The sequence below is a fragment of the Cuculus canorus genome, chromosome 21 (genome assembly GCF_017976375.1).
Source record: "Cuculus canorus isolate bCucCan1 chromosome 21, bCucCan1.pri, whole genome shotgun sequence".
NCBI classification, from domain to species: domain Eukaryota; kingdom Metazoa; phylum Chordata; class Aves; order Cuculiformes; family Cuculidae; genus Cuculus; species Cuculus canorus.
The window spans coordinates 4,616,410-5,119,266 of NC_071421.1; the positions used below are offsets into that span (position 1 = coordinate 4,616,410).

Below are 502,857 nucleotides of genomic sequence, written 5' to 3' on the forward strand. Positions count from 1 at the left end.
GAATGCGCCTTTCCGAGCTGTGATTGCTGTGTCAGGCTGTGATTGGCACGGCTCCGAGCCATTCGATTGGCTGAGCCGAGGCTGGGGGGGGAGCTCGCGGGCTCCGAGCAACGCGATTGGCTGAGCCGAGGCGGAGGGCGGGCGCTCTCGGGCTCCTAGCCACGTGATTGGTCGAACTCAGATGAAGTGGGAGATGATTGGCTGAACCGAGGCGGTGGGCGGAGTGGCGCGCTGCGATTGGCTGAGCCGGGTCTGGGGGGCGGGCCCTCGCTTGCTCCGCAGGACCCGTCACTGCGGGCTCTCACCGGCTGCGCTCCACGCGATTGGCTAAGCTGAGGTGGGGGCGGGGCTCGGTGCGACTGCGCGCTACGCGATTGGCTGACCTGAGGCGAGGGGGCGTGTCTGCGCACTCCGATTGGCCGCGGCGGGGCGGGTTGGGGCGCGGCGGCGCGCGGCCCCGGCAGTGCGGGAGCGGCGCCCTGCGGAGCGCGTCGCGGCGCTCGCTCCTCCCGGCGCGGCCTTTCTCTCTTCATTCCTCCCCCTTTTTTTTCTCTCCTCTCTCTGCCGGCGCGGGAGAGGGGCCTCCTCCTCATCCTCGGCGCCTCGGGATGGCGGCGGCCGCGCTCTTCGCTCGCCTTTTCACCGCCGGTCGCTGAGGGGCCCAGGTGAGGGGGGGGGCTCGGTGGGTGCCGTGATGTGAGGCGGGGGGGGAGGAGGATTTGGGATGGAGAAGGGCGCGTTGGCAGCACGGGAGCTGTCAGGGGAAGGGTTTAGTGTCTGATTTGGCTTCTCGCAGCGTCTCCTTCCCCTTTTCCCCCTCCACGATGCTGCGGCTGCTTCTCCTCCTTGTCGGGATCCCCGTGGGTCGCGGGTATCGAAGCGTTTGGTCGTGATTTTCTCCCCATTTCTGGCTCCGCTGATCGTTGCTGGGTTGGGAGAGGGATGTGGCCCTTCGGTCGGCGAGAAAGGCGAAAGGATTGTGGTTTTTGTGGGTGGTTTTTGTGGATCCGTGCCTGGATTGGGCACAGTTCCTCAGGCAGCCATGTTGGGAGGATGATCTGACAATCTGAGCTCGGGCAGGGGCTGAGGCGACACCGGCGGAATGGACCGAGAACTCGCCAGAAACAGCCGGTGAATTCTTGTCTTTCCTCTGGAGTGTGAAATACCGAATTTTGAAGTATATTTCTCTACGCTTCCAGCTCCTCCTTAGCTCAGTTTTTTTTTTGTTATTGAACCATCCAGTACCTGGGTGGGCTGATAAATAGCTGTACCTTTGTATGATCAGCTTTTTCATTGCATTGCCAAGATTTCCACCACTGTTTTGTCTGGCATCTCTACATAGTGCAGAGATCAGGCTGAGGTCACGGGCAGAACTGGGTGTTGAGCTGCAACTGGAGACGTAGAAGTCACCAGAAGCAGGTGGTGAATTCCTGTCCTGCCTCTGGAGTGTGAAATACCAAATCTTGAAGTATATTTCTCTCCACTTCCAGCTCCTCTTTAGCCCTGTTCCTTTTGTTATTGCACCATCTAGTACCTGGGTGTGTTTGTAAAAAGACATACCTTTAAATGACTGGATTTCCATTGCATTGTCAAGATGCCATGAAAGATGCCACCACTGTTCTGTTTGGCGTCTTTACCTAGTGTAGAGATCAGGCAGGGTGACAGGCTGGGGTCATGGGCAGAATGGGGTGCTGAGTTGCAGTTGGGGAGACCTAGAAGTCACCAGAAGCAGGTGGTGAATTTATGTCTTTTCTCTGGAGTGTGAAATACCAAATCTTGAAGTATATTTCTCTTGGCTTCCAGCTCCTCCTTAGCTCACTTCTTTTTGTTATTGCACCATCCAGTACCTGGGTGTGTTGGTAGAATGCTATGGGTGTGTTGGTAAATACGACTTAATTTTTCATTGCATTGCCAAGATGTGCACCACTGTTTTGTCTAGGATCTTCACTTAGCACAGAGATCAGGCAGGGTGACAGCCTGGGGTCATGGGCAGATGGGGTGATAAGTTGCACTTGGAGATCTGGAATTCCTATCTTTCCTCTGGAGTGTGAAATACCAGATTTTGCCGTATATTTGTCTTGGCTTCCAGCTCCTCCTTACCCCAGTTCTTTTTGTTATTGCACCATCCAGTACCTGGGTGTGTTGATAAATAGCCATGGGTGTGTTGGTAAATAGCCGTACCTTTATATGACTGGATTTTCACTGCATTGCCAAGTTGTGCACCACTTTTGTCTGGCATCTTCACTTAGTGCAGAGATAGCAATTAGAAGTGCGTGAGTTCAGCTGATGCATCACACTCATCACTACCTGATCCTTGGTGAAGGACCTAAAATTGGATTTGCTGTGGTCTTCTTTTTTACAGACCCCCTGCTGCTTTAAACAGCTGTTTTGTGAACTTTCCAGATACTGATCTCTGTCCTTGCTGATTTTATTTCTTTAGAGCTGTTGTGTATGGTTAAATTACAGGCAATTTTTTTGTTGAAAATCATATTCTCTGTTAGGGATAACAATGCAAATACATAGCTGGCTGTGTTAAATAAAAGTGATGCTTCTTTAGTTGTGGTGTGTGGTGGTGTTTTTCTTTTAATTGAATGTAGAAATACAGATTCTGAACGTTGTAACCATTTTGAGCTTATTGTGAGCTTACCTGAATATATAAGTAATAATTCGACTCTAAATCCCTACTCCCCTTATAACTTTATTTCAAAAAATGGCAATGTGTTTTGTATTTTGACATTGCATAAAAACTGGCTTGTCAGAACTTTCAAATACATCCAAAGACCTGAGTCTTAATGACAAGATTGTTTCCTTAAACATTTGTGTGAAAGTCCAGATCTGCTTCCAAGTGCTTTTAGACCACGAAGAGTGATTGACCAACATCACTGGGTTTGTCAGCTTGAATAACAGAAAAAAGACAAGGTATTTAGATGATTCATTTAATGACATGCGTTAATATTAAGCTTCAGTGTGTGATTTACAGGATGGATGATGGATATCTTTTAATCATAAGTTAAAATAAGTGTAGAAGCAATGTGTAGGATTTGCTTTTGTGTTGGTGGAGCTCACTAAACAACTCAAGTGTTATCTGCCACCTGTTTCAGGCCAGTGGTCCATCATGTGAGAGGCTCAGGCATGCAGTTCCCTTCTTTACTTGGTTCCTGATTGGATTCAGACAGACTGAACATTAACGGATACGCAGTTAGGCTTTTTCCAAGATGTTAGAATGATTCATTCTAGCATGGACTGCAGCTTTCTGAGTATATAACGAAGATAAAAAAAAAAAAAAGGAGCTTCCTTTTATGAAGGTTGTTCTTCTAAATCTGTACCACAGACTGGATTGCACATTTTGTTTTGCTCTGTTGCAAGTTAATCTCCTGTTGATACTCTGTAGACAGTTTTGTAGTAGTAAGTGATACTACTGGGAAATGTGGACGCTTTAAAAACAGTTGCAATCTTTTATCTGTGATAGTGCGCAGTTAGTTTCATTTAGCCTTATTTTATCATTCGCATGATGAGGGCAATACTGCCTTTATAAAAAGTTGTAGGCAGATAAAGTTGCTGGTAAGTGGAACAAAAAAAACCTCAAAACCACAACAGTTTAAATATATGGAAAGTTTTGAAAGATATATTAGTTTTGTTTAATTTTCTTATTAATTAAAAATCTCCATTACTGACATGGTGCTCAAAACCTCTGAAATCCACGTGCAACTACAAGTAGACATTTTACTTCTGCTATGAAAAATAGTAGAGATGAGACTGAATGGGACTTATAATCACACCACGTTTACTTTTCTATGAACACAAAATTAGGGCTGAGAAAACTTGGTAATTCCAGAAGTCAAGCATTTAAATTTTTATGCTGCTGTAGGTGATTTTGTGACCTGTTTTGTAAGAATTTCTTCACAGCTATGTTTCAAACAAGGATATAATTTAGCTAAGGCAGATGGAGTCTCAGATGTGCTTTTCATGCTTTGTTGTTGCAAATATAGTATCCAGAAGTACTGATTTATTTTTTTAAGTAGATGATTCCTTTACTCCGTCTTCTGTTTGCTGGTTTCCTAGATATATTAGTTAGCTGTTGAAATTCATGTAATACATTGAAAGGTATGAAAACATCAAAAATCAGTATGCTATGAAAACACCAGTCTTTGCATATGGGACTCTTCAATAAGAAGGGGAAACAAAGTTCCTATGTTTCATAAATATTATGATAACAACACATTGGTTGAATTTCTCTCTTCTTAAAGAAGTAATCCCCTTCATTAATGTCCTGGCCTTTATTCATTGATCCTTTGGGGAAGCTGACAAAATTATAGTTTTCACATTAACGTGGATAGGTGGAGGAAAAGAAAGATGAGAACTGTGTCAGGTGGAGTTTCTGTGATGTGCTACACCCTATGAAAATTCCACCTACTCATGTCTTCCTGCAGCCTGACAGAGTAAGTCGTGTTACTATGAACTTGATTATAAGAGACTTTGCATTTGATAGATTCTTAATTTGTGCTTCAGAAACAAAGGCTTAGTGGCCATATACGGTCACATTCCTGTTTTCTAGCACCCGTATTCAGGATAAGTTAAATAATACTACTGGGATGTATCAGGATTAGTCTTATCACTTAGCTTTCATCTGAGGACACAGGTACTTTGGCAAGGGTTATATTAAGAAGGAAGAGCAAAAATTCCGCATGGCAGATACTTAGGGAGAAGGTTATAATGAAGCTACATGTTTTGTTATACAAAAAAAATGGACACATCTGAACAAGAGTGAATAAAGCTGTAAAACAACCCAGAAATCCACTAAACTTTGAAGATCATACGAATTCATTGCCATTACTTCTTTGCTCTGTTCTATATTTAAGTTTTTAGTGAAACGTCTTTAAATTCTGTACTAACCTGGAGCTGACGGTGTGGCTGTCTCATGAATCATTTTTCCACTGCTTCGCTGTACCACTGACATTGAAATTTAGTTGGCTTGTTCCTAAAGACATTCCCATTCTTCTAGTCTGGTGAGGTACCTCAAATACCTACTAAAATAAGGAATACTTTAAATTACTTCTTTGACTTGGTGGAATAATTTAATTTCTGCCTTTGCCACATGATGACATTAATGAAGTAATGCAGTTTTAGTGAAAACAACTTCTACTGTGGGAAGATGTGTTATAACTCAAATTAAGCATGAATAAGTATTTTTACCAGCTGTAGAACTTACCTTAAAGCGGAAATGCTCCTGCTTTAGATTTGCTAGGAGGTTTTGTACTTTTGTGGCCCTGTGACTACAACCCTGAAATGAGCGTTTCATTCAATATGTGGTGTATGGATAACCATAAAAGAAGACGTCAAGGTTTGTGGGCCCTGCGTGGTGACTTGTGCAGGGTAGAGTTTTGACCATGTGAACTCAGATTGAAGATAGAAATGACTGCATCCGGTCAGATCAAAGATTCACCTAACCCTGCATCCTGGCCATGGCGGGGATTTAGAATATAAGGATAAATAAACCGTGTAATCATGTTTTCTCAGTATAGGCTTCCAGTTCTGAGAGCCTGTGCCACGAACACTTTCCTAGCCAAGGGTAGCACCTTTTTGCTAGACTTTATTGGCTTTATTGGTGGCTTTATTTCAGTCTGTCTTGGTGCTGTCTGTTTAACTTCTGACTGTATCCTGTGTTAATAAATTAAACTGCTTAATTGTAGACCAACTGGAAAACTTTTTCCCAATGTAAAAGGTTGGTCAAGGGCAATACAGTTGAATCAATCTTGATTAAATTTGCTTTTCCATACTGTCTCAATTGTGCCTTGAAGTTTGGGTTGTGGTTATCGTGGATAATTTCCTGCCAACTACGTGCTCCATCATTTGGATGCAGTATGATTTGAACAAATATTTTGATAATGGAGATGAATTTACTTGTGAACATTTGCTGAAGATAGTAATATTTACCTTGCAGGCAATAAATTTTGATTCCTCTTCTTTCTGAGAGGAGTGTGGCCTTTAATCACTAAACACACAAGTAGTTAATGAGTTTCTATTCCCTTTGAGAAGTAGACTTTCCCAGGACTGCAAAGGGTTCTTTAAGGTTGTCGGGCACACCCTTTTCTCTGGAATGATGTGTGTTGAAAGTCGTTGTGCCCATCAGGCTTATGTTAGCTTTAATATTCCTGCTAATGCATTGTGGCAGCTAAGGTTGATGCTATAGAACCTAGATCTGTAGTATGTGGCAGTCAGCTCATGCTGAAATCGAAGCAGCTATAGCTTCGCTGCTAAAATTATCTGTCTTAGGTTAAGCCTAACACATGTTGCAACCAGATCTTTGTTTTGGTATTGGTGTTCATACTTTCTGGGAAGCAAACCAAGTAGTGAAAACAAATCTGTTTGTACGCTTCAAAAGAACTGCTTCAGCGTACAGAAACTTTTCACTATGGGGACAGTGTACAGGTGCTCGGAAATGTATTTCCAGTTCTGTTTTGGAAGTGACAGCTTTTGGGGATGGAGAGTGATTGCAGAGCAGAAATTGAAGTTATCAAGCAACTTTAAGCCTCTCTAATTTTATCGACATCTTCAATAAGATAGCTGTAAATAACTGAATTGTATTTTTCTCTTTAGAAAACGCCAACAAGAAGGATAACTTGAAACAGTTGACCCCCTCACTTTCAATTTCTTGACTGTACTACAAGCAACCAGAATGTCGGGGGCTTCAGTAAAGGTGGCTGTTCGGGTCCGGCCCTTTAATTCCCGAGAAACCAGCAAAGAATCCAAATGTATCATCCAGATGCAAGGCAATTCAACCAGTAAGTTTATTTTAATCTCCTAAGGGAGTCTGTCTTTCTTCTCTTCCTTTCTGCTTAATCCTCTTCTTTTTGTCAGACTGATCTGAGTAATATGTACGTTATATCATGCAGAATTACCCTTCTTCTTTTGTGAGACTGGCATTACAAGCTAGATTGTTTCTAAATTTGACTAGGAAGTCTAAATAATGAGTGTCTTGAATTTGATGCAGTTGCTTATGGTGTTTGCTTGTGGTGAGTTGAGAATTCTACAGAAAAATTAGAATACCGAAGTGAAAACTTTTTGTTAACGTCAGCGTGTGGGAGTATCATATGGACTGACAGACACAGGGATGCATTGCAGATGTCACGTGATAATTGTTGTGCTGTAACTCTTGCCTGGGTCTGTGCTTTAGTTCTCGGTGTGCTAGTTCTGCAGTCTGTGTGCTTTTGTTTAGGAGCATAATTTGAGTGAGAAAGCTGAGAGGAAAAGAATGTCAAGTTTTTTGCATTCCAGATTACATGTCTAAATGATGACAAAATAACGAACTACATAAAAATCATCTTATTTTCTAAGCAAATAGAAGTGTTAGGATTCTTAAATAATTATTGTTGACCTAATTTGGAGAAGACTCTTCTAGGAGGAAGTGAGTATGGGCACAGTGTTTATTGATTTTTTTGTTTTTTTTCATGCTTCTGAAGGTCAAGGCAGTATTGATCCCATTTGCTGCAGTGATGTTGGTCCTGTAGAGACTAATGGCTGTACCTATAAACTGCTCTTCTTCTGGTGGTTTTTCATTGTTAGGTAATGAAGTACAGTCGTCTTGTCTGCAGCTGTAGGAAGGAACATTCCAAGAGGACTGAGTTACTTTGCTGTCTGATGACTTGAGTGTTTACTCATGCTTGTTAATACAAAGGAGGTTGCATACAGGCTCCTCCCTTTTTTTTAGCTGAGCAGTGGAATTTAAGTCCTGGTTCTGGTCCTTTAAATTCTAGAGTATGGTTTCCTTGAAAGAAAGGCATCATACAGAAGAGAGTTTGCTTTTCAGTGCAGTAAACTCTTACCTTCAGACCTTAAGTGGAATGTAGCTTTCATACCAAACCGATGTAAACTGAAAGAGTTCATCAGAAGGCATTTATTACAGAAATACCACCAAGCTCTGAGCTATGGCAGCACCACTGGGTGCCACTGTGATAGATTTTCTTGCTGCTGTTGTGACGTGACAGCAATCATTTTAGGCCCCTAAAATTTTTTGACTCTGGGAGCCTGTGAAAGCAGCTTGTTTGTGGCACAATGACAAGGATGACCTGTGAATCTCTGGCAATCTGTCCAAGTTTGATATGTACTGGAGATAGAATACACTGATACTGTTTCTCAATGCTAGAGCTGCGCTACAGAGATGTTTTCGAGAAACTGCATCAGCTTTCAAAAGGAGCAAAATACTTCCTGATAGATCTAATTGGAAGTTATAGCTTTTGCTATGTTTTGTGCTCTGGAAATGTTCTAATTTGTAGCCTTCTATTTGAGTGCTGTGGCTGTGATACAAGATGGGTGATATGACAGATGGTGAGGTTTAAGTCATCAGGGGCCATTACAGACTGTGGGAAAGGAATTGTCAGGCACAATAGTTACACCTTCTTACAGTCCACAGGGCTATTTTTCCCCCCGTGTTTCTCTCTTAGAGGAGAAATACAGAAGAAAACAATAGACGGGAGCAATTTTACTCATTGAAGTGAAGAGGATCATATAATAAAAGATACAAATAAGGCGTTGTTTGTTGGGGAAAAAAATGAGCAGAAATCTTTTCTCCAAAGAATCTTCCTAATGTTGTCTGGCGTGTATAACTTTAAGCTGAAATTCTTCTGGTCTGCATTCAGGCTACATGTTAGATTTGGGGGCATAAGTGCTGTTGCTGTTTCTGCTAGGGATTCTTCCTTTTTCATGATCCCTCAGCCTCAGAAGCCCCACAAATATATTATTGAACATCTTATTAGTAAGATTTAAACTTCTTGCCTAAACGCTGACTGCAAAGAGACATTAATATATCTGACTCCAATATCTGATGCGTTCACTAGTAGTTTTTGCCTATGGAGTTCCTGTTTCAGACCTTCAAATGTGCTGGTGAAATAATCAAAGTTTACGTATCTTGCCTCTGAGAAAGTAATGTTTTCATTTGTGCACTAATCGAGTTGACTAGAGGTAAATCTGAGTGGCTGGTGATATGTTGGGTAGCAACTATTTTAAGCCTCCAAGACATTAAAGTTCCCTTAACTTAACAGGATTAATGAGGCAGTGTGAAGTCTGATAGCTAAGAAGGGATTTTGAATGTTACTTGAACTTTAATTTGTTATGTATTGATTGGCCAAGCGTTTCTATGAATCCTTCATTGGTGCTGATTTAAAATGTCAGAGTTTTGTAAATCTATTGGCTGGGATAGACAGAGACTACGTTACAGTGAAACTGGGGCAAAGGGCTTAGGGTTATCTTAAGGAAAACAATATAGAGATATAAATAGTATAGTATATCAGAGGGTTACTCCATTTCTGATTCTGTAAGGAATATATGAAAAAGGAGTGTTTTGTGGTATCCATAATGAAATATATTCTTGAAGTCGGAATGCCACCAAGGTTGTTGCCTGATGTGCTGCTTTTGTTTGTCATTTTTTGTGTGAGTTTTTCTGTTTACAGTTTTTGGGAGCGCCCATCATTCATGGTGGGCTCGCTGGCAAAAGATAACGTATTCGTGGGTTAGAAAGCTTATTCTCAATTTTGTTGCTCAATTTAACTTTGTGTTAGAAGCAAACCAAGTGTGATCTCATTGTGGAGTTGAGGTCTTGTACAGATTTAACTTATCCTTTTATGTCATTTCCTCACAAGAGATCAAGGCGTTGAAATGGAATCCATAGTAGATTTCCATCTTTACAATTTCTCAGTGTTTAAAAAATTATAATGTAGCTGAATACAGTTCTATATATGTCTTAATCTTAGAAAAAGAGTTCTTACAAAGATTATAGAGCGCTTACTGTGAGTAATTGGGACTGTTTGTTTGATGGAAAGATGCAAAATACAGGAATTTTGAAACATTATCTTTTTTTTTTTCTTTTCCTGTTATACTAAGATAACAAGAGTAATTCCCCTCCTCCCACCTCCATGCTTGCAGAAGAATTGATGTGCAGTAAGAGTATCTTGCATTTATAACTTGGTCAGTCTTCATGTTTTTAAAATATGTTGCAAAAATGAAATCCTGCAGTCCAGCTAAAGTCACATGTGCTGACTGCATTAAGGGGCTGGAATTTTGGCAGAAGGCCTGTGCTGCTCAGCTCGGATCTGATTGCAGATGGTATCCGTTTGAAGGATACTGCCAGAAGTGGAAATGGGAGAAGTGGGGGTAGGGGACTAGAAGATAATAGAGGTATTCTTAAAGAAAGGAGAAGTTAGAAGCTGCAAAATCATTCCAATGAAGTTAATTTGGGAATGTGAAATGCTTTCGAAAGCAGTCACCATCAAATTACTAATTGAAAAACCCCACCAGAACAGAGTGGGATTAACTTAAGAAAAGACTATTGTTGTTTTTTTATTATTACCACTTGAATGTACATGGAGCAAACAGATCTAAATGAATTGTTTTAATTTGCAGTTATAGTCTGAAGGGTATAATTATATTATCTCTTGTACAGATGTCACGGGGTGGTATGAACAGATCTCATGTGCACATACCGACTCAGGACTAGGCACAGCATATCTGTGTTTGTAGCATTGCCCACGGTACAGTCAGCCATGCCATGGATCTTGGTGAGAGCAGGGGAAAGGTCATGGTCTCTAAACCCCTTCCCTCAACCTGCTGGTCCCACTTAATTTGATGCTGCCTAGGATATGGTTGGCTTTCTGGGCTGTGAGCGTACCACCATGACTTCTCAAATGTGATGGATAGTAGCTTAGCAATTTCATCCACCAGTTCCCTCAGGCCCCACAGATGCATCTCATCAAGTCTCACGGACTTGTGTACCCTCAGGTTCCTTACATGGTCTTGCACCTGATCCTCGCCTATAATGGGTGGTTTTTCATTCTCCCAGTCCCTGCCTTTGCCTTTGGTGAGTTGAGTGCTGTGGCTTCAGCCCTTGTCAGTGAAGACTAAGGCAAAAAAGTAGTTGAGTACCTCAGCTTTCTCCATATCCCAGGTAACCAGGACTCCTGTTCCCTTCCAGAGAGGGTCCACTTTTTCCCTGGTCTTCCTTTTATCACCATTATACCTCTAGGAGCTTTTCTTGTTGCCCTTGATGTCCCTGACCAGATTTAATTTTATCAGGGCTTTAGCTTTCCTCACCTGATCCCTGTCTTGGGAAAATAAACCGCAGTGGAGGAAAGTCATTTAACCCCTACGCTGGTTTTCTGGTCTGTAATTCCTCTTAACTGTGGTTAAAACTAAATGAATGCTTGTGCAGTGTGTTAATACTACATCACATTCCTGGTAGATGTGTTATCAAAACAGGCTGTTTTATGGGAAGATAAATTGTGTGTCGTGTGGAGGATGCATGAATTATCTTGCAATTGAGGTTGAATTGGGAGCTGGTTTGAAAGACAAGTCCAAGAAGTCACAGTAGTAGAGATTAGCCTAGTTGTTCTAGTGCTTGTCCTGCTGCAATTGCTGCATTTGTTGCTAGTCCTGTACAGCCAAGGGAAGGCTCGAGTGCAAGTTTGTCTCAAAGAGGAAATGGAGCAATTGCTCTTTAAATAGTTGTTCCAAGACTGGAGTTAGATGAGGAGCAGTTCATGCTTCTTCATTTTTTTTCTGTTAGTACTGGCTCATTCTAGGAGTGAAAGTCATAAACCAGTGACAGAGGTAATGCTGGATGCGGGCAGGCAAACACACTACCTACGAACATTAGCGCTCCTTGTGTTTTGCAGGGTTAGGGCTTTCTGTTGCTTGTCCTTAAGTCTGTCTTAATCCCTGTCTCCAAATGCCCTATGTATGACAGGTGATACGTGTCGTTACACAAGTCTTGGATATTTTTTTTTTGGCTGAAGAAAAAATCTGGAATATTTTTAGGTGCTTGGCTTTCCTCCCAAAGCCGTTCTCATGATTGTGTAAAAATAACTTGAAGCATTACTTCTGCACACTGTTAAAAATGTGTTTTGGAAGATGATTTTGGGAGGTGGGAGAAGAACATTTAATGATTTTTTTTAAATGTTAGAGGTACTGATAACAGGCACGGAGCAAGACCGTGGGATGGCTAGGATGTCCCGGTTAATGTTAAATGCAGTTGAACTTCATTTAAATAACTGATATGGAGTTAGTAAAGAACTATAGTAGAGGGGGAGAAAATTACTAATGAACACAGAAGAGTTTTCTGTCAGTGGTGATTGAACTGTGTGAAAGCTGCCTCTTCGGAGTTAGTGCCCACTGACGTGGGACTAACACTTTAGAGACGATTCTTTTTATCAGTTGCTTAATAACGCGCCACCTCTCAGTGCAGAAGTAGAAGTAAAGAAACCACAAATTGTCACTGGGAACTACTTCAGGAATTTTTACTACATGAATCCTTTCAGATATTGAGGCTGGCAGAACTCCCAGGATTCCAGTGCTACCTGATGTCCTCTTAATGTAGTGCTGGCCTGTGTCTGAAGGTCAAAATGGCCTTTGGAGGAGGCCATGGGCTTGAAGATGCAGTCAAGTAAAAGCAGGGAGATACTGTTTTATCTGCCTTGAAGAAGAAAACATGTGAGGGAGGAATTCAAGTGAGCTCTTAAGTGCTTGGTGAACTACGTACATCAATCCAGTATGCATCTTCTGCAACAAGATGTTTTCAGGTAATCAGTTGGCAGTGGAAGTTTTGGAATGGTTTTGGTTCAGCTTTTCAGATAGGTGGAACGGTATGGTTTGACTAGCTGCTGCTTGGTGCAAAGCCTGCTGGCGTGCTGCTCTCCCAGAACACCAGCTGGAGAGATGGTATTTATAGGGCTTGGATCTGTAAGAGCAGCTGAGGATGAGAGCAGCTTTCTAGCAGCTTCTGTGAGCAAGCATTTGCCTTGCTCTGGTGCTGTTGAGCCTAACTCCCTCCCCCATCCAACCTTTCTCCCAGTACAGCGTTGAAATTCCACGGTGGGGAGAGAATCCGGTTGAATTCCAAATGAGCTGTTCTTAGCTTCTACTTGGTTTCCTGCCCTTTTAATGATTTGAAAAATGCAAACAATGCTTTGAAAAGCAAGCATTGCTTTACAAGCTGGAAGTGTCCATTTCCCTTCATTTATCTCTTATAATAACAACCCTGAAAGTCTGTCTTACAAAAACAGTATGGCCATATATCTGATTGCAACGTATGCCTAGGAAAGAAGCCTGTATTAGACGTGTCTTTGGGGTGTTATTCGCGTTCCAACAAACAAAGAATGCCTGCTCCACCCTGCTCTCAGTAACGAACATGTTCCCATTGTTGTCATTCCACTCTACAGATGGCGCAGATATATTTTCCAGACCCATGCGTTTTAAAACATTGTGTATTTAATGTTGATTTGATCTTATGGAGTCTCTTCTGAAAGCACCGAATTTTTTTGTATTGGTTAAAATGATTATTCAGACATTGTGATATGAAAGTACTGCTTATATTGATTCAAACAGAATTTGAAGAAGGCAAAGGAATGAATTATTTGGTGTTTGTTTCCCCAAATGTTCCCCCTTCCAAAGTTCTGTCTAGACAATCGTGTTGTTTTGAAAATTTCTGCCTATTCCTTTGCCAATGATTAATGAGAACAAAACTGAAGACAGGACAGTGCCTTTTTGTTGCTAGGTGTTATCTCTTAGTATGTTTTGGCATTTGGTAGGAATGTGTGCTCTGTGTAGGTTGCTGCTACCAGTAGGAGAATTATTGAGGCTGGTGTGAAGCATCTTTCGTGAGATGAAACCTAATTTTATTTCAAATGTGAAAATTAAAGAGGCTTTATGCCTTCAGCATTAACAGATGTTGAAGATGTAAATGACAAAAAGCAGGCTGTATTGCTCAAAAGATGGAAGTTTTGTTTCTCTAGTTCCATACCTGACTTTTGCCATTATTGTGGTTTATTTCCGATTGGCAATTGATTGTTTTGTTTTGGGTTTTTTTTTTTCATGTTAATCTATCAGTCTGTGTCCCCCCTGCCCCTCAGCACAGACTGTATATCAGCTAATCCCAGGATTTAGCCCAAGTTAATTCTGTCTGCTGGTGTTTATCTGAAGGGCAAACTGCAGCTAGCCAGTTCTGTGCTGGAGTACCCCGCAGTGACTAATATGCGGCATGTCTGATGGCAGCGTGCCCTGTAATAGGAGTCTGATCACTAACAGAGGTGGAGCTGGTGAATCTGGTGACTTAACTTTGAATGCAGTGAGGAAGAAGAGAAAAAAATTTCATTTCTTACCTCTTGTGCTTCGTGCTCTGCCTCTCGGTTCCAAGATCTTATGAGAAAGAATTGCATGTATCTGCAGACACTAAGCTGCAGATCGTTTCTAACCTCTAAAATTTGTGACATGCTGACGAGCGGTGCTGCTTAAGATGAAACCAATTAGGCTTGGACTGTGAATTCAGTGCCGTTACAATCTGACACGAGATTCAAATGGTTAAGAAGTAGTTTTTGTCGTTCTTTGTGCTTGCAAAAATATTTATATGGCTGAGTAGATGGGAATGGAATGAGGGGGCTGATCTTGGACAAGCTTGCTTGCTTTTTATTTTTTTCTTCTCATTAGGTTTACCACTGTCTATTAACTTGGTTAGTTTTAATGGAGAATGGAAGGGTAAGTCCAGAAATAAAAGCTTGAAGTGGGAGCATGTTCGTGTATGTATTTAGGAAGGGGCTGCTTCCGATGGAGAGCATCCCAGCAGACCCTTTAATGTTGCATCGGCTCTCTGTTGTGCTCCACAGTCTGGTTATAATTGTGAAATAAAATGCGTATTTGAGGTGTGCTTTTTGAATGGCGGCTTCAACAAATCAGGGTTGGATTGTAAGGCGAAAAAAAAGAAAGTTAAATGTCCAAAATGACAATAGGAATGCAGAATAATGCATATTACCAACCATATGGTACTGTTTTGTCTTTCAACATTTGCTAACAGTTTTAGCTAAAATTAAAAACTAGCAATGAGTTTGATCTCTTAGATCTGAAAGGTTGAAAGTGTGTTATTTTGGTGCTAGCTTTTAAAGCAGATGGTGGATGCTTTGAAAAATGTTAATTAAGGAAAAAGTAGGATGGACTGTGGAAGTAAGTACCTTATGCCAAGAAATGGAGTTGCCTGTTTAAGTAAGGGCATGTTAAAATCCTAATGTTTTGTGGAGGTGAGTTTCTTAATGTTGATACAGCACATGTGAAATGATAACTTCTTCGTTGATGTTGCTCCCACTTTCTCCTTATCTTTTATAGAGCTGGACTGCTCCCAATACATACATTTCCTATACAAGGTCTAATTAATTAAAGTATGTGGGTCTTAGGTTAAAATTTTAGATTATATGGTAAAGAAATTTATTGCGCAACTGTTGGTTTCCTTACCTTTTGGTCAGTGATGTATAGAACTCCTGTGATTCTAGTTACAGGCTTCGACAAACCACCAAAATTAGAGAGCTAAGTGGCTAAAAAGAATCGTTTAAATTATTTGAGCTTCAGATAATATGCGGATTACTCCTGCTTAGAGGCACCCCTGGTAAGGTAGAGCAGCTCTGTATGGCTTACTGTGTAAATGTAAGGAGAAATAAGCTTTTAAACTGCAAGCTGTTTCTTTAGATTGGGATGGCAGTGGGCGCTAAATAGACTGCTTCAAGTGAACCTGCATAGCTATTCACACGGTTTTATTTGAGCTTTATATCAATTTACAACATGTAATTACTTCTACTTAGTCCACCTGCTTACCAAAGCAGGTGGAAAAGTGATGTAAATGTGTCTTAAGGTAAAGCATATTATTCAAAATTTCTGGAAATTCATAATTCAAATAAAAAAAATTAATGTGGGCATTTTTCTCTGTCGACCAAATCAACGGTTTGTAGAGTTTATTTTTAAAACGTGAATATTCCTGTCTTGTTATTTTCACCGTTCCATTCCAAAGGTAAATGATGGACGTAAATCCAAACTGTGGTTGCTGCTTTAATCTCAGAAGAATTTTTTAGACACTGCAATAGGAAAATATTGTCTTTAACTTGTGTCATCCTTGGCTCGTTTCTGAGTTACGTGTGTAACCTGTATCAGTAGTGGTGGTTTAGGTGATGCTGATGCTGTATAGTACCCCTGTTCCTGCTTGATGCAGAAACCGTAGCGTGTGGAAAGCTGAAACATTCCGCATGACCTAAGAAGCTGGCTCTTGGCGAAGCAAGGGGCCTGGAAAGGGGACTGTGTTTCTCCGAAACCGACTGCTCAGGCTAACTCCCAACATGCAGAGTTGCTATGCTGATGGTAACTAATTATAGCTGCAGCACAAAGCCTTAGTGTCAGTTTGCAAACAGAAGAGTTAATTGCCACATTGGACCTTTGAAATAACAGATAAACAAATTTATTCTGTAAGATAAAAAGACCATTAATGTGTTCCTGCTGTGATCGTCTTCCTTATTGCCTTTCTCATTTCCTGAGGCTCTGTAATTAAACCATTAGCTTGTGTACCATGCCGTGAGTCTGCTGTGGTGAGAGGAGATAGATGGTGACCTATTTCATGATTTACTAACGCAGTTCATCTTGGCTTTGCTTGGTTTCGAAACCAAATGAAATAACTGGAAAGCTTTGTGTTCTTGTGGGTATTGGACACACAGTCTTGTTACTTTTTGAATTGTTTGTTTTCTTTATGAGCTGAAAATACAGCTTGCTGAATCATGTGGTACATAAAATCAATGTCGCCCACTCAATCTAATTTCTGCCTGATCATTCCTTTTTTCTTTTTTTTTCCAATTTGGCATACGAATTTTTAGGATAAAGCTTGCCTGTAGTATAAGAAGTCTTTTAACTTCTTCAGAAATATGTTAGTTTCTTTTACAAGTAGCTAGATTTGGTGGAATTGCTTGTCTCTCCAAAGGTGCTGGATGTAACAGACACCTTCAGGTTAGCTCAGTTACTTTAATGTGAATTCCCGGTGTTACAGTTTCTTTAGCTGCCTCATCATCTTCTTTTAAGTGTCTTATCTCATGTATTGCATGCCCAGTCACTTGGTTCAAACTGCATCACATGCTGTGCTCTGTGTTTCATATAAAGAGGGTTTTGGTCCAGTTGGAATTGTGTTTCATGTAAAGAGGGTTTTGGTCCAGTTGTAATCATGTTTCATATAAAGAGGGTTTCAGTCCAATTGGAATCTGAGGTTGTAATCTTATGTTCTCAATCATTCTGCTCTGCTGGATTAAGTTGTAGACGGTTTGAGAATTCTGTTAAACCAGTGATTCTGAAAATTCAGGATTTAGACTCGGTCTAAGAAGCAGGAATGGGGATAAATAGACTTCAAGCTTGAACGAGAAGCTGAGTGAGAATGCTGTGACTGGATCACAGTAGTGAGCATGCACGATTCCTGGCGGCCAGGAGGTTCTCTCTGACCCATTCCTGTTGCAGTGGGAGGTTTTGGTTGGGCAGCTGCATTCCCAACCTCTGACAGAGATGTGCATGTTAATCTCCTTTTCCTGATACACTTCTCAAGATATGCTTTGTGAAAACACGCATCCTAGAAAGTAGTTCTCAAAATAGTGAGGTGAACATGCAGATCGCTGGGAAGGAGCTGAGGAAAGCCTATCTGAGAAAATAATAATAATAGACTTCAAAAAAAGTGTGTCAGGGTGGAACCACTTGCATAAATCACGGAGCTCAACCTTCACTCTACAAATGTGATGGATCAAATTTAACCTTGAAGCATGTAGGATGAAGCTGTAATGGAAAGCTTGTAGTGCCTTTCCAGACGCTAAGCCTGTTGCATGGTGTTTCACGGGTGCTTAGTGTGCCTTTATACACAGAGCTGAGTGGAAAAACTAGCAATTTTTCTGATTATAGATTTGACTTCTTTGCTTCATTTTGGAATTGGAGGACTTTTCTCAGTGATTTTTAAGTTTTTGTTTTTTTTTTTTTTTAAATAAATTAATGGTCGGAGTGAATTTTCACATTGACTAATACTGAAATTTGTGCTGCTCATTCTGTTTTCTGTTTGACATAACAATCTTAGAAGGCAATTTAATTCTTTTTCTTCCTTGGAGAGACCAAGCGCAGCTTTGCCTTGGCCAAGAGACATATCCTTTTTGCTTACAAACAACACTATAAAACTGGAAAAGAAAAAACGATGAATACTTCTGGTGTTTCACTGCTGATTCTAAGAGGAGACCAATCATGCCATGAGGTAAATCGGTGAGATCAAAACTCTCTTTTTTGTGATTGTATTTGCATCTTAAAGTAAAACTGCTTTACTTGATGTTCAGGTATTCAGTGCATGTTTTTAGATTTGGTTAAAAGACATGTTTCTTGGTTAGGAGATATGTAGCTAGGGTTCAGCTTGTCTTGATTCCCTTCACAGTTTGCCAGGTTAGGAGTTTCCCATTTCCAGGGCACTGCTGCAAATGCAGCGTCCTAAGAGAGGGGTAGTTGCTCCTCTCTTTCTGTAGCCATCACTCCTTTCACAAGAAAAGTATCAAGAGCTTGAATTAAATTGATTTGCTGCTGAAGTTAAGCAATAGAATGTGTATTGTTAGGAAAGGTGATGGCAATACATTTTTGTCATGTATCTGCCTAGTGTTTTTATACAGTACGTATTGCTGTAAGTTCTACTACATAGGAAGGGGTTCTATTTATCGCTCTTTTTTACTCATTTCAACGGTTAGGTTACTTTCCCTTGAACTTACAGCACAAAACAATTGTAGAAAATAATGTTGTCTCCCCCAAAGTTTGTTAGATTGAACTAATATGGAGATGGGTTTTTATTGGTACTGGTTTTTTGGGTGGAAATTGCCAGGTACAAGGCGTTCCTTCTTCCTTACCTTGCAGAGCTTTACTATTAAATAATTGAATGGGAAATGAGAAGATGTTGGATTGTAGAGGTCTGGAATACACTGAAAGGAAAGAACTGGTTCATGTTCTCAGGGGAATTGTCTTCTGGGATATGTTATTTATTCACTTTAACTTTAGAACTGGTTTCATCGTGTGTGGTGTAGACGTACTGCTGTTTGGTTAAAACTAGTGAAGGGAGACTAAAGCCGTATATGATTGCTTAGGTTACTGGTTTGTTATGTGTTGATGCCCATGTTGCTATCCAAAGCCACAGGCATTTTTGCCACTCGATACTGTGCTGATGTGAGGCATATTATTCGTTGGCTTTGCACGTCTTTCAGCTTTTATAAGGCAAGAATGTCAGCACAAGGTGCATCCAAGTGGAATGGAGTTGGCCACAAGAAACAGAGTAGCAACTGTTGCTATTTGCAATCCAGACAGGGATCTTTTCTCCACACTGTAATTTTGGACAACAGCCCTGCTCAGGGGCACAGCGTCTGGTAGAGGAGTGATTTGATTTTAATGGGGATTCTGTAGTCATGTTTTTAGAGATTTCAGTGCAACATAATGTTAAGTTCGTGTTTGAAATGGCAAGAGACATGAGTGTTTATCATTTTTATTTATCAAAGAAAGAAAGAGAGAAACCTCTGTCTCAGAAAGCATAGCCTAACTGGCATGAATATGTGAGAAATAAGCATCCTTTGTTTAGAATGACTGCTATCAGGATGTAAATCATCCACAGGAAGACTGGCACCACCTTTCTGTGCCTTCTTTCTTTGTAAATTTTGTTTGCATATATAATAATTAGTGTATCACTCCCAAAGGCAGATTGCTATTTCAGGTGCAGATGGGTATGCATCAATCTAAGGTAGTTTATCTAATTTTGATACCCTCAGGAGTATTTTTTTTACAGTCTTTGCTTATATCGATGGTGTTGAAAACAGCTGCTAGAAATAATAGATTTAAGTATTTCCAGCACTGTATTACGGGAAAGAAGAAAGCAGTAGACACTCGCTTATGCAGCAAAGGCTCTACTTATAAATTGCCCTTCTTGGAATACAGAAACTACAGACATTCCCTATGCCATTAAAAATGACAGCTGAATCCATTGTGTGTTACTACCCCCCAAGCGAAGATTAATAGGAAGCTGTTTTGTTGCTGGAAAAGAAAAAAACTCCCAAACCCGACAATGTAAGAGGTATCTGGAAGAACTGTGTTAATTGTGGTGAATGCGTGTGTGTGGGTTAAACATGGGAAGAATTAGAGGATCCGAGGAAAGGCGAAGAGCGTGATGTTTACAGATGTACTGATAGAAAGAGAAAACAGGTGCTGCGCTTGGTTGGTTTGTTTTTTGCAAAGTGTTTTTATTCTTGGCTTGTAAAATATTCAGTGACTTAATGTACCTGAAGATTCTTGGATTCTTACAAATACTTTTGACAGAAAACTAAGTAAAGGATTGCAAGAGCTGAAAAAGGTTTTGGAGGCTGTTTTGAATGGGACGTAGAAAGGCTGTAACATGAACTATGCGCAAGCATTTTTTTCATCCTGGTTTTTTGTGTGTACGTGCATTTGTGTATGAACTCATCATTGGACCATCGTATATTATGGGGAAGTTCCAGAGAGAGAAAGTATTCAAATTGGTTGGGGTTCACTGTGGGATTCAGTGGCTGTATTACAGTAGGAACATTTACTGGTAATTTGGTTGGTTCAGTTAAGTGTAATTCCTATTAAAAATTGGTTGTAGGCTTTGTGCAGTAAAAGACCATTGAAATGAACTATGCAGATTGTTCGTGAAATGTCTGTGGATCCAACTTTTTTCGTATCTTATTCCATGCCCTAAAAATACTGAGCTTTTTAAAGAAAGTCCTTCTTCAGTAAGCTCTTGTACTGTGCACCATGTATTTCAAAACAGGCTTGAGTTGAAATCACTGGAGATTCTTGAACTCTTTGTGCCTTGGGTCTTCCTTCTTCCTAATATCCATCAGCTTCTAAAAGCCAAGTGAGAAAGCCGTTTCTGGCTTTCTGTCCAACAGCAGAATTTTGTTTAGCAGCCGTATTCTTTCTAGGAATTTCTTTTCTTTGATTCATCTTAAATAAGGTGTGCAGAAATATTGTATTAGGAAGCTATGACTCTGTTACTTCAATCGTATTGCTCCTGTGCAGCGTGGCAGCTCTGTCAATACTCAGGTTCACAGATTAAATTGAGGGTCAGCACACTCATTAATTATGCTCCTAAATGTCCAGTTAGCTAAGAGTTTTAATTTTATTTCCTGTAGGTATTATCAACCCAAAGAATCCTAAGGAAGCACCAAAGTCCTTCAGCTTTGACTACTCTTATTGGTCCCACACATCGGTAAGTTCTTTTGGAAGAAAACTGTGGTTTTGGTGTTGTTGTTGTTGACCACTTTGATTTAACTGCGTTCTCTTCTTATTAAGCCATCCCTGTCAAATGTTTCTGCCCCATCTCTCTCGCCCTCATTCAAGTTGAAAGCTTGTCATTGTGTTTTTTTCCTTTTTTTTGGGAGAGAGCAGAAAGCTGAGCTCCTGTGTTTGATAACAAGTTGTAAATGTTTGAGAGATTACTGAAAATATTCTCCGAAAATATTCTCCAAAAATATTGTCTTCTAAATATTTTAAGGATACGTATGAACCACAGTTGATTCAGTTTTGCTCTTAGACAAGTGAAAGTCGCTCGAGTTTCTACTGTTCAAGGAGAGATATGGCATATCTGAAAAGGCTGAGTAGCGATCCACATTTCCGATAGCTGCAAAAGCAATAAACTCTCAGCTAGCTCCGCTACCCCACCCTCCCGCAAACTGTTGCTAAGGTCCTACTGACTTCCAGTAATTGTTCTACAGCAGAACTGTGGTGTTCTGCTCTCTACCCCTCCCCTGCCTTGTTTTCTCAAAAGATATAGAAAGAAGGGATAATGCATTTCTGAGATTAATTTTAGTAACTTGGATGGTGCCTATAAAACTTAGTATTTCTGAGAAAGTCTGTGACCAACAAGATTGTTTTCATGATGAAAAACTTGGATCAGTGCAGCTCTTCTACTGAATCTTCCAGAGCAGCCATGCAAGTAAATCACAGGCTTAGTTAGAGGAACGTTGTGAACATAATTCCTGAAAACTAGCTGATAAGCGGCGTCAAGGAAGAGACGTGGTCTGAAAAACCCGTGATCCCAATGTTAGAATGTTAGCCCAGCTATTTCAGGAAGAGAGAGAAACAGGATTAAGAATAATAATATAGTCACAATGTGGTGACATCAAGTTTCAGTGGTTTGTTACCAGTGCACTCTTCTGATTTGTGCAACGTAAAACATCTGAGTAGATAACCATAGTATGATAACCTTTTCAAGTATATTTATCAAGGACTTCCCTAAATGATCAAGAGAGGACATGAGAAAAAAGAGCATCCATGCTGAATCCCACTTTCTGTCATTATTTTTGTCCTCTACCATGCTGGGAGCTGCATCTTGGATTTTTTCTTGGAGCCTTATCAATGCAGCGCCCAAGTGCCTCAAACTGCTTAAAAATGGAGAATTACTTTCTGCAATTAATGAAGTTTGGTTTTGAACAGGTTCTGTGTTAGCGTTCAGATTTGGAAAGTGTGGTCTTTTTAAGCCCTTCAGCTTTTTAGTTTTCCACTGAGTGTTGCAGCAGTGCCTCTATTCAAAATGTAACAAACTTCAGTCCAAAGTTTGAAGGTGGTAACTTGCTTTATCCTTAGTAGATTTTTACCACTGGGTGCACCTGCAAGTGGAGTTTCTGTTTGTTTTATTGCTGGGCTAAATTGCTTTACAGTAGCTTGTTTTCTAATTTTATATTTCAGTTTTATTGCTAACCTTGAGTTTAGCCATAGATCAATGTTCTGACAGATTGTCCTTGACCGGTTCAGGCACTTGCTAATTTGAAACATGTATTGACATACTTAAGGATTTTGTAGTCACCACTGAGTTTGTAAATAGAAACCTGAGTTGGATTAGACAGTGGAATCTGCTGCAAGAAAAATTTGGTCATTTTAGTGATTTATTTACACTCTTTTAATCTTAAACAAAAAAACCCATCAAAATAATCTGAAGCAACTTTTGATTCACTTTTCCTCCTGCTATCCCTCAGAGGCTTTGTCAAGACCATCTGCTGTGGGAGTTTTGTAGTTTCCAGCCCTTTATTCATTTATGTTGGCTCTCTGACCTCTACTTTTGATTTTTTTCCCCCCAAACACCCAGAATCTTCTTTGTCGGTGCACGAAACTTTTCCAGTAGCATCAACAATGTTCGGAAAGCAGAATGGGTTGATGTCTTTGTGCAGATTTTCCACAGCATTGGTAGAGTGGTCCTACAAGAGCTGTCATTGTCGTTCTCCAGCTGGTACTGCCTTGGGGAAAAAAAATGTGTGTAAACATGTGCTACATTTGCCTCTTCCTAAAGGATTGACCCACAAGATAGGGGAAAAATAAGTTCCTTTTTTAATTATTGCTTGAATGACAGGATCAGAGTGTACTTATGCTGTTTTCTTGTGTTTGCAGCCTGAAGATCCCTGCTTTGCGTCTCAGAGCCGTGTGTACAATGATATTGGGAAGGAGATGTTGCTGCATGCCTTTGAGGGCTACAATGTGTGCATTTTTGCCTATGGACAAACTGGAGCTGGGAAATCCTACACAATGATGGGCAAGCAGGAGGAGAGCCAAGCAGGCATAATTCCCCAGGTAGGACAGAACCTGGACAGGGGATTTGGTTTCTATAACATGTTCAGTCACACACTTACTGATACGCTTTTGTTATATTGCAATAACAGTCAACAGAGGACCACAGAAAGAAATTACTGGAGGAGAGGAGCATTATTAGTAATTTTCCCTCTGTTAGTTCTTTTAATTGTACGATAGACTCTGTGTATTTTTCCTACATCGAATTCCTCTGCTGTCCAAAAAAACTAGTATATCAAGATGTCTTTTTCACTGCTTCTTGTCTACCTCTCTGACTGGGAGAGCAGTTAAGCAGTTTGTATTCAGGAGGAGTTCAAAAGGTGGTATTGTTGATGAACATGGCAGAAACATTTTGTGGAAACAGATTTCTCAAAGCTAAAAACAGAGTAATATATCTAGGTAAGAAATGAAGTATATCAAAACATTGGGAAAAAAGATTTAAGGCAACTGAGCACAGCCTGGTGTTATTTCATTTCCCCTTGGATTTCTTTTGACATTTGCCATGAAATTTGAAGTTGAGATAACCCCAGAAATTTTGGCTGCAACAATTGTTGCTGTCATCATGGATTTGGCATTCCACAGCTCTTGGTTGCGTGACACTTGTGCTAAGTGCAGGCCTTCCTCAGTGTGTCAGTGCTGACACAGGACTAGGTTTGTTGGGAGATAGTGTGTCCCTATCTTCCCGAAATAGAAATCTGAGGTTGGGTTTCAAGCTGTTCAGCATATTTATTTATTAAAATGAAGTCCTCCTTCTGGTGTGGGTTTGCAGTAGATGTTGGCCCTGTGCAGCGTTGTTCTCTGTTAATATCGTGGGCGTCTGTACTGAAATAGGTAGCTTGTGTTCTGGCGATTAGCCTAGAAATGTTGAAAGAGTGAATGGGATGGAAAGGACTGTCATGTCTAAGCGTTTTGGTTTTATTACAGTAGCATAAAGTAACAGTATAACAGGTTGAATGAGCTGAAAATCTGTGACAAAGGCTTCGTGCTTAAATTTTTTGGTTTTAATCTTGATCTTCCTGTTTGTTTTTCTGAAACCTTAAACACATGCAAATTAAATACTGTCCTAAAAAATCCTCAACTTCGTAATGCTTCTGTAGATTTAATAATGCTTTTGTTATCTACTACAGTTACAAAACAAAATTTGCTTCCATTTTCATTAGAAGGCCTTCTTGTAAAGGTACAAAGTGTTCTTTGTTCAGGGAGGCCTTCTTGAATCACAGAAGGTGCAGCAAAATTGTGTTCTAAGTAATATAGGTTGTTGGTATCAAATTTGTGCGTGTTGGCAAAATCCTCTGTCTGCAGTCCCCAGTGTGAGACTTTGATACTTTAACCATGTGTTCCCTGAGTACTTCAGGATGTATATTTTCAAATTCGCTTGTATGCTTCATAATCTGTTTATTTTCCATACAGTGGCTTGTAGTTATCTGTTCCAGAAACCTTTTTCTACTCTTATTCCTCTCTGTACCTGTGCTATTTAATCTCCAATTACATATCCGTGGTTTGCTCACTGTTCATTTCTTCTTACTTTATTATCTTAATTTTAGATCTCTCGTTTCATTACTTATAGCACTCTTGAAGCAGTAGACTGCCGATAATTTAACTATCCTTTGTATGAAGATACTGTTAACAAATTCTGATATAACTTCTGCCTGTGGATTTAAATATGAATCCTGGAACTTCAGCTCGCTGAATAAGGAGAGTATTTTTTTTATTAGATTAGGAGAGGATTAAAGATTTTAGCCATTCCTTTCTGAAATTACTACTTCCATTTTCGGTTATTATAGGCTTTTTCTGATTTTATTGTAAGAATAGTAATACTGTTCACACCTAAAATAATTGTTAAGCTTGTATGTGAAATAGGATTGAATGATAGTCGTGTAGAATTGAGATGATGTTCCCAGTGTGGCTGTGTGTGGTTGATGCAATAGGTTCTTTTTCTCCCCCTGCCCTCACTCTAAAGCCAGTTTAATGGCATGTTACAGTAGTTACTTGTTATTACTCAGTGAAGACTAGTTTCTGACTTGGGTATAATCTCTTTCCAGCTGTGTGAGGAACTGTTTGAGAAAATCAATGACAACAGCAATGAAGAAATGTCATATTCTGTAGAGGTGAGTATAGCGAGAGATCAAATAAGATCTAGGTGCTGGACATCAAATTGAGCTTTTAGGTGCTGCATTGTTGATGCTGCATTAAATTGCCGGTAAAGGAAAAGCAGACGCTTTGCAGAAACAGTGTTTTCTTTCTTTTAATGTTTCTCACCCATCAATGAGTTTTAATGGCATGACATGCAAATATGTTGTAGTCTTTGAAAGAAAGAGACCGAAAAGGCAGTAGAAGCTAAATGTGATTATTACTGAGAAATGTGAACTTCAGTCATTAGTGCTGCTAAATTACAGAGCTGGAAAATGACTGGTTCTGTGGCTTTGAATCTGTCCCTATTAATGCTTCATTAAATTGTATTTTATTAATGTTTGATGTCTTAATGCTTGAATGCCATAGGAGCATCATGGTTTGGATTTGCGAATTAGAATTCTGATTTCCATATCTTTGCAAAGGTTTTTTTTTTTTCTGTTTGGCATTTTTTTATGGGTCTGATTATTTTTCCAACCGTAGATTTGTGCATGTAAGAGAAAGAAATGATCTGTCTTATAATGGAGAACCGAAAGAATGAACGCCTGACAAACAAGCAGAGAAGGGGCACAGCTAGACAAAAACTGGGGTGGAAGTGTGTAAATAGTGTGTTGTGATATGGAATGAATTTTTCTCAATTGCGCTTATTTGGAGATGGAAGATTTCTTTGTATTTCTAAACCTGCTGCTTACATCTGTAATCTTTCCACAGAATGGAGGGGAATAACTTGCTATGCCTTTTAAAGTTTAGTATTTCAACTACTGGAGCTGCTAAGTACCTGCTGGACTGGGCTAAGCCTAGTGCCATGAGAAACACAAAAATTAAAGAACGCATTTAAAAATAATCATAGCTTTTAATTTATTTCAGAGGATGCAGATTTAACATTATCATAGTTCGAATAATTGTACAGCAGGACATGGGTACAGCTTAGATTCAAAAGGCTACAGCTTAGAATCAATCTTGTGTACAAAGAAATTTCTTTTTTTCCCTTCTTAAATTTGCTTTGGAGGTTCCTGAGAGCCATTCCTTGGAGGCAGACTCCTCTTACCACGTCTTGTTTGCTTGTTTAGAAGAATAGTTTTGCTACTGTGCGGTATTAAAGCTGTTAAAATGATTATGAACTCAAGTGTATGATTTTTAATAAAGATCAGTATTTTCTAAACGGTTGAGAGATCTGTACATGGATGGAAGGCCTGAAGCTTATGTTGCCGCTCTGATGCATGAGGCGAGCGATTCTTCTTCCCTTCTGCCATTGTCTCAAGCTGTTAAGTGAACTTTCCAGCTTTCCTGTGCTGGACTTGGGGGAGTTTCTGCCAGTGGCCTCTGAAGTGCTGCACAGCTGCTTGCAGAGGAAGCATTTAGAAACACCAAATAGTCCATGCAAATTCCTCTTTTCAGGTGAGTTACATGGAGATTTACTGTGAGAGAGTCAGAGACTTGTTGAACCCGAAGAACAAAGGGAATTTGCGAGTGCGAGAACATCCTCTGCTTGGACCGTATGTGGAAGATCTATCTAAATTAGCAGTCACGTCTTACACCGATATTGCAGACCTCATGGATGCTGGGAACAAAGCCAGGTTAGTGATGGTAACAGCTTATACATTTATGTCCCTGTTATGGGGATTCATGACATATAGCAGCAAATCTAAAATACCTTTTGTAATGCATGTAAAAAAAACTTGTGGAATGTCGTTGAAACATGCACTGATCAAAGGCTGACGTTGATTTCTGTGGTGCAATAGTGCTGCAGATGGCTGTATAGATAATTAAAGCTTGTAATGGCTTGAGATGAAGGATATAAATAATTATATTGGCTTTTAGGTCTGCCGTCATTGTGTACTATATCACCTTATTGGTATGAATAAACACAAATGCAGTCTCCTCATTCGTTCAAGTGGTCAAGATTATAGTTGATGTTCTAGCTTTAGTTTCTTGTTCATTAGTAGTTGTTTTCGTTAGCTGTAGGCTCCATTTAACAGTGTGTGGGAAAGATTGACAAAGATACAGCTTGAATTTTCTTGGGTGTTTGAATGTAAGGTAGGTTATCGAGTACACTGATTGAGAAAGCTCTTTTTAAACTGTGATAAAAGTGGGAGTAATTCAGGAGTAAAAACTAAAGGGTTTGTTAATGCTATTTGTTGTGGTTTGGTCACGGTTATGGGGCAGAACAGCAGCTGTACCAAGATCAAGAGGCTTATTCCTGCGCAGCTCATCAGCTCTGCAGGTAGTTGTACTTGCAGGGGAGAGGCTACCTTTTTCTGAAGATGTCTCTATCTGTTCATATTTTAGGACTGTGGCAGCTACCAACATGAATGAAACCAGCAGCCGCTCTCATGCTGTGTTTACAATTGTCTTTACTCAGAAGAAACATGACACAGAAACTGATCTTTCCACAGAGAAGGTATATTGTGCGCAAAAAGTGATTTTCCAACTGTCTTTCACAAGTCTACCTGGCAGTGACTTATTCTTATTGGCAGTAGGATGAGAATATGAGAATTAATTCTTTTCTCTGGTGTTTTGTTTAAGGTTGAACTTGCTGTGTGCCTTGACAGGGTCCTTTTATTTCTTACAGGATTTTGTTTGATTGTAATTCTAAAACCAATGACATTGGTAATACATATAGGTGGAGAATATATATAAGATATGGTGAAAATATGGCTGTAAGGACTAGGGGTGGATGTATGAAATAAAAGAAAATCATCTTTCCCATTCTTCTTCCCATAACTTTTTGCGGTTTTGCTTGTCGGGGTGAAATATTTGCCTCGTTAGTTTTTTCCTTTGAGCACAGGAATTGAGATGAGTGACACTCGCACACTTTCTGGAATTTGCATGTTTAAAGGAGGTGTGCTGCTCAGAATGGACCCGTTTTCTGGCTTTTAGTACTCTGAAATAGTGGCTCTGTGTGCAAAAGTAGCTGAAATACAGGTAGTGGTCGTGTTTCTGAACAGACCTGTGGACAGAGCTGAAGAAATTTATGCGTTGAAAATACACCTGCCTCCACCCCAATGATAAGACCCTGTAAAATTGGATTAACTGACCTGCAGTCGGTAGCTTTGTTAGGCCAGGGCTTTATCCTTGTTGTCTAGTCTAATATTAAGTTTCTCTTCCTTAGAGATTCTTTTGTTGTCTGTAACAGCAATGCTTGATTTCTTTCAAATTCTGTTCTGCTCTGTTCATGCAAGACCTCATTCTCTCTTTTTAGATATAGTAATACTTAAAACAGAGCTTAATCCTGGATGCTTCTTATCCATAAGATAACAGCATCAAGCCATTTGCTTATGCAAACTTTGACTGTAATTTTAAGCACACTACAGTGAATTTTTAGACATATGATGTAGAATTCTTTCGAGTTTTGTTTTTACTTTAGTTCACCAAGAGCTAATTCTCGTTGTTAACGTGCTTTCTCTCTTCAGGTCAGCAAGATTAGCCTTGTGGATCTGGCTGGGAGTGAGCGAGCAGATTCAACTGGTGCCAAAGGAACACGGTTAAAGGTATTGGGTCATTGATATATGGGGAAAGAAAGGGAAGTGAATGCACAAGCATCATGTTGTGTCTTAGCTTGACAAAAAGAAAGGAGAAGAAAGAATTGCTATCAGAAGTGTGGAAAAAATAGTTGCAAAACTGAAAACTTTTTCTTTTTGTCCCTCTCTGATTGTGGCTGTGTCATTTGACTTGTTCAGTCTAGAGAGGTTCATGGTTGAACAATTTTGATTACTGTATAATATTGGATTCTGTTTTCTCAGGAAGGAGCAAATATCAACAAGTCTCTCACGACTCTGGGCAAAGTTATTTCTGCATTGGCTGAAGTGGTAAGTACAACACTTTTTACTTACATGCAATGGCCTTTCCATAGCTGATAAAACTGAGACAGTAAAAACCCAAGGAGTCCAGTGGAATCATTCACTGTCTCCTAGTGTTCTCAACCGAATCAACTGTGTGTCTATTGGTAGATGGATAGTGTTGATAGTACTCTGTGAATGTAGAGTGAAGCCTGTGTTTGTGTAGAAGACATGTTCGCATAGCAAGCTTTTAGTTGTACAGAGTAGTAATTTTGTTTTTATTTGAAAGCATAATTTTAGAATGTAAACTGCAGCTTTATTGCTAAAAATTTTAGAAATACAGGTGTAACAATTTGATTATTGCTGGCTTTTTATTTCATTGGCAAGGCGTAAGTGTTGAGTGAACGGATACTGATCCAAGCATAATGCTGTAGGCTTAGAAAGATACTTTGTCTTTTACTTTTAGACTCAACTAGTATTTAAACAAACCCAAGTAAATTTATTGCTGTTCCTTTAATGACTGAGTTCGCAGCAGCTTGTGCAGGTTGAATAAACTTCAATGCTTCTTAGATGTTGTTAATGAAAACTGCTCTCATTCACTGGGCTTCTCAAGAAAAGAAAATGCTATCCAAGCTAACGTGGAGGTTTCATACAAAGCTCTGTTTAGAAGTTCATCTTGTATCTTCTTCCTCTTTCTTTAATGCTTTCAACTTAGGATAACTGCACCAACAAGGTATGGTGGTCTCGGTAGTAGTGGATGTTATTTTTGCCCGAGTGAAAGATTTTATTCTCTTTACGTTGGAATTGAACAGCAAGGCTCTTTATGTCAGATCTTTGAGAAATTCCTGTGACTATGAATTATAGCCTTGAGGCCTGAGAGCTATTGGTACTGAAATTTAAAAAAGTTCGAAGGTTGGCGATAAATTACTGAAAAGTACACATTTAAGCATGTATTTAGGCTCTGTTCTCTTACGCGGAATCTCTACAGTTGTCACTACAGATTTCTGGACAAAGTACATAGAATCTTGGATGCCCATCTTGTGGCCTCGTGCTTTGGTTTGAGCACTCTATAAAGCTGTCTTTACTTAAATAAAATACAAATGCACAAAATCCTGCTAAAAGCACCTTCTCTTTACTCATATCTCTAATTTCAGAGCCCAAGTACTTTGTTCTTTTCTGTCCTCACGTTTCCTATTAACTGCTTGCAGAAACACGGGAAGATTGGTACTTGTACTTTCACGTGTGCACCTGTATCTCTGTAGCTGTGGAATCTCCTGTAGTCACCTTCTGACTGCTCTAAAAAGCAGTCACTCTTCTAGCAAAGGAAAATTGTATCTTCCCCTGAACGAGTAAGGTTTATGCTTAAATTCTCTTGGAACGCTGTAAGAACACAGAATTTAAATATCAGGAAGATATTCTTCATACACGGAAAAACCTTCCTCAAGGTCGTGCTTCAAGGGAATTCTCAGGACTGCTTATCTTCTGTTTAGATGTCTAAATACATTGTGTGTTATCTGATATCAAACTCAGTAATAAATTGTACAACTTGGATTGAGCCACCCTGCTGTTCAGATAGCATATGTGTCTGCTGTTGTGGTTCTTTTAGTACCTACATTATGATTTTTGTCTTAAAAATTAATTTTCCATTCAGTGTCTGTTTTTCAGCATTGTGTTCTTTCTTTGTAGACTAAAAAAAAGAAGAAGACAGACTTTATACCCTACAGGGATTCTGTACTAACGTGGCTTCTTCGAGAAAATCTAGGTACGGCCCATTTGCCTGTGCTACCATGGAAGGAAATTCTCACTAAATTTTATGGCTGCTTTTAACTCACTTAACTTAAGTTTGTATCAAGTGTAAGGCTAAACATTTTTAGGAGTCAAATCTGAGTTATTTAGTTTCACTCTTTGTTAAAGGAACAGTCTCTCTTGTGATTGCCTCTTATTGAATCTTGTAATTTATTGAAAATACAGGTATTTAGTAGGTGCTTAGTGCCTAGATTGTGCACTGTAGTTTTATCTAAAATCTTGCCTGTTCATTTTAGGTGGTAACTCCAGAACTGCCATGGTTGCTGCTTTGAGTCCAGCAGATATAAACTACGATGAAACTTTGAGCACTTTAAGGTACTTTCTTTTTATTTGAGATGGATATGGATAGCTGGTAGCTCTAATAGCCACATTCCATCCTTTAAAACTTTGGGTTATTATACTTTAAGAAAATCTGTGGGGAAAGAGACTCTACAAACTCAATTATCCTGAAAAAGGAAGCCATATCTACTGTAGGTGAATAGGGAGATATTTATTGCCTACGCTTAACTTGTAAAATCAAACCCATCTTCTCATATTTGTATGTTCTTTTCCAGCGTGGTCCCTAGAATTGAGCATATTAGTCTAAGCTGAATAAAGAAAAAGGAAAAAAAAACATGTTGTCTGTTGTACACATAATGTACCTTGTTAATCCATCTTGAATAGGACTTCTTTGCTGTAAAAGCCTGTATTAAGTAAGGGTTCAAAAGCAGGATTGATGATAGTCTAGGATTGTCTTCTTAGATACAGCTGCAAAGCTGAATGTCTCCTACGTTGCTGCATTCCTGTGCTGCAGATAAGCTTTTATGTTCATTATAGGATTTTATTTTTTTTGGTCTGGTTCCAGATATGCTGATCGTGCAAAACAGATTAAATGCAATGCTGTTATCAACGAAGATCCCAATGCCAAGTTGGTGCGTGAGCTGAAGGAGGAGGTGACAAGGCTGAAGGATCTCCTGCGTGCCCAAGGGCTGGGAGATATTATTGACAGTAAGTGGATTGAATAGACCTTATTACCTTGAGGTTGGTCTGTCTCACGGAGGAAAGAGTGCTGGGCCTGTGAGAGAAAGGGGTTTGAAGTTAGATGTAGGTGCTGATATTAAATTTTGAACATGTTTTTAGAAATGATAGCCTCTTCTGTCTGAAAATAACACATCCCAGGCTTGTTGTAGAGTGGACAGGCCGCCTTCCAACTCCCAAGGAGAAACATGGACATTGTAATAGGAAACTCATTTTGTGTGGTAGAACTTACACATTCTGGAGTTGCCCTGGTGAGTTATGGAGGGCTTTTTATCTGGCTGCCAATAAAAGGAGGATAGTTGAGATGCAGAAACTTAGTTTCATACTGGCAAAGAAAGCAACTTTTCTTCCTTCTTAAAGGGTTAAGTTTATTAATGGATACCTGGCTTCAACGCTGTCCTTGGTCAGAAATGAAAACAGTGGCTAATTCCTATCAGACAATATCCTGAGTGACAAACCACTTGTCATCTCAAAATAACTCACTATGAAAATGCTGCTTGTGAATAAATAATGAATTCTTTTGGGGTGAGATTTTGACTTGGGTTGGCAGAGCAGTGTTGTACTGATTTGTTTTGCCAGCAGCCTCTTAAAGCACCAGAGCACACTTGTGCTTGAAATATTTCCTCATCCTTATTCCAAACAAGGCAAATAAACTAAAATTTTAACTGCTGTGTTGTTCTATAATATGAACAGTGATTTAATTCCTGGTGAAGGAATTGCACGTGAAAATAGAGAATGTATTCCACTGATTTAAAAGATTCTCTGACTTCAAAAAAACAAGTGAACATTTCACCAGTTCTTGATTTGTCAGGAGTCCTGTCTTACTGCTTAAAGATGTGTAACATAAATTTACCTTGTTGTTAGCTTGTTTTCAAGAGAATGGAGCCAGAAGACAATGAAATGCAGGTGTTTTCATGCTTGGTACACTCCGTGTTTTTTGATTCTAAATCAAAACTGTGTTAATGACAATTGTGGTTTTGTTTCTTTAAACATCAAGTAGCATTCTCTTCCCTTCCTGTGTCACTGGTGAACCTTCAATTTTGATCCTTCTTGTATTTTCCCTCCTGCTTCCTTTCAGTTGATCCAATGGGAGATGAATACTCTGGAAGTGGAGGCAAATGTGTGTATTGTGTGGTTCTCTTTTTAACCTGCTTTCTCTGGGTCAGCTTTAACTGAGCTTTGCATGCCAGCATTTCTCACAGGGAAATCCCAGACAGAACACTCCTCTGGAATGCAATGCAAGTTTCGTGGAAAGCAGCTTAACCAGCATTTCTTAGATTGGGTCAACAGTCAAAAAGAAGCGCAAAGTTTAAAATGCAACATATGTTCATTGCTCTCTTTCTGGCAGAATATAGAAGGGAGAGTGGTAATTATTTGGGCTGTTTTCATGACAGCCAACAGTTTAGATTCAAACTAGAAAACCTTTTTCTCAGTTTTCTCTAGTTACTCAGGTGACACGGCTTCTGCTCACCTAGCTTCCTGGCTTTTTAACATCTCTTTTCCACCTAGAACTATTTGTTCCAAGTGTGTCAATTGATTAACTTGGATGAAATGTTATTTATTCCTCCTGGAGACTACGATTTATATATTTTTTTATAGTCTCTTTATATATAAAAAAAAAAAAGATCGCCATCTTATACTGTTTGAACTTAAATACTTGATTGCAGGTTATTAACTTAATAGATTTAAAACCAGCAAATAGCTTTTTATTTCTGTTCTACTGTTTGCTTCTATGCAAGGGAAATATATGTAGTCCATTGCAAGAGGAATTTATTATGTGTAAATTCTGGCTTAGTGGACCTTATAAACTCTTTCAGTCAGTCTTCGCCCTCACTCAAACAACACCTACTGAAAGATATCTGTCTGAAATTTCCTAAGATTAAAGCTACTGGTGGTGTAAAGACTCATCCTGGCCTTTTCTTACGTTCTGATGCTGCTTCCAGCGTGTGCATATGTCATCTGTGTGAAAGCTGCAGCCTCCAGGAGAAGCGTGCATGATATTGAGGGTTTTGGTTCTTTGTGGTCCCAGCAACTCTGAAAGCTACTGCAAGTGCCTCTTCCTTTGTCTTCAGGAGTGCATGCGACTATTGGCCTTTTGAGACTTCATCCTCCCTGCTCTGTTGTGCCTGCTTTCCTCATCCTGATGGCATTCCCTTTCCTTAACCTGCTTTTCTCCTGTTGAATTTCCACCCCTGCTTCCTGTACTTGCAGATGGTGGTTTGCAAACTGACTTGATCAGTTTTGTGAGGCTGAAGCAGCAGGTTGATGTAGAGTGAACTGGGGCGTAAGGCTGACAATAGCAGAATTGTTCAGGCTAGGAGCTGAGGAGGTGTAGGAGGACATGGAATTTTATGCAGTGTCTGGGTGAGCGTGTCATTTTTCTAAGCGTAAAGCCCTTGTTTATTACTTGCAAGGTCTGATTTGACCTGTTTCTTTCCTAAGGATACTTATTTTAAAGGATTTGTTTTTGAAACAGAAATTAAGCTATCAAAATTGTTAAAGCTGAGCTGTTTAATTGTCTGGTATTTCCTGTTAGAAGATTTATTTGTTTGGGGTGTGATTATTCTGAGGATATGGTTTACAGATATATCTGAGGAATATCTGTTTACAGCTGAGAAGCAAAGGTAGATTAAAATTAGATTAAAGTAATTTGTCTTTGGATATTTGTTTTTAACTCATTCATGTACTTTTTCCTTGTTTTCTGTCTTTCAGGGAGGTATTTTTCAGGCCTCTGAGTTTTCTTATTAAAGCTAAGGTTTTTAAGGCCTTCCTCATGTAAACTAAGACCAAAATACTTTGAAGTGCCTTCTGAAGTACAAGAGGCTTATCAGACATTTCACTGATCAGGTGTCTTAGATTTCTATTTTTCAGATAAGGAGGGTCAAGAGGAAACACAGTGATGTTATTATGGGCTTGTGTTCTCTTCTCCCTGTTGTGGACTGACAAGTGATTTACTTATTCACTCTCCTCTGAGATTTTAAGGAGGGGTAGTTCTTTGTCCTTGTTGTCTGGGTTCAGCAGCAGAACTACTGCTGTGACGAAGATTTACTTAATAAACATTTTAGATTAAAAGAGTCTGGAAGAGAATGTTCGGCTGAATTTGAGGGGTTGGTGTCTATTCAGGCTTCAGTCCAAAATGTTGCTAATCTCATCAGGAATTGATTTTGCTCCTGGTCTCAGCTCCACAGTGCTCAGTTTAGTGGTTCAGTTGGGAAGTAGGATAGCTTATATTTTGGCAAGTGTAATTTATCTTTTAAGCTTTTTTGTTCTGAGTGGTTTATGATGCACTCCTTACTAATAATCCTCAGAGTCTGAACTGAGTTATCTTTGTCGTGGATACTAATACTAGGAGGTTTTTTTAGAACTGCCATCTAAAAATTACAAACTTGTCTTGTTGCTGCTTAAATGCTTTCCTCTTACACTGGTATTTCCTTCCTTTCCTTCTTCCTGTTCCTTCCCTCTTCCTATTTTCCTTTTTCCCACCTTCCTGCCTTCCCTCTGTCTGTGTGTCTCTCTCCCAGATTTGAAAGATTTTCAGAACAATAAACATAGATACTTGCTAGCCTCCGAGAATCAACGTCCTGGCAATTTTTCCACAGCCTCCATGGGGTCCCTCACTGCATCTCCATCCTCCTGCTCTCTCAGTAGTCAGGTGGGCATAACATCTGTGTCCAGCATACAGGAAAGGATCATGTCAACACCTGGAGGAGAAGAGGCGATTGAACGTTTGAAGGTAGGTATTGCTGTGGATTAAGGAACTGGTTATTTTGTTCTTTTCCAAGGCTAAATAGCAGTGAACCCAGGAGAAGTTTCCTTCAGCAAATAGAATCATAGAATAGTTTGCGTTGGAAGGGATCTTAAAGACTGTCCAGTTCCAACCCCCCTGCCATGGGAAGGGACACCTCCCACTGGATCAGGCTGCCCAAGGCCCATCCAACCTGGCCTGGAACACCTTCAGGGATGGGGCAGCCACAGCTTCCCTGGGCAACCTGGGCCAGGGCCTCACCACTCTCACGGTGAAGAAATTCCTCCTTATGTCCAGTCTAAATCTGCCCCTCTCCAGTTTATACCCATTGCCCCCAGTCCTATCCCCACAAGCCTTTATGAACAGCCCCTCTCCAGCTTTCCTGTAGCCCCTTCAGGTACTTGAAGGTCGCTCTAAGGTGTCCTCAGAGCCATCTCTTCTCCAGTCTGAACAACCCCAACTCTCTCAGCCTGTCCTCGTACAGGAGCTGCTCCAGCCCTCGGATTATCCTTGTAGCCTCCTCTGGACCTGTTCCAACAGCTCCATCTCCTTATGTTGAGCATTCCAGAACTGGACACAGTGCCCCAGATGAGGTCTCACAAGAGAGGAATATATCCTCTATGCTCTTGTTCCTGTAGGAAGTGGTCTGAAATCCACATATGCTCTAAAAAGGGCACTTCTCTGTGGTGGACTAGAAATTGGGTTAATGTGCAGCCTTTCCTGTCAGGATTGCTTAGGTTTACTTGTAGCCTGGAGCTACCACTGAATTATAAATGAAAATCTTCATTCTCGTTTGCAAGTCCTCTGATACCACGATAATTATGGAAAATGTGATCCTAAGTGTAGACTTCAGGAGGCCTGGGTCAGTGCTAGTGTGAACAAAGTCTGAGTAGCAAATGCACTTGGCTTTCAGAAAACCAAATTACCCCAAAGTTGAAAAAAGGAGGAAGAATAATCCTGCCACTGTTGTATTTGCCCAGCCCCCACAGATTAAAATGTGAAGCACACAGAATAGCATGCTTTATCCAGACAATAGCAGCCTTGTCCCAATTCTGCATAGAATTGAACCGCATCAAAAGTGCATTACAGTGAAGTATTTCTTAATTTTTATGAAAGCCCCCCAATGTCCATGGGTGGGTGAGTGGGGAGAGCTGGCTGCGTTAAATCTGTGCTTCGTTCTCATGTCTTGTCCATGAGACACTGCCACAGGGATTGGAACAGGCTGAAACACACACTGCATATCCCTTTCCTATTAGAAATCCACCGTTGCCATGGTAATAACATTGTGGTCTCAGCAATTTCTTGGCATTCAATTACTGAATGATGTCTGTAAATCAGATTTAAAAAAAAAAAAAAAACAAAAAGAAAAAAAATTAGGTGGTTCAAATTAAAATCTGATTGTGGTCAGATACAAACTTGCCTTTTCTTCTCAGCTTTCCTTCAAGGCTATTTACCCTTTCAAAAATTAAGGAAGGCAACTTAGAAGAAGTACTGAGAGAATTTTTTATATCCAAAATAAATTAGAGGTCTAGAATTGAGCACAAACTTTAATTGCTTTGTGTATTACATAAAGAACTTTGAGAAGATTGTATAACAGCTTCTGGGATTTTCACACAGGAATCTGAGAAGATCATTGCAGAGCTGAATGAAACGTGGGAAGAGAAGCTGAGGAAAACTGAGGCCATCAGGATGGAAAGGTCAGGAACCAGAAGTGCTGTAGATGTCTGTGGGCTCTGGAAAGTGAAGTGTGGAAAATGGAGAACGTTGCTCTGTTCAAAAGCAGTGGAACAGCAGAATAGTGCTTCGTGATAGTTCTGCTGACCTTTGTGTTATGTATAACAGCAGGGGCAGTGCTGAGTGAAAGCCCTGTTCTTTCCTCTGTTCCCTACAGATAAAGTGTTCAGCTTTGTTAATTCAGGTAACGACCTCAGCTGCTATATTGGCTTCTGTTGTGAAGCAACACGGAGTCCTGGTCTCTTTCTTCCTCCTTCCACCATTCTCTCACATTCCAGAACTTCTGGCCATAAAGTTAAACAGAAAAGACTAAGTTTTTAGTACTGGAGTATCTAAAATTGCAAAACAGCTCCAGCTTTCCAGCTGGGATTGGAATTGTGTTTTAGAGCCACAAGACAGATGCTTAATGATTATCAGAGAGTGTACAATGACTGTTTCTTTTTAAAATGCTAAAAGCTTACAAAATAGTCAAAGGAAACACCTTTGCCTGGAAACAGTGTGACTGAGCAGTCCATAAGATGGTGATAAGTGCACAAAGAAAGTGGATCGAGTTTGATTATTCACTGACAGAGCTGAGGGCCTTTAATGCTAACAAATGATTTGAAACGGCTGGGCATTTCTCACAAGACATAGGTGAGCTGTGGAAGTCGTTACTGCATGATGGTGATGTTGCTAGGAGTTGAAGTAAAAAAAAAAAATGATACAACCTCAAAAACGAACAACAAAACCACTTTGAAGCTGTTTGAGAGAAGTGCCGCCATTAATTCCATTAATTCTGAAAATTATTCAGGAAGAAATTGGGAGACTGTGAGAATACTTTGGGGAAAATATCACAGTGTGTGCTATGTTTTCATTTTTCTATGTTGGCCTCCCGGTTGTGCTTTGTCAAAGCCAAGAATATTCTGTTACAGGAACAGTTTGACCCAATACAATCCTTTTTGTGTCTTAAGAACAAGAGAGTGCTTCCTGTCATATATCAGGATGAGCCAGTTAATTCTTTGTAAATTAATGAATAGTTGTAGCTCCTTTTACCTAAATTAAGTATTTAAATTTTAGAGCAGACTTTAACCTTCCATAAAAAGGAATAAATGTAATGTCCTAAAATGTACTTAGAATACTTTATTGCACTAAAACGCTGTTCAGTCTCTAGGCTTTTTACTGTTTGCTTTCTGCACCACTATAAACTGTAGGAATAAAGCTTAGAAACTTGTATTATTTTGTTATGAAGTGCTGACAGTCCTGGCTGTGTGGTCAGCTGGCAGGCTGGATGAAAGTCTAATGTATTTCAGGCTTTCATTAGACTTTGTTTCGTCTAAGAAGCCTAAAATATGATAAACATCTTGCTTTTCTCTCTCAGGGAGGCATTGCTGGCAGAAATGGGAGTTGCCATTCGGGAAGATGGAGGAACACTGGGAGTCTTCTCACCTAAAAAGGTAGGGAAAATTGATAACTATTGCATTGTGTCTCCAACAGGCTGAGGGTGGTGAGGGGGCTGCTGTGTGCACAAGGGCTTGTATTTGTGTGAGCTACAGCAGAACACGGGAGGTTTGGACCCTTAGTACGAAGTTACTTGTACGATGTCTTTTGGAAATAGCTTTAGCATTAGGATTTGTCAAAACACTCTACAGCTAAGGATTATGTTGCCCATAATAATGAACTTGTATGGTGTTACTCATGCAAGTGACGCAACGTAACTTTTAGTGCTTTTAGGGAGCTGCAGAAAGAATTGCCTTTTGTAGCATCGTTGAATCATAGAATAGTTTGGGTTGGAGGGACCTTAAAGCCCATCCAGTTCCAACCCCCTGCCATGGGCAGGGACACCTCCCACTGGCTCAGGCTGCCCAAGGCCCATCCAACCTGGCCTGGAACACCTCCAGGGATGGGGCAGCCACAGCTTCCCTGGACAACCTCTTCCAAGGCCTCACCACTCTCAGTGTGAAGAAATTCCTCCTTATGTCCAGTCTAACTCTGCGCCTCTCCAGTTTATACCCCATTGCCCCCAGTCCTATCCCCACAAGCCTTTGTCAACAGCCCCTCTCCAGCTTTCCTGAAGCCCCTTCAGGTACTGGAAGGTTGCTCTAAGGTGTCCTCAGATCCTTCTCTTCTCCAGGCTGAAGAAGCCCAACTCTCTTAGCCTGTCCTTGTACAGGAGGTGCTCCAGCCCTCCGATCATCTTTGTAGCCTTCTCTGGATCTGTTCCAACAGCTCCATCTCCTTCTTATGTTGAGAATTCCAGAGCTAACATCCACTGGGCATTAAAGTTGGGAAGCACGTGCTAGTCTAATACAGTGAGGAAAGAGAAGGAGCCTGAAAAGGGCATGGGGAAACCTCTGATATCAAAAAGTGATTGAACTTTTTTGTGCCTGCGTTTAGGAAAATCTGTGCTGCAAGGAGAAGTGTTTGCAGCTCCTTGCAAATCTTCTGATTTGGTAGCAGCTCAGAAACCGCTGCCTCTTAGGTTATTGTTTCCATTTTCTGCAGCAGCTGTGTGTGACCTCTGCCTGTTCTTTGAGATATCCAGAGAACTTCGAAGTCTTGCTTAGGTGCTCTTCCTTGAATTTGTTTGTTAATCCAGTTTCCCCTTGGAAAAAGAGATTGTAATGTAATATACAGCTGAACACAGGGATCCAGGGGAGTATTTCTTTCTGTACATCTCAATACTTCTACTTTCTGAAATTTGAAAGAAGCGTAACTCTGCAGAGAAAGGGCATAAATCAGTGCCATAAATGTAAAATGATCGAGTTAGCAAAGAGATCTATACACGCAAAGGGACATCATTGGACAAGCACAAGAGAAAGAACTTATTTCTTGTATTTCCTTTGAGTGAGGAGCACAGGGTAGTGTTTTAGCTTGATGCATATACAAATATGTAGCAAACCTGACCTAAGGCTTAAGGATAAGCTATCCAGAGGTACTGTACAGAAATAGAACACAGCAGAACTGGTTAAAGTGTTTAATCCTTCACTTAAAGTACTGTTGAACTTTTAAGTTTGAAGTAGGTACAGATCTGGGTTTCTATTGGTATCTAGTCCTGAAGCACCTAAGATTTGTAAAGGTGCTAATTCGTTCAGTGTCTTTACACTTCTTTCTCTTATGTTATGGATCCTCATCTCCTTTTAGATTTTCCCTCAGAGACCCTCAGCTCTTTTTGATGACTCTTTTGGTGCATTTTCAGCCGATCAGGTTTGTGTATGAATGCCGTCTGGTTTAAGTAGTTGCTTTGGTAATAGTGTTTATTTTTACCCATCTAGGATTGATTAGGAAAGTAAAACTCCTTACCTAGTTCATTCTGCTTCTGTTCCTTGCTGTCCTTGCCCTTCCATTTCATTAGTTCTCCTTGTAGTAACTGCGGCTGCTGTAGTGAAAATTTGGGAGATGTAGATAGCAAATTTGAAGTGGTTTTAGAAAGACTTTTCACTTCTGAGGTATAAATCTGATCAATTCCACTGTGTTTTTTACCAGCTGAGCTGTAAATTGAACCTTCTAAGGTAAATTTTGCCCACTTAAAAGGTATCACATTATACAATCATTGCTCTGTCTACCAGTTGTGCCTTCAAGGCAGGAAACTTCTTGAATGGATTGTGGAAATAACTGCTTGTGCTGTTGTTGAAGATGGGAGCAAGGAATATCCTTCGGCTCGTGCTTGAGGAATGCCGTCCACAAAAAAGTCGCAGACATAACTTTCTGTGGATGAATAATAGAGCTCGGAATGAGTAAATAGTCGGTTTTGCTAGCATCTTCTCTCACGTTGTTGAGCTTTGTCTTACATAGCCTTTGAAAGACTCATTCAGACTTGATGTAATGCTGTATATGGATGCTAAAATACTTGTGTAGGGTACAGCATTATTTTCACAGTGCCCAAGTGGTACAAGTTATAGTGGTGTCCCAGCAGTTGACTGTCTTTGGGATTTGGTTCTCTCCAGTTCTCTCTTGATATAAGAGCTTTATACAGCTCCAGCTGCTGATTTGATTGCACTGAATAGTGATGACAGCACATGACATCTTCAGCTGTGATTTTAGGTGTCCCCTATATTTTTAGGGGTGAAAAAGATGTCTTGTTTTTTCACTCCCTTTCTGTCTTTATAGTTACCTCTTCCACTGGGCAACTGAAAATTGGATTTATTCCTTCTAAGAAAAATTGTGAGCGTCCAGTAGGTTTTGAGTTTCTGTAAGCAGAGTGCTGTCAACATCTCTCTTAAGAAAACATTTTGCAGCTAGAGTAAGTTGATGCAAGTAGCGTTGCCAAGGAATCTTAGCCAGATCTATTTCCTTCTGCTAAATTTATTCTATTTGAGGGTAGTAGAGGGACATGTGGCTTATGAACAGTTTTATTTCTCTTTTATCGTATTTCTTCTTTAATTCTGTTTAACCATTTTTGCCTTTTCTTTTGTGCTTGTGCTTACTGCTATCTCACTGGCTAGATTTTCACACCAAGGCCTTGTGATTTGTTTGCCGATTCCAATGGGGTTTTTTCACCGAAGAAGGTTGGTTTAGTAACTGTAGTGGATTTAAATTTAGAAGGACTTTAGAAGAGTTTTAGAAGAGTTTTTTAGCTGTTTGTTTTAAAGAATGTTGGTAGTATTGAGATTTTCTTTTGATGTTAACAGACTTTGCAGAATGAACACTTGATCTGTGTTACCCAAGAAAAGCCAAAGTTGATTCCCCGTCCGTTCCAACATTTTACTGAAGCAACCTTTTCTGCTGCCTGACTTCCTTCATCAAAGTTTATAGAGACTTTACAAGGAGTCTTTTATTTTTTTTTTTCTTTCCCAGCTGAAGCCTTTCTGCCTTCTATTGATTGATATTTCAGATAACTAAACAATCTGAGCTGTATTTCTGCTGTTACTTTCTGATGCTCTTCAGTACTGCGAGAGGTTATATTTGCAAAAACGCATTATGGAAGAACCTCAATATACAAAGGAAAAGTGCTGGATTAATATACATCCTCCACATCTGTGGGAAGAAACCTGAGAGTAGGTCCTCAGTTCTTAATTAAATTTCTTTTTTTTTTTTTTTTCCTTTCAGACTCCTCATCTTGTAAATCTTAATGAAGATCCATTGATGTCTGAATGTCTGCTTTACTACATCAAAGATGGCATTACTAGGTGAGGCTTGGTTCTAATACACCCAGAAGTCTTGTTTCTTTGCTTAAACCCCCATGCTGGAGACGCTGTAAATAATAATTATCCTTGAGCTATTTGACTTGTGGTACAAATGAAGCCTGAGATTGCTGTAGGTGGAAAATAAGGACAGAAGTGCATTTTCTTTCAAGTTGATTTTGTACTTTAATAATGTGTGCAGTCACTCAGCTGTGTAAGAAGTTCATTACTACACCTGGGCAGTAAAAGAAAGCACGATGTCCCTTTACAGGAAGATATGTTCCTGAAACAAAAAAAGTGGTAACACTTACTGAAAATACCTTTGAGATTTTGATGGGCAGAGGATTGAGAACCATAGGGCTTGATGAAAATAACCAGAATATGAATGAGTGTTTACTTTATTTAAATAAACTGTTATCCATGGCTCTGCACAATCAATGTATTCTGCATTCACATATATGAGATTGAATTTAATTGCCAGATTTGGAATTTCAAACAGATTTTATTCGAAAACTTGTTGTGAACACATCTTGGGGAGGTCCATCTTTTTACCATTGGAGCACGAAACAGTGTTTGGTTGCTTAGTTTGTATATTCCTGGGGAACAAATGGAGGTGAGCACACAAACAGGTGCTGTTTTACGGTACCTAAAACCAGCAGACTCACAGGGAATTCAGCACAGAATGATGAGAATAGCAGTTTTGAGCCTACCTAGCTGACATCAGAAAGGTGTGGAGTAGTACGTAGAGTAAGAAGTTTGTAAACATTAGCATAGAAAATGAAGTTGTCCCTATCTAGAATTGCTCCAATATTTGAGTTTGGAATGCACATAAATCTTATGCTCCAGGGCTACAGCCAAGCTGTCACTGTTTGGAAACTGGATGAAACTGCTTGTGGCATGGAATTATTCAGCAAGAATCTCCTGAGCCATTTTGGCTTCTTTGTTAAAGTGCAGATGGTGGTTATTGGAAGGGATTATCACTATATTCCAGCTGAAGTACAGCCCTGGAAGTTCCTTCTGCATTCCTTTGCTAAAAGGAGAAGGGGAAAGGAAGCACATTAAAGGAAAGGAAACACATTAAATGCAGAGGCATTTAAGATTTCAATTCTCTCTTTAAAGTACATGTTTTAAGAGAGCAAAAACTTCTTTTGATTTGTTAAGCTGTTACTGTCCAGTTCATGATAAATTTGGTAAGTTCTCTGTACCAGAGCTGAGCACTAGTTCAAACCTTTAAAATTGGAGGATAGTCTTAATAGTTTAGACTTTTTTTCCTGGACATTTATGGGATCTATTGTCCCACACAGAGTTGTAGAAAATGTCTTATTTGCTCTTTGTTGGACTCAGGGTTGGCCAAGCTGATGCTGAGCGAAGGCAAGACATTGTATTGAGTGGGGCTCACATCAAAGAAGAACACTGTATCTTTCGAAGTGAGAGGAACAACAATGGTGAAGGTAAACTTCTAACAAAGTGCTGCTGAGTCTTTCACTCCTTGCTTGGTAGTTGGCCGAGGAATACTGGTATTGACAAGTTTCTCTTACTGCAAGAAAATCACTGCCTTTCACTCACTGTTTTCTTGAGTGTTAGCCGTAGAAAATAAAGTTTAAGTGATAATAACTTCAAATTGCAGGGTGCAGACAGTGTAAGAGTTAAGTTCTAATCTTGGTTAACTATAAACATGAAAGTTCAAGCAGAAAAAACAGCAATTTCCAACTGTAATATGGAGAAGTCAGTAGTATTGATTTTCTCATGATGCTTTATTTCTTTTTTTTAACAAGGAGGGTAGCAAGGAGTGATTCATTTGTATCTTTTGACTGTTAGTAGGAAGATAAGCAGAAAATGAGAGGCCTCTAGGGTTTGCATACTGCTGTTTCTATACACTGCTCTCTAAAATTTCATTCATCAATGTTTTCTTTATAGTTATTGTTACTCTGGAGCCTTGTGAGCGATCAGAAACTTATGTCAATGGCAAGAGGGTTGTACAGCCTGTGCAGCTGCGCTCAGGTAAGAACTATTAGAATGGATGTTTTTGTGGACTCTCCCATCTAAAAATTGTCCATACAAGACATTTGCATCATTTGCAGAGAGCGCTGGGTGCTTTTAAACAACAGCAGTGTTACCTTTCTGGGATGTAGCTTTTAAACAGAAGTTGGTACTATTCTTCTCTTGGCAGCAGTTTTTCTTTCATCGTTTGCTGCACTAAGTGCACTTATGTATTCACTGCCACGCAGTATCCTACTTGTCCTTCTGCTTACCCTGATATTATTCAAATACATTCTTGCCCAAGCCGATTGCCCTTGGCAGTCTCAGCGAGACAGAGCAGACAGACTGCCAGTTGCTGATGGAAAATTCCCAGTTTCCTGGCAAAGCTAGGATATAACCCTCTCAGGAGCAGGAGAGCTTCTCTTTGCTCTCATTAGATTTCCCACTCAGGCCTCTTCATTCCTTTAGAAAGGCATGTGGGGGCAGAATTAAAGAGAAGGGAGTAACTCCCCTAAATTATGGGGTTTGGCCAGTCTCTTTCAAGTTATGATGTTTTCTGTGTTCCTCCCCATTTTTCCACTGATAAAATGAAGAAGCAAACAAAAACCCAAAAAAACCCTCATCCCAACCCACCTCAGAATTATTTGCACCAAGTTATAAGTGAGTATTTTCACGGTGCACTGACTTCAGCATAAGTCTGGACAATGAAGCAAGAGAAGTTTTTGCTGTTCTGTGCCTGCATATGGGTTGTATTGAAAACTATGACTTTATTATCTAGGGATTACTTTCCTTTTAAAAAAAGTAGGTATTTTTTCTCCTGCATCAATATAATTGAGTTACTAGAAGATTATAGACATGGTCTCTGATGTTTATAAGAGCCTGTGTTTTAGTAATATATCGATAAAGACAATTTTGGTTGCTTTGGAGGTCTATTTAGTAGAAAGACTTAAAAATGTTAACTGCATTGATATGTTCTTCAGAAGAGCAGGAGCGTTTTACTGTCTTTCATCTAGTATGTCTCAGAGTTGGTGGGCATCTGATATATCTAGGATTTATCCAAAAGACTTAAAAGAGCTGAAAAAATCTAATACTGTTCTCATTAGTGTAGAAGAAGCTGTAAGATGTTTCCATAAACCCCGCTGCTTAGGACTCCAGTAAAATTAATGTATGTAAACCACATTTTAAAGATAAGTAAGCACTGTGCATGAACACTGCTTCTGTACAAACCAGATATTCTTTTTGTTTCCTTGCCACCTAGATAACTTGAATCTATACAGAAATCCTTATAGGGCACCCAACGGGATGAATGAGATGAAGCATTCAGTGATGTTTTTCAATGATGTTGGAAAACTAAAAGAGTTAACTAAAAGAGTTAACTTCTGTTTTATTTTTAGGAAATCGTATCATCATGGGTAAAAATCACGTCTTCAGGTTCAACCACCCTGAGCAAGCACGAGCAGAAAGAGAGAAAACACCATCGGCTGAGACTCCCTCTGAGCCAGTTGACTGGACCTTTGCTCAGAGGGAGCTTCTGGAGAAGCAGGGCATCGACATGAAGCAGGAGATGGAGAAAAGGTAACCAAATAACTCAATGTTTCTACCTGAAATGAGGAGGAGTCAACTATAGGTTATTTGGCTGGTGTCTGTGCAAAACCTGAACCTAGATTCTGCCACATAGCATCTCTGCTGCCTAATGTGAACATGCAGAGAGCTTCCTGCTTATTTCACTGAAGTGTTTCGGTGTCCCAGCTCCTTTTAAAAATCGCAGAGAAGCACCTGCCGTGAACCCTGTAGACCTTTTGGGGAGGGACTGAGCTGCAACCTGTAGGAAGTTTCAATTCTATCATACTGCAATAGACAAATCAATTGCAATAATTTTTGTCACTGTAATTCTGTGGGCTTTGCGTAAAGTAACACCAACCTGAAAATAATGACCTCTTTGGCTACTTCTGTACTTCTGTTCTTCTGTTCATCTTCAGGTTACAAGAAATGGAGATTTTGTACAAGAAGGAAAAGGAGGAAGCTGATCTCTTGTTGGAGCAGCAAAGGCTGGTATGTGTCATTACTTCCGATTAACTGTACCTTTGGCAAACAGTAATTCCTGTCCTTGCTTATCTGAAAGTTTAGGAAACCTGCTTGGGTTGTCTGCACAATGCAGTTCTCCCTTCGCTTTCAAATACTTTGTGCCTACAGTGAATCATTATCAGTATAGGTGAGCTCCTTCATGTTAATTCAGAGATTGTAATTGACAGTGAGCTGGCTTTAATCAGTTCTTGTTGGGACAAGTTAGATTTCTTGCAATTTAACCTGAAAAAGGAGCGTTTCTATGCTCTGTATTTTTTTAAGTTCCTTTTCAGTAGTCTAAAACAGCTACTTTTTGGGATTTCTGCCTTTATTTTTGTCTTGGATCACCAGAACATACTAATTTTGTGCTGCCAAAGCAATTCCCAGAACATTGATGCACTAGGTTTATTTTTTTTGAATGATGTCTGAAAATGTTGCTGCATTGTGCATGTTTTAACCCTTCTCCCTCCCCCTGCATGGAGTTCCTTATAAGGTTCTTAATGGCACACATGCCGATGGTGGGGTTATGACTAGGGAGCATCGTGCCAAGGGAATGTTAACTCGTTCAGAACAATGGAATCCCACCATCCTGCCTATTTCTTAAATAGGAATTCTGATAAATTAAGTCAGATATAGGAAGACTCCAGTCTTCTCACAAGTATCTTCTGACGTGCATTACAAACAGAAATCCATGCAGTCCTCGAGCACCTTGTGAATTTTAAGAACAAGGCCAGGCCCAGAAGTGAAATCTCTATTCCCTTAAGAAACCTGAGCCTTCTGATGCTTCTGGAACTACATTGGGTTTTCTTTTAGCCAGAATACAAATGTAGTTGTGCCTGTGTTCTAATAAGAATTTTGGAATCATGATTCATATGTTTGTAGTATTAGTTTGAGACCGCTGAAAGCTGTGGGTTAAATGCATGCTGGGTTTTAATCTGTAAAGCTCTTCCCCTTCTCCCAAAAGCAGAATGGAGCAAGGTCCTGTGGCTTCCACAGGTAGAAGCTACATCATTTTTCTAAGTTTTTATTATGCCCTTAAAGACTTCTACATCTTTAATAATTTCATTGCAAGGGACTGATTGCTTGGATGGAGGGGAGTGGTTGCAGACTTTGAACCAAAGCAAGACTTAGTTCAGAAAGGAAGTTAAGATGTGACTAATGTAATGTTTCATCTCTGCAATTTTATAGTTAAAATATGCGTAGCTGAAAGCAGCACGGCAAAAATCAGTTCGACATGAAAAGCGAAACAGTTTGACTATGGAGTAAATTTGGGCTATGTGTCAAAGGGGATGCAAGTACTGGAATTCCCTCCCTCCCATTGTAGCTGGCAGGCATAAGCTAAGCCATTGTACGAATTAAAAATATGGGAATTAGCTGTCTGGGGAGCTGCTTCAAATAAGGCTGCATTCATAAAAGTATTGTCAAAGGAATTTGTTTTCCCTTATACTTAAGATTAAGGAAAGGTTTTATAGATAGTGGGTTGTTTAATATGGTAATAAAGGGACTGATTTCTTTAAGCTTGTTTTGGTTTTGCCGATTTCAATTAAAGGACAAAGGTGGAATCCTCTATGTGCATTACCAATGTCCTGAAGGACACCTTTCTTAGTTGTAAGGGGTCTTGTCAAGTGAGATCATTGCTCTGTTAAGCAGTATCCTGCTTATCGCAGTGCTTAATTTAGAGTATTTCAGGTGACAGTGAATCTTCTTGACTCATGTCATCATTTCTGTGCCCTGGAATGGGCAGGATTTGATGCATTGGTACAAGAGTAGCTGAATAGTGATTGGGAAATCTGGGAATGCATTTCAGCTTGTGTATCTTAAAAGGATTGACATTGCTGTGATATCTGGCTGCAATATCAGGTTCTCTAACTTACTGCTGAGTAAGATTGATACTGAAATATAAACATTCTGGTTCTAAATCGGGGTATAATCTTGGATATAAGAAGCTGGCAAATCCTGTTTACCAGATTGTTTTGATTTTTGTGCTGAGATTCCGATGAATTTGGGGATTTGTTAGATGTGCTATATATAAGAAAAATAATAGCTCTGGTCCCTGGAAATTGACAGTTAATATATTTGCCTTGCTAGTGTGACTAGGAAACAGAAATAATTTTTTCTCTATTTTACAAATTAAGTGTGAAAATGTGTTTAATAGAGCTAAAATGATCTTCCGGGTTTTCTTGGTCATAATGCCTTTGCAATGACCACTTCTCGTTAGAATGTGGTGATCTGCCTGTATTAATTGGTCTGTTTAACCTCTGGGTGCGCACAGGGCAATGACCACATAGCATCTCAACCGGCTTTTTAGACACAAGGCAAACTTTATCCATAGGCAGTGATATGTTATTCTGTAACCCACGAGGGTAATCTTGTGGAATTTGTGACTTGCTATTTGAGTAGTTTGTGTTTTGCCTTTTTGGGTGTCATCCTGAGTGTGTAGATGGTACAGTGTCCTCCTCCTCCAGGGCATCGTTTGTCCTCACTGCGATGTGCAGTTTGTTAGATGCTATTTCCTTAGGGCACAAAGGGTTTTATGTTTTGTTTCTAAACCGGTGTTTTACTTATATTTTAGCCTAAACTAGAAGTCAATTCTCCAATGCTATTCTTAAATGTTTCAGAAAGGTCACAAAAAGCCCAAATAATGTGAATTTTAGGCTATGGAGCTTGTTGACCAGAGGGCAGAACAGCGTTTCTTTTACTTCCTTGCATCATTTCCAAAACAAATTATATTGTATTCCCCATTATTTGTGGTCTTCTACCTGAAGTCTTAAGCCTGGGAACCTGTGGCTCTGAGTTGATGACCCAGGTTTCCTTTGGGTTTAGAATAACTGGCTGTTATTGTTGCTGATTTCTCATGTATTATAGTTCTTTATGTGAAAAATAGGGATGTTAGCTAGAAGTGCTGTGTTTTATTGAAGATATTTGGATCGCAATAATACATAGGACTTTCTGTTTACGAGATGTCATATATTAAGTATCCTTTAAAGGATCCCTGACCTTAGTTCCTGGTTGCAGTAAGCAATGATGGATATCCTTAACTTCTGCTGGCAGTAAACCTGAACAGACATTCCTAGCATGTGGAAACCTGCACCTCTGCTCTTTAAAAGTCACTTAGCAAAAGGTGGAAAACTTGTAATGAAGAAACAAAACTCTTAGCAAGTGTGTGGAAGCTCCAGGCTCTAGGCTTTGAGAAGAGGACAAATCAAGGATATCAAATAGAGAATTGATATTAAAACAATTTAAAACAAAACAAAAAGGTCATTACTGCTACATTCTTCTGAAATTCGTTCTTCGGACAGACTGTTAATGGCTTTTATCTTTAAACTAAGCAACGAGGTGACAAATGGGAAAAAAAAACCCCAAACCCAAAGCGCAACCCACCTCTGAAACTCTGATTCTGGAGATCCTCCTAGCTTGTAGCAAGTCTTGGAGTATGAACCACTGTCTTCACCTGTCATAGTGGCACTTACGGTCCTCTTAACATTGAACCTCTCGGCTGCTTCTGTTTCATTTTTCTTATCGTCTAACACTTCTCTGGCTGCTGTTGTAGTGAAGTGGATTCTAAACTTGAGCATCCCTGCAACCACGTGCAACGTTACTAACCAGTGTTAACCTGACTTACTCTGGCTGCTCGTGACATCTTCTCTGACGGCTGTTGTGTTCACCTACCTGGGAGGATTTGCTGAAAGAAGCAACAGCAGTCACCAAGGCAAATGTGTGTGGCGGGGACTTGCATGTCTTTGTAGCATGTCTGAAGTGCAGTTTACACTTGTTTTTTAACTTTTTTAAATCAGGAACTTGGTTTTAGTTGACCTGTTTAAAGATTTTGGAAGGGATTGGGAGGGAAGAGTTTAGATTATCTGCTATTTTGAGATGACAAGGCTATAAAATATGATTTTAATCTTAATTTAGGGAAGAGCTCCAATTTTGACAGCCCATGACTCTTGAAGATACATTTTAATGTCCTAACACTCAGTCTTCAGGAACTTCCTTATCCCCTGTTCTATTTTGATTTTTTATTTAGTTTTCTTTGCCTGCTACTTCTTGTTTAGCTTTTCCATTTTCTTACAATTTTAATTTTGGTTATTTTGGGGCCACTTCTTGATTTTTGTTTTTCCAAAGGATGCAGACTCTGATAGTGGGGATGATTCGGACAAGAGATCGTGTGAGGAGAGTTGGAGACTGATCACTTCCCTGAGAGAGAAGCTGCCCCCAAGCAAGCTCCAAACCATTGTAAAAAAGTGTGGCCTCCCCAGCAGTGGGAAGAAACGAGAGCCTATTAAAATGTACCAGATACCCCAACGGCGACGCCTTAGCAAAGACTCCAAGTGGGTTACCATCTCAGACTTAAAGATTCAGGCTGTGAAAGAGATTTGCTATGAGGTAGCGCTCAATGACTTCAGGCACTCTAGGCAGGAGATCGAGGCTTTGGCCATTGTTAAAATGAAAGAGCTTTGTGCCATGTATGGGAAAAAAGATCCGAATGAGCGTGAATCGTGGCGAGCTGTTGCTCGTGATGTCTGGGATACGGTAGGCGTTGGAGATGAGAAAATCGAAGATGTTATGGCCAATGGTAAAGGAATAACCGATGTGGATGACCTTAAGGTGCACATAGACAAATTGGAAGATATTTTGCAAGAAGTGAAGAAGCAGAACAACATGAAGGATGAGGAGATAAAAGTTCTCAGAAATAAGATGCTAAAAATGGAGAAGGTTTTACCTCTGATAGGATCTCCAGAGAACGCTCAGTCAACTGTAGCTAATGCTAACTCTCCAAACTCCGCAGTGGATGTGGATAAGAAGCCCACAGATGACTTAAAAAGAAGAGAGAATGATGATCTTGCCAAAGAGGAGCGTGTTTCTCAGTTAATGGCAGGTGATCCAGCATTCAGACGCGGGCGATTACGTTGGATGAGGCAAGAACAGATTCGATTTAAAAATCTGCAGCAGCAGGAAATAGCAAAGCAGCTTCGTCGACAAAATATGCCTCACCGATTTATTCCGCCTGAAAATCGCAAGCCCCGCTTTCCTTTCAAAAGCAATCCCAAACATAGGAACTCATGGAGTCCGGGCACCCACATAATTATCACAGAGGATGAAGTTATAGAGGTTAGAATTCCAAAAGAAGATGAGAAGAACAAAGATGAAAACAAAGAAAAAGAAAGCAAAGCTGCATCTAAAGACCCTCAGCAGCTGTGGAATCTTTATGGCCCCCAGAGGAGTCAGGATAATATCCAAATTAACAGGCAGCAGTTAAACCCGCAGTCACAGCCTGGCAATCAGCAGCAACCGTCGCCTCAGTTGCGCTGGAGGAGCAATTCTCTCAATAATGGCTCTCAAAAAGGCTTGCGCCGTCAGGCATCGGGCTCGTCTGAATCGTTACACTCGTACAGCGGGCTGCAGAATCCAGACCTGCAGACTTTCCAGCAGAAACGTCACATCCACCAACACCGACAACCTTACAGCAATCCCAACAACGGAGGCGGTGTAGAAGGCAACACGGCTAACGGCAACCCCAAACAGACTGACCGGGTTAACCACTATAACCAGTTTGTGACGCCCCCACGGATGAGGCGCCAATTCTCAGCACCTAACCTCAAAACGGGGAGAGAAACCACAGTATGATTAGTTGGCCAAGAGTAGTCTGGGGAGGAGGGGAGCAGGGGCAATCCTGGCTTATCGTTAAGAACCAGCCAGGATTGGCTTTGCTTAATCCTTGGGTTTTGTTTGGCCAGGTAGAACTTGAGCGATTGGACACACAAGCACAAGGTACTGGCCCTGCAGCCCTTTCTGTTTTGCATGTGACTTTTGTTGCAGTTTTAACAACATTGATTGAAAGAACATTGTGAAAAATTGTAAGAACTGTTTTTCCTAGCCTAGAAACCTTGGAGGGGGGGGATGTGGAAGGGAGAGCTTCCCTGCTAGCTCACTTACTGGGGTTTTTTTTTTTGTGTGTGTGTCTTGGAGTATTTTTCTAATGCTGAAAATATTGTCTGGAACTGACAAAAGTGCTACCTTCCTCCTGTGTTTTATGTAGACAATCAAAAGAGGAATTTAGTTTGTAGCTCTGAATCTTCCTTGTGACCTTTTTTCATAGCAATAAGGACACTGACCATCTGTTTTTAAATTGATCTGGCTCTTCAGAACGATATTTTCTCCCCTCTTAACTCAAATTCTTAACAATAATAATAATCTATACACCAAAAGTTGTCGGCTGACAAGATATGTCCCTTTTTAAAGAGAAATTAAGAAGAGCTATTGGGTCACAACAGTCCTACTGCTTGAGCAGAGATGTATTTTCTCCTTCTGCTTAAGTTCATAATTATTGGTGTGAAATTGCTGTGATAGTTAAACCTGCCTGAATGGAATTTTATGTAAGAATATATCTATATTACTGAAGCAATACTTTGGAAATAAGCTTTTTCTAATTCCTGTTTTATCTCTCAATGTAATAGTTTTTAATTATAATACAGAGATTGTGCAAAGGAACTAGGATTTTTTTGACACTCCGGTGCAGGAAAAAGCCTCAAAAAGCTAATTGTTTTTATCTTATGTTTTCAGCTTTCACAGGCATGAGCCTGGGAGTTGTTCTTGAAATATTCATTCTTATGAAGATTTATTGATCACTACTTTGAATTGGCTGAATTCTCAAAGATAAGAGAATTCAACTGTTTCATCTTCATGTGATACCTCATGTTAGCGCCTCTGGTCTTGGACTAAACCCCCGTTTCAAGGCCTTTTTAATAAAGGAGAAGGTCATTTTGAGGAGAAAATAAGATTCCTTTTCCTTCTCTCCACACTCAAAATGCAAGGGTGATATTTTTATACCTATTTTTGATCTGAAGAGATCTATACTTGCAGGTGATTTGCCAGAAAACAAATGCTTGCGGTCCCTACTTCAGATTCCTTCAAACAAATTATGGCGAAGCTATTGATGAAGGTGGCTTTATGAGCTTGGGGTTTGATCCCAGTGGGAGAGTCTCAATTTTAATTATACACTTGGAGTGCAAAACAAAATTGCATTTCTAAAAATATATGTACTTAAGTATAAGCCAATCTGAAGTTTTGAGGACTGATTTTGCTTTTAAATTTAACCTGAACGCAATCTTTAGATGAAAATTGGCTACTATACCCCATTTGATAAGATCGGTCTGCTTTGCAGTCTGTCTGTACAGTTAAATGATTTGTGTTGTTTTGCACAAATATCCTTAATATACTTGAGGTTGCTTATTTTTTGGATAAAGTATAAGCCCTACCGGTAATTGTTACTTCTGCGTGTTTCAGCATAGGTGTAGATGAGTAGAAAGTGCCTTAAACTTGCTTTCCATCTTATTTTTGTTTCCTATTTTACTTTTTCTCCCCCGATCTGTGCATGGTGTAAGTGCTGGTTCAGCACAGGGTAAGTGGCAGCCGTGCACTATTTACGTATCGATTAATAGAGTGTTGACTCTCAAGTCTGCACGCGTGTTACTGATAGGATATTGTTGCTCTGATTTAGGAGATAGAAAGTCAGTCCTAAAAGAATCAGCTGGTCCCAACACTTCGGACTTTTTCTGGCAGGTTTAATTTTATGTCCAGATCTGGCTTTGGAATTTGCCTTTGTCTCCTACTTTACCTTACCTGAATGAAGGAAATAAAGCTTCATGTCCAAAAATCTTTTGCTTCTTAAAGAAAAGAAGCCTCGTAGATGAGCAGTACTTTCTTTGAGCTTGAGTCAGAATTGCAAAATGAGTTTTGGGCTGCAAATAATACTTTGCTATTGCCTTTATTTTAGGATCCTGTTTTAGTAGAGCATTGCACTTCGTTACTGTGCATGTCGAGAGTAATGAGCTATTTCATACCCTCAGAAAGGCTTGGACTTAAACCTCTCAATTCTGTAGGAATACGGGAGCCAAACCGAGTTAGCCTGCATGGAATGGGTCATGAGAGATGACCAGACCCATTGTATCTCGTGTCCTGTTTTTGTTGAGGATCGTGGCTGCCTGTGTGAAATCCCCACGGGATTGCACGTGGAGTGGTTTTTGAAGTCCGTGCAACTGCATGCACTGATAGGAGATGAAAAACTCCTGCTACTTGATATTTGAAGGCTAGACACTAAAATTGTTTTTGCCAATTTATTTCTTGTCAGATTTTTAAGCTGAAATATCTGTAAATGCCTGGGTGGGGGTGAGGATGAGGAGCCATCAGGCTGTCTTACCCCGCTCAGCATTAGGAAAACAACCCCTACTTATTCTGTTGTTGTTGTGTGGTTTGACAGAAAAGAAAGAGGATTGTCAGTGTCAAAACGGAGCCCAGTCTGCTCAGAGGAAGCAGGTTTTTTTTTCCCCTGGCTTTTAGGAGGATATTACAGAAGTGAAACTTAGGAAGAAGTCCTATAAAAATAATGGCCCACTTTAAGAACTGACCGTTAATTCCTGTGCAGTGCCTCCTCCGACTAGGGAAGCAGTGTGAGAACTTGTGGGTCTCCTTGCAGTATTCAGAAATACGCACACTTCTCACTCCAAAATCCATATTAATGGAGCTAAGGAACAGCAATACAGGCGCTTCTATAGAAGGCTGTGTGGAAAGGCTTTCAGGTTAATGGAAGTGTGTCATCCATGATGGGAGTGCTGTTTTAGTAAGCTTAATTGCCTTTTCTAAGTGCTGATGTGCTGTGTGCTTTGACAGCTGCCTTGTATCCACCTGTGCCTTAGTAATGATTTCTTAAATATCCTTTAGGATTCGCTAAGGACATGTGGATTTTGGGGGTGGGGATGGGGGCAAACGCATGCCACTAACGCTCCTCTGATTGACTTCAACATCCTTCCTGAATTTAACATCCAGTGTGAATTTAGGGATCTGTCAGATTAGAGGATGCTATTTGTATCAGTACATTCAGCATAGTTTCAATATCCCTCTCACTGTTTGTCCTTGATCCTTTACATGTTGAAATTTGTTTTTTTAATCCTTTGTATGTTGAAATTTGACTCGGATACTTCCTGTTGAACCACTTCAGGAGCTGCCACATGAGTAATCTATGCTGTGTACCCATTTGTACTGTAAAGAAAGCAGTGAGCTGCCTTTGAATTAAATGGAATTTTCAGATCTGTCCATTGTTTAAGTAAAAACAAGTTCTGGATTGTCTTAAGAGCAAGCATCTGCCTTGTGAAAAGCAGAACTGGTTTGTATTGTAACAAGTGCTCTTTCAATAAACTATGAAATACTCTTGTAAGTGTCAGATTTGTCTCAGTGAAATGGAAATGAAGCTTGATCGCAAGCTTGTCCTGGTTTTATTTTTTTTTGTCTTGGGGTTGGTATTGTTCTAGCAGAGTTAAAAAGGTTTCTTTAATTGCTCCTCAGTCTGATTCTCTTAAGTTTGTCCACTCTGGTTTTTCTGCTGTTACATGAAAAGCAGCCTATGCAGATTTGGGTCTACTGTCACAGAGGTTATTGGGAGAAAACCCACCCAGCTCTTCATAGCGCGAGGGGATAAAAGAAGCCGTGCTGCTCTTTGGTACTATCCCATTATAGCATTTTGTATGCTGTTTATCTGAATTCTGGAAGAAAAGACAGCTGGCTCTTCTCTGTTTATTTGCTCACTGAAGACAAAAGCAACTGGTTTTTTTGTATACCTCAAACACAGGAGGGAATCGCAGGGGCTGTGGGATCTTTGTAGGCACCACATAGAACCAAAGAATCTAAGTTTGTCGTGGTACAGTGTTCTGCTTAAAAACCTGGTCCAGTCTGGTCTGAAAAAGCTCGGCCTGTGCAGAGTGATGATTTTTTTCTGTTTTCAGAAAGTCTATGATTGTTGGGCCTTCAGATATTTCTATCCCTTGGGCAAGATGAACCCTTTCACCATATTCATGGAGTTAATGATATCAATCAGTTTGAAGCTGTACAACAGTGTGCTTTGGGCTCCAGGCAGTCCAGGGCGTGGACCTCCAGGGCACCTTCTCAATGCAGGTTTTCTTCCATTACACAATTTGAGGCACCTTTTCATCAATACTAAAGATTGTGTGTTTGTGTTATCACTGACCAGATGTGCAGATATTTGTCTGGAGAGCTGACCTGTCTCTCAGCAGAGCAAAGCAACCCCTTTTCCTGCACAGTCCAGGGCACCTTCTGTGTCAACCAACCAGAAATTCCTCCTTCATCTATTGCTCAGCTCCAGTTATTTTTAAATACTACCATAGTCTTGAGTGCCAGGAGACAATTTTAGTTCTGTTTTTCTGCTGAGGAAAATGGCACCTATTTCTTTTTGTCATTGTGGTTAAATAAACTTCCAATTCTTTTGCTTAGTTTTAAAAGTAATATTCATTACTGTCGAGTCAATAAAAACTGCTTTTATTAAACCTTTATTTGTCTAGGTATTTCAATGTATAGAAGATACATTTACTTGGCTCACAAGTCTGAAAATAGAGAAGACAAGAAGCAGGTCTTTGTCTTCAAACGTGCCTGGGTTTTTTTCATGCTTGAAGTAAAATTTTCACAGCAAAATGCTCCTGATTTTTACCGTTCCCTCTGCAGCTTTTCAGCCGCTTGAAAAGAATCTGATCAAAGATTCTCCTTAAACACTACTCGAAGAGCTTTTCATTTCTTTATTTCTCCAATCTGGCTGCTCAAAATGACACCCTCAGATTATCTGCTTCAGTCTACAGGAAAAGAAATCATTTTGCCCTTCCTTGCGAGTAAAAGCAGCTTGTGCCTGTCACTTCACAGCTGACCTGGTTTATCTTGGTTTCAAGTATACAATAGCGTTATCTATACCAATGGGGGGAGGTGGGGAAAGGATCGGAGAGAGTGCCTTTATGTTAACGAACCTTTAAGAGTATGATGGGTATTTCAGAACTAATGATAAGCCTGACACCACCTCCTCGAGTCAAGAATAGTCTTATGGTGTGAATCTTAAGTATTTCAGAAGGGATATGTTGGGTTTTGTCTGAGTTCTTTTGCTGCTGGGTTAAGTTTTACTTATGCTGTAAGTGTGTGGCCATGTTAGAGCGAAGGGAGCAGACACGAAGAAGGAGGGAACATTTTAGGTAAATAAAATTTCAAGAGGAAATTAGGAAATTTAGACACACCCCTTGTACAAAGGCCATATATCTTTAACAGCTGAGTTTTTCTCTCTCTGAAGGTGATGATTATTGGAAGTTCTGCACTTTCAGGGGGTTGTTCTACAAGCAGAGCTACTGTTTTTTAATGCTATCTCCAGGAAATCCTGCTTAAAGGAATGTATTTCAGGTTTATGTTCTTTCCAAATGCTGTCTAAAGGTCTTTGACTGAAGCAGTGTTAAATTTGATGCAGTCATGATGTGGCAGTGTTGAGTTCTGTACTTGCTGTATGAAAATGGAGTGATGCCACTGCTGAGGTGGGATGCTTCAATAGGATGGGAGGAAAGCGTAACGCTTTCCTGGTCTATAGCTGCTAGATTAAGAAATCGTTACTGCAAACAGTGCCTTGGAGAAGAATTTTAGGATGTGGAACAGCGGAAGAGAGAAGGTTGCGATACAAGATGAGTAGCTTCAAGAATTCTCCTTAAGAACTCTGTAACACCCTTTGTGCAACTCTTCTATAAAAATCTTGAGCAGCCAATTTAATTTGGATAATATATGCCAAAGGATTAGCTTCAAAAGATGAGATAGAGTAATGAGGTGGGCTCTAAGACCAGGAGCACGGTGACTGTTCCAAGTATCTTGAGTTGGTACTTGTTTTACCAGCAAATAAGAAAAGGGTTATTAGGTCTTAGTAGCATTTATTTCAAGGCAAGGTTATGCCAAACAGGAGGGAAGTGCTCTTACACCAGAAGGTATTGTTGAAGTGCTCCTTGTGGAGAAACGTCTGCACAGATTCTCTGCCCGCTTGCCAGGGCGGTGGTATTCTTTTTCAACTTCTGAAGCGTTAAACACTCATGTGAATGAGTGAGTGATATTTGCACCCCAAGAGGAAGATCTACTTGAAAACGAAATGTCTTTGCTTTTCTGAAATCTGAAATGCATCTTTTTGTATCAAAAGGCAAATCAGTGGTGCTGCTAATCCTTGTGTTTGAGAAAACGAAGGTGAATACTCCTCCCTTTTTAAGTTTATTTGTGTACTTTTCTCTATTTCTGCCTCTTTCCTACCTCCCTGAACACAGCAGGTTCCAAAAAAAGTCACTTTTCCAGTCTTTAGTAAAAAAAGACCCAAACCTTTCCCTCTTACAGGTGCTATGAGCATGTATATCTGATGGTTTTGAAAAACAACACTATTATCCTAATTGCATTGGCCTCTATCTTCTCGCTTTTCAAGGACAGATTGTACTAAAACAATAGATATTGGTATGTGACCTCTGAGCATTAATGGAAATGTATTTGTTCTCTGTCTGTCATTCCATCTGAGGTGTAAGTCCCTCTTAACTGTTCTCTGTGCCTTTGTCTGTCCTCCTACACGGTATCTCCTTTCTCCCCACAGGACTATGAGAGTAAGCTGCAGGCCTTACAGAAGCAGGTGGAGACGCGGTCCTTGGCAGCCGAAACAACGGAGGAGGAAGAGGAAGAAGAGGAAGAAGGTGAGTTTGAAACTAAAAGTGATTTGGATATTGCCAAAACTAGAGGAGCAGTTGCTACGACATCTCTTGCAATAGATAGAAAACTTGAAGTGCTTCATAACTTCTTGATCTGTAATCTTCACAGCATGAAGATGTAAAATACCTCTTCATAAAATATATTCGGTGATACACATCCCTAAATTCAATTGATGCATTAATAGATCAGTTTAACATTAAGCTTTGCTATGGTAGTCTCAAATTTGAAGGGATCTGTCTCTTCTTGGCAGTAAGAGAGTTCAGATGTCTTAAACCAAAATAATATCGTTGCCTTTATTTCCTTGTTTTGATTTTGAAGTCTCTTTTTTCTTCTTGGTAGGAATCCTTAGCATTCGTGCTGTGACATGTCTGTCTAACTCCATTTCTGGACAACAGATGGAGTTTATTATTCCCTTAATACTTGTTTTCATTCCACTGTTTTAGCATTTGGCTTTGATAACTGTTAACTGATTTAAAGTAATAGGACTAGCAATTATTTTGTGTTTTCTATTCCAGATCTTATTGATCATTGTGTCTTTATTGCTAGTGTTGAGGAAGCTTGAATCCAGGTTTTCCTTCCTGAATAATGAAAACACAGGTTTAAATTTTTCTGTTCTCCTCCTCGAGAAAAGGTGTTGAGAACTTGGTGACACGGTCAGCGGTGTTATTAGATAGTGTGTGTGATGGCTTGGAGAAGAGCCTACAGCGTTTTGTTTCTCTGTTTCTTTGCTCATCCCAGTGCCCTGGACACGACATGAGTACGAACTCGCGCAGTGGGCTTTCAGGAAGTGGAAATTTCACCAATTTACTTCACTGAGGGACCAGCTCTGGGGAAATGCAGTGTATCTGAAAGAAGCCAATGCCATCAGTGTGGAGTTGAAGAAAAAGGTAGGGACATGCAAAGCAGCTTTTCTGACTTGTCGGTTTTGACTGTATAATCCTTCTTCAGAATTACTTGTAGTCTTTAAAGTTGTCTCTTCCTCATTAGCTTGGGCTTCAAAGGGGTTCAGAGAACAATGAGTCTCCAATTCAGACTTCTGGCTGAATGAACGCGCCGGGCAAAATTGGTTGATATATTCTTCTCTTCTTCATTTCCCTTATGCTGTTCCTGTCAATATCATAAACATATTTAGATGTGCATCTCCCTAAGGCCCTGTCTTTCCCTTTTTGCTTTTAATTTCACATGGTCATTCTTTTCAGGAGAAGTGGGTGCTGCAGGATGTTCTAGGTCTATAGTTTTCTGGACCTCTGCTAGATGTGAGAATAAAGCCAAAGATATGTCTACTCCACTGAAAAATATGTTTTATGTTATTTTGAGACAGAAAAAAAAGTGACTTAAAAAAAACCCTGAATCTGTTCTCAGAGATGAAAGTCAGACTGACTTCATGCGATGCTGATATCTGACTTCTCAGAACTAAAGTAGCTTTCTTGATCCATTCAGGTGCAGTTTCAGTTTGTCCTGTTGACAGACACCCTCTACTCACCGCTGCCACCAGAGCTTTTGCCCACTGAGTTGGAGAAGACTCGGGACAATAGGCCTTTTCCCCGTACAGTGGTAGCTGTGGAAGTCCAGGATCTGAAGAATGGAGCAACACATTACTGGTCCTTAGAAAAACTCAAGTATGTAAATATTACTGGAAAATAAACTTCCTTATATCCGAGGAGCTTCACAGAAGAATTCCCCCCCTTGCTGTTCATTCTGTGTTGTACTTTGTGCAGGTGATGTCACTGTACCCTGCTTTGTGTTCTTTGCTTTTTTTATTCACTCTGTATTAATTTTTCAGTCCTGCTTTCTTCTGTGCAGGCAGAGATTGGACCTGATGCGCGAGATGTATGACAGAGCTGGGGAAATGGCATCTAACACCCAGGACGAGAGTGAAAGCGCAATGACAGGCAGTGACCCCTTTTATGATCGATTCCATTGGTTCAAGCTGGTTGGGAGGTAGGTGACGATAATCTCTGCCGCTGGTGACATGGGTAAATACTGTCAATTCTGGATAAACCTTAACATTGAATGTGGTTATGAACTGTGTGGCCACTAGTGTTAATTGTGTGTGTTGCCTTTCAGGGGTTTCTAATAGACTCAAAATATAGTGAAGAACAAAACCCTGCTCTTTAGGATGGTGCCAGTTCAGGTGTAACCTTGTAAAGTCTGATTTGACTGAACCCCTAGTAAGTTATAATTTTTTTAAATAAACTATAGCCACTTAAGATCCATCTAAAGGCACTGGAGCAGAGATGAAGAGCTCGAACTGAGGAGAAATGGGGCCCAGGGCTTGCTTACGTATGTTGTTCAAATAATTTGGTCATGCCCTATGGAAATACCTAATATCTGGTGGGATTCTTTGATGTTTCCTGATATTACAGAAATGCTGCATGTTGGAAACAGGAATCGTACCTCTGTTAAATGGATGTGCTCTCGGTATCTTTATGTTCAGCTGTGTTTATATTAATTTTTCACTTGCTTTCTGCTCCGTTCAAGGATGGTCTTTTTCCTGACTTTGTTAGCAATCCCTTCCCTTACGTTTCGTTTCAGTCCAGATGATTTGAAGCCTTTGCTTGTTGTTCAGGTGGTCTCTGTGCTGATGGCAACAGAGGGCTGTTGAATGAAGCATTCTTCCTTCCTCTCACTCTGTTAATCGGTGTTCCGTTAACTGATATCTAGCTCCCCCATATTCCATGGCTGCGTGAATGAGCGTCTCGCTGATCGCACGCCCTCCCCCACTTTCTCCACGGCTGACTCCGACATCACTGAACTGGCTGATGAACAGCAGGATGAGATGGAGGACTTTGATGATGAGGCCTTTGTGGATGATACTGGCTCCGACGTTGGAACTGAGGAGGGATCAGACCTCTTCAATGATGGGCGCGACCCGTTTTACGACCGATCCCCTTGGTTCATTTTAGTGGGAAGGTTGGTGAGGTTACTGTGAGAATGGCCAAAAGGGACCAGCTCTTGCTGTAGGCTGCAATGGTTTTGCCTTGTGCCGGATAGAATAGCTGTCAAGCCAGCCAAAATATCTATATACATGAATTGGAATTGCCAGAGAATGAGTTCGTTTAACATTAAGTTTTAAATTCCCTTATCAGAGGCCATGAAGACCTAAATAATAATTGAGAAAATAACCCTTAGATGCGACAATGTGAGTAAATCTACTTGGAGATAACTGTCACAACACAGAACGAATGTGGTTTTGCTTGTGTACCATATTTAAGCGCTATTTATAGGATGCTCTGTTTGGCCATTCCAAGATCAATAAGGTAATATTGGTGTACGTAATTTTCTCCCGTAGAAGATAATCTCAGAGTATGATGGAAAGGCTTTAAGTCCAATCCAAAAAATCCTTTTTTTGAAATCTCATCTGATCCTCTGTGTCTGAAGAGGTGACATAAGGAGAAAGAAGAGTGGTCCTTTGTGGATGAGGAAAAGAGTATTCTTTGAGATGATTTGGCTTTGCAGGTTATGCGTGTCTCTCAGTAGCAGGTATTGCTTAGTGAAAGGTTGTCTTCATGAAAATTCCCTGCCTGAAGGTGTGTTTCTCGCCACTTTCCACATGTGCTGTGCTTGGATTTATGAAAATATTATTTATTTTACTGATCTAGATATGATTAATGTGTTATCAGACATCAGTCTGTGGTGTAGACCCTTCAGGGCACCAAGATGCATTAAGAACAGGTGGTACTTTGCACTGTTCCTTCAGAGAGAGCCTTGCTCCGACACTTCACTTGTGACAAGGAACAGGAAGATTTTGTTTAGTGACTTTTTGCTTATTTAATCCCTCTCTGAACCAATCTCCTTATTAAAACAGTAAGGGAGGTGGTTACCACGGGCGTTGTACAAAAGGTGGGGTAAGACTCCGTAGCTGGTAGAAGGGAGAAGCGAGGGAGAAGGGAGCAGAGTTTGCCTCTATCCTTTTCCGTGGCTGTAAGCAGGGAAGGCTCCATGGTCAGGAAGGTGGGATCTATTTGTAGTTTCCTTACATGCAGGAAACATGTTTTCATTGTTGGTGAAGATGAGGGAGCTGAGTTTGTCAGTCTTGTCAAGCTTTTAGATCAGATCAGCTTTGTCAAGCCTTGTTCTTTGTCTTTACAAGCTGTGTTTACAAGCTGTGATTAAAACTTGGAATATCCCTATCTAGTCTTTGAAACATTACAGTTACTAAAAGTGCAAGAAATCGCATTGATCCTTTTTAATCTCTGTGGAATTTGGGCCCTTATGTGTAATTTCTGACAGTGTGTTGTATAAAGCTGAGTTCTTACAGGTTAATCTGATGCAGAAGTCGGTTTGGGAAAGGCATCCGAGCTGGCTTGGGAGTGGTTGTCAGTTAAAGCGTGTGTTTGCTGTGGCTGGGACAGCTTTCTTGTAGCAGAGCTGGCATCCGCCGCCGCTTCTGCTGTTGTGCCTGTTCTTTCAGTAACCTTCAGCGCTTGGGAAAAAGTTGAGCTATTCATCTTCATTTCACAGACTCTTCAGGAAGCGCAACACAAGCTGAGCAAATACAGTGTATAATGAAAAAACAGTCGCTCTTCCTGGCAATTACACAACTTGCTTCCCGTTTCCATGTAGTAAAAAGAACACTGAGCTCTCTCTCTCTCTCTCTAGACAGAGCTCTGAAGCGGCAGCAGTTGGGGAACTGGCCTGAGCCGTGTAAGCTGCACACGTTGGGAACTCGACTTGAGTTGTAAATTGTATTGAGGAGTGAAGCTTAGTTTGTATTATCTCGCAGTAGGCAGCTGAATGACTTTTTCCCCGGTTGGTTTCTATTCTGTTCTGTTTCTATTCCTGTTCTGTTCTTCTGTCGTGCTGATTCTGTCAGCAGAAAGCTGTTAGACTCTTCAGTGTTGCCGAGTGGAGGCTATTTTGGTCCCTCAGTATTTTCAGGCACAAGAATTCTACTTTTGTACTTGCAAGTAGCAGAGGGTGCGTCCATCTATGTAGAAAATGTCTTGAGCACAAGATAGTGGTTAATTTGTAACAACTCCAAAGTTCTTTAACGCTTCCTAACCATGTCCTGGTTGAAGTTGTGGAATGCATAGGGAAAAAAATAAAAGAATTTCAAGTATTAGGGGAGTCACCAGTAATAATGAGTCTTAGTCACAAGGGATGAGGAAGAGAAATAGATCATGGAGTTATCCAGCTCCTTGGGCACCACAGTCTTTTTCTTCTCTCTCTGTGCTGTGATTGTCTTTTCTTTGTACTGTAACTTCTAAAGATGAGGGGAAAAAAAGAGCTGGTCCCTTTAGCCATCTCTTGTGGCATGCTGTGCTGTCTTTACAGCTGATTCTGTTGAATGGTGTGACATACCAACATTCGTTGTGTTTTTGAGGGAGGTGGGAGAGGACTGTGGGATATTTTATTTAAATCTGGAATTCATATGTTTAAGAAATATCCATCATCATTCTGAGTTCTGTTGGGTTTTCTTGTTTTGATTTGTAAACCGATTCCCTTCTGGTTTTGTTGTGACTATGCCATCTTACCTCACCAATCTTTCTGCTAATCCAGCTCCCCCTTTTTCAGTCTGCTGGGCTAAGGTGCAGGGTACACTTCCCTATGGGATATTTGGGGAGCGGGAGTCCTCCCAGGTGTGGAAAAGGAGGAGGATGACCCTAAGATTTCATCCCCTTCTAACCTGGATGATGAAACCTAACCTGAGCTTGTGTGAAGCAGAGGGAATGGCACTGGAAGGCAGCATCGCTGCGTAAAACAGCTCTTTTCCCTGTACAGCAGATGCGCTCATGCTCTCCATTCTACGAAAAGGGCCCAGCATTTTCGTCACCACACAGGAAACTTAAAACTTTTTGCATTATTTGCTTTTCTTTCTCTAAGTTAAGCTGATTCCACTGAGCCAGCAGTCTGGATGGAAGTAAGGAAGATGGGAAATAATATTTTTCTTTGTGATTGTCATTTGAGGTGGCAAAATCGTAGTTGCTAATCTAGCCGGATGCTTTCGCTGTTGGATGCGGAATAGCAGCTTCAGAACTTTAGCCATGCAAATATCAATATATTTTTATTTTTTATGTAGTTAATGCTTTCCCTTTTGGCTTTCAAGTGGGAAGGCTTCTGTAATAACTGTTTCTATTAGGTAGGGACTCTCCCTCTTATTGTGTACATGTAAATGCAAAGCTATTTAGATTCCTTTATTTTGGGGTAAAATGTCCATTCTCCCTAACTTGAAGCATGGTTTTCAGACTGCGTATGTTTTTCCTGTTAAGCGTATAATTCCCTGTCTTCCTCAATTCCATTCTTGGTTCAGTCCAAGCGAATGATTCCCATTTGATGTGGAGGGCTGCTGTCTTGTGTGGTGCAATGCTGCCTTCTCAGATGAACACCACCTGAAATTTCAAAGTGAAAAATGAAAGTGTTTGCTTAGAGGAAAAAGAAATGCAATTAAACTTCCCATTTTGTTACTTTAAACTTAGTCTTTTCTCCTTTCCCCTGCTTTATCAGTGCTTCCCTGACTTTGGAGCAGACTGAAGAGGAATTAGATCCTAATCCTAGTCAAGTGTTACATTGCAATTGGATTTTTGTTGTATGGTTTTCTTCATTTTTGTTTTGCTATTTTTATTGCCTTATTAACCATTCTCTTCTCTATTGCGTTTTGTCACCACTTTGGTTTCGAGTAGCGTTATTTTTTGTCTCTTTGGTTCACAATTGTTTGACTACCTTGTCATTTCAAGATCATTCATTCATTCTGGGAATGGGCACGGGAACCCACGGAGAAACGCTGCCCTTTCCTAAGTTTATGTCACGAGGAATTGAGTTTGGATCAGTCTTGCTGTGTTCACGGAACAAATCCTACAGCTGCTATCTCCAGACTGAGGCAGTGAACATCATTTCTCTCTCAGTCCTCTTTTGTCAGGCAGGGCTTTCACTATGAATATTCAACTGTAACAGTTATAATTAAATCCTCAAATTTGTACTTAATAATAGAGACTAATTCAAAAGGACTGCAAGAAGGAAATGCAGTTAAACAAATGACTGGCATTTAGTATAATTTAATATGCATAAATTCATAATCAGTATGTATGTAATTGGTTAGTCACTTTAAATTTAATGACTGGTAAAACTATTAGTTAAACTTCCGTGCATCGTGGTACTCTTCTGAACTCTGAAACAGCTCCTTTAATAAGTAAAGCCTTCCATTTTTGCCCCTCGTTGAGGGATGTTTTTTACCTGATATATTAGGCTTCTCGACAGTTAAAGTTCAGCTCAGGCTCATCACCATGAAGTGCAGTGTTTTAAGAACCTTTGCAATTCTTTGCAGAAACTTAAAGTGAAATAACGTTAACCTAACTTCTCATTAAAAACCTGTACAATAGAATTTGTTAACTTATTGTTCCAAAAGAGACCCTGCTCATATAGAACCTTAAAAGTTAGTGTATGAGAGGATCATCCAATCCTAGGCTGAAATGCTGTTTTTGATTGTTGTAGATTATAATTTCTAAATTGATTGCTCTGTGCAATAGAGCACTGTGGGATTTCATTAGGGTTTGGGGTGTTTTTTTTAAAAGAAATAAGTATGACAGTCCTAAAGATATTTAGCTGTGAAGACTGTCAGTCTTCCACTATCCCCACACTCAAGGGAACCTTCTACACTCAGCGAATCTTCCAAGAAATCAAAGAGATGACTTATGGTTTATTGGAGATTTCTGATTGCTCAATATACAGTGTTATCAAATGGACATAGAAGACAGAAAACATTCAGTCAGTCCATTTGAAGAGTGTTTATAGATGTTCCGTAAAATGTTTGAGCCTTTGTGAACACAGTAGATCAATTCCCTTTGAATTAATCAGCGGGGTGGAAAACTAAAACAATTCTTTATCATCAGTAGTTCCGTAGTAGACTTCAACCATCTTGCTAACAGCTCCATTTAAAAGCGTAGTGCATCTCGAGTCACCTTCTGTACAGCCATCATCTTAAGTTGTCTCATTCGTATGTTCTGTAACGCACCCATACAAGCCCTGTGTCTCCTAATTTGGAGCATTGCGTGGCTTCCCTTAGCTCTGACGCTGCCGCAGAGCCTGGTGTGGGCAATATAAACACCTGCCACAGCGCAGGTCTGATAAATACAGTAAAGTAGACTGCCAGAAAATTTGAATGCCCCATTAGCCAGCCAAATGCTGCAGTCTGACTTTGCGATGATTGCCTAATGCTGTTTGTGTTTTGTTTCCTTTCTATTACCAGAGCATTTGTGTACCTGAGCAACCTGCTGTACCCGGTGCCTCTCATTCACAGAGTAGCTGTTGTTAGTGAGAAGGGAGAAGTACGAGGATTTCTGCGAGTGGCAGTGCAAGCTATAGCAGGTGGGATGCTCTGAGAGCTTTACATCACAACTTTCTGGTGCACTATGAGTAGCTGTAGCTTTAAAAGACAGGCAAACAAGTCGTAGAATCATAGTTTGGGTTGGAAGGGACCTAAAACGCACCCAGTTCCAACCCCCTGCCATGGGCAGGGACATCCCACTGGCTCAGGCTGCCCAAGGCCCATCCAACCTGGCCTTGAACACCTCCAGGGATGGGGCAGCCACAGCTTCCCTGGGCAACCTGGGCCGGGGCCTCACCACCCTCATGGTGAAGAAATTCTTCCTTATATCTAGCCTAAATCTGTCCCTTTCCAATTTATACCCATTGCCCCTCATCCTATCCCCACAAGCCTTTGTCAACAGCCCCTCTCCAGCTTTCCTGTAGCCCCTTCGGGTGCTGGAAGGTCGCTCTAATGTCTCTTTGGAGCCTTCTCCAGGCTGAACAACCCCAACTTTCTCAGCCTGTCCTCGTACGGGAGGTGCTCTAGCCATCGGATCATCCCTGTAGCTTTCTCTGGACCCTTTCGAGCAGCTCCATATCCTCATATGTTGAGGATTCCAGACCTGGACACGATACTCCAGATGAGGTCTCGCAAGAGAGGGGCAGAATGACAGTAGAATACACCATGACTGATAGAAATGAACTGGGAACATCTCTTAAAAAAAGCCATGGCATTATTTGGTCCCTGCGTGAAGCTTCAGAACACATTCTGGATCTTGGCATTTCTTTACTGTGGAAAAAATATCTGGCATTTAACCAGGCGTCCTTGTTACTGTGGGCAAAGAGGAGAAGGCTAAATGGGCAGATTGCATGGGCAGAACCGCCTTTCAATCTTACAGCGTGGACGTGTGAAGCTTTGCTAGTGTTACTGCTTAGTTTGTGGCTGCGGAGTTTTAGATGGTAGTTTAAGTCGCTATAAGTATACATTCCCATGTGGGTCATTGTATTGTGGTCTGTTAATTTAGCTCAGGTATAATAATCAGAAGTAAACAAATAATGAAAATGAGGACTAATGATGTTTTGCATTCAGAATTCTCTGAAGTTCAGTGTGTTCATAACCAAACTTCTTAGCTTGTCGTGTTGTTTTCCCACACTTGACTTCATGACGGATAGATTTCTGCTCTAAGATTTTCCAGTGCATGGTATAACCTGTTATTGGATGACTGGAACTGGGCCTCTTCTGCTTTACAGACTGGTTTCCATTGTAATCAGAATTTCCATTTAGGTAACTTGGAGGGGTTTTCCCTCTCCTCCCTATCATTTTTTTTCTTTCTGTTTTTTAGGTGATGAAGAAGCCCCAGATTATGGATCTGGTATTCGACAGTCTGGCACAGCTAAAATTTCATTTGACAATGAGTATTTTGATAAGGTAAGAAGTCCTGAAACTGAGTTAGGTTTTTTTGAGTGCAGTGGTTCGTTCTTCTAAATAAAGACTAATTATTGTGGGTAAATAAGGGGAGGACAAAACCAGAAACTGCAGGACTTTCTTACATGCAACTTCATTTTGCTTTTCAGAGTAATTTTTCTTCAGTTGCAATGACTCGCTCTGGGCTGTCACTGGAAGAATTAAGAATTGTGGAAGGGCAAGGACAGAATTCAGAGGTTACTACTCCTCCAGAGGAGATCAACAGAATGAATGAGCTAGGTAGGAAAGAAGTACATAGTAGTTTTGGAGAACTTAAGGAAAATCGCTTTCAGTCAGTGGTTAACAGGGGTTCTGAGCGTCCTTCAGGAATGATAGCTAGGGAGGGGTATGGTAGATGCTGGAGTTCTTCATTTGAAGGACTGTGCAGAAAAATTATTCCCAGGTACTTAGATATTTTGGTAATCAGCAAATAATTTGGGCTCAAAAAAAAGTGTGGTGGTTCTAAATTGTTGCCTGAAGGAATATTTTAAGAAAAGAAAGAAAAAAAGGAAAAAGTGATTTGATGTGGGATGTTTGTGTCTCCCTAAGACTTGAAGTCAGCCACTCTGGATGGAAAAATGACTATAGAAGGCTTCACTGAGGAAATTGGTGATCACTTGAAACTGGGCAGTGTGTTTACCTTCCGCGTCACAGTTCTGCAGGCCAGCGGAATCCTTCCTGAATACGCAGATATTTTCTGCCAGTTCAAGTAAGAATTTGTCCTTATTAAGCAATAAATGGTTTAATGGAGAGAGCAAATAACAGTGGGCAATGGAGGGTCTGATTGAGAGCTTCTCAGCTTTGTGACAGCGTGGTAGAGCAGAGGAGAACACCTTGTCTGTTTTAGGAATTCCTGTTAGGAGCAGTACTTGTTTTGTGTTAGCATGGCGTTAAGGAACAAAGTTTTGCACAAGGGAATTAAGAATCCAAGTGGACTCTTAAGTTATTAGTTATAGATAATCTTAAGATTTTGCTCTATAATGGCTTTTAATGTGAAAAATTTGATCTTAGATTGCACATATGCTCAATGGAATGAAAGCTGTGTGACCCTTGAGTAAACTAGTAGCTCTCAAGTGAAAGTGTTCTTTGGCTTAGTTTTTTAAGAGGACGAAAAATGGATGTAATAAAGACACAAAACAAGTACAGAAAGTGTGGCCTTAAGACTAGGGTATTCCTAGGCCATCACTCAGCTCTGCGTAGAGTTCTGAAGGCATAAATACGTGGGTTTCCTTTAAGTGTTGGGTTCGCAACAGAGCAATATTCGCTGAACTTTTCTGTGGTGTTTCATTTTTGGGCGTCTTTTTGTTTTTTCAGCTTTTTACATCGGCATGATGAAGCTTTCTCAACAGAACCTCTAAAAAACAATGGTCGAGGGACTCCCCTTGGGTTTTATCATGTTCAGAATGTAAGTAAAACTTTACATGAATAAGAAGTGCCTGATTTAGCTCTGGGAGTTGTGTGTATCTTTCTTGTTAAGCTCATGAGAGGTGTGTGGGAAAGAGGGGACAAGGGGAATTGTTAAGAAGAGAGCAGGAGGAGTGATCAGATGAATGATGTAATCCCCAATGGAGAACAAAACACAGAGTGATTCTATGTGGCAGACTTAACTCTTCTGATTCACCTCTGCTTCCTGCCTTTAAATCCTCTTTCCTTTCCAGGATGTTTGATGAAAGCGGTCTAGAATTCAGGAAATAAAATCTGTGTGAGCAGCAGTGCTTGTGATCTCACGTGAACTTAGTGTGTCTATTTTTACGATCTGTGGAATCCCTTAGCTACACATAATCTCTTCTTCCTCTACTTAAAAATGTCTGATATTGAGACTTTCATTTTCTCCTTTGTCAGAGAGTAGAATTAATGCCTAAACCAAAAAGGAATGTGATTGCTTTTACTGTGGGTGAAGTTACAGGCCAGGTTGGAGATGTTCAAGGCCAGGTTGGATGGGGCTTGGGCACCCTGATCCAGTGGGAGGTGTCCCTGCCCATGGCAGAGGGGTTGGAACCGGATGATCTTTAAGGTCCCTTCCAACCCTAACAATTGTGTTTTTATGATTCTAAACCTATGAAAAACACAGAATCCTAAAATTCACTTGCAAGATTTCCTTGTTGTATATCTCATTTTCTTGACTTACTTTGCCTATTAGATTGCTGTGGAAGTGACGGAATCATTTGTGGAGTACATCAAAACAAAGCCTATCGTGTTTGAAGTCTTTGGACATTATCAGCAGCATCCTCTCCATCTGCAAGGACAGGATCTCAACAGGTATTGTCCACTACTCTGGGCTAAAGGCTGTTTGTGATCCTGCTCAGGTCAGCTCTGCAGTTTGGGCAGTTCATTTTCATATTCCTGAAATTATAGAGCCACTCCCTCGGGAGCAGGATTCCTGCTGAGCTCAGAGTGTGGGCAGAGGCCTATTTACCCAGCGTGGTATGTTTTGTTAGGGGGTGATGGAATTGTTCTGCCATCTCAAACACGGAAAGCTGTTCTGCCAGTGCACCTGCATCCGCCCTACAAACATTGTGGTGGTAGAGTATTGGATGTAGAACATCAGGGGTGATGTTGGTGAGTTCTGGGTAAACCTAAGGTGTTCCAAGAAGCAGTGTTCCCTCAGGGCAAGAGGCCTGATCCATAAAGTAGGATGACAAAAGAAGAGAGAGGAGATTAGCAGAAGACAAAAGGCTCTCAGCTTTTTCACAAATTAGTGCCAAAGTTGCTGAGCATTTAATTTTTAGAATCGGGGAAAGGACCTAGTCCTGTTGCTTTCGTTGCTTAAAGGAAAAGGCTGTTGTCTGGCTTGCTTGGCCGGGTTAGCCCTCCTGCTGAAGGCAGCAGCTGCAAAGAGGAAGCACGTGCTGTTTTTAAGAGGAAATGCCACCTAAGCCTTGTTCCTTTTCCTCAAGTTAATTTGGGAAATGCCTGTTACCTGCTTAAATTTTCAGTGCCGAATGGGGGTAGTGCAGTTGGAAGTTGTAATTAATCTGATTGAAGTTAGAATAGAAAAAGGATGTAGGTTAGTCAGTGCGTGCTGAGTCCACTTATGGTGGACAGGTGATATTCACCTGTCTTTATGGGATATGATAATATTTTTAGAGACAAAAATGGGTGGAAGGACTGTCCTGGGGCTGTGTGTGTACATACCTGCATGTTGGTGTACTTGTATGTGTTTTTTATGTTTAGCTGCCTCTATACTGATAACTCTTTTCATTTCTGTATAGCCCTCCACAGCCTTCCCGAAGATTCTTTCCTCCTCCCATGCCACTCTCAAAGCCAGGTGAGAACAGTTCTCTCTAGTTCTGGACATTGCAGAAGGCAATAGTGAAGGCTGTAGTGTTTTCCTAAGCTATTCAGGACATCAAGAAATGTGATGGAGCGAATGGTGCAGAGGGCATTTTGTCTCTCTTTGCTGGCTGTCTTCCTTTTTATATGTTCTTTTCAGCCTCCTCTTGCAGGAAGTGCTTCTTCTTTTATTAAAGGGTAGGATTTCATTCCTGAGCTGTTGACTGCAAATCTGGCTATGGCTCTTCACGTGCTTACTGAGCACTTGACTGCAATTTGCTTCTTCATTAACCACTTCATCTTTTTGCTCTCTTAACATTCTTGTTTAGTGAGTCAATCTTGTTGAAATGACCCTTGGTTTTCTTTGCTTAATTGTAATAACGCGTGCTGAACTCTTTTTAGGGGTTTTTTTTTTTCCTTTTATTTCCTCATTCTTCACCTTTCTCTCACCTGCATATTTCTACCATCCTTTTTTTGTGTGTCTTCCATTCCCTTTGCAGACCATGAAAGGAAAATTGAGTTGATTAGGTATCTTATGTCTGGCTATGTAAACGTGCATGTGCTGAACACACTATCCGAGCATGCCAACGTGCTTGCATCCTCTGCTGTGGCTGCTTTCCAGGATGGAGCTGACCAGCTGCCACCTTTTCTCTTTCTGCCTATTCCCAGTTGTCAGAGTGAGCGGGCTCCTAAACGAGATGGTTAGTAGCCAAACTTGATCTGTGGTAGATGTAGAAGTAGTTCCAAAATGTGTTTTGCAATTCCTTTTCCCTTATTTATCGTGTAGTGTTCTTGAAACTAGAAACTGCCATGGCTGTGCTCATGGACGGATGCTGCTGCGCTTAGGTCTAGGACTACCTAGAGAGAACCACATGGAGAATCCGTGAACTCCAGTGTGCTCGGTATCACATTTTTCTGTGTCACTAGATCTATTCCCTGAAAATTCATGGAGCTCTGATTTTTTTGTGTGTTCTGTACATACAATTGTGAGATTGGGGTGAGAGATGCTGCATATAAGAAAGCAGCCTGCTGCAGAGGAAACTTTTCCGTGCTCTATATAGGTGGTTTTGCTCCTCTTCTTTGTTTACTACTAACAGTGCTGCTCCTCAGCTACATTTGTATTCTCTTTTATTTAAAAAAAAAAAAAAAAAGACAACATGCTGGGTATTAATTGTGCCAGAGCTGATTCATAAGAACTTCTAGAACCAACTTTCATGTTTATTTAAAGGGGTCTTACTGTTGTTTTTCTCTTCTGATGCTTTTAAGTTTCTCTGCTTAGCAAGAAACTTGAGTGACTTGTGTGTTTGATGTTCATCTTGCAGTCAACAGTGTTGAGTCCAGCTGTGATGAGTTCATGTGCAGCTGCGTGGTGTGGTGGGTATAAAAGAGTGACCACCCTGAGTAGTGAATGGCAGGAGGAAATGATGACGCTGAAGCTCACGATCTAGTGTGAAGTTGTAGTTCTGTAAATAACCGATTCCAGTAATATCTGTCCCTCTTAGGTAGCTGCTATTTAACCCAGAAAAGAAACAAAATTCTTATTTTTTTCTTTAAAAGAGACTATGCAGGCACACCAACGGAAGGTTGTTACACCCTTCCAGCGCGTGAGTAATTGTCATGGTGGAAGCTGAATGATCCACAGAGGTTTGAAGACAGGAGAACCTAAAGAATACTTTAGCAAGGGCAAAGTGGGGCTGGAGAGGCTAGAAGGGAGGGATAGTCATTAGGCTTAATAAAAGCAATGAGGTCGATATGTGGAAGGAGAAAAAGTGGACTGTCAGTGGCAGAGTTACAGAAATACCTGTCAGAAACTAAGCTTTTAAAATGTTCCCGTTTACAAAAATGAAATGGGTGAACAGAGAAGTCATATAATGATAGCTAAAAGTTGTGACCGAAGTACGTGTGGAGGAACATCAGTTATATATATGCCTGGGGAAGAGAAGGCTCTGAGGAGACCTTGTAGTGACCTCGCAGTACCTGGAGAGGCTACAGGAAAGCTGAGGAGGGACTGTTCACAAAGGCTTGTGGGGATAGGACTGGGAGCAATGGGTATAAACTGGAGAGGGACAGATTTAGACTGGACATAAGGAGGAATTTCTTCATGATGAGAGTGGGGAGGCCCTGGAACAGGTTGTCTGGGGAAGCTGTGACTGCCCCATCCCTGGAGGTGTTCAAGGCCAGGTTGGATGGGCCTTGGGCAGCCTGATCCAGTGGGATGTGTCCCTGCCCATGGCAGGGGGTTGGAACTGGGTGGGCTTTTAAGGTCCTTTCCAACCCGAGCTATCCTACGATTCCATGATTTCTAGAATTTTAGTTATCCCATTATTTTTTTAGCATGGTTTATTCCTACATGTTTATGAAAGGAATTAGAGAGGGTCTGGCCAGGAATTATCAACAACACCAAACCATAAGCAGCCGAGAAGCCTACTTTGGCAAGATTATGACTCTGGAGTAAGTCTTGTTCAGACTTCTTACATAGATGTTTTTTTATGTAAACTAGTGCAGTAGACTTGAAATCTGTACCACGAAGAAGTGAAGATTGAAGTTTTAACTTCTTGATTTATGTTTTTTCTCTTGGCTGGGGAAGGGGGAATGTCCTTCATAGGTGAGTGATGTTGTGGATGAACAGACCTATGCAATTCTAAATCATGAACTCCTAAGCCAGAAAGCAACTGATGTACATTTGAGGAACATTTTTTTTCTGTGCACCTGGAGAAACTGTGTGTTTTTACAGGTTTTTTGGATACAATTCTGTTTTGTTATTTAACTTTTTTTTAATTTAGTGACAGGTTTAAAAACAACACTTTGAGAAATAATGATTGCTGTAAGCAACATAATTTTCATGGGAGAAGATGCAGTCTGCATTTGTACATAGGATACGTAGGATCACTGAAATGACACGTTTCTGTGAGCCCTGGGGAAAGCTTTACCTGTTCAGCCTTTGTAAACCATTCTTTTCCTTTCTTTATTCTTTCTTTAAGTGCCAGCTACGAAGCTCAATACTATGAGCAAACCCAGCCTGGGCCAGAGCGTGAGCAAATATGACCTCCTTGTATGGTTTGAGATCAGCGAATTGGAGCCAACAGGGGAGTAAGTCCATTATTGATCTTCTGTGTTTTAAGAACAGTGGTTTCTGGGAGTTTGATCTTTTATCCTTTGTTCTGCTCAGACTAGACTGATGTTTAGCAATCATTAATGTGCGATGGTGGCCTGGCTGGTTGTAGTGGTGGGATGTAAACTCTGCCTGGCATTCGTTGTTCTAGTTGGAAAGGACTGAAGAGATAGAATGACATTATTTCACACGTGGAGTCATCTTCCCACTTTGAAAGCCCATGCGCAAAAGCTGAGCAGTGCTGGGAAAACCTGTCCTGTGTAGGCCATGAGTGTCGATTCCTTGGGTCACTCGATCTGCTCCAAAAGTCCTGTTGTCTGTTCATATGCAGTAAAGGGATTAGACAGAGAGGTAACTGTTGGCAGCAGAGTACAAAGTAAAGCTGCTGTGCTAGGATATTTTTCCTCCCTGTTGATTTCACTGTCTCACACAGGTATATTCCTGCCATTGTGGACCACACGGGAGGCCTGCCCTGCCAGGGGACATTCCTGCTTCACCAGGTACTAATGATGGCTGTAGAACAGCAAGTTTTGTCTCTGTGGGGGTGTTAGAATGCTGATGACTGGATTTTGCATCTTTCACGTCTCCTCTTTTCCCACACAGCTGTCTAATGATAGCTGCAGGGTCAGTCATCGCTCAGCCTGTACTTAGGCTGTCACCTCTGGGCTATGAGGAGAATGTGTTTGGCCCTGGTATAGCTGTTTCCTTCTCTGATCCCTCTGCACCCTACTAAGGAAGATGAAAGCCTCTAAAAACCTTTCGGACCGGATTTGTGCCTTCAGTGTTCTCCAACATCTATCCTGAGGACACAGAAGGGTCATGCAGGCTCGGCTTTCATTGGTTCTTTCTCACTCTGTGCCTATGAGACAGAGCTGTGAAATGACCGTGTCTCGTTGTGTTTTAAATGCCTGTAATAATGCTTAATAGTAATTTGTCTTTAGCTGGATTCTAAAGGTAATCCTAATAACATGTTTCTTATAGATTTAGGTTCTGTTTTTACCGCTCTCAAATTGTCAGTTCCTTTTCATAGAGTTTGCCTGTGGCTTGTGTTTCCTTTCTTTCTTAGAAGAAATAATTCTATCATTTGAATTTAGGAATAATGGTCATATTCCAATAATTTTCTTAAAAAAAAAAAAAAACCAGTTAAAATGTTGCTCATTTCAGGATTTACTGGTGTCCTCATCGGTTACTTCAGTTCAAACCAGAGTAGTTCCAGCCATTGTGATTCCATTGCCAAACCTACAATGTAGGCAAACATCTGCCTTTTGAAACAGTTACACACAGAGCTCTTTCTCCCTGGACAGTTGTCCGCTACCTTTGGAAGAGCGGAATATATTTAAGCACACATTACCCAAGTGTTTTCTTGCTTTTGTGGTCAACTCTTATATCCCAGGGACCATACATATGCTCTTTGAGAGTGGAGCAATGATTTCAGGCCTCTTTTAGGTTAAAACCCCTATGTCTTTGTGTGGGATGAGGAGGGGGAAATGTGGTTTCTGTTACATAGGAGGATATAATGTTCCTCTTACATGTTTCAGGGCCCTAAAACTAACCTAGGTGCTTGTTCACCGTTACAGACTAACATAAATGATCCTATTTGCTTCATCTTTTGCAGTCTGAGTGTAAACTAGATGATGTTAGTGTGTGGGGGGGAGAGAGTACTTCACCAGTGCTTTGTTTTTGAACTCTACCAGGGAATCCAGCGTAGAATCACAGTCACCATTATCCATGAGAAGGGCAGCGAGTTGCACTGGAAAGACGTGCGAGAGCTGGTTGTTGGTGAGTAATTGTTTTGCGTGTTGCTGTGTAAGAAAGGAAAAGTACTGATGGTGGTTTCTCTTCGTATCAAATTCTGTCGACTTTGTGAGCATTGAAAAAGATCCAGAGCAAAAACCCAAGTTTTGTTACTTCTACTTAGAGCATTTGTTAATCCCATCGTCTGAAATATTATTTGGAGCTGTTGGAACGGGTTCAGAGGAGGCTGCAAGGGTGATCCGAGGGCTGGAGCACCTCCCGTACGATGACAAGCTGGGAGAGTTGGGCTTCTTCAGCCTGGAGAAGAGAAGGCTTTGAGGATACCTTAGAGCGACCTTCCAGTGCCCGAAGGGGCTATAAGAAAGCTGGAGAGGGGCTGTTCATAAAGGCTTGTGGGGATAGGATGAGGGGCGATGGGTATAAACTGGAGAGGGACAGATTTAGAGTGGACATAAGGAGGAATTTCTCCACGATGAGAGTGAGGAGGCCCTGGAACAGGTTGTCTGGGGAAGCTGTGGCTGTGCCCCATCCCTGGAGGTGTTCCAGGCCAGGTTGGATGGGCCTTGGGCAGCCTGAGCCAGCGGTAGGTGCCCCTGCCCATGGCAGGAGGTTGGAACTGGATGATCTTTAAGATCCCTTCCAACCCAAACTATTCCAGATTTGGGAACACAGATTCCTTCTGTGTTTCAGGCTTAGTTTTAATTCATTCCTACTCCTACTCTTTTTCAGGGCGTATAAGAAATAAAGCAGAGGTAGATGAAGCTGCTGTGGATGCCATTCTGTCTTTGAATATTATCTCTGCAAAATACCTGAAGTCCTCTCACAGCTCCAATAGGTAAGTGATTAAAGTGGGCACTCTGGCAGGAATCTAAAATGTCTTTGACCTTTGAGGTATTGGCAGGATATTTGGGAAGCTGAGAATGTTGCTAATTAAGTGTAGAATTCTATGGGCGCATGGCATACCAAGAGAGAAGGAATGTTACTGTAAATTCTTGCTGAAGAAGAATTGACCCACACGGAGAATTCCTTAATAATGCATATGAATGACTCCCCATGTGTCAGACCATAAAGGGATGATGGAAAGGATCAGCTTAAGAGAGTCTTGGAATTTAACCTAGAACTTCTAAACTGACTTCAAGTTTTGCTGCTAGAATACAGGGGCAGTCTTGGGGGCTATATTTATGGATATGTACATACCTGTATTATTCCTGGAACAAGCACGTGACAATTTAAGCAAGAGCTGTGCTTTGTAAGTTGAACTTAATAATTTGTGGATTTATATAGATGTATCACAAATTGACTCCAGTTCCAGTAAGCAGGGGGGGGGTCTATTCCATGTAGCTGCAGTCATTTGGGCTACAGCAAAGCCCCTGTCTTGGACGTTTCTGGCTGCGTGCATCTCCTCATTAGGATATGGTGCTGTAAAGACCAGTCAGACTCCACATTGTTTTGCTCCAGTGTCTGCAACAAAGGGCAGTGAAGCAGAATGCGGCATTGCCGGCACAGCCTCTCCCTACTCTGACATCAGCCAAGTCACTTGACCACTCCCTGGCTGTGTTTAGCTGGTGCAAAGCAGGAATATCTCTGAAATCTAACTCTGAATGAGTGCTTCTGGAGGGGAGGGGGTTGTTTTGGAGCCCATCTCTGCTGCAGCTGCTGAATGCTGGAGGCGGTGTCCTTCTGGGCGCCGAAATGGCTTCTTCCTTCTCCATTAGACGCTTGGATGTAGACATACCACGGCGATATTAAAGGTGGATTCAGGACACTGCTCCTACCAACTGAATGTTTTCCTGCCACCTACTGTCCATAAACGCATACAGCATTGGGTGGTTTCGGTTTAGCAGTTCTTCCTTGCCTTCCACTGAGAAGTGGGGATTTTATTCCTAGTGAATTCGAACCTGATCCAGTGGGAGGCGTCCCTGCCCACCGCAGGGGGTTGAGACTGGGTGATCTTTAAGATCTCTTCCAACCCAAAATATTCTATGATTCTGTGAATTAATCAATAAGTGTAACTGGAAGAATAAGAGGACTGTTGCTAGTTTCCAGTCTGATACTATTGGATTTGCAGTTGGAAAGCTCTAGGGTCACTGGGATGAAGGGTGAATGTGAGTGAAGTGAAGCTGTTGGCCACCTCCTACCAAAATGCCAAGGTTTAAATTGTGGGATGAGCACATGGCAGGGTGATGGAGTGGGATTGTAAGCCCTGGTAAGGGCTGTGTTTTATGTTTGCTCACTGTCTGCAGACTTGTTTTGTTGGTGGTGTTTTTTGTGTGTGTGTGTTTGGTTTTTTTAATTCTCCTTGTTCTGTTCCTCTGAGCTGTTGCTTTTCTGTTCTGCTTTTGGCTGCACTAACTGAAAGTCTCTCTATGTTTTTACAGGCTCTTTCTTGATAAGGATATGCCTAGGTATTTTCTGTTTGCTTCCTTTGTACATAAAGCTTCTTGAGAATAGAATGCTTTATGTCCTGTTTGCATTGATGCCACTTCCTTTTAGCTTCACTGAATTCTGTTAGCGCTCCTCTTAGCTCTTCCAGAAGTAGTATCCCTCCTCTTCCTTTGTCTCAGGGGTTTATTCAGGTATAATTCATTGGCAAACTTGTGAAGGTAAACGTTCCTTCACATGTGAGAGAGCTTCCTTTGTTCAGTCTTTCTGATTCTTAAAATATGCCATCAGAATATAGTTCCTATTTGTAGTCCTTGCCATTTTCTTCCTTTGTTCTGTATCAAAGAACTAAATTTGGAGGTTCTTACTGTCTCTAACTCTGTAATGCTTGCCACGTTTGAAGTACCAGGTCAAGGACTGAATGATTAGGTTACTTGAAATTCTAACTAGAATTGCACTGAACAAAAAGCGGTGGCTGCCATGTGACTGGCATTCAGCCTTGGTTCTTAGGTTGGATTTGTAGCTGAAATTTAACCATGTAGTTGCTACTTCGTAGTTTACCAGCTGGCAGAGAAACCAGACATGCAGTAGCTGCTCAGACTGGATTCTTCTTTCACCCACCAGATTGGATCACAGCCAGGCTGCCCGGGCTGGGACAATTCGCACTCAGCTTTCTGTCTGCTGCCTCTTTGAAAAAGAGAAGACTTAAATCTTCAATGCTCTCAATTCACCACCTCTCCCTAATGCTAAAATCCACATAAAAATCAGTTCTAACTACACATCGGTGCCTTTAGCCTGTTTCTCCTGTTTTCCATGATTTGCTTGTTCTCTTCTCCATTTTCCTCCTTGCGCTGTTGGCCAAGCTGAAAGAAGTTTGCTCATGTCTGGTTTTTGTCTCTCTTTATTCTAGCAAGTTCCGCTTTGGACAGGCAAGACTGCATATTTAACTTCCTGGCTGGACAAAATCCAGTCAAGTAGCTGTCCCGAAGCTGTGTTTGGCTTCAACTTATTCATCCAAGAATCATCATTTTGTTAAAGAGAGGCATTTAGTTCTGCGCTGATGAACATTTACACCTGTTGTGATGATGATAATCATTTTTGGTGAATGGTGCAGAGCTGATTCCGGGGCTGGGTTCACCGCCAGTCCCATCTGTGGAGATCCAGGCTTTACCACCTTTTCTTCCACCCAGACAATAGATCTGGAGCTTGCTAAAAGTTCAAAGAACTGCTCTCGTAACGCAGAATGATGAAAGATTAAAGCATAGGGACTCAGCACAGATTTGTAAAGGATTGATGTGTGATTTGCCTGATTTAACTCAAATAAGGTTTATTACAGTACTTTTAAAGTTACTAATTATTTAGCCTTTACAATGTGTTTCTCTAGAGGATTTTTAATAGAAGGAAGACATTTAGAAGTAATATGAGCGTGGCTACTTCAGAAGCAAAAAGTATTTAGCACTGTCTCGAATTATATTACTTGTCTGCGCAGTTCATGGTGTTTTCATGTAGTAGCTCAGAATTTCTTCACTGTGTGAGAGTGGTGAGGCCCTGGCCCAGGTTGCCCAAGGAAGCTGTGGCTGCCCCATCCCTGGAGGGGTTCCAGGCCAGGTTGGATGGGCCTTGGGCAGCCTGAGCCAGTGGGAGGTGTCCCTGCCCATGGCAGGGGCGTGGAACTGGATGGGCTTTAAGGTCCCTTCCAACCCAAACTATTCTGAGGTTCTATGATTCTAAAATGGGATGGAAAGCCTCAACAGCAAGGGGGTTTGGAAAGAAAATGGAATAGAGGTGATGAAGAATTAGTACCTTGTTTGTCTGTTACCAGTATAGAAAACTGCAAAGCGTGCTCAGTTCCTTAATAAGGGTATAGGACTCCTTTGCAGAGGAACCTACATGAAATCAGGCTCTACCTGTGAGAAAGGAGAAAGCTGATTTTCCTAAGCCCCCATTAGAGAGGAGTGTCCTGGTGACTCTAGACCTGATGACTTAGTTGTTCTGTGCGTGATGCTGTCTCTCACTTGAACAGATGAACTTTCCTGACTGCTGTGGTGGTTTCAGCTCCTTTCTTTCCACGTACAAACTTCTCACAAAAGTTTGCGGTTTTCTTAACAGGCAGTGGTCTGTCATGCCGCACTATGTGAGGCAGAAGTGATCTTGGGAAAGAAGAGAAGATCTGGATCACTGGAACAGCTGCCCAGGGAGGGGGTCGAGTCACCTTCCCTGGAGGGGTTTAAGGAACGGGTGGATGAAGTGCTGAGGGACATGGTTTAAGGGAGTGTTAGGAATGGTTGGACTCGATGATCCAGTGGGTCCTTTCCAACCTGGTGATTCTATGATTCTATCTGTATGTCAAGTATTTGTTGTTTAAGCCATTGAGATCAAGAAAGTCATAGTGGATGATGTCAAGGAAGAGATGCCTTCCACTGATGAGAGGGAGGCAGAGAAACTCTTACTATTGAGCTTTTACTGTACTTTTTTGCAGGACTTTCTATCGGTTTGAAGCAGTTTGGGATAGCTCCTTGCATAACTCCCTTCTCCTCAATCGAGTGACACCGTATGGAGAGAAGATCTATATGACCCTCTCTGCTTACCTGGAGGTTAGAGACCTGTGCCTTCCTTTTTCCTTGGGGCTCAAATAAAACTGAGTGATTTTGAACCCCGAAGCCTTTATTTGTTTTCTGGAAACAGTGTGGAAAAATGTATTCACACTTAACATCTTGATGTCAATATAATACTGCCTCGCAACAACCATGAAGTGGCAGTGGTGATCTCATTACCTTTCTGTGCCTCATTTTATCCATCTTTGTAGCTGAAAATCTACTGAAATCAGTGATCATTGTTATGTAAGTACTGCTAAGGTTACAAGTACTGGCCTTGCCCTTGACTTTGCGTGCAAGACGCTGATGTTTTGTGTAGTACAATGATTTCACACACTAAATACATCAAGAAATTTGACAGTTGTCTTTCACAGAAACATATATGAAATCCCTTCACCAAAGACCCAAACAAGAAAAAGCTGTCCCACAGAAAGAGGGAAGCAGTATAACTTGGCATTGTTGTCTGCAGCCACTCATTCATTACTGTTTTTATTCTTAGCTTGACCACTGCATCCAGCCTGCCGTTGTAACAAAGGACGTTTGTATGGTCTTCTACTCACGAGATGCCAAGATCTCCCCACCCCGGTCACTACGCAATCTCTTTGGCAGTGGCTACTCCAAATCTCCAGATTCGTAAGTTCAGTTACTGATTTTGGTATCAATGTCTTATGTCAGCATACGTTTTTTTTTCTCTTAGAAGGCACGGGGAGAATGTAGCTTAGTTTTCTTTAATTCCTCCTTGAAAGTGCGCCTACTTGTAGTTCTCCAGACTGGTCTTGAACATTCTTTCTTGCATTTTTTTTCAGTGAAACTCTGACTTTTCTCTTTATTGACCCCCTTTCCAGCCTTCTGACTGAACAGTTGGGAAGAGAGATCTGTTTTTCAAGCTTGCACATAAATGACCCTGAGCCTGGCCTGGAATTTACCGCAGCAGCTGCTCTACGAGTCTATTGGGGGGTGGGGAGAACGTGGGGGAAATGCCATTTTTAGAGATCTTGCAATCTGTTCTGGCTATTTTATGATTAGAATTTAGATGTAGTTCTAACAAACAGCTACATTTGAACTTCTGATTTGAGGATCACTTAAATAAAGCTATTACACATTGTTTCTGAAGATAACTGTGTGGTTTTTCCTCTCTGGTTTCTTGTGAACAGCAATCGAGTAACCGGGATCTATGAACTAAGTTTATGCAAAATGGCAGACACGGGAAGTCCAGGTGAGCAGCAACTGGGTATTCAAGCGATAAAAACACTGTCAAATGAAATACTAAAGGAACTTTGATAGGCAGAAGGGAGTTAAACCCTTCTGTCCTCATGGGAAGCAGTTTCCGTGTTTCATCAGAGCAGTGGAACGGTGCTATTCCATGAAAAACTTACGCAGGCTTTTACTTTGTGCTTGGGTCTGTGTTTAAAATTGATGAACCGAGGATTTACTGGAAACTTTACGTTTTCTGCAATGAGTAGATCGAGAAACTGGGTGTGTACCCAGGTCACAGACCTGTGGGCATATTGCATGGCTCATAACTAACACAGCTGAGACTTGGTTTTGCAGCAAAAGAGTTTTCTCTTCATCTTTTGAAGGTATTGCTGATATCTGATGGAGGTTGATAACTTGGAAGGAATATAGTTCACATAGTATCACTGTATTTTTTTCCTTTAAGCAATTTCCTAGCAATTGAAATTCTTGTGTTGAACCAGACTGAACAGGAGTTGGTATTATATCGTAGTCGATAGAAATTATCTGAGTGAAGTGAGAAATCTGGACTAAATCAAATCTCTTCAGGATGTGTGGCCACTGTTAATGAAAACATCGCTTCTTGTATTTCCAGCCAAACAATAGAAGTATCAGTTCTTCCCAGATTGTTAATTGGTAAATATTTCTTAGTGGCATCCATCTGGTTACGTTTTTAACATGTCTTACGTTGTTTTTTACTGCTTAGGAATGCAGAGGAGGAGAAGGAAAGTGCTGGATACGTCTGTGGCGTATGTGCGAGGAGAAGAGAACCTGGCAGGTTGGAGGCCCAGGGGCGACAGCCTCATCCTAGAGCATCAGTGGGAACTGGAGAAGCTGGAGCTGCTGCATGAGGTGAGTAAAGAGACAGGAGGAGTGAAAGAAAAAGCACAACTGTACCTTTGAACTCGCCTTTAGTCCACCTGCTGTGAGACCTTCTGAGCTGAATGAGTTTCCAAATGGGAGTTTATTCTCAAAGTCAAGATTGAAATAAGTTCTTCTACAGAGAAGACAGAAAATTTGTGGCTGGCTGCTGCGTAGAACCTTCAGCTCAGAATCTCAGTGTAGTCAACAAAGGCAGATTGAACTTCCAGTGCCACTGTAAACTCTTCTCCCCAGGGAAAATGTTTACTGGTAATGCATAAGAATTCAGTGCCTTTAAAGTAGGCAACATCCTGGACCAGATGATACTGATTTCCTTTTTTACTAGGTGGAAAAAACCCGACATTTCCTTCTGCTTCGTGAAAAGCTTGGTGACAGCATCCCGAAGTCCCTGAGTGATTCGTTGTCTCCCAGTCTGAGCAGTGGAACTCTCAGTACCTCCACCAGCATCTCCTCACAAATTTCAACTACGACATTTGAGAGTGCTGTAACGCCCAGTGAGAGCAGCGGCTACGACTCGGCAGACATCGAGAGCCTGGTGGATCGGGAGAAAGAGCTGGCCACTAAGGTATTACATGAGAAAAGTATCACAGGTCTAAATTGGAGTGCCAAAAAAGATTAATAATGAGCTTCTCAGCTCACATGGGGAATTCCCAGTATTGTGGGAATTTCATTTCAATTTGCTCTGTAGTGAAATAATCCATTCTTACCAGCCAGTGCTGGTGCTGAGGTTTGTGCTACGGCAGTACCTCCTTCCCCTTTCTTTACTTGTAGTCTGTAAATTAAACTTTCTAATTTTATCAAGGGAAATGATTATTCCCCTCTCCATCTGGAATTTTTTACAGCGATTTAGAGTGTTTATTCTTCCATAAGCTGCCAAGTGTGCCTTGGCAAATTGCCTTTTGTGTTCAAATTTCTCTGAAAATCTAAATGTCAAGTTCTCTTCTTTGTGTCGTTTGTTTTCCCCCATCTCCCTTAGTGTCTGCAGCTTCTTACTCACACTTTTAATCGGGAATTTAACCAGGTGTACAACAGCATCAGTGACTGTAAGGTAAGTATTTAATGCAGTATGATACACTATATTAGTAGTAAAATAGTAATAAAGGAATAGACACAAGGAAGAATTACTTCACTGTGAGGGTAGTGAGGTTCTACCCAGGGAAGCTGTGGCTGCCCCATCCCTGGAGGGATTCAAGGCCAGGTTGGATGGGGCTTTGAACACCCTGATCCATGTGAGATGTCCCTGCCCATGGCAGAAGATTGGAACTGGATGGCCTTTAAGGTCCCTTGCAACCCAAACTATTCTATGATTCTATGATTTGTGGTTTGTGGGATCTGTTTACGCTAGGAAGAAATAAATCACTGTTTCAGGAATTAGAAATAGAGTGAGCTTGGACTCTAGTACAGCTTCTAGTTTATTAGCAGACTGGGAGTGCTCTTATTATCTTCCCCTACATACGCTTTCCCTCTGTAAAAGGATAAATCAGCTCTTTCAAAAATTCTGGCTGTGGGCACAGAGGACACCAACTGTATGGTCTGATACTCTCTTGAGGAAGTCAGAATGTGAATAATCAGAAGTGCAGGACATTAATAACAAGCTGTGTCTACAGAAGTGCCGTTTGCTTTTCACCCCTAGAATCGTTTATGATGATTGTGTGCAAAAATTTGGCTGTTGAGTAAGGAAATGGCTGACAGAAATACCTTTCTATTAACTCAGCCTTCCGCTGTGAATGGCCATGTTCTAGCCAGGACCGAACAGAAGCTACAAAAATGCCTCCTCTGTTAAATTTTGCCTCTCTGTCCTTGCAGTTGTCAGACATTTCTCCAATCGGGCGGGACCCATCGGTATCGAGTTTCAGCAGCGCTACCCTCACACCTTCATCTACCTGCCCTTCTCTGGTGGATTCAAGATGTAGTTCAATTGATCAGAAGTGAGTTTAGGGTATTAATATAAAAGCAGTTCTTCTCAGTGCTTCTCAAATCCCTTCGCTATGTTTTAGAATTTATCTTTTTTCCTCCTCTTTTCTTTCTTTTCCCTACTTTCAGATGCTTCTCTGTATCAGCCCCCTTGTCTTATCTTCTCTAATCCCTCAGCACAATTTTTTTTTGCCTGTTTTCTTCTTTTGAAGTGTTTGGTTAGGGGTTTTTTGTGCTGAAAGAACAGTCAGATGCTTGTCATTCCAGTGACAAGCGTGTCTTCGCTGTGTAGAGTCCACAAGTTTTTTTCCAAGGTCCATTGAAAAGACCTACTAACAACAACCCAGAATAAACCAGTTTGGCCAGTAATCTCTGTTTATCTTTCACGGTTCTATCTGTAGAAGAGATTTTTGATTGAATTGGGAGTAACTACTTAGTGAAAGGCATGTACCTCGTACCTTCTCAGTTTAACATCCCTGAGAGGAGGAACATGGACAATATGGTACATTTTACATCTAACCATAGTAAGCCATCTGTGTTGTGACTATGTTTGGCAAGAGAAACAAGGGAGGAGCAGGGAAACAACTTATTAGCAGTTACTGTAAGATTTATTCCACAGATTTCAAGGGAGATGCTATTTGATTTTGTGCAAAAGGATCCGTGTCATGCAAATAATCTGGTCTGGAGGATGACACCTGTAAGACAGGCTCTGCTGTAGGTGCATTTTATTACATTGTTCACACTCAGTTGATTTCTTATGATTTCATTTGTTTTCTTGGTTTATTTTTTTTTCTAAAGGACGCCAGAAGCAAATTCTCGTGCCTCCAGTCCCTGTCATGAGGTGGAACAGTTCCAGCTAATGCCTGCAGTAGAAACTTCATATCTTGCCAGAGCTGGAAAGAATGAATTCCTAAACCTCGTCCCTGATATTGAAGAAATTAGACCAGGGTAAGTTTTTTCTATTGTAATGTGAGCATGGCATTCTGAGGTGTCACAAAGGCTTTCTGAGATTTAGAGTTTCTTTGCCCCATTTGAGGAAGGCAAATTGAACAGGTGATAGCAGAACTGCGGGCTTCTGTGAGATGGAGGCAGGATCGATAAGTTGTGTTGCTATTTACCTCTGTAGCATTCATTCCCTGCATCTACTTAACCAACAGCGTTTCCAGTGACTTAAATATGTTATCTGTTATCATCAAAACCATGACTGAAGTTCACTGAAGTAGAGATCTCTGTAGGTCCTTGTTTCTGACAAACCTTTGTATGGTTCTTGAAGACAAAATTCAACTTGCAGACAAAAAACCACTGTGTGTCTTTCATGGTGTTTTTCAGTTAATAGAGATCCTACTCTGTAGGTGCCTTATTTAGGGGAAAATGTTCTCCTATTTATCTGTAGGTTTGTTTTGGTTTGTTTTTCCAGCTCTGTGGTCTCAAAGAAAGGATACCTCCACTTCAAGGAGCCGCTCTCCAGCTCCTGGGCCAAGCACTTTGTGGTGGTTCGCCGTCCCTATGTTTTTATTTACAACAGTGACAAAGATCCTGTAGAAAGAGGAATCATAAACTTATCCACAGCTCAGGTGGAATACAGTGAGGATCAACAGGCAATGGTGAAGGTCAGTCTGAGAGCTGTTGTTTATTTACCCATAGAACAGGAACGTTACAGGCAGTGGTGCATCCATACTGTCCCGTGTGCCATCTTTGATCCGAGGAAAATGCATCTGTGCCTTGGAGAAATGTCTGGCATCTGATCATTCTGCCCACAAAGTTTGTTCAGGGTTTCTTATGTTTTGATCAGTATAAGAGACTGAAACAGACTGCGTTGCTTTTACTTTTATGAGCATGTATTGGTACCTGTGTATGTGGGTTGTTTGTGTGGTGTTTTGGGGTTGTGTGTTTCATACAAGAAAAACAAACTCAACACACACAAATGTCCTGCAAGGTATCAGAGTAACTTTACTGGTTCATCTCAGCCTCTCTTGAAGCCCACACTCATGAATTAGTACTATATTTTGTCCCTATTTCACTTAATAGTGTCCTGGAAATGACCAGTGAAACTTAAATGAAAGACTGGAGTAGGTCTTGTGGGTTTTAGGAATGTGGCAAAGCAAACCCTTCCTCAGAGATGAAGGGTGCCTCAGCTTCTGTGCTTGTAGACTTCAATATTTTAAATTCTTTACTATTCCAGACACCCAACACATTTGGCGTGTGCACAAAGCATCGTGGAGTCCTGCTCCAGGCCATCAACGACAAAGACATGAATGACTGGTTATATGCCTTCAATCCACTTCTTGCTGGCACAATACGGTAAGAGGCAGTTCGTGGGCAGACAGTGCTGCAAAGAATAAAGATCGTGAGAATCAGAAGCGTGGAGGCAGCTAGTTTGATAATCAGATTTGGTAATCTTATTCTGAAGAATTTGACCAGATGGGTGCACTGAAGGAGGGAGGAGCATGGGCCACAAAAAAACTTAAACCAAACAAGCCCTGCGTTTCAGGAAATGCAGTGGCTTGTGACATTATTAACAGATGCATCCAGGTCAGACGTGTGTGGTGTGCTTCATGCAATACTACCTTTTGAGGCCACAAAATGGTTTTCTTGTATGGCTGCGTTACAGATTTATAAAGCTTCTTGCTGCTGGCTGGGTCTGGATGACCACATCATTCTGTCAGTCGTGAGCCAAAGCAGAAGTTCTCATTTCCTTCCCTTTTTTGAACTTCCCCAGAAGCCTCCCCTCTAACACAGGCCACAGACATCCCCTGCTTGCGGGAGAGATCTTACCATGCCGCAGTAGCTCTTCCTTCCAGTATAAAAATGATTGAACACTAAACTACTACTGTGCAGCATCAGATAATTTCTGAACAGTGCAGTCCTTTAAAGATCCTGTCTTCTTTTATAAGAAGCACAGCACAAGAGCGAGAAGTCTGTCTTACAGCTCTTGATGTGTTTTACATCCTATACATATGGAATAAACTACAGCTATAAAGGATTTAAGAGGTGGACAAACTGTGGGGAGGGAGAAAAATAAACTTCCAGAATTCAACAAATCCTTTTTTACTTCTCTCTTACACAGGTCAAAACTGGCTCGGAGACGCACGGGCCAGCTGAAGTATTGAGTCCATGTAACGTTCTCATCTGTTCTCCCTAACTCACCTTCCAATAGACAAAGTGTTACCTCTCATTTTCTCTTTGTGATTCTTGACGGTTTCTCTTGTATGTAATCCTGTGGCTAAACAACCCCTTCCCTCCCACCTCCCTCAGCACATTTTCTAGGTATTCTAACCCTACCTTGTTTCTTTTCACTTGTACTGAGAATTGTACTTGTAGCATGTGGCCAAACAAAAGGAGAAAGACAAAAAAAAAAATTAAAAAAACGGAGTGATTATGCACGACTCTAAAAAAAAGAAAAAAAAAAGAAAAAAAGAAAAAAGGCAAAAAAAAAAAGATAAAGAAGGTTATTTATTTTTTCTTATAACAGTTGTTTTCCCATTCCAACTGACCTTTTGGTGTCTGTCTCGGTCTCCATTGTTGTCCGTCTAGACTGCTGCAGGTTTTTCATTCAACTTGTGACTTGGCAGTGGTCATCGGTTCCCTCAGGGCAAAGTTCTAATGCCAGGGGAAGAGAAGTTCTTCTGTTTAGGCATTACCCAGCCAGGAACTGCAATAGCTCCTCAGGCTTTCTGGATCCATCTTCTAATTTAAACTCTGTTGAAAACTGATATTGGACAAATCTATCTGGGCAGATTGGATTTTGAACTGGGTGCAGGGGTTTGAGTTTCTGGGGTCCAACAGAGCCCCCAGAACTGGGAAAGGGTAGGGAACAAACCAAGAGGGGCTGGAATAATCTGCCTTTAACCTCTTGCTGTGGTATGCAGGTGAACAGTGCTTGGCTTCAGCTCTTTCCCAAAACGTTAACACTCCCTCCTCTGCCTCTGAACTGAGCGAGGAACTTGTGCTGATGTGAGGAAAAATGAACCACATCGCTGAAAGATTGGATATAATCCCTCAAGTTTTAGTTGCTCAGCTTTGTATTTGACAGATGGAGAGTGTTAAGTGGAAACGAAGCACGGTGGTTGTTCCTTAGAGTACTTTCAGGTCACCACAGGAGAGCAGAGCCTCCTCTTTTGTGTTTAGTCCTGACTCCTGAGTTCCTGCAGCAACAGTTCTCATCTCTCCTAGAAGAGATTTACAGCTGTATGTTAGGATAGTGCTGCAGCACCTCTTCTCTGTGATACTCAGATGGCATCTCATCCCTTTGTAGGAAACCATCCTCTGCCCACAGAATCCTTTGCAGTATTCTCCAGGGGACAGCAGGACACTTGTGGTTCCTGTTGGAATAACCGTTGGGCATCTCCTAATTCCCATGCTACAGTTTTCATCAGCTAGAAGCCCCTAGTTAGTTTTCATCTCTGAATTAATCCTTCCTGGAGGACGGATCAAGTGGACTGTGGTCCTTGTCGGTGGGGTCTAAGAACTGGCTTCTTGGAGATCAGCCTGGTGGTATTGGTTCTTGACCTACCATGTAAGTTCTCCTGTGGCCGAAGTTTTGATCCTTGCCCCAAGAAAGGAAAGTGGAATGAATTTCCTTTTGAGAAGCGAATTCATCTTCTTTTTAGTTAGCTTTTTAGGGAAGGTAGGGGAAACGTTTTTTGGTTTTTACTATGTTTCAGACTTTCTTGACTTGCCTTGGGCACTGACAGGGCGAGCTGTGATCCAGGGGAACGGACAGGAATTTCATCCTGGGGTTCCGACCTCTCGAGGGAAAGGTGAAAGGGGTTTGCTCCACTATTACAGTAGACGCACGTAGGCACACTGCAGCTCGAGAAGGTCATTTGGATTCATCTCACTCCTCAGCAGGTCATGCCATGCATTGGAAATTCTGTGGCCAAAAGCTGACTGGCATCAGTTGAGCAATTTTTTAGCTTTATGGGGTTTTCGTTCTTCAGTCAAGTGCAGTGCATGAGACGTCCTCAAAGCATGGTTGGCAAAGGAGCAGGGAGATGGAGCCTGACACGGGCTAGGATATATCTTTATCTATTTTTGAGATAGTATTCAAGCTAAGTCCTGTGCTCGTGCTATCTCCTATGGTCCTCAAATCAATTTCTGAACTGGAAGCCAGAGTGAGGGAGCATCCTGGGGACCCAGGAGCAGAATAGGGATGTTTCTTTCTTTTTTTCTTCTGATTTTGTCTTGTTTAATTGTGTGTGACTCTTAAAATAGTGATATTCCTTTCTTATGCAATGGATGATAATGCACTTCCAGCGTGTGGATCAGTAAGACTGCCAGAGGGCTCCCCAAGCTGGAGCTAAGCCGATCTCAAGAATTAGGTTAATTTTAAACACTAAGTTGTTGCTGCCATCACCACCGTTTATAATGAAATCGGAACCAGTTTGGAAGCAATTTAGGTGTTTTGTGACACACTGAGAGCATTTTAATTTTTCTTTTTTTTTTTTTTAACTAGAAGAAAACTAGTTTGTTAAGTCTTTGCTTTGGATAAGCCAGAAAATGAACTAAGGCGATACAGGCATTGGATAGAAACGTGATTAAGGGATCTTCCTTTAAAAGCAGGAAGAGACAGATGCTTATTTAACACAAAGCTGGTAATGTTACAGCTGTGTTGCATAAACTACTCTTCTAAAGACTATCTAAAGACTCCAAGGAGCTTCTGATGACTTGATTTTTCTGTGAGTAACAGATCATCAGAGGAGCAAAATTCTATTTTTAAGCATCGGTATCTCTTAAAGCTGCATATAATCTGTGGCAAAACAGGTTCTTGTGTGGAGTTTGAATGGACATTACTGTTTTCAGGTCTGACAAAGGCAAACGGTTACAGTTTTTCACCCATTATTGACGTTTGAGACATCAGTTTCCTGACTGGGCTAAAATAGATTGAGATTTTCTTTAAAAGCATAACAAAGCAAAAAAAAAAAAGGATTTCCATTCTTTTTTTTGATCTAGCCCAACACGTTAGAAATTTCTTTTTAGAAACAGAGAAAGAAGGGAAAAATCTGCCTTCTCTGGATGGGTAAAAGCCCCCTGCTGGTTTCCTGCTGCGTGTGTGAAGCCCTGGAGTCAGCCAACTCTTGGAGCTCACCACTGCGGACGAGGCATCGATGCCGAGGGCCTGCCAGCCCATCGAGCATGAGCGTCAGCAGTGAATTCCATAGGCAGTTCTTGGAGAGAATGAGCGTGAAACCGGGAGTTTAATGTTCCACACTGAAAGGAAGGAGAGGGTTATCTTTTATTTTGTCCATTAAGACCATGTCCTTGGTGTTGGAGCTTCCTGGGTATTTTAAAACAAAACTAAACCTCCTATACTGTATTTTAGAAATGCACTTTAAGTACCTTTTTATGGAAGATTCCTATATTCTGGGATGCAGAAGGGAAGGGAATATGATTTCCAGACCACTGAGAAAGGGTTTTTTTTGGTCAGTGTCTAACAGTCCTGATTACTGATCAGCGAAGTATTTCAAAGCAAAGACTTTCCTTTTTGCTGCTTGTTATCTAATTTACAGGGATTTAATTTTATGTAATGTATATTTATACATCTGTAATTAATTGCACATTAGATGAGAAAGAGGATTAGCTTTGGAATAACACCGGTTGGTACTATACAATCGACTAATACCACCTATGCATCTTTCTGGTACCCTTGCACAGCCTTAGCTTGTGTTAGTTCATACTGCAGCGAGTTTTCTTGTTGAGGATGCAGCTGCTCTCCTGCTGCTCGAGGGAAGGATGCGAACGCTGCTCCGGAACAGTTTGATGAATGTACTGTAAAATGGGTCTCTAACACGTGCGTTGCATCTCTCCGTTGTGGTTCATAACCCCAAACTGTGGTCTGAACTGTACTGTACGTAGCAGGAATGTATTGATTTTGTGCTTCCTCGTGTAAAACCATCAGCTGTTCAAGAACAGGATTGACTCTTTTTTTTTTTTTTGTTGTTTTTTTTTTTGTTCAGAAGGCCATTTATGCGTTCTAGGTGTTTGAAATCAAAACTAGTCCAACACTAACCAGATGGTTGTGTCCAATGTTATTTGGAACAGGTTTTAAATTAACAGGATCAACTGTGTATTCAGAAAACTGAGGGTATGGAGGTCCTAAGTCTTTAATTCTTAGTGTTGCCAAGTTCATGGCCTGATCCCGAGCAGTGCCGGCCTGCTTGCCTTGGAACCAGGGGCTGAAAACATGGATGATCAGCACTTCCCAGGATCAGTTCTTTATTTCCCACTCTGGTCATTCATCCTTCATGTGCGGTTGGTTAAGGTTCTTGAGTTCGGACATCGGATATGCTGTTGCACTGAATTATTCAGTTGTTTTTTTAATTGCGGTCCTCATTTCCCTGTTTAATCTCTGTACACAAGGTATACAAGGTATATGCTGTATAAGTGGCCTTCTTGAACAAATCTCTTTGCAAACTGATTTTCATCCCAGCGAAGGAGTGTATCAGCAACACTGTACATTAATTTCAGGTTTTCATTTTCTTGTTTTATTTTGTAAATATATCTGATATTTGGAGCTTGAGTATACAAAATGTAAATATAGTTCATGTATTTGTACTAACTCTGATCCATTTGCTGTATAGCCTTAGGTGTGCAATGCAGATATCTAACTGTGTATGGTAACCTTGCACCACTGAACTGTTAGTGAACGAGGTGAAACAATAAAGGTACAACCAGTGCATTAGCAGGTATAATGTCTGCGCCTTTTATTATGATTTAATTACTTGTATCTTATATTGATTACTTGTTCTCCAAACAAGCTTAAGCTTCTGTGAAAATAACTTTGTCTCAGCTGTTCTTGAGAAAGATGGTCCACTGCTCTTATCTGAGGGAAAAGAAGGAGGGAGGATATGTTGTGCAGCATTTCCAGGTAGGTTTTGGATGTTTTCAGGAGATTCTTTTGCTTGAGTTATAGAGAATGGTTTGGGTTGGAAGGGACCTTAAAGATCATCCAGTTCCAACCCCTCTGCCATGGGCAGGGACACCTCCCACTGGCTCAGGCTGCCCAAGGCCCATCCAACCTGGCCTGGAACACCTTCAGGGATGGGGCAGCCACAGCATCCCTGGGCAACCTGGGCCAGGGCCTCACCACTCCCATCCTAAAGAAATTCCTCCTTATGTCCAGTCTAAATCTGCCCCTCTCCACTTTATACCCATTGCCCCCAGTCCTATCCCCACAGCCTTTGTGAACAGCCCCTCTCCAGCTTTCCTGAAGCCCCTTCAGGTGCTGGAAGGTCTCTCTAAGGTCTCCTCAGAGCCTTCTCTTCTCCAGGCTGAACAACCCCAACTCTCTCAGCCTGTTCTCATGTGGGAGGTGCTCCAGCCTTGGATCATCCTTGTAGCCTCCTCTGAAGATAAAATAAGTTTCTTACAGTGAACTTTCTCATCTGGGGACAACTTGAGAAGGATGGGGAGCGCATGAAATGAAACCACTGAAACAACAGCCCAGTGCGTGGCACCAGCTCTGCCTCAGAGACTCCCTGTGAGTTGTCCTTGTCTGAAAGCAACAAGTTATTTGTGGCTGCCCCATCCCTGGAGGTGTTCCAGGCCAGGTTGGATGGGCCTTGGAGCCCCTGAGCCAGTGGGAGGTGTCCCTGCCCATGGCAGCGGGTTGGAACTGGATGGGCTTTGAGGTCCCTTCCAACCCAAACCATTCCATGATTCTATGGTTCAGATCCATTCGCTCTCGCTGCCCAAAGCCAACGCCTTCTGGCTGATAAAGGACTGGCCGAGAGCCCCGCCCTTCGCGAGATGCGCGGGCCCTTTAAGGGGGGGGGAAGGGGCACCATCGGCCCATGGGCGGGGGGCGGGGCCAGTGGGAGCGGCGCGAGCTCCTCCTTCTTCCCCCCCACGCGCGGCTGAGGTGGGGCGCGAGCCAGGTTGAGCAGCAGAGCCTCGAACCTCCAACTGCCCCAGTCCCGCCAGACCGAGAGCCCGGAGCCGCGCGCGCCAGGCCGAGCAGCGGAGCCCCGACCGCCGGATTCGCGCCCTCCGCTCCCCTCAGCGCCGCCGCCGCCATGGCCGAGTGAGTGCGGGCGCGGGCGGGGAACTCCGCAAAACCGGGCAGGGAGGAGGGGATTGGTGACAGAGCGAGAGGCCTTCAGGGCTGGGGTGGTGGTGGTGGTGGTGGACCCTCCCGGCGCGGGGAAGGGAATGGTGGGGTCTTTGGGTTGGGAAAAGGTCTTGGAGATCAGCTGTGACTGAGGCCGGGATGGGGGGGCGCTTCTCTTGGTGACGGGATGACGGGAAAGAGGCTGGAGAGGCGCCAGGGGCGGAGGCTGAGGGGGAATCGTAAGTATTTGGCAGAGATAGTGCTCAAAGACAGAACGGAATCCACAGCAGCTGTCTCTGCCTCTTGCTCTATTTCTTATACACCCCGAAAAGAGTACGATGCAGAATCTGTTAAAACTAAGCCTGAAATGCAGAAGGAATTTGTTTTTCCCGAATCATAGAATAGTTTGGGCTGGAAGGGACCTTAAAGCCCATCCAGTTCCAACCCCCTGCCATGGGCAGGGACACCTCCCACTGGCTCAGGCTGCCCAAGGCCCATCCAACCTGGCCCTGAACATCTCCAGGGATGGGGCAGCCACAGCTTCCCTGGGCAACCTGGGCCAGTGCCTCACCACTCTCATCGTGAAGAAATTCCTCCTTACGTCTAGTCGAAATCTGCCCCTCTCCAGTTTATACCCGTTGTCCCTCGTCCTGTCATTACAAGCCTTTTAAACAGCCCCTCCCCAGCTTTCTTGTAGCCCCTTTTGGGAGGAATTCCTCCACAGAAAGGTTCTCAGGCACTGGAAATACTGCCCAGGGAGGTGATAGAGTCCCCATCCCTGGAGTGTCGGAGATGGGACATGGTCCAGTGGGCTTAGCAGGGCTGGATCAGTAGTGGGACTCGATGATCTTAAGAGCCTTTTGCAGCTGAAACCGTTCTATGATTGAGTCTGACCCTACTTACCCACTGCTGAACCAGATCTCAGCGCCTAATCCACCCTTTTTCAAATATCTTCAGGAATGGGGACACCACCATCTGCCTGGGCAGCTGTTTCAGAGCCTGAGAACCCTTCCTGTCAAGAAATTATTCCTGCTAGCCTACCTAAACCTCCCCTGGTGCAACGTGAGGCTATTCCTTCTTGTCCTTTTGCTTGTTACTTGGGACAAGATTAGAAGTGAATGGGCTGAATGTTTCTGCCTGCACGGCCATTGCAAGCTGGGCTGGAATATCACGTTTCCCTCTTAGCCCAAATCTGAGACAGGTTTTATTGCACAAGCAATGATGTAGAGTTCAGATGCAATGATCTCGTGCAGCATCTGTTAAACACAGAGCTTCAATAGAGCTGGATCCAGCAGGCACACATCAGCTGCTCACGGTACTCCCTCCCCCCCGTGCAGTGTTTTGGATTCCTTGCTGTTCTCACGCACACAGTTGTGTCTTGGTAGTGAGAAGAAATCCTGGTGATTGGAAACACACTGAGTGTTGGTCCCGCTCCACCAGGCTGAGTGAGAGCCCTGAGGATCTCTTGCTGTGATAGCCTACAGAATTAGTTCAGAGCACGAGCTGCGGTGTGTTTTAGAAGGGGGTGGGCTGGCAAAACACCTGACAGGATCAGAAAGGCCTGACAGAGGGTAGGGCTGCTAGAGCTGGATCACTGCTGGTGGGACTTAGCAATTCTATTCTTCTACCTTCTAGAGCTGACATTGGTTTGATTGGACTTGCTGTGATGGGTCAGAACCTTATTTTGAACATGAACGACCATGGCTTTGTGGTAAGCAAGGGAAAACATTGTTCAGACAGGCCAACTTACTAGCACTGGGGATTGTAGCTGAGAATTTTGTGTGTGCCTTTTTTCTTTTTTTCCTGTGATGCTTTAATGAGTGTTATTTCCTCCTTTTAGCTGCCCTTTGTCCTGTTTCCAGGGAATAACGTCAATGCATGCCTGTACTCAGGTAGCTGCCTGACCTAGAATTGTAGAATCACAGAATGGTTGGGGTTGGAAGGGACTTCAAAGCCCATCCAGTTCCAGCCCCTGCCATGGGCAGGGACACCTCCCACTGGATCAGGGGCTCCAAGCCCCATCCAACCTGGCCTTGAACCTCTCCAGGGATGGGGCAGCCACACCTTCACTGGGCAACCTGTTCCAGGGCCACCCCACCCTCACAGGAAAAAAAAAATCTTCCTAATATCTAATCTGAATCTCCCCTTTTTCAACTTAAAACCATTCCCACTAGTATGACTTTTCCCTGATATTTGCTTTGGGCTTGGCCATAAACCATATGTTCTCAAGGCACCTGCTCTGTGCCTTTAGGGAAGGTAGAAGTGAGGAGAGTACTTGCTTATGCGATTTGTAGTCTGAACACAAGTAACTGCTCTTTTGGCAGCTTTTATTAACATGTTTTCTTGCTCTGTCAGGTTTGTGCTTTTAACAGGACGGTTTCCAAAGTGGATGACTTTTTGGCCAACGAGGCCAAGGGAACCAACGTGATCGGTGCTCACAGCCTGGAAGAGATGGTATCTAAGTTGAAGAAGCCCCGTCGTATTATGTTGCTGGTGAAGGCTGGAGAGGCAGTGGATGACTTCATCAATAAATTGGTGAGGCAAACAATCTTTCTACCTGTGAATTCCTGCTGTCTTTTGGAGAAGCTTCCTCTGGAAGATCTCAATTTTTCATCATTAATGAGATTTTGAATGCACAGAGAAAACCAAAATGCTGATTTACTTTTGGCAGGTGCCGTTATTGGAAGCTGGAGACATCATAATTGATGGTGGGAATTCTGAGTATAGAGATAGCACGGTAAGCCTGTTTTCCACTTAAAGTGGATAAATAAAATACACGTAATTCTTTCTCCTCTGATCATCAGAATGGTCAGTCAATAAGATGCCATCTGCCTTCTGCTCAGGGAAGGCCCAACTGAGTTATCTCTGCAGAACTAGATCATGCAGCCTATTACAAAGCAATTATTACAGTAGTTAAGGACTGTTCTATAAGTATATTTTTATAGAAGTTACCTAATTCATCAGAGAATATTTTTATTGACGTTTTTTAAAGAGTGAAGACATTTAGAAAATTCCTGTTACAATCTTAAAGAGATTTTGGGGAGATTTGAAAATCTAAGGGTATTTATAGATTATTTGTTATGTCTCAATACTACATGACCACGGGAAAATCCAGTAAGACAAAACTGCTGGTTTGACTGTCTCTGTAATGAAAACAGCAGTGTAATGATCTGTTGGGTTTATTTTTAAAAAGAAATCTGCTTGTGAGCTGCTGTAACCGCAGAAGTTATGTTAGCATATCTGGGATGCTTACCGGATGTTGTGTTCAGATTGGTACTTCTGAAGCTTAGAAGGATGCTGGTGTTTGTCTGTCTGCTTTGGCGTTCTGATCTTGGGAAAATGTGTTGGTCTTGCCAGAGTAAAAACAAGTACTAAATGAGAACTGATACATGGGGACCTTCCAGCTCCCCTTATGAATCTCAGCCTGTGCTTCTCTCCCACTCAGAGGGAATTAGTTTCCCTTAGTCCATACTTACTCCTGCATTCTGCAGTGAACTCGGCAACTCCACCCTGCACCTAGTCTGCCTCCCCCGCATCTTTGCACACAAACTGTGTCACCTGACACCTTTTCCGCCCTCAGTACTGTTCATTTTTGTCTGGTGCTTATAAGGGCTTTGTTTTCTCAGCTTATCTCTTTCGCAAGGATCTGCCTCAAAGCAACAGGAAGTTTCCTAACGTTCGCTTTACTGTACGTACAAGTTTTCTCCACATCTGTCTTGTAGCCTGTCCAAAACAGAATCAAAAACCTAATTTTAGGTCTGAATTGCAAACGTTTGTAAGACTCTGGCATTAAAAGAAATTAAATAATGCTCCTCTGCTATTTGTTCCAGAGGCGTTGTAACGAACTACGGGAAAAGGGCATCTTATTTGTTGGAAGCGGTGTTAGTGGTGGAGAGGAGGGTGCTAGGAATGGTCCTTCACTCATGCCAGGAGGAGCCAAAGAGGCTTGGTAAGCATGAGCTGGGCTATTTTTCTTCAGAATGGTCTCAACAATAGCTTTCTATTCAGTTTGAGAGCCAAGGAAGGGAAGGAGGAGGGGTGTGGGTGTGGAGAGAACAAGATACTTTGCCATCTCATTTCCTCAAGGCTCAAAATGTCTCAGCCTCACTGTGGTCATGGGCCAGTGCTGAGCTTTCATGACAGGCAAAACGAAGGCAGGTTTTTCTTCCAGGAATTCACAGGCAAAAGTGGTACCTGCAGAAACCTGAGGGGAAAAAAGTGTGCCAGGGGAGAAAGGAATTTTGGTTAGATCTTAAACAAGTACTATTTCTTGATTATGATTTTTTGTTTTGGGCCCTTGGCACTTGGAAAGCAGTTAGCCATGAAACAGGCAGCAGCCAACATCCCCGCAGTTACGCAGGTTATAAAAGGAGGCTTCAGTACATGTTAGTACTGACTATTGAAAACAGTTTATTTTACAAGCTTCTGTCATGCTGCCTGTGGTTTTGTACTTGGTAGGTTTTTTTCCCTCTTGTGGTGTTTGTGTCCTCTGCCTATATGCTGAAGTGTGTTATTTGTGCCTGCAGGCCTCACATCAGGAACATATTTCAAAGCATTGCTGCCAAAGTGGGATCTGGGGAACCTTGTTGTGACTGGGTAAGTATTTATTTGGCACTTATCTTAACTTGGGGTTAGATCCATGCATAGGTAGTTTGGTTGCTGAAGCTCACGCGTGTTTGTCCTTAATGAAACCGGCAACAGTGGTGGGTTGATTTTCTGTCTGACTGCATTGAATTGAAATTTACCACCTGGGAATAACTTACCCCAGACAATGGAAAGACAAAGTTTTGTGGCTGGGTCACGTGCTGCGGGAGCTAAGTACATCTGTGCCCACAGTGTTGTCGGTTAGCACTGGGCTGCCTGCCTTCCTTCAGGCAGAAGGAAGCTGTAGGCAGATATTAAACACTGGAAGTGGTGACAGCAGTGTTGTTAATGGCGTTTTGCAATGTCCACTGACAGGTGGGAGAGGAAGGTTCTGGACACTTTGTGAAGATGGTGCACAATGGGATTGAATATGGAGACATGCAGCTGATCTGCGAGGCCTTTCACCTGATGAGAGATATGCTGGACATGGAGTACAATGAGATGTCACAGGTGATCTCTAGTTTTTTGTGTCTTGCCTTCTTGAGCCATGGTGGCTGTGTGCCGCCAGTGGAGGCAGCGGGGCTTGGGTAAAGCTGCTGTGCGTACAGGAAGTTTATATTTCTGACACACCTTCTGCTGAGGGCAGTGCACAATATTCCTGAGCTTCACCTGAGGTAGGGAGCTGTGAGTACGTACACCTGAATGTTTATAACAGTTGTCTAAACTGTCCCATTCTATGGCTGATTTCTCCCCAAAAGGCACTTTCTTGTAGAGGTATTGTAGCCTGTAAAAGGCTAGTAAAGCATTGAGCATTATAATCAAGCAGGCAAATCTTGCAAAGAGGTCGTTGAAGCAAGTCAATAAGTATGGTGTGTCTTGAAAGAGCAGTTGTGTTTCCAGTTGTGCTGAAGATGAGAGGCAACGGGATGGGCTATGCCTCTGCCTTCCCTGTTGGAGATGAGGGCTCTGAGTCTGGGCTGTGGCCCTTGCATTGTGGGGCTGCTGCACAACAGCCTTTCAGCAGTCCTGGAGTCACTGGTCGGTGTGGCGGGATATGGTAACCAGTGACTGAGATGGCCTGGCCCCTTCTCTGTGTACAGAGACCAATAAATCAATTGATACATGCAGATAATTGGTGAATGTGTGTATATATATAAATACACGTATACACATACGCACTTTTTCTCCTCTTGCAGGTATTTCAGGAATGGAATAAGACAGAGTTGGACTCTTTTCTGATTGAAATCACAGCCAATATTCTCAAATTCAGAGACAACTATGGCAAATACCTCCTCCCAAAGATCAGGGACAGCGCAGGACAAAAAGGCACGGGAAAGTGGACAGCCATTTCCGCCCTGGAATATGGAGTCCCTGTCACACTCATAGGTAACTGATTCTTCGATCTGGCTTTCCTTTGTCATTCTTACCTGCATGTATCACATCACAGTAAGAAGCACAGTAGTGGGTAATCTCAGAAATGACCCCATGCTAGGGCTTGGCTTGCAGAAGGGACTTTTCTAGGTGTGGCTGTTGCAGTCTTTCAGATCTTAAAAGCCGTTACTGGTTTTGTTTCCCAGGCTTGTTTCTACTTTGTTTCTCAAATGTTAGTAGAACTATTATCATGCCTTTGTCCTTGGCATCTTTGCAGTGCTGGTGATGACAGGGGACAGGCAAACATAAGTGCCATGGTAGAAGTGTCATGCTAGATTCATGCAATGTTGCTCCCACTAATCTTCCACCTTATCTGCTACTCCAGGTCTCATCACAGCCTTAATATTAAAAAGAAGAAATGCTGGGGACAGGACAGCCTCAAAACCTGTTGCTTGACCACTGCTTGATAAGCACTCAGACTTCTAGAAAGGCATGAGAATTATTTTTCAGATACCTGCCTAAGTCTTCTCTTTCTGTGTTTCAGTTTAACTAACAAAGCATTGGAGTTGACTAAACAGGAGCACAAGGGCTGGACTGTGTTCTGGGCTGAGGAGCACAGACAGATTTTATTAAGAGTAGCAGCAGGCTGCTACCTTGGGATGGTGGCTGCTGGTTTTCCACACACCAGTTGATTGTGGTGTTTCCTTGTATGCTCTGGAGTGCTGCTTGGTTTTCGTTTGTGGCTAATAGGCTGATACAAAGCTAAACTAAGACAATGGAAATGTAATTGCTTTGAATTACATCCCTACCTGCTTGTATGCACACCTAAAAGCCTTGCTACCTTCCCTTTGTATAACCAGGCCTCTGAAGGGAATGGTGACACAGGAGTTGTCTACATCTGCAATGCATTTAGAGTGCTCTCTTGCCAAAAGTCTGATGTAGACTTTCCTCTTGAGTAAATGAGATCAATCAACAGGTTCATAAAATCATAGAATAGTTTGGGTTGGAAGAGACCTTAAAGATTGTCCAGTTCCACCCTCTTGCCATGGGCAGGGACACCTACTAGATCAGGCTGCCCAAGGTTCTTTGTTATCTGATTGGCTTTAATTGTTATGCTTTCTCTACCTCTTTTTCCTTTGCCTCAGCTGGTCAAGTCCTGTTGCATTAGAAGATAAGAAAGCTATATTCAGTAGGCTAAAAGAGAATAACTGCAGTGAAAGCTGTCGGAGAAACATGAGTGCATTCCAGCAGCGCATTTTTACAAAACAAGTTTTGTAAATGGTCATAATAGTCTACTTCAGCTGCAGTCTTTCAGTTCTAGCCTTGAAACAATGTTTCTCATTTGTGTTGTTAATATTCTCTTGTTTAGGGCTCTCACAAAGATCAAGGGTGGAGGAGGCACTCCCTCATTAAGTCCTCGGCAGTGCCAGAGGGGCGTTGTTGGGTAATGATGAGTTATTAGGGAAATATGTGTAATCATATTTCCCTTGTGTAAACATAGCCAGTCTTAGGGCAGTTGCTCTGTGTGCGGTTTTTCTGCCTCAGCATGACTCGCACACTTCTCGTAAAAGAAGAGTCATGCTCCCCCTGGTTTTCCTTGATTTTCCCACAACGCTTTTCCTCTCTGGTGTAGAAGGAAGTTTTTGCAGAAACGGAGAGGAGCCAGTTCCAATTTTGATCTGGTCTGTTAGTCCTGTTTCAGGGAGGATCTAGGATCTTGTGAAAAACATTACTCTTTTTTTTTTTTTCCGGCTTTGTTTGGATAGTTTGGCGTTTTGTGGTATTTTTGTTGCAATTCGTGACTCACTTAAAAAGTGGAAGTGTAAAGACTGTAACAAACGCTTTCTTTCTGTCACACCCTGGAGAGTAAGCTATTTTATTTTCCATGTAACAATACCATCTTCAATTGCAAATAAGTACAATTCACAGCAGCATGATGAGGGATTTTGACTGAGCCAGCTAAAGAGATTGACATTCAGGCTTTCTCTTTAGGAGCCAATGATTCTGCTTGGCTAACTCTAGCCCTGGCAAATGACATTTAATAACCTGCTTAGTGGTGTTATAAAACTTTCTTGCAGGCTTCAAAATACTACGGTTATGGGCCTACCAGATTTGTAACACTTATTTCCTCTTGTAAGTTAACCTGCTGATTTATTCTTGATTTTTAATTGCTTTTATTTTCCATGTGTGTATTTTAAGCCACATCTAGTTAATGTGAGTTGGAGAGAAATTGCATCAGCTTTTTATCTTCTACAGTAATTAATGAAGTCTTCAGCGTTGCCTGTCCCTAGGCTGCAGTGCAACACTGTCTGCTGTAGACAGGAAGAAATCTTTTAAGTTGTGGTGGTTTAACCCCAGCTGGGGCCTAAAAGCTCCCCCAGAGCCGCTCACTCACTCCCCCTAGTGCGGTGGGAGAGAGAATCAAAGTAAAAAAACTGGGTTAAGATAAAGACAGCTTAACAAGTAACGCAAAAGCCACATGTGCAGGTGAGGCAAAACAAGGAGTTCTTTCCTGACTCCCATCGGCAGGCAGGTGTTCAGCCATCCCAGGAAAGCAGGGCTCCATCACACGTAACCGTTACTTGGTGGGAGACAAATGCTGTGACTCCCAATGTCCCCCCTTCCTCCTCCTTCTCCCAGCTTTATATGGCTGAGCATGATGTCATACAGTGTGGAATATTCCTCGGATCAGTTTGGTCAGCTGTCCTGGCTGTGTCCCCTCCCTGCACTGGCTGGAGGGGTGGAGTGGGGAGCAGGAAAGGCCTTGGCTCTGTGTAAGAAGTGAGCACTGTTTAGCACCGAGTAAAACATCCCTGTGTTATCAACACTGTTTGCTGCACAAATCCAAACCGTAGCTCTATGCTAACTACTGTGGAGAAAATTAACTATCCTAGCCAAAACCAGCAAAAAAAAGTAAGTTCTTAGAACTAAGTTGGTGACGGTTCCTGAGGATAAATTTTCATGTGGATGACTTGTGGCTTTTTTTTCCTTTGTCGTTGTAAAGCTGTATCAGTCAACATTTACCTCATGGTTCTGCTGACTGGCAGTTTGGTTCCTCAGTAACGTTGCTGAAATAATTAACTTGTACACCTCTCTTCCCATGTGACTCAGTATCCAGTGGCACTTTCACTGTGTGCCTGAGGACAAATCTTTACAGGCGTAGCAGTGATTCTGACCTTTCTAATGAACTGCTCTTTCCTACCATCCTTCAAGGTGAAGCGGTGTTTGCCCGGTGCCTCTCTGCCCTCAAGGATGAGAGAGTACATGCCAGTACGGTGCTGAAGGGGCCTAAAGTGACTGAGTTTGCTGGGAACAGGAGCGACTTTCTGGAGGATGTACGCAAGGTGAGTGGCTTTGCTTGCTGGAGCGCTCTGTTAAAGCTGCTTATCAAAGCGGGATTTGGATGCTGTAAACCCTGGTGAGGAGCTCCTCTATTCATGACAACTGGTTCCTCCTTCCAATCGGTGGACTAAGCAGAGCACGTAAACTGTGAAGTTTCTTGTTCAGCTTTGTGGGAACTTCACTTTGAATGTGAATTTGTTTTTGTAGGCCCTGTACGCTTCCAAGATTGTCTCATATGCACAAGGCTTCATGTTGCTGAGACAAGCAGCCAAAGAATTTGGCTGGACGCTGAATTACGGTAGCATTGCACTGATGTGGAGGGGAGGCTGCATCATCAGGAGGTAAGTAAGATGAGGAGATAATTTAGTCACTGAGGAGAGAAGAGCAACCTACTCTGTTTATGTGGGGGTAGACTGACAAGCCTAAAGGTGTTCGTTGAAAATCGATGAAGTTAATCTGCTGCTAACGTACCGAGAGGCTGATCCTGTAGACATCTTTGTCAGTGTTTGGAATCCGAGTCTGGCTGAGTCCTATTTTGCAGTGGAAGTTTTTTATTCTGTGCCTTTGTTGGAAGCTGTGAAATGTTATTCCTGTCGTTTACATGTGTTCTGCCTAGTGTGTTCCTGGGAAAAATCAAAGATGCTTTTGATCGGAACCCTGAGCTTCAGAATTTGCTGTTGGATGATTTCTTTAGGACAGCTATTGAAGACTGTCAGGTGAGTTTCCAAGGAAGAAAGAGCATAAAACCAATAGTTTACAGTTTAGATTTCTTCAGCTTCTTTCCCAGGGGTTACCTTCCCAAGTGTATTTAGACTGAAAAAGTGAAAAGGGAGAGGGCATCCTTGAAACCTGTTTATACAGAATCCTCCATCCCAAATATCTTTAAACAGCCCTTAAGTTCTTAAGTGTGTGTGTGTCTGTATGCTCGTAAGGTAAGGGTATAGCAATTCATCATTGATGGCTTCTTTACCCTTCTGTGGTGGAGCATATCAGCCTTACAGGATCAGGCCAGGGAAAACTATACAGCTGGAGCTGTTTAAAATTGAAGAAGGAAGTTCCTGTGATGAGATAGGCTGCACTGAGCTCCAAACTAGAGTTTAATCAGACACCAGGGCTAGTGATTGGCTCTTGTAAATATGCCACCAAATGCCTCTTGCCTATGTTTCATCAGACAGTTGGAGAATGTTAGTTCTAAATGAAGAAAAAAAGGAAGCTGCATCACTGACGCACTACGCTATAAATCAGCATCCAGATACATCAAGCGGTGAAGTGAGGTCTCTGTAATGTTGCAAGATATATTTGTACTGTCAAACTAAAAATAATGCAGGAGCAAAAAAACATAGAGTCTTTGTTGTGTCATAGTTCTTCTCTCTGATAGTAACCAACCTACTATTGGAAACTTCAGGTTTCCGTTTTGCTATTACAGAAGAGCTTTAGGCCAAAATCTGTTCATTCAGAACGATGACATCAGGAAAAACTATGTAGCCTGTGTGAATGTTCTCATCACTGCCCTGCATCTTGTGCCTTCTGCACGCTTGGGCTTCAGTTGCACAGTGTATAGGGCGCTGTTCTCTTACCATCGTTTACAGTAGCACCAACATAACAGCATTCCAGACTCAGCCTTCATTAGACCTAGGTGTGTCCAAACAGTGTCCTGATTTGCATGGAGTTGACAGGCAGAACTAAAACCAGATTATCTAATTGACAGAGGAGTTGTATATTATCCTTAGCAATTCTTTTAACCAAAGCTGAGTATTCCATGCAGGTTCCTAAATCAGATGTACAGTAGAAATGAGGATTATCCATGTCTGAAGTATCATGCTGATCTCCTATGCCCTTGGGTTGGTTTTGTACTCTACTTGATTTAGACATCCTGAAAGCGCCTCGGTGTTTGCTCAGTGTGTTCATACTCTTGGGACGCGCTGATTAAGTGTACGTGAAAGAACAGCATCGATGGTTGAGGCTGTGGCTTGATTGCACGCAAAGTCTGTGTCTGCCCTCTTACTGCGCTGTTTGTTAACTCTATCTTAACTGCTGTTATTTTGGATCAACCTTGTTCACGTAAAATCAGGAATCGACAGCTGTGCTTGCTCAGACTCGATCGCTGGATTCTGTATAATGTGAAACAGCCCATGCTGTCGCGCTAGAATGGTTCATACGCCTGCACGTGCCTCTGAGCAAACACGGATTAGTTTGTTTCTTCCCCCTCCCTTTTCATGTCTCTCAGGACTCCTGGCGCCGTGTAATCAGTATTGGAGTACAGATGGGTATCCCCATGCCTTGCTTCACTACAGCACTTTCTTTTTATGATGGGTACCGGCATGAAATATTGCCAGCTAACCTGATTCAGGTGGGTGCCTGCAATGGTGTCACAGATCTTCTGGGTGTTGAAATACTATCATGTTGTTATTTTAACACTGAGCTAAAGGCCATGGTGGCAGCATGTCCTAATCGCTCTTACATTGTAAAGATAAAGGCATAGATTGCCCAGTAGAATTCAGTTAAACCTGAAATTCACCAAAATGAAATGCTGTGAGATGTCTGGATGAGAGAGATTAGTGCCCAGCATGTTTTAATATTTCACCTGTGAACCAAGAGTAATAGAATAGTTTGGGTTGGAAAGGACCTTAAAGCCCATCCAGTTCCAACCCCCTGCCATGGGCAGGGACACCTCCCACTGGATCAGGCTGCCCAAGGCCCATCCAACCTGGCCTGGAACACCTCCAGGGATGGGGCAGCCACAGCTTCCCTGGGCAACCTGGGCCAGGGCTTCACCACTCTCATCATGAAGAAATTCCTTCTTATGTCCAAACTAAATCTGCCCCTCTCCAGTAATGATATCTTTTACTCAAAGTGCTTTATAAAGAAGTATCTTTGAACTTTGGAGTAAATGCTAGCTTTTTAGATTAGTACCTAGCAGAAATAATTTGTCTTTCTACAGAACTGTTAATTACTGAGTAATTAAGTAAATATTTAATTACAGTGATTTTGCTAATAATGAGAAAATAAGTTTGGATGTTCTAGTATTGAAGTCAGATTATTTCTGGTATTCCTAAGTATCAGTAGGTTCAACTTCTAGTACTCATATGACTTGTGATATTCATGCGTCTCTTTTATATGTGTATTCTTTTATTCTAGGCTCAGCGTGATTATTTTGGGGCACATACGTATGACATGTTATCGAAGCCAGGTGTGTTTTACCATGCTAACTGGACAGGCCGTGGAGGAAATGTGTCCTCCACTAGGTACACTGTGTAATCACCATATCTCCTCTTGAAGCCAAGATACTGTAGATCTCAGATGTTCTTCCTAGAATACCACTTTTTACTGTACTATGGTAGAACTTGTGTTTGAACACCTTTGTAATAACTCGTGGGTATATTATATATACACATATATATCTCAAAAAATATATATCCTATAAGAAAGCTCAATAAATTTGCTTATAAATGCATTGAGGTGTTTTCTTCTCACTGCTGCTGCCCAAAACTGGCTCAAATGTCTTTGTGCAGTGTTTAGTAGGACACACTTTATAATGATAATGTTTTTATTGTATTATAGTGCATAAACTCGTAGGGATCAAGATAGAGATGACAGCATTTCAGTAGTTGCCCAAGTGGAGAGTAGCAGACAGTCAGCACAGTAACGCTCCACAAGCTTCCAGGGAGGTAAAAGCCGTGTTTTGGTTGCCATCGTTTGTTCCCAGCAGGCGTTAGCTTGGTTCTTAAAGATTAATTCCTGGGAGCTCACCTGCACGGTCTTGCACAGGGTGAGCTCTGTCTTTGGTGAAAGGTGGGCTGAGTTGTGGAGAAACTTGAATGCAGGCCGGGGGCGTTGAGGCTGATATCCCGTCACCGAGCTGTTCTCCCTCCAGCGGTTGTTCCTGGGGTTCAGCTCCAGCATAAACTGTTGGCTTAGCTTTTCTCCTAATCTCCCTGATATTGCTGCCTCTTCATACGGGGCAGTTAAATACACCTGTAAGCAGCACCAGCGGTGACCCGATTTGATCCCCTGTCCCTGCATTCCATCACAGAATAGAATCAAAGAATAGTTTGGGTTGGAAGGGACCTCAAAGCCCATCCAGTTCCACCGCCTGCCATGGGCAGGGACACCTCCCACTGGATCAGGGGCTCCGAGCCCCATCCAACCTGGCCTGGAAGCCCTGCAGGGATGGGGCAGCCCCCACTGCTCTGGGCAGCCCGGGGACTCCCCACCCTCGGGACAGTCCTGTCGGGCCGGAGGGGGCCGAGTCATTTTAGAGCTGGGCGGGGGGGGGGCGGGTCCATTCGGGACGGGTCCATTTAGGCCGGGGCGGGGGGAGTGGGGCTGTTCCGGTCGGGTCCATTCTGTCCGGGGGGGCGGTCCATTCCGGGCGATCCATTCCGGGCAGATCTATGCCAGGCGATCTATTCCGGGCGGTCTGTTCCGGACAGATCCATTCCGGGTTATCCATTCCGGGCGGTCCATCGAGCCCCGCCTCGCAGCGCGGGAAGCGCGGTGTCTGTGGCCATGGCGGCGGCGGAGAGCGAGGAGCGGGCGCTGCTCGCCCAGGTACCGCCGCCCTTCCTCGTCCCTCCTCGCGTCCCCCCGGGGCTCTGTGAGCGGCCGCAGAGCCCCGACCCCGCCTGTCCCCGCAGAGGCTGAGGGCCGCCGTGCACTACGCCGTGTGCGGGCTGTGCCAGGAGGTGGCGGAGGACAAGGCGGTGCAGTTCAGCAAGCAGAGCCTGGCGGCTATCGCGGAGCTCACCTTCCGGCAGTGCGGTACGGCTCGCTCTGGGTGAGACCGGCTCCCAACAGCCGCCGGAGAGACCCTGCGGTGACAGGAACAGCGGCGGAGCTCGGTGTCGTGGAGTCACGGAATGGTTTGGGTTGGAGGGACCTCAAAGCCCGCCCAGTTCCAACCCCCTGCCATGGGCAGGGACACCTCCCGCTGGCTCAGGGGCTCCAAGGCCCATCCAACCTGGCCTGGAACCCCTCCAGGGATGGGGCAGCCACAGCTTCCCTGGGCAACCTGGGCCAGGGCCTCCCCATCCTCACGGGAAAACATTTCTCCCTAAGACCTCATCTCAATCTCCCCTCTTTCAGCTTCAGACCATTTTCCTCGTCCTCTCCCTGCACTCCCTGATCCAGAGTTTCTCCCCAGCTTTCCTGGAGGGAATTCATCACTTTCCAAACCCAAAGCTGTGCCAGGGAAGGAGCTGTACTTACAGAGTGATTTGGGTTGGAAGGGACCTCAAAGCCCATCCAGTTCCACCCCTGCCATGGACAGGGACACCTTCCACTGGATCAGGGGCTCCAAGGCCCATCCAACCTGGCTTTGAATCCTCTCCAGGGATGGGGCAGCCACCTCTGCTCTGGGCAACCTGGGCCTCCCCACCCTCATTGTGAAGGATTTCTTCCTAATATCTAATCTAAATGCTGATGCATTGTTTCTTGTGTTACAGCTTTAAAAGTACAAGAAATAGTGGTTCTGTTTGTCACACTAGGAAAAAGTATTTAAACCGCTGTAGAAATAACGTGTGGGCCACCTGTTTGTACAACAGAGTACACATAATAACGAATTGTGTCAGTAATAACGTTTTGTAGTGGCTTCCCATAACTCGCCAGGATAGCCCACAGTTCCCCCTCTGTCACAGCTTAAAGCGTGTTTTGTATCTGCTTATCAGTCCTGTAACAGATGTGGCGTCTTTTGTTTTCTCCAGAAACTTTTGCAAGAGACCTCGAAATGTTTGCAAGGTGGGTACTAGAACACCTGATTGTTACAAAGGCGTTCTTTCTTATTCAGCTCCAATTATCTTTAAAATACGTCTTGTAACTCAAGTTTTGAAGGGTTCTATTGGCTGGTTAAACAGAATCATAGGATAGTTGGAGTTGGAAGGGACCTCAAAGCCCATCCACTTCCAACCCCTGCCATGGGAGGGACACCTCCCACTGGATCACGTTGCTAATAATTGCTAAATAATGGCTATGAAATTAGGAAATAGATATTCCGCTACAGGTTCTTCCTGATCTTGGAAGTTCATTTATATGCCCCAAGTGATTGTTTAAATTCATGACTGTATATAGTTATCAAATGCGTTGACACAAGCGGCATTGGATGGTTTGGGAGTGACAGATGCTCACTAGCCTGCCTGCATCTCATCTGCTATAAGGAGGTAAGAGAACGTTTTAAGGAGTCAAAGATTAACACGGTGTCCTCCTGACAAGTAAGAGGGAACAGAACAGCCGGGCCTGAAGTTCTGGGTGCTCAATTCTATGATTTTTTACACAGGAACTGTGGGAATTCTATGCTTTTTCTACAAATGCACACTTGTAAGAAGGTTTTTGTGTATTGTAGCTGCAGAAGACAGGCACATTTGATTTACCAGGTCCCTGTTGAGCCCTTTTAGTTACTGTTCTGAATTAGATACTCTGTAGCCTCTTACAACCAATCCTGGCAAACACATTAAGGAGTGTTTTTTAATTTTATGCAGGCATGCCAAACGAAGCACAATCACTACAGAAGATGTGAAGCTTTTGGCTAGAAGGAGCAATTCTTTGGTGAGATTCACTGTATTTTCTGTCTCACAGCATTCTTAAACCAGTTGGCTGGTTCCTAAGAGCATTTGAATGAGGTCTATAGAGGAGGAAGCAACTGATGATTAAGCGATTTCCCTGGCCCTTTGGTGGTGGATGGGCACAATACAGTGATTTTCTTAATTTCCATCTTACTTTGCTCCATGCACTCTGCCTCTGTGGGAACGTAGGTCTGATTGCAACTCACGCAGCAGAGTTCTGCTTGGAACAGGGCTGCTGAGGTTTCAGGTACAAAAGTGCAATAATGGACACATTCCAGCTTTGTCAATCTCAGAAGCAAATCACTTATTTTCTTCCTGATGTTGTGTTTCTTTGTTTTAGCCTAAGGTCTGGAATAGCTTGAGTCCACCTTGCGGTTGAGTCTCCTGGCATTATTACAGGGGTGATTCACATTATTCTCTGATGTGCTGATCTGTTGTGTTTAGTGGACTTAAACTCACTGACGTGTTAAGACATTCCTTGAAGTGCTTCCATGAAGAATAAATACTTCCAATAATACTTTTGATTTTATGTGAGGGGATTTTTTTCCTTCCATCTGTGATTTAAAATACGCAGCACGAACTTGCCTGAGAAGGCACAGTAAGTGCTGGAGCTGAATTTTGTGTTCTTAACTATCACGTGCAACTTATGTCAAGTGGGTGCAGAGGAATCCTGCAACGTTTCTGTGCTCAGATTGTATCTCGGCAAACTACAGCCTGAGAGCAACTGCTGATGTGGCCGTCTTGGTTCTGGAGCTGGATGAACACCCATTTAAAAATCCTATCCGTGTCAGGACATCCAGCTTAGACTGAGGGCTTCCTGGAAGGATTAACACTAGTGATGTTTGTCAGCCTTTTGGGAGTGTCTGTCTTTTTTATAATAAGAACTTGCCTTCTTAATTTCTCTTAAAACATTTCTCTCTAATTTCTAATGAATGAATGGAGTTCCTCAGTAGCTGACTGATCAATCATTGTTCTCAGCTAAAGTACATCACCCAGAAGAGTGAAGAGCTTGCATCGAGTAACATGGAGCAAAAGGAGAAGAAGAAGAAGTCCAGTGCCTCAAAGGGAGGGAGAATGCACAGGGAAGAAGAAGCAGCTGTGACTGAGAGTGAGGATTCCAACATGGCATGATTCGCCTGTCAAGTAATGCCATTTTCTCTTATTATCCTCAAGGAACCCAAGTTAGAGATTCCTCTTGCAGGTCAGGAACAGTAAAGGATCTTCAGGTCTATAGATGAACATTGTTAGTTGGATTTTATTGGTTCAAAACTGAAAGGTCTGTCAGGATTCAGTAAAGCTTGCAGCCAAAATGCCTTAATCGCTCACAAAAAGTTATCTTACTGTTATTAAAAAGGAAATCCTTTAAATAAAGAGTTTAAAGCAGAACATTCTCACTGAGCATGGCACTCAGTATGTGCAACTCCTTTCATGCTGCTACTTAGTTTCTCCAGTAATTGTTTGACTTCCTCCTTGCTTCTATTTTTGATACTTTTGCTCAGGTTTTTTGAGTAGTTCATTTTTGTTTAATAGCCATATCTCATTTGTTGTCTTGACAATTAAAACATGTTTTGTGTCATTTTTCACCTGTGCCGCTGCTGTTGTACACTCTTCACTCTCAGTACGCTGCGTTTTTAATTTCCCTGCAGTGCCATAGCTCCAGAGTGGTGGTCAGAAACCTGTCAGCATCACCCTCTGCTGGGCTGACAGAGACTGACTGAATGCCGTTGATTCAAAAGCAGCAGATTTGAAGACATAAGGTGTGAGATAGATATAACCAAGTGAAATAAGAAGCCTGCTGTGGTTTAACCCCAGCTGGCAGCTAAGCACCACACAGCTGGTCCCTCACCTCCCCCCTCGCCCAGTGGGATGGGGAGCAGGATGAAAACAAATAACGTGCAGTTGTGTTTGATTCGCTTCTATTGTTTATCCTATTCCTTTCTCAAGTAGAAAACTGATGACAAGCTGAGAGAATTGGGGTTGTTCAGCCTGGAGGAGAAAAGGCTCCGAGGATACCTTAGAGCGACCTTCCAGTACCTGAAGGGGCTACAAGAAAGCTGGAGAGGGGCTGTTTACAAAGGCTTGTGGGGATAGGACTGGGGGCAATGGGTATAAACTGGAGAGGGGCAGATTTAGACTGGACATAAGGAGGAATTTCGTCAGGATGAGAATGATGAGACACTGGCCCAGGTTGCCCAGGGAAGCTGTGGCTGCCCCATCCCTGGAGGTGTTCCCGGCCAGGTTGGATGGGCCTTGGGCAGCCTGAGCCAGTGGGAGGTGTCCCTGCCCATGGCAGGGGCGTGGAACTGGATGGGCTTTAAGGTCCCTTCCAACCCAAACTATTCCACGTTTCTATGTTTATGTCACAGGACTCCTAGGCCTTTAGAAGCATTGAGCATTTTGATATCACAGTAGCTCGCTTTCAAGAGGAAAGCCTAGCCAATGTTTATTGCACAGCTTACCTGATTTATTTTGAGGTCATTAAGCATGTCAGGAAAATAAATATCATGTCTCGAAGTGTGTTACCTCTGATGTTGTCTGTTGTCCTCAGCTAAAATCTCCTGTTAGTTCTCCCCACAAGCATGCATGTGCTGGTATGCAGAGGGTGCTGGCCGATGGCCAAAGATTGTTTACTGAAAAGCTTCTGATTATTTGCTGTGGAAACATTAGATCTGGCAGCAGCTCTTTGTGATCACCAACAGGAAATTCTAGCTAAGAATCAACTGTGAAAATACGATGTGAAGAGCTGTACTGAAATCTACACTAAAAAAAATCAGTTGATAATTGTAGTGTTAGGTTTAAAAATGTCATTGATGGAGATGTTTTAGCATTTTCATCTTTGACTGCACAACTGCAAAGAGATCCAAGAAGCAATACATCAGATTGACTACTAAAAAGAATTTTTAATAGAAATCACAGGATTATGTGCAGCATTGAACGTGCGTCCTACCTAAACATTTCAGACAGGTTAAATTCAGAGTACTTCTGTATTTAATTTCTTCTTCTGTCCTTAAGGTAATGCTTATCAGCATGATCTTTTAATAATAACTGGTAGGAATATCAAAACAAGTCCAGCAGTAAGGTAAAAAGGTTTTAATATTAGAAAAAAACACTCCAAAAATAAGCCAGGTAGTTAATACGAAGGCACTGTGATACTACAGTAATGATGAGGAGAGCAATACAGATGGCCAAGGACCAGTCTTCTGCCCCACAGCCTTATGAAGCAAGTATTTCCACCTTTGCTGTGTTTTACAAGTAAAAGCTTACACTGCACCCAAGAGGCAGGAGTTCCTTGCAGAAAAACCACAGAAGTTCAAGGACTTTGTATTTCCTTTAACTGATGAAATTAGCATGAGAATTCAAATTCCTGGATCCCAGGCTGGAGCTGAAAGCCAGACAGCAGCTGGAAAAACTGCACAATGACAGCTTAACTAGGCCAAATCCCAACAAAGCCTACGGAAGAATGAGCACTCTATGTTCAGTGAGCAATCCTCCAAGTGTTTCTTGTTCATTTCTTTCTAGTAACTGTGCCTCAAAGTGTCTTCCAGGAGGTCTTCCATCCTTTACTTTGAAAATGGTGCAGCACAAAGTAAGCAAACGGCCTGGGGCTTCAGAAACCACATCGCTTCATTATCAGACAGAAGCTTCTGGCTCCCAACCAGGTATTCAAAGCTGAACCCCTTACGTGCTGTGTTTAGCAAAAACATTGTTCTAGTATTCTGCAAAATGCCCAAATCTCTTTGGTTACACGTGATTGGAACCATCAGAAGAGTTTAAGCCTCAGCACAACATCCAGATTTTAGTTGTCTGTAGCCAGACCACAGCGTGGCCAGCAAACTATGGCTCCCGGCACAGATCTTGGCTTGTATTGATTCTAATGCAAAAAACTCCATCAATTGCAAGCAGCACTACAGCCTTTATTTTTTGCGTTTTGAACTAACCCAGTCTCCGCAGGGCAGCGATTTCTTGCCCTTTGACACGCTCCTTAGGGAATGCAAAATCTGCACTTGTTGTTGACGCTTGGATATCTCATGATCACAGGCGTGCTGCAGAGCTTTTACTTCCTGCACATCCCGTCTCAGAGCAGAGGCCAGGGCGTAGGGGTTCTCTTTCAGGACCAGCTGTAACAAGAGAGATTTCTCAGTCCTTTCTCCTGGTGCTGCTCTACCACTGCCCCCGCTGCCCACATTATGAACAGCAGTAAGGAGACACCTGTTTAGAACTGACAGTTTGGTATTGAAGGTGTTCCCAGCTTTCATCACCTATCCCATGGGAAAGTGTATTTTCAATATTCTACCAGCACTTAGGGCTTGAAGTCATGCAGGTGTTGGAAGGAACAGAAAGCAGTTACTTAATTTCTAGAACAGGGAAAAGCAAGAGGAGCAAGTTCACAGATTTAGAAAAACACATTTTCTAATAGTTAAAGTTTACCTGGGCTTTCCTTTCCAATCTATGGGTTTATTTACAGGGACTTCCAAAATAAGGACACTTTTAGTTTGGTTTGGGATGTATAAAAGATAAAGATCTAGATGTATGTGCCTACAAAAAATCCTTGCTGGTAAAACAGCTGAAGCACTGGCTGACTATGATTTGGTAGAGATCAAAACCAAAATAATTCTGTGGCTTTTCAGAGGATAGGCCAGAGTACCTGGAACAGTGTCAGCTGGCTGTTAGAGGAGCTCCAAGCAGGAGCATTACTGAGGAAAAGAAACACATTAAATCTCACCACTTTGAGACTGAGATATCAGGGTCAATACATTAGAGCCTCCAGCTTCCCCTATAACCGCTCTCTTCAGAATATGGTTATGTCACTCTCACTGACCTCTAGATCCCGACTGTCCAAGCAGAGCTCTGGAGCCGGTTTCTCTTTCAGAACACCGAGGATGTGGTCACTGAGCGCTGTTTCAGCTGAAGTGCCCAAACTGCTGGTACCGGTGTCAACCACATCCATCTCCTTTCTTGGTGCAGTCTCAGATTCTGAAAAGTGGCAGAACCATTACAGCCCATGACAAATGGGAGAGGAAAAGTGGCCTGGGCTGCTTTGATGACTTTGAGATTAATAAAATACACATTCTATCTAGATGCTGCCTCTAAATTAAGAAATCCAACTGTTTAGGATGACTACATGATTTGTCTCCCAGTGTTCTGCTTTCAGACCTTTTGAGGAATGTGACACAGCAGCAAGAGCACCCTCTGTCTCACCCAGGCAGAGGATTCTTACGCTATACCATCTACTACATCAATCACATTAACAGCTGCTAAACAAGTGACTCACTCCAGGCCTTCACTCTGCCTTATTTGTTCCATTCATCTATTTTAGGCATTTCAGAAAAGCCCCTTCTCCAGAATCCTAATGTTCCTTACCTGTTACTTTGCTTTTGAACGTGGTTTCATTTTGCAAGGCCTGTAGGTAGAGTCCCAAAACCTGTCTTGACTGGCGTTCTTCTTCCCGTCTGTCCAGAACATGCTGCAGGGTGTCTTGCAACACCTGGGTTCTGGTTTGACTGTGGCCAAGTTCTTCTGCCAGGTCTGAGCACGGTACATCAATAAGCACCTTAAAAAAAGAGTGCTTTTGTCACAGGGACTGACGGAATAACTCATTCCGTTAGACTGAAGATGGTACAAATAAGCCTCCCAAGTGCCAGAATTGTCAGCTTCACAAAACTCAGTTTCATAAAGTTTCTAATCATAGCGAGTCAACCTCATTATGAGAGGCTGTAGTGGCACTCCACCAGCCAGCGTTTTTTGCCAGAAACCAAAAGGCAGCCAGGAAGGTGTGGAACGCTGTGCATTTTTAATAGAAATCCTGACAATTTCTGGCAATCAAAGTACCTCTTCTTAAAGAGTGCATGGGACTACCCAAAGCAAAGCCAACAGCCCGGCACTTGGGAGGCTGCACATTGCAGGAGGACAAGAAGAGGCAGTTTCCACCATGCCTCACCACACACAAGGTGTTAAGCAGTCAGACACTCAAATCAGTCAGCCCTGCAAACTGAGAGCTGTGCTCCCAGCCCTGAGCAGACAGATTCAGCTCGCTGCCCAGCCTCCCCTTTAGGCATGACACGGGTGGCTGGTTTTAAAGGAAGGGGTCCACCTCGGTTGCATTTGACCAAATCTTGACGTTTTGACCTTCCACTGTAACTGGAGACTCGCTGTGAGGGACAAACAGTGACTAAGAGCACCCTCCTCAAACACTTTAAAGTGTTTCCTCTCAAGGAGAATTGTGACTGTTGCACCACAGCCAAACAATAGCAGGTGAATTAAGCTTGAGATCTTGTTTACTTATTCTGTTCTCTGCTATCTACTGAGAGAAGTGGATGGTGGGCAGAGCCAAGGACAGTAGTTAGAGACTTCCCCACTGTACCTGGAGGTCTTCTTCAGACATCAAGATGATATTAGACATGTCATCCTTCAGCTGCCTGGCCAGCTGCTTCCACCTCTCCACAGCACTGTCCACTTCATCCGCAGAGCCCGAGAGCCAGCCTGTTCCTCTGTCTGACATGAGAACCATCAGTTTCACAGGTCATTCCTCACCCATCTGACAGAGCCCGATCTCACCAACCACATTCCCAATGCCCCTTCTGCATACAGAGTACCTAAGATGCTGCCGAGCCATTTCTCATTATTGACCAACACCACAAACTTGGTATTAGGTGGCAAACACAAAAAGTAATCGTCATCGTTCACAATGGTGCCGTCCTCTTCCACGACTAAGGTGATGAACTCCTCCTCCACAGCCAGAACACGGCGGGCTGCCGAAGAGAAAAAACACTTGCTGGAATCATAAACCACTGCCGGTTTTTGACAGAAAGCACTAGAAACAATGTTTTGGGAGAGGGACCTAGTCCATCCCCACGAAGCTCTGCTCTCACAGTTGGGACTTTCCCTCCAAGAAATAAACATTTTTACAAGGGCATGGAGTGATAGGATGAGAGGGGAAGATTTAGATTAGACATCAGGAAGAAATTCTTCACGACGAAGGTGGTGAGGCCCTGGAAGAGGTTGCCCAGAGCAGTGGTGGCTGCCCCATCCCTGGAGGTGTTCAAGGCCAGGCTGGATGGGCCTCGGAGCCCCTGATCCAGTGGGAGGTGTCCCTGCCCATGGCAGGTGGTGGAACTGGATGGGCTTTGAGGTCCCTTCCGGCCCAAACTATTCCGATTCCCGATGCACGCCCTAAGGGCGCGTTTCGGTGTCCCTGCCCGCCTCTCCCCGCCGGTGCCTCACCCTTGTCCTGCAGCTCCCGCAGGCAGGAGGCGGCCAGCCCGTGCCGCGGCCCCCGGCCCCGCCGCACCACGCACGGCCGCGCCGCCATCGCAGCGACGCGCTCGGCGCTCGACTCGCTCCGCCTGCGGCAGCGGCGCGGGGGGCGTCCCATCGACCGCGCGGCCATGGATTAGGCGGGCCTGGCAAGATGGCCTCCTCGGAGCAAGCGGAGCAGCCCAGCCAGGTGAGCGGGGCCGGCGCTCTGGGCTCGGCCGGGGGGCGGCGGCGCGAGCCGAGGCGGGGGGCGAGGCGAGGGCAGCGGCCGCTGCAATCGCAGCGTCCCCCCGCACACGTTCACTCACACGCTCGCTCTCCCGCTGGCTGCGGGGGCGCGCGCGGCGGCGGCGGCGGCCGCTCCGCTCCCCGCTTCTTTTCCTCTATTCCCAGGCGCGAGGCCTCGGCGACAACCGAGGGGGCCGCCCGGACCCCCTCAGCTCCCCCGCGCCTCCTCAGCTCCCCCGCTTTGGCGCGCTCCCGCCCCCCATTAGCGCGCGCCGCCTCAACCCCATGTACCCCCTCAGCGCCCCCCAACCTCAGCGCGCGCCACTTTAGCCCCTCCAATTAGCTCGCGCCCCCCGAGGGCCCTCCCCCCTCTTAGCACGTGCTCCTTCAGCTCCAGCCTCAACCCCGTCAGCGCGCGCCCCCCTCCCCTGGCGCGCGCTCCCTCAGTATCCCCCCCCCCCCCCGCCCAACATCCCCACCTCAGCGCGTGCCCTCAGCCTCGCGCGCCCCCTCTGTCCACCCCATTAGCGCGCGCCGCCTCATCCCCGCGCGCCCCCTTAGCCCCCCCCCCTCAGCTCGCGCTGCCTCAGTCCCCCGCCTCAGCGCGCCCCCTCATCCCCAGCCTGATCCCTCTCAGCCCCACGCACCCCCTCAGCTCCCCCCTCAGCCTCCCCATCAGCACGCGCCACCTCAGACCCCCCCCTTAACGTGCACCCCCTCAGCTCCCCCCTCAGCCTCCCCCCCTTAACGTGCACCCGCTCAGTCCCCCCTCAGCCCCCCCCTTAACGTGCACCCCCTCAGTCCCCTCTCATCCCCTGCCTCAGCCCGCACCGCCTCAGCCCCTTCTTAACACACGCTGCCTAAGCCCTGCACAACCTCTAAGCCCTGCGTGCCCACTCATCCCTCTCATCATCCCTCTCAGCATCCCTCTCAGCATCCCTCTCAGCATTCGCCGTCTCGACCTCGTGCGCCCCTTGAGCCCCATCTCAGCCCCCCACCTCAGGGGAGCCCCTCTGGCCCGGTCCCACCTGGCTCTGGAAAAGGGCTTGGGGGTTCTTGGTGAGCTGAGGCTCATGAGTGAGCCCTGCGCTGCAGCAGCTGATGGGATGGGCAGCAGAGGTGAAGAAGGCGTCACCCCGCTTGTCGGGCCACACCTGGAGTCCTGTGTTCAGTTTTTGTCCCTGCTGCACAACAACGATGTGGCCAGGCTGGAGAGGGGCCAGAGAAGGGGCACTAGGATGATCAGAGGACTGGGAAAGCTTCCCTACGAAGTAAGGGTGAGAGAATGAATGAGGTTTGTTCAGCCTTGAGAGGAAAAGGCTCAGGGGAGACTTTATCACCACGTACTAGTACATGAGGACGTGGTTTAGTGGCAGATAGGAATGGTTGAACTCGATGATCCAAGAGGTCTTTTCCAACCCAGTGATTCTATGATTCTGTGGTAAAGGGTGTCTGCCAAGAGGATGGAGACTCCCTCTTTACAAGGAATCACACATGCGAAAGACAGGGGGTAGTGGGTGTAAGTTGCTCCTGGGCGGATTCCAGTTGGATTCCCAAAAGGAGTTTTTCTCCATGCAAACAGTTAAATACTCTCCCCAGGGAAGTGATGGTTTCCTCTATACTGGACACTTAAGGCTCAGCTAGACGGGCTGCTGGGCCATCTCATTTAAACTATAGATAGGCTAAAAAGCTTGAACCAGATGATCCTTGAGGTCTCTTCCAAACTGGCATTCTATGATTCTATGATGCAGGGGGCGGCAAGACGCTCTGCTCAGCAGCTCTGTACCTCTTGGCACTCCGTGGGCAAGCCAAGGAGTATTTGCTTTATAGCCCGGCACACAGCCGTGTGTGGTGGGAACATGGGCACGAGGCTTCACCACCGGACAGGTGCAGTTCCAGCTGGGAGATCTGTTCGGCCAGGTCCTGGGACAGCAAGCGTGTGTGGGAAACTTGGTAAAGCACCTGAATAGGAAAAATGAAAAGAAAAAAGGCACAAACAGGGATAAAGGACACCACTTGTGTATAGCTGGGCTTGGAAATGAGGTGGAGCACCAGTCAGACACAGTGGTGTTTCTGCCTTGCAGCTGCAAAGGAGAAGGGTCCTCGAACCAGTAGTGTAGAAGGGCAAAGTTGTGATAGATGTGTGCATTGTCAGAACTTGGATGGAGAGGGTAAGAGACACATGCCTAAGTTCACTGGCTTGAGTGCATGCTCAGAAAACATACTCAAAGCTTACAATGTTTTTATACTGGGGTCTGAAATGAACGAGGAGCTGGCAGGAGAAGTGGAAGTGTGCGGTGGTTGTGTATAGTGTGGGGCTCTGGTCACTTGCACTGGCTTGCTCATGATCCAAGGTAACTCGTATTTCATTGCAAACTCTTCCTGCCTCAGATTTTGTGACCTCCTGGCATCTCTCTCTCGTCTCGTCAGTACCATGCATAGGCTCCTGAGTGTGTGATTCCAATGGAATTCTGTAAAATCCTTTAGGTGGCCATGGAGGATCCTCCTGCAGCTGTGGGAGATGAGAGGTCTGGCTCTTTCAGCAAAGGGAAGAAAACAGAGCAAAATCTCCCACTAGCACACTTTTATGTGCAATCATTTAGATCTATCTGGATTTGACCAAATCGGTGTGAACCTCTCTGTGGATCCTTTTATTTTGGACTGAGAAGGCTGACTTTGTAGGGAACATTGTTGAACTAAACTGAAATAGAAATAAATTACATACAATTCATACCCGAACTAACAAGCACAAATCTCCTCCTAGGTTGCGCAAGGCCAAGTTACCAAACTCACAGGAGTCTCGTTGAGCAGCTTTGCATCAGCCACAGGCTTTTATCAGTAGTAGTTCAAGGTGCAGGCATTGCAATCCGTTCCTTGTGCTTCAGGTGGATCCTTTCAGAATGAGGAAACTTGAAACAACCCGTGGCTGATCCATGAGCTATTTGGGCATCCCACAAGGCTGTTGGCTATAGGCTTCTGAGAAAGAAATCTGGTTAATTGGCAAATGTGGTTGCCTGAGAAACACTGAAGTTCTCTTGAGTTTGGGTATAGTGTTCTCCCGTTGCACTCTTTTTTGTTAACATTTATCTAGTGTTGTTTTACCTCAAATGAAGGTTTGATGTTTGAAAAAGTCTTGCTTTTTAATGGGCATCATAAATGTAGCCAGAGCACGCCATGGGCTTTTAAATTAAGGACATTAAGAAAGTCACACTGTCACTGTTTCTATAGTGACAAATGGGAATGGTAACTCTTACCTCATGTGTAAGGTGGAGAGGTTTTCAGGCATTGTCTGTAAGGAATGTAGTGAAGTTAATGCTTGTGCTGCTGTCTAAATCACGAAGAATTTGAGGTAAGGCAGAATACCCAGGCTGCAAAGTTAACTTCTCTCCACAAGGACTATTTGTGTCCGTTCCTCTAAGGAGGCTGGCAGTCTGAAGCCACTGTGGGTGAAAATAGTCAATGGACTGCTCCTCTGCTGTATTCTCAGCATCACAGAATCATTCAAGTTGGAAAAGATGTCTAAGATCGAGTCCAACTGTAAACCTAACACTGCCAAGTTCCCCACTAAACCATGTCCCTAAGTTGCATTGTATGCAGGAGTGCTGGATTCTCATACCTGAAGGGGCTACAAGAAAGCTGGGGAGGAACTGTTTACAAAGGCTTGGAGTGATAGGACTGGGGGCAATGGGTATAAACTGGAGAGGGGCAGATTTAGACTGGACATTAGGAAGAATTTCTTCGCCGTGAGAGTGGGGAGGCCCTGGAACAGATTGCCCAGGAAAGTTGTGGCTGCTCCATCCCTGGAGGTGTTTCAGGCCAGGTTGGATGGGCCTTGGGCAGCCTGATCCAGTGGGAGGTGTCCCTGTCCATGGCAGGGGGTTGGAACTGGATGATCTTTAAGGTCCCTTCCAACCCAAACTATTCTACGATTCTGTGAACAGCAAAACAGTTGCACCCCTTCTGGCTTCTGGCTTGCCATGACTTCCTTAGTAGCAGTTTATTTGAAGGGCAGCTCTGGTGGTCTGCCTTGCTTCAGGTTCATCTGAAGGGCAGCTACACTGACATGTGCCCCTGCCACGCACACACCAAGAGCAGCTCTGCTTGTATGTTAGCTGCCCTCCTTCTCCACATAGTGTGAGACAGAAAGGCTGGTCTGTCTGTCCCAGGCTGTCAGTGCCTGCTGGTGACCGATATCTTCACCGTCATATATGTCTTATACTGGCTGCACAATCCTCATGTTGTGAAGTGTTGGCTTGGAAGGGGTTTTAGAGAATCTTGCAGCTTTGGCCAGACAGAAGGGGTGTAACTGAAGAATACACGCACAGTAGATGAATTCTTAAGGGGACAGTTTAGGAATAAAGCAAAATGATGAAAATATCTTTATTCTACCAGAATGTAAGTGCCACTTCTCTTACAGAACCCTTGCAGTTTTGACACTTATCAATGCCTGTAAAAAGTTGTCCCTCTTGCACACCAAACATTTAGAGAATTAAAAAAAAATATTTACTTCCTACCATGGCTGAATGTTGTTTATTATCAGGCATTCAACATATGGCTATGAGTAGTAGCACTGCCTTGCTTAACATGTTTATGTTGTGTTTTCTATTACAAATCTAGTTAGTTTAGATCCTGAAAAGGGAGTGTCACATATCTTTTGGATTATTATCTGTTTTTCTTAGTTTAATTTTCTCATTTTCCTGAATTAATATATTGCCTCAAGCATTGTGGGGAGGGGGAAGCGTTGCAGCTCAGATGAAATAATTTACATAGACAGAATTGTGTTCTAAAAAGCCAATGAACATTTCTACCAGAGATTTAGAAATACTTGGTTTTGTTTAGAAATCAGGTTCCTTGGACATTTAACAATGACTTTACTAAAAAATAAACAGAAGAAAAGATGCTGTCTCTCTGTTACTGTTCCTTGTTAGTAAAAGAAAGGCAAGAGTAAGATGATGGTATAATCTGTGAACAGAAAATCCAAGCAGACCAGTCCATGATTCTTATGTCTGGAAGTAGCTGAGTTGCAGTATATTTGAGTTACTGGCACCCTCTTGTGGTAAATTCACTTTTATCTATGTTTTATGTATTTTGTAGATGGGAAAAAAATCTTTAGGTACTTTGAAGGCACAGTATATTGAATAAAGTTGGAGGACAAAAAGCCTCTTAAGGACCCTGATGCTATCACTTGAACATTTTATCTTTCCTTATACTGAATGAATAGGATTCCTTTTCTCTAACTGAACCTCAAAACTTGTCCTCATTACTAATAAAACTGCCTTGTTCTTACCATTGAGGAAACCAGTATGTCACCCCTCCTAAGAGAAAAAAAAACATAATGTGGGCAATATGCTTTAGACCATCTTGACATCATCTGAAAGTAGGTGGTTGACCAAGATATATTCATTTTATAGTAAAACTTGAGAGAGCTGATTCATGCACATTACACGGAGATCAAACAGCCATTTGGGGGAGTGAAGAAAAGCCTAGAGAGTAATTCTGTAAAACATGGGACTGTCCTAAAATGTTTTATTCTCGAGAAGTGAGTGAATACAAGCAAAACTGCAGTGCAGTCTTTGGCTTGGCGTCCTGCCTTAATCAAATAGATTTGTTTCCTCCTGTGTGCCACTCTTTCCTGATGTGCAAGTTAGGGTGTTCAGCATCTGCGTTAAGAGTACATCTCTTAATGATGTGTGGGGAAACAGGGATGATACTGGTATTCCTGCCATTTTGTGAGGGTTAGTTAAATCATAGTTGTTTTGAAATCTTTAGATGAATAATGCAGATAAGAAAGGGTGTGTTACTGGGTCACAGAAATGAGTGAAGCTCAGTGCGTAATTCAAGTCCTTCTCAAGAGTAGAAAGCGAACCATGGAATCAGTGAGGTACCTCTGTATCCACTCCAATAGCAGTACTTCGGGCTTCTGCAGCATTTCTTCCATTTAGTATAGTGGAATTCTTTGTGGATGTCAAGTACTCCTCAGGTTATCCTCATTTCTTATGCCATGAAAATGTCTGTCTGCATCACGCAGTGCGACAAGTGTTGCGACCAACAGTTAAGCAGAAGGAGTCCTGGTTTTGTGCTGCAGATTCTGTGAATGCTGTTATTTTAAATGGGGACTTCTAGAACTATTTTTTTTCTGTCATTCTGAGCTTTTTGTGTCCAGTCCATCGAGGAACTTCTGCTGGTAGCAGAAATGAGTATGGCCACCTAAATCCCGCTCAAGGGAAAAGCGGTTTTAACAGACAAGTATTTCTAACGGTGTCCATCAGGTGGCAATATAACCTCATGGTTCTTTTTGCTTTACAGGCTGGCTCCAGCCCTGCGACTGAGAATGTGGCATCTAGGGAGCCACTGGTAAGTTCTCCAAGAAGCAGCATATAATTTCTTGTTGATAATATAATATAAATGAGTTGTCCTCTTTACTGCATCATTTTGCATCTGTTGGTTTGCTTTTCTAAGGACATGGTCCTTTGTGAAAAAGGTGTACGCTGCCTTATGTTGCCTGTCTGGTTTTGGCCTCCCAAGTTCTGACCTGTAGTTATAACCTCTGTCTTTCTGGAGTTCGACGTGGGTCACCGAGGCCACCAAGCTGTCTTAGAGCACGGGCTGCCTGTCCTAAGCATATGCAACGCATGCTTTTGATCAGTGCTTATTTAGTAAAGGGTCTGAAGAAAGATCCGTGCAGCAGAATTTAAACTGAGATTCTTAGTGCTATTGTCTAATTAAAAAACGCTCTGCTGCTCAGAGACCGCATTCAAGCTGTCTTGATATTCACATGCTCTCAGAGTGAGCTTAGAAGTGCCTGGCAGCTGGCAGTGCATGCCATCCAATGTTTTCACTCTAGAACTCTTTTGGAGAGCTCTGTTTTGGGTTGTTTTTTTTTTTTGTATACGGGGATAACTAAGAGAACCCTGTTTTGTTTTCTGTTTTTATGGTGACACAGAGTGGGAAGTAAGCCATCACTCTCTGGAGCTGTAGTGTATTTTTTTTTTTTCAGCTTTCTTTTTCTTTTTTTTCCTTCCTCTTGCCACCTATAACTCAGTCAAACCCTTGCCAAAATTCTTAGTCCGTGTTTTTGTCCTAAATATATAAATCTCTATTTCAGTTTATTCTCTGGCTTTCATTTTGTCATCATAGTGAATACAAGCTGTTAGCAGTGAGAAGACTCAAGTACTTTCCGTAATGGTATAGCACTGGCCACATCGAAGTATTTTTACCTTGTAACATTTATATAGAGAACCCAGGAGATGATTTTTAAAGCAGAGAGATGCGAGTAAGGACTGTGAACTGTGAAGGGTCAGTAAAACGCATCCAGTGAAAACACTGTTGGTGAATTCTGTTAGGCTCTGCAGTGAAAATCTCTTTAGCCTAGTAACACTGTGCTGTCCCTTAATTGCATAGACATCTGTACGTGAGATGACCTGAAACTGTTATTGACACTGTGTGCTTTGTGATGGATTTGGTGGTTTGTTTTTTGGGAGGTTGGGTTCCTCCCCCCTTAGGAAGGTCACAGCAGGCAGCAGAGCATCACAGCCTATGCTGGTCAACCATTTGTTCTCTTCCTCAAGGCAGATTCTAACATTACCTTTGATTTAACTAATTTCTTACTGTGTGTGCAACTGAAGAATTGCTGAGAGGAAGCACATAGCAGTTATGTTTCTTTCTGTACAGTTGTATATTGCTACCACATAAAAATATTCATGCATTTAAAGAACATAAAGTTTACTCCCACAATAGTGAGTCTTGCGTGTGAGCTAGCTGGAGCCCTTTGAAAGGTGGAGGTTTTCTCCTTGTTTTTTCATGAATTGTTTTTTTTATATTAAACTCTCACAGTCTTTGTCACGTTTGCTTAAGAGTCGTTATTGCTTCCAGCTGAGTATCTGCAGAAGCCTCATTAAATGAGCAGTTCAGTTCTGTGAGCCAGATGACCTAACTTCCACCACACTACTGTGGCTTCTCTGTAGCTGGGATCATGCGAGCTGCCGTGTAATGCATCCAGTAGATCTTGGTCCATAAAGCAGACTTGTAGGCCCATGGCACTGTGTCATAAAAATGTTTACTGAAACACCAGAGCAAACTGTGGCACGAATCCAAAAAACGGCTCTGTATGGGAAAGCCATGTGTGCAGGCACATCATTGCTGACTTCAGAGCTGGTGTTAGGCAGTTGGAGACAAGTTCCAGAATCCAGAGGATGGAGAAAAGAGTCCTGTGACCAAACTGCTCTGTACCCCCTAACTCTTTTTTACTTAATTGGTGCCTGAAAGTATTCGGTGCTTCACAGGACTGAGACCTGTGTGGAACGCCTTGGTGGTATTATGCACATGTATGAGGAAGCAATAGAATTAAAACATCTTTCGTATCAGCAGATGTCATTACAGACTCAAACTGGTTTTGTATTGTATTTGTGATTCTCATGGGCACTGTGTCCTGCAAGGTGCTAAGTACCTCCTGCTCTGTGCTCAGTGGCACTCTCTTTGGTGTATTCTGTACTCCTATAGCATCCTGCTTTCAACAGGATCTGGGAGAAGCAATGATTTCTAGTTATTTGCAAGGGGACTTGAGCATCCTGCAAGATCCTGTAACAGATGCAGTCTGACACATCATATTGTGTCCTGCATTTTGGATCTTTGGTGCACACCTTGCTAAGGTTTATGGCCTTACTGAAGCCTTCAAATGAAGCCCTACAAACTCCTTTCACGCTCCTAATTGCTCTTCCTTCAACTCACTTCTGATGTTTTGTACTACCACACTGGAGATAAGGGACTCCACCTCCATGCCATTAATCCCTTGAGTTATCCAGTGTCCTTACAATAAACTATCCAAACTGAAAAATACTCCCTAATAAGAGGTCATTGTGTTATAGTACTGACAGTGGAGAATGAGTTGGAGGGGGATGGGAAAGGCTATAATTTTTGCAGCAGAGAGCGGACACTCATTTCCCTAGCTGTCGGTCTTGGCCCATTAAAATTTGCCGTGTAGCTCCATAGTGGGAAGTGTAACCTTGTGTTAGCAGAGTGTCAGCATCTCGCTCTGCTGCTGTTTACAGCCACGTTTGTCATCGTCAGTGCAGGATCAGCTTCTCCTTGAGTCCAGCTTATCAGTGAACACTGCTGCATCCATTTCTGCTTGTATGTGCAGCCACCTCTGATAATCCTCTGAACACTTGTAGAATTGGAATAGGTTTGTCTTTTTGCAGCCACTCAAAGTAAAGTCCTGGCATGTGCAAATGATGCAGGTACATAGGACAAGACCCCTTTCTGTGAGGTTGGAGTGTTAGAAAATTCTCTTTTCTTCTCAAATCTTTGTTTCTTTTGTCTAATTTCTCTCTTCAGTGTCATATGTCATCTTATTCTGCCTCTTTTTGTCTCTCCCTAGCAGCATTTTGTAGCTTATGAACCATACTGTGCTGCTTTTTCCAAAGCTTGAATATGTTTGCTTTTGGCCTTTGCTTTCTTCTGAACCTGCTGTGGTCTAAATTGCAGCTATGAAGGTTATACATGGGAGAGCCCCTAACATGGGCCTGAGTTGCCAGAAAGTCCTAAGGAAGCAGAGCTTACAAGTGAGGCCTTGCCACATGGTGCTTGGTTTAGTTGTTTGGGTTTTTTTCCCTTGCCACAAAATGTACTCATTGCCTTGCTGGTGCTTGATATCTGGAGGAAGTACTAATTGTAAATATAAACGTACTGGTTGTAAATGTAAAGCACTCTCTTGGTTTCTCACTAAGTTACAAAATCTCCATATCATAGTATGAGGAGCAGGGTATTTCCTTTTGCAGGATTATTTAACTTCTTTTATTTTTAGCATGTGCTGTTTCTTTCTATTTCTTGCTGCAGATGATAGCAGTTAGCACTAAAATATGGACATTTTTTCCCTTTTTTACGGGCTGTTGAAAGGTGTAAGGTAACAAGAACTACTGATGCCTCTGTAGAAATTAGTGTAGAGTTTGTTAAACTAATCTTCAAATTTTTAAGGATCATAATAATGACCAGAATGCATTTAACACCCCTTTTTGTGCAAATATCATTGGGTACACTGCAGACTATCATGTTCAGGGACTATGGCTGTGTTATCTCCACTTTCTAGAAAAGCTCATTGAGGTATACAAGTTGACTGTTTAGTCAGATTCGTCCAGCAATTTGGTGGCATAGATGTGAGACCTAGTCTGCTGGTCTGGTAAATGAGGTTATTTCTCTTTCAGGAGCTCCATTCTGCCCCTTTTATGTCTTTGGGAAAGCCTCTAGCATTGCATGGATAATGCATTTTTTTTAAAGTGATTGTAGTATACTTATTTAGTTCATCCTTTTTCTGGTTTTGACTACTTCTCTGGTGATGGAGGAATAATGAAAAGATGGAGTGCAGAAGAGACTTGACATCTTCTGTCCGTCGCATACCCACAGGCACACCTGCCACGTTTGTAGCTCTAACTTCCTGAATCATTGCTTGAGATATCAAATCAAAGCCATGATGCTGGGGCTTGGTTATGGGTATACTTAGTTCGTCTATGTTTTTGTGTTCAATTGCCAGATTTACTGGGAAGTAAAATTTGTGATATGTGTTTATAATTGATAAAACTTTTGAAACTGAAACTGGACAGAATGATTTACCCTTTTCTCAGCTGTTTGGATTTGGTTGCATAGCTCTCAGTGACAGACAATAGAATTACTAAATCCTCCCAGTTTCATTGTCTCCTTTTAAACGTTACCTGTTCTGTTAGGCTTCCTCTTGAGTAGACTATGGCTAAAGAGAATTTCATTTAGGTTTCTGAGGAAGGAGCTTAGCAACTGAGATTTTGAATTTGACTACTTTTAGCTTAAACTGCTGTAATTAGAAGTTGATGGAGCCTAACACTAACAATACTGTTATCTTTAGCCATGTGAACAAAACCATGAGGGGGAATGAGGAAAGGTTACAGAAGTGTGTTATAGGATTTCAGAGACCTTGTCGAGGCTAATGTTACTTAAGAGTACTTGGAACTCAATTTTATGAACAAATCTTTGGGCATATTGCGAATCCACATCCCTCCTCTTCTTACAAAACAGTAGATGTACCTTCTGCCTTATCAGACCCTACAGAAAATGAGATACATAGGAACCTTTTGAAGATTCTCCTTTGCCTGGAATTGTTGTTTGGCAGGAAGACAAGAAAGGTGTTTTCACTGAAAAACTCATACTTTGTTTTCTGGAGCACATTCTTACACAAGGGCTCCTATGCAGTATCGTTATCCTTTATCCTTTTAAATTTCAAAGATCCGAGGCTAGATTTGTAGAAAAATGGGATTTTTTTTCAAAAGGACTTTTGTTCCCAGAAATGATGTGATGCACTGTACTATACTGGAGGAATACCCCCGATCACACTATTGCTTTCCGATTTTATGCCCTTTGTTATTTAAGATCAGATTTATACCTGTTTATTGTACAAATTTTCTGTTTGCCACAGTGGGTTTGTTCGGTGTGGTGGCTGACACTAAATGATTCTCTAGAAGTAAATCTCTCCAGAGGGAATTTCCAGACAGCCAGAGTCAGTAGGCAACTAACTTACAGCCCCCAGCGAAACATTAGTCGGGATAATTTACCACTGTCAGCAGAAGAGAGACTACCAGCTTTGTGACCTCCTGTACAGGCAGCAATCCTAGTGGTGTGATAATGCTGCAGTTTGTTTGGGGAGATCCTGAATGTGCTGCTGTGATTCCCAGTGCTGGGCAATAATCCCATCAGGCTGTAGTGGGCAACTACTGTGCAGATTTTGGGTTTATTTGGCCTGGAAAAGGAGCCAGAGATGTGTGACTGCCTTGCACAATATCCTTTGGTTTGCTGCAAAGAGAGTTCCGTGATTTACTAAGCTATTCTTTCTTGTGTTTGACCTACTGATAAATTTGTGATTATTGTTTTTTCGCCTGTTTCTCTCTCTTACTTTTGCGTGTTCATTGACTTCTTTTGTTCATGTAAAGTGTACTTGCTTAATCTGTCAATTCCTTTTATTCTTTTGCTTTAGAGAAGTATATTAATAAAACAAACACACAGGTGCACATTTATTTAGTGAGCATAGTTCAAGGAATGCTGTCATGACAAGCTAAATTACCTATCTGATGTCAAGGGGAAGTCTTCTTGGAATTCCTTTAAATCACAATTTTAAAAGAGGGTGGACTACAGTAGTTTGGGGTGTAACTTTTTTTGTAGCAGTTTATGTTAATGTATGAAAGTTAGAAACATGCAGTAGTTAGGAGCCAAAGCAGATTCAGACCTATCACACCCTGTGAGATACAACAGTGGCTTTGCCTGTCCCCTAGAGTTTACAGGTTAAACAACACTTTAGAGCTGATGGGTGAGGCACAGTAACAACTAGGAATGGTACGGTCACTTTCTATTACTAATAGTGTGGTGAGTTAGCAGTTTATAGTCTTTTCTATGCACTTGTCCAGAACAGAGCTCAGAAAGCATTTCCTACATGCTTTTCAGACAAACCAACATTACTGCTCAGAAGACTTTTTAAATGGTTTTAAAATAGTTGTAATACTCTTAAGTTGTTCTTTACGAAACATGCAAGGAAATGAAAGTACTGGGAGTTAGGCTAAAATAATTTTTAATGTTAGGTATGATTTGGTTCGAGAAGTCCCAGGTCTATCACTGAAGCTAAAATGGAAGCTACAGCGCTTTGTGACATTGGAAAAAAACACTGGTGCCCCGTTACTTAACATTACTGAAATTATTTTTTATCAAGGGGAAAATTATCTTTTTTTTTAATTTATGTTCACGTCATGTTTTGAAGGTCTAAACATGCTACACCTACAAACTCTTTCTTGCAGAGGACAGCCTGCTCCACTGTCAACCAGCTGTTCTGTTGGGTTGGCAACCCAGCTCTCTGCCTGCTCAGGAGGGCTGGGAGCGCTTTGCTGAGCGCATCCCAGCTGTTGGAAGGGTACCGATTCATTTCTGCCAGGTGACAGCACGCAGCAGAGAGGTGCCTGCGCAGTGTGCACTTTGGTAATGACAGGTTATGGGATCAAGGTGAGATAAAAGTATCATTTCAGCTACGTGTATGGAAAATATGCTATTTGCAGAGCAACTTGTAGAGGGCAGCAATTGCTCACAGTTCTTTCTGCTGAGGGAGAGGAGGGACCAGCTTAAGAACTTCACAGGAGTGTCTGCCTTTTTAGCTTCTGGAAATAACTTTACGCAGGAGTCTCGTTCTTTGGAGTGCCTCTTTACTCCACATTATTAAATTCCTAACCTGGAAAGTGTCGCTACAGACTCTTGATTCCTCTCTTCCCTCTTATACCACTGAGCAGTTGACTCCTTTTGCCTGTATCCAGATGCTGCCTGTGTCATTGTTACTACAATCAAAAAAAAGTCTAGTGACAGCTAGTGATTTTAACTGCCTACATGTGACAATCTTCTTCACTTATTGGCTTTCTTCTCCTTTTACTTTGGATATTGTGCTAGAAGAAAAATTTGCAATGTCTATGGCATCTTTTGTTTTGCCTCAGAGGAAAGGGTATATTGCGTCTTACTTAAAAAGTGAGGTAGCTGGGATGCAAAAGGCAGAATGGGTTATTCAAGAACTTTCCTCAGCTTTGACGCACAGCAATACATCCCTCAGATACTTCTGATGGCACCACCTTCACAATCAAGATTTGCCAAAGTAGGAAATTGAGTTGATATAATTCTCAAATTTGAAGTTCCTAAACAACTTACTGCAGAAGAGGCTTTCCCTGCTTTTCATGTTTCTTGTATTCCCCCGTATGTCACTCACAATGAAATCCTTCCAAACATCCCAATAGTTTGGTTGGTTGGTTGGTTTGGTTTTGTATGCATTTACACTGCTCTTCTCTTTGTGATAATCATGTCCTGTTGCCAGTGGTGATTCCATAACACACCACTACTGCTTTGACGATTGCCTTTCTGGAAGAGTAACAATGAAAATATTCATAGCTTTTTAGTAAAATTTAGGATTTTACAGCTGGAGAGAAGCAAGAGAGGTAGCTTCATATCATCAGCCACACTCACAATATGCCCCACTTTTTTACATTTTCTGTTCTATCCTTTGGTCAGAACAGGATTTTCCTTTGCTGTCAACTTCCTAGTGTTTTGTCAGGCAGGTGGGGTACAGTTCTGCAGCGCAGTACACCTTTCTGGAATGGAGTTTTCCTTTTACATAGTCAGAATTTTCTGTATCTTCCTTTCAGCTTGCTTCTTGTGTTTGTTTTGTGTGCCACCCTGATTTCTTTCCTCCTTAAGCATCTGTACCCTTCAGATGTTTGCAGACAGTTATCATATCATTTCTTCTTTACCCCACCCCCATCCTGATCTCTTAGCCAAGCTCTACATATTTAGCTCATTTAATCTTTCCTCATAAGTCAAGCCCATAATTGACAGCTCTGACACGAAGAGTCGCATTGGTTACACATGCTGCCAACAGGATATAAATACTTTCTGTGCAGTGATTGAGAATTACAGTCAAGACTGGGATGAGCCTGCCCCCCCCTCATATTTTTGACAACCCCTTTCTCAACATCAGGTTGCTACAATCCCATAAAGATGGACGTGGTTCTCACTCAATGGTCAGCTACCAAGCACCTAGTGTGCTTCAAACTGGTGCTTTCTGGCCACATGGGAAATTCAGTACTGAAGCCCCGTGGGTTTCCAGTCTGACCCTGAATCCTTACAGAGGAGGTGTTCTCCATACTTCTCCTGCCAGGCACGTGGGCGCCTCAGGCTACTCCTGGTCATTCCTTCTAGGAAGGCAGCACTGAATGTCATGTAGCCTGGTGTGTTCCCTGAAGTGAGTGGCTCTTGCTGTGCGCGTGCCAAATGGAAGAGGTGCTGCAGCCAGTACCCTGTGCGTGTGTTTGTGTGCTGCCGTCTGGAGGCTGGCAGCTCTGGTGCTGGCAGGGGTCGGTGATGCAGATACTCATGGCGCTGACATTTCTTCACCGTCTCTACCAAGAGGAAGCTCAGGATGTGATCAGTAGGATTGGCATAGTCGAGAACAAGTTCGAGGTTGTTGCTTACACATGTAGGATCTGGGAAGAGGCTTTTAGCCTTACCCAAAAGGGTATTGCTTTGGAGGGAGAGGTAGCTGTACGGCACGTCCGTGTGCTGGAACAAACATTCTGTTCCAGCTAAACATATTTGGAGGTTGCTTTAGCTTACTTGTCTCCTCATGTTTGTTGCAGTCTCTTGAAGAAGGTAGGCGAAGCTAACAAAAGTTGAGGAACTGGTAAATGAATTGTCTGGCTTCTAATGTTGCGTTCTGTGAAGCTTTCATATGATACAGCTTCCCCAGCGGGGCTAGTTCACAAACATTACATGTATTATTGCGAAGCATGCAACATAAAGAGAGCATTTATGAAAGGGAATATCAGAGGAAACATTATAGCAGAGACCTTTATAGCCTTTCCATTATTATGGTTTAAATCTTGACATGGTCTTTATTTGAGGTGACGCTGGGACCAGTAAAGAAATGTTTTTTCTCTTCCCTTCCCCTCCTCTTTGTCCCATCTCCTTTTCATTCTTTTCTTCCACATCCTGTTCTGAAGCTGTGGTGCAGAGATACAAATCGTTAAACATGCAAGTAGTCAGAGCGCCAGGTTTCAGTTTGTGTGGAATCAGCCCCTTTTGACTCAGAAGTTGGAAACCAGATGACTCACTATGATGCATGTTTGTTGTTTTTAATAACTGTCATTTTGCAAAATATGGTCAAAGCTTCAAACCATGACTTCTGGAGTCAGGGTGGTGTGTATTTATTTTTAATTTGGAAGGCTATAAGCTAAAATGTGTTTGTAGCTGCAGTCTTCCCTTCAAATCTGAGATAAAATAAATTAAAGCATTGATGATGTGAATGATTTTAGAGATAATTCTTTCCTATTACCTGAAAAAATATTTATTTTCTTGATCAATTACTTGAAAAGGCTCCAGGTGCCAAACATCTGGTGGGATTGTAGGCCACTGGTTTATGTTTATATTTTTTAACATATACCCAAAGGGACAAGTTTCTTAAAAAGAAAGCAGGCAGATGTTTTTCATTTGTGGAGTTTCAAAGAATAAATGCCATTCCTGCTTTATCATTCTGATTTCTAACAAAATTGTCATCCATCTCCTTTCTTTTATAAGAAACTAGTAAACGTAGTATTTAAGTGGCAGGATTCTGTATGAATAAAACCTCTTAGCGGTATGAAAAGTGTGAAAATATGTATATACATTTAATTTTCTAGAGATTTATTACTGCCTAGACAACAGTTTGTAAACTATAAGCTCAGTATTAAGTGCTTTATGAGTTTTTTGTGTTTTACTTTCTAATTTGCCTCAGGAAGCATTGTTTTAATTTGTCGAAGTTGTACAGGTTTGTTTTGCAGGTCAATTAATTTGCAGTGTAAATCTACAGACACTCCATCACAGAAGAATGGAGGTCTACCAGTATAAGTCTAGATATATAGGAACAGAATTTGACTCTAAATGTAGAAACCGTGTAGTGGCCTTATGACAGAATTCATTGTGGATTTTCCTCCAGTTCAGTTTTCAGTTTTCGATGCTTTGTAACAATTTCTATCATGATTTATATTACTGTCTTTTGCAATTGCTATTGCAAAATGAAGTGCTTTGGTGTTGTCCAAAGAGGCAGACTCTTAGCCTACCTCAGCCTGTTGCTTCTTGTTAGAGAGTAACAAAACAGCTACTGATTTAATACAGAGAGAGTTCAAGTTCGGGTTCTGCCTTTAGACTGAGATGGGGCATCTCTCAAATGGTAAAAGTGCTGGGAAAAGCATATTGCCATGACTGAGGAAATACGGATCTATGTGCTGGCTACTTCTGGACAGCTGTGGTCAACCCAATTCATTATTCTGATCAGGAAAGAAACAAGTTTTGGTCTTCATTTTTTTAATGTGAATGTAATTGCTTGTGAAAGGTAGTGAAGTGATGGCTTTGGAGGCTCAAATCATCTTCTCATGAAACTGAAAGTGCAGGCAGTGATAGTGGCATCGGAGCACCCCCGCCAGCATGGTATGGGGTTTGCCCCCAAGAGATGAGAGGAGAATTCAGTCTCCAGCCCATTTGATGCTTGACTTCCCTCTAAAGCTGCCAAGAAGGATGCCAATTTTTCCATTTAGCTCACTATTGTATAGACCTTAAAAGGGAAGGTTTTAATGCAGTTGGCTGCGATATAGACTGTTAAAGGGAAGTTATTTATTTTAACTGGTTGCTGTATGGATTATTACAAGGGCATTCTTTTAGCTGCAGCTGCTATATTGACTAGTGAATGTGCCGGGCTGTATTGCTGGTAGCTGTCATATTGACTGTTACAGAAAAGATCTGTATTTAAGCCATAACACTGCACTGGGATCTCCCAGGCAGGATATTAATGCTAATTCATCTGCTCACCCCCTGCTGTGAGTGTTATTTGTTTAAATCTGTAGAATCCCACAGCGCATTTATATCCTCGCTAGAGTGAGCTCCGCTCCCTGTAATTATTTAACATTATATGCTGATATAAATTGTAACAGTTAAAGAATGGTAATGAGTAGCAAAAAAACACAAACTTAACCTTAGAAATGGCAGAGTCAGCTCTTAAAACAACAGCCAGCAACTTTCACTGTTCTCTGTCTTTTCCCAAGTCCATATGCACAATATTGTGCATACATTATGTGTGTGCGTGTGTGTTCATGCTCGCACTGGCAACTGTGCCAGGCAAGGCTGTAATTATGCAGAACGTACTGTGAAACTTATGCACACACTCATAATTACATACAGTGCCTACGTACAGCAAGTTTTATCTCTCTGCAGTTTAGCTTCTTGATGAGTTGCTCTGATAGGTGATATGCGTTGGGGCTGCCATATCGACAGAGGGAACGGAGCCCCTGGATTCTTCTCGCAGGGAATGCCCGTCCGAAGGCTAAGCTGAAAGCCATCAGGTGTCACTGTTGCTCTGCGTAGGCTCAGCTCGCCATGGACTTGTCTGGCAGTAAAAACTGGACTTTGAAAGTAGTGTTTTTGGCTATAAACATCTAAGGCATTTACACGTAATTTATATATAAAGTGCATGTCCATACAACACCATTTATGTGTGGGTGGAGTGAGCGGAGGTATCTCTGTTGTGTGTTAGCTAGATTATTTTTTCAGTTTCTGTTGCCTGTTACAGCATTCTTGCCCCAAACTGGCATGCAAGGTGGCCAGCTACTGCTGACTGGCTGCTGCATTCCGCTCTAGAAGTGGTTGTGGTTCAGCAGTGGAGGTGACCTGATTCCTGTGTATAATTTGCCTATGAACAAAGCTATGGGCGAATTTTTGGTTTTACCGTGTGCACAACAGTGGTACAGAAACAACAAAATTATATTCAGTTTAGATTTTTGAAGAGCTTTGGAGCTACTGGGCTTAAAAGGTACTTCACAATGTTCTTTAACTGTAGTATGTGTGTCAGAGCTCACTGAAAAAACAGGTTTGCATTAAAACAGTTCATCAATAGCATGAGAAAATTTTCACTGACTTAGAATGGAGAGAGCAGAGAAAAGCCATGTAAATAGCAAAGAAAATTTATTTTAAAAAGACTTCTTTATAGTCTCTGTCCCTTCTGATTTCAGGTGGGGAGTAAAAGCTGGCGTAAGAGGAGCTGAGCTTGTACTTGATTTGCAGAGTAGCGTGATGGTCGGTTGGGCTGTGTTGGCAGCATGGACCTGTGCCAGCCTTCACCACAATTCATACTGTGTCAGTTTAATAAATGCACTACTTAAATTATGAAATTACAAAAGAAAAAAGAGAATGCACTTATTCAGACTCTTAATACATTAAAAATAAGGCATTAAAACACTGCCTTTTTTTTTTCCCTTCCAGAATCAATAATGAACAGGAAGGGTTGTAGACATTAACAGTCATGGACATTCAAACTCTTATACATAAATTATCTTAGAAAAATGCACATAAGACTTGAATAATGTAAATACATTAATGCATTTAATAATTTAAACATTAAAGCGCATTCAGGAATTCGTGGCAGAAGCTGTTCTGAGATAAGGAACGGTCCTGGAAGTTGTGTGTCCCAAGATCGATGGCTGGTTTCTCCTTGAGAAAACTCTCTGGGGAAGTCAAGCTGTGCAACTACAGTGACTGCCTGTCCTAAGAAATCCCAGGGCATTAGCCAGCTCTTTTGCTTTTCACCTCCCATTCTCTCTCCACCACGTGCATGAACACATACATGCAGGAGATCTCATGGTCCAGAAAATGTCAGTGTGTATTTTTCCATTTCTTTTTTGCGTATGTGTTGCAGTTTGTCTAGAAGTAAGGTGAAACAGCTTCAAAGAATTAAACTGTCTCAGCTAAAGGTAAAATGCCAATAAATGCTAAAGAAACTGCCTGCAAGTGGTTCTGTGGTACCATGCAGGGTATTAAGAAGAACTTTTCAGACTGTATCTGGACTCTGATCTACCAATTCTCCTGGGAGGCAGGACCATGGAGTATTAAGTACAAACACTGAAATGTGAATCCTGTTCTTGTAGGGCATTGTGTGGACCTGCAATCCAGACTCCATCCCTGCTTTTGTTAAGATGGTGTCAGTTGGAGAGAGCAAGGCTTGGGGAAATAGTGCTCTCCAGGAATGCTTGACCCTTTCTTGGAACCCTGACAATGATGAGGTTGACTCCAGTGTAAGGACAAGTGAGGGGTTTTATTCTGTTCTTGCCTCTCTGCTCTTTGGATTGAGGAACCTTCAGCACTGCAGCAGCACCTAAATGGTACACCGAGGCCCCCCTCATGCAAGGCATTTTCCTGAGGATTATGAGCCATGTCATTTTTGCTGACATAATTAAGTTTCAAAGGTGTTCTATCAACCCCTGATGCCACTTTCGCTTCGTTCATAGCCTTACTTTCTTTCGTTTTTCCGCCGGCGGGTGCTTTGGATGTCACTTGTGCCCTACAGCCCCACTCACAAAGTGGTATAAGGTATCCTGCTTAGGCATGGATCATTATGGAACTAATGGTGGAACTAATAAAAAAGAGCTTAGTCTGATCCTAAAGGGAGAAGAGTTGGGTTGGTTAATTAAAGAAGCCTGGCACAGGGCACCTAGTAATTATAGGTGCAAGAAGTCTGAATTTGAAGAGGACTGTGCAGCTGGAGAAGGATAGGGAGGCACCCAGAACTCTGCAGGCTGTGGGCAAGAATGCAGCAAAACCAGATCTGGAAATCAGACTCTGGCAGAATTCCTTGGTGAATTCTTATTTGTTCCATTTTTTAATGAGGACCTGAATCTCTCCTTATGCATTTAAGTTTTTGCATGCACATGCGTATGTACAATTCCAGTTACACCCTATGGCTGGGAAGGTGATTTTATTAAAGACCAGAAGATTGAAAGGCAGATGTTTTAAGGACTTGCCCTATAGTAGTTTGGAATAATTAATGCTGACTGCTGCAATGGTTGTATTATCGATGCTGCTGGGTCTTTATCTCAAGCATCATCTCAACGCCTGTGAGTCTGTATCACTGTAGGGCAGAGCTTTTGAAGGCAAAGGGGTTGAGGCCACCAGGACCTGCTGGGAAATTGCTCCTAAACTCATATGTAGGTGTGGGGTGGGGAACAATGCTATGTCATCACATTGTCACCACCAGTGCTATGTCTCTGTATAGTAAAGTTCCTTAAAGCAGGGTTTCTCAGACTTAGGTTATACTCCCTAAGGGAAGCAAAAGGCTTCAAAGGAAGTCAGAAAGTCACTAGCCAGTAAACAGCTTTCTACTTGTAATTGCTATGAGGAGTTCTGTTCCTCCTGGTTTGACAAGCTAGCATTTATTCCAGGAACACTCATTTTCCTTAAGGAACTTGCTGCCTTCTTAGCTGAGGAATATGGGTTGAGCCACCACAACAGATGAGTGCAGAAGGGAGTCAAGCTTGTATAAAATTTGAGAAGCAGTGCGTTAGCAAATTTTATTTTCCAGGGACAAGCTTTGGAAATGTTGCCTAAAATAGATCTATTAACCTTACTCGATGAAAGACAAAGACGGTGATTTTGTCTCCAGTGAGTTTCTCAGTGTGTTGCACTAGGAGAAGGTAGAACTGTCTGTGCAAAAGTGTATAATTCGTTTTAGTGTGCAGGACTAAATAATGCGGTGAGGAAACTGTAGCTCTTATTCTGCCCTTACAGCTGTGCTGTATACTGGTAGTTGCATCGCATTAGAAAACAAAATGTTATTTCTGAGGGATTCTCACTCAAAAGATGAATAGTACCAGTTTTGGCAAAGTATAGGAGAATATGGTCTACAGGAGAAAACAGCTTTGAGAATTTGACTTGTGTGCTGTCCGTATGTATGTCCTCCTTGACTGTCTTAAGTGTAAAATAAACAAATCTGAACTTGAGACACCTTTTTTTTTTTTTAAATGTTGTAATGGACTAGGGGAATGATCATACTAATTTTTTCCAGTTCAGGTGACTTTATAGCTTCTGATCACTTGTACAAAGCCAGAGCTGAATGCCCTCAATTTCTCATCTCAAGCAGGCAGTACCCCTGTGTACCTGGAATAGATTTTGAGCCTCCCACATATGAAAGGGAGAAGCATCGCTGGTGGTAGAAAAGGGGTGTGTCTGTTGCATGTGGGAAGCTCCTGCAGGGGATTTTTCATAATCCAGGGCCTGTTGAGGAGAGGACTTGAGTGATGGATGCTATGGACGTGGCCTGCAGGGAAAACGGAGGAGTGGGTGGGGATCTCCTTAGGCTCTCATGGCTTAACGGCCACTTTTAGTTGTATTTAAGAGGCATAAGCATTTATAGTAAATTCTACTGCTACGTCACAGCTTGCTTTCTGCTTTTCTAGCTTTGTCTCCAAGGGGGTATTCCTTGCTTTATCCCATTTCACAGCCTGAACGTTTTCCCCTACTTAGAGGAATATGTGGGGCAGAGGTGTAAGAAGAAAGGGTACCTTGCCACTACTCCACCTCTTTGTCTCCATAACTCCATATATACCTCTCTGTCTGCTTTCACCAGGGCCAAGTTTTCTGCCTTCCGAAACCCTCCTCTGAAATTGCTGATTCAAGCAGGTAGCAACTTTAGGACTCTCTCACAGAATAAATGCCTCCTGCGTGCTCTCCTGGTGCTGGGATTTCCTCTCTGATTTATCATGCTCAGGTCTGCTAATGTCCCTTGACTAAACTGGGCATGGTGTGGTAGTGTGAAGGTCATTCTATATGTGCAATATACATTTCCAGAGACATGGTGAGAGGGTAGGACATATGAAGCCGCATATCCTGCTGGGAAAAGAAGGAAGAAAAAGATAGCCTGGCTCTTCTTTTCACAGCCTGTTGTGGTGGGATGAAGGTTTTGACAGCCTAATTCAGCATTTAGAGAAAGAACCAAGCAGAAAGATTCCCCCTCACCCACTCCTTGCAGCCCAGCTGTGACAAACTGACAGATAATTAACAAATCAAGACCTCCTATTAGCCTTGTCCCTGATGCATTAAAGCAGCTCCTATGTTGCATGTGTCCTTTAGCAAATGCCTGTACTTTATGGCTGCAGAGTGAGGTAGGTGGATTGCTTTAGAAAGGCAAAAGGTTCTCTGATATGTCAATGCACAGAAATTTCCAGCGATGGAAGGAGTAGTCTTGAAAACAAATGGTAGACAATGGGTAGAGAGCTGTACAGTGCTCTAGTGGTACAACGTGTACATGAAGTATCCTCTGGGAATATAGGGCTGAAAAGGATGTGTAGAATTGAGTCCCTCTTTTTTTTTACAGGATATGATGTAGATTGAAACAGCAATTGATAGGGCAGGTTTTTTGACTGGGACCAACCAAGCCTGTAACAATTACGTGCCAGGAAATGTGTTTTGTGGTAGAAACAGATCTAATGTTAAGACTTTACTACCGCATTGTGTGTAGTGTATTGTTGTCTTTCCTTTCTGTCCTCAAGTTGTTGAAACAGCATGGATGAGCCCCAAATAATCTGCCTTCTCTTTGCTTTAGCTCAACTCATTTGAAGAATGAGGAAGAGCGTCAATATCCTTCCACCTCAAGATGTTGAATATACACAAGCCATTGGTTCAGCTTAACGCATGTTACAGGAGAGAGGGATATCTAATTGCATCAAAGCCACTCTTAAGTTCATGTATGTGGAGCCCATCAAGCTGAAAGCATCCAGACAGCATCTGCTGTTACCAAATCACTCTTGAGTCGAGCTAATTAAAATAGAGCTTCATTTTTCTGAACCATTGTTTGGCAGGAATTCGAAACAGGTCTAACCCAATTTCTGTGTGTTTATGAGCCTTTATTGTATCAAAAGTACTTTTCTGTAAATGTACAGGGCAGTGTTAAATGAATTGATCCGCACTGTATCACTGTAGACGCACTATGGACTCGCTAATGATTTCCCTTCTAGCTTTTTCCAGATATACCCCAGAAAGCTTGCTTTGTCCCTTATCGTGTCATCTTCTTTCTCTCTTTTCCTTTCTTTCTCACTCTCAAGAAAGTAAATGTCCTTGTATTTCTTTCTTTCATATCCTCCTCCTCCACTCTATTGGGATTTTTGTATTATTAAAACATTTACACATTTGCTGCCACATGCAAATGCAGAATAATAAACCAGGACTCTTTATACTCCAGGCAGGAGCAGGAGGTCTCTCACCACTGATTCTTACCCAGTACTCATCCCTGTTGATTACAGGGGATGGAGAGGAGGGGAATCTAAACATTGCTGTATTGAATCTGTTTGATATAGGGGTTTTGTCCTTAATTTCTTTTATTTTAAACATTTTACATTTCACTGTGCAAATTCTTGGTATCACATTCCTCTTTATAATTTGCTACATACCAAGCGAAAAAGTTAAAGAGATGTAGAAATTGCTTCTTGAAGACAGGTTGTACTGTTTGGCATCTAAAAGACAGTTCATGAGTATTCTCTGTAGAGAGAGATTACCACACTCAAGCCTGGTCAGTTCAGAATGTGTGAGTAGCAGCCCAGTGAAATTGTAAAGTCAGAAAATAATTATTTTTCTGGTACCCAGTACAATCTCAGCTGTTCATGTGGTGTCCTTAAGTCTTACATTTATTTCTGAGTGGTGGGTTGTTATTACAAAAAAACAAAGTCAAGGATTAGCGTTAGGTCCTAACAGTGATCTATCATGAAATCTTCTCCCTGGAAAGGAAGTAAAGACTTTTAGACTTTTAAAAATAGATGGACAAAATTCAAAATAGAAAATCTTTCTGAAATATAAAAGTACCTTCTGTATAGTTCAAGGAAGTTTGCTTCTTTTAACTCAGTTAATTCACCTTGGAATGGAATTTAAGTGCATTTTATTTTGCATTTAATGCAGTCTGTTCTGAATGCGTATATTCAACTCCTCTGTGTAAAGCTTAAGAGCAGCATGCATAAATTGATACTGGAAGCCAGTGTAACATTTTGCTATCAGCAGTCCAGTGGGTAAGGTTCCATTAGATGTTCCCAAACTTATGAAGTACTATTGTCTCCTCTTCTGTGGTTTTAGAAAGATGAAGAATTTTTTTACTCAGAAGTTTGGTCTTTTGTTTATTGACAGCGACTCTCTCCTGATTCCTCTTTTAATAAATTTAAGTGAATTTAATGCTGGCAAAAAGCAGCAGAGTCACAGTACTCAGAAGGACAGGGCTTGGACGTTGTACAGCGTGCTTTTTCTGTAAGTCTTGTAAGCAGACCTGATTGGAGGGCCCTACTGCTGGGGGCTTGACTAATCTCATTATTTATTAAGTTCCCGTCTTCTTTTCTGAGACTGTCAAGGTGGACAGTGGGTCTTTGTATTTCTGGCAGCGATCTCATCAATATCGTCACTTTCCTAGCCAAGGGATATGAGGCGATGGCCTTGAGAGAAGAATTTCTGGTAGATCACAACAATAGTGGTAAATCCAGATACTCTTACTCACAGAAGTAATTCAAACAACATTTCTGCCCATGTCATGGTGAGTACAGAATGAACGTGTCAGGTCTAAGCATATTTTCATAGGCTTCTCAACATTTCCTGCATATGCAATTCTTGCAGTAGTTGCTATTGCACGAAGAAGTTTGCCATTCTAGCAAGAAACACTCTTTCTTTTTTTTTTTTTTTTGTTTTACAACAACCACAAAGTCAAGCATTTGGTCTAAGGATCCAAAAGCCCAGGAAATGCATCTCTAGGGCTCCTCGTCAATTTGGGACCTAATGAAATATAGAAAATACTCAATAAAAGCACCTTTATTACTTTAAATGTTTAAATGTGGAGTTTTTAGCCATCAGGTTAATGTTTTTGTATCATTTTTTGATTTGATTGTGAGCACTTTTCCAGGTATCTCTGCCACTTGAGCACTAATTGGATTTCCACAGATAAATGGTGCTAGCTGCAGCCCTGACATCACCATGTTTTTACTTCATCATTATTTTATTTGTTTTTACTGTAAAGGTTAATAAATCTCAGTATGTTTGGAGTATGAAACAAGGCAGGCAGGCTAAAAACTACAGCACGAAGGGGTGAAGTTTTATATGCTGCTTTCTCAAGTCAGAGGGGTGGAAGGAGAAACAGTGTGCCCTTTGTGGTATTTCTAATGGGCTGCTGGGTATGTTAGTCAGCCAAATAGCAATCCATAATCCTTAAGATAAAAAGCGTTGATCTCTCCACTAGTTCTCAGACAGGGCTGTAAGGCATGTGAATTGGGTTACCATTGATTTAAGGTGGGGAGAAGACTGAGTAGCATGGGTCTGCTTAAAAAGGGAGATGTGGGATTTATTTAACTTTATTTAATTTTTTAAAGAAAATTGGAAGCCTTTCAGTGCGAGTGTACCAGAGTTCCCCCTAGATTCTCAAGGAGGTTAGCACAGAACTCTCCAATATCTAAGGGAAGAACTAATTGAGTGGCAGATTTTAGTCAAGATTTAGGCTGCAAATAAATTTCAGTAAGAATTTATCAAAGTCCCAGATGTTTGTTGTCTCACCTGTTTTCAGGAAAGTGTGTATTTTTTACCATTCTCCTGATTTCCTGGGAAGCTGAGCTTGACTTCCTACCACAACAGAGAGAACCCATAGTTTCCAGCCACCAGGGCAGCGTGGAAGCCGGTTTTGGCCTAGCAGGATTGAAACTCCTGCATTTCAAAACTTTACCTCCAGTTTTGGACTTTGCGGCTTAATAGAAATTGATTGAACAGCCTGTACTTAGGCCAAAGCATTAAAGCCTGAACCTACTTTCTTCTGTTACAAAGATAGAAAAATGCCTTGTAGCTCCTCTGGATCAGACACAGGGTCTTAAGAAAATGGCAACATTAGAGACTCAAGCTTTCAGTTGTGCCATTTTTCCGCAGCAGCAATGGCCATTCTTACACTGGTGTCAATTCCTTCTTGTGGTACCCAGATTTCAAAGAGTTTGGTGATGCTTTCTACAGCATTTGTCAAGGAAATGGCTGCTTTCTTTTTCTTCCCTTCTGTGAGTAATTGTTTATTAATTTTTCAGCACGTAAAGAGTATAGTTATAATAGTCCCTGACATGTGCTGGCTGTGCCAAGATTTAAGGAAAACAAAAAACAGTAGAAGTGCTGGATTGAACCTTCTCTGATTTTGTAGACCTTCCTGGTTTGGACCCAAATTTCTGCGTGGAAGCTAGGGAGGAACACCCTGGCTTTTGTGTAATTCTCTGTAGAACCAATTCTTCTGGACATCTTAACTCAGTTTAGGATGGTGAGACCTCACTCAGATGGTTCAAGAGACAGGATCTGGTGATCACTACATGAGTTTTTGGTATGTATACTGATATATTTGTTTAGCAGAATCCTGAGTTTGTCCTGACACCTATATGCTTTGTTCCTCTCAATAGTGAATGTAACATCCATGAAAAATGCCAAATTGACCTGAGGGGAGAATTAAGTGGTCCTGTTGTTTGCAGAATATTTATGGCATGGACAGCTACAGTGGAAATGTTCCTCACGTTTGTCCTTACATTGTGTTTCATTCCTGTTGTACAGGAAGCAGCCTTGGAGCTGACAGGGAAGCTCAGTTGCTTTAGAGACTGCTCATGCAAGTTTCTACATATAAAGCAGAAATTCTGTGATGTGAGCTTCTTTCTGTTGTGAACTGGACAAAGAAAAGGGACGCAGCTGCTTTCAAATCTATAAAATTATTTCACTTGCAGTCCCCACAGACCAGGCAGCTCCGGCCAATCGGATTTCTTGCCCCTTACTTAGTTTTTCCCTTAATGGGGCAATTAACAGCAGGAAGAAAGTGCATGGTCTGCTCAGTCTTTATTATTATTTGTGTTGTAATAAATGTCTAGGAGGGCAGTTGCAGACCAGCATCAGGCACTGGGCAAATACATAGTAAAAGGATGATTCTTGTCCCAAAGAGCTCTAAGTAAAATACTAAATTAACTTAAAGGTCTTCCAGTGTTTTAAGACCTTCTTCTTTTGCTATTACTTCCCAACTGCTGTGGTTTGCATGATTTATTGTGCAGCTGTCACCATTTCCAGATTCTTTAATATTTCCAACATGAAGCCTTTTGTTTGTAAGATACTAGTGATCCAAGTAGTTTCCTCCAGTATCTCCTTATTTATCCTGTCATTCAGATCTTCCACCCAATAATGCCATTGCAGCCCCCTGAGTTCACCCCTAATTGTTTGGGGTTTTATTGCTGCATGGAACTTAGTTTCTAATCTACTTTTCCCATGGATTAAGAGTTCTATTAAGTGGGGTTCTTGAAACAACAGGTTCAAGGAAAATAATAACTTGCTGATTTTTCCTGTCCATTTGAGTAATTTCAGTCTACATCTTTACAGCATCTTTCACAGATGGGTTCTGGTTTTGATCCTCTTGCACCAAATCTAAACTATTGTATTAATAGTATTTTCCAGTCCCTTGACCGTGGAATTAAAAGGAACTAAGCAAGTCTGAACAATGATCCTGTTCTGGTGCATCTCTTTGATTGATTTAGCCTTCTGGAGTCTATGATTTAATAACAATTTTAAGGACTCAAGCACAATTGTTAGATGTGACACGGACTTCCTTTCCTTACAATCATAGAATACTACGTTAGGAGGGACCTCAAGGCTCATTGGGTCCAGCCTTTCTTGGCAAAGGCATGGTCTAGATAAGATGTCCCAGCACTCTGTCCAGCCGAATCTTAAAAAGTGCCCAGTGTTGGGGAATCCACCCATTCCCTGGGAAGATCATTCCAATCGGTGATTGTTCTCATTGGGAAACATTTTTGTTTTCTGTAGTCGGAATCTCCCCAGGAGTAACTTATATACATTACCCGTCCTCTTTTCCATGTGACTGCTGTTAGAAAGGGAGTCTCCATCTTCTTTGTAGCCACTTTTTTAAGTACTGGAACGTGGTGATAAGGTCTCCTCTAAGCCTTCTTTTCTCAAGGCTGAACAAACCCCATTCTCAGTCTTTTCTCATGTTGCAGGCTTCCAAGTCACTTGATAGTCTTCGTGGCCCTTCTCTCCAGCCTGGTCACATCTTTTTTTTTTTATAGCAGGGACCAAAACTGCACACAGTATTCTAGGTGTGACCTGTCAAGCACTGGGTGGAGTGGGGTAATGACTTCTTTATCTCTGCTGGTGATGCCCTTGCTGATGCAGCCCAGCATCCGTTCGGCTTTCTTTGCTGCAGCAGTGCACTGTTTGCTGTTGTCATTGCTGGCCACCAAGACCCCCAGGGGCCTTTTCTCAGCTGCGTAGATCCCAGCCTAGCTGCACTATTGGATTATGTTTTCCCAGGTGTAAGACCTTACACTTGTCCTTGATGAACTTTATAATGTTCTTGTTAGCCCACTCTTCCAGCCTACCCAGGTCTTCCTGCAGAGTGGCTCTCCTTGCTGAAGTGTTCGCTTCCCTACTCAGTTTGGTATCATTGGTAAACTTCATTAGGGTACGCTTAAGCCCATCATTCAGATCACTTATGAAGACATTAAACAGCATCGGGCCCAATATCGATCCCTGGGGCACCCCACTTGTGACAGGCTGCCAGTTTGAGAAGGAGCTGTTGACCACCACCCTCGGGGGCCAGCTTGTCTGCCAGCTTCCCACCCACCACATGGAACACTTCTCTAGACTGCAAGGCATGCCTTGCTGCAGGAATAGGCTGTGGGAAAATGTATCAAAAGCCTTGGAGAAATCCAGGTAGACAGTGTCCACAGCTGCGCCACGTCAACCGAACAGGTTACTTCGTCATAGAAGGCGATCAGGTTTGTCAAGCACAACTTGCCTGGCTTTTCCCAATCACGTGCTTCATTTGACTTGTGATAGCCCCCAGGAGGATTTGTTCCATAACTTTCCCACGGACTGAAGTAGGACTGATGGGCCTATAATTTCCTGGATCGTCCTTTAAGCCCTTCTTGAAGATGGGCGTGACATGAGCCAGTCTTCTGGGATGTCCCCTATCTCCACAGATTCTCAAAGGTTATGGCGAGCAGCCTCACGATGACGTCAGCTTTCTTAACACACGCAGGTGGATATTGTCGGGACCCATCATTTGCAGGGGTCAGGCTCCTGTGACAGTTGACATACGGACACTTCCTTTGGTGATGGGTCTGTGTTTGCCTGGGTTTTTGTTCCCAAGGCCTGGTGCCCAGCAGGTAAAGACAGAGGTGAAGAAAGTGTTGAGAAGCTCTGCCCTTTCAGTGTTGTTGCTGACTAACTCACCTCTGCTGGCCAACAGCAGGCCAAAATTTTCCTTCCGTTTTTGCTTGTTTTGCTGAAGAACCCTTTCTTGTAGTTTGACATCTCCAGCCGATTTCAGTTCCAGCTGAGCTTTTGCTTAGCGTTGTCTTCTAGCTCCCTAGCATGAGAATGAACCTCCAGCAGTCCTTGCCTGCTCCGTAGTTAAAAGAATGAAAATGTAAAAATTGCAGCTTCATTGTTTTCTACATTTTGCACATGTGAAAATAATAGAGTAGAAGGGATTTCTTTCAAAAACTGTTATATTTGAACTCTTCAGTAATGGCAACACGTAGAGAGAAGTGAAGAAGGTAAGAGCTGGAGGTGCTGCCATCCACTCCCCTGGAAGCTATATCATGCATTTATTTTAGTTGTGGAGCTGTAGAATGATCTTAGTTCTGCTGTGGTGAGCATCTTGGACACTGAGTCATTACATTCCTTTGGAGTGATTCAGCTCAACAGCTTGATGCTTGCATTAATTTTACAGCACAGAGCCTCAGTGATCCCTCAGCTTCCTTCTGTAAGAAGGGAGAAGTGAGATGTACAAATGCGTACTGTCATGGAAAGTTATAAAAATTAGATTCTCTTTAGGTAGTTTTGACCTTTCCCCTCCTCTTTGGCATCTTTCTTGGGTCCTGTTGAATCATTTTGTGAACCTTATCATGGCATGCTGGCTTTCCCCACACTTGGAAGCCAGACACCTTACCTACTTGCATGAGATGCTGACCACATATTATCCACAATGATCCAGTACATTCAGCACCGAGGTTATTGCCGGTTTTATGTAAACAGAACTTCAAATAATTTGCAGCCAGTTGGATTGCAAGCATTATTCCCCTCCTTGTTCCTCTTGCTTCAATACCTTCTTTGGTGGTACTGGTGGTTATAGGAAGCTTGCAACTTAAGCTTAGGCAGAAGTACAAAAAGGGTTTTTTTAAAGTTTATTTTTCCTCTAAAAATGAGATTATATTTTTTCAATACAAAGTTAAAATGTTTTAATTGTGGAAAAAAAGGTTCACACTACTCATTGGTTAAAAATTATTATGGATTCATTGTCAGGTTAATGCATTTAATTTGCTCTTCTGCTCATATTACTTATATTTTTTCCAGCATTTATCACTTCCCTGTAACAGTTTGTATTGTGTTAAACCTGATGTTATGACGTCTTATTTCGAGACTTATTTCTTTCTGAGATAAAAAAATAGGTAGCACATTTTCTCTGTGCATAACAATAGTTATTGTGCATTTCTTTTAAAGCATGTGTAAAAGTTTCTTGTTAATGTTAGTTTTATGCATGTAAGCATTACTTGAATGTTATTCCTTTTAAAAAGGGGAATTTTGTCAAGATGTTAACTGTGTTTTAAATCGAATCAGAAAAAAACTGAAGATGACAGAGATATTTCACTTTGAAAGGTGACTACCGCACAGACGAAGTTGCTACTTTTCATAAGGGCTTTTACTCCATATATCAATGTGTTTTAAGAGAGACTTGGGTCAATAATACCATGCTTTAGAATTCCCTAAATACATATTTACACAATAGACCTTAAAATATATTAGTCTATCATGTCAGCTCCTGTACACTTCTATCAGGGATGTTTTATGTCCTTAACATATGATACAATAAAACTTTATTTTATATAGCATTTTTCATACAGATTGTATCCTGGGATGCATCGTGGGGTTAAATAAGACTTCCACAAGGTTAAAATTAAAAAAAAAAAAAAAGCCGAAGGGCGCAGGAAAATTAAAGGCTTCGCGTAGGAAATATTTATTTATCTGAACAATGGGAATGTGAGCATAGAGGGCCGCGGAGCTGCGAGAGCCTCTAAGTCCAATCCGAGCCGCAGCTCAGCATCCCTGGAAATGGAAAGGTTACACGAGGAAAGACGGGTTCTGTGTGAATAAGGAAGGTGGAAAGGTCACGCCTTTATGAGAGCTGGAGGAAGTGCGGAGCGGCTCCTGGAACAAAGAAGTAGAGAACAGGGAGCTGCGGAGCCACTTGTTTGTAGTGCGAGTGGTAGGAGAGACTCTAGGAAGGGATGCTGAGGGCTCGGGGAGCGCCGGGGCTCCTGCCTCCCTGCGGGCTGTCTCCTGCGCTCCGTAGGCACAACAAGATGACACGAAGACAGCTCTGCTCGGAATTTTCCTGGCTTTTATCAAATTTTTTTTTTTTTTTTTGGTCACCCTATTAATGTAAATTAAGTAAGGCTTTTTTGTACGTGATAATTATAGATAAATGTATTTAAAGTAGATCTGGATTTTGTAGTCCTCAGGAAAAAGAGGAAGAGCAATTTTTTTCCCCCGGTCTCTGTCATGTGTTCATTTTAATGAGCAATTTTAAAAAATTGAAAATAAAAGAGGAAAATGAATAGGTGTTGAACCAGCCTGTGATATGTAAATGCCAACTAGTAATTACCTAAAACCTCAATTTTCGTTCTGTTTCATCTTGCAAAACATTTCATTTCCAGGGAGTGAAAACACGTAATTTGGCTCCGCCGCCGGCGCAGCCGCTGCTCGGGGGTGCCCGTGGCCGCTGGGGGGCGCGCGAGCTCCGCGCTGCTTCCCTTCCCTTCCCTTCCCTTCCCTTCCCTTCCCTTCCCTTCCCTTCCCTTCCCTTCCCTTCCCTTCCCTTCCCTTCCCTTCCCTTCCCTTCCCTTCCCTTCCCTTCCCTTCCCTTCCCTTCCCTTCCCTTCCCTTCCCTTCCCTTCCCTTCCCTTCCCTTCCCTTCCCTTCCCTTCCCTTCCCTTCCCTTCCCTTCCCTTCCCTTCCCTTCCCTTCCCTTCCCTTCCCTTCCCTTCCCTTCCCTTCCCTTCCCTTCCCTTCCCTTCCCTTCCCTTCCCTTCCCTTCCCTTCCCTTCCCTTCCCTTCCCTTCCCTTCCCTTCCCTTCCCTTCCCTTCCCTTCCCTTCCCTTCCCTTCCCTTCCCTTCCCTTCCCTTCCCTTCCCTTCCCTTCCCTTCCCTTCCCTTCCCTTCCCTTCCCTTCCCTTCCCTTCCCTTCCCTTCCCTTCCCTTCCCTTCCCTTCCCTTCCCTTCCCTTCCCTTCCCTTCCCTTCCCTTCCCTTCCCTTCCCTTCCCTTCCCTTCCCTTCCCTTCCCTTCCCTTCCCTTCCCTTCCCTTCCCTTCCCTTCCCTTCCCTTCCCTTCCCTTCCCTTCCCTTCCCTTCCCTTCCCTTCCCTTCCCTTCCCTTCCCTTCCCTTCCCTTCCCTTCCCTTCCCTTCCCTTCCCTTCCCTTCCCTTCCCTTCCCTTCCCTTCCCTTCCCTTCCCTTCCCTTCCCTTCCCTTCCCTTCCCTTCCCTTCCCTTCCCTTCCCTTCCCTTCCCTTCCCTTCCCTTCCCTTCCCTTCCCTTCCCTTCCCTTCCCTTCCCTTCCCCTGAGCTCCACTCCATCCAAGCTCCAGCCATCTGGGATCACTCCTTTTTAGCTTTTATTGCCCTCCTTTGGTTACTCCTCTGAATTCTTTATTTCTGGATTCTTAATCTCAGGTGTGATCGGAAGCTTGTTTCTCCCTTGCCTTTGTTTCTTTTTGGTTCTGACTCCTGTGACTCTTACTTTAAATTGGATTTTTTTTTTTTTCCCTTTGCTCTGTTTTACACAAGGGTGTTTTATTTTTATTATTTAATTTTTAAACTTTTCTCAGTACAGCTTTGAGATTTCAAACCCTGTAGGCTTCTAGGTTCTCTTACAACAGAACAAATTCCTGGGATTCTGTATGGTTTCGTAAAAACTTCAATGAAATCATAGAAGCTTTAAAGTGTTTCCTCTCTCCTGACCGACCTGTGGATAGTTTCTGTGAAATGACAAGCAGTTTCAATGAAATATGAATTTCACAGGAATTCCAGGGCCCAGAACACTGAACTGGGAAAAGGTTCGTCCTGGGAGAAGGCAACTTGTGTTTGAGATCATTGTGTATGCGGTGTCCCAGGACCCTGACTCTGAGCGCTCTGCCTGGAATCTCCAGGAGCCGCGCCTCTTTAGTGAGATATATGGCTTCATAATTAGCCCCTTGCATTTTTTCATGAGTGCTAGCATCAGCGTTCTATGATGTGTTTCCCTGATTAACAGCTGCTTTGCAACTATTTCCGTGTGCCACCGATAACCATATTTGTCAAGTTAGTCCTGGCAGAGCGCTGATTTCTTACTAAAATGCAGCATTTCTTTTTGAAGGGGTTTTCTTGTTCATTGCAGCGCCAGGCTTTTAAGTCAGCCCTTGTTAAAACGTAAGTTGGCTTTAACCTGATGCTTGTTAACAGGATTCTGGGTATCTCCTTTGGAGTAGGAGTGCAGAAACCTTTCACAGACAATTTAATCTTCGGAGCCTTGCAAACACACAGCCGTACACTGAGGGGGTGTTGCTGTAGGCTCATATATTGATCAGTTCCATTTGCCCTATAGCCGTGGCCTTCTGCTCCGGCTGAAATAGGTTGAGTGTTTGTTGATACTGCCATATTATTATTTTTTAATACACTGGAAAAAAATTAATTCCAACTTCTTTTACATACGTCATGTATATTGCCGGTGTTGATTGCTTCCGCACATGTAATGTAAACTGTCTGTGCATAGTTCATGGCCTGTGCCGCCTCTGCTTAATGAAAAGAAGTGTTGCATTTAAACAGATACAGATCCACTCAGAAAGACAAAATGCCATCCCTTGCAACGTATAATTCAGACCCAACCTTTACATCACAGGTCATCTCAAAGTCTCAGTCTATCAACAAATGCTGTTTAGTAATAACCCACAGAGGGTTCCCAGTACTAGGAAATCTATTGGAGCTCTTATGGGTGGCTTTTGATTCTGTTTTCCACGTGGAACTGTTACCAAATCCTGTGGGACTTTTATTGATGAAGGTGCTTTTCTTGTACATTTTTGTTAGTTGGTTGATTGTTTGGGGGTTTCTTTTTGAGATGGTACAAACTGGGCATTTGCCACAGTATTTTAAATTGCCAGATTTATTTTTCTAATGCTAGTAACTGGTGAAGTAGCTTAGCTTGCTTCATTGGAAACCCCGCAGCTTTGAGTACAATACGGCTGGCTTTACCTTCCCCATTAACACAAGAGGGAGGGAAATTAGGAATGAGGGACCTTGGCTATAACGTCAAAGCGCTGTGCTTTGGCCCAGAATTTCACCAGCCCGCTGCACTCCCACAACATCTGCAATAAAGTTCCTGTCTCCATTTTATATCTTTGACATTGAAGCTGAATATTTGGCCTGAATTTATGTAATTTGGCCAGACACAAATATAATCCACGAATAGTTACATTCATCTTCTAATTAGAAAATCAAACTGTAGGACAAGCCCTGCTGCAGGATTCCACCCACCAGCACCCAGCCAGAAATATGTCTCTGTGTGTCGTATCACTGCAGGAGAAGTGGTGGGATAGCAAGTTTATGGAATCGACTTGCTTTTAAAAGCCAAGTACACTGTCTTTTATTAAGAGAAATCTGTACCTGATCCTCTAGGCAAAACTAGTTTGCTGCCCAGTGCTTGCTGGCAATCTAAGAATCACAATGGTGATACAATGCACATTTTTTGGCAGTGTCCTAATACTGTAAAAATTTGGAGAACTGTTACAAATGATACAGAAATAGTAGGGAACAATGTCACCAGCTGAGTCAGAGTGCTATTTGCTGCATGATTTTTTTTGGCTGTGCACAGGACTGCAAAGTCTCATCTTCCTCCTCCTTTTTCTGTTGTTTAAATTATGGACTGCAGTTGCCCTTGTTTGTGCAAAGAGAATGATCCATAGAAGGTAGGGGAGTTCTCGTGTATGTTTGTTGAAAATATTGGCATTTTGACATGGCCAAAATTGCTTCATAAGTCGCTCACGTATACAAGATGAATTATAAAAATGGAGAAGTTTCAGCTCAGCCTATAGGAGGAACATTGAGAGGGAAATGCAAACACAAATATGAGAAAAACAGGATTATCGGGAGGAGGAATACACGTCCAGAGTTCGTTTTTACGAAGTTTGTTGTTGCTTGTAATTTTATTTTGTTTTAAGATTAAAAACCTTGTGAATAACAGAGGAAGTGATGCAAGGGAGAGATAAAACAGAAGTTTATTTTGGAGTGAAATTTACTACTGAAATATTTACATTTTTACAAGGCAAAAATAAGCTTTAATAAAGAGATAGAATCGATAAAATGTTCACATGGTTGTGATTGAAATACCACGATGAAAAATACTGCTTCTTTCTTACGGGGTTTTTTTATGCTTGAAAACTGATCGTGGACTGTGAGAACGGGCAGAATTTCAGGTCTTCAGGCCCTTTGTGTCCGTGTCTCTGGCTCACTCCGTGTGGGAGGGAGGGTCGAGGAGTTTCTGGAGAAACAAACAAGTAATTATTGTTAGAAGGGAAGTGGTTTTGATATGTTCACATATCTGTTGGTCTGCTCATTTGGGCATCTTTCTTATTCAGCATATTATCTTAAGGTTATTAGTTTGGGTGCTTTAGATTTCTGCATCTGGCATAGCAGGATCAGCACAGTTTAAATCTGTGATTTGCCTGTCACCTGCATTTCAGCTGGAGACTGATCAAGTGCACATAAATGAAACCAAAGTGTACTTTATGTGGGGTGTTTTGCTGTAGTATTTTATGGTTCAAAATTACTGAATGTAAACTTAAGGAAAAAAATGAAGGAAAATAAGAAAAGGAAAAGAATTAGAAATACCCATTCATTTTATCCTCCCAACTTTGAAGTGTGCGGGGACTTCGTCAAATTCCCGTTAAAATAAATATGTCAATTCCATCTCTCTCCCAAATTCATTTATCATGCTTTTTTAAAAGGTGTTTTCTGCTTTACCTGATGTTTAAATTGGATTCGCTCGTTTATGCTGTTCTTTGCTGTATCCCCCATGTTTTTCTTAAATGAATTAGTAATGACAGCGTACTCCATCATACCCTCTCTACAGCCACTTTAAGGGAAGCCTGGTGATCTAAACCTTTTAACCTATTAAAGATGATTTTCCCCAATTGAATCAGACCCACCACAGGTGTAATAACTAATCATTTAAACTACACCTGCTATTATGTATTTTTAAGCCATTATGCGTGTTGGATAGATGATAATTCATGTTTATTGCATTGTCCAATGGATCCGTTTTGCCTACACTAGCCTGATTAATGTATTTAAAGAAATAAGAGATGCAATTTAAAAGAAAAAAAACATTGATGGAATGCACTGAGGAGTACATTGAAAGTGCCATTAAACCCATCAGAACTCTGCTCTCTGACCAGAAATGCGTAGTTGAAGGGTTTGATTCAAACATGAAGTGAAACTTAGTGATTTCAGTAGTGATGCTGGTTTTTTCCTTCTTTTTCTGCTGTGAAAAGTTCTGAAAACCTTTTTGAAACTGAATTCCAGAAACTGTATTTCAAGATAAACTCTTCAAAACCTACCTAACGTATACCACCATTTGAGGCGGTTTGTGCCACTCTTGGGGAGAAAAACCTCTTCCGTGCATGGTTATTTTTAGCTCTAGAGGAAGGAAGTCATCTTTTCCACTAGTTCGCATGGATGTGTCCACCTCCTAAGTGCTGTTAACAACAGGCAAATTATTCCCCTCGATGCCACAGTCAGAACAGACGCCTTTGTATAAAAGTGAAGTGAATCGTCTCTTTTTCACTGTGCAGCAACACGTACTGATGTGTGTAATAGGATAGGAGAGCATGTGAAAAGTTGACCTACCGTATGAAGAAAAAAATCAAATACCTTTCACTGGCACTAAATGGAAATGGAAAAAACTAATGCCACTGTCTTTGATGCCATTGAGTATTATCTCATACTTTAGCCTTTGTTTGAATAAGTGGTTTGTTTTAAGTGCTGTGTAACCTTAAAAAAGGATGTAGAAGTCAATCTTTAGACTGAAGTAATCCGTGATTTCTGCTGCTGTGGAACAGAAATTTAACCACTCCCCTTCACGTGTGTGTCATGAAAAGTGACTTTTTGTGGTATTTTTGTTACGGGATCCAAAACATGTGAAGTTGCTTCTTTTCCAGTCATGACAAGCTGAGGTTTATTTATTGCTTTCAATAAATTAGAATGATGGCAGAAAAGGGCCTTAATCTCTTAGAATTTGTAGGGAGCTTGAAGTCAGGTAGAAAGGAAGCATTCTTCCTAGTGAGCACACTGGTAGGGATCACACGCGTTGTCTCAAGGTTGCCCTCTATAGCAGCACGTAGGCAAGAAGATCACAATATTAAGGGCAGAAACCCCTCAGAGTCTTAATGGCAGGTTTTGTACAGGTTGAGCTGCTCCAACGGTACTTCAACAAGACGCTTCTAGGATGGAAAACTGGAATTGTGTTGTCTGAGTAGATTTGAGCCACAAACTGATGCTTGCTGAACCATTTCTGAAAGTTGGATCGATGTCAAATCCAGACAGTCTCCCTTTGTAGGACGTGACACCTTAATTTGCAGTACAGAATGCATACTGTAAATTAGGAATTTGACCATTCCTAACTTGTATCTTTTCTCTCTTTTCTTTCTCCAATCCTCCTACCCTCATCAGATTGTGACAGCAGTGAAGTTTTTACAGAATCCACGAGTTCGCCAAAGCCCTATTGCAACCAGAAGAGCATTTCTGAAGAAGAAAGGTATGGAGTCTTAAGTTTGTCCTCTCAGTGATACTGAGGGAGCTTGACTTAGCGTAAAGCCAAAATGTATTGCTAGGGGAAATTAGATGTTAAGGACAAAGCAAGTAAGTAGTCTGTCTCAAAAATAGATTTGAAGTTTGTAAGAAATATCAGTCTCTCTTCCTCCAAACTGACTAGAGCAATATTGTCACCAGATGTGGAATTGTAGAATAGAGAAGACACACTGGAAGTTCTTGGGTTAACTATTATCAGATCTTTTCTTCAATGAGGACAGTTTGGACTTGTGGACCAGTTGGTCAGTTCTACCCTTAGTGACCTTGGTTTTAGAGTGACCAGCTTCTAGGTGAAAAGGTCGAATGTTCCTGAAGAGAGCCAGAGAGAAGAATGAAGGGCGAAGGACTTGGTGGAAGTAAACAAGGTCACATTAAGGTCAAGCTTGGGATCAACCTGACTTTCAGGCTGAAATGGTAAACTACTGACTGAGTTTAGCCCTTTTCTATAGCAGGGATAGAACAGATCCTGACAAGTCCTATATTGTTTTAGACAGATGGAACATACTTTGGACATTGCCTACTGAGAATTTATTTTACTTTCTGACTCATAGCAGAACCATCTTTTGTTCTTTTTTTTTTTTTTCTTTCTGAAGTTTTTAGTCCACAACTTACAGTGCATTTCAGGTGAAGTTCACTCCATGTTATGCTACCCTCCCGGGACCATATTGCTTAGATCCTTACTGCAAGGTGTAAATAATAAGGACAATCTTACCTTGGAGTTAATTACATGCACAAGGAGCACTTTAAGCAGTTGGAATGATACTGAATTGGAATGATACTGAAAATACAAACTCCGAACTTCAGAGGGGATTGACCCACTTATACATTGAAGCCATGAGTACTTCAGGGTGCATCAAATTCTGTAGTTAAAGATCTTGAGTTTTGGAAAGTAGGGAAACCTATGAAATACATGTTGTGTTGTGTTGTGTTATGTTGTGTTACTCTGTTTGGGTTTATGAGCTGTATGTTGAGATGCCTGAGAACTGATGTCGTGAGATGGACAGTTGAAGTATGTGCACAACTGCTCATCTTGAATAACAAAGGACCTAGAAGGGAATGGCAGGCTTGTCTTTTAGCAATTATGTCATCACATGGGTACATGATGTGATGTTCATGGGTACGTCATTCTGAGTGTGGTCCTCACAATGCTTGTCATAGTGCTCGTTAGAGAACGTTCCAATCACATAGATACGTCGCTTGCCCTGCCTTGCCATCAGGATGGCATTAAAATTTGGAGCCTTTTGGCCGCTCTGCTCCATGAGTTTTTCCTTGAAATATGTGGACCTACAGGGAGTAATTAATCATAAAAGCTTGGGGATTTCAGCTCTATCATCGAAGCAATGAAGCAAGGGAAAGCTGAGCCTAAAAGCTGTGCTGATTACCCGGGGTAACCTGATACAAAATCTATTGTTGCCGAGAGATCCTTAGCCCCGAGTATATCGTGCAATATTATAACTGCCTGATCTTCTTCTGTGCTGACAATGACCAGTTATTCCTCATTTTCTCTCTCAACACAGCTGGGTTAGAATTTCATTTGCAGAAGGTATTTAGAGCAATTTAGAGACAAATGTCTCTAGTGTTTGCTCTGCACTTCCCCACCGCAGGCTTTGCTGAACAGTTTTTAGTATCAGGAGCTCCATCTAATCTGTTTAATTTTAATAAATCCCTGACTGGGAAAAGAGGAAGGGTGGGGAGATGGAGGCACATAGAAACTGTGGCCCGTCTAATACTTCTTGTGTATTACTTGGCTAATAATTACTAAAGACCAGAAATGGTTTGGTAGAGCTGTTTGTTTGTTCCTGTTTGTTAATTAGCCCTCCTTCCCTTTGTGCTAATTGTTTGTTTGAAAACTTAACAGTAGGAAATAGGAAAGAGCTGGGTCCAGTAGTGCCTGTACCCAGCAGTCACTGAAAATATGACCATATGGAACTGACCGCACAGCTTAGAACATGACCTCTGTTCAGTGCTCAAGAGCAGAAGGTCTGTACTGTCATGGTGCCTATGTATTCTAGCAGATGGAGGCAATTATTCTTGAAATGTATATGTCGTAGCTAGTTTAGTCCTGAGTAAATGAGAGAGTACTCAACTTGGTAGGCTAGTCCCCCTGTCCTCCAATATACAGTCATTGTCATCCCAATAATAATGTTGCTGCCCCATTTCACAGAGAGTTAGTCTGTCTGGTAGAGGAGTCCTCACTGGCAGTCAAATAAACATTTTCTGTAGAGAAACCATTTCTGTTACAAGAGTCTCTTTTAAAATTGTCTTTGTACAAAAGAATGCAGAAATATCCTTGTGTTTTTTCGCAGCTAGTCTGATCCAAGTTTCTTCAAGCTGAAAATGTAGTAGAAGGTCTTTTTATGGACCCCAGAGGTATTTCAGTGAAGTATACTCTTCCTGTCTATAGGTAGTTGTACACCATATGTGAACTTCTCTTTTGTTACATACATGGAATCATACAGGCAAGGTCTGTGACTCCTCACTGAGTCTGGTTAAAACCTCCTGCAGTGGAGAAGGTGGTGCTGGATCATCTTGCGTCTGTGAATGCAGGGGGAAAATACCATGTCCTCCTCCTGCAGGAGCCTTCCACTACCCTGTACAGCCTGTGTAAGCAGCAGGGATAGAACTGGAGTGTTAGCAGTGGGTGAGCCTTCATGTCCTGCAATCCCAACTTTGCCCAAGAAATTTCAGTTCTGAGACTTGCAGAGATGGTTCTGCCTGGAATTATGATTTTTTCTTCTTTTTTTTGTGTCTCCTTCCTGAAAAAAAAGGCCAATCAAATTTTGTTTCAATTTAATATTATTTAACATTTAATATAGGAACTGAGTTTTGTTTAATACATTTCAGTGCAGTGAGAAATTAAAGTTTCTTAAGGATCATCAGCTGGACTGGGTTTGGTTTCTTGTGAAACAGTAGTTGCAGAGGCTGAAAGTAGACTTTCCTGGTTACTCGCAGGTCAGGGCTTTGTTGAACTGCGCTATCTGGAACATGAGATGATAGCGTTGATGACAGTTGGGAGAGCGAGGGTGTCTTAGATTTGTGAAAGGCCTTTCAAAAGTTGGATGAGATTTCTCTGTTGTCTTAAGCACTTTTAAACTCCCAAATACAGAGGCATTAATGAGAAACACGAAGTTATTAGAATCATTTATCATTTTCTTTGAAGCTTACACTGGCATTTTGTGTAATTTATGACATTTCCTCCTTTTTATCATGAACTTCTTCAGATGAAGGGAAAAACAGCTGTTTCCCCTCAGAGTATCTGAAAGAAAAGAAAGGAAGAAAAGACGCTGTTTGTTTTTTGTCCAAGTCGCTGATTCTGCTGATGACATGCCACAGAATCAGCGGCGCCTTGGGAGTAATTAGACAGCATGTGGGGTTTAAACCCTTGTGGAAATGCGTCTGTCATCTAACTGTTGTGCCTCAGATGTCCTGTAGTGCTCAGTTACCCATCCGGTAACTCCTGTGTCTTGTTAATTTTGTGTACTCTGAATCTGTAACTTCTGGCAAGATAGAGAAAGGGGCTGGAAATGCACTCTCTGTGTGGAGCTCTGGTTTACCGGGTGCTAGTCTTTTGGGGCAGGTAAGGGAAGAACTGTTAAGTTACAGACTTATTGTGCAATCTTGGTTGAAGAACTTCTTCCTTAGTTACTTATTCTCTTCATCTATAAAATGAGTACAGTAATACCTTCCCAGAGTGGGATTCGGGGAATGGACAAAAGCATTTGAGGAGCTCAGAAATTATAGTGATGGGAGAACAGAAGTGCATTACGGCAAGTAAATGTGTAATTGTTGAGATATATTGGGAAAATGTCCACGCATAAGGTTGGGCAGTCTGCCGGGCATATGCTACGTGGATTGGTCTTTGGTGTGTATATGTAATAAAGTGGGCTACGTGCTTCCAAAAGCAGTCGCTCTCTTGGCTTGGTGAGATGCGTTGAAGATTGTTGGAAGCATTGCCCTGTTACGTGTTGTATCTACTAATCTGTTTCATTACTTTGACTGCTAGGAAGTGAGTTACTACACAAGGTTTTCCTGTAAGGCTTGCACAGTTTTTCACAGTGCATCAGAGTTTCAGAAAATTTTGCCAGTGTCAAGATGCCAGACCATGATGATTTCTGAAGAGATGAGTGAATTATTTAATTGCACATAGCCATTCCCAGCTCAAATACACTTGATTCACTGGAAACAAATGCTGTCAGCCCCAGAACCTCCAGTAAAAAAATGACTTAAATTTCTTCCTCTTTCTGTAGTCTGCATTCTTGCAAATTGAACCCCTGTCTTTCCTTCTTTGCCAAAGAAACCCACGTGGATCACCTTGAGAACCTGAGCGAAGGGGGCACAACCCACTGCTGGAGGGCTTTAAAGGAAGTAAATTCTTCAGCAGATTTCAATTTAACACTCTTTTATTACTTTTCTTTTTTATAATTTAAGTCCATTTCATGAGGCAGTTTGCATGTCCTTGAATGAAATCTCGTTACCATGAAAGCTTTTTTAGCATTGATTTCATAACAGTCTTAATTTAATAGTGCCATCATTACTCAGAAGCCCTGAGAGTGAGGCCCTAGCTTTCCAGGTCACTGACCTTTTAATTACAAACCTTGTTCTGATGGCCAGGTTATCGACTGGACGGCTACCAACTCCTGCCCCCAGCATGGAGATGAAAATAACTGCCTTTCCTCCCCCGCTTCCAGAAAAGGGAGGAAAAGAAAAGTAACCTCTTGTGTTTCCAAAATTAATTTTCTCCTTCGGCCTTTCTTTGTAATTAATTCCTTAACGTGTCTCAGTGAAGCTCAAACAGTTTTTACAAAGCTTTTCCTAGTGAAGAAAATGCAATGCAAGCCAATAGAGTCCAGAGACAACTCATACAAAAAAATACACTTAGTAACCTGTACTGTCCAAATACCCCTTTGGGACAAATTTCTGTGGCCCTCCAAACTGTATGCTTTTCTAGAAAGGACCACATTTGATACAAGAATGTGTGGTTAGGCCGTAAGTATAGACTGTTGAAGGAATGCTGGACAACTTGTCCTTCTCTCCAGAGCTGCTGGCAGGATGTGGATTTCAGAGATGATGAAGGGTGTGAGCGAATGCCTATCCTGTTTTGTACTTGCAGATCTGGTAACTTGTTTTCTAGCTGTCTGGTGTGTGTTCTACACCCAGTGTCTGCACAGACCTTTGCACTTGCAAAGCTCCAAGTGAGACCGGGAACTCAGATACCGATAACAAAAAATTACTGCAAGAATATTCTTAGGTGTTTGAAGCATCTGGAACAAATTACTGTAACACACAGTGAGAGAAAGTTCACTATCATAGATAGAACCTGGCAGGGTGAGCTTTCTGATTATTACGGAAGTCTGGAACAGGTGTTCAAGTAGCATAAAGTCAGTCCAGCAGCTTGTGAGACTTACAGAAATGACTGTACAGGTTAAACAGAAGTCAGTGCATTCTACGTTTTCATAGTGCATCATATCCAGTAACCACTGAAACTTTGCAGCTATTTGCATGGAGCATGTCTGACGGTGTGTATAGGGTTATCTAGATCTCACCGTGCTCTCCACCAAAAAGCATCCACCTCTCAGGTAGAGGACAGCAGCTGCTTAGCATCACTACATGGATTTTAGGAAAGGAAATGAAGAGTACTTTATCAAAGTGATCTTGCAGAGGAAGCTTTAGGGATAGAGAGTGTACTTACTGAGTAACAATTTACTCGGATTCTTGAAAAGCACTATGGGATACTAATTAAATAATTCCTAAAGATGCCTAGGTCCCTCTTTATGACTTTGAAAGACAGAGGTGCCTTATAATATTTTGCTTATTTTGCTGAAGAAAAATATGTTCTATGCTTGCTCATGCCACCAGTTTGTGCTTCCAGTGCTGCCCATCCAAGTTTTGGGTCAGTACAACTCTGCGTAAATAGGGAAATATGCTTGTTTCCCAGTGAACTTATTAGGAATCTGAAGAATGAAAAGTGAGACAATGAATGCTTTCGTTGCTAACTCACCACAGTTCCTATCTGAATCGGCAGTATCGTGGTCACATCCGTTCCTGGCACTCTGCTATGCTTGCCCAGTGCTGATAATGTTCGACGTACAGGGAAGATTTCCACTGCTGGAGTGTCGTAATCCAGAACAATAAATGCGCTCATGATCCAGAAATTAGTTCTACATTTCTGTATTTTGTATTAGCTGCCTTCTTTTTTCTTCCTGAAAATGATTGAGAAGCTCTATCCATCTGCTGTGAAGATGTCTCCCTGTCCTGCCAGTCTTCCATCTGCGTATCTGTCACTTGCTGTTCAGTACCAGCCTATTCATCACGCTGACTCTTCCTCTATCAATTTTACTACTGTTTGTGCTATCTGAACTTGTCGTGAGCTTTGCAGGTTTTTTGGGCTTCTTTGGCAAGAAGAGACCTGCAGCAGTAGTGCTAACAAATGCGATTAACTGATCAACCCTAGGACATCCTGGAGAGGCAGATAGGGCTACTCTTTGGAGCTGTCAGGGGGGTTGGAGGAAAGTCTTTATAGTTGACAGACAGCCTTTGCTGTTCTTCCCCGAGATTTCAAAGGAAGCTTGGGAAAAGTAGTCTATTTAGTTCCTATCCACATGGAGCAGCCGGCTCCTAGCTCATCTTTGGCTTTTGTCCCAGTCACTGGCGATTCAGGAGAGGGCAGAAAAGCACCTGACATTAGTTCAGGCATAACTAGCCACATGGTGCAGTGAACAGAGGCAGGCAGCCCTTTGGTTTTCCTACCTTTTGATGTTTCTAATAGCTAGATGATTAAGAAAAATGCGCACATGCCGCATTTGATAGAAGCTATGGTTACTTACAAGTGAGTTTATTATTTTAGAAGAATATGGTACTCAGTGTATGTTTCATTGTCTTATAAAAATTGGTTTTTATAGCTCAGTGGTCTCTAGAAACTAGGTTGAACAATACATTTCTGTCACAGTGGAAATTCTGTGATTTGGAAGTTTGTTTTCGTATTAAATAGGGATTAACATTTAAAATCACAGATTTTTCTTAAAAAATTAAGTATTATAGACCGGTCAGATCACTCTGCATTGATTAGATCGCAGTCTTTAATATTGTAACTGTTAATAAAAAGATTGTTACAATAACATAATATCTACCATAATCGTACAGTGAAAATATTTGAAAAAATTGATTTTGAATTGCTATGAAGTAATTACTTATCTCCAGGACATTTGGGGTTTTTTAAGAAACGCTTTCTGTATGAAAAAAATTGTGTCCTAGAAATTTGTTAATGAGCTCTACTTGGAACTAAAGAATTGTTCCGTAGAATTGCTTTTCACTAGCAGGAAAGCACATCATTGTTGTTACCAGGTAGTTCCAACAAGCTTGTCTTCTTGCGCTGTTTTATACTTGCATGTTTGGCTGGAATCCTCTAAACTGGTGGCTCTGACCTCAGGGTGTTGCTGACATGAGGGAAGAGTCCTACACCGGCCTTTTTAAAGGGAGTAGAAGATAAGAAGTCATGGAAAAGTTATGGCTTACTAATCTTCACAATGTATTGGTTAAGCAAGATTATTTTAAAGGGCTTTGATATGAGCTCTGGTGTTCAGTATTAAATACATGGACATCTCGGTGACTTTCTCTTTGGTTTCTGTGTGACGTGTTGAGAAGGTGCATCACCAGCAGGACCCCTTTAATGTTTAATCATGTTGTGGAGAAGACATTGAGGAAGCAACTCTCAAATATTACATCCTCTAAATACCTTTACGCGTGTATGTGTTCTGTAACAGAGGAGACAGGTCACATTAGTGACTCTCTCACTCTGGGCTCAACCTGCAGTGATCTTGAACTATTTAGATCCATACTCCACAGAAGTAGAGAGGTGATTCATTTTGAGTACACTGGATAAACAGTCTGCTACATCTCCTGTTTCTAGAGGCCACAGAATTCCTCACAATTTCAGAGAACAGTCCAGAATCACCTTTGCTGTGTTTTCATAGCTTGAAAATTTTATTAATAAATTGGAACAGGCTGGTTTGGTGCCCGGGAAGTTGTGCATGCTACAAAATATTCGTTGTAAGCTTAATTTTAACAAATAATTGGAATGTCATGGGTTTAATGATGTCTCTCCACTTGGCGATCTGACAGTAACTATGTAATGTAAAAGAGCCGTTAAAAATGGCTTTGCAAAATTAACTCCGTTGCTCACTGAGTGTGTTTTGAGTCATATCTGCCTTGTTTACTGCCAAAATAATATTTCCATTCCTGGTAGTATTGAAAAACCAATATGATTACAGCAGAGTGAGTTGAAGTCTATTCTAGAAGACAATACTAAAATAGTCAGTTATATTCTGAGTCCTGGAATTGTTAGCCTTTGTGATGCGCAGAAAAGACCCAGACCCTAAGACTGACTTGTAAATGCAATAATTTATTTATCATGTTTTTGAGTGAAAGTCGATGCAGAGTGCCAAAAGAAAGTCACTTCTGTAGTTACAATCTAAGAGCAGGCACTGGAGATCTGAGATATGACTACTTGCTTGGCTTTGGGCAAGTTACAGCAGGTTCTTAGCTTGCCCATCTATAAAATTGGGTTAATTACCACTTTTGCATTATTGACTTAGTAAGATTTATGTTAGCTATGTTTATAAACTGCTTTGATATGCTTGTGTTGGAGTTCTTGGTGCTGCAGCCTGTGGTTTTTGAAGTTGCTTGCTCCAGTAAAAACCACACTTGCAGGGAGGCCGAGAATTTCCTTCCATCAGCTGCATATGGGAGGGGAGAGCTGCAAGCTTTAGAATGTCAGGATGTCAAAGCTCAGGCAGATTGCGTGCAATCCTAATCCAGCCCTGCAGCTTTGACCTTTGAAGCAAACTTCACCCTGAGACAGTTGAAGAAATCTCTGTATTTGCATAAAAATATTATTGTGATAGAAGGAATTTGCTCTTTGTGGTCATCCAGCCCAGGGTTTCTCCACACTCTTCCTGGAGCAGGGAATTCAGTTCATCCGCACTGCGACTGAACCTGGTATTCTAAGCCTGAAGAGACAGCCTTCTCTCTTGGGGCTAAAACAAGGGGTGTCATTAGGAGTGTTGCTGTTCTGTTGAAATCTGTCTCAGACCTGATGATACTTTCCTGCTAGGAAAGATAAAATAAGTTCCTGTGTGAGGTAATTCTCTAGATTCTCTCAGACAACACATCTGCCCTGTTTAAAACCATGTCCAGGGTGCCCACGAACATGAAATCCAACTATTTGCTTTGCTGCTACACACAGTTCCCTCTTAATTTTAATCTGGAGTGTAATCATTCTTTCATTAGCTATAAGGAGAATTTAGCCTTTGGTTCATTCTTTCCTGTTCTTTCTGATGGAACCTGGTCCAGATGAGGCTGCGCTCCCCTAGGAGGAGAGCAGAGATTTCATTCTCAATGAAATCTGAGGCTCTCTGAAGGAAAGCTGTTGACTTTGTCATACAGTGCAAATGTGCATTGCTTTTAGCAAGACAATAAAGGGTAAATGGGGTGATCTCTGCTCCTGTGGAGAGGTCGGGTGGTTACATTACACAATCTTCTGGAGCATCTTGCAGCAAATACATGGGTTATATTAAAAGTTGCAATCATATCATTTTTTAAAAGTAAATTGCTGACCTTATGCAGTGGAATCAGCTTTATTGAATTTCGCCAAAAATGCGTTTATAATCCCCCCGCCCCCGCATACACATGATATTCATGTCCTTGCTGCCCATGTGGAAATGTCCCTTTTTATGGTGATAAAATTAAATTTGTCTTTGTCTCTGCCTAGCCTCACCTTTTAAGATTCCAGCCTTAAGAGACACCAGTGGATATCTGTACCAGAGAATGAAGATGGGCAATATCCCTGCATGGATGGCTGCCTGATTGTGAGCCAACTACCACGTAACAAATAAATAAGCTTTTCACATTTAGAGGACAAATAAAGCTGAGGAGAGGTGTAATATGGGTATTTTTCTGCAAGTGTTGTGCCTTAGCATAAGTAAGAATTTAGACTTGGAAGTATTTATGCTTTGCTTCTGTTATTTTTTTCTAATTGCAACTCAATATGAAATATACAATCCACAAATAATTATTGTGCTGCTCAGGTAATACAGTGTTGCATGTCCTCCTTCAGTAATAACTAACCATAAAGCCCTCTCATCTTTGGCCACCCTACAGCCTCCTTCCTGAATTCTTTTGAGACAAAAAGGTGTTTTGGAGCACACTCCAGAATTTAATGAACATATATCACACACTTCTGTAGCATTTTCCATATCCAAAGTACTCTACAAATATTAACTGATTAAGCTAGTGACACCTTTTGTGGAATGGCAAGATTATAAGATTAATTCACTGTGCTTCTAATTACATTTTATCTTCTTGGTTAAACTCCTACATTCCTCAAACAGTTTGTAAACTCCAAATTTCAGTGGGAAACTGAGAGAATACCATCCCCATTTTAGATGGGGAAACTGAGTCAGATGGATTAAGAACAGTTAGAAGATCAGTCAGACCTGCAGTCATATACATATATATACAAATATAACCTTACTGTGCCATACTGTCAGTGTAACATGCTGATGTTTACAGCATTTTCAGTAAAATTACTCAAAGTGGTTTTGTGTTTATTCTCTCCAGGCCCCAGCTGCCTGACGAGGGGGGAGGTTAAGCTAGCTTTATTCAGTAAAATCAATGCAAACCATCTGAGTAAACGGAGGGGCAGCTTGGCTTCTGCAGTTTTAGCATGAATCCCTTCTTACAGCATCTCCCCCAGCCTGTCTTCCTTTTCATGTAGCGTTTAAAAGGGTAGTTGCTCAGAGCTATAGAGAGGAATATCAGAGTATCATTTCTTCTGCTTTTCAAGTAACCAGGAGAATGCAGCTGTTAAACTCAGAAATATAAAATACATGTTTAAAAGATGACTCTGTATGTGTTTAAAAAAGAGAGCGAGAGAGGATTCAAGGGAACCAAAAAATAGCAGCTTCCATTACTGTAATTAAATGGCAGCATTTAACCTATCAGGCCGTTGCGTGTATGTGAGAGACGAGCAGGGAGCTGCATTTGAAATGATCACTGTCTTCCTTGGGGGATAGAGTAGTTAAATAATTTGTTTGTGAGGTGTGAGTTCAGTGTCGGGTAAAGCAAGTGCTTGCGTGTGTGTATCTCAAGCTCGGGATGGCTGTGTTTGCTGAGAACACCCTGGAGGTCGGTATTTACTGGCACGTGCCCTGTCACTAGGAACACAAGCTGCTCTTGCCCATTTGTCAGGTTATCTGCAGAGTCAGGGCCTAACCTGGCCCCAGAGATTGCCTCATAAAAGAAGAGCTTCTTTCACGCTAGGCCACCTGAGACAGCCAGGAGTAGCAGTGAAAGAAAACCAGGCAGGAAATGGGAGAAGAAAAGAATTGGAGTCTTTTGGTGAACTTCACCTGCTGCAGTGGGTTGTTCTATGTGGTCGTTGGACTTGGCGCTCTGGGGTGTGGGTGCTGCGTCATCCTTGGGGGAGCAAGGGCGAAGCTGCTGCTCAGAGGCTTGTCCCTTCAACAGCACTGCTGCCCCTGCAACAGCGTTCCCCCTCTGCGTGGTGTGATTCCTGTGCTTCCAGACTGAAGTGTGCAAAATGATGTAGGGAGAGAGCGGTCTGCAGAGTGCGTCCTTGGCCCTTTGTCACTGACCCCGACTCCGTGAAAAGCTCTTTAGCACTCCTGCGTAATGCTGCTGATTCACCTTTTGGTATCTCAGGAAGGAGACATGTTCTTCTGTTGTGCCCCAAAGGGAATATCTTCCCATTTTTATTCAGTCCCTTTTCATTTGTGAGGCGATTATTTTGTGTAGGGGATATTTCCTAGTCCTCAACTCCAAGAGCAATCCTCATACAGTATGAGTTGATACCAGTGGGAAGTTTTTCAGCTGCCTCACCTACTGAGATCTGACTTGTGTTATGTTGCAGCAACATGCCCATAAACGTCCTTTAATCTTCACTCTGTTTCTGTGTGAATTCTGTGTAACCACTCCCATTTTAACTCCTGGGCTGGAACTTCTGTGAGGCACTAGGAGACGCGAGTCAGTGTTAAAAAAAAAGAGATGTTTCAGTATTTCTGTTTTGCACATTCAACCGCAGCGGATGGATTTTGAGGGCGGCACCTGGCCAAAATGAGACCAGAGAAAGCAGTGTATTTTAGCACCCAGTCAAAGCAAAAGAGTGAATTTGAGTCGTCGTGTAGTTTGGTAATAGTTAGAAACCTGGACTTATTTCCAGTGATGATCTGTAAGCACAAAAAGGAAAAATATATATAACGTATATATAGATTCTCAAACCTGCCTGTTAGGCTTCATACCTGATAATTGGCACTGTCAGTCTCCGGCGTTTTATGAAGGATATTGTGAAATACTATTCCTGTTTTACAGATGTAGAAACTGAGGCAGATGGAGGTTAGATGACCTCCACAAGGTCAATAGCAAGGCTGGGAATAGAACCCAAATGTGTAGAGGCTTTTTATTATACTAATAAGGAAACTCTGGAGGTGTGTTTGGCATGGTAATCGGAACCCTAGAGAACCGGAGGCAGTTAGATGTTCTGTGCATGTCCCGAGGGACCAATGATGAAACTCCTTTTCTACCTTACCACTCCAGTTCTCCGTGTGTGGTCACACCATAGTTTTTCCACCACTTAACCTCGTTATTTTTAGTATCGTTAGCATTAGTCGTCCTTTGGACATTTAATCCAGACTTCAGAACTCTGCAGAGCTGTTGTAGGCCCATGGGAAGAAAAAACCTAACAATAAACAAAGCAAAAGATGGAAAATGATCTTTTGAAATTTCTGCTATTTTGTTGATTTGTACCCTAATGCTTTTTGTCTTCGCTCTTCTTTTATCACGAAGGGCCCTGCTTGAATGTGTAATCTTGGTTTCTTAAAAGTTCATTTGCTATTGTTTCTTTCTTCTCCACCCAAGATTAACATCCTGTGTGATGACATAGATGGTTGTTGTCTAAATGGATGCGTTGTAACCAACAAAACTCTGAAGGGTGGGTGGAGAAATATTTATACAGTTGTGTTAAAACTTACAAAGTAGGTTTGCCTTTTAAACAGAAGGTATTTCAACACGGTTATTGGCAGCATCAGCCTTTAATTTTACAGGTGGCTAGCTTTGTAGTAGCATTCTGCAAACAATATTTTAATGGCATGTAAAAAAAGTTCTCTAAAACAAAAGAAAGAAGAACGAAGGTAATTTATAATCTGTAATGAATACTTGCTGACATATCTGTTTATAATACTGTATTAGCATCTCCAGCTTTCTGGGGGAAGTGCAAACCAGATTTACCTGAAACATTTGTGCCATAATAATCAAATATGCAGTATTTAGATGTATTTTTCTTAATTGAGCTTATCTTATAACTGCAGTGATAGCTGACACCTAGGTGTCTAACATTGATTGCACTTCATAGAAACTGGGTTAGAGGAGCAAAAATGCTCTAAAATGCTGAGAGAAAATACCTGTAAAAAAGTAAATAAGGACTTAAACTTCTGTGTTCACAGCTCTTTACCCAGCATTTAGTGTCTTTAGATTTTTATGGTTTTTTCCATGCGTGCTTCCATGTATTTTTACATTTTCTTAGAAACACACAGCTGTAGCTGCTGTTCCCTGTGCTTCTGACAGAGAGAACGCACAGTGTGCGCTGTCGTACTGCGTGCTCAGTGCTCTGTTCTGTGTGCTTTTCAAACACTAGAAGTTCATTTCATGTACACATTATATGATTTTCATGTGATAAGTCTGGACTAATGGGTTTAGTTTGCTACTTTCTGAAGTTTTAAAGTTTTGACAGTAAAAAGCAAATACCATTGAGGGAAGTTGTTCTTTGTGTCACAGTTAATCTTAGTCTGCAGAGGCTGCTCTCTGATGGGTGTTGTCTAATGTAGAAACATCCAGATGCTCTTGGTAGTGTAAGTGGGGCAATCGGTAATTCTGGGGTAATACAAGGAGCTTCAGGAGAGACTTTCTTATTCTTCTGTATAACACCAAGTCATCCTTCAGATATGCTGACAAATCTGGTTAAAGAATTCATTATGATAGCTTGAAATTGCTGTTTTTTTACACAATTCCTTTCTTTTGAACTCACAGTTGGGGAAAAAAGAGAGTTTGGTTCTGGAGTTGCAGTCCAGTCCAGTTGGAGCAGATCAGCAGTGACTTCTTTGCTGGAGTTATTCCACCTGGGGGCAGATCTGCTAGGTCAAATCTAATACGACCATATTCAGGCCCACACCACTGAAAGGCTTGATTATCCTTTGCTGCAATCGAAAAGGAGGTGCTACAGGTGTCTCGTCACTGCAGATCCTCCAGACCAGCTTCTTCTACTTCAGTGCCAGAATTCTTGTGATGTGCTGGTTCAAGTTGGTGGAAATACAGTTTAAAATTGGAGTTCCAAAGGTTGATCAAAACCAAACCTCTTATATTGCCAGTGTTTTACCTTACCCGAAGACAACCTCTGCCTTTCTCCTTAGAAACTCCTGAAGATGTTATCACAGATCAAAGAGTAGCCAAAGGCCAATTCTTTTGTCACTATTGCTCAACAAGCTACTTAACAAAATATTCCTCTTTCACACAAAGTGGATGGATCACGAATGTTTTCTGACAGTGCTGTTTTAAAAATTTGAGGTAAGTTTTGATAATGAAGTTCACTTCTGACGTTTTTGAAGTGCCCTGTACTGAACTGTTCTACTTTTGGAAATGCACCTGTAGAAGATAATGTCCTCTCACCTTTATAGAATGTTTTTGTTGCATTTCCCGGTTTAATAGAAAGGAAATTTTGTAGGCCTGCTGTGTACTCTGGGTAAGTTCCTTCATTTATGAGTACAGTGTTTTCTTCCCAACCTGCCTTTCCTTCACATACAGTGTTGGAGGCTTTGGGTCTCACTGCTTTGACTCTGTTTCTGCACAGTATGTGGCATAATACCTGCACAGTGAATGCCTTTTGAGGTCACTGCGGAGTCTTATAATGCCAGTAATGTGGATTAGGAACCATCACCACGAGACTTTGTCTTTGCAGGAATAACAGCAAGCATTTACAGATCACAGGTTGGGTACACTTGGAAACTTACCCGCTTAGTGTATCTAACTTGTTTTCCAAGTTGTCAGTAGTGGTAATAAATGATGACAGCACCATGGTTACTAGAGTAGCGTCCCTTCCATTATCTGGATTTTCTGTCACATGTGGGTTTCTTTTAAACAAATGTCAGAACCTTGTTTGTGTTCTTTTCCTGATAAACTACCATGGAATTGGCATCTTGGTCTTCAAAGCCTTGAAACCCCAAGGTAGATATTAATTAGAAATCATTTCAAATACGCAGAGGTTTTGGTTCTCTGCGTAGTGTTCTCGCATCATGTACTGGCTGAATTTGATGTCCTGTGTTCCTGTGTTCCAGCATTGACTTCCAGCTATAGTCACATGCATTGCCTCTTCAGCAGTAGTGGTGCAGTAGACAGGTGGACTTCCCTACCCTTGTCCACTCAAAAGAGGCTTTCTATCTGGCATGGTAATAGAAAGGAAAAGCTGAAGGCAAGAGACCTAAAAAAAACCAAACCCATAGATGACAATGAAATGAAATCTCCCCCTATTTTTAGAAGGAGAGATTTTTATTTATGTTACAGAAATAGTTGTTTCTTCTGTCTTTTTGCTGCTCATGGTATTCTTAGAACAACTCTGTAGTAGGCAGATCTTTGGAAGAAGGTATCTGGAATTGGAGTGTTTCTGTGTTTGTTGTGTAGGAATTTAACAGGGCTTTGGAACAAAACTTCTGGTTCTGTAGTTCAGGTTACGGAGGACTTCTGGACATATCTTGCTTGATTCAGAGTCATGTCGCTGTCTGCCTTTTATGTAATTTGAACTTTCTGTAAAGCAAAAATTGTGCCTGTTGAATTACACTGCCTGCTACCTGAAGATTTGGTGTAGATCAGTTAAAAAATGAGGCATCCAAATCCTGCTAACTCTGTGACAGCGCTGCATCAAACAGGACTTTCAGAATCCTGAGTTGGAGCCCCATTATCCAGCCACTTGGTCCTGCATGTTGTTCCTTGTATTCTCCTCTTAGTGCTTTGGCCCCTGAAATACATAACTTAGTATTGGGAGCTTTTGCTTCAGATATCCTTTCCGTTTTTTTCTACGTGGAACAGAGATACCATACTTGATGTAAGCGAGGAGCTTACTTAACAATAGAAGAGGAAGACCTGACCTTTCTTACTACAAGTGAAACTGTATTTTCCCTGCCTTGAAACTAAAGTGAATACATTTTGCGCTGACTTATAATGCTGTGATTTATGCTGTGATATGCTTTGTGATATTACAATGTCCTTTTGCCTTTATGTTTGATTTTTTTTCCCCTCTAATAATTTTTAGGGGGTATGTCATCAGGGAACAGGGGTATTTACCCAAAATACCCATAGGAGAAGGAGGCATTCTCCCTGCTGTCTGCTGCCTTGGAGAAGGATTCCTACACACTTTCTTCCCTCCCATTAATCTTACTGCAATTTTTTTTCTATATCTTTCCTGCTTGGTTTGAAATAGTATTAACAAGGGAGATATTTTTAAATAGAAAGCAACTGGAAGGAAACATATTTCTCTTTCTCTCTCTCATGTGCATACCCATATGTGTTAAAACACAAACGTGAATGAGTGACCAGTAGCAACTTTTTCGTTTTACATTTTGAGCTCCTTATACATAGAAAACTGAGAAGAAAAGTTGTAGTACTTGTTCCTGCTTTTTTTCCATTCCAAGACATGCTAAGCAAATCGCTTGCCCTTTATTATTCAGAGTGAAAATACTTTGATCCAGTTTTCTGAAGACAATACTCATTTCATAAGAATATTTAATCAGTAGAAAATAGGGAGGATTTAGTTTGTTTGTTTAGTATTTAACCAAGTGAATAAGGCAGATTAGGGGAAGGGGGGGTACTGGACCCATAAACAAGGTGATATATAATATTTTTTTTCGTTCTCCTTTTAAATAAATACCGATCAGCTTTATGTTCAGAGACAATAGGAGCCGTTGGCTTAAATTTGCAGTTTACTGTATTTATGGCTGTAATATCAAGGTGCTGCCGTCGTAATTTCATGCCCCAATGAGAAGAGCAAGGTCGAAGCAAATGCTTCCATCGGCATCTGCTAACACACTAACTCATAAACAAGGCCCGGCTGGATCAGGTGGCACGGAATAATACAGGCTAATGAAATACAGCACAGCTTTCCATTACTGTTAGTTTTTACAGTGTCGTCATTACGTGTAATTTATGTTTAAAAAATTCAATTTTATACAAGGCTCTGGGAAATAGGGGTCTGCAGGTCACCCGACGACTTTTAACGGCTCTGAGAGTCCTTATTGCACTCTACTGTTCCAACAAAATGTTAATAATAAATAAAAAAAAAAATCCCTCTTTTACTTTTTCTCTGGTTTGCATATCTTGCTCTGTCTTTTTAATTACAAGTGGCTAAGGGGAGTTTGGGGCTGTAGATGATGTCAGGAGTTATCCCCTTTACTGGTGCTTCCAGAGCGGGGTTACTATCTGCTTGCTTTTCTTTTCTCTGTCTATCAATCACCTGGGGTCCTGTAAATGGAGTAAACACAGCTGAGGAGAGGGAGATACTTAACAACCTCTCTCCCAAACCCTCACCCTCTGACATTGCCCTCCTCTCCTCCATTACACTTCATTTTATTATAGACTCCAAAAAGCTTGGCCAGGAAGAGAAACTGCTGCCAGGCTTATTTATTTATTTAATTTTTTTATAAGGTGTTTTTTTGGTTTTTGTTTTTGTTTTTTTTTAATATTTATTTATTTATCTACTTATTTATTTATTTATCTATGTTATGCCAAAATACTTTTTGTTTTAACCTTTTCCTTACTGGTTGCCTCCCTGTAGTTCTGAGCATTGTACTGTCAGTCAGGTTTTCCTTCCTTATTTTAGTGCTGTGCAACGGAGGTTGGAGCACCTTTATCAGCTCTGATTGCTGCTCAGCCGCCCTGATGGGTTAGAGTATGTAATGTTTCTTAAAGATTGCAATTGCATAATTAACAGTCTTGCAGATGAATAAAGCTGTGAGAATTCAAAGCCCTTTCAGTAACTTTTCAAATTACTTTGATTCCTGCGTTTTTCAGGCTCAGAGTTGAGCCCAGTCCATTTCGCTTTGATCTCTGGGTTCCTTTACACAAAGTTGGAGCTGGAAGCGCAGCAGCAGGATGTTTACATTCAAATACCGTGTGTTAGTATAAGTGAAGGGTAAAAAAGTCAGAGTGATGTTTCTGAGACCTTAGATTTGATTAAAGATGTTGGGTTGGGCTCAGCCTTGTGAAAGCACCATGGACCAAGATGTGTGAAAGAAAATGAATCAGGGGACTGTGCCGTTTTGACCTCAGCTAAGCACAGAGGAGGATACAGCACAAATATTTGGTAGAAGCATCACCCAGCACTGCATGTAACTGACTGAACAGGTGGAATCATTAGTCTGGATCAGATCCCAGAAGGTTTTTATGATGATTCTTTTGAAATGTGGCTACGTTCTTTCTGAGAAGAGTTGACTTCATGGCTTCCAGGAACAGGAGTGTAATGTCATTTCAGGGTGTCTACCAGGAGATCTTCCTTCTGGACATTTGATGCTGTGCCCTTACTTTGGGTAGTCATGTGGTTGTAGCTAAACAATTTGTTCAGTTCTATCTTGTTCTCTGTGTGAGGAAAGCAACAACAGACCCCACCCCCAGCCAGCCCCCCTCTTCTGCCTTTTGTCCCTGCCAAAGGCGAGGGATGATGACTGCTCCTGGAGCTCCACCAGAGTGGTAATAAAGCTGGCTTTGGAAACCCGTGAAAGGAACTTGATTCTTTCCACCAAACTTCCCTATTATGGCAGAATTCTTAATTTCTTCCTAACCAGGAATTTTCTCCCTAAAACTAATGTCTTCAAGTTGTGAAAATGTTGTGTGAATTACTGAATTAGGCAACGCAAGGAGGAATGTGATGAAGAAAAAGATATGCTCAGAGGATGAAGCGGGAAAAGGGCTGTCAGTGAAATGTCAGAGCCTGTGTCAGAGAAGAAGAAAACTTTAGTGTCTCATCTAGTTAAGCTGGATGAATTTCTGGTAAAACAACAGACTGCGACTCACATCTGCTGAGTTTTATTCTCTGTCAGAGGTTCAGTTCTGACCTTGGAGCTCTTCTTGTATCTGTGTGTTTCCTTCCTGATCTGTTAGATGCAGAGTACTCCCTAAGTACTCCTCTACTTCAGAATGGTCTTAAGAGGAACAGGATATTGACGTTGAATTCCTTACATTAAATAGTAGCACATACTATAAAAGGGCCTAAACGTACAGTCAAGTCTTAAAGTTCTTGGGCAAAGGAGCTTTTTATTCAGTACTCAAGGTGCAGCCATCAAGAGATGTTTGTGACAACTCATTTTATTCTCTGACTTGTTCCGATTCTGCTTGCCTACAATTTACAGAGGCTGAGTGATCCCTGAAAACTGAGTGGCAGCAGTGACAATCACAAAAGAGGGTCAGCAAGGACCTCTGAGTGCGAAACAGTCATGGGTGCTGGATTATTCAAATCAACACCCTGAAGCCTGAAAAGGAAATTTTAAGGCTTTGTGAAAATTATGACTGATTCTTTGCAGTGGCTGTGGAGCTGTAGAGGAATGAAATGGATGGTTGGGGGAAGGGAATAGGTTTGCATTCAGTAGGGCTACGAAGACAGTTTCCGTGCATCCTTCTCCTCAGCTCAGTCCTTGCTCAGTACCCTCTGCGGTTAGATTATTCCTTGCAGATAGCAATCAACTGGAAGGAAGTGTGTGTCTAATTTGCATGAGATTATTTAAAACAAAAAAAAAGGTCTGCATTAGTCAGGGTGATGGTAAACAACGCAAAGAGATGCCTTTTATAATATAGCCGTGGCTCAGCTTTCAAAGCCAAATATAATTCACTTGCAATTGGCAGTTTCCTTTATTGTTCCATTTAACCTTTTGCATTCTGCATGGTCTTGATCTCTCTGGGACTCCAGAAGAACCAAAATGTGTGTTTTCCAGAGTGTTGAGAAGCTGGATTTAGAGCAATTCTTCTGTTAAGCTGAGGTGATTTTCTTGACATGCCTATTTGAGAGTTATATTAGACACAAAGCTCCGGTTTTCATGGCACTGCTTTTGCATCCAAGGGGAGCGGTATTATTTTTTGGTTACCAGCTTCCTGCTAGATTAGAACAACAAATGGACTGTGGGTACTTTTTCATATAATGGAGCAATAGGAGGACTGTTGTAAAATAGAGCAAGGTGAGCTATTGGAACAGATGACACTTTGATCTGGTTTAGAAATACCCACTTTCCTATGTAATTAATATGTCGAGGTTGAATAATTTGGGGCATGGAAAACTCGTACTGTGTGCATACATGTGTATGGGTGGTGAATCTGAAAAAAATTCAGTCCAAAGGGGATTTTGATGAGTTTGTTATAATTGCCTGAGGGCAGACCTAGAATATCTTGTACATTTTTGTTAGTGTGTGTGTGAAAAATGACAACCACGAAGACAGGTAGATTTCTGAATCCACGGATGACTGGTTGCAGTGCAGGCTTACTCCGTATATATGCTTGAGGAGTCAGCTGCGGGAGGGTATTCCCTTGATGCTTGGAGGCCAGGATGACAGGGCCTTAAAAACATCTTGATCAGATGAATAAAAAGGAGGCGTTGCAAGGTGAGGACACTCCCAGTCTTCTCTGATGAAAAGTGGCATCTTTTCCATAATGCCACTAGTATTGTGAGCCAGACCACAGCACAAGGCAGCAGAACAGGCTAAGGAAGGAATGAGGATTTTAATTTGCACTAATTTGCTCAGGATTCAAACCAGAATCTCAAACGCAAAATGTTTCCAAGCATTCTGTCATTCACACCAGCTTTTTCTTCACAAGGTTTTCATGGAAATAGTGATACTTGACTGTGTCGCTAGTTTGCAAGACCCGAATAAGCCTAGAAGTGCATTTTATCTGCAAAAGATTTTAGTTTGGTTTTTTTTCTCCAGTGGGTTGAGAATTGAAGGGGCAGTACAGTTAGCAAACAACAAGCATTGTTTCCTGCTCTTTTTGTAGAGTGAAGTATAGATCCTCCATAACTTTTGTGTGCTTCTAAGTGTTAAATATTATCAGATTTTCTCTTTGCGTGGAAATAGAACAAAATTCCTAGTTCTTTTGGGAGCCACGTTTGCAGCCTTCAGGTAATATTTTCTCCATCTTTATGAAATTCCATAGTTGCTAGTGATCTGCAGCATTGGCATCTGTTTGTGCTTTATCCTACATTGGCTAATTAGGAGCTGGCTGAAACAAGTTTCTTTCCGATTAGGACTTTGCTTTTTAACATGGATTAAACACCATAAATAATGCTTTTGTGACTAGAACAGTAGGCTGAGTTGTGTTCATGTGCCTTTTATTACTCTCAGTGCAAGTCTTGTTCCGTACCATTATGTGTGGTTTGGGTTCCTTACTATCTGAGGCGTTCATCAAACAGAAGTAAAGGTGCAATTTTTAGGGGGGCAGGACCAGAGATTGGGAGCCTTGGGTTTCTGGTACTGTATCTGACGCTGACAATATTCTGTTATAGTAGAAAAATCACCCATCTTCTCTGTAGAGTAGACGTAACAGTAACTCACAGGAGCTCATAGCATCTCAATCACGAACAGAGAAAAGATCTGTTCATGGTTATAAAACCTTCTGAATACCAGAAGTGCTGTCAGTGCTTTATGATATTAAATGACAGTTCTGAGTCAGACTTGTGTATTTAGTTCTGGCAATGTTGTTTGTGCTACAGATTATTTTGTCTAGACCCCCAGTGTGCAGTGAAGTTTAAGATCCTGAAAAGAATTCTCAAAAATTAGGTAATGTGCCCAGAAGCCTGACCATTTTCTGAATTGTGTCTCCATGTAATATTTAAGAGCTAAGTGTTCAAAAGGAATAAGTTCAGGAGTGTCATCTACGAGCAATACTTGTGAGGTGGCCCTGTGAGAACCTCATGAAGTTCAACAGGGCCAAGTGCAAGGTCCTGCACCTGGGTCGGAGCAATCCCAAGCACAAATGCAGACTGGGCAGAGAATGGATTGAGAGCAGCCCTGAGGAGAAGGACTTGGGGGTGCTGGTGGATTAGAAGCTCCACACGAGCTGGCAACGTGCGCTGGTAGCGCAGGAAGCCAACTGTGTCCTGGGCAGGATCTGAAGAAGTGTTCAATTCTGGAGTCCTCAGCACAGAAAGGACATGGATTTGTTGGAGCAAATGTAGAGGAAGCCACAAGGATGATCCAAGGGCTGGAGCACTTCCCATGTGAAGACAGGCTGAGAGAGTTGAGGTTGTTCGGCCTGGAGAAGGCTGTGGGGAGACCTCAGAGCAGCCTCCATTACTGAAGGCGGCTCCAGGAAAGCTGGAGAGGGCTCTTTATCAAGGAGTGGAGGGATAGGATGAGGGGGAATAGTTTGAAGCTGGAAGAGGGGAGATTGAGATGAGATCTTCTTAGGAAGAAATGTTTTCCTGTGGCGGTGGTGATGCACTGGCCCAGGTTGCCCAGAGAAGTCGGGGAAGCTGCATCTCTGGAGGTGTTCAAGGCCAGCTTGGAGGGGGCTTTGAGCCCCTGATCCAGTGGGGGGTGTCCCTGCCCATGGCAGGGGGTTGGAACTGGATGGGCTTTGAGGTCCTTTGTAACCCAAACCATTCTATGATTTTGAAAAGAGATGATGGAGAGAAAATATTCCCTCATTTCTCTGCCAGTGCTGTCATATTCCTCCTCACTGTGTTCAGTCCCTACAACTGTGTGAGAATAAAATGGTCTGCGTCTTCTCTTTTAAATCTCTTTCCTTAAATCTACATTCTCACTTCCAACCTTTCTGAATGTTTTTGCATACATGCTGCATGTATAGTAAGTAAAAGGTCCTGAGTCACTTCACGTGTTCCTCATAGCGGGGACGCTGGCTTTCCATCTGCTTCTGTGCAGAGGGATAACAACAAATAATACACAGCTGTCCAGGCCCCAGATCATGTTTGCCATCTGAGTTCTAAATTCTGCTTCTAGAGGATGTTTTCTGTGGTTGGAAAAAATAATCCAGCTGTGCTTCCTTCTTCACAGATGCTGGCCATCGTGAATCCTTTAGCTGCTTTTCTTTCCCCCACCCTGTGTTGGCCAAATCCTTTCCATATGTTGTGGCCAATTACAGATGGTCATCCTGGCATTTCCTGATGGCAGGAGCAATCGCACCAACGTGTGCCATGTGTGCAGTGTTACAACAGCTCTGTGTGAAATAAAACCCAGGCTGCCCTAAGGCAATCGAATCCTGCAGCGTTAGGCGATAGGGCAAAGCTAAGCTGAAAGTTTAGGCTTGGCCTTGTTTTGATCTGTTTTGTTATAGTTTTATTTTCTGCTTGCATTCTGTGTCCCATTCATACTAATCACAGTCAGTCCTGATTTTTTTCTTTTTATTTCTGCATTTGTCATAAAATAAAGCAAATTATTCCCGTCTTCGGAAACGATCTAGACTAATTAGTCGTCTAACCCAATAATTAGTTTTTTGTTTCCCTGTCTGTTTTCATGCATTATTGTTAGTTTTTTCCCCTCTTTTTTTTTTTTACACCATTACAGATTAAAATGAGCCACATTTGCAGTTGATGGTATCTTTTTTTCGGGGGAAGAATGGAGAATTGCAATAGAAAGCTACTTCAAAAGCAGCAATAAACTCAAGGATAAATTAAGGAAATTGAATGAGCCACATTTGGAAGCAGCATTGAGGCTAATATTCTGTCGCTTAAGGTTAAATTGCAACAGAGGAAGAGAGAGGGAGACATTCCAGTGAATCCAAAATTGGGGAGGCATTACTGCTCAAGTCGGTGCCAAAATTCTTTGCAGCTTGAAAGGGTTCTGCCTGGCTTGAGAATTTAATTATGCGTGCATCAAGTGGGTAAAGGTGCTAAACTGATTTCATTTCCTCTGCTCCCCCAGGCCTGACAGATGAAGAGATTGACCTGGCTTTCCAGCAGTCGGGCACAAGCACGGACGAGCCACAGTCCACAGGTCCTTCCACACAGCTGGTGCCAACTCAGCCCTCTCACCCTGTGGTGTATAGTAAGTAAGACTTTGAAAAATGTCTGGTCCTGGTGCTTTCCACAGTGAGTTCTGCAGCAATTTCATAGATTTCTGCACCACAGCCTAGATTTCAATCCAACTAATGCCACGCTGTTTGTCAGAATTGGACACCAAGTGTTACTTTGAATGCACTTAATAGTTGTTGATGCCTCAGACAAGATCATATTACACAAAGAAAATGAGATACAAATGATCACCATCTACAAACAAACATCATACACAGTAGCTTGTGACACCTCTTGACCTGAAGGTGCATAGTCAATACAGATTAGATTCTGATCCAGTATAAGGACTTGAAAGCGTTTAGTCAACATAGGACCTTTCTAAAACTTAACACCATGCTTCCCTTCGTCAGTCAGGTTTGATAGAGCTGATAGCTTCTTGGATAGAAGGTGCTATAAAGGTGCAACACGATTACATCTTTAGTTATTGCAATAGTAGACCGTTTAATAAACTTTTGGACACCACAAAAATTTTTATTTTAGGTGGAGGACTGACTTTCTTAACTAGTCAGGCAACCTGTCAGCTCATAGAATCGTAGGATATCTTAGCTTGGAAGGGACCTATAAGGATATTTGCGTCCAACTACTTGCTCCTCTCAGGACTAGCTGAAGTTAAACTGTATGACTTGGAGTGTCATCCAGATGCTCCTGGAACTCTTGACAGTTTCTATCTTGAACAGTTACTTGGAAGCGGTGTATTTTCAGCACGAGCAGCAAGCTAGAATATAGTCTTTAGAACTTACTCTGTGAATACTTGTGTGTGAGTTTAAGGTCTGGCACAATGGACCCCCAGTATGAATGAGTTTTAAGAGCGCTATGAAGTTAAAAATATTAAAAACCAGATCCTTAATTTTAAGAAGCTTTCTTTGTCTCTTCAATCTTAATTAATCTGAGGGGTAGCAGTGAAAATTCTGTGTGGACTGTGTGGTTATGATTGTATGATTTTGTGCAGAAAATACATTCTCAAAGAATTTTTAAAGTCCCAACATAATCTGTGTAGACTCAAAATTTACATATATATTTGCATTTTAAAACAAACCTCGCAAAAAAGTATCTAAGCTCAAACAATAAAAAACAAAGTACATGCCATTAAAAATCCATCAAAAGAAGCTGTTCAGCTCACACGTGTGTCTGGCAGTTTGAGAAGCACTTTGCTTACCTGCCAAGTATTAACAAAAGGATTTTGGTACCACTCCTAAACAGTTCCAGGTCAGATATTGACCAGTGTATCAGTCCACTGAATGCTGTGTTTATTAGTTTAGGGCACAGTTTTGCTATTGCTAGAGACAATACTAGACTTGCTTTCTGAGTGTTTAATACTCTGGTTTGGCACAGTTTGGGAAGAAAAATATCTGTGAGTTTGGCTCAGCGCCAGAGTGTTTCTGACTGTTGTACTTGGTGTGCTGGTGAACTTCAGGACTGAATTCTGCCTCCTGGGCAAATACCTGTCTGCCTTAGCACACAGAAAATGCCCGAAAACCGAAATGTGCTCTTGCTGAAGAAACAGTGCCAGAACACAGTGCTGAAGAACAGTGCTATGTGTTGCTGATTCAGCTAACTTTTATTACAACCCAATCTTGGAAGAGTTAATCTGCCCTTATTTTATAGTGTTCCACTAATATGAGTAAGGCGAGAGAGAAGTACGCAGTTCAACACATTGCCATCTTCAGTAACCCTTGAGGTTTTACCACCGTGTGGTTTTTTTCCCTTTTACTATTCTTGCCTCCCTCAAAGTACAAGCTCCCATTTTCTTCTTAGAATCTTGACTGATATTTAGACATCAAAATTGTCCGAGTAACAGCTTCAAAGAGAAATCTGAAAGTATTGTTCTGTAATGCTCAGAAACCAAAGTTGAATAAAAATACCGCCGAAGTAAAGCTTTTGTAGGGGTTGTGATTGTAAACTGGTGCTCCAGCTTTGTGATGTCATTGCTGCTTTTTAAGTGATTTGAACCAAAAGCTTTTGCCTGTGAGCCAGTCTTTTTTAGCAGCCCCCAAAACTGGGGAAATAGTGACAATAGCTTCATTAGGTATTGCTCGTCCCCTCTCTAGGTGTTCTTTTTAGACCTTCTATTTAATCACAGAATCACAGAATCACCAGGTTGGAAAGGACCCACTGGATCATCGAGTCCAACCATTCCTAACACTCCCTAAACCATGTCCCTAAGCACTTCATCCACCCAGCTGAACCTTTAAATGAATGTATTAAAAAAAATACATAATTAAATATATGTTGTATTCATTTGAAATATTTGTTTTGATCAGGTGTCCCCTGTGCCCCATTCTAGTTACTGACTGGTGTAGTACTGGTGGTGTCAATGATGGCTCCATCTTTGTGTCCTCCTGTTGATTGCTTGCCATGGTATCAAAGTGCAAAAAGAATATGTGAACTCCTCTGGGGCTGATGGGTGAGACTGTGCAGAGGCTCAGTGCTCTTTCAAGGTACCTTGTTTGCTGTAGGTCATTTCATCAGCTGGATGATAATCCTGTAATGAATATTTCTGAGTTGGTCCAGATCTGCTTGAGGACAGTTGTTTCTGTGATAGTTTCCTAAGTCAATTTATCTTCCACAGATTTGTCAGGGTTGTTGTACAGAGAAAGACAGATACTACTTTTTCTGTCTATCTGTTGTGCTTATCTCTTTACGGAGTATTCGTGACACTAGTTTTGGAATGCCTCAAGGTTTGCAGTTCAAAAGTATATCTGAATGACTCATGGGATAGGTAGACTGCTGACTGTATAAGTCGACTCAAGGGGATCAACTTATATTGGAGGAGCTTATATTGAAAAGGAGAATGAGCTGTGTTTGCCTTCCCCAAAGAAGGCACCTGAGCTTCTTGTGAAGTAGCATCTGATCTGGTGGAGTTAAGGTCTTGAAGACTGTGGAACACTTAGTGTTTGGCATTTTCCATTCTTTTTAAGGGTTTCTTTGTGCAGCTTTGACACCTTTACAGAAAATCACAACCCTGGAGAAAAAGAATTACCCCCCACAGAGCAAAAAGGAGAAATAGTTGAGGAAGGGACTGTGCTGAAGAACAGTGCCTGGTGTCTTAAACCTAATAATTTCTCTCTGTCCCCCCTTCCCACAAGGTGTTGCTGCTTCATGTTTAAAAAATTATGAGCAGAGAAATTCAAGATGGCTTTAGAACCATCTGAGGGGTTCCTTCAGTACCAACAGCCGAGTTGGTGATCTTACCAGCAACTTAAGTGCAAGATATCCACCCTTGTGAGTCAGAGAAATCAATCCTATGCATGCCTCTTGATTTTACTTGCTTGACCTCCTGCTGTTGTAAACTCGGTCTGTCCTAGTATTTAAAGTTGCAGGAAATACTTCATTCAGCTTCAATACTTCCTTTTGTACAAATTGAACTGCTAGTGTAGATATTATTTAATGTCCTAATGTTTTGTTGGAAATAGCTGTTCCCTATGTCAGTACTTTCTTATTCTTCAGAAGTTAATGAGGAAGAAGCGTATTTGTCAGCCTCTGGAGTAGCACAGTTCTTGTATGCGGAACTCCTCCTGGGCTTGATTTAAGAGAAACAATAATAACTTTTGGGAAGAAGAGACAAAAATTATGTTAAGACACTGTATTTTAGCACAATACCATCACTACTCTTTCTCCTCCTGTTCTGGACAAGTAATTCCTTCCCTCCAGTTTGTACTTTTGCCAAGAGGTGTCAAAATGGCTTAAAAAAAAGGCTTAAAAAAAGCTCGAATTTGATTAATATAGAGAAACAAGACTTTGCCTGACTGATAATAAAACTGATAAATGACATTTGAATTACTTGTAGCAGTAATTTATTACATAAAATATCTTTTATTTGACATGCGATTAGTTGCTGGAAGCATCACTCAATCTGACTAGTTTAAACATGCTCTAAAATGAACCCCCGGTAAAAAACCCAGGCTGTCTGCTGTTGGCGTTATGAAATACACTAATCCAGCAGTGAGGACAAAAATCTGACTTTAAATATTTAAATGATTAATTGGGTTTATATTTTTTTTTTACCTTTCTAACCCCTATAATTACAAGCAAACTCAGGGGAGTTTCTGAGCGAGGTGTGCAGAGCTGTGTGCTTATCATCCAGGTATAGTCTGTGTTCTTCCCATGGAATTGATGGTCTCCATTTATGGAGTTTTGTGCAGGTTTTACACGTGCTTAAAAGTCATCTCCTGTGACTGTTGCCGTTTGGATCTTCTTCTCCCACCCCTGTGTCTTCATTGTGTGGGAGGATGTAGAATACAGACTGTTTTCTCTTACAATTAAAAATGGTAACTAGAATCCAAACTATTTTTTTTCCTCAACTCCTTTTCGTGGGTTCAGCATTTGCTCCTGGAAAATAACCTCTTGCAGCCTCAGTTTCTACAGACGTAAATGTGGATACAAGTGAGGTTGACCTTACTTAGATGCATGAGGCCTAATTAATTGATGTCAGAAAAGGTAATTCTGAGCTGAATGGGGATCTTAAAAGTAGCAAGGGTTTAGTCTGGAAGTGCAATGTACAGTTACTGCTGTGAAAATTAAATATACTGACAGAAAACACAGACTTGCAGCTGGAGAAAATGTCCGTGTCCCTTCCTTTTTGTTTTTGAGGGTCTCATGTAGAATGGTTTGTTACTTCCCCAGTGCCTAAACTGAAGAGCAAGTGGGCCATTAGAGCTTTTTTACTTTCTCTGAATTGTGTCTGCCTCAGCAGAGAAGTCAGGGTGAGCACTGAGGTTACAACTGAGAAACTACGAACCCTCTCTCTCAACCCCACAATTCAGATCACAGTAATGCAGACAAAAAGGAAGATTGAGTGTGGATTTTGGGCAGAGCTGTGACATTCTTCAGAACATTGTAAAGTTGATGTGGTCAATGCAGAGCCTTTACCGTGTCCCTCCCTCCCTCACTTTTCCTCTCCAACCCCCTCACTTTTTTTTTGCCACAAGACAGAATTATTTCACACATCTCTAAAATGAGTAAAATGGCATTTCAGCTTCTTGTCTTTATAGACTCTCTGAACTTTAGGAAAGATCATTCTGGTCCCTTTTCATTAATAATGAAAACCAGGGGGCAATAAAATGTTGTTAGCTCAAGTGTTACAGGAATGGAGGGAGAGAGGAGAGAGGTGAAAGGGCAAAGCGGACAGGGTCCTACAGGTGTCCCTCCTTTCTACTCTGAGGTGACCGCAGTGGGGAGGAAGGCAGGGACAGCCACACAAGGACTGCCATGGACAGGGCGCAGAGCTTCCAAGATCCATTAACCCTTTCCAGCCAGCCTGGAACGAGTTGCTTTGTCGTAGAAGGGTATTTTTATTCAGAAGTTCAGGACAGAGAATTGCACAACCAAGAGACTTCAGATACCGAAATGACAGTGGGGACAAAGTAAGGAGGGGAAAGTCTCATGAATGGCTGGGGTTTGCAGCAAGATTAGCCGGAGATCATTTTAAATCCTGACATGTACACAGCCAGTTACTGCAGCTTAGCTGACGTGTGTTAACTCATTAAGTTAAAAAGTTATGATAATTTGATCACGTGCGTAAGCTCCAAAACTGCAACTGCAGCAACCCAAAATACTGCTGGTGACACTATTCACCAGTTCTGACAGAGCTGCTGTAATTTGTTTGGATTTCTAGCCAGTGCATAATTTGAAGAGCTGTGTCCTAGAATGTAGCAAGAAGCTATGAGCACTAGTATGGGACAGTCAGTGCCATCTGTAGAGCCCGAGGGCTGGAATTAGGAGTGACTCTTGCTATGAAATCACTGTACAAGATCTCAGCAACACGAAGAATGGCAGTAGGTGAGCAAAGCAGAAAGGAGACAAGCTTCCAGCCATTTCAGACAGTTAAGCCTCCCTTTGAAAGCCTAAACTGAAACTCTGGAGAGCAGAGTGCATTTCTGAGACATTGTAAGTCACATGTAGATCTGTTTGGAGACTGTACACTGGCCTCCACCTCATCAGTTCTGCCCACATCCTGCCACTGAACTTTAGGAAGGATCACTCTTTGTTATTTAAGAAAACCGGGGGCAGTACAAGATTCGTTAAGGGAACTGCGAGGGAGGTGAGGTATAAAGCTGGTGGAAAACTACAGGCATCTTCTGATTCTGCTTGAAGGAGCAGAGCATTCCATATCTTTGCTTTGCTCTGTATGTCTCTAAGCTTCTGTGCAGTGTTAAATATCTCAAGCGTTTATCTACTTCTTTACTTCTCTCTGTAGATATTTAATTGCATATTTTCTCTCTGCTGTTTATGTGTGCTTTGGTTCCTATTTGTAATTCAGGCTTGAAAGACACTGGATCCTTCCTTACTGAACTGGTCTGTATTTGCTGACACTGTGTTCATAAACCCATTTATTGCCCTGATTTCTCTTCTTTCTCAAAACACTTCCTTCTTTCTTTTTTGTTTTGCACTCTTCTAGGTCTCTGGCTCTGTCCCCATTTTCAAAAACGGTAACAGTGAAGAACAATTGATGTTCAATAAATGAGTTAACCTTGGCCAGCACTAGCACCACCAAAAAATGGAGGAAGTGCCTTCTGCAAGGAAGGAGTAGGGCAAAACGGCTTGATAGAACTTATTAAATTGCTGCTGTGGTTTGTCTCCCTTTGACACTTTGTGCAAGGCCAATGTCTGTGCTTGATGTTCTGGAGAGATGTTGCAGTGTCCTAGGGCCAGGAGCCTGTGTGCTGTACTTGAGGTGCTAACAGCACCTTAATGCCCCCGCTCAGTAAAATCTGTGCCTGCTAAGAAACAGCAGAACTGACTTTAGTCATTGTTTTTTTCTCTTATAAAATGGGTGTACGAAAATGTTGTCACCTGCAGTTCTGACTGTGATTATTTCTTCTTTTTGGCCTTTAGGTCCACCTAGCTCCAGATGGCGAGATTATGGGGCCTTGGCTATCATAATGGCAGGAATTGCCTTTGGATTCCACCAGCTCTACAAGGTAATGTCTCCCTCACTACTCTTACACTGTACTCTGAGAGAATGGTGTTCTGCTGCATGTGTCCAAATGATTGTGTTGGTTCCAAGCTGGTGAAGCATCTCTCTTCTTACTGGCACTGCCATTTGTATATTTGAGAAATGTAGACACCTAACGTGCATCAAGAAGTACCACGCAAGCAAAACTAGTTTTTAGCAGTAGATCTCAAACTGCTAGAAACAAAATTATTTTCACCGTGTGTATATATATTTGGGAATTTTTTACGTTGGGGAGACTGAGCACCATTCGGTGAAGAGGTTTTCCTAGCACTGGGCAGAAGACTTTACTGTCATTGCCCCAGTCCAATGATTTGTTCACTTGTGATCCTGCACCTGGTAATAAAGAATCTTCTTTGATCAATTGGAAAGTTGAAAAGAAGGCACTAATTTCCAGGTCTGCCATACATTGTCTAGTTCTACTCCCGTGTGCTTAGAATAAGGTAGAGCAAGTGTGTCTGCTTGTGTGTTGTAGAGACAGCAGCCGCTTCTTATTGTGCAATGTTTCTCCAATTGAACATACGTTTTCATTCTGGATTTGCTTTCCTGCACTGTTGTAAGTGATGTTAGATAGTGTCTTTGGCTACATAGAAAGCCCTCAGTGGTTCAGGTCAACACAGCAGAGTGTAAAGAGCTTTGGCCCAGCAGAAGTTGTGTTTTATTTTTGAAAAAGGGACAGAGTTGAAGACTTAATAAGAAGATGATGATTTTCATGTTTGTTGGTTATTTAATTAACAATTACTGCCTTGTTTAGTAAAATCTATTTTACAAAGAAAAGCGTTGGTCTTCTAGTTTAAAACTACTTTTCTTATCATGTCCTATCATTAATATTCTGGGTCTTAGGTTAAGAGGAAGAGGCCAGGTTAAGCAGCGTGTTCCATCTTTGCATGTAAAGTTACAGGACTCAAGAGAATGGCTTTTTATTGAGATATGTCATCCCTGTGTTCTTATATTAAAGTAGTCGTGCCAAGCTTACTGATCTTTTCATTCTTGCAAAGATGGTGGGCCTGTTATGTGTCCAGAGAGATGTTAAGACAGCAGCTGCCGGGCCTTGCAGACCTGAACATACTGCTGTTACTGTGAATGACACATATCTAACACATATTGATGATTTGCATAAATTTTTTTGCATACCGTCACTGATACTGTTAATATATCCCACTGTGGTATTCTTTGTTTACAGATCCTGCTCTGCTCTCTATCCAAACCTCATAAGGCCTATTCTGTGCCGGGCAGAGACCCGTAGTCCTTTATAGGAGTAAGACATCTTTGGAGACAATTGAATTCCCTCGGCCCTTCATGGGATTTTGAGGGAGCTAGCAAATAGTGGTTTTTATGTGAAATATAGGATGCTAGGATAAAACATCGTTGTCCGTGTATGTTCTGTGAAGTTTAAGAGAGAACTGTTTATGAAAGTCATCAAAAGCTCTTTGCTTTTCAGAACACTGGAGTGTAAACATGTACGTGTACATGTGCTTTCTGATGGTCGGAGCTGTGTAGAGTGACACTGAAATCTTAAACCAGTGCTGTTAAGTGTAGAAGGAAGCTGTCCCACCCATGTCAGTTCGGTTAATCAGCTCTGTATCCTGTCTGTATGTCCCTACAGTGCGTGTATGTGAATCTAAAGCCAGGATGAAAAATAATTGATAGGCACAATCAAGGCTGCTTCCACATCCTAGCCCATCCTCCTCTCGCATGTTTTTCACCTGCCATGATGTGCTCGGCTGTGCCCTTGTTAAAGACCACATTCAGTTCATAGCAGCAGTGCTGCAGAGGGTTCTGTGGGAGTCAGATTCAGTCCATCCTCTGCAAGGGCAGAACGAGGGGATTTCAGGGCTGTGTACAGCATCACTGGGCTGCCTCCCATCCTGTACTATCTTGATTCTCACAGCCTTTAGCCCCAGTTCCTTAGTTCTCTTCCCTGCGCTCCAGTCTCTGCTTTTCCATCAGTGACTTGTACCGATTACCCTGCCAGGGTTCAAAAGATTTTAAAATACCTCTCATACCTTGGCTTGTGCTTCCTCTGACCTTTCCTGGGCCTTTGTCCTCCTCTTCCCGCTTCTGCATTTCTTGCCTTGTGGATGTAGCTCAGATGTTGTGACACATCAGTGTGTTGACATAGGAGAGTGTAAGGTCTGAAATTGTACTCTGTATGTGATGGATGTTTCTCTGGACTGAGAGCTGTCCTAGGAAATCTTCAAGAGTTAGGAACTGGTTTTTAGCACCCCCAAAAATGTAACTGCAACACTCATGTCTTCTCTTCTGCAATTTCCCTTAACACCTACTGTAGAGAGAATTTTTTTCCTTAGCCAAGTGTGTGGATAAATGATTACTGGCTCTTTGATAAAGGCTGAGGCTTGGGTGGTGGGCTTTGAGGGCGCTTCAGGTAGATTAGAAAGACCGCTTTGCATATCCCCATTTCCTAAGAGAAGTTTCTCTACTTCATGCAGAAATACCTGCTTCCTCTCATCATGGGAGGCAAAGAAGACAGGAAACAACTTCAGAGGATTGAGTCAAACATTTCTGAGATGAGTGGCAGTGTGACACAGACAGGTAAAGATTAATGACTCCATCAATTCACCCCTCAAAGCCTTTCTCCCTGCATCCTCCATTCTGCCAAGACCCCCACCCTTTTCTTTCCCTCCATCTCCACTTTATGTGGTGACTTCATTTATCTACTCTGAGAATCTGTTCACATTTGCAAATGAAGCCGCCGTCATTTCGGTTTAATTTGAAATTGCTTGTTTACTGTCGGCGCGGCCTCAATTAATTATGTTTTTACGGAAAGGCTCCCAACCTCAGAATATTAATAAGGGGAATAAAATGACAGCCTTTCGGAGGGCTGTAAAGTTCATTTTTAATTTCTGCTTCTCTGATGTTTTCAGGGGCTTTTTTTTGGTGTTTTCCCCCACCTTCCATCTGAAAATCCGACGAAGGGTCAGGAGAGTCTGTAATTACTGTGCCTCCCCGACCTTAGCCACCTTCTCTGTTATTGACTCTATAGGGTGTCTGTTCATTACCCGTTGCCCTAATGATGGTCTGGATTAGCTGTTACCTGTCACACCAATAGAGATTTTAATTTTATTTTATTTTATCAGCTTGTTTACTGCCTGCAAGCTTTGGATAAAGTACCAAAGTAGAAAAAGTTCTCCCTACGGCTGCAGTTGGAGTCCAGCGGTTCTTTGCTGTTTGCTGGGGTGTAGGAGGGGAATACAAGGTGTTCTCTTGAAATAAGAGGGGAAAAGTGAGAAGTATCTTCAGTTAGTGGCATGGAAAAAAAATATGATTTTCAGCAGTGAGTTTGTTAAAGATGGTGGGATTGAAGGAGCTGGTGGGTTGAGAATGGAAAGACGCTAATTACACTTTTTAGGGGTGGGTGAGAGAAAAGCATCTTTCATTTCTCATGATACCCTAAGGTCAGTCCTGAGACCAGCCTCTTCCCGGATTGGAGCTAGCTCCAGTGTTTGCCTGCGTGAGGCCCAAGATAGATAAATGATACAAACATTGTATAAGTTCAGGGAGATGTACAAATCATAAACCAATATAATTAGAAGGGAGAGGTTTTGGACGGATATACTGTGGGCTATAGACACCTATACAATAGAAAGATAAACTAGAAATACTGGAGGTTAGATGCAGTGCAGGTAGATTGCCCGTAGTGCAGATAAATCATAGGGATTAAAGTGAGCAGGCGGGTGTAGATAAATTAAGTATAGTAGGAATAGAGGCATCTTTGTAGCTGTACAGCAGGAAGGACGTGTTGTGTGAGTGCGTGTATGTGCATGTGCCTCAGTTTAACTCTCCTGCTTTTTCCTTCACAGTGACTCAGTTACAGACAACTTTAGCAGCTGTCCAGGAACTGCTCATCCAGCAACAACAGAAAATCCAAGAGCTCACCCAAGAACTGGCTGCTTCAAAGGTATCCATTTCCAACTCTTCACCTCATCACCGTCGTCTTCGGAACATGCATGGCTTCTTTTATCAGCACATGGAAAGCACTTTATTAGGTTCACAATCCAGCCTTCAGCTCTGTCATATCCCCAGCTAGTTTCTCTCCGTCTGACTTCCCCATAGGCGGTCCGTTTAAAGTGCTGCTGGATATTAGTTGGGTACTTAATGAAATGCATCTAACTTCGGAGAGGGCTTTGTATGCAGCTTGTGTGTCTGAAGCCCCAGACCTGTTCTCAGCTCTGTACCTTCTGCATGGCATTTGAGATTAAATAATTGTGCTGTTGGCCCACTGACCAAAAGAGGTAAAGGGCAGTTGTGCAGAGGTTTTATTTGTGTGCAATATGTAATTTTACATGCTTTTATTTCTCCTGTACACTTGTACATTGTCGAAGCAATGACTTAATCCTGTTAAGCCAAGCACACATTTGATGTATTGTATTTAAGTCACTTGTTCAGATCCAGGCCACATAATAGCCAAACGTTCTTACCATTTGGTTTCTTGTTTCAATGATTTTTGGTCATTTCAGTGTAAGAGGTGGCTCCATCACAACCACATCAGTCATGCACAGTGGCCCGTTCCCTTTGACTCCTCCTGACTTGACCATCGCAATAACGCCATCAGTTCTGACTAGTTTGTGTTGTTCTATGTGTAACTACAAGTAACCACCTTTAACCAAAAACCTGGCAATGCGAATTAGTGCTTTTCATGTCCAAAGTACTTTGCAGCCATTGGCCTAAGCATTCTATCAGCCAGTAAGTGTTGATTGCGTGTGGGGTGGGATGGATTTGAACCAGTCACATAGAGTGAAGTCTTCCTCCCACTTGCAGATGTGATTATTCAGGGCCTGGTTGTCTTGTAGTATTCTCTGTACAGGCAGAGACCTTTCTTTTACTGTGAGATCCCTTAGACAATGCTTACAGTCTCTTACCTATAGCATGAACAGTTGTCTTCTCTCCTTACCTCTATTTTAATCTCATTCAAAGCCTTTGATGGTGTGTAACTGGTGGGCCACAGCTGACTGTGTGGTGTGCACGCTGTACAGTAGGAATCCCTCAGTGGCACAGCTGTAAACCCAAGCATGAAAGCCGGTTTATGGTCACAACACTCTGCTTCAATTTTCCTTGGGAACTGTGGCCTGTCAGTGGCCTGGAGCCAGTCCGGAAATTGGAAAACTGTTTTCAGGTCTTAAGTGTTAAGATTAAGACCACATGTTGAGCTTTAAGAAGGAAAAAGGGCATAAGAGTCATGGTGGTTTAGAGAGTCTTGAAGAAGTTTTTCCTCCCCCCTCCCTACCCCCTGCACTGAAATGGTAGCACACATTGTTATGATATCTAAACCTCATGTGTACAAAGAAAAACTTGGGCAACCCCACAAACCAAAGAATAAAAGCTGTGTTTTCTCAGCTGTAATATAAGTTTTTATATCTGCTTTTCAAACTCCTACTGGCATGCTGTAAAAAATTAAAAAGAGGGACTTTAAGTAATTAAAAAACATACATAAAAATTCAAGGCTTGAATTTTCTACAACTGTTTTTTAAAGAGACTGGCTAAAAAGCCCCAGATGTCAGATTTTATTTCTAAATCCTAGGCATCTGGCACCATATGTGTTTTGGAAATTTGAGTCCTTTGCAGGCCAGTGAGTGGAAATCACTCCCTTGTTAATGTGCTGCTGTAGCTTTCAAGGTCTTGGAAAGCCAGAACAGTGGCTCCTGGATTCTTGCTGTCTGAGGGCTGGGAGTGTGAATCCCAAGGGAACGTATCTGTGTATATCACAGCTACTACAGACTGAGCCTCTCCCAACTCACTGGGTTCACAGCCCAGAAGTCGTTGTGAGGAGTGCTGGCTGTGAAGGATTTCAGGGTTACTCAGCACTAGCTGAAGTCTGTTTAAAGAATAAGTGGGAACAACCAATTCTGGCTATGTCTAGTAGGAACTGCTGAGAGGAGTTTTGTGTTATTGCAGTCAGGGGATTTATTAGGAGTATCTCTGGAGCGATGCTCACAGATGGGTTCATTCTTAATGGCTTTTAGCAGAAATTACTATGGGAAGCGCTAGACATGAGTGTTCTTCGGTCCCTTACTCAGGCCATCACCACAGGAGTTGCTAGAGTGATAGGATTGGGGTAACCATAAGCCATGATCTGTCTTTCAGAATGTTCCTCCCATTTCTCAAGTTCTCAAAAGGGTTAAAAGGAAGATTGCCAAAAGTATGATCTGCAGCATGTTCTCCTCAGTTATTACCTTACTCTAATTTCTGCCTGGTATCTCAGAGCATTTCTGACGTAGTGCTGACAGTAGCTGTACCAGGCCTCCACGAGTTAGTTACTTATCATCTTTCCCCACCAAATTGCATTCATTGCCTTGAAATATCCAAGAGAAAGTGCATAGTCCAGCTGCTTCCTGGAGATATAATCTGGTAACTCAAGCAACATGGTAACTCAAGCATAGCTCTCATTCCTCATATCTAGTAGAGAAAATTTTTGCAACTTTCAAGCATTGATTTATCAGCCCACCTCTAAACACCACAAAGTGCAGATCGTCGACTCTTTAATGATTTTGGAGAAATGAACAACTGGTTGTAAAATAGTTGTTAATACATATTTGAATCTGTCACCTCAGCTAAGTGCAATCACTGGGAAAAGTAGAGGACTCAATTCAGTGCAACTCCCACTGCCTTTTAGGATCCCGGTTCTAGGTCTTCTTCTGTAGAAATCATTCATTAGGTCAGATGATTTAGTTCACCTCTTTGTGTGTTGTTCTCTGTCTGATATGTGGAAAACATCCTATGTAGACCTAGCTTTGTCTGAATTCTCAAAAGTGCTGGCCTCCTCCTAATCAAAAAGGAAAGGTCCCCCTGAGATGGTTCAGCAGTGGGTGTGCATGGTAAGATGGAGACAAGATTAATTAGTCCCGCAATCAGAAAGCAAATATTTGAATAGTCTTAGCACCTTGAGACAATTATTATTTCTGCTCATTGTGGGGATCCACTTAGGTCCTCCTTTATTGTGGAGGTTGTTTTGCTTAGAGCTGAGGGATTTTAAGTGATAGAACTTACGGATGTCATCCCCAGGGCTCAAGATTCCCAAATGGGCAGATAACACAGAAGAAAGTGACATTTATGAACTACCTTATAGTTCATACTTTGATCTTTATGTCTTCTTTTTCATGCTCTAGGCCACAACTTCCACCAACTGGATTCTGGAGTCGCAGAATATTAATGAATTGAAATCTGAGATCTACTCATTAAAAGGGCTTCTCCTGAACCGGTACGGATGGTATATGTGAGCAGATGATTGCATGGGGAAAGGATTGCTTTCTGGGATTCTCTCAGTAACGGAGAGGAAAGGCATTTCCAACAGGAACTAGCTCTATGTCCTGTTATTGCTTTTTTAATAACAACATGTCGTACTCCACTATCACTTTCTATATGCAGGCCACAAAATGCTTTTAAAACTTGCCTTGAATCACAGAGCGCTTTAGGTAATTAATAAGATTTTTCCTTTTGTTTTATGATAGAGGAATTCTCTGCCATTCACCAGAGTCAGGATGCCTTTCACCTAGTTTGAGGTATAGACTGCAGCTGCATTTTGTTACAGGGAGGGTTGCTTCTGGATACAGTTCAGCCAGCCTATTCATGGTTAGGGCATAACCAGGATGAAAAGAATCACACTTCAGTAGAGCCTGTTTCTCTCGATTAGCCAGCTCAGGTATAGACATAATGTAGCAGATGTCTGATGAAAGGTGATGTAAATCCCAGCCTGTGGGACAGTCAGGGATCAGATCTCAGTTCTTGAGGAATTTCTTTTTTTTCCAGGTACATTACTGAAGAGTTTATCTAGCGTTTCAACTATTGATCCTTTCAGTCTGATATGACTCCATTGCCTCCTTCTACATGTAACCAAGTCATTTCAAGTCATCTGTTTCCTAAGAGACGGACTTTAAAGATCAGTCTGAGATTGGACCAGAAATGTTCTGGATCTCAGCGAGTGGGCTTTTTGGAAGTCTGAGAAGTGTATTGGCTTTAATAGCCTTTTAAATTCTCACTACACCTCCCATTCCTCCCAGGAGTCATGGTAGAAAGCTTTGGAGGATTGAGGACGCATATTGAATTACTGTCTATTAAACTGGGTCATACTAGCACCTCTGCTGGGGAGACAGCGTTAGTTAGTTAGTGACACCTCTTCAGCAAACGGGACAGTTGCAGCTGGAGGTTAAGTGCTTTTTTGGAAAAAAGAAAACTTTTCTGGGGATTGTTTTTTAACAAAAAGGCAAATGTTTCTGCAGTGAGGAGGCAGCAGCAACACTGGAGCCAAGAAAGTCTCCAGACTGAATTTGTTGATTGTGTTTGTGATACTGCTTGAATGATGCAGACATTCGCTTATGGCACTCCCAGGAGGTGGAGGTTAGATCAGCAGAATTCTTTGATGGCTGGTGGTGACAGCAGGAGGAGGGAGGTGGGAACAACTACTATTCCTAGTTTAGTCTAAGAAAACGTAATCTGTTGTGTTTAAGTGCTCGCTGTAGGAGAGCAGCCAGCCTTTCTCTGCTCCGATCTTGTCCATGGCACTAGCCAGCTTACTTGAGGGGCATCAGAACTCTCTGCCACACACATCCTTTTCAGAACTTGATCTGATACTCGTACTCCCACTTTTCACAAACACAAGCAGGGATGTGTGGGGAGTACTAGATCAGCCATGCTTTTTTGCTTTGCTCTTCATGATGGATGACTCTGAGAGCACCAGCGCTCCCCACTGCACTTATATTTGCTCTGTTCAGTACTCAGGTTCTCCTGTTAGGGCTAGGCATTAGCATATAGCCTGCCACCATAAATCTTTAAAGCCCACCTGGAAGGGACTCGAGGACAGAGCAGCCAGCTTCTCAGCTGGTGCCATCTAGTATGACTCCATTCGAGCCAGAGAAGCAGAACCAGTTTGCGGCAGCCAGGACCTGGCCCAAACATGTAAAGTGCATGCTGGGACTAGGAGATAGGCTCTGGATTGCGGTGAGCCAGTGTGCAATAGCTGTGTATCACAGTGGAGGTGAGTGCCAGGTGGTGAAATTCCTTGGCTGAGGCACAAGGACCTGGTATGTCTGATTTCTTGCTCCAGTGGGAATTTTCTTCACCAATTAATTAGTGATTGTTTTATAAAGGGACACTCATGTCTTTCCACAGACAGCATTCTTGAGTGCTAACTTGGCCTGTGAAATTGGCCAAACCAGATCATTTTAGTACGTCAGATTACCCAGTTGAGATATTTTCCTTGTGTGCATGCTCGATTACTGGGTGCTTGTAAAGCACTTTGAGATTCCAGCTGAAGAAGTGAAGTGGCCTTGATTTTGTTCATTTATGACAAAGGAGACTTGCAGTTTCACTCCTGTTTTACATGACTTCTCCATTGCGAATATAATTTTCTTTAATCATAACCCCTCAGAGTTTTTAATAAAAGCCCCTTTCTCTCCTTTTCTTCCCCTCTTCCCCTCCCCCAAGGAGGCAGTTCCCTCCCTCCCCTTCAGCTCCTAAGATCCCGTCATGGCAGATCCCAGTGAAACCAAGCTCACCCTCCAACCCTGTTGTTGCCAACCATAATAGCAGCAGTGACATCTCGCCTGTCAGCAACGAGTCTACCACCTCATCACCAGTGAAGGAGAACCACAGCCCTGAGGGTTCAAAGGTCAACTGCCATCTGCTGAGCACGGAGGAGGGCAACAAGGCAGTCATCGACGTCAAGAGCCAAGTGCGGATGGAAGTGCAGGGTGAGGAGGAGAAACGGGAAACCAAAAGGAATGAAGAGGAGGAAGAGGACGATGAGGATGATGATGTTAGCCATGTGGATGAGGAGGAATGTCTGGGTGTCCAGACTGAGGACCGTCGGGGTGGGGATGGTCAGATTAATGAGCAAGTAGAAAAGCTACGAAGACCTGAGGGGGCCAGCAACGAGAATGAGATTGACTAAGACACCCTGGCTGCTGCTGCTGCTGCTGTACATCTTCCCTAGCCTCCTGCACTGTCCCCGGTGCCTCTCCCATTTTGTGGAGAGAAGTGCCACCATCCCCTCCAGTGATTCTCCCATGATTGACCTCGAGTAGGGTCATAATTGCCCAGCGAGCAAGGTGGGCCCTGCTTCACCACAGGGCTTCGCAGTGTTGCAGTGGCTTCTTCTCCCTTCCCAGACCGACCTTCTCCTCATGGGCTGGGGTCACTGCCTAGGCTGGAAGACCAAACGCCTTACCATGCACTACAGCTACAGAATAAGTCCTCTTACAAAAACACCATCTCTTCTTAAACAGTCAGCCTCTTTGCCGCGTCCTAGAGTCATTCTATTCAACTTCAGAAGCCAATCTGTCCTGAGCTCTTTGATTTCACAAGCCTTTAATCCCCACACAAGGCCCAAACCGGTTCTCTGTTTCCCAAAATAACCCTCTGTTTTATTTCTCAAACTACTTGATATTCCGTTGCCAAAACCCCAGCTTTGTAACCCTGTCTTGGCTCTTCCAAGCCTTATGTCAAGCCTCAAATTGCTGAAACTACCTAGCATCTAAAACCACTAAATTTCTGTGGGGTCCAAAGAATGCTATTCCCACCTCACATGCTTACACTCATCAACGTGGCCTCGTACTAGGGACCAAGTCCAGGTTTCATGGCCACAGTAAAATCCGTGAGAACTGATGGCTTTGTTACCGATTGCTCCCCAGTAATTGAAGGCTTAAAAAAAAGTTGACCCCACTCATCCCAATTATTACCCTGCTTCCTCCAAAGACAAGGACCTCACATCGGTTTTTGACATCTTACATTTTATTTATAGTTGCCCTGAATGAATGAATGAATGAGGTGATATCAGATGCTGAAATAGTTGGTTAATTCTGAATCTTTGCAATGGTTCTTAGCCTGTTTTTCTCCCGAAATGTGGAGAAAACCTATCTTAAGTGATCAGCCAAGACCTGCACCTACCCAGTGACAGGCAGCTGCTTCAGCAATGCAGTCTTTACAGCAGAGAGAACAGTTCCAGCTCTGAGGTACACCACTGGCCCTTCTTGCCCAGTCCAGCCTTTATTTTGCCCCATTGGGGCTATACACAAATTAAAACAGTGAATCTTGAAACCTCTCATCTGCAGCATTGTATTCTCAGCTGGTAAAATGGTGGTGTCCAACTATATTACTCACTGCATCAGAGCCTCTTAGCAGAGCAATTCTTGTAACAACTGAGTCTCACTGTCCTCACCAAGCAAGTGTGCTCGTCTGTGTGATCATGTATAGATTTCAAATATAAAATATGATTGTATATAATTGTAATAAATATGAGTTACCACTATTTAACACCAGGCTGTTCTTGGATTACTATGGCTCTTATTTGGGGGAGAAATATGCATGCAGGGTGGGAAAGGGAGGGAAAAGGGACTATTAGAGAATTTCAGTCCTTATAAAATGTTTTCTGGAGGACATTTGGTGGGAAAGGGAGGGAAAAGGGACTGTTAGAGAAATTCAGTCCTTATAAAATGTTTTCTGGAGGACATTTATGGTTGATGTTCTGTCTGCTCCAATACTAGGTTATATCAGCAGAAGGCATTGTGGAGAATGGTGTAAGTGCGATATAAGGTACAATATAAATAGCTCCAACAACACGGTAATTCTAGGTTGCCTCCGATGTTTCAGAAGGTGAGATGGATGTATCATTCCGTGAGTACAACACAGCTGTTCTGGGTCCTTTCCTCCCAGCAGGAGGCTCTGCGGGGTGCAGAATGCCGCATCCTGCTCCTTTCCACCCCCAGCAGCAGGAGGTGCTGAAGGGAGTGTGTGAGATATCCCACGGGCCCTCGGCCTTATCAGCTCGCAGGGAATGCTGTGCCGGATCCCATGACTGGTCTAGCCCTGCCATGTCGGTACAGAAACCATTGAAAGAAATGGCATACAGCAAGTAATTTGTAGCTACTGCAGTCCCATCGCTGTTCAGCAGAAGAGTTTGGCTCCCTTCTTAAAAATGAGGGATTTACTTGATTCCTGAGTATTTGGGTGTCTGATAGACAGTGACATTTTCCTGCTCAGGGGGAGCGAAAGGGACCTTCATATTACTGTATTTAGACCTGCTGCTGAATGTGATGATTTCTCATTCCTTAAATGGATGAATATCTTCCCCAGGAGTGAGTGAGTGTGTGTGTGTCTCTCTCTCTCTCCCTCTCAGTCTCTCTCTCCACTGTTTAACGTTCACAAAGAACGCCACGTTTAGCTAGAACAGGACAAATTTGAAAGTGTTTAAAAGGAAAGGCTTTTCTTAAGAGATGGCACTTTTCATTTCTCCAAGCCAAGAATCCTCATGAAAAGAAAACACGACTGAATGCAGGGATGGGATGAAAAAGCGTTGTCCTGCCTGTGTACATTTTATATACATAGAAGGTTTTGAAAACAGAAAGAGCCTGGACAACAGCAGTTGGTGAAATGTGGAAAATATGTTGCTGAGGTATGTGCCTTGCAGAGTGACTTAGAAGGTTTACAGTGCAGGCATCCCTGTGGGTTTGTTTTTCCCCCCTTTTCCTCCGTATTGCCAATGTTCAATTCATTTACCTCGAGATTTCTGGTGCAGAGTAAAAGGCAGTTTTCTTCAACTTCCCATTTTCCCTCCCTCAGATTTTGCTTCTTGCAGCCTTTACAAATTCTATAGGTCACGCTTTTTCCTTCCCCAATCTGATGAATCCCAGAAAATGCTTAAAAACTCTAATGCTGGGCCTCTGGCTGCTGATGGGGTGTTTGTATGCTTTGTTGAAAAGATCCAACCCACTAGCAGAGCCAGACCGTCTTATCAGCAGGTATTGTCATGAATCACGAGTTTTATTCCTCTCTTATTCCTTGTCTTTCTAGCATAGCAGCAGTTGTAGGGTGAGTATTTTGGTCTTTAGGAACAAAAGTAAAGGAATAAAGTTGGAAGCTTTATTCCAACTTGTAATTGACTTGTAATTATTATCTCTTTTTTTTTTTTTTAGCTAGAAACAACCTTCTTAGATCAGCTCCTGTGAAATGTGTAGCCTGCTGGCCTGCAGGCACTGAGAGTGGCATCGTATTAGCTGCGAGACGGCCAGGTAGTGAACCATTTTTTGTCAGAACAAGACAGACAGCAGCAGCAGTTACCCACTGTCTTGCTTCTTCAAGCACTCTGTTTTACTGTGTAATCACCATTTGTTTTGACACAGGAAGCATAACAACACCCTGTTGGTGAGTTCAGTGGGTTTAGAACGTGGTTTCTATAGGTCCTTGATGGTGTATAGAAAGCAGGTGAAGGGAGTTTCCTCTGAATAGTGCCATCTGAGCGTGTTTCACTGAAACCCTGTGAGCTTGTGCCCTCTGTTCTAGAGGGAGCAATATCAGACCGGTGCTTTCCAGTAATATGAGGATAGAAGAGCTGCAAAAGAAATGTGAGGAACACAAAAAATGCCACAAAGAGGGAAAGGGTTAAGAGAGATGTTCCCTGATTGTCTTTGTCCAACCCTCCTCACCCCACGGTGTTACAAACAAGTCCTACCTGCATCTTGATCAGAAGCAGGAAGAATTTTTGTTATTGCCTTTTGTGCACCAGGGTGTAACCTGACATTGGGATCAGAAGGAAGAGAGTGGATTGCAGGATCCCTCGTGATCTTGCTGCTTTGCTGCATAATGCTTTAAAAAGTATTTTATTTGTAAGTGTGCCTCAGTTTCCACACGTGACGATAATACAGAGATGTGACAAAGCCAAGTTGCAGAGAAAGCCAACTTTGGGACCCGCATTTCGTGCTAGGTCCCGCAACTCTCTCACTCTCCCTGGCCCACTGTGGGGTGAATCGAGAGCCGCAGCCCCCGTTGCTGGCTGTGCTTTGGCCCGGGAGCAGGGAGAGGCTTTAGCCCAGCGCTCAGCTGCAGCCACTCTCCCCTGATGGCCCCGGCTGCTGTGAGGAGCTGCACCTGGCAGCCCACGCTGGGCAGTTAGCCGGCTGGCTCGGGCTTGCAGGCAGGCGTTTTAGACCTGGCCTTTGGCTATTGCAACTTGGGTTCTTCTGGCAAGTAAGTATATTTTTAGTAACTCTGTTCTCTCTTGGTATTGTCTTCAATAGAGTGGGGAACTGGCTGCATTTCCAGTGGTCACCTTGACCTGGTCGAGGGGTTGTTGAAAGGGTTGCTGAAGACCTGTCCTGATGTGGACTGGTGGAAGGAAGCGTGGTATATGGTGGGCCGCTACCTGGGGCGGAGGGTGGTCTGTGGAAACACCTGGTCTGTGTCTGCTCTGTTCCTTTCATTTTCATTGCTTGCCGCAGAAATCGAGGCTGCCTTTGTTTCCCTTTTGTGGGGCAGTGTGCTGCTTGGTGAAGACAAAGGCTCGGCAGCAGGTCCAGAGTTGCTTTCTGGTGCAAACCTGTTGTGTTAAGGTCTCCATGCTTGACCAAACCGTCCACACCCAGCAGGTTGTGGAGCACATTTCCCAAGGGCTTTTGATCACAGGAAGCTTTGGAAGGTGCCTTCTGTGTGGTGGTGCTTTGTCTTAATCACAAATTGTATGTGGTGCTGAGGCTGCACACCAGACACTGATGTTCATCTTGAGCTGAGGGTTTTCCAGCCTGGACTTGACCTTTCATGCCATTGGGTGGTATGCGAGTGCAAAGCGAGAGAGGGGCTTGGCCTCCAGGCCTTGAAAACATAAATAAAGGGATGCTGGGAGGTGAAACACAGGAAATTATTTACCTAAGGGCACAGGAGAGAGCTTCCAGCTTTCTTCACTTTCCGCAGACTATGCTGCTTCCTCAGGATCTGACCTCTGTAGGCACCTTTAGAACTGTGCTCACCTATTATGCTGATGAAAGGCTGGCTCTTACCACTATGTACGCTCTCAAAAATTGAAATAAAATAGGGGAAACGTGCTTAAGGTGAATTTAGGGTTATCGGGGAAGAAGGAAGATGGAGCGCAGGGCCCAACTCCTCCACTTGCTGTGCAGCAGAAGCTCTGCACTGCGCACTTGTAGATCGAGGGGCTGGCATGGTCTCTCCCCGCTCAGGGAACAAAACAATCCCATCCCCAAAAGGGAGCAAGCACTAACCTAATAAAGGCACCAGCTGGACGAAGGGAAAACCAGTGCTTTGGAAAAAAAAAAAAAAAACAAAAACCAACCTCCTTTCATTAGAAAAATAATATATTTCATCCAAATAAGGTAAAAATATTTGAAATGGGGCAGAAGTGAGCACTACTCAGCATCTGTCAGGCCCTTTCTGGAAAGGGGAAGATTATTAAACTCAATTACAATTTATTTTTGTAAAGTGTCTTTCAGACTAAAAATCTCCCCAAATGCTTTGCAAGGGACGGCTCAGGGGTTACTTAGAATATGGAGCATCTTAGAAGAACACCCCTGTTTTCCCACCAAGCCCTTCTTTTCTGCGTGTGCTGAAGGATTTAACCCTTCAAGATTTATTTTTTCCCCTTCTTCCCTCTATATTTGCGCAAATAATGAGAGATGTTTTATGATGCTGGCTGCAAGAACGTGCTTGAAGAGGGAGGGGGGAGGGATTTGATGCTGTATTTTTTCTGTTTTAGGTAAAATACTTGCTTTTCTTTAGGACTGTGTCTCCCGAGTCAAAAGGTGCTTGGCTGCTCGGGCTGATTCAGAGGATTTGGAAGTACAACTGACTTATTTGTTGCTTATTTTTCTTTTTGTATCTGGCACTTTGCCAGCCTGTCTGTCTCAGTCACTTTGTCTGCTTGGCGTTTCTGCTCTGTACAGCACCCCACTGCTGGTTTTTCAGCCTTCCACCAGGCCTGCCTGTCCCCTAATGCCCAATGCTTTCCTCTTTCTTTCTAACACTTCAGAAACGCAATGCTTCCAACTTTATTCCTTTACTCCTTTAAGCTAGTACCGAGGTTTTTATCTGTGTGGAGCTAGACTTAACACCTCGGTCAAATTAATTTCTTTAACTGATTTAATTAAACCGGAGCAAATTCTTGGGTGGACGTTCTTCCATCTCTTTGAACAGATTTGCTTTACTTAAGCAGTTTCAACTGATACGTGCACACACACACAAGACTGTGTGCTGACTTGCTGCAGCTTTCCTATGCAGATGAACTATTCCTTGCTTCCTGCTCACTTAATATATCAACAGTAGATTTCATCTCTGCATGCCTGTTTGCCTGCTTACTTGTGTATTTTGGTGTCTGCACGTTGCTGTACAGTCAATCAGTGCTTCAGCCAGCAAGGTTTGGGTGCGAGATGGAGATTGGGACTGCCTCTTGCTTCTCAGTCTCTTCTGTTCCCCACGATGAGCAAGGTGCAGCCAGATGTCTCGACCCAGACTGGATAGTGAGGCTATTTGCAGCTGTCTTTTACCTTTTTTCCCCCAACTCAAAACGACGCAGGCTGCTAATTTGTGTCCAACAGGGAAGCACAGTGAACATCAATCCAGAGGGGCTGTGGAGGGGCTGCGACCGTGGTCCTGGCCTCGACACAGGGTGTGGGCAGTAGATATGGTGCTGGTTCCAGCCACAGCCCAGAGCTGGTCCCCTTCCATCTTGTGGCACAACTGGCTCTAACCGAGACGTGGTTTTGCGGGGTTGGTGCCTGGTAGCTGAACGAAGGAGCTCGCTTCCCTTAGAGGGGCTCTAACCTGCTTTGGCCACAGAGCAGATGGCTTTGTTTTATCCCCTTCCATGCTTTGGGCTGTAGAGCTCTGCTCTTTAGGCAGAGCTTGGCTGTGGGCTGGCATGGCAGGAGGGTCCCGGCGGCTGCCAGGGCACATGCCTTTGGTAGGTGGCTTCACAGCGAGCACACAAGGCGGCACCCTGCCCTGTGGGAAGGGAAGGGGGCAGGGAAAGGCTCCGGCTGCCTGTCAGATAAATCTTCGTCTGTTTACTTAAATCCTCAGTGTTTCTTCATTTGTTTGTTTAAGGGTTTCCCTGCCAAAAAAGAGCAAAAGGAAGGAGGGAAACTGCCTCTGTTGGCCACCCCTCCTCAGGCAGGATGGGTCTGAGGCAGTCCAGGGGCAAGAGCAGAATTAGGGCCAGAGCAACCTGCCTCCCTGGGGTGAGATGAGGGGATCTGCCTCTGGAGGGGCCCTCTTCCTATCCCCTGGGTGAATGCTTGGCTCTTGTAGGGGAAGGTGTGCGTTGGAGCCTTCAGGCAGCCCACTTCTTGCCCCAGGGCTGGCATGAAGAACTTGCCATCTCTTCTGACACCTACTGTACCTAAAAATGCTGTTCAGTGCCTTTCTCCTCTCTTTGCCCTCACCCCTTTGGTAGAGGCTGTTGCCTCCAGAGTTAATGTCAGCTTTCAGCTACTGGTGAAGTTTGTTCAAGACGGCAGACGGGGCTTCCTGACTGAGTGTTGGATTTCCACGTAACAGTGGGACTCAAAAGCATCTTGCCTAGCCTTACCTTTTAATAGATAACCATAAAATATGCCAGGTATAGTAAATAACACACATGCACTTCCTTCACATGCCGGCCTGTGCTTTCACCCAAACTGGCGTACTTCCCTCGTCCCAGCCAAGCGTTGGGCAAACTTGTATATTTTGCTGTAGCTGTGTATGTGCAAGTCTTGTGGATAGATATATTCATATATGCTCTCACTCTTTCCAAGTTTGGTCGTATTAACCTAAGTTCTGCCTTGATTTGTAGAGAAAGACAGAAATTATTTATGTGTGTGTGCATGCATATGTGAAACTCCAAAACTGTTCCAAACAATCTACATGGGTTTTTTCGTTTGGAATAGGTACAAGCTGCTCATTGACTTTAAGAGATGTCTTTAAAGTTCATGTTCCTCTTTAAGGTGATGTGAGATTTTATTGTCATATTTGAAAGCTTCAGTCTTCTATGCAGATTGAATGGGGGGATATTTGGTTATAGTTCCTCTCCTTCCCTTTCCCCAGGAGCTTGTTTTTTAAAAGGGCTTCCCATGGTCTTCAAAACAGGTTTGTGAACACAAATTTGTGCATGTGTGTAACAGCTTAGAAATGCAAATTGAAAACTCAGCTGTGACACGAGCAGTTGATGCAGTTTGTATGTACCAAGCAGCAGGTTTGTTGGTTCAAAACCTTACTCCTTGGAAAGGGCATGTGCAGAACTGTGAAGGAAATTTTTGAGGTCGAGTGAAGGTCTTAGCTTTAAACATTTGGTCCATACTCTCTTGTTCACTTCTGTGTCAAAATTTCTCTTCTTGTTTTGTGTTATTATACACAATGAAAATATTTTTTCCATAAAGTCTCAAGCCATTTATTGTCTGTTGGCTACTTGTTAGCTGATAATGGCTCGGTTCTGTCTGACCTCCCGTACGTGAGCAACATGGACAGTACCAAAAGCTGGCTCAGTTAATTTTTTCTCCATTGCATGAATGTTTTCCGTTTTTGAGTCTGTATTCTGTCAAAATTTCTAGTTCTGGCTTCTTGTCCTGTTACAAGGAGGAGCATGTGTTAGAATAACTCTTGCTAGTTTTCTGAGAGCTCTGAGCCTCCAGTCCTGCTGCCCAGGCAGAGGCATGCCCTGTTTTCTCAACAGTAGGTTTTTGAGAAGCTGCAGCGTTTAAAGACAGGCTTATTTAACAGACCTATTTCCCTAGCGAGTCTCCAGGACTTTTGCATTGTCTTTATGCCTTAGGAAGCCAGTATTGAGCACCGGTCCTTGCAAGCTGGAAGTTATGCCCAGTATGTGTTTTGTGTCATAGCAGCTGCTTTTCCTCTGTACCAGTAAGCCCGGAATTATGCCTGTCGCAGTATAAAAACTGTTCCCTGTAGGTATGGGGCATAAGGAGAGGTGTAACCCACAGTATTATTTTCCTAATAATCCCTAAAAATACCCTTGCTAGACTGGCGGTGAGAAGCACTTGGATGAATGGGGATGATTGTCTATCTGAGCCACTGTAATGGCGATTACCTTAATTTTCGGCCAACGCTGATAATCGGCTGTCTTTATTTCTGTCCTTGTTGGCCCTTATGGCTCCAGCAAGGACAGGTCTTCATGTGCTACGGCTGGTCTAGGCATGTTTGGTTCATGACATCAAAAAACCAGAATGATTGGAAGCAGCAGCAGAACCATCTGGTCTCCCATTCTGCGTCCTCGAATACCTTGAACGCTGCTTCTTTATGTTTGAGGTGATTGAACTTTTGCTGCCTCTCTTGGTATAAAGTCTTGAATTGTTTTGGAAGGGGAAAGTCGTGCTCCTCTATTTCTCTTTTAGATTTTTTTCTTTGTGCCTGTGTTGGTAGTGTGCCATGAAGTTGGTACCCAGTGCCTTGCATACCAGGCAGTGTCGTTTTTGTGGCTGTGTGTGTAACTGCACTCACAACAAAATGCTGTTAGAGGGGTGCACTTGATGCAATCCAAGTGCAACAGCAGCAGCAAACACTCAGTTCTTGTCCTGACTCCGGAGCGAGCAGCCCCGCTGGCTGCCTGCGGAGCTGTGGATGCAGAGCTGCAGTGTCACCAGTGCCGAGGGCTTGGAATGAATGCAGTAGTGAGGCTTCCAGTTGTTTGACTGGCAGCTTCTCCCAGGACTTCGTCATTCTTTTATGAAGTGCCGTCAGAGTTCTACAGAGAGCACGCTGCTTCCAGCAAGAGCTTTCGGGCAGCGAGTCGTGTTGTTTATCCCCTGTCCCCCCTGGTCACTCAGCCATGCAAATATCCCGTGTGCTGCGGGCAGAGCTCCAGTGAGAACAAACCTTGGTGCTCCAAGGTCGGATTAGGAGTGTGTTCAGATAATGACATCTGAAAACAGGATGGCTGCGAGCTGCAGCGGAGCTACGAGGGGGCCTTGAAAGAGAGCGCAGTCTAATCCTCTCTGCCAATAAGGAGGCAGCTGCCGCCAGTGCACCAGGCTTGGCAAGCGCTGCTTTGCTGCCCCCGGGCTCTCTGACGGGTGGCAGAGAGGCATAAAGAGCAGGCTGCTTCAAGGTGGTGGGGAAAGAGCCACACAGGAGGGGTTTTCTCTGCTTTCTTTGGTGCGTGGGGGGTATTCAGAGGCAGCTCCCGTGCAATTACATCTCAATAAATGTACGGTTCTCCACAAGGATGGCTGGGACACTGCTGCAGTGGTCTCCTGCTGAGGGGTGTGTTGGTGGCAGACACCAGGAGGGCAGTTGTTTTGGAACACACCGAGTGCTGTGAACACACACTTTGTTTTGTTTTCCAAAGGAACTAACTTGTTTACCTCCTTGTAAAACGGCAGCTACTGCCCGTTTCCCATCCACCTCTTTTAGAGCGGGATGTTGGTGATGGAAGCCTGGTCCAGACCCACCTCCAGCATGGTAGTGCCCAGGTCTGGCGTGAGTCGTGGAGAGGAGAATGGTGGGGACAAGCTGTGTTGAGCGTGCAGTGGGTTTATCTAATCTCCTGTTCCTTTCCAGTCAACACTCCTGACTGCTGCATCTGTTCCGCAAAGGCTGAGTTGTGTTGCACTTTGGCTGTTTGGGACACCCTCTCACCCGAAGGAGTTTCTCATCGTAGATGGCCATCGCTGTACTTCGCATGCAAGTTCCAGCAGTGGGAAAAAGCTGTGGAACGGCCAGGTGAGAAATGTGTTTGGATATTTGATGCGTGGCTTGCAGCTTGTGTGTTCCTGCCTAAGTTCTGTCCAAGTATATGGCTTCCACCTTGCGTTTTAGTGGAGTTCAGTACATTTCATAGAATCACAGAACAGTTTGGGTTGGAAGGGACCTTAAAGATCATAGAATCACTGGGTTTGCAAGGACCCACTGGATTATTGAGTCCAACCATTCCTAACACTACCTAAACCATGCCCCTCAGCACTTCATCCACCCATCCCTTAAACACCTCCAGGGAAGGTGACTCAACCACCTCCCTGGCAAATCCTCCAGTTCCAGTTCCATGGCAGGGACACCTCCCACTGGCTCAGGCTGCCCAAGGCCCATCCAACCTGGCCTGGAACACCTCCAGGGATGGGGCAGCCACAACTTTTTTTATTATTTATTGGTTCCCACTCCTTCTGCACATATAGAATGTTTCTTTTGTGCTCCTCTGTCTTGGGCAAGTTAAACATCAAGATTTAGTGGGCTTTGAATGAAGGTTTCAGGCGGGTTATAGCGTGCACAGTCCCACCGTGGATCCTAGTTCTCCGCCCTGCGCTCACAGGGCAAGGTAGGAAGGGGAAAGTCCAAGTGTGACCAGTCCCATCTCTAATTCCAGGTCCCATTTTAGCAAATTGTAGGGACGGAAGCATTTCTTCTATCAGGGCCCCCAAAGGGCATTTCGGATAAATACAGGGCTGCTTAAAAAGCTCGAGGCTGGAATCGAGAGCTCTGTTCATATTGCACTTCTCACCTCAGCATCAGTGCTAAAATCCCCGACTGTTAAAATGGGCCCAGGGCCGTTACAAGGACTGCAGGGCCATAAAAGACCCAAACTGCTCCGAGACTCATTAGCTCTTAAAAAAATAAAACACCTTCTCAGTCAAGAAGACGACTCAATCACTTGAAAGTTTGGGTTTTTTTTTCCAGTTTTTATTGAGTGAAAATGTCAAACCTTGCATCAGTCATGCAAAAAAAAAAAAAATCAAATAAATAAAACACATATATTAAATTTCTAATAGCACTAAATTCAAGTGGAAAAATATTCAGTTCTTAATAACGCAGGTGCTGAAGAGACCAGATTCAAGTAAATCAGAGCACACCATCCTGTTTAGGGTGTTTTTTTTTCACTTTCTGCATTTTTGTCTCAAAACCTATATATATATCTATATATCTATATATATGTATATACATATAGATATATACACACACACATATATATGTGCATACATATTATTTTTATATTTATATATATACACATACATATTTATAAAACATTAAAAAGAGCATTGGTGGTTCAAGCATTTATTTCCCCCCCTCCCCCACGGAAAGAAAAAAACAACAACAAAACAAAAAAAAATTACACATTTAAAATTCAAAATGAGCTAGCAATGGCTTATAGTCCTAGTGTGCAATATGGATATTACAAAAGGCTAGAATCCTCCCTCTTTGTCTTTTTTTTTTTCCATTTTTGTTTTTTTAAAGTTTTTTTTTTTTTGCTACATTGGAAAATTTTTTTCTTTTTTTTTTTCTTTTTTTCTTTACAAAATTCCTTCCACACAGACTTTAATCCAGTTGAGTTTGTGGCTAGAATGAACAATCTAGTCAATAGTTTTAATTCATTTTTTTTTTTTGCTCTTCAGCAGTGAATGGTAGCAGAATCAGGAGGGTCCATCTCAAGGTTTAGTTTGTTTGGTTTTTATCTTGTTTTGGACAGAACAGTTCCGTTTCCTCTCTCCCCTCCTCACAGTCAGTTGCATCTCTTTCTCTGGCCGTTCTTTTGAGCACATATTCCAATCGGATCGTGTTAACAGTCCTGATATGGTAGCATGAGGTGACGAACCACCGCGCTGTCACGGGGATTGCCGCACGCCGAGGCCTTCGCTCAGAAAACACTTAAGCGTGGGCTTCAACCCTGTCCGCTCACAGCGTGGGCTTAAGAGTTTTGCTGAATTAAAGCCTTAACACGGCACAACTAAAAGACAGGTTGAACTTTGACTTTTTGTTGTTGTTGTTGCAAACAGAGACACGGTAAGAGCTTTACCGCAACGGGGCTTGGGGAGGGGTACGAGGCGCTCGGGGGCAGTCGGCCCACGGCCGCTGTGCTCGAGGTGTCGCATGGAGCCTGTTGGGAAAAGGGATCTCCTTCCCGGCTCCCAGAGAAGGGGTGATAAGAGTCTGGGAGGAAAAGCTGAGATGTTGGGGAGCAGTAGGGTGCCTCGGGGGGGATGGTGTGCATAGATAAGCACAGGCCCTTCTGGCCCATGGAGCCACGCGGAAAGATGTGTAAAACAGGGCCCCGTTCCAACGCGGATCCTGGTGAGTCGCGCTGGCTGCACCTGCCTAAAGCTGCCTCCTGGGCTGCCTCCTTCTGTCCGGCACCCACCAACCCGGCTTGGCCGTAGCAGAGGTACCGGTAGATCTTTCACCCCTTTTCTCCACCCACTTCTGCTTTCTCCCACTGTTGTGCGATGATTCTGTCAGTGGAAGCCTGGTGAGGTGCGAAAGGGGAGAGGTAAAACCACTCCATCAGGGTGCATGTTTCCAGCTGCTGCCAGCAGGAAAACGGCCTGAACGTCTCCCCTGAATGGAAACAAGTGGCCCAAGCGAGCCCCTGCCTCCCCCTCGCCTTCCCCGTTAACTGTGAACCCTGCAGGGCCTTCTGCTGAAGGCAGTAGGCGCCGTCCTGCTCCAACAGAAGTCACCGATGTGCTGATTTGGTACAAAATGAAGACATCTGATTTGCGAGACGTGGCTTGTGTTACCTCCAAGGATTCCTCTTGGAGCCCATCACCATACTATCTAAAAGTAGCTGAATATGGGAAAAATGTACAATACAGAACCTGCAGCAAACGCCGTTAAAAGAAAATCTGTTTTGCCCCATCCCATTTCTAGAAATTCCAAGGCCTCATTCCCTCGCTCTGCCCCAGGAACGTGAGCTTCGTTATATTCAAGGATTAGGTTGTGCTAGAAAACACGCGGTCGAGGGCAGGGGATATACCAAACGAAACAAAAACAAACAAAAAAATAAAACAAAAATAAAAGCCACACAAATAGCTGATAGAGGAAAAGAACTCCAAAGAATTAAATATACTACAAACTAGTAATAACAATATTTCATTTGTTTTGTTTTCATTTGTTTCATCTCTACAAAATTCAAGTTAGAATTCGGAATCGTGCAGCTCGAGTCAGTGCTGGGAGTGTGCAGTCAGCCTCAAACCGCAGCATGAAGGCCCCCTCCCCTGCCACCGCCTACAAACAAACACTACGGTGAAAAAAAAAAAACAAAACCAAAAAAGAAATAGAGAAAAAAAATTGCACACAATTAACCGTATCTAAGGGCTATCCAGAAGGCAGCTGACCCCTCTCATCCCCCTGGCATCGGCGGTTTCTCTTTTGTTCTATCTATAGCAATAACCTTTACAGGAAAAATACTGTACAACTTTCTCTTTTTTTTTTTGCCTTTCCTTTTGAAACATTATCTGAACATTCTGTCCCCACATTTACACAGCTGAGCTGCTTGTTTATAAATCAGACCTGATCTGCACCAGTTCCTTAGGGAAATAATTAAAAAAAAAAAAAAAAAAAGCAGCGACCTAAACTTCTCAAGGCTTTATCTGTTCAGGGGGAAAACAAACTACGGGGATCCCTGGGAGCTGAAGTGCTCGTGGAGCTGGTTGGGGGGGTTGGGGGGCGCCTGCAGGATGTTAGAAAAAAAATAATTAAGTCTTTTTTAAAAAAAAAAAAGACAAACTTGAGACACAAGGAACCTTCTGCTAGGCTGGTTTACTGACAAACTGGCACTGAAATAACTGTCATCAGAATTAACTCCTACAGCTTAGTCCTTCTGGAGCCCAGGTGGATGGGACAAGCCCTCTCTCCAAGACTCGGGTGAGGGTGTGGGGTCAAACAGCTGCTGTCTCACCTGCCCGAGTCCGGGACGGGAGCCTGTAGTGTGTGTTCCCAGACCGGGCCAGGGAAAGAGAGCAGGAAGAGCTTGGAGCCCGGGGAAAGCCCAACCTCCTGGAGGTGGCAGGTCTCAATGCAGTATCGCTGCATCTGCCTGTGCAGTGCCCAAGCTATTAGCCCTACTTGGCAAAATTTATCAGCATGGACCCAGAAACATACAAGCTCTTAGCTGGACTCTATCCCGGCCTCTGCTAGCATCGCCCCTGGCCTTGAGTTCTCTGTGCTGCGGAGGACGCAGCGGCTGCAGAAACCGTGGCTGTGCTGATGGCCACAGCGGTGCCACAGAGCATGGTGTCCCATTCCCTGCGCCAGTCTGAGCACGACGTCCCGCAGTGGACCCTCAGCGGTTGCCTGCTGTCTCCTCCCTCTGCGGTGGTGCCTTCCCCCCCCTCTCCTAGAAGTTACCGGAGATCCATATCAGCCCAGGCAGAAAGGCAGCCCTGCTGGCGCTGGGGGACATACCTGTCGCTGTACGACTGCTCAGGTCAGAGAGCGATGGTATTTTCAAGGCTGCTTTAGTGGCCGGGATGCTCCTCTGCGAGCACAGCGCTCCTTGTGCTGCACCGCAGACAGAGCGCCAGCTCACAACCTCCTGAGATGGGGATACTGAAGCACCACAAAAACGCCTCACCCTCAGCAGAGAGGAAGCACCTGGGGGTTGGGATGAGATGGAACCGGATGGGAGATTAACCCCAGTCCTCCAGTGTGAGACCCTTTAACTGCCCGCTGCGTTCTTCCCAAGTTACTTCGGCTAAATCCCTACAGGCAGAACAGCAGGGATGAGGAGAGGCGTCCTACAGAGAAAGTGTAGACTGAGAAAGTTTTACAATATAAATAGCATTCAAAATTATTATCATTAACAGTAAAAAGGATCTGGAAGAACAGAGGAGTGTCCCATTCCCACCCCTGCTCATTCATTAATGCGTCCTCATTTCTGTGACAATAAATACCCACTCCCACCCTTGCTGTCTGATGCCGTTCATTTAATGCTGGAGAAAGAAGGGGGGAAGGATAGAGAGAGAGAGCGCACACACCCCTCACCCCCCCTTCCCACTGGCAAAAGCCGAGCTAGTTGTCTTTGTGACACCAATTCCTTGGATTTTATATATGTGTGTGTGTGTGTACATTATATATAGAGAGAGACACACACACAAATATATAGTTCTAAAATTCATTACCTGTTGTTCCCACCCCCCCCTCCAAGAAGTGGAGATTATTATTAATATCGTACAACTGAAAACATGGAAAAATAAAACCCAGAAAGAAAAATGGGGGGATAGAGCCCCACCCATAACAAAGGGTCCCCAGGCGGGCACAGGCCCCACGCACCATGCAGGGAGTGAGGAAAAGCAGCCGGTACCCTCAAGGTTCACGTCCGTATAAAAGGGTATTTTTTGCTGCATCCTGCCCCCGTGTTGTGTGATCTGCAGGATGAAGTGGTGCAGCACCAGTCCTGCTGCAAGCCTGTCCCTCCTACGGGGCCTGTGGAGGAGCATGGGTTTCCTTCCTTCCTCTCTCTCTCTCATGTGTGTGGCACGGAGTTTGTTTTTCACTTGCCACCCCGATCTTTGTTCTTGCCTCATATAGGGTCCTCTTAGCAATTCTCCGTAAGAGCAAAACCAAACCACTGCCACTGTTGTCTCTAAGATTAAGGAGAAGCTTCTGGAGCAACGGTAGAGGCTGGGGCAGCAGCTGGAGCTGGAGTAGGAGTTGGGGTTGGAGCAAGGGCTGGCTCGCCCTGTGGCCTGGAAGCATCCCCTTGGTCTGTGGAAGAAGCAGCCTCCTCTGGTTCTCCATCTTCTTTAGTGGCCAAGCCCTCAGGGTCAGGCAGTGATTCTTCAGAATCTGTGTTCAGGTCTTCCTCTTCATCATCCTCCTCATCGTCATCATCGTCATCCTCCTCTTCATCATCCTCCTCTTCTTCATTCATCTCCTCCTCATCATCCTCCTCATCCTCTTGGGAAGAGTCATCCTCGTCCTCCACGTCACCAGAGCCAGATGCCACTGCCTCCCTCTCCTGAGGTGCAGTCCCAGCTCTGCTCGGTGATGGACCTTCAGTGACTTCCGACTGCTTCTTGCTGAGGTCCAGGGAATCATTGAGGCCCACGCCAGCCGCGTTCTGCAGGAAGAAGAGGGAGCTGTTGTTGTCAGTGCTGAGGTTGAGGGAACTGTCTAGGTTGATGGAAGAGTTCTGGATGTCGTACTCGAGAGTGGAGTGGGCAAGGCCCTCGGGGCCAGGAGAGATGGCAGGAAGCTCCCCTCGCTCCTGCTTCTCGTGCTTGCGCTTGTGCGAGTCCATCTGTGACATGCCCACCACCGTGTGTTTGCAGCCGGGGTAGGTGCAATGGAAGTGGGAGCACTTGAGTTTGTACTTGCAGTCAGGCACCTCGCAGTCCACGCTTGAGCTGAACTGGCAGAAACCAGCAGCGCTGATGACGTCCTGCTTGCCGTGGTGCTTACGGTGGGCTGTCACCTTGGTGCTGTCAGTGCAGCGGAAGCCGCAGCGCAGACAGTGGAAGTGTGTGCTATTGCCAGAGAACTGACAGTCTGGGAAGTTGCAGCTCAGCGAAGACTTGAAGCGTTTGAAATCATCCAACACCAGGTTGTCAACGCGATCGTGATGCTGGGCGTGCTTGTACATGTGTGTGCGGCCACAGAACTTGTAGCCACAATTCTCCCGCGTGCAGTGGTAGTGGGTCACCTTGAGAGAGAATTGGCAGCTGGAGTCCTTGCAGTCCTCGTAGAGGTCATAGCGCCGAAATCCCTCCAGCATCATCCCTTCGTCCAGCATCTTGCGTGAGGAGGCGGTCTTGCGGCGCTTGCCAAATGGGGACATGTCCTCAATAATCCAGAAACGCTTTTTGGCCCCCGAGGCAGTTGGCATAGTGATGGTATTCCCTGAGGAGAAAAAGCAAAGAGTGGTGTTGCTGACAGCCGGGTCTCTCTCCATCTCCCAACCGTCCTGGCAAGCTCTATATTTGCCAAGAGTTCCCACTGCAACTGTTCCCACCCAGGAGCTCGCCCCTCAAGCTCTCAGTAAGCCTGAGCTCTGGGACTGTGGGCTGGCTGATGCCTGCTGGACGTGGCTTCCTCAATTTTCAGCACATTCCACCTTGCCTCTAATCGCTGCTCTTGTATATTGGGATTGTCTAAATGCTAACTGTTGCTTCTCTCAGGTTCTCCTGCTGCTTAGTTCATCTCTAGTCCTGTTTTCCTCTAACACAGAGGAGCTGGATTGTTCCATTCCAAGGACTGTGTTTTACTGGGGTTGAAGTGGTAAAAGAGTTTAAGCGTGCTAAAAAGTGCTATGTTTTATACTGTTTTCCCCTATCCAGGCAGTACAGTTGCCGAGGCCAGGCAGGAAGGGAAGGAAGATCCCATGCGTGATTAAAACTGCAAGGGGGGAATTTATAGAACTAGGATGGACTTTGGCCAGGAGACTGCAACATCCCTCACTGTAATGAGCCTACATGTTACGATGAGTGCACTTAGAAAGACAGATAGACAGATGTTCAATGGGGCTAATTCTCATCACCACAAGCCAGTGGACTCCGACAGAAAATACCAGTTCCACCGCTTTCCCTTAGGTCTCAAAAATCACACCATGCCCCCAGTAAATAAAAAGCCCTCATCTGTCTTCCACCTCCATTCACGGGGCCAGCGTAACTGGCTGTGCTCACCTCCCCTAGGATCAAGCTGACAGCAAGGACTCGACCTCATTATATCTATTAACTTTTTTTTTTTCTTCTCTGCTTGCTATTTCCAGATCTGAAACCACCATCTCCAGTGTCAATATGCAGCACAGACGAGGTTGGAGGTAAGAATTTCTCACCAGGTGCAGAATTGTGAGTGTAATTGGAAATTATAGCTTGCAACTAAAACATGGTTGGCGGTTTTTTTTGCCTCTCTTCATGCTGAAACTGCCATCCTCTTCAAAAGAGGCATGATTTGTGACAGGCAGTGCCTGGGGCCTGAGAACCCAGAGCAGCTTGCATCCTTGTCTGGAGACGGCAGGAACAGTCATCTGTGTGACTCTAGTAGAATTATTTTGTCTTCTGGCTGATAAGCAGGTATTAAAAGTGAAGACGCTGGTTTTGCCATATCTGGCCCTTCAGATGACAGCCCGTTAAGACAAGGTGGCAATCACTCAAGGAAGCCTCCAAAAGGTCACCTGGCACTGTAGTCAGGGATACAAAGTCACTGGAAATGGTAGCAGCAGCCTGATCTGCGTCGCCCGCGTGCCTGGGCTATACGCACTGCGGGATAAGCAAAGAACAAAAGATGTTCCCACACCCGTTCGTTACACGGCACTTTTGCTCAGGCTGCAATGACGCCGGGTCGGGGCATCATGGAGAGACCACCTTAGTGACGTGTAGCTGGTGGAAACCGCACGTTAAGGCTAATTTCACCAGCTCCCGCTGAAAGAATAACTTTCTGTCACTCTAGATTTTAAATTAGCAAGCTCTTAGCTGTAGAATCTGTGACCAATTACTTTCTGTCCCCTCGCCCGCCACAACATCTGGTATTGTAAAATCTAATTCTCCGCTTCGAGGCGACTGTTTAAGTGCAGCGTTGCCTGGACAAATCCCTGCTATCCCGATCAACTCCTTCTCTTAATAAAAACCTACAGCCAAACCATTAAGACATTTATCATCAGCACGGACGCTCCTCTTGTCTGCCTTCAGATAGGAATTTAGGATGAGCCGTCTTAGGGGAAAAGACTAGGTGGGAAATCTGGTTTAAATTTTACCTGTTTTAAACTCAATGTATCTGCCCAGCTTTTACAACAGTACAAACAGGCTTAAAACTTAGTTAAATCTACCTAGTTTTCTCATACAAAGTTTCAGAGCAAAAAAAGAGATGATAACCTGGCGCCCTCTCCTCCTTCAGCCCCCAGACAACGCTCAGTCCCTAGACCCAACCGAAGATTACAAGCCTCAACAGATGGAATCCCAAGCTCATCTCAATGGTAAGAGCGTGCCATACGCTGGGCTTTTCAACTGCTGATAATGTGACCATTCACGAAAGTGTAAAAAGAAAAGCTTAGTATGTAATTAGAGGAAAGCACAGCACAAGGTTAGGTGTTTCAGATTGCATGCAATTCAGTTAAAAAAAAATTAAAAGCAGCAAAAATACAGTTTCTTGTATATTTTGTTCATCAGAACACACTCCCCTGGACAAGGCAAGGACCTTCTGCCAAGTCCCACAGCCAAACCTCTCAATGTCCAAGTGGGATTGGTCCTCCAGCCATACTCCAAATCATTGACCCTGGATCTGTGCATTACTAAAACTGGCAGGAACAACAGCCGGGACATTTGCTGCCAGAACCCTCTTAAGTGTGAGCTTTAAGCACAAATATGCCCTTAATTAACTAGAAAAGAGCTGGGAGTTAGGGAAAAGAAGCCAAAACTGAGACACACCCTAAAACCCATTCCCAGCTGGAATGAGAATCCCCAGCCTGAGACATCTCTGATCTTAGTCACACACGGGAAACACGGCAGCTTAAAACTAAAAATCTAGATGTGTTTTCTGCAGCTGTTAAAGGCAGATGTAAATAATGCCGAGTGTGAGAAACAGCCTGAGCTGCCTGACGGTGTCATCGCAGAGACACCGAGGGCACTTCCCTCTGTTCCTGGTGCTGGGGAAAGCAGCCCTGGATTTTATGGCTTCGTGTATGACTAGGGAGCAGGGAAGCTTGCAGGATCCATACAAATATGGGAACTGAGTGCCTTGTCAACTATTTACCTGCTGGGATGTGTGCAGCAGGCTTTGGCGGGCACTGCGCTGAGTAGCCTGGGAGACCCAAGCAGGAATTCCAAATCCCATTAATGCTACAAGAGCAAAAGTTTGCTTTGTGGCCACCCTGCTGTTACCAAGAGGCTGAAAGTGCGTTTTAACCACGGCTTTTGTTACATTTTTCTCAATGGGTGGAATTGGTGGGAATTACTCTCAGGTATTCGAATGTTTCTTGGTGTTCGCTGTGGTTACTGGTGTCAACAGACACAAGGAGCAGGCGTGGATGGGCCCTTGGATAAAGTTAAGGAGGACACAGAGCGATGTGTGCTTTGTCACTGACCCAAAGGTGCAGAGAAAAACAACTGTGGGCAGGGTGGGTGGGGAAGGAGATGGGCACAGGACACTAAGAGAGAAAGCAAAGAAGTGTTACCTGCTGCATCCTGAACTAAGGGAACGTCACTTTTTACTGGAGTTGGAGTGGCAATGATGGGCGAAAACCCAGTGGTGCTGGCGGCAGGCATGACAATGCCTCTGCTGGATCCAAGAGTGGCACTGAGCAGAGAGTATGAGAGACAAGATGGAGAGAAAAGATAGGGGAGGGTGGGAAGGGGAGACCTAAGCAGGGCTTGTGAGAAAGATGGAGGCAGAGATGGTGGTTGAGGTTGTGGTGCATTGTGGGTAGCATCATCGGCAGCAGCAGTAGCAGTAGAAGGAACCAGGCAGCCTGGAGAATGTGGAGAGAAAAAAAGCAGAAAAACAAAAAAAAAAGGAAAAATAAAACCAAAACAACAAACCAAAAACGAAACAAAAAAAAAAAAAAAAAAGAAAAAAAACCAAAACAAAACAAGAAACAAAAAAACTGAAATGAGAACCCAAGAGCAGAAGCAATATGATGAAAATGGAAAATACATTCACAAATGTATGAAACAGAACTGTAACAGAGAAGAAACAGAAGGTGAGGAACTGACAGCATCAGGAAGAGGAGGGTTGTCTCTGCAGAAAGTAAAGTGGCTTTAGGGCCTTGGGGGAAGAGCCACAGGCTTCCACGCAGAAATTCCTGCTTGTGTGGCCCTCGCTCCTCCACACAGTGCCAGCTCGTACCAACTAACAGCCGTATGGGCCGTCTTATGCTTTGGGCGAGTGGAGCTGCTCACTACGTGGATAGTGGCGGGGGGGCATTTCCTTGGAAGTGTGAGAGAGCGCCAGGAACCAGTGCCCCACCAGAACTCTCAGGAGCTTTAACGTCACGGGGCAACCACTGTCCCGACCCAGCAGTGTTCATACAGTGTGTGGTTAGGTGTGCTGGAGGATAAGCTTCAGCTAACTGGTGTGGGAAAGAAAACTAGGAAAATGTGCACGGCATTAAAGCCAACTCAGTGAGGCAGCCTGTCTAGAACGTAACACTAAACCCTGGGAAGGACAGCTAAGAGATCCTCGGCTCACCACTAGATGATAACAGAATTCATAAAGATATCTGACTCCTGAAAAGATAGGCCTGTACTACAGGGTGGCGGGAGATGGCTACGGATTATCCTGGCAAAGAGCAAGCAGCAGCAGAAACTTACTTCTCAAAAGAGGGGATGATGGAGGTCTCCTCTGTGCAACACTGCACAAAGTGGAACAAGAGGAAGGGAGCTCAATGAGCCCTTTTATATGCTGCTTTCTGAAGACGTGGTCTTTTTTTCCCCTGTGTATGTAATATTTGCTACTGTACAGTCTTTTTGCACCTCAACAGTACAGGAAAGTGCCTGACTTCAGACGCTGCACAAGGAAATTCATAAAGATATCAGGGAAAACGCAAGTACAGAAGAGGCCCACAACTGTTTAACATCAGTTATTAAAATAGATCCAACTCCAAGGCACGGGATAAAAACCTCTTGTCAGGGGAGAAAAAGATAGGCTGTTAGTTCATGGATGCTTGAGGTGCACATTTGGATGGCTCTCTTCTCACAAATGATGGGGGGAGCTGGGTTAGTACGAGGCGCTACTGTGAAGCTGGTACAGTTCATATTTTAAGGTGCGGTCGTACTTTGGCCTCTCGTCATGAGTTTATCTCCCAAAAGAGCAGGCAACTGATGATCTGTTTCACCCCCGCCCTTCTCTCTTACCTGCTGATGTACTTTCATTGCCCACTGGAGTGCTGGAGCAGCTACGGTCCATATTGGAAGATTCGGAGGAGATGCCCCCAGGGCTACAGCCAGTGTAATCCATATACTCATCTGTTTCGGTGTCCATCAGGCTCGGGGGTCCCTGAAAGGAAGCTGGGGTTCCTGACGAGGCTGGGCTGGGTGCCATGCTGCCAACTTGGGGGAGATTTTCATTTCTTGGAGTGTGGCCAATAACCTGCAGCAAGAAAACAAGACAGGGACTTTCACACCAAAAGCAAGATGCCAAGACCAAACCCATCTGTCTGCACGTTTATTTCTCTCTGCCACGGTTCACAAGGGATAACCAGAACACGCTCACGAGTGGAACCCGCGGCACTGTGGCTGGGAGCATGAATCTTCCCTCGGTGGGAGCTCAGAGCATTAAACTTGGCACGTGTCTCCCGGTATGCGAACTGCGATGCGCTCAGAGGGTGGGAGTGTTACTTTTGGCACCAGTATCCCGGTGTGTGGATTCCGATGCATTCAAAATCAGGAGGTGTTAATCTTGGCTTTACTACCTTACTGTGTAGGTCCTGCTGCTTTTGGAGACTGAAAACACAACGACCAACAACACGAGTGTCCCAGCACCTGCACGCTGAGACCCTGCAGCAGGGGGACAGACTGAAAGCAGGGACCTGTCTGTGTGCCCTGGCCACGAGCAGCAGCTGTGGACGTGGCGTGGTCTTCTCTGGAGAGCTGCACGGGCAGGTACCCGGTCGCAGCGTATATGCAAACACACCACCCAGCACCTCCTGAGCGCCAAGGAATAAGAAAAACTGGAGTTGGTGCATTTAAATGCAGAAATGCACTGGCAGTAGAGCAATCTGGTTAGCTTTGCCATGTGCCTCGATCCGTGGTTTCACCCTTGGGTTGCTCGTCGGCTGGAGCGCTCCACGGGTAAGTCTAGCTCCGTACGTTCCTGGATTGCTCAGGCCACGATTACCACTTCTCCACTGCTGAAGTGAGACAGGATTGCCAGGGGAAGGAGGAGGTCAAACCCAGTATTTTCTGCTCAGCAGGTTCCAGAAAATATTAGGGCCAGACTAAACACGTATGGAAGAGCAGCGAAGACAAATCTATTTGTTTAATCTCTCCTAAGTTTCATTCTTGTACCTAAGCTTTCTGTATTAAGGACAAAAGCCACCAACACAGTAGCACCAGTTCCTTGGCATCTGTGAACTCATTAAATCCAACAGCAGTAGACTTGCACAATTAACTTACTGGCACAACTTAATAACTAATAGGGACCTCTCATTCCCATGCTGTGGAATGAACGGGGGTTCCCATCTTCCTACTGCAGATGGCCCCTTTTGTTTTTCATATGCCAGATGTCCTTAGGGGCAGATCAGTCACAGGCATTTAAATAAAGCCAGCTTGTTTCATCCCTCAAGTCAACGGGAGTTAAAGCAACTAAAGAACACGAAGAAGAAGCAGGAGGTTACAGGATTGCTGCCATTCTGAGCAGGAGCTCAGCGCTACAGCCGAAACTCTTCAATTTATTCATGGAATGGACAAGCCTAATCTGCCAGTCGCTCTCAATTCTGCGCTGGAAAAGAAGCAACTGCATCGTTCTGCTTCTTCCTCAGAAAGGACAAGGACTGACTCCAAATCAATAAGCAAAGAGAAACTTCGAGACTGGTATTTCTCTCATCGAAAGTGGAAGCAGCAAATAATTCTTTATGTGCAACAGGAAATGTTTGCTTTAACCAGGACGTTCAATTCTTCCACATCCTAAGCACTTTAGATTTAATAAGCCAATTGGTGTATACTGAGAGAGCAGGGAGTTGTAAATATGGGCATTTCAATGTCATCCTTCTCAATTCTTTTCTCTATAATTCACAAGGAAAGGGTGTTTACACAAAGCAATGCTTTGATGTCTATGCTTCATCATCTTTCCTGGTATTGTAGAATTCCAACTAAGTACAGCTGGCCTGTACCCCCCAGACAGACACCCTGAAGAGTGTGGGTGCGGGAATCTCAGCACTAAAGCAGTTCCACAGCAAACAACCGAAGGGACGGACACTACATGTGGATCTACAATAACCAGTGAGTCACCTGAGTGGGAACGCGATCAAAGTTCTTCCCCAGCATCCTTCTCATGTGCTTTCTGGCGTGGGATGTCATTTGGTGCTTGAGCAGGAAGGAGAACTGGCAGCCCTCTCGAATGCAGTGGAAGTGGCTGTTGACCTGGTTGTATTTGCAACCTACAGACACAAAACCATTATGCACTATATGAAAGGTCCTAAGAGAGAAAAGGACTGTGGGGAAGATGATCTGGAGCTGGGACAAAGCTGCTGCTACAGGCATTTCTGGTGCGTTGAAGACAGTCAATGTTATGGGGTCTTCAGGACCAGTCCTGAATGGAAAAAAAACCAGGATTTTTTGCCTGCTGAGCAACTGCAAGAGAGGATTACAGTGCATATAGGTTTAAGAAGCGAGCCTGAGCTGCAGACTAGTCCCATCTCTCTTCATTTTTTCATAAAGAAGCAAACATTACATCTAGCAATGCCTAATGCTCTCCAGTCTCCGCAAGCACCTTTTTCCTTTACAAAGGGAACAAACCCAAGACATTTAACTGTATCACAGACATTAAAATTGAAAATACACACTCATGATTAGATTAGAAACGGAAAGTTCTTTTCCTCTTTTTTCCTTTAACTGTGCTCTCAGAAAAGCAGTCTCTTAAAAGCCTGTAGCTCTGGACAGTGTATGCACTCTGGTCAGATAGAAATGAGCCAGGAAGTGTTTATTGCCACTCCAAATTTGTTGTGTAATAGGGGCAGCTACTCAACAACAAGCAATTTATATGGGTTCTGGCGTACAGCACTTGACACGTCTTGCTCCTCGCGGATAGTGCCTTGCATTCTGGAACTTCGGTGTATCTCACCAGACAACCCTAACCAGCTGCATTTTATAGCTGACAAACAATGGCTTGTTGCAGCTAAAGCACAGCTATATCAATAATCAGGTTCAGTCTGTTCCCCATCCTCCCTTGACCATACCCTTGGATAGTGGGACAGACCTACAGACCAGCTCAGTTTTACTCATCTGTCTGCACCCAGATACCTTTCCTTGCGTATGTATGTATTTTTCCCTCTCTCTCCCCCTCCCCACCCCACGTGTGTCTATTTACACGTGCACAAACACACAAAAAAACTATTGTGTGTGTTTCTTCAGAACATTCACAGCCCTTAAAGCAGGCCAGTGCTTTCTGCACTTGCTAGATATACACACACAACTTAAGAAGAGAGAAGCAGGCATGCATTTACATGTTGGTATAACCACACACACCTGTACAAACACATCCAGCTATGCCATCCCATCGTGCCGTCTGCATCCGTGTAGGCAAATGTGGGGTGCTGGCTAAACGTATGTTTATTGCACGGCAAGCCCAAGCTATAGGCACATGTAGATGCTGCTGGATGCGTGTACCCCATCGCTCTCCAAAATAAACACTGCTGACACACGCACAGCCTGTAGATCCCTGGCTGCCAAACGGCTCCAGAATCACCCAGCCCATCTTTAGCTCGCAGATAGCGTTTTATGTGCATGCCAAGTAGATGTTTGTTTAGGTATCGCCCTCCCCATCACGTTGTGCTGTTCTTTGGGATGGAGAACAAACAGTGCTGGCGAGACTGAAATGGTATCAGCCGCGGGCAGGTGAAGGCTCGCCTGTTGCTAGGGCATCCATGTAGGCTGGGTGTCATCTATCACTGTCCTGCTTTGTCTGGCCTCGCTATCACCTGAAACACCTCAAGTTGAGTAAATAACAGCAACTGCTGAATCTACTGAGGTGTAAATGAGACCAAGGTAAGCGCTGGCTGTGGCGTGTTGACATTCATTACCCTGGTTACCACAAACAAGCCACAAATTCTTGATGTATTGAAAAGCTGAAAAGTTTGGTTCTGGTTATTGTGGCTGTTTCCCTGCAATGTGAGAGAACAGCATTTGTGAGTATTATCCTGAATGCTATTTTGTTTCAGCCTTTGTTCTAACAAGGAGCATTAGGGATGGCTGGGTCTGTCATACTGTTAAGCAAAAAAAGAAGGGTTAAGTGGATCCCAGGCAGTTCAGGATAGAGCTCTGCTGGAGCTATCCTGAGGGATTCCCCTAGTCAGAGCCCTGGATTTCAGCTCTAGATGCCTCCCTGGGATGCATTCTAGTTTCTGTTGTTGTGTTTGTTTTACCAGCTTTACGCTAGAGGCACTCAGATTTAATAACTACTGCAGCGCCGCTAATAGTTTTGGCGAGGGGACAAGTGACCGTTGGAGGCTGTGCCACATCCCCGGTGCTTCCCAAGCCTGTGCTCTGGAGGCTGGCACAAAAGCACCACCCTGCACTCCCTGCTTTTGGGAAGAAGAACGTTTTGAGAACGCTTTTGGAGGGGAAGGGAGCACTTTACTGAATGCTCTTAACAATATCGCCGTCTCTGGTTGTTTGCCCTTTGCCTTCCAATACATCACGCTGGCAATGGCTAAAACCCAAAAAAGTTTCATTTGAAGCTGCCTGGAATCAGGCAAAGCAGCAACTTCCTTGATCCCAAAGAGTCACGCAAGGCACTCATCACAACAGGCATTTCCCCGTGGCTTTGTTTTACTCCTAAGTGCACCCTTAAACTCCACCCAAGACAAGGAGCAGGCCCAGAAGACTAAAGTGCAAACAACCAACAACAAAAAAGGCCTTGATAATCAGATGAAAAGGAAAAACAAAGGGAAAGCTGTATGTCCAGACAAATATATATATATATATATACACAAAAAATCCTCTATTTTCCATCCATTTAACTCGGGTCTGTTTGGGAAAACATGGTTCAACTCTGGCAGATCAGACGCTGCTTTCTGCTTTGTTCCACTTCTTGTTCAGTGATTTAATGACTGAATACCCCTTAAGCACAACTCGCAGGCTCTGCCTCATGCCTGGGCACGGGACAGACCACAGGAGGAAGGTGAGGGGGGAAAGAGAAGGAAACTCACCTAGTCTGCCACACTCTTCTCGCTTGGTAAAGTACTTGAAGCCATTGGCTGCCCTTCTCTCTGCCTTCTCGTGTTTCTTCACGTGCCAGGGCAGCTTGGTGGTGATGTTTGTCACAAAGTAGCAGCCAGGGCGCAGACAGTGGTAATGCCCTCGCATCCTGAATTCACAGTGCTAGGGAGGAGCAAACAGGCAGGTTGCTTTAAGCATATCTAAATGAAACGGATTCTCATCTGCCCGATACTAACGCTGTCACCCCCTGAGACGTGAAAGGCCTGGCCTGATGCTCTAGATCACATCCATTCCATCTTCCACAAGTTGCAATGCAAACCAGTTTCGTGTCATGCATTTTGTATTGCTGTCACGTGTTCTGTATTGCACTATCCCACATTGACCTATCCCAAACCTAACTCGTGGCTTTCCCTGAGATCCATCATAGATTTTTTATTCTATCTCATCTTGTCCCTCTCAGAGCTGCCTCTTCCATTTCCTCCAAGTCAAAGAACACAAAAGCAACGTGATTTTCAATTTGTTGGAAATAAGACATTTCGCTAGACCACATAATTCAGACCCTCCCGTGGTGCTGCAGACAGACTGGGAATGAAACACTCGGCCTCACTTCCTACTGGGCAGCCTACTTGCTCTCTCCTGTCCTCCTCCCGCACGCGTACTCAGGCCAGAACACCACTTTCGAGTTGCTCTTACCTGGTTCGGACAGAGACACTGCAGAGAATAGTAAGCAAACTGGTCTCGCACATTCACCAAGTTATTGTTGGGGTTGATGTGGTCCAGACAGTGGGATTCTGCTTTGCCAGAGGTTTTGCACACATACTTGCAGTTCCCAAACAGACAGTGGAAGTGGAATTTATTGGCGTACTTGCAGTCTGTTGCCAGGCAGGGATCACTGGAATACATCCAAAACCCAATCATCACCTTTACTCATTTCACACATTTGTTTCTTTGCCAAAATTTAATTCAAGGGGAGCCCAGCTGAAGCCTCTGCTCCAAACGTGGCCTTCAGATCTCCCATAGCCACCTTCCTCCTTAGGAAAATCGATGCTGGCAGCGCTACTGCAATTCGACCAAGCTAGGGTACTTTCTTGATTAAGATCATTAAAATATAGCAATGCATGGTGGGTTCTGTAGTCTTTGAGGGCCACACTTCCAAGTTAGCCCTCTCTCAAGGTCTGGATAGAGGCTGTTTCTCCCTTTCATAGAATCATAGAATCACCAGGTTGGAAAGGACCCACTGGGTCATGGAGTCCAACCATTCCTAACACTCCCTAAAATATGGTCCTCAGCACCTCATCCACTGGTCCCTTAAACCCCTCCAGGGAAGGTGACTCCACCACCTCTCCCAGGGCAGCTGTTCCAGTGCCCAGTGACCTTTTCTGTGAAACATTTTTTCCTGATGTCCAGCCTGAACCTCCTCTGGACTTACCTCAGTGGACTCAGAGAGTTCTGCCCTGCCCATTTCTGTGTAACTGAAATGAAACTTTTGGGCATGCACACTCCAAGATGCCAGAGCTTCCCCCAATTAGACAAACTCACCAGCGGGAGGAGCGGTAAAGAGGGGATTGCAAGGCTGGAGTAGACATAAGAAAGCAAGCAGCACTTCCAACTTACTTCTCCTGGAACTGGAGAAATCCGGGTTTGACCTGAGGCTTGGCGTTCTCCAGGGAAGTCGTTGCCAAGGGTGAAGTTGCCAGGTTAGGCACTGATGCTGGGATCTGAGGCATCTGGGGTATGGTTGAAGCCAGCTGCTTCCAAGCTAGCAGTGTGGGGGCAGAGGGCACAGTAGCTGGACTTGGAGTGGGCACATCCATGGCAGGAGCGCTCGCCATGGTCACAGCAGTAGCAGATGGTGATGAAGGAGCCAGTGAAGCCTTATTCTCAGTTGAGAAGGGAGACTCGGAGTTGCTTTTCACAGTTCCACCCTCTGTACGGAAATGGAAGCTGCAAAAAATATGGTGTAATTCAGCTGTAAATCCTCGACCATTGTATATAACTTGACTGAACATTAACAAGAAGGTGTTAGTCCCCTCACTGCAACAGTTGGAGCCTATCCTAAATTCATTCTTCACCCAGGAGTCACCTGGAGTTCTGAGCACGCTGTACAGCCTCCAGCATACAGGCTGTATCATCCAGCCAGCAGCTGTGTCCCCCCAGCTCTGGGCCGCCTGCTGCTTTCCAAGTGATGTGAAAGACCAAAGGTTTGCAATACGGGACACGGCAAGGTGAGAAGGAGATGCTCTCGGGCTGGACTTCATTTCAAGATCCTTATCCACATGATGTGAAGCTCTTAAGTGAACCTCCTAAACAAACCCATATAAACTAAGGACTACGGAAAACTTGTTAACAGAGACTTGTCAAGACAAGATAAAGAACAACAAAATGTTTACTGCACTGATGGGAAGCTGTCTACTCCACAGAAAGTCTGACAGTGGCTGGGTTCTCAGGATCCCCTCCCTCCCATATTTTCTTATTTCTTTGGATGGCATGTTTGTATGCTCTGAGAAATACAGGTCTCCTTTGAAATCACTGTCTGTCAAGCATACGATGTCCAATCCTCATCCTTGCCAGCACTGCGAGAGACACCTCTTTTTCACAAGTTGAGAGCATGTGAAACAAAATTCAAGAGGACACAGCGTCCTGCAAAAGTTTCATCTGAGCACATTTACACAGGAAAGGTGGATACCCAAATCGCCGCCCTGGGGACTGCCCGGGTGCCTGCTCTTGAGCAGAGCCCCTCAGAAAGGTCCCTCTCATCCTGCAGTGGAGAGTTCTCCCACGGTTTCCCAGGACGCGCGTTCTCCCACTCACTTGGCGTGCTTGATGGCTCCGTCTAGGGTGCTGAAGAGGGCCCCGCATTCCTCCACCACGCAGTGGAAATGCACCTTGTGGAGAAAGTCGCACTGCGCATCGCAGAAATCCTTGGTGCCAAACCTGACCAAAGCAGACAAAGAGGTGTTTACAGAAGTCATGTTGGAACAGACATGGTTTCTTTGTTTTTTCAACTCTGCTACCGTTCTGTTTTCTAATGTCCCCATCCCTGCTGCACAACCGGCACGGCTGGCGTTGTTGCTGGAATATCGCCTGTTCACAGATCTGAACACGCAGAATAAGAATGTAATTCTGCTCCTATTGAACTTATAGAGAACCTCCTATTTAGTGGGGGCAAAATACAGAATTACTCTGAAACAGAAGGTGAAAAATCACTTGTGTTCTTGAGTGCTGATGTACAAAAGCCAAGGCTCTGAGGAGCGCTCAAAGGCCAGCGAGTTAGGGGAATTCCAGACCAAGACAACACTGCTGAAATGTTACAGGTCATTTTTTTCTGTTTTGGTCTCCTGGGAGTGGCAAAAGGGAAGAAACAACAGTGGTTCAAGGGATCTAGATACTGCTCACCCCTCACCGTGAAACAACAGGGTATCCCATGGATGGGAGACGTGAAGTATCGCCTCTACGGCATTACAACCAAGTGTGGATAACTACTGAAAAGCACAGTCCATGAAGTGCAGAAGAGACGACGCTGCAACGCGAAAACCAGAGTGAAAGCAATCATCGACGATACACCTCGTCACCTCGGAGGCAACAGGCAAGAGGGCAAAACCCACTAAGCAAAGCTTCGCTGCTCATGCACTGCTGAGATTCTCTGGGCTTCATAAAACAGCACAAAACCCCGCAATTTCCAGAAACTCCAGAACGGTAGGGAATCAAGCAGTCAAGTAAAAAACACTGCCAGGAAGGATTTGAAACTTAACAGGGGAATCCTGCATAATTATGATACAACAAAGTACAATTGCTCTGATGAGCAGGAAAGCAAGAAACAAACAGCAGCCTGTGTAGTCCCGGGAGGGACCTCTCCTCAGTTTGAGGGCAAGGGAAGAAGAAAACAAACTTGTGCTGGAGAAGGAAGGTCAGTGGAATACGTGCAGTCAGTTAAGGCTTGCGGGGAGATGATGGAGGAAAGTGAAAGTGTGGTAAGTGATGAGAAACCCAAGTTACTGCAAGCCAGAGGGGTCGTTTCATCAGGAAGAGGAGGAATTGTACTTAGAAGGTCCACTAAAAATGGGACGTGATGAGTCAAAAATGACTGCCTTCTAAACTTTGCTTTGGATGGGAAAACTAAAGACAATGCAGGCAATTAGGGATAAAGTGAAGACCACCTAGACGAGGGGAGAAAGGGAGTGGCTGGAAAATATCAATATGCACAAATAATCCAGTCTGGATATCCTGAAGTGCAATAGAAATTAACTCACAAACTGATTGCATTGCTATTTGCTATTTTTTAAGCTACAGAGTGGGAACTACTCGGAAATCAGCAAAGAAAAAAGAATTAAAAATCGAGGTACTGATTCTTTCAGGGGAAAAAAAAAAAAAGACAAGTGATCTTTGGCAATTATCATACCTCTAGTCTTAAGTTCTCCTTCCAGTGAAGTAATGGAACAAATATTAAGAGGGAGGAGAAAATCATTAAACATCTAGAGGATAAAGGAACCATGAGCAATAAACAGCATCAGGATTATAAAGAATAAATCTCGCCAGACAAATTTAATTGCTTTTTTTGATAGAATTACAAAATTAGCGGATGAAGGGATGCAATATATTTGGATTTTAGTAAAGCATTTTGATACAGTCTTGCATATGTTTAGAATTAATTCAAATTGGCCTGGATGCGAATGCTACCTCACGGATTGAAAAGCGGCCGAAGGACCGTAAACAAAGGTTAATGACAAAGAGCAACGCATCGAGCTGGGAGGAGAGAGTTGGTGAATGCCGTGAGGATGACTTTGGTTAGGTCTGAGCTTATTTAACATCTTCATTAGCAATCTAGGAGAAGGAGTAAACAGCGCGTTAATGAAATTCACAGGAGCTACTGAACTGGGAGGAGTTGGCAACACCAGCGCAAGAGGAGAAAAATAACAGAGAGGCTTCGCAAGACAAGGGAGAAGGTTCGGAATACGAGAGCTGCATTTGGAAACGCACAGCTAATACATCTGGGGCTGTATTGTTATACAGAGGGGACTCATGAGAGGAACATTAAAAGCGATGCTGTGTAGCAGTGGCTGATAAACACGATACACGCACATACACAATGCACATGCAAACAAGGTAGCATGAGGGTGAGCTGCACATGCGGGGCAGGAGGCTGGTGATTTCTGCTGGGGGGATACAGGAACGGCAAGAACGACACCGGCAACAGCACGGTCGGTTGGCTGAAAGGACGAATGTACAAAGTTGGATTAAAGGAAGGAATCAAGGTTGGTTCAATGGTATGCCAAAGGTCTGTGACTGTCCGAAGGGGGTGATCGCCAGCTGCAGAGAGGAATTCTCTGCTATGGTTCAAGGGGTTGTAACCAGGAGAACTGCCACAAAACTACAAAAGGAGAAATTCAGGCAGGACACCGTGAAAAAAATTGTGACACTGAAATGTATTAGGTGATAGAATAACACTCCCAGAGACACAAAAAGAGCCACGCTGCTTGGCATAAGTAAAACCAGGCTGGACACAATGCAAACGGACCGCGGGGAAGGATGCTGGCCAGGGGAGATGGACTAGAAGACTTGTGAGTCTTCTCCATCCAAGACTGTGATTTATGAAGTGTCCACAGGCATTTGTAGGCACTAATCTGTGTCAGAGCACAACCCCCTGTGTGTCTGCCTGGGTGTATCTGTGTGTGTTTGAAGCACGTGTCTGTCTGGGCATGTGTGTGCACGTGTCTGCATGTGGGTGAGTTCGATATCTGTTCCGTCTGCCTTTTGAGCCTCCCTGTCTGCAGCAGAAACCATCCTGGTTCCCATACTCCTAATTTTCTTTCAGTGGCCAACAATCAGAGGATCCATATCATAGAATAAGGCCTTTAAATTCAAGAGAACTCCGCATTCAAGTGTGAACTACCAAGCCAGACACTTTGCAAAGGCAATCGTTTTCCCTTTCCTCTATTCCCAGTTCCATGCTCTCCTTACCGGCGCAGGTACATCTTCCATGGCTCAGAGAGCTTCTCCTGGACAAGTGCCTTCACTGCCTTGCCCAAGTACTGTGTTTGCTCTCCAGCTCCAGCTTGGCTGCCTTCTCCTTCCGTCTTAATGTTCAGCAGGTTGCCAAGGCTGGCACTGGTCTTGGACATCTGGAACAGAACAGAGACGCTGCATCAAGCCCAGCACACGACCACGGACACTGCCAGTCCGGATTCCCTCAGGACTGTCCCACAGAAAACTCTGTTTTCAAAGATGAAGAGAGAATACAGTAAGTCTGCAAAGGCTGCCTCAACCGCATCACCAAACCTTAGTAGCACCTCTCTCTCCTACGTCCTCCACGCAGCTTCCACACTCAGGTGCCCCTCTAACGTTCATGGCTCTTGTGCGCAGCCGTGAAGCATCACGTCTGTTTGATACGTGGGGAAATGGAGGTGAAGAGAGACCTCGAGTGTGGAAAAGGCGTGCAGGCTTAACCACTAACCCAGGCGCGCTCCTACAAAATGCTGGTGTCAGTACAGAGCTGGTGATAGAACTCTGGTGAGCTTTAGTTTTAGAATCACCTTGTCCCAGTCACAAGGGGGTCTCCTTCTTTAAGTGACTACCAGGCATGTTTGGGAGGGGGCAAATTTCATCCACCAGGGGAAAAATTCTGCTCCACTTAAGTTCCTGGAAAATTCTTACTAACTTCAGTAAAGAAATTATGTCACTTTCTGTGCTAAATGTCCACAAAGCAGGACGTGGCCCCACAATTTGTCTAGTGTGAAAGGTTTCAAACAGATTCTACACAGAGAAGGTTTGAGGACCAGGTGTGTGATGTGCAGGACAGAAAAAAGAAGTTACTCAAGAATGCTTAGAGAGAACAGTATCTTTCATGCGCCGTTCCCCAGGCCCTTTCTTGCTTTGTTGTGCTTTCCATTCCCTCCAATAACAGCAGTGAAATTCTCAGCATGAATAAACACAGGATCGGGCCCAATACTTGCATTATAAACTCCACTCACTTGAGGATCTTCAAGCCCTTTATAAATATCAGTTAATTAAGCCTGACAGCCCCCCCCTAAATAAACTGCAATACGCTACAGGAACCCTGGCTATTTGAGGCTCTCTTAATGCCCCCTGAAGGTAAAGCCCCTGCTGCTCCGTGGAGACAGCAGCTCTTTATGGCTGGAACCAGAAATTCAGGTCGTCTTTTTGCATTGCTGTTTGCTGGGCATTTGGTTTCTGTAAAGGGTTCTTTTTCTTAGACAAATAATGAAGGATTCCTCCATGAAAAGAAATTGTGCGCAGCAAGAAGCAAACACAGCGTGTTCCTGAGCACACTGAGCTTGATCCTGCCACCCTTAGTCTGGGAACAGGCTCCTCCAAACCAGTGGGCTCTATTCTTTGCTGGTTCTTGTCATCGGTTAATCCCATTCCTTCCTTAAAAAAAAATGAAGAACTCATATTTTTACGCTTAGTTTGCACAAGAGAAAGAATCTTAGGAGAGCTGCACACCAACAAACACTTATTTCTAAGCATATGCTTAAATCTCGCCTTCCAAGTGAAGTATCTCTTGAAACAGAACTTCCCTCAGCTGGGGCCTTCGGACCCCAGGCTTGCTAAAATATATTTCCTCACTAAAGAAAAAGCTGCATGTTTGGAGTCACTAAAACGACAATATGCAGGAACGAGTAAGAAATTAAGTTTAAAAGGGAACATCAAAAATCCAGCATGACAGAGCCAATGGAGGAGAAAAGAATAAGGATAAAACTAGAAATTAAACACCACAGAGAAAAAAGAATGCTGAAATAAGAGAAAAAGGAAGCAGATTACTAGGCAAAGTCACTTTGCCCTCTCTTGCGGTTAATACAGCCTCGATGCCTGTAACGCCCAAAGCCAAGGGGACGGCAATGGCTATGCCCGTAAAACCTATCACAGAGGGGAACATTAAAGCATGGCTCAAAGGCTGCCCCCATCTCTACTGCAGTCGTACACAACAGCAAAATTAATCTTGGTACAGTAGAATTTATCATGTGAAAGGGAAATATGTATTTGAGATGATGTATAATTTAAGGAATAAAAGTAAAGGAAAAGAAACCATGCATTCTCTAAAATAAATATTACAGCACATGGTAAAGGGGGCTCTGCTGGACACCATTACTCAAACCAGAAGACAGAAATTGATGATTTTGGCTCAAAACTTCTAATTTTTTTTCTTCTTTCATAAAAACCAAATTATTCTCCCCCTCTCCCCCCACTGAAAGAAAATGTTTTTAAGTAAATAAACAAAATGAGTAACTATAAAAAGGGAGCGAGAGAGAAGTTGCCAGGATCTGGAAATTAAAAAAAAAAAACCAACCCTTTCGGAACCCTCCTCTGTCTAGAAAGGATGAAAAAAAAAAGGTGTCAGAGGCTGCAATATATTTCTTCAGCCAGTTCATTAAATTAATTCGTAAGCAGTGGCTCTGAAATTATACCCGATGAAAAATGGTCTCAAAATTTAAATGGTACAAACTCATCTTATTAGAGGCAAAACATTAAAAAACAAACGCATCTCTTCCCCCCCTCCCCGCCATCGCAGCTTTAATTTCTCTTGGTGGGGGGAATGAAAAGGGTTTGATGGATGGCTCTTACCTTATTCATAAGCGAGGATAAAAGAGATGAATTTGCCGAGACTGTGTGGCCATTTGATTCATTACTGGAACACACAAACCAACAGGGTTTAGTTAAGATGTGCACAGGGACCGCGAGCACCGAGATGAATCCTTCTCCCTTCAAGCTGCCCCACTCCTCACCTGCCGCATCCAGAGGAAGAGAATGATGCCCACCCTCCCCTGGGCAGGCCAAACTCTGGCTCGTGACAGCCAAGGTGCGGAGAGAGAGGGCCCAAGTCTGCACAATTTAGTTCTTTTGGCTGTTAAACACCCCCAGACCTCTCTTCCTCCACATCACCACTCTTTTTTATTAGGTGACTCAGAACCCACCCCGTGTTTTACTCCTTCATCCCATTAGAACTTTGAAAGATACACCCCAGACCCAGGTACGCCGGACACGGGCCTTGCCAGCAGCTGAGAAGGCAGGACAACAACCCTTAGGGTCACAGCTAAGATGCTGAAAGGCAGCCTTAATCTTTCACATCAGTCACGGTTCTGGTTGTCTACAAGCACCGGGGTCCCAAACTGAGCCTTTTTAAATAAAACATGGAAAAGAACGTATGCAAAGATCAGAGCAGAGCCCTCACCTATCCCCAGTATCAGTTCCTCTGTAGTTTTTCCACACAGGACAATCCTCAAAAACTCCAACTCTCAGCAGAGATGCTGGACAAGTGGGACACAAGCTTTGAGACAGGTGCATTCACACCTGCGCAAAGATTCACCACTCTAACTACAGGCCAGCACATGCCAGACCCAGTCAGCCTGACACCCAACTGTTTTGTGTGCCCCGTTGCTCTGGAAGGTGCCTCTCCGACCCAATTCAGTGCCTGGTACAGCACTGCAAATGCTCCTGCTAAACGTGGGCTCAAGTGTGGCACCGGAGCAGCCTCCGTCAGCTCTGGATGGCAAAGGGAAGAATATCTAACTGAAAGAAGGAGCCTTCCCAGTGGCTTGTTTTTCAGAGGGGACCACAGGAGGTGAGGCTTTTGTCAAAGAGTCAGTAGGTGCTTGTGAGCCCTCAAAACCATCTGGAGAACATACATTGAGGGCAGTAGAGAGCGCCTCCCTGCCTCCTGTTTGGGGGCATCCAGCTCAGCCACTGTGAAACCGCCCATCATCAACACGTGTCCTCTCCTTACAGGGATGGAAACGTCTCAGATCTCAATGTGGGAAGAGCTAAGCGTGCCTGCTTGCGTGCTTCCTCACCCGTGATCCTTGACGCTCAGGTCCAAGCTGTGCTCCTGCAAGGAGTCCTGACTGGCGGCAGATGACGATCCCATGGCCTCCGCAGGTTCCTGCTTCACCTGAACTGGATTGAACCGTCCGGGAGCTGCTGGTTGTCCGTTCCCTGCTCGAGAAAGACACCAAAATTTAATGAACAAATTAGACGAAACCCGTAGGTCTACAATGAGGTCCCAGTGGCCAAGGAGTTGGTTAAATCGCCGGCACCAGGGCAGGAACGGCAAAAGCAAAGAAAAAGTGTGGGGGGAGGGAAGTGCTGGGATTGCTGGTCAGCGTTTATTGCCAAGCTGACGTGATGGGTTCTGACATCCACTCCAGCGTGGAAATTCTTCAAGTGATAATTATTGCAAAATTATGTCAAAGTTGTCCAGGCTGTGGGCCCTTTAAAGGAGAAGGGCGGAAGGAGCGTGGGGGAGACCTGATTCTCTGCACAAACTGTCATAACTAATTTGCGGGGCTGCCTCTTAAGCGTTTATTAAAGACTCTGTTAATGCTGAGGCAATGTGGCAGCTTTCGACTGCTAGTCAAGCCCCCTTTCCCGTCCCCAATCCCAGCGTTGCCGTAGCGACAGCGATGGCCCGCCACTGCGCCTGCCCAGCAGGAGCATCTGCCCTGTTGGGGCTATCGAAGGTGACAGCCAATGGGTTTGGTTCAAACCGCGCGGCCGCTTCCCACCGCCATCCCTTGGCCCCACAGAAAGGGGGAAGTCTTCTCTTTTGGGGAGAGGTTTTAGTGCCGAGCCCATGATGGCAAAACTCAAATTAAAGGGAGAGAAAAAAGAGGAAAGGGGGTGAAACGGGAGGAAAAAAATTAGGAAGAGCAGCAAAGAAAAAAGGAGGGAAAAAAAGTTGCTGACAGGAACATGTCTGCAGAGCTTTTTTCCACAATCCCCAAGTGACTAAAATATTAATCTACCCTCCGGCAGTACAGCTGACGGGAGCTGCTTCACAGACAGCAAGTGGCATTTTATTAAAAAATAAAGGAAAATAGTTCCCTCCCTGACCTTTCCCTGCTTTAGGAAACAATTCTTCAAATAATAATTTGAGAAGTATGGGAAAGTTCCCCTCCCTCTTTGGTCACAGAACCATAGAACAGTTTGGGTTGGAAGGGACCTTAAAGATCCAGTTCCAACCCCCTGCCATGGGCAGGGACACCTCCCACTGGCTCAGGCTGCCCAAGGCCCATCCAACCTGGCCTGGAACCCCTCCAGGGATGGGGCAGCCACAGCTTCCCTGGGCAACCTGGGCCAAGGCCTCACTACTCTCATGGTGAAGAAATTCCTCCGTATATCTATCACATCTCTTCATCCTCCTCTCTCCTTTCTCTCGGACAGATGGGACCATCGGCAGTGCTCATCCAAAGGGCCAGCTCCAGTCCTTCCCTGCCCCGGGGCAGCCCAAAGCCGCCCGGTGCTGCCAGGCAGAGCCTCCTCTCCACGGCCCCACGTTGCCCACCATGAGCTGACCACGTTCAGCAGGAGATGTGGAGGTCTCCTGCGCTCCTGAAGGAGCCCACGTTCCTGCTGGCCGGGCTGAGCAAAGGCAGTTGCCTGCCCCAGTTCTGGTTGGCAGCAGGAACTGCTCTGAGCTGCCCCAAGGACTTCTCATCCCACCTTTTACCCCTCTCGCGGTGCTGCTGTCCCTTGCGGCTCAGGGAGCTGCAGGGACAGAGAAGTGGAGCTCGCAAGAACTGCAGGAAAAAGGTCCAGTTTGTGGACTGTTCCAACACCATCGCCAAACCCACACCTGGCACAGCAGACCTGGAGCGCAGAACCAGCCCCCCTGGATCAGAAAAACACCTGGCACTGAGCTACAGGACCAGCACTGCTGGGCCCCGCTCAAACTCAGTACAGTCTGCAGAGAGGGCTGAGGCTGCTGCGTGGCCTGCAAGGACCGGCCAAGCTTTTTCTTCATTTCCATTTTTAATACAGTGCCTCTCTTTGCAGCCAACAGCAAACCAGGCAATATACATGGCAACGTTCTTCCTTCACACCTGGGAAGAGCCTGCTCAACTTGTTGGGCAGAGCTGCGTTTCCTGCCTCTCTCTGGACGTGTGAGTATAGCCACGCACCACGGAAACCACACCAAGATTGGCTCTTCAGGGGTCAACTGGACACGACTGAATCTGTTCTCCCATTTATGTTCCTTTACTGCCTCCTCCCCACCTCCAGTCCCATGGAGCAGCCTCTCATTCACTCCGCTCAAGTCATCAGGCACCAATGTTCCTCCCACCACCACAACTAAGGAGGGTAACTCAAGACAGTCATGGAATGGTTTGGGTTGGAAGGGACCTCAAAGCCCATCCAGTTCCAACCCTCTGCCATGGGCAGGGACACCTCCCACTGGAACCGGGGGCTCCAAGCCCCATCCAACCCAGCCTTGAACCCCTCCAGGGATGGGGCAGCCACCACTGCTCTGGGCAACCTGGGCCAGGGCCTCCTCACCCTCACAGGAGAAACTCACCTGCTTCAAGTGCCACAGAGGGCTTGAGTGCAGCTGCTGCCAGTCTGGCCATCATAGGAGAGATTAATCCCTTGCTAGCAGAGATCCTTTCCATTATAGATGCCGCTGGAGCTGGAGAAGAAGTAGCCCCTGGCTCACCAGATCCTGAAATGGCCTGGGATGAGGAATCTGTAGGAGCAGATGATGTTGGATTGGTGCCAGAAGAACCAGCAGTCATCAGATTAGCTGAGCTGGCAGGAAGTGGTGTAGAGACCCGACTGGGGATGATGGGGAAGAAGGATCCAGCTGTTCCAGGAAGTGCTGCCGAGTTGGAGAGTGCCAGGGCCAACGGTATATTGCTGGGAAGAGCCTGGGAGAGCAGGCCAGAGATCTTGGTGGCTGGTGTCATGCTGTTGGCAGACTTGCTGGCCTGTGAGGAAGCAAGCTCAGCAGCAGAGGAGGGTGCAGCTGGGACTATGAGAGAAACGGAAGACTGTTGACTGGTGGGAGAGGCACTCAGGCTGGAGTTCTTCGAGCTCATAGCAGAGAAGTCAATAAGGTCATCGTTACTGGACTCCTCTTGCTCATTATCCTTGGACCCCAGAAGAGAGGCAGGCAGGCCCAGCACTCCTGAGCTCCGGATGTGCCGGCGCTCGTGTTTGCGTTTATGGGAGGTCATCTGGCTGGTGGAGGTGAAGGTGAAGCCACAGCCTGCCCTTATGCAGTGGAAGTGGTTGGTGGCCTTGCTGTAGACGCAGCCCTCATACTTGCATTCCTCATACTTGTAGAACTTCTTGAAGCCATCCTTGGCATAGGCATCATCTTTGATGTGGTAGCTCTTGTGCTTCTCAATGTCACACTTGTTCTTGAAGGTGAACGTACAGCCAGGTCGCCTGCAAGGGCATCGAGGAGGAGAGGGTGGTTGGCTGGGCGGGCGAGGAGCACAACGCAACCGCTGTCACCTCCCTCCCTCTGGGATAAGGACTGGGGCCAGTATGGGACAATAGCCCTGGCTACAAGGGGGCCGAGGAGCTTTACGCAGGTTAACCTGTGACACCACAGCAAGCAAAAACGCTGCCATGCAAGAGAGCTGGGAAGCTCACTCCACTCTGAGGAACAGCTACAGTAACATGGGGATGCAGGCACCCACCTTTAAAACTTCCAAGCAAAACAACAGCTAGAGAGGACTAAGGTACAAGCTGTGCTTTCCTGCTCTTCTCGAGAATGTGAGGAACCAATAGAGGGGCATTTGTGCACAGAAGGCAGAGTCTGGCCCTGAGATGGACGAGCTCCCTCTTGGCCAAAGAGACCCCTAGTGTGGAAGTGCCATTAGCACTATGTCAATGGCCTACTTCACTGGAACTCTGAGGAGCACTGTGATCTCTTCCCCAGATGATCCTAGGACGTGTTTTCCAAGGGACACACTTTCCTCAGAGGCCACTCCTGCCTTCGGAGTGGTCTCTGATGAGATCCTAGCAATCTCCTGCCCTGGAGCATGAGTTGTCTCAAGAACAGTGCTGAGAAAAATCACAGCAGGGAAAATCAAGTCCCTGTGTGTACTCCTCCATTTATGACATGGCAGAAGGAGGCAAACAGACCGCACTACTGCACGGCAGGATTCCTCCCCTTCCCTGCTGTCTCACCTGCAGTGAAAGTGAGTGGTTTTCTGCCCGTAGAACTGGCATTCCACAGTGCCACAGTCCTCCGTGGCACGGAACCGCTGAAACCCGTCATTGATGAGCTGTGTGTTCTTCTTGTGAAAGTTTTCATGGGTCATCACGTCTGAGGTGCTCGTGTAGACCTTGTTACAACCCACCTACCCCAGGCCAAAACAGGGAGTCATCAGCACAGCGGTTTAACAGCCTGCCATTATTGCCATCAAGAATAAACCCACGAGCAGCACACGTACATTTAACAGTTCCATTTGTGAACTTCTCCGAGGAGCATTAAGTCATCGCTTTAATTCCCAATCTAAAGACTGTTTGAGCAGCGGTGGAGAAAACACAACTCTGGGCATGAAACATAAAGGAAGGAAAGGGAGGATGCAAAGGGATAAAGCCCAGGTACCGATAACCGTGCCTGCTCCGGGAGGCAGCAAGCAGGGCACCTGCTCTTAAGGAGCAACCACCACTGACAGATGCTATTATTTGTTGTTATCTTGGAGCGACACGGAACAAAGTAGGATTTTCATCTATTTGGGGAATACAAAACTGAGTGGGAATAAGTTATTTACCTCTTTAGTCCTTTGGGGAGACAAGGCCAATCTTTTGAGCTTGTAACGCAAGGCTCTCATTCTAGCAAAGCATAAACCCTGCGTTCAGCTGATCTTAGCAAACCGGTGGCTTTTATTCCCGTCACTGTTCAAGCCTACCCGCTTCAATTATTTTAAACTCGTGCAGCAAGTGGGAATGGTGTGACAAGGACGGAATGCTGAAAACCTGCCTTCCTCTGGGCAAAGCGGGCAACTTTGCCATATTGAGTAAAAAAACACTGGAATCTGAAAACGTCCTCAGCCCTGTTGAGGGAAGGCTTTTTATTTTTTTTTTTCCTTTTCTTCTCCAGCACAATGTGTGCCAATGCCTGCACCATCTCAGAAGTGAAGAGAACGAAAACACCACCTCTCAGTTCAGCCCAGGTTGATTCAAACAGGCAATAACAAAACCCATGACAAATACCCAGAAAAGAAAAAAAAATAAAAGGCTCTCCAGCTATTTCCAATATAAAAGAGCCTCTCTCTCCCTGCTCTGACACCTTGAAAAAAGACAGACCCTGCACAGCATTAAAAAAAAGAATTAAACAAAAACCTCCTTAGGAATAATTTGCAATGCAGCTCTTGGTGCTAAAGCCTAAAAAAATGTCAGTTTATATAAACAACTAACTGAATTTTATCCACACCAATTATGGACATAAAGAAAAAAAAAAAACCCCATGAGATGGATGGCACAAATTCTGCCATTTAAGCAGTATTTTCTTTAATTGGGAGTTTATATTCAGACACCTTTCCTGTAAGACACTGCTTACATGGGCATTATCTTACTGGAAGGCAGTGGGCACAGGATGGAATTGGCCATATATAGTTGTGTAACGAGGGTCTCGATTCAAACTCGAGTGACTTAAAGCTGTGAAACACTCCTTATACTCTAAAATAAAAAAAATTAAACAAATCCCATCCTGGTCAACCGAAGAACCTGAACAATCAGTATTATGGACGCAGAGCAGAAAACGTCCTCGAGGGAAAGTCACATGAAGTTCCCAATTTATCAAAGGCTGTAAGCACATGCTTAACCCAGCCCTGATTCAGGACAGGGCTGGAGTGCATGCCTAACATTTAAGTATGTGCTTAAGCCCCATTGACTTCAGAGAGCTTACCTGGCTCCAAGTTAAACATATGCTGCAGCCCAGCCCAGCGAAGCATTAAGCATGTGATTAAAGCCTTGTGACTTTAACTGGGGTCTTAAACTGCTGGGACAGGGCAGGAAGCGAGACCTGAGCTCTGAGAACAGAAAAGCTTTTGCCAAGGGTTGCCCAGTTGTTCTGTGCGGAGCTACAGCCCGTCCTCACGGCAGTGGTTTAGGCCACAGTGCTAATGAAACAAGTCCATGTCAAACCCTTTAATCTAAAGAACAATCAGGGTAAGACCCAAACAATCTGTCTAAAAACAGTAACGGCGTCACAGTTACATCTATGCAGCAATTCCAACGCTGGTTACGCTGCTGGTGAAGCTAAAACTCCCCACCCACACCACAGACAAACTCCAGCACCAGCGGTGAAGGAGACAATGAACCAGGGGTGTTAAGTTTAGATATGTGGCATTAAACTGTAATTTCTTTAGAAATTATTGAGGAAACTAAACCAGTGTTAAAGGGCAGATGTTTCAGAGGCAAGTCTGATTTCAAGGGAGGGGCAGATCAGATTTGGGTAGAGGCAGTGCAGTGGCATCACAGAGAAGTCCCAGAATCTCAGAGACTGGGACTTGTTTGAACAAGTGAGGTCCAAGGCTGTGAAAATCCTTTGAGACCGCCTTTGCCTCACCGTGTGCACAAGGCAGCCAAAACCAGGGGACAGGGCTGCCCTTCGCCTTTCATAGCATCACCAGGTTGGAAAGGACCCATTGGATCATCGAGTCCAACCATAGCTGGCAGCGTTGCGGTGCGGACAGGGCACAGACTCATCACAGAGGTGCCTGAACCAGAAACGAGCTATGAATGGTGAAGATGGAGATGTTGAGCTGCCTGAACTCAAGAACCCTTTCCGTCCACCCCAAAACAAGAGCTCTTTGTGAGCTTCGCACGCTGCCCTCAGTTCCCCAGCCCGGCTGTTACCTGCATGCAGTGGTAGTGTGTGCTTTTCCCGTTCAGGTGGCAGCCGTGATAGTACACGCTACAGTCATCCAAAGGGCTGAAGCGCATGAAGCCATGCTGGAGGGAATTATCACGTTTCTTGTGCATGTTGTAATGCCGAATCACATCCTGTTTACTAGTGAATCTCTGGAGAGATACAGAGACAGAGAGTGAGACACACGTGATGGGAGTGGGTGAGTAATCCTGGGTGAAGGGTTTTGTTGGCGGTGCTAATAAATTTATGGGATCAGGACTGTAAAGCTCAGCAGTGATCACCCCAAGAGAGTCAGATTAAAGAGGAATTGTGTGCATGGACCTTCTTGGTAAAGGAAAAAGTATACATCCATGAAAAGTTGTAGAGTAAAACGACCCTGGGGTGATGTCCAGAACGTGCTCCCTGCAGCTTTAAGACTGCAATTTTTCTAACATAATTTTAGCTGCTACTATCTCGAGAACTGCTATAGTTAGAAAGCAAACCAGTGAACTGAGCAGCCTGTGAGAAGAGTAACCCAAGCTTCCAAATCACTCGCTGGAGCGGGTAGCAGGACTGGCTGCCACATTCATGTCAGACTAGAAACTGGGAGAAACACTCTGCTCTTTCATAGGATCTTCCCACTTTGTCTTCTGCCTCCCCTGCGAGGTAGGATGGCTTTATTAGGAAAAGAGGGACACGGAACTTTCCTCCAGTCACAGAAGATGGTAGCAGAGCTTAGAGCTAAATCTGTATGACCAGCATATTCTTTTCCTCCTCTACCTGCCTGAAGTAATGAAGGGGTACCCCACTGTCAGAGCAGGCTAAGTGCCTTTAAAATGAAGCTTTTCATTTCTATTTCCCACAGACATCAATATTTAACAGTGAAGGTGGGAAAGTAAATCTGATTTTTTAAAAAAAGAAATCAATATCCATTTATTTGGAGGAGCAATTGAAAAGGCCTGTATTCTAATGTTTAACAACTTTTCTAGTCTCCCTCACAGGATACAAATGATCATCACTTCCACACTCTCCTCCTATAATATCAATCCTGATCAATCTCTTTGGTATTGGCATGGGAATATATCGATATAGATTTCAACAGGAATCCCTTGGAGGCTGGTGGTACGATTTCCCCGGGTGTATGTACAGGATTGCTATTGCCAATCATCGTTAATTTGCGCCCACTTATTACAGAGTGTTACTTATTCTAAAATATATCTCAGCCATAAAATAATTTGCATTTTAAAAAGCAGCCTAAATCCTTATTCCCTGCGAGACCAGACAGCTCCTTTGCAAGCAGCTTCCAGACTCCTCAGGAAATAATCATGAGGCCAATCATAATAATAGTTTTTTCTGTCTTTCCATCCTTTGCGTTTCTCTCTTTCTGGCGCAGAGATATCCATGTCACAGTTGGGACAGACTCATCTCGATTACCAAACTGTAGGACCACTACACGCAGCCCTGAGACAAACTCTGCTTTGATCAATAGAAACCCACAGCCGCGCTCGGCAGATCCAGATCAACTTCCTACGCTGTGGTCAGGCTCGTTCCTTTGAGACCCAGAGGTCTCCTGGGGTGGAGCTGAAGCTGTGTCTGATGCACAGTCGAGGCAAGCACTGGGATTCCCACTTAGACGCATGCAGCCTGACCACAGAAATGGCAGTGTCAAACTCCCAGACCTGGGAAGAGGGTAAACAAACCTCGCACGTGACTCAGCTGGCTTGACGTCGCTACCCTGGCAGTTCTCCCAGTAATTACAGCATCGCACATGCTCCTACCCCCACGCTTTCCCCACAAATCCCGGGCTGCTGCTGGTCTTATTGGGTGTTTTGTTGCAGATACTGCTGCGATAGTGGCACTCGGGCAGCAGGAGGGAGAGAGACAGACTAACAAATCAGCAGTCCCTGGCTGCAGGCACAATTTGTAACACAGCAGAATTTATTCTCTTGGTTTCACCGATGTGACTCTGGAGTAGCTGCCACCGACTCGAGCTGATCTATATTTTGCTCTTTGTTATAGCAGCCTGGGTTTGGTTAAACGGTGTCAGATTGGGCTAAATGGGAAAAAAGGTGCGATTCTAATAAGTTCAAAAGATATCTTGTCCTCTTTCAGAGCGGCAAAGTGACGAGGCGTGTGCGTGCGTGGGGAGGGAAGCTCAGGGGACACACATCTCCCTGGGTTGTACCCGTTAGGTTCAGGTAGCCGTGCTGATAGCGTTTCCCCTGTTCTTTACCTGGTAGTTGCACTCGGGGTCCAGGCAGTGGTAATGTTCTCGGTACTGGTACGCACAGTGTATGTGTCCACAGTGCTGGCTGCCAGAGAACCTGCCAACAGGAGAGGAGGAAAGAAAGGCAGAGAGAATGAAACAGTGGCCTGATGGGAGGGCCTACAAGCAAGGTACATGAAATAACACCTATTCCTGCTTTCATCCCACACATTTATGGCATTAAAGCCCATCTCCTTTATCCCCTCTGAGGATGGAGACCCTCCCCTCCTGCCTTCTTTTTCTTATTTATCACCATTTAAAGGTGTTTCAGGTCTTGTACATCCCTAAGCTGTCCTTCCCTTTGAAATTCATCTCCATTATCTAAGTTGCTTACTTGGGGAAGTAAGAAAGGGCAAGTCCTTGAATTTGATGATCTAGAATTCTCATGTGTGAGTTTAGGCACCACAGCAATGAGTTTGAGAACTCTCTCGTGCCAGGAGAAAAATAAATATGGGGCAACTATGAAGTCTAAATTTTAGTTATAGGGCCATCTAGAAGGACCTCAGAAAAGCTCAGGCATTTGTTTATATGAGTTACGTCTCAAGACTGTTTTTTCTCACTGCTGAGAAGACTGCAAGCCAAGGGATTAGATGATAACCTGCACAGAGGCTGATCGTGGCATGATTACAGAGGAGCATCCAATGAGATGGACAGATCAGTGGACAGACAGGTGAGATGGATCTCCAGGAACAGAACAAAGCATTACAAGCAGACCATCTCAGCCATGTGTGTACATCTTCCTTCTCCCATGCACAACAGCCCTGCTGATCGTTAACTTTCCACATGGATACAATACTTGCTCACAACAAAAAAGAATGCAATGCAAAAGAACAGGGTTCTGCCCCTGCTTTTGAGTGTGATTAAAAGCAGGACTTGAAGCAAGAACCAACGACCTGCACCCAATCCGTTTCTGCAGGCCACCACCGAGCATCCCACACAACAAACCTGGAAACTCCTGACATACAGGGTGGAAAAAAACCCAGGAAGGCAGAAATGCCACACAATATCTCTGTACAAACAGACTGCACAGAACGTATCGACTGACAGACACATCAGTAATTGGCAAGAGGACAATCCAGTAAGGGGCTAATCAGCGCCACGAGCTCTCCAGTGAGTGTTCCAGAGGACCCTGGGAGAGCCGAAGAGCTTGAAAGGGAAAAGCACTGGAGAGAAGGGGACTCAGAGGGGAAACATTCAAAGATAAAGTACCATCTGCTCAAAGGTTCCTCAAAGGTTCCTCACGTCACTTAGCGCTAAACACAGCAGGAGTGAGTGTGATAAAGGGCATGGGAAAGAAACGAGGAAGGGCAGTGGGAAAAGGGAAAAATGAGCGGATAAGGGTGTCCTGGGGCAAACAAGGAGCAGGGCAGGAGCAGGGAAGACTATGGAACATTGTAAGGTGAGGTAACGCTATTCCACAGGATAGACAAAGTCAGGGTGAAAAGCAGCACTAAATACAGCATTTCTGATGCACAGTACGGAAGAGGAGGTCAACTGTGGAGACAGCAGGGCCTCCAGGAGATGGGAAGGGGACTTAATTGACAGAAAAGATAGACATTGCTAAAAAATTAAATGACTTCTTTGCCTCAGCATTCACAAAGGGAGACAGGGACAGCTGCCAGGAGCAGACATGCCTTTCCCTGGGGAAGGAGAAGAAATACTGCAGGAAATCAGGATCACGTCAGAACAGGTGATTGAGAAACTGGAACGAACCTCAGCAGCGGCGAAGAAACAAACCACAAGGCAAAGAGCAAGGCTGGCTGCACAAACAAAGGTGTGGAACTGAAAGCAGAGGAAGCGATTCCTGTCCAGCACCTGGGAGGCTGTGAGGCTGGGATAGGGCATGGGCAGCGGCCACAGTCACCGCGGCATCACCCAGGGACACGCCGCCCAGCAGCAGGACGAGCCAGCTGGTCCTGCTCGATAGGGCTTTGTGTCACCAGCACCACCAGCAGCTTCAAAGGAAAGCAACTGGTCTGAGGAAGGCTTGCTCCCTATTCCTGCACCTAGTGGTGCAACTATTAAAGGGGGCCTGCAGGAAAACTGGGGAGGGAGGGGTGTCTTTGTCAGGGAATGCACAGACAGGATGAAGGGAAATGTTTTTAACCTGAAAGAAGGGGGATTTAGATGAGATCTTAGGAAGGAATGCTCTCCCGGGAGGGTGGGGAGGCCCTGGCCCAGGTTGCCCAGGGAAGCTGTGGCTGCCCCGTCCCTGGAGGGGTTCCAGGCCAGGTTGGATGGGCCTTGGAGCCCCTGATCCAGTGGGAGGTGTCCCTGCCCATGGCAGGGGGTGGGAACTGGATGGGCTTTAAGGTCCCTTCCAACCCAACTCATTCTGTGATTCTAAGATTCTATTTGGTGGATGAGCTGGGGAAGAGAGAGCAAAGGGCTGTGCAGGGCTGGAGAACTGTGGAGCACAGGCCAGGCAGAGGACAATAAAGACCTTGCTGACACACAGGCACCTTTGAGGCAATGCAGTCTCAAATATTATCAGAATCAAGGACACAAAAAGACCAGAGGTGCCAACTGCAGTTTATAACGGGCCAGACACCAGAGATCTGACTGCATGGGATGAGTTACCTGAAGCATCCCGGCAGGAGTAACTCAGCTTTCAAACCAGCAGCTAAACAGGCACTCTAGCACTTCAAACTCCTACCCTCCCTTCCACGCGGCACATAAGGTGTCTGTGGCGTCTGCAGCGCAGGAAGGGAGAGGCAAGAGTTCGACCCAGCCACGGGCTCGGGGAAGGAGGGAAGCGGCGCACACAGCACGAAGGGCAAATCTGCTTGTTCAGTTGGCAAGGTTAGGCTCCTAAAGGGTTATATTTCTCCTCTGTTTCTTCTGACACTTGAAACAGTTCAAAGCTATTAATTTTTAAAGCACAGCATCTGTTTAGCTTTTTCATAACAGGAAAGCTTACACACCACACACTCCCTTACACGCATACACACATGCACATTTACGTGCACACGCTCTCAGGTGCATCAACACGCCTCGTGATTTACAGCAGCACACCCACAATTTCCACGTTGATCACACACACACACCTGAAACAAGCAAACCCACAGACTATTTAATCACACCGATATGCAAATCCAAACTCCTAAACTGTCCACACAGGCACCCGGATTCATTTGCACAACAACAGCCCCTTCCCCCTTTCCCACACATTCATCCGTTCACTTTTTTTTCCGGCCAGAAAGAACTAGTCTCGATCTGGCAAGAGTTAGAAAGAAAACCCAAGATAAATAAATAACAATAAAAATAATAAATAAAGAAGTCAGCATGCTTAGAGAGTGTTTACAGACTCATTACCCTGTAACGATGATGTGAAAGAAGGAAGAAAAAGAACCCACCCCAATTACAAGGGGGGAGGAAACCCACACAGAAATAAATATTTAAGCAAGTGCTGCCAGAAGCACCATCTGCTGAGGCACTAATAATAATAATAATAATAATAATAATTTTTTCTGTGGTCTTTTTTTTTTTTTTTAATTATAAATATGCAAGGGGGGAGAGGGGGGAACAACGCAACCCAAACTCGCTAAGTAAAAGGTTTTGTTTTGTTGTGTGAGAGAATGGATTATCCCTGGGCAGCTTTTGGCAGTGGCTTTGGCAAACTCATTAAGCTAATTATGCAGTACAGACATAAGAGTGTCGTGCCTCTCTCCCCCCCCCCCCCCTTGATTTTAAGGCTTTAAACTGTTTTTAAAATCGTGTGTAAATTGAAGGGAAGTGGCTGGGCTGCCAACGGGCGCTTGCAGAGCTTTTCAAGCAGGATGTGGTGTCCCTGAGCTCTCTCACGAGCCTCCCTCCGCTACCTGCCTGACCCAGGGGAAGGGGCTTGCAGAGCGCTGCAAGGAGTGGATGTGGGTGAAGTGTTGATACGGGGCAACTGGGACAGACAGAGAGGGTGGCACCTCCTCTCACTGCAACTGCTGTGGCTCCTACAATCTTGGCAAAAAAATAAAAAGGTGCTGCTTTTCTGCCCCATGAAAAGGTGAGCTTCAGGCCCTGCTCTCGTTCCCGTCCTCTGCCACGTGCTGCTGGAGGAGCTGCTGATGGTGGTGCAACTGCCCTCTCCTCCCATGGTTTTCTTCTACCCCCTTCATCTGCACATCAGGGTTTGAGGCAAAAGGGAGGAAAGGAAATCCCCCCTCTTTCCACTCTTCCCACCCTTTTCCCATGCTGATGCTCCAAGATCTCCCCTTGCACCTTCCCGGTGGCTGCTGTTTCCCACAGGGAGACTCTGCAGGCTCTGCCAAGGTGGGAAAGTATATCCCTTCCCTCTTGTTAATAACTGCTGGTGGGAAAAAAACCCCCTGCAGTTTTATCTCTGGATGGAAGTGCTTGCTTGCTTCCCTGCCTGGTGTCTTTCTGGATGCAAGGGGCTTTCGTGGTGAGCTTTCTCACAGTACCGGAGGATTCCAGAGGCCAGAGGCAAAGGCTGATAGACCCTTTACCCCATGAGCTATAAACCAGGCAGGTGTTGGGCAATGATCTCCTCTGTCTCTTGTGGCATTACTCACTCCGTCTCACCACAACAGCCTTGGGCTCCCTCTCAGCATCGCCCATTCCTGACCCGAGCCTGCCCGGCGCTGCGATAAGGTGCCCTACTCTGCCCCTTATTCAGTGAGGGTTTCTCACATAAATGAGCTGCAAAATATTCTAGGATAAACATCCCACAGCGATGCCAACCAAACCTGAGTCAGCTGTGAATTCCTCCAAACTAGATTCTCAGAGGTGAGATGTTCCCTGCTTGCCTCCTGCAGGCACAGGACATGGTAGGGGAAAAAGGCTGGAGCCAGCGCAGCAACGGACAGAAAGGATGACAGCCAAGAGCCAGTGCTCCCATTTAAACCCTGGGCTGCCGCAGTGAACGCTTTTCTACTATTTGTCACAAAGTCCAACAGCTCTGGGGATCTGAGCGTGCTCTTGGCACGCTCGCACACCTCTCACAGCTGCTGCTCTCCTGAGCAGAGGAACAGAACAACCACAGATGCCAGAGGGAAATGGAAGTCCCAATGACCGGTTTAAACACTCGATTCAGATGGACAAGACCTCATCTTTCCTACCACCCCTCCACCCTCCCACTTCCAGGCCTCTCCCTGAGAACATCAAGAGTTTTGCCTACCTGGCAATATACTTCTGGTAAATATTGACGTCTTCGCTGACGGCTGGTTTGTCGGAGGGTAACCCGTTCCTACGGAGAAACACAGGGCAGAGCTGGTTAGCAGCCAGGAACAGGGCACGAGGTGAGCTCCTCGCTCTCTAACCCACCAGTGACACACCAGGAGACAAAGCCCAGGGAACCCATAGGTGCCTCCCTCCCTGCTGCCCTTCAAATCCTGTTCCTTCTTCTCCTGTGGAACCATGTGGTTGTCCTACCACCCCTCCTGCAGGTTCCCTCTTTGCAGGAGTCAGTCCAAGTTCTTGGAGACACTGAGAAGATCAACCATGAAAACCTGCTTCCACAGAGAAAAACTAAACACCCACCCACAAATGAGCAATGGCCACACGAAACCCAAGGCCTCCCTGGAGATTCGCATGGAGGGGCCATCGAGATGCATCTGCCTGGGGCTCAGCTGTGGGAGAAATTTGGATGTTCAGCCCCGCTGTGAGTTGCTGCACTTTTCCCGTGGCCAGCACTGCTCCCGGCAACACGGCTACAGCCCCAAACGGGGCTTCAATTGTCTCTTTTTCCACACAGATACCCCAGCCCTGACAGACAGACGAGGCAGCAAAGGTATTCATGTAGTTTAATCAACGGGAAAACCAGCCCAACTGCACCCAACACATAAACCTGGGTTACTCAGCATCATTAGGAAGCAGACAAAAATTACAGCTTCAATGAGTTTAGCAAGAGGAAAAAGAGACTCAGGGCCAGACTCCAGCCTGCCTAGGAGACAGTGGTACACCAACAACCCCAGATGTGCTGTACGCGGTCTCCCTTCTCAGTTTTGCCCCACCCAGCCTCCACTCCTACTCATGACAGCTCTTGGAGTCGGGTTTAAACAAGGACACTTTCGCACAGAGTTCACTTGAAGTGGGGAGATGAGTTCAGGGCGGGTTAATAGCATTAGATGTTAGAGAGTTTAAAGCCATGGCTAAGATATGTGTACATATGTGTGAAAGTGAGGGGTAATTCCTGCCAGGTTACGTGGTCCCAGTGTTTCTGAGCAGAAAGCCAGGTCCCAGGTACCACACCTCCTCCACCAGCTCAGTGAAGGGGCTGCCTTCTTTTATCATGAAAGCCTCTATCAGTGAGCAGCCACAGGAAGGGACTAGAACCCCTTCTGTACTCCAGTGTGCGTGATCAGGACCCTGCAAACCGTCAGGCTGAAGGCCCTGGTCTCCTCCATCCCTGCTGCAGCCCCATCATGCTGCCTCAGTTGAGGAAGTCCTGTGGGTAAAGGAGGGATCGCCAGGGTGCTGCAAACCCACATCTGCCAGTGGCAGGAAATAAGCAAGAGAAAGGAAATCAAACTGGGATCCCAGTGCAACACTAAAGCAGAGAAGAGGAGGCTCACAGCACCCCCCTAGACACGCTCTGGGATGGCCACTGAGCTCCAAGCAGCCGAGCGTTCCGCAGACTCTCCAGGCACAGAGTCCCTGGCCAAGCCACCCATCACAACAAGGCACCGTGCCTGCAGGAATATTTACAACGCGGGGTTTTTCAGTAACAGGAGGCCCTGCCCGTCATCTGGAGCACATACAGGGTTCATCCTGAGCGGGGGCCAGATGCAAACGCTAATCATCCTCTGCCCTTTCCTGTACACCTTAACCACAGAGCTCCCTGTCTGCAGGCAGGTGGGAAGTGACCATTCCACATGGAAGACAGCTGTCATGAGCTCTGCCTTCCAGGTGGGGAAACAGGGAAAGTGGAGGATGCAGAGTAGCCCAAGACTGCGAAGAGCACTCAAGAGAGGATTCAGTCCAAGGGCTCCTTGGTCCATGTATTAAACACAAAACAGCCTTCCTCCTCACCAGAAGGCAAAGGAGCAGGGTGTGTGATGATGGCATTTACCACAGAAATGCAGGCAGAGGTCCGAGGCTCACTGCAAATGATCCCACGAGATTCACAGCTCACAACAGCCCCAGGTCCACAATAAGAAACAACGCCAATCCAAGCCATGACAAGATGCAGAGCAGTCCCTCCCCTCCTCCCCACCTGCAGCCTCATGGACACACGTAGCTCTTTGACAGCTGCCACCTCTGGGAGCCACATTAAGAAGCAATCCAAGGTTTGGTGAGGCCTTCAGGTATCTCCATTCAGTCAGTGGCATCACCGCAGAGATTGCCAGAAATGCATGTGTAGGGGCTTATTAGTGGTAATTGGGCTAATGAGTTTGCCTAGTCTGAGGGGTAATTGATTCACCTCTATTTGTGTAAGGAACAAGCACGTTGAGAAGACACAGGCCCGGCCCCACGGAGGCATGTGCATACCCAACTCCTATGAAAATTGATGGGAATTAGGCACCAAAATGTCTTCTGAGCTCTGGGGCAAACAAAAAAGCCCCATCTCACTAACAGTGAAATCAGCAGAGTTTTGAAATCGAGTTAAATGGAAGCAAGAATCAGGTTCTACACACACAGCTGGATGCCTGGGGAACCAGAGGCTGGAGACAGTGAAGTGGGTTCAACCTTGACCTCAGAGTGCTGACAGCACCATGTTCCCTCATCTTTCATTCTAAGATACGAACCAGGAGCTGGTGGGCTCTACGTTCATGGCCGTGCTAATGGCTGCCCACATCCTTAGTGCAAAACTGAGCTGTGACAGTGCAGGATTTAGCATCACATGAACAGGAATCGCCCACTGATACACCCCTCACCTTAAGGAATGATCCCCCACTAACACAAAGATGAGAACAGTAGGAGGACACTTACTTTACTGTGGAGACTGTTCCAGTTGTGATGGAGTCTGTCTTCGAGAAAGTTGATTTCAGGTACTCAGGAGTGTTGAATGGCAATGAGACGGACTGCTCCGGCCCGGCCACTGGAGTGCTGCTGGGGGTACTGGCGAGGGGAGCCGGGGCCAGGCTGGGCACTGGAGCTTTCACTGGAGTGAGCTTCTGAATGTTCCTCACGTCATACTTGGAAGGCCGGCCTACTTTGCCCGTCTTGAAGGCGATGGCTCCTCCCATATCTGGGCTTCCTTCTCCAGGCTTGAAAAGGTGCAAGTACTTGACGTTTTCTAGGTCATACTTGGAGGCCTTCTTGTAAGTGTTGCCATTCTGTGGCCTGATGCTCTCACCCGTCTTCAGCTTCTGAATGAAGAAGTCATATTTGGAGGCCCGGGACATCAGGCCCTGCATCTGGGAACTACTGGGAGAGGGCAGCGGCAGGATGGTGGCTTTGGTCTCCGTCAGCATGGAGGCATCTGGACCTGGCACCCGAATGGGCTGTGCCAGCACCGAGGAAGTTTCTTTGCCCAGCTTGGAGCCCAGCTCCTCAGATTTGGCCAAGTGCATGGGCCAAGAGAGCTGCTCTCCAGCTTTCAGTTTGCGGATGTACTCCTCATACTTGGAGAAGCGGGCTCGTTTGCTCATGGCATCCTCGCCGGGGAGAGAGGCAGCACCCGCGGTGGCCTCTGAGGTAGCAGCGTTCAGCTTGTCAAAGCTGATCTTGCGAGCCAGCTCATCCCGCATGTTCTGATCATCGTAGCCAAACATGCCCAGGAACTCATTCATGGTGGTGGCGGCGTAATCTCGCAGCGATGAAGCTTCCCCTGCAGAGAACCAAAGCGAGAGAGTCATGCAAGGCGTTGATTATTCCTCTCCTCCCATACCAGCAGGAGCAGCAGGGAGGGGGAGCAAGGAGAGAGGGGAACATGATCTACTGACGTTTGGCTCACTTGTTAGGTTTTACGACTCTTAAATTAATTTGTTTTAAAAAAAAAAGTAATTAATACTGGGGTAAAATAAAAAGAGTTCATCAATGCCAGGAAAATCAATTTCCTAAATGTTCTAGCCGATGGCTTTTCAGTACATTAAACAAAGTTTCATAAATGTCTCTGCACTCTTGCCTTGGCCTAATATGAAGAAAAAGTAATTTTACTGGAAGCGAGACCAACGTCGATGTGCTGAGGTTTGTCCAGGTCTGTCCTTGTGTGTTTGTGTATGGAAGGAGGCGCGGAGAGGACAGACGGCAGCGTGTTTGTGTGTGTGGGGGAGAACACGCGAGATACACTATGTGTGTTGGGGGCTGGGGGGTGAGAACAGGCAGCAGAGCATGGTGTGAAACGGGCAAGAAAATGTATGGGGTGGAGCAGGAGAAGGACAGGAGGGAAAAGCCTGGAGCTGAGAAGGAAAGCAGCAGAGGTGGAGATGAATTAAGGTGAAGAAGAGCCGCAAAGGCTTTATGCATGAGAAGCTTGGCAGCGAGGAGTCAGGAGGGGAAGAGTGGAGAAGGCAAGACAAAGACCGGGCAGTTCCCTATAGCTGCTGCAGTCCTGCCCTTCCCTTTCATTGTGTAACATCTCCTTTCCCTCAACCTGCTCCCTTCCTTCTCAGTCCCAATGACTGGAGAGCTACTGATCTTCATCTGAAAAGGGGCTGCTGTTCTGCAAAGGCTGTGGAACCCTACAGGCAGCCTCCTGAGCAGCCAGGGCTAAGACCAGGAGAGGGAGAAGCCCAAGGAGTTGCAAAACGGGTAAGGAAAGGCTTCTCTCCACCAGCATTTGGACTGAGGACAGAGAGAGCCGCTGTCCTGTGGGCTCCCGAGAAGGGAGAGTGCCTCTTCCCTGGAGCGTGGGTTGGTGAAGGGGCACGAAAGGCTTAGTCTACCCAAGCGTGATCCCAGGGAGGAAGGCTGAGCAAAAGCTGTCCTTCCTCGGGTCTCTCCCTCCCCTTCTCCCTCCTCGACTCCCTCAGGCAGTCTCGCAGGCCAACAGGAGGGAAAAAACACACATCTGGAGGTCACCCAATATCAGTGTAAAGGAGGAAATAAAGATTGCTCTGACGTGCCAGCTTGGACTCATTTAGGCTTCAGTCTGACACAGCGCTCCTCCTCCTCTCCCTCTTGCTTTCTCCTGCAGAGTAAAGATTTACTGTGTGCAGGAGTCCTTCAAACCTCCCTCGTCATCTTTTCCAATCACTCACTGGAGCTCTCCTGGGCAAGCACGCGCCTTCGCAGGGAGCCAGCGCAGGCGTTGGCAGCAGAATGGACGTTCTACACACTGGATCCAGCTCAAACCACATCAGCGCTGCCTTGAAACACAGTGGAAAAGGCAGGCACCGAGACACAGCGACAGGGCAGTGGATCCAGGATTTAGGGGATCCGACAGTCAATGATGCCACGCGCACGCACAAGAGCGTTCCTGTGCAGCAAGACCCAGTCAATGGGCAAGTTCAGTAGCACCAGCTTCCACAAATCAATCCCCATAGGACTATAAGGAAAAGGAGGAGGAGGGCGCCTGCAAGGGGCACTAAAACGTCCAAGGCCAGGAGGGTCACAGTCCTGGTTCAGAAATGCTGCTGCTCCAGCTGCCGGCGCGGTACGCGAGGAAGGCAATGCAAAGACCCTGCCTGAAGCCCGCAAGCAGAAGCACAAGGACATACCTGCTACGTGCCGAGATCTGGTTTAGCCCCAAATGAATTCCCAGTTCTGGATACTTAGGCCCAACGTCCTGCGTGGTATTCTGGGATGTCTGACTCCAGAATAACCCCGCTAGTGACAGTGGGTGGCGATGCCCCTGCAGCGGGTGGCTCAGGCTGTAGCTTTTTGTGTCCGCAACCCCATGGGTCAGGAGTAATCATAAAGGATGTTAAGTGCAGAATCATGCCCCGCAATGTCCAATAACCAGACTTGTGGAAGGAAACCACAAGGAAAGGCTGTATTACACCATCTTTAGAGGCAGGATCGTTTCATCCCTGCTTCCCCACTTGGCCTTCTCCTGTGGCCCCTCCAATACCCTCCCAAAACCACTGACTCTATCTTTCACACACAGACATACTAAATAATTTTTTCTCGCTTTAAAGCAGTTCTCCTTTTTACCTCTTCTTCTCTCTTCTAAATCTCCATGACAGTGTAACCTTATGACCCAACAGAAGTGATTAAACCCTTGAAATCCCTACTGGGTCTAACATTTCCCTGTTTCTGTTAAATCTGCTTTCCCTGTTATGCTTTTCCTCTGGTTTTGGACCTGTAAAACAAGCCACTATCCTCCTTCACAATGCCCTCACTTCCAAGCACAGCACAGAAAAACTCTAGCCAGCCTGTGCCAAAGTGCAAGAGGAGAAAGAACACCACAGAGAGGATGTGATAGGAAATTAAACTATTCAGTGTAATTTTTACTAGCTTTAACAGCTGCCCTGAAAGCCAGCCCACCACTTTCCTTCTCTATCCTAACCGGCACCACATGAGAAACAAGGGGAGATCCCACATCTCAAATGGGTTTTACAAATCCCAGCTCAGTTCAGGCCCCACAGACATTATAAATCCAGAGAGGGGATTCAAGGAAACTTAGTGTTTTCTTTCCACACTGTGGAAAATAAAATCTTATAGAAGATTGGCTCCTTTTTAAACTCCTCTCATTTGCACACCTGGTCTTGGAAAGCACCTTTGTTACACCCACATGGCTGGGGTGCAATTAGCCCCAAGCCCATAGGAAAAGGGGAAGGCTGAGACCTTTTTCTAAACTTCACAAAATCTGAGCTTGAGTTCAGGTTTCACCACCCTGGATTTAACCCCCTCACCCCCCTGAAACACCTTGCATTCTGCTTCTCCTTTGCTCCAATTTACTTCCAGGTGATTGCAATCCTCTCCTTGATCAACAGCTCTGCTCAGTCTTTCCTCATGCAGGTTTGAGATGAAAGCCTGGTTGGTTCCCATGGCTCACCTTCACCCATCCCAGCATGAGCCCACCAACACATCCCCTAAAGCCCAGACACGCTTCACTTGCACAGGCACCTCATCAGAAGCCTGGAGGCTCTTCCAGCGGAGGCACCTTTCGGAAGAGAACTGTCTCACCACAAAGACAGAATGAGACCTAGCCAGCTCCTTTCACACCCTTTCAAACAACAGGGAGGAGGTAATTATCATTACCTCGTCAACAGAAAACCCTCCTCATACCCACAACGCAGACAAAAGTGAAGCAGGACAGCGGCTGGGAAACAAATCCCGGTGAAACATGCCCGGCCCTGGAAGGCACAGGAAGCGTTATCCCTGGGTCTTCTCCTCCCTCCCCTGCACTGCATTTTTCTCTCCTTTTCTAAGTGATAATAAAAGGGCTCCCTCTCCCCTTGCCACTGCTCTCCATTTGTGGGCATTGCCAAAGAGCAGGGAGCTGTGTGTCTCAGAGCAGCTATCGTATCACAAAGGATCCGAAGCTAGCAAAAAAGGGGCTAAAAATAGCCCGCAGCAGCACACTATATATGGAAGGAAAAAGCAAAACAGCCCAAATGGAGTGCAAGGTCTGGATATTGGGGGATGGGACATCCCAGACAGGGCTCTGTCCTTCATTTCAGTTGGGAGGGAAAACACACGGACTTGAGGGCAAAAGGATAATGAGCAAGAAACTGGCACTCACCACGCGTGTTCTCCCAAGCGGAGTCTCCTTAGCAGATTATGAAGAGAACCCCCCCCTTGTTGAAAACAGGTCCAATATTGCCTTTCTAAAGAGGCATAGCCAACAGGCTAAGAAAAGAAAGGAGAACTCTGAAAGCCTGGGCAGGGGAAAGCTCCTGGTGACTCCTTTTAGCCCAGGGTGTAAGTAACAGAGAGCAAAGAACAGGAAACAGTGCAGGAAAATCTCCCTGGGTATGTGTGCATCAGTGAGAGATCGTGGAAAGGGATTTCTGTCAGAGACTGTACCAGGAAATCCAAATGCTCCGGCGAAGCGTGGGCGAGGCAGCGTGCAGGACAGGGTGCGTGAATGAATGAAGAAACCTATCTTCGTTTCCCTATCACCTTCTGACACTCATCTCCTCACAGATACCAGCTTTGCAACTCCTGAACAGTTGGCTGTACCAGAGAGGGAGGCACGTGAAGCAAGACCCAGCACCGACTCCTGAGCCCCTGGTTTCCAAGGAGTAGCTCAGAAAAAGGGATGCCACACATCCACGTGCCCCTTCTTGTTCCAAAGCATGAGGACTGAAGAGCATGGACGATGTCTCTGCAGCCTCCTGCCTGCCACCCAGCAAGCCTCCCTGCCTGACCCTGGAAGGAGACAAAGGTGGCAGGTGTTTGGCATTAGACTCCAGGAGGTGCTGGCAGAGGTCACGAGCTGCAGCTGTGTGTGCACACACTGGGACTCCAAGAAGCAAGAACCCTTCTCAGCCTCAGATAATTAGGATCACCTTTCCCTACTGATTAAGAAAGCTCAGCTAGACATAAGATCTGTTTTTCTGCGTGGCTCCTGCTTTTTTATCCAGGCTTCGAGCTGATCAAAGAAGTACAGGCTCAATTTTAAATGCTGCTGAGCATGCCAGCTCTGTACCCTCTGTGTCCTCAGAGGGAGCAATGGGTGCTCAGAACCTTCCAAACCAGGTTTCTGTAATGACTCCCCCGAAGCCATATTGACCAGGCAGGCAGAGCTGTATTCCTCCCCTTTGATCTGACTGCCTCCTGCTTCCCACCAACTCCCAGGAAAAACACTTCCTTTTTGGTACAGTTCCAGATCTCACTGGAAATAAACCTAACTTGCAGCCAGTGCCACCAGGTCTGAGAGGAGCTTAAAATCCATTTTCTGGATTATTGACAGAAAAAGAGAGCAGAGGAAAAGAACTTTGTCCTTTCCGAAGCACGAGATGTTTCAGTTTGTGCTTTCCAGGGAAATGCTACATTTACAGCAGGGATCTTGGAACAGCGGCTCAGGACCTGGTAGCACGGCTGGTTCCGAGTCAAATCCCATGTGGCTGTAGACGGAAACCGGACCCGCACGTGCCGTTCCCTGCCTTAAGCACAAATGAAGCTCCAGCCCCCCAGGAACACTCACATCTTTGCAGAACGCTTTAATACAGACCCACAAACGCCTTTTACCGAGAACTCCCACCAAGTGAGAACCCTCAGCTCCTCACCATTTTCCCCAGTTTGGGTATTTTTTACATTTAAGTTCCCCTCCTTTTAGTTTTCGTAGCAAATAAAAGCTGCAAGGGGTGGGGTGGAGGGGAGGGGGGAATTAAAACAAACTAAAAACAGAGTCCAGGCACAATCACCTTGTGTCTGGGAACGACAAGGGCTTTCCTATCAAAGGAAACTGAAGGTCACACTTTTCCTCATTGATCTTGCAATGTTTGTTAATTACTCTGTCACTGATGTGGCGAAGGATAATTAAACAGCTCTGTTTATATCTTATATGCATAATTATGTGCGCTGCCACTGAACTCGTGAAGACTAGAGAATGTGCCTCTCCAGAAGGGGAACGGACAGACGGAGATGAGTTTCGGCTGCATTATTAACAGGAGGAGGAAAACATGCACACACACAAAAGGAGGAAAATTTGATGGATTTACAAAGTGCTGAGATCAGGGAGGGGTGCGTTGCAGGTGGAGCAGATTAGGGGGAGATCTTTCAATTATAGATCCAGCCCAGGTGAGTGACAAATCGGGGGAGGGAGTTGCTCTGCCCTAATGGAGAGAATTCAATTTACCCTAAGCTTTTACCAAGGCTTAGCGCTCATACACCCACCAAAACCAATCTGTGAGGACCCGGGTGTCAGAAAGTGAGGAAGAAATTCAGCTGGGGCTTTCCCCAACATCTCCTGCTGGATTCAGCTTTTGAATGAACCACAAAAATAAGGCAGAAGCTATCTGAAAATAAGAAATGCACACACAGCCTGGGGGAAAACACCTTGCATGCTACTCAGCATCCCAGATGGGAGCAGTGGGAGACACTGAGGTTTGGAACTGGCAGCTTCCCCGGCTCAAGGCCAAGCTCCGGGTGTGGAGGATGGGTTCCCGTGCCTGCCTGGCAAAGGAGGCACCACCACGGTGAGCCGTAACCCCTCAGGCCCTGTGACTGGAGAGAGGGAACACGCCGAAGTAGAGGGAACATGATGCATTACGTGTTGGAGGGCTGCTTTTTGACCCTCCTTGCCCCATGGAAATATGTGACCAGGAAACCAGTACACCCCACAGCTATCTCCATCGGAGTGCTGTGAAGGGGTCTACGGGGAGAGATGTACTCTACCAAGGGCTCTGTGGTCTGGAAAGAGCCTTCCAGCCACATCCGTGTGGACAAACACCCCTCTTGAGATCTTGAGAAGGCCAGGCTGAAACAGAGGCAAGCTTGGCATGGTCCCAAGATGCCAGGCCTCTGCGAAGGGACCGGGGCTTTCACCCTCCTCCTTGGCTGCCAGATGCAGATGGTATCTGCCATAAACACACAGCGACAGCTTTGTCTGTCCCACAGAACACGCAACGCTGCCTCGCACAGGGAGGCGGAGGGGGCAAAGTACTTACCTGAGGTGGTTCCTCCTCCCAGCTTGGAGCCTGTCTCGCTGCTGGAGGACCGGTAGGCATCGTCCTTTGAGGCTGGCCCGTCTGAATCCCTGTCATCCAAGAAGTTGCCATCCTGCGAGCCCCTCAGAGCATCCGCCTCATCCCCGTTATCTTCCTCGTCACTGCAGCCCTTGGGCTGCACCATGTAAACCCCTTCGGGGGGCACCTCCGCGCTCTCGGCGCCCTTACATTCCTTGCCCTCCACTCGCCCCAGCAAGGGCTCCTCGTTGTATTCCCCGTTCACCCACTTCTCAATCACCTCCCTCCTTTTGTCCTCCTCAATCTTCTGCACACGGCTGAGTCCATCTGAAAACTCCGTCCCCAGCTCCTTGGTCCCAGGCTGAGGCAGGTCCTTGTTGCTGCTCTCCCGCTGCGGCCCCTTGTCCGCTCGTCCCTGTTCGGCTCCCCCGTGGTCGAAGACGACCTGGCGGCTCAGCTTGGCACAGATTGCATTTAGCTTCAGGCCGCCTTTGCGCTTGGCAGCCATTGTGGGTTTTCCTGAGGTTGCGTCAGTGCATATAGTTCTTTCAGCTGGAAAGAGAGAGGGGAAAGGAGCAAGGAAGGGCATTAGTGGGATCAGACAACTTGAACCCAAACTGCAAATGGCTGGTCCCAACCCAACAGGCCTCTAAGCATGGCCTGAACAGCCAGCCACCCGCTTTCTAAGCTCTAGGTGGAAGCCCAGCCAAGCGAACGCGGCGAGAGGCACGCTCAGAGCCTGCTGGTACCAAAGGATGCCACTGCCCTCAAGAAAGAGGCATGGATTCATGCTGGGACTGAACTGGGCTCAGTGTGCCTCAAACATCTCAGGCAGGTGAAGGTGGCACGGACCAGCCTTGGCTCCTGGCTCAGGCGGGACATGAAGTCTGTTAAAAGCCTGCTGTGCTCTCTCCTTCAGACTGCAGCACCAACGCTTTTAGATCCCCAGCTCCATCCCAGACGCCAAACCCACACCAGCCAGTACCTGCACCCAAGCAATTGTAGCAGGGAGAGCAGCTTCCCAAGCCTATCCTTAGGGACAGCAAGGAATTCACTGAATTGGGTTTCCCCACGGTCTCAGAAGGGAGAACTAGTATAGCCCAGAAAGAACCAGTAGGGAGGAGAGAAGCCCTGGCGGGTGTGTGTGCTGGAGCACCAGACTGGTGTGCGGCAGTCGTGTGGAGAAAATCCCCTTGGGTTGGTATTGGTTGATCAGGTCCCTTCGACTCCTTGCTGCTCTCACACACACAGGAAATTCTGCTCTCACTTCCCAGCACAATCAACTAATTAGTGTGGGTTTGTTATTTTAATGTAGTTTATTCATATGTGACAGCTAGTAAAGGAGGGGTGAGGGAAAGTGGGGGGGAGAAAGGAAGAAGGTAAGGTCTTAACTCCAAGGTCACAGAGAATCTTGAACTAAATGGTCCCTATCACAGTCACTCGCATAATTATTGCACCAACAATTAACAAGATTCAATCACAAATAAAAGCAAAAAACTGGTTCCAAAGCAGCTGCCTTGTCTCATTTCCCTCTTTATTTATGATACCTCTCACAGACACTCAGACTAAGAAGGGTTAAAGGTCCCAAGGCAAGAACCACGCACCCAGCCTGGCTCTTCCCCCAGCGTGGTGTGGAGCCAGACCCTGCTCTGTGTCCCAGGGCTCAGGGAGAGCGCCTGGAAAACGCCTGCCGGGGACACACGCCACTGGAGAGGGGACACTGCAGGAATGAGCTCATGGACCTTCTGTTGTCTGAAAGAGGAGCCCATCACATGGAGAGTGAACAGAAACCATCTCCAGACCTCGAATGGTGAGAATGGGTTCCTCCATCGTACAGGAGCCTCTTGTGGCAGCACAGCCCACACCTTCCTTGTCACCGGCACCGAGGTGCTGCTCCAGAGAGGCACGGTGAGATTCGTCAGACCCCCTATGATGCATCCAGAAGCCATCGTGACAGCCCCTAATCCCGTAACATGACAGCCCAATACAAACAGACTGAAACTTTAGACCTGCTGTCCAAGAGCCAGAGAGCGGCTGCTTAGCGTAAACTCCTGACAGCTTCAGACACGCTTCCCTGTCAAGGACTGCAAGAGAAAATACCCCTCAAGAAATATATCAGCCCCCACCACTAAGGGAGGCCAAACGCACTCCTCCGCCTTCCAAACGCAGCACCCACCACTAACACCTATGTCCAATCACGCTTTTGTGAAGGAGAAGCCCGCGTTGCACCCAAACACAGCCCTCCTTGTCTGGAAAGGAGCTGCCAGGAGCGTGTACGCGCTGGCACGCTCCACAAACGCAGCCGTACACGTCTGGGCTAAAAAGCCCCATCTCCCAAAAATACATTTCCCCACGCGTTTCCCTTTCGCACATTCCCCACCACAGGCACGTGGGCCTCACGCACGCAGATGGGCACCGGCAGATACCCGGGAAGCTGCAGGAGTCTCTGTGTGCTTGTGCTGGCACCTTCCCTTCCCATCGCATTCCCGCTCTATTTAGGGCAGAAAGCGAAGACTGATCCTCTGCGCAACTGGTACCACAAAGGGAATCTCAGGAGGCTGCCACAAGGTCCAACTGGAGCTCGGCCAGGACACCTCCAGCTCACGCTCGTGTGCTCAGGCGAGGGGCCAGCGGAGTCGGGATGGTTGAGCTGGTGGGGATGGAGCCTCCGCAGCGCAGCGCTGCGGTGCCTGCCGGGCGCTGGGGCACTGGGTCAGCACTCAATCACCGATGCTGCTCTCCCAAACGCTGTCGGGTGATTCCCCGTCCGCATTCTCACGATCCCCAGCCCTGCCTAACTGGTGAGATCAGCACCGCTGGAGATAACTGGGAGGCAGAGCTACGGCTGTCCCAGTCCCCGCTGCCCTCCCCGTTCCCGCAGCGAGGGCAGCTCCCATTCTCCTGGCTGGAGGTGAGCGGCCAAGTGCGTGCACCAGACGGCAAATGAATAGATAAATATTTACCCAAAGGAAGAGAGGAACAGACGTTCCCGAGGCTGCACTTGCCGCGTATGCTCAACTCCAGGGAGCCTGCAACTTGTCTCCTGTCCCTGTTCTTGCCTCCATCCGTCCCACACGCACTGGCTTTGTCCCTCTGCCCCCCAGCTCCTGCCTGTCCCTGCACTTTTTCTGTCACTTCTTGTGTTCGGGGTTTTTTTTTCTGAGCACAGCAATGCTGCTCTTTAACATTTTGATAATCTATTCCTAAAGTTTAAGTTAAAAATAAAGTTCTGAAAATGTATGTTTTCCCTGATCTATAAAACCAGCCCTCCCAGAGACCTTCCTGAGGTGGCATTTGCCCGGTCTTCCCTATCTCCATTCCACCTACGTATGGCTGCAGGAAATCACAACTCCCAGCTGCTTATGCCAACCTTGCAACTAACTCTCCGCAAGCCTGGACACATTATTTTTCCATTGCCTTATTTCCTCATCTGTGAAACAGGAGGGCCGTTACCTGTATCAACATTTCTACTCCCCTCTTTCAGCCTTTTAATTTCCAAAGTAGAAGGGAAACCCTTCTTACAAGAAACCCTGGAGATGGCCGCCGGAGACCAGAGCATCCCTGTTGCATTCCCCTAGGCAGAGGGAGAGGAAATGAGCTCCTGACAATGGACCCTCACACCTGCCCAAGGTCAGGACTGCCAGGCAAAGAGGGACTCTTGAAGCCAGGCACAGCTCCCTGCCCCCAAATCGAGCTCCCCACCCCAAATCACCCGACATCTCCATCGCACTGTTTAAAGATTCCAGGCTAAGTAAACATCCCCCTTCATTTTCTTCATCTAAATAGAAATGTTTTGATTTCACATCAATCTGAGGAAGCCGTTTATAACCTAAGCCTGTCACACGGACTTTTCATCTCTGCCCAGGACAAACTCTTCCCACATGCTCTATTTACACTGAGCGCTTCCTCTGAAAACAATGCCACCGGGAGTTTACTCCACTTGCCCACTCCCCACACCCTGCCAGGAGACACCGGCTCCCTCCGCTCCGTACCCAGCCCCATGGCATCTTGAGAGCAATCCTCCCTTTGAAGAGAACACAGCTTGGCGAGGAGGGGAAAACCTCAACTCATCGCTCTGCTGCCTTGTCACCCCTCGAGCTCGCTGCCAACAAGCCCAGGATGCTGCCCCTCCGTCCCTCTTTCTCCCTTTCTTTTTTTGCAGCATGGATAGAAATAGGGCAATTCCAGCGCTGAATGGGAAAGTCTGTGTTGAAAGGGAAAGTCTGGCTTTGCAGGGAACGGACAAGAGAGCCGAAGTCTGGCTTTGGGTTGAGGTCAATGAAGAAAGGCACCTCGGTTGCGTTTGATGGTGGTGTAGGAGATGGGTGATCCAGCTGGCGTGGGTGGAGGAGAAGCAGCCCCGGCGGTGTGGCAGGGGGTTGAGGTGTGGAAGAGCCGGGGGTGCGAGGGGGACCCTGCTGGCTGGGGCAGGGGCTGAGGAGGGGCAGCAGGGCCCGTGCTGCGGGGAGAGGGGCGCTGGCTGGGGAGGGACGGCACGCTGTCACTTCAGAGGGCCAGGAACGTCGAACAGATGGAGCTTTCATATTCCTATTGAAGAGTTTTAAGCCCAGCTGAGCAGCTCCGTTCAAGAGGGAGGTCCCAGAGCCAGCTTTCCAGGAGCTGCAAGCTCTCATTCGATTAATTATTAACGGCATTATTTGGGGCGGGGAGGGGGAGGGAAGGAGGACCGACATGATGCAGAGCCCTTTTTCTTTTTTAACCACTGTGGTGCGAGCTTGTCTGGAGTGACTCCAGTCTGCCCCGGAGAGCCAGGCAGGGCTGCCTGGGTGGGGGCGAGGATGCTGCACACCGGAGCCTCTTCACACTTGAGCTGCAGTCCCTAAGATGGAGCCAAACCTTCACAGGCGAAGGCCACTGGGGCTTTGGGAACGTGCTTCCCCAGAGCAATGCCCTGGTGGTGCCCAGCCACACGCCAGGAGGAGGCAGGGAAGGCAGCCAAATGCTCAGCCCCTTCCAGAAAACATTTCCCCTCCAGCACGACGAGTCGTGCATTATCCCAGGGCAAAGGCAGCAACAGCCCAGGCACGGCCCATGATCAGCGAGAGTGGATTTAGTGTGTATATTTTCCCCTCTTCAGTTTATCAATAAAACATTTTATTGCTTTTAGCCCAGGAAATGACCTTGGATTAGTGGATGCTGTCTCTTCTGGCTGACCTTGGGGAGTTCACAAAGGCTCTTTAACAACCTCCTCTGCCCTGCAAGCATGGATCCCGCCTGTGCGTGTCTGTGTGAGGCCGGGGAAAGCCCTTGGTGCGAAAGTCGGACCTGACAGGCTCAGCACTGGGCAGGGGAAAGAAGGAGAATCAAAGACGTGGGAGGAGAAATGAAGCGAGCAGCCAGGGTGTCCTTACAGAAGTGCTGCCAGCTACACCCCCTGCCTTCCCAGAGCCGGGAGGGCTCTCCCCACATACCCCAACCATGAACTGGGGAGGAAAAGCTGCGGACGCTGCTCTGGTCGCCGTGGCCAGCGCTTGTCAGAGTGCACCTGCCTGCATTCAGCACTGCTTGACCTCCTCCTGCCTGCCATGCTGGCATCTCCAGCTGCACAAAATGCCACTTTTCTCCCTCTTTCCAGCTCCCAGAGCATGGTTCAACCTTGGCCCAAAGGGGCACAGACCGGTACAGGTCCCCTCAGTGAGCCTGTCCTGCTTCCCTTCACTCAACCTTCTCAGCTGCAGAGTTCAGCTGTAATTGTCTGGTGAAAAAATATGAAGCAGCAGTGGGCAGAGAACGACAGGAGCCATCCCGAGAGGCAGGGAAGCAAATGGGGCTCTGGAGATGCTGGTGCCCTGCACTGGGGCTGCCGGCCAGCTGGGCTGCTCCTGCTCCCACCTGCTCTGGTGCTGCTGGTGGGGTTTCCCCAGGAGAACAGCTCATGGACACCAGGAACTCCTCCTTTCTCCAAACAGAAAATACCCCCATCACCTCTGAACGATGCGCATCTTCACTACAGAAGTGTAATTATGGAGAGAGGAGATGGGACAGGAGAAACCAAGAGGCATTTTCCTCCTCAAGGGAATAGAAACTACAAGCAAAGAGGGCTAAACCTGAGCTCGAAGCCAGAGAGAGGTCCCTGCACACCGCAGGGCAAAGCCTGCAAGGATGCTGCAGCAAACAGCACAGCAAGTCAGGCAATCCTCCTCGCTGCCTTCCCTTGTGAGCACAAGCCTCCCTTTCCAGCCAGGTCCTCTCCCGGTGTCCCCTGCAGTGTCCCCTCGCACTGCTCGCAGAGTCCCCACACAAACACCCGCAGCTCGCGAGCCCCTCTTGGCATCGTAGGGGCGCAGGCTTTGCCCTGGCAGCGGAGCCCCCTCCCCGGCCACTCTCCCAGCCCCCAGGTGCCCGTTTTCTCCGGTCGCGTCCTCCTGAAGAGCGAGCCCTAAAGTGTTAACGGCGATTGGTGAAATGGCACAGCAGATTGCTACAATAAATAATTTACTGATATTTATAAATATTCAAATCAGCAGGCTTCAGAAATTGAAAGGGGGGGGCTGAGCTGACGGGGAGGAGGGGTGTTTAGGGAGGGGAGTGGGGGGGGGGGCTGACATTAATTCCCAGGCTCTCCAAATTCATTTGAGAACTGTTTCTCATTTCAAACAAATACTAAATCTTTTGGTGTCAAGCCTCCAAAATAAAATATCAAACAGAAAGTCACCACTCTCTTGGTGGCCGATGCCTCGCCTGCTGTGCCGCAGGGCCCCGTCCCCTCGCAGCGCCGGGCACCGATGGCAGCCTGTGCCCGTGCGGCACCGGTGCAAGAGCAGAAGCCCACCCAGTCCCCCCTGTAATGCAGCCCTCCACACTACAGCCCCCATCCCAGACAGGAATTCCCGTCCCTGCTGCCTATAAGACCTTGCCTTCATCTTCCAGCAGATTTTCTAAATCCCAGTAGGAAGAACCGGCTGAATGTTGGAGCAACGAAGGTGGAGCCAGGACTGCTGACTCCCCCCTGGGAACAGCCTTGCAGCAGGGGGGTCAGGGCTCCTGACTTCCACTCCTTGCTCTGGAAGGGAATTTGGTTGTAGTGATTCAAGCTGGGGGTCAAAAGCCATGAGTGCTGGCTTCCAGCCTGCTTTCCAGTCACAGTGTGACTGTCAGTCTTCCCAGCTCTCTGTGCCTCAGTTTCCCCCGGCAGAGGAGCGGGAATGAGGACATTATCCACCCAGTGGGCTGAACCGAGCCGCACTTTACTCAGTGCTTTGAGATCTCCTATTAGCACTCTGTCACTGCGCTGAGTTGTTACTAATGGAGTCTTTTCCACTCCTGAGCATCCTAGTGACCCCTTAGATGGCCGAGTGAGATGATCCTGTGTCCTCCCCTGGACCACCCCATTGGTAAGGCGAGGCTCCAGCATGGGGCGAATTTCCCCTAGATGAGTAATGGCTTTTCTAATGCACGGGCAGGCTGTCAGCTTCCCTACTCCCAGTGTTTTATGGGTTTAACTGAACGGCTCTGAACTCCCTAGTAAGAAATAAAGTTATCCCTCAGCGTCCCTTCTAAACATTTCACTCAGTGCAAACGGTGTTTAAGAAAAATGAGGACATATTTCTTCTTAAGGATGCAGTATCCCCCTTCAGAGGCCTAATTTATGCCATATATCACTGGCCAGGGAGAGAAAGGCAGCACAGACCTCACACTAGGAGCGAGCTGGCCCGAGCACAGCCCCGACACAGCCACTCCTGCTGCAATGGTGCAATGGGCTGCAACTCAAAGTCCTCCAGAGTCCGCAGAGTCCTCGCTGGAGAGCAGCGCCCGGCTGGCAGGCAGCAGAGCAGGACGGGCATCTGCTAACGCTCAGCACTGTGCTGCCTCCTCGGCTGCCGCAGAGACCTCTCCCACCGCATCGACCTCCTCACTGCTCCAGCCTGCCTGGACCCCGTCCTCCTCACCGCAGGGCTGAACCACGGCAGCCTCGCCGCTGGCCACGTTCCCCTCCGCGACGCTGCCTTCCCACCTGCCGCTGCCCCGCTCTGCTGCTGCCCCACCAGCTCCTCGCAGGCACTTGGCACAGCTGGTGGAGAAAGTGGTTCAACCGCCAGCAAGGACAGGACTAATCCTTCCTCACAGCTCTTTAGTAACGCACGTCTGAACCTTTTTCTGAGCAGATCTCAAAAATGATCCTAAATGGGCTTTGATCTTGTCTGCCCCCCGGCCTCTCTCCTTTCTCCTTGGTGGCTCTGCTGCTCGCCCTGAGTGCGGAGACACAGCTCCTTGCCTCTGCCCTTCCCTTCGCCCCGCTCTGCACCTCCAAAGGGCAAGGAATGAGCCCCTTTTCCTGCACACAAGAAACACACGGAACTTCCGCAATCAGCAAAAAGGAGCAGAGTGGAATGAAGAGGGAAAAGTGAGTAACAGGAGCCAGGAGCTCTGGTTCTGCTCCCTGCGCTGCTGCTGACCTGCTCCTTCTCTCTAGGCAAATGCCATCCTGCAGACTCCCCTCCTGTCCCCCACCTGCTGGGTCTCTCCAGAGCATCACCCATCTGGGCAAAAATTTCTCGCCCAGCTTAGGGGCTCAGAACCTTGTTTGCACTTTTAGGTGCTACTGCAATTCAAGTAAAAGCAGAGGAAAAGCACTGATTCAGGACAGTTTGAAGCCCCACAGCCCCTTGTGTCTTGCAGCCACTTTTCTAGTTCATCTGCCAAAGCTGGATCTTTGATGAGACATTTCCTCATGGTCCCATGAAAACCTGCTCCCCCACATCCTGCCTAACACGGGGAGCAGGGTCTCGCTGCTCCCCAGGCCGAGAGAGGCTGTGCCCCAGCAGCCTTCTGTCTTCAGAGCCTTTCTTCCAGACAACATAAAGAGGATCGGCTTTTCTCATCCAGTTTCTCCTTCTTGCCTTATTTATTTATTTATTATTAATTTTTTAGTCCAGTTAAAAGGTTTACTATTCAGACGAGCCTAAGTGGCCTCACTCAGCCTAAGTAACTCTATAAATCAAGCGGAACTGCTAACATCTACATCACAATCCCGCCATCAATCTCCACACAGGTTGCGAAGAAAACGAGGGGAAAGACGCAAAAGGGAGAGTGAGGAGCAATAGCTCATCACCGTCAGGTCCCTGCGGGCTGGCTGTGGCCCTCGGAAGGCTCCCTGTGAGCCAGACAGGTTGTCAGGGCAACTCAATGCAAACACGGTGCCTAAGTTCACCTCTCTATAGACAGACATGCACACTCCGGGTGCTGTACCGGGACACGGTGGGTGCAGAGAGAGGGAGGGAAGGAGTGGTGGAGAGCAAGGAGGGCTGGGAAAGTCTCTGGAGCAGGGCCAGTCAGCCCATAAGGGAGCCAGCTCCTAAGGAATGGAGAAGAAGCCAAGACACGAGCCTCTTGGAAATGCTGCACAGACCTCCTTCAACGCTGAAAGAGAGGGCAGGGGATGCAGCGAAACATCGAGGCGCTAGAGAGGGAACCAGACTTAGCTACAGGTACCTGATGCTCAGGGAATAAAACAGTCGACAGGTCTCTTAAAAGATGCCAGTTTGGAAGGGAAACGCACAAAGTCTCACCAGTCCCATCTGGTCTTTAGCGAGTCACTTTACAGGGAATCCAAACCCACCAAGGCAGTGGAGAGCAGCTCCTTGGCTTCAGCCGGGCTCTGTCATCCCTAACTGAGGGCAGGGGTTAAGCGAGCCACCTCCTAAAACAGGGTCTCTCCAAACCCTGCTGGTAGCTGGATGGCAGCTTAAGAGCAATTTGCAATCCCTTTTAGCACTATTAAGCTCAGACCCAACAAAGAATGCAGACTCCTAATTAATTGCAGTGGGAAGTCAGGAGCATAAATGGGAGCTGGGAGCCTGAATGCTTGTGGCATCACCAAGAAACAAGGGGCTAGATAAAGTTCATTATTGTGGTCTTTCTGGTCCTGCAAAGTAAATCAGTGTGTTAGCCCGCACGAGCTAAGTGAGACCTCAGCAAGAGCTGCTTGACAGAGAGCAAACTGGAGCATCTTAGCCTTCCAGCTTCTGTTACGTCCTCACACAGCCCTGCAGCTGCCTGAGCAGGTAAAGGGCTTTAGGCTTGGTACACACAGGGGGCACAGGATCCCTGCAAGGTGTCTGTAATTCCTGTGAGGGGTTGGAAGTCTTTGTGAACCCACAGAGCAGGCATCCATCCCAGGTAGCACTAGGAGTTTGGGGGCTCTTTAATCCCCTGGTGCCTTCAAACACTGTGCAACATGGTTAGGAGAAACGCTTGTCCGTTCTGTTCGTGTGGAAAAGGCTCACAGTCCAGGCAGAGGAGAGCGGAGCTTGGGTGTGAAAGCCGTGGGTCGTCCCTGAGCCTGTTAACTCAGCAGGGCTGTCAGAGCAGCGTGGGAGAGAAACCCCACCGGCTGGGCAGTGCGGACACTCACCCCACGCTTCCCCGTGCTCACACCGCCGCTTAATTCTCTGTCTTGCCTTTTGCTGCTCTTTATTCTGGTCATTAAGGCTCATCTTCTTATCTCTCCCTGTCCTCGTGAGCCCATCCATGTGCTGGCGCTCTCACTAATTGCACACCCCCCCCCCATCAGTGGGAACACACACGTGTACCAGAACGTGGCTGTGCAGGTGCACTATGGCATGCAGAGGCACGCGTGACACAACCACACGCAATCGCACGCCCGTGTGTGCACACAGAACACATGCCAACGCCTCTGTACCTGTGACTGCGCAAGCATCGCGCCCGCACGGTGCGCTACAGACACACGGACGTGCCCGCACGCAGCCAGCTCTGCCAGCCCGCACCCGCGGCGAGCACCCGCATCTCCAGAGCCCACCAGCAGCCACACATGCAGCCGCACACGGGCAACCACCCGTGCAAGCGCAGAGCACCCTGCATGCACTCACACTCACACACACACACACACAGAGACGCACGCTCGCAGCACAGCCCGCATGCCGGGAGCGGTTTATTCTGCAGCTTGGAGTGAGAAGGCAGTGGGCTCCCAGCCGGGCCGGGCTCGGCCGCAGGGACAGACACGCTCCCCATCCCACCAAAGAGCCCCTCTTTACCCCCAGCCCATCTGCACCTCACACCTTAAGGCAAAAAGAGCATCGGTGAGTGTCTCATTGGAGCTGGCGTCCCAGCGGAGTGTGTGCCGGGCAGGGGATCTCTCCCTCTCCCTCTCTCTCTCTCTTCCACTCGCATCTTTTCATGAACTCTATTTCTCTTTCCTTTCTGAAAACAACTGAGCTGTAAATACTGTTTAACCTTCTTCCCCCCTTCCCCCCTCCCCTCCGCACTATAAAAACACAAATATGCCATAACTCAGCTGGCTCAGCCGCCGCGCCTCCAACATGCCCTGCTCCAGGCCTCTCAGGAAGGTCATAACAAACGACTTTCCGATTCAGTGCTCCTGAAATAATTTTGTGTATTAAAACCTGAATCTGCACTTTCTGGACCGAAAGCCTCTCTTAATTATGGCAAGCGTCCTTGGGATGGACAGTGATCCTTCACTACAGCACCGCTAACCAACCGGAGAGGCAGGCGGCTCCGGCTCCCCACCACCTCCTCCTCCTCCCGCGCCCCCTCCCACCCTCGGCCCCCCTTGCTCCCGCGCCCCCCCTCGCCTTCCCTTTGCCCAATCTGTTTTCAAAGTGTGTCTGTCCTTTATTAAATTGTTTTCTTTTCCACATTATCAGTTGCCATGGAGACCTCATCTCTCGGATTATTTGAATTTCATTATATCTATTGATTTGGGAGCATTTCATCTTTTTTATTGTTTTTCTGTCAATTTTCAAAACGAATAACCATCTAATTTGCGTCAGTGCTGATTATGTTTGTCCCTCAATAGAGGTCGGCAGCTGCGTCGGGGAAACAAATCAATGGGAAACCATCATAAACCTCCCCAGTACAATCTCCAGGATATGTGGGTGACATTCCACGCCTGCGAGAAACACTCATCATATCCAAACTTCTTTCTTTCTTTTCTTTTTTCTTCTCCCCTCTTTCCCTTTCTCTTTATCCCCCCTCCTAGCTCGCTCTGCTGCCCGGCGGCTCCCATTTAAAATCATATTTATTTTACACACACACACACACGCACAATTTTGGGCGCTCCGCATTTTCAGACAGGGAGGGGACAAGGGTGAGAAGAGGGGAGAAGGAATCTTTTTTTTTGGTAAGAAAGAAGGGAAGAATAGGATGAGGAGGAGAAGAAAAAGAGGAAAAGTGGATCAGGATTGCAAATTGCTTACTATGTTTTTTTTTTAAATAATTTATGCAATTTTAAGCATTTATGTATAAATTTTTTAATAAGCCACCCTGGAGCAAAATAGCCATTAACATCCCGACGTCCTTCTGTCCAATGGGCTCGTGTGCAGGATCAATTTCCGAGAGTACTTTCCTTTTTTTTTATGACATGATAAAATGCTTTTAAAGCAACTTACACAAATATGGAAATTTTTTTCCCCTCCTCTTTTTTTTTTTTTCTTTTTTTTTTTTTTTTATAACAGCCTCCACTTATTCACCAGGGAGAGCGAGGGAGCGTGTGCGTGTGTGTGTGCCGGGGAGGGCAGCTGGCAGAAGGATAGACCCAGCCCTAACTGGAACGGACCTGCCTGTCCTTCTAACAAGGGCATAAACTTTCATTAGCGATGCACACAGTCAAAGGCAATTTAGGGAAACGCGCTGTACAGAAAAGGAAAACCTCAGCGTTTTTTATACAGCGGCTCCTTGGCTCCGTCCAGGGGGTTCTATCCTTGAGCTCAGCTTGTGCTCTCCAGCCAAAGTGACCCCACCGGCCATCGGGGAGGTGGCAGCGGGGCTGCTCTCGGGGACACCAGTGCCCGGCAGTGCCAGCCCCGGCCCCGCCAGCAGCCTGTACGCCCCGCTGGAGGAGCCAGCCAGTATTAATGCCTTGCTGGAAGCCACCAGTCCTATGAGAAGCCCAGAGGTATCTGTTGCTCTACAGTCGCCCCTCTGAAGGGACGGTTCTCCCCGAACTGTTTAGGGTCTCGGCACGCTGACAGGTCGCTCTCAAGCATGGCCCCAAAGGGGCACTGAGCAGCTCTGAGCTGGCTCTGCCCACACCAGACAGATGTGTCGCTGCTGCTCCTGCTCCCGCAGGGCACACGGGACAGTTATTTTTGCAGCTGGGACATGTTCAGCCTCATACAGGAACCTGGAAAATGCCATTCCTAAAGGGACGGCTCCTGCCACTGGCACAGCTCTGCGGAGGAGGGCCCCGCGCACGCCAGGCTGGAGCCAGAGCAGGCCAAGACGAGGGGCTTGGCGGGGTCCGAGAGTCACAACCACACATTGGAAACGAAACAGAAGTACTTCTCTGGCTAGCAGTTCCCTTGGCCCTCTGTCTTTGGGGCCAACGCACCCCCAGCCAGATACACATTACATGTGCCCAAGCGTGGGAAGTCCCTGTGCACATTCCTATTATTTACTTCAACCCTGACACTGTTTTTTCTGCTGGAGCACATTTCTTCACCTGTTTGTATAACACACTTCCAGGGATAACACAGACCTATGAATTTAATCCTACTGACAACAGGTTCGCGTGTTACCAGTACCTTACAGAGCTCCCAGCCGTGCTCACGCCAGCGGCTCAGGGCTGTGCCCACCCCTGCCCCGTGTGCGGTGTTTGTGTGCATCTGAACGAAAGCAGAGGTGAAAAAATATTAAATACTTAAAAAAAAAAAAAATATTCGAGGGGCAGCCAATGCTCAGCTGGAAAAACACAAAGTGCCGAGAACAGCAAACCCAATCAATAACAATCACAACCCCAGCAGCGAGTGAGGAAAGCGTGAACCGTTTTGTCCTGCTCCCTGCATGCTCGCCCACTTGGGAAAACACAGTCCCCTGGAGGCCCAGGGTTTCTTTCCCTCCCTTTCCACCCTACATTTGCCCTCACTAAAAAGCGTTACAGAGTGCAAGTCCCCCCGGCTCCTGTTTTGGTCAGAAACTCAGCAAGGAGGAGAGGGCATCCCTGCACAGAGGAACAGGACTCCTGGCAATGAGCTGCTCTTGATGCTACGAAAGGCTCTGCTTCCAGCAAAACATTCCTTCCACACCACATCCTAACCTCCCCTCCCCAGCTTTGCCCTTCATGTCCCCCGTCCCCTCCTCAGTTGCCAGCCCCAGCCTCAGCATGCTCCTCCTCTCCCCTCTTCTTTCCTCAAGTTCCCAACACCATCAAGGCTTCCTCTTCCCCAACATCTCCTGCCCGACCCCGTGTGCCCCACTCTGCCCTCCATGCCTCTCCTCCCTCCTTCCCTGTGGCCCTGCCACCCACAGCGGGCAGAGAAACCCACGCCCGCAGGAACCAGGGACCAACTCCAGGAGATTGAAAGGGGAAACCTGCCAGGGAAGAGGTGGGAGCTCTCCTTCTCCAGCTCTTGTGTCCCTCCTCATCCGGACAGCACAGATTTGGGGGATTTTGGTGTAGCAGCAGAGAGCTCAGCAGGAGTCAGAGGTTTTCAGATATCTGTATCACTCTGTATGCCCTTGTCTATAGTGACTGCTAAACAGAGCCCAGCCAAACCTGGTGGTGACTTTAGCGCTGTGAGGAAGGGACGTCAGCCACTGCACCCTCTGTTACCTCAAAGCAATACAGATGTCAACAGTCACAATCCAAAACCACAGAGTCATGGAATGGGTTGGGTTGGAAAGGACTTCAAAGCCCACCCAGTTCCAACCCTGTCATGGGCAGGGACACCTCCCACTGGATCAGGTTGCTCCAAGCCCCATCCAACCTGGCGTTGAACCCCTCCAGGGATGGGGCAGCCACCACTGCTCTGGGCAACCTGGGCCAGGGTCTTCCCACCCTCACATGAAAACATTTCTCCCTAAGATCTCACCTTAATCTCCCCTCTTTCAGCTTAAAACCATCCTCCCCTCATCCTGTTCCTGCACTCCCTGACCAAGAGCCCCTCACCAGGATGCCTATGAAGCCTCTGTCCTCCTGCTGCCAAAAGCACCGGTCAGGTTCTCTCTTTCTCTTCCCCTCTCTCAGGTGTCCTTTGGAGTAGTGACCAGTCAAAAGTAAGGCAGTGTTTCCCAGGTTCAAGGTCCATTTTTCCATGGGATGTTAGACTCTCTTATCTATGGTGCACCGGCATCTGCTTCAGCATAGCTACTTAAAAACTTTAACAGTGAAAGAAGCTCCGAAGAGAAGGGGAAAGTCTCTTGTGTGGGTCAGAATAATTAGACTGAGCGCAAATTGGCTTTAGGCATCTGCTGTTGCCTCTGAGCAAAATCAAGCCACGCTGCTTCCATCAGCATCTCTCCGCTGTTTGCCTCACCCCACAGAACAGGGGGGACCGCATACGGCCTCGTATAGGGCATCTCTGGGAACAAGACCTGCTTCAACAGAAGCCATAAAGCCTCCTCATCCAGCTATCATTAAAGCCAAGAGAAAAGAGGCCAGACAGAGAGATTGAGATGAGCCATTTCCCCAACAAACTCCCTTCCCTTTTTCATTCGCTCCTTTCTTTTTTTTCCCCCTTTAACTGTCATTAAAATAACAAGTTTCTGTTACAGTCTAAACATTCCCACATTGTATAAAGGGTTATGTTACACCAGAGTCACTGCCGGGCCCAGTGTTTGCACAGAAACCTCACTGCAGGTCCCCCCTCCTGACGAAGTGACTTATTAAAGTTTAAACAGTAATTAACAGAACAATAAAAATAAAGGGATGTTTGGGGAGTCGTAGTGCACACAGGGTTTTTGGCAGTGCCAGCACTTTTCAGTGCCCTGCGCTGGCAGAAAAAACGGCTGCAAAACCAGTGGGAGAGATCGTGCACTCGGAGCCAGGAAGGGGCCGCGGCGAGGCCGAGGTGCGATCCCAGCGCCAGCGCCAGGGTGTGGAGGGCACAGCAGGACACGAGGAAAGGGGATGGAATGGGGCACTGGGGAAAGGATGCCGAAGGGTCACTTGGCAGGAGGCTGAGGCAGATTCGGCGCTCGCTACCAGCCCTGCAGTCAGTCGGTGTGAAGACGCACCAAAGAACATCGAGAGTCTCCGCTGTCCGGTCTCCAGCTCTGCTGAGACAGCCCAGACAAAGCCCCACAACCTGTGTGGGGAATCGTGTCTCTCAAACCAGATTGAGGCTTTGGGGAAGGAGATAGTTTACTTTAACATAAAGTGGCAGAGAAGAAACGGTGACCACAGAGCAAACATCTGAGGAAATCAGAGAATACTTTGAGTTGGAAGGGACCTCAAAGCCCATCCAGTTCCACCCCACTGCCATGGGAGGGACACCTCCCACTGGCTCAGGCTGCCCAAGGCCCATCCAACCTGGGCTGGAACCCCTCCAGGGATGGGGCAGCCACCATTGCTCTGGGCAACGTGGGCCAGGGCCTCCCCACCCTGACGAATCTTGTAACAGGGAGAGCTTTTACAAGAGGCTCCAGGAGGATCCTCCTTTCTTGGGAGCTTTAAAACCAGACAGCAGAAGACATCTTGTAGGAACCAATCCTGCCCCATCCCCATGCGGGTGCGGGGAGCTCTGAGCCGCAGATCCAACAGTATGTGAGTAATTCTGGAGTCGCTCCCTCTGAAATCGCAGTCAGATCCACGACCACAGGACCAAACGCTAGAACCCAACTCTCTACGCCGGACCACAACCCCATCTCTCACACTAGAGCAGAACTCTTCCAGCTTACGTGGAATCCGTGAACCAGGGCTCCCTTTATGGGAGCAAACCTGCTTTTCCTCTGTTTTGCTCCCATTCTGGTTGCCTGACTTGCCCAGGATGAGCTCTGGAGCATGTGGGTAGGGTTTAAGGCTAGGTTGTCAGCCCTCCCTGTTACCCAACACACAGCAACGCAGAAAGATCTCACTTGAAGGTATTTTTGGTGCCTATTGTAACTATTCTCAAATGTTTGCCTCAGTAGCTCGCGGTGCAAGCTGGTTCTAGCGCTGATGCGTGACTCAGTACACACAGCATTGTGCAGCCCCGTGTTTGCTAAATCTCTTCCAGTACAACTGCTCAGTTTGCAAATAAAACGACAGCTTTGTAAGGGTGCATCTCCCGTGCAGAGGGAACTCGTGGAGCGCTGCCTCAGCCCTTCCCCAGGCCTGGGCTGGCGGGGAGCTGCCCCGCTTCTGCGAGGACACAAATGGAGACCATCCCTCACCAGCGATTCCCATCCTGCCCACAGCCTCCCTTTCCTCCCCTGCTTGCGTGTGGGAGGAGGAAGATTCTCAGAGAGCCTGCGGCCACTCCGTGAACAGCCACACCTGCCTCCAGAAGTCCCAGTATCACACCAGTAAGAGCCACTCGAGTGAGGACGCTTAGACCCAGCGTGGCTGCTCACACCTCCAGGTTAACCTGCCCACTCACCTGCAAACTCATTCTGCAATAAAAGCACACTCCAAACGCACAGGCTTGGCTTTAGAGCACTCCATGAAGTTGATTCCTCCTCCTTAGCCCCCTCACTAGTAAGGAGGACTCTGCCTTTTGCTTTCTCAATGGTGAACTAACCAGCCTGTTTCTGCAGCAGCTGTACTGGCACTGCAGGGAAAAGACGCACTTCAAGCTCCTCAAACTCAACAGGTCTCATTCTACTTTCCAGCAGCTCCAGCTCAACACTATCACTTACCAACAAATACCCACCAACACGAAAAAAGGCACAAATACTGATGAAGGATCCCAATACTCCTCTACTCCCACCCTCCTGCCAACAAATGCTGCCAAATCCCTGCAAGGATCATAGAATCACAAAATGTTTTGGCTCGGAAGGGATCTCAAAGCCCATCCAGTTCCACCCCCATGCCATGGGCAGGGACACCTCTCACTGGATCAGTGAGATCCAGTGGGATCTCTGGGCAACCCATTTCCCAGCCTTTGCTCTCTCCATCTGCTCTTACACCAGGGCTGGGAGGAGAAGCTGCCTCCAGACATGGGAAAAGAGGAATCTGTGGATGCTGGAAGTGCAGAGCAGCAGGGGTTGAGGGTTCCTGCAGACCCTGCAGCTGCTGGCTCCCTGCTGGCACCTCGTGCCCCAGGATGGAGAATCATGGCCTTTAATCCTCAGCCTCATGCAGAACTCCTTCTCCCAAAGACAACTGTGACTGGGATCCACTGGCTTTCCTGAGGGTGGACTGGCCCAAAAGGAACATAGTCAAGTCCACTGTAGACTGGAGTAAATAGCAGGGATGGCCACAATTTACTCTGTGGTCTGGGAAAGGAGAGAGCCCAACTCCCGAGAACCAAAGGAAAGTGTTAAAAATGTGACTTCCCAGGCAATTACCAATGGTGATTTTTAATAAGCTGTTTTCTAGGCACTGGGGGAGCAAGGGACATGGGGGAATCGGATGTTATGAATCTGAATTCATCCCGGGTTCCAAAGGTGCTGGTTTAATAAGCCGTGGGGCGAGCCTGCACTAGCAGCGACAGCCCTGCAAACGAGTGCCAGAGCGGGCGTCTGGCATATCAGGGCTCGGAATTAATGAAACCAAGACCTTGGCAACCTCAGTGATTTTACTGCATTCTGGTGTAAATTGATAAACCTGCACGGTGCTCCAGGGAGGATGTGGATGGAAGAAAGGGGGAAGGGAGAGAGTGGGACACACTGTGGCCCTTTTCCCTTATCCAAGTGTTTAACTGCGCCCCAGAGAGGAGCTGCAGTTGTGACACATGGGTTGCGAGGCCTCCATCGCTGGGGTGAGCAGGATGTGTTCAAAACAGCCCGTCCTGAATCCTCATGGAATTCATCCCTCAGGTTCCACCGCTTGGGAGGTGGATGGGATGACCAATAGCATCAAACACAGCCTTGATTGGCTGCGACGCTCTGCCCACATAAACCCAAACCTCCTACTGCAACTTTCTGATCTTCTTGGTGGCTTTTCTGCCTCCATGACAAATTCAGAGTAAGCGGCTTGTTCAGCCTTGCCCTTGGAGACAGCATCAACAGAAAGTTCCCAAATCCACTGCAAGTCAGGCAGAGCAGCCTCTGCCTGAAACTCCCTGCTCAGCTGAGCCGCTGGCTCTGACTTTTTTTTCCCTTCGCTGCCCAAAGCCAGCTGGATGCACAGGAACAGCAGCCAGAATTCAGTGCTGGAGGAAGATGCTGTGTGAGAGTCAGCAGCTCCATGGCCTGAACAGCAACAGCAGCCAGAGGTGCCTCTGCCGCGTCCCACTCCTGGAGATCTCTGCATGTTCCCAAGGTTTCTCTGACCTGACGTGAACTAACCCAAAGGTCTGCTTTCTGAAGGACTCTTCTGCCCCACAGACTGAGGACGAAAGGCTGAAAGTGTTGGGGTTGTTCAGCCTGGAGAAGAGAAGGCTCTGGGGAGACCTCAGAATAGCTTCCAGTACCGAGAGGGGGCTACAAGAAACCTGGGGAGAGGCTCTTGATCAGGGAGTGCAGGGATAGAACAAGGGGAATGGTTTTAAGCTGAAAGAGGGGAGATTGAGACGAGATCTTAGGGAGAAATGTTTTCATGTGAGGGTGGGAAGACCCTGGCCAAAGTTGCCCAGAGAAGTTGTGGCTGCCCCATCCCTGGAGGTGTTCCAGGCCAGGTTGGATGGGGCTTGGAGCCCCTGATCCAGTGGGAGGTGTCCCTGCCCATGGCAGGGGGTTGGAACTGGATGATCTTTAAGGTCCCTTACAACCCAAACCACTGTATGATTCTGTGATGTCCACTCCCGAGCACAAGCAAGCAAAATCAATGTCAAATATCCCAGATACTCTCAGCCCAGCGCCTCAGCTCTCCTCTTCCAGACCCGCTAGTCTACATTCCTCTCTGCTCTTACGCTGAAGTCACTCTGCTAAGCTCAGAAGAACAATTCTCCCAGCTGACACCACGTCAGTGACAGAACTGAGCTTATGGCCTTCCACTGCCACTCTCATCAAACTGGGAGCAAAAGGCACACCACCCAAATCTGAACTTTTCACCCCAATTCACCCAGCTACAGCCTGTGTTCCAGCTGCTGCCTGTGCTGGAGTCAGGGTCTCCAGCGAGAGCGGTGGTGCTTGAGAGGGGAGATGCATCGAGCAGGTACAGGCAGGTGCAAACAGAACAACAGAAAGTGCCCCCAGGTCAGCACTCACGTGCATTTTCCTCGGCCATGTCTGAGGAGACTTGGAGTCAGAACAGAGCACAGCTTTGCATGGGGCTCTCAAACATTCTCACAATGCAGAAAGGACTGTCCTGGGCACTTCCTTCTCCAACACGGCGTTCAGGATGCTCTACAGCAATGCCAGTCACTGCCTGTAGGGAATGTTATATTAGAAAATTATCTACTGCACTCTTAATCATCTGGTCTTGCACTCTACAGAAGGGAACAGGAGGAGCCGGCACAGTACGACCCTTCTTCCAGACACCGCTGACTTCAGATACCATTATCAGTGGTGGCCTAGTCCACGTCCCAGAACTCATGCTCTCATTCGGACATGAAATTATTTAGACTATTCTTGATATTATGTTATGTTTGTAATTCACACAGAAGATCAACGGTGCCACATGCTGCAATCCCCGTATTTCACTGAATACAGAGGAGACTGAGCTCTTAGTCTTCACCTAACTCAGCTTCTGTGAGGCTTCTGGGAAGCCAACACTTCACAGCAGACCCGTCCCACAAGGAAAGGGTTTAGAATCACAGAACCATTAAGGATGGAACAGACCTCTGAGATCATCAAGTCCAACCGTGAGCCCAACCGCATTGTGCTGATGCTGTCTGAGATTTTAATCCGCACATAACTGAGATACGATATGGGAACCGGCACTCTAAAATTGGGTCTCATCTCCTTTTTTTCAGAAAGGACTTTCAAACAAAGGAAAAAAATCTGCCAGCACGCTAAGCATTCGGCGCTATCTTCAATCAGGGAAGCCTAATTATACCCATTATACTGATGAGGAAGCACTGGCACAAAGCTATGCATTCGCACGGCTATAGATACAAAACGAATCAGTGGCAAAGCTGGAAATAAACCTGCGAATGATGGTGATGAGCTCATCACACACCTCAGCACAGTGACACCCATGGACTAGCCCATGTCCTACCCATGTCCAGGAGGTTATGGAGCTGGTGAGGTGCCCTTCACATGTCTGCTGAACATGTTATGAGTTTCAGTCCCAGTGCTGAGATGGCTTGGGGTGCTCTGGGAGGCTCTGGGGACTGGTACACCAGCCAGCCCACGCAGACAAGCCATTCAGCCCATGATATCGGTGACTGGCTGGTGGCTGTGGACACCCAACAGCCAGAGCACCACATCTGAGCCACCAGGACACCCTGCAACCACACAGACCGTGGCAGGGATGAATCATCTGCTCCTCCTTCTGAAGCAGCTTGATCAACCTCCCTGCATCCTTGCAGCAAGGTCCAGCCTGGTCTGTCCACGTATTCATGACCCCCTTGCACATAAAGCCCAGTGATAAGATGTGACAGGACTGGGAACAATGGGTATAAACTGGAGAGGGGCAGATTTAGACTGGACATAAGGAAGAGTTTCTTCACCATGAGAGTTGTGAGGCCCTGGCCCAGGTTGCCCAGGGAAGCTGTGGCTGCCCCATCCCTGGAGGTGTTCCAGGCCAGGTTGGATGGGCCTTGGGCAGCCTGAGCCAGTGGGAGGTGTCCCTGCCCATGGCAGGGGGGTCGGAACCAGATGATCTTTAAGGTCCCTTCCAACCCAAACTAGTCTATGATTTTCCTTGGCACCAGGGGCCAGCACTTGCCCTGCACTCTCCCTGCCAGGTGCCGGGAGTGCGGGTCTAAGAAAGGCTGCCGAATCCCTTGAGATTGAGCGTCATTACATAAACAATACAATAGGATCACGGGCTGTAATTGTAAAAGCGCCTGAGGTCTTGGCACCGGAGTCTGCCTCAGCAAAGGCCTCCGAACGGAGACCCAAACAAAACAAACAAAAGCCCCAACTCTGTCACCACTTAATGAACAATAATAAATAATAAATAATAACTCTAAGAGCCGACCTAGCAAGGCAAATGTGAGGCACCAGGGCAACTCTGAGGAAACGCTGACCCCACAGTGGTCACCCTCCCTCCCCAGTTTCCAGAGCACTGAGTTAGGGTATCGCAGGGTGAGGTCTGGAGCAGGGAACACAGGTCTCTGATCAGGATGAGGTCAAAGAGCTGCAGCCCTCCTGCAGCTCTGGGAGCACGCGCCAACTCCTGCATAGCTCCTTCTTACTGAGGGTCTCTCTTTAAGTGCTAAATGCAAAAAGAAACAGTTGGAGCTGAGCAAGGGAATCCAGGTAGGTTGAAGTTCAGAGATGCCCCTCTCCAGCATCATCACTGCCTTGACCAGAGTCTCCCACCTGTGCTGTGCAAGCCGAGCCCCTGACAGGACACCGGGAGAGCTGCTTGGCAGGGACATGGGATGAAACAAAGGGCCTAATTTAAGTATTTTTATAACTCGGTACTTGTGACAGTGGGTTTAGCAGTTGCCAGCCATCTGGAATAAAGAATTACAGCCACCTCCCCTAATCCTATATTGCCTAAACCCTAAAGCTGGTTATGGTGCAAGGATGAGGCAGCAGGTTGGGAGGAGGCAGCACTGGGGAGGTGGGGGCAGCAAAAGGAACACAGGACAATTCTGTAACTTATTTCTTTTTCTTGCGAGGTTCTGGGTGGTCCCAGATGTGTCAGAAGTCTTTTTGCTAGGAATTAAGAGAAGACAGGATGAAGGAAAAAGGGGGGAGCAGGGAGACAAGGAGTCCTCCATGACCACACAGTTGCATGCACCACACACACACACACACACTCTCACACGCACACAGAGGCTTACTGGTCCGCGCAGGGCTGTCAGGTAAATTAGATCTGAAAGCTGACAATTTCTGACCATATTTCCTTGATTATTTCAAACAAATGCACACCAGCCGCTGTAAGGAGATTAAAGTGACATAAACGTCCCGAGTGGGAGGAGGGAGGGCAGAGAATTCAGGTCACCCCCATCCGTCCCCCATTTGACAGCCGCTATATCGCTATCCAATCCAATAAAAAAATCCCCCCCTTTTGCTTTAATTAATTTTACAGCTAGCTTGCTTAATTACTTTCAATCAAAATCCTCCTGCCATCGCAAAATTAGAGATGGTTGAGCTCCATTAGCCTAAATTCTTCATTTCCATATAGAAAGAGGCTCCCTCGGCAGAGCCAACAGGGCGCCCTCCTACTCAAGCTGCCATCAGACAGATGCCTGTCCCTCTGTCTGTCTTCAGTTCCTTGGGATAAGGCAGGGGAGAAGCATTCAGCCTTGTTCCCACCAACACCTTCCACCAAGCACCTCCAGAGCCCTGGACATGGGAGGCCTCTGCTAACAGCAAGGACCGCGAGAGGTGAGAAGGACAGCCTGCCCTCACAGCCTTCGCGCGTGGAAGTTCCTCGCCAGGGCTGCACAGGGAGCTGGGAGGGCACCTGGGCTCTGCTGGGCGTTCTGCAGCTGCCAGCACTGGGGACGGGATCTGGAAGGAACATCTCTCCTGCTGGACTAAGCATGGTCACTGTCAGCCCACACAGGCATCGCTAACCCCAGTTGGTCTCTGGCAGACACATGGAAAGGACATCGAGGGGACATCGGGGCAGATTGTTTTACATCTGCCTGCTGTGGGGCTTGGTACCTTCCCCCAGAGCATCTGGCACTAGCTGCTGTCAGAAACACGACCCTGCAGACCACAAAGCTGCGACATTCCTGTAGCTCCTGTAGACACCATTAGCACCTCCCTCCTGCGAACATCACTCATGGACTGTCCCATTTTGGGCCAACCTGAGAGCAGTCCCAACCGGTCCCATGTCCATGAAACCTCAGAAGTGCAGGGAGTGGCAGCAATAAAGCCCTACGGAGCTGGAAAGGAGACAAGAACCCCAAGCAGGTGGAGAAGACAGGCACAGGAGGAAACCCTGGAAGGAGCTGGGCACACTGGGAGTGGAGGAGAAGAACTAGCTCATCTCAGAGGACTCTGGGAACTGGAATTACCCATACTGCTCCAGTGGATCACACCACGGCATGCTTTCCTCCCATTTTCTCCAATTTCCTATGGTTTCCTCTTTCCCCATCTCCCCACGCTACTCGCAGAGCTCAGCATTCCCTGTAGGCTCTCATTTAACCTGGTCAGTGGAGCTTGGCCCCTGCTCCCTCCTCCCGCCGCACGCACACCTAACCTGGAGCTGCAGGGAGGTCACAGCAGCACCCCGGTCTCCGCACCTTCCCACCCCTCGGAGAGCTCAAGGGGGATTCATCAGCACAAGAAGCCCAAAGTCCCCCCGGACTCCACGGAGGACAGGTTGGACCCTTGCTGCTTTAGAACACAACGAAGAAGAGACAAACACAGACCTATTTTGTTTATAAGCTTAAAACTGAATCCAATGGCGCATCTACCTGGGGATTTTAGATTAAATGGTTTAAGAAACTCAAATAGGCTTTTTAATCCGGTCAAATAAAAAGAGCCCCAAAGAAGCAAAGAATTCACCCTGCTGAGCCGCACGCCTGTGAAGACAGGCGGGCAGGGACGGCTTTCGTACTCTCTACGACTCCTCCCCACCCTGGCATGGGACAGGATGTATTTGCCAGAATCTGGCAGCCTAGGATACACCCTGTTCAGTACTGGCGCAGACTTCACTTTCCCATGGACGACCCACTTCTATCACGCTGTACAGCACTTTCCTCATCCTTTCAGTGTTCTCTTACGCCGGCTCCGCTGGGCCCTTCCCCCTAACACCTGGCAGGCCATGCGAGCACCGTGCCAGTCCTGGTTGCATCACCAGCGTCAGCCAAAAGCAGTCCAAGAGGAGGCACCAAAACCTTAATCCCCATTCAACACACACATTCATGCACTGTCTTTCATAGGAACTACCTCCCTGGATGCTTCACGAGAGAAGACAAGGCACTGAGCAGCCGTGTGCTCTTGTGGGCCCACAAGAAAGCTGGAGAGGGACTGTTCACAAAGGCCTGTGGGGATAGGACTGGGGGCAATGGGTGTAAACTGGAGAAGGGCGGATTGAGGCATCACATAAGGAAGAATTTCACCACGAGAGTGGTGAGGCCCTGGCCCAGGCTGTCCAGGGAAGCTGTGGCTGCCCCATCCCTGGAGGTGTTCAAGGCCAGGTTGGATGGGCCTTGGGCAGCCTGAGCCAGTGGGAAGTGTCCCTGCCCATGGAAGGGGTTGGAACTGTATGATCTTTAAGGTCCCTTCCAACCCAAACTATTCTATGATTCTATGAACATGAAGAAGGGAGATCAGACAGGTCTTCCAAGGGAAGCTCCTGCTGAGTGCGGTGGCCAGACAGCCAGTGAAGGCTTGATGGATGGAGACCAATGCTACAGAGACTTCGAGAGTTCGATGAACATCTGCAGCTGAATCCTGCACAGAGCAGGAAGCGAAGGGTCTCTCTTCTCTGCTGGATGACCACTTCTCCAGCCATCTCTCTGCATCACATCTCACCAGCTTCCCAACAAAAACTGTTCCCTATCCCCCACCGCTAATGTTCAGCTCCGGAAACGCTCGGAACCAGCCTTCCCTTGTACACGCACTGCAATAAAATTCCCGACTTGTGTCTCGCCTGCTCCAATGCTCAGAGCAGCTGGGACAATAGAACAGAGAGGCCCTAAATCCACCAGACTCACCCTAAATAGCAATGGCCCATAATTTCGCCTGACATTCAGGAGCTTGTTATTCTTTCCCCTCGTCGCCTGGCTGGAGCTGTTCAGACCCATCAGTGTTATTCTATGCATTAAATGGGAAAAAAAACAACAACAACCCAGAGAGTTTTCGAGCCTGCCCAGCGAGGGCTGGCGGGGCGGCATCCCTCGGCTGTGCTGGCACTGGGAGAACAGGAGGAATCCATCCCTCCAACCCAGTCCCATCCCTTCTGCAGGGGAACAGACACGGGTGGGTCTTGCCGAGACCCCTTTTCTCCACTTCCACCCTAGCAAGGGAGCTGCAATCCCCCCCAGCCCTTCCCAGGGAAGGCACCACTATCCCGGCGCGGGGAGCTGTAACCACAACCAGTTTGGGGTTTGGGGTTTTTTTGGGTTGTTTTTTTCTTTTTTTTCCCTAGGCTGGCTCTAGCTGATTAAGGACCTGCAACAGGATGTAGGGATTACAGCAAAACCTGGCTCGGGATCAGCTGGGGCACAGAGCCAAAGAAGAAAGCGAGGGTTGCCCCCAGCCTGGCTGCCAAACCGGCACTCATCCTGTTGGGAGGCTGGGAGGGCTGGAGCTCTCTGCTGGAACAAGGCTCCTGCCCTCGCTGGCTCTGCTGGGGAATGGCCTGAAGCCCACGCTGTGCCCACACGAAGGGCAGGGCTGTGAGGATGAGGGATCTGCGGCTTACGGGGCTTGCTGGAGAGAGGAAAATCCCTGACAGCTTCGCTCTTCAAGCTACACCCCGACAAAAAGAGAGGTGTGAGGGGGTGTCCTCACCTCCAGTTTGGAGCAGCGGGAGCTCCCCGAGGTGGCGATGCCCCGTGATTCCCCTATCCCTCTGCCAGGGTCTGTACCACACGGAGATTCTAGTGGGTATCCTGGAATAAGACACGGCAAAATGCTCTGTGCTGAGTTTCTAATCCAGGAAGAAGTGATCAGGGAAGGCAATAATCTCAGCTGGCACACAGAGCACAGCAGGATCTTGCTTCTGGGGAGGCATCAAGAGCAGAATTAGCTTCAAGGAGACTCGGGGGCTTTTTTTTTGTTCTGCTAGCACTGATCCCTGCCTGGACCAGCAGCAGCAGCAGCCCCCAGCATCTTTCTAAAGTGCCTGTCACTGCGATATCCAACTGCTGTTGTCCCCTGGGGGACATTCCCCCATGCCTGGGCTCTCCAAGTCCCTCTTGGAGTGGAGCAAGAGGGACAGTAGCAGTGAGAGCTGCCCTCCTGCTCTGACCCGAAGCTGTTAGCCTCAAGTCCTGTTTTAATCAGGTCTGGCAGAGCTGCTGCCTCATTTCCCAGCCTGCTACCTCAGAGGGATAATTTGCCAGCACTTTCTTGGAGGGCTCTGTGGAAGCACTTTACAGAGCCTGAGCATGCTTCTCCTTCATGGCCAGATGCTGTGAGCTTCGTACTGGCACCTCTCCCTCTCCTAGTGACCCCAGGCTCTGTCTGAGTAAAGGAGATCATGAAGATGCCAGGATTTGGTCCTCTTTTCCAAAGCACTCCCTGGCAAGACCTTGAAGTAAGAGGGGGAAGCTGCTCAGAGCAGCAGGAGGGGGTGGAAATCTGTCTGGCAGCAGCAGTGCGGAGACTTCTTAGCGCTGCCCACCAGACTCATCGTAGCAGAGAAACTCTGGAGTCAGCTCCTGCCGGCCTGGGGCTGCGGGGGGAAGGCAGGAGCAGATATTGCAGGCGGAGGCCACTGGGATACCATTGAAAGCTGCTAAATATGACCAGGTTAGCACTTTAGTCTTTAATGGCAGGTCACCATTAATAAACCCAGGGCCCCAGGGTGCTGTACAAAGCCTCGCTCCTCCCTCCCCGAAATACTCATTTCATTAACTTCACCGTGCGCGGCACTCGGCACCTGCCAGAGAGTCGGCAGCCAGGCAGGCTGGCAAGGGTTAAGGATATCTTACAGCAGAGCTAACCACTCTCTCCTGACATGGAGCAGGGCAAGCTGCCTGCACAGCACCCCTCTCCTGCCCGCTGCTCCCTCTGGTTCCCCCGGCTCATGCTGGAGACTCGCCCACAGCTCCTGGATCCGGGCAGATGGGAGGTGTGGGAAGCCTCGGGCACGGGGAAGCAGCACTGTCCCCCAACCAAGGGGCTGAGCGCTGGCGAGGGAACCCAGAAACGTGGCCCCTAGCCCCAGCTCCAGCACTGACTCCCTTTGGCTCTTCAAGAATTCCCGTCACTGTGCCTTGCTTTCCCCATCTGCGGAAAAATGACAGCAGTGCTGATGGCCCAGCAGGGAGGAAGGGCAGAGGAGAACTACTTTGGATCCAGGCAGGGAAGAAGCCCTTGTTAAATAAAAAGACTGCAAACAATGATGGCCAAATCCTGCTCTTGGGGAGACTGGAATGACCCACGGGATTGCTCCAGTGCATGAAAGAGTGAGCTTGGCCATTGCAAGGGGTAAGCGGCTGCAAGGTGGAACCCACGCAGGGAAGGGGACCACAAGGTTCCGCACGCGCCACATAAACCCTGCAGCCTCGTGCACGCTCCCGCAGAGGCCTCCATTCCCGCGGCTGCAGCGGGGAGGACAGGGAAGGACAAGGTGAGAGGGAAGAGTAAGGACAGGGCTCTGCTCCACCTGCTTTCACTGGGACGCTGGATATTTCCTGGAGGATGGTGGGAGGGGAGGAGGGACAAACGGTTGTCCCAGCTGCCAAAAATCCCATACCAAGTGTCTATTGATCTGCCCTACTTGGCAACTCAAGCTGCAGCCTCCGTCTGTGGTGCCGGATCAATAAGACCTGGGCGGACAGGGAGGGAGCGGCAGTTTTATGGGAAGGCGGGGTCTTTAGGAGGAAGTATTTTGATTTTTAGAGCGCCTGCAGAGTCAAGGAAGAGAAAATACTGGGACTGAAGCTTCAGTTTAGTTTGGACTCGTTTCAAATACCTGCTGAGCCCTTTACACTGGGGCCCCAGTGACCTCCTGCACAAGGGAGCTGCCCCAGCCTCTGTCCTCGCTGTCCGCCCACGAGAGCCTCGCGCCTGCCTGGGATGCTCCCGGCACAGCGATGGGCCAGTAAAGCCCCGAGGCACAGCACCGACCCCGTGCGCAGGGTTATTCTCCAGAGCCTCCAAGAGATCCTCCTCGGGGACCCCAGGAGAGGCAGAGACTCTCATAACCCGATGAGAAGCAATGGCCGTGCAGCTCAAAGAGCTACTGGAGATGCCTCAAGTCCCCCAGCGGCACTTTGCGATGGCTTTTGCAGGGTGACTGTCACGGGGGCAGCCGGATTGGGAAGGTTCAGGCCCTTGTGCTGACAGCCAGGCTGATTCAGCGGAGAAGACAGGCTCTGACGGGCCAGCCCACGCAATTTCCATCCTGCCGAGTGGAAAGCATCATGCGTTGCCCCCTGGCCTCTCCAAGGAGAAGACCACAGCCTGATCAGCTGCAGTGAGCCAGGCAGGTCATGCACTGGGGAGAAGATGATTGCCACCGAGCCCTTCTATCTCCGTGTGCCTGGAGACCACTTCCTTAAGTTCAGATCGTGCAGCCGGGCCACCACTACTAAGCCCTGGAGACCTGTGGATACAGGGAGGACTATGTAGGAATGTTCTGGTCACCCTGGTGTTCTCCTAATTTCACGCCCATGACCCCACCAGGACAAGGCAAAGGAGGCAGACAAGGAAAGGGTTTTTTCTAACGAGGAGGGCTGCCGGGAGGGTGAGCCCCGGCGGCAGAGCCCCGTCCCTAAAGCCAAGAGCCAGTGGCAGCCCGTCGGCTCTAATCAGAGCTGGCTGCAAGGGGGACAGTGCATTGGGTGTCACCTCCAAATGCCCTCTGGATAGATATGGAGAGAGAGGGAGAGGGAGAATCTGCAGTTGTTCCAACGTTTCTCGCTCAGCAGAACAACTGTTGCAGTCCTTTTAGCACAAACCCAGCAACTGTTCCCGAAATCACATCCTCCTCAGCTCCTGTCCTTAAAAAAAAAAAACCCCAACAACCCATCTCCAAAACGCTGGCTTCTGAGTCAGGGCAAAAATGTTATTAACAAAAACATCACTCAGGGGTGGGACACCTGCTCCCTGACAAGCAACTGGCCTGGCTGCCCGTGGTTAGCGTATTACATCAGGCCCCAAAAAGAGAAAGGAAAGGGAGGGAGAAGGGGAGAGAGTGGAAAAGAACAGAGAGAGGGAGGATGACAGCAGAAGGGAGTCACAAAGACAAAGAGCAAGAGAAGAGAAGCACAGAAAGAAATAAGCAAGTGCGAGCACATGTGAGAGACGGTGCAGGAGAGAGCGGGGGAGAGCAGAAAAGTGTGCTGGAAGTGGTGGGGTGCGTGCAACAAATTGTGAGAGTGCGGATGTGTGAGAGAGGCTGCAAGCGTGTGTGCATATGGCAGAGACCGGAGTTAAGAGGAGGAAGAGTATGGAAGGGGGAACAACGCCACGAAAAGCAGAAAAAAAAAAAAAAGCTTGGAAAAGTGTAACAAGAAAATAGGGAGGAAGAGAGGAACAAAAGAAAAAGTGAAGGCCATCAAACAAATGAGTGGAGATAAGGGCAGGATGGGAGGTGTGGGAAGGGGGGGGCACTTGGGATGGGACAGAGCCAGGGTGAGGGTCGGGAAAGAGGAGAGGGAGAAAGGGACAGAAGAGAAAAAGGAATAAAAGAAATAAACAGAGGGGAGAGAGAGAAAGATGTCTATTAAAAACCTCAGTGCATAACACAAAATGTCAGGGTTTATAGCTTCATTCTTGGCATTGCTGGTACTGAGAACCCCACACAGAAATGTCACTGCTTGTCATGTTTAATCACCTGCTATTTGTTAACACCTTCGCTGCAAGGAGTCTGCCCCTCACCCCTCGCAGGCTTTCCTTTTGGAGAATAAACTGTGAAAACATGGCCCTGCCTCGCTGCTCTCTGGATGGTTTCAGTGGAACCCAACGCTGGGCAGGGCAGGCAGCGGGGCGCCACTGGGCTTTCGGCACCGGGCAGGGCTCTGCAGGCTGCACAGGTCTTGGGTCATAGAATCATAGAATCACTAGGTTGGAAAGGACCCACTGGATCATCGAGGCCAACCACCGGGTCGAGCAGATTGGAGGCAGAGGATGCGCGTACAAGGGAACGGGGCAGAGGATGCTCCTGGGAGTGCAGACAGTGCTAGGAGCAGCGGGGAGCAGAGGAATGAGGCAGCTTTGGGGGAAAAATAACTTCAGGACAGAGAAAGGAGACAGGACTGACAGGGGCAGGCTCAGCACAGCATGGGTGAATCAAATGGACGGGGCAGTGAGTGCCAGGGCAGGAGGACTGGCAGGGCATCGTCCCTTCCTCCCCCTGCGCACCCACCCCGCGCTCTGAGCCCACTCATGTCCTGTGCCCAACACATAAATAAAATCCCTGAACTCCATGCAAGTCTGGAATTCTCCAATCTGCTTGCTTGAACAGCAACTGTCACATAAAAGCAAACATCCAAAGCTATTAAACGCACAGTTACAGTTCCTTGCCCTGGCATCCGCACTGGTGACTTTGCTCAAGTTCCTCCCTGAGCCTTGGACTGATGGGTTTTTATTTATGCCGGTTTTCCCCCGTGTCAGGCACTCGTGCCCCCACTGCCTGCACTTCCCACCCAGCTGCACGCTGTCGGTCTGACATCACGCTGCCCTGCTAAAGGAATTATTTTGAGGTCATCACTAGACAAGACTTTTTGCTACTATTTCACACACTCCAACCGGACAGAAATCACACAGAGCGCTCCTCCCCGCAGCAGGGCTCTCCCAAACGGGCAATGAAAACCTAATTCTACAGTTTTCAGCCTTACGGAAAGAAATAAATCATCTCCCCACCTAAGTGAATCAAAATTCAAAGGTGTGTATGTGAAGATCGTTAGCGCAGCTATTTGTTTTAACCAAAGGAAGGTAATCAGCGCTGCTTTAACGCAAATGAGGGCTCAGGTTCTTCTTGCCCCACATTCTGACATGCTTATGGCAGCGAGCACCGTTCCTGAAGTGCTGATGTCAGTGGAGTTGGACTTCCTCTCTCAACTGAAGACTCGAAGAGCCAAAGCAATGACCACACAATGAGTGTGATCCTCAATTTAGGGATCCTAAATGCATCTAAACTCTTTTTTCTTGCAGATAACCAAAAATTCAGCAGAAGCCATCAGCTGCCTGAAGACCAGCACGAGGGTTTCTGCTCCAGCCCCGTGACCGCTGGGTGCTCCCTGGGTGTCCGGATCCCTCCTGCGACGCACGGCAATGGGCAGCAGAGAGCTGTGCTCATCTCTCTCCAGTACCTACAATGCTATTCTAAAATCCAGTTTAGCTCTTCCAGGATCAGATGTGGGACTGAAGGAAAAACCTCCCAGCCCAAACCAAACAGTCTGGAAAAGCAAACTCCAGAGTGGGTTTGGACTTCACATCTTGGTCTCCGGTAGTGACAGCAGCCTCTTTCTACCCAAATATTCTTATGTATTTTCCTCGCAACAGTGTTTTCGTGGACTTTACTGAGACCAAAATTCTCTCTAGCTTCCAAAACCAGTACCTATGTCTCAACCTTACACTCCTGAGGGACCCTATGGGCGCTGGGGAAACTTGCACTGCTGATCCCTGCTGCCCCTGCACCGAGGAGAGGCTTCTGCTTTGTCCAGCACCTTTTCCAGGAGCCCACAGCTCGCTCAAAAGTCCACAAATAAACTCAGTGCTCCAACTCAAGAACAAGTGGGCCGGGAGACACAAGCCCAGCCAACGATCGCTGCCCCGCCATGGGGAGGGTGGGCAGAAATTCAGCCCAGAATGTGAGCCCAGGGGTTTCTGCCCCTGCCCTGAAGGACCCGCGTGAGGTCCAGGAGTCCTATTCTGGGAACAGGAACAGTACACAGCAAGGCCTCCCGCTGGCCTTTCGCCAAGGATAAAATTCACCCTTCTGAACACCGGCCAAGATGATCTAAAGTGACTACTGACTTGTGGTGCCCAACTGGAGTCACCTTAAATGGGTCGATTCTTCAAAGTGTCAGCGCTCAGTGCAGCGAGAATCGGGCTCCTTTAAGGTGTCTCACACTACATTTCCAATCACTGCTTTAACAAGAAACACTGATATTTCCCTCCTGTGTGACTTCTTCCAGTCTGGCCAGGCCTTTTATCTTTTTTTCCCTCTCCCCTCCCTTCTCCTTGTTCTTTTCTTTTTCAGCTTTTTATGAATTTCTCCCAGCTTTCCTCCCTCTCCCCCCCTCAAGGTCATGCAGCTCATTTCCACGTTGAATATTTACTCAGTGAGCCAGGTCCTTTCACAGGCGCTCACCACAAATATGCTTTCTGATAAAGGCCAGAGAAAAGAAACTGTAAACCCCTAAACAATGTCAGAAATAAATAATAATAAAAAAATCCCAACAGGGCAAAGCAGGGCTGGAACGGGGATTCTATGATTCTATGATTTCAGCACAGAGAGTCAGTAGGTAAAGCACCCTTGGAGTGAATTTATCCCATTTCCTTGCATTTTCATGATTATTTTCTTGCTCTCTTTTCTTGTTCACTTTTCTGAAGACTTCTGCCATTAGGGCTGTGCCACCTCTGTGAGGGCGATGGTTATATTTAACCTCTTCTCTTCATCAACGCTGAAGCTCACCCTCAATTGAAGGCCAGAACCCTTCAGCCCAAGGGCCACTGCTCCTTTATGACAGCGACCCAGAAGCTCAAATCCATCCGTCCCAGGGAGGTTCTCAGCTACGCTGTTTGCTCCTTGTTCCTAAGCTCATTTCTGATAAGCAGCCTGTAGAAAGCATCAGGGTTTGCACCTACCCTGGGTAATTCACAGCACAACACGATGTAGCCAGAGATCACTCAAAGGAAGGTCAAACCCTGCTTCCAGGAATGGATGAGGCCACTCACCACAGCGTGGTAAGAAGGAGAGGGTCCTGGAGAATCATTTTTGAACTTATTTACCAAGTCAGCTCACAGATCAATCCTACAGACTGCCTGAAACGAAGAGCAGCTTCAGAAAGCTGATGTTCTCCAGCCCAGGGCAGGTCTCCAGGATGTTCTCCAGCCCTCCTCATTGCTCTGAGATGTGGCAATTTTGATAAACCTCCAACTCCAAAGAAACAGAACTTGGCCAACACAAAGTGACTTTGCAAATCCAAGCCTCAGGCTTGCACTGTCCAAGGAAGTTTCAACATTACTCCTTAGTGACACCATTTGACCATCAGAGATGGCCATTGGCCCTCGCATGAAAGACAGGTATCGAAATGTCAGCTCACTCGCTAACATCTCTTCACCTGAGATCCAATGTTGCTTGGCCTCCACGGCCACTGGGAAATGATACGGAAAAGTAACTCTGCTGGCTTTTGTAGCCAGGCCATGGGTTTAAGTCCAAGTGTACAAACAGCCCACAACTTCCTAAGGGGCGCAAGCCATGATCTCCTTGCTGGCAAAGTCGGGTGTGGGACAACAAGCGTATAGTAATAAAAGGCTCCCACTCAGACTGCTGAGGAACACTGCCTGGAAGAACATGAGCTGCTCAGAAAGCAGTCCTCTTCTCACGCTAGAGGATTTGATATAGGCTGCTCAACCTCGCTACTTTCCTTCCATGAGCCCACAATGGAAAAATAGAATTCTGGGGGTTCCTCCTAGTGGAAGAGAGGTAATTCCTGGCTATGTTGCCTGTCATTCCCAGCTCTCCCTTGATTTCTATCTACGGCCATCAGGCATCCCCGCTGCTCCCAGGGGAACAGCTCCCAACCCATGGTCGCCTGTCGGCAGATCCACGTACTGCCGCAGAGCAGGGACCTGGCTGTCCTGTTTCCATGGAGCCTGACCTTCTCCTGGAGGTTGCAGAAATGTGCCCTTCCATAAACAGACACTCGTTCTACCTAGAAAAGCCTGAAACCACTGTCATGATGCTCTAGGCTGTGTCGGTACAGGCAGGCAGTTCTAATGCATCGTTTTGAACGGGCAGTGCTGCTTTAGGAACCATGCAGAGCTGCTCTCCTCAGCTGACATTGGTACAGCAGGTACCCTGACAAGAACCATGGCAGAGTTGATGTAATGGCACATGTCTGGGTCCACCAGCATAGAATCGTAGAATCAGAATAGTTTGGGTTGGAAGGGACCTTAAAGATCACCCAGTTCCAACCCCCTGCCATGGGCAGGGACACCTCCCACTGGCTCAGGCTGTCCAAGGCCCATCCAACCTGGCCTGGAACACCTCCAGGGATGGGGCAGCCACAGCTTCCCTGGGCAACCTGGGCCAGGGCCTCACCAATAAGGAAGTCTTCCTTATATCTAGCCTAAATCTGCCCCTCTCCAGTTTATAACCACTCCACCCCATCCTATCCCCACAAGCCTTTGTGAACAGCCCCTCTCCAGCTTTCTTGTAGCCCCTTCAGATACAGGAACGTCTCTGTAAGATCTCCTCATCATCACAGGAACTAAACACAAACAGCAAGTTCCAACTTTTGCCAGGCAGCTACAGCCCTGATATAAAATTTAGCTGCAAAAATGCTCTGCTTTCAAGTGCTTTTGGCCACTCACAACTCTGCTTTAGCAGCACAGCGACGGCACGAGCGGCACACTGACTACAGCGATGCTGCCCTGAGCAGCAGCACACTCGGAGGGAGCGAGGAAGGGTGCTGTGGGATGCTGCGCGAGGTTGGGTGTTACCACACCGTGCACAGGCTCCCTGCGACCCTTCTGTCTCCCCTGCACGGCCTGTCTCGTCTCACTGAGTGCCGCTCGCCCTCCCTCCCTCCCAACGCGCACATGGCTTTAATGTTTTTATTACCTGTTTGACTCGCTGCCTTATTGCTTCTCCTCTTAATGGGGCTGTAACCGTGGAAACGAGGAATAAACGGCCACCAGAAAATGAGATGATTAAACAGGTCACCCTGGCAAAACAAACTCGGTGTTCACACAGCCCAGGCTGCGTGTGCAGCTTTTGTCCAGGGAAACGTGGGGCTGGGTGGGAGAGGGCAGGAGGGTTGTGCCGGGCTCCTGGAAGGAACGCGCTGCCACGAGGTACCTCCTCGGAGAAGAGTGGTCTCTGCTCAGGAAGGATGACACGGTGCGCCTCCCGGGACAGACAAGTGAAAAGTGGAAAGCGGCAAGATTTGTTCAGGGAAGATGGAAGATAGCGAGGACAAGACACATCCATGCAACTGGGGAAAAAATAGCATCTCTGATGAATATAAATAGGCTGGACTGAAAACAGAACAAGTCCGAGAGAAGTTGGTGTCCTCTGTTGTCCCTGTCTCTGGCACTGCTCACGCCTGCCTCGCAGCAGCTCCGAAGGGAGCGTGGAGCCCCTTCTGCTCACACCTCTCCACGTCCACAGGGCACAGCCCCAGCGCTCTCCTTGTCCCTGTGAACAGCCAAGCTGCCCTGGTGCCGGCAGAGGCTGCGTGTCCAAGCGCAACCAGGAGCACAGGCCATGCAGGATGTCATGGAGCACGTACCTGGCTTCCTGAGGTGTCAGGAGAAAGGGTGTCTGCAGCCGCTGCGCTCACAGCGCCTTCTCCAAAGCCACGTGGCTGGGAGGAAGGGAACAGCAGCATGGACCCCTGTCCCCGCAGGGACCTGCCTGGCTCAGGGACTCGCTTCCAGCACAGATTTGTTCTAACTTCTCGGAGCGCTGCACACATGGCCTTCACGGGGCACAACTCAACTCTCAGCGGTGAGCTGGGGTGCGCTAGAACAGGTTGGAACGAGAACTCAGCTCAACCTCGGCACACGCATACTGGGAACAGCACGAGGGTACGGTCACAGCCGCCAGCGGGTGCCCAGGGCCGAGCAGGACACTCCACACAGCCCTCCTTGTGACAGGGGAGAGGGCGGCTTCACTCCAGCAAGACGAGGAGAAGGCAGGGGTGTCCATGCACTTCCACGTCCTTTGGTGCCAACACCTGAACATGAGATCTCTCTCTCTCAGTCAAGCTGAGAGGTAATGAGTTTCAGACCAAAATGTTGTCGAAAACAAAAAGAAAACCCCAAAATAAGCACACCGCAATCAAAAAAGCACAATCACAAACCCTCATTCAAAGTAGCGAGGATCCTGCCAGAATCACAGTCCTGTCCCAACCTGTCCAAACCCAGACTCATTGGGTGCTGGCAGTCTGGGAAGAGCAGACTTACTCCACCAAGAGCAACAAATCCAGAAGAAATTGGAACAGCAAAGCTTGGCGAGGTGGAGATGAGAGACAACTGCTCGGAGCACACAGGCAAGCGGTTGTGCTTCCTTTCAAAAAAACCCAGCAGGTGGTTTATGAAAAGGGCCCTTTTCTTTAGAGTAATTTGAGCCATATTTCATTGTTTGATAGAGAAATCCTAATATTCATGACCTCCTTTAACTGGAAGAAGCTTGCTCATCTGAATATCTGCCCACAGAGAAATGGGGAAATGAAAAATAAAGAGAGTAAAGATAATGGAAAGGGGAGGAGGAAAGGAAAACCAAGTCAGAATCAAAGGCAGAATGGGAAGTGCAGGAGGGTGAGAAAGAGTGACGAGACTGTGGAAATAAGGGAAGGAAGGAGGACATAAAGGGGAGTTATTTAGCAAGAAGTTATTTAGCTGAGAAAAGTGAGAATGAAGGACGGCAAACACAGCACGAGGAGCTTTCTCTGAAAGTTTCCAGGCACCGGCATCAACTTTGCAAAACTGTGATTCTTGTCCTACTGAGCTTCTGTTAAAGGTATTCGCATGCAAACATGAAGAAAAATCAGACCCTCTTTCCCCAGCCTCTGTTCCCTCACCCTCTCCAACCCCGTCCTCCTCTGCTAACATCTGCTGCCTGCCTTCAGGACATGCAGATGGTAATTACTCCAGGAGCAGCTTCCTCTCCTTCCCCTCCTTGCGGAGGGGCCACTTGGAAGAGAGCTTCAAGCCATGGAAAGCTACCTCCATGCCAGGATGTGGGAGCCAGGGCCGTGCCCTGAGAACCTGTGAGCGCAGCGGGTGGAAGGTGGGCGCAAAGATGAAGACATTTGTCTACAAAACATGCCAACAAAACACCCTTGGGCTGAAGAAGGGAGGAGTTGGCTTGACATGTGGAGCTGCTGTGCTCCTCGGGGTAGGGGAAGGGGTGCTGGAGGTGGGGAATGGCAATGGGGAGGAGGAGGGCAGCCCTGGGCGGGTCGGCTCCGGGAGCGGATTCATACAGGCATGGTGCTGGCAAACAGCACCCGGAGAGGTGGAGCTGCTTTAATGAGAAGATGCTTCTATGACTCAGGCCTCAAAGGGATTGGGACTTTATTATTTTATTTTTCCATAATAAATTATGCCCTGGGATGCCAGGTCCCGCCGGGTTTTTCTGGAAATACCAGACAAAAGCTGGTGTTGCTACCTGGGTTTTGACAGTTTCCCATGTAGGGGAGGTAAAAGTTCCTGGTTCTTCCTCCGCTTTGCTCTGGCCCAGGCAGACCCAGCAGAGGGGCTGACACCACGGCCCCATCCCACCGGCAAAGCCCGGCCGGAGCCCTGCATCCCCTGCCCAGCTCCAGGACAAGCCGCCCTTGGCCCACGGGCGCTGCCGATGTCCCAATCGAGGGTGCCACGGGTCAGGCGGTGCAGGAGCTCCCGGGAAGCGGGCTCAGCTCTCCCACATCCCACACCCCAGCCACCACACCTCGGCTGGAGGGAGGAGCGCTCCTGCCCGACCCCCGCACCCGGCCGTGGACCGCAGCCAGCCCTCATTCACTTATCTCCATCACCGAAGCACCCAACCCTGGCTCTGGGCTGCACAGGGGAGTATGATTATGCCCACTTTATAGATTAGGAGTTATTCATCCCACACCAAATCCTCCGACTCTGCCGCGTCTCACAGACTTGTTCTGGAGCTGTCTTTGTTAGACTGAGGCTGAACTTGGCCCTCATTCAGCTCAGAAACTCACATTACAAAAATCCCCCGTACAACTGCGTGAGTGCCTGCGGCTGCGGACCAAGCCCGCTGCCAAGGCCACCGTTCCTCCCCGGCAGCGGGAACGGTGGGAGATGCACCATAGCAGCACAGGGACACCCAACACACAGGGCACTGACCACACTGATCTTCTCTCGCTGCTAAGAAAGATCCACTCACGGCCACGATGATGCAAGCACGCAGAACCGGAGCGTGGAGGAAGGCGATGTCTTGAGAGCACGACTCAGAGAACGCAAAGTTCAGCACAACACCAACACAGGGCACGTGAGTGTCCAAGAGCGTGGAGGTGGGCAAGCGTCTGGGGCAGATGGGCATGTGCAGGGCAGGGTGACGGGGACGTAGGTGTTGGGTGTGGGGAACACCTCCAGAAGTGCTCCAGCCGAGCTCGGTGTTTTTATGGATTTCACAAGAGGCTCCGCTAAAATGTCACCAGAGCAAAACATGGCCATGAAGGTGAATCACCACTTCACACCCCAAAACCAGAAATGGGTGGCAAAACTCTCTAGTGAGGCACCAAATCCTCATGGGACTGCCAGAAAGTGCACTCAATGACTTCAGTCTTCCCATCCTTTTTTCCTTGCATCTCCTTCTCTCCACCCCTCACTTTCTCTTGCCAACCTACACGGGTTGTTCAGCTTTTCATTCCGAGCATGAAACTGCCTTAGGACTGGAAGCTTTAAGCAGTTTCCCAGCCTCCAGAAATTTTCTGGTTGTGTTTCTCCATGGCAAAGCAAACAATTGCTCTGGTACCTGGCCACCACACCTAACTCCAAAGGCAAAGGGAACTCGGAATTCTTTGGGAAATTTAAACAAGAATTTATTTTACATGACCGAAATGTATGGGTTTTTTTTTTTTTTTTGTTCACTATTTTTCTTGAAAAGACTTGATAAATGGTTTTATTTTCTGGAACCACCACATGAAGAAAGGTGGGAAGTCTCCTAAGAAAGAGGGAAGAAGGCTGGTGCCAGGGTAAAGCACTGGGAAGAGAAGTTAGAAGCAGGACTCGGGCACTGAGTGCCCTACGGATGGGCAACGAGGGGATCTGCAGTTTGGGGGAGGGAAAAGCATCCTTATGCCTCTCCGAAACACAACGAAGCCTGAGTGTGTGTGTGTGGAGTGGCAGCCCAGCCCCGCGCCTGCGATCAGCGTTACTGTCTGTCTAACCAGAAGCCCACCAGCAAAAAGCTGCCCAGGAGAGAGGGGGAAGCCCTAGGGTCTGGATCCGCTGGGGCCAGCGCCACTTGGTCCTGTTCTGGACCCCCTCTCTCACTCCAAAGATGCTCCCTATCTGGAATTGCTCTGTGTGTCCCCCTCCAGTACTCACTGGTGGGCAATATCTGGGCTTTGCCCACCCAGGGAATGTTCTGCCCCCTGCCAAGTCCATACTGTGACCTGGCCTGGTCCTTGCCCCACCTGGGACCCCCGGCAGCCCCTCGATGTTCTGAACCCGGCTGGTGTTTCAGCAGGTAACATCATTGGTCAGGCAGGCCTGGGAATTAGAAGCTGGCAAGCTCTCCTTTTGCCGCTGCTGCCTGCCTCCGCGTTCCCTGGGAGAGGAAACAGGGAGCAACAAGGTCCTGGTCCAAGGGGCTCTCAATCCTCAAAATGGATTTTACCTGTCTTTGAAAGCTGCCTCCATCTCTCACCCCCACTGCTTTCTCCCTCGGGAAATCAGTCTAAAAGGGGCTAATGGAACAATGTCCCTCTCTCTCCCCCCTCTCATTTTCTCTCTCTTTTTTTTTTTTTTTTATTAGCATTTGTGGAATTTATTCCCAAACTCTCCTAATCTTTCGTACACAACCATTTGATTTGCATAACCCAGCCCCCTCTCATAAAAACTGGCTGCTAGTTTAATTAAAAAATGTAAATTTGCTGTCATCTCGGGGCCTGGTGAATTAGGACGACATCGGCATTTTTTATTGCTGAAGACGTCCAAATTGATCCAGTCCGCACTGAACCAGAGGGGAGGAGACGGTGCCGCGTGGGACTTTTGGCTGTAGGTTCTGCCCCTCCCCTGCTTCCAGCCAAGCTTCCTCTGCCCCCTCTTTGCCTTGCAAAGTGCAGCTGAGGACGAGGACATTGGTTCTCCCAAATCCCAGCCGGATCGGTCAGCGTGGCCTCTGCCATGTCAGCACTTCTGGGAGCTGAGCCCGGGGTGGTGGCACCCGGGTTCTCCAACCTCTGGGAATGGCCATGTCTCCAAACCCTAAGCAGGAGGGAAGGAGCCCAGGTGGAGGTGGGAGATGGCAGCACGGGCAAGAGTTGTCTTCACCTCCCACAAGACTTTTCATCACTTTCCAGATACTTTCAACCAACTTCTCATAGGGAAGCCTAAATTGTAGGCGACACCGCAGCCTCGGGGGAAGAGTTGATGTTAGAGGGAGAGTCAGAGGGGCCACAAAGGCTCTCGCTGTGAGGGCAGCTGAGCACGGTGGCAGCATGAGAAGGGTGACAGACCAGGCGGCACAGGCAAGAGCCCTGAAATAAAGTCCAAGCTCAGATAATCCTTTCTGATAGCGGCGAGGAGGACTCGGGGTAGAAGCAGAGTCCAGGGAAACAGGAAGAGAAACCGATGTTATGGAAGCTAGGTATTAAATACTTGATCCCTTCCAGACTGTATCACTCTGAGCTGGTTTTAGCACCCGTTGCCTCTGCCCATCTTGGACACTGTGTTTCGCAGCGGAAGGATGCACACACGAGCAGATCTCACTCTCTCCGTGGCGGAGATAGGACCAGCAGCCAGGGCGCAGGCCGGGAAAGAGGAGGTTTATTATCTCAGGGATCGGTCTTTTTGCAAGTTATGGTTCTGTAGCACCAAACCAGTAGAAACGCTCCTATGGACTTCAACTGGCTTTGCAGCACCCTCCTCAACAGCCGGGCCCTGCTTAGCAGCACGATGAGAAGGTTAATCCCTGCCTGGGTAAACCCTGCGCAAGGAAGAGTCTTCACTAGGTCAGCTTAAGCACTTAAACGCTTTCCACCCAAACAGCATCCCCCAGATTTACTGGAAAGTGACCTGAACCCTCGAAGAACAGCCTGGGGACCTCCTGCAGACCACGAGCTCAGCACAGGAATGACACCAACCTGGACTGAGCCAACATCTCTCCAAACACCTGTACTGTTAAATAAATACCCCAAACAGTTGGAGCCACCCCAGAGAAGGTGTTCCTATCCACTAGGCGTTTCAAACAACAACAGGGATTTGACAAAACAAAGTCACAAAACGACCCTTTCAGTGGGAAACTAGGTGTTCCTCCACCCACTTACCATAGGTTCCCTGGTCCCTGTCCTGAGATCAGTTCCGGTAATCTCATACTGAGGGTAATTAGGCTGGGGAGCAGCTTCCCAAAGGAAGTGACAGGTGCCCAGTCACTCAAGATATTTACATCTAGACATGCAGAAAGTCACATGTAAGGAACATCTTGCCACGATCCTGGGCGGGTGGACTCAGTCCATGAATTCTTTCCAACCCTTAACCACGATGAACGCTTCTGGCCCCAGAAGGTGCAGGCAAGGACTGAGCGAGCTGAGAAAGCCTTCGGTAAGAGAAGACTGTCAGACCCCACATTCCGAGTCCCTCTGGGAAAGAAGCCCCTCTGGAATTGGCTCTACCAGCTGGCAGCTCGCGCGAGCAGCCCTCGGGCACTGCCTCTGGGGAGCCACAGCCGAAGGGCTTGGAGAGAATTCAAGAGGCAGCGACGGAGGGAAATAAGCTGGCCCAAGTAGATAAGGGTTAGAGATGGTGATTATGGGGCAGGTCTTTGCCCCGAGATCATGACAAGACGGGTTCACCCACACACGGATCGTAATGCTGACTTAAACAGATCTCCCAGATCCTCATTTCCATGGCTTAGCGTGGCCGCGGGTTCCCATGCCAGAGCACCGAAACCCACGCTCTCCCTGGGCGCAGCGGTGGGAACGCAGAGCGCCCACGACACTTCTGAGAGGAGGAGGGTCCTGCTGGGGGCACAGCCCGGTTTGGGGGCGCGGGGTGGGCGGGACGGGGGCGGGCAGGGGGCTCATTGGCCAGCGGGCAGCGCTCCGGCCGGCAGGGGGCACCGCCTGCCCGGGGCAGCTCCCGGAGATGGAGATCAGGGGTAAATCACTGTTTATTACTCCTTAAAGCATTTGCTCTCCTGTAGTTTCACCACATCCTTAACTCCTGGGCTGCCCACGCAGCTCCTTGATCTAGAAGGGAGTGAGCCACACGCCCACGGCCGGACCCAACCAGAGCCGGCATGGAAGCGGTTCGCGAGGCACTTGGGATCCTGATAGCAATAACAGAAAGAAAGAAATAAAACGAAAGACTACAAAATTATCCTCCCAATCGAAATATCAGAGTACATAGTTCAGGCCCAGTCAATCATCAACCAGTTTATTACTTCTTACTCCTTATTAGAAAAAACACCACACACACACACACGTACACACACTGGACTGGACTGTGGTGCATTGCCAGCACCGGCCTGTTTGGCCCATCGCTGCCGTTTAAACTGAAGCAATTGGTTTACACCGCTGTGGAGGAGCGGTTATGGCTGTTTTAGCAGGTACGGGGCCAACGTGATGCCAACGGGTCTCCAAGAGGGAGGCAACACGGCCCAATGGGTTCCCACCGAACTCCAGCTTCGTGAAATCTAATGGAGACCCTAACTCTGACTGGCCAACGGTTGGAAAACTCAGCGAGCCCGCGGCTGCCTGCGAGCCCTGGCCACCACCACACCCAGCCGAGCCCAGCACCAGTTTGGCTATGCCAGGCCAGCCCCGTTTGCCTCCCGGTACCTGCTCAAACAGCACCGGACATGCCACAAAAGCAACAAATCCCCCAGCCCCGGTCCTGGGGCTGTAAATCCAAGCCCAAAGCATCGCCCCAGCAGCCCCACGGGCCCTCCCTGTACCACGCAAAGGGTGGGGGAGCTCTTACACCCCTCCCCTGGAAGGATAACAACAACTCCATCCCAGATCTGCCCCGGCTGAAAGAAAAGAACCAAAACTCATTAAATGTAATAAGCAGCCACTGCCTTGTCCCAAATAAACCGAATTCCTTTTCATTTAGACAGCGCAGAAACCTGACAGGCGACCTGCACCGCCTGAGAGAGGGAAAAAAAAACCACCAAACCAAGGAGAGAGAAACGAAATGGAGAAAAACAACTTAGAAACCCAAAACACAAACGTTTCAAAAGCCTCGAGAACTTCTCCCCCCCCCCCCCCCCCCCCCCGCGCATCCTCTCCTGCCGGGAGGGAGCGAGGAGAGAAGGGGGGGAGCGCAACTTCCGCGAGGGAAAGAAAAGCGAAAGAGGCTGCGAACGGCGGCACCTGGAGAGGCTTCTCCGCACCCGGGAAAAGTTTCGGGGCTGCGGGGATCGGATAAACCGAGCGTTCTTCGTCCCGTTCCTCCTCTCCCGACCTCTCCGGTCGGGAGAGGGGAAACGGGACGGGGAGCGCTCGGCAGCGAGGAGGACAATTGTGCTGTACTCACCATAGTCGGAGAGACGAAAGCCGAATTCACTTAAATAATCAACTTTCATAATACTTAATTAATACCTAATTGCAGCCGATTGCTCCCGAATAACAAGTTGTTTAAAGCACTGATGTCATTGCCGTGCCGGTCCTTCCCCGGCTTCACTTTGGCAGCGGGGACGGAGGCGGAGATGGGATGGAAAGGGGGGGGTGTGGGGGGGAAGGGGGGGAAGGAGGGGCGGGACGGACAGACGGACACGCCCCGCGCCGGGGGCAGGTGCGGGGAAGCGGGCGGCGCTAGGACCCTGCGAGGAGTCGGGGGCGAGGCCCCCCGCGCGAAAACCCACGTGCGCCAGGACGCGCGCGAAAAACCCACGTGCGCGCGCCCGGCGCGCCCAAAGCGGCCCGAGCTCCGCGCGGGAAGCGCGCGCTCCGCCCCCCCTCTGCCCCCCCCCAGCCTTTTGCGAGCCCCGATCCGGGATGGGGGGGGGAACACGGGAATGCGGAGACCGGGGATGGGGGGGGTAAAGGAGGTGCGGGACTGTGACAGAGCCCGGGCTGGGCTGTGTGCGAGGCACCGGGGAGGGACAGAGCACCGGGAGCGGGAGTGCGGGGGGTCTGCAGGACCCGCAGCCACCGGGGAGGGACAGAGCAGCGGGAGCGAGGATGCGGGGCAAGGGCGGGGACGAGGACCGAGGATGCAGGGGGTCAGCAGGACCCGCAGCCCGGGGTTGGGCTGTGTGCGGGGCACCGGGGAGGCACAGAGCGCCGGGACCGAGGGTGCGGGGAGTCTGCAAGACCCGCAGCCACCGGGGAGAGACAGAGCACCGGGACCGGGGGCTGTGCAGGACCCGCAGCCCCGGGCTGGGCTGTGTGCGGGGCACCGGGACCGGAGGGTGCGGAGGGCAAGATCGAAACCCCGAGCCCAGGACCGAGGGTGCGGGGGATGTGCAGGACCCGCATCCCCCGGGGAGGGACAGAGCACCGGGACTGAGCGTGCGGGGGCAGGACCCGCAGCCCGGGGATGCTCCGGGCTCGGCCGGGCGGGGCGGGGCACCGGGGAGGGCTGGAGCCCCAGGACGGGGGGGGCAGGACGGGAACCCGGGGACCAGGACCGGGGAGGGGGGCAAGAGCCGCACCCCGGGCTGCCCCGGCTCCGGGGAGGGCTGGAGCCCCGGGCTCGGTGGTGCGGGGTCCGGGGAGCGTCTGCGTTTCAGGGTGTCACAACCCTGACGGCCGAGGCATCATCTTGCCCAACGCCCGCAGGAAGCTCGCGCTGCTCCTGAGCCCACAGGAGGGGTGGGTGGTTTTGTTTTGGTTTTTTTTTTTTCTCCTTTTGCAGTGAATTTCCTCATTTTTTGTTGCTTTATTTTTCTAAGTAGCAAAGAATGCGAGGGAGGTTCTGAGAGGCGTGTTGGGTAAACACAGATATAAACCTCTTTCTTTAAAACAAACGAGCAGATTATTTACCTGATTAAATAGGTATTTTGAGCAGGTTGTAGGCTGTTTTTGTGAACACACGGCGTTTGGCTCCGTGGGTTTTGGCACAGCCAGGCTCCTCACCGGAGCTGGGGAGCAGCCACGGACTCACCGGCTCTTAAATCCTTTTTATAAGCAGAACTTAATCTGCTTTTCAAAGGACGCCAGCATCGTTACCCCACTGCGTGGATGGGGAAACTGAGGCACTAGAGAGGGAAGGGACTAGAAGCGGCCGGACGGGTTAGTCACAGGGCTGGAAGGAGCTCAGGTCTGCTTGGCTCCGCTCACCTGGCAAGCGTCCCGAGCCCAGAGACCCAATGCTGCCACCGCAGTGTCACCGAACCCTCATTCCATAAGCGCCACATTTACATACGTGAAAATCTGAGAGCAGCGAGAGGAGAGGGGAGTCATTTGTGCAAACCACAAGTATTCTGGGTTCTCCTGGAAAAAAAAAACCTAAACAAAGTGGAGTGAAACGGAGCCACTCACAGGCCAGGACGAAGGGTGGGGACAGCAGTGGCGAGTGTGCCCTGGGTGGCACCACATCCCAGCGAGGCAGCGCTCCTCGCGTGGGCTTCCCTTCCCACCTGGTGCAGTCCAGCGACTGCTTTGAGAGACAGGCAAAACATGATCAGCATCACCCCGACTTCGCCTGGTGGTTTCCAACTGTGCCATTGGCTCTGACCAGCACTGTCGCCCCAAATCCTGCCCGTCTGCATTTCACTCAGCCCTGCCACAGACACCAGCCCGGCCAACATCACCCCCAGTCCTCGTCAGAGCCTGCCTTGGTCCTCGCGCCCCAGCCAGATGCTGCAGCACCTGCCAGGGAATATCCTACCCCGGGAAGTGACAGACAGCATCAGAAATGTTTGTGCTCGTTCACCTCTGGCTTTGTAATAGCTCAGTGTTTGGACCCAACGCTTTCTTCCAGGTGTGAGGTTGCTGACAGGTCCCGTAAGTTCACTGCACCTTGCGTCACCCACATTTCTCCATTTTCACTTCTCCTATGAACTTAATCTCTAAGCAGTGGGAGTTGTGCTCACAGCCACAGTTCCCTATGCGAGCAGCTGCTCATCCAACTCTGGATCGGGAGAGCACACGCTGCGACACGGATGTGTCGCTGTACAGCCACAGCCACACAGACCCCCTAAAGAGACCTATTCTGCGCACACCGAGCTGAGCACGTTCACATATCGGTACACAAATGTTCCCCACTCCCCCATCTCCGCGTGCACACAGCACACATGGCACTCCAACAAAGACAAGGATACTCTGTGCTAGCTGACATTTAAATAAACACATACCTATACGCCGTGACACACATGAACCCACACACACAACCTAAACACACTCGGAGGATCCCCCCCCCAGACTTCCCACTGTCCCTCCCACTCCTCCGTGCAGGAACAACTTGCCAAGGTGTTTTTTCAGGTGAAGTCCACGCCCTGCAGCTGACGCAACGGCAAGGCCTGATTTCCTATCTCGGCGATCTCCAGTCACAGGATCAGGTTTTATTTCCCCATCCCTCCCTCCTTTGCCTCTTACCCAAGAAAAGTTTGTTCTTGCCTCTCTCAGAGGCTGTGGAGCTTTCTGCTCCTCTGGGGACCCCAGTGCACCCTGGTAGGGGAGCATCCTTCCCCCTCCAGCTCTCCAAAGCACGGATCCTCTTGAGGCAAAGCTGCCTCTGACCGTGCCCTGGCACGAAGAGCCCCCAGCAGCACCGGAGGGAAGGCAGCACCCTCATCCTGCTCCAAACTGCTCCGTGCTGCCACGGCGAGAGCTGTCCTGTCCGCTCCAGCCACAGCTGCCCTTTCCTGGCAGGTGAAGAGATCTCTCCTTGCCCCTTCACACCCTCCCAGGGGCGTCGGGAACTCTCAGTAATTAATGTTTGCCAGGTGCTCAAAGATCCTCAGATGAAAAGTGCAATGGGAGGGGGAAGGATGATTAATTTATTATTATTATTACAGTTTAATGCTTTCCCCGCAGACAGTGTGCCAGGGCTGAGCAGGGGGTGAGTCACACTGATATGTGGGACATCCCCCTTTGTGTGTCTCTCCTACCTTTGTTTTTTTATGCTCAGCCTATTTTGTTGGCAGTTTCTCCCCCTCTGAGCCCGAGCTGACCCCGGGGCCGCGCTCCGCATTCATGTGGGCTCAGGGCGCTGGCTCACAGATTGCAGGTTGGAGATCTGGCAGCACCGCGCTCCTCCTCCTGCTCCTGCTCGGGGAGTCTATTAGGCAAATGCTCTTGCCCTATTTCTGTAATTTTGTTTGATTTCTGTTTCGTCAAGGGAGGCGCCCGCAGGCCTCGGGGCCTGGGTGGCAGGAGCAGACAATCCGTGCTTTCTTTCCCTTTCCTTCTCTTTCGCTCCTTCCTTCTCAATTCAGTTTCAATCACAGTATTGGCACATGGCACCCAGAAAGCACCGCCAAAGCGGCTGTGCTGAGTCTCAGTCTTCCGGGTGCGGCTCTGCCGGCATCGCTTCTGCCTTTACTATCCCTTGGAGTCACTCAAAGAGTTTGACACCAGCTCCCCACCATGTGGCTGCTGCTCTTCCAACACCTGCTGGAAGCCAAACGCTGCTCATCTCTTGACCGCTGCCCAGAGGGAATGACTGTACCAGGAGCAGGCCAGGCAGCAGGGAACATCCCTGCGCGTCCTCGTGCTCCGCAGGGGCCCAGAAGACTTAGGGGGAAGGAGTGGCAGGGGTTTGAATGCTCTTAACAATTAGTTACAATTTACTACAGCGATGAAAAGTGCAGCCTGGGGACTTCAGGGTGAGGAGGCAAGGGGATTGTCCTACAGAGGTATGGCACCCAGCAGGGGAAGTAACCGGCGCTGCAAAACCAGCAAATGCCACCCTGCGCCAGCGCAGAGCTGCCCGCGAGAAGCCCATGATCCCCAGCTTGGCACGCCGGGCACTGGGATGGCCTCTGGAGGCACCAGGAAAACGCTGTGTGAGGGCAGGTCCCAGGCTGGGCAAGACCCCTTCCTGCGGGCAAACACACACCGTGTCCTCTAGTTGTGTCTAGAGGAGCTGAAGCCAGCTTGTGTTTCTGGGGTGCAACAAAACCATGAGGCCCAAGCCATGAGCACCCCCCGTTCACACACGATACAAACGTGGGTGGCCCCGCTCGGCAGTGTGACGCCTGCCAGGGCACCACGACACGGCTGGATTGTCACCGAGACTGCAGCAGACACTGTCCTGCTCTGGACATCTGTGGAAGGCCTGAAGCCAAGGAGAGGGCGCTGGGTAGAGAGGAGCCGCTTCCCTCCCTCCTCCCCAGGGTGATGACTTGCTGCCCCCAAAACTCTGTCTTGGATGGGCTCCATCACTCCAGCAGATGGGGAAAAGCTTCAAGGTGCAGCCCACAAGCAACAGCGCTGGGACAGCCAGAGACAGGCTGGATTGCACAGGACTCTGATGCTCTGGAGTAGGGATGTTCTCCACAAATTCAGTCTGTATTCGAGCCAGGCAGAAGCAAGAGGCAGAAAGCAGGGAAGGCAGAGGGAGCCTGGCACACTACCTGCTCTGCTGTCAGCCCTGCTTCCATGTGGGGCACTGAGTACCGAGGGGACTGTCCCCAATGGAGCAGGCAGGATAGACACCCACAGCCTGGAGAAGAGGAGGCTGGGGGGAGACCTTATTGCTCTCTACAACTGCCTGAAAGGAGGTTGTGGAGAGGAGGGAGCTGGGCTCTGCTCTCAAGTGACGGGGGACAGGACAAGAGGGAATGGCCTCAAGCTGCACCAGGGGAGGGTCAGACTGGGTATCAGCAAAAAATTTTTCACAGAAACGGTCATCGGGCACTGGAACAGCTGCTCAGGGAGCGGGTGGAGTCCCCATCCCTGGAGGGGTTTAAAAGACAGGTAGATGAGGTGCTCAGGGACATGGTTTAGTGGCAGGTAGGGATGGTTGGACTCAATGATCCAAGAGTCTCTTCCAACCTACTGATTCTATGATTCGTTACAAGTGGCAGCGGGGAGGTGATGGAGACGGTAAGAAACGGGCAGCAAGAGCAGAGAAAGCAAACCCTGGTGACCTCTCCTTCGGGAGGCAACAGCAGCATCCCCACCACAACCACAGGGAGGGGAGGCAAAGCATCCCCTCACACGTGAGATAGTGCGTGTAGAGATGGCCACGATGCAGCACGTGTGCATCCGCGCGGGCTGGCCCTGCTTGTGCAACGAGGCTGCTGAGCATCGCCAGGGCTGACACGGGGACTCCGAGCGAGCCCGTGGCTGCACCAAGGCCTTGGCAGCGACGCATGTGCTGCGCGTGAGGACGCCTGTGTGGTGGAGTGGCACACGGACACCGCCGAGAAGAGGCGGCAGAACCCCCGGAGCAGGCACGGCTGCGTCCCCTCGGGAGCCTGGCAGAGGCCGGAGGGTGCGGGGCGCAGCGGCGGGCGGTAAGTGTGAGGCAGACACAGCGATTGCATTACTGAAGGAGCCCGGGCTGGCAGTGCCGAGCTATCGTCCCCGTAATCCTGTTAGCCAGCAATCTCCATTCCGAAAGAGCTTCATTTCTTTGTGAATATTTGTAAACTAGATATCTAATGGAAAATTATAGGAAAATTATAGTGAAATTCATGACGAAGAAATCCGATTAGCCCTAATTCAATTATGCCATCTTAGCCCACACAGCACATTTCCCATTTTTTTCCCATAAATACCAATGCCAGGGGTCCGGGTAATCAAATAAAATTGAAAATCATCTTCCCATTAAATTCAATTAGCTGCAATTTCTAAAGCCTATCAGAGATTTTAATTACTAAATTATAAAATTCTCCAATGCTAAATTGAAACTAAAAAAATTGCACATCCTTGTGTTTCAGAGGAAAAAAACCTAGCAGAAACCTTGAAAAATACCCTTCTCCTTCCATCAGCGCCCACGTGAGCATGGGTCTGGGCAGGCTTTGCCAGAGATCATCGTGGAGGCCACGAGCCAGGCCTGGGGAAGAGGGTGGCTGCCTCTGAGGGGAAGAGCTCGGACATTGGCTGTGCTTAAAACCGAAAATCCAGCTCTAATTACAACTCAGTTGGCTTGAAGGAGGGAACGGAGAGGTGAGCGATCTCACAGCATCTCTGCTGTCTGTTCCCAGATGAGCTCCTCGGTTCTGGCCACTTTTCTGCCCCTCCGTGCTGCTCTGCCATGCCTGCGGACAAGCCACCACGCTCCAGAGCCAGCGCAACAGCAGCCGAGACTCTCGGGGACCTGAAACGAGTTTTCCCTGCAAATGGGCTCCGTGAAGCAGTCCCTGGAGTCTCCGTGTGCAAAACCCAGGGCAGGAGAGCTGGTGATGCCCAGAGGGAAGCAGGAGGGCAGATGTTAGCTTTGTGCTCCTGATAAAGCTTCTTGAATAATAGCCATGCAAGCCCAGTCCTGACACTGAGTTAAGGGAAGCTGGAGCCCTCAGCAAACCGATTTAGCTGGAAGCACTACTTCAGCGCACACGTGGGATGTTCCAGAGGAGGGGGACGTGATCACCCTTCCCTGATAGCACAGGGAACGCTCTGAGTTCACAGAGGCACCAGGCAGGCAAGCCCATCCCTAAACTGTTCTTTATTCAACACCCAAACCAAGCAGGTGAATGGGGAACCAACAGAACCTACAGATGCCGTCACCCAGTCTTGTTTCTCCAGGGACCAACACGGCACGTGTAGAGGGGCCATCAGTCATGTGAACAAGAGGTGGGAGGAGAAGCGAAGCGAAGCTCTCCGGTTACAATACCTGAACCTGCACGAGGCAGCCAGTGAAGATTTTCCGACACCGCTTTTCTGCCAGAGAGCACTTTTGCATGGTACCCTAAAGGGTTTATTCATGCGCTAACATAAACGAAGCCAGTTTCTAACACATTTCACAGCTCTAACTAGGCGCTCAGGCTGCCCCGAACCAGGCCGATACTCGGTTTAATTTACTGGGCGCCCGAAAGTTGCCAGCAGGGAGTTGCCCGCAAACAGAACAACAACAAAAAAGTTAATGATCTGGGCTTTTTCTTTAATAAATAGGCAAACTGGCTGAGCCGGATTGTTGGCTGGGATTCGTCTCCCCTTTATCACCCTGGAGCTTCTGTGACACATTCTCCAAATCATCAGCATTTTGCAATTTGAGGTCGTTACCAAATACTATTTTTTTGCCAAGGAAGGGAGAAAAATAAATTAATAATTAAGAAGGCCAAGCAGGGAGAGGCTGTGGGTTGGATGGCGCTGCCACCTCCGCGGGGATTGCTCAGGCACCTGGCAGCCCGCCCAGCGTGCACCTTGGTCGCCGGCTCACCCTGGAATGTGGTGCTGGCACCCAAGCGCTACTTGATTTTACTACGAATTAATCAAAGTCTCCTCTGCAAACGTCTAACGCTAAATCACCACTGGCTGAGCTTTAAATGCAATTCCCTTTTTCCAAGGATTGGGCGCAAGGAGATTACCAGCTCCAGGTGAAAAGCTGAAGGGGGTTTCCTCTCTGCACATCTCCTGTTACTCCGAGGCATCAGCCTCTCCCAGCTGGAAGGAGAATAGATTTCCTGCAACTCTCCTCCCGCTCACAGCAGGTAACCGCGCAGACGTTGAAGATATGCTGGGATAACTCTGTGCTGCCTGACTGGAGCGTCCTTACACCGGAGAGGAATCTGACTTGACTGCAAGCTGAGGCAGAATTGTGTGTATGCCCGCGGAGCCAGGGCTGCATCTACACACACAGAGCTGCCACCGTGCGAGATCCCGCGTGGGCACGGCTGTCTGCCTGTCAGGGCACACAGAGGTGCCCGGCCTCGTGTGGGCACGCGGCCACCGCTGGGTCCAGGGCTGCACAGTCAGACGTGGCGCGGCTGCCCACAACCAGAGGTACACAGACTTCCCCTGTGGGCGTTCTCCCTGTGTCAATGTGTGCATGCCTCATTCGTCACCAAACTCATGGTACCGTGCACCCTCCTCATCCTGGCCAGTCCCCTGGAAGGCGGTGACACCCGGGATGGCACTGGCACATGTCCCTGCACCGCTCTGGAGACACCGCATTGCCCTGAGCCGCAGGCGAGCTGTATTCCCCTCTCCACACTTCGCCTGTCTCAGAGTCCTGTCATATTTTCAGTGCTCACCAGACCGTGAATTCACCTTCATACCAGTTACAGGGTTATTTAGCTTCTCCTGACACCAATAACTACCAAATTCTCACCGGCGGCTCAGCTTTCTCCCAGGAGACGAAGCCCTTCTCTCTCAGTGAGATCCCACCCAAACCCACCCACTGGGAGCTCGGGACGGATCCCCACACAGGACACAGCGCCCACGGACATTGCTCACCCGCCAACAACAGCTTCTTATCCCCACCCACATCTGCGCTGTCAGAAAGGGTAACAGAACAGAAGAGCTGTAAAACGGATGGAGAGAGTGAAATAGAGGAGAGGGAGACAGAGAGAAGAGAAGAGAAGAGAAGAGAAGAGAAGAGAAGAGAAGAGAAGAGAAGAGAAGAGAAGAGAAGAGAAGAGAAGAGAAGAGAAGAGAAGAGAAGAGAAGAGAAGAGAAGAGAAGAGAAGAGTGGTAAAGCACAACTGGTACAGAGGAGAAAAACCCTCAGGACAACCGAGAAAGGAGCAGAGAGGGAGCTGGGAAGAGCGCAGGGCTCACTGTGTTTTTTCACCCCTGTGCACCCCACAAAGCAACGCCCTCCAGCACTTGACACTAACGTATTGTCCAGTTCTCCCTGAAATCTTGGGGATGAACTGGACAGCCCCCGTGGAGCAGCTGGACTGAGCTGCGCGTGGGCTGGGACACTGCTGAAGAGTAATGAGGATGATCTGCCCAGATGGGAAACACGTGGCTCCCCACTGGGGCGCCCAATGGCTGTGGGAGTGCAGAAAACCCTGAACAAGAGGGTGAAACCTCCACGCAGGGCTGCGCACAAGGAAGGTCAGCAGCCCGGCCCTCTTACGGAGCCTCTGTCACAAGGAAACCCTCTCCGCTCTCCTTCACTGGCCCAGAGCCACCTCTGCCACTCACCCTCCCACTGGCTCGCAGCCACCTCTCCGTGCTCCCCCTGCTGCAGACCCGTAAGGCACCTTTTTGCCAGCCCTCCTCTCTGCCGCCACAGCACTCATCTCCTGGCATCGTGTCTTTGGCCCAAGGCTTTGCTGCTCACCCCAGGCCACGTGGGTTTGCTCCCTGGTCTCCTGGGCTTTCCCGTTCTGCTTGAACATTTCCCAGCTGAAGCCAGTGCCGCAGCGACATTTCACTCCGAAACCAAGCATGTGCTGACAGCAAGTGGCATCCCCAGGAGCTCCTTCCTGGCCCCCGGGGCCGTGCACGGCCCAGCGCAGCTGACTGCGCACAAGCCACCGCACAACTCGTGCCTCTGCGCATCCAAGCTGGGCCTGCACCAAGCTCACCCTTCCCAACTGTCCCCACCTCCCATCCCACACAGCCCCTTGGAGCAGCTCGGCTCCAAAGAACCAAAAGCTCCTGTGCTCCGGCGCTGGTTTCATCTCTCTGCTGCTGTCACGGGGGGTTCAAAGCGGGCGCTTGGTTATCTCCCATGGGGAGTTCAGAGTGGGTGCCTGGTTACCTCCCCGCGGCTGTGGCCCTGGGACAGAACTCACACGTCACTTCTCTTCTCCACTGAGCGTTCCCGCAAGCCGAGGGTCTGCACACACGAGGAATAGCCTGGGTCTGGGCAGGGAGCTGAGGGGAACAGAGCTGCTTTGCCCTCTCAGCAGCAGAGCCGTCCTGCCGTCACCCAGCGACTGTGACACACGGCAACGGCCGGGACCCAGCGCAGAGAGGACTGAAGCAGCAGCTCTGGCACGGGCTCATCACAACCACTCTGCCCTATGCTCAATATTCCTTGGGACGGTTCCTACCACCAGAATCCCGGCTGGATCCGTGCGGCCACCCTGCAAGGAACACGGCAGAGCCGCCTCGCTGCCTCACCTGCCCCAGCAGCACCCCAGCCTCCCGCTCGCCCCATATCGCCAGTGAAAAAAAAAACTGTGCAAACAATAGATCAATAGAGCCCCCGCCTCTTCGGAAGGAAAACAAACACCCGGATCACAGCAAATTAGAGAATGTTTCGCTTCACTTCATCCAAACAGGCTGACAATTTTTTTGGGTTGTTGCCACGGTGACAGAATAACACAGCGTTCAGCCTGTTGCAGAACAATCAATTAAGTTAATGCCTCCGAGTGCCTGTTTACTCTTCCATTTAGGAGGTGCTGCTCTCGCTTGCTCGCTTTCTCTCTTGCTTGTTTTAAATTTCTCATCCTTTGCTTCCTGCTCCTATTCCTTTTCTATTTAACCTAAAATAAAGCTCCTCCCTCCCACTGCCTCCCAGTTCATAAGGAGCCTCCCACTTGTCAGAATGATCACCTGGAATAACTTTTCCCCCCTCTCTGCCTCCTGTCATTTCTCCTTTCTTCCTGGAAACCCAGACGCTGGGGATTTACCTTTCCCTTTCACGACACGGCCCTGTCCCCTCGTCCTGGTGTGTTCAGGAACTTGAGAAGTTTCTAAACGCCAGCTCTGAGTGTCCCCGGGGCAGAGCGTGGACCACCTACGGCGGCAGGAGCAGCTCTACTTTTAAAAAGATGATGGAACCCATGAGCTGAAGACCTACCAAGAGATCAGAAACCCTTCCACTGTTGCTGTCCTTTACACTGTGAGCCATAACCATAAATGAAGAACCTTCTTGTGCTTGATGCTGTTTAAAAAGAACTAGAAAAGGGCTTCACAAGGGTCTAGGTCTCATCCTACAGCCCACGGCAAATGCACTTTGTAAATCTGTGCTTGAATCATAGAATCACTACATTGGAAGAGACCTCTTAGATCATCAAGTCCAACCATTCCTATCTGCCCCGAATGAGCCAAATAACTTTGGCTTAAGCAAAATCCAACCTGGTGCTCCAAGCATTTTGCTGAACTGCTGCCTATGCTAGGATGGAGGCACCATCACCAGAAGATCCACCAGTGTCCTTTAAAATAAACCAGTGCCAAAGCACCTCTCACCTGAGCACCAGCAGGATGCCAGGCCTTCAGCAGCCTCGCTCGCTGGTGCCCTGATCCCAGGGGTTCATTCCCTGCCCTGCACCAGGAGGAGCAGTGGCTCCTCGCGTGCAGCTCCACTACCCGCAGCTGCTCTCCCATCCCTGCCCAGCGAGCAGTGGTGACAGCTCGGCTCTCCCCGTAGCCCTCCTGCAGATTCTGCCGCGTGTTACAGGGCACCGAAACCACAGCTCCAGCATCCCAGGGGGGAAATAAGGTATCAGGGAGAGGAGGGATTTATCCAAGGCCACATAATTCAAGGCTTCTGCCTCCTGATGTCTCTGGTGACATCTTCTTCATGAGAACAATATTCCTAATCTTTTGTCTTTGAAATCCCAGGAAAAGTGTCCCCCTCCCTCACATCCTCACTCACTGAAGTGAAAGGAAAGGGCAAAGGCAAGCATGATATGAAAACATGCAGGTTCCATGATATTGTCTTCTCATCCCACCACAAGCAACATGTGCCTCAATGTCAAGTCTACATTAATTTAGAGTGGAACAGATGGAACAAAACTGTAGATGGAGCGGAGAAGGGAGAGGGGGGCTCAGACCCAAGGAAAAATTACAGGAATAGGGTCAAATACGGCACCTCCCCCCTGTTCCCCAAGCTGGATCCTTTTCAAAGGACTCTGTTCTCACTGGCACCCTCCTCGCCGGGCAGCAGCGAGGCTGGGGCTGTGCCGGCTGCAGGACAGGACCCATCGGCGTATTCCCTTTCCCCCTCCCCGAGAAGAAGTTGTCAGCAGAATCCGTCAGAGCAGGGGCTCGTTGACTGCTCCCTGTCCATTACAGCCCAGATTATAAGCATATTGCACAGTGCTCTCTGCACGGTGCTGGGGAAATCCAATACGCTGAAAGGTTAATGCAATCAATTAGGGTGACAAGGAAGTAGAGTAAAGCCTTCCGAGTAGATGAAAGGGAGAGAGAGATGGAGACAGAGAAAAGCAAAGAGAAGCAGGGGGGGAAAGAGGAAAGCAAGGAGTGGGAGGAGGAGGAAGATGGCATATCGGGCTTGTGTTGTGGACTGCAGGGCACTGGTGTGGCCAAGGGCACTGTCCCGCCCCACGTAGACACGTGGTGTGATCCGCAGGGCAAGGCAGGCCATGAATCCCCAGGGCAGCAGCTGGGCCAGGACTCCTGGTTCTCGGCTTCTCCTGCGCTCTCCTGCAGAGTGTGGAGCCCTGGTCAAACCGCAGCCAACCCCTGTCCTGCTGCCAGCCTGCTCCCAAGCACTGCTCACCTGGGACCGGCAACACCCTGCCTGTGCCTTTGCTGCCCAGCCGCCCACAGGGGATGGAAGCAGCTGCTTGGCTTGAAGGCTGCCATGCATGGCAAAAGATCTCGGCAAGCCATGGAGAAGCACAACGGGAGGAAAAAGAGGGAACAGGAAGGACAGAGCAAGCTTCCTCTGGCAGTTCATACAGGCAGTGCACAGAGAAAGGTGAGGATGAACGCGCGGCATCTCTCTACGGATCTACCTCCTAGCTAGACACCGGCCACCACCACCAGCCACCTGCCTGCGCCTGCTCCCTAGTGTTGCCAGGAATTTTGCTTTTGGCCTGGCTGTATGGGAGCTCAGCCTGGTCAGGGGCACCTGGAAAAGGTGAGATCTCTTCTCTCTTACTTTTCCAGCCTCTTTCCATGTGTGCCAACATGGGCTGTCTTGCACGGCCAGAGGACAAACCCCTGCCAATCCCCCGCCGCAACAGGTTCGCCTCTGACTGTAGAGACAGTTTGATGGGGATGTGGTGGCACTCAGCCCAACAGCACAGAGATCCCGGCATCGTAACGTTCATCCTGCAGGGCACAGGCCTTCCCCCAGAGCATTCAGCTTGGGGAGAGCCCTATCCTTCCCCTCGACCCCGTAGCCGCTGCAGGCTGAGCTCCTGCTCTCTAACCCTGCAAGCGGCACAGTACTTCATTAACCTGGGCTGACAGGTCAGCGATTGCAGACCCTTCCTACCACGGCTCCTGCCCGCGCGCCGCTCGGCATAGGAGAACGTGACACCAGCTCATTAGGACAAATTATTACTCTATAACCCCTGCCGCAATGTCCCTTAATATGCCTGTTTAGCAAGAGACAAGTCCTGGTGGGCTCCTAGGCATTAAAACAACCTCACAAATCACCAGAGGCACAAGCACGGCCATCTCCACTCCCGGGGCGGAGGGCAGGGCAGCTGCACCCTGGCTGGGTGCTTGAGGGGCGCAGGCTTGTGCTCTTCCACTGAAGAGACAATAAACTCTTGGTTTGCTGGGGGAGACGTTTAGCAGGCAAGGAGTCCGACTGTGGTTTACTGTGCAGCCAAACACGCCCCCAAGTTTCAATACAACGATGCTCCCCAGCTGAAATCCAGTGCAAAAGCATTCTGGGGTGCCCATTCAAACAGTTGGGCCTGCTTCCCTCTGCCTTATCCCTGCTTAACTCTGCCCTCTAGCACTGCTATCAGTGTCGTGTTCCATGAGATCTACAAGGTTCAAATGTTTCCTCCCTTTCTCCATGATATACACGAAGTCAGTGCCTTGCCTCACAAATTCGGCCACAGCACTAACCCTGTTTGCTGGCTCCTTGCAGATGAGCAGAGCCAGAGAGCGAGCGAGGAAGCTGAGGCTGTTGGCAGGTGCCGTGCGCTGCCTCCCTGCGTACGGATGCTAAACTCCGGGGAAGCGAGCTCGATGCACATGGAAGCAGTCGGTGGGAAGTCCTGGGAAGAACAGGGCTGTAGGCTGGCTGGGATAATCCAGAGCTCACAGAGCCTCCGCAGCACAGGGCAAAGTGAGTGAGATATCACAGAAACACAGCCAAGTGTCAGAGGAAGGCTGCTACTGAACGGGAACAGGGAACGGGAGGAGATCAGCCTCCAGCCCGACCTGCACGAGAGGGAAACGGGAGAAAGAAAACAGTGATTTCCATCAGGGAGCACCAAGAGGACAGACAGAAGGGGCAGCAGGGCCATGCCAGGCAGGAGAGAGAGAGAGGGAGAAAAGTAACCGAGAGAAGAAAGAGAACAAAGTGTGAAAAGCATGTGATGCTGGGCACCGAGGAGGGCAGAACAAGAGCAAACGGACAGAGAAATGAGGGACCTGAGAGAAAGTGAGGGAAGGCGGGAGGAAAAGGAGGAGAAAAGAGCAAGAATAGCCACGCAGCGAGGAGCACGCGGGCGAGGCAGAGCGCTGTAACCAGGGTTGTGAAGCATGAAAAGGGAAGAATCCGCCTGTTCCTTTCAGCGCTCGGAGCACGGCACTCGGTGGTGACCTACACTGTGCCCGGCTGTGATCACGTTTTCAGGGCCACTGCCTGCCGATCCCAAACAATGATGGGGAGCCTTTGAAGTCACAGAAAGAAGCCGCAATGTGAACTGGGGGCTTTTACCCCCCCAACACCATTTTTATAAGGGCGGGAGGAAGGAGGGAGGAAAAGGAAGGGCTGAAGTGGTGGGGGGAAGGTTGGGGGAGAAGTTGCAAGGACAAAACAGAGAGTTGCTCTCGGCGGGGTGCCCCGAAACGAGAGAGACAAAAAGAAAACAAACAGTTTATGAGTAGGGCACATGCTGCCTGTGTCTGCATGCCCCGCGCTGCCGGCCCCCCGTGCTCCCAGGGAGGCTTCTGTTCCCCAGCAATGATGGATGGACGCATAGGGCCATTCAGGCCTGCCATGTTACAGCAGCGGTATTTACATAACACTGGCCTTCCACCGGTCACCTCTGACACTGCCCAGCCCGGCCTGGGGCCCCCTCCCGCCCCAGCCAGCCCGGACTCAGCCTGTGAGCTCCCTGACGCCGGGACTCGGGGTCCCCACTGTGGCAGGAAGGCTCTGGGGGCACCGCAGGGAGCGTTCCTGCAGCTCCGAGGCGATGTCCCACAGGGCAGCGCGCTCCCCACCACCACAGCGTCTCCTGCCCTGCTCTCGGACTCGCCTTGGCGCCTGCAGGAGCGCTGGGCTTGGTGACACCGCAGAGGGGACAGCCCAGAGACATGGGGAAGAGAGTGGGGAATCTCTGGGTGACACACAAGGGAGCCCCGTGGTCTCCCCGGGCCACGAGGAAGCGGCAGGGACAGTAGGAACTGCCTCGGCGTGGCAGGGACTTCTCAGTGACCATCATCGGAGGAGGCAAAGGGACCCTCTTAGCCAGCACACACAATCGCCTTTCACTTCGCTGGGCTCTAGGCCTCTAACTCTTATCAGACACAGACTTAAGGGACCATTGAGCTCCAGGAGACTGTGAGATTGGGGGATTTTGCAGTAACACAGACCATGAGGGTCTGGGTAAAGGGAAAAATCCAGAAAAGTCGGGATTCTTCTGGAGAGACAGAGCTGATTTCACCCTACCAGCACGGTGCTGCAGTCTGAACAGATAAAAACGTGCCAGAGGAGGAGGAGAGCACGCACATTGCCATCTTAAATTATGTGAACTGAGCTCAGCAAAACTTCACAGTAGATGGAGACTGCATCCTATGCAGTGAAAGGACCTTATCCATCTCCCACCAGCCCACATGGATGAAGATAAAAGCTGCACCCTCCTCACCAAAGCTTTACACTTTAAATCTGTAAAGGTAGAGGCAGCAGAGAACATATTGAGAAAACCCCACAGTGACAAAACCAGGTGCCCAGAACAACTGGTGTACAAAGACAATGGATTAGGATACACACAGGCCATGTCTGCATTAGACCTTCTCCTGTTTTCCTTCCTCTCTCTAACCAGTGATGGTCCAGCCCCAGAAGTTCTAGTGCAGACAGAGGCACAGCGAGCAGACCATAGAGTGTGAGAGACACGCAGAGGAAAAGAGAACCCAGGAGGGTGTAGTGACATACCCATTGCAGTCTGAAGTCTCTCCTACCTTTCGGAGATTTCAAGGCCTGGTTTCTTGCCTCGATTTTAGCTCTAAAATCACTTCATCCTAGAGAAGGAAGAGAAGGGATCCAGTTAATACACGGGGCACGCCTGACGAAGAGCCAAGGCGCAGGCACTCACAAAAGCTGGGTGAGAACCCAGCTGCAAGCGGGGCCAGCATGGGGCATTCAGACTTCGCACGGGAACAAAGTGCTTTCCCGCTTCTGGCTGCACCACGCAGTGCCATGCACAGAGCACTCCTGCACTTCGCTGAGCATGAGACTCCAAACAAGGGCTGGGAATAATTTAGCATGGAGAGAGCAGCTATTCCAGGCTGGAATCCTGCTTCCCAGGTACCACAGACAGACCCGATGCTGGTCTGCCCCCACATCTAAGGGTAATTCCTTCTCTATGCCAAATTATTCCCTTTCCAACCTTCTCATTCCCTCTGCTGACCCCTCTTCCACAGAGGACCCCCAGTGTGCTAACACTGAGGCCTCCCTTGCACGGCAATGGGGCATGAGATGAGGGGGTGCAGGGTCCCCAGGCACCGAACCCCCTTATCCATGCATCTGTGCATCTTCCTTCCTGGAGAATGCAGAGAGAGAGGAGGAAAGAGAAAAGGGACAGGGTAAAAAAAAAAAAAAAAGAAAAAAAAACGTCACAGCAAAACACATGAAAAGTAAATTGAATTATTTAAAACCATATGTTCCAAAAATGTGACAGAGCATAAAAGCCGTGCCGTGAGACTTCCGGAGGGGGTTATCCTGCACAGGCAGGGCGGGAGGAGAACTCGCAGGAGGGGGAGGGATGCTCCACAGCCAGGGGCTTCCCTCTCCCAGAGCTGGAAGGTGTCAGGGAGCACAAGCGGTTTCACATATAGTGGCAAGGGTGCTCGGTCCTTTCCCGCAGCCTCTGTTTTGCACCGCTGCCCAAGCAGCTACCGCAACAGCCCGAACTGTGGCAGTGCAATGAAACCCTGGCCTGAGGTCGCACACGGAATCCGGGAGCCCTCAGCCGCCTGCGCCTCGCACCTCCCAGCACGCCTCTCTCTCCAAGGCGTGGCAGCGTGTGCCATGCTCAGCCCCGTTGATCCCACTTGAACCCCTTGGAGAGCAAAGCTGAGAGGGACTTGGCTCTGGGGAGCCCGTGCTGCTGCTGCGGCTCAGCCCTGCGTTTTGGGGTCCTGGGGCTCCGGGCGGCGGGCGGCTTCCTCCCATCACTCGCACTCCACCGCCTGCACACTGCACCAAAGATAGATGCCTGGCGCTGCCTGGAACCCAGAGCGGGAAGGAGCTGGAGAGATGGATGGGCATGGAGCACACGGAGCCCCTTGGGTGAGGAAGATGCATAACCAAGCCTGGCTCCTTCCTTTCCCACCCAAATCCTGGTGCTAACGAGGCTAAGGACACAGCTGGAGTAACAGCTCCCCAACTTCAGGTCTTTCTTCCACCCTGGCACCCTCTGTGCTGGCTCTCTCATCCCTTCTCCCACCTTTTTCTTCCCTTTGTTCTCTCCTTCTTCCTTGCTCTTTCTATCACTTCCTCTGCCACCCTGTCACACTCTTTTTTTCTCTCCCCCCTTTTGTTCTCTCCCCCTTCTCGAGCTCTGCCTTCCTGGCTTCACTCCCTCGCCCCTGCGCACGGTCAATTCTTGGGTTTGAGGTTTTAATTGTTTTTTTTTTTTACTCCCCTTCTTTCGGCCACAGCTTATCAATGATGCAAGAGGAATAACGCCAATTTACTTAGAATGTGTAATCCCCAAATCAGATTGGGGGATTGTATGAGGCAATATGACCTTGCATATGTCTCCATTAAAGCCAGCCAGGCCTCCTCTTGTATTCTGTGTTCCCAGTACATATTTAGACAGATAACGCTAATTGTACTTGACATGTCCTCTTAAGGATGGACTCTTCCCTCCCCCAGCTCTCCCTGCTTCCCTGCCTGACAATGCGCCAGAGCAGAGGCCTCTCGCTCGCAGCACGGCACGGCACCTGCAGGGTTGGGTGGGCGTCCGGCACAACCCGCACGTCGGCTGCGCTGCGAGAGCGTCGCCTCTCCTCCACGCGGGGAGCGGGGGCGGCCAGCACGGATACGGCAAGGAGCAGAGGCAGGGGGAGAGCTGCTGGGACCCAGCTAATCTGAGATTACACAGTTACTGGGACAGCTTTGGATTCTCCGCAAAAATGAGCAATGCGTGGCCAACACCGAAGGCGTGGGTGCCACCTCACATCGCCCCTCTCCCTGCTTACCCCACAGCCACCCTCCCTCCTCCCTGCCTCATCCCTGCCTCCTCACCCTCTTCTTCCTCCTTTTCCTTGCTCCAGCCCCCTCCTCTGCTTTGGGAGACCAAGGGTGGGCTCCTTCCCCGAGTCAGAGGGACACAAACCATGTGGAGACAGGCACAACCATGACACAACCCCTCAGCAGAAAGCAGGAAGCTCCAAAGTGTTCGGACAGAGAGGAGACTTGCTCGCCATGACCACCTTAGAGGCCTCCCTCCTCTCCAAGGAAGGGCTTCCACCCCGCACCTCTCAGCTCCCTCATCTGGGCACAAAGCTCCTTGGATAAATATTTATCTCTGGCTATTGGCCTGTGGATCCTAGCTCCAGCTTCTAGGGAATATGGTGAAGAAATCCAGACCTCTCCCTTCCCCGTGCCTGCCCGTACATCGCTGCTCTAGAGCGGACAAGTAGGACGCAGGAGGAGGAGAAGAGCTTATTCCAAGGAAACCAATGGATCCAAACTCTTCACCAAAGTGGACTCAGTTTTTTTTTTTTTTTTCCCCTTGACACAACATCCTAATTCGACTTTTTCAGTATCTTTCCTTCAACAACCTTTTTTCCTTCCTCCCCTTCCTACCCGGCAACTGCGCATTTATTAATTCATGAGGCACTAATTAGTTCTTTGTTTAATTTTGTGTTAAACAGACTGACCGGAATGATAACGACTTGCAGCGTTGCATTACGGTCCCCAACCGCCCCTGTTTTCTGACAACAAGGGAGCGCAGTGAGACTGGCGTGATGAACCCCAATTCCCACTCCAGTTGCACTTCATTAAGTCAAAATGTGACAAGAAGCTTAGAGAGCAACTTTCAGATCGGATCGCACATAACAATTGGGCAGGAAACTTTCCGAGGGGGAAGCGGGAGAGGCACTCGCAGCGAAGGCTGGCACCGCGCACAATTCCCCGGCGTGCCTGCCTTAAAGGAGCCGGCTTGGGCTGCTGGCCGAGCAGGACTGAGGGCACGGGCTGGCGGAGAGGGGTGCCAGGAGATGTAGAAGAGAGGAAGGGTGAGAAGCCAAGCCAAAGGCAGGGCAAGAGGGATCACGGCTTTCTGCTCCCCTCAGTTTCATTCACAACAATGGGTTAGGCTCGCAGGCTGTGGGATGAGCAGCCAAGGACCCCAGGAGGGATCACCCCTCTGTGAGTCACTCCAGGAACTCTGAGGTCATCTTAAGCACCTTCAGCTCCTTGCCTCGGTTTCCCACTCCTTCCTGGTGATCCTCAGCTGCTCATCAGTTTTCAGGAACTACACAATTACAATGGAGTCCCCTACACTGCAAAGGCAGTGGTCAAACATTGGCACCCACATCACTAAAATGAGAAGTGGAGACAGCTCTCTCCCAGGGGGAAGGATGGCTGCTCTCATGGGGAAGGAGCTGTGCCTTCCCACAACTTTGTGCAGCGCCCGACGCTCCAGTGGCCCTACCAACTCTTTGAGATTGTTCCTTCTCAGTGTGGTATCAGCAACAAACCTGATCAGCTGCAAAGCAAGTGCCCCACACTGAGCTCAGCCCTGCAGATGAGGTACAACCACCACAGCCTTGTTGGTCCTCAAGATCTGTGCTGGGTGGCACAGGTACTACCAGGAGCTATGGGCACAGGGTTTGAGCTCATGGCCACAGGTCTGGCCTTGCCCAAGCCTGCCCTGGCAAAAAAAAGCCTGAGCATGACTTATTCCTTGGCACTGGCCAAGCTGGGGCTGACGGACAGACAAGACAGCCTGGGTCATAACCGGGCATAGCTGGATCTGTCCCAGTCTTGTTGGCACACAAAGGCACGTGTCTGCAACCCCTCGAGCCCCTTCTGGCTCGCTGAAGTGCAGAGAAATGTAAACAGCCTACAAGAAAGTGAAAGGGGTCTTAAAACACCTCCTGAGAGGGTGGAGGGGTGTGGAGAGGAAAAGATGACACCCCAGGCGTGCAGGACATGGAAGTTTTGCACCAGTTCAAAACGCATCTTCTGCGATTGCGTGGCCATCAGGTGAAAATAAGCCAAGATGCCACAGAAGTGAAGTGATCCGGAGGTCTCAGTGCCTTTCCTACCAGCTATTTTTCCACACTTCTCCTTCAACCCTCTCCCTCTTTCTCCAGGAAAGGAAGACTCACGCCTAGCCAAAAGCTCAGGTAAGGTCCAACATGCTGGCAAAGACCCGTGAAGGACTCTCTCTTGAGGGTCACATCAGGACTGGGGAGCGACACTCGAGCTGTGTGCGTGCACAGCAGTGTGTCCTGAAGAGAGCAGGGGCAGAGGAGCGCGCACTGCGACCAAAGCCTCTGAGCCTCGGGGGACGCCTGCGCAGCACCAGTTTCTACGTGCATTATCTGCATTTTCACCTGAGCGAGCTCTAAACGTACGGGTCTTTGGGGAAGGGGCCAGGCGGCGGCAAGGTATCACAGCGTGGTGTTTGCCAGTACGCTCACAGCTGAACAACACACGGATCCGCGAGCAGACGTGTTTGTGCTGGTTTCCATCTTTCATGAATCTGGAATACAGCAGGGACCTCTGTGACTGATGAAAAGGCTGTTCCTGCATGACAGAAATCCCAGGAAGACACCAGCTCCCTCTGATTTCAGTTCTACATGTGCTCTGGATCCCGTAAAAAGGCATATGCAGATATTAACGCTCAGCTGGAGGGCCGGACTGGGGTCCAGAAAGGGCAAAAGCACCCGTTAACACCTGAAGCAAGGATGAAGCAACTGAGAACGTCCAGGATTGCTGGGGACAGGAAACATGTCCTGCTGCCTCCAGCATTCTCGGTTTGAGGGAAAGGCTTGGATACCCTGGTTGCTCTATAGATGTAGTTGGGCCTCATCATGTGCCGAGTAGATGCTTCAGAACAAAAGGCAGATACAAACCCCATCCCTCTGCTCTGAGAGCCCAGCCCGGGCTCTGGGTTGTGGACCCCGTCCAGGCGCTGGTGCTGGGAGGAACGCAGCTCACAGACTCTCTCAGGAGCGAGGGGATGGGGCAGTGGCAATGAAACATCCCCAGCCTGGCCCAAGCCTGGCCTGAGCACAAGGAGAAGCTGGAGCACCAGGGCCAGGAACCAGCACAACCCACAGGGCAGAACGAGGGGCAGCAGATGGGACAGAGCCCTGTGCACTCAGCTGTCATCTCCTCCAGATCCTGAGCGGCTCAGGGGAAAACACATGGGCTGAAGGAGAGGGAACCTCGTGTCTGATCCTGTTTCCCCTTCCTTCACTGCCATTAGGAGGCAATGCCAGCAGCGCACCACAAACGAACGACATCCCCTGACTGCCAGGGTGACACAGCTGCCAGAGCTCTCAGCAAAGTTGTGTGCTGAAACGAGGGTAACAAGCATCCCAAATAGGTCATGGTCTGCCTATTCTTCCCAAAACAACGCACTGAAATGTCCTAGACTCCATCCCCAATCCTCTTTAACCAGGAAAACTCTCCTCCCAGGATTACGGGCCCGCTGCCCCCCTTCTCTTCCCCTCCATCTGGCTGGGAGCAGCCTGGGACCGAGTGCTCTTCCCAGCCCTGGGAGAACCCTGCAGTTTCTCTCTCATAAAAAAGAAAAATGGGAGCTATAAAAAAGGCAAAGAAAAGAAAAGCAAAGGGAAATCATGGCAAAGGAAGAAAAGAGCAAAGCCCCCCTTTCTTTCCCCCCCCTTCCCCATTACCTGCCTTTGAGCCCTGGGTAGAGCTGCCTGCCTCACTCTTCCAAGGACTCCGCACCGCGCTCCCCAGGGGAATCCTGCCCTGCCTCTCACCCTTTCCCCTCACCTCAAACCTGTTGAGCAAAGCCCACTCTCACTCAAGGAAGGTGATGCAAAAAGAAGGAGGAAAACCAGTGCTGGGCAGCAGGAAAGGGACAGGGCCATCCTAGAGGTAACCGTGCGCCTCAGTGCCCGTTGGCCACCTCTGGAGAGCTGGAGCTGGGATGCAGGGACAGGACACAGCAGCCTCGCCGGTCCCAGCTTCCCAGCACCCAGGACCAGGAGAGGCTCCAGCTCCAAGCTGGCAGCCCAGCCCAGCAGGCACGGGGTGCCGAGGGATGAATCCAAGGAGTTCACCTCCCGCCCTCACATCTGTAAAGCACAGCAGTCCCCAAATTGGTGTTCGGCAGCCTTGGGCTGGCTCCTGCTAATTTGCTGTCAGGCTGCCTAAGCAAACCAATTAAAACTAATCATTAATTATAAAAAAGAGAGAGAGGAAAAAGGCCCCGTACAAATGGAAAACTGGAAAGGGCATAGAGAAAAGAAGGACAGGAGGGAGCAGAGGCAGAGAAGAGAGCTTGAGGAAGGGGTGGGGAGGACGAACAGGCTTTAAAAACCCCAGCAGGGAGCCCTGGGTGAAGGCAGCAGGAGGGCAAGTGGTCTCCCAGGGCAGGGAGGTGAGGGAAGCAGGGAGTCCCGAGGGCAAAGCACAGTGCCAGGGATGGCGAGGCACAGGCAGAGCCCAGGTCCCGCGTGGTGGGAGCTGGCAGAGCCGCGAGGCTGGCTCCACGTTCCCTCTGCCATCCCAATGCCAGAGGGACACGAGGCGCCGTTGGGCACCAGCCGACGGCGGAGATGAGGGACGAGGAGGGCACGCCAGGGGTGTGCGCCAGGACTGGGGAGCGCTGCCCTGCCACGTCAGGGCCACCGGTTCTCTCGACCAAATGCCTTAGACGAGGATGAAAAATGGGGCATTTATGAAAAGCCCCTGATTATGCGGCTTGAGCTGGGGCCCTGGCTCCCGCTGGCTCCCCACGAGCTCCGGTGGCAGAGAACCCCGGCAGCTGTCAGCGCAGCCAGCACGGCCCCCGCCGCCGCCGCCCCCGCGCCTCCGTTTTGTTCGCCGGACCCGTACACACGCACGCTTCCCAACGCCCCTTTTGAAGAGCCTCAAGCCCACGTCGGGCTGGTGGATGGCGGAGAGGTGGGGGCAGTGCCATGGAAACAGGCCCTTTCCTGGGGAAACGCGATGCTGGCCCCCCTCCTCGTCCCGAGTGCCCCTTTTGAGGAGCTGTCAGGACCCTGAGTGAGTGTCACACGACCCAAGGACCAGGCGTGACCAAGCCTATTTTCTGCCTCAAATTTGATTGATTAAAAAACTTTTTAGGAAAACCATGTTAAAAGACAAAAAAAAAAAAAAAAAAAAAGGAAAAAAAAAAAAAAAAGAGGAAAGAAAAAAATTAAACAGAAAGGGACAAGGGGGGTGGGGGGAAAGGGAAAAGCCTCTGCGCTGGGTTTCCCTGGCAATAGCACCAGGGGACAAGTGTCAGAGGCAGATAAACAGCATAACCAGGCCGAAAATAAAGGTCAAAGGAAGCATGAAACTTAACACAACAGTGATTAAGATAATGATGAAGCAGGGGACCCCAGCAAAAAGAAATGTGTGACACACCGAAACACACAAATAAGCTGCAAGCGATGGCCAAGAGACCTGGTACATGGGAAGAGGTGATGGGAATTGCTGGAGCCTGCGGGTACCTGGCCAAGAGCAGAAACAGAAGGAAAACCAAAGTTGAGGATTTGGGGAGAGGGGATCTGTGATTTCCCCAGCCGGTGGCTGTAAACTGAGCCTGCCCGAGGCCAGGCAGGCTGCGAGCCAAGGGGCTGCTTGGATGCGCAGTCCCAGCCAAGCAGGGCTTCACTTTGCAACCAAATTCCTCAAAAGAGTTTCCCCAAAGCCAGGAGGGAAGCCCGAGTGGGTGTGAATCAGGGAAGCCCTGCTGACACCGATGGAGCTGTGCTGGTTCATGCTGGCTCGGGATCTGGCTCTTTGCCTTTACGGCATAAAAAGCCTCAGGGATGCCAAGAGAGAAGGACGCTGGTCAGGCCTCCCTTCCCACCTCCCCTCCCTTGCCAAGGCTCAGGGAAGAGCCCAGAAAGGCTGAGGGACTCAGGAAGCGAGTCCAGGAATGTCATATCCTTTGGCATTTACTGACTCCATCTCAAAACCTCCAGGATGATCTCACGTTTTTGGAGCCCAGCTCATGACTTCCAGTTGCCTGGGACTGGCTGGGTTACCACGGCCAGGAGGCAGCAAAGAAACTGCAAATCTTTCACCAGCTTCTACCTTCACGAGGCTGGGACTTTAAGCCTTGCGCAAGAGAAACAAAAGGCTTTCCACCTTCTCTGGACCACCTTCCCATCAGGAGTAACTCAGATGCCCTGGAAGGTGTCCCTGCTCTGCTGTTTTGAGCCCTGATGCACCGACATCTGCAGGGGTTCCTGTGGGCTGAGGACAGAGAAGGTACCCCCGGCCAGTCTGGGACTCGATTATCCCCTGCACCCTACTTTTACCACCTTACCCGCTTCCTTTAGGTGCACAACCAGCTGCAAATCAGACACAACACTGCTCAAAAAAGGATCATTTTCCTGCCAAATATCTTGGGGATAGTAATTTTTCAGTTGAAAGTCTTCTCCCTTGTAGTGTTCAGCATGTGGAAGAGCAAAGAAATGTTTTCACGACATTGAAAAATTCATAGAGATGCTTAAGTCCCTTCCAACCCAACCCATTCCATGACTCTGTATGTTTACACACGCACACAGACACGCACTCCAAATCTCACCTGGTCAGAAAGGTGTTTGCCACCAAATATATTTCAATGCAAAATTTCTAGCATCATATTCCCGTGTCTCCTCCCTCCCCCATCATTTATATTCACGGTCTTTTGTAAAGAATGATTCAATTAAACCACCCGTGTTCCTCACAGAGTCCGAGCAGCGAGGGGAACTCCTCAAAAGTAGAGCTGGGCCAGGCAGGGCTTTGCTGGGCTGGGAGAGGAGCTTGAACAGCCACCAAAGAGCTGCAGGTGAGCGGTGCTGCGCCACCACACCTCACACCTCTGGAAAAACAGCACAGCCCAGAACACCAGCTCCAGTTAGAGAAAAAACGCATCACTGCTCCAATCTCCAACTTCATTGGCCGAAAAATGTGATTTGAAAAATAATAATAGAAAGCAAGGCCTTTTTAATTTCATTTTTGGGCCATTACAGTTCATGTTTTCATTCTTTTTTTTCTCCTCCTTGGTAATCAGAAGAGCAAGAAATGTGATTAAAAACTAAAAACCCAAACAAATAATGAAAGCTGAGATTCCCAGTCAATCTCCTGTGTCCAGAAACACGGACTTTAAGTGAAAACACCAAACATCCTTAGGCGCAGGGTAAAACGAGGGGTTTGGATGTGACTTTTTGGTTAAAGCTGTTAGGAAACGTACAGAAAGTCTAAGATACCAAAGAACCTTGTAAACACGTTCAGAGTTCCTCCTCCCTGTGAATCTGATAACAAAGATTTAACACGCACCAGGATGTGTCCACACAGCCCTGAACTGGGATGAGCAAAGTGGTGCTGAGGTCACGGGTATGAATGGTATTGGAGTTGAAATGCCCCCAACAACGGAGCTGCTTCCACTTTCAAAGACTTTTTGCAAGGGAAACCAACCCCATCTCTCAAGACAGACACAGAACGTTGAGAGTTTGGGCACAGCCACACAATCACTGCTCAGCAATAACCACTTCTATCAAAATCCTTGTTGCGTTTTTCAAGGAAGACAATACTCTGTGTTTCAAAAGGTTCATTGAGCAAAGAGCGGTTTCACTTTCTAACATGCTTAAACTGATTTCTCTTGTTCGGAAAGCAACCCCAGCAACTTTGCCAACAAAATAAAATGAAAAAAGAAACATTACGGATAGGAAAAAGAGCCGGAGGGAAAGCACCGATGCTTTTCCCGCAGCAAATCTTCCCTCTCCTCTCGGGCAGCCTCAGCCAAGCCAAGGAGCGACTCTCCCTGGCCGCTGCGCTCTGACAACAGTGCTGCTTGGTCCCCGTGGGCAGGCAGAAAGCAGCAGAGAGATGAACGCCTGCGTCTTGGTGCCCAGCAGCGTGCCAGCAGGTCAGGATGGGCACACGCCACGGGCTTCCAGGCTACCAGGGTGATCGGCTCATAGGGAACACAGTGACACGTGTGTCCCTGCACATGCAGGGCCAAATCATCACACACACCTCACAAACGTGTGTGGAGCACACAAAACTCCCTCGCCATGGCCAGGGAACTGTCAAGAGAACACAAGCAAAAGCTGCTTCTTGACAGCGAGTCATTTATATTTTAGCTTCGTTCCATTATCCTAACGAATCCTTCATCAGCAGATGCAATATTAACAGCAGAAAATCAGCTCATTACATCCGGGGGGATTTCATCAAGTTGACAATCATATATGCAGCTACCCAAGCCTGGAGAGGACAGTGCTCTCGTTATTTAGTTATCTTGGTCTCGTCTTAGAGGCTTTTTCTTTCTTTCTTTCTTTGGGGGGTGGGGGTTGATACTTAGGAGGTGTTTCCCAAACAACCGCCAGACCCCAGAGCTTTAGGATGCTGGTCAACAGACAGACACACTCGGCTGGGAAATGTTCCAGCTCAACCACAGGAGCTGCAGAGGGTAAAAAAACCCTCACACAACCTGCACACTCTGGAGCTTTGAGGGCATTTCTCTGTGGAGTTCAGTCTCCACGAGGGGGTCTGCATCCTATTCAGCTCCTGCCTTGTGTCCATGAACATCTGGAGCGGTTGTTCTGGTTCTTTTGCTCCAGGGGCTCTGAAGGCTCTCTCTCTGCAGGTGTCCCTATCCAACTTCAGCATCCACAGAGGGATGAGATGCGTTTAACGAGTCCAGGGTTTTGTGATCAACTTCCCAGGCAAGCAGCAGAGAGGCAGTCCAGATGAGTGGGAGGAGAAAGGAGTAACAAGGAGAGTTAAAGGATGAGTTCAGAAGACTCATGGGGGGCTCTTTTCTCTCCTGCCATGTCCGTCGAGGAGCCCTGCAGCACAAAGGCGATTGGGTTCCCTCTGCTAACCCGAGGAGGGTGATGGGAGCTCCCCACTCCTGTCATGCACCAAACACCAGCAGCTCCCCAGGCAACTCGAGCGCTATCAGGGTGGCCAAAAAAACCAGCAACACTGCAAAGTACGTTCCCCAGTGCCAGCACAGCTGAGGTCTGCCTAATACTGCCTGTAAAAGACCTTCCTGCTCTGCCTGCTTACTAAGGGTCTCTCTCAACAGCAGCAGCCAAAGAAGTCCTTGGCACCTCCAGTCTGAAGCGGCACTGCCCACAGCCTCAGGCCGCCTCCATGCCTACAAGCAGCTTTTCTGCCCACCCTGAGATTCCCCAGAGGAACAGGGATCTCTCGCCGAGTTCCCACTCACACATGGTGTGTGCCTTTGCCACTGTGTCAAGCAAAGCTTGGTGGTTTCAGCTGGAGAGCAACAACCTGGCTTCCAGGATTTCCTCTCTGTCAGGGATCAAAGCTGGAGAGACCAGCCTGGAACTGGACATGAACTGCTCACAGCAGATAACTCCTTCTGGACAAGCTCTGCTGCTCAGCCTCAACCACCCAACATAGCTGAAGGAAAAAGCTGAGCTCACATCTCCAGCTCCGAGCGGGGTGGGATGGGCATTTTACATTTTCCCAGCAGGGCTGGATTTCTGCACAGCAAGGAGTATGTTCCCGGGACGTCAACTCCAATCTCTACTGCGCTCTGACAGATTTAAGCTCCAGTTTGTCCGACAACATCCCAAAGTGTAAGAAACTGGGGGCAGACTCTCTAATCAGGCTGTAGGACAAAGGCCCGGTCTGACCCTGTCACTTCCAGTTACTCTTGCTGTCTGTCTCGCTCCCCCCACCCCTCGCAGCCTCCCTGCCCACCCTCAGCCACCCTCCCTTCCCTAACACAGCTGGGCTAATCCTGCTCCTCCCGCGTCCAGCGCAAATCCTCCCCAGAGCAAACCAATCCTGGGAATTTTTATTAGATTATCAGCCTGCCAGCTCAGTGCTGGCTGGACTAATCCTAATCAGGACTGATTTCTATTAGCCAGCTTCAGGGAGGAGCTGTGCTGTCCCAGCACCCCAGGCCCACACCGGGGGAGCCCAAGGCTTTTTAGCCCGTTTTATTCATATTTACCTTGTAGAAAGGAACAAATTTAGTCCAGGATGACCGGCTGCAGCAAACACAAAGTTTGTGTGTGGGCTGCATGCACGGAGCGGCGCTGGGCAGCCACAGGGCAAACTTCCCCCACCTCCTCATGGAGCTGCAAGAGAACCCAAAGGCGTCCGAGCTCCGCAGCTCCTCCGGCCCCAGCTCCAGGCTGGTGGAGCCAGCAAGGGCTGGTTAGTACCACATGGAAAGATGCTTTGTGGCAGGGGACACGAGCCTGTGGGGTTGAGCGCTGAGCTGATGGGCTCATTTCAGACAAGAGGACAAGCGGCCACAGCTTGGGTGACCAGCACAGAGTTCAGAGCGCCGGCTGAGTCACTGAGGTCTCCATGCCCCATTACCCATGCCCAAAGCAATCTACTCTCTCTTCTCACCCCACTTCATTAAAGCAAACTGTCTCTCAGGTATTTCTTCCCTAAACCCATCCCTGGCCCTGGAGCTGCCCCCACTGACAGCACTTGCTCTTTTACTGGCCCAGGGACTGAGCCTGGTGAAAGTTTTGCCACGGAGCTAACAGGATTTGAGTGAAGCCACAGCAGCCGCCCGAGCAGGCAGCTCACACGCAGGGTGTTGAGGAGACGGGGCTGTGTCCCTTGTTCTGTCCTCCTGTCCCATGCACTGGCTCTGCGCTCAAAGCACTGCTATTAACAGCAGCCCCCAGGGGACTCCAACGCACTTCGGCGCGCAGCCAGCTGTGCTGCAGCCGCAGAGATCACCCAAGGAGGACTGGAGAAAGCCTCTCTTCCCAAAAGTGACCCTGGCTCTTTGAATCCTTGTAGACAAGAGGAGTCATTTAAGCCTAATTGCTCTTAAGCCTCTACTGAACTTGTCTACTCACCCTCTCACATGCACAATTACACCATCTTCACGCTGCCTTCTGAGGAGAATGAATCACCTGTAGGATCGAAAGCTACATTTCCCGGGGACGATGGTTCTCCCTGGTGCTTAAGGGAACCGGCTGCCCTCCCATACAGTAGACAGAGCGACAGCAATGCACTAGACAGGGCTACAAGCAAGCCAAAAGATGCCCCAGCCAGAGACCAAGATCAAACGTGCTTTACATCCTCAGGAGAACCCCCAAAATGAGAGCTAAGAGCCAGAGCCTTGCCAGCGTTGCAAAGGAGAAGCACCACGCAGCCCCACCAAGTGAAACACCTTCTAAAGGAGCAGCTCCACAGCCAGTGCCTCCCATCGCTCTGTGCTGCATCAGCTCAGGACCTTGTTCTGTGCTCAGGGACATTAGTGTAAATCATGAGTAACTGTCCAGAACATCAGGCTGTAACTTAGAGCAGCCCAAGCTCTCTTTCTCCTTTCCGGCCAAGCTTACAGCACCAGCCTTACTCTGGTAGGTGGCAAGGTTTCCTAAGAGAGAGTTAACCAGATCCAGCTGGAATCAGAGGCTGCAGCAGGCTTCCTGATGACAGAGAGAGAAATGGGGGACTTGGCCCAAACCCTTTAGAAACCACATAAAAAAAGAGATGTGGGCGAGAGCCAAGACCAGATGATCCAACTGTGAAAGGTCTCTGTATGTGTATGTGTTTGTGTGTGTGCATGCGTGCAAGCCAAGGAGAGAGGAAAAATCAAAAGAAAGGGAGAAAGGAAAAGGGAGGAGTAAGAATGAACAGAAGGATAGAAAGAAAAGGTGTGGAGGCACGAGATCAGGAAGGGACCAGGACTGTAACAATGTGTGTGGCCGGCTCGCAGGCACGCGATGAACAACAAAACATGGCAACAATATATAATAGATGTCATGTGTTAATGATAAACACAAATCAGGAGAAATCCTGGGCCTGTCTCTGGCTCCTCCCAACTCACATCTCAAAGTGCTACAGGAACGTGGGACCAGACCTGTTTCAGTAAAGGCAGCGCAGCTCTTTGACCTTGGTGGAGCCCTTGCAAGGAGCATCCTTTGCAAAACCCTGCATGCTCTTTCTTGCCGTGCTGCAAACCCGGGCAGCGCTCTGCTCCTGAGCACGGAGCCCTTCCACGGAGGCAGGGGCAAGGCAGCAGAGCCCCATGCAGGAGCTGGTGGAAGAGCTGCGGCTGGAGACTGGGAGGTAGCCTACATCAGATGATGTACCTCTGCTCTAGCAGGGCAGCGGCTCACCCAAACTAGCTCCTCAATCAAGTGTACTGCCCTCCAATGAATGGCCACTGCCAGCAGGAGCTTCAGAGTTGGCACTGGCAAACACATCCTCTCACAGCTCAGTGGGACACCGGGTGGACAGCAAGCTCCAAGGGTGGACATGCCCCTCAGACGGCAGCCTCTCCTGCAGCTGGATTAGTGATCCAAGCTGGGACAGAGACCTCATCTTGGTGGGGGATGTTTCCCATCCCATCTGTAAGCTCTCTGCCAGTCCTGTGCTGGCCTCACCTCTCCGCAGAACAGATTCTTCACTAAAGTCCCCTCCACACTGTGCCTGATGACTCCACGAGACACCTCTCCTTTCCCATCTTGCTGCCTGTGCCATCCCCTCATACGATCTGGAAGGTGGATTCCAGGTACAGGAGACGAGACCCAGAGATCAGCCAAACCTCTTGTTGAGAGCCCAAGTGATGAAGAAGAATGTCAAAGCCTCCGTAACCGAAGGCACGGATCATACACCACATGTTGGCCAAAAACGCTTGAGTACCACAGGCAGAGGTGAAAGAGAAGACGAGATGTACAGCAAAATGGAGACATGGTGAGAAAAGGGAGTACGTGAGAGAGATGACTGTGTGAACAGAGGGGACACCAGGAGATGAACGGGGTAAATCCAAGTTGCTTCTGTCCTTTCCAAAAGCTCTGGTCTCAAGCAGGGACACTAATGCACACCTGGCCTCATCATCCTGAGCGCCTGTGTTTGGGCAGGGAATGCACCCAGCTCCACGTCCCATTTCCAAATGCAATCAAGGAAAGTTTTGACATTCCTCCCCTTGATGCCTCTTTTTTTCCCCTGTCTTTTTTCCTTTTATTTTTTTTTTTTTTCCCAATTTATCAGCAGATTGTGTGGAGCTGAGTGGCGCTCGCCTCACCCTGCTAAATAAAGCTTTGGTATTTCTGATAAAGCCATCAAATTCCTTATCACGCTGACACAAAGAGCATTTAAAGAGACACACACACTCTCCAGCACCCTCGATTTCCCCGTCCCAGGCACCTCCGGGTAACCTTTCCAAGCTAAAATGAGAAGGGGGGAGCGCGTGGAGGTTGCTGTTCAGAACCCTGCGTTTCCCAAGCACCGAGCCAGTGTTGCGAGGGGACCCGGCCTGTTTAACCTTTAAAGAGGGAGGCTGGGTTCTGTCAGGCTGTCCTGAATACTGGGATAGATTCGATAGCTCTGTGTAAATAATGCAAACCGAGATGTGGCATCAATAGAAATGCCCTGCAACAACAAGAATATCGATAGCCGGAAAATCCTATGAGGAGGATGGCAAACCCAAGGGTCTGTAGGTGCTTTTAAACCTCAAGAAGGGGAAGAGATCGGAGATTCTGGATTGTCATGAAGACACCACCGGGGCTGCCATTGCCCCGTGGATGTGCTTTTCCTCATGATGGCCTTGACAGGGTGTGAAAAGATCCGGCTGCTCCGCAGCCTGGACTTTGGCACTGCCATTCCCCGGCAAGACCAGCCTGAAATGCAGCCCTGGCCCAAAGCAATGCGACAGTGGCGCAGGCAGCCACCGGGAACCCCTGCTTCCCTCCCTGCAAGCACGGCCCGCAGACACTCGCTCTCCTCCTTGCCACAGCGCAGGCTGTTGTTTAACCTTCAAATTTATTATTTTTAATTATTGTGATTTATAAAAGCGTGCGGCAGTTAAAACCACATTAAATAAACTCAGCATTACGGCGCTTAACAAACACACATAACTTTGGACTTCTGAGGACTCCATAAAATAATCATCCGCCTGGAAGTCGCTGCAGCCGCCCGCCCGCGCCTGTCTCGGCGCGCTCTCGCCTGGCCAGGCTCCCCCGCCACCGCACACCCACAGCCACGCACGCTCCTCGCTGCTCCTGCCCGGCCAGCGCCGGCTGCACAGGCCAAACGGGATCCGCGCTGGCACGGCTCCATTGCCACACGTAATCCCACTTTGTGCCCAGCCTTGGTCTCTTGTGAGTCCTATTCACACCTTCTTCTACCTGCTCCGTTTTCTCCTCTCCTCCTTTTCCCCTTTCACAGCCTTTGAGAAGCTCTCTCTCTACCTTAGGTTTCTGTCCTTCTCCAAAAGAAATCGAATCTCTGACCTCCCCTTCCCAAAAGGTCTTTCATCCCATCTTCTGCGCTGCTGAGAGTTCAACAGAAGAGCTCATCGTGTTTTGATACCATAAAAATCAAAGAGCATCAGGTCTCTACGCCTCAGCCAGGTCTCATGCTCTGCTTCAAATCTAGTTCTGCACACTAAGCAACAATCCAGCCCGGAGGCGATGAAGAAGAAAGAGAGGAAGGAGAAAAAGAATGAATAAAGAAGTAAGAACACCTATCTGGTAAACCTCACCCAGGAAAGGCTCTTTTAGGACTTAATCCAGCGTTAATGAGACCTCTGCTTCCCCTGCCTGTGCACGAAACCTCAGCCACCAGCTGCACGCTGGAGGTGTGGGCTCAGCCTCGGAGCCCTCTCCCCACCTGCAGATCCCAGAGATGTGGAGAGCACACAGCACTCTCCTCCCACATGTTCCTTGCTTCCAGGAGCAATAAAACCTCCTGCTGCTTTTAAATCCCAGTCACCTGCTGTTTCTCAGCCTGGCAGGGCCATCCCAAGGAAGTTGGTGGGTGGGCGCAAGACACACACAAGAAAGTTGAGGGAAAAACCTCTCGCTCCCCTGTTTCATTGGCATCTGCAGTAAAACATCAGTGATTTATACAGGAAGTAGGTGAAGAGCAATTATAATTGATTGGGAATCATTTCCTGATGGTGCCTAGGTGTGATTGATGGTGCCGGCCGACTGCTAAAGGACAGCAGGCGCTGAAAAGAGACAATTTGTAGTTCCCGACCTCTGAGCTAATGCACCACAAACCACGAAACCCTCTTCTGCTAGAAACTCCTGCTCGGAGACGAGGCTTTCCCCAAACCAACCTGGCCCTCTGACCTGAGCTCTCCCCTTCTCCCACGTAACCCCAGCTGTCCCTCGCTCACAGAGGGTGGCCGTGCCTTCCTCTGGGCCGGCTGACCCCATCCTTCAGCAGCCGCCTCCCTGCCCCTTCTACTTCGAGTGGGTTTTAAGAAATAAAGGATCCATCACAGTGCTGACACGTCCTGGGTGGCTGAATCGGTGGAAGGACAGAGAAGAGGCCCATCTCAAGTGTCAGGATGTTGGGATCTCCTCTTCCTCCTCCTCCCTGCAGGCAGTGAGGGGAAACAGGGACAGGTACAGAGGATACAAAGCCCCAGCACGCGGCTGTGCCGGCAGCGTCGGCAAGGCCGTGGAGGTCACCTGTCTGTATGCCGGCCAAGGGCTGATCTCCTCTCCATCCACAGCGCGGGAAATCAGGGGGAAGACTAAAAGCCCTCTGCAGTTTCCATGTGTAAAGCAAGAGCGAGGACAGTCAGCCAGTGTTTTGGAACGAAGCAAAGGAGCTCCAGCTGATGGCTGTCCTCTACCAGAGCAAAGCGAATCAAGAGAGGTGGGACTGGGCTCCGTCCTGCTCCTGGGAGGCAGCAGCCACATGAGAGAAGCTGGCACCTCGACCAGCACAAACTGTCACCTCTGGCCATCGCAGCAGAGAGATTAAAAGGCTGCAGACCAAGTGCATCTTCTGTTGCTCATCCACCAGGCTGCAGGTGTCTACCAAATCTTTTTGGGGTCTCTGCCTTTTGGTCAAAAATAATTTCTTGCCACTTTCCTCTCCTTGAGCAGAGGGGTCCTCTGGCCAAGGGACCCAAAAGCTGCCATGCAGACTATCCAGCGTGGACAGAGGGAAGGCAGATCGCAGCTCCAGTCCTCGCTCCATGCAGAGCCCCTTGAACGCCATAGTTGGACATGGAAGCTTTCTGTTCCTCACCAACCCTCTTCCCAGGGAAAAATTACTGTGTACAAACACATATCCTACACTTTGCTTCTTTTCTCTAGAACCCAAGACATGCAAGTACAGCGCCATTCTACATCTCTGCAGGACCTCCTCCTAAGCCCCTGCTATCTCCCAAAAGATACTACTGAAAGCCCGTCCCTCCTCATAAGCAAGAGCAGAACAAAAGTCATAAACAAACACTTTTGTTAAAAGTCACAACCGAGTATCTCAAATGCCCACTTCAAGCAGGATTTTACACTCAAACAGAAACTACAGAAGCTCCATGAACCTCTCCAGGAAACTCTAGCAGACATGAAAGGCGTTTGGAGGCTGCAGCGATGGCCGAGATTTACAAATGGGGAAACTTAGTCACTGAAGATTAACGTGATTGACTGCGATAGCACCGTCCTTGGCAGAGCCGGGGAGGAGCTCATTCCTCTGCACCTCCTGCTCCAACCACCGCATCGCCTTGCCTGGCGCTGGGGTAATGAGGACGGCAAAACTCTGCCACCACTTGAGCTCAGCAAGAGAATTTTTAGGCTGACAGGGATTGGGGTTTTGTTGGGTTTGTTATTCTATTAAGCACTTGCATTTCTACTGGGCCACTGGGGGGGGGGGGGGGTGAAGAGGCCTGGGTGTGGGGTGGGGAGGACGCTGTGCAGACCTCCTCGCCTGCAATTTGTATTCCATTCCCCTGGGAAGGCTCCTGTGGAATCCCTGGGAGCTGCGACAAGGGACCCAGCCCTGCTAAATATAAAGGTTTGTCGGTTTTGTGCATGGGGAGGGGTGGAGGTAAAGAAGGGGGCTGGGTCACAAACTGCCCGCAGTCACAGTAGCCTGTCAATAAATTTTGCTTTCACTTTACTTTCCGACAGGGATTCATTCCCTAATATGGGGCTGGCAGCTTTCTGGGTTATTTCGAGTGTGTGTGATAAAGTTCCCTGGATACTGATGGCTTCTGAGGATCAGGATTCTGAAAAAAACCCAGCAGCGTGCCTTGATGTGTGGGGTGAAGAGAGGAGCCACGGCTGACTGCAGCCTTCTCTGCGAAACACAGTCCCTTTGCCCAGGATGGAACTCTGGAGCTGGGAGCCAGACCTTTGAGGCAGAGAAAGGGAAACCAAGGCTGAGAGAGACGATTTCATCTCTTGATGGCTCGTTGAAGGTTAGGTGGGCCATGGCAGAGCCAAGAAAAGAAGCCAGGTCCCCAAACCAGCGCTCACATGCTCTGGGTTGTAGCATCTTCTCCACCTTCTGGCAGGCATTTCAGACTCCCGGAGAGACCTGCTCTCTCGCACTCTGATAAGGCAAATTATCTCTCATCTATTCCCAGCTGATTTCCTTAAACCCACCCCAGCAGTCCCCACGCTCCACACTCCATTGCTGATAGCTCTGGAGTACTTGTCTAACCAGAGCCTCTGCTTTGCCCTCTCTCAGCTTCAAGACCGAGCCTTGTCTGGTATGTGGGGAGACTCCACCGAGCAAACGAGGCCGGAGAGAGGTCTGCTCGTGCCAGGCTGCCCCATGGTGAGACCAGCGCTCTCTCTGAAAGGCATGGTGACCTTCTGAACCAAATCTCCTGTTTTCTAAAGCCCAGAAATGGGAAGTCCCCAAAACTGACCCCAGCAGAGGATCTCAGAGGTCCTTTGGGCTTCGATTAGCTTTTAAAAGAAGAATCAAGCAAAGAAAACCACAGATGACGTGCCATGATTGCAAACGTGTCTGGCTCTCATGGAATCATTTAGGTTGGAAAAGAACTCTAAGATCATCCAGTGTAACCATCAGCCTAACCTCTCACCACCTTCTCCCTGACCGCACCCCAGGCAGCGTTCCTGTGGAGCTGTGCCACCCAAGCTGCTGCCCACAAGCAGCAGGGACCCCTCCACGGGCTCCTCTCCAAGCACCTCTGGGGCCAGAAGCCACTTCCCGCTGTGCCTGGTGAGGCTGCCAGGCTCCTGTCACCCGCAGCACTGGGCAGGGAATCCCAAGCTTGCGTTCCTCTGGAATGCTCAGCTGAGACTCCTGAGGGCAGCTCTGAAGGGAAGAGGGACTGAGAACCTGCAAAACCAAAGCTGTTGCCACACCTGCTAGCTCGGAGCAGCCAGTCTTTTGGGATACGTCAGTGGGAGCAGCCAGTCTTTGGGGACACGTCAGTGAGAGGAACCCAGAGAGGTCCTGCTCCACACCACCAGAGCAGCAGGTAAGGACAGGACTAAGGCTTGAGGGAAGGAGGCCTCCGTGTGAGCAGGCGCTGCTCAAGGCGCAATCTCAACAGGGAAGGAGTATGCGCGTGGTCCCACACCGCAGCACAGCTAACAAGCAGCGACTTGCTAATCTGCCATGATGTGATCATTTACATCCATGCAAATGTACCTCTGGATCCCACTGTGATGTTACCCATGGTGTCCCGGCCAAAATCCACCTCGAGCCACTGCCCACTGCCTACAGAAACTCCCCAAGAAACTCAAAAGTGGAGACTCAGGCTCCTTACATCCCGCCCTGGGCTGTTGGGCAGCACCACACGAAGGTAGAAATTGCTGAGACTGGGATAGAGGTAGAGATCCAAGAGTGAAAGAGTGAACCCTCCTATCTCCCATGTACACCAACACCAGTTTAGATTGAGGGCACTGGTAAAGTTTTTTTCCCTGCCTCAAATCAAGCCTCAGATTCCCAGCAGCAGAGCAGACAAACGAGCCGCTCCGTGGTTTTACACATTTCTGCTGGGCACCTGGCGAAGCAGCAGTGCTGTCTGGAAATACAGACGCGCACACCCGCATCGAGGCACAGGGCCACTGAGGCCCCCGCGCAGAGCTGGGCAGCAGGGGGGCAGCGGCTTCGTGCACAGCAGCGCACACGTACAGGCACACAGAGAAACCCCCACGGCCACTGCCCTGTGACCCCCCAGGCACTGCCATGGGCTGTCCAGAGAGAGAAGAAGAACCGCCTCTGGAAGAACAGAGAGAGCTGATGGAGACCCAGGCCAGCACTGTGCCAGCCGATGGGAGAGCTGAAACCTGTTCCCAGCCCTCGGGCACCTCACTCGCCCGAGCTGGAGGCGAGGGAAGCAGGACCTGAACACAAGGATCTCCTCCCCTGGCTGAACTTCCCAACCCAGCAGCCTGGGTGTTCCTCCAAGGCTCCAGCGGTTCTCCAGCAGCTCCTGCCTGCTCCAAGCACTGAAGGTGCACACAGCCCATGGATCCTGAAGCCCTGTCATCCAAAAGGCCTGATGGAACAGCCAGAAATGGAGCAGCCAACAGGGTGGCCAAGGTGCTCTCAGAAAGAGAGATGACTCTGGGGACCCTGTAACAACCCAACGCTGTGCCTGGACAGAGCTGGCAGGGGAGGACGTTTAGAAGTGCCTTTGTGGCTATCCACCACCACCATGGCTGCAAGAACAAAGCTATGGAGAGAAGGCTGCAGAGCTCCCCAAGCTGCTCTGAGCCTTGTAATTTATTTATTTATATTATTATTTCTGCTTTGGGCACCAGCTAGTTCTGGGCCACAAGGGGTTAACCACAAAAGCTGCTTTCTCTGCCTTCGCTCTACCTCAATTTCCACTGCTCCCATCACCTTCCTCCCCCACCCCCTGATCTTATGAAAAAAACCCATCAAAATAACTATTTTATGTCTCCAAATATGCAGATCATTTTCTTTAATGAAAGATGCTTGACGTCTCCGATCCAATTAATATGCAAATGCAGGCGAGGATTTATTTGTGACATTCTGTCTGGGTGAGAGAAAACAAAAAAGGCCTGTTAACCAAAACACTAATTGCTGTGACTGATTGTCACATATCATCATTTTCATAGGATCTCCTCCATCCCTGGCTTGCAGGGAGCTGTGAACCAGGACTCGGAGACTAGCAGACACCAAGGAGAAACAGGGCACCCAGCTACCTGCCTGGCACGCTCCGATGAGTCGGGGCCTCCTTCCCGCCGCAGGAGCCCCTCCAGCTCCCATCCTTCCCCAGCCCAACCAGCAGAGTCACTCACAAGCAGCTTTTCACAAGCCTTTCTGGGCAAGATGCTCCATTATCCCCCAAAAGCCCCAGGAATTAGTGTCAGTCGTCTCTTCTTCTTTTTGCTCTGTCACACAGCGGGCTTTGGAAGCACCACACCATTCCACCCTTTCAAGGAGAGGTGCCCTAACTGGGATTTCACCAGCTCAGCATTCCTGGATCATGTTCTCCACTTCAATAACTCATTCTAATTTAGCAGCTCAACGGGAAGTGGTTTTGGTCCAAAGACACTAAGCCAAACACCAAAACTTTCAATGCTCTGCAGACCCAAACTTTCCTGTGCCCTTAGACGCGCCCACCCCAGTCTCAGCCGTACTCTGCATACGCAGAGTATGCGCTGTTTGCAGCCGGCACCACCTCTTTATCCACCAGAGAGCATAATATCCAGAAGACAGCGAGAAGGAGAGGGTATAGCACGTCAGCAAGGCCACGTCTACAATGCAGCTTTAAACAGCTCAGGTACCGCAAGCTGGGCAGCCACAACACCTCTGCGAGTGCCGTAAAACCTTCAAGAGAGGCTGATCTGAGCCTTGGGCAATTAGCCCGTACCAGATCCTGCGCTGCCCACGCTGTGGTGAGTTTAAAGCCATTGCTGAGCACAGCCGTGCGAGCTGGGACGTCTTAGATGGGGTAAAAGAGAGGCAAGAGACTGCCAAGCCAAACCACTGACGGGCTGTGCATGGAGATGAAGCATCCACACCCCAGTTCACTGCACCATTTAGTGAGCAGAAGACCCTAAGATCATCATATTTTAGAGTCCAAGATGCAGAAGGACACTAGGGATGACCTGTCCCAAAGGCACCTGGGACTGAAAGCAGAGGTTCCCAGTTGCTGGGTGTTTATTTTGCTCTTTGCCCCAGCAAATCACATGGTGCCAAGCTGCCTGTTCACACTTGGATGGTTCCACCTCCTTTCCCCACCTGGGAAGACCTGGATCTGCAAAAATGCCCAGCATCGGGGTCAATTCTGCTGCCATTGAAGTGGCGAGTCAAACTTCTGGGACTTCAAGGAGATCAGGTTTAGGCAAACACAAAGCACATACAAATCCTCCTGTGAGTATTTTCCTGCCATTACCTCCCACGTAAGCAACTGCTGGAATTGCCACAGGGAGATTCTGTGATTATGTGCAGAAAGGGCATCAATCAGGCCAACTCGCTATTCAGCTGCCTCCCATCCACTGAAAGAAGTCTGGGAACGTTTGATCTAGAAGTTAGAGCGCAGGACCGAGGCGCGGGTGCTCAAGCGCCACTCCCTGCTCTGCCAAAGGCTCATGAACACCTGTAAATTATTCATTTAACTTTTCCTGTGACTTGGTTTCCTCTTTGCTTGAAAAGGGCAATAAAGCTCCTTCACCTTGCATAGTGTCTGAACTCTCACTGATCTTCCCAAGAGGATCAAAGGTACTAGAGATGAGCTGAACGGCATCCTACCTGCCAGAGCGTGTGCCTGCGTTCTGCCCTCCGCCCTGGACCCTCACACTTACTGCAGCTCTCCCGTAACTCAGCATATCAGCCCCTGCGAGGCAGGGGGTTTATCATCCTGTGGACTCATGGGCAGAGAGCCGAAGGGGCTGGATGGTGACAGCCCTGCTCCAGCCCATAGTCCGGAATAACTTCTAAAGGGCATTCCTGGGCTTGGAAGAGATCTCTCTGCACTCCAAGGCCGGCACTCCCGACCAAAAAAAGAAACAAAGACCAAAAAAAGAACAGGTTTCAGCTCTCCCACATGAAACTGAGTGAGCAGGGAGCAGAATTAATTTAACTTTCAGGGTCTTGAGACAGGTCTGTGCCAAGAAAGACAGCGGATTCCTCACACCGTTAAAACAGAAGTGAAACGTGGGTGTCGATGAAGTCAGGAGGAGTTCTACCATCCTTTCCGACAGCAAGACACTTCACGTGGGTAAGGCAGGCTGTAGCTTTAACGTGTTTTAGCTTATTAGTGCGAAAGTGAGGTGCTCTCCGGGGTTTCGCTTGACCAGCTAATACACAGCAAAATTAATTTTTACCTTTTCTACACAAGACTTTTCATAAGGGTTAGCAAACAACTGCTCTACACAAATCCATTTCTCTCTTCCTTGCAAAGAGAAGACCCACGAGATGAACTCTGCAGAGACCAGAAAAACAATTTCTGGTTTAAACCACACATGCTCTGACATCTGGTTTAAAAACAACGCAAGTCAAAAGGGACTCAAAGTTCCTACTCTGATGGCTGCCCAGTGGTCTGTATAAAATACAGGAGTCGTACTCCACATCTGTACCCACACCTACCCCCCTTAAACAGGTCAGAGCAGCTGTGTGAGGCGTCTGAAGTAATCACAGAGAAAATACAAATCTGTGATGGCACTGATAAAAATTTCCCAGCACAGGCAAGAATAGGAGCTGGACAGAGCCAGGTATTCAGGCCTGAAGCAGGAAAACCTACAGATGTAGATGAAGCGTAGCATGCTTGAAGACTTCCTGCACCTCCAGATTCCTCGCTGGAGCAGAACTGGGGACATCGCCCTCAAAAGTGCTTGTATCCCTAAGCGTAGTTCAATGACACATTTCCTGATAAAGTTGACTTCCAGGGGATCTGGCTCCCAGACAGTGAAGGCAACAGAGTCAGCTCTGGGCTGAGCACCCTCGCAATGCATGGACGCACAAAAACTAACGAGTCAGCACGCTCATCCTTTCAGCAGTTCTGGATTGCTCCCAAATGGGATGTCTGCTGCACCCCGCCACCCAGCTCTGGGATAAGGCGGCACTGAACTGGAAGAGGAAAGGGCCCCTGAAGAGATGCCTGAGGGATTTGGTGGGCTGGGAACCCGGAAACCGTCTGGGATGTGGGTGGAGAGATCACTGCAAAATAGCAGAGCTGTGACACACACACTTTCCATTCATCAAACTCCAGGGAGAGAAAAAAAGCCATTATGTTCCCTGCACACATGGGGAACTGAGGCACGGAGACCACCTGGGGACTCCACTCCAGGAGCCATGTAAGGCCCCTGTACCACAGGGTCTAACACCCATCACATCCATCCTCACAACTCCCCTCCATCATGTTTTCTCGACTCCACAGGCACAAATGGGTAAGTGATTTGCTTTAGATCAACACAAAACTTGGCAAAGCAGAGAGCCGAGGCAAATCTCAGATCTCCTGAGCCTCAAGATAATGCCTTAACAGCCTCCGTTCATCAGAAAAGACTCCCGGTTCTGCGATTCAAATAGTTCATTATCCCACCACAAGAGTTTAAAGAAGATCTCAGTTCTGGCTTTCCTAATCATTAAAATGAATGATTAGACCAGTTTCAGACCAGTTCTGAAAGCTGATGGGGATCTGATCCTGCTATGGGCAGGAGGTACACCCCGTACCCTGATGGCAATGCCGGATAAACCCCACACCGGTATTCACAACGTGTTCCTGTGACCTCACCTGCAGATGAAGAACAAGAATAGGGATCACGGCTGTCCCTCTTCAGCATCAGGAATACATCTGAGAGGGAAAGAGTCACACAAATGCCCTTGACCAGTGGATGTAGAAGAGCAAGAGGAAAGCCTGTAACAAGTTGTTCCCAGGTCCCCACGCCAGTTTTAGCCCTTTTGGACCAACAGCCTCCCTTTCCATAGCATCTGACTGCCTTATGGCTTCAGCACACCCAGCTTCACAAGGCATCAAACTCTTCCCAGCGCAGAGGCGGGGAAGGGAGGCACAGAGAGGTGAAATCATTGTCTCCAGAGTCCAGGGAGCGTTGGCACATCTGCCACTTGAGCTAACGACAGACATGATCACTGCAAGTGCAGAAGCAGCCAGACCCAGCGCTTTCCCTCTCGTGCCATGGAGGTGGTCAATCAGTCTAAGGACCTCCAAAAGGCATCGTTCTATGATCACCGCACCCCTCAGCCCAAACCAGGAGGTCCCTAAATCCCATCTGTACAGCCTTCATCACCCCTGCTACCAGCAAAGGTGGTGGGAAGGGCAGCATCGTCGGAGGGGGCAAGAGACACAGAGGGATGGGAGAAGAGAGCGGTGAGGGCTGGTAAATAACCCCCTCCCATTCCCAAACCAAGTACTTTGAAGATCCGTGTGTTTTGAATTTAATTTTGATTTTCTTGACTTCAGCAGATTAAAGTTGAAATAACCTACAAATTACTTAATGTGTTGTAAATCTTCTGAAATTAAGGCCTAATGGGTAACACATGTCGGCAGGCAGGAGACACAGAGGGGAAGCAGGGTTTCTCACCAGCACGAGGAATGCTGAGGGGATGGGAGCCAAAGGAGAGGGGGTTGGGGGTGTGGAGCACAGCCCATCCCCACCAGCCACCCAGTGCCCACCTTGCCTTTGGGTTGGAGCTGAGAAGCCACCGTGAGCCACACCATCCACACCTCCTGGCAAAGGGGACATTGGGAGGTTGCTGGAGGAACCGTGAAGCGAGACGCAAGGGGAACCCATGCCAAAGAAAATCCACTTTAACACCTCATTTTCCACTTGCCCTCACTTCTCAACCCTTCAGTGTCCCCTGAAGGGTTTGAGGACGCAGCCTGTCCTCAAAACAAGCCACCCCTTCACACCAGCCTGCAAGGACCTCGGGACACATCGTCCACTTTCTGCCTGGGATGCCTCATCCCGGGGCAGGATGGGGGTCTCCAAGAAGCAAAGAGCTCTCTCGCATCCTCAGAGCCTGCTGTCTCCCGCACGGCCACCCCGTGCACCTGTCCCATCGGTCCCCACGCCAACCACCCCGGCTCCTCTCCCACACGAGCCGCCAGCTCTCCCCCTGCTCCTGCCTGCACGGGCTCCCCCTCCCTCCCTCCTCTTCAGCAGATTTCTCTCAAGTGTGCTGCCATATGGTTCCAGTTAAGCCCCATATTTTTTCTTGTCGATTGAAAAGACACACTTTCCTCTGTGCCAGACAGTTTACAGATTGCTCCGTTGGCTCAATTTCTTATTGGATTTCTCAAAAAAACCTGACATTTTAAATTAATTTACAGCCACAACAAAAAGAGTTCAGAATTTTAATGGTGTTGTAAGTAATTTTTAGGTAATCCGCTCCAGATTTTGATATTAACCTTTGAATGGGAGTTCAGGCAGCTACCATGTTACAGCACTGGGGTTGGCTTGGGTGCTGGGGAGGGGGCTGCGGTGGGGCAGGGGGGTAATTTACGGCATGGCAGCGTGTGAGCCGAGCAAGTGCATGGGAAAGCTCATGGCAGCACACGGGGGAGGCAGCCCCGGCGCATGTGGGCAGCAGCCTGCACGTCGTGTGAGCCCAGATGTGCGCAGGGCAAGAGGAAGGGAAGCAGGGATGGGAGCAGCCAGTGCCCACCCTGGCGTTTGTGGGGTCTCCCCATGACCCTGAGCGCTGAGAATCACAGAATCATGGTAATGGTTTAGGGTTGGAAGGGACCTCAAAGCCCTTGCAGTTCCAACCCCATGCCATGGGCAGGGACACATCCCACGGGATCAGGTTGCTCCAAGCCCCATCCAACCTGGCCTTGAACACCTCCAGAGATGGAGCAGCCATCGCTTCTCTTGGCAACCTGTGTCAGGGCCTCCCCACCCTCACAGGAAAACATTTCTTCCTAAAATCTCATCTAAATCTCCCCTCTTGCATCTTAAACCGTTCCCCTTCATCCTGTCCCTGCACTCCCTGATCAAGAGCCCTCCCCAGCTTTTCTGGAGCCACTTTCAGGACCAGAAGGACCATTCAGGCACAGGTCACAGCCTCAGCTCTGCCACCTTATCCTCTTGCTGGGTGTCAGCCTCCACCGCTCCCAGGCTGCGAACCTCTGCTCCGGTGCAAGATGTGAGTACTGTTACCTCCTTCCCTGCTCAAAGTCAGCCCCCATCAGGTGCTCGCTCACCGGGGCCACCCCTGAAAAGCCAAAGCTCAAAGGTAAGGATGCTGCCAGGTGCCACACGAAAGGGGCAGCAGCCCAAGGAGCTGCGCTTGGAAGAGCGAGGCGTCTCTCTCTGCAGGAAAGCAACACACCTGGGATTGGAGAAAACACAAGAAAAAAGCCACAGATAGTGAAATGCCCAGGGGAGGCGACAGGGAAGGAGAGAAAAAGGCAGAAGGAAATGAGAGAAAGAATAGCTGAGAGGGAGAGGAATGAAAGAAGGAAATTAAGCGGCAAACAACAGCAGCAAAAGAAAGCAAAAGCAAATGAGAGAGCAAACGACTGAGAGAACAAATTGAGGAAGAAAGGAAGGAAATTAACAAATAATTAAGAACAAATGAATGAGAGAACAGAGACAGAGTGGCGAAGAGGCAAAGCAACAATGTAGAGGAGACAGCATCATTCCTGCCCAGGCCAACAGCTCCCGTGCGTGTAACCACAGTGCCAACAAATGGGATTTGCGTTACCCGAGGCCTGGCAGCAGCCCTGCCTCCCTTCACGAGCCCTTGCGGAGCTTCACGTTCCCAGCAGCCAAGGGCTCCGGCTGCCCACGGTGCAGCATGCCCTGGCCCTTCCCCGGAGGCTCTCCAGGCACATCCATCCTCAGCGTCTCGCCAGCCACCGCAAAGGTGCCAGGGTTAGCAAACCGCCTGCCGTGGCACTGGCTCGCTGCCACAGACCCTCACATCCCATTTCCCTTTATCATTTGCTCTGCCTGGAAAATCCCTTTCCGCTTTCCAGATGCATATGGGCAGCAAAGCTCCTGTACCACCCTGAGCTGTGTTACTGCCGTGCAATTGCCAAACCAACCGAGACAAAAGGGGAAGGGGGGCCTGAGCGCGGAGCCGCAGCCCTCGCCAACGTTTTACTAAGCTCTGGCACAGAGCAGACGGTGGCTGGATACGGTGCCAACTTACTACAAGAGTGGATTTTTAGCATTCCTCCCCTCCAGGAGTCACTCGAGGCATCCAGGGAACCTCAAGCAGAGAGACGACAATCCAGCCCTGCTTAGGAACTCTGCCACAGGACAGAAGTGACCGCAAGTAGCTACCAGTGCAGGTGGGAGCAGCCCAGCCTGAAGGCACTGCCCTGCTCTGGGTGAAATCACGGATGAGTCCAGTGTCTCACAAGACTCGGGAAGTCTTCAGAATGTATGGGAAAAGGCAACAAAGTCATAAAAGCGGAGTCATAAAAACAGTCCTGAGGCGCTCCAGCGACCACAAGTGATGAGAGGAGAGGCAGCGATACCTGATTGCTTCTGCAGAGCCACCAGGGAGGAGGGGAAAGGGCAAGGGCAAGAGATTGGGAAGGGAAAGGAGATGTTCCAGTTGCTCCCAGCTAGACCCCATCCTACCCCCCTAACTTTGCCCTTGCCCAATGCTACAAAGCTGTGACTTCCAGGCCGCTCGCTGAGCACTCTCTTCCCAGCCACGCCACCTCCTTCGCTCGGGCAAGACCCCGTGGGATTCCCGCACCCTCCTGTCGGCAGAGGGGTTTTACAGGAGCGCCAAGTCATTTCCTGGTCCTACATCCTGCAAGACGCAACAGTGGCTGATGCTGCTGATCAAACCTGGCACAGAGCCACACGCAAGGACAATGTGCCACGTTCTGAGCCACCGGGCACCGTGCCATGGGCAGAGGGACTCAGATGCCCCTCGGCACCGTGCCAGGCATGGGGGGGGGGATTCAGATGCCCCCCCTGGAGCTGAGCCAGGCTTGGGGGGTGCCGGATGCCCCCTTTGGCACGATGCCGGGTGCTGAGGGATTCTCCCTGTGGCACCCTGCCAGCGGGAATGGGGACCCCGCAGCCCAGGTCCAAGCTCAGCGAAGTTCTAGGATCAAGGACTGGACTTCTCCCTTTCCCGTGCCAGCTCTGTGCAGCGAAGGAGCCCGTATTTCCTTAACGTAGGAGGCGAAAAGCATCCAAGCAGGCTGGCGAGCCTCCGTGACGGGGATCCCAGCGAGCTCCCTCCTGGGGGCTCCTCGGCCAGCAGGGCTGCCCTGCCACTCAGAGCACCCCTCGGCAGCCGCCTCACCATGATTGACTGCGCAAAGTTGCTATGACGACCCTGGTTTGAAAAAACCCTCAGTAGTTGCCAACTATTTGTGTTGTTGTTTTACAACTGTGGCCAGTGTCACATGAGCGGGAGCCGGCTGGGGGCCGGGGGACACAAAAGCGAATGGCTTTTTAATGGAGTGTCCTGCCAGCGCTTGAGGACTCAATAAAGAGGAGCTGGCGAGACCCCTCCGTGCGGAAGGCCCCGCGCGCTGGGCCAGGGCCTCTTTGTAGAGCCGCGGCCGGGGTGGGAAAGTTTGGAGGAATCCGAAGAAAAGACTACCCCTGCGGCCCAGGCTCACAGTGCGAATTTGGGGGGATGGATACGTCCCCAGCTGGCCCTGGCCAGGTCAATGAGCTCGCTCCGGGCGCTTCCCTACATCGCACCCACGGTTGGTTCTACCCAGAGGAGTGGGATGGCAGAGCACAATGCAAAAAGGTGCAGGAGGGGACACAAAAGGATTTTCCCAGGAGTTTGGGCTGCTTTGGAGCAGGAAGAAAACAGCTCAAAGAGCAGGAAGGGAGGAAACAGAGGAGGAAGAGGAGGGGAAGATTCCTCCAGCTCCCAGGAGTTATCCCTGCCGACAGATAGACCCTGACCAGCACGGTGCCAAAGCCAGAAGATGTCAAGGCCCCCAAAGCCAGCAGGTTCCGGCTTGGGAGCAAATGCTTTCCCAATGGGAAGCACCCCAGGAGCATATTTGGGGTGCAAGCTGGCAGCATGAACAGCCGGCAGCAAAGCCCAAAGACCAGTTCAGTAGCAAAGAGCACTCTGGGGCGCAGAAACTCCCACTGAACTGGAAAGCAAGGGTAAGAAGAGGCCAGGAGTGCAGGGAAGTGCGCGGGGCTGAAAAGGCTCTCGTCCCAACCCCATGCGATTCTCACAGACTTCTCGGAACGCAGGGCCTTTTCTTACAGAAGCTATAATTATATTACTGAGTTCCTGTGTAAGGTACTGAGCTTTATTAATTAATCCTGCTTGGTCTCAGCCCAGCCGGGGCTCTGGCCTCGTGCAGAGATGCGGAATTTTCCAGGAAAACTTGAAAATCGTCATCAAGGAGAAGAAATGTTTGCACTCAGCCTTTACAGTATAAGGTGGAGAAGGGACTCATTTCTCTGATTCGGCTGCGGGGTGGGGAGAGGCAGTGAATGCCTGGTACGGCTCTGGCATGTCCCTGACGAGAGCTGTTCGGAATCAACATAGCATTTTCCCAGAGAAGGCCCTGAACATAGAATCACAGAATACTTTGGGTTGGAAGGGACCTTAAAGCTCACCCATTTCCACCCCCCTGCCATGGGCAGGGACACCTCCCACTGGCTCAGGCTGCCCAAGGCCCATCCAACCTGGCCTGGAACCCCTCCAGGGATGGGGCAGCCACAGCTTCCCTGGGCAACCTGAGCCAGGGCCTCACCACTCTCATGGTGAAGAAATTCCTCCTTATGTCTAGCGTCAATCTGCCTCTCTCCAGTTTACACCCATTGCCCCCAGTCCTATCACTTTGTGAACAGCCCCTCTCCAGCTTTCCTGTAGCCCCTTCAGGTACTGGAAGGTCGCTCTAAAGTCTCCTCAGAGCCTTCTCTTCTCCAGGCTGAACAACCCCAACTCTCTCAGCCTGCCCTCATACAGGAGATGCTCCAGCCCTCAGATCATCTTTGCAGCCTCCTCTGGACCCATTCCAACAGCTCCATCTCCTTCTTATGTTGAGGGTTCCAGAACTGAACATGGTAAACTTGGCTTGGGGATTCTTAACTGCAGACTTGGATATGGATGAAGAGAGGTTTAAATAATCAGAGAGCTGTAAACTTCATCTGAGCTCTCAATTAAGCTATTACAGTCCAATATTCAACCCAAGGAGCCCGCGGTACACAGGTGAGGGGGGGCCGATTAGCGTTTGGATGGTCTAAAATGAGCCTATTCCTCAAATGACACAGGAGCAGACATAGAAAGAGGCAAAACTCACCAGTCAGAGGTAGAAATAGCTGATACTCAGCCTCTCGGAAGGGGATTTTTTTAGGGAGATGAGAGTCTGAACCCCAGACTGAGATGAAACCTGGCAAACTCCACAGGTTATAACATTTAAACCGTTTGCTAATGGCATGACATGCAATGGAGAACAAATGCCTCCGGACTGACTCACCCTCCCTGACTTCTACCAGGCCGTTATAGAGCAGCGTGGAACAACACCGCCTGCAGCCTGGGCATTCCCCTCACACCTCTCCCAGGCGCCTGCACTCGGAGCAGGTACCTGTCTGCCTAAAAGCTGGTCTCGGAGGAGAGGCAGAGACGCTCCCCACCCTGCTACAAGCCACAGCTGAAAAACAAGAGGCCAGAATCTTGATACAAGGATCACACAGAAAAGTTTGGCTTCAAAAGGCAGCAGTTATTTTTTTTTTTTTTGGCTGTTGCCAGGATGATTGAAAGGCTCACTTGATGAAAGCATCACACTTCAGAGCTCAGGGAATCGCCCTCCTTCCTTTCCTACACTGAACACTCCCCGTGCACCACAGGTTTAGTAGCTCACCACGCTCTGCTCACTGAAGGATTCTAAATAGCCGAGCAATCCTGACTGCATCCTCGTAGAAACACATTGAAAGGCGCGCTCCTACCTTTCTGCACACACAGCGCTGGCAGTTGTGCACAAACACCTGCACTGGACACTCTTTCCTACCTGCTCACGACTCCCATCGCTCACGCTGATGAAACTTTACCCCATAAGAAACAGCAGCGAGATAGCAACACACAAACAAACTTGCTCCAGAGACATCCTTCCTTAGCCTGCTCTACCCACCCACAGTGGCTGGGATCCCGAGCATGTCTAGTTCTGTCCCGGATTAATCGCTTGCCTTAAATTAGGTAAACTCACTCCATCCAGGAGCTACTGGCTTCTAGCTTCCAGCCTGAAAAAGTAAAAGTGAGTCAGTGATCAAGAAAATAAATAAAAACCAGAGAAAAAGGCACTAATTGGTGAGCACCTGCCTGTAAGGAACAGGAAAAATACCCCCCACCCCCCCCAAAAAAAAAAAAACCTCTAGGAAAACAAAATGCACCAACATCTTTTTATTTTGTTTTTTTTCGGTAATTATACTAAAGATGAAAAACTCATAATAAACATCTCCCAGTCCCCACCTGCTAACAGTAATTATAATAGACTCAACAATAAATGGTAAAGCAGAGCAGTGCTGCATCTCGGGAATTCTCTAGGGTATGTGGATTAGCTCGGAAAGCCTGAATGATTAAAATACACTAATTAAAATTTTGTGTTCCTTGGTAACTCGTCTGCCTGGGCCCCTGGTGTTGGCAAAATGGGAATTAACGTGACAAAAGCAACACAGAGGGTTTTTGTTTTAAATAAAGAAGGGGGGGGAGATCTATATAAACAAGTTCTCTCTGCGCACACACACACAAATTCGGAGGGACACAAACTCTTAGAGAAGGACTCGGGCGCGGGGCTGGTGTTTAGGATGAAAGCAGCGGTGAAAGCTTTCCCTCATCACTCAGTTTCTCCCCAAACGGTCAAGGAGGAAAGCTTGGGAGAGAGGAAGGGAGAAGACAGAAAGAGCTGGTTTAAGACAAACAGGGTCATGTGCGACCAGGAGCCCGGCTCTTTTGAAACAATTAGAGAAAGAAACACACCGAGAGGTGGAGAGGCTGGCGCAGGGAAACCCCAGCGCAGGACACTCTTCCGCTCCATCTCCCTCACGCACATTCCTCCACGGACTCGTCTGCCCTGCTCTTTCCCAAAGAAAACAGGACTTTGGGAGAACACACCAGAGCTTCTACCCCACTGCAGATACACAAAAGAAATTGAACACTTTTGGGTTGCCCTTAGCAACCTAATTGCATCAGTACATTGCACACAGGAGCCAAAGTAACTGAATTTTGATGAAAAGACGGCGGTAATTTACGGCATCACGAAATTAGTTGTCATAGCGACGGGTTAATTACATCTCAAATTAACAATGCAAGTGTGGTGAAATTAAATATAAATCATATTTTCTGCATAAATTATAGGGGTTGATTAGACCGGGGCTCGGGGAGAGGGAAAGGTTGAGCCGCCATGGGCCTACGCAGCTTTCTGAGCCGATGAGAGAGTCTCCTGGAAACACCAGGAGGAAGACGGAGTAGGGGGGGAATGAAAAAGTGTCAAGGAAAAAAAAAGCACTGCCTTGCTGCTCATCTTCTGCGGGGCTTTCTTTGGCTTTTTAATTGTCATCCGAACTCTCCCTCAGTTTCCCCTCGCGGCTTTAGGAGGAAGCGGGAGAGGAATCATAGAATCATAGAATCATAGAATAGTTTGGGTTGGAAGGCACCTTAAAGCCCATCCAGTTCCAACCCCCTGCCATGGGCAGGGACACCTCCCACTGGCTCAGGCTGCCCAAGGCCCATCCAACCTGGCCTGGAACACCTCCAGGGATGGGGCAGCCACAGCTTCCCTGGGCAACCTGGGCCTCCCCACTCTCATGGTGAAGAAATTCTTCCTCTTATCAAGCCTAAATCTGCCCCTCTCCAGTTTATACTCGTCCCCTCTTCAGTTTATACCCCGTTGGCCGTTGCAGCTCCCCGTCCCGCCCCAGCTGCGCAGCTCTGAACCACGGGATGCCAAGCCGAGCGGCGCGTGAGCTGCGGGCCCTCAGCACCTCCCTGGCCTCTCTTCACAGGACAAAACCAGGGGTCAGCTCACACCGGCACTGCTCGCGACTTTGTGCCTAGCAAAGTGTCTTCGCCGCCAGCCCAGCTCCCCTGGTGCAGGTCACCACACGCCACCTCACACCTCTGGAGTCACTCTGCAGCTGCCCGGATGCCAACACATCCCCAGCCTTTAATTTCTTGCCTGGTTCCCAGTAGCAGCGTGAAATGTGGTCTGCCAAACCGAGGAAATACATTCCTGGCAGAGTCTCCGGCTGGAGAAGCGGCACGGAGTGACCTGACACAGGACAGGGAGAGGGAGGCCACCTCTGACAGGCACTCACCTGCAGTTTCTGTGCGGAGCGCACTCCGAAAACAGGTCAAACCAATGGAATGAGAGGCTGAAGGGAGCAGAGGAGGCACATGACAGCAGGGAAACAGAACACATTAGTGCCCGGCTGCGGTTGAGGCGTCTCCAAACAGCCCATCACCAAATACAGGCAGAGCACAGCCCCGCTCCCTCACAAACATCGGCCCCACCGGCACGGGACTCCGGCACGAGCAGCAGCTCTGGGATGGGGACGGGCAGAGATGGCAACAAAGCTGGGAGCGGGTCGCCAGCTGCAGCACCAAGGAGCTGCTCTATTAAACTCTTGGTGACCCGCGGCGAGCGCGGAGCACTGCCTCTCACAATGGGACACAGCTAACAACAAACAACTACGGCAGAAAGAGCGTCTAAAAATACGCGTCCCCGCAGCCCCTGGGAGCTGGGTGCCTGCACGAGCTCCAGCCGCTCCTCCGATGCCGCTCTCCTCTCGGCTTCCCAGGGGCACCCAGAAGATGTCACAGCCGGAACCGTTCAGTCTGCTAGGGAACGGAAAACGATTTTGCTGTCCAGCTGCCAACCAGCCCTGTCCCAAGCTGGGATGGTGTTAAAGAGCTCAGCTTTGCTCTCCTCTCAGGCCCTGGCTTCTGTCTGCAGGCTGCGGAGGGTCCGCACAGGGTCCCTGCCTGCTGCAGCCCTGGCGAGGAGACAGGACAGGGAAGTGTCTGCTTCAAGAAGGGAGGACATATCTGTTGGGGAAAGACACACGGGAGCCAAATCCTGTGAGCACAGTCCTCCCAGAGCGAGGAAAACCTCAAGAGAAAGTCTGCAACGGGCCACAGGGACACACCTGCAGCACAGCCAGACAGGGATCAACGTTGGAAGGAGTGGGGTGATCCTCCCTCCCAGCTCTGTGTGCCAGCAAGGCCTCCCACAGCCCTGCAGGACTCGCTGCAGTGCCAGCATAAAGGGGGATTCCCACGTTCCACTCCTCAGACATCTACTGTCCCTGAAGAAAAAGCATCCGGGAACCTTTCTCACTCTGCCACTCTTGCAGAACTCGGTGCTGAACCTCCCCGAGGCTGCTCTCAAGCCAAACCCTGATGGTGCGGGTTTGTCTTCCCCCCCCCCCCATGCCTGGAACCCCCCTCACGCCAGGCGCAGCCACAGCAGTGATGGGAGGCGTACGGCTCTTTGGGGACTTCCCTAAAATACCAATCCCCTCCCACTTTATAAATGCTTTTTACGTAGCCTGCACCTGCCCAGACTCCTTTACCCTCGCACGGGCCGGTTGCTCGCCATAAACATGGCTTTGCCACCTCCCAAGTACCTCTCAGCTCCCAGCGAGTCACCTCTGCCGCGCTGCCTTCCCTCCTGCCCACGCAACTCGCCGGCAGCCGAAATCCAGTGTCTCACAAAATCCTGCCACACTGCATCTGGGCCCAGGCTGAGGAATTTCTCAAGCGGGGGAATTTGGGCTTTGGTTGGTTTTTTTCTCAGAGGGGAAGGAGGGAGAGCATATGAAAGAAAGGAAGGAAAAAGCCTAAAAGTAAAAAGCCCTCTGGTCTTGGCAGCCGGTGTGATCGATGGTGGTGGATTTGCATGTACATTTCATTAATTTTTCAGCATGCATTTTATTTATCTATGCGCCATACATCTGCTGAAGTTTATATACTTGATAATATATAAATATAGACACACAGCAATCAATACGACATCCGCTTCGCAGAAGCTTCCATTAGCCTCCCCTTTCCCCCCCCCCCTTCCCTTCCTCATTTCCACAACCTGCTGCCTGGGCACCTTGTGCTGTTCCATCGGTTTCCGATTTTCATTAGCGGTGGAGTGCCGGCTCCCCCGGCCCCCAGCCCTCCCCAAGCTGAGCCCATTCACCTCCGCGTGGGCCAGGGAACCGCGCTCGCGGCCAGCAGGCGCCTGCCCGCTTCGGGGACCCTCTCCCCGCTCGCCCTCCCCTCTCTGTGTCAATAGGCTTCCCAAGCCGCACACACGCTGGGATGCTGGGGCTGCCCCGCACAAGGAAAACTGCCTCGACCCTAAGGATGCCTCAGAGCGTTCCCAGCCATCCCCTTCCTTCCAGCAGCCGAATGATTTTTTTCTCTGGCCAAGGGACTTGGAGAGAGGCGATGGAGCAGAGGTGGGGACAGGGCAGAGCCTGTGCCGGACACCCCCGGCTGCTCGGATGCTGCCTTCGCCTTCCCTTTCCCAAGTACAATGAAGCCAAAGCCAAGGCTTGGATGCCAGCCGTGGGCAACAGGATGAACCAAACGCCTTCAACTCCTTTAGCTGCTCTGTTTAACTCCATCATCCCGTTGTTTCCCCGCTGTGGCACGTGCTACTCACTGGTGCACTGGTGGAAAGAGGGTCTGCAAAGCTCCCTGGGGGCGTCACCACGGAGGACAGCTCTGCCCCCAGGGTCCTCTGAGCCAAGCACAGCACCCCACCACGCTCCTGCCCTGCCCAATCACCTCTTGAGACACAGCCAAGAAACTTATTAAGTGGGCTTTGTAGGCAGGATCAAACCGCAGCTGCTAAGAACAGCTTGGGTCAGCGTAACCTGCGGCCCAAATCTCCATCTTTATCTCCGCACGGTGTCTTCGTTCTGCCTCAACTCCTCCTCAGTGCCTGGGAGTTTGACTTGAACACCCAATCTGTCCACACTGTATCTCTGTCTTGGGAAGAGCTCCTCCGTGCTTGATTTCTGACCTCTCAGGCCTTGGGCACCTCGCACCGCACGGCACATTTCTACTCCCGCTTTCCATCGCACCTTTCAGCTCTACAGGAAGGAGCGTTTCTCATTATTGATTGATCTGTCTTCACTCCAGTCTTTATCTCAAATTAGCTGGAGGGGAACTCACAAACATCCACAGCCTGGAACAAACCCTTGAGGACCACTCAAACTACTTCCATCACAGTTGGACTGCACAGATGTACGACAGGAACCGCGACGGGCAAGCCCAGAGTTCTACAGCCTCTTGCATCACAAAGAAACACAACTGGGGAATGTAGTAAAAACGAATAACTGTTGCTGTTGTTATTATAACCGGCTGCAAGCAAACCAGCACAAAGCCTGGGGACAATCCTAAATGCGTTCTCCCCAGTTTTTTGGGTGGGGAAGGAGATATTTTTGCCAGAGAGACTATTCGGGAAGGTACGTGAGAGCAGAGCGAAGAATTAGCACCCCAGTGGCAGATTCCCAGGGAAGACAGAATTGCGAGTGTATCTTTTCTCTCTGAGAGGCCACAGCACCTCTTTAAAAACCCACCGGACCAGCGTGGCCCAAGCCAGCGGCCTCCAAACCCCCAGCCGGGCGCTCTGCTCCACTCCAGACGTGGAGATCAAAGGGATGGTCTGGTGACAGAGCCCCAGAGCTCCCCGGGGCGGGTGTCTGCCCCACACAGGGACGCGGGTCCCTCCCTGCAGCACGTCCTCGGCGCTGGAGCCACAGGAGTCACCCAAACCCAAGCCTGCCCACCACCATCACCATCACCCACACCCCATACCGCCTTCCTTCCTCCTGCATCCCGCTCCGCACAGCAAACACCACTCTGCCAGCGGTCAAACAGGCGGTTGCAAAGGGGAGAGAGACTAAAAATAAATAAAAGGATGCCTGCGCCTTTAAAAGAATTTTCATTTATAGGCTCTTCTCCTCTTCCACCATTTCAGTGATCTATATGCAAATATGCTAATGAATGCAAATTAAGACACCACTTTTAGTCCCAATTTAATAGAAAGCATTAAAATACCTTTTTTTTTTCCCCAAAAAAAACCCTCCATATGCATGAAGGAAGGGCTTTTTCAATTTTTTTTTTTATTTATGTTTTAATTTTTTTAACTTTTTGTTAAAGTCGCATCCAGCAGCAAACACCACCAGAGCGCCAGCGACGAGGAGGGGAAACCTGACTGACGTTCCCAGGTGCCAATTACCAAGATTTTCTTCGGGGAGGACTGTGAATTAATTTTTTGCTATTTTTTAACAGGAGCTCTTAAATCTGATGGCACCCCGCTCTCTCTCTCTCTGTCTCCCCCACACCTCGAGCAGTAGAAGCTCATAGAGCTGGTATCGTGGGTTACGTTACACTCACTTTTCTGAGGGGCAGGTGTGGAAAAGCACCGGGGAGCGCCGCGCACATCATCCTGGCTCGGTGGGAGGGACGCAGCCCACCCGGGGGCTGCGGGAGCTGTAATTAAAGCCTGGCCCACGGCGGGGCTGTAATGGCCCTAAAAGCTGACCCTATTGCCATGGGATCTCCAAGCCTCCCGTGCCCTGAGAAGTCTCCTCTTCCCTGAGAAGTCTCCTCTTCCCTGAGAAGTCTCCTCTTCCCTGAGAAGTCTGCAATCCCAGTGTGAAACCCTTCCAGCCTTTTCAAACTGTGCTCATCAGCAGAGTTAAATGAGCAAAACGCTCCGAACCCCAACAGATGCAATACGAGGTTATGTCAGCAATGCCGCGAGAACCTACAGGAAAATAAACTGTGATTTACCTTTTGAAAATATTCGAAACACAGACTTTTCTACTCCAGCAGAATTGTGGGTTTTTAGCAAAACTTTTTGAGATTAAACATTTAAATGAGGGAACGGTCGAACTTTTCACAAATCCAAATTCTGCGTAGTTGTTCCCTTACAGGCAGAAATGCCAGTTTTCTTCAAGTATTCCATTTGGCTGTTTTCTACACGAAAACTTTCTGCATTGACCAATATTTCACCTACAACCATCGTTTCATTTTATTTCAACATCTAAGGATTGAAACCATGCAAAATCTCAATGGTCCCTGTCCATGGCAGGGGTTGAAACTGGATGAGCTTGGAGGTCCCTTCCAACCCAACCCATTCCATGATTCTACGATTCATCCCAAAGCAACTTGAAGGACACTGGTACCCGTATTTGAATGGAGAGGCAGGAAATGGCTCTCCACGCAGCCCCACCTGCTGCACGGCCCCTTCCCCCCGCTTCGCGCAGCCGGTGCCACAGGCCCGCTCGCAGAACAAAAGCCGCCAGACTCCACTCTGCTGACGGGGTTTATCTGTGGTAATTTTACCTCCTCCACAAGGCAGTGGGCCAGACTCCTTCTGCAGCAACACCAGAGTAAATCAAGATCAAAGCCTCTCCCCCGAGATAATGGTAGTGCTACTCAGGGATTTACACAGTTTGGGCAAGGGTGAGGATCCTGTCCCCACGCAGAGCGGGAGCCCCTACCCTTCAGCTCCTTGCTGAATGTCCTTCCAACTGCCCGGAGCGCAGCATATTCAAGTGAAAACTGTGTTAACAATGATCGATAGACAGAACAAGCAACTGGCTGCATGACACAGTTCTTCCTAGATGAGACCAGGGAAAATCAACCCATCCACTCCAGCTCTGGCTGTGCCAGCCACTCGGCCGCTCTGCCGACAGGGTCTCTGCTGCCAAACACTGCCTGTCAACCCCTTCCACTGCCGAGCCGAGGTGGCAGCTCTCCTGGCAGCCCAAGAACGAAGACAGGCTGAGAGAGTTGGGGTTGTTCAGCCTGGAGAAGAGAAGGTTTCAGGGAGACCTTAGAGCAGCTTCCAGTACTGAAAGCGGCTCCAGGAGACCTAGGGAGGCGCATTTTCGAGCAAGTAGTGACAGGATGAGCGGGAATGGCTTTAAACTGGAGGGGGAAAGATTTAGAGTAGACATTGGGAAGAAATTCTTCACGAGGGTTGGGAGACACTGGCCTGGGTTGCTCAGAGAAGTGGTGGCTGCCCCATCCCTGGAGGGGTTCCAGGCCAGGTTGGATGGGCCTTGGGCAGCCTGAGCCAGTGGGAGGCGTCCCTGCCCATGGCAGGGGGGGTGTAACTGGATGGGCTTTGAGGTCCCTTCAACCCAAACCATCCTATGATTCTATAAATGAAGCTGATTTCTTTATCTAAGCTGGACGGCAATGGGCCAACTGGGAACTCATCACCTCCAGGATTACAAGGCTGGAGGACGAGATGCTCCACGTGCCAAGGTGCCAGCATCCGATGCACCTCAAGGTCTCTCCCATCCTTGGTGTTTCCCCACACGGTGCAGGGCCCTGGCTGCCCTCGACAAGGGCTCATCGATGGGAGCATGGAGCTGCCCCTGCGAGATACACGCCCTGTGACGGACGCTCACCTGCGTCCCAGGGACAGCAATAGTCTGGTTTGCTTTGAGTTTGTTACACGTTTCTCCTCTCCACAAAGCTCACTGTAAGTAACATGAAAGCAGAAAGTGGATGAATAGGCTCCCCTGACATGATTGGGCACATCTCTGACTGTTTATGGCAGAGAACAGAGATTTAGATATTTACAGGGAATATGTTTTGTCCGTGCCAAACCCTCAGTTTTGCTGTCAGAAAAAACAAACACAAGCACCGAAACTTGTCTTCAAATGGAAATCTGCACAGAAGAGAGTGATTTCCCCATCAAACCAGTTTTATTAGATATAAATATCTAATTATCTGCACCAAGTGCTGGCTTACCAAAGATTTTACATGCAACTTTTATATCGTGTGTAGGAGTCTTGATATAAAAAGACCCACGTATCTACATATCTATCTACATATATATAAACACACCTGATTTGAATCCACCTGAAATATTTTTGCTTTTGAAATTTTCCTTTTTCTTGGACTTTTTAAATAAAGTTAAAAAAAAAAAAAAAAAAAAGAAAGGAATTTCCCTGGCCTTGAGGCCCTCCCACTCCAGTAATGGTATTAATGAGACGCTTGCACCCCTGAATTTTTCAGCAGCCTCTCTTCCTCGATCGCTCTTCTAACATCTCTTCAGTGTTCTTGTACTTTTCTAAGTGCGCCTTCACGAAAAACACATTCCAAGCACACTCAAGACTCACCAAAGCCCATCCCTTCTAACAGCAGAATTAATAAAATTAGCAAACATCACAAACTACACACAAAACTCAGACGTAATACGTGGAGTATGTATCCTAAAACAGACACAGAATCCTTATGACTCAAGCCCAAACTCCTACACCGGCCCCACACACGGAAAAACATACACAAATCTCCATGCAGATGCACTGCACAGGCATATGCCCACACAACAAACACCAAGACAGAATAAAAACACACACAAGCAGGCTTGATAAACACACACATCTCATCCATCCATACATTACCTACCCAAACCACAAAAAACAGAGCCTAAATATAAACTCCTCCCCAACAATACACAAACATCCCCCAAAAACACACCACGCGCACCCAGCGCCTGCCAAGTATAATCACAAATACACACAGCAAATACCTTCTTCAAAACATAAACTCATCAGAGGCAGTCTAACTACAGAGAAAAGGAGTGCAATGTGTACATTTACAGGTTCTACGCCTTCTGTCAGCTTTTCAGGTCTAAAGAGTGAGGAGAACGACAGACAGACAGACGGATAGAGACGGGAGGGAGAGCCTTGGGCAGGAGGCGATGGGGAGGAGGGAAATGCAAGTTGTCTTATGGGGAAGAATATGGATCAGTCTGTCATCTGGAGACCCATCTTCATCCAGAATTAATGCACTAAAGTTCTTTGTTTTTACTCTAAATGGTTTTAAAGAGACAGCAAAAGCTGTGCTTTGGATGCCAGGCGCTCGGGTACCCGGGCCGGCTCGGGAAAAGGCAGCAGGTTCGGTGTTGGAGGGCTCAGTTTGAGAACCCGTGCGAGCACCAGAGAGCCTGGACCAAGCCAGGAGGAGAGAGGGTTTATTTCAGACCCCTCCACATGTCCTAAATAAAAGTCTAACCTGGGAGGTTGCTCAAAGCACCCACCCAATGGGGAGCACGGTGCGAGGCAAGCGCAGCCGGACACTGCTCTGTCTGCAGCTCCGTCCCAGTGCTGTGGGAGAGGGACCAGAGCTGGGATGCCTTGCACTGACCAAGAACGATGCACGGGCTCTGCCGAGCAGCTGGAATGCTGCTGGGAGGGCAGCACGGCAGGTCCCCATCCTGCAGAGCTCTGCCACCGAGCGGGGATCCGATGGGAAGTCTCTGAGGCCCAGGAGTGAGCAGGCAGATAGGAAGATGCTGTGGGAAAGCAAAACCTGTCACCGCTTATGAGGGGCACGCTCTGGCACAGCGGGGGAACACTGCGAGCCACCTGGGGAAGGGCTCCCAGGGCCAGCCAGGAGACACACCGGGATACTGGGAAGAGCAACCTTCACTCACCCTCGCGCCCCATCAAAGCACACCCTGTCCGCAGGACAAGACTCCGGGGGAACAGCAGGGGCTGCGTGTTGCCCCTCGCACCTCCTCCCTCAGCTGAATCAATACATCCCTACCTCCGACTCCTGTACCCCGAGGGGGATGCTCTGGTTGGGGCGGGGGAGGAAGAACTGAGAGCAAACAACAGCAACAGGAACAGAGTTGAGCCATTTCAATTATTCATATGCCAGATGGATTCTTTTCCTGCCTTTTTTTTTTTTTTTTCGCTACAAAAATACAAAAAAAGGGAGGGAGAGCGCTGATGTTTGGGGATTGAAGGGAGGAAAACATATTTTCCCCAAAACAAACTGCAGAAAAGAGAGGGGAAAGCCCCAGCATACCCATCTCGGAGACCACAGGGAGTGCGAGAGCTTCCACGCGCCGGGGGAACTCGCAATGCCTCATCTTTTATTTTACACGCACAGAGCAGAGGAGAAGGAGAAAGTGCTCAAAAAAAATAGAGAAAGAGGGATGGTGACAGAGAGAGAAAGGGACACAGAATGAAAGAGAGAGAGAGACAGCAGAGAGACGGAGGGGGGCAGGCAGAAGAGGGCTTTGACCTTCTGTGAAGGATATAAAAAATCCAGCAGCCTCAGGGGACACCCAACTATCTAGCATATTGCTGTTAAAATGTCTGCAAAATTTAATACACTTGGCATGCCATCTAATCAGCCCTTGGAAACCACGGCTTCTCTCCCTCCTGCACTCTGTCTCAAACCTCCAGCATTTGGGGACGAGGCTGGCTATTTTTCTACAGATGACAGAAAGTTCGGTGTGTGCACACAGGGTAGGCTGGGGTTTAATTTGTGTTTCATTTGCCTTTTTTTCCCCCTGTTTCGGAAGCAAACAACTGTCGTTTTCCCTTTGAAAAAGAAAGTTTGTATAGATTCCTGCGTGCCAAAGAGCTGCTGCTGGATGAGCAGGGTTAGAGAGCGTCGTGCAGAACACTCTGCACGCCGACATGACAGACGGGAGAGGACAGACGGGTGGACGGACATGAAGCACAGCACCACGCATGCCCACGGCTCAGCTGGTGCCAGGAGGTGCGCACACGGCAGTGCCGGCACACCCCACCGTGTGCGTGCACAGGCTGCAGGTGCGCTCGCCCAGAGAGCCAACACTCACGCTCGCTTGCCGCAGCGGTGTGGGCAAACTCACCGTGGGGAACGGGCTGGGGGGCGAGGGAGGGTGAAACCAGCCCGAGGACAGGGTGGCACTTTGGTGCCGATGTTCCTTATTTAAGAGGACAGCTGCCCACCCCACCACGCAACAGCAAAGAAACGGCGCGCAGGGAAAATGGCAACAAAAAACGCCCCAACTGTCACAACAATAAAGCCATGCAACACTTGCTACCTGGTGCAAATGTCTGGCAGGAGCTCAGCAAGATGCAGGACTCCAAGAGAGCCGGGGAAAAAGCTTTCAAGCCAAGTGGGAGAAGGTGGCCCTTCCAGTCTGAGAGGAAGTGGATAGAGGCGCTGGTGCAGAGCGTGGTGCAAGTCAGGTGTTTTCAGCCAAGCCAAAACAGTCAGCAAAGAGCTCGAGATCAGATCAGGCCCCTCGGGAGGGGAGGCCGATGCCTCCAGTGGAGTGTGAAGGTTTATCACCTTGGTCACCCAAAGCAGAATCCCTGCCAGGTGAGGGCAAGAGCAGAGCAGAGCACCCTACTAACACCCCTGGGTGCAGGTGGGAGCCAGGCCAGCCGGTTCAGGCACCTGGACATCCAACCTGGGCAACCTCAGCCCCAGCGACTGCGAGGGGAGGAGAGAAGCCCTTCTCAGTGTGAAGAAAGCAAGATAGGTACCGAGGAAAGGGCTGAGGCACCAGGCAAGGAGGAAACTAAGCCCATGAACGCCCCAAGACCCCGGAGCAGAACAGGCACGGCTGCTCACAGACAGGCTGGTCCTGCAGCTCAGGTTCTTCCCAGCCCGTTGGGACTATGTCATGGGAAAACTGTGAGGGAAGCCTCGGAATAAACAGGGCTCCTGGCCCACTGACGATGGGGCAAAAAGGCTCCTGGGTGCTCCTTTTCTCTGCAGAAGAAAGGGCTTGGTGAGAACGAAGGTGGAAAAGAAAGCACAAAGGCAGTGGCCGGCATGGAGAGGAATGATCAGCAGAGGAAGAGAAGGTGGAACAGGGCCACTGAAGGGATAGGAAAGGCATGGATTCACAGGACTAGGGAGAAAGGCTCTAAAAGTTTAAACCAAGACATGGGCTCCAGATCCTACCCAGCTCAATCAACATTTCGTTCAGTACACAAGTTAATTGCTGAGGAACCAAATAAAAGAAACCCCACAGGCTGAAAACTGCTCAGAGCCTTTAATTAGCCAAAAAACCAAAGCGGTTACAGGAAAATGAGAGTGTAAGAGGGGATCCCGAGGGAGTACTTACACTACTCCCCCTTCTCTCCTTCATCACCAAACAGCCCAGGATAAGGCCATGGCAACAGCCTCTTCAATAGCAGAGTTGGGAAGAGCATTTGGGTTTGGTTTCTCTCTGCTGTCCAGCAGATGAGAGCCCCACCAGTGAAACTCAGATGTAAGCCAGGCATCATGGGGGCTTCAAATCCTCCCGTTCAACCCCACCCCATGCAAGATGCCTGCTGGCAGTGCAGGGAATGCCTTCCCCTGTTTGCATCGAGACAGCTGGCTCTCTGGCCTCTTTAGGACCAAGGAAAGTAAACTGCACTAAGGGCCTAATCCCCAAAAAAGGGGAAAAAAGAGGAGAAACAAAGCTACAGGTTGGAAGCAGCTTGTTCTTGTGAAGGGTCATCCAAACAGATATACCCATTTCTGCTAAATTCCACCAGCAAATTCAGAGCTCTTCCTCATTGCCACGCAGGCTGGTAACTGTCTGAACAGCCCCATTCCCAGAGCCCAGAACCTTGCCAGCCATTTCTTCTACTGCTTTAAGAAGAAAAGCAAAGTCAAGACGAGAGAAGAAGTGCCCGAGTGCTTTAGCTCCTCTGCTACCCCCACACGCATTCATACTTTGCCCCTTAATTCCTGCCCAAGGCAACTGGACTGGGTTTGGAGTCTCACCCACACAACTCTCCTCACTCTCCCTTCTGCGAAGGGCTTAAACTCTCTGGTGTGCTTTGAGCAGACGGCTGAGAGCTCTCCATTCCACTGCCTGTGCACGTGGGACAAAAGGAGAAGGACACACCAGCTGGAATCAGGGAGCAAGAGCCACCACACTGGAGTATGCAACCATCCCTGGGAGCGGGTTTTGGATCCTGCAGTTGTCCAAGCTCAGAGCCTTTCTAGAATAAAGGTTTCATGTGTGCAAACCAATTAAAGAAAAAAAAAAAAGGACCCTCAAGAACAGCATAAATGAGAAAATAACCCCTTATGGAAGAAGCATCCAGCCCATCTTAATTTCCAGGCTGATTCCACCCTGCTCCAGCCTACCCCCTCCCGGGGGGCCTATCTAGCTGGGAAATCAGAGACAATCAGGGAGGCTGTTCCAGCCAATTTCCTTCAGGGAACCTGCAACTTCCTCCCGGGACTGTCCTCCTGCTGCCTTGCACATGAAAGTGAGGGCCACAGTCTTCCCCAGAACTGGCTCCACCTTTTCTCTTCTCTCTGAGGCAGCGCTGAGGGTCACAAATCTGACACGTGAGGTTTGGACAAAGGTAGAGAAGTGGAGGAGGGCTTTGAAGAATGAGCCTGGCAATGGTAGGAAACACGGGTAAACACAGGCGTTATGCAGAGAGAGAGAAAGAGGGAGGTACCCCAGCAGGCTGTAAATTCATATTTCTAATTACTTCCTCATGTTTTTCAGCACTCCTCAGTCAAGTTTGATTAAAATTCCTTTCAAGGGAAGACACTCCATAGAGAGCTGCGATGGAAGGGGCAGCTCGCGGAGTGTGCAGGATTGCTGGGGTGGGCCCTAGAGGCAATGGTTTGGGAGCCGGGTAAAGAGCAGCTCCCCCTGCAACACACAGCTGTGCAGCCCCGGAGAAGCCACCCTTCGGACACGGAACACTACCTCACGTCTACCTGACGTTCTCACACCGTCAGGGTAAGAAATAGGACACGGCTCCTATTCCTCAGAGGCAGAGCTGATGTGTGACAGCTTCCACAACAATTTCCTTCCTACCTGGCAGGTCTTCTCAGGAGCATGTGAGAACTTCCCATGAAGCATATGCCTCAGCAGATGAGGGAAGCTCATGTTTCCTCCCACCTAAGCATCTCTCACGCAGCAGCTAGTCTTCTCCGTAGCAAAAAGCAGGACTCGAGACCTCTCATCCTTGTTTGGATACTCAAAGGAGACAAAGCCCGAGATCTGGCAGTCAACAGCAATTCTTTTGTGACAGAGAACCTTCCATAAGCGTGACAAGGAAGCACAGTAGTGGGGCAGGAAGGCCAGTTTTCTCACCTGCAGTCCCAAGAAGCCTTGGTACCACCCTCACAAAGCACCAGGCAGGGGTGGTCTTCCCAACAGACTTGGGGGGGTGGAACCAATTCCCTCAGAGATATTTCCAGGAATGATTTCAGGAGGAAAAGATCAAAGGCTTTTCCTCAGAAACCCTCCTCTCACCAATCCACATCTACAAGCCATTCAGGGTATTTCTGTCTAAGCCATTCCCCCTTTTCCTGGCTGTGGGAACCTCTGTGGCCTACACCCAGGCACCTCCCAGGCTGCTGGGTCTTCCATCGACAGGCAAGATGCTCATCCAACACCACAGCCAACTTCCACACTGCATCCTTCACTCTCTGAGCCCTTCGCAGCCCAAAAAGAAAGGGCCCAAGCACAGCCTGGCCCTGCTCTGCTGAGCTCCCGGCAGGAAGGGATGCCACGGCATGAAGGCTGCCGGCCAGAGAAGGTAAGCAGCACCAGGGTGGTTTTGTTTATCCTCAGCGCTGTGGCAAGAGTGAGACAGAAGAGATGCTGCTGGATATCACCCTCAGTTCCCTACACAGCTCTGGGAAAATCATTATTATCTTGGTACCTGGTTTTCCTCCCTTCTTCCCCCACCTCTCCTCTCTGCTCTGAATATCCGAGTGTCTTAATGCTCACGCGAGTAAGGGATAGACCCTTTGATAACCTGGAATAGGCAAGTCCTGATGAGTTTCCTCTCTTACACGGCTCTGTCAGGACACACAAGTCACATCTGGGCTAAGCAGGAGACATGCGATCCATGATACTGCCCACAACGGCACGTAAACAGATGATAAAATACCCTTTTGGTCAACTTGCTCTCTATCACCTGCAAGACACAGGTCATGGAGGTGAGTCCAGCTGGTTCTGCGATCTTCTGCTTCCTTCCTGCCCAGCCTGTAACAGAAGGACCTAAGGACCAGGAGAGGAGGCAGAAAGATTCCAGCTGCACCTCAGATCCTAAATTCAGAACCACCACTGTGCTTGGGAACAGAAGTGCAGAAGATTATGCTCAACGCTGCACGGCATACAACTGAGACCTGACATTCAGACACGGTCAGGCCAGGGAAGGGCCTCATTCTTCATGTAAAGCCCTTGGCACGATGAACGCTGAAGGGTGAGCAAACCAACCCACAGCAGGGAGACCACAGTTACTGCCTCATACCTGCAACCGCTGCAGCTTAAGGCAGGAAGGTGGGTGCAGTCAGGGCGATACAGATGAGCGTGACCAACTGGAGAGCTGCCCGGTTTTGGGGAGCTGCAGGCATTGCCTGCTTCCATGGGCAGCAGGGGCCAGGAGGATGTGCAGGACCTGCTGCTGCTGCCCCTGGAGATGACGCACGGAGCGTTGGGTGCCGGCTGCACGTGCTGCTGACCGCACACTGGATGTGGGAAAGCAGGGAGCGTGTCTGGATGCAAAGGAGGCAGCAGCTTGGAGGGAGGGGGATCAAGCGAGGCGAAGCCCAGCCCCACGTCCTCCCTGTTGGGAAAGCACAGAGCTGTGTTTGGAGAGGGGAAACTCTCCTCTGAGAGCCCCAAGGGTGGTTTGAGGGGGGACCTCCGACTCCAAAGTCAAGTCATCCAAGTTTCTGAGGCAATTAATTTACCGCTGAAAGAAGGAGCAGGAAGAGCAATAAAAGAGCCTTTGTACTTCGGGTGGGGCAGGAGCATGGGAAGTCGTTTCAGAGAATGAGGAGTTGGGGGGCAAACAAAAACAAAAAATAAAAATAATAAACTGATTGACAAGCTTACAAGAAAAGCCACATTTTTAACATTCTTAATCCCTAGAATAAACACAGAGGGAGGAATGAGGACAAGGCCGGCTGTCCTCGGAGATCACTGCGAGAGACTGGGCTTGGTGCAGGCAGGAGAATCTGTGCTGGTGGCTGGCACTGCCAGAGCCAGGGAGAGGTGCGGAGAGCGTGCAAGGGAAACAGGGCAGAGGATGGTAAAACCAGAGGCAGACGCTCACTTGGACCTTAAATCTCTCTGTTCTTTGGCTTCATACTCTCTATACTACTGCTGTTTTAATGCATAGAAACACAGACCCAAATGTGTCCCACCCAGCAGCAAAAATACAGAGGCACTTTGAGGGGTCTACACCTTCTTCCCACTCCAGTCATCTGCCTTAGAACCAAACTGCATGACACCGCGCCCCCTCCACCCCCTGCCTTGATCTGATTCCCATCCTCCCACAAAGCAGCCTTCAAATTTCTCCAGGGTAGCAGGAGTTAAATGGCTGGGTTTAGTGGTAGAGACATGTTTAGGAAGGGATTGAATTTGCGCGTGGTGCAGCCGGTTCCCTGTTCATTAATAAGCTATTTATCATTGGTGTTGCTTTTAATACCATTTTGGCTTAATGTTGTTAATGAAATATAAATACCCGCACTAATGATGTTGGTCAGGAGGCAGCGTGGGCCACTGGCAGCTTTGCAGGAGGGAGGCCAAACCGCGGCTGTGTGTGTGAGAGGCTGCGACGGCGCGACTGCCAGCCCAGCCTCCGGAAAAGCCTTCCCACATGCTCCCACCACACGGCTGCCTAAGCACAGCCGAGCGAGGAGGAGTGCTGTGGGATGGGGTGGGATGGATGGGGTTGGATGGTGTGGAGCTGGTAGGAAGACAGACAGGTTTCCAGTGGCTGTAGATCTCTCACAGCCCAGGCCCAAGCTGATGTCCACCAAAGCCACCCAGAAAGGAAGCGCTCAACATCACAGTTCTGCATCAGCAAAGCCCAAGCTAACACCCACCAAAGCTGCCCAGAAAGAAAAGGGCTCAACATCACAGTTCTGCTCCAGCAAGGTACAAGACTGCTCCTTCTCAACTCCCTGCCTTTGGAGATGACGACAAGCAGCCCTGGCGCAACACGTCTGTGCTGGGGACCTTGCAAACCGCAAGGTAGCTCTCTAGATGGAAATACATGGAAGTCAGATGAGTTTAGTTTGCTTAATGCAGTTGCCCCACTGGAAGAGCGATCTGCGGGCTCCGTGCTGAGCACCCCCAGGGCAGCTCCCACACGAGCCCAGGACGCTGGCAGCGAAGAGGCGTTCCCAGCAATCCCCTCCAAGGGTGGCTGCGGGGGCTCGGGCTGGCGTCAGGCCATGGGGTGCTGCGGGGTGAGGTGGGGCAGGAGGAGCTCGCCCGGCTCCAGGGACTGCCTGCCGTTCTGCAGCCACATCCTTGCTCCCCAGCTCCGGAGAGGGAAGGGGCCACGCTGCCCTGGGTCTGCCGCAGGCTAGGTGGGGATGAAGAAAATAAAGGAGCCTTCCTTGCAGGGAACAAAGCCAAAAGCTTGGCCTTTGGCAGCGGCCAAGAGGCTTTCTCTGGGTCTGCCGAGAGCTCACACAGGCCCCTCTCCATTAGCTTGTGTCTAGCACCGTCATGGGGCAGGGATTACAAATCTCCCTAAGAAGGCTTTTGGAAATCCCATCTTACACTACCATTCGCATTAGAGCAGCCCCTAGAGACAGCGGAGGCCTGGACGTGTTCTCAGAGAGAACCTTGGCCTGGAAGAGATTGTAAAGCACCAGAAGAGACTGGTATGGAAAGACACCAGGCAGAGCAACTTTGAGACTGAACAGTGGAAGAGGCAGGGGAAAACCTGTGCCCAAGGCCACTGCCCTACCCAGAAGGCACACAGCTCCCAGAAGCAGAAGAGAACCTGAAATGGACCTTCACCACCAGGAAGTTCCAGACCTCCGCAAGACTCCAGACCAAAACTGAATGCTTGCCTCAGGAGCAAACTCCAAACGCCGTCACTGCCTGAGGACTCACTGAAGAGGCGAATTTGGAGACGACACATCACTCTCTGTCTTCAGACAGCTCTCCTAATAGTAACTTGCCTTGCTCCAAGTTGACCCACTCCACCGACCTCATTTAACAAGCAGGGAACCGAGGAGTTCTCTACAAGTCTGGAAGCCTAATCATACCTGGGGACTGAGTGCAGAGGATGCCCCATGCACCCCCCGGCCCACCAGTCCCTCCCAGCCCCACAGCCTCTCTGTTCTACAGTTAAGAGGCACTCTCGCGTCCTCCTTCACGTTGCTGCCCCCGCCACAAAAGCCAACCCATCATCTGTTTGTAGAAACTGCAGAAAACGTCTCTCTCAATCCTCATCGACATCATTTTTTTTCCCTTTGCTTCGCAGTCTCCCTCTTCCTCTCTCCCTGTCAGCCAGTGCAGAGGAAACCACAACTGGTCTGCACTGGGAACTCTCCCGGTGTCCCCTGCCACAGGGAGCACCATCAATTTACGCTGTTCCTTTAAGACGTTATCTTTTAATTTGGTGCTCCCTCTTTCCCCTCCTCAACTAACTGATTTATTAGTTTACATCTCATAAATTGTAACCCCTCGCCTCCCCCTTCACCCTCCCAGATGCCATAAATCCCCTTCAGGGCCTCGACACCCTTCTGCGTGCGGTGCAGCCCCCTGCCCCCCAAAGTCACCTCCGTGTCCCCAGGGAGCGCGGGGCTCATTTGCTGGGGGTTTGGTCTAGCTCGTCTCAGCAGCTAATCCCTTGGGTGGCTCCTGTCAGATTATTAATTAGCTAAAGCGGATCGGCCCTGGAACAACATGCGGTTGGACTTCAGATAAAACAGGATGGCAGAGGCTTGGCATGTAGTTGCTTAAAGGGACATCGTCTCTTTTTTCTCCTGCCTTCTCCTGGGGTGGGAGGAAGGAGAGGGGCTCCTTCCACAGCCCCCAGCAGTTTGCCACCCTGGTCACAGGGCTGTGTTACTCCGAGGGGACAGGGCAGGGCAAAGGACAGGAATGGCAGGCACAGATCCCCCCCTGTGGCAGCTAAAACTTTTCCAGATGTTGGCAAGGCTTTAGGAACCTGTTCAGAGGCATGGAGGCTCTCACCACTCCCTGCTGCCACCTCCCTCTGCCATCTCTTGTCTACTCACTCTTTGGAACCGTCCAAAGAAGCAAGGCAAAGGCTGTTCCACGGTCATCCTCACTGTCAAAACAGGTTTTTTAAACCCAAGGCAGCCATCCAGTTTGTGTACGCAGGTTTTACAGCCCCCCTTCTCACACAGCGCAGCTCTCCTAGGCAGGATAAAGAGTGAATGGTCTCATGGTGGGAAGCCTGCAAGAACGAGCTGGAATGAGAGTCAGCGCAACTGATGCTGGGGAGCAGCTCACCTCCTCGCTCCCTTCCCACTTTGGATTGTTTTGACTCAAACCGATGAAGCTGAAATATCAAGTCACAACGGCACTAAACTTCATTACAAGCTCTTAACACAGATTACTTAATAAAAAACAGGCTGCTTTAATTGCTTTTCCCCCATTAGCATTTCTAGAGGAGAAAATTTGGATTAATTTGAAGAGGCACATTTCCCCCACCCCTCGTGCCGGCCTGGAAAGCAGACCTCCTTCCCACACCAGCCTTGTCCAGAAGAGCATCCCGAAGAGCAAACAGAGCCCAAACCCACACGACTCTGAAAAACAAAGGGACTACGGGCCTGGATGAACAGATGGGAGTAATGAAGTGAAGCAAACAAGGGAAAGAAAAATCTTCTCTCCTTTCTAGCGAACCCATAAAAAGTGGCACAGGGGAATGAGCAAGAAGCGGGTAGAAGACAGCAGGATAAAGGGAGGACAGCTAGTGCGGCACCACCAAATGTCCCCGGGTATAACACGTCTACCAAAACATTCCTGGACATCAGGGCAACCGACTTCAGCTCCTGTTACGGCCAGTCCTGGTAAAGGAGGATGGCAACCAGGTCCCCGAGTAGGCTGTTCTCTAGGCCAGCACACTTCGGGGCAGGGTAGTTGAGCAGGAACTGCTCTCATGTGCCAACTCTCGTCAACCTTGCAATGCTTTGTGTTTTTCTTAAAGCCTGAGATTTTGCAAGTTACATAAGATTTCTGTTTCGCACAGCAAGGTATGTACAGGCTATCCCTCCCTCTGCTCTCCCACGAGCAGGGCACAGCAACCTGAAATGTGATCTGCATGCATCCTAAACACATAGAAACCTCAGTATTATTAAGTCTTATAACTGGGGGAACGAGGGGAGTAGCTTTTGACTTCTCAAAGGACAAGGCTAGCAATATTGTTTGCTTATTTTACTTTCACGCTCACCTTAGTTTGTCCTCTCCTCTTTTCTCTTGTATGCTCTATTAATGTACAGCTAAGACAAACTCAGCAAGAATCACAAGAAAGACACTGGGACAGCTCGTAAACTGCCCTGGCAAAAATCAGGATCATTCTGCTGGCTGAAAATGCAGCTCTGCCACTTTACATCAGCAGATGCTTACCTGTGGCTCTTAATGGTTAATAAATAACTGCAGTAATAACAAAAAAATCAGCCCCAGCATTAAGACATAATTTGTCAGAGGCAATATGCTAAAACAGCCTTTCCATATTCAGCTCAAGTAGTCAGATAAGCCTCACCCCCAGCCCTGCCCCATAGGCCGGGCACCAGCTCTGGAATGAGCCCCCAGTGGAAGACATCAGGGAACAGATCACATTCACTTTATATTTGTTCATTTTTCACATTTTTTCGTTTTTATCAACACATTTCTAAGAACTACACTTTGAACATGCATTTCCCTCGAACACTCATGTGTGTACTTAGCACTCATTGCTCCAAGTGCCTTCCAGATGGTTTTCCTTGAGGATCTCCAGCAGGTCAGCGTCCCCGCTGGCTCCCGCTGGACACAGCCTCCCAGAGCTCAACATGTTCCTCAGTGTTTTCCTCAGAGCCCTGCAAACTGGTAGGGCACTCAGAACCTTTCCTTTCAGCTCACGGTTTCATCAGGGTGCCACAGCATCGCTGCCCACATCCCACCTGAGAGAACTGCCCTTGGATCTAGTAAGGATTAGGAAGGAATACTTTTGGATGGCTAAAGGAATCAGAAGATCTGGCTTCTCCTCCCAGCTCTGCTTCTGAGTCATTATTAGCATAAAATCAGGTTTGTTACATCAGTGACGCTTGAGTAAATAAACCACAACTCATCACTGTGTTTTATTTTGCAATACCTCAGTGGGCTCCTCTCGACAAATAAACACTATTGATGCTGCATTTCAGGTATAGGGGGAAGGAGAGTCATAAAAGGACCTGAACTGGTCAACAACCTTTGTGCAGAGGAGTAGTATAAAATCATAGCTTATATCGAGGATATTGACTTTCACGGGACAGGTATTTAAAAAAAAAAAACAAAACAAGGCAACCCTTACTTGGGGAGATCAAAAGCCAAGTCCTGCCTGCAGGTCTGACAGTGCTGATGGGCAAGAAAGATTGAGAAACATCCTGATCCTCTTCTGATGAGCCAAGGCTGAAATCCTGACTCCACTGAGGTTTAGGCAAAACTTATGCTTGCTTTAATAGTGCCAGGATTTAACCTCCACAAAGTTCAAGTGTGAAGGCAGAAGCCTTAGGAAAGAGATGGCCATCTTCATCAGCCATAGCTCTGGGAGACCATGAGGTGAGAAGAACGACCAAAGACGGCAGGGAAAGCAGGGTCTGAACCCACGAAGGCCTGGCTCAGTGTCATCTCCTCCAGTATTGAACATCCTTTTTCCATCAGAGTTTTGGGGGCAGGCGGGTCTCCTGCATGACAGTGAGCCAGGCAACTTAAGCACTGGGCTTCTTTAGGGCTAAGCCGCTCCACGGATCCATCCACACAACCTCTGTGCTTGCACCACACTGCACCACAGCCTCTGCGCTCAAGAGTTCCTTCAACACCCACAAGCGATCCTGCCCAGCAAACTTCCTCACTGCCAGAACATCTCTCCAGCCTTCGCACCTCAGACAACTGCTCCCCCTCACGTGGGATGGCTGTGGGGGCCAAATCACCAGTTGCAGGGCACAGCAGGGCTTCTGAGAGGTCTTTGGGCCACGTCTACCTTTACTTTGAAATCAAATCATGCTGAATCTCTCAAGAGCCTTGTAAGCGTTCTCTCCTCAGACCCCGGCATCAGGGCCCTTCCCTGAACCCCTGAGCCTTTCCACCCTGCTCAGATCTCATGGCTGGACTCGCCCCTCCATTCGGAGGTTACATCAGCATCTGCTGTTATCCAAGCGAGCAGGAGCTGCTGAGGACCCTGGTGGACCAGGCGTTGGTCCCATTCTCAGATCAGACACGTTACGGGCAGCTATAAGGCCTGGCGAGCTCATGATCCCCTCTCCTCTCCTTTGACTTCCCCCATGCAGCTTTCCACAGCCGCCAACCCAACATCTGATCGAAGGCCCGGGGGAGGGAGTCAGAACTGTCCGGTCTGGTTATGAGTGAAGGTCATTGATCTAGAGCAGACCAGGGATGCGGAAAACAGGGGAGGGAGGAAAAATCCCTCAGAGAGGGAGAGAGGGAGAGGCAGGCAGAGACGGCGCACGAGTGAGCGCAGGGGAGGGCAGCGGAAGTGGCTGAAACACAGTTTCACACTCGGAGACCCAAGGGCTGTTGTCAACCCGTCCTTCATGCTCACATCTTGTCACACTAGAGGTCAGGTCTCCCAAGCGTTCCTGGAGAGCTGAGCTAGCCCATATGGCAGGCAATATGTTAACAATATGGATCAGCTGCTCGTCAGGGCCTGAGCAGATGGATGTGACAACCCTGCTCTTATCCCAGGCAGGCTTTTAGCATTTTCCTTCTCCTCAACTCAGCCCAACTGGAAGAGCTCTGCCCGAGAACTGCTGCCTCCACTCCAGGTGGACAGTCAGAGCAGAACAAGTACGGAAATGCCTGCCTCGCTTTACTGGGATGGACGTGGGCAGGATAGAGCCCCATCCAGACCAGCGCAGGAAGGATCTGGGCCAAACCTTTATCCAGCGAGAGCGTGCTGCAAACGGGAAGACCTCGCTATAATCCAGATCGGAGCTATTAACTCCCAACCGGGGTGATCCGGCAGATATCGTATTCAGATAGATGTTCATGGCGTGTTACCACCAGATGCCACACGTTACAGTCTAGACTGAGTTTTGTAACTGCCTGGGAAAATTTTCTCTCACAGAACAAGTAATACATAAATAGATGTATATTTTAATGGGCAAGTTAAACTCCTCCTGGCAAAGGCAGGCAAGTTGATTTCATTCACAGGCGGGGAAATTTCCACAATGATTTTGCAAGGCTGTTTCATATTCCTCGGCCCAGCTGAGGATCTGAGCTCAGGGCCAGCCCAGCTGCAGTCCCATGGAAGGCAGAGCTCTCACTTTATGCCCTTTGCAGCTGCAGCCACACAGCGATCCCAAGGATCCCAGCAGAAATAACACACTCAGCCCAAGCTGACCCCCAAATTTAGGTTCAAATAGCACGGAAGCAAGGCAAAATATATTGTAAATTCAAACACAGACAAAGCAGGTATTTCTAATTCTTTTCCCACACTTTTCCTTTAGCTTTCCCCCTGCACCGCACAAGAGGCTTCATCAACTGAACAAGAATGCTCCCTCCAACCCTTACAGCTCTAGGACTGAACAGTCAGCTCGTGCCTACAAACAGAACGCGGAACAGCAATCGTAGCCGAGGGACGGGCAAAGAGCCTCTGTAGCCCAAAGTCAATCGAGCTTGTTTTCAAAGTAGGAGCCATACAACTTGCTCCAGGGCTGAAGACTGGAACCCGGGGATTTCTAGTCCACAGCATGAGCGATACAAAGCCACGTGCCTGAAAGGCTAAATGCATCTCCTTCACTGAAGTGGTGCTTGTAGAACCAGGGGACCCTCAGAAAAGAGCCAGAGTCAAGGGAAGTATTTCTATCATCTCTAATGAGCCTCTGTCCCTCAGAAAACAGCCCCTGGAGGACACTCAGCTTCGTACAGGCATTGCACCCAGCAGGTACGAGGAGGAGAAGGCAAACATGGAAAAGGATTACTGATCTGCAAGAACGTGAACCTTGAGGTTCACTTCAGCACCTAAGGAATTCTTGCTGTATCAGTCTCCCCCTCTCGCCTCACTGACTCAGGGCTCCTGCTCATCCCAGGTCCGTCGGATGGATGCGTAGGGCTTTCAATACCAGGAGCAACACCAGAAGAAATCTGTGAGAAGCATCACAGGGAAAGCTCCCTCTGATGGAAAAAAGGACTCAGAACTTACACAGCAGTATCCTCAGCAGTTTCCCCCCGACCCCAATGTTGGGTCTCTGGAGAGGCACATGAGGATGTTTGATGGAAAATTCACCTGCTTCCATCAAATTTGTATTTTATTTGGTAAAACCTCAAGGCTCTTCATATTCCACTACTCCATTCCCTCAGGCAGAGCTCTGAATTGGGAAGCTCTCTCGCCTCTGGAGGCCTGGGGAGGCGTGTGCCACTGCTCTAAAAAGGGACACAGACACCAGAGCAGCTCACGCAGAGTTCCCTACATTAATAGTTCAAACCCAAGCTTTCCAAATAAAGCATGCCAGACCCTGGAGGAGTTTCAGCACTGGGAAGGTGTGGGAAGGCACAGTTCACCCGTATCCCATCCTGAAGCACACTCTATTTCCTGGCAGGTTTACTGCAAGCACTCAGGTCTGTAGGCTCCGAACACGTGGCAAGCGCTAAGCCCTGCTGAGCCTTAGAGGATCATGGCTGTTGCTCTTTAAGGTAGGGCATGCAGGAGATGACTAAATTCTCCTGTGCCACACACAGTCAGGGATGGACAGGGATAGTTGAAGCACCAGACCAACATCTTAGACCTGTGACTTTTCTGGTCTTCCCTCTTGCTAAGCCAACACAGTCTTTCCACGCTAATCCTTCCAGTTCAGGTCTCAGCTGTACCTGTGACTCCACAGTTTTGGATACACTGCTTTGCCCAGGTATCATTTATGGCACAGGAGCAAAAGACAGAGGAACGTGGTGATAAACAATTGCCACAGGCACTTCAGGTCGCTGATCTTCGTTCAGGCATCATCATCGTTTAATGGTGCCAAAAAAGTACAGGGACATCCCCTGACAAAACCTCTACCCCTCCAGAGCAGACATAACTTCATACAAAACCCAGCCACAGCACAGATCCTCAGCCCCTTCCCTCTGCAGCACCACAGCAGTGCCACCAGGTACCTCCCAGCTCCCCAAACCATTGAGAAGAAACAGATTATCCCACTGTTGTTATCCCACAGCTGCTTTCTTCTAGGCCATGTTGTGCCATACCTTTCTTTGTGGCGAAGCTGTGACTGGAGCCAAGCAGTGAAGAAAGTAAAATGGCTTTTAAAAACAGAGTCCCACCCCCTCACAACCTTTCCGGGTTTCCCACCGTGACCACAGATATCTCCCAACTCCTCTTCTTTTGTGAAACGAGTCAATCAGAAACTGTCCCACACAATACTTACCCAGGGGACTCCCGTGGTAGCCTGTTCTGCCGTACTACTTAGCTAATTGTTAATACTGCACAGCAGCTCATTAGGAAGAAGGAGGCTGTGAGAGCGAGCAGTTCAAGCCAGCGCTTTGCTGTGTCAGCTGGGCGCCCGTGTCTCTGCAGAAATGGGCAGCGAAGCAGGGTAAACCCAGTTGCGCTTGTAAACCACCCCAGGACAAACCCCACCATGCATTTCCCACCCAAACCAATGACTTTTAGCCGCTCTTCTAAACTTTATAGTCTAGGGATTCCCCGGGAACTGGAATGGAAGCTCTGGAGAGCCCAAATCACTCACTCCAGTCCTGCTTCAGAGCAGAGGCTGTGTTCATAGAACAAAAGCCAGTACCTTGCATTGAGAAGTCACAGGCTTCAAGGTCCATTCCAGTGTACAAAGCCAGGAGAGCAGTCAGGTTCTTTGATTTGCAGGTGGTCTCAGGTGAAGACAGTGTGAATTTGATGGCGTCCCTTCACTTGGTGAAGTCTGTTTGCCCTAGGGAGAGTTTCAAAAGGAAATGAATATTCCCTACCCAGCAGTACGCGAGCTCAGGTGAATCACGAGCACAAGCAATGACGCCGGCCTCAAATGCCACAGCCACCCACAGATCTCAGCCCTTGGTCGCACACAACAGTCCAGCAAGGCAAGGCATTTCACACCCTGCCAAACACATTGCATCCCAGCCTCCTTCTCTTGCCACGAGCGGTGCTAGCAACTCAAAAACCAAGGCACAAACCACCATCTGGTGGGCCACGCACTCCAGCTTTCCCCAGGAAAGCAGTTGCAGCAGCAACCTATGGAACTAAGCCATTACTGCACAGAGCTTTCCCCATCGCCTGCCGAGCCCTTCTGCACACGAGAGGTGATGATGCCATCCCTCGTCTTGGGGAAAATCATTTGCTTGTACTCATCTTACAGCTACCAGAACAGCGCTCTATCGTCTTGTACACCTCCGCAGCAAGTGTATCTCCTCAACCCGAAGGACGGTACAAATACCACCAGATGAGACAAAGGAAGAATTATTTCCAGTTTGGGGAGGCACGCAGTAATTAAGCGACTTGTCAAAGGTCACTTGGCAAAGCTAAGGCAGCATTGAGAACCAAAAACAAACCTCTCAAATTTTGGTCCAAGAGCTGAACAACCAAAGTCCCACTTCCCTTCCTGTGCTCCTTGGGTGCTCGCTGCCACCTTTCCAACAACTTTCACCCTTCTCCCCACTCTCCCTCGACAGCTCAGACCATTCCCTTCCATTTCCTGCACTGGAGGAAATGGCTAAATGCACGGATTAAAAGAACAAGAACTTTTACTTTACTTACAAAATTAAACCCGTCCTAGCTCCAACAAGTGACAGAATCTCAGAAGCTTCAGACTCTTCTGTGAGGTGGGATTTCTAGACTGGACGGTTTTGGTGGTGGTGTTTTGTGTTTTTGTTGTTTTTTTTTTTTTAATTTCCATCAGACAAAAATAAAAGAAGCAAAACAAAAGAAGGCTGTTGAGATCAATTTGTGATAGGTACCGGGCCAAAGAAAATGGAGCCAAAGAAGTCAGAACCCTGCAACCAGCAACCTTTGTGTCAATTTAAGCAAATATTGTGGCGTTTCCATGGCAATCCCTGTTTTGAATATCCACTACGCTCACTTTTTAAAGGGCTTTTCCTGTTTGCATTTCAACTTCAAAACCTGTAAATATTTTCAGCCTTAACACATCCCGACCTCCCCCAGCCTCTGAAATGAGATGCTATCAAAGGTCTGACACGAAACCTTCTGTCTGCAGCACCCCAAAGCTGCGACAACTCACAGCAGAAGCAGGTTGGCAGCCCACCGCAGCTGGGAACAGCGGAAACACGGCGGGACCTTCATCCCGCTCTCCGCACGATGCCAGTCCCTTTGCAGCCATAGGTACAGGAGCCCATATTCCTTCCTTGTTCAGAAAGGATGAGTGAAACGGGTCTTCGCGAACACACAGCACTGATAACATCAGCCTGGAGCAAGAAGCACGCAGCAGGTGTTTTCCAGGCTTGACTCCATCCCGCTCTGCCAGCTCAGGCCACCTATAACCTGCCGTGCCAGCCGCTATTCCTGCTTGGAGCCCCATCCTGCGCCCCGCTAGGAGCCGGCTGCTCGCACAACCCCAGCTCCGCCTGACCCGCGCCTCGGACCTGAGCTGGAAGTCACAGTGATCGATGCTGTGCTGGCTCCTGTACAAGTGGGAGCGAAGAAGAGTCAACCTTGTCTTCACCTGCAAACTGGGCAAGGGTGGAGATTCTCAAGCTCCCTCGGCAGGAGCTTGCAGCTCCTTGCTGTGCCACTCCATCCCTGCTCCACCGAGCCCTGGGCAGGTGCTGGCAACTCTGAGCACCAGGAGCCTGGGGTTAATCCTCTCCCCAAAGCGTAACGCTGACCCAGCATCTAACACCCCATTTCTGTGCGCACGGAAGTGCATGAAAACACCTTCTGCTGCGCTGCAGAGACACACTGAGGAACTTCATCCCCAAACCCTCCACTTCTACAGCTTGGGCCGGTGCTGCCGGAGTGGAGCCGCTCCTGGTAGCCATGGGAGCACACTGGTTAATTCCGAGTTTCCTGGCTCTGATGGATTTGTGCCAGGCCTCAAATGTTAGCTTAGTGTAATTTTTGGGAAGTCAATTTCCTTTGTTGTTTTTTTTTTTTCCTCGCTCTTTTTTTTTTGTTGTTGTTCAAGCTTTTTTCCCTCTTTTATTTTCAATGGAAAAGTAGGAGCATTTGAACGAGCGTCAGGACAGGACCATCCATCCACAGGCTGTAGCTTCCCAAGAGCATTTTGTAGGCACCATGATACGTGCACAGAACAACCATGGAAACAAATACCAAGCGACTTCAAAAGCCGTTACGCTGAATGCCCACAGAAGCAGCCCTGAGGGAGCAGTCCCATCTCTCGCGCAAACGTCACTCCTCAGTCCTGACCAACAACGTCGGGTGCTTCTGATACCACCAGCAGATGATGCACGATACCTGTTGTCCTGGCCAGCTTCCAGCTCAGGTAATTACATCCTACAGGAGTTTCAGCTGGATATTTTATCCCTTCTTCACTTCCGGCCCTGAGCTGCTACACTGGGAGTTGCTAAAACCCTATCCAGATCCACCCCGGATGTGAGCTGGAGGGAATTCTGGTCATCTCTGCAGGTCTCAAGAGCTTGGTGCTACAGCAAACAGCCTCTAGATATACCTTCTTACATACATCCCATAATATCCCTAACTAAGAATGAGGTGCGGAGAATTGGCCTTTCACATCAGGAAGCACTGATTTCTGGAGGGATGAGCTCACTGCTGCCCAACGGAGCAGTCATCTAGGACACGGGCACTGGCTGCTCTCCTTCCCTGAAGTGGAAACTCTCCTCCTCATCACTTCACGGAGAAATTACAGCTTGCGGTGGCGGTGGTGTAAGACTAAAGCCACAGCCGCCGGTCTGCTGCAGCCAGCGGCATTCCATGCCACAGGGGATACCGGTGGTGTTGGAAGTATGGGAAAAGACCATCCAGGCTTAGAGCACCTATAAGAACAAGCCTAGCAGGGTTCATGAGGCCAAACCAAAAGGCAGTGGGCTTCACTGGGTCTCCAACTCCTCTCACTGCGCTGCCACTAAGGATTCATGAGCAGGGAGGGCTGCCAAGGCAACCCCGGGTGGTGGCACCAACCCCTGCCAACGTTCGGTTCAAAGCCAGGCAAGATGCAGGTTGCCCCCATGTTCCTGGGGAGCTGAGCTTTGGCATTGACCATAGCCACAAGAATGTGGAGCCCTGTGAAGCCGTCCAAGCCGCGAGGAAATGACCTGCTGACCCACTCACCACAGCTCAGGAGTCCCCATGCTCGGAAGAGGGCTCTATGAAACTTTTTTAGTGCCTTCTTTGTCACCTTCTTTCAGAAGATTCTGGACCAGATCCTCACCTGGTGTAAAATCAATGCAGTTTCGGTGGCTTCAGTGAAGTCATGCCAATTTAAACGAGTTGAGGATCCAGCCTTCCAAGTTACTGGAGCTGCCAGTTCTTCCTTTGGATAATCCCGAGGGTGATTTCACAGCAAGCAGCAGCACAGGCCCAGCCAGCCCGGCAGGATCAGCTGCGCTTTCCTGCCCCCCACGAGCAGGGCAGCCTGTGGCGGCGTCCCTACTGCGAGACCCTGCTGCAGCAGCATCGGCCCGATCATCATCTGCTGCTTTTACCGAGCTCCCTTCTCTCTGTTGTTTAATGAGAGGTAGACACAGCACAGAGTAAATTACTCCAGGCTTTGGATCCAAGCTTCCTAATTGCTCTTAGCAGGGGAGCTGTTGCCTTTCAGGGCACTGTGTCACACACACCAAGCGCCCAGGCTTGCCGTGTGTTTGGAGGAGGTGCAGGAGCAACGCTGGTCACTTGTCCAGCAGCAAAACCCAACCAGGTTAGGTTTTCACTGGCTACTACTGTGCAAAGAGCACGTCTTTAAGAACAAACCTGGTGCGGTTTTTCCCTCCTTCCACTCCCACCAGCCTCTTCTCCAAGGAAGGCAAAGAGTCCATCACTGCCTGGCAGCTACAAAGCCCCTCCTTGTCCCCAGTCCCACCATCGCTCCGCCGTCTATCCACACCACGTCTCGCTGCGAGGGAAGCAGGCAACGTAGGCGCAGAGAACGTGGCACAGCTTCAGCAGGCACCGGGTGTGCAAGAACTTTCTGTGTTCTGCCCTCACAAGTCCTTCGCTATCCCCCCAGAGCAATTTTCTAGGCAACAGCGTGGTTGCATTCCCTTCCCTATCTCCTAATAAATATCATGCTAAGCAAGATGAGTATCTCCTTCCCAGACCAAGCGGCATGACCCACTTTCTGAATCAGGGCAGATGCAATTGGGCCCTGGAGTCCTGGACCCCTCCCAAAGCAGAGAGATTTTGTAACAATTACAGCAAGAAGCAGAAGGAATAGAAAAGTAATAAGCGATCAAAGAGTGCAGTGGTGGAGCTGAAGCTGTGGGGTAATTGCTACTCCTTGCCACCCTATACTCTGGCATTTGCCTAGGACACTGGAGCAAGAGCCACGCGCGCATTCACACTACATCTCTCCTCCACTGCCCTACATTCCTCAAAAGTAACAGGTCCGATTTCAAGTTCTGGCTAATGGCTCAGAGAAGACAACTGCTGCCCTCCCTTCTCTTCTTCTTCTCTTTTCCTTTCCCCATAGCAGAGATGGAACAGAGGATGCAGTGGCAGTGTAACCCCTTCCTCCAGCAGACACACACATCTGCACATCCTACCCTGCCCCAGTGGCAGCCTGCGGGCTCTTCCCGAGGCAGCCGTGCCCCCGGCATCCCAGCACTGACATCTGGCTTGCGTGCTCTTCCAGCTGCGACAGCAGAGCGCCTGCCTCTCCCACACCCAGCGCCAAGACCCACTGGTCACGGGGGGAGGCTGAGCTGTGACCCTTCAGAGGGGCAGTAAAACAAAACGCCCTCTGCTTCGGGCCAAACACTGCCTGGCTCGCAGAGAGAGGGATCCTGATCCCTCTCAGTTTGGAGATGTTCCTTTTCCCCCCCCCAAGAACACCTCTGTACTTTCCCAGATGTAGCTGGGATCAGACTACGACCCCATGGGCGTGGAAAACCATTCGAAGGAGGTGAGGTGAATGTCAGTGGTGCTTTCATCACTTGAATCCACAAACAGACCTTTCCTCCCAGAGGAGCGCAAGCCCCCCATGGCCAACAGCGTACAGAAAACCCCCTACGAGAGAAGAACACACCAGGATGTGGTGGTACCCACGCTGGCTCAGCTCTGGGGCACACAAACCCATGGGACTGCGCACTGGGATGTCCACCAAAGGATCACTCATCTGTCCCAGCTGCCTCCCCTGGAAAGCACAACGGGCAAACCGCCCACGAGACCTACGGCAGCACCCCAGCAGCTCCGAACGAGACGAGCCCCCCGTGCCAGGGACGCACTGACAGCAGAAGACAGGACTTGCCTCAGAGCACGTCTGACAGACAGACGAGAGACGGGCAGGGAAGGGAGCGAGCTGCGTCGCTCACCCGGGAGCTCAGAGCTGGCACTGGATTTCCAACTCCACACTTCTCCTCTGCTCCCTGGCTGAGCCACCATCGCGACGGTGGCACAGAGAAACACGCTCAGGGGTGCTCTGACCAGCACCAACAGCTGCCAGCATTGTCTGACACGGCAAGACGAGGCAAAAGTCACTTTTAAAGGATTTCCACGACAATTTTACTTCTTCGCTAAATAAAAACTTAAAAAAAAAAAAAAGAAAGAGAAGAAGAAAACTTTCACCCAAACTTCAGTGTTGAAAAAAAGAGGAAAAAATCTTCATCTTAATTCAAAATCCTATTTGATGTGTCGTGGCATGAAAATGTTTTTCACTGCATTTTTTCAGTGTGATCTCATGCACCCAGCAAACGGGGTACGCCCAAAACACCAGGTATTTTATGGGACACAAACAGAGCGCAAACATACACAATTAAAAAAAAAAAAAAATGGGATTGGTAAATATTTAAATTAATCAGAGCTGGCATCTGTGCAGCCTCCCCTCCCAGAGCGAGGGATGTTTGCAGCTTTGAAAAAAATAAAAGCTAATAACATGACCTTTTCCTTCGTGTTTGTTAGCTCGCTGCAGCTCGGTGGGTTGGAGCAGCCCAGGCACCTCCCAAAACCAAGTCCAGCAAGTGCAGCCCGGGCTCCTCTCCTGGCACCGGGGGCTCGGCGCTGCCTCCGCGGCTGGTGGGGACGAAGCTGGCTGGGGGAGTTGCTCCAACCTGTCTGCTGTCTCACTTCATAATGCATGGGGTTTGTTGTGTGTATGTTGGTGTTTTGGTTTTTTTTTTCTTTTCAGTTTAATTGTTGGAGGAGTTTATGAAGCTGTTTGCCAAAAAAACAATCGACTCCAGGGAGCCAGCTTACACAAAAAGGGTGTGTCGCGCGAGCGAGGCCGCGGAGCCATGGAAACCACCACCTTTTGCATTTGCCCAGGTGAAGCCAAAGCTTTGTGGATGGCTTGTGAAATCAGCAGGGATCTGCGAGGAAGTGAAACTCGTACACGCAAGTGGGCATTAAGCACTCCGAAAGGTGATCACATCCCCCGGCACCTAAATCTCCCAAAAGCGAGGGCGAAGGCTCACACTTTGGTAACGCTGGTTCTTGTTTGAAAGGTCACACAAACACACCAGCGAACACGCAGCTCACGCCCCGAGCGCCTGCGCTCCTCCAGGTCGGCAGGGATGGTTCTGCCCCTGCAGGACACGCAGCTGCGCAGGTTGGCAAACCCTCCTGCCCATGGCACGGGGTGGAACTGGATGATCTTGAAGGTCCCTTTCAACCCAAACCATTTTATGATTAAACAGCCGCGTGACCAAAAAAACGGGCATCTGAGCACCTCTGGGAATGAAACCACCACCAGAGCACATGCCAGTGTCTCAGACAGCACACCTGAGGTGCTCGTCCTGGCCCACAGAGGGCACAGAGAAGGGGATTGGCAAGGGGAGAGGGATGCTCCCGGGTCAGCCCGTGGCAGCAGGGTGTGAGGACTGTGCCACGGGACCCACGTCAGGATGCACGCAGGTATTTGGGGCAATGTTTGTCTTGTGAGCTGACGTGTGAAGGCAGGCGGCTGGAGAGGGACCCTGGCTGCATTCTTCTCAATCTTAGAAAAGAAAACAGCAAATTCCTCAGAAGCACTGGCTGCTGGCCTGGCAGACACCAACGCCGGAACAAAGGGCAGAGAAGGGATTTTAAACCCACCCAGGTTCTGCTCCAGGATTCTCCTGCTACCTCCAGGAAAGAGTGCTCTGAATAGCAGCTCTTTCTAAAGAGGTAACATCAATTATTCCCCCACTTTCAGCTGCTGAAAGTGTGCCGACAACATTTCAGGTTACAGGATTTCACCCCCTCTGGTGCCGTACACAGAAGTGAGCAAAAGATGGAGCCTTACCAGGCCATGTCCTGCAACTGAGCACAGAGCATCGTGTGGTGTACGGTACAGCCTGGAAAAGGTGAACAGGCACAGAAAGTTCACAGGAACGAAGTTCCACGTTCATCCTCAAAATCAGAGCTGGCCAGAGGCAACAAGAAGCCAAGTCTCTTCCTCTTCGTTTGACTTCAGCCTGCCACATTAACAGCGGGACAATTCGATCCTGGAGCTTCTCTTACCTGGAGTCAAAGGTCCCTGACCACAAACCACATCAAGCAGCAGCTCCTGCACTGAACGAACCCTGGCGAAAGGAGTACAGACCCCTCAGTGTAGGGGAGATTAGGGCAGCGATGCTTCTCGTGGTGCAGGGACGGAGGGAAACCCTTGAAAGCCCATCAGTGCATTTCTGATTCACTGTTGGCTTCCACTCATATATTGACACCAGGACTAAATCTGTCTCCAAGGGCAATGACCTGGGCTCTTCCCACCCACTGCCCCTCGCTTTCCCGGTTTGTTAGAGAATCCCAAGGTAGTGCCAGCCAGACACGCCAAGTACTGTTTACGTGGAAGGTCCTCAGGGCCACCTCCTAGCGAAGGCAGAGCCTGTGGCACCAGGCGGGACTCAGAACAGTCCCCACCTGCTCCAGCCACCGCCTGCACCTCTGGGCTGCCTGTAGGCGAAGCCCATAGGCACTGCAGAGCCTCCTGCCTCCGAAGGGCAGCCGGCAGGGACATGGGGAGCTCCAAAGGGGACCACAGGAAGGGCCCAGCAGCCCCCGAAGCAGGCAAGTGCCGGTAAGACTTGGTGTGTCAGCCCTTCTGGCATCGACCTCCCAAACTCATTCAAATATTTTCCTTTTTTTTTTTTTTTTTTAATTTAATGTTCCCTATAATTCATCTGTCCCAAAAGATAATCAATAGAGGCCGTAATGAAAATTTGAGCCATATTTTATGATCCGCTGCAGGAGAAAGGGCCACATCAGCAGGACTAGCCTTGGCTTCCAGCATCATTTCTGTGTGCGTTTGCCTGTTTGCTGGCCAGATTCCCCCCTCCACCCCCCAGTGAGGCTGCTGACAGGGGCAGCCCCTCCAGGAGAAACTCCCACCCTTCCCTCCTACCTCAAACCACAGCTCCTTGAGCCACAGCTGAAGATGAACGTGTAGGAGAAAGGGAAGTTCCTGCAGAGTGCGAAGGGCCCTGACCCAGCAGCCTTGGGGAACCTGCTGAGCATCCCTCAACTCCTCAGCTCTGAAACAAATCCTGCGCCCTCAACCAGACCCTGGGGAGGGGAATATGATGATCATATTGCAGGATCTGAAGAGTTATTTTTGCCCTTCACAGTAATTCCCTAATCCTTGGCACTGCCTCTCAGGCAAGCCGGGCTCCTCTTCTCCCAAACATCACCCAAGAGCGAGAGCATCCAGTGGAGGCTTCCCCAGAAACCACACGAGTCCAGAACCTGCTGTGCTGCAGAGCCCCTGACACCAAGGCCAAAGCAGCACTTCGGGGCTCCCAGGCTCACGAGCAGCAACACAGCTACTACAAGAAATCCACGTGGGCTCAGAACTCTCCATCTCCGAGCACATCAGCAACCATGGCAGCAAACTAGACTAAACTAGGAGGAATTTCTTCGCTATGAGAGTGGTGAGGCCTTGGCCCAGGTTGCCCAGGGAAGCTGTGGCTGCCCCATCCCTGGAGGGGTTCCAGGCCAGGTTGGATGGGCCTTGGGCAGCCTGAGCCAGTGGGAGGTGTCCCTGCCCATGGCAGGGGGTTGGAACTGGATGATCTTTAAGGTCCCTTCCAACCCAAACTATTCTATGATTCTATGAAACTCCATAGCTCCACTCAGACTCCACAAAACACTCCTGTCTTCTCCCTCCCGTGCCCCACAGCCAGCTCGCAGTCCTACAGGTACATTCAGGTTTTTGAATGGTTTGACAATTGGGATCTGGAATCCCAACTTTCTTCAGCACCACTGGAAAAACAAGGGGGAAAAGCACGAGGAGCCTAAAGCACGTTCTCACTTCTAGCTTAACATTCATATCCAATCCCTGGGACTGTGCTCCTCCATGTCTAATCCGAGGAGAACCTCAGGCAACCCCACCTGCCTCTCTCTATTCCTTTCAGGCACAAATATTACCCCTGCTCCCCAGTTCACCAATTTTAACTGGAGTACGTGTTCATTTAGGAGCTGTGCTGACCATACTTCCCCAGGTGGGTAGTGGCGAGGAGGAGCAAGCCCGTCTCCGTGCCAGCCTCCACACGCTGCTGTGTGTTTTTCATTCCACATTATAAATCCCACAGTGCTTTCAAGCACCTCCATCTATTCTCCCGGCACAAAATTAGCAGGTTTGTTGGTTTTGCACACGCACACGAACACAGTCAGGGCTGAAACGAAGGCAAAGGCCTCAGTCCTGTTCCCGGAACCTTTTTCCACCTCGAATTCCCAGCAGCAGGTCCCCTGTCCTCCCTCTAAAGGCTGGAGCATATTTCATTGCCTGAAGCTGCCGCGTCCGCAGGGAGCCGGAGGTAACAAAACCGTCTTTGATTTGGCCAAGGGAAAAATATCAGAAGTGAAAGGCCAGAGTGAGGAATTTATAACAGCAGCTAAGGCAGCAAAAAATACAAGCGCCTGACCAGAAGCTGCCCTCCTGTTCAGCAAGTCATGCTGTTCAGCTTCTCCTGTGTCTTGGAGGGGCAGGATGTAGCACAGAGCACCACCAGAAACCACCAATTTTCTACACAGACGAGGCACTGCCACCCTCACCAGAGCTCTGCGAAACAGCGCTCAGCCCTGGGGCAGAACGTGGGAAGCCAAGAAGCCTCTGCTCACCCAGAGGTGCTGGTGGTGATCTCCTGTTATCTCACTGCTTGCGAGTGCTGCTTTTCCTTCACAAAGCTGATGGAGCAGCACTGTGCAGGTGTATTGGGATATTCTGCCTCCCAAGGAGAGCTAGAAAATGCTCTCTGGCTTGGACTGCCAGCCTAGGATCTCTGTAACCACTGGTCAGCAAGAGCCAAATACTCCCACCTTTCTGTTGTCTTGCAAACTTAGAAAACAACCACCTCTGTTTAAAAAATACAACACAATATTCAAATTGTTGTTTCCAGCGAGTAAATAAGCCGACAGGTTTGCAAGATGTGTGACAGAAGGACTGTGAATGCAGAGGATAAGGGTGAGCAGCTTTGTGCTTTAACCTCATACAGGAAAAAGGACTGAAAACCCAAGCAGAACCAGGCAGGGCGCTGCGGTCTCTGAAGCCTCGTGTCAGCATCACATCCAGCCACCCCTCTTTTTGAGCTGAGCTGCCCTCCCAGTTTCCCTGTGCCGATATGAATATCCGCCTGCCAGAAACTCAGGGAGAGCACGCGGGCTGCACCGCGGCTGCTGGAGCCACCGCTAACTCGCCCCAGATTTGAACTGGTGACCCTTACTAATATCATCCCATCCCTTGATATCCTCAGGGAGCAATCAGCACATTTTATTAACCCAGCCAATTTTAGAAGTGCACACGCGGTATTCTAGTTACTTGTTACAATTATGCGTTATAGGTCCATTTCATACATATGCTTATGTCGGAGCGATGGGCAGTAGTTTAAGGCCGTTATTACGCCGTCACACCAAGGATCACGGGGCTGAAGGAGCTCTGGATTCCTCGGAGCACAGCACATACCCAGCGTCTACAGACATCACTTCTAACGGAGTATAAAGCCTCCGAGATCCTCACAACCAAATCCATTTTTTAAAATGACACGTTTCCACCTATTGGTCCCTGGAGTGAACTAATTGCTTTTGCTCGTATCAAAATCCAGGGTTATTTCACTGAAAGAAATAAGCAAGTGCCTGGGAACTCAGAGACGCCCTCAGTTTTCTGATGTAAAACATGCAGATATATTTGCAGCCCAAACAGACAAACTTCCAGCTTTGCTGCATGACTCGCCACAGGGGAGTTCTTCACTTCACAGCAAAGGTGGGAAAACAAGGAGTTAAAGTAACCTGACCAAACTCAAATAGCAATTTAGTCAGAGCTGGGAGAAGATAAGATTTCTGTCTGTGCTCTAACCACTAGGCTATCCCCTTCTTTGCTAAATAAACTTCTCAGTCCAAGGGGAGACTGCTATTTCCACTTGAAAACTGGTGGTTTGTTTTGTGCTTTTATAAATTGCCTGGTGTTTTTTTCCATTTTATTTATCTGTTTGAAGATGACACCCTACAGCAGGGAAGCTGTTCAGCAGGGCAGCAGCCCAGGACCATCCTTAGGTTCCTATCTGCTTCAGAGACAGACTCCCCAGAACGATGGTCAGTGAGAACAGAAAGATTTTGCTGCATCCTAAAATAGAAGACAGGCTGAGGGTATCACCCTGCAAACACCCCTAGAGTCCAGGAGCCCTGTAGGCAAAACTGCCCAGAGCCCAAGTTCCAGACCTACCTGCTCTGGAGCACAGGCTGGAACCACTGACAGCCCAGAACAAACTATTTACAGACAACACAAAGGTATAAATGACATTCAGCGACAACATCCAAAAAAAAAAAAAAATCCCAGATCAAAATAAAATCAGAAGCACAGACTTTTCAAGGCTGGAAAAAAAAAAAGTGTATGCTTTTGTATAAACCTGTACTTACCTGGCACAGAAGCAACTCCACATTCTGGGAGCAGCAGCTCATCACAAAGTGCTGGAGAAACACAGCTGAGCACAAACGCCACAGGAAGCAAGAAACTCCTACTTCTTTCCAGGTGAAAGCAGCCCCACCATCTGCTTGAAGAGTTTTAGGTGAGATCCCTTTCTCCAGCTGTGAGTGAGTTGCTTTTAACCTTGATGGGGGCTCAGCTCTCATTTAGAGGAACCACAGCTGAAGGGACCACTGCTAATTGTTTTACCATCTTACCAACGTCTTAACCTCAAATCGTAAGTGCTCTACAGAGTGAATTTATTTGGGTTTTCATACTGCATTAACAGCATTTCAAAGATATAGATATTAAAAATGTGTAGAAGTTGCGCTGGCATAACACAGAGACGCCTCTCTTATACTTATTTGGAACTTGTGGAAATTTGTTACTAATTAATATGAGCCAAAATAATTGTTTCCATGCAGGCCATCAGTTTAGAATTATAGAATAGTTTGGGTCGGAAGGGACCTTAAGGATCATCTAGTCCCAATCCCCCGCCATGGGTAGGGACATAACTACCACATCTCAAGTTAAACAGGTATAAATGGTTTCTACATAAAAGGGTTTAGACAATACAACACGTCTTCCACTTTCTCCCTTCTTCCAGCACTTATGCTCCAGTTTCCCTTTGGGAACTGACGTGTTGCACAGTGGGAAAAAAGTCTGTTTCATGCGTGTGCTCAGAGGTCTCTTTGCTGGCACCTTTACAACACACATGAAGTTTGGAAGAGTTGCTTAAAGTAAGCGCTTTCTCCCTCAGTTCATTGCTTAATGGATGTTTTCTTTTCAAGATTTTTATTTATAAAGATCTTCTTTTGTTTTCTAAACCCATGGGTTTACGGAGGAAACATTCTGCCCTCAAATCATCATCTCCAGGCAAAGGAAAGCCGCTTAAGACGTTACCCACTTATTGCACACACATACCTCTACACGAGATTCTTAATCTTCACCCACCCAAGATTAAGGCAAGGCAAATGATGAAATCGATACCAATACAGACAGCAACATCTATTACAGTTTCAATGTTTTTGTTGTTATTTTTTTTTCTGAACTAATAAAGCAGGATGATTTTAATGTGATTGTGGCTGTTTATGCAGTACAAATTCTCTGTTGTTTGATGCTGGGAGTACTTATGCAAATGCCCTGTTTTCCGTACAGAAACCCTGCCTTTGACACCTCATCTGAGTAAAGAAAATATCTGAGTGTTTGCGAGATGAGGATCCATTTATGTTTAAGGCTCCATTACTGATCAGGAGGCAAAGAGTGTCCTTAAGGTGGATATAAATTATAGTTATACTAATATGAAGGCCTTTAGTCTCTGTCCTGGTGATGTGCAGAAGAGCTTTTGAATAAAGGAGATTCTTCTCTCACAGCAGTTTCAGGTCTTTTCTTTCATTAATCAAAACCTATCCCCTATATCTCCGTATGTTTTCTCTCTCTATGCATGTCTGAATGCCTCTCAGAGGTTTTACACTCCTGCACCTAAGATCCAAACATAACGAATCAAAAATCATTTTGCAAGCAGCGACAACAGGCATTTCCAGAAGTTACATCACGTAACAAGTCATGCAATTAAACTTTAATGAAAAAATAAAAACAAAAACACCCAGCAGCCCCGAGAGCTTGCTTTGTTTTTCAAACAATCTATCACCAAAAAAAAAAAGCAGGACGTTAAAATGGAAGAACCTCGGACTAAAGCTGTGCTGTAAACAATTTTTTCCTAATGAATTCCACCTCTTTACTGCACTGAATCAGCAGAGCCGGATGGAATTTCTCCCTTCCCTCTGTATAAAAGGCTGTAGTGCTGATAAAACTAGTAACCCATGAAGATCACCCCTCAGGTGAGATGCCTCCTGCCAGCATCTCTGCTCTCAGGGGGTTGCGGTCCAACACCCTTCCTCCGCCCGAGATGCCGCCTGGCTCTCTGAGCCGTCCCCTTAAAACCAGTGGGACCTTCGGTATTGTGATGGGAGAGCAGGCAGGAACAGAACGTGCCTCACGGCAACTAGAAATGCGTGTGGATTCCTCTTAAATAAACGTACAGACCTGGTTCTTCCAAATTTCTAAGTACCTGCAGCTCTGGAAGGCTTCAGCTGGAGCTGTAAGCCTTAACCTCCTCTCCAGAAGGGGTACCTGAACCTTGACGTTCTGCTCCTCTTTCTCAACCTCACCCTCTGCTTCTATTTTTCCACACCTGCAAATGAGATGCCTTTAAAATCAAGCCTTTTATTTCACGTCTGCTGAGATGCTATCATCTGATGAAAGGTAACTGGGGTTTACACAAGGACAAGAGAACAGGACGGGGTTGTCATTTGCAAAATACCATCAGGGAAGGCCAAAAGGAGGCAAAAAGGGGGGTCACAGATGGACCGAGAAACCACCGAGGCTGTGGAAGAGAAGACACACGAACACTCCAGCAGCCCCACGAGCTCCAGTTCACTCACGGCTGCAGAAACAGTGCTCGGCACAGCTAGAAGCAGTGAATTCAAGCTTGTCCAAAGCAGCACAACTCCAGCCTCCCTGTGTCCGTTATAGTGGTCTTTTTTTCCCTAACATTTGGATTTTTGTATTTTCTACAGTGGGTGACAAAACTAAATCTGAAATTGGGATAAATTTTAGAACGTTTGATGATATTTCTTTCTCACCATTTATTTTTCCCACTGCAGCTCTTTTGGACAGCGACACAACCAGCGTGTTCGAGGCTTTGGATTTCCTGAACAAGCCCTAAACCATCACATCTGGATTCTAGATACTGCAGAGGGAGCTTAAAACAAATAAAATTCAAGCCAATAAAATGCACAAAGAAAACAAAATAAATTGGGAAAGTGTCCCGGTTATATTTTTATCTTTAAGATTTTCTTCCCTTTTTGTGGAATAAAGAAAAGTTTGGTCTAATCAGTGCCGTTATTCCTTCCCCTACCTGCAAAAAGGGATTTCAGTTTTTAACTAAGGCTGAATTTCCTCAATGTATTTAAATGATTTTCAGGGAAACCTACATTTGGATAGCATTTTTTGTTTTGTTTTTTTACAGTTCACTGTATTGTATTAGAAAATCAAAGATCTGTCTATCAGAAAAGAACATTTCAGTTCCAAAGCACCAGGGGTTTCGAGAGAAGGTGAGGTCTGTGCCGTGGAAGTGCAGGAACCACTTCTGAAGGGGCAGAAGGCAGCACAGCCTGGTCATCAGGAGGTGGGGACACGGCTTTGGGCAAATGGATGGATTCCTGCCGCTGGGTGAAATTTCCTCCCATGCTTATCCCTACAGACACCATTTCAGGGACACTCAGAAATGATAAAATTATAAAAAAGAGACGCCCTAAAATCTGTCGTGACTCTGCAGGGAAGTGCCAGGGCCACAGAACTACGTTACCAGCTTGGAGCCAAACCGATGGGAATGAAAGTCACCCGACTTAGCCCTGAGAATAAACACCAATTTATGCAAGAAGGCAGTCAGATCTTTCATTCTCAACAGCGTCCCGAGGAGGAGCTGCAAGAAAACCATAGGGGAGTTTCTAGTTTTGAAGACAATTGAGAAAGCTGGCTCGAGCCGGAATCAAAATGCGAGTCACCGGAGGAATCATGGAATAGTTTGGGTTGGAAGGGACCTTAAAGATCATCCAGTTCCAACCCCTCTGTGTTGGGCAGGGACACCTTCCACTGGATGAGGAAGAGGAATCCCAGCCTGCCACTCCAATCACATCCCAACGCCATCCCTTAGCACAAGCCAAAGTCGGGCAGGAGGCTACGCACAGCAAAGTCCTGCAGATGCTGCCTTTTAAAATTTTGGATTCAGAGGCTGGAAACGAGTGAAGCCTCAACCTGTATGAATTCACCACGATCCAGAGCTTGGAAAGACTGCTGCCCTCTTCCTGTGCTTCTCCCCAGATCATGGATGAACTTCCTGCCTCTCTCACACCACTGAATGTGTTGGGATTCCTACGCACCAGCTCACTTCCCTCAGCACCAATCCTGCTGCGGGTGAAAAAGGGGTGAGAGATTTGGTCAGGCTGTAGCAGAGCGCCGCACCAGCAAAGCGCCGAGCAGTGCTCTTGTGTAGCTTAAATTACGACCTAACTCCAGCACGCCGTCTCATCCATTTAGCATCAACAGAGAAGAAGAGATCCCATCAAACGGGAGCTGGGCTGGGCTATGAAATCTGGGATTAGACATCTGGAAAACCATCTGAGAAAGCAGGCTTGGGAAGGCAGTGGGGGATTGAATACCTTATCCTCCCTGTCTGGTAAACACTTCCAGCCATCTCAGCGCATTCACTACGCATCCTCCCAGCCCCAGGTGTGCGACAGGCGTGTAGAGACACAACCTGCCGATGACAGGAAGGGAGACAGACACGAGGAGGGACCGGGAGAGCAGGACAAATGAAACAAGGCAGACGAAGGCCAGAAGGCAGGTGATGGGTATGGCAGGGCCAGAAGTGGCAAACTGGAATCGACAAAGTATTTCAAGGTATAGGTTCCACCTTGAACCAGAGAGCAAACCTGGGAGCCTCAAACACTGGTCTGCACGAAGTCCTCAACTGGGAAAGACAGGACAATAATCACACCGAGCCTAACAGCCTCCTTCAGAGACCGAATGCAGCCAGAGAACAGCTCTACCAACTCGAGTTTTGAACACCAACCCAACTCTCTAAGTCAGAAAGCATTTCCCGTTCGCAGTCCACAGCTTCCCAGTTTCCTTGAGGATGAAGGGTGATGAGACCAAACCACTGGTCTGATAACAAAACAGAAAAAGAGAGAAAACTCGTGGGCCTGGGGGTTCCCACGGCTGCCTTAGCTGAGCGGTTCTGCCTGGAGCCAGGAAGAGTTGCACGGGGAGATCAAACCTGCCCTGCCAAGTCCCAAAACCAAGTCATGCAAATTCCAGCCTTCCTCCAAGCACTGATACCAACCCAGGGACTCTGACTTCATCAGATGGGTGAAGGAAATGGAAAAAGGAGGGGGGCCCTTACTGCCTACACACACCCCACCTCAGGCAATAGAGGGGGTGTGAATAATGGAGCAGGTTCAGCAGCCAACAGCGTTCAGGGTCGAGTTAGTAATCCTTTTTTTCCATTTCCGTTTGCTATTTGATGTAATTATGGTTTTTGATTGAAATCCACCCGGAGTGTAACCCCTCTGCTTAATGCACTGCTTAAATCCTTGGGTACACAACCACGCTGCTCCCCAGACTCGCCTGGAATAGGAAACCATTTCAATGCCAAAAATCAGCCTTTGTGTTCTTTGGCAATGCCCGGGGTCCTGGCTCGGCCTCGGCTACACCCACCGAAAGAGAAGGGCAGGGAGCTGAAGAGGGCTGCCTTGATCTCCCCCATGGGCTGGTGGCTTTGCGCTGGAAGTGGAACCTGCAAGAGGGTTTAAAAACTTGGGAAGGCGTTCCTTAACACCCAGACACCGGGAGAGGCTGCACAGTGCTAAGAACCCAACACCTGGAGCTTGGCCTCGACTTCTCCAGTGGATTTGCTGCTATCCGAACCATAAATAGTAACAATCTGAAGCTCTGTCATGTCTTTGCGTGGGGTAAACAGTGGTTTCTGTCCTTAAAGGCCTCTTGAGGATGAAACGAATAGATGGTATTTATAATCCAAAGGAGAGCTGGGAGATCTACCTCTCTAAAATCAGATGGTTGGAGCTGGTTTTTCCTCTCCAGCTCACTCTGTACCACTTGGCCAAGAATGCAGGGCAACAGCCAGAGCAGTAGGCCAGACACCAAGCGAGCGCATGAGCAATTAGATCCCACGGAAGGAGCAGCCCTCAGCAGCGTGACTGGGCTGGCAGCTAATAGTTGTGGACAGAAACTGCCCAGGAACAAGCAATGTTCCAGGTGCCCACTGGATATCGGAAGGGAAAGGGTTCTCTGAGGACTGGACACCAGCTCTACCTCAGCCACCACACAAACCCCCGAGGTGGGGCACGGAGGTAGGTAATACATAGACTTACCCAAAAAAGCAACCCTTCCTATGAGTCGAACCGAGATCATCTCAGGATGATGACCGAAGGTATAATTTCACTCAAGATTCAGAAAAAAATGTTAATTCTCCTATCCAGGAGAAACCCGGCATGGTTCCCTTCATGCCACTACTACTTCAAGAACAAGGTTTGTGCAAGGTGAACATGATTAGAAAATGGTAACTCAGAGCCTTCCTCAGCAAGAGAATGGGACCTCTGGGACTTCAAAACAGTAATGTTACAACTCCTGTCCCACACCTCCGTCTGCAAAAGGAGAACGAAGCCCTCAAAGTTACCCTGTGAGATTTTCAGACCTGTTGCAAAAACTCATAAAAGCCCAAGAAAGCTGCTAAGAGTTGGATGCTTCCCCACCCTGAGACACCTGCTTCTGCGAGGCAGGTGGCCAACTCAGTGCAGGAACTTTGGAACCAAACAGAGCTCTCTGGACACGATTCTGTGTGGCTTGGCCTTTATAGCATCATTTACATCAAGGCCAAGCAATGGCAAAACAGTGCGATCACAACAGCGCTGTTATAAACAATTTGACAAACGTGAAAGGTATCAGACACTACGCCCATCCCTTTCCATTTCAGGCCAAAGAGGAGTCCCCAGTGAAGAAGGAGGTCGCTGAACCTCTTGGGCTGGTGGCTCCCTTGCTGGCAGCACCGTGACTCAGCGGTGAATCAGGCCATGCCCGGCTGCCGATGGGCCGGGCTACGGCAGGAGCAAGAAGGCAACAAAGCAAGGGAAAGAGAGAAGTACGGGCAACATGGGAAGTTTGGGTTCCATGGGCTGGAAAAGAAAACCTGGCCAAGGCTTCCACACCTCTAGGAACTCCGTGTCAGCGACGGCATCTGTTACTCAGCTGAGCCCTGGGCAGGATGGTACAGATAGAGTGGGGCACAGCGCGGAGAGTGCACGGGCACGTCTGCTGCCCTGTCCTTGACGCCCACAAGAGACGAAGTAGCTCATCTGCAGAAAGCTGCCTTCCCAACGCCCCACTCTGCTCCAGGTCTTCCTCTCAGAGGGCCCAGGCAGTCAGCTCTTTCTCTCTCCTCATCAGATATCTCTGTCTCTCTGAAATATTCAGATGATTTGGTTTCGTTCTCTTCTACCCCACATCAAACCCTCCCCCTGCTCGTGGAAGCAGTGGATTTCACCCAGGCACAGGAGGCTAATTTACACCCTTCAGGGTTTAAAATAGCAGTGGCGTAAATGAAAAGTCCAATTTCTTCAAATTTGCATTGTAAAACCATCCTTCAACTTCCTTGAAATAAATTTTACTATTTTATTAGTGCAAACAAAATGGTAATAAAACACTAATACAGCGCCTTGTATCCAGGGGAAGAGCTAAAATTAACATAGACCGAGCAGTGTTTGCTATTACATTCAATTACCTTTTTACTTGAGATTTACATTCTCATCCCCTTAATCTCCATAGTGGTGGCTTTGAAATCATTCCCCACAGTCGTTCCTGCGTTTGGAATGGACGGCAGGAAAGCTGCTCACTCGCCACCACTGCTGCTGCTGCCTGCACCCTGGTGCCAGCCTCTTCCCTCGAGACCCCTGGGGAAGTTTCCCTGGAGCGTCTCCAGAGAGCCCCAACAGCCGGAGCATTCCCCTTCCTCTGGAAGTCTCACTCAGGCCTTCATTTCTAAACTTCAGACAAATACACTAGCAGCAAAAATATAGCCCAAGTTCCGTAGCTGCCTTCCACCTGGCTCTGCGAACCATTCCTTAATTCTCAGCTCCGAGCCGTGCTGCAGCCGAGTTTTATTATCTCCATTGCACAGATACAGAAACTGAGGCAAAGACTGAGGACCAAAGTCTGAATGCGGCGGCTCCCAGCATAAATCTAGAAGGGCGTATTTTGTAGTGAAGTATTCCAGCTTTCACTTGGGACTCACTGCATTCAGACTCTGCTCTGGAGTTATTTAGCCGGGATCGTGTCCTGCCATTCTAGGGTCCCAGATCCACAGGCTTAGCAATGCGGTCAGCAAAAGAGTAGCTCCAGGCTGTCTGATGAAACCCGGAGAGAACCTGCACTGAAAAGAAAGGACGCTAAGGATACAATTCCCGGTAAATGCAATACAGGGAGTCCAATTCCCCAGTTATCAGGGGAGAAATTTGAACTGGCAGCATCTCTGGATGCTTTCTTTCAATATACCGGGCATGTCAGTGATGCTGGCCATCATCACAAGAATGGCAAAGCTTTGACAAGACATGATGGGACATGCCACACTGGTCCAGCTCCATGCGGTGCCTTCGATTCCCCGCTTTTCCTTCTTCCTTTCCACCTACTGAATGTCGGAAACCTCCCCTCTTATAAGCCAAGCCAAAACCTTTAACCTTCCTTTGGAAAGCACGGCCAGCACCTGCCTTACAGCTGATATCCACAACTTCCTTCACTGATCTTGATACAACACTCTGTGGTACCCAAACGAGATGACAGAGATTAATTAAGCACTGTGCAATATCTTTCTTGCCTGGCCAAGAACAGACTCCACAGCCTTTCGTTCCAGCCTGCTCACTGCCCAGCTATCCCAACGTTGTAATATTGGACCGCTACAACTCTGAATGGAGAAGTTAAGAAGTTAAGAAGCTAAGGAGAAGTTTAAGGGCAGTTTGGGAAGGTACCAGCCAGCATCTGAGGGAACAGCATCTCCAGATCGTGTGTTGCCCACACCCAGCCCAGCTGTACTGAACAGCCAACACATGGGCTGCATGCAAGTGCCCGACAGACAGAGCCATTCTGTCTTGTTTGGAAGGGAAAACACTTGCAGCTGCTCTCACCACACTTCAGGCAGCACAGGGGCACTTGCATAGCCCTGACTGGACCTGAAGTGAGCACCAATGACCTGACTGTAATGATCCTGCTGAAACTCACCCCTACCAGAATGCATTTTGCCCCACACAGCACAAGGTCGCTGTAATCTCTAGTGCCCCGGGGGCAACGATCCCACAACTCCCAATTCTTCTTTTGAAAGAACACTGCTGGTGGTTCAGCAGTGCCTACAAGAACCCAGAGTGTTCTCCTGTGACGGGGACCTCTACGTCCCAGCACACTCAGGAGTCCATCAGGCACAGCTGCCTTCAAGGTCCTCTTCCTTTTCTCATCAACAAAACCTGCTGTTTTCCCTATTTTAATCCATGACTTGCACACCTATCCCCTAAACTGCTCATCTGTCTCTCCTCCAGAATAGGAGGAGGATCACACAGAGCATCGGTCCATAGGATACCCCTAAAATAAATGATAAATCCTCCCCATTCAAATAACAAATGTGTCCCCGGGAAACCTTTCATCTGTTCACCTTCCAGAAGGCAGCACACAAAGGCTCCAGTGCAAACAAAATTATCACAAGACACCTGAGCAAAACAAAAAAAAAACAACTTCAAACAATAATGAGCAGGGAGAAGAAACCGGCCCGAGAGCACAGGGCTGAGGTTGGTTTGAACTGGTCTTTTGCCCCTTTTTTCTGTTCTCTTTCCCCTGTTCCCTTGAACAAAAGGAAGTTTGCTGTCAGGCTCAAACATTTCCTGGGCCTTGTCCGAGTTCCACCTTGTTTTCTTTTTCTCTTCTCCCCACCCTGTACAAATAAAGCAAAAACCAACTGGCACCACCTGCGATGAAAGGACAACGAAACGCAGAATTTTATCTTTTCTTTCTTTTCTCCCTCCTCCTTTTTCCCTATTTCTTGGCCAGAAGTTTTGGGCAAAGGACAAAAGGTATTGTTGGGTAAGCACAATTCCAGTGGCTGAGTCACGCTAAGACACTAAAGCGCTGGCTGCTACTGCCGGGGTAAAGGAAGCCAAGACGCCGCTTTGCTCAATGCAATGAAAGTGCCAGCAGCACCGCTGCCAGCTCTGCCAGCCCCAGAGCACAAGGGGCAACAGGAGATCCTCACGGCAAGAAAAGGTGCAAAGAAATCAAATAAAACTCTGGTACAAATATCTTCACCTAAGAAAGCTCTGGAGAAGAGATTGTCACATGGAGGAGGTTGGATGGGCTCCTCCCTGATGACTGTGAAGGTTGTGAAGGTCGTAATCAAGATAGTTACAATCTTCATGAAAAGGGAAGGCTAAGAGGCTTGCTCTGGTTCTCCATTCAAGACTACCCTTTTTGACCTCAGGACACAAGTCCAGACCCCCCGCTGGTCAGTCCTGTAAGCAGTCTCCTTCCCCAGTCCATAAGCCCTTCGGGGCAAGGAGCTCCCATCACTCTTGCAGCCCCAAGCACAACCCAGTGGGCAGTGGCCTTCCAGGCACTGCCACGATGCAGATCATCCTCAACTCATTTCTGGCAGCAAATTGAACGGTGCCCCAGGCAGGCACTTGCTGGGAGGACATTCAAAAGCTCAGAGCAGACCCTGCAACTCAGTGGTGCATTTGGGGGAGCCGGAGCACAGGCTGTTTGATTTTATGATGCACTTCAGTCTTTCTCTGCTGTGCTGTTATCCTACACCTGCCTGCTCCCCTTTCTCTGGGCTGATAACAGCACGTTGTGTGGCGTGGGGGCCTGGCCTGGCTTTTTTTGTTTTCATGAGACACATGCATTTGGTTCCAGAATAGCAATACTCAGCGTTGGGGAAGAGGCAGAGAATTTCCCTCAATAGGCATAATCAGTTCAGCAGAGCTATGTGAAGCAAGGTCCTCAAATGGATCTAAAGAGGACAAACACCTTAGCTGACCAACCCTCCCTAGGACAAATCCTGCTCCCCGACGGAGCACACCTACTTTTGGAACCTGCTCTCACACAGGGTGTAACACTGCCGCTATGGTTCTCTACTGGAGACATAGGCCTGGCGTCTTTCAACAGTCCTGGCATCTCTTCATGGCAGACCCCATGACACACGGAGGCGGCTGAGAACAAGGAATCATGCTTTTCCAGGAACGGGGAATCCAGATTTTCTGGTTTATAAATTTTCCCATCTGGATTTGTTTTGCTGTTCATAGGGTAGATACCAGAGATAAGGAAAGAAAAGTAAAGAACTACCAGAGAAGTGGCAGCCCCGACAGGCTCCGGTGAACGTCTTGCATGTCACAATCTCCTGTTTGGGCAGAAATTTGAATGCATTTTCCAGCTGCAACACAGATAAACTGGCATCTCCCCCAGGGGCTGTTTCAGCGCTGCTGCTGCCTAAGGGTTCTGTAATGTAGGAACTGAGGAGCTTGGACATGCCCGCGCTCAAGACCATCTCCATAAGGTCATGGTAACTTCTCTGCCACTTCCATGGCAAACATCAAAATTAGCTGAGACGCTCTGGGTGAAGCCCATTAGAAGAGCCAACGGACAATCAGGTTATTACTTGAAACAGTGGCAATGAAACGCTGTGTTGGGAACATCCTGCTCAAGCTCCCAAACAGCACAGGAAGGAATGAGTAGGTTGTAACAGAACCTGTAGCTTCACCCCTCCTGCGTGGCACAGAGCCTGTCGGAGCCTGTTCTACGGGGAGGAATCCCCTGGGATTGCAGCTGGATGGCCTGGGAACAGACCTCCCAAGTCCTACCAAGCTGTCCCTCTGCTCTCAGGTAAGACCAAGCCCTACAGGACCTGTCGGGGCCACTCTTCTCACTTCTACAACCTTATTCCCAAGGCTCTGAACTGGCTTCCAATGCCTCTGGCTGTTCAGGCACAGAGAGGCACCTGCGGACTAGAGCAGATATGGGCCAGGACGCTAAAGATTGTCAGAGGAGCAGAGCCAAGGGGCCAGGGGCTGCGACAGTGCGTGTGTTTGTCCTCCCCAGCCAGGCTGCTGAATTTACACAGCAAGGACAACTTGGTAAAGACAGCGCGGCGGCTGTCAGCTGGGAGCCTCTGCACACTAAGCTTCTGGTTAAATGTTTTCATCAAAACCAGAGCGAGAAAGTGCAGAGCAAACACCACCAATTAGAGGCTGGGATGAAGCGTTCCTGCCAGCAGATCTAGTGAGAGGAGCATGAGTCACCTTAACTCTTTGGGAGCCAGCACCAGCACAACTCCACAGGGAAGACGGGGAAGATGGGAGAGGAAACCTCTCAAAACCTTGTATGTGTATCCACTTATTTTCATTTATTTGTAGGAAGTTGAATTCAGGAGAGAACAATCACTGCGTTTGGAGCCATATTACCTCCATAACCTCTGCCCTCGCCTTTCTCATACCTGGAGGAACCTGAGCCAGTCAACCCGCCTGCTCCAGTAGAAGAAGGCCACGAGCTGGTTGAGAGAGCTGGAGCTCTGCCAGGGGCACACTGAGGACGCCTGGGGTTGGCCATCCCTCAAGCCATCTCGACCTTCCAAGTCCATTCCAGCAAACTGAAAATATCAAATTGGTTTCACTGGAAGCTAAGGTGTCAATGCGAGTAACATGGCAGTACTCCATGCCTCATTCCACGATGAAAGGATTTGTCTCGACCAAAATGCTTCCCCATCAGAAACACGATGAAATGCAGCCAGCGGCAAGAGGAGAGCAGGGATTTGGATGAGGCAGGATGCCCCTCTGCCTCGCTGATGTCAATTGTTCGATTTCTGAACGTAGAAGAGGTGGTCAAAATTTATCTGCATAGTTGGGCTGAATTCCCTTTCAATGCTGGTAATGCCGCTGTTTGCAGCAGGATTCAGTGCCGACAAGCCAAAAGTTCAGCTTTCTAGGAGCAGCAAACGTTGCAATATTACAAGTGTTCAGAGAGGTCAGTCCCTTCCGCAGCAGCAAACCCTGAAGTCTCGGTCACTCAAGCAAACACCCACTGACTCCACCTCAGCCCAAGACTGAGCAGACGCTGCAGGAAAGGGCTCCGGCCTGCCTGCGGACCAACTCCTGCACACCTGCCACACCATCCGGCAGAGATGGGCAGCGCCTGGAAGCTTCCTGCAAGGGAGTCCTCTCCCAGCCAAGCTCCTTGTCTTGAGGTGAGGGACAGAAACGGGCATGGGTCAGCAGACCTGCTGCTGGGGAGGTCGAGAGGCATTCACCCAAAGGAAAGAAGCTACAAGCTAAGAAAGGATAAATCAACACAGCAGCTTATGCTGGTGCGATGCCCTTCAGTTTAGGGGACAGTAGGGCCATGAGTGGTGCAGCCCAGGACTTGGCCATCCACGGTTCCATGTGTCCACAGCCGGGCCCCCAGAAGCTGCGAATTGCGGGCATACCAGGACTACTGGAGCAGATGCTTTCGGATCCTGCTGAGCCAGCTTGCGGCTGTATTCAAAACTGAGTAAATTTACAACTGTAAGCTGGGAGTTTATACAACCCGTAACTTGTTAGGGATGGCTGACCAAGCCAGAACGATGGCTCCCCAGCCGACGAGGCTCTTATCGGTCAGACCTTTGAGCGCCTGGTAGATTTGATTATTTTTCTTTCTCTTTTGCTTTTAAATTGGGGGGGGGGGGGGGGTGTAGGAGAGGAAATATCTATTTTATACCTTTCCTCACCAAAGACAAACCGAAATTAAATGTCAGGTTCAATCCACCATGGATTCCTCAGCACATCAGCTGAGGACGGCAGCACATCCAGGGACCACCTCCTTGGGCCAGGCTGCCGTACTCTTCTCACTCTGTGCGGTGTCTTGCATCGTGAAGAGCTCCGCAGGATTCAGTTGTTATCGCCAGAGTTAGCAAGGCTGCTCTCACGCTGGCCCCTTCTGCTTGGATGCTTCCCTCCCCGGTCATATCGGACCCCATAAACGCTACTCTGCTCCAGCCTGGGCTGCAAGAAACGCGGTCTGAGTTTGTCGCAGCAAATGCAGTGCCCAGTGAAGACCTCCCTTCCATCGCCTTTGCAAAGATAAACAGCTGGAACGATAGCAGACCTGAACTGAGCCGAAGCTGGATTCACAAACAGCAACACAAGGAGTCTGCCAAGTAACGGGCAGGCAGCAGGCGGGGAGCGCAAAGCAGGGCTCCAGGAGCCCTCTGATGGGAACAAAATCAGCGTCGGTCCGAGGAAAGCACAGAGCTTGCCCGCACGTAACAACCTCAACCTAAAATCCTCTGTTTTCATTACAGCACGGTCCCAGATCTCGCCTGAAAGGCATTTTTCAGCAGGAAACGCAAACACAAAGGGCTCAGGGGCTCTCCTGGGACCCACTTCTCTGTGTGACCACAGAAAAGACAAGGACAGTCACATCAGCTCCAGCGATACAGACGTTGAGGAGCACGAGGTGCTCAGGCACGATGAGAAGGATGTGCACCTACCCTGGTCATTACAGAGCTGCAGGCGTTCCATTCACCGCCCCGGCAGGCGGCAGGTTTTCTAGGACATGGCTAAGGAGCATTAGTGGGTCTCCCCTTTACCCTCCACTCCATCCTGAATACGTAACAGCCCAGAACATCAATAGTTTACACGAGTTAAAGAGCCAGCTGAGGCTTTAGGGACTCACTCAGGCAGGATAAAGCACTCTTTAGCATCCGGCCACCACGTAAGAAAATTAAGTAAACGTGAACCTTTAGCAAAGTCTTAAACAGAAGACTGAAAAAGGGGAAATTTCCTCTCTCCCTGCTCTATGAGCAAGGATCACACCGCCTGCTGCCGCTCCCACAGTTTAAAATACTTAAGTCCTCCAAGGTGCAGCTTAATTTTCTTTTTTAAAAAAGAAAAGTGTCAGTCTAATTAGATAAATCCTCCAAGCACGTGGCCTGGAGTTCGTCATGGAAATTAACCTCCTTGAAAGATCACAGTGACTGAAATAAGAAACTGTGTGTTTTGGCATAGTGCAGTGAAATGGGAGATGCAGGCTGCATTTCATACACCTTCCCTTTCATAAACCTGCCGCGTTTCATATCTGCCCTACTGGCCCTTCGCTTGGCACCAAGACTTTATCTCCAAATGCCTGTTTGCAAATCGCTGCTGAGAGGTTACAATAACCCCTGGGAGAGATTTTGCTGGCTCACCAGTGTGAAAGGACACGGTTCCCCTGGTATAAAGCTGGGCCAGCCCGAGGCACTGGCGGAGGGAGGGGCTGGTCACCAGCAGCCCCACAGAGAGGATGTTCTGCAGACACAGTCCCCATGGGGAGGCAGCCAGGCCGGGAGCTCTTTGCCAGCCTCCGAGCTGTTTTTGCCAGTCTCATCATCCAACAGGCAGACGAGCGGGATTCTGTGCAGCCCTGGCTCTCACTGCCATGGGGATGGGCTGAGCGGGGCAGGAGGGAGATACCTCGAAGCCACAGGCTGCCATCACACAGCTCAGTTTGCATTTATGCCACCTATGTTCACATCTCGTTATTTGGAAGGCTCTACCTCGCCACACCCAGAAAGGTGGAGGGCTGGGAGTCATTCTGCTTAGGAATAAAATAACCCAATCCCTTTGCTATTGGAAGCAGAAGCAAAATCATAAAAGAAGAACTATCTCACACGCGAGAGCCAACTGCCATCCCTACCCTCAAGTCAAAGCAGGGACCAGAACCAGACTATTCTGTACTCTCAGCTGGCCAGTCAACTTGTCTCCTTGGCCACCGAACAAACCTGTGCTAGGGTCACATTCCCAATGCTTGTTCCGCAAGGACTACAGTGGGCCTCTCCCAGGTGACACTACACAGCACATTTCACTACATAACTGAAATAAGACCCCCTTTACAGCTCCAAACAGCCCCTCCCCATCAAGGGGACATATGGATACGCTCTCTAAGCTTCCCAGTTCATGCTGCCCCTTCAAGCTCCGCCAGGGGAGGGTCAGGCTGGACATCAGGAAAAAATTTTTCATGGAAAGGGTTACTGGGCACTGGAACAGCTGCCCAGGGAGGTGGTTGAGTCGCCTTCCCTGGAGGGGTTTAAAGGATGGGTGGATGAGGTGCTGAGGGGCATGGTTTAGGGATTGATAGGAATGGTTGGACTCGATGACCCAGTGGGTCCTTTCCAACCTGGTGATTCTATGATCCAGAGGGTAGTAGCCAAAATGAAAAATCTTCTGAAAGGTCTATAGGGTTCATCTTTTCACCTCCCACTGTTGCCAGTCTGATGGATGCTGCTATGCGTGATGCTGTGCTGCCCTCCCAGCACTGGGACCAGCCTCGCACGCAGAAGGATCAGGATCAGCCTCAGAGACCAACTCTGAGGTGACTTGCTGTATTGTCATTGAAATGACAAGCCCTATGGCTCAGAATGTAGAAGCAATCTATTTCGTTTCAAAACAGCATCACTGGTGGCAGAACAAAAATAGGAAACCTTCTGGAGAGCAAACTGCTCCAAAACGCCATGGCAGGCGAGGAGCCAAAGGCCCCAAACAACTGATGGTTCTGCCAAGGCAGACCCTTTTCCTACAGCGCTGATTACACGGAGGCCTTGGCAGCTGGATGGCTCTAGAGCTCGCCCCGGGAGGACAGACTCTTGTACCTTGGGGTCGGATTCTAGAGCAGCTCAATCACGCGTGAAAGGTATCAGCTGACACCTCAGCAGCCACCAGACAAAGAGCATGAGGGGTTGCAGGCAGATCCCTCACACCAGAGCCCCTGCCTCCTTGCTACAACTCATAACCTGTCTCAGGAAAGAGTTCAAAAGGCATATGATGCACAAAAACTGCATTTGTGTTTTCCATTACTCCCTCCAGCTCCGGGTGAGGCACACTGGAACGACTCTACCAGAGAAACCATGATGAACTCAGCCCTAATACAGTTCCTCAGCAGTTCTCTGCCAAGTACAGGCAAGCCCCGCAGTTCCATTACTAATAACTTAATACCTAATAATATTACCAGCGTAACACTTAACCTTGAAGCCAAGCACCTGGACCCAGAAAAATCAGCATTTAGCAAGACTTCCACCTCATTGTTTTTGGCTTCTCCTGCCAACTGATCAAAACTCAACATGCACAACCCTTAGAACGATGGAATGATTTGGATTGGAAGGGACCTCAAAGTTCATCCAGTTCCAGCTCCCTGCCATGGGCAGGGACACCTCCCACTGGCTCAGGCTGCCCAAGGCCCATCCAACCTGGCCTGGAACACCTCCACAGCTTCCCTGGGCAACCTGGGCCAGTGTCTCACCACTCTCCCAGGGTAACACTTCCTCCTAAGATTTCATCTCAATCTCCTCTCCTTCAGTTTAAAGCCGTTACCCCTTGTCCTCTCCCTGCACTCCTTGATCAAGAGCCCCTCCCCAGCTTTCCTGGGGCCCCTTTCAGTACTGGAAGCTGCTCTAAGGTCTCCCTGAAGCCTTCTCTTCTCCAGGCTGCGCAACCCCAACTGTCTCAGCCTGTCATCATAGCAGAGATGCTCCAGCCCTTGGATCATCTTCATGGCCTCCTCTGGACCCGCTCCAACAGGTCCATGCCCTTCTTATGTTGGGGGCCTCTGAGATGAATGCAAGACTCCAGTTGGGGTCTGGCAAGAGCAGAGCACAGGGGCCGAATCCCCTCCCTGCTGGCCACGCTCCTTTGGATGCAGCCCAGGACATGGTTGGCTTTCTGAGCTGCCAGCACACACTGCCAGCTCACGTGGAGCTTCTCATTTACCAGCACCTCCAAGTCCTTCTACTCAAGACTGCTCCCAATCCATTCTCCACCCAGCCTGTATTTGTGTCATCTCCCCACCTGCTCCAAGGTACATGGAGTCATTCATAAAAAGGTAAGGCTCATATTTCAGCCAGAAGTTATGGATTGAACCAGAGAGGCAACACAGACTGCAGAAGGAAAAAAAAAAAAATCCAAGTACGATTCCACCCCCTCTTTAGGTTTGAGATTCACGAGGCAAATTCCCAATTACAGCAGTCCCTTCTGGCTGCGACTGGACTTGAGATAAGAGACTCGAAAGGAGTGCCAGTGAGCATCACTGAGGGCTCAGCGTCTCCCATGACACACGGACACAGTAAAAAGGGCTCTGCCAACCCTGAAGTGTGGGTTTTTTTCCCAAAAAAGTCACACATACCCCATTTAAAGCGGGTAACGGTGAAATGCGCCTGGCGAGGAAAGGAGCCAGTGGTGCAGGCAGGTTCCTGGCTCTTTAGGATGGGTGTGAGCAGCCCAGCCCGTGGCTCCCCTTCCTCGGTGCCCTCTTTGCCACCGGGTCCAGCACTGCAATCGCCAAGGCAGAGGCCGCTGCCAGCCCCCTAGTGTCTGCGCATCACCAGGGCTGGGGGAGCACCCAGGGCACGGGGAGCACCCCCCGAGGGTTCCCCTGCAGCTGCCAAAGCGGGGACACCCAGGGCAGCATCCCCCGAGGGGAGCGAGGCCTCCGCTGCAAGTGGGAGAAGGGAGGGCGGTAGACCTGTTCCCTCAAAGTCTGCTGGAGAACATCACCGTTAGAGGCCAATATTTCAGGCCCGAAAGCCAGCGGGGTTGCTCGTCATCTCTGGGATGCAAACTTGGTGACAACTTTCTTCGGCACAGGCCTGTGGAACAAAACTGATGTGTCCCGGAGCCACGAGCCCTCCCAACCGGTGCCCGCTGCCCGAAACCCACTTCCCTGCGCACCTCCTCTCCTGCCCCCGCAAGAGCCCCCTCCTCCTCACTCTCTTTCTCTGTGTCCTCGAGACTCCTCTCACCTTGAGGAGTGTTAGGATTACCCAGCATTTACACTCAATGCTCCTCTTTATTCCTTAAGACTTATTAAGAATGATAATGAGCTCCAAAGCAGTGACACGTCTCTCTCTCTCCCCCTCTGTCGCGCGCTCTCTCTCTCTCTCTCTACGTGCCTTTTCCGTCAAAGACACACAGGACAAATCCAACCAAAAAAAAAAAAACCCTGACAATATGGATCAAGGACACACGAGGATTTATATTCTACAAATCCAGCCTTTTTTGTTTTTATTATTTCCACTCAAATTCCACCCTTTCCTCTTTTAACACACATTCTCCCCCCTCCACCCTAACCCTCTCAGACTTTGAATGAGAAAGAAGAAGGAGAAGGAGAAGAAGAAGAAGAAGGAGGAGAAGAAGAAGAAGAAGAGGAGGAGAAGGGGAAGAAAGCTGCTTGCCTGGAAAACCTCGTTAATGTGGAGCTCTTAAACGGCTGATTAATTTTAGCAAAATTTACGATGCGCTCTTGCTTTTCTTTGAAGCTGTAGTCTTATACACCAAAAGCAAGTTAACTTTAAGATCCTCCGTGGAAAGCCACTGCCCCTTCATTCTCGATGCCCTGTTTGGGCGCACAAACACACCGGAGAGCGATACCGTAGCAGAGCAATACCGTAGGAGAGCGTGGAAGCAGTCGCCCTGCCTGGTGCTCAAAGTGGTTCAGTTCAAATCCCTTTAGCACAGCCTAATAATCACAACCTGAAAACTCCCAACTTCTGGCTACTTAACTTCCTATTTTAAAAAAAATAATAATAAATAAAAATCAGTAGTCAGTCCTTAAAAAACAAAAGGAAAGAGGGAAACATAAACACCAATTCCTGGAGAAGTCTCTCCAAGTTCCATCTGCTCATGCCACAGCAACGCCAGGCTCTCGGCTGCATGACAAACAGCAGGTTCTCCCCAAGCCACCTTTAAACCAGCTAGGTTTCACCAGAGGGGAAAAACTGAACCTAAGGAAACGTAACGTTCAGATTTATACGTATCCTGAACCACACTCCAGTATTTCAGTCGTCTCCCCAGCTTCCTCCTACTCAGTATTTGCTTTTATTCTTTGTCTCCCCCTGCTAGACTCTGTTTTTCTGATATAGACATCAGGAGGTTAAGGGCTCAATTATCAAGTCTGTTGAATCCTCAGCTTCACGTTACTTAGGGGGGTTCTCTGCTGCTCTTTGGAAACTGCACTGCCAAATCTCCTGCCTTCTTGGCTTTTCTTTTGCCTATTTCCAGCACACCTCTGCGTGTGAACCCACAAATCTATTTGGGGGGGAAAAGGAGAGAAGCTGTGAATTGCATTGGGAGGCAGAAACGGTAACAGAAATAACCTTAGGAGTGCCCTGCCAGGCTGAACCTGAAGCATTTGCCATCATGAAACCTAAAGTAACATCCACATGGAATTTACAAAATATGATTCGAGTGGTTCTAATTAGCCCCAGTCTGTGGAAAAATTGGAAGGAAGCGGCTCTTTGATTAATGTTACAAACCAGAAAGGAAACAGGTTTTAAAAGTTAAAGTAGCAGCGTTGTGGAATCCAGAATCATTACCAGCGTACATTTACGATACCTGCTTCAATCGGATGGCTTGGGGTTTTGTTTTTAAGGTTTTTTTCCTTTTTACTTTAAGAAAAAAAAAAAAAAAAGGAAGACAGGATGCAAGTAAAAGCTTTTGTTTATGGAAGTGTGCGGCGCTTTTATCTCCCAAGGAATTTATATAGCTGGACTGTGTATAAATCCTTCTGAAAATGAAATTAGCAAAACCAAAACAGGGGTGAAGGGGCGAGGGGGGGGGAAGAAAATCACCACCTCAGTAAATCATAGTGGCTAACCAGCCCCTGGCTTGGACAGAGCAAATTGAGCATTAATAGCAAGAAAGAGAGTTGGAAAGGGAGAGGACAAGATTCATACCTGCAGCAAACTCCTTGCAAAAACAGGGGGCTATTTTTAATAGGGTTTTGAAAGTCACGGTGCAAGTTTGCTTGGGCTTGAAAAGAAAAAGGAAATAAGTTGGGTTTTTTTTTTTTCCCAGTTAGCTTGATTGTTTTGGGTGGAGCTCGAGCGTGTGTGTATATATGCTGTATATAAAAATGAATTACTAATTCTTTCCTGGAAACTGTTTGAATTACAATCTGCAAGATACAAAAACACACCTTTATTTTAACACTGATTTTAATACAGATAGAATGGGGGGGAGTGGGGGGAGGATAGCGAGGGAAAGGTTTTTTCCCAGTACACAGCAAAACCCTTAAGCAAGAATAATACCTCCCCACACATCTGCAGACAGAGACACGCACACGCTCTGCTCAGCTGTACAACCACCAACTGAACTCCAGCTTTCCGTGGCTTTTCCCTCTACCCAGGCTTCGCTCTGAAACTGCAAGAATGACAACGTCATGTGTGTGGAAAGCTGACACTTGGAGCTTTTAAAAAGAAATGAGGAAAAATAAGCTGTTGACTTCTTGGTTAAAGTATTTTCTTGTTCTAACTCATGTTCTTATGTCACTGGGCTAAAAAAAAAAAGAGAGAGAGAGAGAGGGAGAGGGAGAGAGAGATATGACTTTCCTTGAATGATCTGTTTAACCTAAGCCAGAGGAAAAAAAAAGAAGTCATTAATTACTTATGTGAGCTATTGCTTCTGAAAGACAATAAACCTGCCTGGTCGCCATGGATATGACATATTTGCTCTGAAAACAACACAATAATTAGCAAAGGGGAAAGATACAAGGAGAATATGCAAACTCCTGAGTTTAAAGCCATAGTGTTTCCTTTTTTCCCCCTCCTCTTTTTACTTGTCAGAGTCAATTCTGTTTGCAATTCAAATCAAACAAATAAACAGAATATAGAGCAAAAATTTTTAAACGATCCTCCACTCTTCGAAACACACACACACAAAAAAAGGGAGAAAAATTAACGAGTGAAAAAGATAAAGTCTAGTGTGGACAGGTCATAAACCACCCTGGTGTTTTCCATAGACATGTGCGTATGTGAAACATAAATGTATATACACATACATACAAGCTGTCAGGCTTCCACGCACTATTTCCTCTAGCATTATTCTTTTCTTTTTAAGATTAGTATAAAAGCATATCGAGAGGAAAAAACATCCTTGTTTTCGAGGGTGGAAACCTTTGGAAGGTACACTATGAGAAAGTACGACAAGGGGGGTTCTTAGAGTGTCAAACGTGCATTGTGCTGGTCCTATTTTCTTTGCAAACCTTTTAACTTTCCTCCAGAAGAGGAGCAAAGCCCACAGCTGGCGTGCACGGCGCCTCAGCCCGATCCACGCACCAGCTCCCCAGGAGGTCTCCAATTTTAAGCATAAAAAAAACACCCCCTGTTTTCTTCTCTCACCTCAATGACTTTTTATAAAGTGATATCGCACCGAATCACGTGTAATAATGCGATGGGTAAGTTAAGAAATAATGACAACTGAGTTGTACGCAGAGAGACTTCTTTGAAATAATTTATAAATGTTGCAGGGAAAACGTTTTTTAGGATTCACTCTCATTAGGATGAGACAAAGACTATTAAAACCCTCTCTAATGCGGTAGCTTTCTGGATTCTGACCTTCCACATTTAGAAACCGAGTAATGAAAACACCCTAACAAGCACTTTATCTTTAGAGATATTTGACTTTGAACTTATTTTAACATTAAAAAGACTTGGGAGGTATAAAAATAACAATGTAGTTGCCACAAGTTTCTGTTGTTGTTGTTGTTTTCACTGCTAAAAAAAAATAAAAAAAATCTTTAGAACAAAATAAGCAGATTAAGGAAACATCCCCCTAATTTAACTGGCTCTTTTTCTATTTTTTTTTTTTAAACAATAGTTTTTAGCTGGACTCTTTGATCTTGAAAGGGTTCTGCTATCTTGTGTGATGAGGGGGGGAAAATGATCTGTTTTAAATGATGATGCAAAAAAAAGGATCAAAGCCCTGACTTTCTGTTAGCCATAATAAGCTCTGTCTCGCACAAAGCTTCAACTTCAGGCTTTAATATATAAAATATACAGGAGCCCAATAAAAGCCCTGAAAAGGTACAAAGTCTGAAAACAAAAGGGGACGCTGCTCCTTTAAACGTTTTAGTGCATATGGAGTTTGATTTCTGAAAGAGATCAGTTTAACATCTCCATAGAAACCAGCAACAGATTATCATCAACAGAATAAATAACTAGTCTAATAAATTAAACAGGAGGCATAAGATCTGGAAACTTGATTACCGAAGTTCACCAATATTCCCCATAAACTCTTCCAAAGCACCTTTAGGGCAGCGAGCAAGGTGGCAGCGGCACGGGAACGGAGGGGAGGAGGGAAGCGGGCAGGACTTGGGGGAAACGAGGAGTCCAAACCCTTCGCGAGGGAATTATTCCGCGCTGGGAATCAGGGAATGAAGAGAAGGAATAAATTCCCGGGGGTGAACGGGGAGCGGAGCGGCGCGGGAGGGGGCACAGCGCCTCCCGAGTGTCACCTTCCCCCAAAGGGCAGCGGGGCTCGGGGGGTCCCCGCACGCCCCGCACATCGGCTGCTCCCCGAACACCGGGGTCCCTACGCACCCGGGGGTCCCCGCACAGCAGGGCTCCCGCACACCCGCGGGCTCTCGCACAGTCCGGTCCCCGCACGCCCGGGGGTGTCGCACATCCAGGGGGCTCCGCACACCCCGGGGGCGGCGCGGGGGTCCCGCACACCGCAGTCCCCGCACAGCGCGAGGCTCGCACACACGGGTCCTGCCGTCCCGCACACCCACGGTCCCCGCACATCGAGGGGGGCCCCGCACGCCCGCAGTCCATGCAACCCGCGGTCCCGCACAGCCAGGTCCCCGCACACCGGGGGTCCCGTACAGCGGGGGTTCCGCACAGTCCGGTCCCCGCACAGCCCGGTCTCCGCACACCGGGGCTCCCGCACAGCCCGGTCCCCGCACACCGCGGGTCCCCGCGCCCCCGGCGGTGGCGGTGAGCGGCGGCCCCGCCACCTGTTCGTTCCCGGCTCCCGCGGGACCCCCGGGAAGGGGGCAGGGGGCGATGGGGGGGGCGATGGGGGGGTTGGGGGGGGGAGAAAGAGCTGCGGAGGAGTGGGGGGGGGAAACTTCCTGGCTCCGCACGGCAAATCAGCTGCGCATTCTGCGAATGCCACCGGGTAAAAATAACCCGCCGCTCCGCCGCGCTGCCCCTGCCCCGTGTGCCCGCCGGGGGACTGCGGCCGCTTTGCCAAACTTCCCCGGCGCGGCTCGCCTAACTTTGCCAGCGCCCCCTCCGCTGTCCCGAGACCCCCGTGCGGCGCTGCGGGTCGCGGTGCGGGGACACGTGTGTTCCCCGAGCGCTGCGGGGGGGGGACGGACGGACGGGCGCTGCATCCCGGCTCCCCGGGCTCTGCCCGCAGCTCCGCGGCTCTGCCCCTTCTCCACTCACTCTGCCCCGGCTCTGCCCCTTCTCCAGCCACCCTGACCCGGCTCGTCCGGCTTTGCCCTCTCTGTGCCCGCAGCTCCCGCGGCTTTGCCCCCTCTCTCTGCGCTTTACCCCATCTCTGCCTGCTCTACCCCTGCTCTGCCCGCTGCTTCGCCCCTTCTCTACTTGCTCTGCCCCGGCTTTGCCTCTTCTCTACTCTATCCCGGCTCTTCCCCGGCTCCCCTGGCTTTGCCCCTTCTCTACTCGCTCCAACCCGGCTCCTCCGGCTTCACCCCGGCTCTGCCCCTTCTCTACTCTCTCTATCCCGGCTCTGCCCGCAGTTCCCCCAGCTCTGCCCGCAGCTCCTCCGGCTTTGCCCCTTCTCTACTCTCTCTATCCCGGCTTTGCCCCCTCTCTCCTCTCTCCATCCCGGCTCTGCCCGCTGCTCCCCCGGCTTTGCCCCCTCTCTCCTCTCTCTATCCCGGCTCTGCCCGCAGCTCGCCCGGCTTTGCCCCCTCTCTCCTCTCTCCATCCCGGCTCTGCCCGCTGCTCCCCCGGCTTTGCCCCCTCTCTCCTCTCTCTATCCCGGCTCTGCCCGCAGCTCGCCCGGCTTTGCCCCCTCTCTCCTCTCTCCATCCCGGCTCTGCCCGCTGCTCCCCCGGTGGCTGCGGAGCGCGGGTCCCACCTGCGGGCAGCGCCCCGCACGCCCCCAGCCCGCGCTGCGGGACCGGACGGGCTTACCTGCACTTGGGGCCGCTTTGGGTGACTTTCCAAGTCAAGGGAAATGTGTGTGTGTTTGGGATGGAGGCTGCAGCGCGCATGCGCCATCAAACTTGCCCTGATCCCGGATTTTTCCCTCCTCGCGCTCCCCTTCGCTTTGATTATTGAATTTTCCTATTTCTAACAGGAGGGCGGGCTGCGCGCAAAACACGGCCTGGATTCCCTGCCCCGGGCCGCGCGGGAGGGCGCGGGGAGCGGCGCGCGGGCGCGGAGCGGACTGGCTCCCCGGGCAGGCAGGGCACGCAGGGGCGCCTGCAAAACGCGGACCGGATCGCCCTTCCCTGGCAAAGGAAAGGGAGAGAAGGTGTCCCCGTTTGCCAGCGCCTCCCGGGCGGCTTCCCACCCCCTGCCCTGGGGTCGTCCCTCTCCCCGACCCCTCCGCCTTCCCAGCACTGCAAGTTTTAACACAGTTTTGTGTTTTGCAGCTCGTGACCTCTGCCCACCTTGGTTCCCTAAGACCAAACTCCATGCCCATCACTAACCAGGCTGCACCTATTTCTCTATTCTGCAGCTGCGTTTCCTCGGCACAATGTTCAGCTTTATTTTACAGACTTCTAAACTTCGGTACTTTTCTCTTGCTTATGTTCTCAACTGTAGTTTTCACTCAAGGTTGGAACTAACTGCTGTCTTGTTGCACCTACAATCGTACTCACTCTTCTCTCATGGCATTTGAGTACAGGACCACGATTTGCAGGTCTGGATCCTACAGAACGTGTCAAGCAACAGCCATGCAAGCCACGGGCAGCCTGGTGGGCTGGTTTGAAGGGATGTCATTGCAGGACCAGAGCCAAGGGTCCCCCCCATTTGCACACACCTGAGTTTCCAGCAGGCACGCATCCCATTTCTATGTGAAGAAACAACTTTCTTCAGCTCTACTTTGTCTATCAGCCCTATAGAATCATAGAATAGTTTGGGTTTGAAGAGACCTTAAAGACCATCCAGTTCCAACCCCTGGGTTGGACACCTCCCACTGGCTCAGGCTGCCCAAGGCCCATCCAACCTGGCAAGGAACACCTCCAGGGATGGGGCAGCCACAGCTTCCCTGGGCAACCTGGGCCAGGGCCTCACCACTCCCATCCTAAAGAAATTCCTCCTTATGTCCAGTCTAACTCTGCCCCTCTCCAGTTTATACCCATTGCCCCTCATCCTATCCCCACAAGCCTTTATGAACAGCCCCTCTCCAGCTTTCCTGTAGCCCCTTCAGGTTCTGGAAGGTCGCTATAAGTTCTCCTCTGAGCCTTCTCCAGGCTGAACAACCCCAACTCTCTCAGCCTGTCCTCCTACGGGAGGTGCTCCAGCCCTTGGATCATCTTAGTAGCCTCCCCTGGACCCATTCCAACAGCTCCGTATCCTTCTTATGTTGAGGATTCCAGAACTGGACGCAATACTCAGGATGAGGTATCTCCCACCTTGCAGAAGCTGTTAGTGCACGTTAAGAGTTATGTGTGCACGTTCTGTGGTGGGAGGTCAGCAAAACCCTCCACAAAGACCCTTTCCTTTGTCCTCAGGGATTCTCATCTCACTGCCCCCCTGCACGCTGGAGGGACACCTGCCTGCCCGGCCCTGGTTCTCAGCATGAATCGAGTCTGTGGGGCTGCGTGCAGGGGAGCGGAGGACATGCAGAGTTTGGGCCCTGTTTGGGCTCAACCTGTGCCAACCTGTAAACTCCTGAATGACTCTAATCGCTCTCCACCAGCACACCCACACAGAACCCCCTGCACGAGCACCTCGCTCTTTCCTTTTCTCTTTCATCTCCACCCGAGCCCCCCCTGTCCGACACTCACCCCGCGAGGTCTTTGGGGCAGAAATCACTTGTTTGCCCTGGTTTTGCCAGTGCCTTGCACAATGGGGCCCTGCTGCACCATCCCAGCTCCTACGTGCTATTGCCACACACATAAATAATAACAATAATTAATAATAATAGAGTAATTCCTCTGATTTCGATGTGACTACTCATGTGAGTAGAAGTGACTCACGTACATGAGTGTTTGCAGGACCGCTGCCAGCTCTTGAGCTTTTATTGTGAGTCTCCCAATATTTGGTGTTCTCCTTTGATCCCCAGCTTCTGGAATGACATGTTTCTTGCACTTGTGTTTACACAGGGAAGCTTGGAAAGGTGGCCTGGTGCTCCCAAAAGCCTCAGAAGCCAGGGGACAAAGAAGAAACTTCCAAAAGAAATGGATTTCTAACAGCTTTGGAGAAAATTCTGTAATTTGGCAGCCTGGGACTGGGGGGGATCTGACTCATGAATTTCGAACAGATGAGTTTAGCGATGTACATCTATTAAGTTAAATATTTAGGACCCGGTAAAGAGTAGACTTTTACTAACCCAGCCTAATTTACAGTGGAGAGAGATATTTATGTGGAAACACTCAGAGTGTTTAAAGTGTCTGTCTCTTTGCAGGATCTGGGCTTTTGTTTATTTGAATATTGCTTGGTATTCGTCATTCTGTAGTTATTTATTTTTACCTGCTCACAGTAAGAAAGCAGGAAAAGGGGGATGAAAATGGGATAATTAAAGCGAATAGAACTGTGCGAGCCTGTTATAATAACTCTGGCAAGTATTTATAAATTGCTGAAAATAAAAAGCCAAAACTTCTTGAATTTGTACGCTGGAGAGACACCGCCGGGTTAAAACCCAGGCATTTCTGAAAGTAAATGTCCCAACTTCTGGTACAAAAGTATAAAAGAGCAGATCCCAAGCTATGAATTCTTGCTTATGAGGCATCCCTGAAGAATGAAGGGTTGGGAGAGTAGGGCCCTTTAATTAAATCTGCATCGTTACTTTTAATTGCATTTACTTATTATTTTGTCTTGTTCGCTTTTTTGCATTTCTCTCATCTGGGGTGTTGAACACAGACTGAACGCTCTTCCTGCTGCTTGGAAGCCGGCTAATTCTGGAGTGTTGTGGAGTTGTCCTAGTTAGGAGGAGAACTTGGGGACAGTCAAGTGTTTTCGAGGCAGTCGTGTTTATCGGCAAAGAGCCCTCGCGCTTGTGCTCCGCTGTGCATGGCATGAGGCTCAGACACCCAGACACTGTGCCTTTGACAACAGCTTCAAGCCTCCTTCCAGACCACACCTTGCCCAAAAGCTCTCTCTGCACGTGGTTTAGAGCCCACTCCGCATGCTTAACTTGCGTCTTTTGACCTTTTAGTCCTTTGCTTTCTCAAGTTTGCTTGGGCAAAGCCCATTCTGCCAATCTGACATTTGCCATCCCAGCTCCCGGCGAAGGCCCCGGAGCGCGTGGCTCCTCGGTCAGACAGAACATGAGGTAATGACACCTGACACAGCCCGTTCGAGATAGAAAGAAAATAATTTAGCAAATTGCAAATGATGCATACTTAACTATTTATGCAGCATCTTCCTGTCATCAACCCAAAGCAATTTTACTTCCGTGTTGAGCAGTGGATGAAAATGTTCTATAGATTTAACCATTGCGGGAGTTCCTTTTAAGTGGTGCAGTAATCTCTCTCCAGCTAATTTAGTGTTGTAATAAGGCACCACCCTCACTAGTCCTTTGTGTTCTTGTGTCAATACTGCCCCCAAACCATAAGTGCCGGCATCTGCATCTATCATAAAAGTGGGTCTGAAACACAGAAAGACTGAAAGAGGAGTCACATGGCCATTGGCGGAGCAATTCATAGAGCCTCGCACCAATTCTGGCCAAAGCCAATCTCAGATTTCCTCTAAAATATGATTTGCTTTCTCAACAAACCTACGCTACGATTTAACAGCACTGGCACAGCCAACAATAAACTTTCTCTACCAGAAGCAGTCAGATGTACCTGGGGAGCGGGTCGCTTCAGTACAGGTTCAGTTTCCTTCTTGCCAGCAGCAGTTCCATGCCCACTGCTCGGGATGTGACATGAACCAGACCATCTCGCTCTCCTTGGGATTGAAGACCTCTAACCAAACTGTCGCTCGCTTTTGACCTCTTTTTTCTTATCTATACAACACGACAGCGGGAAAAAATCCCCAAAGAGTCTCTCATTCCCTTTCCCCTCATGATTTTCTCTGCCAGCATTTACTAAACCTGCGAGCCCTTACACAGCTCCTGTCTTCACCATTTCCTGCTTGCTTGAACGCTTAACAACCAGTCCAGTTGCACAAGATCATTGGCAGCTCAGGCTCCACGTGCTTCTCCATCTCCAAACAGGTTCCATCTATTCCCGATCTTTCTTTAGCCACCATAGCATGTAGCTATACCTGGAACTGCTGCCCTTGGGGAGAGGACATCCTGCTCGTTGCAAGCTTACTGCCCAAAAGACATCGGCTGTATTGAGCTAATAATTCAAATGAATTTCCATGGACTGAAATTGTAGGACACCTTTCATGCTATTTATCATTCAGCAATTAGCAATAATAACATCCAAACTCATTATTAGGTTGTCCTCTACGTCTGCTGTCCACATCTCTTGGTTTAATCCAGAAATTTCTGTCTTAAACCCAACTTTGTGACTCCTTCCCCCTTTTGTTCAGGACCCTCTTGTTTCCACGCTGGGGTGGTTGCAGCTTGTGTAGGTGGGCTGCCATTCCCTGGGGGCTGCACGGACATGGAGAGTGCAGATCTGCCCCGTTCCTTCCTGCGACAGGAGCATGATGAGGTGGTACAAGCCATACAGAAGAGAACAGAATATTTAGCCTGATGTTGGTGAAGCGTACAGGCTTTACTGGAGCCTGGATATCAATGTGTTTGATTCACACCCAGAACGTACCCCAGGACACGCTCCATCTGGCTAAGCTGTGCAAGTGCAGCCTGAGAAAACTTTCTGTACTCTTAAAACATTACTCACACAAGAAAAATGATGCTAAAACAACAGAGAAAGGCCAGGATTAAAATGACAAAAGCACAGAAATACCCGCTGAGGGTTCTAGCCCTGTCCTCAGCGCACTCTGCTCTGGAATGGCTTAAAGGGGAAGACGGAGGGCTGCAAAAAGGTGTTGCTGTTGTTCTGAGGCACACAGCAATAGTGAATCAGGCTTAGATGCCTCGTTCCTGAGCACTGAGAGCAGCTGGCGCGCTTTACGCAGGTCTCTATGCACATTAGTTCCTCAGCAAGGCACTTATCTCTGGCAAGAGAGAAGGATGCTGAGGTCTAGGCTGACTAGTCTACCAAACCAGACTCCCCCCTCATACAGATCGCCCACTGGCCATCAGGCCTTACAAGGCACCTTTTCCAAACCTAGCGTAGACCAAGGTGCGATCCAAGACCTCTCATCCTGCTTCACAACTTACTGGAAGAATGAAGAAATCGCTCAGACATGCACTAGAAAAATCATGTGGATTTACTTAGTTTCGTAATGGAAAACGAAAAGTAATTGCAAAGAAGGAGGAGATATTTTTACAGTTGCAAGTATAATATTATCTGCTTCCATTTTTTATCATAAGAGTGGCACAAGTAATCAGAGAATATCATGTGGTCATTGTTTGTCAAGTGCCATTTTCTCACTGGCAACTGTTTCGTTGCATGCACACACTTCAGGAGAAAAAAAGACATTGATTGGGTCCCCATTGTACCCGGGTCCAAATCCTCAGAGCGGAGCAGGCGTTGCTTCACACCGAGAGCAACTTGTTTATACTGAAGAGGATCAGGGACGGCGTTTTGAAACTTCAGCCTTTTGTTTAGAAATAAATAGAGTGAATATCAGTAGGTAAGTATATAATGGAAATATTGAAACCATGCGGGGCGAATGGTAGGCTGATTACTGATTCTTGCCTGGTATAAATCACGGTGGACAAGAATTTACTCAGCTTAGAATCATCCTCAACCGGTTTATTTGCCTTAAATCAGTATAAAGATTCAAGCAAAAGAAATATCTGGCAGTTAACCCGAGTTCTGTCCCAGAACTTCCAAGTATGTCTGAGTAACATCCACTGCTTTGGGGTGTAGTCCTAGGGGAGGCTACTAAAGGCAATAAATAAACGCAGAAGAAAACAATAATAAATAAGCAACAACAATAATAAAACTGGAATTCAAGTGTGAAGTTGTATGTCTGTAATGGCCTGCCCGTGTTAGAAAATAATCAACTAAATAGCAATAAATAATAAAAATTTATATTAACAATTCATTTGTGCTGATACAGACCTTCAAGTTAGAGTTCATTATATTAATTTACTAATTAATTAAGCACTACATCACCTGGCACCTACATAGGGTTTATTACACTTTATAGATGGAAAACTTAGGAGTCTTGCCTAGGGACACAGTGAATCAGTGGCAGAGTCGGACACAGAACTGGAATATCCACCGCAGCTCTTAAGTCTGTTTACAGCATAAAGCTGTCCTGATTTTCTGACTAATTTAGTTCAACAGATGCAACTCTCAGTGTGGAGACTCCAATTTGGGTGCAAGAGGGAGTTATTTTGTTTGAGCTTAAATCAGTTCTTAATTATATCAAGCTAGTTATATAAATGCAGTTTTAAAAATATCCTCGTAGGCATCTACATTTCGGGCCATTGCCTTAAAAGCACACCTTTAGTTTAAGTGCCACCGTTTGCCAGAGAGGTCCCAAGTCCCAGCAGCTCCCCGGGTCCCTCCTGTCCGCATCCCACCAGGAAACTTCAGCTACTGAACTGAGATGAGCAATTTGGAACGTCTTTCGCAAAACAGTGCAAACATTGGCCTGTGCCCTGATTTTGGTTAAAGATAAGAGTTACCACAATTCAGTTTGGCCTTTTAATAAATGGTTTAAACTTCTTCAAAGTCAGGATTCGCGACCCAGTTTCAATTACTTAAGGAGCTGCTCTGTTCTAAGTGCGCAAAGCCGAGTTAACTACGAGACAATAACCCTCTGCACTACATCTCTTGGGTGTCGCAGAAGGCTTTTATCGAGGCACATTTATCCATGGCCTTTTCTGACATTCGATCCCCTCCAATATGTCTCTTGCCTGATGCTCGCTCGCGTTTGGTCACCCCGCACCCATGTCCTGGGCAAGGGGAGGTCAGTTTATTATCTCTGGCTTTTACTCAGTGTCTCTGGTGGTCGTGCTGGCACTGGGACGTGGGCACAAGGAGCTGCTTGGCCCTCTCCTTCTCCAGCAGCCCGGTGGGATGGCACGGGGGGCTCCCCAGACTGGCCAAGAGAGATGGTGACGGCGTAAGCAATGCATAAGAACTGCACGAGATAATGGGAAACATTATTTATAGCCTGAATGCAGAAAACCTCCCCTTCCTCCCCCCTTGCCAACAGACAAACCCATGTCCAGTAATGACAAAGTCATTACCTTTTTATTATTTTTCAATAGGGTTCAGATGTAGCATGTCTATTCCTCACAGGCTGTCCTGATGGCTCCGGGCTCCCGTCTCTCTGAGAACACTCAGCGAAACACACCGAGTGGGTGTGGAGTCACCAGCCCTGCTTTAGAAAATTTGGGCCTTACCCTCCCAGCAGCCTGTTATCTCACTTATTAAGGGAGAATTATAATGTTTCCCTTCCTCCCAAGAGGCATTTGAGACTACAATAAAGGCCTTGTGAGAACTGCTGCAAGATCAAAGCAGGGATCCCATTGGAGAAGTTCAGCATCGTGCTGTTCCTGATAAGATAGGGTTTGGGGGGCTCTTAATAGAAACTCTGGGCTTTTCAATAGGGTTTTATTTTCCTAGCATCAATGCTATCCTTGAAAAAATGTTTTTTTTTACAAGTGGAAATCCTAAAATTATGTGATCCTCAGATACTGAAAAGGTTGAAATTCTTTGGGATTTGGTGGCTTTGCAAGCTTTCCACCCAACGTCCCACGTGCCATGAGAAGTCCCTATTCATCACGCTTTTCCTCACTGATTATTTCAGCACTGACCATTCTCAAAAAGCTCCTTCCTCCTTCACCTGCTGCCCCTCTGTAATTCCAGTCCTTCTTTTTTTCTCCCATTTAATGCCCTATCTCTGCTTTGTCTTTGTCACCTGCTTTGTCTTTGTCACCTGCTTTTTCAGTGTCCTTCCCTCACTTTGTGTCTCCAGCGAGACCCCTGTGCGCGGGTGTGATAACCCACGTAGCACCCATGTCTCTGGGATTTATTTTGAGATCTGCTGCTTGTTTATTTATTTCCCTTTTAGCGAGGCCTGTGTGGCAGGAGATGCGAAGGGAGGTGATTATGGGAGACTATTTCCCCTCGCCTCTCATTCATGACAAACAAAGAGCAATGATTGATGATTAAAAATGCATTCTCTGGGCTTGTTTTCTTTTGTTTTACCATTATGGAGATATTATAAATACTGAATACTAATCAATCCAGACCTGGCGGGACCTCACAGACCTTCTGCGATCCCAGGGCTTCGCTCTTCCTTACAACCTCTGCAGTTTTCCCTTCCCTCCTTTGTTACTAAATTAAACACTTAGATTCCTCCATCCCAACCCAAAAGGATTAGGTTAACTTTGGGTGAAACCACAACACCTTTTTGGGCTGGCTGGCTCTCGCCTCTCCCGGTCAGCCCCGCTCTCCCCAGCAGGGACAGTCGTTGGGCTCAAACACCCTGGCATTCCCCTGCCCTTTTTTTGCCCTGTGATGGGGTGAAAACAGAAATTCACTCCTCAGATCAAAGGAAAATTCTTCTTGTTTTTAGGAAACCCAGAATGCCGTGAATTTGCTTTCAAAGTAGATGCCTTGTGGAGAGGAGATGAGGAAGTCTCCTCTAAAACACTCTCTTTATTGCCAGCAGTAGGGCTGAGTTTCTCCCTGTGTGCTTCTGTGCAGAAGCCAGAGTGCCACATCTGATTCCGCAACATTACACAATGTCCAGATAAACAGCAAACTCGGTGGCGCTTGCATTCTTTTATCTTTATTCAGTCAAATTAACTGCTTTCTCTTTCTCTTCCCGCACCCCCACCCTTGCCTCATTCTCCCTGACTCGTGTAAAATAGAGACACATTGCTCCGGCCACTGCAAAAAAATGGATCAAAACCATCTATTCTAACCAAATTAGGAGATTCCTCTTCATTTTGGCCTAAACTGCTGCTCTTCAGCTCTTTCCTGTGAGATTTTTCCAGTGCTCTGCTCCCCGTTGAAGTCAACGCTCAATCTCTCACATAGCAAAGCTGCGACTCCAGTGGCAGCGCAGTTAGGCTGAGGCTGAGCTGTAGCACAAATCCCCCCAGAGCAGCCTGAGGTCCCTCTCCTACTCTTCACTGCACATGAGCAGCCCTAAAGCGTTGGCCAAGACCCCATGGAGCCAGCTGGGTGTGATGGCAGCACAAGGTGTTGCCCGTGTACCTCGGATTACAGAAAATAAACTACAGTGGGCACTGACACACGTTTTGCTTAATATGCTTAGAACCAGCCCAGGAATAGCTGAGCTCAGCTGGAGTGTATCAGGACGGAGAAGGAAGAGAATCTGAGCTGGGCTAGCAAGAAATTTTTGTCTGAACCATATGGCAAGAAACTGCAATATGTTCTTATCTTGAAGCCCGAGGATTTATTTTATGCACATAATTCCCTGATCATCTTGATGTAGCATCTCCTAGAAGGATGGTGTTGCATTATCTAACCACCACTGCTGGAAGTTGCCAATCTCTCGATCATCTTAACTTTCTTAAATAATTTTAAATATATATCTGTGTTTATAAAATATCAAGGGCCTGATCCCATTGAAGTCTGGGGAAGGAGTCTAATCAGCTGCAGTAAGCATTTGGATCAAGCCCATAGATGTTCACCGTTCTTCTCTTTTTAAATACTGTATCTCTGCATCACATCTTTGCATGCTCCTCTTCCCTAGCACGCACAGGATCTTCTCCCTTTGAAATGTGTGAAATTTTTCTACGGGAACAGCATTTCTCTGTGATCTGTATTCAAAAATGGAAGCCACCGCTCACGACTCGTTCTTAGTCAACACAATTTATCCCTCTGTGTCTCCAAGTTGACCTCTTCCCCCCTACCCAGAGCGGTGTGAAACCAACTCATGGTGAAAGGGGCTTTGCGGCAGGTAATGATAATTAATACGCTTCATATTTTTTCGCTTAGCCTTGAGTCTGCAAGCAACCTCCAGTTGCAATGTAATTACCACCAGTCCACCAACAAATTCTGGTTTTGTAGACATGTTTCACCAGATTTAGCAGGCAGATTGATTCAAGCCACCCTTCGGTGAGCCTTGGCAATGGAATTAGATCTTTACGCAGTGGTCTGTTCAAAGGAAATATTGTTATTGCTATGTTTTCAAACACATACACTTTCACCCAAAGATCCTAACTCTTTTGGCAGTTTATTTTGATGATACCACTTAACATAAGCTTGGCAGAGAAAGAAATGCGTGTACGTGCACGTCTATATGTCTATGTATGCACACGCACAACACCCACACACACCGGTTACTAATCCATTGGCTGATGTATTTATGGCTATTTTGCTTATAAACCACTGCCCTCTAAGAAGCTTACAGCCGCCTTCTGCAACCACGGGAGATACTTGCTTGCCTCAACAGTAAAAGCTTGCACTTCAGAAAGGGGAAGGCTCCGTTTGTAGCCTGGTTGAGGATGGTGACCTCCGTGCACACAAAGAATCAGACTACAGGTCTGGCCAAGCTAGAATCGCTTTAGAAACTTTACCTTTAAGTTTTGCTTTCCTTGCTGCGTGGTTCATGCAGGACCCAACCCCTTTCCCCGCAGTTACAGTGACCTCCACAGGCCAGTCCCAAGGAACAGAAGGAAGCACCGCTCCTCCTGGTTCCAGCTGGTGGCCAGTTGGTTCTCTCCTCTTTGGGTTTCCCTCATCTGCTTAAGTCTTGTGAAGAACAGACCCCGTTTGGGTTTAGGTTGGCCAAAAAGCATCAGTCAGAAGGTAGACTAGAGAACGAATATGGAATGTTTTCTTTGGAAAAATTAACCTAGAACCTAAAAGTGAAGAGATGAGAAACACCACCCAGTCCCACCTGGACTAGTTTGCTAAAGCCAGGGCAGGACTGCTTTCTGCTACGTGTCTACCGGTGTAAAGAACAGAGGCCGGGGCAATTCTTCAGCTGGTGATAGGGAAGAGGTCAGACAGCAAATCACATTGGTCCTAGGAATATGTGAATCGGATTACAAGGTATGACGACACCACGCAGTGCAAGGCTGGTTAAAGATACCAAGGCTACTGCTGAATAAGTGCAGCAAGCGGTGGAAATTTATCCCAGACAGATCACTGTGCTAATAGAGCCATACTCTTCTGATATCAAGGTAGCTCAGATATCTCTGAAAGGCACTGAGCTGTACCAAACGCTGCAACTCGTGCTTGTGCTGTTTTGCCACACTATACCTCAGCCTCCTCATCTCTAAAAGGGGAGGAAAGATCACTGCCACATTCAGAAGGAGCTGAGACTTATTTGATGTTTTTTAAGAGCCCTGAAACCTCAGAGAAGGGCAATTTATTGTTCTTATTTTCTTGTGATCACACTATTCCCACAGGGATTGTTTATTTCTCAGCTCTGGGTTTCAATTTATTTATTTCTCATTGTGTTCGGGGTTTCCATACAGAGCAATTTCCACTAGCAAAGACTGAAGGGACTATTTTCCCTTTCCAGCTTCAACTTAACAAATGTACAGGCTGATAAATCCTCTTGTGAAAATCCTACAGGGTGAAACAGGCTACAGATCAAAGGGAAGGAACATTTGTCCTCTAGTATGATACCAATAGCAGCAGAGCCTCCTCACCTTCAGAAAATGATCTTTCATAAAAGCTCATGTCCCACTCTCTCACTCTTAGTTTCCAGACTTCTGACTTTGCTATACATTTCTGCCACCCAGATCTGCCAGAGGAATCCAACTCTATCAGCATAAAAGGTTCAATTTTTCTTGTGAAAAAACCTCTGCAAAGAGCAGGACGACGAGCTAGCAGGGAGAACGGGATCCCAGCCTCTGTCTGGTATTTGGAGCTACAGGTCACCTGTGATCTTGGGGAAAAAAAAACCAGCCAGGTCCATGCAACCATCCTGGCTCCACCTGGGAATGCCATATGGAGAGAGGCGCCTCAGTGCACTCTCAGCTTGTGGGGTACGAGGATCTGTGCAGGCTTTCCTTGTCTCTTGTGTTGGGCTGGTTCCAGGTAGCTCTCCTTCCTGTTCCAACAGCACAAACATGCTGTACCTGAGACACCTATGGAATACAAAGGTCACTGCACTGCTGCGTGTGAGCGTTTGCCAGAGATTGCTCACAAGCAGAAGAAGGGATGCTCAGCACGCCCGAGGACCTGCTCCACCACGATCTCCACGGGATGCGTTCTGTCCAGGCAGAAGGTGAAAGCAGTGTCTCAGGTAACCCCCAGATCAAGTCATGCTCCTTCCACGTACTGGAGCAGTTGCTACAAACACCTCACAAACGGTCTTGGGCCCAGTCCCAGAGTCCTTGCTCTAATTCAGCTATCGGGGAAGATGCTGAAGTTGAGTTTGTGGGAAGCCCGACCGAAGGAATCGGGATATAGCCCTTGGATGTGAAATGCCAGGTCACTTACACAGCCACAGGCAGACAGAGTACTGAAGGTGGGAAGTGCCTGACATCTTTCTATTCCACTCAACTCCAATACACGTGGCAGCCACAGACCAGAAGAGCAGCTGAGCGCTTGCTTAAACAGAAGCACTGGAAAGGCCCCAAGTGGTATCAAAGAGTTTTGAACAACTATTGAACCAGCTGCTTTCGGGTGTGTATCTCACATTCCTAAGTCCTGGATCATGATTCACAAACACAGCTATTCCCTTCAATGGATTTAGGGGAAAACTATCAGCTTTGGATTTGCTTACCTATCGTCTGTGTTAAACTGTTTCTCTCTGGGACCATTCCAAAGTAATCTGGGTGTCGCCAATCATTTTGTGTAGCCGAGACTGAAGATCCTCTAATTATGTCAGGAAAATGTGTAGGTAAAAATGAGGGATTGCCTGTACACTATGGGTACGTACAAATTACCTCAAGTGGCTGAATTAGTGCCCCTCTCCCCAGCTGGGATGCAGCACCCGACCATATTCCTGACCGGTTGCAACGGTAAAGTAAAACATGTTTGTTGGAACCAACATAACTGCCAACATGGTTCAACCAGGCCAATTTTACTGGGAAGTGCACTGATAGTTACTGCAGCAACTTTACTGGTAACCTATTAAGCTGAGGTTTGACTTGAATCATACCCTAATATCAATAAATTTGGCTCGGTGCTATTGGAGACACACTGTCTTTCCATGGATTTCCATGGAAACGGTTTATCAGTTTCAATGGCTTATAATGATAAAGCGGGTTATACAATGGGGCACATGGAACTGCCCCCGGCAGACTCGCGCCGGTTCACAGAGCCAGGTTTAACATCCTGGGTTTAGCCAAAGAGCTCTGAATTGTGAACCTCAGCCTCCCGGCGACTTCAAGCACACTTGGTCAATGAAAACACAAACCACAGCAAATTGGGGTAACTTCCTAGAGGTGAGTGGAAATCTATTGCAAGCCGAAGTCGCCTTTGCCTCTAGTTATTAAAATTAAAACTCTGATAATCAACACTTAGGGTGAGCATCTCAAAACTGGCTGTGTAATTTCAGGGGCTCAGTGGGAACAAGGATCAGAAATCCCTGTAGGCACTTTCTATAAAAACACCCCCTACGAGTGCAGCTAAAATGGAGAAAACAATTCAGGTGAAAAATTAAAAGGAAAACTCTGGAAAGCTTAGGTGAGACGCAGCTGCTAATCAGTCCAAAAGGGTGGGGAAGATAATTTATTGCTATAAAGTGGACTTATGTTCCCTTACCTGTGAATGTTATCATCTTTGATAAGCCATATACATGCATATTTTATATTTCTATGCTAAAAAGCAAAGTACAATCTTGTAATAAAAGAAAAAAAAAGCCCTGTAACTGTGAGGCCAGGTTGCCCGTGGAGGCAGGTGTGTGTGTGTTAGTGAAACGCTCCTTCCTCCTGCCCCAAAGAGCTTGCCTTTATAGCCTGGTCACGAGCTGAAGTTACTGTAAACATGGCCTTCTAAAGTCACCAAAAAAGTTCAGCACCCCTTGCAGGAAGGATCAGCTTACACCATCTAATTTTTCTGTCTGACTAATACATTAAGTCAGATATCGTTTCCTGCTCACAGACCGTTTATCCATTCAACCAAGCTTTCTCCTTGTCCTTTTCTGGATTACTTCTTCAGTCTTTCTGCCCCTTTTCTACTCCCTGTTTTGCCACCGCACTCGTTCATTTTCTCACTGTTTCACCTGATCACCAGTACGAAGCTGAACACCTTCCTGGGTATCTGCAATTCCCTCGGGCCCAAACCCTGAGAGACCCACTCAGTCTATATTCCATAAAATATAGCCACTGGGCCCACTGAGCTTCCAGCACATCTCAGGATCTCCAGCAGGATAAGCTCAGTTATCCCGTCTGCGGGGAGGAGAGTAAATGAGTGGCCGGATTCCAGGGATGGGGATAAGCTCACTGTCCATGGGTGACGAGCACACAAAATCCCCACTACAAGAGCAAGGAACGGGAGTGCTCTGCGGTGTGCGTGAGTTGTTCATCCCCGGGCTAAGAAGCACAAAACACTGTTCCCTGTGCTTACAGAGGACCGAACAATTCCTGGGCACAGAACAGCCGTGGCTGCTACCTGGCAGAGAGACCTTAGCCACCATACAGGATTACGGGAAGGCAAGGAAGAAGGGGCTGGGTTTAAAAAAGAGGGAACACTCTCGATGAGTGCCTGCAGCGAGGACTAGGCTGCTGGGAAGCCAGCTGGGAAGCAGACTATGCTTCTCTGGGAAGTGCAGAGCACGGTGGGTGCTGCCCACCCATCCACACTGCCCACGGGAGGCAACACCACCCAGAATATTTGAAGATGGGCAAAATGTAACCAACTCCAGCCCCCAACAAGGAGTGGCTCTGATCCAGACACCTGTCCGCTCACCAACTCCGAATTCAGCTTATTCTTAATGGGCCAGCGCGGAAGGCTGACTCCAGGCAATCCACCGCTGATTTCAGCTGGATTTTACAGCCTCCCTGGCCCAGACCCGAACGGCTTGGAGTGGATGGTGGTGGGTGTCTGCTTCTCTCGGTGTCACGGGACTCGAAGTAGAGGGTGTCCTATTAGCTCACATGCTGTGAGCCTGCAGCCCCTTGGATGATCCTGGCTGGAATTTCACTAGTCCCAGTAAAGCTCCCTGCAGACAGAAAGGGGAAATAGCTCTGTGCTCTGTTCCCCTCCTGCACCCAAACATGGTATATGCGTCCAGGGAACAATGACTTAAAAAGGACTTCAAAAACAGGCATTATTTGTCATCTGGAAGAGCTATAAAAAGAAACACTTCTCAAGTAGTGAGTGTGAATACCATTACTTTACAGATTCAAGGGAAAAAAAGCAGATAACCTTGGGGAGACCCGACCTTCAAACAGGTTCAAATAACTTTACCACGCTTTCCTTTCCTCTCTCCTACACAAGCACAAAATTACACACATGCACATGTTGCCACACGTATTTACACCCACAGAAACATAAGTCTGTAGCCATGCACATGCCCTCCCTCACACACACACAAAGCTTCTTGCACACGTTCTCACGCTTGCCCACATTCACACGTTTCCACATGTTTTTCCTGCACTTGCAGTAGCACTCTCGTGTGTACACGCAGAGCACAACACGCAAATGCAGGGCGATAATTGCAGGAGAAAGATCAGACCTCTCAGCGCTGGGTGTGTTAGAATTTATTTTGGAAAGGAATTCCAGTGTTTGTTCCATACCCAGAGTGTTTGGATCATCACAATATAAACCCATGAATTTACATAGTTAAAAATCAGACTACCTGAAAAAAATAAAAGCCCTTACTTTTGCAGTTTTCTATCCCTTCCAATCCAGCTTTCTAGGCAGTCTGGATCAACAACAGATCCTAACAATACTTTCAGGGAGAGGGGCACGCCTATCTGAGGAGAATTGCTCACTGTGCAGAGATTCACATCAAGAGCAGAACTTTGCAGGATGTTGCTATTGCAGCCAAGCCCGGGATTGATGCTGGGGCAGATCCACGTGGCTGGTCTCTCACGCACTCCTGATTTTGTGATTTTGGCCACTTTTATGCACTTTGCCCACGTTGAGGGCACTCCTACGGTTCTTCTTCATCTACACCACACATCCAGCTTGTGATCACGCACAGTACCAAAACCAAGGAGGAGATTCAGGACAATTCAGTCAAATTCTCAGAGCTGGAGGGTATGGTTACCCACCGTGTCCTCTTTTTGCCAGAATCAACTGAGACAAACCTTCTTCTCTAAGATTTTCAACATAACCAAACATACTGCTCAGCTGGGACCTGCTTAAGACCTTGGCAATGCTAACAACAAAGCTGTGGACGCCTCTGCTTCCTTCTCTGTGAGTTCCTCAGAGCTCTATGCACACACTCAGAGGCCTCATTCTCCAGTGTATTTGGCACCAGTGATTTCCACTGAGGTGTTCAGAAAACCAGATCCTCCCAGCACACCTCCTAGCACAGAGATAGACAGGGTAAGCTTCCTACCCTGGCCTGTTATCTCAGATGAAGTAATTGTACCACAGCACATGGACGTGGTGCATATTTTGAACATAAAATCTTATATAAAGCACGGCATTATTTCACAAGTATGTTAACGGAGAAGAAGATGGAAATGTTTTCCCTCAGACCATGCAGTAAAGCAGTGGCCCAGGAGGGTGAAGAACTCAGAAATCCTGTTTCCTAGATCCTGCTGTAATCATCAGATCATATACAGTGTCCCTCCTTGTTAGAGAAAACAATGATTTCATCCTGTCCAGGTGAGTTTGGCAGAAGGCAGGGCTACAGCCGGCTTTGCATTTGCTTCTATCGCAAAACCAGGTATGTTGCTGCATATCTCACTTGGAACTCACTCAGCTCAATGGCAAAAGACTGGATAACACCCAGGCTGAACTTTTCCTCTCTGTGGTTGAACTCTGATGTGCATCATCCTCTGGGACTTGCGATTAAATCAATATAATTACTCTATATTTTACCTATATTTGGGCCACAAGGCCCAAAATTCAGTTCTCAGTGAATTTTGGTGGCATTTAGTAAAAGCTTCATGCCAGCTAGTAAACATCACCTCATTGGGCAAAAGACATCTAGAAAAGAAGTTCAGTGTATGGCCACAGTTCTTGGAACTGCAACAATGAGGAGAAACTTTGGTGTTGATGTCCTGCTAAGGTCCTCTCTCAGGTAGGAGCAAGCCTTGGCGGGACGATGACAGCTTTCACCATCTCAGGTACCTTTTCAAGGTTTATCTGAAGACTGGTAAAGGTAAAAGGGACTCCTGAGTGTGAGAGCTACCTGGCTGCCTCCCTACCCACAGTCATTGATATCTGGAAAAAATCATACTTCAATTTGAAAGACATTGGCCACGGCAAAGCTTCTTTCTCCTGCCGTTGCCCTTGCCATCGTGGGCACATCAGCATTTACTGCATGGCTCCATGCAAAAGGGGAAGATCGCACGGCAGGGAGAATGCAGGGCAGGATCAGGTGCTCAACTGCTTGTTTCTGCTCTCTTCTGTGAGGAGAGAGGAAAGGCCTTTGCAGGGTCAGACAGCAACTGCGAAGCTCAGGATGAAAACCCACAGCCCAGTTCCACCTGCCTCCGTACACACCCAGAGCCTCAGCTGCTGCCTCCCCACAGCTGCTCCCGAGGAGTCACACAGCAAAAATCCACTTTGCAGTGCTCAGGGCACAGGCTGGCGTGGGGCTGGGGTGGCAGCCCCCGGAGTGACAGCCACCAAAGTGGTCCTGCTCTGCCACACAACACTCTTCATATCCACGGGAGCTCCAGGGCCCGGGTTTTACACTGCATTTGCTGTCCCAGAGGGTTGAGCTGACAGCCTCCAGCACCAGTGCCCTTCCCGGCAGCCCCAATGCGGTGTATTCTCCAGTTCATGAAACCAGCCGAGCCATCCAAAACCTGGGAAAGACTTTTCTCCCTCCTGCATTCTGTGGCACCTGTCCTTACAAAACAGATTTACCTGCTCTTCAGTGAGTTTGGCAAAGGGAGCAATCATACCTGTTCTTTCTTTATTGCCCACTGCAAGGAAAACCAGGAGGTTGGAAGGAAAGAGAAGACAGACTATAAGGCCAGACTATTGGTACAGAGTTTCTGCTGTTGGTCTAAAAGGTCTTATCTTACTGTAAACTTTGACCAGAGAGAACTGAGGTGCTGTGAAAATGAGAAGTCAACTGTCACATGAAATACGTCAATGAGAAGAGTTGCCTGGACTCTGAAAAGCTCTTTAGGTCAGAAAGCAAAGCCTGGCCAGCAAAAATGTTCCTACTGGCCCAGATATCAATAGAAATCTCTTTCCTGACCTTCAGAGAGAGCAAGAACGCTCTGTGGCCTGGATGACTGCTAGAAACACCTGTCTTGATTAACGTTACAACCCAAATAAGGGAAATTGGGGGATTATAACAGTTAAAAACTGCAAAGATTGTTTCCACTTGTAAACCAATGGGGAGATCCCTCTCAGTACGTCTGGCTGATGTGCAGAGAGCCCCTTTTGGCTGGAGAGTCAGCTGGAAAGGCCTGTGCCTTGCTCAGCCTCAGAGCATTTCCAGGCTTTAGAACAGAAATGATGTTGAGCCCTTCACAGTTTGCTCCAGAGGATGCGACAAAAGGTGTCCCGAAATCTTGTGAATGGCCAGTCGTGTCATTGAGCTCTGCCTGCCTCTGCTGGCATCACAGATGTGATAAAAATCTTGCAGTGGAATGGCAGTGAAGCAGAAATTTCAAAAAAAAAAAAAATAAAATAAAACCCCTTGCCACTCTAGTGCCTGACATTCTTTTTAGGATGCCAATAAAAGATAATGTTACCTGTAAAACGTGCAAGCTGCTTCTAGCACTGCGCCTCCCTCCTCTCCTATGCCTTTCTCTTGAATCTGTACTAGCCCTGCAGTGGACAGGCAGGAGAAAAGAGCGACAGGGCAAGAGCATCGCTGACAGACTCTCAGACTAAATCAACACTTAAAGGAAACAGCAGTGAGAGGGGAGCTGAGAATTCTACATCTTTGCCTCCTGCACTATTTAGAGCCTCAATGGTTCCCGGCAGGCTTTTGTTCTCTCCGACTGAGTTTTGGATCAAGCATTATCTCGGTGGGTTTTCTAACCTCAGTGTCAAACATGGGACAGGTATGAAAAAAGATCGGGGAGATCAGGCTGGGAGAAAGACAAACACAGTCAGCAGAGTAGAGCAGATCCACTGTGTCAAATCCGGCTCTGAGAGTGCTACAGTGGGTTGTGTTTTGTCCCAGCGTGAGCCGTTTCAGCTGCCTCACACTCGGGCGTAGTGAGAAGTTCAAGGACAAATGCTTTGATTTGGAAAATTTTTCCTGTTTGCCAGAGACATGAACTATTCATTGAGGCGCTCAGAAAGTTTGGGCGCAGCTCTTTTTGGTGTAGTATTCTCGTGCATTTGGGATGTTCCTTCTATTGGGATCTCTGTATGTAATACAGATTAAATATGACTTTGTGCTGATGCAGTGAATTTCATCAGAGGATCTCACAGTGTTTGCAAATTAATTAATTAAACTCTCATGGCACCCCACTGCTAGTATCACCATCTTATTTAGATGGCAACGGAGGCACTGAGAAAGAGCTGCCTTATTCTGGACCACCCAGAATGTCTGCAGAAAAGCTGGAAAAAGAGCTGATGGCCTGATGCAAAGTCCCTTCTTCCACCGACTCGGCCAGTTCGCTCCCTGCCCATCACTGGGCAGGCGAAGGATCCCTGTTGCAGTCTAATATAACATGAAATAGTTCAGCAGAGGAGATTTTTGTGGGAGGATACAGGATTGCTTTTTAGAAGCAAAAGATGATAATTAGGAGGGGTCCGTATGGGGAAAGCAGAGGTTTATTCCTTGGTCTGAATTGAATTGTCCACGTAATGCCTACAAGACTTCTCAAACTCTGGCAGAGGACACCTTGGACTTGAGCTTTGCTGCTTTCATCTGCTTTGCAGTGCCTCCAGCGAACAGGATTTATCTGAAAGAGGCAATTTCCCTATGGGAAGCTGCTGTGGTGCCTTTAAGATTTGGAGTGATGCCCTCTGAAAGGGAAGCAAGAATATTTCAGAGGGACTCTCTCCTTCAGGAAAAAAGCCCAAACCATGTCTTTCCAAGATGGGGTCAACTCCTCGGCCCTTTATCTGGAAGCACTTACTACACAATTAATGGAAGGAACTCTCATCAAATGAGGGACAAATCATAAAATTAGGGAGATGGAAATTAGGCATGGACAAATGATCCAGGTGCAGGGGAGATTTATGGGGGAGGTTGTATTATAGCTAATGATTTCTGCTAATGATCCTCCAAAGTATAAAGTGGCAGAGAGCCCACTCTCAATGGGACGAGAGAAAATCCTGTGAGCAGAGTGAAGGGCATTCCTCTCAGGAGGGGAAGCTGGACCCATGGCATGGCAGTAGCATCGAACCACTCTCTCCATCTCCTAACCCAGAGATGCCAGCTGTGGAACTCACCAGCCAGAGGGCTGTGGGAACAGTGGGGACCTCTCTGCTGTAATGAAAGTCACCCGAAAAGGAGCACCTTTTCCTATGCCTCTCCCCTGCCAGGTGCTTCCAAGAATAACCTATCCCAACTCCCCACATGGGCTTGTTTTTCCTGAAAGTAGCTCCTGACATAGCACTCAGCCAGATGGAGGTTCCCCTGCCATCACCACCAAACCGAGCTGGAATCACTGCTAAAAACATGGAGGGGCAATGTGGTCCTTCCCAGTTCTCCTCTTTCTTGCAGCCTACTCATCTCAGTCACATAAACACTGGGAACAAAACAAGGTGGGTGAAATTAAGCCCTGGTGTTCACCAGAAAGGGTCTGCCTCAAGCAGTAAGACATTTCATTAACTCTTTCATTTTGTGATTGGGAATCTCTCCTACAGACAGTTATCTCACCTTCCCCGTGCTGAGTAGCAGAGCTCCATCACAACCCTGAGAGCCACTGCTTTGACTCAAGCACAAATGAGATGAGCTGTGTGCTCTTCGTCAAGACTTACATCTGGCACAGAGTAGATCTTTGCTTCCCGGCATCACATCCCTCCTTATTGCATTTCTCATCTGGAAGAGGCCGAGCCTCAGCCTGCAGCAGCTACAAGCTTTCCACACAACCAGAGCTCCTTGTGGCATCTGTACCAGTGTGGGCTTGCCTAAACCAACACTTCTCAGTTGTTCCTTGTACCAAGCTTTCACAGATGCCCTCTCCTATGTCAGTCTCTAATTCCTGGTAAAATCTGGGTCTAGAAGGGTTGGGAACACACTTTGCCTTTTGTGATGTGGGGTGCAGTCCCAAGAAATGAGGCTCTAGAAACTTGGGCTCTGTGCTTGGCTCTGCCCCGAGGCACGGCATCCCACCTCTCAGTGCCTCTGTGAAAATAATCATCATTGTGAAATGAAAATAATGATCCTGACCCGCTTCACACCAAGCTGTAAGATCTAGGGATAACAACAGTGAGGTGTTCTTACAAGCTAATCCAAGTGGAGGATGTTATTAATGATTTGTAACAATCAAGCTCTCAGCAAGCAATTCAGCAACTATTTTCAGCTACAAAGGCAGCACTATTCCAAAAGTAAAGAATGCTTTTCACAGGAAATGGAAATTATAGTATCTGGGATTTTGGAAGAAAATATAAGACGGAAGAGTTGTAAGGGGGTTTGGGTTCCTTTCCTACTGTCAGGGAAAGGGATAAAAAAAAAGGGCAATTAAAGCTGTGCTGCCATGCGCTCCCCCGGGAGCCCCGTCCTGCCAGCACCAGTGATTGGTAGTTCCGACTATAACTTCACTGTTCTTGGAGTAATAAAAATTCCCGGTGAGTTTCATTTGGAGCTCTGATCACGAATGGCACAATGATTCACAGAAATACGGGTAGGATTGGATGCCAAAACAGTACCAACTAAAATCTGCTGAGCTGGTGAGTTCATGCATTGTGGGTTGTGTGGGTTTTTTCCCCCTGAAGAAACCGGATCTGTCTGGTACACAGAGGAGATGGAAAAATGAGGGAACGGGGGCAAAACGCAACAGAGAAAGAAAAAGATCCGAGACTAGGAGACAGAGGAGATGGAGGTAAGGGGAGTAGAGAGCTGCACTGAGCACTACGGGAGGAAACGGCAAACAGTGGGTCAGCAGTCACCTGGGTCATGGATGGTGGCGACTGATACTGTGAAATGATATGTGTAGGAAAGACCTAAAGGAGATATTCTGCGTTTAAAGGCATATTGCAATGCAGGAGGGCTAAAGACAGGAGAGAGGTAATCCTGTTTGTCTGATCTCCCAATGAGCCCCTCCGATCTCTACCAGCACTGGAGATCCCTCTTCAGGCTCATGTCTGTTTATGCCCCACTGGATGTATCCTAAACTTGGACCATATAACAACAAGTATCTCCTTCCCTCAGCAGTGTCATTAATTACAGTCAGGGTCTGTAATTTCGTACACAAGAGTTTGCTTCAAAAGCCCTTTTGTACCCACAGCCTTTGAAGGAACAGAGTTTTTATAGAGACCAAAGAGAGCTTCGAGTCTTCCCCTCCTCCTGCTGGGAAGAGTTTTGATTAATACTGACTGCAGTCATGAGCCGTTCACCTCAGAGAAGTGTCTCAGAGAAAGGAAAAGATTGCAGGATTAATGCACAAGGAGAGAAGGGTGGTTAAAAATGAAGAATGTGGAAAAGAAAATGTTCCCTAGTATTATGATTACGTCTTCTTTTTCCTTTCCTGTGTATCTTCACCCTCTCCTTAAGCCTGCCAAGATAAGGTCTTAGTTTGGGATCTTTTTCCTGTAGAAATTGTTGCTTCCTACCTCTTTTCCTTTTCTCTTTCTCCCTGTTAAGAGGTGAGGTTGAGCAGTTCTCCTGTGATAAAGATGACATTCATCGTACTCACCTTCCCAGATCTGCACTCACTAAACACAACCCAGACCCACATCGAGTGAAGTTCTCTCTACTTGTGGCAGGGAAAGGAGCCACCACGAGAACCCGCAGAGCATCTGTGACTGCCGGTCCATTCAACACTGATGGGCAGCAGTACACAGCATTTCTGATGGACAGACAAACAGATCATGTTTTCTGCTTAAATAGAAAGCATAACGAATAGATGAAGATGTCATAATCTTCTCTTTCTTTTTATCCACCTGGTCTGGGGCTGGATTTGTGCCCTGACTAAGCAGAATGAGCAGTAAGATCTGAGCAAGGTTGACCTGATGGGGAAAAGGGTCAGGATGAAAAGGGTCACCTAAAGTCTATAAATTAAAACCTACAGTCCAATTACATTCTCTCCAATTCTGTCACTCTCAAAAAAAGAAAGGAAAAAAGACCCCAAACTCAAAGCTAAAACCCTCTATTCATTGTTATCACACAGTGTGTCCAGGGAGGTATTTTACACACTGCCCAATTTTCTCTCGAGGTGCCTACAGCTCTGCCAACTGGTGCTCAGCTCGCCCGCGTTTTTCCCCTTGTGGAAATGGATGCTCAGCTGAAGTTATTCTGCAGGGCTGTCATGCAGTCAGTACTGGCTCTGCTTACAGAAGTCCTCAGTGTCATTAGGTTCTCACCAAAACAGGAGTTTTATCCGTGGCACTCCTGTCAGAGCCAGGACCTCCTGCCTTTCTCAGTCTGTCCTCCTTTTTTTCTAAACCCCAGCCACCATATCTACTGGAAACGCCGTTTCTAAAAGAAATGTACACTCTGAAGGCAGAAGAGATTGACGAGATCATCAAACCAACTGAGATTACCTGTGCCGAGATCACCATGCTGTGCGCAGAGCGCTGGTTCCCAGGTCAGTGGGACCTAGTTCTACATTCCTGTTGTTGCTGACCCACCCTCTCTCGGGCCAGCTCCTTTAACGTGTTCAAGGGAAGTTCATATTTCAGTCACCACTTGATTTTGCCTTAGGGTAGAGGATGGACTACATACTTTCCTCCCTCCCAGGAGATTTCTCTGTCCATTTCTATGATTATCACGCTGGAAAAGATCCCTTTAGGTCAAGCTCACAACCACCTTGAGTTTCTTCCAGAGAAGAACAGCGTACACATTAGCCCACTCATTATGCATGTTTCCTGCCGCATCTCCATGCTTTATTCCCTCAAGGGTATTCCAAGTCCTGACCACAGGAGCCTGCCCCTGCAGCCCTTGCCCGCACAGAGAGCCCCTCAGAAAGAAACAGCAGCGCAGCAGCCCGAGCCTGCTGGACGCTGAGCCCTCCCAGCCGTGAGATACAGGACTATATATATTGTGCAATCTGGATGTCCATAGTGGTATTGATCACAGCATTGGTAATGGTTCTCCATATACAAAGAGCAAACGGATGCTGTCAGTCAGAATTGCATCCATTTGAGATTACACGAACAAACTAACTATAAGCCTGATGTCTGTGAGCCAACGCTGTCAGTGAACGTGGATCTCTTTCTCCCTCTTTCCTCTGGCACGCTGCAATGAAACGAGCACAAAGTAGTCCTTAGGAGCTAACAAAGTACTTAGCTCTCACGTAGCGCTTTTCATTTGTTAATCTCACGGCAAACTTCGTTGCCTGTATTACCCAGGCTGGGTAGCTGGGGCACGGAGGGGTGAGGCGGGACGGCTCGGCTGCAGAGGAGGGAGCAGCAGCGCTGGAAGAGCCCTCATGGCCCTGCACGTGCAGGTGGGCACCTCAGAACCCACCGCAGACACACGCATGCTCACGGCTGAGAGCTGCTGCTGGAACAGACCGACGGCCCTTCTTCCTGCAGGCCTGCTCTTGAACTTCTTTGTCCTCTTGTCAGATTTTATTCCTGAGCCCAGATGGACCTGATTATTGTGATTACTCACACATCACTGTAAGGTGAAATATACAGCTTCACCCCACTGACTAAGGGAAATAAATAGGACTCTCTCCCCAGCACCCACACCCACTCCCACACTTCCCTCCGAACTTGAAATAAAAGACCTGCAAAAAGATTCCCGATGGCTTTGTCAGGGAGGGGGGATGGTGAGGATTGGTACAGTATATAACATCTCAGCTCTCCCGGATCAGTCACGCTTCCTAATTCAATAAGGTGAGAAGGAGCATAATTTGATCATATTTGTTTTGCATCACTGCAAAAACAGAAAATGAGGGGCTGCAGAGCCGCACCAATTTACTTCATCCGACCTTGATTAAAAGAAAATTAATTGCCGCATCTCTCAGGATATCTCAGGCAGCCGCCAATGGCTCTCCAGAATGGCACAAAAAAAAAAAGAAAAGAAAGAAAGAAAGAAAAAAAGAAGGAAGAAACCAGGGAGCGAGGCACAGACATCTTTGCCCTTTCATCTCATAGCACAACTGTCTTATTGGAAAGGCTGGAGGCTGAGGGAAAAAAACAAGCACTCAGGAAATCATGGGGAAGTCAACAGAGGTTTGCCAGGGTTTTCAGCCTAAATTTCCCTTCTGTGTTTACGACCGCACTCGCAACTGTCGGGGATTGTACCAGTCTCACATGGTTTGTGTAGTGAGGGCAGAGAAGCAGAGCTGGGAGGATCTCGAGGCAAGACTTGGCTTAGGGCAGCAAGTGATAGGACACAGAGGCTTTTCGTGCTGTACTTCCCCATTCACTCAGAGCCAGGTCTATGCTAGAAATTATTTATGGTAATGTCAATTAGGGCCATGATTTTTTAACTGTGTTTCTACGCTGCGAAAAGCTGTAGTGTAGCTGCAGTGATACAGGAACCAAAGTGCTTTTACCAAGAGAGCTGATTTCCCTCAAGAAACCAATTTAAGCCATGCCAAGCCAACAAAAGCATTCTTTGGCTGATCCCAGCTTTGTCTCACTAGTAGGATGTACTGACAGCAATACCAGCCAACGTGTTCTAGTGTCGATTAGGGAAGACAGGAAGATGGTGTAATGAGGCTGGGATGGTCTTAAAGATAGGAAGGGGGAACATTCCAAGTGCTATTCCAATACCCTTTCAAGGGATATTCCAGAGGGCTGGCTTTTGCCAAGTGAACTTTAGCCTTTGCCTTTTAAAGCCAAGGAAAATAGGCTGCCCTCTGAGGGTGAATCAGGTTGGCTCCTACTCCAAACTGCCATCTTAGCGAGTGCACCTCTGTGTGTGCACAGGGAAGAGAGGGATCAGCCTCAACAGGCTAAAAACAGCCACGAACACCGCCCGAAAGGCTGCACCGACAGACAAGCACCTCTCAAAGGTTTGCTGGTGCTGTAAATTCAGTGACTCCCCAGAGGGCAGCTCCTACAACTCTTACACTTTCAAAAGTGAGGTACACAGGAAGAAGTGTCTGTGTCCAAAACAACAAATATACAGCTTTTTCTTCTTTGGTCCTTTAGATTCAGCCACTTGAGTCCCTGTTTAGCGGAGAAGGTCGGACGTTTGTTCTGGTGAGCAGCCTGTGCTCTGTGTCATAGGTGCTCCTGTGTGCTCTTTTTGGCAGTTTCACTAGAGGCCGTCGACTAAATAAACAGGGAGGATTTCTCTTGACCTTGCTTCTATTGACTGGATGCAGAGGGATGAGAATTGGCAGCTGGTGGCTGCCTGTGACCTTGCCCATCCTGTCCACGCTGCTGCCCAGGCTCCCCATTCTGTCCATGCTGCCTGGAGACCTTGCAAGCCCTCAGCCTGGGAACTTTCACCAGCACTAATCTCTCACACAAAATTTCTGATGGGAAAAAAGGATGACGACTCTGGCTGATCCAGTGCAATTATCAGATCAGAAGTGCCTGCTGCAATCCCACTCAAATCTGTATTAAAAATTCATTTCAAGTGTTCTTTTTTTTTTTTTTCCTTTAGCTGTGGAAGAATTTACCCAGCTATTTTATTAGGAAATTAAAGGGCACATTTTTCTGAGCAATGCAGTGGAATTTAGGTGGACCATACTACAATGAGTGTTAATGTGATAAAGGATATATATCTGCCGTCAACATTCATCCATCCATCCATCTATCCATCCATCCATCCATCCATCCATCCATCCATCCATCCCACTGCCCACACTACTGCAGCAGCTATAAGCCAAGCAATGCTAAATCTTAGAGTCTTAATATCATGGAAATATGGGATTAGAAGGGAGCTCTGGAGGTCACTTTTTCTGGTCACTTGCTTCTATGCAGGGCCTATTACAGCTCCATCATTCCTGGTAGCCTAACATGTGCTTAAGATCTCCTGTTGATGGAGATCATACAACCCACCTACACTATCTATTCCAATGTTTAACTATCCTTTATCATCAAAAAGCTTTTCCTACTGGCTAGCCTGAATCTTTCTTTCTGCTATTTAAGCCCATTATTTCATCAAGTTAATTCTTATTTCCTGGGCCTTATCCTTTACGTAAGAACATTTCTGTGGAAGTCTTAAAGTTTTCATAATTCACCACTTCTGAATTCCATCCTGCTAAAGATCAATCTACTGCACACAGGAACAGGAGAGCCATCCAGTCCCTTCTCAGGTGAAAAGGAAACCAAGCAGATCATCCCACAGACAGAAAAGTTTTGTGCCACAGAAGATTCCTGTTTAAGAAAGAATCTGCAAGGTTTAAAATCTGTAGGTTTGCAAATTAATTAAAGGCAGGGTGTTTGTTCTTTCCGTGTTATCCCTGCTGGAAAACTGTAGCTTAAGGTATCACACAATCTGTTGTTCTGGAGCGGATGATAATGTTAACAAAACAAAGAAGAAAGAAAAAATAATAATAAAAAAAGGCAGAATTATTTGCTAGAGAGCCCCGATTTAGACACAAATAGTTTGGGAGTCCACAGGCCTGTCCTGGTCCCTGGAATCAAAGGAATGACCCCACTGTGGTTCGATCCATACACAAAGCAGTGACAGATCTTACCCCGATTCCCAGCTGCAGAGGAGAATGGGGGTCACAGTTGGGACGGATGGGTACGAAGGACATGACTGGACTCAGATCTGCTTTTCTCAACACTCCAGGACTCAGAGCTTTACAGTAGCACCCACAAAGCCCAAAGACGGGATGAGGGGCTGCATGGTGTCTGGGTCCTCACCAGCTCCCCCGGGCAGCACTGAGCCAGTGAAAGCCCCAGTGCCAACGACGAGTGCTTCCCCTTTGGACTCCCGCATCCCACTTCTCTTTCCTGGATTACAGGAGGATTTTATTCAACTTACAGAATGCTGAGAATCTGCTTGTTTAAATGAACTGCTCCTTTGGGTGCTTTTACTGAGTAGTCTTGTAGAGAAAAGAACAGTTTTAAGCTCTGATTCTGCAAAATTGAAGGTGGCATTTAGCAATAAGCAATGCTGTGCAAACCCATCAAGTCGTAGCGAGGCCAGAAAGGGCCCTTCCTGCACCAGAACTTGAGCTGCCTGTGAGTACATGAAGAATCAGAGACCAACAGAGCAGTTTGGGGAAACAAACACACTTTATACATGAAATCAAATTAGCACTCCTATGGTGACGCACACAGGAGAGTCAACCAACCATGAGAGTTACAGTGGAATCAACTTAATTAGCACTCCTGTTTCTAACTGAGCAGTCCATCTCCTCTAGAAAAACCCTGTAGACTTTAATGGAAATGGAGTTCCATGGAAATTCACCTAAACTTCTCTAGTCAAATGGAGAATGAGACCAAATCCAGCTTTGGAATCACTCTGCAGCTTGCTATAGGAAAGGTGGAATTCTGTACCGAGTGGACATCGCCCATCGATAGAACACACGCAGACACCGAGTGCAGGCAGGCATGGGTGGGTACGCAAGCACGGGTGGGTACGCAGGCAAAGGCTGTAAGCTAAGAATCCACAAGTTACCGTAGATCCCAACACAGGGTCACACAGGAGCTTGCCCAGAACTTTTGTCCAGTGTGTGTAATTTGCACAGATATTTGTGTAAAAATAATATTAATTTTGGATTGCAATTTAGGGATGCATATGAAACCTAAGATTACTTTAATAAAATATCTGCCTATCTATAAATGAGTCTGCAGAAGTATTTCGAGTAGTGAAAGCACGGTGGGAACAGGCTATATTTATCACACGTTATTCTATGTGCAACATTTAAGTACACAATTCCAACTATTTGTGCGGTACATACCAGGTCTGACTGCTTTTATTCTGAGTGTGTGCAGAGCTTTGTATGTAAAAAACAACAAGCATACGTGTGCATACATGTACTGTGCACACGCAGCAAGAACAGTTACAGACTCTGCTGCGTGTGGATGCACATAAACAGCGTGGGAGATGCAGCGAGGGACCTAACACCACTGCAACCACGTGTGTTCTTATACAGTCACCCTGATGTTCTCTCTCTGCTCTCCAAGGTTAACTCAAATAAAACAAAGAAAGCAGTTTCCCTTCTCAATAATTCATGGCTTGCTTTAATAGCCCATCTTAAAAACATACATAATTTCCCCCAATTTTCTGATACACTAATTACCCAGCTTTAAAGCCAACGGTGTTCTGTATTTGACCTCAGCGATACATTATCTGGAAACTCCTTCTAGGGCAGACACAGAACCATTTGCTTTCATCATCCATCACTTCTGATTTTCTTGGTGTTTGTCACCATCTATCATTTGAACTTCCAGGTCCTGATCCTGCTTAGACTGGAATCAACAGTGCGGTTCTAGTGGAAGAGGGACTGGAGGAGCAACTAACTTTCCCTTTCTTCAGCTCTATTCCTTTCTTTTACCTCACTGGCTAAAAGTAGCTGGTAACAGCAACATATCACACCGATCCACTCAGGAGTCCCTCAAAGATCTCAGAGTTCTCTAATACACTACCCAGACAAGTATTTGCTAGCTCAGTAAATCTCAAATCACTTTCCAGAAGAAGTAGTCTCATTTTACAAATTATGAAACTGAGGCAACTGGCATAAAGTGACCTGACTTCTTCCAAAGGGTGAGGGACAGAGCCGAGGAAGATGTGTTATCTCCTAAGCTCCCCCAACTTGGCCAGGCTGCCTTCTCCTGCCCTTCCTGCCACGCAGCTGTCTCCGTGGTGGAGCACAACTGCTGCAGAACAACCCACAGGAACAGCCAGGCCAGCACAGTCTGGAATAGGAAAACAAGGAGTACCCTGTTGGTAGCCCAAAGTGTCAGGAAAGTTTAAAGAGGTTGAATGAAGCTTCTCGCACGGACATTTGCCCACAACTCCCAGACTAAGACTATTATTATTGTGGAAAGTGCTCTTCCAAAGATTTCCCTGCTGTTTGACAGGGAACCTAGAGGAGATAACAGCTCACAGCAGTGATCCAGACACCAGCTGGATGAGCAGCACCATCGCTTTCCCTTATTGCGTGGTGTCTAAACAGAAGCTTCTGAAAATGCCCTCAGGTGTGGGTGTAAAGTGTCTGAAAATCTAGCCTTGTAAGGACAGAAAATTTAAAGGTTATGTTTGGGACCTTTGTACGCTTCTTGTATCAGAGCAAAGCCTGTAAACAAAACCCATTAACACAGTAAATAAATGCCAAGTATGTAACGTAGAGAATATGGTGACAGCAGTGTGGGTACAGCGCTGTACAGCGCGACTCTGTCCTGCTGCCCAAACGCCGAGGAGGCAGGGCTGACTGCAGGACACTCAGGAAAAACAAATAAATGCTTTTATTTGCTGGTGGACAGCCATAGCCAGTTCTTATTCTTTTACAAACAGACCACCAAGAGGGGACAAAACGAGCATTACAGCCTTTCTTGCATTTCTGTAACGGGGTATGTAGCTCCAGAGGAAGAATATGTGCTCTAACTTCAGCACACTCCACATCCAATGGCCAAAACAAGTTGGCGCAATGCACCGCGAATCCTCTGCTTCCAAACCACAATCTGTGTGCGATGTGGATCAATAAGTGTGTGCCACAGAGTGCAGTAGGTGTGACTGTGTGCATGAGCATTATATGTGCTTGTGGGTACAGTAGGTGTGGTGTATAAGTACAGTACAACATGTGTTTGGATTCTGGGAGTAGGGGATGTTTAGTAATTAAATCCCTTTTCATCCTTCTGCACCTGTCTCCTTCTGAAAACTGAGAGAACAGACGTCAACCGGGACAAGGGCTGGATTGAATACAGCCAATTCTGAAATATTTATTAGCTTGTGACACCACTCAATGGAGGAGAAGGAATGCTGGCTAATCCGCCCAGCAAGTGCTCGCTTGGTGGCAGGGCATTTTTCTACAGTGCCTCATTATATTTCAACTACTGTCTACTTTCTCAAAAATGGTATCATTTTAATTCGAGTCTATATTTATTTTCAAATGCTTTTGCTAGTAACCAGAGATTTCACAGCACTGGGCTCTGAATCTAAGCTTACCTCCTGGACACTCGGGGCTTTCTGGATATATTACAGAGCTGGTTTAGAGGTTCTATTCTGTGGGTGCGTTTTCTTCCCATTGCACCCTTCGAAGCACCATTCACACCAGTGGGGACCAGGCAAAGCGCACCGAGCAGGGCAGAAACATCTTCAATTGCCTGGTTTTGTATTCGTACACCTGCACAACTCTCAATACTCAACACGAAGCTCCTCACAGTGCTACAGTCAGCACTTGAAACCCAGATATGTGCCATCCCTTGCTCGCACAAGCCCTTCGTTTTCACATACATGGAAGTTAGAAGCTCTTTCTTCAGGCACGACACTGGTCAATGCCTTATGGTGCAGCAGTCAGCAGATTTGCCTGGATCAGTGACCATGAATTGACTTTAGCCTCAGGTATAACTGTGTATGGCTTAAGTCATGACGTGGGGACCCAGATTTCAAGCTTCCTTACATTTGGGATTTCTCGCATTGGACTCAGCTTTTGAGTCACCATCTGTACTGGCACACGACTATGAGCTTTCACTAGTTCTCTGAAAAGCTTCCTGATCCATATGGGTCATTGCTGGTAAAGTCCTGAAGTGTCGTGGACCGCTTGCAGGGCACCGTTGGACCTCCCTGTGCTCAAAGAACTTCATCAGTTTATAGAAGAGCATCTTAACCAGCAAGACTCCTCCCACCAGGGATGCATTATGTTTGAAACAGCTTGAATTACCGCAGGCTGAGTTTATATATCCATTTACCTTCCTCTTTATGCACAGATAATGTATAGCTATACATTCCCACATATATATGTGTACACCTGTGTACAGGCAGGCATCCATCTTCCAGCCATAGACATGTATGCACTGACATTGTCTTTTGTTTGCTGTGAGGGGCCACACCCTGATCCCTGAGAAAAAAATGACCATTTTTGAAAGTAAAACTATGTTGAGGGATGACAACCAGGGCTTACAGTGTCAGAGGGAGGGTTCAGACAGCAAAGATTACAGATAGCTCTTGTAGCAGCAGAAAGAAACGCTAGTTTTCTTTCAAATGGCAGCTTTTATACGTGGTTAGACACCTTCTCAAAGACGGTGTCACTGGAGAGAGCTCGTCCCTTACAGTTAAAGAGTATTCCATGCCCTTAGAGATAACTTCAGTCCAGAGGCTGACTTTAGTTGAAGGGGAGGGCTGGACTTTGATTTCTAGCAGAGAGGAAAATCTGCCCACACTTAAAGCCTCAGTGTGCAGAGACTCCCTGGGCAAGGAGCTTTCTCTTCACCAAAGTAGAAAATACTCAGTGTTGCTTATGCAGCTCAGAAGTAACCTTCTCTTTAGGATCTCCTGGGAATTTGACAGAAGCCAGCTAGATGCAGATGCTGCAGATCCCCGAATAGGGATGGGCGTTAAAAAGTTTTCTTACCAGCACTGCGCAAAAAAAAAAAAGAAAAATTTAAAAAAAGGCAAGACTGACAACAAATCCCACTGTGTGAGGCTTATTCTGGATGGTTTTGGCATGATGCATCATTGCAACTATTGTCTTTGAGCAGTAATTAGAGGTGGCCCTGGGGGACTGCAAGTGCATTAGAAGGGACGAGGCTCACCATGAGCCAAATGGCTGCTCTTATTGTACTCCGCAGGGTACTTAGGAAGTTCTTAGAACCAAATCCTTCCATAATGCTGCAGAAAAGGGACTGCAGCGTGAGACCGGCAGCACCACCGTTCATTCCCTACATCTGATAAAACTCATTCATTTTAGCACTTGCACTTGCTCAACTTTCCCATGTATGTACCTGACTGCATGGAGAAGTGCAATTCACCATGGTGGAGCAACCTGGCATTGTTTCTACATCATTTTAAAGCAACATTCTGTGTCCAGAATGGACAGCTTGAGGCCTGAGAGCCGTAAGACCAGATATCCGATTGATTATATCATTAGCATTGTCTCCACATCCACCAATAATGTTCAGGCCCTTTTTTGATGGATCACATTGGGTTCCTCCTATCTCTTGACCAGACTAAACCTCTTGGTCATGGAATTATTCTGTTTGTCACACAGTGCACCATCACACCAGCACATATTGATTCTAGCAGCTATTCCCCGTCCACCGATTGTACCAATATCTCTCACTACATTGAACACTAGGGGCCTTCCTGTCTCATTTGCTGCGTGGCTTCCTCAGCTGTACTAATTCTATGAGTATTTTCCTGTCTCGATGGTTATAGCCGATCTCTTCCACAGTGATACTGAGATTCAGTTCTCACTGGAGAACACGGGGAACTGAAAGGCCCCCATGTCCTGCTGTCTTAACAACTATATCTTTTCACCGGACATCATACTGCTATTTCATATGATATAACAGTCTATAGCAGGAAGCCCACTTAGACACTTCAAGTCATTTGGCTTCCTTTTAAACTTACACATTAATAAACAGACAACACCATGAAGTTTCATAGAACAGAGAGAGAAATACTGTTTAGCATAGCTGAATTCCTCTCCTGACCCTATTTCACAATATCTGCTCGGATTATGTTGCAGCTACATGGAGGAGTGCCAGTAGGACCCTCTTACGAAGATGGAAGCCTCACCTTTGTTTCAATCTGAGCTTTGGAGGTGCTCACCCACAGAAAGCAACAGCAGTCTCAGGTTTCAGTTTCCCCTCTTCAAGACCCTGGTTCCCCTCTAACATTTTGAAGAAAGTGGAAAAGGAGTAGACGCAATGCCTACAGCGTGCCAGAAATTAGGAGAATGGTCTCATTTTAAGCAAATCCAGGCAACTATGAGACTGTCCACTTTGCAGCTCACAACAGGACCCGTCCCTTCCTTCCCTACTCAGTCTTGCCTACATGCCAGCGACATACTGGCAGGAACCCCACTGGAATTGAAGAGACACTAGTTGTGCACCTTCCGATTATGACAATAGTCTCCTAGACGTCTCATGGCTCAGCCAAGCAGACACGGCACTCAGAACCAAACAGAATCAATTCCGGGGTTAGCGTGTGGGACAGCCCGGGAATGCCATGCTGATACAGGTCATGGTGAGCACTGTTCCACTCCATGTTTCTCACTCTTGCTTAAAGGGCCTCCCAAAAGGGACAAGAGTCCCCAGACTATGGCCATATGATCCCTTCTTGCAGATGGACCAGGCTCTCTGTTGAGAGTACCAGGACCTATGTTTCTTTCCAGAGTGCTTCCCCTTTAAGACAGGACTGTGCAGTCTTTATTTGCTTGTTGAAACTGTTCAGTTTTAGGACAGGGGGGGAGGTCACACCTGTTGTGGAACTTGATAGAAGGCTTATTTATAAACTTTCAGAGCTTGGGATTCTTGCAGAGCTGAATGCGCTGATGTCCGGAGGGGAAGGTCACCGAAATGCTTGTTTATAAAAGCAGCAGCAACTGGAAAAACCATAAAAGTCTGAAATGATGAAATTAATAAGCTATTTGATCAGGCGCATGGCTGTGTGCTCGGTGGTCAGCCAGAAAAACCTCGCACGTAAGAGGCTACCCTTGCTGGCTGCCACCCTGAAATTCTCCCGCGGAGGCCAACGCGTTGCACCCGAAGAGGGCAAAAAATAATCAGCTGCTCAGTATGGTCTACATTTGGGTCGCTGGCTGGTCCAGTCTCAATTTGACCTTGCATGGAAAGGGGAAAGCCTACTCTGCGCTTGGTATCACAGCTAATCCACTCTTTAGTTTCGCAACTTCAAAGAGCTACACCACTTGTTAACATGCGGAGTGTTCTTTTAGCAAGGAGTCAGTCACACCCCAAAAATCTGCCGCTGTTCGGGGGGGAGAGGTGGCAGCTTCTGTCTTCAGAAACACTTCCAGATTTCTGCAAAAATGTTGCATGAAAGGTGTTGGGGTTTTTGTTTGTTTGTTTGTTTGTGTTGCTGTTTGAAAAAGCACTTAGAATACTACAGTTTGGAGAGAGGAGGAAATCAAACACTTCCCTTGGGGTTTAGCTTTAGTTCCTATTCTCATTTCCTGGTAGAGTGAATTCAGAAGAATGTCCTTTTCTCCTCTCTTTTTTTTTCCCTTTTTGGATTTCTGTCCATGTCAGAATCCGGGTTTGAGGAAAGCTTCATTTTCCCTTGGTGACTGATGGCTGAACAGGTGCCTCCGCAGTTTGCAAGTGTCAGATGAACAAGCAGTTTAGAAATGGACAATTTGCAGCTCACTTTCTCTTGCTGACGGCCCTTTTTCTGCTGACAGATTCTTGCCCCTACCAGCCAAATCATGCACACAGTATCCGCCCTCCACCCTCGACAAAAAAACCTTCAAGACTGAGAAAGCCTAAGAAGGAAGAAGAGGGTCTCTTGGGAACTCCTAGCCATAAAATGGAAAGAACTTCACACTTGAAGGCATTCTTGCCAGCTCAGCCTACTTGGATATAATTTATAAGAGGGGCAGGATTTTCTGCTTCATTCTCTTTCCTGGAAATCTTGTTTGTTTTATGGGATTTTTCTGCAGAACTCTGGATAAAGCTGTGGGATGGCAGAGCCAACACCAGTGAGTATCCTCAGAATAGGAGTTTGTTCAAATCCCAGAGTCATCAGCCTCTCTCCACAAACCTTTTCCTCAACCACAGTCAGATGTACTCGTACCTACAAACGCTGCCCACCTGGGATTCTGACAGGTGAATGCCCTTCTGCCCGTTAGCCATGAAATCTCTTGATGATTATAACAAATTGGGTTGTATCTACCTTTCCATTGAGGCTCATCTAGAGCACAGGCACCCAATCCCACCACAGTCCTGACCCCGTCCTCCAGGGACTCGGCACCCCGACAGTGGTGAGCAGAGCTCTCCCCACTGCTGCTGCAGGGGCAGATCCTGCTAAGAACGAGGAGAGCCAGCGCTGCTCGCAGAGCTCAGCAGACACAAGCAGGACCCACACAGGTCCATTACTGCTGCCCGAGCTGACAAGAGGTTCTCATGCCATGAGAACGTGATCGTGGGAGCACGAAATGCTGTATTTCATTAATTAAAGCAGATAAAAGAGTAACCTTTTTTTGTAAACTGCATCATTAAAGTACAGATTTACCTAAGGCAGCAGTCACTCTTCTGATGTTTGGCTATGGGCGAGTAACTTAAGAGCTGTTTTTTAAAGGATCTTAGAGGCTCTTGGTACCAATTTTTCAAAAGGATTTAGATGCCTTTGAAAGATAAGTGCCCAGAGGGGTCTTAAAATTTCCAAGGCAGGCTACATTAAAATCATTTGGATTTATATGCCTATCTTAAACAGTTTTGATAATCTACAAGGTGCCTATCGGAATCCTTAGATAAAGAGAGCGCTTTGAAAATATGACACTTATAGACTTGCAGAACTGTAATCTGGAGAACACATCTCGCTGGCTTTCAGGGCCATTTAAGCCTCTCTCAGAAATGAAACTTAAGATCCTAAGTCACTTAAGTGCTTAAAAAATGTTGCTCTGTGTCTGTACAAGCAGGATGAGGACAGACGAGCAGGGAAGGATTAGATGCATGCATCTGTCTTTCCGTGTAGCTCTCATAATACTTGAGTGTCTCTGCATATGGATAAAGGTGGATTGATGAGTGCATGACCATATGCATGAGCATATAATATGGCCGATTGGATGGGACAGGGAGGAACAAAAATTGGGTGGAAGTGACAGGTGATTACATGGATAAATAACATCATCTTGCTGAACATTTATTTAGTGCTTTTCATCCAAAGGTACCCTTAAGTGCTTTACAAACTGTTATGGATATAAGAATGACTCCACCAGCCACAGCAGCTCTTTAAGAGTACACAGCCAAATTATACGATCAAGTTATGACCAGAAACGAAGAGTATTGAGTCCCACTGAAATTACCTAGAAATTCTGGCCGTCAGCCATTTAGGATTCAGTCAACACACCCAGGTTAGAGCTGTTACACCAGGAGAAAGTGCTATGGAGAGCTAACAATGACAAATGGGAAAGACCCAGTTTTCAACACTATACAAAAAGGAGCACTGGCAACGGCACATGCGCTATGGAAATTGGTTCGGTATTAATGCAGAGAGGAGAGGGAAGAACTGGTGTCTCCATGGATGGCGAAAGAGAAGATGGGGAGGGAGATGAATAAATGGTTCTACAGTATTTTAATGGGGAACAAAGTTACAGGAGTTAGTTTAAAATAAACTTAAATGAAAAGGGGTAGGAGGGTGAATGGATGAGAGATCCAAGCGGGAGAGGGGTAGTTCAGCCCTGAGAGGTTATCAGCCCTGACTGTCTGAAGCTCCAAGTCCACATTCTCACTGGCAGGAGATCCCACCTCTTCCCACAGTAGCTAACCTGGGCTGTCTTTCTCCAGGCAGCACATGCACTCCAGAGGAGGCGAGTGGTGCCAGCTGCTCTCTTGCCAAACGGTGAAGTTAAAGCTGTACAAAGTCATGGACAGTAAACAATGAAACAGAAACGACAACAGCGGTTTCTCCTGCTGCCTCCACCTCTGTGCCTTCCTCCTTCCCTCTTTCACACTCTTTCTCCTTCTCTGTCTGCCAAAAGGATGAAAACATGATTGAATCCATACTCTGTGACACAGCCTGGGGAAAAGCAGCTGCCCAGTGCACAAGTATATATTTATTTCAGTACAGCAGATGAATCAAGACTACTGTTACAATAGTACAACCTCAAATCTGCTAGGCACTGAGCAAACAGGGAAAAATGTGTTTATCATCCCCTTGACTCTCCTAGCTGCATTTCCTCTATCCACAGCATCAAAATAGCCGTGCTCATTGCGATCTCTGCCCATACCAAGATGCTGTTGCGATGGGGTCTGTATTTGGAAATATTGCCTATAGAGCTGTGTCTAGAGTTGGGACTATGATTCTTCCCTGTGTGACCGTCCTGGCAAAGCCCAAGCACATAGGTGGTTATGCTGACAAAACAGTACTCCTGGTGCTACAGTTTGCTTCCTCTGAGGAAGCGGTATAAGCTGCAATGGCCAACGTGTTCATAGGCCAGGTAAGCAAGGCCAGAGCTGAGCGGTTCTCACAGCACGGCTGTACGCATCTATTCCAATCAGCCCTTCCTAGACACAAATTTAGCTCAGAATTTGTTCGTACCTAATACCGTTCTCGCTGGGTCTCATAACTGGATCACACAAACATTAAATGCCTAGTAGCCCATGCTGAGGTATATTTAAATCAGGAAAGGAGGATGATCTCATTTCTGAAGCAACGGCCTGTGAATCAGGAGATGCAGCTCCAGTTCCTCGCTCTGCCAAGACTCCATGGCTAGCCTGGACAAGTCACTTCCTCAGGGCTTCACTGGTAAACGAGAGATACTCCTGCTTCCTTCTTCTACTCCTCCAGCTGCAGTGCAAGCTCTTTAGGACAAGGACTGTTTCTAGCAAAGCAATTATATGGTACAAAGCATGGTGGGCCTCAGAGGTAGTTGAGGCTTTTATACTAAACTATGAATCTTCATTTCAGCGAGGAAAATAAAGAAAATAACAATGGAATATGGTAATATTTTTGGTGAATGCTCAGGCTGCATTTTTGTACACCAAAAGGAAATCAAAATTTTTAGAATAAGACTAACAGCACTCGTTCGAGACAAAAAAAAGGTGTAAGTGGGGGAAAATTGATTATAGAAATAAATCTCAATGTTCTTTTTCAGCACCACTCATTCTTGCCCACTCACAAGTGCTCCATACTTTCTTGCACACATTCAGTGATGCTGAGACTACAGAAGAAGAGACCAAGAGCAAACCTGCCATGCTGGCCATCAGCTACCAGACTACACAGGATATAAAAACTTGGAAACAGCTAAGAAACCATCTGCCACTCTGCTCACCTATTTAAGTATTTGCTGTGCCTGCCCGGAAAGCACCAAGTTTCTGTTACTTAAGTTTCTCAGGGTGCTGGGGAGCATCCTGCGGTTCCCAGCTGAGTTTCCGTGCAGTTGTGTTTTCGCCTACACAGGTACAGATGTTCTCCTCTGTCTCTGGGATGGCTGCATAAATAGGGATGAGGCCTTCTGCTCTTCAAGGGTGCTTTCATTTCTCAGTAGACATTTCCTTTGTTCACAAATACACCCACTATGTTCATGCAGGAGTGGTTTTGTGATAGCCTGGACTGGTAACGCTTACGACCAGACTCTGTTCTCCTTGTGAATAAACAGATCTCCTTGTGCCTTTGAAAGTCCCTCAGTGAGCGAAATGGCTCTGCTGCTCTTAGGAGCACTCTGCCCTGGATTTCGGAACAACTGGGCTGACTTAGTGGATGACTTTCCAAGTGGGTTTGATTCTCACCTGAGGACATTTATTTCTTTATTATACTATTTCACTAACTTTCCATCCCACTTACCGAGAACAGGGCCTGACACAAGAACCGTCTGCGTTTGCGTGTGTGCCCTGACGTGTTTACAGCTGCCTCTCACCATGTTTGTCGCCATCAGTAGGGGCACCTGTTTCACTGTATTTATGCGTGAGAATCTGTGAACATATTCTTTTCCTTTTTTTTTCCCCACAGAAACGCACCTTTTAGAGCTCTGTGTGTGTATATACATTTATATAAAAGAAGCATCCTTTTTCTATTTGTTTCGCTCTCCATACGTCCCCTTGCACTCCTGTTGGAGCGTTCACGCAGGCACGTTTCAGTAGAGTTGTGCATTGATATTTGTTCCGAGTCGTGTGTCTTTTCCCGTGTGTGTAATTCACCGGCTCTGCCTGTGTGCTTCCCTGTATTTCCTCTCACTTCCCCCGTCTCTGCCGTGTGCAGTTACCTGGGTTTGTGCATGTATGTATTTCCCCGGTTTTATTATCTGAGGGTTGGTTTTTCGATGGGGTGGGTGGTGGTGAAATTGTTTGTCATTTTGCTTTGTATTTATCTTTCGATGTTTTCCCTATGTTTGCATAAAGTAGATGCAGGCTACAATTTGGTGATGAATTCTATGAATACTAATCTTAGGCTACCCTTGACCCTGAGGTCAGCTAAAGATCAAAACCAAACCATTTAATATTTTCCTTTTGCAGATCAATAGAAGCATAAATTCACTCTCAATGACAACTATAATTTCAAACAGATCTATAGGAGGCATGCATGCATTTCCAGGACGAGCCGCTCATGCGCCTGTTGGGGAGCACAAGAAAAGGAGTTTCTCTGTTGTTGTGGGTTTTTGGTTTCTTCTTTTTTTTTTTTTTTTTTTTTACCATTGAATCTCTTTTGGCTTTTTTTTTTTTCATTGCTCTGAAATGCTATTTTCAGCAGCTGCTGTCATATAAATATCTCTTGTTTTTCTTCTCCTCTTTCCCTCCTGGTGAAAAGGGCAGGGGACCTATTGAAAATTCTGCTTTATCTCTTTCAGGAGAGTTCAAGTGCGGGTCGAACAATCGATTCCTCCTCCTTTTCTTTTTTAAGTTTCCTGTCGTTCTTTTGCCCAGATCAGCATTGAAGGAAAATAGGAAGGGCAGCCTGGAGTATGTACATCTCTACACCCGGAGACAGACAGAGCGAGCACACGGGTGCGTGGATGCAGGCACAAATAAATATGTTTATATACACACACGCACACACACACACCTGTTTTTTCCTGTATGTCACAAACATACAAAGAGATGACACTTTCTTACAATAAAACTGTCTCAGATGCAGGGGAAAAAAAAAAAGGCTGGGAAGTGGGGAAAGTTTGGAAGTATTATGCGGTTGTAAACCGGAATATTAACACTTCCAAAAATTCACCTCTAGGAATTGCAAAAGCTTTTAAGGAAATGCTGTGAGATCACAGATAGTTCCTACGATTTTCCATGTGGGGGGAGAGGAAGGTTATTCTGAAGTAGCATTGTGGCAACAGAATAAATTCAGCTGATAATCCACAAATCTTTAAAGCTGTGTTTAGTCTAAAAAAATGTACTTTTTAAACATTTTCACCAAACCAAAGTGGGGGGGGGGGGGAAGAGAGGAATATAAAAAAAAGCCAAACAAATGACACCATTAATCTGCCTGGATTTTCCACCTCATAGAACAATCTGTTTAGGAATGACTGAAATAAAGTGGAATGTGGTTTAGATTTTTTTTTTTTCTTTCGTTCTGCAATCTCTCTCTGCAAATTCCTTGTTTATGGAGAAACACTGAAAACAGGAGTGAGTCCCACCACCCCCTTAGCAAGAGGAAAAAAAAAAGGCACCATAAGCAGAGAGGAAAGGAGGAGGGGGGTTTGCTTTGTGTAGGAAATAAAGACCGTAAAGTGAGGACTTTTATTGCTGGCAATCAGAGTATTGCTGCTGGCAGTGGCTAAAGGTGGAAAGCAAAGATGATTTAATTTATAGAAAGGACAAAGATGTCATGTAGCAGATTTAATCACTGAATATAAAAAAAAAAAAAAAGAAAAAACCTAGCTAACGTCATAATTTACATTTTGGGATAATAAAGAAAAGTGAAAGAATGAAACAACTGAAAAACCCTGAATGGGTGAAAAAAAATAAATGAAGGAAGATAAATAGATTTGCCTGTAAAACTAATAAATTTAAAAACAAAACCAGAAAGCAAAATACGGCCCCTTGAAAGTGCTGGTAAAATGGACCATCGATTTTGGAATTCATCTGCATTTTGTATTTTAATAATGCTTACTCTCTCTCTCTCCCTCTCTCTCTTTTGCAAAATATAAAAGCTGATCTGATAAATATTAATTTGAACCATCATAATGTATTTGAAAATTCCAGCTAAAATGTCACCACATGGAACATTAATGTAATATTTCAAGGCCCTGAGAGCAATACTCATATTGATTGCATTTATTTCACTCTAGGGAGGAGAAATAATTCTTCAATGTGGGACACATCTGGTAGCCAAAGATGCAAAAGGCTGAGGGTAGAAATGCAAAATTATATGGAAAAAAACCCCATAACCTAACCCCCCAAAACGAAACAGAAGTACAAGTGAAGCTGACAAATTCAACCCATTCAATCTCATGTTTCAGTTGTAACAATTTTTTTTCCCCAGAATACTTCCTTTTTGAATTTTTAATTTTGGGGGGGAAAAAAAAAATCAAAACAAACAAAACAAAAAATCAGAAAGCAACAAAAATTCCCATCATGGCTTTATGAATCTTTTGGCAGGAAAACCAACAGTATTATCACAACTCCAAAGAAAGAATGTGTGTAATTGGATTGCTTATTGGAAACACAGAAGCCAGGCTGAGAAGATAGCACAGCACTTAATTCTGCAAAACTTTGACAGAGGTTCCCAAGAAAGATGCTCTTATCTTGGGGAGCTTCCTCTGAGGTTGGGGTTTGAACTTTGGAACGGCGGTAACCGAATGTGGGGGGGATTGGGGCTATTTTCCTGTGATTCTGCAGAAGGAGCGCGGAGACGCTGCCTGTCTGGAGTCCCATAAAACAGATCTTTTCCTTGTCATTAAGAATATTGATGTTCATTAGGCCCGGGCGTCAATGAGTCTTTGTGCAAATGAAACGAAATCTGAGTCAAATTGTGACCCTGAGTCCAACACACAACCACAGATCGGCTCCACCACGGGGGGCTGGGGACCAGCCGTTCCCCCAGCACCAAAAATTCACCATCCCTGCTCGGAGACAACAAATATTCTCTGCAAACACAACCAAAGAGCTGCGGGAAATGCTCCTGCCCCCCAAATCATTCTTCACATAAGGCGGTTTGTGATAAAGCTGGAACAGATCAGGGCTACTTTTAGCAGTCTCTCACGGCACGGTCTCCCCACAGAAGATAAAGGTCGCTCTCTGCCCCAGCTCTGGGCAGGGCGTTATCAATTTTGCAGGTAAAGCTCTTTCCTTTGAATTTGCTCCCAGGTTTTTTCTCCCTCTGCTGTGGGTCTGAGGTTGATGTTTCTGCTGTACAAACTCTAGGCTAATAAAGAAAGCTCGAGTCCCGTAATTCATGGCAAGCCGCTTTGACGGAGCACTTTTAGTGTTAACAGTGTGACGGGTGCTTTTTGGAGCTAATGTCTCTCTGATATTAACGGCCATGCCCATAGAGCAAAATCTGCAATGTAAAAGCGAGCGGCTTGCTAAATATTTACAGGCTTCCACATCGCGCTGTCCCATTCGTTTCCTTGACCTTTCATGAGGGGGGATGGGGAAGGAGAAGGAGATGCCAGGGAATGGTCCCTCCTGAGGTACAAACGCACTACAGCCAAATTGCCTCCCCAGCTTTTGACAGGGAGACCTTGGGATGAGGTTTCACTCCTTCCTCACCAGCAGTGCATAAAATTAAGCCGGGAAAAGCCGCCACGGGCCGTGGGCAGGCTTGCACCCCAACTTTCTGAGCTCCCCAAAGGAGAAGAACCCAGCTGGGAACTGCGTGTAGGTCACCGAGGCATTTCACTGCAGCTCAACACAGAGACCAGACAGATCCCCAAATCCAGTTGATTCCTGGGGAATTAAAGGCAGGAACAAATCAAGGAGACTTCTCCCTTCTGCATCCAGCTCTGCCGCTGACCTGCTGGGTGATCTCGGGCAAGTCTTTTCCCATCTCTGCGCCTCAGTTTCTCCTGACAGCATTTAAAATTAAAAAAAAAAAGAAAAGAAAGGGTGTAGCAAACCCTCCCACATGAAGACGGGAGAGGGCATCGTGAGGCTTGTTTAATGCTTAGAAAGCACTTTGAGATCTGCCGATAGAAAGCCTTACACCAGAGCCAAGTATTCTAATTAAACTTTATATAACCGGGCTTTGCAGGAACCTCGGGGGCAGGAGCAGCAGCGGGGGAGCCGCAAAGCCTCCCCTTCGGGGCTGAGCAGCCTCGGTGATGCCAAAGAGCTGTGCGGGGCTGTGCGGGGCTGTCCCGGGGCTGTGCGGGGCTGGAACCCCCCCAGCAACGGCTCCGCGTGCCCCGCGCGCCCCCTGCTGCCCGATCCGCACATCCCCATCGATCCGGAGCGGCTTCGGTTCGGGTCCGGCCCTGGAGGGCTCTCGCTGCGCACCCCAAAGCGAGAGATGGAGGGGCGCTGCGTTAAACGACGGGTTATTAGGAGGGGATTTAATTAAGCTCATCACAAAGTCCTTGCACAGAGGAGAGGATGCTGCAGGATTTCGGTGGAGAAAGTCACAATGGCCAAACAGTTCGGTATCGAATTTACCACCCGCTTAAGGGCCAAAAAAAGCACAATGTGGCTTTTTCTGCACATACACCTACAGTCTCAGGACCCCTCAGCTAACTTACCCCCATCACTGCAGCATCCTATGATTCTATACTGTATGATCCTACAATTCTATGATCCTATGATTGTATGATCCTATGATTTTATGATCCCACAATTCTATGATCCTATGAATGTATGATCCTACGATTCTATGATCCTATGATTGTATGATCCTATGATTTTATGATCCTACGATTCTATGATCCTACGATTCTATGATCCTACGATTGTATGATCCTACGATTCTATGATCCTATGATTCTATGATCCTATGATTCTATGATCCCATGATTCTATGATCTCATGATCTCCAGACTGACTTTATGGCCAGATTCAGAGTTTGGACAGTGTCCGGAATGGGAGAAAGCCATTCCTCACAGCTGGTCTGCCCCCGCCACCTTGCAAACACTTTTGCTCAGGGCCAGCGACTGCGGTGCTCCCTCCAGGGAGAAAAAGAGAGGAACAGGCACTTCCCCTGCTCTCCACAACTCCCAGTGCAACACATGGGGCTGCTGGGAAGCTGTTGGTGACTGCACCCTCACGAGGGCAGGGGCTTTCATGCCATAAACCCTCATCAGCCACACAGCAGCAATGTGGGCTTCAGACGGGCTCGCAGCGTCCCCTGGATGGGATGGTGGGCAGGCAGCTGTGCCTCAAACCACTCACAAGACAAACTCTGACGTGAACCTACGAGCACAATGGCCTCAGGAGTCATGCTGCGGGATGTGGAGATGGTTCCCCCAGTCCTTCAAGTATTGCACAAGGAAATGCCCTCCTCACCGTCTCTCCTCTGCCTGCAATTTCCTCCCTTGTCATTTCCATGGGCGTCAGTTCCAAGTACCAGGGGCAGGACAGAGCTCCAGCTAATGAATGAGCCCAGACGCTCCTTCAAGCTTCCACCGAGTGCCTGTCACTAGGAGCAAGGGATTAAACAGGATAGTGGTGGAAAGGTTACGATCCTAGTCTTTCACATGAGCGACCTTGGGTCTGGGTCAGAGAGGAAGATGGCTCTGGAGCGGCCTATGCTCTTCAGAAAACCAGGAGCCTGTCTGGCAGCCACAGAGCACGTCTGTGGGAGCTCAGGCGGTGCATGCCAGCTTCTGGGATGCGTCAGGCCCACACAGAGGGTGATAAGGAGCAATGCCTGGGGCAGCGTGCAGAGCTCGGGATTTCTTTCTCAGGATTCTTGCCAGGTGCAGAAATGGGATCTGAATGCAAAGACCCAGTCCAGGTATTTCAAATTTGCTATTGAATTTCCCTTCTGTTTCATAAGCCATGGATGGAACTGGGGGAAGGGAGGCAAGAGCGACCACTGCAAACAGAGAACATTTTACAAAGGCCTTGCATTTCCATAGCTCAAGACTGAAGGGGGATGAAACTGCAATCTGCCAGCAAAAAATGTTCTATAGTAACAAAAAAAATAAAAATCGGTCTGGAAGCTTTGCTCTAACACCGTCCTCCCCCCTGCAGGACACACAGTTGACCTTGCAGACCCTTGGCAAGATAGCCTTACTGTCAAAAGCTAAAGTCCCCAGAAGGGCCAGCAAGTGCCCACCACCCAGGGTGATACAGGAGGTGGTTCCCAGGAGCCCTCACTGGCTGGAGGTACGGCCGCAAAACCTGTGTGTGTGCTCCCTGCCATCAAAGGCAGCCCCACCTTGGGGCTAAGCTTCAGAATGCTTGATCATGGCCCACATCTCCCAGATTAATGACTGCCTACACTAGGACTTCTCCTTTATCCCAAGATGATCCCAATGCATATTTCAAGTCCACATGCCGTCGAGCTCCATTCCTGCCTACATCTAGGAGCTCATGCCTTCCTTACCCATCCCTACTCCCTTGTACCCCACCCAAGCCAACTTTTCTCCTTTTTCTTCTTCTGCCACACCTACCATATACTTGTCACTATACCAAGACTGGCACTGCAAGCCAGAGTCCCCAGGTATCTCTGCCATTTCCTAATTGCTCCTGGAACTCCACCTCTCCCAGAAGGCTTGTGTACATGCCATTCCAGTAGCAAACTTTCCCACAGTTAGTGGAAGTGTTGGCATCAGGAGCATAACACAAACCACGTAGTGGGGGCAAACCATTCCTGGAGAAGGGAGTAGAGCAGCTGAGCCCCTGTGGGATCAGGCACGGTAGTCACATCCCTCTCATTGTCCTTCTTTGTTCAATTTTAGAAAGCAACAGGCTATGCCCTGCCTGTTCTCCTCGTTGTCCTTCCCACCAAAGAAAACTGCTTCCCCTTCTCCTGAAGTAAGAGCCTGTACTGAAAGAGTTTTCCACACACTTCGCACTGAAGGGAGGATGCAGGATGAACCATGAATGTCCCACACGTGCTACTATCTGCAATATGTAGAGGAGAACACTGAGACAGAGAGATTTGCCCACTAAGCATTGATATCAGAACTGAAAAGTACCCCAGGCTCCTCAGGCAAGCGCTGGGAGCATCACGCTGGCTGTGTTTGAGCCTAGTGCCAACCCATAAGAACCAAGCACACAGCAAGCATTAGAAAGAACTCAACATTATGCCAGATAATTCATGTGTTTGCCTTCTCTTCCAGCATCGCTGCCCTCCTCCGGGGCCCCTGAGACATCTTCACTCAACGCACACAGGGAGGGCCACCGGTCTGTGGTGTCCCAGTGCTTCATTGCTGCGGCTGCAGCAGAGCAAGGCAGAGTGATGCATGGGGACAGTGCTCAGTACATTAATAAATAATCACCTCTCCCATGCTCTGCAGGAGAGCGTGACTTCACAGTGATGTGTGTGCATGTCACATAGGCCCGAGGAGAGCTACTGCTCTGCTAGCTCAGTTCCCAAGGGGCCTCCTTCCCCTTTGCTCTCTCTCCTCAGCCAGCCATAAAGGTAAGAGGCTGTAGTGGTTGTTGCACACAGACAGAGAAGTGCTTCACCAGCTAAGATATCACCATGCAGCCGATGATGCTCTGCCAAGTCTTCTCCACACACATCTATAGGCTACAGAGAGCCAGGCTCTCCCCCTTTCTGTGCCAGACTTCGTGACAGACTAAGTCACCTGGCACTGCAGCCTCCACACGACTGGGTCCCTGATGCTCCAGTCTCCTCTGAACCATTGCCTGCACTAACACAGCAGCGTGGGAAATTTCCCTTCTGTTTCATAAGCCACGGATGAAACTGGGAGATGGAAGGCAAGAGCAACCACTGCAGACAGAGAACATTTTACAAAGGCTTTGGGCTTCTCTAGCTCAAGACCGAAGGGGGATGAAACTGCAATCTGCCAGCAAAAATTGTCCTATAGTAACAAAAAATATAAAAGTTATAAAAGTAATAAATGCACATTCTTCTGTATTCACTGCCCTGCTGAGTCCATGAAACAGAGTTCTTTCCAGGACAGACTACGCACAGAAACATTGCCTCCAAACCAGGTATGCCTAAATTGCAGCATATGCTGGAGCGCCTTGCAGACTGCTGGATAAGCGAGTGGTAGAGGACCGGCCTCTCGTTGGGGTTAGCACCCGAGATTCAAAGCAGTAACAGATGCACATTAAGCCTGGGACACCTCGCTGGGTCTGACCCCTGTGAACCTCACGGCCGTTCATCTCACGCTGTGTCAGACCTTTGCTCAATGCGGTCATTCTTCTCAGCTGAGCCCACACTGACACCACTGGGCTGCCTCCCTTCTTGATCCTGTGCTGAGACATCCCCTCCTGCGTGGATCTCCTCTGTATTCATAGACTGAGGGTCCCTCAGAGGCAAAACGCTCCAAGGGCCCTTGAGACTCCAAGGTGGATACAGGCATAGCTAAGTGAGTCTACGTTCCGTGGTAGGCAGGGGATCAGATCAGAAAATCTTAATCTCTTTTATTGCTTCTTATGGACCTGACCAAATATTTCTAAGCATCTGCCCTGTCGCTGCCCTTTCTGTTACCCTCCACATGTCAGCACTGCTTCTCCTTCACTCCCCACCACTGACTCATTTGGCTTCCTGGCAGGGCAAAGGGGAAGGTGGGTAGAAAAGCTGCACTTAATTTCCTGTATAAGTATTGTAGTAGGACGGGAAAGGGCACGTGCATAAGCACGAGAGGCACTATCCAATAGAAAGACCTTTGCCCCAATTCGCTATTGCCCCTCACCCTTCATTCAGGGGGTATTTAGGGAGCGAGATTTCCTCCGTATCCTCTATGGGCATCACATCCCTGGCTCACCTCATTTACTCAGCCAGAGCATGTTTTATTAATCTAGAGTCTCGACAAGGTTCTTTACTTCTATTAATTTATTAATATTGCTAATTAAATATCATATTCGCAAATGTAAATTTCCTAATAGTGTCCCTTCCATTTTCAAATCTAAAAAAAAAAAAAGAAAAAGCAGCAGCAGCTTGTTATGTTAGTGAATGGAAAGCAATTCAGTCTAATCAGAAGAGCAGGGCTGTCTTGTGTCTGCAACAGAGGGAGAGCCGCTGTTGGTTTGCTTTCGGGCAAATATCCACCTTCTGCCACGGGTTTTAACAACGGGATTTCAGAGCAGGAACAAAACGGGGTGCATGGAAGTAAAAGGAAGGGGTGGTAGGAAAGAAAAGTAGAGCGTTTGGTGTACGTGGGCACAGGTACCTTAGCAATTGGCAGAGCAGGACTGGTGAGAGCATGGAGAGCACACATCGCCAGACCCCAGGGACAGCCCAGGATGTAAAGGAACAACCTAACAGGCAGCTGGCAAGCCTGGGGAGCAGCCGGTCTGGTGTGGAAAGGTGGTGGGAGGGGAATAGCCCCGCTGCAGAAATCCATTTGATGGGGGAGATCCAGCATCTGAATTGTATTTTGCATGTTCCCCTGCTGGCACTTTCATCTATGTATTTATATATATATATTTGGAAAGATGTGATAATCCGAGTGTTGGGATGACTGGGCTGGTGTTACATTAAGGAAAGTTTTAAAAATACATTATATCATTTTTATTATTAATGGTAATGATAGGGGCCTGCTCGTTATCTTTCCTTTTGTTATGAGTACTGTAATATGAGGATGCTGTCGCAATGTGAAACGGATAATGCAGCGGTACTGCTCGATTTGATTGTTTTAAAATTCCATCCTTCCTGATATTTATGACCTCAACCCCAAAAACTGACATTTTGTTGCCTTTTTGAAAGGGTTTATCAAAAGCAAAGACATTATGTAAAACACTTCAATAAAAAGAACCTTAAAGTCATAATGTGGATGGAGAAACAGAGGCACAGAGGGCAGAGTAACAATCCAAAGAGTGTTGCTGAATGTCTCTTCAGATCCCAGCCCTTTCCCTAAATTAAATTTTAAACCGTTTGCAGGAAGGCACAAAACAGTACACGATGAGAACTTTGGGTGCAGAACGTGGGCCACCCAGTATTCCATCTCTTGCTTTAAATGCTAAAGACTATCCTAGCCCAAAGTATGAAAGTAGTTGGAAGGACACATGCTTAACAAAGGGAAAATACAGATCCTTGTCTCCCAGCAGCTCATTCCTTACTTTACACAGTTAAGAACTCCCAAATGTAAACACATGGAAGGCTACAAGATCCCTAAATGCAGAACAGTACTGACCTGGGCAAAAGGAGATTCCTTTCAAACTGAGACCTCTACAGTGACACATTGACCACGACGCAGTCAGACCTTTTCCTTCTGGGACAAATGGTAGAGAATCAGATCTCAGACCAAGCGCCTGGAGGGAAGCCCAGGAGCTGCCTAGTTTTTCCTGCTAAAAACTGGTGAAGGATGAATGCTTTGCAATCCAGTCAGAGGTGTTTAACAGTGAGGTGGGTGTCAGGTGGAGGGGGAAGCCTAAAGGGGGTGGAGGAGGAGAAGGGAAACCAGCAGCCACAACAAAACCCCTTTCCAGACTTCTACAGAGAACAGAGACAACACAGAGTGAGTGCCCTGGCCAAACTGGAAGGAACTGGTTCTTGCCACCTCACACACTGGTCTCCAGCTGCTAATGATCTCTGTTGACGTGAACACCATTTCCTCTGCGTTCTGGTGTGTATAATTGAGTGAGTCCGTGATGGGGAGACAGCGCTCCCAGTCAGCAGTTACTGACAGCCTCAGCTCAGCATAAGAAACGTTACCAAGGTATTGGCTTTGATGCCATGTTATCTCCCCAGTTTGAGAAAGGATAGCGCTCACCTCCCCGTGCAGATATAATAGGAGAGGACATCACCTTAATTCCACCTCCATTAGACCTCGGAGAGTCGACTGTGACCCCACCGACCTCATCAATATTCAAAAGCTTAACAAAAAAAGGCTATAACTGGGGAAGTCAGAAATAATGTAATGCAGTATTGATTATTTTATGGTACGATTAGGTGTAATTACATCTCTCAAATTTTATTTTAATGTTACTTTCTACTACTTTTAGCCTTTTAAAGTTATCCAAAACATCTCCGTTTAATGGAACGAACATGCCTTCAATTTAAATGTGAAACACTCTTTTTCTGCTAAAGTGTGACCTCAATATATTTGAAAACATAAATTACTGCTATGTATAAACCATAAAAAATGAATGATGAATTTAATTCTGGTGAAGCGTGAGGGACTGGGAATGCAATGGGGAAATACTGTTTATCCAGAGGAGAGGGGACAGCCCAGGTGGAGTGAAGGAGGCGAAATACGACCTTCTCTAACACTGAACGGGACACGACATGCGAAGGACTTGACTTTGCACTTACAGAAGGACAAACCCAATTTATTCCCTGGATCAAGTCCTCAGCTGGCCTCAATCAGCATAGCTTCACTGCAATCAGAGGAGTGATACAGATTTATACCAGTGGAGATTTTCGTCCACTGTATTTGCTTGGTGTTTGATTCCCTCCAGCTCTGTCAGATGAGCAGAGATGGATGCTACAGACAGACCCATCGGGGAGCCTCCTAACTTTGTACTTAATCTTTTGGAGCTCTTTGCATGGCCAGACTGGTGTTAAAGGACCTTTGCATAAATAAGCACAGGGCCCTAAGAACCCAACTGAACCCTCCTGTCTCTCATTTGACAATATCACCTCACCCGTTATTAGAACTAATTACACTCATTACTGTGAGATCTAGGAGCCTTAGTCTTGAACCAGGGCCCCATTACTGAAGAGATGAGACAGCCGAGTGTCCCTGTTCAACCTCTGCCACAGAGCCTTCTTTAACACACCAGGCTTTGGGTCCCTGGGCTTTATCACAAGAGATATATTAATTAATTAACGATAGCCTAGAACTGCTTCCTCAGTGACCTAAAACAGGCATGATTTTTTCCTCTGGGACCCCTGTTTCAAACATAAACCAAATCCGAACCAATGTTTTTGACTCCTCTGAGCATTTACTGTGCAAGGGTAAATTGAGACCTCATATTCATAGTGTCCACAACCCCCACCAAATAGTTCCTTATTTTACCTCTTACCATGCAGGTAGGGAAGAAAGTACGCCCTCACCCATAAGTGTCTCTAATAGTTCAAGTTTATGCTTGAGGAATGGAGAAGCAGGGTGGCTAGTAGGGTCACTGATAATGGTGTTAGAGTTCCTTTGGGCCAGTGTGAGTGACAGACTGTTAAATTAAAGTAATTTTCATATTAGTTCCTTCCCCACCTCCTGCCTCTCACCCACCGAAATCATTTAAGCCTCAGCTTTCTCTATCACTGGGGGGTATAAAGAAGGTGTGTGTAGGAGGAGAAATTAGAAAGACAGAGACAATTGAAATGTAACTGCTGGAGAAGTTCAGCTTCTGTGTAAATGTATTCCATATGTTATTTGCAAATGGAAAAGACTGTGCACAATCGAGGTATCAAATACCTGGGGAGAGTTATCCTCCACTGCATCTCCAGCTATCCACTGTGAAGGACATAGCGCAGTGCACTGCTCCTGTCCGTGTCAGAACTGACGACAGGGGTGGATGCCGTTAGCAAGCCATCCTGGCTGGCCATCCATCGATCCCCGAGGTCAGTGACCATGGGCTCCTAACAAGCTCCAGACTGCAGCTCCACTGTCAGACAGCCTTGCCCGAGCATGGGCTTCCAGAGCTAACTCAGAATTCTGTAAAACCATGGACCAAATCAGAATGAGTTCCTTTGGAGGAAAATTAGAAAAGGAACATGTCTTACTATAGGACAAATTCGTGCTCTATTCTTTTAACCTGCAAAGATAACTTTAGGCAAAAGCCTGTGAATTATCTCAATCGTTAAGGAAATGTGGGAAACAAAAACGTATTCACCTGAAATAATATCATCTGCGGAAGCCCTGTATTGCTGGATGGTTTATTCAGTAAACTTCAGAGAAAGGCATTAATAAGACCGTAAGTAAATTATCCATCTGCGTAAGTGTATTCTGCTTCCTATTTCTTTCTGCGGATTAAAAAAACCCACCAAGACAGTTCTCAGCTGAGGATAGCACCAGCCTACAACTGCTACACTATCTTATATGGCGGCTTAGCAAGATCTTCCATCTTGAAAAGTGCTCATACAGTGCTTTCCACAAGCCATCATTGCATTCAGAGTCCTGAGCCCTCCACGTTGGCAAGCACTGCCCTTTCACAGGCATTTTTACAGGGGAAATCTATTTGTAATGGGAATATTATCCAGTGATACCACTTGTTACTTTCTACTTACGATTTGTTTCCGTAAATCCTGACAAAGAATCAGGAAAAAGAGTAAGGATCCTCTTTGCACAGGAAATTGCATCTTCTTGGAAATTACACAGGTTTCTAAAGGAAAGATACCACTGCTGTTTACAGACCCGTGTCTACAGAGAGGTGGTGTGCCTGCTGAGGGCCTCCATACTCAAAGAATGGATTTTGCCCTTCTGGATTAAGAGAAATCGCCCATCATTTTGATAGTCTAGAGCGTGCCCCGGCCTGCTTAGCCAATGCTATTGTACTTGCCCTCAAAGGAGCGGCTTTAGCAACAGGTACAAAAGACAGGAGTTCAGCCCCAGCAGCCACACAAGGTTGGTTAAAATATCAAAAAATTAATTTGGAGGAAAAATGAGAGCAGCCTGAAGTCGTACAGCAGAAAAATTACAACAGTAGAGCCCCATCTGGTAGACTGTTCGGAAGGAGCAGCATTTCAGAACATTAAACTGAACTGAAATCCTCAAACCATTAGGTAAATATCTAAGGTGGGTTCTCCCTGGCACAGCTGGATCAGCTCCAGTCAAGTTGTGCAAGTTGACTGAGAAGACAAAAGCAAAGCAAAGGAACGATTTAGTTGGATTGTCCATCTGGCCAATTTCTGAAATTAGGCTTCTCGAAACTCACGTACCCTGTCTTAGTACCTGTTCAAACTGAAAATACAATGGTCTGTGTGAAGAGGTAATTGCAAGGCTCACTTCCGATAGCTTTGTACGGCTGTTCTTTGTTCAAGAACTACCGCTATGGACTTAGCACAAAGGACCTGCCTGTTTAATCCACAACTTTTCAAAACACCTGCCAGCAGTTCAGTGAATTCAGCAGCCAAACATCCCACGATGCTCATCAGCTGGACTTGCTGATTTGTTGCTATCCATTCTTTCAAGTGTTCCCTTATCTGCTTTACATCAACAGCTTGGGTGCCAAGATGCTCATTACTTCCTAATGGTCCATATTCCATTTCTATATTTTTCTTCTTAAAGACCAATTAAAAAAAAAGTTAAGTAGCTCAGCCATTTTAGAATCACCATTGATTCCAGCTCTCTCCTAATTTATTAATGGGCTTACCTTCTCTCTCGTATTTCTTTCCCCCGATATACTTGGAAGAGCTCTCATTATTTATTGTGGCCCTTTGGGCCAACATTAACTCATTCTGTTTCCTACCTACACTGAAAGCTGGGGAGGTTTCTCCATTTGCCTGCTGGCTTCCTCCCCAACGCTGGATGAGTTCAGACATCTAAAGGTTTCAAACTCGAAAACTGAGGAAGTGCTGTATCATTCCCATTCAAGTCACACCAACTCCAGCAAGCCTCGGCGATTAAAAATTGCAAAAGTGAGCATGTTCTAGTAGCTCAAGAACACAGAAATGATACGGTATTTCAGGAGCAGTCTATCTAATCCAGATTCTGTTAACGTTACTTGAGAAACAAGTGCTTTGGGGAAAAGCACAAGAAACCTGTCAAAACTGGAATCAAAATAATTTGACTCCATGGAAGACTCCATCAGCTCCAACCAAAACAAATAAAACGCACAGGTTCAGCATTATAAAGTGTCCCCCGGGAAGTAGGCAGTTTTCTGGTTTTAATCTGTGTTTTGGGAGAATCTCAGCCTGTGAGGACAGTGCATTGGCATCGGCTGCCAGGATTTACTGGATTTTCTCTCTTTTCAGATGAGTAAATTATTCGTAAGACTAAAACAGGGAAATCCACTCCTCCCTGGCCACAATCAAGTTTCCCATCAATTAGGCAAATTGACATGAGGTTTAACATTTTCCCACTTACACTCCCAAAGTACTATGAAATCAACCCACCAAATTGATATCCAAACTAAAGCAGCTTCAGGAAAAGCTCTAGAAGGTAAAATCATTAACCAGAAAGACAGAAGTCTGGCAGTGGTAGAAGGCCATCCAAATACCCCAAATTTTTTAAGAATAAGGAGGAAAATCTCTTCCAACAAAGTGTTTCTCACAGACAGGCACGGAGAGAACTCAGTCAGACACAAAATCAGCACTTGCAAGCCCGTTCTACAGAGAAATTATTTCTACAAACATTTCAAGTGCCTATATTGCAGAGTAAATGAAAAAAGGATGCTTATGGAGGCACAAATAAAAGGCACAGCTGTGCGCAAGTGTACCTTTATGTACATTGGTGTACAGCAAAATGTTTCTCCATAGGCAAATGTGCTTACACACACACACACACACACACACACACACACACATCTTCTGCTCTCTCCAACGCTGTTCCCAACTCCAGGTTTGCAGTAGTGACAGCAACATAGTTCAACAAATGCACTTTACCACTTCACAACTATGCATTCTGGGCCGTATACAGACTCCGCTCTCAACCTGAGTTAGATTTAGAGCAATAAGACCAAAGAATAGTTCGCAATTGTGCTTACTTCCAGTTTTATCCACTGTTTTTAAGTCTCATCTGTAAAAGTAGGAGTGTAACCCAGGGAGCAGCAACATTAATCCCAAGGCAGTGCCAATTCCCGGGGATACACAAGGCCCTGCTTCCTGTTTAAAGAATATGCAGTGACTGGTTAGGCAAATTGTGTGTCTGCATTTCCTATGAATATCCCTGACCATCTATTCCCAGCTCTGTTTTCTATTTAAAGTTGGCATGATGGATGCTCGGAGAGATCCTGGATGCTCATCCCTAACAGAGAGTACCAGTATCAATTCTCCTGAGATAATTCAATTTATCCATTATCATCATGTGGAGCAGAGTAGCACCTAGATGCCATATAATGCTGAATGGACACTGAGGGGCAGCTCCTACCCAGAAAAAAAGAGAAGTGTGAACCAACAAATATGCAGAGCAGGAAAACAGAACTACAGGGATATGAAAGCTTCCCTCCCCTTGATCAGTCACACGCAGCAAGTCAATGTCAGAGCTACAAAGGGAAGATTCCAGATCCCCAGTCCAAATCAACAAGTATAATATCAACAGCTAAAGGCTTGAGTAGCACTCTTTGGGTCTACACTCAAAATGCATTACCAAACAGAGCAGATCACCAACTTCCCTTTCTAAATGCTTCTATTCTTTGTTGTATCAGGACTGCATGGCACAGAAACTCCAAATATAGCAGCTCAGAAATCTCTTGCCTATTCCCTACTTGCCAGCAAAAAAAAGCTTGTTTTGATATTTGGAGGAGTGAATTAATTTGGTATTCCCGATAAGATCTCAGACACACCCCAATGACACTTACACCCACAGCCACAGAGGCTGATAACATCATCAGCTGACTTCTCAGCTCAGCAGTCGTCTTTTTCACCCGTTTCTAGGATTATGAAATACATATTTTGTGTGGCTGGCTAATGCCAAAGTTACAAAATCCATGTAATTAAGATTAATTTAAGAGCTGGATTGGATCAACTTGTGGCATCCACCCATTAATTAAAAGAAACACTTTGAATTTCAAGTGGCTGCCTTAATATTTCACTCTGTGCTGGCACTGTTAACCTCAAATTGGCAAGCAAGAAGCGAGTGCCCAGGTGTGAGAGGCTGGGGGCCATTGGTGAAGAAAGGCTTCCTGCATCGGGAGACAGATGCCCTCTTCTGGAAGGTGCGTACATATTATCTGTACCGAACTGCTTGACTCTGTGCTTGTATGAATACACGTACACATACTCCTGGCTAAATATACACAAGGATATACACAAGTCTATAGGCGCTTACATAGACATATGTACATACGACAGTCGTCTTTCCAGTGCCACACATGTACAGAGAAAGTTACCTGCGGTGTTGACACGTTACGTGAATGTTTGTGAGTTATTTCTGAAAGCCTGGGCTTTTTATTACATACGCATATTAGCTCTAGAGAAGAATATGTAATGTCCTTGTCTGCCACGCAAAGACAACACTGAGATGGGTACGTGTTCAATGATGTAGAGGAAGTATTCCAACCCAGTGGAAAACAAAGTGACAAACCTTCTGCACAGGTATACATGGATGGTTTTGCGGGCTCTTTGGGGGGCCCAGCTCATCTCATCTTTCCATAAAACCTGACCGTTGTTATTAATTATTTGCACTGTCCTAGCACAAGAAGTCTTAAACAACCTGACATTGCCTTTGTTGCATAAACAAAGAAGGGAATCTACAAACTGCCCCGAAGAGCTTACAGAATGGTACACAGTGTTAAAACTATACTATACGCTGAAACGTAAAACTGCAGGTCCCAAGATTACCTTTCATTTGGAATGGGTCCATTTACCCTTGGGAATGAAAGGAGAAATAACACAGATTTGGAATTACTTAGTTTTTCAATTTGACTATGTTGATCACCTCATGAATACATGGGAATATGAACAAAGATACATCTACACACCTTGGGACATACTGATGTATATGCATATAAGCACATTACTTCAAAGAGGAAGTAATTTCTATGAGATGATGTACATGCACATAAAGTGTGTCAAGTGTACAAGAATGTGGAGATATGTGCATTTATATAAGGAGATTGCATTTGTCCAACCATATGACCACATCTATGAAGGTCCTTAAGCAAACTCGTCAGATAGGACAGAGCCTGTGTGTAAACAGCTGGAAAGACGTGTAAGACCAAATGTTTTTTCTTACTGTCACAGTTCAAAAAAGTTAAGAATCTCTTCCAAATCCAGATTTTCTCCTAGATTCTACAGCTGCCGAGTCTATTTGTTTTATGTATTTTTTATAATCTGAATTGCTCTCATGCAAAGGCATCATTTTAATTCATTTAGAACAAAATCTCTCCCTTTTCTCTTTATGACAGGGTCACATCTTTGGGGGAAAAAAAGATCCCCCCAGCACAGCATGCTCATCTCTCCAGCACCTCCTGTTGGGTGCAGTTAAACTGGTCTCTCTCAAGTATATCCCATAATTTAATACATAGCCTGTGGCTGAATCAGAGATCAATAAGTCCCTCATGACAGCTTCTTCTGGATGAGATGTAAACCAGTGACTGTCTTTCTACCTTATTTTCTCTATATCATTCCATCAGCACTCAGTCCTGTCTGAGTACAAGGCTTTGATCAAACTAGTAGTTTCCCTTCCAGACATCATTGTGATCCATATCCAACTATCCTTCAGCAGGGCAGGCTCCAACACCCCTTATTAGTGGCTTTCTATTTACTGAAATGTGGCAAGTACAGGCTGGATGAGAACTTGCATATGTTTAATATCAGCTAAATACCAAAGCAAGTTCTGGATTTAGTTTAATTTACAGATTGGTTATTCCCAATTTTATAACCCTTATGCCTCTCCTGACACCCTGGTCAACAAAGATAATACAGTCACATTTCTGACACTAAAGGAAGATACAAATAAGACAATACAGTCACATTTCTGACATTAAAGCAAGATACAAATAAGAATTGGATATAAAAGCATGTATAACCTTACCTGATGGTAAAACACAGCCACATCTGGAGTGCAGTACAGTGGATGTTCAACAGAGCACAGCAAACCTCTGGTCCAGTGCGTCTGCAAGAGAAAGGAGGAACTGGATTGCCACGTTGTCCTGTACCAACTTTAAATCAGTTAACAGTCTTTTTTTTTAAATAGCCATATCTGTATTTTTGCAGCTCATGTATGAAGGGGTACGGGTTACAGGACTTGTTTGAGGTTATCGGCGGGGGCAAGAGGACCTGTTTGAGGTTATCAGAAAGGGATCCAACAGCAGTTAGAAGCAGAACCTAGAATCAAGGAGCAACATAGCATTGCCCATTTCCCCAGCACCTCTGCTCAGTTATGCTTAAGGGTACCATAAGATCCTTAACCACCAGAGATGACCAGGAGGTCACCCAAATGAGCCTGCAGAAGCTGCTGTAACTAATAACCAACACAAGTTACCATGGTGAGGATTATAGGATAGCCGCCTCTTTGGATACAAGCAGATCTCTGCCCTGCTGACAGACACGAAGCCTACCTGCACCTGAGGCCAGGGCACGGCAGCAGATTTTGAGGTGTCAGTGTACTCTACATGTGTTCTCATTCTTGGGGAAAATGTTCATGATTATTTCATTTTGTGGCGGTAATGGAAAATACATTTTAGTGCTTGTGTTCTGCATTTGCAATTCATGTTCCCATACATGATTACATTAAGTCTGTGTTCTGTCATTTTTGATGAATGTAGCTTGTTTTCTGTAAAAAACAGACTCTGGGATGGAAAGTGACAGAAGTGAAGCTGTAACAAAGGATGATCAATTTTTTATGGCCAGCACCAAACGCAGAGGAAGTCCCTGAATGTCTCTCTGAAGCTGGGGACCCTTCAGTCACGGGCTGAAGTATGACCCATTCCTGTCACCACACTGCTTCTGGCAGCCACAAGGAAGCAGTGGCTAATACTGCTTGCTTCGTTCGCCAAAGTTGATAAACTAGCTTCCCATTCTTAGGTCAGGGGCCGAGAGCAATTTTGCTTCTGCAAACAAGCGTCCACAGGTAAAAAGCAAGCAGCACAGCAAGCGGCAGAGGGGGAATTTGATTCACTTATTAGCACAGTAACATCTCTGATCCTCAGATATATTGTGCTGAATAATGAACAGAGACCGTGGAGCAGGGGCTGACTCTCCCAAAGTCAAAAAGCACTGAAAGAGGAGGAGGGGGGGAAAAAAAAGGCATGAGGAAGAGAAGTGATTTACTCAGGGCTAACTGTTGGGAGCTCCACTGGAGAATGTCAGGACAGCGGCACTGAAGGTGACAATCAAAAGGACTTACTCAACTTCCCAGGGACTTGAGGCTGGAAAACCAGGGCAATGCAAGCCAGGCACTCTGCTGGAGGTTTTAGCAGATCTTGTTCAGACTGCGACCAAGCAAGAAAAATTGATCTCACATATTTGTAGGGACAAAGGGTTCCATGGACGGAGGTTCCAAAACGTGTCTCGTATTGGTTTTGTTCAGATGGTCACGAGCCAGGTTCTTGGTCTCTGAGACTCAATAATAACCACCCTGAAACTGGGGAACTGACCCTGGAGATTTCCTGCTCCAGAAAAGCTGGTAACAAGGCCTTGTGACACACAACTCAAGCTTACTCTGTGTTCAGAATTCTTACTCAGGCTACAGGAGAAGAAGCTGCGGGACTGCTGGTTTTGCTCCTTGCTCCCCCGCCCCCCCGGGACATGTGCTCACCATAAGCAGATGGTTTCAGAGATTGAGTTCTAAGGAGGCATTAGTGGGACTATCTGCGCATAGCGCCCAGCAGCTGCCTGTGCTCACACCTGTTCTAAGTTTCACAGCTTCCAAAGAATCACTGTTCAAGGCTTTTTTGCTCTTTCCTTTTTTGGAAAACAGAAGCTTTCGGGGCAAATGCAGAGTTGGCTTCTACAGACACTCAGGGGTTTCTCCCCTTTGCAAACAGATTTTTGGCTATCTCAGTCAGGCTCTGAAAGAATATCAAGCTGTTTCCCTCATCCAGAAACTACAATAACAAGGAAAGTGGCAGCTTAGGTTGAAATCTAAAGCCTTTATTCACAGGAAGGGGAACTCGGAACTGTTTGTTACCTTTAAATGGTAAGAAATTATTGGATCGCAACCTGAAAACCAAGGGACCCACCCTTCACACGTCAGTCTATTTATTTAGCCGTGTTCTTTCTGAACATCAAATTTAATTTGGACAGATCAGCCAGGAAAATGGCAGCAGATAGCACTGGGGGCTGTAACTCCAGCTGCTGGGCACACGGTGAAAGAATATTACTGCAGGTTCTGCACTGCTGAGGAGGGTGTCTTGTGACATGTGATATAACTAAAGGAAGCTAGAAGTACTGTGCTTGAGTCACTTTTTGCAGGAAACAGGAAAGGGGTCTTTCTTCAAAAGAGGAATTTAGGCACAACGTAATCTGGCACCTGGAAATGCAGCCAGCCCACACGAGTAACAAAAAAATCATCAGCAAAGCAACCATGCCAAAACATCTCCTTGGCTTAGCCATACTCTCCATTTGTTTGCCATCAAAAAACTGGGGATTTCACATCTTACTGTGGCATCCAAGTTGCCACACAACAAATAGTAAAAACATTAAGCAGAGAGGGGCAGATTTAGGCTAGTCATAAGGAAGAATTTCTTCATCATGACAGCGGTGAGGCTCTGGCCCAGGTTGGCCAGGGAAGCTGTGGCTGCCCCATCCCTGGAGGTGTTCCAGGCCAGGTTGGATGGGCCTTGGGCAGCCTGAGCCAGTGGGAGGTGTCACTGCCTATGGCAGGGGGTTGGAACTGGATGATCTTTAAGGTCCCTTCCAACTCAAACTATTCTATGATTCTATATACAATACTGAACACTTGATTAATTCACGTGTCCCAGCTTGTGGGAAGCTAGGAGATGAGTTGCTGTTCTCAGGTGTTTCTGACGTACAAATAGAATTCCTTATGCATATAAGAACTTCCAATGCACCTAGCGCTCCTCAGAGCTCAGGCATTGACGAGCTTGGCTGCACACGCTCACTACTATCGCAGTTCATCTGTCAGCCCATGCCATCCTCTCTAGGGCAGCGCTGCATGCTGTTTCCTGTTCCGCTAACTGAAGCAACAGTCAGACAATGTTCAAAACCCCAGTCTGCTGCGCTGTGATGGGTCTCTCCAAGTTCGGAATCCAAGATGTTTATCCAAGGTGATCCATAGCCCTTTCTCAGGCACAGTGTAACAGCCTTTCTCAGGCCAGCAGGAACAGCCTTTGCCTTCACTCACTCTCCTACCCAACACGATCCAGTGAGGCATAAACATGAAGGGGATGCTTTTGGTAGCCAAAAACATTCCAGGTGAAGGCATGAGCATCATATAAGACAAAAAAAAGTTAGAAGCACCAGATAGGAATGAGACAAAAGAGAGTGGAGCTAGCAGAAGAAACCAGAAAGAAAGTAAAGGTTCAGGGAGGAACTGAAGAAATTCAGCCAGAAAAAAAGAAATGAATGCAGGGAGGACAAAGATGTCAAAGATGCCCCTCACTTGCCCATGGCGCTGTGCCACTGCGCTATCCCACTGGCCCAAACACTCCTCATTGCTTATTAGCAACGTGCCATCTGCCTCCCCCACTGCCGGGGCACCGACCCCGGCATCAATGCGGATCTGTTGGTGACATCTGTCGGGACACTCCACAGATGCCAGTGGCTTTGCACCGCATGCACGTGTCCAGCACAGTGCTCAGCTGGTACCGTGGGGCCAGGCTGCCCCCGCCTCCCCCGCGGCAGTGCCAGGCGGCTGCTCCGCTCCAAGTGCCCCCATGCCCCCAGCGTGGCCCCTGCAGGCGAGGGGATCGGGAGAGCGCATGGCTGCTGCAACAAGATAAGGGTGCTGCAAACAGAACCAGGGGCTTGCACTGCCAGCAGCATCTGCGTCTCGTGGGCACCCCCAAATAAATGGAAAGGCACTGCGACGTTAGGCAGGACAGGCAGTTCCTGCTGCGGTGTCGCATGTGACTTAACTAGCGTCTGCTAAAACGCTTTATGCTGCTAGTTTATTCCCTGGCTACCTGACTGCCTCGTCTCATGCCTCTCGGAGAGCTTCTGGGGCTCTTCTGGAATGTGCACCTCCATCTGCAAGCGCACATCTGCCACTGAGCCAGGTGTGCGTTCACCAACAGCTTCCACTAAGCCAAAGTGCCATGTGCTAGAGGTCTCCGACAGTGCCAATACTGCATTCCCGAATGCTCAGAGCCAGGTGCTTCCTACTGTTGTTTCTATCTATTCGAAGAAGGAATCTACAGAAAAACTAGTGAGATTCATGTTATAGACTGCATTTGCTATACAGTGTTCCCTTCAGTTCAGGTTTTGTTTCTACTCTCTGACACTTCAGAGAAGCTCACAGTGATTTATGGAAATAAATCCCTAAAACTACACTCACAATAACTGACGCAAGCCTTCCCTCCCTGTTTCTTAAAGAGAAATCTGCTACCCCTGCCTTCCCTCATTATTAAATAGAGGATGGACAGTACTTGGTACCAGGAGTACAAGCGCATTATGCAGACCAGTAAGAGCCAGCCAAGGGAGCCCCAGAACTGTGGAGGAGAGGTGAGGGTCATTTCTGCCCGGTGAGGGATGGAATGTCTGCCCCTTCCACAGCAATGAATGAACAGACCTGCAGCTCACAACAGCTTGGCACGTAGAATGGCTGTGTGACATCTTGGTGAGACTTTTCTACCACTGATTTCTTCCATTTTATCCACTCATAGGACATCACAGCTTTGCTGGTGACCCTGAGGTTCTGATGCAACACGGTCACCCTCTTAGAAAAAACAGTTCTAATGAATTTAGGTGAAATACAGAATATAAGCAAGACCCCAGTCAGACATAGCGTGGCCTGCAGGAATTCTGGACACTTGATGAGGAATCACAAAGATCAGCAGTCCCTGCTCATCTCTGCAAAGCTCTGCCCTCCTTGCCCATCACGGTATAAGCCGTTACTCGTGCCATACTTCCATCCCGTGCCAACTGCAACTCCTGTCCCCACATGACAGTTTGCAGAGCTCTGTGAGGGTGTTGAGTGACACTGAGAGCATCACTGAGTGACAGGGCTACTTCCTCCCCATCAGACACCAGACTGCCATTGCTCTCCTAGTCCATTGACCATTTCCTCACATCTGATAGCAAAGCATTCAACAAAACGGGTGAGCCACTCTCAGTACCGGCAGAGTCAATACCACACCAATGCCATCCAGATTTGCTGCTCTCATAAGCCTTCAGAGCTATTATTTTAGATTTCAGCGCTAGATCCTTTTTGTCTCCCTCTCCATCACAGGCTCTGAGGACGCTGGTGGGGAGAGAAAACAACCAGAAAGCTTAGACAGAGGCTCCAGCATTAGAAACCAAGGAACAGCTCCCAGCTCTGCCACTGTGGCTCCACGGTAATGACTTTCACCCACCAGTGCCTCAGTTTCCCCATCTGTAAAATGAGGATAATGATAATGACCTACCTCAGAGGGTGTGGGTTTCAGGTGGGTTTAGCGACCAGCACTACCGAAACACCCCCTGCCAGTAAATAACCCGGCCTGGCACTGAAGGAACCGAGGACACTGCATCCTCCCCTCACTGGTCCTGCTAAGGAGAAGACTGCTTGCCAGAGCTCTCCTGCCTGCGACTGCGCAAATGTCCAGCCAGCTCCATCCTCATCGAACCATCCTGTGTATATTTGATAAAGACGAATATTGCTTTTTAAATAAATATAAAAACTCCGCTTCCTCCTTGGCGAGTTCATTTTGAGTCATTTTATCTCTTTCCTCCCCCTAGATTTTTCCCCAAATAATGTGATTAAGTGAGTCAGCGTTCTGCTTTCCCTGACAGGCTCTGGATTTAATTCAGTTTGAGGACTGTGACCTTTGACTCCTTTTTACTACACTAACCCAGCTAAGAGAACACTTAGCGATTTCTCCGCTTCCTACTGGGAGAGTATCTGGTGGGGGGTGAGGAGGGGGAGCAGAGGTGGAGGGGGGAGGAAGAGAAACAAACTTTCACATAAAATTATGGTATATGGATAATTGAGAAGTTTAAAAACATGAATCTAATTGTGCTGTCCCTTGAGAAGCAGATATTGAGCCATCCTATAAAAGGCTTGGAGTATCCCAATGGTGATTTATTGCTAAATCCTAGTATTTTTCAATACATTATAGTTTTTAAATTGTGTTTAAATTGAGTGTAGAAGAGCAGAGGCCATTAGGAGATGCAGAAATGATGATTATATTTAAATATTCATGCACGCAGTACCTTATTATTGAATCTGAACACTAACAAAATCAATATTAAGTGCGGTTTGACATGAATTTATTTATGAATTTCGACTTTCTAAGTACTGTATTTTTTCACTCAAAAATTGTGAGTATAATGTAGTAATGATATCAAAACAGAGTGTCAGAGAGCATTAGCTGAGGAGGTTATAAACCTCCGTATTACAGGGCCCCATATCGCCCTCAAAAGTGCTTAGTGCACAAAACCAAAATGTTTTTTTTTCTTTCTTTTTTTTTTTTTTGTTGAGACACGTAAATACACACACATACACACTCAGAAATAGGAAGGAAATTCTCTGTCGGAAATTGCACTGCAGTGGCTTTGATTGCTCTCTGAGCTCGCTTCAGGGACCAGGCAAACTGGGATTTAAAAACAGAGAAACCTGAATGGAACACTCTGGGTGTGCGGTTTGCGGGGGCACTTTGGTGCTCTGAGGGGAAGCCGGCAAAAAGAGAACAGCCCGCAAGCACGGGGCACAGCCAGGGTCCCAGCCAGAGAGGAACCAAACCCATCAGTCTGCACCAGGAACCCACAGTCTCTGTCCTCGGCCGCGCTGCCTCAGTCGCACTGGGAGCCCAGAAGGCAACACCAGTCAGAAGCATTCTCATTAGGAGACCGGTGGTAAACTGTGCTCAGATTGGCTCATAGGTCTGGTTGAAAAGGATGCCCCACTTCCCTTCATAAATCTAATGCCAGTGAAGTGAATGGAAACAGGCTGGAGGTTTCTATTCATAAGCCATGTGTGATACGGTGGGTACCTCAATGGTTTTCAATCAAAATGATGCAAAGATGGGGAAACTGACTAGAAATCATATAGAATCACCCGGTTGGAAAAGCCCTCTTAGATCATCAAGTCCAACCATTCCTATCTGCCACTAAACCACGTCCCCGAGCATCTCATCTGCCCATCTTTTATATCTCTCCAGGGACGGTGACTCAACCATCCCTCTGGGCAGCTGTTCCAGTGCCCGATGACCCTTTCTGTGAAAAATTTCTTCCTGATATCCAGTCTGAACCTCCCCCTGCATGTGTCCTTTTTAAGGCGTTGGTATCTCAAGCAGGACACTCAGTAATCAAGTTGGAACTTCCCCAGGAAAGAGAGAGACAGCCTTTGAAAGCTTGGCACTTGGTGCCACTTCTTTACCCATGATCATTTAACAGCAGTGCTGCAGCAATGCCTCTGCTTCACTGACTCCTTGTCCTTTCCATTCAGACACTGCTGCTCCATCACCATTGCCACCTGTGGAGACTTGGTGGGTTTTCCACGGAGCTATCATTCCCTCCTGCTTAAATCATCAGCGATTTCAGCTATGGAACATAGAAGCCTTTTGGTAATGGAGAGGGGAAGAGGAATAATTCAGACTAAAACCTTGACATAAGGGGACACAGAGGAGGCGTTGTGCAGATCTATCTACAGATAAGTGATGTATATTAAAAGCTACTGCCCTTCCTCCTCCACCAATTCATTTCAAATGTGAGAAGAGTTTTGAAGATTTATTCGCTATTGACAGGAATCTGGACTGAGCCCTCCACACGCTGCTTTGTGCATCCTCCTTTGAGTCCAGCCTTGGTTCAAAATATTGCGCAGTCCACAGGAGGAGACACTAACCCCACTTTCCTTACATCCCTTCTTTCGTATATAAAACACTCTTGAATTGGCATCACTCCCAACGGAAAGGGCTTTTTTTCTGCTTGGGAGTCATATACCTACAAGTGTCAAACCACTTAAAGCAGAGTAGGCATAACAATTTTGGTATCTCTCAGTCCAGTCCTTTGTCAGAAGCCCACAAGAGGCAGCCATAGATACCATAGCAGCAGGCTTCTCCTCGTCTTTGCTCTCTGGAGAGACTGATACAGAAAGAAAAACGGTCTGATTGACAAGAAACATCATTTTTGTCTTTAATTTCCAGCCATGAACAGGAACCAATACTTATGAATCCAGTGCAAAGCCACACTGTAACACCAAGGGCCAGATATTCACAGGGCTGGTACTTAAGAGGGCTCAAGCATTTCATTTGATCATCAAAGAGTAAAGCCTCAACATACTCATAGTTTTCTCAGGTCTCTAAAGTACCTCTCAGATCTCTAAAATACCATGTGCTGGCAAGCAAGAGCCAGGTATGGCAAGCAAAGCACACAGTACAGGAATGGGACTACAGCCCTAAAGGAAATCTCTTCCACTAGGAAGTCTTCTTGGGAAGCCCTTCAGAAAAGTGAACAACATTCTGCAGAGTACAAGCTGAAGACAATACCTCCCTGGAAGTCCTTTTCAGATGCAGAATTTCTGCTCAGATTAATCTTTTCTTCCTCTTTATTCTCAGGCTTGCCTCTTTCTTCTCTGCTCATGCTAGCATTTCCCAGTACAGCCTGCCAGGCTCTTAATGGACTGGCAACGTTCTTCCGGGACTCAAATTGACACAGAAACCCATGTAAAGAATCCTCTCTTGGAAGGGGTTTGATCATGGAGCACTGACACGAGTGCAGATCACACTGCATACACAGAGGCCGCACACGACAGGGCAAGCAGCAGCAAAAACATCACTCATTAAAATTAATTTCTTTCTCATTTTCATCTTAAAAGGAATGCTCAGATTTAGTGGTCTCAGCTGAGTCTCTGATGGATAGAGGTCTACATTAACAGAGCCTAACATACCCGGTTTCACTTGGTTTATGCTCTGCAGAATGGTTTAAGTAAGTAACTTTTCCAGGAGTAAGAACTTGTGGAAGAGCCCAAGAGCAGCGGAGAGCATTGGAAAAGAACACTCAGTGAAGTCCCTCTCACCACATGTGTCCGCATTGTATCATCTCTTTGTTAAACCCAAAGTGAAGCTGTAGGATTCCAGGGACCCCAGCCCTGAGGAACTCTAAAAAGCCAAAGACCTCTGAGCTCAACAAGGAATCCAAGCAGCAATAGCACCTTGATATCAGAAGCTGAAGCCTTCATCAAAATCAGGGAATCACAGTACTGAAAACAGTGAACACGCACAAGAAAGACATCTCCCTTTCTATTGTGTTTACAATCTTGCAGAACCAAAGGGTGCTACATGGAGAAAAAGGAAAAAAAAATGTGTTCTATAAGTGTTATGCACAGAACAAGTGATGTGCCCAAGCTACATAAAGCTTGCAACAGAGTTTGGAATCCAGACTGGGTAGCACGTGACAGCACACTGCCTTAGCCGCAAGAGCTTGGTTCTGAACTCAAAATAGACCCTTGCTAAGAGATGCTGTATAAAGGGCACCCAGGAACATTCAGCACCCAAACATATCCCAAGCTTTTAGTAAAACTAGTGAGGTCTTAACCACACTAAGGCTTCCATCAGTGCTACCTTCTGTGGTTAAGAACAGGATAGTTCAGATTCCTTGGAAGAAGTCACCAGACCAAAGTGTCGCTGGTCTGACCCAGGTACAGCAATTCCACATTTCTCATGAGATCTCTTTCCCAGAAATGCTGAACACCATCTTGGAAACTCTGCACACAAGAGATGCCTAATGCTGGCATTATTTCTAACACTAACAACTCGTTAAGTTTTTCCACTATGCATCTGTATCAATATTTTAACACAACTGTTACAAGGAAAATTGCTTTTTTTTGTGTGTGGCTCTGTTTCCTCCCTCCCCTAAGCTCTCATTAAATCAGCATGACAGATTTAGCCTGTTCCATAACTAAGTGAATATCTCAGAAATTTAAAATCCCCCAAGCACAGTGACGGGTTCTGAAAGCTTTCCAGTGGTGCAGAGTATGAACAAACTCGACGGGCTTCGATCGTTCCCTCCCCTTATAGCAACAGCACGCAGGCTGCTGCGAGAGGGCTGAAAAAAAAGGGATCAACCCAAATCTCAATAAGAGATAAAGAACCCAACGCCCAACTTAGAGCCATTAGATTCAGCAGTATGACCACAATAGGGCTAATTTCTCAAGTGAGATTATCTTCATCAGTGTAACACTAGCACCAAGTTTGATCTGATAATTTACAGCTGTCTCAACTTGGTTTAAGAGGCAACAGGAGTGGGGCAAAGGGGGGGATCCATTACACTAAAATGGAAGGCAGACATCAGGATATGGATTGTACAATCTATAGATGGAAAAGGAGTAAAAAGGTCCCATCCAGATCAGTTCCCAATATGTGCAGACCAGCCATTTACTGGTATTTGGAGATATGACTAAAATGCATTAATGAAAGATAATTACCTCAGAAGATCAGCACAGACAAAATAGGTTGTAGTGGGGGCAACACGCAGAGGATTCTCAAGCAGCACCAAGGAAAAAAAATAAAATCATTCTTCGGGGAACTGATAAGAAAACCCCAAGAAAAAATTGGAGGTCTTTGACGTGGAATATTCACCAGTGTTTTTAAGGAGGGGGTAAAGAAAGCGTTATCAACAAGGAAAAAAAACCCAAACCCTCTTTTCCAGTAAATCGATGTATTTTGCTCTAATTTTATTAGGAATATAAAAGGAGCCTTTAGAAAAGTGCTTAGAGAGCAGAAAGAAAAAAAGAAGAGATAGGGAAGGCTAGCAGTGGAAACATTAGTCTGTCTGTATTAGGAATCCCATACTCACATTTTATTGTTACTGTCAGGATGCAAAAGGCAGCGCTTAAAACAAAATAATACATAATGTATTACAGGGGCATAAACATCAGCAGTCATTTTTATTTTAAAAAGAAAATGCAAAAAAAAAATGGAGATAGCTTGCAAGTGAGGGATCCGAGGCGCAGCATTTATATCTGTGTCCACTGAGATAATCAAAAAGGTATTAGAGCCGCTGATGGAGCAGGGTACCACAAAGGACTCCTCAGCAGTTTACCACTGTGCTCATTATGAGGTGGCTGGGGAAGCTCATTCAAAGAAATCAGGGGGTCAGTTTTTAGGTTGGGTGGGAATTTAGTCCAACTTTGAAGATGAGATGATATTTAGGGAAATAAACTCCATACACTTGAATGACTAGTAAAGAAAATGGGCTTTGTACATTTGTGCACAGTTTAGAAGGAGTGAAAGGGTAGGGAAAGAGAGAGAAGAAAGATGCAGAAATAGGGGTCACTTATGTTTGCTAGTCAGCCCTTTCCAAAAATTACTTTTCTGTTGTGCTTGCCTTATCTATGTTGATTTCTGCTTTTTTTTTAGAGTTAGCTCTCTTGGTCTCTGCACAGCACACCTCAACTTCAGCGTTTAAATCCAGCATCTTTTGTCATTGCCGTAATATAAACATAAATAAGTGAACTTTACAACAGCTGCCTGTCAGCTTCCAGCAGAGACTGTCCCACACTCAATGGGTTGCTTTCCGACTTCATCCTACCTACGCTCTGTCGTTGCCTTGCTTTCCATCCCTGCAGCTTCACTGACAGGGCTCTGTCCTGCCACTGCTTGGTCTCCTTCGCCGTGCAAACTGGACAGGCGGTCCTACCTGCCTTGTTCAGCTTCCTGGTTCCAACACTATCTGTTCACCAGGAAAAGGGGACTGCTTTTCTCTGTGGAAGTTTCTAGAGCCACACCTGCTTCTGAGCGCAGTCACTAAAGTCAGGAATGCAAAGAACACCATGTGAGTTACAGTGGAAAGTGCAGGTGAGGTGCATTGCAAGTGGATTTTAAATACAGAAAATATATAAATATTCCAGCTGGCAGCTGGATCGAACACCCTCAGAACAGCTGGATCCTCCTCTGTAAAAAACAAGCAGCCGTTCCCTTTCATTCCCTGTGATTCTCTGCTGGTCTCAGGAGGTGCCTGATCCCTGTTTCCCTCTCTGGTTGTACTGCTTTTGTCACGATGTGAACACGCTAATATGGCACAGCCACCGCTTGCTGCGCGAGGATGTCGAGGATGTGCCTGCTGGTTGTCTGAATGGGCAGTCACTGGGAGGACAGGGAAAAAGGACTGTGGGAGGAAGCGGGTAAGAAATGAGTTAGAAAATAAATAAAAGACAAGCAAGTTCAGGAACAGACCAAGATTAGGAAAAATAGCAAGTAAGAATGCAACGATCCAGCTATTTAACTGCCTGTCCCACTAAACCAGGATGCACAAATCTACCAGACCTTTGCCCTTTTACGCTGCAAAAGTAAGTGAGGCAAATCATATCTACCACAGAGCAAAAACAGGAGTGCTAAAAAAAGAAATCAGACTTGCTCTATTTGCTCATTTCAAATGATCTGGAAAACAAAGGTCTGTTCCAGGAGGCAGGATTATTGAGAACCAAAGTTCAGATATCACTTATGGAAGTGATCTGCATCAGAAATCCGTGAATGAAGGAGTTCTACAGTTCTGGACGAACTGCTCTTGAGAACTGGAGAGGAATTAACATCTAAAGGTGGGTTTCATCCCCAGCTATGTTACTTATTTCACTTCTCAGCACCTGAGATTAGCTACAATGCTTAATAGCTTCACCAAAATAAATAAGGATTTCACTTCTAAAACAAAGTCTCTAGAGATGATCACCATTAATGGGACTCAGCAGCATGTTTCTCTTCTGTACAAGAATGAGTATACAGAATTTGCTGATTTCAGGTAGTCTTAGAGGATGCTAGTTCCTAAAATGAAAATAATTGCTGCTGGAGAGAGAATTCTGGGTGGCAAAGTAAAGCAAAGATGCACTGATGGGATTAGGTAAGCAGTCACATTGCTGGACAGGACTGTTTCATGAGAAGCTGCTTCAGGTCAGGCCTGAGCAGCAGAGAAGAGCTCCCTGCGTGGCTGTTTGGATAGCCTTTGCAGTCTCCTTCCTCTCAGTAAAAATTACACTGTTTAAAGAAAAAGAGAAAGAAAAAAGCAAATCCCACAGAAGAAATTATGAATTGCACAGCTTGTGAAAATTCTGCCCACGACCCATGGGCCAGAAGATTATCTTCCCCTCCCTCCTCTCATGCCAGCTCGTCTCTGTGACATTTTTCCACTTCATAAATCTCTTCCTTGATTGAGAGGCAGATCTGGGAAACAGCCCCTGGGGGAAACAGTTCCTGAAAAGCCTGCGTACCAAGCCAGAGGCATCTTCTCATTGAGGTACAAAGCAAGTAAAGGCCTCGTACTCACTGCAACTGCACGAGTGTTCTTGGCACCATCTAGTGCCAAGAAAAGAGACTACGGAAATGATGCTGGAGAGGAAAGGCACTTGAAGAAAACTTGGAGACTCTGCCTGGGTAAGTAGGGCAGCTCTGCTAGCGCAAGGAGGCTGAAGTAAATGCTTGCCTTCTCCAGATGCTCTTTGTACAGTGGATGCTTCCTTGTAGCAAACAAGGTAGAGGAGATGCTACATTTTATAGGGAAGGCATTAGGAAATCTACCTGAAGGGCATCACCTACTGTTCTTAGTGGCATCTCTGGTACTGTGGTGGAGCTGTACGTGCCAATAGTGTGTAACCTCCCTACTGTCCTGCCAACAGCAGTAGGATGGCCAATGATGGCTTGCACAGCACATGCTAAAGTCTGGAACCCTCCAAAGAATCCTGAAGCCTTGAGCTGCGAATGAAATTGCATTAAAGGAATATGGAAGATGACATAAGGTAATATCAAGGCCACAGACTGTATGAAAATGGATCCAACAGAGGGTGTAACTATCACTTTATGAGCAAAGGAAAGTCATTCATCAGAGTACATTACTCATCCACTTCCCTCCTCTCCTGTAGAGCAAGAATAGTAAACAGTTGCCCGAGTTACACAAAACAATCAGCATTTAAAACAAAACAATGCTTCTTGTTTTTCAAGTTTTCCTGGAGCCACCTCCCTTCCTGTCCAGGCTCATCATCTTTCATCATTCCTGAACACAGCCATCACCACCAAGCACATGGAACTGCAACGATACTGAGCCCTTTTACTGAACCTCCAAGCAAGTTATCACCTGGAAAAGGCCACAGGTTTGTGATGTTGACAAACTGGGCCATATGTGCTTTGGAAGACTACAAGCATCTCTCCTGTCTGCAGTCCTCAGAAAGCAAATGAAGGAATCAATGAACTATCCAGGAGTAATGTTCTCAAATCAACTCAGCTCTTCATCTTTCTAAGGGAAGGAAGCCAAGGACCATGCTGAAACCTTAACCACAGGGCCCAGCCACTCTATGGACACTAAAGATGCCAGGGCAGTTTCCCAAAAAGCAGGTGATAGCTTTGGCATCTTTGGCCAATATGTATGCTCCTCCTTGCTGCTACAAAGGAGCTTTTCCATGCAGTTAGCAACTAGATCCTCAGGGGCTGTAGGTGCCTAATTCCAATTTTGTTGGAATGACTGTATCTCTGAACCTGGACTACAGCACTTTGGGATCCCTGACAGGCAAACGGGTGTGGGAGAGTTTAAAGCCCATTTCTACCCTGTCTTGAAATTCATGTTATTGCTCATTCCATATAAAGCACTTCTGAAAAGCTCCCAAGCCAAAACTCTCCGCTTGCACAACAGGGTAGTGATTTACATTTACTTTGCTAGGGTGCAAATGATACCTTGTGGTGCAAGGAAGCAGTAGGGATCCAGACCTTGTGACAGTTAAATGGGAAATCACTGCCACAGCAGGGGATCAGACAATGTGGGTACAATCCTGTCACCTGCAATGCTCAACACTGGAAGCATGCAGCACAGTGCAACAGCATCCTTCCCGCAGTCCTGTCTCCTTTAAAGACACGGACACATGCAGTTTTAAAGTGCTTTAAGCAGCTAATTAGGGTGTCTTCCCTGCTTTATCCCACAAGATGATAATTGCATTATAAAAATGAATATGTAACTAAGCAGAAACCACAGGAGCAGTGATGGCAGAAAAGGAGATGGAACCAGCAGCAGCCTCACTCCCCAGTCAAAGGTGGAAGCCCTCACATTAGAGACACTAGTGCTCCAGTGCGGTTTCTGTAGCTGTGGGGAGGAAAACCTCGAAAAAGCCCCACATCATTTAGAGTCACAAGAGTCAGCGAATGGTTTAGTGCTTAAACAATCGATGTCAGGAAGAGAAGATCTGTGAGAGCGTGTCCGCCTCTTGCTCTCCCTGTGTACATCTCCCCAGAATGTCTACAGTCATCAGGGTAATTTAGAGAGAGAGAGGGAAAAAAAAAAAGACAGACTTGGCTTGGCCTAACTGGGGCTATCACTGTAATTGTGGAAGGATGTGAGAACATACCAGCAGGGCCCCAGGGAGTAAAGAGCGAAGTGAGGGGAATGGAGACTGTATTTGTGGGACCCTGTGAAGCTGATGTGTGTGTCAGAGAGCAGCACGGTGATGCCTGAGGGTGGAGCAGCGCTAAGGCAGTCAGATCCTTCCAAACCAGCAAATCGCTAAGGATCTGGGTTTGGAGCACAGCCTCACAGCTAGCACACTGTTGGTTTCCCTCAGTAGCTAACACCATGGATGACCAGATAGCTGGGGGCATTCTCTATGCTTTTTAAAAGAGAGGTATCATTGTAAACAGCTGCGGGGATGATAAATATCTTCATGCTTTCAGAGAAGGTGGGGGGACTCTTCCTACTGCCAGTTCTTCACTGCCCACTGTGGTGCACAGGCAGCCTTTATTCTGCCAGTCCATTCTTCCACATCCAGTGCATTATTATGAACCCTCCAGCACACACAGCTAATTAGGGAAAATATCCTTTCTAGCAATTTAAATGATTTTGGCATTTTCAGGAGGGCACATGTAATATTCAAATTACTTCCACTCTGCGCTGCCTTGTCTTGCCTGGCTCATCTTCCCAGGTGAATTTGTAGTCTCTGAAATGCTCTAATTTCCCACACAAGCCATGTCAAATATAATTTTGGTGCAAAGTTGGTAATTATACGTAACATCAGTCTGATGTTAAAAACACTGAAAAATTTAGCAAGAAGAGACGAATGGAGAGACACAAGTCTGAGACCAACGAACGAAAGGCGTGCGGCCCCCTTAGTATTTGCGCTCGTTAATTAATAATAGCATGTTTTCAGGAACTGAAAGGATGTGTTTCCCGAACTGACTGGAATTCACTTATGTCCCAATTACATTGTCTCAGTGAAGAACTTCGGTCAGGTCTCACTGAAGAGCCGCAGCTAATCCAAAAGCAAAATCCAGGCTCCCCACTGAAGTCCATCACAGTTGCAGGGATATGTAAAGGAGCAGAAATCTCACCCTTGGGCTCAAACCCAGAGATTAGATTGTCTCCTCCCCTGCCACCCTCTGCTGCAAACCCCTCTGGAAGCAGTCAAACAGATTTGCATCAGTGAGTCATCAAGTGTATGAAAATGTATTAGAATAAGTGTAATTATAACTGCTGGCCCCAAAGTATTGGGCAAACACTTTAACAGACTTGTTCCTCAGCTCCAAAGAGATGAATTAACATGAAGAATGAATTATCTGACCCCACCATCAAGTCTTCCCCAAGGATGCCTGGTTTGCCTTTTTTAAGAAGCATCCCAATTCAGCCTGCTTTTTAACACCATTATCCCAGCACACTCCCTGCCTGTCAAAAACAGTTCAGAATCCCTCAGTTAACCCATTCCCCTCTAAAATAACTGCTGGGAACCACAGAGCCATTTGCTCTGAAATTGTTGCTCCTAGTAATCTATTCATGGTGTTAATACATTATGGAAAGGAAAACTGTTTGAACAGCAGTTTCTGGCTCATGTGAGAACTTGGGCCACAGCTGGTAAGGAAGGCTTGCTTCAATTTGATACTGAAGGCTTTATGCCAATAGTCAAGAGCCATAATAAAAGGCCTGATCACGTAAGTAAATTCAGTACCGCCAAGCAAGAGTTTGACCCCAAAGGATGAAATGAGAGCCACTGAATAAAAGCTATTATTTCAGAGGAATGAGGTTATTAAAAACAGATGAAGCCTCAACTAAACTTGAAGCTCCTGAACACAAGCAAACCCCACTTTTCTCACATATAAGCCATTGTCTGCTTGTACACCAGCATTCAAGAACTAGTCTTGGATTTCAGTCTTGGTGTTCAGCATGTCATACCCTCTCTGTCTTCAGTCCCGCATTGGAGAAAAGGAAGAGACTCCTTGTTTTGGTGAATGAACACTCCCTGGCTTTGCAACTCGCTCCATCTACTCCCTTAAAATCAGTTCCAACTTCTCATACCCTTTTTCACTCTTGAGTTTCTGCTGCTCATTTAATAGCGGCCAGTTGTGCATAAAATTATGCTCAGATGCTCCCGCTCAAACCACGGAGGCCAGAGAAACCCAGAGACTTTCACCACAGCTTTACGAGAAGAGGTTTAAAAAAGATGATCTATGCAGCTCCAAGTAAACAAAGAATGGGATAAGATTATGGATGCAGAAAGTGCAGCCCAGAGTACTGTTAGGGGCACCGTGTGGGGGTGCTTGTTGCAGGGAGAGGGAGAACAAAGAAAGGGAAAGGTTGAAAGGGTCTACAGAAGATGAAGGAGTATATCCTGAACAAATATACACTGATGTTACCTAGCCAGGAATCTGTTAGTCCTGAGCTAAACAGAGCTCAGACCACCACACTGCTAGTGAAGCTTACTGCATTTATAAACGTAGCAGCCAAACAAGACAATGCAAACTTGGAAAAGGAAATGTCTGGGGTTTTGCCAGACTTGCTGGGATCTCATCTCGAAGCAGTTGCACCCTATACTCCGACATGTTACTGAACATCCACATATTGCTTTATACTAAACACACAGCTTACATTTGACAAAAAAAAAGACTTGAATTCTCAGCGAAAACTCTTAGGATATATCTATCTAGCCTCTAAGAACAGCAGGACTTCACTATATATATCTGCCGAGATAATTATTTCATAATCAACCCATTGCAACATGACACCAGACACAGAATCTCTAACACTTACCCACTGGCTGGAACGCAGCAAGAAGATGCATTTATACACTAATTAGATAATCACGCACATAAATACAACTGATATGCAGGATACATTAATTTACTTGCCTGTTCTTGAAAATTTGGTCTTGGCCCTTCCAATTCTTTTACAGGATTCCCATCTCACTGCCGGTTGCTCATTCTACTCGCTGACTTACTTCGAGTTATCATGGGCTACTTTAGATACGCTCACCGTCTACAGCTTGCTGACATCAAGAGGGCAGCTTTACTGAATATACTGTGGCCACAACACAATGTTCACACAGCTCAAATGCCTTCTACTGCTGCCTCAATTTTGCCAAAACACTGCTTACGAGACCACACAGTAAACAGCATCAACAGATTAATCAGAAATAATCCTTTTCCCCAAAATGGGTTACTTCAGCTTAGATAACCAAATATGCCTACCGAGTAGTCCCACAAACATTGTAGGGGCATAGCTATGAGGGGGGGAACAGGGACATGAAAAAGTAGTGGAAAACATTAAGTTTCCTCTAGTACTGGTGCTTAGGAAAGCTGTTAGGAACATCTGAAAAACAGGTTGAGCATGGCAAGTCCAATTAAGCATTGCCATGGTCCTTGCCCAAACAGGCACAGTAGGCTACAATGCCAATTTATTTAAGAAACCCATTCTCTAGCAGGTGGACTTCCAATGTAACTGTGGTGATTGACACCTCAGACTAATAAATCCTACTTTTCTTGGTTTTTACTGTAAATTTTTCAGAGCAAGTCCATGGCTTTATACTTTTGCACACTACTTATGGACAAGCGACGGTGTGAGGCTGTGCTTTACGAAGCCCTTAAGACCCTCAGATAAAAGCACCTTTCTAGAATAAATGTATAGAGTGATTCTGCACAGCTTTTCTTTCTCAGTCTGAATTGATAACGTGCAAGACGCAGAAGAATAGGAAAAGATGACATTTGACCTCCAGTTTCCTGAATGCTAAGTAGCTTTCTTTGCCATTTGGAGCCAGGTCTCCCTTTGTCTCCAATGGAAGGCCAGGATGTGGCAAGGTGGCTGGACGAATAAATAATTCCTTTGCTGCCATGGCAATGGTGCAAACAGGCCAGAGCACTTGCCAAAGGAAGTTGTCATAAATCACAAGATGGTCAATTCTGTTTAGTTTCCAAGCAAGGGTCATGCAAACTAGTTGGAAAGTTCCTCACGCAGGAGCCAATTTAATTTGCTTCAGGAAAGTAAAATGTTTTCTCTCTATTTAGTGCGCTGCTTTGCAGATGATTTAGTCTCCTCTCAACTTCAGACCCTGTTCCTCCCCAGGACTGAAAGACTCTAATTTCAGAAACATCCCGTTTCCAGTGTAGTTTGAGCTCATCAGGGTATTAGGAACGTAAAGGGTAAGACTATGTCCCAATGTTCAGTTCTTTTTCATCTATGGCATAACAAGGAGTCTAATAGATCCAGCCCAGAGAAACCTGCTTCAGGGGTAATCCTGATCAACGTGGAATACACATTTTCAGAGACCACCTCTCCTGTGCCACTGCATTTCTCAGCACAGAAATGGTCTTTACAAGTCTGCGGTGCTTCCTACTGTCCCTGTGATGCATCAGGACAGTATTCTCCATTGCATATCGGAATTTCTGGGACTCTTACCCCTATAAACTCACGCTTTGGGACTGAGACAACAGGCCAGTGACTTTCTGCCCTTCACACTGGAGAATGAAGCTTCTTCTATACTAAACACCATGCAGACACCAGCACAAGCAAAATGAAATCCAGCTTGTTCTTTGACAGCTATTTCAGTTTTGTGGGCTATGATCATTGAACCCTTGGCCTGGTTTATGAGGTCCCCAGTTGGCAACACTCTCCCACGCGTGGCTCTGTTACTGCTTGGGGTGGCCAGCTAACAAAACTCCACTGCAAACCTTGCTGAGTCCTGTCAACACCACATCTCATCTGGACTAATGTAAACCAGAAACTCACCCTCCAGCCCCAGGAGGGGTCAGATACAGTTGTAAAGCATGAGAGTGCTGACAGAGTCTCCAGCAACTTGCTCGTGTTGTATCATTAGGTCCATATTCACTACATCTCAGACTCCTCCTGGATGATGCCGGGGTTCATTTTTACGCCACAGACATTCCGCAGGTGGACATAGGCTTCTTCTCAGCTCACCCAATTCCAGTCTGCCCAATTCCTCCTCCTGAATTTCACATTTACACCCATACTAAGAGACTGCAAAACTACTCAGTCAAAACAGTAGAACACTTGTCCTTCAAATGCCTGATGTTTAAAAAGCATAAAGAAAGAAAGGATTTGGCTTCTGGCTGATAAGCTCTTCTTGATTTGCCAGCCCCTCCAGCTGGTGGGGCAGATAGAACAGGGCAGAATTATTTGCTAGGCTAAGCAGAAACCCTTTGCCTCAAGTCTACACAAGTCAGCAGAAAAAAAGTGAAGGATTTCAGCAGACACCAACTAGGTACAGGCTCCCTAAGAACAGCAGAAGAGCAACAGCTTCACCCATAGAAATATTTGTAATTAACAGATTAAATCTGACAATAGTATTTGTATAAGGGTAGGCAGTCACTAAAGAGCAATAGTCTCTGCTAGTGTTGGACCAAGAGAAGGCCTCCAACGACTTAGTGGTTCCTTGTGAAACACACTCACCTCCTGCAGGATCTTCCTCATCCAGAGCAATTCACCAACTACCTGCTCTATCTAAGGCAGCAGCAGGAAAGAGAAGCAATTTTGCCTTTCTGTTACAAATGTCCTGAGGCCTGGCACAAAATAAAGGACACACTGATCACTGTCTTCAAGGCCTCGGATAGATTTTAATGCTAACTGAAGTTAATTCTGGACGCCTTGTTTAGACAGAGAGGATGAAGGAAGAGACAGAGAGCGCCAGGGGAGAAACTGATTTCCCGTCATTTCATTTCATTATTACCAGAATCAAATAAGCAAAAAACTCACGCATGAGGCTTTTATAATCATGAGATCTGAAAATGAATGAATACATTGGATTACTTTATACTGACTTGACTTCAGAGCCTTTACAGTGATAGAATTTCAGACTTCTTTGGGAGACGATTGATGTCAGAACTTGCCTTTGCCTCATGCAAGTAAAAAAAAAAACCCTCACCTAATCATAGGGCTCCACGGATGGGTCTGTGAGAAAAATGTCCACTCTGTTCAGTTCTATAGTCATCATTGTCTCATGAGGTTCAAAAACGAATTACCATTCAGCAAGGGGTCAGGATTAGACACAGAAGAGCCAAGATGAAATTCAGCTGCACAGAGTGGTGCTTTTGGTGTTGGTACTTAAAATGGACTGCACAACACATACCATAGTTCTATATCTTATTTTTTGCCTGTTTCCCCAACCAAATAGACTCAAATTATTTTATGAAGTCATCTGAATGGAAACAGAGGGCACCCTTGGTGAGCAATGTTTGACCACAAGAGAAGCCGTAGCCAACATATGTGGTTAACTCAAGTAGTGTGGCTGTGAAGGTCGCAGATGAAAGTCTTGCTGCTGAAGCAGGTGACAAGCCAGCTAAAATTTGGGATTAATTCATGATTTTTGACTATGTAGCAGTAGATGGTCTCCTAAAATTTTGTGTTGCAATCCAACCAGCCAGTTACCAGCATGATATAATCCAGCAGCATCTAATCGGCTGCTGCCACCCTCTGCCTTCCCCCACCCTCAACACTGGCGGATACGTCAAAGCAAAAACATCTCTGCATTTCTGATCTCCCTGGGGTCACATCTGTTTTTAGTCAAGCTTCTCATTTGGTTCCAATCCACCGATTTCCTGCTACTGTCCATGAAAAAGAGAGCGCAACTCTGTGGCTTCCCCTGGGTGTAATGGTCTAATCTGTACCTTGTTGTGCACTGTAGAGGGGAGGGGGAATCAGTGCTACTTGGGAGCAGATTTCTCTTCCATTATGATTGCATCCTGTTCTTACGCAAAGCACCTTTATTCTTGCTCGCAGTGGCAGCCCCAGATGTCCTGGTGCCCTCCCTGTATCATCCATATTCCTCCGGCCGTCTAATTGAATCCTTCCCTGGCTAGGACAGGCTTTCCTCATTATGATGAACTGGATCCAATTCTACTCGCTCCCTCCATCTCCCAGTCTTTCCTTGCAAACACAGGGCAGCTCCCACAGAGCTTCTGTGGGTGGATGGTCGCACCAGTGAACTGTTCTTGCAGCTACTGTAATGTTGCTCCTGAGGTTAACAGAGCAGGAAAGCCTTAGACAGGTACAAGGCAGTAAAGGCATCTCCTCTGCCAAGATTTTTGGCAGCATCAAGATGCAGTTTAGTTCTGAGAAATAATACCTAATCCTTTTAATCTACGGTTTTCAAAGTCATTTGTCTAAAAAAAAATGAGGGGGTTTCAGTTGGTGAAGTTGCCTAAGAGCTCACACAACAGCACTGGTAGAGCCCAGGAGTCGAATGGGTCTCTTGCATCTTTATCTCAGGTTGCCCAGAGAAGCTGTGGTTGTCCCATCCCTGGAGGTGTTCCAGGCCAGGTTGGATGGCGCTTTGAGCAACCTGATCCAGTGGGAGGTGTCCCTGCTCATGGTGGAGTGGAACTGGATGATCTTTAAGGTCCTTTCCAACTCAAAACATTCCATGATTCTGTGATTCTCTGTCAGTGTCCATGAGCAATGTTTCATTCATGCTCTGAACAAGGCAGAGGAACATAAACAGAACAAATTCTCTTTTTTCACTCTCACTTATCTGCTGAAATATCGCATTATTGGGGAAAAGAGTTCAATCCCCTTACCTCACTTATCCTTTGGCCTTTTAATCCAAGACAGATCACCCCATGCTGCATCATAAAATGCAAACAGAGAGCCAAGTTTTCTATGATTGCTCCCGTTCTGGAAGTAGGAGCAATGTAGATGAGACTGCCATGAATTAAGTTTTGGTACGTTAATCGCTTTGTGTTCAGAGCTAGTTAGCTGATTGCACAAGGGTGCATAGGTACAGCCAGGGTTACATTAAAGCAAGTAAAATCAGGTAAACTGAGGCACAAATACCTTAGCTGCATTTACTTCAAGGCAAGTTCTCAAGAGTGCTCAGAGAAGAACAAGTGCTGACAAATTCCCCAAGTGCTTTAACTTCTATAGTAGTTTAACTCCTTTAACTACTACTCCACACTCTTCTACTGCACCAAGTACATCTGGAATTCATCAGAGCCTGGATATTATTTTTAAAAATAACCAAATCTTTGGAAAACAAACTCCCCCCAAACAGCACACTAAATCTCAGATCTAGAGGCTTTTTCAGCTAGGGAACGAGAGATGCTATTATTGTTACTAGAAAGGCTCTAAAGGCAACAGTACAAGGAACATCTACAGGCGCAAGTATGTTTGTTATGAAATAATTTGGATCCACAGAGGAATTCCATATGTGGCTTCCCCTCTGGTGACTAGAGGTTCCCACCTTGGCAGTCATCCTGGAGTCCCATGCCTACAGGCTCAGCAGCATGGAAGGGGAGGGTGGACGCTGGAGGAGTAATGGGATCATCAGCCGCTGAGGCTGCTGCTTGGCACGCCGACAATGTTTGTTTGCACCTCTTTGAAGATGAGAGATGAAAGTGGCGCCCACATGGGCTGCCTTTGATTAGCTTCTTATTTTTAACATTGCAGCTGCAATTATTTTTCTTTTTCTTGAAGCATTTCTTCCCCAGCACCAGAAACTCTGAGGTTCCCTTCTCCAGGGAGGTTCAACTTCAAGGAAACATAACAGAGAGAAGTGTGAATGTAAAGGAGACTGGACAACTCGGGGCCAGTGGGGACTTATGTCATTTTATTTTTAATTTTACTTCCATTTTTTTCCCCAATCCCCCATCCTCAGTGGGTCTCAAAAAGAAAATACTTGTTTACTTCTTTTTTAATAGGGAAAATAAATGAGTCCTGGGATTGGAGAGAGCTGTCACGAAGAGGAAAATGTCTAATGGTTCAATTCCCAGCTCTGTCACTGAACCACTCGGGGACTTGGGGAAAAGTCAGTTCGCCCATCTGTAAAATGGGATTTATAATGCGTTGCTTCTCAGGGGTATTGAGGGATCATGAGTAGCATTGATGGAATGCCTCATGCACCTTGGATAGAAGGGGCAATAGCCCTGTGAAGTGCTGTCCTTAATAGATACTTAGAGGAGTTTCCTTCACTGTGGTACTTACCTGACCACAGCAGCCAAGTGCCTCATAGCTACTGATGGATTTTTTTCTATTACCTCTTTGCATCATAGGGTTGTTGCACAGGAACATGAGGCAAACAGCAAATTGAATAAAACGGACTTAGTCACATAGAGAATGCATGGCAAAGTCAGGACTAACCCTTCATTTCCTAAACTTCTGCTATATCCGTTAGACTTCCCTCCTAGTCATGTGAATCTTGTGATTGGAAGGCATGAGGGAAAGCCACCTTCCCTTCTTCCGGTATTGGTCAGTCATGCTAAGGCTGTGATCCTGCTGCGTAAGGAGCAAGGGAGTTACTGTTTGTTTTCCAATTAGGCTATTTCCTATCCAAACACTTTTGGGGTTGTTTCTTTCACCTGATAGAGTAGTCTTCAGCCAAGAATTTGGTCAGATGTTACTCCAGTTACCCACAGTGAACACTCTAGCTTTAACAGGATGATGTCAGGAAAAAGTTTAGCCTGCTGTTCCTTATTTTCAGGACCAATTGGCACTTCCAAAAGATAACTTCACAAAGGCCTGCCACTTGTACCAGCTCAAGTTTAATTTCTGTCAGAGAGCCTTAAAAAATGGCAGAACCCGATAGCAACAGTGTCTATTAATGAGATGGAAAAACCTGAAGTGGGAACAGCCAAGGATAAATAATACTCCTGCACTTCAAAAGAAAACACACAACCACAGATGTTTATATTTATATCTTTGTGTTATCTATCAAGACATTTACCAGCCAAAGAGAAATGGGTGCACAGGGGTTGAGTAAAAAAGCGTAGCACTCTTACACGAATCTAACCAACTCTGAAAGCAAAATCTGTTTCCACCACAAAAAGTACCTGCTAAACGCTCTAAAAGGCACTTCAGCCTTAGCATGGTCAGTCCAAAAAGCTTAAACTAATTCAATCGAGGTGTATAATTAACCCAGGTTTCCTTGTCTTTATGGCATTTCACGAGCTCCCAGGAAAAGAGGCAGCCGGTTGCTCCAGCCCAGTGCAGGTAATCCCAGTGCCCAAACTGCTCAATCCTGCTCCTCCCAAAGGGATAAGCCAGTCTTATAACACGCTTGAGAAGTCTATAAAGAGATATATTGTACAAGATAGCTTATAATATATACTTACTTCAAACTCACCCCAGAGAAACAACACACTCCATCCAGTCACGCAGACTCCAGGGCGTTAAATTAACCCCCCCGCCAAATTTACTGCAAGCCATCTGAGCGAACCATTTAGCCACAGTCACGACAAAAATCCATACCCAGCTACAGTCAGGAAAGCAGGCAACTCTGCTGAAAACCTATTTATATCCCTCAAGGAGATCAATGGGGAGCCCGGACCTGGAGGGCAGTGACCTTGGACTGACACAAAACTTAAAGGGAGAAATTAATGGTGTCAACTCGAGAGACCATGGCTGTTTTTTTCAGAGGGTTCAAAAAGCTGGCCCTGCAGCTTGCGGTTCCGGAAAAGGCGCTAAGGAGGGGATGAATTTTTTTGGAAATAGAGCAAATAAATACTCACCCATTGCTGGTGCAGGGGCAGAGCTGCTTTCCAGGGAACCCAATGGCAGCCGATTCTCTCCGAGTCCATCCCAGCCATCATCAAGGGCGGTGTTGCACCAGCAGTGGTGTTTCTGGAAGAAGCATCTCCTCTGTTGTCTCAAGTGATGCCATGTGAGCCCTTCACATCTTCTCTCCCAAAGGAAGCTAGGAGGAAACCTGTGGGGAGGCAGCAAAGCACCCGCTGTCTGAGGGGTCTGGAGGCCACATACGCTGATAATCACAGAATCATAGGATAGTTTGGGTTAGAAGGGACCTTAAAGATCATCCAGTTCCAGCCCCCTGCCATGGGCAGGGACACCTCCCACTGGATCAGGCTGCCCAAGGCCCATCCAACCTGGCCTTGAACCCCTTCAGGGATGGGGCAGCCACAGCTTCCCTGGGCAACCTGGGCCAGTGTCTCACCCACTCTCACGGTGAAGAAATGCCTCCTTATGTCCAGTCTAAATCTGTCCCTCTCCAGTTTATACCCATTGCCCCTCATCCTATCCCCACAAGCCTCTGTCAACAGACCCTCCTCAGCTTTCCTGTAGCCCCTTCAGGTACTGGAAGGTCACCATAAGGTCTCCTCGGAGCCTTCTCTTCTCCAGGCTGAACAACCCCAACTCTCTCAGCCTGTCCTTGTAGGGAAGGTGCTCCAGCCCTCAGATCATCCCTGTAGCCTCCTCTAGAGCTGTTCCAACAGCTCCATCTCCTTATGTTGAGGATTCCAGAACTGGATGCAATCCTCCAGCAAGGTCTCACAAGAGAGGAACAGAGGGGCAGAATCCCCTCCCTCCCTGCTTTGGATGCAGCCCAGGACATGGTTGGTTTCTGGGCTGTGAGTGCACACTGCCAGCTCACGTCAAGCTTCTCATTGACCAGCACCCCAAGTCCTTCTCCTCAGGACTGCTCTCAATCACACCATCCCCTTATCCTGCATTGGAACAGTTCATTACCCCAACCCAGCTGTAGGACCTTGCCCTTGTTGAACCTCATGAGGTTCACACAGCCTCTCTTCTCCAGCCTGTGAATAATAATGTGCAATTTCAGGCTTGAATTCCTCAGTTCTGCCTTCCCTACCCGAGAGGCACCACCGACACAAAATGGTGGTGGGGGTGAAATGGAATCACGGAGCACCCCAAGCGGGAAGGGACCCACGGGGACCATCAAGTCCAACTCCTGTCCCAGCACAGCACAGCCCCAACATTCACACCTTGTGTGGGCCAAACACTCCACGCATATCGCCAGGCCGGGTGCTGTGACAGCTTCCCAGAGCTGTGCCAGTGCTCCTTCGCGCTGAGGTGCCAGCGTGGCACCACATAGGCAACCAAGCCAGGTTGTGCTATGTGGACAACGAGGCAAGGCGCGCACAGCCCAAGACAGACGCTTGTTCATGCTGTGGCACCGGCAACTGCCTGCAGGGCTGGAAAAAAGTGGGAAAATACAGCTGTCTATGGCTCTGAGGGGACCCCAGTCCCACAGACACCACCAAAAACCACCCCTCTCCCAAAAACTCCAAACAGACTTAAGGCACTGCTGCCAGGAAGGGCTTTTGAAGAAGAAGAAAAGCCCCCGCCCTGTCACAGCTGGCCCCACTTTAGAAAGGAGAGCTGAGCTTCCCCACCTGGCACAGCCCTAGTAACCCCTGCGCACAGGTGTTGGAGTTCTGAATGAGCTTCCTTGTGCAGTTATTTTTCAATTAAAATGTCAAAAAATGAGGTCCTGGAAGCAGCAGGTTACAGGCACGGTGATGTTTCATGGAGGTTACATAGAGACACGTTTGATTTGGGGAGCAGCCACTGGCTGCTGTGCAACGCTGGACATACCGGTGTGCCTTTGCTTCCTTAACACCTTTCACTTCACTTTAACTTCATCACTTTTAGGCAAGAACATACTTTTGAGTGTACAGGTCTGTGCACAGCAGGGCTGTGCTCTCTAATGTGGCCATGTGGGCTGCTTGGATGCAAGTCATAGCAATGCTGCCCATGCTCTGATCTTTAATTTTGCTCAGCGACTCTTTTTTTAATTATTATTATTATTATTCTATTTTTTTGCACTGGATGAGAGAGCCAAGAGGCTGCTCCCCAACCTAGGACCAGTAGCTCCCGTTCAATGTCCAACACCAACCCCACCAGCTCTTGCAGTGGAGCTGGCTGCCACATTGTGGCTTGCTCCCCCAAACGTCACATCTGGCTGATGTAAAACACACATGTTTTGACTGAAGCTTTTTCTTTAAAATGCCAACATTAAAGGAAGGTTTGCTTTGTAAAACTGAAACTGTAAAACTCTTCTGAAACCCAATCTGGGGGATTAAAAGAACCACATGAAAAGGGATAAATATGACCTGGACATTTACTTCCTGTGCAGAAGTTCGCTGAACATGTGCCTCCCAGCCTGTCAGTGTGAAACAAGACCTTCTGCTCTTATTTTCAGAAGTTAAAGGGGAAAAAAAAAAGAGGAGAAGAGAGGAAGACAGGAAATTTTGTAAACTGACAACTCTTTTCTATCTCATGGTGAATGGCAGAGACTGCTTTCTTCACAGTGGCATCTCATACACCTTCAAACCAGGATACACAACCAGTAACAAGAAATTTAGTATTAACAGGCAAACTACCCTTATTCATGCTATATGGCAAAATTGGGCTTGATTTTTAACTGGGAGTCAGCGGCAGAACTCCTTTGGATTTCAGTCAGAATAAGATCAGACTTACAGATACGATGGACCGAGTCCAAGGATTCTCTGATGATGTACAGAAGAAACACATGGACAGACAAACAGATCTTCAGTTAGTCAGAAAATGGCTCACTTTCAAACAAACTAATGCAAGATGTTTAAATTGGTATCGCCCATTTCAAGTATTAAAACTCCTAGTGGGGTTCCAAAAGACTTGACTTGAAAGGGGAAAAAAATCAATTGTGGATTCTCTGTATTCATTTCCTTGGGTTTGAATCTTTAAGAAGATACAACTTTTTATCTGGTTTTCTTTACTAATAGTGAACTGCTAGAAG

The 502,857-nt window shown here is 46.8% G+C and overlaps 6 protein-coding genes and 1 long non-coding RNA gene across 33 annotated transcripts; 5 read left to right on the plus strand and 2 right to left on the minus strand.

Annotated features, from left to right (window-relative positions):
- The first annotated feature begins 469 nt into the window (after positions 1 to 469).
- Positions 470 to 90,826, plus strand: KIF1B (kinesin family member 1B). 21 transcript variants are annotated; one of them, XM_054085611.1, is made up of 51 exons: positions 470 to 665; positions 6,598 to 6,782; positions 20,985 to 21,061; positions 23,236 to 23,415; positions 25,455 to 25,520; positions 26,941 to 27,119; positions 27,832 to 27,943; positions 28,956 to 29,033; positions 29,286 to 29,351; positions 30,037 to 30,054; positions 31,008 to 31,083; positions 31,364 to 31,442; positions 31,972 to 32,114; positions 33,223 to 33,264; positions 35,666 to 35,877; positions 37,507 to 37,586; positions 38,981 to 39,056; positions 42,649 to 42,728; positions 44,067 to 44,173; positions 44,640 to 44,723; positions 46,097 to 46,277; positions 46,682 to 46,754; positions 59,197 to 59,293; positions 60,048 to 60,196; positions 60,750 to 60,928; positions 61,113 to 61,250; positions 61,974 to 62,222; positions 67,495 to 67,613; positions 68,897 to 68,982; positions 69,129 to 69,258; positions 69,568 to 69,727; positions 70,333 to 70,423; positions 71,159 to 71,277; positions 72,231 to 72,286; positions 72,792 to 72,992; positions 75,273 to 75,381; positions 75,837 to 75,903; positions 77,098 to 77,182; positions 77,888 to 77,993; positions 79,537 to 79,563; positions 82,020 to 82,134; positions 82,634 to 82,767; positions 83,289 to 83,350; positions 84,074 to 84,219; positions 84,575 to 84,814; positions 85,226 to 85,297; positions 86,056 to 86,177; positions 86,962 to 87,111; positions 87,581 to 87,773; positions 88,346 to 88,464; positions 89,231 to 90,826. In XM_054085611.1, exons 2-51 carry the CDS (start codon positions 6,677 to 6,679, stop codon positions 89,271 to 89,273), a joined length of 5,679 nt encoding a protein of 1,892 aa, XP_053941586.1. In that variant the 5' UTR covers positions 470 to 665; positions 6,598 to 6,676; the 3' UTR covers positions 89,274 to 90,826. The 21 variants fall into 21 exon arrangements, with proteins under 21 accessions (XP_053941586.1, XP_053941590.1, XP_053941588.1 ...); XM_054085615.1 differs by having other exon boundaries at positions 35,744 to 35,877; XM_054085613.1 differs by lacking the exon at positions 79,537 to 79,563.
- Positions 90,827 to 94,982: 4,156 nt separating this feature from the next.
- Positions 94,983 to 107,963, plus strand: PGD (phosphogluconate dehydrogenase). The gene is made up of 13 exons (XM_054085634.1): positions 94,983 to 95,185; positions 96,848 to 96,923; positions 97,568 to 97,747; positions 97,884 to 97,949; positions 99,043 to 99,161; positions 99,739 to 99,808; positions 100,172 to 100,306; positions 100,993 to 101,182; positions 104,381 to 104,511; positions 104,717 to 104,850; positions 105,126 to 105,225; positions 106,737 to 106,859; positions 107,648 to 107,963. The coding sequence occupies exons 1-13, from the start codon at positions 95,178 to 95,180 to the stop codon at positions 107,765 to 107,767; spliced, it is 1,452 nt and encodes a 483-aa protein (XP_053941609.1). The 5' UTR covers positions 94,983 to 95,177; the 3' UTR covers positions 107,768 to 107,963.
- A 904-nt stretch (positions 107,964 to 108,867) lies between these two features.
- On the plus strand, positions 108,868 to 112,197 carry CENPS (centromere protein S). The gene is made up of 5 exons (XM_009562349.2): positions 108,868 to 109,060; positions 109,147 to 109,270; positions 110,212 to 110,245; positions 110,983 to 111,049; positions 112,045 to 112,197. Exons 1-5 carry the CDS (start codon positions 109,019 to 109,021, stop codon positions 112,195 to 112,197), a joined length of 420 nt encoding a protein of 139 aa, XP_009560644.1. The 5' UTR covers positions 108,868 to 109,018.
- On the minus strand, positions 112,050 to 118,453 carry DFFA (DNA fragmentation factor subunit alpha). The gene is made up of 6 exons (XM_054085635.1): positions 118,288 to 118,453; positions 117,660 to 117,815; positions 117,428 to 117,558; positions 116,428 to 116,617; positions 115,886 to 116,040; positions 112,050 to 115,184 (listed from the first exon to the last, which is right to left on the minus strand). The coding sequence occupies exons 1-6, from the start codon at positions 118,451 to 118,453 to the stop codon at positions 114,981 to 114,983; spliced, it is 1,002 nt and encodes a 333-aa protein (XP_053941610.1). The 3' UTR covers positions 112,050 to 114,980.
- On the plus strand, positions 118,426 to 199,161 carry PEX14 (peroxisomal biogenesis factor 14). The gene is made up of 9 exons (XM_054085636.1): positions 118,426 to 118,510; positions 124,855 to 124,902; positions 156,678 to 156,762; positions 180,788 to 180,910; positions 187,771 to 187,856; positions 190,339 to 190,441; positions 191,710 to 191,807; positions 195,013 to 195,104; positions 197,327 to 199,161. The coding sequence occupies exons 1-9, from the start codon at positions 118,475 to 118,477 to the stop codon at positions 197,790 to 197,792; spliced, it is 1,137 nt and encodes a 378-aa protein (XP_053941611.1). The 5' UTR covers positions 118,426 to 118,474; the 3' UTR covers positions 197,793 to 199,161.
- An 881-nt stretch (positions 199,162 to 200,042) lies between these two features.
- Positions 200,043 to 222,255, plus strand: LOC128854237 (uncharacterized). Its single transcript, XR_008453224.1, has 6 exons — positions 200,043 to 200,291; positions 200,812 to 201,040; positions 208,175 to 208,336; positions 216,090 to 216,140; positions 217,214 to 217,292; positions 220,737 to 222,255. It is a non-coding gene; the product is annotated as an uncharacterized LOC128854237 (long non-coding RNA).
- CASZ1 (castor zinc finger 1) lies at positions 209,355 to 415,942 on the minus strand. Of its 7 annotated transcripts, none has more exons than XM_054085594.1 (22): positions 415,785 to 415,942; positions 378,998 to 379,141; positions 319,687 to 319,746; positions 279,482 to 279,641; positions 259,454 to 260,023; positions 251,940 to 252,780; positions 249,187 to 249,255; positions 244,020 to 244,110; positions 241,795 to 241,959; positions 239,116 to 239,288; positions 237,494 to 238,365; positions 234,996 to 235,137; positions 233,770 to 233,833; positions 231,148 to 231,308; positions 228,001 to 228,123; positions 226,804 to 227,133; positions 225,883 to 226,081; positions 225,180 to 225,351; positions 222,262 to 222,410; positions 220,168 to 220,402; positions 218,490 to 218,783; positions 209,355 to 215,221 (listed from the first exon to the last, which is right to left on the minus strand). In XM_054085594.1, exons 4-22 carry the CDS (start codon positions 279,498 to 279,500, stop codon positions 213,972 to 213,974), a joined length of 5,919 nt encoding a protein of 1,972 aa, XP_053941569.1. In that variant the 5' UTR covers positions 279,501 to 279,641; positions 319,687 to 319,746; positions 378,998 to 379,141; positions 415,785 to 415,942; the 3' UTR covers positions 209,355 to 213,971. The 7 variants fall into 7 exon arrangements, with proteins under 7 accessions (XP_053941569.1, XP_053941568.1, XP_053941571.1 ...); XM_054085593.1 differs by having other exon boundaries at positions 319,661 to 319,746; XM_054085596.1 differs by lacking the exon at positions 279,482 to 279,641 and having other exon boundaries at positions 319,661 to 319,746.
- Positions 415,943 to 502,857: the final 86,915 nt, after the last annotated feature.

Coding starts and splice junctions, on each gene's coding strand:
- CENPS (XM_009562349.2), top strand. CDS start 109,019: ATGGCGGCGGCGGAGAGCGAGGAGCGGGCGCTGCTCGCCCAG. Junction 109,061..109,146: donor AGCGGGCGCTGCTCGCCCAG/GTACCGCCGCCC, acceptor CTGTCCCCGCAG/AGGCTGAGGGCCGCCGTGCA. Junction 111,050..112,044: donor CTAGAAGGAGCAATTCTTTG/GTGAGATTCACT, acceptor CATTGTTCTCAG/CTAAAGTACATCACCCAGAA.
- PEX14 (XM_054085636.1), top strand. CDS start 118,475: ATGGCCTCCTCGGAGCAAGCGGAGCAGCCCAGCCAG. Junction 156,763..180,787: donor AGCATTTCTGAAGAAGAAAG/GTATGGAGTCTT, acceptor CTGCTCCCCCAG/GCCTGACAGATGAAGAGATT. Junction 195,105..197,326: donor AAAGGGCTTCTCCTGAACCG/GTACGGATGGTA, acceptor CCCTCCCCCAAG/GAGGCAGTTCCCTCCCTCCC.
- PGD (XM_054085634.1), top strand. Junction 96,924..97,567: donor TGAACGACCATGGCTTTGTG/GTAAGCAAGGGA, acceptor TTGCTCTGTCAG/GTTTGTGCTTTTAACAGGAC. Junction 97,748..97,883: donor ATGACTTCATCAATAAATTG/GTGAGGCAAACA, acceptor TACTTTTGGCAG/GTGCCGTTATTGGAAGCTGG.
- DFFA (XM_054085635.1), bottom strand. CDS start 118,453: ATGGCCGCGCGGTCGATGGGACGCCCCCCGCGCCGCTGCCGCAGGCGG. Junction 116,618..117,427: donor TGTCTGAAGAAGACCTCCAG/GTACAGTGGGGA, acceptor TCTTTTTTTAAG/GTGCTTATTGATGTACCGTG. Junction 116,041..116,427: donor GTTCAAAAGCAAAGTAACAG/GTAAGGAACATT, acceptor GCCACTTTTCAG/AATCTGAGACTGCACCAAGA.
- CASZ1 (XM_054085591.1), bottom strand. CDS start 261,955: ATGCGATGGGAAGGGAAGGTGCCAGCACAAGCACACAGAGACTCCTGC. Junction 252,781..259,453: donor GGGAGGAGGAACCACCTCAG/GTAAGTACTTTG, acceptor GGTTCTCTGCAG/GGGAAGCTTCATCGCTGCGA. Junction 249,256..251,939: donor GGAACAGTCTCCACAGTAAA/GTAAGTGTCCTC, acceptor GTTTCTCCGTAG/GAACGGGTTACCCTCCGACA.
- KIF1B (XM_054085611.1), top strand. CDS start 6,677: ATGTCGGGGGCTTCAGTAAAGGTGGCTGTTCGGGTCCGGCCCTTTAAT. Junction 87,112..87,580: donor ATTGAAGAAATTAGACCAGG/GTAAGTTTTTTC, acceptor TTGTTTTTCCAG/CTCTGTGGTCTCAAAGAAAG. Junction 87,774..88,345: donor ATCAACAGGCAATGGTGAAG/GTCAGTCTGAGA, acceptor TTACTATTCCAG/ACACCCAACACATTTGGCGT.